Source organism: Bubalus kerabau, chromosome 13 (assembly GCF_029407905.1).
Source record: "Bubalus kerabau isolate K-KA32 ecotype Philippines breed swamp buffalo chromosome 13, PCC_UOA_SB_1v2, whole genome shotgun sequence".
NCBI classification, from domain to species: Eukaryota; Metazoa; Chordata; class Mammalia; order Artiodactyla; family Bovidae; genus Bubalus; species Bubalus kerabau.
The window spans coordinates 2,997,664-3,574,379 of record NC_073636.1 but is presented as its reverse complement, the minus strand read 5'-3'; the positions used below and the strand labels follow the sequence as shown (position 1 = coordinate 3,574,379).

Genomic DNA, 576,716 nt, shown 5'->3' with positions numbered 1-576,716 from the left:
GACAGGAGGAAAAAGCAGTGGGAAAAACGTGTTGAGGAATCCCCTTTATAACCTGCTGGAAAACCTGCTAAATACCTGACCTGTGTTCACAGTTTTTGTTGGCCTGATCCTTGGCACAGAGAAGATTCAGAACAGAAGAACCCCCACCCGCCTGGGCAAAGCTACTGGGGCCCAGCAGACAGTGGAGCCTTTGGGACACACTGAGGAGTAGCCCCTGCCAGAGTCCCTCATTTGCACCCACTGCTGCTCAGCTGTTCATGGGGGGTTCAAGGAAACAAGAAACAAGAGATTGTAAAGGAATCAAGATTTTGTTAGGCATGTGTCCTTCTAGCCATAGGAGCGAGGACCTCCTACGTTAACCGGAGGTCTTCTGGAATCTGAGACTGAGCCATGTGAGCTTTCTGCTGTTTGTTTTATGCTGTCCCAGTTTCCAGTCTGCTGGGCTTCTTGTCACTTTGCCTGCGCTGGGTTTTCTTGGGTTTAGCTTCTACCTTGGAAGGTTTCACCAAGTTGGGCTCCTGATGTGCTTGGCCTCCTCCTTGTGGGGGCCGAGCTGAGGTTGTTTCAGCCAGGTTACATCTGAGAAACCGCACCATAGATATTCAGGGAGTTTGTAATTTCCTCAGTTTTGTCTCATTGCAACAAAAATTTGAAGCGACGGACCAGCTTTACAGCCCTCCGATGGACCAGTGTTACAGCTCCATGTTACAGCTCAGTTTTATTTAGAAAGTAAAGGAAAATACATCCTCAAGGTGTGAGGGAATCCCAACCCAAAAGACTAGAAGAGAAGAGAGGTTTTGGCTCCGCTTTTTATGTTTTTTTTTCTCCTCCCCCTGGGCCTGCCCTACGTAAATTGGGCTAATGAGGAGTGCTGTTTGCTTTACCTCACCGTTTGAGGTCCTCACTCTGGTCCCCAGACCTTCCTTTGTTCTATTTTGGCAGGCTTTTCCCTTCCTTGTCTTTAGCCACCCCCATTCTGGACTTCTTTTTCCTATTCTAACTACCTAACAATTGCAATTAAAGAAAATGTAGTAACATTAAATTTACAAACAGTATTTAATAAAATGTATATTCAAAATTTCTTGGATACATAATTATGTGAAATCAATTTCAGTATTAATTGAAAATAATATTATCAGTTCAGTCTTTTTTTATGATGGAGAGGTCACTTTGAGGAGGAAATGTCTCCATTTCATTAAGAATTTGTTTCATCAAAAATGTTTGTAAATTTTTCCAAAGGGTGGGCAGAAATGTAGATTGATTCAAAATTGTCATTTTGAATCACGGTCTTTAAATTTTCTCCATAGTGTGATTTTACAAAAGAGAGAAATATATTCCACTTTCATTTTTAGTTGTCTTTAATTTTTCATTACAGCATCATTTCTTTGGCTATTGTATTTGTATACCCTGGCATATGCTAACAGATTAAATTTCCTCAGTCTTTGAGGTATTGAGATCTGTTGGTAAGCTTTAAAAAAATAATTTATTTTAAGTAATACGTTTTGATAGAAAAAGGAAAATGTGAGATTAAGGCATTAGAGAACATCAAGAAATTCAAATAAAAGAAGGAATATGGAAAGGGCTGGGCTCAGAGAAGATTATAGCAAACCTCACTAGGTCTGCAGGCTTAAAACTCAGCATGCCTGGTGAGTGTGAGGTCAACTGGGATTGTGGCCTTTCAAGTCCCTCAGTGTAAAAACTGAGATGATTTTAAATGTAGATGACTTCTGGCTCAAGATTAAAAGGATCAGAAGAATTCTTGTCATCAGACACAAAGATCTTGGGGTCTTATCCTAGAGAAGATTTATGTAAAAATCATTAGATATAGAATGAGTTAGAGCAGAGAACAGTGTTTTAATATATAAAGAGGCTTGCTGACATGCATTTTTATTGATAGATAGGTTCTTTCCTTATGCAAATTAGATCTTAGTTTTGATGGTCAAAAATCACATTCAACCCTTCATTCCAAGATGTTCTTAAGATACATTTCCAGTTATTTAAGACACATTTTAAACCAGCTGCAATAAAAGCTTCACTTGATTTAAAACTGCTGCAGCATCTCCTAGAGCTAAATCAGACACTTAATATCTCTACCTTTCAGATCATCAAATCTTATAAGACTTCCTATAAATCTCTGCACTGCTACTCTGTAATGACTTGGGCTGAAGCATTCTGAATTAAATGATGCTATGACTTGATTTATGTACATCTGGACTTTCAACCCAATGGCTTCCTGGCACTCTATCAATCTTCATAAAGCCCTGGTTACATACTTGAAAAGAACTGCAATGCAGTGAGTTAAAATTGAGGCCTGGGCTTTTGCGAATGCTACAAGATAAGAAGCCTCATGACCTGGCCCATGTGGTGTAGCTGCTCATGGAGGAGGAATTCTTCTCTGGGTTCAGCAGCTCCCCTCTGACCCTCTCACATTAACTACCACAACCTGAAATGAATTTTTTCCAATGTGCCCCTTCTGGGAAAGGTTGAGAGGAACTTAGATGCTTGGACTTCTTTACTATTTCTTTTATGATGTTAAATTGAGGCTGATGAAGCATGCTCCCACTTTTACCCTATTAATTTATCCAGATAGGAACCTCTCTAAGCCCAATATAATATAATGCAATAAGTCTGAGGATTGTTTTATTGTTCCCAATATTAGGTGACCCATCCTGGGTTTGATTCCTGGGTTGGGAAGATCCCCTGTAAGAGGGCATGGCAACCCACTCCTGTATTCTTTCCCGGAGATTCCACATGAACAGAGGAGCCTGGCAGGTCATGGGGTCACTAAGAGTTGGACATGACTGAGCGACTAAGCACAGCACAGCAGAGAAAGCTCACGTGCAAGCTGGTGGCTATGGCAATACTCTCCCTCACCACCTTTCCCTCAAAGCACCACTCTCTAAGGGGTGGAAATCATCCAGTCCCATTGGCATCAGGCTTGACCATGTGACTCGCTTTGGCCAATGAAATGTGTTCAGAAATGCCAGATGCCATCTCTGAGCAGAAGCTTCAAGAATGATTGTGTGGTTTCACCCTCATCCTTTCCCCATGTTAGGTCCCAGATGAAAGCTGCTCCTTCAGCCTGAGTGGGTTCTGGTTGGAACAGTCAAAGCCAACCCATGATTAGTGGGTAAAATGAGCAAGAAAGAAAATTCTCTTGTTGTAAGCTACTAAGATTTAGGGGTAAAGCGTGTCTTTTGTTACTGAAGCATAACTTAGCCTATGCTTGCTGACACAATCAGCATCCTTTATAGAAACTGAAAGTACCGTCTGAGCATGAATAAACTAAAAAAAGATCAGCAAAGTCACTTTCTTTGGCTGATGAGAGTGATAATCTCATTTCTCAAAATTTCTGCACTCCTCCTTGTGTGTGTGTATGGTTAATTGTGTCGAAGTCTGTGTGACCCCATGGACTGTAGCCCACCAGGTTCTTCTGTCCACAGGATTTCCCAGACGAGGATACTGGAATGGGTTGCCATTTCCTCCTCCAGGGGATCTTCCTGACTCAGGTATCGAACTTGAGTCTCCTTCAGCTTCTGTATTTACAGGCGGATACTTTACCATTGAGCCACCTGGGAAGCCTAGCCCCCTTATGTATCCTTTGGAAAACACCGGGCACACTGTGTTCAGAAATACAAAATGCCGATACTTGAAGGGATCTGGTAATCTCCCTCTTTCTTACCAGGTTGTGGGCAAGTCTGGAGTCCTAAAGTCGGGAGATCTCTCTCTTTCTGTTTCATCACTGATAACAGCACTAAGAAATCCACAAAAGACTTCTCAGGGAAGAGGGTAAGTCTGAAGAGTAGACTGCCTCAGTTTATGGTGGAGCCTGGAGAGATGAGCATGGGTAAAAAATTCCAAACAGCATATGAGCCTAGTGAAGAGAATTATCTGTAGGAGGCCAAGTAGACTGATGCAGTCTACATGGCGTTTAGAGTCAATGGGACTGTCATTCTACCAAGTCTGGGATGATACAAATCAAAACAGAATGTCATTCATGGAAAACTATCAAGTCACAAATCATTAAGACCTTTGGTCTGAATTTAACTCTACCTTTAATAGCTTATGATATAAACTTTAATGCCTTTTTTTTTTTATCTCTAAAAATGACTGCATGAGTCTTTTAACCTGCCTGGGTTTTCATTGCAAGTAAGCCACTTCCTGGCTGTAGGTTCTTGGGAAGCTACTTAACTTTTCTGTACTTCAATGCTTTCTGTTGGGACAGGAGGGCAATAATAGTACCGACTTCATATAAGTATTGCAAATGAGGCAACAGAGGTAAAAAGATGGAAAAGCGCCTTAGGTACTCAATTAACATAATCATAATTGGCTATCTTGCCTATCTCAGAAGATTTCCAAGATTATCAGATGCCTAGAAAGAACTTTGCAAACTCGATGAAGTATTACTTTTCTTGTCTCTTATTTCTCACTTGATTGTACAACACAACTTACTTTTCTTTGATTTTGAGTCTTTGAGGGGTAGCAGTAATTTAGGCTGCTTCATGGATTCATTCGATAAGAACAAATTTTTGTATGAGACCATTGGAGTCAGAAACAATTTGTCTCCATAAATCAGCCTTAAAATATATGTCAAATGTTGTAAAATTTCCACAATTTGGTTGATTATTTTTGTCAAAATTTCATCCCAAGGTGACTTTCTTTCCACACATAAATCTCTTCAAACCATGAAGACTGATTTCACAAAGTGCACTCTAAAGTGATAAAGAAAAAAAATCCATACTCCGTGTACAAAACAATACTTTCAAGATTCTTTGCTCTTTATACATATTGCTCCCCTTTCCTTTAGCAAGGCCAACGCACGTTTTAAAAATTATTCCAAATTTCATTTTATTGAAAACTGTCTTCATTTTACTTTGGGAAATTAAATAAGTATTTCATTCTAATTTATTTTGCAAAAAATAACTGTAGAATGATTCTATCAAAAGTGGTAGAAATCAGATGCACTCTGAGGAGATTTCCACAGTCCTGTTTTTAAAGACCTTTATCTTAGACATTATTTACCCTTCTGCTTGTGAGTTAGGAAGTCTTTTTAAGCAACCATGGACAAACTGGTTAAGATATATAAGATATCTATCATATAGATATCATTCCTTGCAACATTCATATGAAAATGACTTATTGCTGTTTCAGTCACTCAGTCGTGTCTGACTCTTTGAGACCTCATGGCCAGGCTTCCCTGACCATCACCAACTCCTGGAGCTTGCTCAAACTCATGTCCATCAAGTCCGTGATGCCATCTAACCATCTCATCCTCTGTCATCCCCTTCTCCTCCTGCCTTCAATTTTTTCCAGCATTACAGTCTTTTCCAATGAGTCACTTCTTCGCATTGGGTGGCCAAAGCATTGGAGTTTCAGCTTCAGCATCAGTCCTTCCAATGAATAATTAGGACTGATCTCCTTTAGGATGAACTGGTCGGATCTCCTTGCAGACCAAGGGACCCTCAAGAGTCTTCTCCAACACCACAGTTCAAAACCATCAATTCTTCAGCACTCAGTTTTCTTTATAATCCAACACTCACATCCATACATGACTACTGGAAAAGCCATGGTTTTGACTAGAAGGACTTTTTGTCAGCAAAGGAATGTCTCTGCTTTTTTAATATGTTCTTTAGTTTGGTCATAGCTTTTCATCCAAGGAGCAAGGGTCTTTTAATTTCATGGCTGCAGTCACCATCTGCAGTGATTTTGAAACTCAAGAAAATAAAATCTCTCACTATTTCCATTGTTTCCCCATCTATTTGCCACGAAGTGATGGGACCAGATGACATGGTCTTATTTTTTTGAATGTTGAGTTTTAAGCCAGAGTTTTCACTTTTCTCTTTCACTTTCATCAAGAGGCTCTTTAGTTCTTCATTTTCTGTCATAAGGGTGGTGTCATCTGCATATCTGAGGTCATTGATATTTCTCCTGGCAATCTTGATTCTGGCTTGTGCTTCACCCAGCCTGGCATTTCTCATGATGTACTCAGCATATAAGTTAAATAAGCAGAGTGACAATATACAGACTTGATGTATTCCTTTCCCAATTTAGAGCCAGTGCTTTGTTCCATGTCCAGTTCTAACTGTTGCTCCTTGACCTGCATACAGATTTCTCAGGAGGCATGTAAGGTGGTCTGGTATTCCCATCTCTTGAAAAACTTTTCAATTTGTTGTGATCCACACAGTCAAAAGCTTTGGCATAGTCAATAAAGCAGAAGTAGATATTGCTCTGGAATTCTCTTGCTTTTTCTGTAATCCAATGGATGTTGGCAATTTGTTCTCTCATTCCTCTGCCTTTTCAAAATCCAACTTGAACATCTGGAAGTTCTCAATTCACGTACTGTTGAAGCCTGGCTTGGAGAATTTTGAGCAATACTTAGCTAGTGTTTGAGATGAGTGCCACTGCATGGTAGTTAGAATATTCTTTGGCATTGCCTTTCTTTGGGATTGGAATGAAAATGGAGCTTTCCCAGTCCTGTGGCCACTGCTGAGTTTTCCAAATTTGCTGGCATATTGAGTGCAGCACTTTCACAGCATCATCTTTTAGAATTTGAAATAGCTCAACTGGAATCCCATCATCTCCACTAGCTTTGTTAATAGTGATGCTTCCTAAGGTCCACTTTGACTTCAGACTCCAGGATGTCTGGCTCTAGGTGAGTGATCACACAATCGTGGTTATCTGGGTCATGAACATCTTTTTTATATAGTTCTTCTGCATATTCTTGCCACCTCTTCTTAATATCTTCTGCTTCTGTTAGGTCCATGCCATTTCTGTCCTTTATTGTGTCCATCTTTGCATGAAGTGTTCCCTTGGTATTTCTAATTTTCTGGAGGAGATCGCTAGTCTTTCCCATTCTATTGTTTTCCTGTATTTTTTTGCATTGATCACTGAGAAAGGCTTTCCTATTTCTCCTTGCTATTCTTTGGAACTCTGCATTCAAATGGGTATATCTTTCCTTTTCTCCTTTTCCTTTATCTTCTCTTCTTTTCTCAGCTATTTGTAAGGCCTCCTCAGAAAACTTTTTACCTTTTTGCATTTATTTTTCTTGGGGAATGTTGCTCTTTAGGGCACAAAAATTGAGCACTTCAACTCAATGAGATAATGCGAGTGATGGCTGAAGTTCGAACAAAAGAGAAAAAAGAATAACATTGCCTTCTCTTTGAGAATTCAGAAGCGTTTTTTGTCTTCTTTGGTTTTTCCAGAGCATTACACACAGCAATAGCGCCATCTATTGGCTTATTTTGAAAGTAGAGTGAAAGTTGCTCAGTAGCGTCTGACTCTTTGGGACCTCATGGACTGTAGCCCTCCAGACTCTTCTGTCCTTGGAATTCTCCAGGCATGAATACTGTAGTGGGTTGCTATGCCCTTCTCTAGGGGTCCTCCCGACCCAGGGATCGAACCGAGGTCTCCCATATTGCAGGCTGACTCTTTATACAGTTTGAGCGCCTCAGAAATCTGCCTATTGGCCTATTTTGTATGTTGATTTTATGTAGTGAAGATTTTTGGCGACTACTCATTACCTGACAGGTGTGGAAGAACAAAGCTCATGGTTTCACTTTGAACACCCTACTCTTTTTTTCTAAGCAACTTCATTGCAGTTTTACAGTTAATTCAGTAACTCACCGATATTAAAAAGAAATGTTATGATAAACACCTAAACTCTCTTTTCTTTAAAACAGGAAGTTGTGCAAGTACCATAAATAACAACTTCCTATTAGCTTTTAGGTTACAGTGTACTGTGAATAAATAAGCCACCTTAGTGGGATATAAGGTTGACTTTTTCATAACACTAGCTAATTAACTAACCTAATTCAGTTTTATTCCCTTATCCTCAAGTGTTCCTGCTTGCAGGAATAGACACAGTAAACTGAAATTTATGAGTTCATATTAACTTCTTGTTTAAATGGCGCTAGGGAGTGCACTTGGTGCATGTATGCAATAGAATCTTGGAGGAGCTTTGCAAATATGTTACTCATTTAAAGACCCTACTGGAAGAAAGCATGGAAACTGTTTTCCTACTATTTTTGCTAACTTGTGAAACTGATTGACCAGATGAAATATAAGTCAAAGATTCTTTTGAAGTTCAGTGCAAAGATCTCTGGACCAAGACAGACTTCTAAAGAAGTCATTAAAGTGAACGGTAACAATCTCACCACAACTTCCTGATGTTTGGCTACTTAAAAATAGTGACTCACATGCAGTAAGGGATTGATGAATATTTGAAAAACAGGGGAAGAAGGAAGCAGGCAAGAACTTTGTAACCATAGTGCGTATAGATCAAGCTCAAAGCAGAGCCAGAAACAGAGATCCATGTGTATGTGAAGTACTGCAGACTTAAAAAATATTCACAAGCTAAAAGTTGAGAGTTATGTTCAATCAGCAAGAATTTTTAGGACTTCAAGCCTGGGAGGCAGCATGTCAAGTAATTCTAAGAGAACTACTTAGAAGAGGCAAGAGGGGAAGCCAGGTTAAATGGAAGTTTCACAACATAGGGCAGGTAGTCTGAATGTCAAAAGGTTGTTGTTAATTAAAGGAAAACCAGACATCAAGTTAAGGAATTTAGTGCTTTTCTATGAATGTGAAGAGGTCTTCCCTGGTGGTTCAGTGGTAAAGAATTCATCTGCCAATGCAGGAGACACGGGTTTGATCCCTGAGTTGGGAAGATATCCTGGAGAAGGAAATGGTAACCTACTCCAGTATTCTTGCCTGGGAAACCCTAGGGTGGAGGAGCCTGGCAGGCTACAGTTCATGGGGTCCCAAAAGAGTCGGACATGACTTAGCAACTAAACAACAACAATGTATGGGCAAATTCAAGAGTCTGGGCTCACTGAAATCATTCCTTTGATATGTGCCTCACCTACTGGAGCCAGTGTCCTGTGTTTTCACATTCTGGGTTTCCTCCGGGCTCACCATAAGGAGTGGCTACAGTCTGATGGCTATTACATGGCAGGTATTCTTTTCTTCTCACCAGCTCAGCATTGGTAGTGGCTGCAATTGCTCATGACTGTGACATCTTTTCGGAGAAGGCAATGGCACCCCACTCCTGGCCTGGAAAATCCCATGGACGGAGGAGCCTGGGAAGCTGCAGTCCATGGGATCGCTAAGAGTCGGACATGACTGAGTGACTTCACTTTCACTTTTCACTATCATGCATTGGAGAAGGAAATGGCAACCCACTCCAGTGTTCTTGCCTGGAAAATCCCAGGGACTGGGGAGCCTGGAGAGCTTCCATCTATGGGGTCGCACAGAGTCGGACACGACTGAAGCGACTTAGCAGCAGCAGTGACATCTTTTATTTACTGATATGGCGGAAATACTCCATTTCTTAGTACTAAGGGCACACTCTTCAGGAAGAAAAAAGCTTGTAATGAAGGAGACAAAGCAGGGTAGCAAGGATGTAGTCTTAGGGAGGTGCTAGCCTCTGCCCAAACCCACAGGTGAGCTCTGGAGTATAAGCCGCATCAAAGATTTGAATTCCTGTATCAGATAATCCTTAGCTCTAAGAGTGTCCCCTGGTTGCTTAGGAGGAAGATATAAGTTTTCCTGGCAAGGCAGCCCTTATAATGCTGGGTAACTCTCTAGAGGAGCAACTGATAGCCATTAACTTCTGTTATTCGCAGCAACTGAGATGGGCACCCCGGCTCAGCTGGGGCTTCTGGGTGGGCTCTGCAGTGTGCTTCCACAGTGCGCCCTTCTCATCACTCTGTCCTCATAATAAGCTGCGCTCTTGGCAGATATTGAGCAACATGCTGTTGGTCTTAGATGCTCATCATCCTTACTTGTTTTCATCCCATCCTTGCTTCTCCTGTCAATCTTCCCCTGCCTCCTTTGCCTTCATATGGTCCTGGGCAGGAGCCTTCTGCCTTCCACTGCAGGATTGCCTAAATCTGCTCTCAAATCCTAGACCTTCCTCTTCTTTCTTCTTCCCCTTCACTCAGCTGTTCCTTGTTCATACCCTTGAATATCTAGATATAATCTATTATCAGTAAGTTAAATTTAAAGAATAATATTGAGCCAGTCTTTTAATCCACTGCAAGCTGTTTCCTAAATTAACCTTTGGAAAAAAAAAAAATCCCTTAACCGTAAGTGATTAATTAGAGAGTTTTTATTTTCTATCAAAAGTCATAAGCAGGGGCCTCAAAATTGTAAGCCTTGAACCAAATTTAAAATCCCAGGCTAGGAGGCAAGTTAATATAGAAAAATGGCCCTTAAGCCTAGAATCACATAACTCATCCCAGTTTTAAAATAGATATAAGAAAATTTATCCAAACCAGCTCTCTATATTAATCAATATGTCAACAGCAACCAAATAGAATACTTGAAAAAGAATAGTTTCAGGAGGTTTCATTAACAAAGAGGATGCCTCCAAAGTTTGTGGGTAGGGGAAACAGGAAAAAGAGTAAAGTTTTCTGCAGTTAAAATGATGAAAGAAGTGAGTGCTCCACAGAACACAGGCGAGAGTCCTACCAAAATGACTTCCTTTCTGATAACAAGTCTCAAGCTGCTGCTGCTGCTGCTGCTAAGTCACTTCAGTCTTGTCCGACTCTGTGTGACCCCATAGACGGCAGCCCACCAGCCTCCCTTGTCCCTGGAATTCTCCAGGCAAGAACACCGGATTGGGTTGCCATTTCCTTCTCCAATGAATGAAAGTGAAAAGTGAAAGTGAAGTCGCTCAGTTGTGTCCGACCCTCAGCAACCCCATGGATTGCAGCCTACCAGGCTCCTCCGTCCATGGGATTTTCCAGGCAGGAGTACTGGAGTGGGGTGCCATTGTCTCAAGCTGGTGCCTAACTAATAGTATTTTGAATAGAGACAACTATGTGGCAGATATTGTAGAACAAGGAAGGAATGTTCTGGTGCAAACTGTGGTTCTAATCAAATCTATTTCCTCCTTGTCACATGTTTTTCTTTGTGTAGATTTCATAGTTTGGGGCAAATATATAATCACAGTTTAAGGTTTGAGACTGTAGCTCTTCTTTGAATTAACCTTTTTAAAAATAGAGATACAATTCACTTCATAAAATTCACTCTTTTAAAGTTTACAGTTCAGTATTTTTTTGTATATACATGATGTTATGTAACCATCTAATTCCAGAACATTTACCATTTCAAAAAAAAAAAAACTTTATACCTATTACCAGTCATTTCCCATTTCTTCCTCCAATAGTCCCTGAAAACCAATAATATACTGTCTCTATATTATTCTGGGAATTTCATAAAAATGGAGTCATACAATATGCTGTCTTTTATGTCTGGCTTATTTCATTTAGCATAATGTTTTCAAGGATCATCCATGTTGTAGCATGTATCAGTACTTTATTTTTATTGCCAGATAATACTTCAGTGTGTGAATATATCTTGTTTTATTCATCCATTCATCTTCTAATGGACATTTGAATTGTTTCTATTTTTTGAATAATGATTCTAAGGACTTCCATGTGCAAGCTTGAGTGCACATGTTTTCGGTCCTTTGGGGTACTCTTTTCTCTTTATAGGCAAAATATTTTCCCCTCTGTTTATCACTCTTCTTTTTCTGATGTGTTTCAAGAGAGAAGGAAAAATAAAACTTATTTTACTTTTCCTTTATTAATCAAAAATATTCTTATCTAAACCACCGAAATGAAAACCAAAGTCTGAAGAGTTTACACAAATCACTCTGGGGCAGCAGATGGTTAACAATAGAGCTGAGAATAGAAGTCTCTTTGCCTCTAACAGAGGACTTTATTCCCATTTTCCCTGTTTCTCTAATATCTTGATTCATTTTTAAAATTGATTTTTATTTTATATTGGGGTATAGTTGACTTAAAATGTGTTAGTTTCAGGAGTACAGCAAAGCAGTTCAGTTATACATATACATACATATACCCACTCTTTTTATATTCTTTTCCAATATATAGGCCATTACAGAGTATCAGCCACCTCCAAAATTTGACCACCTGATAAGAAGAGATGACTTACTGGAAAAAACCCTGATGCTGGGAAAGATTGAGGGCAGGAGGAGAATGGAGCGACAGAGGGCGAGATGGTTGGATGGCATCACTGACTCAACAGACACGAGTTTGTGCAAGCTCCCAGAAATAGTGAAGGACAGGGAAGCCTGGTGTGCTGTGGTCCTTGGGGTTGCAAAGAGTCGGACATGACTGAGTGACTGAAAAACAACAGAGCATTGAGTAGAGTTTCCTGTGCTATATGCAGTTGTGCTGTGCTGTTCTTAGTCGCTCACTCATGTCTGACTCTCTGTGACCCCACTGACTGTAGCTCACCAGGCTCCTCTGTCAGTGAGGATTCTCCAGGCCATAACACTGGAGTGGGTTGCCATGCCCTCCTCCAGAGGATCTTCCCAACCCAGGGATTGAACCCAGGTCTCCCACATTGCAGGCAGATTCTTTACCATCTGAACCACCAGAGAAGCCCATGCTATACAGTAGGTCCTTATTTATTTTTCATTCATTTCCCCCTGAAATCCTTCAGTTAGCTCTCATTTCATAACAAAATAACTCCATACCTAGTGATACAAAATATCAACCATTTCTCATTCTCACGAGTCTTCAGGCCCACTGGGGAGTTTTACTGATCTGAGCAGGGCCCTAATTCATATCGGTTCACTGTCGGTCTTCTCGGTGGGGTATTGATGGTTGCTGTGCTCTGGCACACCTGGGATGTTGGCTAGGGTGACTCATCCCTGCTTCTCATAGCCTCTCATCCTCCAGCCAGCTAGCTTGGATTTGTTCTCATGACAAAGACAGGGTTCCAAAAGGGAGGAAAACTACACAAGTTTTCTTGAGACTCAGATCTGTAATGCCCTCACTTCCTCCATACTATATTGGTCCAAACAAGTGCAATGGATTCCACCCCCAATAGGAAGACCTGAGGCTCACATTGCAATTGTGTGGATCCACCAGGGGTGAAAAATTGGGGCCATTTTGCAACCAATCTACCATAGTGCTTGTACTAAGAAATACCTTGCAATAATCAAATGAAGGCTGTCAAGGAAAATAGAGTATCTAGTACTGGGTATCAGAGAAGGCAATGGCAACCCACTCCAGTACTCTGGCCTGGAAAATCCCATGGACGGAGGAGCCTGGGAAGCTGCAGTCCATGGGATCGCGAAGAGTCGGACATGACTGAGCGACTTCACTTTCACTTTTCATTTTCATACATTGGAGAAGGAAATGGCAACCCACTCCAGTGCTCTTGCCTGGAGAATCCCAGGGACAGGGGAGCCTGGTGGGCTGCCATCTATGGGGTCGCACAGAGTCAGACATGACTGAAGCGACTTAGCAGCAGCAGCAGCAGCAGTACTGGGTATAGAGTTCTTACCAGATTAAATCCTGTTCAGGGATTTCTATGAACACTTGATTCTAGATAGACTAGCCTACATGCTGTTTTCAAATCTACCCCACCTTCTCCTGGTCTTCATCATTGTTTTGATGGTGATGGTTATACAGTATGGACTTGCTGCCCTTAAAATTCCTCCCATGCTTTGAGCAGCAACTTTGGACTCTCAGAATCCAGAGTGCTCCACTTTTAACACATTCTATAATAAATTTACTCATCTGTTCACCATAACCTCCTGCCCCACTGGACTGAATGTTTCTTGAGAACAGAGCTATTGCTTAATGCAACTTTGTGTCATACAGCTCAACCTCCAGCACACAGAAGCAGCCTAATAAGTGTGTGGAATGAATAAAGGAAGCCCTAGCTGCCTTCTTTAGCACATTGAGGACTTTTTCTATTATTTGTTTTATGAATTATCTTTATCACTCACTTAATTCTTCTCCATTTGCAATATATTGTGCAATATGTGTATAAATATAAACATACACAAGCACACATATATCTTTCAGTTCAGTTCAGTTGCTCACTTCTATCCAACTCCTTCTGACCCTATGGACTGCAGCACACCAGTCTTTCCTGTCTGTCACCAACTCCTGGAGTGTACTCAAACTCATGTCCATCGAGTTGGTGATGCCACCCAGCCATCTTATCCTCTGCTGTCCCTTATCCTCCCACCTTCAATCTTTCCCAGCATCAGGGTCTTTTCATATGAATCAGTTCTTTGCATCAGGTGGCCAAAGTACTGGAGTTTCAGCTTGAGCATCAGTCTTCCAGTATATTCAGGACTGATTTCCTTTAGGATAGACTGGTTGGATCTCCTTGCAGTCCAAGGGACCCTCAAGAGTCTTTTCCAACACCACAGCTCAAAAGCATCAATTCTTTGGCACTCAGCTTTCTTTATAGTCCAACTCTCACATCCATATGTGACTACTGGAAAAACCAAAGCTTTGACAAGATGGACCTTTGTGGGCAAAGTAATGTATCTGCTTTTTAATACACTGTCTAGGTTGGTCATAGCTTTTCTTTGAAGGAGCAAGTGTCTTTTAATTTCATGGCTGCAGTCACCATCTGCAGTGATTTTGGAGCCCCCCCAAATAAAGTCTGTCACTATTTCCACTGTTTCCCTGTCTATTTGCCATGAAGTGATGGCACCAAATGCCATGACCTTAGTTTTCTGAATATTGAGTTTTAAACCACTTTTTCACTCTCTTTCACTTTCATCAAGAGGCTCTTCAGTTCTTCTTCACTTTCTGCCATAAGGGTGGTGTCATCTACGTATCTGAGATTATTGATATTTCTCTTGGTAATCTTGATTCCAGCTTGTGCTTCATCCAGCCTGGCATTTCTCATGATGTACTCTGCATAGAAGTCAAATAAGCCAGGTGACAATATACAGCCTTGACGTACTCCTTTCCAGATTTGGAACTAGTCTGTTGTTCCATGTCCAGTTCTAACTGTTGCTCCTAGACCTGCATACAGATTTCTCAAGAGGCAGGTCAGGTGGTCTGGTATTCCCATCTCTTTCAGAATTTTCCACAGTTTGTTGTGATCCACACAGTCAAAGGCTTTGGCATAGTCAATAAAGCAGAAGTAGATGTTTTTCTGGAGCTCTCTTACTTTTTTGATGATCCAATGGACATTGGCAATTTGATCTCTGGTTCCTCTGCCTTTTCTAAAGACAGCTTGAATATCTGGAAGTTCATAGTTCACGTACTATTGAAGCCTGGCTTGAAGAATTTTGAGCATTACTTTGCTAGCGTGTGAGATGAGTGCAACTGTGTGGTATTTTGAGCACTATTTGGCATTGCCTTTCTTTGGGATTGGAATGAAAACTGACTTTTTCCAGTCCTGTGGTCACTGCTGAGTTTTCAAAATTTGCTGGTATATTGAGAGCAACACTTTCACAGCATCATCTTTTAGGATTTGAAATAGCTCAACTGGAATTCCATCACCTGCACTAGCTTTGTAGTGATGCTTCCTAAGGCCCACTTGACTTCGCGTTCCGAGATGTCTGGCTCTAGGTGAGTGATCGCACCATCATTGTTATCTGGGTCATGAAGATCTTTTTTGTATCGTTCTTCTGTATATTCTTGCCACCTCTTCCTATTATCTTCTGCTTCTGTTAGATCCATACTATTTCTGTCCTTTATTGTGCCCATCTTAACATGAATGTTCCCTTGGTATCTCTAATTTTCACATATCGTTTGGTTGTGTAAATATGTGTGTGTGTATATATATATATATATATAAGCATTCCATTGCTGTTTGTCTTCCTTAGCTACCTAAATAATGAATAATGCTCTTTCCTTAACTCTAATTCTTAATTTACATTTCTCTTTTTCTAAAAAGAATAACCATTTTACAGTAACAATGTTCTAGAAACCAGATGTTTTGCAGTTATTTTAGTAATTATGGTAAAGAGGGAAGCAAAACTGGAGATCTCATTGTCAGAGAACTTCTTTTAGAAGGGGTTTGTATGGTTTTTAATATAAGGAACACCATGGAATACACTCGGTGTCATCTACAAGCAAAGCTTTGTAGAATAAGAAGCAACATTGTTCACATGGCTTCCCTGATGGCTCAGATGATAAAGACTCCACATGCAATCCAGATGACCTGGGTTCAGGAAGATCCTTTAGAGGAGGAGATGATAACCCACTCCAGTATTCTTGCCTGGAGCATCTCATGGACAGAGGAGGCTGGCAAGCTACAGTCCATAAGTACGCAGAGAATCGGACACAACTGACTAAGCACACATACACACACGTGTTTCACATGGCCATTTCTCACACTGACCTTCAATTAAACCCAAAGTGTTAAGGTGATTCTATTCTTTGCAGCCAAAGGTGGAGAAGCTCTATACAGTCAGCAAAAACAAGACCAGGAGCTGACTGTGGCTCAGATCATGAACTCCTTATTGCAAAACTCAGACATAAACTGAAGAAAGTAGGGAAAACCACCAGGCCATTCAGGTACGACCTAAATCAAATCCCTTACAATTATATGGTGGAAGTAAAAAATAGATCCAAGGGACTAGATCTGGTAGACAAAGTTCTTGAAGAAATATGGATGGAGGTTTGTGACATTGTACAGGAGGCAGTGATCAAGACCATCCTCAAGAAAAAGAAATGAAAAAAGGCAAAATGGATGTCTGAGAAGGCCTTACAAATAGCTGAGAAAAGAAGAGAAGCTAAAGGAAAAGGAGAAAAGAAAAGATATACCTATTTGAATGCAGAGTCCCAAAGACTAGGAAGCAGAGATAAGAAAGCCTTCCTCAGTGATCAATAAAGAAATAGAGGAAAGCAATAGAATGGGAAAGACTAGAGATGTCTGCAAGAAAATTAGAGATACCAAAGAAACAGTTCATGCAAAGATGGGCAAAATAAAAGACAGAAGTTTGGACCAACAGAAGCAGAAGATATTAAGAAGAGGCAGCAAGAATACACAGAATAACTGAATAACACAGAATAACACAGATCTTCATGACCAGATAACACGAAGGTGTGATCACTCACCTAGAGCCAAACATCCTGGAATGCAAAGTCAAGTGGGCCTTAGGAAGCATCACTACAAACAAAGCTAGTGGAGGTGATGGAATTCCAGTTGAGCTATTTTAAATCTTGTAAGATGATGCCGTGAAAGTGCAACACTCAACATACCAGCAAATTTGGAAAACTCAGCAGTGGCCACAGGACTGAAAAAGGTCAGTTTTCATTCCAATCCCAAAGAAAGGCAATGCCAAAGAATCTTCAAACTACCACACAATTGCACTCATCTCACATGCTAGCAAGAGTAATGCTCAAAATCCTTCAAGCCAGGCTTCAACAATAAGTGAACTGTGAACTTCCAGATATTCAAGCTGTCTTTAGAAAAGGCAGAGGAACCAGAGATCAAATTGCCAACATCCACTGGATCATAGAAAATGCAAGAGAATTTCAGAAAAAAAAAATCTACTTCTGCTTTATTGACTATGCCAAAGCCTTTGACTGTGTGGATCACAACAAACTGTGGAAAATTCTGAAAGAGATGGGAATACCAGACCACCTGACCTGCCTCCTGAGAAATCTGTATGCAGGTCTAGGAGCAACAGTTAGAACTGGACATGGAACAACAGACTGGTTCCAAATCTGGAAAGAAATATGTCAAGGCTGTATATTGTCACCTGGCTAATGGAGAGTACTTCTATGCAGAGTACATCATGAGAAATGCCAGTCTAGATGAAGCACAAGCTGGAATCAAGATTGCCAAGAAAAATATCAATAACCTCAGATATGCAGATGACACCACCCTTATGGCAGAAAGTAAAGAACTCAAGAGCCTCTTGATGAAAGTGAAAGAGGAGAGTGAAAATTTGGCTTAAAACTCAACATTCAAAATACGAGATTGGCATCCTATCCCATCACTTCACTGCAAGTAGATGGGGAAACAATGGAAACAGTGACAGACTTTATATTTCTGGGGCTCCAAAATCACTGCAGATTGATTCAAATCACTTCAGCCATGAAATTAAAAGATGATTGCTCCTTGGAAGAAAAGCTAAAACAAACCTAGACAGCATATTAAACAGCAGATATACTTTACCCACAAAGGTCTGTCTAGTCAAAGCTTTGGTTTTTCCAGTAGTCATGTATGGATGTGAGAGTTGAACTATAAAGAAAGCTGAGTGCTGAAGAATTGATGCTTTTGAACTGTGGTGTTGGAGAAGACTCTTGAGAGTCCCTTGGACTGCAAGGATATCCAACCAGTCCATCCTAAAGGAAATCAGTCCTGAATATTCATTGGAAGGACTGATGATGAAGCTGAAACGCCAATACTTTGGCCACCTGATGCAAAGAACTGAATCATTGGAAAAGACCCTGATTCTGGAAAGATTGAAGGCAGGAGGAGAAGGTGATGACAGACGATGAGATGGTTAGATGACATCATCGACTCGATGGACATGAGTTTGGATAAGCTCTTGGAGTTGGTGATGGACAGGGAAGCCTGGTGTGCTACAGTCCATGGGGTTGCAAGGGGTCGGACACAACTGAGCAACTGAATTGAACTGAACTGAACTGCACTGATCAAAACAGAGCTTAATCTACGCTTTTCTATGGAGCACCAAGCTAAAGCGATCTAGGAGGGCTTGTGTCTGGAGTAGACAGGTCAACACAACAAAAAGTTTTGTGAATGAAGGCTAACAAGGAATTGTCAAGTTCCTGGAAATTTTGCCCTCAAGTGTCTACAAACTTATTTACTATTTGAAGTTTCCAAGATCAACAGCTTCAACACTGAACTATCATCTAAAATGTGCCAGAAATAAATGTTTTCATCACTAACTAAAATGTGCTCCACAATGATGTTCAGATACAAATTACTAGGAGATAATACTGACATATTTTTATAATAATCAACTTTATGTTAGAGGGCTCATAACAGAATACAAGAAAAATAAGGATATACTTCCAAAGAATGTTTGACCAGGTATTTTTCCTATGTATAGATTATGTATTCTTTATGAGTAAAATTTGTTCTTATATTCAAATTTCTTTATGCTTCCCCTAATTCAGTGATGCAGTTCATTAATTCGTGTTGAATGAATCAATTGGTAAAGACATTGGAAGGTAGGATTGTGCTAGAGTGGGGCCACTGTTTGTGGTAGAGGTCCAAGGAATCAGAAAAGGTGGGCATGTTGGCTATTTTTTGTCTGCCATCCTTTCTCAGCCTTCTTTCTTCTGCTTTGTGCCCACGAGGCTGATCACTCTGGTTGCATTAGCTGCTTCTCTGTCATTTGTTGCCCTTTTGGATTTGGCTAATGGAAAGCTCTGCCAGAGATCACGGTGAGAAAACAGCTCACAGTACGTCTTTCCTACTGATGGTTTCGGTTTTTCAGTCCTGGTAATGGCTGAATCCATCAATAATTATCACATCCACCTGGCAGCCCCTCTTCCATGGCTTCATCAGCAACATCACCACTGCCCCGCATCCTTTCAAGCCTGTGGGTGACAGAACTTCCTACCATTACTAGTCTCTGCATGCCTCGCCCTTCCTCACTGGTTCTCTTAATGCTGCCCACACTTCTGTAAATAGTCTGCTCATTGAATCATCTGAACAAAGTGCTAATTCCTGCTAGGCCTCTGACTAAAAAAGAGTAGGAGATGTTACATTTGATTAGGAATCTGCAATAGATGATCTGTAAGTAATAGGAAATGGCAGTAGGGTTAGGTATTATGTAACCTAGATGTCCATTTAGAAAGTAAAGGTGGATCTCAGAATATTTACTTGGCCACTAAAGAGGTGCATATGAGAGAGGCAAGACTCAGGTATTAAAACATAAAGTTTACTGGGACTGGAAGTGCAAATCAGCACCAACCCGTGTGTGTGTGTGTGTGTGAGAGAGAGAGAGAGAGAGAGAGAGAGAGAGAGAGAGAATTAGATTAGATGAAGGGGCAAGAAAATCTAGATATTTGTTTTCTCACAAAACATGTATGAGTAAGCCACTGTACTTAAGGTAGATGTCAGGAGGAGAAACCATATGAACCACTTTTTTAACTTCTATAATCCATGACAAGGGATTAAATGGTAAATACTCATTGAGAATTAACTGGCAAGAATATTATAGCAACCCTGTGTGAGAAGACATCTAATCCACATATATTAAACACAATGCCCTTCTAAGCCTCAGTTTCCTTATCAGGATAGTGCTAATTCCACTGGATTTTTAGCTTCATAAATGAGATAGATAGGATATTGAAAAGCAGAGACATTACTTTGCCAACAAAGGTCTGTCTAGTCAAGGCTATGGTTTTTCCAGTGGTCATGTATGGATGTGAGAGTTGGACTGTGAAGAAAGCTGAGCACTGAAGAATTGATGCTTTTGAACTGTGGTGTTGGAGAAGACTCTTGAGAGTCCCTTGGACTGCAAGGAGATCCAACCAGTCCATTCTAAAGGAGATGAGTCCTGCGTGTTCTTTGGAAGGAATGATGCTAAAGCTGAAACTCCAATACTTTGGCCACCTCATGTGAAGAGTTGACTCATTGGAAAAGACTCTGATGCTGGGAGGGGTTGGGGGCAGGAAGAAAAGGGGACGACAGAGGATGAGATGGCTGGATGGCATCACCGACTCGATGGAAATGAATTTGGGTGAACTTGGGGAGTTGGTGATGGACAGGGAGGCCTGGCGTGTTGCACTTCATGGGGTCCCAAAGAGTTGGACATGACTGAGTGACTGAACTGAACTGAAATGAGATAATGCATGTGATTGCCCTTCCCCCAGCCTTCATGATTTTGATTTTCTAGTGACTGGTCAAACTGTACAGCAGGAGGAGGCAAGGCTACCACATGGTGACATTGAGGAGAATAGGTCAACTAGACTAAGTAACATTTCATTGTTACTTAATGTTTCATAAATAATGTTTCAAAGTGAGAAAGAATTTTAGCAAGAGGACATGGACAAAAGTACAGGCATAGAGATGGAGAATGTATAAGGTTTTGTTTCAGGCTGACCACCATCTATGATCCATTTTGAGAAATTGTAGGAAAAATATCTAGGGATGATGGCTAAAGCCAAACTGTGGGTGGTGGTGACCTTGAAAGCAAGACAAAAAACTAGGATTTTCATCACTAAATGCTATAAAGTCATGAAAGGTTCTTAAGTTCTTAAGAAAATCAAAGATATCACCGTGTTGAATCTAAGTAGGAAGTCAGATGTGAAGATGGATCATGGTGACCCTACATTTTTTTTTTTAGTGCCAAAATATTTACTGAAAATTTTCAAATCTTTCAAAACTGTTACAAAAAGCAAACAAACACAGTGAAGCTGATAACAGATTAGACACTAAAAACTAACATCTGGACAAGTACACAGACATGTAGGAGGAGATAAGGGAATGTCTATGAGTATTAACTGTGATTAAAGCACTATCTCATTTGATCCCTATCAAATGAGCACTATCTCATTTGACATAAGATCTGCATAACTTATATGCCCAGTAAGTCATGTGAAATGCCAGATTGGATGAAGCACAAGCTAGAATCAAGATTACCAGGAGAAATTTCAATAATCTCAGATATACAGATGACACCACCTTATGGCAGAAAGCGAAGAGGAAATAAAGAGCCTCTTGATGAAAGTGAAAGAAGAGAGTGAAAAAGCTGGCTTGAAACTCAGCCTTCAGAAAACGAAGATCATGGCATCTTATCCCACCACTTCATGGCAATTAGATGGGGAAACAATGGAAACAGTGAGAGACTTTATTATTTTGGCTCCAAAATCACTGCAGATGGTGACCGCAGCCATGAAATCAAAAGATGCTTGCCTTTTGGAAGAAAAGCTATAACAAACCTAGGCAGCATATTAAAAAGCAGAGACATCACTTTGCCAACAAAAGTCCGTCTAGTCAAAGCTTTGGTTTTTCCAGTAGGCATGTATGGATGTGAGAGTTGGCCCATAAAGAAGGCTGAGCACCAAAGAATTGATGCTTTTGAACTGTGGTGTTGGAGAAGACTCTTGAGAGTCCCTTGGACTGAAAGGAAATCCAACCAGTCCACCTAACAGAAATCAGTCCTGAATATACTGGAAGACTGATACTGAAGCTGAAACTCCAGTACTTTGGCCACCTGATGTGAAGAACTGACTCATATGAAAAGACGCTGATCCTGGGAAAGATTGAAGGTGGGAGGAGAAGGGGACAACAGAGGATAAAATGGTTGGATGGCATCACTGACTCAATGGAAATGAGTTTGAGCAAGCTCTAGGAGATGGTGAAGGACAGGAGGCCTGGTGTGCTGCAGTTTATGGGGTCGCAAAGATTCGGACACAACTGAGCAACTGACTAACAACAAAAACATTTGATTCCATTCATTAAGTTTTCCCAGACCTGGGAATTAAGGCCAAAACAACAACAACAAAAAGGATTGTGTGATTCAGTGATCCATTAATATCAGGCTAGCCCATTATTCATCAAGCCTACCCAAGGGTCACCTGACTCTCTTTGGAAATACAATTGAGCCTAATAACTCAATAAGGACCAAATTAAGAATTCTGTAAAGTTGGAGGCTGATTTGTAGAAAACTGTAAGGCATGATATAAAAGTCAAATGGCTATATCTTCAAAACATAATTTAAAAGTTAAAAAAGAAAATAGGCACCATTTATGTAAATAAAACACACATATATTCTATTTAGATTATTGTTCAGGGTGTAAAACATGTAATGAAAAGAAACTCACCATACAGTGTTTTTACCTTTAGAGAGGAGCTTAGGGAATGGGACCCAGGGGGTTTCTAATTGAAAGGGACTATGTAGCAGGGAGGCCTGGCGTGCTCAATTCTTGGGGTCGCAAAGAGTCAGACATGACTGAGTGACTGAACTAAACTGATGTAATGTTTTATTTGGTTCTGAAGGCAAATACAAGGAAATATTAACTGTCACTAATTTTGAATGATGATCATATGGGTGCTTTCCTAGTTTTAAGTCATATTGGATATCTTTTCATTTCTAAAATTAAAAGGTCAAATAACAAAAATGAACTCAAATATTTGGAAGTGGGAGCAGATGAGAAAGACCATCAGAGAGAAGCAGAGACTGAGAGAGCCACTGAATCAAGCTGGTATTTGTGCTGTGAAGGGGAATCAGGATGCTGTGGGGGTCTGTGCCCCGGTCCCCTTTGCCAAACTCATCATCTTCTGTTGCAAATGTCACCTGCAAACAGCTCACAATAGTCCTCTCCCTGGACAATTGTCTCACCCTGCAGCCTCTGAGCTGTGCTCTTATATGATTCTCATGACCAGTGTGAATGGCTGACATGTCAATTGGTATGATCACGGGCACTTTCCTCAACATGTTACAAGTCTTCCAGAATTTGAGATAATTTCTATCAGCTTTTTCTGAGGAAACCTAACCCAGTGAGGCTTTTGGGGGAAATGGGGAGGGATATTGGTTAAGAATAGTTCAAAATGACTAAAAATAAATCCTAAACCCGAGAAAGAAGATTCCCCTCTCTTTTGCCATATGTCCCTATATGATGTCAATTGGCTGAGGTCCTTAATATGAAACAAACACACCCATTTTATAATCAGAAAAGTAACCAAAAAATTGTAGAATGCCATGAACCCGGAGATATAAGGACACTAAATGGTGTGAATTCACTCTCCTTAAAATGGGAGTGTGATCCAAGGACAGAAGATTTGACATCTGAAAGTGAGTGGGATCCTACGTGGAAGGAAAGCTGATTGCACCACACAGTAAAGAAGGCTCACTTTCCAGACACCCTCTGCTGCTTAGACCATGCTTCCCAAGGCACCTGAACCCCAGGCTCCTCATCTTGCTGATTGGAAAACCATAGTAGAGACCATTTGTACAATGGAAATCCTTGTCTCCACCCAGATTCATGATACTAATACATGGTTTAGAGAACTAGACAGAATTGGATGGGATTCCCAGTTTCACTGTCAAATTGCCACTAAGGCCTGTGGGTAAATTATGTAAACCTCTCTGGCTTTCTGTTTTCTTGCATGTAAAGGGGGATTACTGAAGTTTTCATTGAAATCAGGCATTGCATGAGACCACGTTAGACACATAGTCAAGGGCAGTGCCTTTTCTCTGAGCTAACATGGGTTTTGGTCTGGCCTTGACAGCAACACCTACTGCTCTGTCTGTCCAAAACCTACCTTCACATCAAAAGGAAAGGGCTCTACTGAGTGCACAGGGGTTGTACCCAGTGTATGGTGGGGCTGTACTGAGTCCATGGGGGGCTGTGCTCCCCAGTAGAGAACCCTGTCCTTTCACAGTCATGCGAGTTCTAGCTTTGCAGGTACTGCCAACAGCCTTCACTCTCCCAGAAATGCGGCATCACTAGGAACCAAGGCTGAAGTCGGGCTGCATGCATGTGTGCCTGCTAAGTCGCCTCAGTCGTATCCGACTCGATGGTTCTATGGATTGTAGCCTGCCACGCTCCTCTGTCCAGAATACTGGCATGGGTTGCCATGCTCTCCTCCAGGATGTCTTCCCAACCCAGAGATCGAACTCACATCTTTTGTGGCTGCTGCACTGCAGGTGGATTCTTTACCGCTGAGCCACCAGGGAGGCCCCGAGGTGAGGCTACAGAGCTGTTTTTATGACCCTCCCAAAACATTTAATCTTTTTTTTTCTTTTAAAGTTCTTTTACATATACTTATCTTACCACTTGAGAGCTTTTATTTGCTTTTGTTCTCCACCTGTATATAAAGTAGGACAATCACTATAGTTTATCACCAGCAGAGGTCAGAAATATCTTGGAAAGAAATGTGATTCCCTTTGCTTTCTCAGCCCATTCCAGCGTAGCTGTATGTTTGCCTGATATAATGTATTTGGTGGCAAACAAACTGGTAGATGTTATCTCACGTAATTTTAGGATGTTGTTTCATCCTGAAATTACATGAGATCAAATGGGCGTTGCCTGTTTCTCTCTCAATTTCTCACCCACATCCTTACCTGAAATTTATTCTTATTCTTCCTGTTTACTATGTTCCTGGAAATATTGTGGCATTTTAACTTTCAAGTAGAGCTGGATGATTGAATAGACATACTTTCTTTCTTTCCTTCTATAAACTCTATTAAGTGAAAGTTGCTCAGTCGTGTCTGACTCTTTGCGACCCCATGGACTGTATAGTCCCTGGAATTCTCCAGGCCAGAATACTAGAGTGCATAGCCTTTCCCTTCTCCAGGAGATCTTTCCCAACCCAGGGATTGAACCCAGTAAACTCTATTAACATAGCTGTACTTTAACATAGCAATTAAAAAATTAAGACCTACTAAGAGAAAGACTGGAGCAGCAACTACACCACAAGATGTTGGAAGAGGGGATGTGACTAGATGTGAGGAATCTGACTTCACAAATGAAAGAAAGCTAAATAACAAGTCTGAAGTGGGGAAAGATGAGAAGCGATCCACTTAACAGCCCGCTGGCCTCCAATAGTCCAGGAACTGGCAGCACTGGGTATTCCTGAAGTGAGAGTGAAGATGGTGCCAAGACAGTTTTGGTGGCAGTCTCTTAAGGAGGTTTGATTACAAGATCTCAGTGCCCCTCCATGTAGCTGGGCAATTGCCCTCTTGCATCCTGGTAAGATACAAGAAATACAGTAATGGGAAAGGTTAACTGTGAGGTCTCTGGACTAAAGGGGTATAGGTACAGTTGGGAGTGAAGTAGATATCATAATGGAAAATCAAGCCCACTTTCAGAACCCACAGCAAGAGTTCCGGGGGCCCGGCTCCTGGCCTACCCGCCCTCTCTCCCTATGCTGTTCCTTGTCAGGGGCCTCAAATGAGCACGTGTGGAGACTGGGTCCTCCTGTTCAAGCTCTGTTAAACTCCTTGGCCATCCCTTGGTTTCAAGGGGTGGAATTATTCACCCTTAAATGGATGGAATGAGATAAGGGACCCACACTGTCCCCAGAGCAGGCTTGAGATCATTTGCACAGGAATTCTAAAGCATAGTCTAGACGTGATGGACAGGTCCGCTTGACCTTGGGGAAGAACACTCCAAAAAAGGGCCAGAACAGCACCCTTTATAGCACTTCACAAGGCTAAAGTAATCACTGTTCTGTACTGATTTTAACACTAAAAAATCTTGCATTCCAGGAAACACCTCAGTCCAGAGTAAACTGTGATTGATGGTTACTCTTCTAGGCTTAAGGGTGAAAATCTCCACACTTAACCCTCAGTCATTTTTTCCTATTTAGTTACCAGAATGCTGGCAGCAAGACCACCTTCCAGCCAGGAAATCAGAAGTCTCCCTCTGGGGATACTGACATGTCCAAAAAGAAAGAGGTAAAGACTCTTTCATTCACTGTCCCCCTAGAGAGCTTCCTTAGATGCCTCTACAGTAAAGCCCAGAGTCGACAAAGCCCACCCACTGGCTCAGCATTCTGGGGTCCTTAGGTTTAAATATAAGCAGACAGTCAAGGACACCAGACAGTGGGGAAATACATAGCATGGAAGATTAAAGCCAAAAGAAATGATGGTGGAGGTGGGTGGTGGGCAGGAAACTACTTAGAAAGAAACATACTGCAAGGAGAAGAAATTTAAAAAGCATCTACATTAATATCTTCAGAATCCTAAAGGAAGATATTGTATTCATGAATAGAAGAACAAGATATTATAAAAAAGGAATGTTCAGACAGTAAAAAGAGCTCTTGGAAATTGAAACATGAGAACAGACATATGACCCAGAGGGATGGAATGGGGAGGGAGGAGGGAGGAGGGTTCAGGATGGGGAACACATGTATACCTGTGGCGGATTCATTTTGATATTTGGCAAAACTAATACAGTTATGTAAAGTTTAAAAATAAAATAAAATTTAAAAAAAAAAAGGGGGAAAAAAAAAAAACTCCATGGAAGTCTTGGAAAATAAAATTGAGAATATCTGCACAAGAGGAAAAGCATAAAGACAGAGATGGAAAGTAAGAGTAGAAAAGAAACCTACAGTACCAATCCAGAAGTTGTAAAAGTTTAAAAAAAAAAAGTTGGAATTTCAGGCAAAGATATCAGGAAAACAGAGAGGAGGAAACCACAACTCAAGAAATTCCCCAGAATAAAGGGATATACATTTCCAGTGTAAAGGAACTCAGCAAGTGCCAGGCACAATGGATGGAAATGTTCCTATGTCAAAACACTGAAGAGATGTCAGACTCATGGGACACAGAAGATATTACAAGAAAAAAAAATAGTCACAGATGGAAGAGTGAAAATTGAGAATAGCCTTGAACTTCTCATGGCCAACACTAGATAGCTATAGATGACACTGGATGCTGTAAGCAACAGAGAAATTCCTTCAAAATTCCAAAGAAAATTTATTTTCAAATAGAATTCTATACTTTAGCAACTTGTCCCTTAATCTGAGGATAGCATATTTTTAGACATGCAAGATCTCCAACATTTTTCTTGAGAAAGTTTTTGGAGGATGTGCACAACCAAAGAAATAAAGAAATCAAGAGGAGAGGAAATGAAGGGTTAAGAAAATAGAGACTTCAACTTATGGAAGAGATAAAGAGAATCATCAGAAGGATATTGATTTTCTAGGCACAAGACAATGAAAGCAAGCTGCAGGGCTTTGGGAGAAACTTATGTGGGAGACAAAATTATTGCATAATGATATATCTCAATGATTAAAGAGGAGAGATAAATAATTGGCAGAGAATTTGGGGTTGTGTTGCTAAAAAAATACAGAGAGAGTAAGGAAACATTATAAACAAAACACCAGCATGGGAAATAATTATGTATATTACACAGAAGATCTGCAGAAAGCATTCCTATAATAATATTTGCATATTGCTCTAACCCAGATTGGAATAAGAGGATGGGAAGAGGGGAGAAAGTGCATTATGGGGTGGGGAGGAAGGGAGCAGGAAGATGCAGGAAAGATCACACACGATTCATCACTTTCCATAATAGGAAAGCAACAGAAAACACCCAAGACCAAAAATTAAGAGGAGGCAACATAAGAATGGAATTTTAAGCTTGTGGCTATCTAAACAAAAAGAATAGATGTAAAAGGTTGCAGAGAGTTGCCTGTTGAAAGAAGATGGTGACTGCAGGGATTTAGGAAATTGCTGTTTCAAACTTGGAAAACTGTTTCACATTTTACTCTTTAAACTATGTATATATATATAACTTCATAAAATCACCCTTGCTCCAAAATAGAGCATACTAGGGAATTTCTAAGTTATCACTTGGAGACTTCCCTGTTGGCTCAGTGGTGAAAACCCATCTGCCAATGCAGGAGACATGGATTCAGTCCCTGGGTTGGGAAGATCCCCTGGAGAAGGAAATGGCAACCCACTCCAGTATTCTTACCTGGGAATTCCCATGGACAGAGGAGCCTAGCGGGCTGTCCACAGGGTCACAAGAGTTGGACATGATTTAGTGACTGAACAACAGCAAGTTATAATTTATCTTCTCTTTTATTTCATATTTTCTTTTTATTTAAAGCTTTTTATACAACGATTTTAGTGTTTTATTTAAACAGATTCAATGGTATTGACTAAAATAACTGGCAGAAGACAATAGTGGTACTATTCTAGCTTTAGGTTATGTGTAATTTATTAAATTGAAAGGAATCCAACAATGTGGCTTTAGCTTTTTATTAGGGAAAAATGATATCTTTTTTAATGAAGTGTGAAGTTTACTTTAATTAGCTTGGTGTTCATGAGTTGAATAAAGGTAAAATTTTGCTGATTTTGAATTATAGAAAAATTAGATCTTCTAATTAATAGAATGTTCTGATTTTGTAAGCATGGTGAATTGATTGCACAAATATCCCTAATTCTTCACCTTTCAAATAGAAGGGGAAAAAGTGGAAGCAGTGACAGATTTTATTTTCTCAGGTTCCAGAATCACTGCTGACAGTGATTGCAGCCATGAAATTAAAAGACACTTGCTCCTTGAAGGAAAGTTATGACAAACCTAGACAACATACTGAAAAACAGAGACATCACTTTGCTGGCTGACAAGGTCCATATGGTCAAAGCTATGGTTTTTCTGGTAGTCATGTATAGATATGAAAGTTGGGCTTTATGGATCATAAAGTTGGACCAACTCCATATGACAGCTGGACCATGCTAAAAAATGGATGGTTTCAAATTGCGGTGGTGGAGAAGACTCTTGAGAGTCCCTTGGACAGCAAAGAGATCAATCCAGTCAATCCTAAAGGAAATCAACCCTGAATATTCATTGGAAGGACATAAGCTGAAGCTCCAATACTTAGGCCACCTGATGCAAAGAGTTGACTCACTGGAAAAAACCTGATGCTAGAAAAGACTGAAGGCAATAGGTGAAGGGGGTGACAGAGGATGAGATGGTGACATAGTACCATGGACTCAATGGACGTGAATGTGAGCAGACACTGGGACACAGTAGAGGAAAGAGGAGCCTGGCAGGCTATCATCCATGGAGTTGCAAAGAGTCAGACATGACTCAGCAACTGAATAACAACTGTATAAGAATTATTAGCTTTCAAAAAATTAGAACTTCACTAAAAATGGCATTTTAAAGAAGAAACTGTCATATTCTAGGTAGAGAAAATAATCTCAACAGGAAAGCATTTGTTTTGCTCTTCTAAGTTTACATATGCACCATTGGAAATAGCAGCCAGGAAGAGATGAGTTACCCTGTATATGGAGGGAGGAAATTTGTTTTAGGCTTAGAGAGAAGTTAACAAGACTAGCTTCTGGGGGCTCTTTACCTCTCTCAGTGTCTATGCAGAGAGCTTTGTGTTTTCCTTCTCTTTAATATATCCTATTCACTTGCTACCATTAAAAAAAAAAAAAAAAGACTAGCTTCTATAAGGGCAAGAATAGAAAGAAGTCAGAATGATGAGCGTCCAAGTTGGGATTCCAAAAAAGGACAGGGTTGTTTAAGATGTAATTTTTAGTCATTTTCTGTGGGTTGTAAAATGTAACACTTTCACCCTCACAACTTATGGTCCCTATGAACTTTCAGTAAAATCTACAATACTTACTCATGCACTTATGTAACAGGACACTATATAATTAATTTGAAGATGTTGCAAATTTTGAATCGAAGTTATTAGTGGTGGGAAGAGCATCACTAAAGGACCCAGAAATCAGATGCAGTGGTACCCATCAAAGTGAAATTCCCCCAAACATACTGACATTAGGAGAGAATAATGAACAAATAATTTGTGACTGTGAACAAATTCTACCCAGACCATTAAGTGAAGGGAGCCCAACCAACATCTGTTATATAAAGCAGCATACAAGGAGGTGGGGTACAACAGAAAATATTTAGAAGTTAAACATACCTAACATCCCACTCATAGGTATTTACCCAAATGAAATGAAAACCTATATTCACAAAAAAACCTGTACTTGGATGTTCAAAAGATATTAAACTCATAGTCATCCCAGACTGAAAAGAACTCAAGTATCCATCACCCAGAGTGCTGATAAACAAACTGCAGCATATCCATAAAATGGAATACTATCCACCAAAACAAAGGGATGAGGTGTTGAAACATGCAACAACATACGTGCATCTTCAACATATTAAGTTTGAGAGGCCAGATCAGAAGATAGGATTCCATTTTTATAACACTTTTGCAAAAATAAAACTATGGACAGAAAATAGATCCATGTCTGCTAGGAGCTGGGGATGTGTGTAGAGGTTGACTAGAAAGGGGGATAGAGGAATTTTTTGAAGGACCCTACATCTTGACCCTGATGGTGGTTACATGACTATATACACCTGTGAAAACTTGAAGAACTATACACAAAAGAGGGAGAATTATGCCTTAAATTTTAATGGAAAAAATGTATTAGAACTGGGACCTTAGCTTGAAAGAGTTATTGATATACTTTTGGAAAGCAGGTGCTATTTTTTTTTAATTTTTTATTTTATTTTTAAACTTTACATAACTGTATTAGTTTTGCCAAATATCAAAATGAATCTGCCACAGGTATACATGTGTTCCCCATCCTGAACCCTCCTCCCTCCTCCCTCCCCATTCCATCCCTCTGGGTCGTCCCAGTGCACCAGCCCCAAGCATCCAGTATTGTGCATCGAACCTGGACAGGCAACTCATTTCATACATATTTTACATGTTTCAATGCCATTCTCCCAAATCTTCCCACCCTCTCCCTCTCCCACAGAGTCCATAAGACTGTTCTATACATCAGTGTCTCTTTTGCTGTCTCGTACACAGTGTTATTGTTACCATCTTTCTAAATTCCATATATATGTGTTAGTATACTGTATTGGTGTTTTTCTTTCTGGCTTACTTCACTCTGTATAATAGGCTCCAGTTTCATCCACCTCATTAGAACTGATTCAAATGTATTCTTTTTAATGGCTGAGTAATACTCCATTGTGTATATGTACCACACCTTTCTTCTCCATTCATCTGCTGATGGACATCTAGGTTGCTTCCATGTCCTGGCTATTATAAACAGTGCTGCGAAAGCAGATGCTATTTTTATAGAATTATCAATGACATAAGCAAACAGGCACTGAAAATTTCTTGAAGGTTATGGATATGAATTGACAAAGCAAGAAGAGATTTCCAGACCAGGAAAGACTAAGGAATTGTAAAACTGTTGGTTGAATTTAAACTGATTCTAAATGAAGGGTGGAAATTAGTATATGGGAAAAAGGAGAAAAGTGAGTAGAAAGTCGGTATTTTATTCTGGTGATAGGAAGGTAGCCGGTGGGGCTGGACCACGACACATGACTGTGACGGTTCTTACTGTTAACGGAAGCCAGTGCTGCGGGTCCCTGGCCTTCCCCCTTGCCCAGCCCCTTTGTCTGAAGCCCTTCTCCAGAACGGTCTCTGTGACGCTGAGGACCCCCAGCTAACTGCTTCTTTCCACATTAAATAATTCAAAATTGACTTGATTTGGAGACCTCAGTTTGCAAAGATTACATGGGAAACTTGCTTCAAAATCAGAATTCAAAGAGACAAAATTTGAGACTTTGGGAATGAAGACTTGTTTTATTTACATTGAGATTTCCCTCCAAATGATAAAAGAATAAAAGTGAGAGGAAGAGTATTAAGAAGTCAAAATGGTTTGAGTTTTCTTAGCCTGAGACAACCATCAGTTGCAAAGGGGAAAAATACATATTTCAGCTAACATTTATTTTTAGAGAATATATTTATTTATATTGAAGAATTCCAGGTGACAGAATGAAATCCTATTTGGAAAGACAGGATGTTTTCATTTTTTAACTCTTTATTTGTTATGATAATTATCTGTCTCTAATCAGCATAATTTTGTATTCCCCCTAGTTTAGAGATTAATTTATTAAGAGTGTTCTTATCCTGGGCTTCTAATATGAGCTAGGAATTACCCAGTATATCGCAAACTCTAAATGGTTTGAATAGCTCTTCTAATCAACTTCAGAGTAAAGATCTGTGCAAAGCAAAGCTGGCTATTGCTCTTTGCAAGTATGTTCTCAGTTTGGGTGTGCCCCCAGTGAGCTTTGGTGAGATGCTTTCCTGTAATGCTAAAAGGCAGTATCATTTGGGGGGGACATCTGGATTTGGTAACTTGAGGGAGAAAATGGGCCCAACATTGCATCATATGATTTTTATTCTCATTAAATTCTGAGGGCCAAAAACCAAAGAGAGCTGCAGGGAAATCAGACAATTTATATAAAGCAAAAATAAGTACAGCCTCATTAGCCATTTTTACTACTAATTTTAAAAGTTTAGCAGTTTCTTTTGAGCCAAGGAGTGGCCAAAATAAATGCACGTTATCCTGGGATTTGTATTTTAGCTCTGTTTGGTAAGGTTCTGAGCCATATTTTGTTAGGCTGAAATTTAGCAGTAGCATCATTCAGTAACATCTATTGCCAACTGGATACAGAGTGTTATAATAGACAAAGACTGTGTTTGGAGTGGGCAGGCCCTAGGAATGGTATTGAGGTTAACTAACTTGAAAGTTTTGCTGACTATCAGACAGACAAATCTCAGAAGATTTCATAGACAAGTTTTTAGGCCTCAAGGATATTCTATGATGATTGTCTTGAAAATTATTGTTGACAGCATTTGGAATGAGGGTTTTAGGGAAAAATCTAGCAGAGTTTTCCTTGGTACATCATGCATTTTTTCACTTACAAGAGCACTGCAACTTGTAAAATACTCCAACAATATAAAAATATGCAGAGTAAAAGTTGAAGTCTCCTCTGCAACCCCACTATTCTGAAGTAACCATTGGTAACAGGGTAAGGTGCTTTCTTCCAGAACCTTTCACACACATGCACACATACACACCAAATCACCAGTGTAGACATTATTGAGGTTTTTTTGTAGAGATATGGGGATAGATAGGTTACATGCATGTTTTATTTTTCAAAAACAATATCTCACTGTAGTTCTGCAACTTGCTTTTACATTTACTAATGTTCATGGACCTCTATCATGTCAATCTTTATAATATAGTTGTCAAAAAATCTGTATAAAATTCCATAACATGATTGTACAATTTAAATACTGCCTTTTCAATGAATGCTTAAGTTATTTCTAATTGTTTGATATCAAGCCATAATACAATAAGCTCTTTACACATATCTCTTTGTGCAAGTTTAGGTATTCCTGAAGGGCAGATTACTAGATTAAGTGCTGTTTGGTCAAAGGATTGTAAGTATTAATTGACAATAATTTAAAAAGGGCAGGGAAATCTGAATAATCTTACTTTCCCAATACAGGTCAATAGGTCAATGAGAGCTTCTTCTTGCTGCATATATTAGAGATAATTTAGTATTTCAGCCAGTTTGAACTTCAGCTCTAACTATACAAAATTTAACTATATAGTGTTCTCCCCTGATTGCTAATGAAGAGGAATATTCTATTATAGCATATAAATTTTTAAAATTTTGTTTTCTATGAATTATTTTTGGTAATCAGTTCATCATTCTTTCCTTATCGATTCATAAGAACTGTTTGCATATTAGAGATTGTGGTCAGTTGACTCAACTTTCATCACAACCCACTTTCTGCATGCAAAAGGGGGAAGATAAACACTAGATTTCCAAGATTTTTCTGAAACGTGAGTACTGAACATTATTTAGGAGCCACCGATCAGATGTACTTACAGGGTACATTGTCCATAAAAGCAGAGGAGGCAGGGCCCAGAACACATTTCACAGATGTCACTTGTGGAGGTGGAATGGTTTTGGAATCAGTGGCTGTGGTTCAACTGCCTAATCTGTATGCATTCTTTTGATTCATCTGCTTCCTTTATTAATGAAGACAATCATTTTCATTTAGCATGGATTTCTGTCTTCAGTAGCAATATATTCAGTTTGTTAGCTTCCTGCACAGAGGCAGCTTTCCAGATTATACCTAGGAGAGAGTAGTAGTGAACCTGGACATATTTTTTTTAGTTTGTTTTTTATTGAGGTAACTTTGCATTATAATATTGTATCTTTAATGTGTACATTGCATTATATTTCTATATAGACAGTTTCCATCCATTACCATACAGTTGATCCCCTTTTACTCATTTCCCCCTCCCCAGTGAACTTTCTCTTATGGTAATCACCACTCTGTCCTCTGTATCTACATGTTTGGTTGTTGTTATTGTTTGTTCATTTGCTTTTTAGATTCCACATGCACGTGAAATCATATGGCATTTGATTTTCTCCATCTGACTTATTTTACTTATTATAATACCCTCAAAGTCCATCCATGCTGTCTCAAATTATAAGATTTTATCATTTTTATGGCTTAGTGGTATTCCATTGTGTATATGTGCTACATCTTCTTTATCCATTCATCTATTGACAGGAATTGGTTTGTTTCCATATCTTTAAAATAATTACTTATTGATTTATTGTATTCATTTTTGTCTGTGCTGGGTCTTCATTACTTTGTGTGGGCTTCCTCTAGCTGCTGCAAGCAGGGGCTGCTCCTTGTGGTGGTGTGTGGGCTTCTCACTGCAGAGACTTCTCTTGTGGAGCACAGGCTCCAGGCAGACAGACCTTAGTAGTTGCAGCACGTGGGCTCTAGAGTGTGGCCTCTGTAGTTGTGGTGCATAAGTTTAGTCACCGCGCAGCACATGGAGTCTTCTTGGACCAGGGATGGAACCTGTGTCCCCTGCATTGGCAGGTGGCTTCTTATCCACTCTGCCACCAGGGAAGTCCTGTTCCATGTCTTGAAAGTCGTAAATAATGCTGCAGTGAACATAGGGATGCATATATCTTTTCAAATTAGTATTTTCATTTTTTTTATAAATACCCAGACGTGGGATTGTCAGAGCATATGGTAGTTCTTTTCCAAATTACTCAAGAAATTCATTTTGTTGATGCTTTCATTTGTAGTGCAGAAGCATTTGAGTTTGATGCAGTACTTTATTTCTGCTCTTGTTTCCCTTGCCTGATGGACATATCTAGAAGGATATTGTTAAGACTCATGTCAAAGAACTCACTCCTTATATTTTCTTCTAAGGTTTTATGTTTCAACTCTTTAATCCATTTTTAGTTGATTTTTCTATGTAGTGTGAGATGGGGATCTTGTTTCATTTTTTTTGCATGTGGTTGTCCAGCTTTCCCAACACCATTTATTTGAAAAGACTATTCTTTATCCACTGTATGTTCTTTGCTGCTTTATTGTAAATTTATTGTCCATATATGTGTGGGTTTATCTCCAGGCTCTCAACTCTGTTCCATTGAATTGTGAATCTGTTTTTCTCCCAACTTAAAATTCTTTTGATTACTCTAGTGAGTGTGTGTGCAGTTGTGTCCAGCTCTTTGTGATCCTATGGACTATAGCCCACCAGGCTCCTCTGTCCATGGAATTTTTTCCTCAGGATTGCTTTCGCTAGATTTTCTGTGGTTATATATAAATTTTAGATTTTTTTTTTCTATTTCTGTGAAAAAATGTCCTTGAGATTTTAATAGGGATTGTATTGATATGTAGATTGGTTTAGGTAATGTGGGCATTTTAACAATATTATGCCTTCCAATCTATGATCATAGCATATTTTTCCATTATTTGTGTCATCTTCAATTTCTTTCAACAATATGTTACAGTTTCAGTGTATAGGTCATTGATGCCCTTGGATAAATTTATTCCGAGGTATTTTTTCTTTGAATGACAATTATAAATGAGATTGGTTTCTTAATATCTCTTTCTGCTAGCTCATTGTCAGCATATATAAATGCAACAAATGTTTGTATATATATTTTGTAATGTATCTTTACCATATTTATTTATTATTTCTAGTAGTTTTTTGTGGAGTCTTTAAAGTTTTCCATATCATGGTATCCATGAATAGTGAAAGTTTTGCTTTTTTCTTTGCCATTTGGATGCCTTTTATTTCTTTTTCTTGCCTAATTGCTCTGGCTAAAACTTCCAATACTATATTGGATAAGAGTGATGAGAGTGGGCATCCTTGTCTTGTTCCTGATTTTAGAGAGATAGGTTTCAGCTTTTTATTGTGAGAATAATGTATTATGTTGAAGTACATTATTTTTATATCCATTTTATCAAGAATTTTTTTTTAATTGTGTTGAATTTTGTCAAATGCTATTTCTGAGATGTTCATATTATTTTTATTCTTCATTTTGTTAATGTAGTGTATCATGTAGATTTGTGGATGTTGAACCATCTTTGCATTCCTGCAGTAAATCTAACTTGATCATGGTGTATGCTCCTTTTAATGTGTTGTTGTATTCTGTTTGCTAATGTTTCTTGGTGGGGGTGATGATGGTGGTGGTTTAGTCACTAAGTCATGTCTGACTCTTACGACCCCATAAACTGTAGCCTGCCAGCTTCCTCTGTCCATGGGATTCTCTAGGCAAGAATACTGGAATGGGTTGCTATTTCCTTCCCCATGGGGTGGGGGAGGAGGGTTGCATTTATGTTTATCAGAGACATTGGCTTCTAATTTTCCTTTACTGCGTTATCTTTGTCTGGTTTTGATGTGAAGGTAATGTTGGCCTCATAAAATGAATTTGGAAGCATTCCTTCCTCTTCAAATTTCGGAAGAATTTGAGAAGGATAATCATTAAGTCTCCTTTGTATGTTTTGTTTTCTTTTTGGGGGAAATTTTCGATTACTCTAAGTAAGAGAGCCTTCTCTTCTTTCCGTTAGTCTAGCTAAAGGTTTGTCAATTTATCCTTTCAAAGAGCCAGCTCGTACTTTGATGGATCTTTTCTATTTCATTTGTTTTCACTACGATTTTTATTATTTTCTTCCTTCTACTCTCTTCAGCTTTTGTTCTTTTTCTAGTTATTTTAGATGAAAGGCTGACTGTTTATTCGAGAATTTTCTTTTCCTGAGGTAGGCCTGTATAACTACAAGTTTCTCTCACTGAGTTTCTCCATGACACCTATTGTGAATTCTCTATCAGATTGCAATATTCCATCCCTTTACCTTTGGTTTCTGGAGAATCACCATTTTCTTTTTGTGTTACAGAATTACTGTGATCCTTCACGTTGTTTGTTGAGTTTTTCTTTTACTGGTGCACTTCAAGTAGCAAATATCTTTCTTCTTTAGGCAAAACTTTTTAATTTTTTAAAAACGTGTCTCTAAAGATTTAACAGTCTTCCCTGATGGCTCAGATAGTTTAACAGGTTAGAAATTAGAGACCTTTCTTTGTTTTACAGTAGGTGGCGCTATAGCACAAGTTTTTTTGGTTTCTCTTACCCAAGAGACCTCTGGTTACGTTTGAGAGTTCACGTTTTCCCCTTCTACCACCTCTGTCTACCAACTTTACCCTCGTTATCACAGCTTCTGCCTCCAGAGTTATTGAAACCTTGCTGCTGACTGTCCAGCGTCAGTGGTGCCTGGGGCACCAGAATAGTGGACTTTTCTGCCAGCTCAGGGTCTTCTGAGTCACAGCCTCCTCCTCTGCAGGGGGCAATGCAGGATGAAGGGGCAACCAGGGACATGTGGACACCTGCCATGTCTGGTGTTTTCAGGTACATGGACTCTGCTGCTGTGGGCAGAGGTCAAGGGGTCTGACTAATGGGTGCCCATGTGACTGGAGGGAGAGTGTAGCAGGTCCACTGCCAGTGCTCCCTAGTTACCTGTGGCCATGGTCACTTGTTGCGGCAAGAAGACTAGAGTCACGTGCACCACTTCCCCTCTGCTTCCAAGTCCTCTGGGGCCACAAGCTCAGCGGCTGCAATTGGGGAAGCCAGAATTAAAGGCACGGCCTTCACTGTCCCCCTGATTCAGCCTCCTGTCTGTTCTAGCCCACCAGCCTTCAGAAACACAGATTTGAGGAGCTCTCCAGCATCCTGGTAGGTAGGGCAGAGGCATGCTTTTCACTGTGGATATTTTACTGGTTGTAGATTGAGGGAGAGGGACAAAGGGCGCATCTCACTCCACCATGATGCTGATGTCCCCTGGAAATAACATCTACTCTTCTAGTCCCTAATTGAGTTTGTTTATATCCTGTTCCACATATTAGATTTTTTTTTCAGCCTAAACTAGCCTGTGTGGATTTATTGTCTGCAACTGAAACCTGAATATTCATAAATAGTATCTGCTTTCAATTTTTTTGTATGTTATATATTTTGTTCCAGTCTGGCAACATCTTATAAGTTTATATTTATGGAAGATTAAAAACATTTTCATAAAACCAAATCTGGCTATCTTTACCTTTGTGAGTTTTGAGTTTTGAGTCTTGCCCAGGGAAAACTTCTTAACCTCAAGCATATTCTGCTTTATTTCCTTTTACTTCTAGAAATTCATTCCACCTAGATTTTATACTCTATGGTATATGTAGGAAACTAATTTTACTTTATTTTCCAAAATGGATGGAATATTGGTTCAACAATAATTTATTTAATAGTCTAATTTCCCCCCCCACTGAATGGAAATGTCACTTCTAAAGTATAATACTTTCTTATTTACTGTGAATCTGTTTCTCTTTTTTTTGATGATTTTTTATTTTTTAAATTATGAAAGCAATAACACATGTCAATAACCTCAGATACACAGATGACACCACCCTTATGCAGAAAGCAAAGAACTAAAGACCCTCTTGATGAAAGTGAAAGAGGAGAGTGAAAAATTTGGCATAAAGCTCAACATTCAGAAAACTAAGATCATGGCATTCAGTCCCATCACTTCATGGCGAATAGATGGGGAAATAGTGGAAACAGTGGCAGACTTTATTTTTTGGGGCTCCAAAATCACTGCAGATAGTGACTACAGCCATGAACTTAAAAGACGCTTGCTCCTTGGAAGGAAAGTTATAACCAACCTAGACAGCATATTAAAACTCAGAGACATTACTTTGCCAACAAAGGTCTGTTTAGTCAAAGCTATGGTTTCTCCAGTAGTCATGTATGGATGTGAGAGTTGGACTATAAAGAAAGCTGAGCGTGGAAGAATTGATGCTTTTGAACTGTGGTGTTGGAGAAGACTGTTGAGAGTCCCTTGGACTGCAAGGAGATCCAACCAGTCCATCCTAAAGGAGATCAGTCCTGGGTGTTCACTGGAGGGAATGATGTTGAAGCTGAAACTCCAATATTTTGGTCACCTGATGCAAAGAAATGACTCATTTGAAAAGACCCTGATGCTGGGAAAGATTGAAGGCAGGAGGAGAAGGGGACGACAGAGGATAAGATGGTTGGATGGCATTGCTGATGCAATGGACATGAGTTTGAGTAGGCTCCAGGAGTTGGGACAGACAGGGAAGCCTGGCATGCTGCAGTCCTTGGGGTTGCAAAGAGTCGGACATGACTGCACTGAACTGAATAACACATTTACAGGAGACTTGGAAATCATGAATCTGTTTCTGAATTCCATTCCATTAGTTATTTTTTTTCTATACCTGCTCAAACATCACAGCATTTTATAATTTTAAAAATATAATTTTAATTTAATAATAATCATAAATAATAACCATAAACTTATGTAAATAGTCAAGTAACTAGACTAACAAGAAGCAGAACTGCAGTGTATGAAAACTCTTTGAGATCAATTCCATATTTTATTCATATTTGTATTTAAGAAGACTACAATGATGTCTGGCATATGACAAATATTTTTTGAGTGAACAAATCAAACAATTCATCTCTTTTATATAAACTGCACAAAATTTTTAAAACTAACAATCTGATTATTGTTAGGGACTCTATTTTGAAGCATATTTTATGCCAAGTGATTGTTCAAATCATACCAAGTTTTTATGATCTTTAGTTCAATCATACTACATGTTAGAAAAGCAGAGTAAACACAGCCCCACTTTTATTTCTCTCTGATAGAAACATGGCTTCTGTTTTTCAGAATCTGAATCAGTCCTAGAAACAAAAATATTTAAAAAAATGTGAATGTAAAAAAAAAAGAAAAGCAGAGTTTAGAAAATCTTTATATATAAATTTTTATGAATGTCTTTAATCATAAAACCACAAAGACTCAATAATAGAACAGACTAAGCATCTATCAAGGAAAATTAAAACAATTATCTGTTAGAATAGTCAAATTTTGAAATATTGGGCCATTACCAAAACTTTTGAAGATAATTCAGTAGTGGTAATGACTATAAAATTGGGGTTAGGTTAAAAAAGAAAAAAAATTAGAATATATTATGGTAAGTAGTCAAAGGAGAAATTACTGAAAAATATACATATATGAGAAAGCATTAGAAAAGAAAATCTGAAAATAATGGATTGTTTTATTGTGGAGGTGATGGAACTATATGTAATATTCTTATACTTTTTATTGGAGTATAGTTGATTTACAAGGTTGTATTATTCTATTTTTTATTAATCCTATCTTAATAGTACTTATACCAAAAAAATTTTTAAAGCATTTTCAAGGACATTGGCTAAAGAAAAAACAAAAAAAAAGCTGTAAAGTGATAGATAATCTCATAGTCTGAGTTTCATAGAAAGTAAAGCCTGAGACAAAACTAAGGTGCTAGAACCTGTTTCTCCATGCCTTCAACCTGGGCTCAGTTTGTAACTGCATTAGCCTACAGAATGTGACAAAAGCAATTTTGTACCAGTTTAGACTGCAATTGGTCTTGCCTGCTGTCTCTCTCTCTCTAGACCCCTGCCTCTGTATGTGAGCAGACCAGGGCCAGCCTCATGTCTGAGGGCCCACCTGTCCCGATTCTGCACCAGCCGACAGCTAAACAAGCACAGGGAGCAGCGTCACTCCCTTGATCTCCTGCTGACTGCACATATACAAGGGCGCCCTGTCAGGCCTAGACTAGCGATCCAAGTCAGCCTAGCCTAAACTGCTGACCTATTGAATCAAGGGCTAAGTACACAACTGTTGTTTTAATCTGCTAAGCTTTAGAGTAGCTTTTTTTTTTTTTTAGCATATTCTTTTTTTTTAATTTTATTTTATTTTTAAACTTTACAAAATTGTATTAGTTTTGCCAAATATCAAAATGAATCCACCACAGGTATACATGTGTCCCCCATCCTGAACCCTCCCCCCTCCTCCCTCCCCATACCATCCCTCTGGGTCGTCCCAGTGCACCAGCCCCAAGCATCCAGTATCGTGCATCGAACCTGGACTGGCAACTCATTTCATACATGATATTTTATATGTTTCAATGCCATTCTCCCAAATCGTCCCACCCTCTCCCTCTCCCACAGAGTCCATAAAACTGTTCTATACATCAGTGTCTCTTTTGCTGTCTCGTACACAGGGTTATTGTTACCATCTTCCTAAATCCCATATATATGCATTAGTATACTGTATTGGTATTTTTCTTTCTGGCTTACTTCACTCTGTATAATAGGCTCCAGTTTCATCCACCTCATTAGAACTGATTCATATGTATTCTTTTTAATGCTGAGTAATACTCCATTGTGTATATGTACCCCAGCTTTCTTATCCATTCATCTGCTGATGGACATCTAGGTTGCTTCCATGTCCTGGCTGTTATAAACAGTGCTGCGATGAACATTGGGGTACACGTGTCTCTTTCCCTTCTGGTTTCCTCAGTGTGTATGCCCAGCAGTGGGATTGCTGGATCATAAGGCAGTTCTATTTCCAGTTTTTTAAGGAATCTCCACACTGTAGCTTTTATGCAGCAATAAATAACTATGTTATGTAGCAGTAACTGATAAGAGTGAGCTTACAAGTGAATGAGTAGATCACATTTATAGAAAACTTAAAAAGACTCATATTTTTAAAAATCCAGGGCACTCTAAATGTGCAGCCTTGCCAATGCATTGTATCTTTGAACTGAAAAGTGTCTTTGCAAATTAGTTTTCTAATTAGTGAAGTTCCAATAAAATGAGTTTTTCAAAAATTTTTCTTTTAAAAGTTATAAATGATACTGGGAAGCAGCCTTAAATGCGTTTTGTTCTGAAGTGTTAATAAGGCATTCCTTTATTTTTTTATTAATCATTGCTTAATTTTCTGTGCAGTGGGTGAATTGGTTTTTGTTGTTTGTTTTGTTTTCAGAACAATGAAACCTGATGGAAATGCTAACTTAGATCTATCATCCCAAACAATGGACATATGTTACTGGTCTTATAGAAAGAGTGGTGTTACCCTACATCTCCCAGAAAAATACTCAAATGAAGAATTATGATTTAGTTTCATTTACAGGTCTAATGGCAGTGAAATTAGGAATTTGAATCATAATTGCTTCAATATTTTCAGAATGTGGTTGAAGGTTTTCCTTTTGTTTTAGAACTATGTAATGAGGTTGGTGATTCTGACCTTTGGCTGGCTGAGAAAAATAAAGGCCGGTTATGTCAAGGCATGACTGAGAGACTAACATAAAAAAAGAGGGCTTCCCTGGTAGCTCAGATGGTAAGGAGTCTGCCTGCAATGTGGGAGACCCAGGTTCGATCCCTGAGTCAGGAAGATTGCCTGGAGAAGGAAATGGCAACCCACTCCAGTATTCTTGCCTGGAAAATCCCATGGATGGCGGAGCCTGGCAGGCTAGAATCCATGGAGCCAAAAAGAGTCAGACATGACTGACAGACTAACATAACGTAAGATGAGGTTGGTGATTCTGGCCTTTGACTGGTGGAGAAAAAGACCAGTTAAGTCAAGACCAACTTGAAGGCACAAAGGAGACCCCTTAAAGTGTTCTTTCTGATTAGTTCTAGGTAAGCACTTAAAGATAGAAGAGCAATGCTATAAAACAATTGCTCAGAAATGTAAGTAACGAAGTTAAGCTCTGTATTTTTCACTTTATAATACAGCAAAATATGTAAGTGGATTTTTATTGTCAGCCATAAAGACTGTACAAATTACAGTGAAGTGTTTGCATCTCTTTAAATTTGATCCACACCAGGGTGGCACTGCTGACATTTGGGGCAAGCATTCACTCAGTTGCGTTACAGGCAGATTTGGCCTTGGAGTATAGAATGAAGCAGGGCAAAGGCTAATAGAGTTTTGCCAAGAGAACACACTGGTCATTCCAAACACCCTCTTCCAACAGCACAAGAGAAGACTCTACAAATGGACATCACCAGATGGTCAATACCAAAATCAGATTGATTATATTCTTTGCAGCCAAAGATGGAGAAGCTCTATATAGTAAGCAAAAACAAGACTGGGAGCTGACTGGGGCTCAGATCATGAACTCCTTAGTGGCAAGTTCAGACTTAAATTGAGAAAGTAGGGAGCATCACTAGACCAATCAGGTATGACATGCATCAAATCCCTTATGATTATACAGTGGAAGTGACAAATGGATACAAGGGATTAGACCTGATAGACAGAGTGCCTGAAGAACTGTGGAAGGAGGTTCATGACATTGTACAGGAGACAGGGATCAAGACCATCCCCAAGAAAAAGAAATGCAAAAAAGCAAAATGGCTATCTCAGGAGGGCTTACAAATAGTTATGAAAAGAAGAGAAGTGAAAAGCAAATGAGAAAAGGAAAGATAAACCCATTTGAATGCAGAGTTCCAAAGAATAGTAAGGAGAGATAAGAAAGCCTTCCTCAGGATCAGTTCAAAGAAATAGAGGAAAGCAATAGAATGGGAAAAACTAGAGATCTCTTATAGAAAATTAGAGTTACCAAGGGAACATTTCAGGCAAACATAGGCTCAATAAAGGACAGAAATGGTATGGACCTAACAGAGGCAGAGGTGAAAAGAATACACAGAAGAACTATACAAAAAAGATCTTCATGACTCAGTTAATCATGATAGTATGATCACTCACCTAGAGCCAGACATCCTAGAATGTGAAATCAAGTGGGCCTTAGGAAGCATCACTATGAACAAAGCTAGTGGAGGTGATGGAATTCCAGTTGAGCTATTTCAAATCCTGAAAGATGATGCTGTGAAAGTGTTGCACTCAATATGCCAGCAGATTTGGAAAACTCAGCAGTGGCCCCAGGACTGGAAGAGCTCAGTTTTCATTCCAATCCCAAAGAAAGACAATGCCGAAGAATGCTCAAACTACTGCACAATTGCACTCATCTCACACACTAGTAAAGTAATGCTCAAAATTCTCCAAGCCAGGCTTCAACAGTATGTGAGCCATGAACTTCCAGATGTTCAAGATGGATTTAGAAAATGCAGATGAACCAGATATCAAATTGCCAACATCTGTTGGATCATCAAAAAAGCAAGAAAGTTTCAGAAAAACATTTATTTGTGCTTTATTGACTATGCCAAAGCCTTTGACTGTGTGGAAAACACAGTACTGGAAAACACAGTACTGAAAAACAAACAAACTGTAAAATTCTTCAAGAGATGGGAATACCAGATCACCTGACCTGCCTCCTGAGAAATCTGTATGCAGGTCAAGAAGCAACAGTCAGAACCAGACATGGAACAACAGACTGGTTACAAATCGGGAAAGGAGTACATCAAGGCTGTATATTGTCACCCTGCTTATTTAACTTATATGCAGAATATATCGTGAGAAACTCTGGGCTGGATGAACCACAAGCTGGAATCAATATTGCCAGGAGAGTTATATCAATAACATCAGATATGCAGATGACACCACCCTTATGGCAGAAAGCGAAGAAGAATTAAAGAACCTCTTGATGGAAGTGAAAGAGGAGAGTGAAAAAGTTGGCTTAAAATTCAACATTCAGAAAACTAAGATCACAGCATCTGGTCTCATCACTTCATGGCAAATAGATGGGGAAACAGTGGAAACAGTGACAGACTTTATTTTTTAGGCTCCAAAATCACTGCAGATGGTGACTGCAGCCATGAAATTTAAAGACACTTGCTCCTTGGAAAAAAAGTTATGACCAACCTAGATAGCATATTAAAAGCCAGAAACGTTACTTTGCCAACAAAGGTCAATCTAGTGAAGGCTATGGTTTTTCCAGTAGTCATGTATGGATGTGAGAATTGGACTGTAAAGAAAGCTGAGCACCGAAAAATGGATGCTTTTGAACTGTGGTGTTGGAGAAGACTCTTGAGAGTCTCTTGGACTGCAAGGAGATCCAACCAGTCCATCCTAAAGGAAATCAGTCCAGAATATTCACTGGAAGGCCTGATACTGAAGCTGCAACTCCAATACTTTGGCCACCTGATGTGAAGAAATGACTCATTTGAAAAGACCCGATGCTGGGAAAGATTAAAGGTGAGAGGAGAAGGGGACAACAGAGGATGAGATGGTTGGATGGAGTCACTGACTCAACTCAATGGACATGAGTTTGAGTAAACTCTGGGTGTTGGTGATGGACAGGGAGGCCTGGCGTGCTGCAGTCCTTGGGGTCTCAAAGAGTCAGACACGACTGAATGCCGGAACTTAACTGAACTGAACTGATATGATCATGTATGCATCCATACAATGGCTACAATCATTTTAGGGTTTTACATACAGAATGAGCCAGTCTGCTCTGCTAGAATTTCATACCCACACTCTCTACATGCTTATTCAATTTTCTATTAAGTTTCACAATTACTTTTCTGTGAATTTTCCTATTTCACTACACAGTACAAAATTGAGCAATATTCCCAGTGGAATACACCGCCTACTTAGTGCTGTGAGTATTTTGATAATATCTGATCCCTAGTTGACACCATTCTTTTTGGCTATAACATCAAACTTTGGTCTTTATAATTAAAACACAGAAACTAATCTTGAGTGCCTGATTTTTTTATTAGGGTATAATTTACATAGAATGAAACATAGTCTAAAATGTTCAGCTTGATGAGTTTTGACAGGTGACTAGGACTGTGTAGCATCTAAGTGCCACCCAAAACAAGACATAGAACATTGTCATCACGCCAGAAAGCTCTCCTGTGCTTCTTTCTAGTTAAATTCTTCCTCAGAAGCAATCCCTTTCTGAATTCAGCTACTGAAAACTAGTTCTGATTTTTCTACATTTTATGTAAATGGATTCATACAGTATATATACTTTGGAGTCCGTTTTTCCCTTGTTACAATGTCTGTAAAATTTATCCATGTTGCTTTGTAATTGGTAATTGGTTCTTTTTAAAAAATATTTATTCACTTATTTGGCTGCATGAGATCTTAGTTGCTGCATGTAGGATCTTCAGTCTTTAGTTGTGACATGTCCTTTTTATTACTGAGTAGTATTGAAAGGCTCCATACATTCTTGAAGGATTCTCTTCATACTGTGATTTGTGTGTATATAGGATGCATTTTAAAAACGTAAAATCTTTACCAAAGTGGATTTTTTGAATAATTTTCATTCAGATATGGTCTTCATATGATACACATTCATTTGAATTTAATCTAGCACTGAGAGAGGGTCTTTGCTTGTTAAGTTGTCTTTGTTATCCAAAAGCATTTCAAAACCACGATTTTAAAAAATATAGATATAATACCCATGCTTAGCAATTTACCACTGCTAACATGATCATCAACTCTTAAGGCAATTAGACTGTGTGAAACTAACCCACATCAAAGAAAAGAGCCAAATTCGCAGTAGTCAGTCTTCAAAAGCATTTCTCTTTTGCATGACAAGAATGATGTGGGCTTCATCAAAGGATGTACATGATGAGAAAAATTCTACCTCCTTGAACTTTGGGGGTGAAAATTACTTTAACATATCACTTGGAACTGCTATAAATTTCTTAGTGATAGAATGTGATAAAACCACATAGGTTTGTAACAATATCTAAGTGTTACTTGGGGGATAAATATGTAATCCAAACACTAAAGTTGGCAGTGCCTACATATTTAAACTGGCCTCTGGTACTGAGCGACTTCACTTTCACTTTCATGCATTGGAGAAGGAAATGGCAACCCACTCCAGTGTTCTTGCCTGGAGAATCCCAGGGACGGGGGAGCCTGGTGGGCTGCCGTCTATGGGGTCGCACAGAGTCGGACACGACTGAAGTGACTTAGCATCAGCAGCAGCTGGTACTTGTTAGTTGTCCAAGAAACATTTTTTGATTACCTGCTATCTTCCAGGCCCAAAGCTCTACAAGTCCTTAAAGATCAATGAGTCATAGTTAATGACATAGATCTATAAATTTTATTGCAAACATGCTGCTAAGTCACTTCAGTCGTGTCCAACTTTGTTCCTATGGACTGTAGACTGCCAGGCACCCCTGTCCATGGGATTCTCCAGGCCAGAATACTGGAATGGGTTGCCATGCCCTTCCTTAGGGAATCTTCCCATGCCAGGGATCAAACACACATCTCTTATGTCTACTGCATTGGCAGGTGGGTTCCTTACCACTAGCGCTATCAAAGAAGCCTGAAATGTTAATTAAGTTATGAAAGTTGTTATACATATAGATCTGGGGCCTATGACAATGAAGATTTGGAGAAGGAGATAATTGCAAATAGGTGAAGCCAAGTACCTTTACATTTAACATATGATAACTGAAACTTCCTTGGTGTTCCAGTGATTAAGAATTCACCTCCCAATGCAGGGACATGATTTTGATCCCTGGTTAGGGAACTAAGATCCCACATTCATGCATGCATACATACTAAGTTGCTTCAGTTGTGTCCGACTCTTTGTGACCCCATGGACTATAGCCCACCAGGCTCCCCTGTCCCTGGGATTCTCTCAGCAAGAGTACCGGAATGGGTTTCCACACCCTACTCCAGGGGATTTTCCCAACCTAGAGATCAAACCCACATCTCATATCTCCTGCATTGGGAGGAAGGTTCTTTACCTCTAGCACCACTTGGGAAACCCACATATTTATTACATGTCATTTTTTTTTTTTAGTTCATTTTTTTCCTCTGCTCAACTACTCAGACCTTATCAGAGTAATTAAACAGAAAGCAGAAGTCCAACAGAAATTTAGTATATGCTTCCAGCCTTAAAAATCCCTGCTTGTTTAGTTTTCCAAGGAATCTGGGTAAGTTCAACACAGTTTGCGTATGTATAAAAAGGAAGCCCTGTCTTTCTTTGAGCATAACAGAGCATGAAGATTCCTGGAGAAGAAGAGAAACCAAATACTGCTAGAGAGAGCATACATTTTGCAAGTTGGATGAAATTAGAATAAATTATTTTCTAAAACTTTCTCTCCCTCATACAAAATGGAGAAACCAGTAAAGGTATATATGACTAATTTCAATACCCAGAAAATAAGACCGTAAGATACATTTTGTAAAACTAACTAGGGCTGAAAGACACATCTTTGTTTCTATAGTCCGAGTTCCATTTTCATCTTGCCCTGAGAACATATATTTAATTCACTGAATTATTAACTATAAATTTAAAAAGATGCTATTTCATTTTATTATTTTTTAATCAATTTAATTTTTTTATTGAAGGATAATTGCTTTACAGAATTTTGCTCTTTTCTGTCAAACCTCAGCACTAGATTTCTAAACATCTGAGGGCTTCTCTTAGCAGAAAAATACTCTCCTTCCCACAAACAAATTCTTAATGTCATAGTCTGTCTCTCATAGTCTATCTGTCTATCCATCCATCAATAGATATAGACAAAGTTAATTGTATTAGCTATTGCTACCTAAACATTTTAGAACCTAGTTGCTTGAAATAACAATTATTTCTTTTTTGTCAGGAGTTTACATGTAGCTGGGTGGTTCTACTGGTAAGAACTAGGCTTAGCAGAGCTGACCTGTGTGTCTGTGATCTGGAGTTAGTCATCTGGATGTTTCTGATGATCTTGGTTGGACCTTGTCACATGTTATACTTGGTTATCACCTCGGTTATATACAACCCAACTCTGCTCCCTGTATCTCTCATCCTCTAGCATACTGGCATGGGTATGTTGTCAGTGAGTGCAGAGGACCCAGAGTGAAAGTGGAAATGCACAAATCCTTTTCCAGCCTCCACTTGCTCTATACTTGTTATTGTCCCAATGACCAAAGCGACTCACATGACCAAACCTAGTGTCAGCATGGGAAGGCATTACCACGGTGGAGGGGTGCAGGAGAGATTAAGAAAGGGACCTGAGAACTTCAGTAGAGGCATTCAGGGAGCCTCGAACAATCCCTGGAGAGCGAGATAGAGAAATAAACATCCCAAACTCTAAAGCTTTGCTTAGTATTTCCTTTAGTCTAGAATTCTCTTGTTTGATCTTTTTCATTCATTCAGTCTCAATTTAAATGACCTTCCTTGAAGAGGTCTTGGCTCACTACCCTAACTAACTTAAGACACTCCTTCCCCCTTATGACTTTTTACTTAGCAGTAACTATCAATAACAAAATAATAATATATAATATTGCTGCTGCTGCTGCTGCTAAGTCACTACAGTCGTGTCTGACTCTGTGCAACCCCCAGAGATGGCAGCCCACTAGGCTCTTCTGTCCCTGGGATTCTCCAGGTAAGAACACTGGAGTGGGTTGCCATTTCCTTCTCCAATGCATGAGAATGAAAAGTGAAAGTGAAGTCGCTCAGTCGTGTCTAACTCTTTGTGATCCCATGGACTGCAGTCCACCAGGTTCCTCTGCCCATGGGATTTTCCAGGCAAGAGTACTGAAGTGGGCTGCCATTGCCTTCTCCTATATATAATATTAGTTTGATACAAAAGTAATTGCAGTTTCAGATGGTGAATTTTAAATCATTGTAACTAGGCTCAAACACCTTTACTAATCAAAATGGAAACTATTACAGTCAACGCTTTTTTGACCAACGAGATTACAAATCAGTTGTTTCTATAGAGTAAAGTGAAAGTGGAGAGTGAAAAAGTTGACTTAAAGCTCAACATTCAGAAAACGAAGATCATGGTATCTGGTCCCACCACTTCATGGGAAATAGATGGGGAAACAGTGGAAACAGTGTCAGACTTTATTTTTCTGGGCTCCAAAATCACTACAGATGGTGACCGCAGCCATGAAATTAAAAGACGCTTACTCCTTGGAAGGAAAGTTATGACCAACCTAGACAGCATATTGAAAAGCAGAGACATTACTTTGCCAACAAGTAATCATAAAAACTATAGTCAAGGCTATGGTTTTTCCTGTGGTCATGTATGGATGTGAGAGTTGGACTGTGAAGAAGGCTGAGCACCGAAGAATTGATGCTTTTGAAGTGTGGTGTTGGAGAAGACACTTGAGAGTCCCTTGGACTGCAAGGAGATCCAACCAGTCCATTCTGAAGGAGATCAGCCCTGGGATTTCTTTGGAAGGAATGATGCTAAAGCTGAAACTCCTGTACCTTGGCCACCTCATGAGAAGAGTTGACTCATTGGAAAAGTCTCTGATGCTGGGAGGGATTTAGGGGCAGGAGGAGAAGGGGAAGACAGAGGACGAGATGGCTGGATGGTATCACTGACTCGATGGATGTGAGTCTCAGTGAACTCCAGGAGTTGGTGATGGACAGGGAGGCCTGGCGTGCTGTGATTCATGGGGTCACAAAGAGTCGGACAAGACTGAGTGACTGATCTGATCTGATTTGATAGAATAAAAGTCCATATTTCAGGATTTGACGAGCTCTTGGAAGCATTCTCTGCCTCCTGCTGGTTGTGGAAGTGTTTTCCCTGCAAAAAGGTGTTGAGATGCTTGAAGAAGTGGTGGTTGGTCAGAAGTCAGGTGGATATAGTGCCTGAGGCAAAACTTCATAGCCCAATTAATTCAATTTTTGAAGCATTGCTTGGGTGAAGCATTGAACATGTTGTGATGGAGAATTGTGATCATTCTGTTGACCAATATTGGTTGCAGGCATTGCAGTTTTCAGTGCTTCTCATCAATTTAGCAGCACACTTCTAAACTGTAATTGTTTCATTGGAATTCAGAAATCTGTAGTGGACCAGATGGGCAGTAGATCACCAAACAGTGACCATGACCTTTTTTTGGTGCAAGCTTGGCTTTGGGAAGTGATTTTAAGCTTCTTCTCAGTCCAGCCACTGAACTATTCATCACTGGTTGTCATATAAAATCCACTTTTCATCGCATGTCACAAACTGATTGAGAAATGGTTTGTTGTTTTTGTGTACAGTAAGAGAAGATGACACTTCAAAACAATTTTTTTGATATTTGGTCAGCTTATGAGGTACCCACTTATCAAGCTTTTTCACCTCTCCAATTTACTTCAAATGCCAAAGACCATATAATGGTTGATCTTTAATTCTTTGGCAACATCTTATATAGTTGTAAGAGGATCAGTTTCAATGATGGTTCTCAATTGGTCATTGTCAACTTCTGATGGATGGTTGGCCACTACACTCCTCATCTTCAAGGCTCTCGTTTCCTCTGCAAAACTTGAACCATCATTGTACCATATGTTCATCAGCAGTTCCTGGGCCAAACGCATTGCTGATGTTAAGAGCTATCTCTGCTGCTTTATAACCCATTTTGAACTCAAATTAAAAAAAAAATCACTCAAACTTGCTTTTTGTCTAAAATCATTTCTAGAGTCTAAAGTAAATATAAAACAAGCAGCAAGTAATGTCACTAGCAAAAAACATAAAGTGAGAAATGTGCATTAAAATGATATATAACATAAACACATTTACTTAAGAATGTATTCCAATATCAAATGCCAAAGTTCAACAATGCAAAACTGCAATTACTTTTTTTCTTTTTTTTTTGCAATTACTTTTGCACCAATGTAAAGATTATTTCTTTTCCTCCTTAACTGTTGACTTTTCCTGGCTTCCCCACTAGAATGTCCATTCCAGTGATGCTGGGCTGGCTCATATCATCTCATAAGAGCCAACTACTACCTTTCCAGGAATTTTGTGAGTCAGTTGATATCACATTGGTAATTTGAATTCAGTGATCAGTTCAGTTCAGTTGCTCAGCTGTATCTGACTCTTTCAATGATATCATTTCAATTCAATGATATCAGGAATATTTACTCCTAGAAAGTGGAACGAAGTACAAAGCAGGTCTGAACTGGGGAGAAGAGTACAGGGAGAAGGAGATGCTAAACACTTACCAGCATGTACTGGTCATGCTTTCTTTGAAAGCAGTAGCTTATCTGTCTTTTTCCCTATGTCCTGAGCTTCTAGCACACAGCCTTTGCATATTAGCACTCAATAAATATTTGTTGAATAAGTGAATGAATTCATACATTAATAGACAAGTAAATGAGCAAATGAATAAATGTCACATGGTCAGTAGGTAGAAAATGGGTCTAAATTGCAGGCTTTCCACTCCCTGATTTTCTGAGGGCTCTAATAATCTTGTAATGTTGAGAATCCCCACCTATTTTACTCCTACTACTACACTAAAATCGGCCTTGACTTGCGCCAATGCAGTCCTCCACGTCTACAATTATAGTGACCTCTTTGGCCCAGAATTTGACCTTACAGATCTGGGCACCACAACTGGTATGACTCAACTACCTGAAACTACTCTCTCACCCTACCCTAACACCATGATGTGTTATGATGTATATTCTGCTCGCTTGGCCGCTGTAGCTTGGGAAACTTCTGGGTTCTGCATAATTTCCTTCTTGTTCTATGGGGTCTCTTTACATTCACATCTCCATGGGAAACTCAAGACCCAATGATCTATTTTTTCCCAGCTATGCCTTGAATTCTTCCAGGCTTTCCATCACCATGGCCACCAGCCAGCCTCAGATACTGTTTTCTCTTGCTAGGACTGCTATTGCCCTCCTGATGGAGCTCACCCTGTTCACTATTGCCCTCTTCCATTCATTTACCACTTTGGCACCAGAGAGATCATGTCACACTGCCATCCATTCCCACTCCATTTAAAGCATTTCTCAGACTTCTTCTTGCTCTACAGAAGAAGTCATCTCTCTCTAAGATGGGCAGCAAAGCCTGACTCCTCTGACCCTCTCCTTTTCTCTCTAGCTCTTGAACTGGGCTCTTTTTGTTCCAGCCCCTGGAGCCTTCTTTAAGCTCATATCTTGCCATTTCTTCCTCTCCTTCCTGGCCCTTTGCACATACTATTCTCTCTGTCTCTCCTCCTCTTCCTCTACTCCCCTACTTCCAGTAACTCAACACCTCATCCTGCACCATCATGACTGACTTTGCCTTCCTGGTTGGATCCACTAGCAACTCTAATGTGATCATAGCACCATGCAGCTCTGTTTCTAAAACATTAATGATAGGTACTGTTTGTAGGAGTGTCTGTACTATTAATTTGTATGAGTATTTGATTGCTTTCCATTCCCCTCACTGGATCACTCCACCATAAGGTCATAGATGCAGGAACTATGCCTGATTTTGTTCACTGTTATTTCTCTTTGGACTCTCTCTCCAACTATATTATACAATAAGTGAATAAATGACAGAATGCCACAGAGATCAATACAGCTGCTGGTTCTCAATCATAAATGGTCTATAAGTGGAGAAATAGCTCATTTTATGTTTTTTTCATGGAACTACAAGACTATGTAAGAAGCAGATTACTCTGACTTTCACTTGCTCCACTAGTTTCTAGCATTTGGTATAAATATTCAGTGTTTGCTAATCTCACCCAGTTCAGTTCAGTTCAGTCGCTTAGTCGGGTCTGACTCCCTGTGACCCCATGAATTGCAGCATGCCAGGCCTCCCTGTCCATCACCAACTGCCGGAGTTCACTCAAACTCACGCCCATTGAGTCGGTGATGCCATCCAGCCATCCCATCCTCTGTCGTCCCCTTCTCCTTCTGCTCCCAATCCCTCCCAGCATCAGAGTCTTTTCCAATGAGTCAACTCTTCGCATGAGGTGGCCAAAGTACTGGAGTTTCAGCTTTAGCATCATTCCTTCCAAAGAAATCCCAGGGCTGATCTCCTTCAGAATGGACTGGTTGGCTCTCCTTGCAGTCCAAGGGACTCTCAAGAGTCTTCTCCAACACCACAGTTCAAAAGCATCAATTCTTCATTGCTCAGCTTTCTTCACAGTCCAACTCTCACATCTATAAATGGCCACTGGAAAAACCATAACCTTGACTAGACAGACCTTTGCTGGAAAAGTAATGTCTCTGCTTTTGAATATGCTATCTAGGTTGGTCATAACTTTCCTTCCAAGGAGTAAGCGTCTTTTAATTTCATGGGTGCAGTCACCATCTGCAGTGATTTTGGAGCCCCCAGAAATAAAGTCTGACACTGTTTCCACTGTTTCCCCCATCTATTTCCCATGAAGTGATGGGACCAGATGCCATGATCTTAGTTTTCTGAATGTTGAGTTTTAAGCCAACTTTTTCACTTTCCTCCTTCACCTTCATCAAGAGGCTTTTTAGTTCCTCTTCACTTTCTGCCATAAGGTGGTGTCATCTGCATATCTGAGGTTATTGATATTTCTCCCAGTAATCTTGATTCCAACTTGTGCATCTTTGTCATTTCTTATCTTTTAACACCTTTCTCAGGATTTGATACCATTTATTATCTCTCTTTTTTTCACTTAAAAATTTAATTGTAGCAGAATAAACACAACATAAAATTTACCATCTTAATCATTTTTAAGTGTACCATTCAGTAAAGTTAAATATATTCACATTGTTATGCAACCAATCTCCAAAATTTTTCATCCTGCAAAACTGAAACTTGGTATCCATTCAACAACAGTCCATCTCCCCTCCCACCAGCCCTTGGCAACCACCATCCTACTTTCTGTTTCTATGAATTTGACTACTCTAGATGCCCCTTGTTAGTGGAGTCTTACATATTTGTATCCTCTCCTTTTAAAATCACTTTCTCCTTTGCCTTTTACAATATCAGACTGGTTTCTCTCGGTTTCCTCTACACTCTCTCTCCAAAGTTCGCCTTCCTTCTCTGGCACTTCCCTTCCTTGTGATAGTTTGGTTTTCCTGAGCCAAGAATTAGAGTGTAGGTTGTAGGAAACCATGGTATGAAGTGGGGAAGTGAGACAGGGCAGACAGGAGCTGACAAAGTTACCTTATCAGTAGAAATGAATCACCATTATGGGCAGATGATCAGTCTCACTAGGGCCTCTGAGCGACAGTGTAGGACACAGTTCAGAGCTCTGCCCCAACCATTTGGGAGGAGACTGGGGCATCTCTACCAACAACTCCACATCCTCCTGACTGAAGGCTCTTCCTAAGGGTTAACACCATGGTGTCTCCAGCCACTCACTGCCTGGGAAGCCATGTTTCACGGACAGAATGCCCTTAGCTTAGAGGATGCAGTGCTGGCAGAGGAGATTTGAAAGACACTGCAGATACTTGTTTATGTCTTCTTCCTTTCCTTGTCCTCACTGTATACATTGTTTCAGCTGATGCATCTCACCAACCAGTCTTTAATTATCTTCTGTATAATGAAATCTTCCAAATCTTTGACTCAGAGTTTCCTCCTGTGATCTACATCCTTATATTCATCTGCTTACTAGAGCTTACGGCATCTAAAAATCATCAAAATATTCCTCCTCCTCTTGGTCAACTATATACCTTTTCCTTTTGGCAATCACCTTCACCCTTAGCCTGGTTAATGGGACTGACTCCCTTGTTCTTCTGAGTCAGAAGTTTGGCTATCACCTCAGAGACCTTCTCATTGTCACTTCTCAGGGCTAATAAGTTATTAAGGTCAATTCTCTTTCTTCAAAGCTCTATAATCCATCTCTTCCATCATGATTGCTGTTTTCTTAGTTCATGTTCTTATCTTCTCATCTTGACTTTTGCAGAATTGTTCTAACTTGACCTCTCCTCCCTCAATCTAAACTTCATCCCAGCCCATGTCTTATGCAACAGAGAGATCTTCTTGAAGGGATCCCTTGAAGAGGGATCTTCGATTGCAGATATGATCACATTGCCCCCCTTTTATGATGCTTGATTATACTGGTCATTTAAAATTCTGTCTTACTTTATCAGTTACAGGGAGGCAGACTTTTCTCTTTTGCTAGTTTCTGGAGTAAAAAAATAGGACTTAACAATTCTTAAATATTTGGGAGGTAATACTTACAAAACCAGACATTGGGTAATTGAGAAAAGGAGGTCTTTGACAAATAAATTTCTTTAATTCTTACTGGTTCATTTCAATTTTCTCCACTTTGATTATGTTTGCAGTTATTTTTCTAAGAATTTATTCATTCTATCTAGGTATTCAAATTAACAGAATAGAGTAGTTCATTCAGTTCAATTCAGTTCAGTCGCTCAGTCTTGTCTGACTCTTTGAGTTCCCCATGGACTGCAGCATGCCAGGCCTCCCTATCCATCACCAACTCCCAGAGTGTACTCAAACTCAGGTCCATTGATTTGGCCATACAACCATCTTACCCTCTGTCATCCCTTTCTCCTCCTGCCTTCAATCTTTCCCCAAATCAGGAGTCTTTTCCAATGAGGCAGTTCTTTGCATCAGGTGGCCAAAGTATTGGAGTTTCAGCTTCAGCATCAGTCCTTCCAATGAATATTCTGGACTGATTGCCTTTAGGATGGGCTGGTTTGATCTCCTTGCAGTCCAAGGGACTCTCAAGAGTCTTCTCCAATACCACTTTTGATAGTTCAAAAGCATCAGTTTTTTGGTGCTCAGCTTTCTTTATAGTCCAACTCTCACATTCATACATGACTACTGGAAAAACCATAGCTTTGACTAGATGGACCTTTGTTGGCAAAGTAATGTCACTGCTTTTTAATATGCTGTCTAGGTTGGTCATAAGATTCTGCTTTTATTTTACATTTATGGGCATATATAGAGCAATGGCACCCCACTCAAGTACTCTTGCCTGGAGAATCCCATGGACAGAGGAGGCTGGTAGGTTGCAGTCCATGGGGTCACTAGGAGTCGGACACGACTGAGGACTTCACTTTCACTTTTCACTTTCATGCGCTGGAGAAGGAAATGGCAACCCACTCCAGTGTTCTTGCCTGGAGAATCCCAGGGACGGGGGAGCCTGGTGGGCTGCTGTCTATGGGGTCGCACAGAGTCGGACACGACTGAAGCAACTTAGCAGCAGCAGCAGCAGCAGCAGCAGCAGAGCCTTTCTAGTTCCTTTATGCATTTATCTATTTGCAAATTCCATTCCCCCTCCCTATTCAGTCTTTCCAGAAATCTTTCTTGTTAAGCTTTCAAATAACACGTGTTTTGTTTTACTTTACTAAAACTATTTGCTGTTATTTCTATTGTTCAAGCTTTCACAGATTTCTACCATTATTCTAATATTTCTTTTATCTTTGGTTTGTTGGATTTATTCTTCTGTTATTTTTCATAATATTTATTTGCATTCTTAGCTCATTTTTTTTTTTACCCTTTTTGGTTTCTTCTTGTATTTATGAAAGCTAATTAATTTCTTTTAAGTACTTATTTTAGAATTTGACATGTTTTATAAAAAGAAAAAAAGCTCCATTTCTCTATTTCACACACTTCTCATGACAAAAGTGTAAGTTTCTTCCAGTATCAACTAACTGTCTCTGACACCACGCTGGGGATCCCCAACTCAACTCAATTCGAACATTATCTACCTAAGGTTAGCCAAAGGTCATGTAGTTTAAGGGCTCAGTTCTACAAGACTGCCCCCACTTCAGACACCAATAACAAGTCCAAGCTTCTGGTACTTTCAATCAATTGGCTGTAAATCTGCGGTTTCCACAACTCCCTTTCCATGTTTGATAATGTGCTTGAATGGCTCAAAATTTTGAGGTGCTCAGAAAAGCACCTTACTTACTATTACTCCTTTCTGATGAAAGAATACAACTCAGGAACAACCAGATGGAGGTGATGCAAAGGCCAAGGTATGAAGGAAGGGATGCAGAGTTTCCACTCTCTCTGTGCATGCCTCTCTCCCAGCACCTCGAAGTGCTCATCAACCCAGAAGCTCTCCCAACTCCTTCATTTAGGTTTTTTATTCAGGCTTCCCTGGTGGCTCAGATGGTAAAGAATCTGCCTGCAATGGAGGAGACCCAGGTTCAATCCTTAGGTTTGGAAGATCCCTTGGAGATCTGGCTACCTACTCCAGAATACTGGCCATCCATCCACTCCAGTGTTCTTGTCTGGAGAATCCCATGGACAGAGAAGTCTGGTGGGCTACATACAGTCCATGGTGTTGCAAAGAGTCAGACATGACTGAGTGACTAACACACATACATATTCAGGCGTCCTGGGTTGTGCTAGTGATAAAGAACCCATCTGAAATGCAGGAGACACAAGAGAGGCAGGTGTGATCCCTGGGTCAGAAAAATTCCCTGGAGAAGGAAATGGCAACCCACTCCAGTATTCTTATCTGGGAAATTCCATGGAAAAAGGATCCTGGTGGGCTGCAGTCCATGGCGCTGCAGAGTCAGGCACAACTGAGCAACTGAGCGCATCCATAACTCACACACACACACACACACACAAAACACACACATATTCAGGCTCCTCTTATGTCTCTTGCACTGATATTGGTCAGAGGAGGCAATGACACCCCACTCCAGTACTCTTGCCTGGAAAATCCCATGGGCAGAGGAGCCTGGTAGGCAGCAATCCATGGGGTCGCGAAGAGTTGGCCACGACTGAGCGACTTCACTTTCACTTTTCACTTTCCTGCATTGGAGAAGGCAATGGCAACCCACTCCAGTGTTCTTGCCTGGAAAATCCCAGGGACGGGGAGCCTGGTGGGCTGCCGTCTATGGGGTTGCACAGAGTCGGACACGACTGAAGCGACTTAGCAGCAGTAGCAGCATTGACATTGGTAAGCAGGTTCTTTACCATTAATGCCTCCTAGGAAGCCCCCATGACACAGGCATGACTGATTAAATCATCAGCCATAGGTAATTAACTCAACGTACAGTCCCAAGTGGGGCTGAAAATTACAACCCTCTAATCACATGACTGGTTCCTTTAAGCAACCAGTTCCCATTCTGAGATTATTAAGAGCCATAGCCACTAGTCATCTCAGTAGCATACTCAGAAGTTCCAAGAGTTTTAGGAGCTGTGTTTAGGGTTTAGGAGCCCCCAGGAAACGGGAGCAAATACTAAATATAATTCTTTTTATGTCACAGGTTTTATGTCACAGAATTACTAAATATAATTCTTTTTATGTCATTATGACTATTCATTTCTAATGTTTCTTAATTCAGATGTAAAGAGATGAGTGTGTACTATCTAATCTCTTAAATTCCTGAATACTGTCAAAGGAGAGATCTCTCTTAAGGTAGATTCCATGAGAACAAAGCAAAGAGATGATAAGAAACATTGAAAGCTAAAATACCAATTTCTTTCATGTGTTTAAACATCAGTTCAGTTCAGTCGCTCAGTCATGTCTAACTCTTTGCGACCCCATGAATCACAGCACACCAGGTCTCGCTGTACATCACCAACTCTCGGAGTTCACTCAAACTCACATCCATAGAGTCAGTGATGCCATCCAGCCATCTCATCCTCTGTCGTCCCCTTAAGCAATGTCTATTATTTTTAATCCTCATCCCCAGATAAGGGAGGAAAAGAACCTCTGAATGAATGAAAGATGACAAGTTAGTGACTCTAATTCATTTTAGCTGTTTTATGGGAGTATCACCTTGTTCTGGATACCAATCAGAGATAAAATTTTATGAGACTTCCTTCACATTTTTTATTATTAAATAAAATAATTAAAACCTATTTTATCAAACAATATTATTAGCTATTTATCTTGATTACATAACCTTATTGAGTTTCATTTTATAAATGTCACATTGTTTTTCCTGCAGTTAAAAAATTAAATTATGTATTAGTTGTCAGATTAATTTGTTTTTAGCAATTTATGATATTCTTTTAATTAAATACATAATGTTTGATCATGATATCTAATGAAACTGAAGAAAGTCTTACTAATTCATTATATATGAATATATAATGCTAATATTATATCATATTATATAATATCAGTACTTTGGCCACCTGATGTGAAGAACTGACTCATCTGAAAAGACCCTGATGCTGGGAAAGATTGAAGGTAGGAGGAGAAGAGGACAACAGAGGATGAGATGGTTGGATGGCATCACTGACTCGATGGATATGAGTTTGAGCAAGCTCTGGGAGTTGGTGATGGACAGGGAGGCCTGGCCTGCTGCAGTCCATGGCGTTGCAGAGTCAGATGCGACTGAGCAACTGAACTGAGCTGAACTGAGCTGAATATTATGTCATTATTCTCAAAAGCAGAACACAAGGCTCACACACACACATACACAAATATATACACATACAAATATATGCTAATATTTCAAAGAATTTTTATCATACTCCTTGATTTACAAATAATTTCTATTTTAGATATGTTGAATAATTACAAATTAAATAATGAGAAGCAAGATATTATTTTAAATAACATAAAGTTGATACATTTTATCATGTTTTCAGTAACGTGCATTACAAGATGCATTCTGTAAGATGGATGTTTCAATATGCAACATAGCATATCTATTTGTATAGAACAATGATATCCCACTTTTTTCTGAAAGATAAGATGAATTTGGCTGATGAGGTTTAAAAATGAGGCCAAGTTTGTCAGTTAGGTTATTCAGGGAAATTTTCCATGAATTAATCTGTAGATCAATCTGTAAATTATCACTAAAAAGATGAAAGCATGGACATTTAAGGCATCTAACACTTTAAGACATTTTATAAAAAATATTTCATTTACAAAAGTATATAAAAATTAGTAACATTTTGATTTTCCAAAACTTTTCAGAATATGTATCTAGTTGAAAGACTAATAAGTCTATTTAATAGCATTTGATTATTCTTGATAAAGCCTTTTTGCTATTTTTCCTAGACACTGAGATACTAAACAGATCTAGTGATTGGAATAGAAAACCTTTTGCAAGTCTGAGGTTTTCCAATCATGAGCTTTCAGCAAAAGGAGGAGTTTGTCAAGCTTGTAGTTGATAGACTCATTAAAAGATTATTCTGATAGATCAATCACAATGTAATTTTGGCATGTATTTTGAAAATTCAATTAATATAATGCCATTGTTATTGCAAAATTCCTTCTAATCCTGTGTTCTGTTTATGAGAACAAATTTTCATAACGTTTATATATACAAAAAGAAGAACAGAAATAGAATCCATAATCAGACCCATGTCCCATTAGCAATAAAGATATATTTATCTCCTTTATAAATAGCCACAGTGTATAAACTGAGGAAAAGTCTCACTTATTTCATTAAGAGAAGCATGTGCAAAGTATTTTTGCTTTTTGTGAATACTTATTCATAAAAATTTGCAGTAGATTTATAATGTTTTTACCAATTGTGAATTACCAATAATTGTAGTAATTTTACAATACATTTTAAAACATGACTGCCTTTATGGTCATCAGCAATAAAATCGTTTTTCAATTTATTATACATAGTTTTGGTGCTATGAAGAATGTAGAATGATCAATAAAAGCTTTTGAATATAAAGCAAATTACTTTAGGGACTTCGCTTGTGATCCAATGGCTAAGACTGCAGCTCCCCTGCAGGGGGCATGGGTTTGATTCCTGAGATTGGGCAGCACATAAGCTCTAGTTGTGGCACACGGGGCTTCTCTAGTTGTCGTGTGCAGGCGTCTCTTGTTGCAGAGCACAGGTTCTAGACAGCATGAGCTCAGTAGTTATGGCAAGTGGGCTTAGTTTTCCCACAACATGTAGGGATCTTGTTTCCCTTCCCGGAAACCAAACCCACGTCCCCTGCATTAGAAAGCAAGTTCTTAACCACTGGATCACCAGGGAGGTCCGAAGCACAGTGTTTGTTTGATTATAGCCCAGACTCTGCAAAGTTAAATGTTAACTTCTATTAATAGAAGTCTGATAATTTGAAAATAATTTCTGTTCTGTACTACAGGGCAATAAAACAACTTAATTTTTTTGTAGTACATTAACCGTTTTGCATTTAATTAACAATCTTATTTTAACATTTTTTTCCTTTCATAGATAATATATGCTTCTCTCCTTTGACCCAACTTTACCATTTTACTGATTAAACCATTAATGAGTTTCTGCTATTAATAGACACAAATTCCCTACATATTTGAGAAAAAGCAGTGCTTTTGAAGTTTTTAAAATTACACTCAGAAGTTGTTTCCCATCTGACTTCATTTACTATTTACTGAGCCCACCTAGTCCTCAGATTATGCTCCTGGATTTGATTTATAAGCAGCCTCTAATTATTTAGCTTGGTTTGGAACCCAGTTCCTGTTTGTATTTGGTAGAGAGAAATAAAATGGATTTCAGAGTCAGGATGGATTTTGAAACACAGTATTGGAAGTCCAAACCACAGAAATCAGACAAGAAAAAAATTAAATAAGAGAAATTCAAATTGGAAATGAAGATGTAAAACTGTCACTGTTTATAGATGTCATGACTCTCTATATAGAAAATCCTTCAGATGCCAGCTACAGCATACCTGAATTCATCAATGAGTTTGGTAAAGTTGTGGGATGCAAAATTAATATATAGAAATTTATTGTGGTTCTATAACTAATACTGAACAATCAAAAAGAGAAGTTAAGAAAACAATCCCATTCAAATAATAACAAAAAGAGAAAGACAAAATATCCCACATGTCACTGCATCAAAAAGAATAAAATAACAGCAATAAGCTTAACAAAAGAAGTAAAAGACTTGTTCTTGGAAAACTATAGAACTCTGATGAAAGAAATTGAAGATGATAGAAATAGATGGAAAGATAGACTGGGCTCATGGATTGGAAGAATTAATATTGTTAAAATAACTACATTTCCTGAGGCAATCTACAGATTCAATGTAATCTCTAACAAAATACCAATGGCATTTTTCACAGAAGTAGGACAAATTATTCTAAAATTGCTTTGGAAATACACACAAAAAACCCCAAATAGCCAAAATTATCTTGAGAAAGAAGAATAAACTTGGAGACATTAATATCAGACTCCCTAATTCCAAACTGTACTACAAAGCTAGAGTAATAAAAACAGTATGGTACTGGCACAAAAATATCCATGTAGATCAATGGAACAGAAGACAGAGTCTAGAAATAATCATGTTTGTAAGGGCAACTATCTATGACAAACAAAGCAAGAATATACAATGGAGGAAAAGACAATCTTTTTAATAAATGGTGTTGGGGAAACTGAACAGCTACATGCAAAAGATTCAAACTAATTTACTTTCTCACACCACATATAAAAATAAATTCACATGGATTAAAGACTTAAGCATAAGATCTGAAATCATTTAACTTCTAGAATAAAACATAGACAGTACCCTCTTTGACATTAGTCCTAGTAATATTTACTAAGGAAATATTAGGAAATACAATATTACTGTTTTCAAGGAAAACAAAAACAATAAATGAACAAATGGGACTATATCAAACTAAAAAGTTTTGTATGGCAAAGGAAATTATCAGCAAAATGAAAAGATCACCTATTAAATGGGAGAAGATATTTGCCAACAATATATCTGACAAAGAATTAATATCCAAAATATACAAAGAACTCATACAACTCAACAGTAAGCCAAATGACTTGGTTTAAAAATGGACAAAGGGGTTGAATAGACTTTTTTTTCAAAGAAGACATATAAATGGTAACAGGCACATGAAAAGATGCTCAACATCACTAATCACCAGGGAAATGCAAATCAAGCCCACAATGAAGGATTTCCCTGGCAGTTCAGTGATTAAGAGTGTGTACTCCCACTGCAGGGGGCATGGATTCGATCCATGGTCAAGGAACTAAGATCCTGCATGCTGCTTCCTGCAGCCAAAAAATGTTACAACACCACCTCATACCTGTCAGAATGTCTATTACCAAAAAGACAACAAACAATAAATGTCGGCAAGGATGTGGAGAAAAGGAAACACTCATGTGCTGTTGGGAATGTAATCTGGTGCAGCTACTGTGAAAAACAGTATGGAGTTTCCTCAAAAAAATTAAAACTAGAGCTATCATATAACCCATCAATTTCATTCCACTCCTGGATATTTATACAAAGGAAATGAAAACACTAACTAGAAAAGATATGCATTCCAATGTTCACTGCAACATTATTTACAATAGCCAGGGTATGGAAGCAACCTAAGTGCCCGTCAATAGATGAATAGACAAAGAAGATGTGATATATTTGTTTGATGGACTATTTAAAACTCAGCCATAAAAAAGAATGCAATCTTGCCATTTGTGACAACATGGATGGACCTAGAGGGTATTATGCTAAGTTATTTCACTCATATGTGTAATTTAAAAAGCAAAACAAATGAACAAACATAATACACAGAAACAAAGAACAAACAGGTGGTTGCCAGAGGGGAGAGAGTGTGGGGAGGAGAGAAATAGATAAGGAAGATTAAGAGGTGCATGCTTCCAGTTACAAGATAAATGAGTCATGGTTACAAAATGTATGGTGTGAGGAATGTTGTCAATTATTATGTCATAATTTGCATAGTGACACATCATAATTAGATTTTTCATGATCATTTTGAAAAGTATAGAAATACCAAGTCACTGTGTTGTATAGCAGGAGCTAACATAGTGTTGTAAGTCAATTATATTTCAAAAACAAACACACTCATAGAAAGATCAGATTCATGGTTACTAGAGGAGGCAAGGGAGAATTTAATGAAGGCAGTCAAAAGGTACAAACATCCAGTTACAAGATTGTAGGGAAAGAGCAAATTAGTGAAGATGGCATGGTCAGGCTCTCGCACACCCCAGGGCCTCTCACTCTTGCCCCACGGTTTGTAAATAATTATGTAACAGCTGAGATCAGTTAAAGCACTGCGCATGCCCGTCATTGAGATTTATGTAACAGCTAAGATCAGTCATAGCACTGTGCAGCATGTCAGAATGTACTCGCTTGGACTCAGGCTGTTTTTCTTCTGTAGGTATATAAGTTCACCTGGAAAAGCCCTGGAGGGTTGTGGGCAATTATGTTATGGTGTGTCTGCTACTATGGCTGCTGCACCAGCCAGGAGAGAATAAATGCAGAGTTGACTCATTGGAAAAGACTCTGATGCTACGAGGGATTGGGGGCAGGAGGAGAAGGGGACGACAGAGGATGAGATGGCTGGATGGCATCACCGACTCAATGGACATGAGTTTGAGTGAACTCCGGGAGTTGGTGATGGACAGGGAGGCCTGGCCTGCTGCGATTCATGGGGTCGCAAAGGGTCGGACAGGACTGAGCAACTGAACTGAACTGAAATGAACAGTTCTTACGACTCCTGATATTTTCTTTCAGCCTCTTAGCTCGCACCTTGCCTACCACGGGTTAAGAAGAGTGCTCACAGTGAGATACAGAGAGACAGTTGGCATCACGAACAGGATCAGCAGTACCAAGATAAAATAACTGAGTGTAATGTACAACATGATAAATATCATGAACATTTTTGTATGCTATATATGAAACTTGTTAAGAGAGTAAATATTTAGAATCTTATCACAAGGAAAATTTGTTTCCATTTATTTTTATATCAGTATGTGATTATTTGTGTTCACCAAGCTTATTGTGATAATTGTTTCATGATATATGTAAATGGAATCATTATACTGCACATCTGAAACTTATTCAGTGCTGTATGTCAATGACATATCAATAAACTTCGAAGAATATAAAACTCAAGAAATAAAAAATATTTCTAGTTGCAATACTAGAATAAACACAACAAAATGAAGGAACTGCGTGCATGTGTGTTACAAGTTAGTGGGAGCTTTGGGTTGTTTGATGGTAGGTAATTCCTAAATAATTTAATCCAACTAAATAAATATCAAGTATGAGAGAGAGAGAGCACACGGGAGAGAGAGGGAGAGGAAGAGAGACTTACTGCCAGCATGGTCAACAGGTACAGACTGTGTTTGTTTTCACAGAGGCAATGGAGTTGGAGACTTTGGGGGAGAAAATAAGATTCACGTGAGAAAGACAGAAAATAAACCATTTCTCAATTAAAACCCTTTAAGGAAAGCCCACAGTTGAAACTCAACAAACTTGCTAAATTCCCAAAGATGAGGTCCTTGAGGTAACCATCTTTCGGAGATTATTCCTTTCCACAATGGAGATAAATGACAACACAACTGATTTACAAAAATTTATCTTGGAATAAACAAAGATTGTCAAATAGGAACAGAAAATTAATGCAGCAAAGACTTGGGGGGATGGTGAAAATCAAGATAAAATATAAACATCTCTCTGAGGAAGAGACTCCACAAAGATTCTAACCAGCATCTTTAAAAAATGAAACAAATGGTAAAAGAAATGCTGGTAGAAAGCATACTTGTTTGGGGAAACTTAGGAAGTATAAACGGTTTCCCAGGTGACTCACTGGTAAAGAATCTGCCTGCCAAGCAGGAGATGTGGGTTCCATTCCTGAGTCAGGAAGATCCCCCGGAGAGGGAAATGGCAACCCACTCCAGTATTCTGGCCTGGGAAATTCCATGGCCAGAGGAGGCTGGGGGGGCTACAGCCCATGGGGTCATGAAAGGGTTGGACATGACTGAGCAACTAAGTAACAACAAAAGAAGTATAAACCACACAAAAAAGTATAAAACACAAAATAGATGAGATAAAATCAAACAAACAATAAGGTATTGGAAGGCAAGAAGTCTATGGAAATATTACAAATATTTTCAAGGAATCCTATAAAATGTTGGAAGTAGAAAAAATGTTCTAATGCAGCAAAACTTGGCAAAGAGAAGATGAAGTTTGACATCTGGCAGATTTGATAGAAAAAATCAAGACCTAAGGAGAGCATGGAGCAATTCCTATAGGAAGCAGCCAACCAGAATGAAGGGAACACTTAGCTGAGAAAACCAATAAAATTACAGTTGACTATAAAATTCAGAAAAACCTCGAGGAAACTCTTGTTTACAAAGAAAACGAATTTGAAGTTTTGAATAATTGCACTGGGCAGCTGAAATAACTGGTAAATCACCAGAGTGAGGAGACAAAATTAATCAGAGATGACAGATGATATATATCTCCTGGATATAATCTTTGTTAACAATAGCTGGAAAAGACTGAGGCCATTTCCCATCCAAACTGAGTGATGAGGTGTCAGCCAGGCATGAGCTGGAAGAGAAAATAAAGAACATGAGATTCATTCTCTGCATTTAGCAAAGCTCGACTGGAAAATGAATGCAAAACCTTGCAGCGCAAGGTGGATATCCCGAAAGCAGATAAAGATGCGACTTTATAAAAAGAAGCTGATTCAGAAAGAGAAGAAATAGGAAAAGAAAGGGCAAAAGCAATCAGCTGCAGGGGAGATGAAAACTTATGGGCAAAGAACTTAAGAAATGGAGGGGGAATTGTAGAAAATAGAAATATCCATATGCAGTTCATACAAAAATGGCTTAAGATTGAACTTAATACCATGATATAAAATGAGGAATGCTTCAAAAAGCCAGAGACTCTAAAACCAAATCCAGGAAGACTTGATTCTGAAACAGTCCCACAGAAATTTTCTAATCAGTGGGCAAACTAGGTGGTACATTAGAATCACCTAGGGGGCTTATTGAGATGAAGATGGCTGGGCACCATCCCTGGATCTGATTCAGTAGAGTTAGGCGAGGCCTGAAAACCTTTATTTTAACAAGTTCTCTGGTTATGATGCTGCTGCTGGTCTGAAGATCACACTGTGAGAACCACTGCTCTAAACCAACCCCAGTTGATTTTTAGGACTGCTTAAGCCCCTTATAGACCTATTCAATCATTATCTGTGTGTGTGGAGGGGGGGGGGTGCGGGGGCGGGGGGAGCTCAGGCGCTGGTATTTTTCGAAGCAGCTCAGATAATTATGACATAACCAGGATTGAGAACCAATGAAGCTACCCAAACTGGTTCTTCCAACCATTTCACTGAAGTTGGCAACATATTGCCTCTCATTCCTACCTATGATGTATTCATTTAAAAAAAAAATTTATTTGTTTTTAACTGGAGGATAATTGCTTTGTAATATTGTGTTGGTTTCTGCTATACATTAGCATGAATCAGCCAAAGGTATACATATGTTCTCCCCCCACTCGCCTTGAACATCTCTCCCACCTCCCACCCCATCCCATTTCAAGGTTGTCACAGAGCACCTGATTTGAGCTCCCTGTGTCATACAGCAAATTCCCACCAGCTATCTATTTTAAATATGGTAATGTATATGTTTGTGATGGGACATATTCTTTTCTCTTAACAGAAGAAATTTGTCCATAACTATACAAATCCAATGGATAGGTACTTAGTGTTAGGGAGTCCTGCCTCTGCTTGGGTTTGATGAAGCTTCATTGAAAAACCCAAGGAGCAACTCTGATGATAGGGGATGGGCTTAATTCTCATGCCACCTCCCTTTCTAAATGTCTTCCAGGCATTCCCAGCAAGATCTCACCAACAGGAGGATGCCCACCTCTTTAAGGTCCATTTGGACCTTTACCTAAACTGGGAAGCTCATCTGCTTTCACTCTTCCCTTCACCTCTGGTTTTTGCTGTGTATTCCTTTCCAAATCTAACTAAACTACCTTCTCTTTCACTTGGAATCAATAACTTCCATTATGATCTGGTGAGGATAGACATGGACATCCAACTTTTTAAATATTCAAACTCTCTTGGTTGAATAAAGAGCATTTTATCTGATCTCAGATCAATATCTCTACCTTTATCCCCAAACCAAATCCAAGTGCCTCTTCACCTCTAGCTTTTGAAATTTCTTTTGTAAGGTTTATTAGTGTCCCCACTATACATGCATGTGAGAACACACACATGTCCATTGGTCACAGCCGTGCAAAGGACAATTCATAGGCTTCTCTCAGGCTTTTAGTCTAAGATGGTGAACTGTTTAAACATTTCACTAGATTCAAAATTCTACATTTTCACTTTAATTGAGATTAAAAACTTATATACAGTATAATGCACAGATCTTAAGTATAAAATTCAATGCAATTTGAAAATATAGTATCTTCCAAAGAGAACATTTACATCATATTAGAAAGCTCCTTAATACCTTAATTTGAGTTCCTGGACCCAATTCCAATGTACGTGGGTTGGGGGACAGAGCGAAGTTCCCATCTATCACCAAGTAATTCTTGGAACATCAGTTGACAACCAGCCCCCCATTCTTAGGTGAAGTCCTCATTAACATTCACTTAGGAAATTCCAAAGGGAAAAAGACCAAGCATATACATTTCTTATTATAAATCACAATATCAGTTCAGTTCACTTCAGTCACTCAGTCGTGTCCGACTCTTTGCGACCCCATGAATTGCAGCACACCAGGCCTCCCTGTCCATCACCAACTCCCGGAGTTCACTCAAACTCACGCCCATTGAGTTGGTGATGCCATCCAGCCATCTCATCCTCTGTCGTCCCCTTCTCCTCCTGCCCCCAATCCCTCCCAGCATCAGAGTCTTTTCCAATGAGTCAACTCTTCGCATCAGGTGGCCAAAGTACTGGAGTTTCAGCTTTAGCATCATTCCTTCCAAAGAAATCCCAGGGCTGATCCTCTTCAGAATGGACCGGTTAGATCTCCTTGCAGTCCAAGGGACTCTCAAGAGTCTTCTCCAACACCACAGTTCAAAAGCATCAATTCTTCGGCACTCAGCCTTCTTCACAGTCCAACTCTCACATCCATACATGACCACAGGAAAAACCATAGCCTTGACTAGACGGACCTTTGTTGGCAAAGTAATGTCTCTGCTTTTGAATATGCTATCTAGGTTGGTCATAACTTTCCTTCCAAGGAGTAAGTGTCTTTTAATTTCATGGCTACAATCACCATCTGCAGTGATTTTGGAGCCCAGAAAAATACAGTCTGACACTGTTTCCACTGTTTACCCATCTATTATCACAATATCACATGCCTCCAATTAATCAATCCAATGAGCAACCTCTGAGCTGATCTCTATCACTGTATATTAGTTTTGCCTCTTTTAAAACTTCCTATAAATGAAATTCAGAGAAGGCAATGGCACCCCACTCCAGTACTCTTGCCTGGAAAATCCCATGGATGGAGGAGCCTGGTAGGCTACAGTCCATGGGATCGCTAAGAGTCGGACACGACTGAGCGACTTCACTTTCACTTTTCACTTTCATGCATTGGAGAAGGAAATGGCAAACCACTCCAGTGTTCTTGCCTGGAGAATCCCAGGGACAGGGGAGCCTGGTAGGAGGCCGTCTATGGGGTCGCACAGAGTCAGACACGACTGAAGTGACTTAGCAGCAGCAGCAGCATAAATGAAATTACACATCATCTCCTCAGTTATATCTTTTTTTGCTCGGCATAATGACTGTGAGATTCATCTGTACCATTGTGTCTTAGAAATTGATCCTTATGTGTTGCCGAATAGTATTTCACTATTTGAGAATAGCATAGCTACTTTACCGTTTCAAGTTGATGGGTATTTGAGTTATTTTCAGGTTTGGGCTGTTATTAATAAAAGTTTTATGAAGATGCTTCACAAGTCTTTTTCTGGACATGTGTTTCATTTCTCTTGCATGTACTTTCTCCCACGAGGGTACTTACTGTATCATAACCATCAATGTTTTAAATTTATAAAAGACTTTTTCCCAAGTTGATCATACCATTTTACATTCCAAACAGTACCAGTAGCTCTACATCCTCACCAATATTTGGTGTGATCAATCTTTTTTGTTTTTAACCATTCTAGTGAGTTTGAAGTGGTAATGTTTACTATTTTTGTAGAATTTTTTCAATGTACGCTGAACTAAAATTTTCCATATTTGAACCAAGTTATTTAATGCTGAGGTTTGTACTTTTTTAAAGTTTTCTACAGACAGAAATCATTTTTTGAGCTGAAGTCTCCATCTGTAATATGACCTATTTTATTTTTAATGAAATAAAAATAATTAAATAAATGGCTTTTAGATAAAAAATAATTTAAATTATCAGAAAAAGAACTATGGGTTGGAAAAGAAGTTGAATATTGAATGTGCATGGCACTGATTTAAAGTTAGAATTTAAGCAAGAAAGCAGAGGAAGGCTAAAAATAAAGGAAGGTTGTAGTCTAGATCAGTATTTAATAAGCCACTATTCTGAGAATAATTTGCAGGTTTCCCATTAGCATTTAGTACACAATTCAACTATAGTTTCTTCTGCCTTAATACAAAAACAAATGCTACTTTTTCATTAGACTGATACTTGAATTGTTTCCATTTGTCCTTGCAAATACACTTTTGATTTTCTTTGATAATCATTTTTTTTTTTTGAGTGATATACTGACTCAGGGATTGAACCTACACCTCTGTGTCTCCTGCAGGCAAACTCTTTACCACTGCACCATCTGTGAAGATTCCATTTTCAAAACTTTTTCATAGGTGCTCTGCATACAATAATTGCTCAAAATATCTGAGAAAATCCGTAGCAGGGATTAGGGCTTCCCACGTGGCTCAGTGGTGAAGAATCCACCTGCCAGTGCAAGAGACATGGGCTCCAGCCTTGGGCCGGGAAGAGCCCCTGGAGAAGGAAATGGCAACCCACTCCAGTATTCTTGTCTAGGAAATCCTATAGACAGAGGATCCTTTTATTTCCATGGGGTCACAAAAATCTGACATGACTTAGGGAATAAACAATGAATAGCAGTGATTCCCAATCTTTAGTGGATGTGAGAACTTTGTAAAAATACAAAGGGCCAGTCCCTGTCCTGCTACAAGAAACACAGTCATGTGTATTCTTTATTAGTTCTTCAGGTGATCCTGAGACACATCAAAGTTCAATAACCAGTGCTCTGCAGTGTATTCCAGCAGCAAGTCATGTGGAAAACAAAATCGTAACTCAATTATGGTTCAGTTGTCAGCAATGACCAACAGGTGGCTCACTCAATTACAGCACTGTTTAGTAAAATGAGTTTATTTGCGTTATCAAGACATCTCCAGAAAAATAGTAGCAAGTGGAAATAAAAAGTGCAGTTATATTTGTAGAATAATTCAAATGCCTTTTCTTCAGTACTGTCTTTGATTGTGTGACTCCTAACAAGCCTTCTAGACAAACATGATGGAACTTCCATTCTTGCCTGAAAATATTTCTTTAGACTTTTTATGTTAGACTGCATTTCTTCTTAAGAAAAATTCAGTTATAAGGGATAAAATAATCAAGAAAGTTCTCCATATATTATATTGCACTTCCCTTCACCAGAAGGTCAGGAAGTGATTCTACTCTGGATTGCATGCATGTGTGCTGAGCCACTGCAGTTGTGTCTGACTCTTTGTGACCCCATGGCCTGTTGCCTGCAAAGCTTCTCTGTTGATGGGATTCTCCAGGAAGATACTGGAGTTGGGTTACCACGGTAGATACCTTTCACATTGGGAATTACTTTAAAGAATAAAGGCTGTCTGTTAGGCCTGAATTTAATTACAGCTGATCAATTGCAGTGATTCTGGCTGCAAAGTTGGCTTGCTTTGAGTTTACTGGAAAAAAAAAAAAAACAAACATGCTATTTGCAATTGTATGGAATGTTCCTTCTGGGTTACAGCTAGGTATTGATTACTCAAGCCTTCAGTCAAGGTGGCATGTCCAAAATAAGGCAGTGATTTCCCAGATCTGTGCTTATTGGTAGAATTTCAATGCCCAGCTCAACTTGGAATTGTTCCACATGCTCACAATTTCCAAATAAAAGGCTTCAGATAAGCCTGAAGAATGTACTTCATTTATTCACTCATCACTGGTCAGCATTTATTGACTGTATGCTCTGTGCCAGATAATGAATAAGACCTGAGAATTAATGCACAAAAGATACTGTTTAGTCTTGGATGCAGACAAATGGTCAACTAGTTACAGTTGTGTGATAGTCATCACTCCTGTAATAGATGGTTGGATGCCTGCCATTTTCACTGCTATGTCCTCATTGCCTAGCACAATACCCAGTCTGGGGCATCAGTTTAATAAATATTTTCTCAATTATGTAGCTAATATATTTATAGAAGTTGTCAGAGGTCACTAAGAGGGCAAATAAAGAGTTACATAACTCAAGTGAGGGAGAATGATCTTTTGAGAACGTCTCTTGGCTTAGTTTACTTTGATTGGGTATGTTTACAGGGGAGTCTGTACATTTCAGATTTTATAGCAAAACTGACATTACCCTGCCCATGTACCCTGAGCATTCATTTCTATGCTACAAGATATTTAGAGGGAAAACCTAAGACACAACATTTGATGCCTTTTTTCCCTCAGCCATGGGACACATGCAGTTGCTGCAGGAAGTCCCCCCAAGATCAGTGACTTCCAGAAGCTGTTGCATAAATACCTTACCTTTTTTGCTTCATAGCTAACTCTAGAGTTGCTCTACATTGTCTCCTAGAGGTCATCAGTGGGATAGAATTTTGCTAATTGCCCACAGTGGCAACTGGATTGATAATACCTTTCACAAGATTTCTTCCATCCTGGCTTTTTACTTGTGCTTTCTGGCATTAACTCCCAAATAAAACTCTAACAGTCGAGTCCTTGTCCTAGAATCTGCTTCTAGATCAAACTCTTCCCAAGGATGAATATGAGCCATCTATGTGCATATGGGTCGGTGACATCAACATTTTCAGAATCAGTGAACTAAAATGGACCAGAAAGGGAGAATTTAATTCAGATGACCATTATATCTACTACTGTGGGCAAGAATTCCTTAGGAGAAATGAAGTAGCCCTCATAGAAAGAATTCCTTAGGAGAAATGAAGTAGCCCTCATAGTCAACAAAAGAGTCTGAAATGCAGTACATGGGTGCAATCTCAAAAATGACAGAATGATCTCTGTTTGTTTCCAAGGCAAACCATTCAATATCACAGTGATCCAAGTCTATGCCCTAATCACTAATGCCAAAGAAGCTGAAGATCTTCTTTCTGGTGCTATGAAGATCTTCAAGACCTTATAGAACTAACACCAAAAAATGATGGCCTCCTCATCATAGGGGACTGGAATGCAAAAGGAGGAAATCAAAAGTTACTCCAAAAGACTGGAGTAAGAGTCAAATTTGGCCTTAGAATACAAAATGAAGCAGGGCAAAGGCTAACAGAGTTTTGCCAAGAGAATGCACTGGTCATAGCAAGCACCCTCTTCTAACAACACAAGAGATGACTCTACACATGGACATCACTAGATGGTCAATACTGAAATCAGATTGATTAAATTATTTGCAGCCAAAAATGGAGCTCTATACAGTCAGCAAAAACAAGACCAGGAGCTGACTGTGGCTCAGATCATGAAATCCTTATTGCCAAATTCAGACTTGAATTGAAGAAAGTAGGGAACATCACTAGACCATTCAGGTATGACCTAAATCAAATCCCTTATGACTGTATACAGTGGAAGTGACAAATGGATACAAGGGATTAGATCTGATAGACAGAGTGCCTGAAGAACTATGGATGGAGGTTCATGACATTGTACAGGAGACAGGGATCAAGACCATTCCAAAGAAAAAGAAATGCAAAAAGGCAAAATGGTTGTCTGAGGAGGCCTTTCAAATAGCTGAGAAAAGAAGAGCAGCTGAAGGCAAAGGAGAAAAGAAAAGATATACCCATTTGAATGCAGAGTTCCAACGAATAGCAAGGAGAGATAAGAAAGCCTTCTTCAGTGTTCAGTGTAAAGAAATAGAGGAAGAATAATAGAATGGGAAAGACTAGAGATCTCTTCAAGAAAATTAGAAATACCAAGGGAACATACCAAGGGAACATTTCATGCAAACATGGGCACAATAAAGGACAGAAATAGTATGGACCTAACAGAAGCAGAAGATATTAAGAAGAGGTTGTAAGGATAAACAGGAGAACTATACAAAAAAGATCTTCATGATCCAGAAAACCACGAAGCTGTGATTACTCACCTAGAGCCAAACATTCTAGAATGTGAAGTCAAGTGGGCCTTAGAAAGCATCACTAAGAACAGAGTTAGAGGAGGTGATGGAATTCCAGTTGAGCTATTTCAAATCCTGAAACATGGTGCTGTGAAAGTGCTGCACTCAATATGCCAGCAAATTTAGAGAACTCAGCAGTGGCCACAGGACTGGAAAAGGTCAGTTTTCATTCCAGTCCCAAAGAAAGGCAATTCCAAAGAATGTTCAAACTAGTGAACAATTGCACTCATCTCACGTGCTAGTAAAGTAATGCTCAAAATTCTCCAAGCCAGGCTTCAATAGTACGTGAACCATGAGCTTCCAGATATTCAAGCTTGTTTTAGAAAAGGCAGAGGAACCAGAGATCAAGTTGCCAACATCCGCTGGATCATGGAAAAAGCAAGAGCGTTCCAGAAAAACATCTACTTCTGCTTTATTGAGTATGCCAAAGCCTTTGACTGTGTGGATCACAACAATTTGTGGAAGAGTCTTAAAGAAATGGGAATACCAGACCACCTGACCTGCCTCCTGAGAAATCTGTATGCAGGTCAAGAAGCAACAGTTAGAATGGGACATGGAACAACAGACTGGCTCCAAATTGGAAAAGGAGTACCTCAAGCCTGTATATTGTTACCTTGCTTGTTTAACTTATATGCAGAATGCATCATGCAAAATACTGGGCTGGTTGAAGCACAAGCTGGAATCAAGATTGCTGGGAGAAATATCAATAACCTCAGTTGCACAGATAACAGCACCCTTATGGCAGAAAGTAAAGAACTAAAGAAACTTGATGAAAGTGAAAAAGGAGAGTGAAAAGTTGGCTTAAAACTCAACCTTCAAAAAACTAAGATCATGGCATCTGGTCCCACCACTTCATAGCAAATAGATGGGGAAACAGTAGCAAGAGTGACAGGCTTTATTTTCTTGGTCTTCAAAATCACTGCAGATAGTGACTGCAGCCATGATATTAAGACATTTGCTCCTCAGAAGAAAAGTTATGACCAACCTAGATGGCATATTAAAAACCAGAGACATTACTTTGCCAACAAAGGTCCATCTAGTCAGAGCTATGGTTTTTCCAGTAGTCATGTGTGGATGTGAGAGTTAGACTATAAAGAAAGCTGAGTGCCAAAGAATTGATGCTTTTGAACTGTGGTGTTGGAGAAGACTCTTGAGAGTCCCTTGGACTGCAAGGAGATCCAACCAGACCATCCTAAAGAAAATCAGTCCTGAATATTCTTTGGAAGGACTGATGCTGAAGCCGAAGCTCCAATACTTTGGTCACTTGATGCAAAGAACTGACTCATTTGAAAAGACCCTGATCCTGGGAAAGATTGAGGGCAGGAGGAGAAGGGGACGACAAAGGATGAGATGGTTGGATGGCATCACCGACTCTATGGACATGAGCTTGAGCAAGCTCCAGGAGTTGGTGATAGACAGGGAAGCCTGGTGTGCTGCAGTCCATGGGGTCTCAAACAGTCAAACATGACTGAGCACTGAACTGAACTGATGTGCATACGGGTGAGAAGTGGTAAGAAGGTCTGAGATATGTGCATACATGGAAGCAGGAGTGAACTTGAGACTGTGAATAGTTACAATTGGTGAAACAGAGGGTGCAAGTGCTCAAAACGATGATAATGGATCTTGTAAGCTAACCAACAAATCTGCATTTTATTTTGAAGGCAGTGAGGATCCACTAAAATATTTTTAGATGAAGGGAAGGGAACATATTATGATGTAACTGTAAGATAGAGCCAAATGTAGATGAGGCTTCAACAGTGAATAAAATAACCCAGGACAAGGGCTACTACTTTTAGAATCTAATAGAAATTACAAATTCTTCCTCCTAAAGATGAACATAAATACATACACACAATTTTGCAAAGGAATTTATAGGTATTCTCAGACCCCTTTTGAAGTATAACCATAGACCATCTCAAGGTTTCTAGAAGAGGTCACAAGATGGCAGAGGAATTGAGGCCTTAAGAACAATAACATGTAGGTATAGACAGGAGTAAAGAAAGGAAGATAAGAAGGTGTCACTGGTACAGAAAAGGCCTCAAAGGTGAGTTTCCTTGGAGGAAAAAAGGTGCTCTTGTTTGAGCTACTTTTGATTAGCAGAAGATGATAGAGAATGTTGCTGTCTATTTCTTCATTTTATGTTATTAATCCACCAGGAAAAACAAAATGGTAATCATCAATAAGGACATACTCCATGGCAGAGGACAAAGCTGAAAGGTTTCATGTGAAGTTCAGTTAATAAATGCATTGCTTGGTCCTAACAATGTTAGTTGTTTGATTTTCTTTTTTTCTTACTGAAGTGTAGTTGTTTTACAGTGTTACAACATGTTAGTTTCAGATGTATAGCAAAATGATTCAGTTGCACATAAACTCATTCTACTCATTCTTCTTTAGATTCTTTTCTCATTTGGTTATTACAGATATTGAGGATAGCTCCCTGTGCTATACAGTACATCCTTGTTGGTTACCTTTTTATATAGTAGTGTGTAAGTGTTAGTCCCAAACCCTTAATTTATCCACCCTGCTTTCCCATTTTGGTAACTGTACCCACCGTTTTCCATGTCTATGGATCTGTTTCTTTTTCATAAATAACTTCATTTGTATCATTTTTTAGAAATTCCATGCATCACTGATATCATATGATATTTCTCTTCCTCTGAGTTACTTCACTTAGTATGGTACTCTCTGGGTACATCCATGTTGCTGCAAATGGCAATATTTCATTTTTTATAGTAGTTTCCTGGGTAGCTCAGTGGTAAACGATCTACTTGTGATACAGGAGATGCAGGTTTGATCCATGGTTTGGGAAGATCCCCTGGAGAAGGAAATGGCAACCCACTTCAATTTGCTTGCCTGGGAAATCCCATGGACAGAGAGGCCTGTCAGGTTACAGTCCATAGGGTCACAAAAGAGTCAGACATGACTTAGTGACTAAACAACAACATTCTGTTTATGGCTGAGTAATATTTCATTGTATGTATGTACTACATCTTCTTTATCCATTCCTCTGTTGATGGATATTTAGGTTGTTTCCTAAATTGTGTCTTGACTATTTTAAATAGTGCTTCTATGAATATTAGTGTGAATGTATCTTTTTGAAGTATAGTTTTCTCTGGATATATGCCTAGGACTAAGATTGTTGGATAAAGGGGAGCTCTAGTTTTAGTTTCGTTTTTTGCTTTTTTGAAGAACTTTCACAGTTGCTGTTCTCCACAGTGACTGTACCAATTTACATTCCCACCAACAAGAAAAGGATCCCCTTTTCTCCACATCCTCTCCAGCATTTATTTTTTGTAGACTTTTTGATGATGGCCATTCTCACCAGTATGGAGTTATTTGCTTTTAAGTTAGTTGATAACATTTAAAAACAAAGACATTTCTAGATTTTAAAAAATTTATTTATTTTAATTAGAGGCTAATTACTTTACAATATTGTATTGGTTTTGCCATACATCAACATGAATCTGCCACGGGTGTACACGTGTTCCCAATCCTGAACCCCCCTCCCACCTCCCTCCCCATAGATTTTTTTGACAAAAAATACCAAAACATCTAGGCCAGCATTCCCAACCAGCTCTCTCTATTTGATTAGTTGTTGCCACGTGGGATGCTGTGTGGGCTCTCCAACCACTCTTTCACTCATTTACATTACTTGCCTGACCTTCAAAAACTTTTAAGTCTTTTTGAATCTTAGGATGCACACAGTGAAGGTTTATATCTCAAAATTCACCTCCACCATTTGTTTAGTTACTCATTAGCTTTCACTGAATGTCCGCTGTGTGCTAGGAACCACGCTAGAAGCTGGAAGTAAGAAAGACAAACATGACAGTTCTTATTCCAAACTATTTATAGCACAGCCAATAGAAGCCGAAAAAGGTAGACTTAGAAGAATGCTGTTGTCAGTTGCACAACACCAAAAGGGTCCCAGGACATTGTAAATTTTACTGTGCTTTGATCAAAAAACTCAGAATTCTCTTCTCTTCTGATACTATTACTCCTTCACAGCTTGGGTCAGTTATTCAAGGAATAATGCCGTCATTCCTAACTTTTAAGAGTGGAACAAAGAAGAGCATGAGTACTAAGGAAAAATGAAAGGGAATATGAAAGAATACTATAGAAGAAGGCAAGCAGGAAGGTTTCCCAGATGGAAAAGAGAAAAGGGAGTCTGGTGGATGCTTTCTGATCCTACCATCAGGCTGGTGCTCCTATGGGCTGGTGCTCCCATGTGCCAACTTATTTAAATACTGGTTGTCAGTGGCTCCCAGCAGGATAGAGTTGCCCTCAGTCAATGGGAGCCATCTTCTGTGGGAGGTTATAAACCCACAGAAGAAGGACACCCCACAGTCAGCAACTGATGGGCTCAAGGGTGGAATACAAAAGACTGGGGGAGAATGTTACACCTCATGCTCCAGAGCTCCCTGTGTGATCAAAGAAGACCAGAATTCAGCTGAGACCATGTCCTTGCTTACTTTATTTGCCCTATTCTAATTCGGTTTCCTCATTCCTTTTCTCCTGAGACCTCTTCTTCGCTTAATCATCTACTTCTAAATCACTATTTCGGGCTCTGCTTCTAGGGAATTCTGCCCAACATAAAACACAAAGACTAATAAAAATATTTATTACTAATTGTCTCATTAACAGGAACAGCAAACTATCAGATCCTAGGTTACAATTAGATTTTGAGAAACCAGATCAGGACATAATGATATAGCAATGGTATATATAGTGATTTATATATCACAGACTCAAAATTCCTTGTGCAGTCCTCTTCAGTATACTGTCCTAGAAGTACCTATATTTCCAGATTAGTGATGAGACCTTATTAGCTTTAATTCCAATGATAAATATTACCAGTCACCATAAGCTTCTAAGAAGCTTATGATAATGACAGGAAAGTTGGTTTCTGTTGGTTTGTGCTAGGCAGATGGGTTTCAGTCCTAGGGCAAAGACAAGGACTATTAGCCCTGGATTTCTTATTTCTAGGAAATACTTGACCTACAGATCATCTGGAATCTCACTTGATCATTAGATAAAGAAAATGAAATCAAAATGGAAAGGGCTGAGCTATCTATCTTTACATCTAACATTTAGCAGCCGCCTCACTACCTTTCCTTCCATTACTTTCAGATTCCATCCTGCTTCTCTTTCCACCTCCGTTAACGTCACAGACCACAGACTATTGGGCCCGAGTTTATACTTTAAGAAGACAGAGAGGAATTAGGGTTCAACATTTAGGAATATAAATCTTTTGACCAAATAAATATCAGGATTGTCCTGCAGTTCTCATTTCAGATATATGTACATACCTGGGGCAGGCACACACCCACCTGTGCACACCTAATTATTCACTGATTCTCATTTTCTCCTCCAAATTGGTTTAATAGGATACAGTTTCAGTTGAGGAATGAGGGACTTGAGCTCCTGATGGACTGACATTCACATTCACAGCAGAAAGAAAAGAAAAAGCAAATCAGTTACTGTCCAATTGGGACTGGTGGACAACAGATGTTCAGGCAAGTCTCAAGAAAGTTTTTTAAGCTGTCAAGAATAAAGCAGAAACTTTTCAGAAATGTATCAATCTCTGTCAGTAGGATACATGTTAATTCTCAAACTAAAAACATTTGTTGGCAGCTATATATGGAAAATAAGATTTTCCTGGTGGTCCAGTGGTAGAGAATCTGCCTGCCAGTGCAGGGGACATAGGTTCAGTTCCTGGTACAGGAAGATTTCACATGCCGCAGAGCCACTGAGCCTGTGGGCCACAGCCACCGAAGTCCACGCGCCTAGAGCCGTAACAGGAGAACCCACCACCACAAGAAGCCTGCATGTCGCCTACAGGCTAAGGGGTCCAGCCGCTCACCACTTAAAAGCCGATAAACAGGCCAGGTTAGTGGAAAGGAAAGTTTGCCTTATTTCAGATGCTGGCATCTGGGGGTGGGGCTGGGGGGCCACATGCAGAAACAGCACCATCATGTCAGTCATCTTGGAATTGGTCAGTGGTGGTCTGACCCATGTCATCTTGATTGTTTTAGGTATAGTTAATCTTCAGTTCCAGGGCCCGATTGTTTCCATTTCTTTGAGGCCAGTTCTCAGAATTGTGGCAGCTGATGTCATGGGGACAGTCTGGTCATCATGCAGTTAACTTCTTCCACTGGTGGTTTCAGTATCTATAAGCCAGCTCACAGGAATTGGCTCATAATATTATCTAGAGTCCTTGAGAAGGACCTAAAGGTCTTTGACTATGCTTAATGGCTATATTATTATTATTTGGTCTCCTTTGACTGTCCTTTTTGTTTATGCATTTCTCATCTCTCTGATTAAACTTATTCTTTGACTAAAGTTTTCCACAGACAAGGCAGGCAGAGGACATGGTCAGGTGGCAAGGTCCATAGGGTCTTGCTCTGTTTCACACGCACTGCAGCTAGAGGATAGCCCTCACTCACCACAACTGGAGAAAGCCAAAAATTAATTAATTATTAGGCGCTTAAAAAAGGAGAAAGCAAATATCCCTTAATTTGCTCTCCTATCTATTTCAAGCAATTTTCACCATCCTGGCAACACTATCCACCTTACTTCACTTTATTTTCTCCATAAAAATATACTAAATGATGTACTGTTTATTATTTGTCCTCACCCCATACCCTCCCACACAAACAAGAATATTGTCTATTTTAGCAGGAATATGAGGAATATTGTCTATTTTGTGTACTCTTCTGTCCCCAGCAACCAAAGGGCTCCTGGTGTACAGCAGATGTTTTATAAATATTTGGCAAATCAATGTATAAATGACAATGGCAACTTCAGATGTCTGGATTGCAAATGACAAAAATGTAGAGTGCAGGAACACCAATAAATGAAATATGAATCTTGAAAAGCATTTCCAGTCTTCAAGAAATATCTTTACTACATTTTCTAATTATTTGAGGGGCACATCATTGTATTCCTGGCTTTGACCTGCTGGATCTGCAAGGAAATTCTGTTGTTATTTAGTCGCTCAGTCATGTCCGACTCTTTGTAACCCCATGGACTCGAAACCCCAATAGCAAGGATTCAGAGCACACTCAGGTTCACTGAAAACAGCTACTTTGAACCACAACTAGAGAGAGGGGCTACGATCACCCAAAAAGCAGTCTGTATCTCCAGAGGCAAATGCAACCCAGTCCCCTCTCTACCAGGTTGTCCAGGCCAGGTTGTTTGCAACAAAAATTATTGTTGCTGTTCAGCCACTAGGTCGTGTCTGACTCTGCAACCTCATGAACTGCACACCAGGCTTTCCTGTCCTTCACTATCTCCCAGAATTTGCTCAAACTCATGTCCATTGAGCCAATGATGCCATCCAACTATCTCATCCTCTGTCACCCCATTCTCCTGCCTTCAATCATCCCCAGCATCAGAGCCTTTTTCAATGAGTTGGCCCTTCATATCAGGTGGCCAAAGTACTGGAGCTTCAGCTTCAGCATCAGTCCTTCCAGTGAATATTCAGGGTTGATTTCCTTTATGAAAATATGCATATAGAACTGAATCTCAATGATATCTCTGAAGCTGTGCCTCACCTAGGATGTCTGAAGACTGGAAAGTCATGTCATAGACTATTATTAACAAAGTATGAAATGGGTATTTCTAAAATGGAAATGTGTCTCTGTGAGTAGTGTCTCCATATACATTGTTCAGGTGGCACCAGTGGTAAAGAACCCACCTGCCCATACAAGAGTCATAAGAGACAAGGGTTGGATCAGGAAGATCCCCTGGAGGAGGGCATGGCAACCCACTCCAGTATTCTAGTTTGGATAATCCCATGGACAGAGGTGGGCTATATACAGTCCATATGGTCACAAAGAGTTGAATACAACTCAAGCAATTTAGGATACATGCATATATTGTTCAGAAAAAAATCTCTATAAAATGTGAAACCAAAATTCAGGTAAATGGTGGAGAAAAGTGGTCTTCTGGGTACATGTTCTTCCATGAACATTTCATCTGTGACTGGTGACTTCCTACTTCCTTTGTATTATTAAGTTTTGGTTTGGGATAGAATCTATAATTCTATCTTGGACAATTCACCACCTTGTCTTCTTGGACAATTCACCACCTTGTGTTCTCAAAACATGGATATCAGTGCTGGAGTGTAGACAGGGAGAGATGTGAAAACTTGACTGAAGATGATGCTAATAAAGCAAACAGAAGCCACCAACCAGGACATGGTACTTCACCTATTCATAATTAGTGAATATTCTCTCAAAGACAGGCTCCTCCCAGTGGGTGTTAGCTACCTGACTATGTTAATGAACAAGGCTGGGGATTGACTTGTTAAGATAAAGGCTTTCTTTGATTACAATATGAGAACACTGTGGATGGAGTGAGCACTGGAAATTGCCAGAAAGAGATGGTGCAGTTCTCAGAAGAAGTAAGAGATATTAGGCAAACAAATAATAGCTGGTCTTAATGAAATTCTCTGATTGGCACAAAGTTTTAATGTTCAGATAGATTTGAACAAGTCTTTTCTTGTTCTAGAATCACTTGAAATGTTGTGTGTGTTTGCTGCTTTGCTCTTTATAATGGGTTTATGTTTGATTTCTCCCCAAGACATTAACTTCTTAAGAACAGGAGTGTGTTATACACCAGTGATTCTCAAAATGAACTCATACAAATCCCTAATAAAATGCAGATTCTGACCCACCATGTCTGGGTTGGAACCTGAGAATTTGAATTACCAAACAACATCTCAGATGTTGTGATGCTGCTGGTCTCTGGACCACATTGGGTAACACCAGTCTAGCTCTAGAAATATAATTTATCAGAGTACGAACATCTCACAGCTGTTTATTATGGGTCCTTAATTATAGGAATTATTCCCATGACTGCCTTCCATAAAGAAATTTCCCATTTGAGAAAAGCTTTCACAGTCTTTTCTTTCTTCCTTCTAGAGAGCAGAATAAATCAGAGAGAAACTCATAAAACAAAACCATGCCTTCCTCCCTACTCACCACGAAGTGGCTGCTAGTTGGCTTGAAATGGAAATACAACTTCCTCCGATGATAATATGTTAATTAATTGTCCTCAGCAAACTAAATTGCATGCATAAAAAGGCTTTTTTGGAAAAGTACTTTTGAATAAATTTCAGGGCATCTAATTTGTCTTCCTTTTTCATGTCCCCTATTTCATAGTTCAGTTTAGTTCAGTCGCTCAGTTGTGTCTGACTCTTTGAGACCTCATGAATTGCAGCATGCCAGGCCAACCTGTCTATCACCAACTCCCAGAGTTTACTCAAACTCTTGTCCATTGAGTCGCTGATGCCATCCAACCATCTCATCCTCTGTTGTCCCCTTCTCCTCCCACCTTCAATCTTTCCCAGCATCAGAGTCTTCAAATGAGTCAGTTCTTCACATGAGGTGGCCAAAGTACTAGAGTTTCAGCTTCAGCATCATTCCTTCCAAAGAACACCCAGGACTGATTTCCTTTAGGATGGACTGGTTGGATCTCCTTGCAGTCCAAGGGACTCTCAAGAGTCTTCTCCAACACTGCAATTCAAAAGCATCAATTATTCAGTGCTCAGCTTTCTTTATAGTCTAACTCTCACATTCATATATGACTACTGGAAAAACCATAACTCTAACTATATGGACTTTGTTGGCAAAGTAATGTCTCTGCTTTTTAATATGCTGTCTAGATTGGTCATAACTTTTCTTCTAAGGAGCAAGCATCTTTTAATATCATGGCTGCAGTCACCATCTGCAGTGATTTTGGAGCCCCCAAAATAAAGTCTGTCACTGTTTCCACTGTTTCCCCATCTATTTGCCATGAAGTGATGGGACCAGATGCCGTGATCTTAGTTTTCTGAATGTTGAGCTTTAAGTCAACTTTTTCACTCTCCTCTTTCACTTTCATTAAGAGGCTCTTTAGTTCTTTACTTTCTGCTGTAAGGGTGGTGTCATCTAAGGTTATTGATATTTCTCCTGGCAATCTTGAATCCAGCTTGTGTTTCATCCAGTCCAGTGTTTCTCATGATGTACTCTGCATACAAGTTAAATAAGCAGGGTGACAATATACAGCCTTGATGTATTCCTTTCCCAATTTGGAACCAGTCTGTTGTTCCATGTCCAGTTCTAACTGTTAATTCCTGACCTGCATACAGATTTCTCAAGAGGCAGATCAGGTGGTCTGGTTTTCCCATCTCTTGAAGAATTTTCCACACAATCAAAGGCTTTGGCATAGTCAATAAAGCAGAAGTAGATGTTTTTCTGGACCTCTCTCGCTTTTTTGATGATCCAATGGGTGTTGGCAATTTTACCTCTGGTTCCTCTGCCTTTTCTAAATCCAACTTGAATATCTGGAAGTTCATGGTTCATGTACTGTTGAAGCCTGGCTTGGAGAATTTTGAGCATTACTTTGCTAGTGTGTGAGATGAGTGCAATTGTTCAGTAGTCTGAACATTCTTTGGCATTGCCTTTCTTTGGGATTGGAATGAAAACTGACTTTTTCCAGTCCTGTGGCCAATGCTGAGTTTTCCAAATTTGCTGGCATATTGAGTGCAGCACTTTCACAGCATCATCTTTTAGGATTTGAAATAGCTCAACTGGAATTCCATCACTTCCACTAGCTTTGTTTGTAGTGATGCTTCGTAAGGCTCACTTGACTTTGCATTCCAGGATGTCGGGCTCTAGGTCAGTGATCATACCATCGTGATTATCTGGGTCATGAAAATTTTTTTTTTCTATAGTTCTTCTGTGTATTCTTGCCACCTCTTCTTAATCTTGTCTGCTTCTGTTAGGTCCATACTGTTTCTGTCCTTTATTGAGCCCATATTTGCATGAAATTTTCCCTTGGTAGCTCTAATTTTCTTAAAGAAATCTCTAGTCTTTCCCATTCTACTGTTTTCCTCTATTTCCTTGCATTGATCACTGAGGAAGGCTTTCTTATCTCTCCTTGCTATTCTTTAGAAATCTGCCTTCAAATGGGTATATCTTTCCTTTTCTCCTTTGCTTTTTGCTTCTCTTCTTTTCAAAGCTATTTGTAAGGCCTCCCCAAGCAACCATTTTCCCTTTTTGCATTTCTTTTTCTTGGGGATGGTCTTGATCCCTCACTCCTGTACAATGTCATCTAGTCTTGCCTGTCCACTTCAGCCATCCATGACCTATAAATTTCTAAATTCAAGTTTTGTGTATAGTTAATAATCAATAGAGACCGTGAAAAATAGGTTAGATTCCTTGATATCTTCCACCAAAAATCACTGTTAGTATGTCTGCAAGGAAGTCTTGTTCTCAGGTCATTAACACATTTACATCGAAACTTGACTGAATTCACTACTTCTAGTTATCTCTGCTTAGATGGGAATGGGTATGGCAAAACCAATACAATATTGTAAGGTAGTTAACCTCCAATTAAAATAAATTATATTAAAAAATTAAAAAAAGAGAAGGGAATGTGTTACTGACTTGTTTCATGTCCATTAACAAACCTTTCTGAACTCCTATTTATCATCATCCACTTTGTCAGTAACCTAACCCAGAAATCTACAAGCCATTCTCAACTCCATCCTCTCCTCCAACTGTAATCAATAAATTGCTGTGACCTACATCTTATATCACTCTTGAATTCATTCTGTTTTTCATTGTTACAACCTCTTATCCAAATATTGTGGTCTAGTCTTGTATGTCCACTTCTAATCTCTTCCATCAATATTATTGTCAAAATGATGATCTTTCTAAAATATAACTCTAATAAATCAGTCAACAATTTCAGTGATTCCTGCGTGGCTAACTCTTCCTGCATAATACTTCACCAGAACTAAGGACTGAACATAATTATATTTAATTTTTATAATTATGATGTGTAATTTTTATAGATCATGAGGCCAGGGCTGAGCTGATCTCAGCTGGGCTTTCTCATGCATATGTGTGTCATTTGGGGTTGCCGCTCTTGGGTAGCTTGACCAAGATAGCTTATGTGGAGCAACTTTATTTCATGTGTCTTTCAGTCCCTTCTGGGGACTGGCAGACTTCCCTGAACACCTCTTATTAGCAATAGTAGCAGCACAAAACACAAACTCCAATGTGCAAACCCATCCCACGCACCTGCTTGTATTATGTCCACTAATTTCCCAAAGTTATGGGATGTGGCAGGTGACTGTCCCCTTGTGGTCTAGTCAAAAAGTGTATCTATATCTATATCTATATCTATATATAAATAGATATAGATATAAAATGGAGCCAATAATGCAATCTACCATATTTTCTAATAGTCTAAGGACAAAATTCAGGCATGATGCTTATGCAGTCAGTACACATGAAAGCTGATTATCTTCATGTTTTCCTCCCAGATGGTTGACTACAGAGCTGTTCCTCTCTCTGATTAGGCATATATATCTAGTTCTTAACATACACGGTTGTAGAATATTTATACCTCAATGTCCTCAAGAAGACAAGGAACTCCTTAAAAGCATTCTTATGTGTCATTTATCTTTATATTCCCAGACTCTAGCATAAGATCTGGCCCTGAAGTTGGTTAATAAATCTTTGTTAAGTTGAACTGAATTGAGCAGGATTAAAATTACATCTCCTAGAGTCTGAACACAGTTTGTGTAGTATAAAGTGTTTCTTGCAGTTCTGAGAAATTCAACCAGGTGTCTGAGGAATGGCTGAGGAGATTCTTGGGGAGCAAGCCCCTGTCCCTGGGAGGTTATCTGTTAAGAGGGGCAGATTCCCAGGTCACAGAGAGAGTTGGAGATCAGGCTGTTTGCTGGGACAGGGAAAAAGATGAGGTTCAGTAGCAAGGACTGGAGTGGAAATTGGGAATCTGGCCCCAGGAAAAAAATTCAGAGGCCCAGCACCATTCAAAGCTCAAGAAGACAGAATTTGAGTCTAACCACCAGAGAGTGGTGAAGAGGAAATGGCAACCCACTCCAGTACCCTTTCCTGGGAAATCCCTTATACAGAGGAGCCTAGTGGGCTACAGTCCATGGGATCACAAAAAGTCAGACATGACTGAGGGACTGAGCATGCACACGTGCACCACAGAGTGGTGAACACTAAATCTCTCTCTTTTGAGGTCAAAATTGATTCCAAAGGGCTGATGGTGGAGTCAAATGACCCCATCTCTGAGAAGAGGAGGCAAATAGGAAAGACAAACTAATTATTTTCTGGCAATTGTTAAAGCCAGTATATTTCTTAACCTTGTCATCAACAATAACATGGTCTAATACCAGGAAATAAGATCAGAATCACAAAGTAATAAAGATGTTTCACTGAATGAATCTCTGGTAGGCCTAGGGATGAAACATGGTCTATATGACATAGTTTGCCAATTCAGTGATAGAGAATAAAGAAAAATAGAGCCTACAACAAAAGATTTTTAACTTCACAACCACACACACTCACAAACTCATACATCTCAAAAGTATTTTGATGAGATGACAATATGTTAATATGGCCAGCTGGGCTTCCTGCCTAGCTTGTGCAAAAAGAAAAAAGAAAAAGAGCTTATTAAACATCCTTTAAAGAATCTGACTTAACCATTATTCTAAAAATATAAAAATGAAGTCTCAATAGGAAAGAAGAAAATGCCAATGCTGATTATTTCTCATAATTAAATGAACAAAACAAATATTCAGCCTTATTTATAAAATGAATAGTTTATAATGTTTAACCCATTCTCTCCTGAGTTAATTTTTTAAATACTTTTCTAAAGACTTTTAAACTTCCTGGGACATAATAAGGGAATAAGAAGCTAGCTGCTTCTTTAGAATGGATTGATTAACTTACATTATAAGATCTTCTGTGAGAAAGGAATTTTGTTGAGGGACAGGGAAGGAATTCACACATATTTTACACCTAAAGTGTTACAAACATTCTTCTACATATTTTATTAATTTTGTTTCCTCTTAAACTGCCTTATTGTAATGAGATCTAAAATTCTTTTTGAAATTAATTCATTTTCACAAAGAAAATAATTGCCTGCTTTAAAATGTGTAACTTCCCATAAGAGGTGGCTCTAATGTCAATTCTGTATGTAAAGAACTATAAAAAGTCCTATGTAAACAGCATTAAAATAGGATCTTTCTTTTAGAGCACTTATAATCTAATATCAAGTGTAATGAAGAGATTAACAAAAGGTGGAGGGGGGAGCTTCTCTGATAGCTCAGATGGTAAAGAATCTGCCTGTGATACAGAAGACCTGGCTTTAATTCCTGGGTAGGGGAGACCTCTGGGAAGGGAATAACTACCCACTGGAGAATTCCATGGACAGAGGGTCCTGGAGGGCTACAGTCCATGCACTCGCAAAGAGTCAAACACAACTGAGCAACTAACACACACATGGGAAGAAAAGAATATAGGATATAGATGAAGGTCTATGCAGTTTCAGAAAAGTGAACTATTCCTTCTAGCTTGGGGTGTCAAGGTTGATTCTATGGGACAAAGGGAAAATTAAATTGTGACTTAACGGGTTAGATTTGGACATGAAGCAAACACTTCATTTACTCAAAGCTGAGGGAACATATGTATGTATATGAATCCGTGCATATGTACACACATCTCATCATTCTGTCCACTGAAAAGACCTAGGAGCAGTGACGAGATAGTCACAGTGAGCATACATAGTGCCCAGATCTTGGTTTCTAAACACCACTCTTCAACAAAAGTAATCAGTTATTCCTTATAAAAGTCATTTATCCAGGGCCAGGTCAGGGAAAATACAAGATTCCTAAGGAGCAAGTCCCAGTCCTCGGAATATCTTGTAGCACGAGAAAATAAGAAAGTGCTTAAAAATGAATGGGTCAACTTAAAAGGGTGCAGAAGACTCCTGAATGAGCAATCACTTGCCAAAATCAGAACTAGCTGAATGATAATATCACAAGATAATAAAAAAATAAAATAAATATCCATGAACCTGTGCTAAGACAAATAATTAAATATACTATAATAGAGGAGCAGAAATAGCTCTTCCTTACAATATAATCATGATTAAAATGTGTTATTATTCACGTTATTGATTTATTAATATAATATTAATATATAACACTATATATTATTAAAGGTATTGTTATAATCAGATCAGATCAGATCAGTCACTCAGTTGTGTCCGACTCTTTGTGACCCCATGAATCGCAGCACGCCAGGCCTCCCTGTCCATCACCAACTCCCGGAGTTCACTCAGACTCACGTCCATTGAGTTGGTAATGCCATCCAGCCATCTTATCCTCTGTCGTCCCCTTCTCCTCTTGCCCCCAATCCCTCCCAGCATCAGAGTCTTTTCCAGTGAGTCAACTCTTCACATGAGATGGCCAAAATACTGGAGTTTCAGCTTTAGCATCATTCCTTCCAAAGAAATCCCAGGGCTGATCTCCTTCAGAATGGACTGGTTGGATCTCCTTGCAGTCCAAGGGACTCTCAAGAGTCTTCTCCAACACCACAGGTCAAAAGCATCAATTCTTTGGCGCTCAGCCTTCTTCACAGTCCAACTCTCACATCCATACATGACCACAGGAAAAACCATAGCCTTGACTAGATGAAACTTTGTTGGCAAGTAATGTCTCTGCTTTTGAATATGCTATCTAGGTTGGTCATAACTTTCCTTCCAAGGAGTAAGCGTCTTTTAATTTCATGGCTGCAGTCACCATCTGCAATAACATAATTAACAAATGTAGAAGTAGTGAAGGGAATGCAAACTCATCATTAGGCAAACAACATAGTAATAATTGTTGCAGGCACAATCTACAGGAAAATGCTAAAATTAATGGGTAAATGTTTGAGGAGAAATAGGATTTTTGCATGCTCTCAAGGAATCTCATCTGCAATGGTTATTAATTAAAGAAGGGAAAACAGTAACTTTAGAGTGGAGAACAATTTGAACAGACACATCTCGTACACAAAGGTTCATAGTAAGATTGGTGATAACACAAAAATGTGCAGAAGAAACTCCCAATACCCAAAGACAAAGAAGGCATAGAGATAAATTCACCCCAAAATATTATACACCCAAAATATTACCCAAAAATGTTATACAGCAATTTATTGGATGACTCTTAGGGATCCAATACTGAATGAAAAAAAATCTCAGAAAACCACTCAGAATATGGTAGTCATCTGATGAAGTCTAAGAACAATTAAACTAAACATTATGTTGCATAAATGTATATCCAATTTTAGAAATCTATTTAGATATTTAAAATGTAAATAAATTATCCATACAGACTTAAAGGTGGGGGCCCCTTTCAGGGAGAAGGGAAGATGGGAGAGGGAAGAAGCACATAGGTAGATACATATACTTGTTGATTTCTAGTTTAGAGAAGTATCCACAATTGTTCATTACATCATCTGAAGGTAAGTGAATAATGAATAGATGACTGAATGAAAGAAGGCTAGGTCCAGATGGGTAACAGCATGTCAAGAGCCAGGGATTATGCTAAATCTCATCCTCAGCAATTGAAGTCAAATTAAAATAGCCAGAATACACAGAGAGGGAAAATATCCCTAAGATTTTCATTAAAAACACTCACTACACTTGCTTACTGAAATTTATTAGCACATGCCTCTAGTCTCACTCTTTCTTAATCATTCCTGATAGACTAACCCTAAGCATTGAGTTAAGAGGGCTCTAAAACAGTTACAGTTGTCTAAAAACAGAGGGAAAGCCACTGTGTGGCCTTCAACATTTCCATGCATTTCATCTGTGCAAGGTGGCAATCATTTTGAATAAATTAAGCCACTAGGAAACTTCAGACGCAGGAAATAGTATGTACTATGTGTTGAAACCCTGGAGTAGGCAATGGCAAGCCACTCCAGTATTCTTGCCTGAAGAATCCCAGGGACAGGCAAGCCTGGAGGGCTACAGTCCATGGGGTCCCAAAGAGTCGGACACGACTAAAGTGACTTGGGATGCATGAATGCGTGGGTTGAAAAATAGGGTTTGTCAGGTAACTACTTGTTTGAGAACTCTGGAGATTTGAAAATGGTTAGAGAAATGAAGAGCTGTCAGAAACCACATGCATTTTCAGACCTTTTTTCTTTGAAACCTGACAAAGATATCGTGGCTCAGGAATTTCAGTCGTAAAAATAAAAGCCTCAGACCATAACAGTGAACAACAGTGAACATCTAAATTGTATGCCTTTGGGGCCTCACTTACCTCTGTTGGTCTTAGCCTCGGGACTAATTCTAGAAGGATTCAGGGAGGAGGGAGAGAGATTTGGCAGCAAAACTAAGCTAGCTGACACAGTCTATAGTATTGTGGAGGTAGATGTTCCCAGGTAGTGCTAGGGCTAAAGAACCTATCTGTCAAGACAGAAGACATAAGAAACTCAGGTTCTATCCCTGAGCCTGGAAGATCCTCTGGAGGAGGGTATGGCAAGCCACTCCAGTATTCTTGCCTGGAGAAACCCATGGAGAGAAGAGCCTGGCAGATTATAGTCCATGGAGTTGCAAAGAGTTCACAATGACTGAAGTGACTTAGCACACATGCACCACTTGCTCACAATCACCAAGAAAAAGCAGCAAGTTAATTCATTTAAAGTTGAGTTAGACTTTTGATTTATTAAACAAAGCATAGCTATTTCATCAGCTTTCAAAAAAGCATGTGCCATTATTGACTGAATCTGGTTGGTTCTCCATGTGATGAAGGATAATCAATTGCCTATGCTCAAAGGAAGCAGAACAGGTTATTTAGACACAATGCATGACTGCTGAATTTCTAGAATGATTTCTGCATTCTTGTTCATGAAGAGTTGATTGCATTTAAATATCACTATTAAATCAAGCAACAAGAAAGTTCTGAAGACTCTCCTGCCCCTAAAATGTATAGGTGAGTATGCAAAACAGGGTTCTCCCTCTTCTGTCTGCTTCCTCTCTTCACACCTGACAGTTTCATTCTTTATCTGAGGATATTGTCATTTTTAAATTTTTTTTTTCTATTCGCTCACTGTCTCTCTCCTCTAGTGCTCCTTTTCCATCTGTCTGTTCAACTGTTTCTTTTTTTTCTTTAATTCTCTTTCATTCCTATTATAGTGCTTCTCTGAATCTTTTATTTTTATTTTATTGTTAAAGAAGTAGTGTGTGAGTGAGGTTTAGGAAATGCCCCATATGCAAGTCTAAATAAGTTGCTCTGTTTTTCAAGCCCAGCTCTTCACCTCTTCTTCTGACATAGCTGCTGCCTCCAAATCCTAAACTTTTCAGGGTTTCAGAGTGAATCACCTCCTTCCCTTGCTCTGTTCTCCTGCAGAGCTGAGTCAGTGGCCACTGTTCCACTGACTCTCTGGCTTCCAAGCAGCAGCTGAGATTGCTCACCTGAGAACGTGCCTTTTCTTGATCTCTCCATCTGGTGGGTTTAGGGCTTTTGAAAAACACATATACTTTATCCTAGTGAAGCTTCAGGAAATAGAGGAGAGAAATGCATGTGATCATCTTAAAATCAGAACTTTTGGACTTAAAAAATAACCACCAATATTAGAAGAGACTTTGGAAAAGACCCTGATGCTGGGAAAGATTAATGGCAGGGGGAGAAGGGGGCAACAGATGATGAGATGGTTGAATGGCATCATTGACTCAGTGGAAATGAGTTTGAGCAAATTCTGGGAGTTTGTGAAGGACAGAGAAGCCTGGCATGCTGCTCTTCATGGGGTTGCAGAGTTGGACACGACTGAGTGACTGAACAATGAAAGAAGAGACTTTGAGACAAATGAGGCTTATTGCTCCAAGGAGAGACAAGAAGAAGTGTGATCATGCTTCCCCAGGGGATAATAAAGTTCCACATAAGGTATAATTGTACGTGTCTGTGCATCACAAGTCAGATTTATATTGTACACCCTTTTGTACACATTTTCATTATTTATTAAATTAAAATTCATAGTTGCAGCACATGTTGAAGAACCATGGCATTTTGGCAGTACAATGACAAGAGAGGGAAAAAAGAAGTGGGAATTCAGGCATCACCAGATCCAAGCATATTTCAAGCCACTGTTTCCACCTGGGGGACTTCAAGCAGTCAGGTGAGACATTGCACTGTGAGTCATTCAGCAAAGAGCATCGTGCATGGTCTGCAGAGCAATGAGAGCCTTTGGCTCTAGGATAAGGCCTTTCATTGCCAGATGCTAATTCAAGAGCCAGGACACTGCCAAGGGACTTCAGTTTGGGACTGAAGGAGGGGGCTGGTGCAGAACACAAATAAACTAGGTGGGGTCTGGGGAAATAAGATAGAAGACATTATAAGCTGCTCTTTGCTGAAAACCATGAGCAGTGTGACCTGACTATTCGGCCCAACTAGTCCTGTGGCTGGGACACCACAGGATGAGTGCTGGTGAAATTGGAGGTGGGGTTACTCAAGGGCTGTGATTTAGATGTTTCACCCCCTTCAGAACTCCCTCCATTCCACCCTCTCTGGATTTCTTCTCTGATCAGGTCTATCAATTTTCACACCTTCATCAGTGCAGCAAAGTGTGACACACTTTAATTTCCTCTCCTGAGTCAGGCAGAAGACATCTATGCCTATGGTTCTAAAGGTCCAAAGATAAGATTTATTTCTTGAGTACATGGAGTGCTAGAAACTTGCTCTCAAAATGTAAGAACCCTCCGGACTTGTAGAGAGATCATTCCAACTTAATGTTTAAGGAAAGTAAGACTAATCACACAGCCTAAGGTACAGGTCATTATTATGGTATTGCCAATCTAAATCATCTGCTACTTTCAACTGATTGTTGGTCCATTGTTGTTTGAGTCAGAGACTAAGCACCCCTTGGTGTAACCTTTGAAATAGTTACTGGACCTCCAAAAACCTCAATTCCATACAATGCCGTGTTGTTTAGCCATAGAAAATAAAACCTTGCTATTTGCAGCAACATGGATGGACCTAGAGATTATCATACTAAGAGAAGTAAGTCAGAAAGGAAAAGATAAATATCACATGATATCACTTACACGTGTAAAAAAAAAAAAAAACGATGCAAATGAACCTATTTACCAAACAGGAACAGCCTCACAGACATAGAAAACAAACTCATGGTTATGAAAGAGGAAAGCAGTGAGGAGGGATAAATTAGGAGTTTGGGATTAACAGATACACACTAGCATATATAAAACAGATAACCAACAAAGACCTATTATGATGAATAGGGAACTATATTCAATATCTTATAATAACCTCTAATGGAAAAGAATTTGAAAAAGAATATATCTATGTGAATCACTATTCTGTATACCTGAAACTAACACAATGATCAGATCAGTTCAGTCACTCAGTCGTCTCCGACTCTTTGCAACCTCATGAACTTCCCTGTCCATCACCAACTCCCAGAGCTTGCTCAGATTCATGTCCATGGAGTCAGGGATGCCATCCAACTATCTCATCTTCTATTATCCCCTACTCCTCCTACCTTCCATCTCTCCTAGCATCAGGATCTTTTCCAATGAGTCAGTTCTTTGCATCAGGTGGCCAAAGTATTAGAGCTTCAGCTTCAGCATCAGTCCTTCCAATAAATATTCAGGACTGATTTTCTTTAGGATGGACTGGTTGGATCTCCTTGCAGTCCAAGGGACTCTCAAGAGTCTTCTCCAACACCCACAGTTCAAAAGCATCAATTCTTCATTGCTCAGCTTTCTCTATAGTCCAACTCTCACATCCATACATGACTACTGGAAAAACCATAGCTTTAACTAGACAGACCTTTGTCAGTAAAGTAATGTCTCTGCAGTTTAATACACTGTCTAGGTTTGTCATAGTTTTTCTTCCAAGAAGCAAGCGTCTTTTAAATTCATGACTGAAACCGCCATCTGCAGTGATTGCAGTCCAAGTGATTTTGAAGCCCAAGAAAATAATGTCTATCACTGTTGCCATTGTTTCCTCATCTATTTGCCATGAAGTGATGGGACTGGATGCCCTGGTCTTTGTTTTTTGATTGTTGAGTTTTAAGCCAGCCTTTTCACTCTCCTCTTTTACTTTCATCAAGAGGCTCTTTAGTTCTTTGCTTTCTGCCATAAGGATGGTGTCATCTGCATATCTGAGGTTCTTGATATTTCTCCTGGCAATCTTGCTTCCAGCTTGTGCTTCATCCAGTCCAGCATTTCTCATGATGTACTCTGCATATAAGTTAAACAAGGAAGGCGACAATATACAGACTTGACATACTCCTTTCCCAATATGGAACGAGTCCATTGTTCCATGTCCAGTTCTAACTGTTGTTTCTTGACCTGCATATAGATTTCTCAGGACACAAATAAGGTGGTCTGGTATTCCCATCTCTTTAAGAATTTTCCAGTATGTTGTGATCCACACAAAGTAAATGAAACAGAAGTAGATGTTTTTCTGGAGTTCTCTTTCTTTTTCTATGATCCAGTGGATGTTGGAAATTAGATATTTGGTTCCTCTCCCTTTTCTAAATCCAGTTTGAGTATCTGGAAGCTCTTGGTTCATGTACTGTTGAAGTCTAGCTTGGAGAATTTTGAGCATTACTTTTGCTAGCATGTGAGATGAGTGCAGTTGCGTGGTAGCTTGAACATTCTTTGACATTGCTTTTCTTTGGAGTTTGAATGAAAACTAACTTTTCCGGTCCCGTGGCCACTGCCGAGTTTTCCAAATTTGCTGGTATACTGAGTGCAACACTTTTACAGCATCATCTTTTGGGACTTGAAATAGCTCAACTAGAATTTCATCACCTCCACTACCTTTATTTGTAGTGATGCTTCCTAAGGCCCATTTGGCTTTCCACTCCAGAATATCTGGCTTAATGCGCTCGATAAAGGACAGAAATGGTATGGACCTAACAGAAGCAGAAGATATTAAGAAGAGGTGGCAAGAATACACAGAAGAACTGTACAAAAAAGATCTTCACGACCAAGATAATCATGATGGTGTGATCACTTAGCTAGAGCCAGACATCCTAAAATGTCAAGTCAAGTGGGCCTTAGAAAGCATCACTACAAACAAAGCTAGTGGAGGTGATGGAATTCCAGTTGAGCTATTTCAAATCTTGAAAGATGATGCTGTGAAAGTGCTGCTGCACTCAATATGCCAGCAAATTTGGAAAACTCAGCCATGGCCACAGAACTGGAAAAGGTCAGTCTTCATTCCAATCCCAAAGAAAGGCAATGCCAAAGAATGCTCAAACTACTGCACAATTGTACTCATCTCACAAGGTAGTAAAATAATGCTCAAAATTCTCCAAGCCATGCTTCAGCAATATGTAAACCATGAACTTCCAGATATTCAAGCTGGTTTTAGAAAAGGCAGAGGAACCAGACATCAAATTGCCAACATCTGCTGGATCATGGAAAAAGGAAGAGTTCCAGAAAACATCTATTTCTGCTTTATTGACTATGCCAAAGCATTTGACTGTGTGAATCACAATAAACTATGGAAAATTCTGAAAGAGATGGGAATACCTTTCTCTTGAGAAACCTGTATGCAGGTCTGAAAGCAACAGCTAGAACTGGACATGGAACAACAGACTGGTTCCAAATAGGAAAAGGAGTACATCAAGGCTGTATATTGTCACCCTACTTATTTAACTTCTATGCAGAGTGCATCATGAGAAACGCTGGGCTGGAGGAAGCACAAGCTGGAATCAAGATTGCCGGGAGAAATATCAATAACCTCAGATATGCAGATGACACCACCCTTATGGCAGAAAGTGAAGAGGAACTAAAAAGCCTCTTGATGAAAGTGAAAGAGGAGAGTGAAAAGGCTGGCTTAAAGCTCAACATTCAGAAAACGAAGATCACGGCATCTGGTCCCATCACTTCATGGGAAATAGATGGAGAAACAGTGGAAACAATGTCAGACTTTATTTCTGGGGGCTCCAAAATGACTGCAGATGGTAACTGCAGCCATGAAATTAAAAGACGCTTACTCCTTGGAAGGAAAGTTATGACCAACTTAGATAGCATATTGAAAAGCAGAAACATTACTTTGCCAACAAAGGTCCATCTAGTCAGGCTATGTTTTTTCCAGTGGTCATGTATGGATGTGAGAGTTGGACTGTGAAGAAAGCTGAGCGCTGAAGAATTGATACTTTTGAACTGTGGTGTTGGAGAAGACTCTTGAGAGTCCCTTGGACTGCAAGGAGATCCAACGAGTCCATTGTGAAGGAGATCAGCCCTGGGATTTCTTTGGAAGGAATGATGCTAAAGCTGAAACTCCAGTACTTTGGCCACCTCATGCAAAGAGTTGACTCATTGGGAAAGACTCTGATGCTGGGAGGAAATGTGGGCAGGACGAGAAGGGGATGGCAGAGGATGAGATGGCTGGATGGCATCACTGACTTGATGGACATGAGTTTGAGTGAACTCCGGGAGTTCGTGATGGACAGGGAGGCTTGGCGTGCTGCAGTTCATGGGGTTGCAAAGAGTCGGACACAACTGAGTGACTGAATGATGTGGTGAATGATCACACCATCATGGTTTTCAGTGTCATGAAGATGTTTTTTGTATAGTTCTGTGTATTCTTGCTACCTCTTCTTAATCTCATCTGCTTCTGTTAGGTCCATAATATTTCTGTCCTTTATAGTGCCCATTTTTGCATGAAATGTTCCCTTGGTAGCTCTAATTTTCTTGAAGGGATTTCTAGTCTTTTCCATTCTATTGTTTTCCTCTATTTCTTTGTATTGATCACTGAGGAAGGCTTTCTTATATCTCCTTGCTATTCTTTGAAACTCTGCATTCAGGTGAGTATATCTTTCCTTTTCTTTGTTTTTCACTTTCTTGTTTTCTCAGCTATTTGTAAGACCTCCTCAGACAGCCATTTTGCTTTTTTGGCATTTCTTCTTCTTGGGGGTAGTTTTGATCACTGTCTCCTGTAAAACATTCAGTTCAGTTCAGTTGCTGAGTCATGTCCGACTCTTTGCAACCCCATGAATTGCAGCACGCCAGGCCTCCCTGTCCATCACGAACTCCCGGAGTTCACTCAAACTCATGTCCGTTGAGTCAGTGATGCCATCCAGCCATCTCATCCTCTGCCATCCCCTTCTCCTCCTGCCCACAATCCCTCCCAGCGTCAGAGTCTTTTCCAATGAGTCAACTCTTCGCATGAGGTGGCCGAAGTACTGGAGTTTCAGCTTTAGCATCATTCCTTCCAAAGAACACGTAGGGCTGATCTTCAGAATGGACTGATTGGATCTCCTTACAGTCCAAGGGACTCTCAAGAGTCTTCTCCAACACCACAGTTCAAAAGCATCAATTCTTCGGCGCTCAGCCTTCTTCACAGTCCAACTCTCACATCCATACATGACCACAGAAAAAACCATAGCCTTGACTAGACGAACCTTTTTTGGCAAGTAATGTCTCTGCTTTTGAATATGCTATCTAGGTTGGTCATAACTTTCCTTCCAAGAAGTAAACATCTTTTAATTTCATGGCTGCAATCACCATCTGCAGTGATTTTGGAGCCCCCAGAAAATAAAGTCTGACACTGTTTCCACTGTTTCCCCATCTATTTCCCATGAAGTGATGGGACTGGATGCCATGATCTTCGTTTTCTGAATGTTGAGCTTTAAGCCAACTTTTTCACTCTCCACTTTCACTTTCATCAAGAGGCTTTTTAGTTCCTCTTCACTTGCTGTCATAAGGGTGGTACATCATGAGGAACGCTGGGCTGGATGAAGCACAAGCTGGAATCAAGACTGCTTGGAGAAATATCAGTAACCTCACATATGCAGATGACATCACCCTTATGGCAGAAAGTGAAGAAGAACTAAAGAGCCTCTTGATGAAAGTGAAAGAGGAGAGTGGAAAAGCTGGCTTAAAGTCAACATTCAGAAAACTAAGTGCTGAGGTCCAGCCCCGGCTGATCCAGTGTATTCAAAGGGGAGACAGTGTCGGCGACCTATTTATTTATTCATCAAAGATATAAAGAATAATAGAATGAGGATAACTCAGTAGGAAAATTCAGTGGAGAAAAGAGGCTGAGTAGTTTGGTTTACGTGGAAAATCAATATAACCTGTGACACCAGGTTAGCTCTGACCACAGAAGCCGCAGGCGCCCTCTCGAATAGTGGAAGGTGCCCCACCTTAGACACCTTCTCGAGTGGGTCTTAGAAGCCCAGGCAAATAAATGGTCACAGAGGATTTCCGCGCTCCAGATGGAGACTCAGCTGGAAATTGAAGGGAAGAATGACATGGGGAGACCAAGCTTTGGTGAGCAAGGCCTGTAGATTTATTTTCAACAGGGGCTTTTATACCCTAAGTTACACATAGAGGATAATGGGGGATGCAAAGTCAGCAGTCTTTGATCCTTATAAAAAACCAGGGTTTCTTTCCTGCAAATTTATCATATACAAATGGTTTAGGTGATTTACATCATCTTCTGGCCAGAAGGCCTATTAACATTTTATGACTCTTGACAAAGACTTATCAACAAAGACTTATTTTCTCTAAGAGTACTTATTTTAAGGTTTGGCGCCATCTTCTGAAGGTGTTAGATAAAATTGCATTCCTATAGGGCAGAGGCGTAATGGGTTTACAACAAAGGAAAGAATTTATTACCTTAAGGGTCTAAAGTTGCTTACACCAAGGCCACTATTTATTTTTTCTACATACCAACTATATTAATTAATACACATTCAAGGATACAATTCAGGGGATGTGAAAACTTGGCAACAAGCATTGGCTCATCAATGAAATATTTTACTAGTTTTATTCTGACAGTTCCTAACTCTCTGAGAGGCTCTAAGCTATTTGAATATCTTAAGCTTCCCGTGCCTCTCGAGGCTGGGAGACTGTAAACAATCGTATGCATAGCTGTAGGAGTCCGGGTAAACTTGTCAGGCGAGTTAGAGAGCTATTTGAGGGGTTTGGATTTGAACACTCCTAATTGCCCAGGAACTTTATTAATTGGAGCTGTAAGTTAACTCTTTGACAGAGAGAGCGAGATGGTGGTGGGGGACAGCGCCCCGTAAAGTCAGAGGTGAGAGCACAAAGCAATAAAGTAGGCAGACTCTGGCTTTTTGGGGGTAGATGCTCGAGAATATCTGGGGGGAATCCTGAGGCTTGATCCCGCCTTTGCGTATGCCGAGCTTCCTTCCTCATGACCTTTGTCACGAGTGGAATGCCTCACCGGCTCCCGGCAACTAAGACCATGGTATAGTGTCCCATCAGTTCATGACAAATAGATGAGGAAACAGTGGCTGACTTTATTTTTGGGGTCTCCAAAATGACTGCAGATGGTGACTGCAGCCATGAAATTAAAAGATGCTTACTCCTTGGAAGGGAAGTTAAGACCAACCTAGATAGCATATTAAAAAGCAGAGACATTACTTTGCCAACAAAGGTCCTTCTAGTCAAGGCTATGGTTTTTCCAGTAGTCATGTATGGATGTGAGAGTTGGACTGTGAAGAAAGCTGAGTGCAGAAGAATTGATGCTTTTGAGCTGCGGTGTTGGAGGAGACTCTTGAGAGTCCCTTGGACTGCAAGGAGATGCAACCAGTCCATCCTAAAGAAAATCAGTCCTGAATATTTATTGGAAGGACTGATGCTGAAGCTGAAACTCCAATACTTTGGCCACCTCATGTGAATAGCTGACTCATTGGAAAAGACCCTGATGTTGGGAAAGATTGAGGGCAGGAGAAGAAGGGAATGACAGAGGATGAAATGGCTGGATGGCATCACCAACTCAATGGACGTGAATTTGGGTAATCTCCAGGAGTTTGTGATGGACAGGGAGGCCTGGCCTGCTGCAGTCCATGGGGTCAAGAGTTGGACACAACTGAGAAACTGAACTGAACTGAACTGAGTTAAATTCTCCCATTCCAGTCCATTTTAGTTCGCTGATTCCTAAAATGTCGATGTTCACTCTTGCCATCTCCTGTGTGACCACTTCCAATTTGCCTTGATTCATGGACCTAAAATTCCAGTTTCCTGTGCAATATTGCTCTTTATAGCTTCAGACTTTACTTCCATTACTAGTCACATCCCCAACTGGGTGTTGTTTCTGCTTTGGCTCCATCTCTTCATTCTTTCTGGAGTTATTTCTCCACTCATCTGCAGTATCATATTGGGCACCTACCAGCCTGGGGAGTTCATCTTTCAGTGTCCTATATTTTTGCCTTTTCATACTGTTCATGGGGTTCTCAAAGAAGAATACTGAAGTGGTTTGCCATTCCCTTCTCCAGTGGACCACGTTTTGTGCATGCTGCAATTAATGGGTTAGCAAAGAGTCAGACAAGACTAAGCAACAACAGAAAAGTATAAAAGCCACTTGCATTTGATTTCACCACTTCTTAGGCCCATTTCTATGGGACCTCTAGGCCCACAAATTAAACTTACTTCTTTTTCTCCTATTAGTTTGTGTTGGGTCAAGTTTATTATGAGTTCAGCCACAGGAACTCAAGAGGGCTAAAGGGGGAAATTTCCCTCTCCCCAAAAACCTTTTCTCCTCTGATTTTTCCATATTTTAATATATTCCTTTTTGATTCAACTGAATGATTTTTTGAAAGAGAATATTTTTATGGGAGTCAAGAGGAAGAAGAGGAGCCTTGTTGGGTGCTGCTAGCTCCTTACTCTAGTTCTCTGAAGCCTCCAAAACAAATATATTTTTAAATTTTTTCAAAAAATATTTGTTGAGAAGTGTCTTGGCTGGCTAAACTTGCCAAATTGGGATAACAGATGTTAAGTAAAATTCTAAGTATATTTTTCCATACAGTCTCCCATATGGATGATGTGAACATTTAATCAGTCCAAATAGTTGTGTTTTATTTTTTTTTTTGAGTATCTTACCTAATACATTTTATGTCTACTCAAATATTGTAACTTTATAGAATTATTTTTTAAGTAAAAGAAAATGTGTAAAGTGTCTCCATTTAGCCAAAATTTCTCTATTGTGCTTAATTAATTTCAAATCCTGATGGGAATAGAGGAGATATCTAATATTTGAATTTATTAAGAAAACAGCCTTTGGAACAAGACTGAAATTAAGTAACTACTTTTCCTATTACTAACTTTGTGATCTCAAGAAAGTGACTTAACATCTCCAAGGTATTGTTTCATCATGTCTAAAATGGAGGTAATATCTACCTCACAGGGTAATGGTGAGAATGAAGTGTGACAATATATGTATAATATTTGTAACAGTGTCTGGACCATAACGAGTGCTGTTTATGTTTGGGATTCTGTATATAAAAATAAAATGAATGTTTTCTTTGATGTCATGATTTAAAAAGCAAGCAAAGTGGATCATAGATTAGAGCTTGAAATTTAGCATTAAATATACTGACATGCAGGAGTTACTCAGTTATCCTAGGTCTCTCCCAAGTATGTGTGCGGATGCTCAGTCATGTCCAACTCTTTGCAACCCCATGGACTGTATGTAGCCCACCAGGCTCCTCTGCCCATGGAATTCTCCAGGCAAGAATACTAGAGTGGGTTGCCATTCCCTTCTCCAGCGGACTTTCAGAACCTGTATCTCTTGCACCTCCTGAAATGACAGGCAGATTCTTAACCATTGGCACCACCTGGCAAACCCAAGTATCAGTTCAGTTCAGCCACTCAGTCATGTCTGACTCTTTACGACCCCGTGGACTGCAGGACATCAAGCTTCTCTGACTTACACCAACTCCTAGAGCTTGCTCAGATTCATGTCCATCGAGTCAGTGATACCATCTCATCCTCTGTTGGCCCCTTCTCCTCAAGCCTTCAATCTTTCCCAGCATCAGGGTCTTTTCCAATGAGTCAGTTCTTTGCATCAGCTGGCCATAAGTATTGGGGTTTCCGCTTCAGAATCAGTCCTTCCAATGAATATTCGAGTCTGATTTCCTTTAGGATGGACTGGTTTGATCTCCTTGCAATCCAAGGAACTCTCAAGAGTCTTCTCCAGCACCACAGGTTCACAGTAATGTGCAAACCCAAGTATACACATTACTAAACTTTCATTTGATTTTCTCCTGTTTAAAAAACATGCTGACATTCAAATATAATTATATGGCTTACATTTTTGTCAAATATTTTTTCATCACTTTAAGATAAAATGATACCTCTAAAAATGTTAGCAGGGAAAGTTTAAAATAGCTCAAGACTATTGGCTGGGAGCTCTGTACAAAAATTTTAAACAAGAAAAAGAAAGCCCACTTTCATTGTTTTACTTTATTCTCCTGGACACTTGTTACTAAAGTAAATTCTGAGCTTTGTGATCAAAAGTCATTGGCTTAGGAGGATCTTACTATTTTTCTGGTTTCCCAGATGGCACTAGTGGTAAAGAACCTGTTTGCCAATATTAGGGGATGTTAGACACCCAGGTTCAATCCCTGGGTCGTGAACATCCCTTAGAGAAGGGCTTGGCAATCCACTCCAGCATTCTTGCCTAGAGAATTCCATGAACAGAGAAGCCTGGGGGGTTAAAGTTGATAGGGTTGCAAAGAGTCAGACACATGCACAGGTATTCTTCCTTGTATTTCTTAGTATAATGCATGCATATAAAGGGCATTCTGTAATAATCGGTTCGCCAGTTGAAGGGAAGAAAGAAAAACCCTACTTCCCCTGTCATGCCTGTTTCTATGCTCCTTGATCCAAGTACTTTTGAGCCCAAGGTGACTAGGCCAGAGTAGGAAGGTTGGGGAAGGCGAATGCTGCCAGAGTCCCCAGCTTGCACATGAGCTTGCTGTATTGTGCTGCACTTGGTCGCTCAGTCATGTCCAACTCTTTATGACCCTGTGGACTGTAGCCTGCCAGGCTCCTCTGTCCATGGGATTCTCCAGGCAAGAATTCTGGAGTGGGTTGCCATGCTGTCCTCCAGGGGATCTTCCCAGCCCAGGGATTGAACCCGGGTCTCCTGCATTGCAGGTGGATTTCTTACCAGCTGAGTTACCAGGGAGGCCTTGCTACTTCCTGTGATAATCACGGTCTGGAAATTGCCCCCTAATTCTCAAGGACAGGTGTATACATGATGCATTGATGGCCAAAACCACAGGTGCTCTCTCCTTTTTTCTCTTAGCTCACTTAACATCTCTCAGCCTCCCTTTTCTCAAGTTGCAATCATGTGATGAGTTCAAGCCAATGGCATGTGAGTAGAGGTGATAAGTGGTACATTTAATCTTGACCCATTAAAAACATGGGAGAAAATAATAGCAAATGAAGCAACTGACAAACAACTAATTTCAAAAATATACAAGCAACTCCTACAGCTCAACTCCAGAAAAATAAATGACCCAATCAAAAAATGGGCCAAAGAACTAAATAGACATTTCTCCAAAGAAGACATACAGATGGCTAACAAACACATGAAAAGATGCTCAACATCACTCATTATCAGAGAAATGCAAATCAAAACCACAATGAGGTACCATTTCACGCCAGTCAGAATGGCTGTGATCCAAAAGTCTACAAGCAATAAATGCTGGAGAGGGTGTGGAGAAAAGGGAACCCTCTTACACTGTTGGTGGGAATGCAAACTAGTACAGCCACTATGGAGAACAGTGTGGAGATTCCTTAAAAAACTGGAAATAGAACTGCCTTATGACCCAGCAATCCCACTCCTGGGCATACACACTGAGGAAACTAGAAGGGAAAGAGACACATGTACCCCAATGTTCATCACAGCACTGTTTATAATAGCCAGGACATGGAAGCAACCTAGATGTCCATCAGCAGATGAATGGATAAGAAAGCTGTAGTACGTATACACAATGGAGTATTACTCAGCCATTAAAAAGAATACATTTGAATCAGTTCTAATGAGGTGGATGAAACTGGAGCCTATTATACAGAGTGAAGTAAGCCAGAAAGAAAAACACCAATACAGTATACTAACGCATATATATGGAATTTAGAAAGATGGTAACAATAACCCTGTGTACGAGACAGCAAAAGAGACACTGATGTATAGATCAGTCTCATGGACTCTGTGGGAGAGGGATAGGGTGGGGAGATTTGGGAGAATGACATTGAAACATGTATAATATCATGTATGAAATGAGTCGCCAGTCCAGGTTCGATGCACGATACTGGATGCTTGGGGCTGGTGCACTGGTACCCAGAGGGAGGGTATAGGGAGGGAAGAGGGAGGAGGGTTCAGGATGGGGAGCACGGGTATACCTGTGGCGGATTCATTTCAATGTTTGGCAAAACTAATACAATATTGTAAAGTTTAAAAATAAAATAAAAATTAAAAAAAAAAAAGTGGACTCCTGATATTCATCCCACTTTTCTCATCCATTGACAGAATGAGTGGACTTCAAGACCCGGATGGGAGACAAGCAGGAAAAGAATGGAAAGAGCTTAGATCCCTTTAGACTGTAGAGTCTATTTTAAATAATGCCATTACTTTATTATGGCCACAAAGAAGATCCCACACAAATTCACTTCTAGATAAAATCATGAAGAAGGCAAACTTTTTTCTCTGATTCTTTGTTTCCCTTTTAACATCCTCCTACCTCTGGTGATAATAATTAACATTTGGCAGAAAGTGAAGAAGAACTAAAGAGCTTCTTGATGAAAGTGAAAGAGGAGAGTGAAAAAGTTGGCTTAAAGCTCAACATTCAGAAAACAAAGATCATGGCATCTGGTTACATCACTTCAGGCAAATAGATGGGGAAACAGTGGAAACAGTGGCTTTGTTTTTCTGGGCTCCAAAACTACTGATTGTGATTGCAGCCATGAAATAAAAAGACACTTACTCCTTGGAAGGAAAGTTGTGACCAATCTAGACAGCATATTAAAAAGCAGAGACATTACTTTATCCACAAAGGTCCATCTAGTCAAGGCTATGGTTTTGCCAGTGGTCATGTATGGATGTGAGAGTTGGACTATAAAGAAAGCTGAGCACCAAAGAATTGATGCTTTTGAACTGTGGTGTTGGAGAAGACTCTTGACAGTCCCTTGGACTACAAGGAGATCCTACCAGTCCATCCTAAAGGAGATCAGTCCTGGGTGTTCATTGGTAGGACTAATTTTGAAGCTGAAACTCCAATACTTTGACCACCTGATGCAAACAGCTGACTCATTTGAAAAGACGCTGATGATGGGAAAGATTGAGGGCAGGAGGAGAAGGGGACGACAGAAGATGAGATGGCTGGATGGTAGCACGGACTCAGTGGACATGGCTTTGGGTGAACTCTGGGAGTTGGTGATGGACAGGGAGGCCTGGTGTGCTGTGGTTCATGGGAAGAGTCAGACACGACTGAGTGACTGAACTGAACTGAGTACTTAATATATAACAGACATTATACTAATTTATTTATTAATTATAGCTATTACCTTATTTAACCTCTCTATGAACTTTTTGTAGTATGATCTGCTATTTATCTCATTTTGCAGTTGAGGAAATGAAACCCAGAGAGGTTAAATTACAGATCCTTATTTGACAATGGAATCAAGATTTGAACTGAAGACATTCATACCTAATCACTGTTACATGACTTCCTAGTACATTCTAGTTATCTAGGTTCCTTAGCTGTGCAGAACCTTCTACATCTGTTATCTTAGATGACTCACCAAGCACTTAATTTTCCTCCACTTATGTCTTTCCTACATACCATGCTATCCTAAATTCCATTACTTAGATATTTATCATGCAAAGAAACTAACATTAATTAAAATTTTATTGTTTAGCACTCTCTGCATTAGAAGATTAGTATTAACTGTAATGGGTATAGTAAAAATGTACAGGATTTGGCACTTGATTTCAAGGGGATTTTGGTCTCTTGATCATCTGGTGATGCTACTCAGCAGTGGAATCCAGAATATTAGACAGTCCTAGGGTGGGGTTTGAAGTGTCTTTGGCCCATTATTTTGATAAGTGATATAAATCATAACCAAATAATTTATAGTGGAGAAGTTTGTCCAACTAGACTGTGAAAGCAGAGGGTCAGCAATGAGTAGAGTGTCAGGAGCACATATGCTGAAACAAGTGGGGATTAGAAAGCAGGAGGTGGGAGAACAGGAATGTGGGGAAAGAGGTAGGTGGCTCTGTTGTGATTTCAGAAATAAGCCCCTAAATGTGGGATGCATTTTCCCATCTCCTTGTGTATACAGTGGATCTGGGATCACTTGAAGGGGCTAGAGCAAGCTGAGTATGGAAAGATATCACTTGTACCAGGGAAATATAATAAATACTGTGGGGGAGATTACATAATGTAATATGAGGGATAAATGTCTCGGACTGAATGACAGTGGGAACGATTTTATGGAAGAGGTAACTATGATGTTGAGTTTTCCCAAATACCTGGGGTTGGGAATGTGGGTATTAGAGAAAGGGCCAAAAAAGATGCCAGAGGTGGTAGAACCTGCATCAGCAAAGGTATGGAGGTAACAAAGTTCAAGATGTGCTAGAGAAACATCAAGTTGTTAAATTTTCAAGAGAGTGGAAGTTGCACAGGGGTGGCACTAAGAGATAAAAGTGAGAGGTAGCCTGGGGAGAGGAAGAATTCACAGGGGGCCGAGACTGGAGGAAATCCAGAGTGATGGCCGAATTGACCAGAGCAGAAGGGAAAGGGCCAAAGACAAAAGAAGACTGGGGAAGGAACTCTAAATGAATTAGAAAAAAGACCTCCAGATGAAAGGCTCTGAACCAGCGTAAGGAAGAAGGTAAGGGAGATAGCAGGAAACATTGGTGTGGGAAGAAGGTAAACTGCCAAGTGCTGACCGACACTCCCTCAATAAGCCTCAGTCATCATCAGTGAAGGGACTGGGGCTGTGCCGTGGCCTGGGGGTAAAAGATTTTAAACCAGAGAAGGCCGGGACAACTAACAAATAAATGACAAGGAGGAAGTGGAGGTGTGGATGGAGGTTATTTGTCTCCAAAGATACACTTAGAGGCTCAGAAAAGTAACATGATGGGGAGCAGAGGGGTTTTCAACCTAGGGTACAACTGAGCAGGTTTCCAGCCAAGAGAAAGAAGAGAAAAAGCATAATGAGCAGGGTGGGGATAGGAGAAAACAATTGGTAGAGGGGGAAGAAGGGACACTAGAAGAAGAATGAGACTTAAAAAGGATGGCGGGTTAACCCAGAAGTTCCTTTGGTGGAGAGAGTGAAAGTGGGGGGGAGCCAAAATCAGATGATTTTGAACTTAATAAAGTTGAACATCGTGTCATCTTCAAAGAAGTGGGTGAGGATGAGAGCCCAAGAGAGTGAAAAGCTTTGACAAAATCTGTGAGGAATGTCTATAAAAATTGTACTAGATTCTAGTCCATCAATCACAAAGCATTTACAAAACATCAAGTCTATGTCCAATAGTCTATTAGATATACTTTCATTTTCCAAAGTGCTGGTGGTTGCTGCCAACTTGGTGATATCAGCAAATGTTGTAAAATGTACTCTGCACTCCATCATAGAGATCACTAATGAAAATAAAGAGTGATTTTGGATTTAGGCTCTTAAGGCACCCAACTTGCTTTCTCTTTTCAGTGTAAAATCAAAGCACTGACAGCTACATTTGGGCCCTTTAAGTCAACATTATATATAACACTACTCATTGTAACCTGTATTTTGTATGCCTGGCTATGAGTTCATCTTTTTAGCTTTTCATCACAACTTTCACAGAATCATGCATGGCTTCATACTTAATGAATTACTGTCTCATAAAAAAGATATTAAGTTATGGATGTAGAGTGTTACAGAAAGTACTATTTTAATTTGAAGTTCAATGAATCTGTGGATCAGTGATGCCCTCAAAATGCAGCAGTGAAAGAAAGCTGAGAAATGGGCCAGGAATTGAAAAAGACCAAAGCACAAGATGGATAAATACACTTGGAGAAATGCTGAAATCTGTTATATTGAAGGAGGGAACTCAAGGACAACAGACACTGTCCATGCTCCACTAACAGTCCTTCAGCATTCTCCTTTCAAATACACTCTGCTGTCTTATTGAGAAAGCCTGAGGCTTCCTCTGGCTTCCTGACTATTATTAGCTAGAGTGCAGGACAGGTAAGATTGGCCATGAATTAATGTCTCTGGAATGGTCCTTCAACCAATAATATATAGAATCTGACATATAATTATATTCCTCATCCCCAGACAAGGCAGTTTAGAGGCATGTTCTACCCATATCCCAGAAGACCCCAGCAGGATGAGTCTCAGTTGCCTACAGTGATAACCTGTTCGTGGATGGGTAATGGATAGCTTTCCTTCTCTTTCTTCCTTCCCTCTTCCTTACTCATTTTCCACATTTCCTTACCCCAAATGCAAGGACTTGCATTCAAATCCTTGTTTCCAGCGGAATTGAGCCTAACAGAGAGAGTGAAATCAAATCTCATCAGAAGAGAAAAACTAGCATCCATCACTACTGACTACATCTTTATAAACCTAGTCCACATCCAGTTAAACCTCCATCTATCAGATACCCCAAAATAGAAAGCTAAAAATCATCTTTAATGATTTTCTCTTTCTCACAGTTTATATTGAGATGACCAACAATTTCTGTAGGTTAATCTCTTAAATATCTCTCAAATTATTTCCCTGCATCTCTGTTTGCATAACCCAAGACCAGGCTGCCTCACTTCCCACACAGACCCTTGTCCCAGCATCCTAGCTGGTCTTCTGAATTCATTCTGGTCTTGCTCCAATTCATTTTCATTCAGCACCCAAAGGTGAACTTTTCAAAGCAAAGTCTGATTTTTTTTTTTATATCCCACATATTGCTTAAAACTCTTCAATGGCTACCATAGACTGAATGCCTGTGCCCCCACCCAAATTCTTATCTCTAATCCTAATGCCCAGTGTGATGGTAGGTGGAGGTGATTAGGTCATGAGGGTGGAACTCTCACTAATGGGATTAGTACTCTTCTATAAGAGGCCCTAGAGGTCTCCCTCATCCCTTTCACCATGTTAGGACACAGTGAGAAGATGGCTGTCTCTTTCTACCAGGAACTGGAATCTCACCAGACACTGAATCTGCCTTCATTTTAGACTTGCTAGTCTCTAAAGCAGTGAGAAACAAATTTATTTAGTTTTTAGCATAAAACAAGTTTATGGGATTTCATTATAGTATCTGAGCTGACTAATATGAGGGCTTTCCACCTATCTTACATTACACCCAGCACTTCTTAACACAGCCTGCAAGATTTTGCTTAATCTGGACTCTCTTCCACCCCCTACATCTCTGATCTCAACTTAAACCAAATTCCCCTTGCTTTCAACATTCCAGCCATGAAGCCTGTCATCATTTAATTCCTCCAAATTTCATGTTCCATTGCACCATGATTATGTTTGAAATAACCATGAGAAAAATCCTTCTCTGCAATCTTCCCCTCACCTAACCCCTTTCGTAGTTACTGCCTCTTATTCTTCAGATCTCAGGTCCAGAGGCACTTTCTTTGAAAAGTTCCCTAACATGCCTTATTAGGTTAAATCTATTATAGGCTGTCATAGAACTACATAACTATATGTTCACTTTTCACTAGTATAATTTTTACATTTATGTCACTGGTATTTTTATTAAAGTTGGTCTCATCTACATTGTATCTCCTATAATGCCAAAGACTTGGTTTTTTTTTTTATCAGTTTTAATTTCTAGTTCCTAGCACAGTAATTTGTACCCAATAACTGTTCAATTTGCTGAGTGAGTGAAAGAAGAGATAAGCCAGTGAATATATGTGTAATAATTTTGCATTTATCCCTGTAGATATATGTTTTTTGTGAGAAAAAGAAACATAGCTTTGGGGGAAGCAGAAAAGAGTGCATAAGAAAGAACTGTCAGACAGAGAAAGACTAACCCTATATGATCTCACTTATATGAGGAATCTAAAAAAACAAACAAAACCCTCACCAGACCCATAGAGGGAAGAGATCAGATTTGTGGTTAGCAGAGGGGAGTTGTAGTGTGGGGGGTAGGGGGAGAAGGAATTGGAGAAAAGTGATCAAAAGATACAAACTTCCAATTATAAGGATATTGTTGCTGTTTAATTGCTCAGTTGTGTCTGACTCTTTGCAACCCCATGGACTGTAGCACAACAGACTTCCCTGTCTTTCACTATCTTCCTGAGTTTGCTCAAACTCATGTCCATCAATTCCATGATGCCATCCAACCATCTCATCCTCTGTCCTCCCCTTCTCTGCCTGCCTCCGAGCATCAGGGTCTTTTCCAATAGTTGACTCTTCACATCAGGTGGAAAAAATATTGGAGTTTCGCTTCAGCATCTGTCCTTCCAAAGAATATTCAGGATTTATTTCCTTTAGGATTGACTAGCTTGATCTCCTTATTGTCCAAGGGACTCTCAAGAGCCTTCTCCAGCACCACAGCTCAAAAGCATTAGTTCTTTGGTGCTCAGCCTTCTTAAGTCTAACTCTCACATCCATACATGACTACTGGAAAAACCGTAGCTTTGACTATATGGACTTCTGTTGGCAAAATGATGTCTCTGCTTTTTAATATGCTGTCTAGATTTGTCATAGCTTTTCTTTCAAAGAGCAAGCATCTTTTTATTTCATGGCTGCAATCTCCCTCTGCAGTGATTTTGGAGCCCCCCCCCCCCAAAATAAAGTCTCTCATTGTTTCCGTTTTTTCCCCATCTATTTGCCATGAAGTGGTAGGACTGGATGCCATGATCTCAGTTTTTTTGAATGTTGACTCTTAAGCCAGCCTTTTCACTTTCCTCTGTCATCTTCATCAAGAGGCTGTTTAGTTCCTCTTCCTTTTGCTTTTAGAGTGGTGTCATTGGCATATCTGAGGTTGTAGATATTTCTCCCAGTAATCTTGATTTCAGCTTGAGCTTCATCTGGCCCAGCAATTTGCATGATGCACTCTGCATATAAGTTAAATAAGTAGGGTGACAATATACAGCCTTGACGTACTCTTTTCCCAGTTTGGAACCAGCCCATTGTTCCATGTCTGGTTCTAACTGTTGCTTCTTGACCTGCATACAGGTTTCTCAGGAGGCAGGAAAGTGGTCATCTCTTTCAGAATTTTCCAAAGTTTGTTGTGATCCACACAGTCAAAGGTTTTAGTGTAGTCAATGAAGCAGAAGCAGATGTTTATTATAAGGATGTAATTTATGTGAATATAGTTAACACTGTTGTGATGTTTTTAAAATTAATTTATTTATTTTAATTGGAGGCTAATTACTTTACAATATTGTAGTGGTTTTTGCCATACATTCATATGAATCAGCCATGGGTGTACATGTGTCCCCCATCCTGAACCCCCCTCCCACCTCCTTCCCCATCCCATCCCTCAGGGTTGTCCCAGTGCACCAGCCCTGAGCACCCTTTCTCATGCATTGAACCTGGACTAGAGATCTATTTCAAATATGGTAATATACATGTTTCAATGCTATTCTCTCAAATCATCCTACCCTCACCTTCTCCCACAGAGTTCAAAAGTCTATTCTTTACATCTGTGTCTTTTTTGCTGTCTCACATATAGGGTCATCATTACCATCTTTATAAATTCCATATATATGCATTAATATACTGTATTGGTGTTTTTCTTTCTGACTTACTTCACTCTGTATAATAGGCTCCGGTTTCATCCACCTCATTAGAACTGATTCAAATGCATTCTTTTTAATGGCTGAGTAATATTCCATTAACACTGCTGTAAATAGATGGGGAAACAGTGGAAACAGTGTCAGACTTTATTTTGGGGGCTCCAAAATCACTGCAGATGGTGACTGCAGCCATGAAATTAAAAGACACTTACTCCTTGGAAGAAAAGTTATGACCAACCTAGATAGCATATTCAAAAGCAGAGACATTACTTTGCCAACAAAGGTCCATCTAGTCAAGGCTATGGTTTTTCCTGTGGTCATGTATGGATGTGAGAGTTGAACTGTGAAGAAGGCTGAGTGCCGAAGAATTGATGCTTTTGAACTGTGGTGTTGGAGAAGACTCTTGAGAGTCCCTTGGACTGCAAGGAGATCCTACCAGTCCATTCTGAAGGAGATCAGCCCTGGAATTTCTTTGGAAAGAATGATGCTAAAGCTGAAACTCTAGTACTTTGGCCACCTCATGCGAAGAGTTGACTCATTGGAAAAGACTCTGATGCTGTGAGGGATTGGGGGCAGGAGGAGAAGGGGATGACAGAGGATGAGATGGCTGGATGGCATCACTGACTGGATGGATGTGAGTCTGAGTGAACTCCGGGAGTTGGTGATGGACAGGGAGGCCTGGCGTGCTGTGATTCATGGGGTTGGACACGACTGAACGACTAAACTGAACTGAACTGAACTGAATGTTATATACGAAAGTTGTTAAGAAGAGTAGATCATAAGAGTTCTCATCACAAGAAGAAAATGTTTTCCTTTCTTATTATTGTATTTATATGAGATGATAGATGTCAACTTCTTGTGATAATCATTTCACAATGTATATAAATCACCCATCATGCTGTATGCCTTAAACTTATATAGTGAAGCATGTCCATTATTTCAGTAAAATTGGAAAGAAATTTTCAAAGCTTTATTCATTTGTTTATTTTTGGTTGCCCTGGGTCTTTGCTGCTGTGTGGGGGCTGCTCTTCATTGTGGTGTTCGAGCTTTTCACTGTGGCGGCTTCTCTTGCCATGGAGCAGAGGCTCTAGAGTACAGGCTCAGTCGTTGTGGTGCATGTCAATTAATTGCTCCTCAGCATGTGGAATATTCCCAGATCAGGGATCAAACCTGTGTCCCCTGTGTTGTCAGACAGATTCTTGTCCACTGTACCACCTGGAAAGTCCTGAAAAGAATTTTTTTTTTTTAAGAAGGAATTGTGTATAAGCTTCCATGTTGGGAAGTATTGTCTTTCTGCACTACTGGCAGTAATGTTACATAACAGAAACAGGGTAAAAAATAAAGCAGATTAGCTAGTGCTGAGGATAGTGAATATGGCAAATTAGAAGCCTGAGGATGTAGAATGTAGATGATTATTCTTGTATTGATTGCTGAAGCATCCTCAAGATGTCTTGTTTTCCCTTTGCCCCTTCCTGGGAAGAGATCTTTCCTTAGCATAAAATTGTCCCTAATCAACATTTTAAGAGATGGTCTCTATTCACAAAAGAACATTTTATTGAACTTGGACCATATTTCTGAGAGGCTAGAGGAACTTAAGCCATCTCCAGAGGCTCTGTAGTATTTTAATGACCTGCTGAAGATTCTTCATCTCTCTAGTGTGGATGGAGGACCAGAGAGAAGCTATTGGTGGAGTAGTGAGCCCCTGCTGGTAAGTGATCTGGAGGGGACCAGGGGAAGAAGCATGAATGAGGGAGACCACCCACCCTGCAGGGACTGATGAGCAACCTGACAAGATAAGGACAGCTGTCTTTCACTAAGCTCTGGTCTCTGCTTTTTTTTCTTTTGTAAATTAATTTATTTATTTTAATTGGGGGCTAATTGCTTTTATTTGTAATCATCTGATAGTGGCTTTGTTTTGTTTTTCAGTTCAGTTCAGTCACTCAGTTGTGTATGACTCTTTGCGACCCCACAGACTGCGACACGCCAGGCTTCCTTGTCCATCACTAACTCCCATGATGGAAGATTGTGACTCACTTGTCACTTAGTAAAGCTGTCAGCATGGAAAGTAGTATGAATTCTTTTGGAGGGATTTTTGGTCACTTCTCTTTGCTTTGCACAGATCTATTGGTTTAGACAGAATCAGATTGCTGATCAGAGATTTGAAGACGGTACTACACGTGATACCAAACAAAAATAAAAACAGGTTCTTTGCCCATTAAACCCACTGCATCCTCAATTTAACTTGCTTTTTCATTTAAGATACATCCTCACTGTTGCCATCTAAAGCCTCAGTTGCCTCTTGGAAGGGAATTTAATAGACTCTCCTTTTCCTGGAAATCCCAACTCTGTCTTGTAAAGATCTAGAAGGGATTTATTTAGTGAAAAAAGATGAGATAGAGTTGCAGTTTCTTTTCAGTATCTGGTATTTTGAGTTAAAGCAAAGCTATTGCCAGGATCAAAGTCAGCACTGTGTGGCCACCTAAGCTAGCCAGAATATAGTAGGAAATCTATTATCATCATTACAGGGTCAAACTTTTATTTTTATAAGAAGGGCCACTAGAGAAGTTTCTAAGCATGATAAGGGCATTTATTTTAAGAACAATGACTTTTAAAGTAATAAATTTTAAGTGTATAAGAGAGGGAGAGCAAAAGAGAGAAACTGAAAGTAAGATATAGAGATAGAAAGAGACTTGGAGCAGGATTACGTAAGTTTGAGCCTGAGTAGTACTTAGTAGCTCTGACCTTGGGCATGTAACGTGTTTTCTAAGCTGGATTTCTCATCTGCAAAATACAGATGTCAGTTCTGCTTTTTCCATGGAGTTCTTATATCAAAGGAAGGAACTTGGGAGCCATAAAAATGTCTACAAGCAAAGGGCATAGGTTTAGCCCAGAGTATTTCCTCAAGCATCTTGAATGAATGGGCTTCTCTGGTGGCTCAGTTGGTAAAGAATCCACTTGCAATGCAGAAGATGTGTGTTTGATCCCTGAGTCAGGAAGATCCTCTGAAGAAGGGCAGGGCAACCCACTCCAGTATTCTTGCCTGGAGAATCTCATGGACTGAGGAGTCTGGTGGGCTGCTGTCCATAGGGTTACAAAGAGTTGGACATGACTGAAGTGACTGAGCACTCACACACTTGAATGACTATCTGAAAGAATAACTATCAAACTTCTGTGAAGGGCTCAGACACTGCAGTCCCATTTGGTGAAATTCTGAAGGGCCACTGGATCCAGAGCTCCCTGTGGCATTGGCTGAGACTGTGGTTGGGTCTTCACTACTCTTATCTTCTCCCACTGCCCATCCTGCTTCCCTCTCCTCTGTCCATAGGGATTGTTTCCCAAGCATGCATGCTCAGTAGCTTCAGTCATGTCAGACTCCTTGCAACCCATGGATTGTGGTCTACCAGGCTCCTCTGTTGGAGAAGGCAATGGCACCCCACTCCAGTACTCTTGCCTGGAAAATCCCATGGATGGAGAAGCCTGGTAGGCTGCAGTCCATGGGTCACTAAGAGTCGGACCTGACTGAACGACTTCACTTTCACTTTTCACTTGCATGCACTGGAGAAGGAAATGGCAACCCACTCCAGTGTTCTTGCCTGGAGAATCCCAGGGACGGGGGAGCCTGGGGGGCTGCCGTCTATGGGGTCGCACAGAGTCGGACACGACTGAAGCGACTTAGCAGCAGCAGCAGCAGCAGCAGGCTCCTCTGTCCACAGGATTCTCCAGGCAAGAATACTGGAATCGGTTGCCATGCCCTCCTCCAGGGGATCTTCCTGACCTAAGGATCAAACCTGGGTTTCCTGCATTGCAAAAGGGTTCTTTACCAAATGAGCCACTGGAAAAGTCCACTCGTTAATACACATCCCGGAGAAGGCAATGGCACCTCACTCCAGTACTCTTGCCTGGAAAATCCCATGGATGGAGAGCCTGGTAGGCTGCAGTCTATGGGGTCGCTAAGAGTTGGACACAACTGAAGGACTTCACTTTCACTTTTCACTTTCATGCACTGGAGAAGGAAATGGCAACCCACTCCAGTGTTCTTGCCTGGAGAATCCCAGGGACGGGGGAGCATGGTAGGCTGCCGTCTATGGGATCGCACAGAGTCAGACACAACTGAAACAACTTAGCAGCAGCAGCAGCAGCAGCAGCAATGCACGTCCCAAACACCAACCTCTTTCTCAGAATCTGCTTCTGGGGAACCCAATCTGTGACATTTTGGATCCGTGAATCTGAAGCCAGAGCTGAGTTCACCTTCATCTTAAAAGCCTTTTTGAGCCCTCATTGCCTATAAATTCCATTTTATGGAAGTTAAGGCCCTTCATGATTGAGTACCAATCTTTCTTTCCTACCACATGTTTCCACATTCATTTCTAAAACTTCAGACCAGAAAGGGTATGCAGTTTTCTGTTGAAATGAGCATTTTCATGATGGGAGTCTCTGCTTGAGTGTTAACTTGACATTAACTTACTCTTTATTTTCCTATTGGAATCCTACCGGTTCACAAATATCCCTTTTCAGGGGCTACTTTGATTCCCCAGTCTCTCTCTCTGACCATATTCTCTTGTTATGAGTTGTGTTATTTGCATCCCTACTCATCAAACCGAGCTCCTTGAAGACAGTAGTCCTGTATTTTCTAGCATTTCATTTGCCCACATCACCTAGCCTGGTGCCTAGTTCAGAGTAGATACACAAAGCATTTTTTGAATTAGTCACTGTTTAGTACTGAAACAGTAATTTATTAAAACATAAGCTTGTGATTAAAAAGTGACCATGAACTATGTTGTCAAAGCCATTGCCCCTTCCAAGTTGCATAGATAAGAAAGCTAAAGGTTAAAAGGCTTGCCTGAAGTCATATAATTAATAAATAGTAAATGGAACCATAACTCAGATCTACTGACTTTTTATTGCACATATGTAAAATTAAAAACATAATGAACATTTGGAAAACTGTTTTTGGTAACTTTTAACATAGATTTGCAATCAATTAAATTCACATAAAATTATATCTGAATTAAAAATTTGCTCATAATTTGGTTATTTGATCATATCAGACACATTAAAGAAAGGCCAAAACATGCAAATGCAACGTCTTAACAAAATTGCTGCTACCTGCCTAGTTAACATACTCTGAAACTCATGATCATAACTGTAATTCATTTTCTCATTCTCTTGACATCTACTTAGATTTTACAGTTACCTCTGCTTTTTATATTCCCTAATGGTTTCCTAATGATATTTTGATAACTTCCCAGGGTTTCAGTATCTTGCAAGAACATGGGACTCTAATTGATCGGTCTGGATTGCTACCAGACTATTTTTTTTTTAATTTTTGAAGTTTAATATGCATGCATAAACACAAATGAAACCTACCCCTCTAATCAGTGCCCAGAGCAAGAACAATAGCATAACTAGTGAGCAGAGGGAGTTAATGAAGCAGGTCTGTTTTACTCAGTTTTTGTTTAAATCTGTAGTCATCGTGATAACCCTTGGTCAGCTCTGAGAACTAAACTCCTAGAATGTTCACATAGAGGCTGGGCAAAGATATTAATCTATATGCCGAAAGTAGTGAGTCAAGATGATCCAGGTTGGCAGCATGTTAAACATCAAGTTTAAGGTATGTACACAGGGCCTGGTTTGGGGTTCACACCCCAAACTAGAATGTGACCAATTCCATTTAGGAACTTTGGACTATAAGACTTAAGCCAACTTTCCTTAAGCATGGTCATCTCACATATTCTGCTACTTCCCAACTGGAAAAGACACATCCATGCACTCCCTGAATATGGAAGATGAGAAAATCTGCTTTGATCTCTCTAGCCTTTATGTATACCTCTCTACCTCTGCTTGCGTTTATCTCTTCTCTGTTATTCCTGCCCTGTATCCTCTGCAGTGGTAAATCTTAGCCGTGAACTAAAACTTGATGTTGGGATGTGTTTGTCCTTCCAGTGAATCTCCAAGATAGCAGATCACGATGGGATGGCTGAGACAACTAGCACCTCATCAGCTCCCTTCTTGCTCACTTAAAATCAGCAGGTCTCCCAAGAATAATTGCTGTCTTGACTTCTAACAGCATAGAATAGTTTTGCTTATCTTTAAACAACATGTATTTGAAATCATACAGTCTGTGCTCTTTTGTACCTGGCTTCTTTCACTCAAATATTTTCGTGGGAGTCATATATTTTAGTGTGTAGTTGTTCATTCAATTTCATTGCTGAATTGAGTATTTTCATTGACTAAACTACAATTTATGTTTTCGTGCTTCTTTAGATGAAGTATGAAACATCTGGGTTGTTCCAAGTTTTGGATGATTATCTTTTGTTGCTGTGGATATTCTGATCATGTCTTCTCGTGAATGTGTGTACATACTTCACATATATACCAGGAGTGGAGTTATTGCCTCATAGGGAATGTATATGTTGAGCTTTAGTAAATATTGCAAAATTTTCTTTCAAAATGGATGGAATTTTTCCAAAATGGTTGTACCAATTTATCCATCCAGCTGCAACCTATGAGAGTCCCAACTGCTTCATATCTTTGCCAAGAGTGGGCATTGTCTCTTTTAACTTTAAACCAACCTAGTTAGAAGATATGGTACTGCATCATGGTTTTAACTTGCATTACTCTGATAACTAATGAAACTGAGCACATCGTCTCATGTTTATTGGTCATTTGGATATAATCATGTAAAGTAGTTTTGGCCATTTTTTCCCTATGGGCTTGCCCTTTTGTAATTTACTTACAATCCTTTTTATAGTCTGAATGTCTGGATTGGAGTCCTTTATTGGATATGTATTGCTCATATCATCTCTAATTCTATAGTTTGCCTTTCCATTCCTAATAGTGGCTTTGATCAGCTGATCAGCTAACTACACCAATTTTCTTTCAGTTGTACTTTTTCACTTGACAAATGTTTTTTCATTAACTGCTCTATATCTGGGCACTTTGTAAATACTGGGGGGAAATAATAAGCCCATTGATTTCTGTTTACACTCTTCTGGAAGAAAATAATGTAGCTTGCTTTCACCTGGAGCCAATTCATCTTAATTATTGAAAGAATGTGGGAACAGACTCTTCACAGCGCATTATTTACTAAGCAGTTTTCGCAAGGGCTGTTTTACAGCCTCGTTCTGTTCTGCCATTGGGGGCTGGAAGCACAGGAGGGGAAAGACTCTCTAGCTTTGCTTTGCAATCATGCCATGTCAGAGTTGACTACCATTCTCCTGGCTATAAACGCTTTTGCTGTCACTCACGCAATATGGAAATATTATGTCTTAGTTTCAGTGCCCCAGGAGCAAACCTTGAGATAAAGATTCACGGGCAGTCATTGATTGAGGCTGCGAACTTAAATAAATGACCCAATCAAAAAATGGGCCAAAGAACTAAATAGACATTTCTCCAAAGAAGACATCCAGATGGCTCACAAACACATGAAAAGATGCTCAACATCACTCATTATCAGAGAAATGCAAATCAAAACCACTATGAGGTACCATTTCACACCAGTCAGAATGGCTGCGATCCAAAAGTCTACAAGTAATAAATGCTGGAGAGGGTGTGGAGAAAAGGGAACCCTCTTACACTGTTGGTGGGAATGCAAACTAGTACAGCCACTATGGAGAACAGTGTGGAGATTCCTTTAAAAACTGGAAATAGACCTTCCTTATGATCCAGCAATCCCACTGCTGGGCATACACACTGAGGAAACCAGAAGGGAAAGAGACACATGTACCCCAATGTTCATCGCAGCACTGTTTATAATAGCCAGGACATGGAAGCAACCTAGATGTCCATCAGCAGATGAATGGATAAGAAAGCTGTGGTACATATACACAATGAAGTATTATTCAGCCATTAAAAAGAATACATTTGAATCAGTTCTAATGAGGTGGATGAAACTGGAGCCTATTATACAGAGTGAAGTAAGCCAGAAAGAAAAACACCAATACAGTATACTAACGCATATATATGGAATTTAGAAAGATGGTAACAATAACCCTGTGTACGAGACAGCAAAAGAGACACTGATGTATAGAACAGTCTTATGAACTCTGTGGGAGAGGGATAGGGTGGGGAGATTTGGGAGAATGGCATTGAAACATGTAAAATATCATGTATGAAACGAGTTGCCAGTCCAGGTTCGATGCACGATACTGGATGCTTGGGGCTGGTGCACTGGGACGACCCAGAGGGATGGAATGGGGAGGGAGGAGGGAGGAGGGTTCAGGATGGGGAACACATGTATACCTGTGGCGGATTCATTTTGATATTTGGCAAAACTAATACAGTTATGTAAAGTTTAAAAATAAAATAAAATTTAAAAAAAAAAAGAAAGAAAAAAGAGAAAGCACTGAGTAGAAGAGTGAGGAGAGGAAAAGCAGGCAGCCGATAAAGAGTATGTTTTCAATCTAGCTACTACTTGGATAACTGGATCTTAACCTTGGTGAAGAACTCTGGGAAGCAGTGTGAAACAAATGGCTCTGAGTTAATCCACCTGATTAGGGCAAAGCACCTGCGCTATTTATAAACGGTCTCCTTTCCGTCTCTGTCTCAGGGCTGTTCCTAAGTTGGATGATGCGTGTTAATTCCCCAACACATCTAGGCTGTCTTATCCTCAGGAAGAGCAGGTTCTGCTGCCAGATCAAGTGCTCAGCAAAAAAAAGAAAAATCACAGTTAGAAGTCACATGCTGAGTTACATAAGTTCAGTTTTATTATATAGAATACTAAAGAACTTGCAAAAGAAAATATATCTTACAGGATTAAAATAACTATGCACAAAACTTCATTTTCTTTTGGTCTTTCTTCATGTAAAAAGATCTTGACTGCCTAATAATTTTTTCTTAAAAATTTCATTGCAGTTTTACATAGGATACTTGTATCTTAGAAATGGCTTCTGCTAGAATCTTTATTATTAGTAGGATGTGCTGTGCTGTGCTCAGTCCCTCAGTTGTGTCTGACTCTTTGAGGCCCCATGGGCTATAGTCCTCCAGGATCCTCTGCCTGTGGAATTTTCCAGGTTAGAATACTGGAGCAGGGTGCCATTCCCTTCTCCTAAGGATCGTCCCTTCTCCAGGGGATCTTCCCACCCCAGGGATCAAACCTGTGTCTATTGTCTTCTGCATTGGCAGGCAGATTCTTTACCACTAGCACCACCTGGGAAGCCCTATTAGTATGGTACTAACCAATTAAAAATATATATATATATATATATAAAATATTATATATGTATAATAAACTATGAGTGATAGAAAGTTCCCAGATAATAAGGCTTTAGAATAAAAATTTATTTGCTCTCACATTCAAAACGTTTGATCCAAGAAGTCAGTCAACTCAGGTTTAAAATGTTGTTCTGTTGAATGTTCTGTTGAAACTATTCACAAAGTTTTCTTATTGTCTACAATGGCTGCCGGGGCTCCAGGCATTCCAGTCTCTCTCTGCTGCCTAAAGGAAGGAGGAAGATTGAAGAAGGGGTGCCGTGTACGTCTCAGAAGTTGCATACCTTACTTCTATTTATATCCCATTGCCAAGAACTTAGCTATGTGACCACATCTAGTTGCAAGGACAGCTGGAAAAAGGATCTTTATTACAAGTGGCCACATGCCCACCTAAAATGGTAGCTTTACTACTGATGAAATGGATAAAGAGATAGTTGAGAAAGCCATCACTTTCTGGCTCACAAGTTCAAAAATATGAAATGTGATGTTTTAAATTTTAAATTGTAAGTAACTTCCAGAAGATATGGGCTTCCCCTTTGGCTCAGTGGTAAAGAATCTGCCCGCAATGTGGGAAACCTGGGTTCTATCCCTGGGTTGGGAAGATGCCCTGGAGAAGGGAAAGGCTACCCACTCCGGGTATTCTGGCCTAGAGAATTCCATGGACTGTATAGTCCATGGGGTTGCAAAGAGTCAGACAGGATTGAGCAACTTTCACTTCCTTCCAGAAGATAGCTTTAGCTTTAACTGGTTAGTGTTTGGACCTAAGAGAAAACCAGTGATTTCCTTAGAAACCTCCAAAATTCATACTAGTTGGGAAACTTTCAACTTAAATATATATGTTAAATCAAAATACAGTAGGCAAACAGTATAGACCTAATCTAAGGAATGTGTATGTATGTGTATGTGTGAATCTGTGATTGTGTATAAATTAGAACCCCACAGGGGATCCTTTCTGATACCAGCATTGTTATAGAGATGATCATGCAAATTTAACCAGTGTGAAAAAGAGGTGACATTAGTACTAAGAAGAAATAGGGGAAAATCCTCAAATATGGATTTTTTTTAATAGGTCTCATTTCTCATGATAGTGGTAGTCCAATTCAAGCCACTTATTTGACTCCTAAATCTAAGGTACTCTTCAGGCTGTAATAACAGTACATGAATTTTAAAGTTCCACAATTCTGTAAGAATAAATAGCCCCTCATAAGACTGAATGAAAGATATTGAAAAAGAATAAGAAAAGCATTTTCAAGCTAAACTTTACTCTTGTATCACCATAAGAAATAAACACAAGAAAAATAGACCATGGATATTGTTATTGCTCATAAGTTCAGAAACAGATTTTGTAGTTAAAAATAAGACAGTGAACCCCTTGACAAAAATGATGTTTAGAAAACAAAAAATTGTGATTCTCCTTGGGGTATTGTGATGGATAATCAGAGACAAGCTTTTTCATATTGATTGGCTTCACCTTTCTGGAGACCAGAAATGGAATCCATCTGGACATTTGCTAAAGGATAGCAGATGGAGTTATACCACGTTGACAGTGAGCTCTTCTCTCTCTCCCAGGCCACCAATGGTATTCTTTGTAAGAATAAGTGTACTGGAGACCTGGAGGCTCTTTTTTCTTTTCTTATGGCTTATCTCCAAATTTTATGACTGCATTCTCCAAACTTGGAGAGAAACTTTCTTAAATACTTTCAGTACATTCTTTCTTTCTTTCTTTTTCTTTTCTTTTTTTTTCTTTTCTTTTCTTTTTTTTTTTTTAATTTGGAGACTAAGGAAAGACCAGCTAGCAAAACTTTGTATCTGGAAAGGTTCTGGAGCTATTCAGTAAATGTTCATTTGTAGGCACCTTGAAAACTGGCAGCAACAATAATTTTCCTTAAGTTCTTGTTCAGCCGCTCAGTCATATCTGACTCTTTGGACTACCCCATGGACTGTACCACTCCAGGCTTCCCTGTTCTTCACCATCTCCTGGAGCTTGCTCAAACTCATGTCCATCGAGTAGGTGATGCCTTCCAACCATCTCATCTTGTGTTGTCCTCTTCTCCTCCCATCTTCAAACTTCCCCAGCATCAAGGTCTTTCCAAATGAGTCAGTTCTTTGCATCAGGTGGCCAGAGTATTGGAGCTTCAGCTTCAGCATCAGTCCTTCCAATGAATATTCAGGACTGATTTCCTTTAGGAGTGACTGGTTGGATCTCCTTGCAGTCCAAGGGACAAAACAAATACAGTGTTTCAGGTTTAAAAATAAAATAAAATAAAAAAAAAAAGAGTCTTCTCCAACACCACAATTGAAAAATGTCAATTCTTCATTGCTCAACTTTCTTCACATAATTTACTTCCTTAAGTGAATTATGCCAAATAAAGCAAATGAACTTTCTCAGTTATGTAATACATCAGTTATCATATACATATATATTTGGCTATACTGGGTCTTCATTGCAGTGCACAGGCTTAGTTGCCCTGTAGCATATGGATCTTCATTCCTCTACCAGGGATTGAACCCAAGTCCCCTGCATTGAGGGGCAGATTCTTAAACACTGGACCACCAGAGAAGTCTCAGTTATCATATGTTAAATGTAAAGATACTTGGTTTCACCTATCCACAATTATCTTCTTCCCCAAATCCTCATTGTCATAGACCCCTGATCTATATGTACAGCAGCCTTCATAACTTAGTTAATATTTTTCCTTTACCTTATCTCATTATCATCTATTTCCATATTTCTTATCTTTAATATTTGTTGCATTGATCATATTTCTTTGACTTACGTCTTTACCTTACATTATCTACTGAGCAAACAGGTCACATACTATCATTTTTCCTAGGTCTGTGACCCAGTTCCCTCTAATACTTAGGAAAGAACTTTGTTATCCACTATCTTTCCCAGTCCCCCAAGAAACTTATTTCAAGTTCAGGGCCCCACTCAGTTGACCAAACACTCAGCTTTTCTTTTGAAACTTCCTTTCCATGCTGACTGAAAGAACCACATAGAATCTTAGTCATTCATTCAGTAAAAATATAAAGGTTCATGCAAACTTTTGGGTTTTGTCCCTAAATTTCAGATAGAAAATGTCATGGTATAATGTCATTAAAAATAAAGCCACTGGGTTTCCCTAGTGGGTCAGTGGTAAAGAATCTGCATGCCTCTGCAGAAGACACAGGTTCAACTCCTGATCCAGGAAAATCCCACATGCCACAGAACAGCTAAGCCCATGTGCTATAACTATTGAGTAAGTGTCTAGGGCCCATGTGCCACGATTATTGAACCTGCGTGGGGCAACTACTGAAGCCTGCACTCCCTAGAGCCTGCGTTTTGCAACAAAAGAAGCCACCACAATGAGAAGCCTGCTCACACCAACTAGAGAGTAGTCCTTGCTCACCACCACTAGAGAAAAGTTCTAAAATCAACAAAGACCTAACACAGCCAATAAATAAACAAAATTATTTAAAAACAGAAGGAGAAGGTGACCACGACTAAGTCTCATTAGATGCCACTGGTAAATGGGCATCTTATACTTTATTTCCCATCCTGCAACCTCAATATTAAACAATGTCTTGAAATTCATTGAGGGATAGCCTTTACACAGTGGTGTTGATGATAATGTTTTTCTTCTCACAGAAAAAAATCTGGCATTGATATTCATGAGCATGCTGGGATTTCAGCAGGATGGAAGCAATTATACACATGTGTATGAGTGACTTAGGCCTTAATTGCTTAGCTGGCAGGCCTTGTACATTCTGAGTCCCTATCATATATAAGCAGTGAATATTTTAATTTTCCAAAATCTAGCATCTCATTCTGAATTCTTAAGCTTGTTCTGGAGTGAAATTCAACCTAAATCATTCAAGGAGATTTCATACAAATTTCACTGAAATCCATAGCCTTAAAGGTACATGGGTTTACCTTTCAGAAACAGGATAGAGCTCACTAAATTGGATGAAGTAATTTGCTGTTGCTTAAGGCCACTGGCACTTAGAACTCAATTCTACATACAGAACTTCAGCTATACTCTTTCACCAATAGAAATCCATCTTTTCTCTACTGGTTTAAAGTGTCACCATTTTTATAAACAAAATTTCCATATAGATTTAGACTTATTTTTGTACTCTTCTGCTCTATTGATGTCTATTTTATGAGTCAATAAAAAATGTCTTAACTTCAATTTCTTTGAGGCTAGGAACAACAACAACAAAGGCCTCTATGAGTATCTCTCAAGGTAGACTCCTCCATCCTTGTAGAAGCTGTCACTCTGCTTTTCCCCTCTAGCATGCTCCTGTTTTTCCTTCTGTCATCTCTCTAACCACTTTTTCTTTTTTTCCTTTGTAACCACAGACTCTTTAGTTGTTCATGTGGGATCTCATTGCTTGACCAGGGATTGAACCCAGGCTCCCTGCATTGGAAGTATAGAAGTGTAGCCACCGGACCACCAGGGAAGTCCCAATTCACTCCTTTTACATTGGTGTTTGTCTGAGTTCCATTTTCACTGCATATATATAAACATAGGTATCAGCTGACACCCAAACTGGTGTGCCTTCCTTTCACACTTCCTTGTTGAGCCTCACATTTTTTATTCTAAATGACTGCTTGACATCTCTGAGTTCTGGGGGGTTCTCAGGTCCTTCAGTACCAATACATTAACAAAGTTGAGGCATACCTCTTCTACTCCAGCTCATTCTTTCTTAGTTACTATCTCTGTCAATAGCACTATCATCCATGAAGTTATTCCAATCAATTGTTTGGAAACCATCTCTACTACTGGTTGGTTACCTTTAACACATCTATTTGGACACAATACTCTCCTGATTCCACTTTTAAAATGTCTATTGAATCTTTTTCCTTCTTTCCTGCCCTATTCTCACTGCCATATTTGAGCCTTTGATTATTTTCAGAGGCTGCAACCACTTACCTAAAGTCTTGCTCTACTGCAATGCATTGCTGGGATAATGATGTGTTAAAATGCAAACCTAATTAGGCCATCCTTAGACTACCTCAGTGTATCTCCATGATTTTCATGATGAAATTCAAGTGTCCAGGCATGGCATCTGAGATTCTTTACCAACCAGCCCTTCCCTCTCTCTACAAACACATTAATCCTGCCTGAGCTTATCAAACACTTTCCTTTCCTGAATGTCTTTTTGAGTCAGTGAGCCTTATAAATCCTACTTCTTCTTGGGACAGTATTTCTCTTCCCCAGTTCCTGCCTTATCTCACCTGGCCTACTTGAATTGCTCTTAAGATACATTTTAAGGCTTATTTCAGGGACTTCTTGGGTGGTCCAGTGGTTAAGACTCCACACTTCCACTGGAAGGGGTGCGGGTTGGTTCCCTGGTCTAAGAAGATCCAGCATGCCCCATGCATGGCCAAAGAGAAAGGGATATTTCATTTTGCAAGCATTTCCTCATGGCCTCTCTGACAATTTAGCTATTCTAGGGCCCATTCAGTTCAGTTCAGTTCAGTTCAGTCGCCCAGTCGTGTCCGACTCTTTGCGACCCCCATATAAATTCTAGAATATATTTGACTATGTCTATAAAATCATACTGGAATATTTATAAGAATTTTAACTTTGGGCAAAATTGACATCTTTACTATTCTACATCTTCTAATCCACAAACACAGAGTGTATCTCCATTTATTCAGGTTTTCTTTGATTTGTTTAATTTGTATGTTGTAATTTTCAGGGTACAGCTCCTTTATGTGCTTTGTTAAGCATATACTTAGGTATTTCCTTTTCTTTGGAGCAGTTGTAAATGGTGTTGTGTTTAAAATTTCATTTTCTGCATGTAAACAGAGATGGAATTGACTTTTGTATGTAGATTTTGTACCCTGCAAGCTTGCTGAATCTGTTTATTAGTTCTAGGAGTTACTTTTGTAGAGTCTTTAGCATTTTCTATGTAGACAATTTGAAGAAGGCAATGGCACCCCACTCCAGTACTCTTGCCTGGAAAATCCCATGGATGAAGGCACTTGGAAGGCTGCAGTCCATGGGGTCGCTGAGGGTCGGATACAACTGAGCGTCTTCACTTTCACTTTTCACTTGCATGCATTGGAGAAGGAAATGGCAACCCATTCCAGTGTTCTCGTCTGGAGAATCCCAGGGACAGGGGAGCCTAGTGGGCTGCCATCCGTGGGGTCACACACAGTTGGACACGACTAAAGTGACTTAGCAGCAGCATGTAGACAATTATATCATCTTCTAATAGAGACAGTTTTATTTCTTTGCAATCCATTATTTTTCATTTTGCTTGCCTCATTGTGTGACTGGAATTTCTGGTAGTATGTTGAGTAAAATTGATGTAAAGAGACTGCTAGCCTTCCACATTTTGGAGGGAACACATTCAGTATTTCTCCATTAAGTTTGATGTTAGCTGGAGGGGTTTTTGGTGATCTTTTTAAAATGAAGTTGAGGTAATCCCATCCACCTCATGCCTAACTTGCTGAGAGTTTTTAATCGTGAATGTGTGCTAGATTTGTCATAATTTTTCCTGCATCAATTGATACAATCATATTATTGTTGTAGGAAGGACGGCCCCCTCCAGGGCCCCAAGAGTGGGCTCTTGTCTAAAGAAAAGAATTGTCCGAGGAGACACGTGCTGACAAAGCAAGAGACTTTATTGGAAGAAGGCACCCAGGTGGAGAGCAGCAGGGTAAGGGAAACCAGGAGAACTGCTTTGCCACATGGCTAAGTCCCAGGTTTTATGGTGATGGGATTAGTTTCCGGGTTGTCTTTGGCCAATCATTCTGACTCAGAGTCCTTCCTGGTGGTGAATGCATTGCTCAGCTAAGATGGATGCTAGCGAGAGGGATTCTGGGAAGTGGACGGACACTTGGTGTCTCTTTTTGACCTTTCCTGAATTCTTCTGGTTGATGGTGGCTTATTAGTTCCATACTCCTTCCCAGGACCTCCTGTTGTAAAACAACTCATGTAAATGGTTACTAGAGAGCCTGGCCAGGGTCGGCAGTTTCAGTCAGTGTGCTTCCCCTAACATTATTTTTATTTTTAAGGTTGTTAGTGTAGTGGATAAATTATTTTTAAATGTTAAACCAGCCCTACATTCCTGGGGCAAATTTCACTTGATCATCATGTCTAATTATTTTTATACATTGTAAGATTTGGTTTGGTAAATTTTTTTTGAGTACTTCTCATCTGAGCTCATAAGACATATTTGCCTGTAATTTTTCTTTTTGTTTGTTTTTTTCTCCCTACTCTGTTTCTTTAGTTTTAGTATCAGATTAATACTGGCCTTCCCAGGAGAAGGGAATGGCTACCCACTCCAGTCTTCTTGCCTGGATAATTCCATGGACAGAAGGCCCTGTTGGGCTACATAGTACATGGAATCACAAAGAATTAGACACCACTGAGCAACTAAAACTTTCACTTTTTTTTCAATACTGGCCTTATAAAATAAGCTGGGATGTGCTCTCTCTTGTGTTTTCTAGAGGAGATTGTGTAAAGAGGTATTAATTCATCATATGTTTAGTAGCTTTCTCCAATGAAACCATCTGGGCCTAGAGATTCCTTTTTAGAGATATTTTGAAGTATGAACTCAATTTTTATTAATGATTATATTAATAAAATATTATTTTTTAAGAACTATTTTAAGTATATATTTTTGCCTTGGTTGAGATTTTTTGGTGTGGTTTTGAAGAGTTTTCTATTTCTTGTAAGTTGTTGAATTTATGAGCATGAAGTTGTTCAAAACTTTTGCTTATTTTCTTTTTATGGCTGCAGAATCTGTAGCTATATACCTTAATTCATTCCTGATACTGGTGATTTGTGTTTTCTCTTTATTTTTGTCTAAATAAAGTATTTTAATCTAGACTGATTTTTTAAATTAATTTATTTTTTATTGAATAATAATTGTTTTACAGAATTTTGCTGTTTTCCATCAATCTCAACATGAATTTTAATTATCTGTCTCATTCCATTTTTACATTCAACAGTGTTTTAAAGTCACAAAAATAAATATACTTTGAGCTTTTTTGAGAATAATGATATTTTAAAAATATATGCATTCATTATTAAAAATTACAAAGTTCTGAAAATACATAAATAAGAAAGTACATAAACAATGAAAATCTTTCCATCAGAAATATCACTTGGTATATAATATTCCACAAATCTTCTCATAGACAGTGATAAAAATATAAGGTTATAATAAGACAAACTGATACTTTCTTACATATGGATGGTACCACATATGTTACTTTAAAATTAAATTATATTTACTCTTATTAAAATTGAATTTAAAATAAAAGGAAAAGAAACTGAAGTGTTCCTATAGTACTGTCTGAACTTCAGAAGCTGTTTTTTTGCTTTTTTGGCAAGAGATAAGCTTGTAAACTGTTTCCCTAAAGATAAGAAAAACAGACTGTGAAAATTCATGATAAAATTAGAAGGTTTCTTTTGTATGTGATATACATATACATCTCCTATACCAGGTATACATGAAGCATATATATCTGCTTCAACATTAAAAGTACCCATTGACTTCTTGCTGAGGAAAATGAGCACACATAATTTTCAGTCTTAGATTTATTTTAAAATAGATATGATTATTATCTTTTTTGGTGGGGGAGTGTTAGTTCTAGAAGGTCTTGTAGGTCTTTATAGAACTGTTCAACTTCAGCTTCTTCAGCATTACTGGTCAGGGCATAGATTGGATTACCATCATATTGAATGGTTTGCCTTGGAAACAAACAGAGATCATTCTGTCATTTTTGAGATTGCACCCAAGTACTGCATTTCAGACTCTTGTTGACTCTGATGGCTACTCCATTTCTTCTAAGGGATACTTGGCCACAGTAGTAGATATAATGGTCATCTGAGTTAAATTTACCCATTTCAGGCCACTTTAGTTCGCTGATTCCTAAAATGTCAATGTTCACTCTTGCCATATCCTATTTTACCACTTCCAATTTACCTTGATTCATGGACTTAACATTCCAGGTTCCTATGCAATACTGCTCTTTACAGCATCAGACTTTACTTCCATCTCCAGTCACATCCACAACTGGCATTGTTTCTGTTTTAGCTCTGTCTCGTCATTCTTTCTGGAGTTATTTCTCCACTGTTCCCTAGTACTATATTGGGCACCTACACACCTGGGGAGTTCATCTTTCAGTGTTCTATATTTTTGCCTTTTCATACTGTTCATGGGGTTCTCAAGGCAAGAACAATGAAGAGGTTTGCCATTCCCTTCTCCAGTGGACCAAGTTTTTTCAGAACTCTCCACAATGACAGATCCATCTTCAGTTCAGTTCAGTCACTCAGTCATGTCCGACCCTTTGCAACCCCATGAATTGCAGCAAGCCAGGCTTCCCTGTCCAACACCAACTCCCGGAGATCACCCAAACTCATGTCCATCGAGTTGGTGATGCCATCCAACCATCTCATCCTCTGTCATCCCCTTCTCCTCCTGCCTCCAATTCCTCCCAGCATCAGAGTCTTTTACAATGAGTCAACTCTTCTCATGAGGTGGCCAAAGTGCTGGAGTTTCAGCTTTAGCATCAGTCCTTCCAAAGAACACCCAGGATGATCTCCTTTAGGATGGACTGGTTTGATCTCCTTGCAGTCCAAGGGACTCTCAAGAGTCTTCTCCAACACCACGGTTCAAAAGCATCAGTTCTTCAGAGCTCAACTTTCTTCACAGTCCAACTCTCACATCCATACATGACCACTGGAAAAACCATAGCCTTGACCAGACGGACCTTTGTTGGCAAAGTAATGTCTCTGCTTTTGAATATGCTATCTAGGTTGGTCATAACTTTCCTTACAAAAGAGTAAGCGTCTTTTAATTTCATGGCTGCAGTCACCATCTGCAGTGATTTGGGAGTCCAGAAAAATAAAGTCTGACACTGTTTCCGCTGTTTCCCTATCTATTTCCCGTGAAGTGATGGGACCAGATGCCATGATCTTCATTTTCTGAATATTGAGCTTCAAGCCAACTTTTTCACTCTCCTCTTTCACTTTCATCAAGAGGCTCTTTAGTTCCTCTTCACTTTCTGCCATAAGGGTGGTGTCATCTGCATATCTGAGGTTATTGATATTTCTCTCGGCAATCTTGATTCCAGCTTGTGTTTCTTCCAGCCCGGCATTTCTCATGATGTACTCTGCATATAAGTTAAATAAGCAGGGTGACAATATACAGCCTTGACGTACTCCTTTTCCTATTTGGAACCAGTCTGTTGTTCCATTTACAGTTCTATCTGTTGCTTCCTGACCTGAATACAGGTTTCTCAAGAGGCAGGTCAGGTGGTCTGGTATTCCCATCTCTTTCAGAATTTTCCACAGTTTGTTGTAATCCACACAGTCAAAGGCTTTGGCATAGTCAATAAAGCAGAAACAGATGTTTTTCTGGAATTCTCTTGCTTTTTTGATTATCCAGCAGATGTTGGCAATTTTATCTCTGGTTCCTCTGCCTTTTCTAAAACCAGCTTGAACATCTGGAAGTTCATGGTTCATGCATTGCTGAAGCCTGGTTTAGAGAATTTTGAGCATTACTTTACTAGCGTGTGAGATGAGTGCAATTGTGCGCTAGTTTGAACATTCTTTGGCATTGCCTTTCTTTGGGATTGGAATGAAAACTGACTTTTTCCAGTCCTGTGGCCACTGCTGAGTTTTCCAAATGTGCTGGCATATTGAGTGCAGCAGCACTTTCACAGCATCATCTTCCAGCATTTGAAATAGCTCAACTGGAATTCCATCACCTCCACTAGCTTTGTTCGCAGTGATGTTTTCTAAGGCCCACTTAACTTCACATTCCAGGATGTCTGGCTCTAGGTGAGTGATCACACCATCGTGATTATCTGGGTCGTGAAGCTCTTTTTTGTACAGTTCTTCTGTGTATTCTTGCCACCTCTTCTTAATATCTTCTTGTTCTGTTAGGTCCATAACATTTCTGTCCTTTATCAAGCCCATCTTTGCATGAAGTGTTCCCTTGGTATCTCTAATTTTCTTGAAGAGATCTCTAGTCTTTTCCATTCTGTTGTTTTCCTCTATTTCTTTGCATTGATTGCTGAGGAATCTTTTCTTATCTCTCCTTGCTATTCTTTGGAACACTGCATTCAGATGCTTATATCTGTCCTTTTCTCCTTTGCTTTTCACTTCTCTTCTTTTCACAGCTAGTTATAAGGCCACCTCAGCCATTTTGCTTTTTTACATTTCTTTTCCATGGGGATGGTCTTGATCCCTGTCTCCTGTACAATGTCACGAACCTCATTCCATAGCTCATCAGGCACTCTGTGTATCAGATCTAGTCCCTTAAATCTATTTCTCACTTCCACTGTATAATCGTAAGGGATTTGATTTAGGTCATACTTGAATGGTCTAGTGGTTTTCCCTACTTTCTTCAATTTCAGTCTGAATTTTGCAATAAGGAGTTCATGATCTGAGCCACAGTCAGCTCCCATAGAACTTCTCCATCTTTGGCTGCAAAGAATATAATCAATCTGATTTTGGTGTTGACCATCTGGTGATGTCCATGTGTAGAGTCTTCTCTTGTGTTGTTGGAAGAGGGTGTTTGCTATGACCAGAGTGTTCTCTTGGCAAAACTCTATTAGCCTTTGCTTTGCTTCATTCTGTACTCCAAGGCCAAATTTGCCTGTTACTCCAGGTGTTTCTTGACTTCGTACTTTTGCATCCATCTTGGGTGGCCTAAATGGCATGGCTCATAGTTTCATTGAGTTAGACAAGGCTGTCGTCTATGTGATCAGTTTGACTAGTTTTCTGTGACTGTGGATTTCATTCTGTCTACCCTCTGAGGGATAAGGATAAGAGGCTTATAGAAGCTTTCTGATGAGAGAGACTGAATGAGGGGGAAACTGGGTCCTATTCTGATGGGCTGGCCATGCTCAGTAAATCTTTAATCCAATTTTCTGTTGAGGGATGGGGCTCTGTTCCCTCCCTGTTGTTTGATATGAAACCAGACTATGGTGGAGATAATGAAGATAATGGTGACCTCCTTCAAAAGGTCCCATGCACACACTGCTGCACTCAGTGCCCCCGATCCTGCAGCAGGGCACTGCTGACCTATGCCTCCACCAGAGAATCCTGGATACTCACAGAAAGTCTGGGTCAGTCTCTTGTGGGGTCACTGCTCCTTTCTCCTGGGTCCTGGTGCACACAAGATTTTGTTTGTACCCTCCAAGAGTCTGTTTCCCTAGTTTAGTAATCAAATCCCAATGGCCTCCAAAGTCAAATTCCCTGGGGGTTCTCAGTCCCTTTGACAGATCCCCAGGTTGGGAAATCTCTTGTGGGTCCTAGAACTTTCTTAACGGTGTGAGAATTTATTTGGTATAATTGTTCTGCAGTTTATGGGTCATTGGCTCAGCAGGTCTCTGGTGGGGTTAATGGCAACTTCCTCCAAGAGGGCTTATGCCACATCCAGGACTGATGCACCCAGAGCCCCTATGGCAGTCCACTGCTGACCTGTACCTCCACAGGAGACATTCAACACTCAAAAGCAGGTCTGGCTCAGTCTCTGTGGGGTCTTCTGGTGCACACAGGTTTTGTTTGAGCCTTCTGAGTGTGTCTGGGAGGTCTGGGGTTTGGTTCTAAATGTAATTTCACCCTTTCTACCATTTTACTGGGGCTTCTCCTTTGCCCTTGGATGTGGGGTATCTTTTTTGGGTGGGATCCAACATTCTTCTGTCGATGGTAGTTCAGCAATGAGTTGTAGTTTTGGTGTTCTTTCAGGAGAAGATGAACACATGTCCCTCTACTCCGCTGTTTTGATATGAAACCAGCACCCAAAAAAGAAGTCCTTTTCATCATAGGGGACTGGAATGCAAAAGTAGGAAATCAAGAGACAACTGGAGTAACATGAAATTTGGCCTTGGAATACAAAATGAAGCAGGGCAAAGGCTCACAGAATTTTGCGAAGAAAATGCACTGGTCATATGAAACACCCTCTTCCAACAACACAAGAAAAGATTCTACGCATGGACATCACTAGATTGTCAATACTGAAATCAGATTGATTATATTCTTTGCAGCTGAAGATGGAGAAGCTCTATACAGTCAGCAAAAACAAGACCAGGAGCTGACTGTGGCTCAGATCATGAACCCTTATTGTAAAATTCAGATGTAAATTTAAGAAAGTAGGGAAGACCACTAGACCATTCAGGTATGACCTAAATCAAATCCCTTACATTTATACAGTGGAGGTGACAAATAGATTCAAGGGATTAGATCTGATAGACAAAGGGCCTGATGAACTATGGACAGAGGTTCATGACATTGTACAGGAGGCAGTGATCAAGACCATCCCAAAGAAAAACAAATGCAAAAAGGCAAAATGGTTGTCTGAGGAGGCCTTACAAATAGCTGAGAAAAGAAGGGAAGAGAAAGGCAAAGGAGAAAAGGAAAGATACACACTTGAATGCAGAACTCCAAAGAAGAGCAAGGAGAGATAAGAAAGCCTTCCTCAGTGATCAATACAAAGAACTAGAGGAAGTCAATAGAATGGGAAAGAACAGAGATTTCTTCAAGAGAATTAGAGATACCAAGGGAACATTTCATGCAATTTGGGCAAAATAAAGGACAGAAACGATAGGTACCTAACAGAAGCAGAAGATGCTAAGAAGAGGTGGCAAGAATACACAAAAGAACTATACAAAAAAGATCTTCATGGCCCAGATAACCATGATGGTTTTATCCCTCTCCTAGAGCCAAACATCCTGGAATATGAAGTCAAGTGTGTCTTAGGAAGTATCACTATGAAGAAAGCAAATTGAGGTCATGGAATTCCAGCTGAGCTATTTCAAGTCCTAAAAGATGATGCTGTGAACATGGTACACTCAATATGCTAGCAAATTTGGAAAACTCAGTGGCCACAGGACTGGAAAAAGTCAGTTTTCATTCCAATCCCAAAGAAAGGCAATGCCAAAGAATGCTCAAACTACTGCACAATTTCACTCATCTCACACACTAGCACAGTAATGCTCAAAATTCTCCAAGCAAGACTTCAACAGTACATGAACCATGAACTTCCAGATGTTTAAGTTGGATTTAGAAAAGGCAGAAGAACAAGAGATCAAATTGCCAACATCTGTTGGATCATTGAAGAAGCAAGAGAGTTCTAGAAAAACATCTACTTCTGCTTTATTGACTGCAGAAGCCTTTGACTGTGTGGATCAAAACAACATGTGGAACGTTCTTCAAGATATGGGTGTACCAGTACCTTACTTGCCTTCTGAGAAATGTGTATGCAGGTCAGGAAGCAGCAGTTAGAAGTGGACATGGAATAACAGACTGGTTCCAAATAGGAAAAGGAGTACGTCAAGGCTGTATATTGTCACCCTGCTTATTTAACTTATATGCAGAGTACATCATGAGAAACGCTGGGCTGGAAGAAGCACAAGCTGGAATCAAGATTGCTGGGAGAAATATCAATAACCTCAGCTATGAAGATGACACCAGCTTTATGGCAGAAAGTGAAGAGGAACTAAAAAGCCTCTTGATGAAAGTGAAAGAGGAGAGTGAAAAATTTGGCTTAAAACTCAACATTCAGAAAACTAAGATCATGGCATCTGGTCCTATCACTTCATGGCAAATAGATGGGGAAACAATGGAAACAGTGAGAGACTTTATCTGGGGGGGCTCCAAAATCACTGCAGATGGTGACTGCAGCCATGAAATTAAAAGATGCTTGCTCCTTGGAAGAAAAGCTATGAACATCCTGGACAGCATATTCAAAAACAGAGACATTACTTTGCCAACAAAGGTCTGTCTAGTCAAAGATATGGTTTTTCCAGTAGTCATGTATGGATGTGAGGCCTGGACTATAAAGAAAGCTGAGCACCGAAGAACTGATGCTTTTGAACTGTGGTATTGGAGCAGACTCTTGAGAGTCCCTTGGACTGCAAGAAGATCCAACCAGTCAGTCATAAAGGAAATCAGACCTGAATATTCATTGGAAGTTCTGATGCTGAAGCTGAAACTCCAATACTTTGGCCACCTGATGTGAAGAACTGACTCTTAGGTAAAGACCCTAATGCTGGAAAAGTTTGAAGGTGGGAGGAGAGGGAATGACAGAGGATGAGATGGTTGGATGGCATCACCAACTAGACGGACATGAGTTTGAGCAAGCTTCGGGAGTTGGTGATGGACAGGGAAAAGTGGTGTGCCTCAGTTCTTGGGGTCACAAAGAGTCGGACATGATTGAGTGACTGAACTTTACTGATGATTATCATTCTTCCATTTGATCATGTCTTCACCACTTTTGAGAATTGCTTTTTAAATTTATCTCTATTAGATAAGGGCTTCCCTGGTGGCTCAGTTGGTAAAGAATCAGCTTGCAATGTAGGACACCTGGGTTTGATCCCTGGTTTGGAAAGTTCCCCTGGAGAATGGAAAAGCTACCAACTCAAGTATTCTGCCCTGGAGGATGCCATAAACTGTATAGTCCATGGAGTCGCAAATAGTCGGACACTACTAAGTGACTTTCACTTTTTTTGTTGTTGGGTAAATTTCATGATAAACTAGTTTTTTACTTCTTTGTTTAAGGTTTATATCTGCTTTATATCCTAATGTGTTGTATGTTCGGAGAAGGCAATGGCAACCCACTCCAGTACTCTTGCCTGGAAAATCCCAAGAATGGAGGAGCCTGGTAGGCTGCAGTCCGTGTGGTCGCTAACAGTCAGGCACGACTGAGCGACTTCACTTTCACTTTTCAGTCTCATGCATTGGAGAAGGAAATGGCAACCCACTCCAGTATTCTTGCCTGGAGAATCCCAAGGACGGGGGAGCCTGGTGGGCTGCCGTCTATGGGGTCGCACAGAGTCGGACACGACTGAAGCGACTTAGCAGCAGCAGCAGTGTTATATGTTTGGGAACAATTGACTGTTGCCTTGAAAACCTGAAGAACAGCCTGACTAGGCAAAACTTACGTTCCTGGGTCACTGTTTCTTCCAAGAGCACATTCCCTCAGGCATTAAATGATGCTGTGAAGCAATCTAAGGCAGCTTGATTTTTCTTTTCTTGTATGTAAATTACCTTTTCTGCCTGGATGCAGCAAAGATGATTTGCTTGTGAAATTCTATAACTTCACTATAGTATATTTCGACTGTGTTCTTCCGTTCAGCAGACTTAAGACTTTTTATTTCAGGAAATTATCTTGTGTTACAGAAATCAAAACAAAAATTAGTCAAACAAAAATTTGACTAATTTTTCTATTCCATTTTATTCTGTGTTTGTTATTGTTTGTTTTGTTTTCAGCAAAATTTGTACGAACTGGTGCCCTGGTATATGAAAATAAACAAAAACCTCTAATGTGTAATGTCTGTCAATTTATGTGGTGTGAATACTCCTACAGTGGTTATTACTTTTAATTTTTTTGTTTTGTATTGGAATATAGTCAATTAAACAATGTTGTGACAGTTTTAGGTGAACAGTGAAGGGATACATATAGTATCAGTCATACATATACATGCATCCATTCTCCCCCTGAATCCCCTCCCTTCCGAGTTGCCCCATAACATTCAGCAGAGTTCCAGTAGGTCATTGTTGGTTACCCATTTTAAACATAGCAGTATGTACATGTCCATCCCCAACTCTCTAACTATCCCTTTTCCTCACCCTTCTCCCAGGCAACCATAGTTGTTCTCTAAGTCTTACAATCATTAATTTTAAGCTACCAATGTGGTGTCATTGAAAATGAAGTTAGGAATAGGTATGTCTAATCAGCCCTTGCATCTTGTGCAAGCCTACATGTGTTGGGTCTCTTTTGTTGGACTTCTATATAATTTTCCTACAATTGACTTTATATTCTTTTTTGTAGTTAAGAACTGTCCATCTATCACTGAATTTCAGCTGTGTTTAGTCTTATTTCTCTCTCTCTCTCTTTTTAATCTTTTGGATAGTTTAATAATTTCCTTTTTATTTCCCTCCAAACTCTGCCAGTTTCCCTTTCATTTTGGTCATGTTGTCTCTTCTTCAAACCCTTGTATTTAAAAAAAAAATTTTTTTTTTGTTAGATCATATTATCTTTCTTTACTTTAGAACTTTGGGGAAATATTTGTCTGAACTTTCGTCTGTTTCCTTGGCAGTAATTCTTCTTCAGATACATATTATTCTTTTTATGTGTATTTCTTGAAACATTCATTCCTGTCCCCTATTCTTTCTGGTATGCCCCTGCCCCCCGCCCCCCCCCACCCCTGACCTCATTATTTAAGCACATGTCTGGTTCCTTTCTTGAGTCCATTTTTTTTATAATTGTGATTCATCTTTGGGGGATTCTAGCTATCTGTTGCTGAATACATAAGGGAAGAGAGTGAGCTGAGGCAGTCAACCTTGATTCCAGAATGCAGTCTTCATCTTCTCAACCAATTGATTACTTTCTCTAACCTTCAGACACATCTTTTCATGGTTTTTGGTGTTAATCAAGTTGGTTGATTATGAGGTTGATTATGGTATGAAATGAGGTTCATTTCTCATGAAACATTCACTGGTATTTAGCTTTATTATACTGAAAAACAGACACTTCTAGTTATTATTATTATTTTAATTTTTACTTTTTGGCCATGTGGCACGTGGGATCTTAGTTTCCCAGCCAGGAATCAAATGCACACCCCCTGCAGTAGAAGCAAGGAGTCTTAACCATTGGAGCGCCAGGTAAGTTCTCTTAGTTATTACTCAACAGTTATTTTCCCCTCCAAAATTATAAATACAGATTTTGATAGTAGATGAAATAATGTCTCAAGTGTCAGAGAATGAGTTCGTGCCAGCTCAAGAGATCATAATTAATCATTTTACATGCAAAAAGTGTATAGAGCCAGATACTTAAATAGACAATGTACTTCTGTTGGTTCACAAACTTGGGAGCTTCTGGGTAAAATCTGAAAATGACTCCCCACCCCCATAGGCAAGGAGAAACTAAAGAAAGGGGCAGACCAGTCCAGATTGTTAATATTGGTAGGTGGCAGATTTTAAAACCAAAGGAATTTACATAAGAGGCTTGTCTTGGACACCACAAGATGAGCAGTACAGGGGCTCATTAGTTGTGGCATCACAGCTTTGACTTCTACCTCTACCCAAGGCTGCCCACTATATCTCCCAATCACAGATCTTGGTACTTAATTAATATCTTGCCTGCTAGACTCTAAAGAAATGACATTGCATGTATAAAAAGTAAACCCCTATGCAATGCAGTATTTATATAAATAGTATTATTTTTCATTTATAATAGTTTACCTTGCATAACTCCTAAAAAAACTGAGGCAACTAGCAATAATCATAGTATTTAACCAGTAGACATAGCCACACAAAAACAAGCTTTATATAGGACAGGAAATGATTAAAGTTCAGTACTTCAAAACAAAATTTTAATTGATGTCAATCAATCACAAATAAACAACACATGTAAAAAAATAATTTCTGACTTTTGCATCTGCACAAGAACACAGAAAAGAAAGTAAAAAATAGGAAATATTTATGCAAATAATGACGGGAGTGGTGGTGGTAGGTGGGCAGTTAAGGTTACCTGTGTGACTTAGAAAATCAAGGAATCGATTTAGAGATGCCTATCCCAGCGAAAGGGGTAAAGAACCTGCCTGCCAATACAAGAGACAGAAGAGTCACAGGTTTTTATCCCTGGGTTGGGAAGATGCCCTGGAGGAGTGTATGGCAACCCATTCCAGTTTTCTTGCCTGGAGAATCCCATGGACAGAGTAGACTGGTGGGCCATGGGGTCGCGAAGAGTTGGACATGTCTGAAACAACTTACCACACATGCACATTGTTTTAAATAGAAAAGCAGGGTATAATATACCAGGACATATTTCTCCTTTATACATTGTTGTTCAGTCACTAAGTCAAGTCCAACTCTTTGCAACCCCATGGACTGTAGCATGCCAGGCCTCCCTGTCCATAACCAACTACCGGAGTTTACTCAAACTCATGTCCATTGAGTTGGTGATGCCATCCAACCATCTCATTCTCTGTCATCCCCTTCTCCTCCTGCCCTCAATCTTCCCAGAATCAGGGTCTTTTCCAATGAGTTGGCTCTTTGTATCAGGTGGCCAAAGTACTAGAGCTTCAGCATCAGTCCTTCCAATGAACATTCAGGGTTGACTTCCTTTAAGATTGACTGGTGTGCTCCCCTAGCTATCCAAGTGACTATGAAGAGTCTTCTCCAGCACCACAGTTGGAAAGCGTCAATTTTTCGGGACTCAGCCTTCTTTATGGTGCAACTCTCACATCCATACATGACCACTGGAAATACCATAGCTTTGACTATACATACTCTGTCAGCAAAATGATGTCTCTGCTTTTTAATATGCTGTTTAGGTTTGTCATAACTTTTCTTCCCAGGAGCAAGCGTCTTAATTTCATGACTGCAGTCACCATCTGCAGTGATTTTGAAATCCAAGAGAATAAAGTTTGTCACTGTTTGCATTTTTTTCTCCATTTATTTGCCATATACACATTTTTTAATTTAATTAATGTATTTTAGGTCCAGCTGGATTTTCTCTGCTCCGAGCAGGCTTTCTCTAGTTTTAGTGCACAGGGGCTACCTTCATTGCGGTGTGCAAGCTTCTCAGTGTGGTGGCTCCATTTGCTGTGAGCACAGGCTCTAAGTGCATGGGTTTCAGTAGTTGCAGGACAGGGGCTCATTAGTTGTGGCTCCTGGGCTCTAGAGAGCTTGGGCTTAGTAGTTGCGACATGTGGGCTTTAATTGCCCATGGCATGGGGAATCTTCCCAGGCCAGGAAGTGAACCCATGTCCCTTTCATTGGCAGGCAGATTCTAAACCACTGTACCACCAGCGAGCTTGCTATATATAGGAATATTGAGGGAGAAAAGGAATCATCCATTTACCATCAGTCAGTCAGTCAGTTCAGTCACTCAGGTGTGTCCGACTCTTTGCAACTCCAGGAATCGCATCATGCCAGGCCTCCCTGTCCATCACCAACTCCTGGAGTTTACCCAAACTCATGTCCATCGAGTCGGTGACACCATCCAGCCATCTCATCTTCTGTCGTCCCCTTCTCCTCCTGCCCAGCATCAGAGTCCTTTCCAATGAGTCAACTCTTCGCATGAGGTGGCCAAAGTACTGGAGTTTCAGCTTCAGCATCAGTCCTTCCAATGAACAGCCAGGACTGATCTCCTTTAGGATGGACTGGTTGGATCTCCTTGCAGTCCAAGGGACTCTCAAGACTCTTCTCCAACACCACAGTCCAAAAGCATCAATTCTTCGGCATTCAGCTTTCTTCACAGTCCAACTCTCACATCCATACACAACCACTGGAAAAACCATAGCCTTGACTAGATGGACCTTAGTTGGCAAAGCAATGTCTCTGCTTTTTAACATGTTGTCTAGGTCTGTCATAGCTTTTCTTTCAAGGAGCAAGTGTCTTTTAACTTCATGGCTGCAGTCACCATCTGCAGTTATTTTGGAGCCCCCAAAAATAATATCTGACACTGTTTCCACTGTTTCCCCATCTATTTGCCATGAAGTGATAGGACCAGATGCCATGATCTTAATTTTCTGAATGTTGAGCTTTAAGCCAACATTTTCACCCTCCTCCTTCACTTACATCAAGAGGCTTTTTAGTTCCTCTTCACTTTCTGCCATAAGGGTGATGTCATCTGCATATCTGAGGTTATTGATATTTCTCCCGGGCAATCTTGATGCCAGCTTGTGCTTCTTCCAGCCCAGCATTTCTCATGATGTCCTCTGCATATAAGTTAAATAAGCAGAGTGACAATATACAGACTTGATGTACTCCTTTTCCTATTTGGAACCAGTCAGTTGTTCCATGTCCAGTTCTAACTGCTGCTTCCTGACCTGCATACAAATTTCTCAAGAGGCAGATCAGGTGGTCTGGTATTCCCATCTCTTTCAGAATTTTCCACAGTTTATTGTGATCCACACAGTCAAAGGCTTTGGCATAGTCAATAAAGCAGAAATAGATCTATTTCTGGAACTCTATTGCTTTTTCCATGATCCAGTGGATGTTGGCAATTTGATCTCTGGTTCCTCTGCCTTTCCTAAAACCAGCTTGAACATCTGGAAATTCACGGTTCACGAACTGCTGAAGCCTGGGTTGGAGAATTTTGAGCATTACTTTACTAGCGTGTGAGATGAGTGCAATTGTGTGCTAGTTTGAGCATTCTTTGGCATTGCCTTTCTTTGGGATCGGAATGAAAACTGACCTTTTCCAGTCCTGTGGCCACTGCTGAGTTTTCCAAATTTGCTGGAATATTGAGTGCAGCAGCACTTTCACAGCATCATCTTCCAGCATTTGAAATAGCTTAACTGGAATTCCATCACCTCCACTAGCTTTGTTCATAGTGGCGTTTTCTAAGGCCCACTTGACTTCACATTCCAGGATATCTGGCTCTACGTGAGTGATCACACCCTCGTGATTATCTGGGTCATGAAGATCTTTTTGTACAGTTCTTCTGTGTATTCTTGCCACTTCTTCTTAATATCTTCTGCTTCTGTTAGGTCCATACCATTTCTCTCCTTTATTGTGCTCATCTTTGCATTAAATGTTCCCTGGTATCTCTAATTTTCTTGAAGAGATCTCTAGTCTTTCCCATTCTGTTGTTTTCCTCTATTTCTTTGCATTGATCGCTGAGGAAGGCTTTCTTATCTCTCCTTGCTATTCTTTGGAACTCTGCATTCAGATGCTTATATCTGTCCTTTTCTCCTTTGCTTTTCACTTCTCTTCTTTTCACAGCTATTTGTAAGGCCTCCCCAGACAGCCATTTTGCTTTTTTGCATTTCTTTTCCATGGGGATGGTCTTGATCCCTGTCTCCTGTACAATGTCACGAACCTCATTCCATAGTTCATCAGGCACTCTGTCTATCAGATCTAGTCCCTTAAATCTATTTCTCACTTCCATTGTATAATCATAAGGGATTTGATTTAGGTCATACCTGAATGGTCTAGTGGGTTTCCCTACTTTCCTCAATTTAAGTCTGAATTTGGCAATAAGGAGTTCATGATCTGAGCCATAGTCAGCTCCTGGTCTTGTTTTGCTGACTGTATGGAGCTGCTCCATCTTTGGCTGCAAAGAATATAATCAATCCAATTTTGGTGTTGACCATCTGGTGATGTCCATGTATAGAGTCTTCTCTTGTGTTGTTGGAAGAGGGTGTTTGCTATGATCAGTGAGTTCTCTTGGCAAAACTCTATTAGCCTTTGCTTTGCTTCATCCTGTACTCCAAGGCCAAATTTGCCTGTTACTCCAGGTGTTTCTTGACTTCTTACTTTTGCATTCCAGTCCTGTATAATGAAAAAGACATCTTTTTTGGGTGTTGGTTCCAAAAGGTCTTGTAGGTCTTCATAAAACTGTTCAACTTCAGCTTCTTCAGCATTACTGTTGGGGCATAGGCTTGGATTACCATGATATTGAATGGTTTGCCTTGGAAATGAACAGAGATCATTCTGTCATTTTTGAGATTGCATTCAAGTACTGGTTCCTGTTTTGATATGGCAACTACTACATTGAGGGTACTGAGCAAATGGAAAACAAATAAATATTGTTAATGGAAAACAAGATAAATATTGTACCATTAATTAGAAAACTGTTAAGAGTTATTAAGTGTAACAGGGTACCAACACATATAAACCTTTATTTTTAATTTGATATCACATACTGTATCACTAATTCCTGAGGGTATTTTGGGGGCAGCTAAGGCAGATGTGTGTGACATCTTCATTTCCAAGGTTGAAAATTCATGAATGCTTTAGTGAATCTCTCTCACTATAGCCTGGACAGCGAATTTTTTAAAATTAGTTTTTAATTAGAGGATAATTGTTTTACAATATTGTGTTGGTTTCTGCCATAGAATAACATGAATCAGCTATAGGTACACACTTGGCCCCTCCTGCTTGAACCTCCCTTCCACCTCCCACCCCACTCCCTAGGCTGTCACAGAGCACGTGGTTGAGCTCCTTGTATTACAGCAACTTCCCACTAGCTAGCTATTCTACATGTGGCATTGTATATGTTTCAGTGCTACTTTCTCAGTTTGTCCCACCCTCTCTTCCCTGCTCTGTCCACAGGCACTGAATATTTTTGACAATGCTGGAGCCTTCAGGGGTTGGGAAGGGAGTGGGCAACCCTGGGATTTAAGATATCTTTGCAAGCTTCAACCCAAACATCACTCATCTGAAAGCCCTGTCATCTTTTGGTACATAAACACCCTATTCTTATCATGGTCTGTCAGTCTTCTTAAATGGCAAGCCTAGCCTTACCATTAGATGCCCAATAAATTGACATTTTGATGCCCAGTCTAAGTTTTTGTCCCAGATCAGGAAATGTTGGGAACAGCCAAGGCAGGTGGTTCAGACTTGAGTAGAGGCTCAACTGGCAACGAGTGTGCTACCCAACTAGCAAAGAGAGCGTGAAAATGTCCAGCTTTCCCTAAGACTCACATTCTAAGTCAGAAAGTAGCCAGTTTGTGTGGGTGCTCAGAGTCCAGTGGTACTGAGATTCCTTCCAGGGTTGGGCACAACATCCCGAGGGCATCTTCACCTGTTAGACTCCAAGCCGTCTGTAGGTTGGACCGGCTTTTGTGGGAGCCAGAGAACGTTTCTAGGCTGGCTGCTTGCAGGAGAGCCACCCAAAGGTCACAGAAGAGGGATTCTCTAGATCTCGGCTGCTCGACGTGGTCGGAGGACCAGTGACATCAGCATCCCCTGGGGGCTTGTTCAGCTTGTAGATCTCAGACCCCAGTCCAGAGCAAGCGACTCCGAATTTGCATTTTAATTCCTAGGCACCTTGAAGTTGAAGCAGCAAGGTTCCAGGTGGTAGCACCAAGACTAGCGGAAGGACCTTTCTCTCGGCCCCGCCCTCTCGCCCTTTGCTCTGCCCTTAAGCTCAGTCCAGCTTTGGCCCTGCACAAAATTTCTGCACAGTGTGTATGAGGAGGGGGCGTGCAGGAGCTGCCCGTGGAGGGCAGAGGGAAAGTGGGATCAGATCAGCGAGAAGGGCTTTCTCCAGCTCAGATCCCACAGCGTGAGACACTCCCCCCGCCCCCCGCAACCTCTCCACCCCCGCCCCCCGCCCCCCGCAGCTGCTACTGCCAGCCTCCCTCCGGCAGCCACGAAAACCCGGAGCAGCTGCGAGCGCTCCTGGAAAGTCCTCCCAGGGCGAAGCCGGGCAGCTGGGCATGCTCAGTAGCTGGGGGAGGCCTGGGTGGAGAGTGGGAAGCTGTGGCTCAGCCTCCGGCCCCTCCCGCCGGCCCCCGCCCCCTTTGCCCCTACCCAGCCCGTAGTAGTTGCCCGGCGTGCGCCCGGGGAGACCGGGAACATGGCGTTCCGAGCGATGTAGCCGCGGAGGAGGAGAGGGGGACTAGGCTCCGCCGCCGTACTGACAGCCAAGCCACCAGGTAGGCAGGCGCGCCCGGCGGGGCTGCCCGGGTGGGTACGGGCGCGGGGAGGGGCGCTTGCGGGGATGCGCACGGCGGGGACCCGGGCACCTGGCTTTGCCGGGAGAGGATGCGAAGCGGACATCTGTGACAGCGCGCGATTGTGCATCTGCTAGGAGATGCCAAAGGCTGGGGACCGACTGGCTGAAGGGGATGGATTCGGGAACCGCCCCCCGCCCCCCACGCCCATTCACTGCCATCCAGCCTGGGCTCTCTGCGGGTCAAATAAAGGGTAGTTCTTTTCTGCTGAGCAGGAGGGCATGGGGGAGATACCAGGATACCAGTCCTGGGAATGCGCTGGTCCCCCGGACCGCGGGCAAACCCAGCACCGGCTCTTTGTGTATACAGCCCCGCACGCCGGGGGTGCCGCGGTGCGTGCTTCTCTGAGGAGTGTTGGACATATTGCCAGGGCAGGATTCCCGTTTGGTTTTTGTCTCTTGACAGGTGTAGATTGGAGAATGCAATAGCTGAGGCTTTATGGGACTGTTTTCCTTTGTTACTTGCCTTGGTGTGTGTGTGTGCGCGCGCGCGCGTGGTGGGTTGTAATGGAGAGAACTTATGTTCGTGGACACGGGTGTGGACAGAGCATGAAGAGAATCTCGATTCCAAACTCTTGTCAAAATTGCCTGCGATGTTAACCTCCTGGAGGATAAACTTGAAAAGTCCAGAGATTATCAGTGCCCAGTTTGAAGGAGAAGCATGTTGGCCTTTCTTGAACCTATGTGTGCATATCGGGAGCTTTAAACGTAGGATGCAAGGTAATTCCACATTAGATGTCAATTAAGGGAATTTGAAGCATTGGGATGTTATCTATAGTGGTCTTCTTCTTCTTCTTCTTCTTTTTTAAAGGCCAAATTAATAAAGAAAAAGAAAAGTTGGCACAAAGCCAGAGGACAATGTCATCTTTAATAGTTAATGACAGCTTTAGAAGGATAAATATACTTTTGGGGAAATCGGGAAACCCGTGTTCCAAAGGGTTCCCCCCAAAAATAGATATATGGTCTTAGGTAACTCTAAAAACCTCTCAGAGCATCCTTTTCCTTTCTAGGGTTTGGTGGCAGGTAAATAACTGTCTTACTTGAGTCCAGATGAACCACACCACTTTTTAGAAGTCCCTCCTACACTAGAATTCTATGAAATTGAAACTGCATAATAACAGCTTTGCACCTCACATTTGTATGTCTGATTTATTCAGACCTACAACTCACTGAGTTAAGGAGGAAAGGTAAATTTAGAATGTGCTTTTATTTTTCGATTTGTAAAGGATGGACATCTGTGACTATGAAGTTTAGACACACTTCCCTCCGTGCTTACAGTACTTATTTTTATCGTCTCTTTAGGTGGCAAGAATGAGTCAGTATCACCAAAATGAAATGGGAGAAACTTGAGAAAAATGCATTTAATTAAATTAAAGCCATAAATGTCCAATCTGGTGATAATGCCTTGACTTCAAATTCATGTGTGCAAAGCAGAAGCACTGCTGATGGGAGCAATAGAAAGTGAAGTTCACTGATAGCACTGGTTTTATATTTTTGTGCTTCTCTGTGAATAGGAAGAGTTGAATTGTACTAGATCCCTAAACTTGTTAATAAATGTGAGAGAGAACTGCAAACGTTGAAAACACTTTGTGCCTCTCCTCTGTCATTTTACTAAAATGTTGCAGGTGTGAGAGGCAAGTATTCTAGGATCTCATCTGGGTGGTGAGACAGTTGAGTTTGAGCTCTGACTCTTCCCTATTAAGCTTTGTGATCTTGAGCAAGCTATATAACTTTCCCAAGCCTCAGTTTCCTCAGCTGTAAAACAAGCCTAGAGCTAAGACTTAACCTAAATTGGGTAGAGGTATGGTTTACTTATAAACCACAACCAGTGGTGGTGATCATTATCAGAGGAAGGAAAATGGATGTTTATTTAACTATACTATATGCCCTGTATTAAGCTAAATAAGTTCAAATGTGTGATCTCATTTATCTTCCCGACTAGAGCCTGTCAGTCACGAAGAGTCAGACGCGACTTAGTGACTAAACAACAAACAGATGGCTTAAAATGTCAGAAATATGTTCTTTTGCAGTTCTGGAGATTAGAAGTTCAAAATCAAGGTTTAGTCAAAGCCATTCTTCCTTGGAAGCCTCAAGAGGAGGATCCTTTCTGGCTTCTCCCAGTTTCTGGTAGACCCAGGTATTCCTTGTTTTGGGACAGCATAACTAATTTCTGCCTTCATCTTCACATTGTGAAGTTCCCCCATTTATAAATAAGGACACCGTTCATATTGGATTTAGGGCCCATCCTAATTCAGTGTGACCTCAACTTAACTTGATTACATCTCCAAAGACCCTGTTTTGTAATCAGGTCACGTTTTTAGGTTCTGGTTGGGCATGAATTTGGGGGGAACTCTATTCAGCCCTGTATACCCTATGATAGGTATTTAATGACAGTATTAGTATTATGTCAGTATCAGTAGGACATAATGATAAAATAGTATGTTTTTTGAAAACACTTTAAAGCTTTTTTAATCCAGGCAATATATTTGAATTTTTATATACCCAAACATGATAGAGAAAAACAGTATTCAGAGGTACCTCATTTATACAAATGTCACTTGTCTAGAAACCAAGGTAATCTAGGGTTTCAATCTTAAACAGGTAACATAGCTGATATACCCTGGCCTAGATGGATTTGTTAATGTTTGCCTTCCTCCCTTTTTGCTTCCCCACTAACACACAATGCAAACAGACAGTGGAAAACCATATTAAACAACAAAAATAACAGTCACAAAAATACACTAATCTTAACAACTTTCTAATCTTTCTTATCCTGGTAAATGGCACCACTGTCCAGGGAGTTGCCAGAAACTCAAAAATCATCTCTGATGCCTCTGTTCCCTTTGTCCTCCAAACCAAAAACTATCACCAATTTTTTGCAAGTTCTGTCTTCAATATCTATGTATAAACTCTTGATAAGTTCTTATTTCCATCCTCACTGTCACCTCCATCAAACTCCAAGTTGTTACTATCTTTCATTTGGTCCACTAGTGGGGCTTCCTTCCAGACTCCCGGTTCCCAGCTTGGGCCCGCCCATTCTTCATCCAGAACAGGTAGAGTCATGTCAGTCCCCTGCAGAAGATTCATTATGTACCTGGGACAGTTTCCAGAGATTCTTGCTGGTCTCCTCCCGGGCACCTCTTCCTCTTACCGCTGTCATACCAATCTGTTTCTTGAACCTCCCCCATGCTTTGCCAGTTCAAGCTGTACTCAATTGGGTCTCCTTGATCTCTTTTCCTTGTGAACCCAAATCTCTCCTCACCTTTCTACTTTTCTTCTATGGCACTGAAAATTTGCAGTTTCCTATTTATTTGTTTGGCTATTCATTTAATTTCTGTAAACTCTGTGATGGCCATTTGTTTTGTGTCTTTCATGTAGAAGATGCTTAATAAATGGTCAATAAGTGAAGGAATGAATACTCTTCTTCATAGCATTGTTCTGTGCCAACTTAAAGATATGATATTTTAGAAACTATTTTCTTTACTACCTATATAAAAAGAGCAATTTAGAACTCATTCTGACTTTGAGAGGAGTACTCCTGGCTTTAGTAAATGCATCTTTGAAGAACTGATTTCAAGTGAGCAGTTAAGAATGAAGTCAAAATATTTTTTGACAACTGAGACTTTTGAAAAAATGTCAGTCAACAAATACTCAAATATTTCAACAAAATATTTGTTGGACATTAACATTTTCCATGCTTGGCCCTAGGAAGATAGTGGTGAACTAGACTTTTAGCCTTCTAGAGATTAACAATAAATAATCCTAATAGGTAATGATAATATTATTTATTGAGCTTTTGTTATGTGCTAGGTTCCCTTCCTAGGGGCTTCCCTGCTGGCTCAGCTGGTAAAGAATCTTCCTGGAATGCAGGAGACCTGGGTTCGATTCCTCAGTTTGGAAGACCCTCTGGAGAAGGAAATGGCAACCCACACCAGTATTCTTGCCTGGGAAATCCCATGGGTAGAGGAGTCTGGCAGGCTACAGTCCATGGGGTTGCAAAGAGTCGGACATGACTGAGTGACTAACACTTTCCCTTTTCAAGTTCTCTTCCTTCCTTACTCTTACTTATTTTTACAGATGGCTCTCCAGTCTTTCCCAATAATACAAAATCCAGATTAGATGCATGACAAATACTTGATGAATTAATAATTAGATACTATTATCCTGATCTTTCAAAATAAGGAACTTAGGTTTATCTGAGGAAAACAGAATCCCCTCATATACGGAAGTGCATGCAATTGCTTTCTGAAAATATCTAGGTTTGGCCCTATTCTACTTTAAAAATTATCCTACCTATTGTCCCTGGGGTTAAAATAAGAGACAAATTGCTGTCTACGTGAGGATAGGCTCCTGGTGTATTTCTTTGTCTTCCACAATTGTCAAAATTCTTAATCACCAGCTGGATTGTTTTGTCTATCCTGTTTAATTCAAGTGAGAAGTGACTTAATATCTTTCATTTAGAGGACTTTTTGGTAGTTTTGAATAGCGAGACTGAGTACCAAAGGGAAATGGAGGTGGTCCAATATGGGAACATGGGTTATATTTTGCATTTCTAGTTTGGCCTCAATTTTATGTCATTTTAGTAGTTGCAAAAAGGTAATTTTTAAAAATAAATGAAAGTATCATTACTTTTTATCTAAGCAAGAAAAAAGTCAGACATTGTATCTTAATTTTGTTTAAAAGTGATGGATACACAGTTGACTCAACTGAAACCTAAGAAACCAATAAGAGGGTTCAGTAAAGTGGTTGGTTTATAATATACATGTTCAGAAATGAAGGATTACCTCAAATGCTAATATTTACCAACAAAAAATAATACAATAGAAAATGATTCTGTTTATGAATCCATACAAATATATATTATCTAAGAAAATTGGAAATGTATATAAAACACCAATACTTGGAGGAAAAAAGTATCTAAGGACTTATGTAGGAAAGCTATAAAATTTTACTTAGACACATAAAAACAGAAACAAATGAAAACTTGCCTTAGTATTAGAAAGATAGATATTTGATATGGTTATTTTTCCATGATCAATTATATAGTTTTATTGTATTGAGATTTGGGAAAACTTGTCAAAATGATTCTAATATTCACTTGGAAGAATAACTATATGACAATAGTCAAGAAAAATTTGCAGAGGAATTTATATGGGGGTTGGGGTGGGTTGCCCTTCCAGAAACAAAAATAAATACAGTCATTGAACTACAATCATTATAGCAGAGTAGTACTGGTGTAAAAATCAATAGTTAGCTCAATGGAATAGAATAGATTGCAAAGAGACTCAGGTAGTTTTTGGAAACAGAACTGCGATGGGGAAAGCATTTTGAAACAGGAATATTTGACCAAAGAATCAAGCAAATTGGCTTAGTATACAGGAAATATTCAACTAAGAACCTCTGTTTATATGACTCACTAGACTAAATTCCAAATTGGAAAGTTCATTTGCCAGATGAGAAAGTCAGAAGAAAATATTTAATAATTTTAGGGAAATGAGTTTTTAATATAAAATTAATGGAAAGAATCACAAAGCAAAATATAGATTTGAATATATTTTAAACATTTGCATGCAAAAAAATACAGTGTAAAGCAAAAAGTAATTATGGAGAAAAACATGGACACCAAGCATAACAGAACAGTTAATGTAATAATCCCATTGAGGAACTCTTAGATATCAATAAGTAGAAAATAACATGCCAAGAGAATTGTCCACATACCTGAATAATTCAAAAGGAAGAAAAAGGCTAACATACATATTTAATATTCTTACTATAATCACAGAAATGGAAATTAAAACAAAAGTTATATGCTATGTTTCATGGATTAAACCAGCAAAATGTATATATGTATATATAGATAAAAAAAATACTCAGTACTTGCAAGGATGCAGAGAGAAGGACATTTGCATTACTACTGGCAGAAGAATTATACAATAGTGTTTGCTAAAGAAGTAGATGCAGACAAAAACTTACATTGAGGATTGTTATAATATTCTGAAATAATAAAAAAAATGAAAACAATCTATATAAAAATTGGAGGTGGGTTAAAGCTATTTTAAAGTTTCCCTTTACATAGAAGAAAGAAACAGCAGCCTCCAAGTGGCAGGATTTCACTGTTTTATAAAAAGTGCCCCCAAATGTGGGAGACAGCATAGGGTACCCTACTTTGGAGGTTTAAAATTAATATTTTAAGCCATGTTAAGACAATAAAAGCCAGAAAGTGGTCAACTGTCTCATCACTGCATTAAAAGTAAAGCTCTTTTAATTTTTCCCACCATGCCAAAATAAACAAATAAATAAATAAACCTCAGAAAAACAAGAGGAATAAAATCTAGTAAGAATAAATTTAGTCATGTGAAAACCAAAATAAAGTCCCCCAAATGATAGACTATGACACATATTAAAAGGAGTCATTTCAAAGATTATGTAATAACAAGGAACAGCTTTCACAACAGTTTTAACTAGAAATAACCAAATGCACTGCTGCATTACAATGATATGTATTTCAGGAATATCATATATAGATGTATGAAAACTGGAACAAAAACAAAATTAGGCAGTGTTTGGACAGTAAAAATATGTATGGCTTATATTTTTCATACCTCCCTGAATTTTTCAAAATAGAAGAACTGTACAAAAAAGATCTTCATGACCAAGATAATCACAATGGTGTGCTCACTCACCTAGAGCCAGACATCCTGGAATGTGAAGTCAAGTGGGCCTTAGAAATCATCACTATGAACAAAGCTAGTGGAGGTGATGGAATTCCAGTTAAGCTATTTCAAATGCTGGAAGATTATGCTGTGAAAGTGCTGCACTCAATATGCCAGCACATTTGGAAAACTCAGCAGTGGCCACAGGACTGGAAAAGGGCAGTTTTCATTCCAATCTCAAAGAAAGGCAATGCCAAAGAATGCTCAAACTACCACACAATTGCACTCATCTCACACGCTAGTAAAGTAATGCTCAAAATACTCCAAGCCAGGCTTCAGCAATTCATGAACTGTGAACTTCCAGATGTTCAAGCTGGTTTTAGAAAAGGCAGAGGAACCAGAGATCAAATTGCCAAAATCCGCTGGATCATGGAAAGAGGAAGAGAGTTCCAGAAAAACATCTATTTCTGCTTTATTGACTATGCCAAAGCCTTTGACTGCATGGATCACAACAAACTGTGGAAAATTCTGAAAGAGGTGGGGATACCAGACCACCTGACCTGCCTCTTGACAAACCTATATGCAGGTCAGGAAGCAACAGTTAGAACTGGACATGGAACAACAGACTGGTTCCAAATCGGGAAAGGAGTACATCAAGGCTGTATATTGTCACCCTGCTTATTTAACTTCTATGCAGAGTACATAATGAGAAACGCTGGGCTGGAAGAAGCACAAGCTGGAATCAAGATTGCCGGGAGAAATATCAATCATCTCAGATATGCAGATGACACCACCCTTATGGCAGAAAGTGAAGAGGAACTAAAAAGCCTCTTGATGAAAGTGAAAGTGGAGAGTGAAAAAGTTGGCTTAAAGCTCAACATTCAGAAAATGAAGATCATGGCATCTGGTCCCATCACTTCATGGGAAATAGATGGGGAAACAGTGTAAACAGTGTCAGACTTTATTTTTTGGGGCTCCAAAATAACTGCAGATGGTGACTGCAGCCATGAAATTAAAAGAAGGAAAGTTATGACCTTAGAAGGAAAGTTATGACCAACCTAGATAGCATATTGAAAAGCAGAGACATTACTTTGCCAACAAAGGTTCGTCTAGTCAAGGCTATTGTTTTTCCAGTAGTCATGTATGGATGTGAGAGTTGGACTGTGAAGAAAGCTGAGTGCCGAAGAATTGATCCCTTTGAAGTGTGGTGTTGGAGAAGACTCTTGAGAGTCCCTTGGACTGCAAGGAGATCCAACCAGTCCATTCTGAAGGAGATCAGCCCTGGGATTTCTTTGGAAGGAATGATGCTAAAGCTGAAACTCCAGTACTTTGGCCATCTGATGCGAAGAGTTGACTAATTGGAAAAGACTCTGATGCTGGGAGGGATTGGGGGCAGGAGGAGAAGGGGACGACAGAGGATGAGATGGCTGGATGGCATCACCGACTCGATGGACATGAGTTTGGGTGAAGTCCGGGAGTTGGTGATGGACAGGGAGGCCTGTTGTGCTGCAATTCATGGGGTCACAAAGAGTCAGACACGACTGAGCAATTGAACTGAACTGAATGTTGTTTTATGAGTTAGAAAAAAAAATTCACTGTTAGGTTATAATGACTCAGTATGTGACACTCATGGTTAACTCTTGTGTCAGGGGCTCTGCCAAGTATATTGGCAATGACTCTTAGTTCGCATGCAAATGAAAGAAACTCTAGTAAAGAAAGAATTTACTATAAGGCTCTCAGATAACTAAAAGAATTGCCAGGAACGGGAGTGTCCCCTCAAAACAACCACCTCCACCTCGAAAAACAGGCTTGCAAGCAAACCAGAACCTAGCCAGCTTTAGAGTCTAGATATCATGGACTAGAGAAACAGGTCCATGCACGAGGGGTTTGCCCGGGCTGGACCCTAGTCCACTGTTTTTGTGCTTAGGGCTTGGCCCCATTCCCCAGGACACAATTCACTTGGCATCACAGGTGGGAAGGCACCTTGACTGGCAGTCCCATGGTCTTCTTTCTGCTGAGAGAACCAAAAATGATGGGATGGGAGGTCAACGGCCCATATCAAACCAAACAGAAAGAATAAAAATGCCCTTTAGCCCAGGACTTGGAGGCCAACAGGGTTGAATTGCAGGCCTCCACACCTCCCCTGCAGAGGGCACAGCTGCTGAGATGGAGATTCACAAGGAGCCCAAGGTTTATGGTACTGTGTGCCTGGTGGTGCCCCACATAAGAGATGCAGTTTTCTCCTGGAGTCAGCAGGACATGTCCTGAAGAAGCTGGCTTTTCAGATTTGATCTTCATATATGGGTAGGTTTTTGTTTTTATAAAATATTTATTATTTGGCTGCTCAGTGTCTCAGTTGTGGCAAGCAGGATCTTTAGTCGTGGCCTGGGAACTCTTAGTTGCAGAATGTGGTGTCTAGTTCCCTGACCAGGGATCGAACCTAGGCTCCCTGCACTGGGAGCTGAGTCTTAGCCACTGGACCACCAGGGAAATCCCTGCACAGGTATTTTGAAGGGAAGATACTATTCTCAAGTGAAACCAGAGCCAGTGAAAGGATGCTCTGAAGAAAACAGTTTAGCAGAAACAAGAGGTATAGTTTGGAAATAGATGGAGCACCAGCACGAGTCTAGGCTTCTTTTTATCTTGAATTATCTTAACTCTGAACAAGTCTTTTAGTCATGTTTGAGTTTTAGTCAGTCAGTTCAGTCATTCAGTCGTGTCTGACTCCTTGCAATCTCATGGACTGCAGCATGCCAGGCCTCCCTGTCCATCACCAACTCCCGGAGCTTGCTCAAACCATGTCCTTTGAGTCAGTGATCCCATTCAACCATCCTCTGTCATCCCCTCATGCTCCCACCTTCAATCTTTCCCAGAATCAGGGTCTTTTCAAATAAGTCAGTTCTTCTTATCTATTTGTTTATTTGTTTAATATTTGAGTTTAGTCGACTATGAATGATGGGTTCTGAGCTCAAATAACTTTTGGTGTGTGCGTGTGTGCTAAGTCACTTCAGTTGTGTCCAACTATTTGCGACCCTGTGGGCTGTTGCCTGCTGGGCTCCCTGGTCCATGGGGATTTTCCAGGCAAGAATATTGGAGTGGGTTGCCATGCCCTCCTCCAGGGGATCTTCCTGACCCAGGGATCAAACCTGCGTCTCCTGTGTCTCCTGCATTGCAGGCAAATTCTTTACTGCTGAGCCACCAAGGAGCCCCCTAACTTTTGGTGAAAGAAAGTGAAAGTGAAGTTGCTCAGCCGTGTGTCCAACTCTTTGCGATCCCATGGACTGTAGCCTACTAGGCTCCGTCCATGGGATTTTCCAGGCAACAGTACCGGAGTAGGGTGCCATTTCCTTCTCCAGGGGATCTTCCTGACCCAGGGATTGAACCTAGGCCTCCCAAATTGTAGGCAGATGCTTTACCCTCTGAGCCACCAGGGAAGCAACTTTTGGTATGTAATACTAAAAAATCACCCATAAATCAATCTATATTCTTCTTCCAGTTCTCATCATACATAGGACATGGCTGTGGTTGTCCAGGTAATTTAATGCCCAGGTTTATGTTGCCTTTATAGCTTTTTATAACCTTTTCCCTGAGGAGAGGACACTTGCAAATGGGATGCAAAAAAAGAAAAAGGTAATTATTCTTTAATTGCACTAAAAACAGGAAATCTTAAATTACCAAAGGATCCCCTGGATACTGTATAGTAAAGAGTTTACCTGCTGTGTTCTCCCACCTCTTGACACCTGTGCAGCCAAGCCCCCTGCACTCAGAGCCCACTCTTGGCCCTCACTGGACCCTGCTTTGCATTCCCAGGACCTCGGACTTCCCCTCTTAGGAGGCTCTGGGGCCCAAGACAGGCCAAGGAAGGATTGTTTATTAGTGAGAGGTGGGATGGAGCTCGTAGTCCACATATAGAACCTGAAGCCTGAGGCAGAAGGAGCGAGGCAATGGGACAAGAGACTGGGACCCTCTACTTAGCCACGTTCTGGGATCCCAGGCTTCTGAGTTGAAGCCTGAGTTTCTACATTGTTTCGAAGGCATATTTGTTTGACTAGGCTTACAGAACCTACTTAGCAATTTTTAGCTTGGTTTATCGTATTTAAGGCCTAGTGTGCTGCAGTCCATGGGGTCGCAGAGAGTCACACATGACTGGGCGACTGAATAACAACAACATCATATTTGAATATTTAGCTAAAAAAAAAAAAAAAGAAGAATATTTAGCTGTATAGTCACTGAGACTCCTGGTGCTGTCATCCTCTCCAGTGTCAGGATTGCACCTGCTCAGGTGACTGTTTTAGAAAGGCCGCACTGAGCTATGCACACATATACATATACACACAACTTGCTGCTCATGCAGGAGCAATGTAGATTATAAGAAAAGTGGCTTGCACTCCTGTGGTTGTACTTAACATGTTGAAGAAGATATGTTAAACCCTCATCCCAGTATTTTACCTGTGAATCTTAATCATCATGAAAGCTCTATAAAGTAGGTTACTCAAGGCAGTCATGCAGAGGAGTCATACCCTTCTTTATCTGGGCCCAGTGTCCACATAGACTGTTGCATACAGCAAGCAACTCAGTAGATTAAAAGTTTTGTTTGGCATCCTTGAACCTTCAGTAATTCAAGAATCACTGGATTAATCAACCCACTTTGACTCTTGAATCCTCTGATTCTGCATTGTGGTTCATTTAGATTTGTCAGGAAAAGGGCAAGGAATGCTATTCATTGCCTTGCTGTCTTCAGTATTATGATTAAGGGAATGATCAAAATCAGGAATCAATATTTGGTTGTGTGTATAAAAAAAAACAAATTTTAACTGTTTTAATTTACAGTTTAAAACAGATGTCAGCTCTGGGATTCTTTCAGTCTTCAAGGAAGTTGCCATTTGTGTCCTTGATGATGAAGGTGAATGGGCAGAGAAGAGTCCCTTTGTCTTTTCTGTAGAGCACAGTTGATATCCCTAAGCCTCTGTTGCACCCCCATCCAACTGGACTGAGATGGCTTTTCCCAACATTATTGGTTCCATCACTCTTTTAATCAATTACAGATGGGGGAGGATGGGGGCAAGCTCAGGTGTTCACATCTTCAGTAGCAAGTAGATCTGCCATTTCATCGTTCTTTGTTAGCATCGCTTCTCAATTCACATTCAAGGTTGGCATTCTATTTAAGAAACTCCTTAACTATTTTCTGGGTGGAACTCTATCCCTTTGCATCTACAGATGGTCCTTTTTGTCGTGCAAATGGATTTCCCAGCTAATCTTTCTTAAGTGAGTTGCCTCCTTGCCTAATTTAGCTCCACTGCAGTTTACTGACCTAGGAAGAGAGCTTCCTGCAAGTGAAGTGGAGAAAACTTATACTTCATATGTTTCAAAGAAAGCATCTTCCTCTAAAGTAGGAACAGTTGCTATGTGGATATAATTTACCTTTGAAAAACATAAACACTGATGGAGGAGGGGATTCAAGAAGAAAGTCTTACAGAAATGGAATGTAGAGCTTTCCTCCTCTGGAAAGGAAAGTGTAGTGTTCAGTACATTGTTCATTCTCCTCTAGCTTTTTGAGACATGAAAACAAAAAAGGACTTTTCCAATAATATTGAAATAACAGTTATTCATAACTTGAGTTAAACAGTAGTTTGTTTTGCCTGTTATGAAAGTTTTAAGTTATTAGCTACCTCCAAGTTGGGCTTCCCTGGTGGTGTTACTAAGTCCAAGCTCCCTCTGCTTGCCGCATGATGGGCCAATGAATCCAAGAGACAAGGGCTGAGCAAGGAAGGGACCAACTGCAGAGCCAGATGACAGAGAAGATGGCAGGCTAGTGCCTCTGATTAACCATCTTATTAGGGTCTGAATGCCAGGTTCTTTTGTAGATCAGACATTGGGGGGACATAAGGAAGCAAAGTAAAAAGATGATTCATCTTGCAAACATCACCTAGAATGTCAAGCCTCAGGCAGTGGATGTGTTAATTTCTTGCTTCCTATCATCTATAGGTGGCCAGGTTCTGTACAAAGGCACTTTAGTTTAACCATCAGGCAGAGGGGCAGAATTCTCTGAGGCAGGCCATTCTATATGGTTATAACAAAATCAAGTCAAAGAAACACTTCCAACATGGAGTTAGAATTGGCTTCTCCGCAACAGTGGCTCAGTGGTAAAGAATCCACCTGCCAATGCCAGAGACTCGGGTTCCATCCCTGGGTTGGGAAGATCTCTTGGAGTAGGAACTGTCAGCCCACTCCAGTATTCTTGCCTGGGAAATCAGGACAGAGGGGCCTGGTGGGCTATGAAGTGTTGCATGAGAGTCTGACATGACTCAGTAACTGAACAACAAGCTCCAAGCTGGGTCCTGTCTTACGCTCCAGGCAAGAGTGCACTCTCCCTTCTCACAGCTAAGGAGTCCCTGAGTCTCATCAGCTTAACTTTCTTGAACAGCCCTTCCCTGGCCCACTGCATCTCCCCGTAGTGTCTCTCAGTTAGACCTTGTACGAACTTCCCGTCTCTGCTTTGCCATCATTACCACTCCAAAATAAACATCTTGTCATCTGGTGATCACCTTCTCACTGCAAATTTCCTACCAGCTACCTGTGTGTGCATGCTCAGTTTTATCTGACTCTTTGTGGCCACATGGGCTGTCACCCTCCAGGCTCCTCTATGTCTAGGATTTTCCAAGCAAGAATCCTTGAGTAGGTTGCCATTTCCTTCCCCAGTGGATCTTCCCTACCCAGGGAGCAAACCCAAGTCTCAGGGCATCTCCTGCATTGGCAGAGGATTCTTTACCACTGAACCACCTGGGAATCCACCTGGGAGTGTGGAGCTGTCCACGTCCTCCACATTCTTCCACAGGGTTCTGGTGTAGGTAGAGTTCCAGACAAGGTGGTGAAGAAAGGGAGACGACCTCAACAGAAGCTGCCTTTATTCAGGCAAGGAGGGGCGACAGCCGGTCTAAGGACCAGGCAGAGTGTGCGGGGTCAGGGAGGCTTCATATTTAAGGGGAGGTTTTGCAGAAGCAATAGGGGAGGACTTAGTCAGGCGGTGCGTTCTGGGTAATCTTTAGCTGAGATGGCAGTTTGTGGATGAACAGGGGCAGGGGGCCCTGGGCTGATGCAATCTGCCCGGAGTGTTGGGGTGGGACTTAAAGTTCAGTTATGTCATCCCTGAAGTCAGGTGGTTCAGCAAGGGCCCTTGAAGCCATTATCTTTTTTGGGCAGGCCTGAGGCCTTTGAGGCCTTTATCTTCTTTTCTAGGCTCGAGGACTCCTTCACTGGGAGACCTCTCAAGGCATTCATCACAGTATTTTTTGAAGCTATTTTCTTCCTTGACTCCCTTCTTGTACTACACTGATAATTCCTAAGGAAGATACCTGGTTTCTTCATCTTTGAGTCCCCTAGCACCTCGCTTTATGCATCCATACTAAAGGTCTTCATTTTTAACAGGGTTTGTGGATGGATGGATGTTACCTAGGCTAAAAAATGAGTCCAAATGAAGAAGAGTAATGCCATGATTTAAAATTCTGAAATGGAACCTAGCAATAATGTGATCTAAGTCATTTACTTAAAAAAATTATATGCTAGTAATAATTTTCTACTTTTGAAAAAAGAAAGACACATGGAAGGAAAGATTAATTCTCTGTTTCTAGTTAGAGACAGATTCTAATATTGGATATGGATATAAAGTAAACATTCTATATATACTGAAAAGTAATGAAGCAAACTGTAAGCTAAGAGCCAGCTTTTCAACAATCAGTTCAGTTCAGTCGGTCAGACATGTCCGACTCTTTGTGACCCCACGGACTGCAGCACACCAGGCTTCCCTGTCCATCACCAACTCCCAGAGCTTGCTCAAACTCATGTCCATCGAGTTGGTGATGCCGTCCAACTATCTCATCCTCTGTCATCCCCTTCTCCTCCTGCCCTCAATCTTTCCCAGCATCAGGGTCTTTTTCAATGAGTCAGCTCTTTGCATCAGGTGGCCAAAGTATTGGAGTTTCAGCTTCAACATCAGTCCTTCCAATGAACACCCAGGACTGATCTCCTTTAGGATGGACTGGTTTGATCTCCTTGCTGTCCAAGGGACTCTCAAGAGTCTTCTCCAACACCACAGTTCAAAAGCATTGTTCTTCTGTGCTCAGCTTTCTTTATAATCCAACTCTCACATCCATACATGATCACTGGAAAAACCATAGCTTTGACTAGAGGGACCTTTGTTGGCAAAGTAATGTCTCTGCTTTTTAATATGCTGTCTAGGTTGGTCACAGCTTTTCTTCCAAGAATCAAGTGTCTTTTAATTTCACGGTTGCCGTTACCATCTGCAGTGATTTTGGAGCCCAAGAAAATAAAATCTGTCACTGTTGCCATTGTTTCCCCATCTATTTGTCATGAAGTGATGGGACCAGATGCCATAATTTTTGTTTTTTGAATGTTGAGTTTTAAGCCAGCTTTTTCACTCTTCTTTCACTTTCTGCCATAAGGTTGGTGTCACCTGCATATTTGAGGTTATTGATATTTCTTCTGGCAAGCTTGATTCCATCTTGTGCTTCATCCAGCCCAGCATTTCACATGATATGCTCTGCATATAAGTTAAATAAGCAGGGTGACAATATACAGCCTTGACACACTCCTTTCCCCATTTTGAACCAGTCAGTTGTTCCATGTCTGGTTCTAAATTGCTTCCTGACATGCATATAGGTTTCTCTGGAGGCAGGACAGGTAGTCTGGTATTCCCATCTCTTTAATAATTTTCCACAGTTTGTTGTGATCCACAGAGGCAAAGGGTTTAGTGTAGTCAATGAAGCAGAAGTATATGTTTTTCTGGAATTCTCTTGCTTTTTCTGTGATCCAGCGGATGTTGGCAATTTGATCTCTGGTTCCTCTGACTTTTCTAAATCCAGCTTGAACATCTGGAATTTTTTGGTTCACGTACTGTTGAAGTCTAGCTTGGAGAATTTTGAGCATTACTTTGCTAGTGTGTAGAATGAATGAAATTGTGTGGTAGTTTGAACATTCTTTGGCTTTGCCTTTCTTTGAGATTGGAATGAAAATTGACTTTTTCCAGTCCTGTGGCCACTTTTGAGTGTTCCAAATTTGCTGACATGTTGAATGCAGCACTCTTAACAGCATCATCTTTTAGATTTGAAATAGCTCAGCTGGAATTCCATCACATCCACTAGCTTTGTTCATAGTGATGCTTCCTAAGGCCTACTTGACTTCACACTCCAGGATGTCTGGCTCTAGGTGAGTGATCACACCATCATGGTTGTCTGGGTCATTAAGATCTTTTTTGTATGGTTCTTTTGTGTATTCTTGCCACCTCTTTTTAATATCTTCTGCTTCTGTTAGTTCCATGCAGTTTCTGTCCTTTATTGTGCCCATATTTTTATGAAATGTTCCCTTGGTATCTCTAAATTTCTTGAAGAGATCTCTAGTCTTTCCCATTTTATTGTTTTCCTCTATTTTTTTGCATTGATCACTTAGTAAGGCTTTCTTATCTCTCCTTGCTGTTTTTTGGAACTCTGCATTCAGATGGATATATCTTTCCTTTTCTCCTTTACCTTTTGTTTCTCTTCTTTTCCAATAATAGCATAAATAAACTCAACTTCTTGAAAAACATTAAGAATAATTATTTGATTACTGGATGCAACTTACACCCCCTGTTCCTTTGTCCCAAACCTGGTATGAATATTCTTGGTTGGTGATGTGACTCCTGCTTGAGCATTTATTGATTTTTATACTGAAATCTGGGGTTTTATTCAGTTCTGCCCTAATCTTTGGTACTTGTTTCCTTAGTAACAGATGTGCTATGAAGTGAGAAAAACCAAAAAGCTGGGGATGGAAATTAATCAAAGTCAGTGGTCTAACCAAAGGTTTCTCCAGTGTGGGATCTAGGGTCTCATGTCAAAAACATGGCCACATGTTTTTGAGGAAATATTCTCAGAAATAGAAGATTCTTGGGTGATAACCACAGGGATTTTAAAGGCAGCATATAGATAGTCTCCGTGATAGCAGTGTGTGTCTACTTTCATAGGGACTCCTGCCGCAGTACCTGTGTTGGCATATTAGCAGTCTACACTGGCTGATAGAAACACTCACCGCCAAGAGCCCACTAACAACTGGGAATCAGGAAACCACAAACTAGCGAACAGCAATGGGAGACTTTTACTATCCATGAAATATAGTTGAGCTGTCTTTTTAAAGCTGGAAGGTGTAGGAGAGCACTGTGAATTCTATTAGGAAATATTTGACAATGCCAATTTTGAGCAGAGTTTCTAGTCTTATGCCCTAGATGTGTTGTGATTGGCATATATAGTATGACGTTTCTTCTAAAAATTCAGGGGCTCCTTTTAAAAAAAATCATATAAACACAAGTACAAAATTTGGCAACATTGACCATGTTTCCTCATGGCCACCATCCCCTGTGGCTGAGCCGCTGAGTAGCAGCTGCCTCCACCATAGATTAGATAATGGACTATTCACTTTGCTGCAGTCCCCAGTGCTCCCTACTGTGTACTCTCTGGCCGTTTTACTTGTTTATATTACCCTTTTTGGCCCTTAACATCTTTCACATTTGTAATCTTTGAATCAGAAGACTGTTCTACGTTTTGGGATCCTCTTATCCTTGTGTATTGTTTCTTCTTCAAGCCATTTCCCGAAATAAGCCAGTTTATTTAACTGGAAGGTGAATGCCATTTTAGAGATATGTTTAAAAAATTCCATCTTAGAAAAAAAGTCAGACACGACTTAGCAACTGAACAACAATGGGAATATCAAAAAGATGTTATCATATTTCATAAGACGTTATCATCTGGAAAATCTAAAACATTCAGAATGCAAATATGCCCACAGAAGTAAAGTAGAACCTTATAAATAATATGCATTCTATAGAATGGCTAGAAAAATCTCAAAGTCAATATTGGAATCCCCTAGGGTGACAGAGAATGATATCCCTGTGCCTTACTAAAAAGTAATAATAAAACAAGTAATGAAAAACAAATGAGATAGAAAAGTCCAGAGCTATCCCCAGAGTTTTTATTTGCTTGAGCTAGAGGAGTGAGAGAAGACTTCAGAAAGTGGTCCCCCTCCCTTTTTTCCCCAGACCTCAATTTTATTTCAAAGCACATTGACACATTCTGTGTCACCAGGAAACAGAAAAACCTTCAGTCTAAGTTAATCACTTAACAGCTAGGATTAAAATGAAGAGGCTAATTGGGTCTCCCTATTAGGGTGGTGTCTGCTTGCTTCTGCTTTGTCCTTTGATAGATTAGAGGAAAAATAGGAAATATATTACAGTTACTGTCCCCAGCTAGTCATTCATCCATTTAGTAGGCACTCATTGTGCACCACTGTGTTTATTTGGGGTGGCCCTTAAGCAGATGGGGACACATCAATGAACAGAGATGCAAATTCCTCCTTTGTGGAAAGAAACAGTCAGCAGACAATAAACACCAGAAGTAAATGCATAGACTGTAAGAAGGGGATTTGTGCTTTGAAAAAATAGAGTGGTCATTAAGAGGGATCAGAAGTGCTGAGATGATGGCAGGAAGGGGTGCAGTATTAAATGGAGGGTCGAGATAGGCCACAGTGAGAAGGTGGCACTTGAAGGTGGAAAGTGAAGTACCTGTGTAAACCACCCTTGTTTCATATGGAAGAGCATCACTGGCAGAGAGAGCCCCATGCAAAGGATGGGATGCCCAGTTGGTTGAGGAAGTACAGAGAGGCCAGTGTAGCTGGAACAGAGTGAATTAGGGCAGGAGCAGAAGGAGATGGGGTCAGGGAGGAGAGCAGTCACTGGAGAGATCTGCAGAGTTCAGAAGCTGACATAGTTTAGATGAGTCACTTTGGCCTCTCTTGAGAGGGGCAGAGGAAGAAGTCTGGCAGACGTGATAGATTTAAACGAGATGATGATGACTTGACTAGGCTTGTAGCAGTAACAGTTGTGAGAAGTCACCCAATTCTCATTTATCTTTTTATTTTTCTGCACAAAGTGTAAAGATTTTTTTTAAAAATTACATGTAATATAGGCAAAATGGTTTACTTATTTTTTTGTAAATTAATTAATTTATTTTAATTGGAGGCAAATTACTTTACAATATTGTAGTGGTTTTTGCCATACATTGACATGAATCAGCCATTGGTGTACATGTGTTCCCACCCTGAACCCCCCTCCTACCTCCCTCCCCATCCCATCTCCCATCTCCCAGTACACCAGCCCTGGGCACCCTGTCTCATGCACTGAACCTGGACTAGTGATCTATTTCACATATGGTAATATACATGTTTCAATGCTATTCTCTCAAATCATCCCACCCTCGCCTTCTCCCACAGAGTCCAAAAGTCTGTACTTTACATCTGTGTCTCTTTTGCTGTCTCGCATATAGGGTCATTGTTACCATCTTTCTAAATTCCATATATTTGTGTTATTATACTGTATTGGTGTTTTTCTTTCTGACTTACTTCACTCTGTATAATATGCTCCAGTTTCATCCACCTCATTAGAACTGGTTCAAATGCATTCTTTACTAGAATCAAGATTGCTGGGAGAAATATCAATAACCTCAGATATGCAGATGACACCACCCTTATGGCAGAAAGTGAAGAGGAACTAAAAAGCCTCTTGATGAAGGTGAAAGAGGAGAGTGAAAAAGTTGGCTTAAAACTCAACATTCATAAAACAAAGATGATGGCATCTGGTCCCATCACTTCATGGCAAATAGATGGGGAAACAGTGGAAATAAATAAATAGTAAATAGTGGAAACAGTGTCAGACTTTATTTTTTGGGGCACCAAAATCACTGCAGATGGTGACTGCAGCTATGAAATTAAAAGACGCTTACTCCTTGGAAGAAAAGTTATGACCAACCTAGATAGCATATTCAAAAGCACAGACGTTACTTTGCCAACAAAAGTCCGTCTAGTCAAGGCTATGGTTTTTCCAGTAGTCATGTATGGATGTTAGAGTTGGACTGTGAAGAAAGCTGAGCGCTGAAGAATTGATGCTTTTGGCCTGTGGTGTTGGAGAAGACTCTTGAGAGTCCCTTGGACTGCAAGGAGATCCAACCAGTCCATTCTGAAGGAGATCAGCCCTGGGATTTCTTTGGAAGGAATGATGCTAAAGCTGAAACTCCAGTACTTTGGCCACCTCATGCCAAGAGTTGACTCATTGGAAAAGACTCTGATGCTGGGAGGGATTGGGGGCAGGAGGAGAAGGGGACGACAGAGGATGAGATGGCTGGATGGCATCACTGACTCAATGGACGTGAGTCTCAGTGAACTCCAGGAGTTGGTGATGGACAGGGAGGCCTGGCGTGCTGCGATTCATGGGGTCGCAAAGAGTTGGACATGACTGAGCGACTGAACTGAACTGAACTGAACTGAATATTCCATTGTGTATATGTCCCAGAGCTTTCTTATCCATTCATTTGCAGATGGACATCTAGATTGCTTCTGTGTCCTGGCTATTGTAAACAGTGCTGAGATGAGGGGTACACGTGTCTCTTTCAATTCTGGTTTCCTTGGTGTAAATGCCTAGCAGTGAGATTGCTGGGCATTCAATCCCAGCAATTGTATGCCCAACAATACAATTGTATGGCAGTTCTGTTTCCAGTTTCTTAAGGAATCTCCACACTGTTCTCCATAGTGGCTGTACTAGTTTGCATTCCCAGCAATAGTGTAAGAAGGTTCCCTTTTCTCCACACCCTCTCTAACGTTTATTGTTTGTGGACTTGTTGATAGCAGCCATTCTGACTGGCATGAGATGGTACCTCATTGTGGTTTTGATTTGTATTTCTCTGATAATGAGTGATGTTGAGCATATTTTCATGTGTTTGTTATCCATCTGTATGTCTTCTTTGGAGAAATGTCTGTTTAGTTCTTTGGCCCATTTTTTGACTGGGTCGTTTATTTTTCTGGAACTGAGCTGCATGAGCTGCTTGTATATTTTTGAGATTAATTATTTGTCAGTTGCTTCATTTACTATTACTTTCTCCCATTCTGAAGGCTGTCTTTTCACCTTGCTTATAGTTTTCTTCATTGTGCAAAAGCTTTTAAGTTTAATTAGGTCCTATTTGTTTATTTTTCCTTTTATTCTGGGAGCTGGGTCATAGAGGATCCTGCTGTGATTTAGGTCAGAGTGTTTTGCCTATGTTTTCCTCTAGGAATTTTATAGTTTCTGGTCTTACATTTATATCTTTAACCCATTTTGAGTTTATTTTTGTATATGGTGTTAGAAAGTGTTCTAGTTTCACTCTTTTACAACTGATTGACCAGTTCTCCCGGCACCACTTGTTAAAGAGATTGTCTTTTCTCCATTGTATATTCTTGCCTCTTTTGTCAAAAATAAGATGTCCATAGGTGCGTGGATTTATCTCTGGGTTTTCTATTTTGTTCCACTGATCTATATTTCTGTCTTTGTGCCAGTACCATACTGTTTTGATGACGGTGGCTTTGTAGTATAGTCTGAAATCAGGCAGGTTGATTCCTCCAGTTCCATTCTTCTTTCTCAAGATTGCTTTGGCTATTCAAGGTTTTTTGTATTTCTGTACAAATTGTGAAATTATTTGTTCTAGTTCTCTGAAATATACCATTGATAGCTTGATAGGGATTGCATTGAATCTATAGATTGCTTTGGGTAGTATATTCATTTTCACTATATCGATCCTTCTAATCCATGAACGTGATATATTTCTCCATCTATGTGTCATCTTTGATTTCTTTCATCAGTGTTTTATAGTTTTATATATATAGGTCTTCTGTTTCTTTAGGTAGATTTATTCCTAAGTATTTTATTCTTTTCATTGCGATGGTGAATGGAATTGTTTTCTTAAATTCTCTTTCTGTTTTTTCATTGTTAGTGTATAGGAATGCAAGAGATTTTTGTGTGTTAATTTTAAATCCTGCAACTTTACTATATTCACTGATTAGCTCTAGTACTTTTCTGGTGGTGTCTTTAGGGTTTTCTATGTAGAGGATCATGTCATCTGCAAACAGAGTTTTAGTTTTTCTTTTCCAATCTGGATTTCTTTTATTTCTTTTTCTTCTCTTATTGCTGTGGCTAAAATTTCCAAAACTATGTTGAATAGTAGTGGTGAGAGTGGACACCCTTGTCTTGTTCCTGACTTTAGGGGAAATGCTTTCAACTTTTCACCATTGAGGATAATGTTTGCTGTGGGTTTAGAGCAGAAATAAATGAAAGAAACAAAGGAGACTATAAGAAATATCAACAAAACTAAAAGCTAGGAAAAACTGTTTAAGTCAATAAATTTTTAAGGAATTTCACATATTCTGATTCTGTCCACTGCCAATCACCTTAGTTCCTCCAAAATCATGATCTTCAAGATAAGATTATTTTTGTTCAGTTGCCAAATTATTTCCAACTCTGCAACCCCATGAACTACAGCACTCCAAGCTCCCATAGCCCTTTCAAAAAGAAATTTTGCTCAGTCCACAGCTGTCAGTCCATAATTCTTTTAGTTGGGTTTTGGTGAGGTACAGACATGCTTCAAAATTCCTTACCCATAATCTTTGGGATCCAATTTCCTCAAACAATTTACTGTAGGATGCTAGAAGTTAAATATAGCAAGTACATTGCTGTTCATTCCTTCATCTTCTGTAATATTGAAAAGCCTTGTTGTATCCAATTTTTTACTCATGAAAGTGAAAAGAAAGTGTTAGTCGCTCAGTCGTATCTGACTGTGACCCCATGGACTGTAACCTTCCAGGCTCCTCTTTCCATGGATTTCCCCGACAAGAATACAGGAGTGGGTAGCTATTCCCTTCTCCTGGGGATCTTCCTGACCCAGGGATCAAACCCAGGTCTCCTGCCTTGCAAAAAAAAAAAAAAAAAAGTTACAGGTCTCATTGTCACTACTGCAATAGAATTACAATGATGGAAGCAAAACCTGTGTTCTCGATGTAGCCATGTTAATTTTGCATATATCTTGAAGGTGGTGTTTTCTTAGGATCTGGTCCGAGATAGGAGACAGAGAGGAGTTGGGAATGATGCTAAGGTTTTTTGGTCTGAGCAACTCCAACAATGGATTGTCTTCAGCTAAGCAAGGGAAAACTGGGAGAAGTATGTTTCTGGGGGAGAAATAAAAAGTTCAGTTTTGGATATTATTCATCCCACTGGGCTGGCAGTGTTGGGTATTTATGTACCAGTTGTTGGGAGTCCTAGGCATGTGGACTTAAAGGGCTTATGCATCCATACTTGTTATCTGCTAGCCTGTTCCTGAAAACTTTCACAGATGTTTCAGAAGTTCTCAAAGGCTCCGTTCTTTGCTGGCCAAATGTAAGTTGGACCATCTATTGTTGTAGATGATGACAGCATGTGTACACTATGGTAATAGGGCACTGAGTCTGAGTAAGCTGCACTCAAAGTCATATCCAAATGGATGAGATGATATAAGTGCTGAAATGGAGTCTTAGATAATTAAGCATGTAACTGTTAAATGCATCTAATGCTGAAAATTGGGACAGGAGTAAGGCTACAATTGACCTTGTAATGCATCAGAAAGAATGATATATTCCCCAGGAGTAAATCATTTACCCATGTAATGCAATTACATTCTTTTAGGGCAGTGGTGGACCAGTGGGTAAGGCATCTCCTCCAAGGCATTAATGGAACTCTGTGTCCCAAATAATGTGGCTCAGGCCATGGTCATTTTTAGGGGAGGGAACAGATATCATCAAAGTAGGGAAAGTTGGAGAAAATAAAAATAAAAATTATATATATTGCCATGGATAATAAACATGATTTTGAGTCTAGGTCTTGCTAGAAACCCCAGACTAAAAATAGTTTTGCATGGAGAAAGAAGAGTGTGTAACAGGTATGCTGAGGACAGAGGAACAAGTCTTGGTCATTTTAATATGTGGATATACAATAAATGTTGGTGTTCTTTTTTCTTTTTTGGCCATGCCATGCAGTATGCCAGATCTTCCCCAACCCGAGATCAAACCCATGCCCCCTGCATTGGGAATGCGGAGTCTTAATCACTGAACTGCCAGGAAAATCCCAATGTTGGTGAATTTTAATTGCACATTGCAATGTACTTGATCAGTAAGAAGTGAGGAATGGATATTGGGCAGGCAGTTAGTCGGCTGGGGGATATTAAAAAATAACCCAGAAAGATTCCCTTGATGAGAATGTATCAGTTGGGGTGGTTTAGGATGGTTAAGAAAGTATTTTTATTTATTTTTTTTAATTTTATTTTATTTTTAAACTTTACAATATTGTATTAGTTTTGCCAAATATCGAAATGAATCCGCCACAGGTATATCTGTGTTCCCCATCCTGAACCCTCCTCCCTCCCCATACCCTCCCTCTGGGTCGTCCCAGTGCACCAGCCCCAAGCATCCAGTATCGTGCATCGAACCTGGACTGGCGACTCGTTTCATACATGATATTATACATGTTTCAATGCCATTCTCCCAAATCTCCCCACCCTCTCCCTCTCCCACAGAGTCCATGAGACTGATCTATACATCAGTGTCTCTTTTGCTGTCTCGTACAAAGGATTATTGTTACCATCTTTCTAAATTCCATGTATATGCGTTAGTATACTGTATTGGTGTTTTTCTTTCTGGCTTACTTCACTCTGTATAATAGGTTCCAGTTTCATCCACCTCATTAGAACTGATTCAAATGTATTCTTTTTAATGGCTGAGTAATATTCCATTGTGTATATGTACCACAGCTTTCTTATCCATTCATCTGCTGATGGGCATCTAGGTTGCTTCCATGTCCTGGCTATTATAAACAGTGCTGTGATGAACATTGGGGTACATGTGTCTCTTTCCCTTCTGGTTTCCTCAGTGTGTATGCCCAGCAATGGGATTGCTGGATCATAAGGCAGTTCTATTTCCAGTTTTTTAAGGAATCTCCACACTGTTCTCCATAGTGGCTGTACTAGTTTGCATTCCCACCAACAGTGTAAGAGGGTTCCCTTTTCTCCACACCCTCTCCAGCATTTATTGCTTGTAGACTTTTGGATCGCAGCCATTCTGACTGGCGTGAAATGGTACCTCATAGTGGTTTTGATTTGCATTTCTCTGATAATGAGTGATGTTGAGCATCTTTTCATGTGTTTGTTAGCCATCTGTATGTCTTCTTTGGAGAAATGTCTATTTAGTTCTTTGGCCCATTTTTTGATTGGGTCATTTATTTTTCTGGAGTTGAGCTGTAGGAGTTGCTTGTATATTTTTGAGATTAGTTGTTTGTCAGTTGCTTCATTTGCTATTATTTTCTCCCATTCTGAAGGCTGCCTTTTCACCTTGCTAATAGTTTCTTTTGTTGTGCAGAAGCTTTTAAGGTTAATTAGGTCCCATTTGTTTATTTTTGCTTTTATTTCCAATATTCTGGGAGGTGGGTCATAGAGGATCCTGCTGTGATGTATGTCGGAGAGTGTTTTGCCTATGTTCTCCTCTAGGAGTTTTATAGTTTCTGGTCTTATGTTGAGATCTTTAATCCATTTTGAGTTTATTTTTTTGTATGGTGTTATAAAGTGTTCTAGTTTCATTCTTTTACAAGTGGTTGACCAGTTTTCCCAGCACCACTTGTTAAAGAGATTGTCTTTAATTCATTGTATATTCTTGCCTCTTTTGTCAAAAGTAAGGTGTCTATATGTGCGTGGATTTATCTCTGGGCTTTCTGTTTTGTTCCATTGATCAATATTTCTGTCTTTGTGCCAGTACCATACTGTCTTGATAACTGTGGCTTTGTAGTAGAGCCTGAAGTCAGGTAGGTTGATTCCTCCAGTTCCATTCTTCTTTCTCAAGATAGCTTTGGCTATTCGAGGTTTTTTGTATTTCCATACAAATTGTGAAATTATTTGTTCTAGCTCTGTGAAGAATACTGTTGGTAGCTTGATAGGGATTGCATTGAATCTATGAATTGCTTTGGGTAGTATACTCATTTTCACTATATTGATTCTTCCAATCCATGAACATGGTATATTTCTCCATCTGTTAGTGTCCTCTTTGATTTCTTTCACCAGTGTTTTATAGTTTTCTATATATAGGTCTTTAGTTTCTTTAGGTAGATATATTCCTAAGTATTTTATTCTTTCCGTTGCAATGGTGAATGGAATTGTTTCCTTAATTTCTCTTTCTGTTTTCTCATTATTAGTGTATAGGAATGCAAGGGATTTCTGGGTGTTGATTTTATATCCTGCAACTTTACTATAATCATTGATTAGTTCCAGTAATTTTCTGGTGGAGTCTTTAGGGTTTTCTATGTAGAGGATCATGTCATCTGCAAATAGTTAGAGTTTTACTTCTTCTTTCCCAATTTGGATTCCTTTTATTTCTTTTTCTGCTCTGGTTGCTGTGGCCAAAACTTCCAAAACTATGTTGAATAGTAATGGTGAAAGTGGGCACCCTTGTCTTGTTCCTGACTTTAGAGGAAATGCTTTCAATTTTTCACCATTGAGGATAATGTTTGCTGTGGGTTTGTCATATATAGCTTTTATTATGTTGAGGTATGTTCCTTCTATTCCTGCTTTCTGGAGAGTTTTTATCATAAATGGATGTTGAATTTTGTCAAAGGCTTTCTCTGCATCTATTGAGATAATTATATGGTTTTTATTTTTCAATTTGTTAATGTGGTGTATTACATTGATTGATTTGCGGATATTGAAGAATCCCTGCATCCCTGGGATAAAGCCCACTTGGTCATGGTGTATGATCTTTTTAATGTGTTGTTGGATTCTGATTGCTAGAATTTTGTTAAGGATTTTTTCATCTATGTTCATCAGTGATATTGGCCTGTAGTTTTCTTTTTTGGGGGGATCTTTGTCAGGTTTTGGTATTAGTGTGATGGTGGCCTCATAGAATGCGTTTGGAAGTTTACCATCCTCTGCAATTTTCTGGAAGAGTTTGAGCAGGATAGGTGTTAGCTCTTCTCTAAATTTTTGGTAGAATTCAGCTGTGAAACCGTCTGGACCTGGGCTTTTGTTTGCTGGAAGATTTTTGATTACAGTTTCAATTTCCGTGCTTGTGATGGGTCTGTTAAGATTTTCTATTTCTTCCTGGTCGAGTTTTGGAAAGTTGTACTTTTCTAAGAATTTGTCCATTTCTTCCACGTTGTCCATTTTATTGGCATATAATTGTTGATAGTAGTCTCTTATGATCCTTTGTATTTCTGTGTTGTCTGTTGTGATCTCTCCATTTTCATTTCTAATTTTATTGATTTGATTTTTCTCCCTTTGTTTCTTGATGAGTCTGGCTAATGGTGTGTCAATTTTATTTGTCTTTTCAAAGAACCAGCTTTTGGCTTTGTTGATTTTTGCTATGGTCTCTTTTGTTTGTTTTACATTTATTTCTTTTTTAAGATTTATTTCCTTCTACTAAGCCTGGGGTTCTTCATTTCTTCCTTTTCTAGTTGCTTTAGGTGTAGGGTTAGGTTATTTATTTGATTTTTTTCTTGTTTCTTGAGGTATGCCTGTATTGCTATGAACTTTCCTCTTAGGACTGCTTTTAAAGTGTCCCATAGGTTTTGGGTTGTTGTGTTTTCATTTTCATTAGTTTCTATGCAAATTTTGATTTCTTTTTTGATTTCTTCTGTGATTTGTTGGTTATTCAGCAGCGTGTTGTTCAGCCTCCATATGTTGGAATTTTTAATAGTTTTTCTCCTGTAATTGAGATCTAATCTTACTGCATTGTGGTCAGAAAAGATGCTTGGAATGATTTCTATTTTTTTGAATTTACCAAGGCTAGATTTATGGCCCAGGATGTGACCTATCCTGGAGAAGGTTCCATGTGCACTTGAGAAAAAGGTGAAATTCATTGTTTTGGGATGAAATGTCCTATAGATATCAATTAGGTCTAACTGGTCTATTGTATCGTTTAAAGTTTGTGTTTCCTTGTTAATTTTCTGTTTAGTTGATCTATCCATAGGTGTGAGTGGGGTATTAGAGTCTCCCGCTATTTTTGTGTTATTGTTAATTTCTCCTTTCATACTTGTTAGCATTTGTCTTACATATTGTGGGGCTCCCGTGTTGGGTGCATATATATTTATAATTGTTATATTTTCTTCTTGGATTGATCCTTTGATCATTATGTAGTGACCATCTTTGTCTCTTTTCACAGCCTTTGTTTTAAAGTCTATTTTATCTGATATAAGTATTGCTACTCCTGCTTTCTTTTGGTCCCTATTTGCATGGAAAATCTTTTTCCAGCCCTTCACTTTCAGTCTGTATGTGTCCGCTGTTTTGAGGTGGGTCTCTTGTAGACAACATATGTAGGGGTCTTGTTTTTGTATCCATTCAGCCAGTCTTTGTCTTTTGGTTGGGGCATTCCACCCATTTATGTTTAAGGTAATTACTGATAAGTATGATCCTGTTGCCATTTACATTATTGTTTTGGATTCGAGTTTATACACCCTTTCTGTGTTTCCTGTCTAGAGAAGATCCTTTAGCATTTGTTGGAGAGCTGGTTTGGTGGTGCTGAATTCTCTCAGCTTTTGCTTGTCTGAAAAGCTTTCGATTTCTCCTTCATATTTGAATGAGATCCTTGCTGGGTACAATAATCTGGGCTGTCGGTTATTTTCTTTTCTTTTCTTTTTTTTAATTTTATTTTATTTTTAAACTTTACATAATTGTATTAGTTTTGCCAAATATCAAAATGAATCAGGTTATTTTCTTTCATCACTTTAAGTATGTCTTGCCATTCCCTCCTGGCTTGAAGAGTTTCTATTGAAAGATCAGCTGTTATCCTTATGGGAATTCCCTTGTGTGTTATTTGTTGTTTTTCCCTTGCTGCTTTTATTTTTTTTTTTTTTTTTTTTTTTTTTTTTTTTGTGTGTCGTGAGAACTTTTATTTTATTTATTTATTACAGTTCTTTCTTTCTTTGTCTTTGGCTGCGCTGGTTCTTTGTTGTGGACTTTCTCTAGTTGTGGGGAGTAGGGGTTGCTCTTCATTGTGGTGCGTGGGCTTCTCCTTGTGGTGGCTTCTCTTGCTGGGGACCATGGGCTCTTAGTCACCCAGGCTTCAGTAGTTGCAGTGCGTGGGCTCAGTAGTTGTGACTTGTGGGCTCCAGAGCATAGGCTCAGTAGTCAGAGCACTCGTGCTTAGTTGCTCCACAGCATGTGTATCTCCCTGGACCAGGGATCAGACTGGTGTCCGTTGCATCGCAAGGCAGATTTTTAACCACTGGATCACCAGGGAGTGCCCAGGAGAATTTTTAATATCTACTCTCTTAGCAACTTTCAAGTATTCAATACAGTATTATTAATTACAGCAACATACTGTTCAACAACTGAAATGTAAAGGAAGAAATCACAAGGGAAATTAGAATATATAAAAATTTGTGTGATACAGCTAAAGCAGTGCTTAGAAGAAAATTTATATCTTTAAATGGCTATATAAAAAGTGAAAGTGTTAGTTTCTCAGTCATGTCTAACTCTTTGCAACTTCATGGACTGTAGCCTGACAGATTCCTCTGTCCATGGAATTCTCCAGGCAAGAATACTGGAGTGGGTAGCCGTTCTCTTCTCCAGGGGATCTTCCTGACCCAGGGATAATATTTGTTCTTTGTGTTTGATTTTTGTTAATTTGATTAATATGTGTCTTGGGGTGTTTCGCTTTGGGTTTATCCTGTTTGGGATTCTCTGGGTTTCTTTGACTTGGGTGATTATTTCCTTTCCCATTTTAGGGAAGTTTTAAACTATTATCTTTTCAAGTCTCGTGGTCTTTCTTTTTGTCTTCTTCTTCTGGGACCCCTATGATTCGAATGTTATAGTGTTTAATATTGTCCTGGAGGTCTTTGAGATTGTCCTCATTTCTTTTAATTCGTTTTTCTTTTATCCTCTCTGATTCATTTATTTCTACCATTCTATCTTCTAATTCACTAATCCTATCTTCTGCCTCTGTTACTCTACTATTTGTTGCCTCCAGAGTGTTTTTAATTTCATTTATTGCATTATTAATTATATATTGACTCTCTTTTATTTCTTGTAGGTCCTTGTTAAACCTTTCTTGCATCTTCTCAATCTTTGTCTCCAGGCTATTTATCTGTTATTCCATTTTGATTTCAAGATTTTGGATCAATTTCACTATCATTATTCGGAATTCTTTATCAGGTAGATTCCCTATCTCTTCCTCTTTTGTTTGGTTTGGTGGGCATTTATCCTGTTCCTTTATCTGCTGGGTATTCCTCTGTCTCTTCATCTTGTTTAAATTGCTGAGTTTGGGGTGTCCTTTCTGTATTCTGGCAGTTTGTGGAGTTCTCTTTATTGTGGCGTTTCCTTGCTGTGTGTGGGTTTGTACAGGTGGCTTGTCAAGGTTTCTTGGTTAGGGGAGCTTGTGTCTGTGTTCTGGTGGGTGGAGCTGTATTTCTTCTCTCTGGAGTGCAATGAAATGTCCAGTAATGAGTTATGGGATGTCTATGGTTTTGGGGTGACTTTGGGCTGCCTGTATCTTGGAGCTCAGGGCTGTGTTCCTTGTTGCTGGAGAATTTGCTTGGTATGTCTTGCCCTGGAACTTGTTGGCCCTTGTGTGGTGCTTGGTTTCAGTGCAGGTATGGAGGCATTTGATGAGCTCCTGTCAATTAATGTTCCTTGGAGTCAGGAGCTCCCTGGAGTCAGGGTTTGGACTTAAGCCTCCTGCTTCCAGTTATCGGTCTTATTTTTACAGTAGTTTCAAGGCTTCTCCTTCTACACAGCACCATTGATATAACATCTACGTTAAAGATGAAAAGTTTCTCTACCATGAGGGTTACCCAGAGAGGTTCACAGAGTTACATGGAGAAGAGAAGAGGGAGGAGGGAGTTAGAGGTGACCCGAATGAGATGAGATGGAATCAATAGAGGAGAGAGTGGGCTAGCCAGTAATCTCTTCCTTATGTGCACTCCACAACTGGACTGCTCAGAGATGTTCATGGGAGTTATACAGAGAATAGAAGAAGGAGGAAGGTGACAGAGGTGGCCAGGAGGATAAAAGTGGGGAATGAAAAGGAGGGAGACAGATCCAGCCAGTAATCAGTTCCCTAAGTGTTCTCCACCATCTGGAACACACAGAAATTCACAGAGTTGGGTAGAGTAGAGAGGGGTTAGGGAGGAGACACAGGCGACCTGGTGGAGAAAAAGGAGAGTCCAAATGGAGAGAGAGCAGTCAAGCCAGTAATCTCGTTCCCTAGTGAAAAATGGGTACTGAAGATTGGGTTCTTAAAGGTACAAAATTGGTAACAAATACATAAAAGCAAAAATTAAAAATCTAGAGTAGAGTTTGGAATTTCAAAAATACGATGTTAAAGAAAAGAAGAAGGAAAAAAAAGAAAAAATGAACAAACAAAAACAAACAAGGTCGCGAAAATTATAAGGAAAATATAGGTACAAAATTGATAACTAATACCAAAAAGCAAAAGTTAAAAATCTAGAGTAGAGTTTGGAATTTCAAAAATACAATGTTAAAAAAAGAAGAAGAAAAAGAAAGAGAGAGAGAGAGAAAAAAGAACAAACAAAGTCACATATATTATAAAGAAAATACAGGTACAAAATTGATAACAATTACCAAAAAGCATAAATTAAAAATCTAGAGTAAAGTTTGGAATTTCAGATATACAATGTTATTAAAAGAAGAAGAGAAAGAAACAGAGAAAAAGAAGAAGAGAAAATAAAAAAGGGTCACAGAAATTATAAAAAAAAAAAAAACTATAGGTATAAAGTTGATAACAAATATCAAAAAGCTAAAATTAAAAATCTAGAGTAGAGTTTGGAATTTCAAAAATACAATGTTAAAGAAAAGAAGAAAAAAAAAACCAAGGTCAAAAAAATTATTAAAAATATATATATGAAGTTTGCTTAAAAAAAAATAGGGTCTTCTTTTTTTTTTGTTTTTTGCAAAGTAATCGGTTATAAAAGTGAGAATTAAAGGAATAATAGAGGACTTAAAATTTTAAAAAAAATTTAAAAAAATAAAAAAAAGAAAGGAATGATCGTAAAAATAGTAAAAATATATCTAGGACTTTCTCCAGTTTTGTTGTGAGTATTGTGGGTTCAGTTCATTTTTGGCTAGTTCCTTGGTCCAACTTATATTTCTCAAGATCTATAGGCCCCTTCCTATGTAGTTGGTACTAACCACAAGGTTTTAATCTATTGCCTGTAGCTTCCAAGGTGGATCCCTCTGTTATAGCTTCTTCTGTTTGCTGGTCTCTTCAGTGTCTGGTTTCTGCCCTGACACAAAGGGGTCGGTGGAGGACACTTTTTTTTTTTTTTTAGGCTCACTTGTTCAGTCGCGCTGTGGGGAGGGAGGGAGGGATCCTGCGAACAAATAACACTGGCGTGTGTTCACAGTGCCTCAGCCACACTGGGTCTGCCCCCCATTCACGGCACGTGTAGCCTCCCTGCCCACGCTGCTCAGGCTCTAGGCTGCTCCGCCGGGAACCATCCATGGCTGGCCCTGGGCTGCCTGTACTTCCCAGGTCCAAGCTGCTCAGGTTCAGGCACTCGGGTAGTCCTCAGAGGCGCAGACTCTCGGTTGGGCCTGCATTTTGTGCCCTTCCCAGATCCGAGCAGCTCAGGTGATGAGGTGTTTGGCGCGCACAATTGCTGTGACTTATCGCCTCCCCGCCACTCGGTTATCTAGGTGTGCAACCGGCGCACCTTCTCAGGCAGATGTTGACCGTCCAGACCCCCAAGAAGTTTTAGTTAGCAAAGAAGCCTGCTTACAGTTTTATAGATAATGTCTCTCTGGGGCTGCGATTGTCCCCTTCCGGCTCTGGCTGCCTATCACCGGAGGGGGATTGTCTGCCGCCGGCTATCTCTGTTCAGTCCTTTGTTCTGTGCGTGGGCCTGGTGGTGTCTTAGGTTAGGGCTGGCTTTTCGCGTGGTAGCTATCCCACAGTCTGGTTTGCTAGCCCAAATTATTTCGCTCAGATAGCGCTCGGGGTATTCAGGCCAGATCCTTGCGATGCAGCCCGCGCCACGTCTCTCTGCCCAGGCCCCGCTTGCTAATGGCGGAGGCAGGCGTCTGCGCTGCTTCTCTGCTGGGGGAGTTACCGTAGGGCTCGCAATGTGCGTGTTTTAATTGTTTATTTATTTTTCCTCCCTGTTATGTTGCCCTCTGTGCTTCCAAGGCTCAGCACAGATTCGGCAGTGAGAAGTTTTCCTGGTGTTTGGAAACTTCTCTCTTTTTAAGACTCCCTTCCTGGGACGGAACTCCGTCCCTCCCTCTTTTGTCTCTTTTTTTGTCTTTTATATTTTTTCCTACCTCCTTTCGAAGACTTGGGTTGCTTTTCTGGGTGCCTGATGTCCTCTGCCGGCATTCAGAAGTTGTTTTGTGGAATTTACTCAGCGTTTAAATGTTCTTTTGATGAATTTGTGGGGGAGAAAGTGTTCTCCCCATCCTACTCCTCCGCCATCTTAGCTCCTCCCCCCACCCCTAGAGTCAAAGTATTTTTAAAGTGTCCTTCAGCTTCAAACAATTGTAGGGCAACAAGGATATTCAAAGTTGATGAAGTCTTACCAGTGATTGCCAGTAGGGTATTCACGCTTAACAGGCCCCAGATCTCTGTCTTCTTAAGATAATAGCTGTTAAGCCTTGGATTTGAGGTATGGTTTTTAAAAAAACTCATCCTCACTGGTATAGCATGGAGCCTTCTAGATTTTTCTCATGTCAGCACCATAGCTGCTGGAACTTTCCCATCTGGAGTAGAGTAACCTGTAGAGCACCCTTTCACAATTTCTGGTGTTCCTAAAGGAATAAAGAGAAGAAATTGGGGGAGAGCTGTCAGAATCTGTGGAAGAGTAGTCCTGAGTAGGCTTTGGAACATCAGCATTGAGTTCTTCTTTAACATCACTGGTGTTTCGAATCCTTGAACCTAAGTGTTGCAGATTTGCCCTTTCTATATGGGCTTCCCTGGTAGCTCAGCTGGTAAAGAATCCACCTGCAATGCAGGAGACCCCTGTTTGATTCCTGGGTTGGGAAGATCCGAAGGGTTAAGCTACCCACTCCAGTATTCTTGGGCTTCCCTGGTGGCTCAAACAGTAAAGAATCCGTGCACAATGCAGGAGACCAGGGTTCAATCCTTGGGTTGGGAAGATCCCCTGGAGAAGGGAATGGCTATCCACTCCGGTATTCCGACCTGGAGATTCCATGGACTTGCAAAGAATTCGACACGACTAAGTGACTTTCATTTCACTTCACTTCAGACCGAACTTCCAGGTTCACTATCCAATTCCTTTATATTCAGGACCTCCATGTTATAAAGCTAAGGGAGCATCGTTACCAACTCTGGTCCATGTGAATGAGGCCTCCTGGAGTGCTGTAGTCCTTCAGGACTACAGCCTGCTTGGCCTTCTGCTGTGTTTCTGCTTGCCTTGCTATTGATTTGGTCCAGACTCTATGCAATGGCTCAGCATACCATGTGATCATATTTTCTGTTCTCTTGATCTCACTCTGGACTGTGAGAGGCTTCAGGGAAGAAGTTAGCTTTTATGTGTTTATATTAATAATAAAGCCTCTCACATGATACCTTTCACACACAGTTGCTCAATAAATCTTTCCTAAATAAAGTTGGCCCTTGAGCAACACAGGGATTTGTGGCACTGACCCTCCATCCAGTAAAAAATCTATATATAATTTACAGTCAGCTTTTTTTTTTTAACTCTCTTAACTTGTGGGATCTTAGTTTGTTGACCAGGGATTGAAACCATGCTCTTGGCAGCGAAAGCACAGAGTCCTAACCACTGGACCACCAGGGAATTCCTTTGTCAGCCCTTTTTATGTGAGTCCTTTGTATCCGAAGTTCTGCATCCCTGGATTCAACCAACTAATGTTAGAACTGTAGTATTTGTTGTTGAAAAAAACTAGCCTGTAAGTAACTTATGTTGTTCAAAGGCCAGCTATACATGTTGTGACTTGTTGAGACTTGACTATGTGTTGGGCTTTGTGTAAAATATTTCACCTGTTCTTGTCCCTTAAGCCAAACAGTGACCCCCATGGGAGTGCACATTGCCTTCATTTCTCCTTTGAGGATGCTGCAATGATGAGCAGGTATTAATATATAAGGAGACAGTGAGTGAAGACAGTTCTAGAAGGTATAACTGAAATAGGATGTTGGATTGAGGGAGAGCATTTTATATAAAAATTGATGAGACGAGCATACTTAAATGTTGATAGGATGTATTCAGCTGTGAATTAGAGATGGACTTCCATAGTTGAGAGACCTGATAATTGATGTTTGGAGATGAACTCAGAGTACAGGCACACAGAGGAATAGACAAGACGCTTATTTTGATGCAGGAATGAAGATGAGATAGATTAAGTGAAACTCGGTGGGTGGGAAGCTCAAAGTTTCTGTCTGAAGCTTTTTTAAGGTTGCTATCCAAAAGTCTACAAGCAATAAATGCTGGAGAGGGTGTGGAGAAATGAGAACCCTCTTACACTGTTGGTGGGAATGCAAACTAGTACGGCCACTATGGAGAACAGTGTGCTGCTGCTAAGTCACTTCAGTCGTGTCTGACTCTGTGCAACCCCAGATGGCAGCCCACCAGGCTCACCCATCCCTGTGATTCTCCAGGCAAGAACACTGGAGTGGGTTGCCATTTCCTTCTCCAATGCATGAAAGTGAAAAGTGAAAGTGAAGTCGCTCAGTCGTGTCCGACTCCTAGTGACCCCATGGACTGCAGACTACCAGGCTCCTCCATCCATGGGATTTTCCAGTCAAGAGTAGTGGAGTGGGTTGCCATTGCCTTCTCTGGGAGAACAGTGTGGAAAGTCCTTAAAAAACTGGAACTAGAACTGCTTTATGACCCAGCAATCCCACTACTGAGCATACACACTGAGGAAACCAGAATTGAAAGAGACACATGTACCCCAATGTTCATTGCAGCACTGTTTATAATAGCCAGGACATGGAAGCAACCTAGATGTCCATCAGCAGATGAATGGATAAGAAAGCTGTGGTACATATACACAATGGAGTATTACTCAGCCATTAAAAAGAATACATTTGAATCAGTTCTAATGAGGTGGATGAAACTGGAGCCTATCATACAGAGTGAAGTAAGCCAGAAAGAAAAACACCAATACAGTATACTAACGCATATATATGGAATTTAGAAAAGATGGTAACAATAACCCTGTATGCAAGACAGCAAAAGAGACACAGATGTATAGAACAGTCTTTTGGACTCTGTGGGAAAGGGAGAGGGTGGAATGATTTGGGAGAATGGCATTGAAACATGTATAATATCATATATGAAACAAATCACCAGTCCAGGTTCGATGCAGGATACAGGATTCTTGGGGCTGGTGCACTGGGATGACCCAGAGGGATGGTACGGGGAGGGAGGTGGGAGGGGGGTTCAGGATGGGGAACACATGTACACCCATGGCGGATCCATGTTGATGTATGGCAAAACCAATACAATATTGTAAAGTAATTAGCCTCCCATTAAAATAAGTAAATTTATATTTGAAAAAAAAAATCTTTTAAGGAAAGAAAGTTACCTATTCAGTTTGAGGAAGAAGTTTGTGGTGGTGGTCACAGTCATGGTGATAGTAATCTTAAGGAGACTGGCGAGGGCATGAAATGCTTTGTGCAGAAATTCAGAGTCTGAGGCAGCTGATTCAGAGATCCTCACATTTTTATGTACTTACATCAATTTATATGAATGAAACTGCCTCTTACATTTAAGAGATTAAATTACAAATTAAAATTGTGTAAGTATACATTTGCTTTGTATCTACCAGAAAAAAAGAAGTTTACATGCCAAGTTGCTTCAGTCATGTCCAACTTCTTGTGACCCCATAGACTATAGCCTATCTGGCTCCCCTGTCCATGGGGATTCTCCAGGCAAGAATACTGGAGTGGGATGCCATGCCCTTCTCCAGGGGATCTTCCCTACAGAGGGATTGAACCTGTGTGTCTTAAATATCTCCTGTATTGGCAAGCAGGTTCTTACCTCCACCTGGGAAGCCCTAAAAAGTAAGATTGGCCCAGTTTAATTAAGAGGGGTCTTTTGCACCAAGGCGAAGTTTGAATTTTATCAAATACTTTTAAAGAAAATAAGCTTTCCTTTTCCTGATCTCTATGTCTTGATTCAGCTAAAGTTATATTTGCAGCCAGATGCTATGGGAAGTAGAGAATGAGTATATTCAACAGGATTCTTTTGCTTGAAAAAGACTCAGCTTGAAAATCCAAGCCAAAGGGTACCAAGCAAACTAGGAAGTTATTCATCTGTATAGCTGTAAAGTCCAGAAGTACAGCTGGATCAAGAGCACAAAACTATTATCATGGTGTCCTTTCTTCCCCTTCTCTCACCTCTGTTTGTTTCTTTGTGGGCTTCATTCTCTGGCATGGTCTCCCATTTCGTTGGCAAGACAACCCCCTTCCCTACACCTGCTCCCACTGCTCCGGGTTTAGATTTCAGGTCTCAGGTTTGAATCCCAGTAGTACTTTTGTAGAAGGCGATGGCACCCCACTCAAGTACTCTTGCCTGGAAAATCCCATGGATGGAGGAGCCTGGGAGGCTGCAGTCCATGGGGTCACTAAGAGTCGGACACGACTGAGCAACTTCACTTTCATTTTTCACTTTCATGCATTGGAGAAGGAAATGGCAACCCACTCCAGTGTTCTTGCCTGGAGACTCCCAGGGATGGGGGAGCCTGGTGGGCTGCCGTCTGTGGGGTCGCACAGAGTCGGACATGACTCAAGTGATTTAGCAGCAGCAGTACTTTTGTAGGTCAGATAACAGTGTCCATTCTTAGTCTAATTCATGTCTCCTGAGGGAATGTTTGTTTTTCATTGACTCCTTGAGAGGGAGTCCAAACCCATCCCTGGAGTCAGAAGTCAGAGTAGAATGACTTTTTCCCAAACCATCTGGACAAAGAGTGGGAAGAGAGAAGACCCATAACACTTTACCCTCTAAGCCACCAGGGAAGCACATAATGATTATCAGGGTGCCATTATCAGAAGCAGGAACAGTGGATGTGATCTTGAAAACAGTTTTTTTTTTTTTTTTTCCTTTGAGTGGATAAAAGTAAAATTGCCCAATGTAATTATATTTTCTACAAAGTTTTCTGGCCCAATGCATTTTCCCTGGCCACATAATTTGGGCAGTGTTAATTGATTGGACTCATTATATTTGAAAATATCTATTTTTCCTAGAAATAGCAGCTTCCAAAGACCCTCTACATAGATTCTTTTCCCTCATCCTCTTATGATCTTCGCTTTTCATCTTGGTGTCCTAATTTTGCCATTGTACATCTGCTTTCCTATTTTGGAACTTTGGTAAGAAATAGATTTGCGTGGATATACTGATTTAGTATGAAATTATAATGAAAGTCATTTGCATATTCAAACCCTCTCTTAATGGGAGGAAAATCAGTGATAATTGCAACCTAAATGTTTCTCAGGGAAATTAAGTAGGGGCATATTGAGTGTTGCATGGAAGTAACATGAAGTATATACACACAAGCCCTGAACATCTGATGATTTCTTTTTTTGACTTTCTAACAAAGAGTATATTTTCCTCTCTGTGATTTGCTATTGTGTTGTCCTTATAGCTTCATGTTTTATTAGGTTCATCTTTTGAATGAGATCAATTGGAAAATACTTTGGTAACTACTATTATTTTGGCTATTATTATTTAGTTGAAATGATGTCCAGTCACTTGTTCGTATTATTGCTACAGCCCTATCTGCCAGCCTCGGTTCTACTTCGACATTGTACACCTAACATTTTGTTTGGTTTGAGATGTTCATGCATTCTTTTTTTTTTAATTGTAGCAATATTTATTGTTCAATAAAGCCTTTAAAACTGGTCAACATTAAAAAAACTTTTAAAATGTATAAAAAATAACTAGATGTATATTTATGTCATATACTGAGGTAGGAATAATTGGAAAATGTTTCTTATGTATAAGGAGAGGTTGGAGGGTGTCCAAATCTAAGTATTGGACTTACTGGATTTGATGTCCTTGCAATACATTTAGATGAGCAAATGTGTCCATCTGAAGTTAGGGTAAGAACTCTAGAGATCAAGAGAAGACAGACTAGAAATAAATGTGAAATTAGGACACTGTTCCAGCTAGGATTATGGGACTGTGGTTTGGGGATATGAGTGGTTGAAGTTATCTAAGGAATATCCTAGGGTTAGGTACCCTAGGGTGGGAGTGAATGCACAGCTCTTGAAGATAAAAATTCCGGCAGTTCCTGCTTACCTTCTGGCTCGACATGAAGCCCATCAGCTCTATGGGCTGCTTCCTGCAGATGTTGTCATGATTACATTCCTTCCCGTGGAGTCCTCCGCCTTTCTGGCCAGGGTTTAGGACCGATGTGTGGCCGTCTGCCTGCACCACCATCATCACGGAACAGTTTGTCGTCAGTGCGTCCATCTTCATCATCTTCTGCAATTTGCTGGCCACACTGCCTACACCAATTCTGGCTGCCAGACTCAGTTACTGTGCCAGCAATGTAGTGGGAAACTGTATCCGTGCCAGCCTTTCTATAGCAAAGCTCTGCTGTGGGGGTATTCACCTGAATAAGCTCTACCGACTTGTGAGAGTTTGGTGCCTACTGGGTTCTGATCTGGCCCTTATCGTGCTATCCTACTGCTTCATCTTGAGAAAGTGGCAGGCTTGGAATTCTGTCTCATTCCAGCCTCTCTGAAACCATGTTTCCAGTCTTTTTTCATGGGATTTTATCAGGTAAATACTTTATGATAATTTCATCTGTCCATTCAAAGATTAATGTATTAGTGGCCTGAGGGACATCAGTGTTTGTGTGCATCTGTTCAGGTGTATTTGCTTTCCCTGACACGGTTTGCATTGTTGGTTCTTGCACATCCTTAGTCTTCTGTAAAACTTGGCCCTGTGAACTGGTGGTCCCATGTTGATGGAGTGACAGTTCAGATTACCCCCTTTCTCTTCCTTTTACCCCCTTTTGGATTACCTTTTTGAAAAATACATATATTTCTCCACCTTCTTCTCCAGAAAGGAGAAGGTTTAAGTTCTCCTCTCTCTCCAGAAAAGAAAGTTTTTTTCTGAGATATTTTCTTAGACCAAAAAGCATAAACAACAGTGAGCAGAAATATACTTCAAGGGGGTGTTCTTTCTGAATTTACGTTTTTCTCTGTTTTCCTTTTCAAAAGAAGCTCAGCCTTCTTTAATTTTCACAACAGAAGCAGATGAATATTTGTTTTTAAAATGCCAGCTGAATTTTATGTGACAAAGGTAGCTGATGATTTTTGTGATTTTTATGATTTTATGATGACAAAGGGTCAGCTGTGAGCCTGCAGGGAAGATTCCAGTACTGGAGTCTGGTTGTGTCTGGCCCCACCTGGTTCATTCTTATTGCTGAGGGCTCAAATTCAGTGCTTCCTGCTCAAAGAGTGTTTCTGATGTCCAGCCTCAAATAGCCAGGAAATCCCTATCATATCATGTGACTTCATATTAATTTTATTTAAAATATTTTTATTAAGGATGAAACAATGTCATTTGCAGTAATATGGATAGGCCTAGAGATGATCATACTAAATGAAGTATGTCAGAAAGAGAAGACAAATACCATATGGTATCACTTATATGTGGAATCTAAACTACAGCACAAAGGAACCTATCTACAAAACAGAAACGTAGTCACAGATAGAGAACAGACTTGTGATTGCCAAGGGAGAGAGGGTGGGAGAGAGAAAGACTGGGAGTTTGGGGATTAGCAGGTGCAAACTATTGTGTATGTAATGGATCATCAACAAGGTTCTACAGTAGTAGCACAGGGAACTGTATTCAATATCTTGTGATGAACCATAATGGAAAAGAATATATATATGTAATGTATATACATATGTATTGTATATATATGTAATATATATACATATGTATTGTATATATGTGTAATATATATACATATGTGTTGTATATATATGTAATATATATACATATGTATTGTATATATGTGTAATATATATACATATGTGTTGTATATATATGTGATATATATACATATGTTTTGTATATATATGTAATATATATACATGTGTATTGTATATATATGTGATATATATACATGTGTATTGTATATATATGTAATATATATACATGTGTATTGTATATATATGTAATATATATACATGTGTATTGTATATATATGTAATATATATACATGTGTATTGTATATATATGTAATATATATACATATGTATTGTATATATATGTAATATATACATATGTATTGTATATATGTGTAATATATATACATATGTATTGTATATATATGTGTAATATATATACATATGTATTGTATATACACATATATATTTAACATTGTAAACCAACTATACTTCAATAAAATTGAAAAAATAAAACATTTTTTATTGAAGATTAACATATATAAAATAAGTACAGGGATCTTAAGACGGAGAATGTCATCAGCACCCAGAAGCCCTCCTGGTATCCTCTTGGAGTCACTATGAGCTCAGGGTAACTGCTGTCCTGACCTCTATTGGCAGTGACCGCAGTTGGAATCTCAGAAGAAGTCCTTATTTGGGCTTTGCTCCTTCAGTGTTTCATTTCTGATATTCTCCCATGTTTTTATATGTAGAGCTAATTTATTCATTTTCAGTGCTGTATAGTGTTCCACTCTATATGTGTATATATGTGTATATATGTATATATATATGGACTTCCCTAGTGGCTCAGATGGTAAAGCATCTGCCTACAATGCAGGAGACCTGGGCTCAATCCCTGGGTTGGGAAGATCCCCAGGAGAAGGAGATAGCAACCCACTCCAGTACTCTTGCTTGGAAAATCCCATGGACGGAGGAGCCTGGTAGGCTCTAGTCCACAGGGTTGCAAAGAGTCAGACACAACTGAGCGACTTTACTTCACTGTGTATATACCTAATTTATTTCATCTGTGCTGCTGTTGATGGGCATTTACTCATTTTCAGCTTGGGGCTATTACAAACAATGCTGTGATGACATTCTTGAATATATATATTTTGATGGGCACTGTGGGAATTGATTTTAATTCTGAAACTACCTGGTATGTATTTATTTAAACACTGTCTAACTCCACTCCCATTAAAATCTAGTCTTACAAAGGTAAAGGCCTTGTTTTACATTTTTGTCTTGCTTATGTTTCTCTTTCAGGTTTATTCCAGCATAATTGTTATATAATAATCCATATATATATTTTACACTGTTTTGATAAATGTATACACCCATAAAACCATTACCACAAGCAAGATAGTGACACAGTCACCCCCAAAAGTCTGATCTTCCTCCTTATAATTGCTGTTTCCCTCTTCTCCCTGCACTTCCCATCCCAGGCAACTGCCAATTTGCTTTCTGTCACTTATACATTACTTTCCTTTTTTTAGAATCTTATATAAATTGGATCATAAACAATATACTCTTTTCTTTCCACTTAGCATAGTTACTTTGAAAGTCATGTTGTTGCACATATCAACAGTTTATTTCCTGCTGTTGATGAGTAGTATTTTATTGTATGAATATACTACAGCTTATCCATTCATCTATTGATGGACACTTGACTTGATTCCAGTTTTTGTCCATTGTAAATATGCTGCTAGAAATGTTGACATATAAAACTTTCATGCATGTGCTTTCACTTCCCTTGTGTATTGTATCTGTGTATGTGGAATTGCTAGGTCATATGGCAGGTCAACTTAACTCCATAAGAAACTGTCAGTCTGTTTTCTGTGTAATTCCAGTTGTCCATATCCTTCCCAGCACTTTGAACAATTTTTGTTTTTCATTTTATCTCATCTAGTGGGAGTGGTGGCATCTCATGGTTTTAATTCATATTCCCCTAATGGCTGATGGTGTTGAGCATTTTTAATGTGTTACTTGCCATTTGTATATCTTGTTTAGTGAAGCATCTGTTTATTTTGTTCACTTTAAAAATTGGGCTGTTTTTCTTATTGATTATGAGGTTTTAAAAATATATTCCAAATAAAAGTCCTTTGTTACGTCTATATTTTACAAATATTTTCTCCTAGATTGTCGCTTGACCTTTTAGTGTCATAACACTGTCTTTTGTCTTAATATTCTATCACCAGGAACTAAAGCAGTGGTTAGCACATGTTGGCACTTAAAATTGTTCCTTGAAAAGCAGATTTAATGAATGGCTCCTAGCAAGTATCTTTGATTTCTAAACCAGGCTTAACCAACCCCAGTACCTTTCATTTTAATCAATCCATTATTATATATAGGCATGTATACTATAATGAAGTACATTATAATGAAGTAATATATATTTACTTCAAGGAATTTTGGATGTAAAAGAGAAATAATAGCTAACGTTTTGAGTTCTTGCTTTGTGCCAGACCTTGGTCTAGGCACTTTTTGTTCCTATATATATATATATATATATATATATATATGTAGCATATCGGAGAAGGCAATGGCACCCCACTCCAGTACTCTTGCTTGGAAAATCCCATGGATGGAGGGCCTGGTGGGCTGTAGTCCATGGGGTCACTAAGAGTCGGACACGACTGAGCGACTTCACTTTCACTTTTCACTTTCATGCATTGGAGAAGGAAATGGCAACCCACTCCAGTGTTCTTGCCTGGAGAATCCCAGGGACGGTGGAGCCTCGTGGGCTGCTGTCTATGGAGTCGTACAGAGTCAGACATGACTGAAGTGACTTAGCAGCAGCAGCAGTATATATATGTGAGACTATATATAATATGTATATATAGCTTTTCATTCCTTAAAATATATATATGTAGTACCTACATGTGAGACTATATATGTATTTTAAGGAACAAAAAGTGTTTAGACCAAGGCCTGGCACAAAGTAATGACTCAAAACATATTATCTCAAGTATTGTTTTTCCAACAACTCATAGTTGGGACTGGAAAGTTAATTTTAGAAAATAAGTAGTATATGGGCTTCCCTTGTGGCTCAGCTGGTAAAGAATCCGCCTGCAATGCAGGAGACCCCGATTTGATTCCTGGGTTGGGAAAATCCACTGGAGAAGGGATAGGCTACCCACTCCAGTATTTCTGGTCTTCCCTGTTGACTCAGCTGGTAAAGAATCCACCTGCAATGCAGGAGACCTGGGTTCAATCCCTGCATTGAAAGAATGAGTTGGAAAGAATAAATAGTATATAGACATTAACCTTGTGGCATTTATACTCTCCTACTTAAAGTTTTAGGTATAAAAGTAGTATTTATTAATAATACAGTTAGATAATGAGACAAAGGCCAGAGTACATTTGTTATCAAGAAATCACAATGAGCATTTTCATCTGATTCTTAAAAGAAATATGTCCGTTTTCCCATTTTTTTCTTTCTCTCATGGGAAACTGCTCAGTAGATAAATACTTTAGAGTTTTTGGTATAAATTATCTCCTGGTTTACTGCTTACTGGGATATCTAGGTGGTTCAGTGGTAAAGAATTCTCGTACCAGTGCAGGAGATGTAAGAGATGAGGGTTTAATCCCTGGGTCAGGAAGATCCCCTAGAGTAGGAAAGGTCAACCCACTCCAGTATTTTTGTCTGGAGAATCCCATGGGCAGAGGAGCCTGGCAGCTACAGTCCATAGGATCGCAAAGAGTTATACACTACTGAGCAACTAAGCACACACACTTCTATGTGAGATAGGTGCTGTAATTGCTATAAATTTCCCTATTATAAAAATAAGGAAACTGGTGCTGATGGAGATGAAGTTACTTTGTCCCAAGTCACTAAGTGGGAAACTGGTGCAGCCAGTGTTTGAACAAGACGTTCTGACTCCACAGGCAATGGAGGTGGGATGTGAGGAGGTGTGCAGAGGGCTTTAGGGAGCACAGTGACTTTTCCCACCACCAGCTTTGCATTGCTTGACTGGCTGTGTGAGCTTATGATACCTTAACATTTTCAAAGGGTATTTAAATATAACATTTTTAAGAGAAATACATGTATTCAAGTTTTGGACTACATACTTTGACGACCTAGATAGACATGTAGCTATAGGAATGGCTGAGTTTCTAGTTGTAGAGACCAGCTGGGTTGACTGCAGCTGTGGTCATTGGGTTCCATGGGCCATTTGGCTTCACAGGGTCACGTGCCCTATGCCGGATGGACGGAGCCAGCTTTGGGTCACAGTGCCTCCTCCCCCTTCTCGTCTCTCCATGTTGTTAGACCTGATGATTAAATAGCTTTCAGTGTGCCATTTTACTAGATCATTCTTTATTAACAAAACAAATGAAAAGTCTCTCTCTCTTTCTCTCCTCTTTTCTCTAAATTTTGGGAGCACATTTCTTTTGGGGTAGGTGGGAGACAGAGGATGTATGGGAATTTTAGTAGCTTTTAAGAATTATTGGGTGGTCTTTGGTAAGTCTTTTCAAAAACTGGATAAGTGATTTTCAAGAAATCAAATTTGATCAGATTTGGGGGCAGAAAAATTTGTAAGGAGGGAATCATTGGCCAGCACTTTGTCAACAGTCTGGTGCTCATTTTACTCAATTTAAATATTTCACAGTCATTAAGAAGATATTCAAGTAGTGCTTAGGCAACACAGAATGTATGAAAATGTGCAGCAAGTCATGCAGCTCTGTAAACCCTTATACTGCTTCTATTGTTGATGTGGCGACCAGATGTCTCTTCTGTGAGCTGCTCTTGGTAGTGTTTCCCAATCACTAGAGTTATTTGAAGACTTACTTCCTGAATATCTCCAGCTCTGTATACTTATATGTGTGTGTATGTGTATATATATATGTGGGTGTATTTATAGTGTAACTTAACTTTGTAGATCTTTTATTCATCTATGTCAAGAAATGGAGAACCCGACTTTATAATTTTTGTTAATCCATATTAAACTAATTTTCCTTTGGAGTATTAGCAGATAGAGTACATTTTGCAAGGAGATAATTTTAACAGCTCAAAATATTATTTCAAATTTGGTATAAAGAGATGGAATTATAAATTGTAGTGTTTGGAGATGTCAAAAAAGCAAATATCTGGAAAATTAAATCTAGTAAATACTGTCTTTGATACACTCTTGGTTTGTCTTGCTGATATTTGTGCCTTTATGAAGGAGTAGCTGTCAACTTTGGCTACATGTTGAGTCACCAGGGAAGCTTTATAGCCTTACAGACATAGAAAACAAATGTATGGTTATCAAAAAGAAAAAGGTGGGGGGGATAAATTAGGAGGTGGAGGTTGGGATTAACATATACACACTACTATATATAAAACAAACAAAGGCCTACTGTATAGCACAGGGAATTCCACTCAATGTTTTGAAATAAGCTATAAGGGAAAAGAATCTGAAAAAATATATGTATAACTGAATCATTTTCCTGTACACTTGAAACAAACACAAAATTGTAATCAACTATACTTCAATTAAAAAAAATAAAAAATACTGATATCTGGACCCCATTCCAGGTGATTCTGGTTGAATTGATCTGAGGTGTTAGAACATCATGATTTGTGAAAGACCTCCAGGTGCAAAGAAGGCTCAGAACCACTGTCCAAAAGGAAGAGGAAGCAGTGAGGGGCATCTGTGACCAAAGACTTTGAGCAGCGAAGGTAGCTGGCGAAATATACTCATGAATCTTTGGAGAAGTGGCTCTCATTTGAGTGTTGTAAGCCAGATCTTCAGTGTTATGAAAATGCTTGTTGTTGTTGTTCAGTTGCCAAGTCATGTCTGACTTTTTGCGACCCCATGGACCACAGCACGTCAGACCTCCCTGTTCCTCACCATCTCCCAGAGTTTGCCAAGTTCATGCCCATTGAATCAGTGATGCCATTCAGCCATCTCATTCTCTGTCACCGTCTTCTCCTTCTGCCTTCAATCTTTCTCAGCATCAGGGTCTTTTCCAGTGAGTTGACTGTTCACTTCAGGAGCCTCAACTTCAGCACCAGTCCTTCCAGTGAGTATTCAGGGTTGATGTCCTTTAAAGTGACTGGTTTAATCTCCTTGAGGTTCAAGGGACTCTCAAGAGTCTTCTCTAGCACCATAATTTGAAAGCATCAATTCTTTGGGGCTCAGCCTTTTTTATGGTCCAACTCGCACATCTGTCTGTATGTGACTACTGGAAAGACTATAATCTTGACTATATGGATCTTTGTCAGCAGAGTGATGTCTTTGCTTTTTAATACCCTGTCTAGGTTTGTCATAGCCTTACTTTCAAGAAGCAATTGTCTTCTAATTTCATGGCTACAGATACTATCCACAGTGATTTTAGAGCCCAAGAAGAAGAAATTGGTCACTGCTTCCATCATTTCCCCTTCTATTTACCATGAAGTGATGGGACCAGATGTCATGATCTTAGTGTGTGTGTGTGTGTGTGTTTTTAATATTGAGTTTTCTGAGAACTCTTCACTATGACCCATCCATCTTAGGGGGCCCTGCAGGGCATGGCTCATAGCTTCATTGAGTTATGCAAACCCCTTCACTATGAAAAGGCAGAGATCCATGAAGAAAAATGCTTACAGAATGGAAAATCAGGAAATAAATAGGATTCTAGGATTCTGTAGTCAAGGGCTTCCTAAAGTTGGATAACTCAGGAGGCTTCCTCAGAATAAAATTCCAACTTTGTGACCTTTCAAGGAGAGTTCTCCAAAGGTGGTTCTCCTACCTTGTGTGTTATGGATGAAGAAACTGTTAGGTAGTTCCATAGCCAGACTTTTAAAAATCATTAACAACTATGCACTTATGCACTAAACCTATAAGAGGCACATTAAATTTGTGATTTCATGAATCTATTTGCAGTTTAACAGTGAGAAAAATTTTAATTGGTTTAAATAGCATTATAAATAAATATACAGATGCTCTAGGACAAAAATATAAGGAAGGTGAGCTATGAATCAATTAAAAAATATAGGGGACTTCTCTGGTAGTCCAATGGTAACAGTCTGGACTCCCAGAGTCTGTGCTCCCAATGCAGGGGGCCTGGGTTATAAATTTTTTTTTAATGTGGGAAAAATTGAGCCAGTAAAGACAATGCATCTTAAAAGAATAAAATGACATCATAAAGAGTTCCAGAGCTCAGAGTTTTCAAGTCGCTAAGTTGTTGTTCAGTCGCTAAGTTGTGTCTGACTCTTTGCAACCCCATGAACTGCAGCACACCAGGCTTCCCTATCCTTCAGTATCTCCCAGAGTTTACTTAAATGCATGCCCATTGACTCGGTGATGCCATTTACCAACTCATCCTCTGTTGCCCACTTCTCCTGCCCTCAGTCTTTCCCAGCTTTAGGGTCTTTTCTAATGAGTCAGCTCTTTGCATCAGATGGCCAAAATGTTGGAGTTTCAGCTTCAGCATCAGTACTTCAAGTGAATATTCAGGGTTGGTTTCCTTTAGGATTGACTGGTTTAATCTCCTTGCCATCCAGGGGAACTCTCAAATGTCTCCCCCATCACCACCGTTTGAAAGCATCAGTTCTTTGGCTCTCAGCTTCATGGTCCGACTCTCACAGCTGTACATGACTACTGGAAAAACCACAGGTTTGAAGGAATGATGCTCACCAACGTGGAGGGACCAGGAAACAATGACAGAATCATGCCATGGACCTTCATGAACAGTTTTTGTTTTTTTTTTTAAACTGGTTTTCAGAAATATGAAGATAATGATAAAGCTCAAAGAAATGACATTCTCAGAAGAAAAACCAGGGAAGGGATGAGCCTATTTCTGAAGAGGCAATTGGTAAATAGGAGAAATCAAAGCCATTCAAATCAAAACTGTTCAAGTCTGATTTTTCCAGCAAGTGGAATGAACTGGATCCAAATTAAAGCCCAATTTAGATTAGACAAAAGGTAAGATCCAACTATACATCCAATTAAATCCCTGATGGGAGGAAAAAATGAAGTTTTCTGCCCTTCAGTTGCCTGGGCTGCTACTTAACTTTCTAAAAGCACATATTTTGAACCCATTTTATGTTCTTCTTCTTTTTCAAATTTCTTTAAATACAGTTATCCCCCCAAACCCTGAATTTTGAGTCATCATCATTATGAGGCTGCCAGAAAACATAACACAGTTTTGCATTGCCTCAGCAGAAAAATAGCATCAGCTGTTCTCTGACTGGGTCGCTCAGCAAAATGATCTATTTTTTCATAGTCAGTTTAGCTTCCCAGAGTCTCTGATTTCAGAGATCTGGTGTGAGGCTGTATTGTTATGTAAACATCATAGGTATATCCTTCTAATGTTCGTTGAGCTATTTCAAATCCTGAAAGATGATGCTGTTAAAGTGCTGCACTCAATATGCCAGCACATTTGGAAAACTCAGCAGTGGCCACAGGACTGGAAAAGGTCAGTTTTCATTCCAATCCCAATGAAAGGCAATGCCAAAGAATGTTCAAACTACCACACAGTTGCACTCATCTCACACGCTAGCAAAGTAATGCTCAAAATTATTCAAGCCAAGCTTCAGCAATACATGAACCATGAACTTCCAGATGTTCAAGCTGGTTTTAGAAAAGGCAGAGGAACCAGAGATCCAATTGCCAACATCCGCTGGATCATGGAAAAAGCAAGAGAGTTCCAGAAAAACATCTATTTCTGCTTTATTGACTATGCCAAAGCCTTTGATTGTGTGGATCACAATAAACTGTGGAAAATTCTGAGAGAGATCAGAATACCAGACCACCTGACCTGCCTCTTGAGACACGTATATGCAGGTCAGGAAGCAACAGTTAGAACTGGACATGGAACAAGAGACTGGTTCCAAATAGGAAAAGGAGTACATCAGGGCTGTATATTGTCACCCTGCTTATTTAACTTCTATGCAGAGTACATTATGAGAAACGCTGGGCTGCTTCCAGCACAAGCTGGAATCAAGATTGCCAGGAGAAATATCAATAACCTCAGATATGCAGATGACAGCACCCTTATGGCAGAAAGTGAAGAGGAACTAAAAAGCCCTTGATGAAAGTGAAAGAGGAAAGTGAAAAAGTTGGCTTAAAGCTCAACATTCAGAAAACTAAAATCATGGCATCTGGTCCCATCACTTCATGGGAAATAAATGGGAAAACAGTGGAAACAGTGTCAGACTTCATTTTTGGGGGCTCCAAAATCACTGCAGATGGTGATTGCAGCCATGAAATTAAAAGACGCTTACTCCTTGAAAGGAAAGTTATGACCAACCTAGATAGCATATTCAAAAGCAGAGACATTACTTTGCCAACAAAGGTCCACCTAGTCAAGGCTATGGTTTTTCCAGTGGTCATGTATGGATGTGAGAATTGGACTGTGAAGAAAGCTGAGCACTGAAGAATTGATGCTTTTGAACTGTGGTGTTGGAGAAGACTCTTGAGAGTCCCTTGAACTGCAAGGAGATCCAACCAGTCCATCCTAAAGAAAATCAGTCCTAGGTATTCATTGGAAGGACTGATGCTAAAGCTGAAACTCCAATAGTTTGGCCACCTCATGCGAAAAGTTGACTCATTGGAAAAGACCCAGATGCTGGGAGGGATTGGGGTCAGGAGGAGAAGGGGATGAAAGAGGATGAGATGGCTGGATGGTGTCACCGACTCGATGGATGTGAGTTTGAGTGAACTCCGGAAGTTGGTGATGGACAGGGAGGCCTGGCGTGCTGCGATTCATGGGATCGCAAAGAGTTGGACACGCCTGAGCGACTGAACTGAACTGAATGTTGGATGAGAACTTGGAGGTGATGGTGATGAGGTTTCTCTGACTAGTCAAGGCACAGATCTTCCTTCTGGGATCACTTGCAAGGTAGAAAGAACAATATAATGAGTATAAGGATATATTCCAGATATACCTATGATGCTTACATAACAATCCATATACCTACCACCCAGCTTAAGAAATAATGTATACCTAAATAATTGAAGTCCTTCTATGTACTTGTCCCCAAATTGCATTGCCTTCTTTCCCCACAGAAATAATCACTCCTGTAAATTTTAATAGCAGCTTTATTGAGATATAGTCAATATTCTATACAATTGAATTATTCAGTTTAATATCGAGTTATGCAGTCATCACCATAATCAGTTTTAAAACATTCTCATCACTCCAGAAAGACACCTAGATGTTGTTAGCATTCATTCCCCTTTCCCATCACCCCACCAGACTACTAGCACTAGGCAACCATCAGTCACCTTTATATCTCTGTGGATTTACCTGTTTTGTGTTGATTCTGTGTATATGAAGTTTATAATTTGTGGTCCTTTATAACTGGCTTTTTTTCACTTAGCATAATGTTTTTAAGGTTCATCCATCCATCAGTAAATGACTGAAAAATATTTCATTGTATGGATTTACCACCTTTTGTTTATCCACTCATCATTTGGTTGACATGTGTGTTATTTCCACTTTTTTTGTGGCCATGAACAATACTTCTTTTGTGAATACTAGTACAGATTTTGTGTGGATGCATTTTTTAAATTTCCTTAGGTATATATCTAGGAATGGAATTGCTGGGTCATATGGTTACTCCATGTTTTACTTTTTGAAGAATTCCCAAACTGTTTTCCAGTGTTGCTACACCATTTTACATTCCTAATGGAGTTCTGATTTCTCTATATTGTCATCACTTCTTGTTATGATCCTACTATTTAATTCTAGCCATCCTAGTGCGTATACAGTGGAACCTCATTGTGTTTTTGATTTTCATTTCACTGATGATTAGTGATATGGAGCATCTTTTTTACATGCTTATTGGCAATTTATATATTGTCTTTGGGAAAATGTCTACTCACTTGTAAACTGGATTATTTAGAAACTCTTCCACTGCCATATTTTTTGAGTTCTAAGAGTGCTTTTTATACTCTGGATACTAGATCGATATATCATTATCATATATATGATTTGCAAATATTTTCTTTCATTCTGTGGATTATTTTTTCGCTCTCTTGATAGTGTCTTTTGCAGAAAAGTTTTTTATAAAATCAGATTTATCTATTTTTCCTTTGATTGATTGTGTTTCAGGTGTTAGATCTAAGAAACCATTGTCAGATCTGAAGTCATGCAGATTTACTCTGTATTTTTTTCTTCTAGGAGTTTTATAGTAGGTGTTTGATCCATTTAAAGTTTTATAGTAGATTTTTGGTCCTTTTGCTGTTAAATTTTGGATAGGCTGTGAAGTGGTGAGGGTGAAGTTCATTCTTTTGTGTGTGGATATCTACTTGTCCCAACACCGTTTGTTGAAAATATTATTCTTTCCCCACTTGAACTGCCTTGGCACTTTTCTGGGTATATACCCAAGAATTGAAATCAGGATCTCAAAGAGATATATGCTCCCCAGTGCTCATTGTAGCATTATTTACAATAGCCAAAACATAGAAACAACCTAAACATCCATCGACATAGGAATGGATAAAGAAGCTTTATTCCACCTTGAAAAGGAGGAAATTCTGTCTGTCGTTATAACATAAATAAACTTGGATGATATTATGCTAAGTAAAATAATCCAGACATAGAAGAGCAAATACTACCTGATCCCACTTATATCAGAAATCTAAAGTTGTCAAATTTGAGGTAGAGAGTAGAGTAGGGAGTTACCAGGGGCTAGGAGGAGTGGGGGCTCAGGGAGGTTTTGGTCAAAGTTTTGGTCAAGGTTTTGGTCATGGTTTCACCTATGCAAGATAAGTCCTAGGAATCTACGACATAGTACATATAGTTAACACTACTGTATTGTACAGTTAAGAATTTTAAGATGGTAGATGTTACGTTAAATGTTATTTGAAAAAAAGACTTTTAGAGGTAACAAAGTTATGACACTGTATGTGGTGATGGTTTCATGGGTGTGTGCTTGCCTTCGAAATTATCAAGATATATACATTAAATATGTACAGCCTTTTTGCATGTCAATTGTGCCTCAATAAAAAATTTTTAAAACATGTCAAAAGATAAATTTTTTTAAGATAAAAGAAAAAGAATTCACCATATATATATATATATATATTTTTTTTTTCTGGACTCATTTATTTTCCATTGATGTATAGCCATCCCTCCCTATCTATGGGGAACTGGTCCCAGGATCCCCCAGGGATACCAAAATCCATGAATGCTCAAGTCCCTTGTACAAAGTAGCATCATATTTGCATATAGCAAACATGTCTTCCTGTGTACTTTAAATCCTGTCTAGATTACCTATAATATTAATAGTGTAAATACTATGTGAGTAGTTGCCAGTGCATGGCAATTTTTTTTTCAGATTTAAAAAGGTTTTAAATTAATTAATTTATTTTAATTGGAGGCTGACTACTTTACAATATTGTGGTGGGTTTTGCCATGCTTCATCATGAATCAGCCACGGGTGTACATGTGTTCCCCATCCTGAACACCCCTCCCTCCCCACCCCATCCCTCTGGGTTGTCCCAGAGCACCAGCTTTGAGTGCCCTGCTTCATGCATCAAACTTGCACTGGTCATTTATTTTACATATGGTAATATACATTTTTCAATGCTATTCTCTCATATCACCCCACCCTCGCCTTCTCCCGCACCACATAGTCCAAAAGTCTGTTCTTTACATCTATGTCTCTTTTGCTACCTAGTGCATGGCAAATTTAAGTTTTGGTTTTTAGAACTTTCTGGATTTTTTTTTCCCCAAATATTTTCATCCTCTGTTGGTGGGATCTGCAGATAAGGAGGGCCAACTACCCGTGTCTGTCCTCTCTGCCTGATTTGAAAGATAACTGGGAAGTGCTTTCTTAACACATTGACATGACTAATTCTAGAGATTCAGTAAGTCTGAGAAGGTGCTTAGGAATCTGCATTTTATATAAGCACCTCCAGGTGACACTGGGAGGGGGTTTAAGAAACCATAATTGTGCTTCTCAAACTTTAATGAACATGTGATTCACTAAGGCTCTTGTTAAATGCAGATTCTGATTCAGTAAGTCTGGATTGGGTCTGAGATTCTGCATATTTACCAAGTTCCCAGGTGGTGAAGAGGCACTGTTCATGGCTGGTGCCCGATAGGTCTCCTGCAACAGCTATACTCCAGGCCTTCCAGATGGGCCTCTGGAGGCATGGTTAGGCTTAGTTGTATATACAACTTTTTCACCCCATATTAATCTTTGCCTTTATTTTAATACAACTGGGATAATGCACTTCAGCTGATATGTGATGCCTTCCATGTCAGATTTTGGTAGTACTTTCTGAAAAGGCATCAGGATTTTGTTTCTGGGTTTACAGAAAAAGTCTTGTGCAGTTAGGAATGCCTAATTTAGAATGGGACTCCTTGGCTTCTGAACAACTATTGACTACAATATCCATTTATTTTAATTCTACTTTTTCCCAGAAGGTGTCTATTGGCAGGTTGTTTTTCTTTCACAGTTGATACTTTAATGCATGTATAATTGCATCATGTTAGCCTGAAAAATGGGTTTAGATAAATCACAAGTGCTAGAGATAGCACCTTTTTCAATGTCTACTTGATCTGTCTTTATTTTAAGAAATGGTCTGTTTTGAAGCTGTTAGGTTTTTCTTAGACTCTTCCTTTTTTTTTTTTTTAATGTTTGCCTTTAATAAGTCATACTAATTGTTTGGATGTGGAATGTCTCCATTTTCACATAAGGACCATTTGTCTCTTTCCCCTCACAGGAAAACTGTTATTTCTCAAGCACTTTGGAGAAGCTTGTACTTATTAGTCTCAAATATGTGCTCAGGCTTTGCCCTTGCATACTATTTCATGCTGTCTGGGCTCTGAGCTTGGTGTAGTGAGTGGTCATTGATTTCCTGGTAAAGGGGTTTTATAGTTTCAGGCAATTGCAGCTGTAAATTCTGGGTATCAATTTCTAGTAAACCCACATTTTTAAAATGAGCTCTTGTGCAGTGTTTGCTTTTTTAACAACAACGTTCTGACTTAGGAGCCCTTGATTTTTTCGTTTGTCCTTCATCATTTTCTAAATGTTTCATGAGGCTTTAGTGCTCTTCAGCTAACAGTGACTTAGGGTTAGTGGTGATTTTCTGATTTGAAGTCTTTTTGGTGCACTATCTTAGCAGCTCTGTATTTCAGTTCAGTTCAGTTCAGTTGCTCAGTCATGTCCGACTCTTTGCGACCCCATGAATTGCAGCACGCCAGGCCTCCCTGTCCATCACCAACTCCCGGAGTTCACTCAAACTCAGGTCCATCGAGTCAGTGATGCCTACCAGCCATCTCATCCTCTGTCATCCCCTTCTCCTCCTGCCCCCAATCCCTCCCAGCATCAGAGTCTTTTCCAATGAGTCAACTCTGCATCAGGTGGCCAAAGTACTGGAGTTTCAACTTTATCATCATTCCTTCCAAAGAACATGCAGGACCGATCTCCTTTAGGATGGACTGGTTGGATCTCCTTGCAGTCCAAGGGACTCTCAAGAGTCTTCTCCAGCACCATAGTTCAAAGGGATCAATTCTTCGGTGCTCAGCCTTCTTCACAGTCCAACTCTCACATCCACACATGACCACTGGAGAAATCATAGCCTTGACCAGACGGACCTTTGTTAGCAAAGTAATGTCTCTGCTTTTGAATATGCTATCTAGGTTGGTCATAACTTTCCTTCCAAGGAGTAAGTGTCTTTTAATTGCTTGGCTGCAATCACCATCTGAAGTGATTTTGGAGCCCAGAAAAATAAAGTCTGACACTGTTTCCACTGTTTCCCCATCTATTTGCCATGCAGTGATGGGGCCAGATGCCATGATCTTCGTTTTCTGAATGTTGAGCTTTAAGCCAACTTTTTCACTCTCCACTTTCACTTTCATCAAGAGGCTTTTTAGTTCCTCTTCACTTTCTGCCATAAGGTGGTGTCATCTGCATATCTGAGGTTATTGATATTTCTTCCAGCAATCTTGATTCCAGCCTGTGCTTCTTCCAGCCCAGCGTTTCTCATTATGTACTCTGCATATAAGTTAAAGAAGCAGGGTGACAATATACAGCCTTGATGTACTCCTTTTCCTATTTGGAACCAGTCTCTTGTTCCATGTCCAGTTCTAACTGTTGCTTCCTGACCTGCATATAGGTGTCTCAAGAGGCAGGTCAGGTGGTCTGGTATTCCCATCTCTTTCAGAATTTTCCACAGTTTATTGTGATAAACACAGTCAAAGGCTTTGGCATAGTCAATAAAGCAGAAATAGATGCTTTTCTGGAACTCTCTTGCTTTTTCCATGATCCAGCAGATGTTGGAAATTTGATCTCTGGTTCCTCTGCCTTTTGTAAAACCAGCTTGAACATCTGGAAGTTCACAGTTCACATATTGCTGAAGCCTGGCTTGGAGAATTTTGAACCTTAGCAGGTGGTTGAAGTGAGAATTGGAGCTTCTATTTTCTTTAATTTTACTAAGTAGTATTTTTAATGTATGAGTGTTGCATGCACACGTTTATGACTTTTTCTGGCTACACCCTGCAGCATATGGAATCTTAGTTTCCCTACTAGAGCCAGGATGGAATGCATGTCCCCTTCATTGGGAACACAGAGACTTAACTATTGGACCACCAGGAAGTCCCTGCATGCACATGTTTAAAATATCAAATGATACAGGAAGGGATAAAATAAAAACTAGCCCCCACTTTCCATCCCCAACCCTTCTGTTGTTGTTCAGTCACTAAATTGTGTCCAACTCTTTTGTGACCCCATGGACTGCAGCACACCAAGCTTCCCTGTCCTTTACTATCTCCCAGAGTTTGCTCAAACACATGTCCATTGAGTCAGTGATGCCATCCAACCATCTCATCTTCTGCTGCCCCCTTCTTATCCTGCCCTTAATCTTTCCCAGCATCAGGGTCTTTTCCAGTGAGTTGCCTCTTTACATCAGGTGGTCAAAGTACTGGAGCTTCAGCTTTAGCATCAGTCCTTCCAATGAATAGTCGGGGTTGATTTCCTTTAGGATTAACTGGTTTTATCTCCTTGCTGTCTAAGGGACTCTCAAGAGTCTTCTCCAGCACCAGTCACCACTATATTTTAAATGGTATTTTGGATATTTTGATACTTGTTTCTTGATTTATGCAGAATCTCTTCAGTCCCTACTCTGAACAAATGTGGAATTTCAAGCAGTTATATTCCATGGACAGAGGAGCCTAGCCGGCTGCAGTCCATGGGGTTGCAAAGAGTCAGACTCCACTGAGAAACTAGCATATTATCTCCTAACTTGTGCATCCCCCACCAATTCCCAGTTTCTCCACTTCTCAAATTTATATGTTTCCTTGATGATTTTAGAATGAATGCTTGAATCCTATTTCCTTTTCATGGTTATGTTTTTCAAAAATTATGTAACTTTTGGAATAGGAAAAAGTGAAAGTCGTTCAGTCGTGTCTGACTCTTTGTGACCCCATGGACTGTAGTCCATGGAATTCTCTAGGCCAGAATACTGCAGTGGGTAGCCTTTCCCTCCTCCAGGGGATCTTCCCAACCCAGGGAGCCACAAGGGCAAACCTGCATACAATTCAAAGATCAAATGTAAAAATATCTGCTATTAAGATTCCTTCCCTCCACCTTAAAAAATTATCCACCTCTCAGCAAAAATTTTTGGGATTCCCTTCTAGGTGTCTTAAAGCAGGTGAAAGCAGATACGTGTACATGCCAGCTCCTTCTCCCACATTTGATGGTGTACACGTTGAGCCTTGTTTGTGCGCAGGTCCTCTTGGCCCCACTTGTCTCTTCCGGTCACCGCATCACCACCAGCTTCTTATGGCCTCCAACCACCATCTCACAAATGCAGCCTGGTTTCCTCTCAAGTTATGTTCAAGTCTGATTTGTGTCCAAAGCAAGGGATTCTGTGAGATCCTCCTTATTGCACACAAATGAACATCAAGAAACAGGAAATTAATGCCCCATGGGGCTAATCTTTGACCGATAAGAAATATGAGCCAGCTAAATTCTTGCCCCAGACAGACTGTCCTAGAAGCATCGTGGCTGCTCAGAGGATGATCCCACAAGGTCAGGAGAAATCCAGCGCCTTTACTGGTGGCTGGCAATGTAAAGCAGTGCCGATTGGCTCTCATTGCTTTTCTGCTTAAATTCTTACGTCGCTGGCCTTTGCTTCCTGAGATTGCGCTCCTCAGTGAAGCCGCAGCACACAAACCTTGACCTTGCACCCTCCTCCTTTGTGGTATTTTGGTGGCCTTCAGTTGGTGCTATTTTTATAGGTGGCATTAATTAACTTATCTTAAGCTATTCAGAATTGAAATACTTTAATTCATACTGGCCTTTTCTACCACCAGTCTGAATTAATAACATTTTAGTATCCTCAAATATTGAAATACAAAGCTTGCCCATATCACATTTAATTAAAAATGTGATAATCGTGGGAATGAAGAGAAGAAATGTTATTTTTTTCTAGCTGACAGACAAAGTTTACCTGGTTATGTTTCTCTTCAGTTCAGTTCAGTCGCTCAGTCGTATCCGACTCTTTGCGACCCCATGAATCGCAGCACGCCAGGCCTCCCTGTCCATCACCAACTCCCAGAGTTCACTCAAACTCACATCCATTGAGTCGGTGATGCCATCCAGCCATCTCATCCTCTGTCGTCCCCTTCTCCTCCTGCCCCCAATCCCTCCCAGCATCAGAGTCTTTTCCAATGAGTCAACTCTTGGCATGAGGTGGCCAAAGTACTGGAGTTTCAGCTTTAGCATCATTCCTTCCAAGGAACACCCAGGGCTGATCTCCTTTAGAATGGACTGGTTGGATCTCCTTGCAGTCCAGGGGACTCTCAGGAGTTTCTCTTACACACGTACATACCTGCACACTTTGAAAAGATTGATCTTCTGGTTTTTAGGCAGCTGAGTTTCAGAGAGAATTTTTAAGTGATTAAGAAACTCTTTTAAAATCTTTGTCAGAGAAAGATAAATAGCACGTGATATCACCTATATGTGTAATCTAAAAAATGATACAAATAAACTTATTTACAAAATAGAAATAGAGTCACAGATATAGAAAGGAAACTTATGATTACCATGGGAGGTGGAGGAGGAGGGAGGGATACATTGGGAGATTGGGATTGGCATATACACGCTACTATATATACAATAGCTAGCTAATAAAGACTGTATAGCACAGGGAGCTCAATACTCTGTAATGACCTATAAGAGAAAAGAATCTAAAAAAGAATGGAATATTTATGTATGTATAACTTATTAACTTTGCTGTAAAAAGCCTGAAACTAACATAATGTTGTAAATCAACTATTCTCCAATTAAAATTAAAACAAAAAACTTTCTCTAAAGTTTTGCTACTTAGGACAGTATAGGAAAACCTTCGTTTAAAACATAAAAGGACATTGTTGTGAGGCATGTAGGATGTACTAGCTCATTATTTTTTTCACATCATTTGAATTGAAATTGACCTTAGCGTATACACTTGACTGAGTTTGAAAATCTGAGACTTTTCGTGGACAAGGAGAGAACAGGAATTGGCTGGTGTGCTGTATTGTCCCACGTAGTGAGTCAGTGTTTCTAGCTAGTGTCCTTTTTCTCCTTGTAGGTGACCATGGAGGAAAGCATGACCCACTAAGTTATTCTCACCATGACCAGAAGGCCTTCTTGAGAAAGGTTATATATAAGGTTTTTATGATTTATTTTCACATGGAGTCAGTAGTAATGTTGAAAGCTCTACTTGTATACTTTTACTCTACCAATTCCATATCTTACAGGAAAAAATAAGTTTACAAGAGGAAACCCGATGATTAGATATCACCTTTTACCTAACTATACCACTGTTAGAAGACTTTTCACACTCTCCTGTCTTTGAATTTTCAGAATTAATCTTATATTCCTTTCTTTCACTCTTTAGTGTCTGAAATGCCTTTTGCTTCTGGGTCTCTGGGTACATTTTCAAATTGTTATGCCATAGACACAAAGTTCAAGTAGATGTTAAAATGATAGGATAAGGAGTTGTTAATTTATATATATATATATATATATATATATATATATATATGATATATATATATAATATATATGTATATTTAGTAATTGTCTATTACACTGTTGCAAGAGGGCATCAGAGTGCAGACACACTGAAACCATACTCACAGAAAACTAGTCAATCTAATCACACTAGGACCACAAACTTGTCTAACTCAATGAAACTAAGCCATGCCCATGGGGCAACCCAAGATGGGCAGGTCATGGTGAAGAGATCTGACAGAATGTGGTCTACTGGAGAAGGGAATGGCAAACCACTTCAATATTCTGGCCTTGAGAACCCCATGAACAGTATGAAAAGGCAAAATGATAGGATACTGAAAGAGAAACTCTCCAGGTCTGTAGGGGCCCAATATGCTATTGGAGATCAGTGGAGAAATAACTCCAGAAAGAATGAAGGGATGGAGCCAAAGCAAAAAGAATACCCAGCTGTGGATGTGACTTGTGATAGAAGCAAGGTCCGATGCTGTAAAGAACAGTATTGCATAGGAACCTGGAATGTCAGGTCCATGAATCAAGGCAAATTGGAAGTGGTCAAACAAGAGATGGCAAGAGTGAATGTCGACATCCTAGGAATCAGCAAACTGAAATGGACTGGTAAGTGTGAATTTAACTCAGATGACCATTATATCTACTACTGCGGGCAGGAATCACTCAGAAGAAATGGAGTAGCCATCATGGTCAACAAAAGAGTCTGAAATGCAGTACTTGGATGCAATCTCAAAAACGACAGAATGATCTCTGTTCGTTTCCAAGGCAAACCATTCAATATCACAGTAATCCAAGTCTATGCCCCAACCAGTAATGCTGAAGCAGCTGAAGTTGAACGGTTCTATGAAGACCTACAAGAACTTTTTAGAACTAACACCCAAAAATATGTCCTTTTCATCATAGGGAACTGGAATGCAAAAGTAGGAAGTCAAGAAACACCTGGAGTAACAGGCAAATTTGGCCTTGGACTACAGAATGAAGCAGGGCAAAGACTAATAGAGTTTTGCCAAGAAAATGCACTGGTCATAGCAAACACCTTGTTCCAACAACACAAGAGAAGACTCTATACATGGACATCACCAGATAGTCAACACCTAAATCAGATTGATTATATTCTTTGCAGCCAAAGATAGAGAAGCTCTATACAGTCAGCAAAAACAAGACCAGGAGCTGAATGTGGCTCAGAATTCCTTATTGCCAAATTCAGACTGAAATTGAAGAAAGTAGGGAAAACCACTAGACCATTCAGGTATGACCTAAATCAAATCCCTTATGATTATACAGTGGAAGTGAGGAATAGATTTAAGGGCCTAGGATCTGATACAAAGAGTGCCTGATGAGCTATGGAATGAGGTTCGTGACATTGTACAGGAGACAGGGATCAAGACCATCCCCATGGAAAAGAAATGCAAAAAAGCAAAATGGCTGTCTGGGGAGGCCTTACAAATAGCTGTGAAAAGAAGAGAAGTGAAAAGCAAAGGAGAAAAGAAAAGATATAAACATCTGAATGCAGAGTTCCAAAGAAGAGCAAGAAGAGATAAGAAAGTCTTCTTCAGTGATCAATGCAACGAAATAGAGGAAAACAACAGAATGGGAAAGACTAGAGATCTCTTCAAGAAAATCAGCGATACCAAAGGAACATTTCATGCAAAGATGGGCTCGATAAAGGACAGAGATGGTATGGACCTAACAGAAGCAGAAGATATTAAGAAGAGGTGTCAAGAATACACAGAAGAACTGTACAAAAAAGATCTTCATGACCCAGATAATCATGATGGTGTGATCACTGACCTTGACCCAGACATTCTGGAATGTGAAGTCAAGTCGGCCTTAGAAAGCATCACTATGAACAAAGCTAGTGGAGGTGATGGAATTCCAGTTGAGCTATTTCAAATCCTGAAAGATGATGCTGTGAAAGTGCTGCACTCAATATGCCAGCACATTTGGAAACCTCAGCAGTGGCCACAGGACTGGAAAAGGTCAGTTTTCATTCCAATCCCAAAGAAAGGCAATGCCAAAGAATGCTCAAACTACCACACAATTGCACTCATCTCACACGCTAGTAAAGTAATGCTCAAAATTCTCCAAGCCAGGCTTCAGCAATATGTGAACCGTGAACTTCCTGATGTTCAAGCTGGTTTTAGAAAAGGCAGAGGAACCAGAGATCAAATTGCCAACATCCGCTGGATCATGGAAAAAGCAAGAGAGTTCCAGAAAAACATCTATTTCTGCTTTATTGACTACGCCAAAGCCTTTGACTGTGTTTATCACAATAAACTGTGGAAAATTCTGAAAGAGATGGGAATACCAGACCACCTGATCTGCCTCTTGAGAAATCTATATGCAGGTCAGGAAGCAACAGTTAGAACTGGAGATGGAACAACAGACTGGTTCCAAATAGGAAAAGGAGTATGTCAAGGCTGTATATTGTCACCCTGCTTCTTTAACTTATATGCAGAGTACATCATGAGAAACGCTGGACTGGAAGAAACACAAGTTGGAATCAAGATTGCTGGGAAAAATATCAATAACCTCAGATATGCAGATGACACCACCCTTATGGAAGAAAGTGAAGAGGAACTAAAAAGCCTCTTGATGAAGGTGAAAGTCGAGAGTGAAAACGTTGGCTTAAAGCTCAACATTCAGAAAACGAAGATCATGGCATCCGGTCCCATCACTTCATGGCAAATAGATGGGGAAACAGTGGAAACAGTGTCAGACTTTATTTTTCTGGGCTCCAAAATCACTGCAGATGGTGACTGCAGCCATGAAATTAAAAGATGCGTACTCCTTGGAAGGAAAGTTATGACCAACCTAGATAGCATATTCCAAAGCAGAGACATTACTTTGCCAACAAAGGTTCGTCTAGTCAAGGCTATGGTTTTTCCTGTGGTCATGTATGGATGTGAGAGTTGGACTGTGAAGAAGGCTGAGCACCGAAGAATTGATGCTTTTGAACTGTGGTGTTGGAGAAGACTCTTGGGAGTCCCTTGGACTGCAAGGAGATCCAACCAGTCCATTCTGAAGGAGATCAGCCTTGGGATTTCTTTGGAAGGAATGATGCTAAAGCTGAAACTCCAGTACTTTGGCCACCTGATGCAGAGTTGACTCATTGGAAAAGGCTCTGATGCTGGGAGGGATTGGGGGCAAGAGGAGAAGGAGACGACAGAGGATGAGATGGCTGGTAGGCATCACTGACTCAATGGACGTGAGTTTGAGTGAACTCCGGGAGTTGGTGATGGACAGGGAGACCTGGCGTGCTGCAGTTCATGGGGTCGCAAAGAGTCGGACACTACTGAGCGACTGATCTGATCTGATATTACACTCAAAGTTGAAAAAACAAAAATGACCTTTAACTTTATGCTAAATGAGAAACTCAAATCATTTGGTTGGAAACCAGGCTATTTTAGACATGTGAATAACAGAAACAGTGAGTTTATTTCTAGGAAAATGGCATTTGGAACCCTCAGAGCATCCTGAATCTCAAAGATAGAGAAGATTAGGTAAAGATTCTTGTTCTAGCCTTTATCTAATGCCATACAACCATGGCTTTGAAATCCTAGAACACTGGAGAAGAAAGTTCTGTTTTATTAAGATGTATTCTTATAGATTTGTCTCCTTAGGAATTCTACCCTTGAATCTTTTTTAAAGATTTGTGGCAATGAAGTCTACACTCTTTCATTGGTCAATTATTCACATATGTCTTATGAATGTCATGCTAGTCACTTTCCTAAACTCTCTTCTCTTCATAGAAGTCTCCCTTTTAGTCCAGATATTCCCAAAACATTCATATTTGATCTCAGGAGGGCACATTATTATTACATTTGTATTATGGATTATAAATCTCTTTCTTAAAGTGTGTTCTCCAGGACTTAATAGAAGACCCATGCAAATCTTCCCAGGATAGAACTGAATGGGAACATCCCTGCAGTAGAACAGGAGACTCATTCTTATTATTAATGATAGGTCCATAGAATACTCTGAATTTATTGCATGTTCCAATTAAAACTCCTCTCATCCTCTGCCCTACATTATTATGAGGTACCCCCACACTGTTCTCAGTTCATCTTAGGGAACATAAGTGCAATAAAAGATATGCAGGCATAACATAGACCAAACATGAAAGCCGCTATCAAAGAAAATGCACACGCACAACCATGGAGAAAGCTTTGGAGCAACCACACGATGCTGTGGGGTTTCTCTGTGGACCTGTGAATGGGTAGGTGAAGTTTTTAGAGGGCCATTGTGCCATATGTATCACAATTTAAAACATAGAAACTTTTCCTTCAAGAACAATACTTTTTAATTGAAATATAATTGCTTCACAATGTTGTGTTAGTTTCTGCTGTACAACAGTGTGTATATAATACTTTTTAAAATGGGGCAAAGGTGTCTATAAAGTATGTCTTTGCTGCTTGTCCAGATTTTATTGTTTGGATTGTCAGTATAATCACTCTTGCAGATACGCTTTCCCCTGCCCCCTCCCTCCTTTGTATTTACAAGGCAAAACAAGCTCTCCCTAGTTTAGTGGTTCTCAGACTTCCCAGTGTATCAGAATCACCTGGAGGGCAAGTGAGACTGGACTGATGGGCCTTATCCCAGGCAGTGTGAGAAAAGTAATTCTAGGGTTGTTGTTTTTTAGTTACTTAGTCATGTCCAACTCTTTGTGACCCCAAGGACTGCAGCATGCCAGGTCCCCCTGTCCTTCACTGTCTCCCAGAGCTTGCTCAAACTCATGCCCATCGAGTTGGTGATGCCATCCAACCATCTAATCCTATGTCATCCCTTTCTACTCCTGCCTTCAATCTTTCCCAGCATCAGGGTCTTTTCTGATGAGTCAATTGTTTGCAGTTGGTCAAAGTATTGGAGCTTCAGCTTCAGCATCAGTCCTTCCAATGAATATTCAGGACTAATTTCCTTTGGGATTGACTGGTTTGATCTCCTTGCAATCCAAAGGACTATCAAGTATTCTCCAACACCACAGTTCAAAAGCATCAATTCTTCTGCACTCAACCTTCTTTATGGTCCAATTCTCACATTCATACATGACTACTGGAAAAACTATAGTTTTGACTAGATGGACCTTTGTCTAGGGTGGAACCTGATCATTTGCATTTTAATAAGTTATCTGGTAGGTTGATGGTACTGGTCTGGGTAGCACACTTTGAGAAACACTGCCCTGGATGAACCCAGCTCTTCATGTATGTTACTTGAGAGAATCACAGCTGGCAGGTTGGTGCCACTACAAATTTATGAACCCCAACTTTTTTTTTTAATTGAAGTATAGTTGGTTTACAGTGTAGTCTTGGTTTCAGGTGAACAGTAAAGTGATTCAGTTATATATATATATATATATATATATATATATATATATATTCTTTTAAAGATTCTTTCACATCATAAGTTATTGTAAGGTATTGAATATAGTTGCCTGTGCTACACACAGGTCCTTGTTGTTTATCCATTTTATGTATAATAGTGCATCTGTTAATCCCTAACTCCTAATTTATCTGTGCTGAAACCATGCAACTCAGACTGGGACTCAATCTATGGGATGGGGCTCGTACCAAGCCAGAACCCACTGTCTTTTAATTGATATCACACACCTGGTCTCAGGACTTAACGAAGCTCGGACATAATCTCATCACAGAAAGAATTCAGTGAGAGACAAGGTGATAGGTAAGAAGTGAATTTATTTAGACAGAAGCACAGTCCACAGAATCTATCAGAAGGCTAGAAGCTCTGGAATATGGCACGGTTTGTTTTTATGGGCTAGGTAGTTTCATAGGCTACTGAATAGGAAGATTATTCCAACTATTTCAGGGAAGGGGCAAGGATTTCCAGAATTGAGCCACTGCCCACATTTTGGCCTTTTATGGTTAGGCTGAGCTTCCTTAGTGGCTCTCCTGCCTGCAGTGCCAGAGACCCAGGTTCCATCCCTGGGTTGGGAAGATCCCCTGAAGAAGGGAATGGCTGCCCATTCCAATATTCTTGCCTGGAGAATTTCATGGACAGAGGAGCCTGGCAGGCTATAGTCCATGGGGTCGCAAAGAGCTGGATACAACTGAGTGACTAACAGTTTTGCTTTCAGAACTATCATGGCATTGGTGGGTGTGTTATTTAGCAACTAGTGTGTAATGAGGCTCAAGGTTCACTGGAAATCAAATCTTCCACTACCTTGGGCCTAGTTGATCCTAACCAGTTTTTATCATGTCCTATGACTATGTCATGAGTGCAATTGTGCGGTAGTTTGAGCATTCTTTGGCATTGCCTTTCTTTGGGATTGGAATGAAAACTGACCTTTTCCAGTCCCGTGGCCACTGCTGAGTTTTCCAAACTTGCTGGCATATTGAGTGTAGCACTTTCACAGCATCATATTTCAGGATTTGGAATAGCTCAACTGGAATTCCATCACCTCCACTAGCTTTGTTCGTAGTGATGCTTTCTAAGGCCCACTTAACTTCACATTCCAGCATGTCTGGCTCTAGGTCAGTGATCATACCATCGTGATTATCTAGGTCATGAAGATCTTTTTTGTACAGTTCTTCTGTGTATTCTTGCCACCTCTTCTAATACCTTCTGCTTCTGTTAGGTCCATACCATTTCTGTCCTTTATCGAGCCCATCTTTGCATGAAATGTTTCCTTGATATCTCTAATTTTCTTGAAGAGATCTCTAGTCTTTCCTATTCTGTTGTTTTCCTCTATTTCTTTGCATTGATCATTAAGGAAGGCTTTCTTATCTCTTCTTGCTCTTCTTTGGAATTCTGCATTCAGATGCTTATATCTTTCCTTTTCTCCTTTGCTTTTAGCGTCTCTTCTTTTAACAGCTATTTGTAAGGCCTTCCCAGACAGCCATTTTGCTTTTTTGCCTTTCTTTTCCATGGGGATGGTCTTGATCCCTGTCTCCTGTACAATGTCAGGAACCTCATTCCATAGTTCATCAGGCACTCTATCTATCAGATCTAGGCCCTTAAATCTATTCCTCATTTCACTGTATAATCATAAGGGATTTGATTTAGGTCATACCTGAATGGTCTAGTGGTTTTCCCTACTTTCTTCAGTTTCAGTCTGAATTTGGCAATAAGGAGTTCATGATCTGAGCCACATTCAGCTCCTGGTCTTGTTTTTGCTGACTCTATAGGGCTTCTCCATCTTTGGCTGCGAAGAATATAATCCATCTGATTTTGGTGTTGACTATCTGGTGATGTCCATGTATAGAGTCTTCTCTTGTGTTGTTGGAAGAGGGTGTTTGTTATGACCAGTGCATTTTCTTGGCAAAACTCTATTAGTCTTTGCCCTGCTTCATGTGAACTGTGAACTTCCTGATGTTCAATCTGGTTTTAGAAAAGGCAGGGGAACCAGAGATCAAATTGCCAACATCCGCTAGATCATGGAAAAAGCAAGAGAGTTCCACAAAAACTTCTATTTCTGCTTTATGGACTATGCCAAAACCTTTGACTACGTTTATCACAATAAACTGTGGAAAATTCTGAAAGAGATGGGAATACCAGACCACCTGACCTGCCTCTTGAGAAACCTATATGCAGGTCAGGAAGCAACAGTTAGAACTGGAGATGGAACAACAGACTGGTTCCAAATAGGAAAAGAAGTATGTCAAGGCTGTATATTGTCACCCTGCTTATTTAACTTATATGCAGAGTACATCACGAGGAATGCTGGACTGGAAGAAACACAAGCTGGAATCAAGATTGCCGGAAGAAGTATCAATAACCTCAGATATGCAGATGGCACCACCCTTATGGAAGAAAGTGAAGAGGAACTAAAAAGCCTCTTGATGAAGGTGAAAGTCGAGAGTGAAAAAGTTGGCTTAAAGCTCAACATTCAGAAAACGAAGATCATGGCATCCAGTCCCATCACTTCATGGGAAATAGATGGGGAAACAGTGGAAACAGTGTCAGACTTTATTTTTCTGGGCTCCAAAATCACTGCAGATGGTGACTGCAGCCATGAAATTAAAAGACGTGTACTCCTTGGAAGGAAAGTTATGACCAACCTAGATAGCATATTCCAAAGCAGAGACATTACTTTGCCAACAAAGGTTCGTCTAGTCAAGGCTATGGTTTTTCCTGTGGTCATGTATGGATGTGAGAGTTGGACTGTGAAGAAGGCTGAGCACCGAAGAATTGATGCTTTTGAACTGTGGTGTTGGAGAACTCTTGAGAGACCCTTGGACTGCAAGGAGATCCAACCAGTCCATTCTGAAGGAGATCAGCCCTGGGATTTCTTTGGAAGGAATGATGCTAAAGCTGAAACTCCAGTACTTTGGCCACCTGATGTAGAGTTGACTCATTGGAAAAGACTCTGATGCTGGGAGGGATTGGGTGCAGGAGGAGAAGGGAACAACAGAGAATGAGATGGCTGGATGACATCACTGACCCGATGGACGTGAGTCTGGGTGAACTCCGGGATTTGGTGATGGACAGGGAGACCTGGCGTGCTGCGATTCATGGGGTCGCAAAGAGTCGGACACGACTGAGTGACTGAACTGAACTGATGGGTATGTCATTCCTTTAAAGGATGTGCTTTACCCTCTCCCCTTCTGTTTCACTCCCCCGCCCCTACCTTTTCCTTTGGTAGCCATAAGTGTGTTTTCTATGTCTGTGAGTATATTTCTATTTTGTAAATTCATTTATATCATTTTTTTATATTGCACATATGAGTGATGTCATATGAATTTTGTCTTTGTTTTGTATGATAATCTCTAGGTTCATCCATGTTTCTGCAAATGGCATTATTTTGTTGATTTTTATGGTTGAGTAATATTCCATTCTTTATATACACCACATCTTCTTTGTTTATTCATCTGTAGATGGGCACTTAGGTTGCTTCCATGTTTTGGTCATTGTAAATAGTGCTGCTGTGAACATTAGAGTGCATGTTTCCTTTGAAATGTTCTCTGTATGCCAAGTAAAACACTACCAGGCAGTTCTACCAAGCTTCTCTTTCCATTGTCTGCAAATAATTTGACTTCTAGCTATTCGCCTTCAAACTTATCTCTTCTTCTCAGAGGCACATAAGTGCAAACACTTCACGCTGATAACTTGTCTCAGGCTGTCTTGAGAGGAGAGAAAACACCACCGGGAAGATTCCTGACATTTTATCACACATCTCCAAACCAGCTGGTGTCTGAGTCCTGTTTCTCTTTCATCGTTCCTATTTCCTGAAGAGAATAAAAAACGAACTGTACCTTGAATCCCATTTTTCCTAACCTCCAACTTGATTTGTTTGGTTGGTTATTCCCTCTCACTTTATTGGATCATTCCTGTTAATATGCAAAACTCCACTAGGATTGTCATTATAATTATAGTAACAAACATGAATTGTTTTGATCCTAGGACTCCTATAGTTACTCTACTTTTCTTATTTTGCAGACTTTTAAAATGAAACTTCTCTAAAGAGTTGTCTGGGTTATACCTCCTTCTACTTTCCAATAACTGGTTAACACATTGCCACCTGCTTTTGCCTCTCAAATGCCCCTGATGTGGATTTCCCCATCTGCCTCTGATCTCTCAGTATGTAACATTTGCCTCAGTTTTCTCCCCCACTGACCTGTGTGCTGGAATAACCTTCTCTCAGCCATCTCTACAGCTTGTATTCTTCTCTTCACTCAACCTCCTTTTCCTATGATGTCTTAGTGAAACGGAACAGGATCCAGGGGTGGGGGATGCGGTGGGAAGCCCTTCTGGGTACAGATTCTTTCCTTGATCCCTGTTCCTTGTTTATAGGAAATTTCCAAGTGGCTCAGTGGTAAAGAATCCACCTGGCAGTGTAGGAGACACGGGATCGCAGGTTTGATCCCTGAGTCAGGAAGATCCCCTGGAAAAGGAAGTGGCAACTCGCTCCAGTATTCTTGCCTGGGGAATCCCATGGACAGAGGAGCCTGGCAGGGTACAGTTCATGGGATCACAAAGAGTTGGACACGACTTAGCAACCAAGCAACAACAGCCTCCTAGACCTTCTCTGAGTTCCAAAGGGCAGATTCAAACATTTGCTAATCAGGAAAGAGAGGGGATGCAGAAACAAAAGGAGGAGCATGTGGAATCTGAAAAATTTATATCACGAACTTACTTACAAAACAGAAATAGACTCATAGACATAGGAAACAAACTTATAGCTAGCAAAGGGGATGGTTTTGGGGGAGATAACTTAGTAATTTGGGATTAACATACACACTCTAGGGCAGAAGGTGAAGAGGAACTAAAGAGCCTCTTGATGAAAGAGGAGAGTGAAAAAGTTGGCTGAAAGCTCAACATTCAGAAAGCTAAGATCATGGCATCTGGTCCCCCATCACTTCATGGCAAATAGATGGGGAAACAGTGGCTGATTTTATTTTTCTGGGCTGCAAAATCACTGCAGATGGTGATTGCAGCCATGAAATTAAAAGACGTTTACTCCTTGGAAGGAAAGTTATGACCAACCTAGATAGCATATTAAAAACCTAGATGTCCATCAGCAGATGAATGGATAAGAAAGCTGTGGTACATATACACAATGGAGTATTACTCAGCCATTAAAAAGAATACATTTGAATCAGTTCTAATGAGGTGGATGAAACTGGAGCCTATTGTACAGAGTGAAGTAAGCCAGAAAGAAAAACACCAATACAGTATACTAACACATATATATGGAATTTAGAAAGATGGTAACAATAACCCTGTGTACGAGACAGCAAAAGAGACACTGATGTATAGAACAGTCTTATGGACTCTGTGGGAGAGGGAGAGGGTGGGAAGTTTTGGAAGAATGGCATTGAAACATGTATAATATCATGTATGAAATGAGTTGCCAGTCCAGGTTCAATGCACAATACTGGATGCTTGGGGCTGGTGCACTGGGACGACCCAGAGGGAAGGTATGGGGAGGGAGGAGGGAGGAGGGTTCAGGATGGGGAACACATGTAAACCTGTGGCGGATTCATTTTGATATTTGGCAAATCTAATACAGTTATGTAAAGTTTAAAAATAAAATAAAATTTAAAAAAAAAATATTTTAAAGTTTAAAAATAAAATAAAAAAAAAAGAAAGACAAAAGAAACATGACAATAAAATGCAAATAATGATCCCTGATTAGTGCCACCCCCCCCAAAAAAAAAGAAAACAGTTATAAAGATCAAAATAAAATAGAAGTTATACAGAACATTATTAAAACCAAAATAAAAATGAAGGTTAAAAAAAAAAAAAAGCAGAGACATTACTTTGCCAACAAAGGTCCGTCTAGTCAAGGCTATGGTTTTTTCCAGTGGCCATGTATGGATGTGAGAGTTGGACTATAAAGAAAGCTGAGTGCCAAGGAATTGATGCTTTTGAACTGTGGTGTTGGAGAAAACTCTTGAGAGTCCCTTGGACTGCCGGAGATCCAACCAGTTAATCTTAAAGGAGATCAGTCCTGGGTGTTCATTGGAAGGACTGATGTTGAAGCTGAAACTCCAATACTTTGCCTACTTGATATGAAGAGCTGATTCATTTGAAAAGATGCTGATGCTGGATAAGATTGAGGGCAGAAGGAGAAGGGGACTACAGAGAATGAGATGGTTGGATGGCATCACTGACTCAATGGACTTGAGTTTAGGTGGCCTCCAGAAGTTGGTATTGGATAGGGAGGCCTAGCATGCTGTGGTTCATGGGGTTGCAAAGAGTCGGACACAATTGAGTGACTGAACTGAACAACTGCATATAAAATAGATCAACGAGGACCTACTGTATAGCAGAGGGAACTATACTCAATATCTTGTATTAAACTATAAAGGTGAAGGCTCTAAAAATGAATTATATATATAATATAATATAATTGCTTCAGCTTCAACATCAGTCCTTCCAATGAATAATCATGGTTGATTTTCTGGTTTAAACTCTTTGCAGTCCAAGGGACTCTCAAGAGTCTTCTCCAGCACCGCAGTTTGAAAGCGGTACAGATTTCAATTCTTTGGTGCTCAGTCTTCTTCATGGTTCAACTTTTACATCCATACATGACTACTGGAAAAACCATAGCTTTGACTATATGAACCTTTGCCAACAAAATGATATTTCTGCTTTTTAATACGCTGTCTAGGTTTGTCATAGCTTTTCCTCCAAGGAGCAAGTGTCTTTGAATTTCATGGCTGTGGTCACCATCTGCAGTGAGTTTGGAGCCCAAGAAAATAAAGTCTGACACTGTTTCCATTGTTTCCCCATCTATTTGCCATGAAGTGATGGGACCGGATGCCATGACCTTAGTTTTCTGAAACTTGAGTTTTAATCCAGCTTTTTCACTCTCCTCTTTCACCTTCATCAAGAGGCTCTTTAGTTCCTCTTCACTTTCTACCGTAAGGGTCGTGTCATCCGCATATCTGAGGTTATTGATATTTCTCCCAGCAATCTTGATTCCAGCTTGTGCTTCACCCAGCCTGGCATGTCGCATGATGTACTCTTCAGGCTGAGCAGGATTTCTGGAGCCCCACCCTATTACATCACCACCAGAAGAGGGTTTTCACACAGTGGAAGATAAGGAAGACTCTGACCTCCCTCCCCAAATGGCTCTCCATTTAAATACTTTCATGGTAGAGTGGAATCTTTGGAGTTGGTTTTGGTTGAGCAACCTTTCCGTGCCTGCTAGCACTTCTCTCTTGAGTATTGGCTTTTGAGCAGTGAACAGCTGAATGTGAGCTAAGCAACATTACTCATCTCTCCTTGGATGTATCCAGCCATCCATAAATTGACAAAGCTTTTATTTTATATGTAGCACAGACTTTTATGCTGAAGTCTGGACTGTCACATTAACACTTTCTTAATTGGCATCTCCACTTGCTTGTCAATAGCAGTGCAAAATTGATGTATTCAAAGTGAAAGTCTAGATTTTTCCCCCAACCCAATTCTTCCATTCCTCCCTATTTCAGAGAAAGGTATTCCCATTTGTTCACAGTTCAGCAGGAGTCCTTTGACAATTCGCCATCTTATCTGGCATAGCTAATCTGTTGCCAAATTTTGACACTCGGTTCAGTTCAGTTGCTCAATCATGTCCGACTCTTGGTGACCCCACGGACTGCAGCATGCCATGCTTCCCTGTCCATCACCAACTCCCAGAGCTTGCTCAAACTCATATCCATTGAGTCAATGATGCCATAAAACTATATCATACTCTGCCATCCCCTTCTCCTCCTGCCTTCAATCTTTCCCAGCATCACAGTCTTTTCCAGTGAGTCAATTCTTATCATCAGGTGGCCAAAGTATTGGAGTTTCAACTTCAGCATCAGTCCTTCCCATGAATATTCAGGACTGATTTCCTTTAGGATCGACTGTTTGATCTCCTTGCAGTCCAAGGGACTCTCAAGAATCTTCTCCAACACCACAGTTCAAAAGCATCAATTTTGACTTTACTCCACAGCAAGTCTCCTGGGTTTGCCTCTCTCCAGTCTATTTCCCCCGGTTAGAGGGATCTTTTAAAAATGTAAATCAGATCATGTCACTCCCTTACTTATCACTTTTTGGTAGTTTCCTACTACATTTGGAATAAAGTTTAAAATGTTCATCTAGGATCCTACAAGATTCATGCATTTCTTACCCTTCAACCTGGTCCTGGTCAATGTTCTTTGTACATTCATTGTTGTTCAGTTTTCTGAAAGCAAGATCTCTCACTGGCACCTTTCCCTTAGCTGTCCCCTCTGCTTAGACCTTCCCCAAATCTTTGCAACCTGCCTGTTTGTCATCCTTTAGGTGCCAGCTTGAAACTGTGCACCTCAGATTGGGATTTGAACCCATGTTGTTTTAATTACAACCACTCACCTGATGTCTGGACTTACTGAGGCTCAGATTCTTTGTGTCTCAGCATAAAAGGAATTCATCCAGAGGCAAAGTGATAGGCAAGAAGTAGTTTTATTAATGTAAGATGCTTGTGAGAGATGCAAGTAGGCAAGTGAAGGGGCTCAGCCCCAAGGATTAAGTGGACTACAGCTTTATAATCAAAGGAAAGTTAGGGAGGGGGAAAAGACCTCCCTCCTCGAGTAGATGTGAGACTTATATCACTAGCTCCTCCTTTGTATTGGGCAGGAGAGTATCTGACTCTGTGAGATCAACCTAGGATTATCATAGCACTTACTCAAATCAGCAGAAGGATGGTGACATTCTTCTTTCACTTAATGGCCTGGGGTATATCTCATTCTTTTATTTATAGCTTTATAGTTAAGCAAGCCTGCTTTGTTCCACAACATTCCTATAGTTTTCTTGAGTGATTGTTAATTTACAGTGGTCTCCAAAGTTTCCTAGGTTTCTCACTCTATAGTCCCCTGCTGGGACTTCCACAGCTCCCTGTGTACTTCTACAACTATCTTACTCTGTCCCTATGAAAGTGATTACTTATGTCCTCAGAGAGACCTTCCTGCCCATTTGATGTAAATCACTTCCTTCTCCTTCTCCCTCATAGTACAAATTAAAATTTGAAAGGGTATGTTCATTTTTGTTTTCTTGTTACAATCTCCTCTATTAGTTCATGAACTACCTGAGGCTAGAGATCTTACCTGTGGTGTTAACATCACAATCCCTAGAATCTAGCTCATTGTATGGTACATGGGTGCTCAAAAACTATTTGATGAGAGACTGATTAATTTTTTTTTTTTTTTTGAGAATTGCTTTTAGCAGCAAAAAAGTTGGCCACAATGTAAAGGTCAATTAATTTAATGACTATGTATAGGACAAGCCACATGAAGCCTTTGTAAAGAGAGAAGTAAAATTATATATGCTGATATGGGCAACATATTTAATAAATAGTTAAATGGTAAAAGTCATTGCTAAACCTGATACTAGTTCCAGTTTTTCTTAAATGCATCCTCACATTTATAGTCTCTCTTTCTCTCTACGTCAACTTCCAGGATTTCTACAGATTTCTTCCAGGGAATGGCAATATGGAGTGAAAAGAATTTCTTATCTCATCCCTTTCTGAACTATTAGATTTTAAAATTTTTATAGTTTGCAAATTATCCTTTTATAACATCATAGTTTGAAAACAAAGACATTTTGAGCTGGATTATAAAATAATATGTACACTATATTCATTGCCTACAAATATTTATCATCCATGTACCAGCTGCTGCTAGAGGCTTCATATACAGCAGGGTCCATCTGTTCCCCATAACTGAATATCTAAAAAAAGAAAAAAAACGGTAAATATTACTAGGGTTCTCCTCAGAGAGAGAGAGTGGTAGGATGATGGTTAGATTTCATCGTGCTTTCTTATTTCCAACCTTTTATGGTAAATATGATCATTGTTGAAATTAAGTTATTTTAAAAGACATTTAAATACTTCTATGGCAAAAGTACTCATTGTTTTAGAACCCTTTACTTGGCAAGGGGCATACTTTTCATTTAAAGTCATTAATTTTGTAAATACCTTTGTTATAGAGACAGTTATACAAATGTGTAGTACTTACAACTTTATGCAGCAGTTCCCTGTAGGAAACTCAAAAGTCAATCTTGCTTTTCTTTGCCTAGAGACTGAACTTCTTTAACATGGCTTTAGTGACATGCTCATCTTGGAAAATGAGTGCCCAATGAGATTCCGGGTCTCTTGTTAGTTAATATTTGTAACACATCTGAGGGTACTTATGGAAACTGTAGGTAGTTATAATAGGAAAAAGGAGTCCAAAATGGCAGTGGCTAAAAGGCAAAGAAAGGGAAAAGCCTGCAAAAAGGGAACAAAGGAAAAATTCATGCACCAGAGTGAGAACATCAGGTGAAACAAACATGCTTCCTTCCTGGCTAACCCTAATTTACACAGGGCAGGCTCAGAGGAGAGGAGACAAAACATATAAAAAGAGGGAGCCAAGATTGGTTGAGGCCTCTCCTTTGGGGTTGGCCTGCCCTCACACCTTGAGGGTGTACTATCCTTTGTTTACTGAATACAATTCTGAGCTGTAACTCAGTTGTAACACTAGTCCACCATTTAAAACCTTTGTTGCAGTGAGACAGAAGTGAGGAAATTACACACTCTCGTAACAGAAACCATTTTTAATCCAAAATGGCAAAATTCTTGAGGTGATAGAAGCTGAGTTCTAAGTGAAGTGTGTCTGAAACCGTGTAACTCAGATTGGGACTTGTATCCTGCCAAAATCCAGATTGGTACCCATGGTCTTCCAACTGAGATCACACACCTAGTTTCAGGACTTAATGAAGCCCAGATTCTTGATGTCTCATGGCAGAAAGAATTCAGTGAGAGACAAAGTGATGTGTAAGAAGTGGATTTATTTAGAGAGAAACTCACTGCACAGACAGGGCCATCTCAGAAGGCAGGAGCAGCCCAGGGAGCATACTCCACAGACAAGAGTATGGGCCATCACAGAAGGCAAGTGTGGCCATGAAATATGCTGTGGTTAGCTTTTATGAGTTGTGTAATTTCATAGGATAATGAGTGGGAGGAGTATTCCAATACTTTGTGGGGGAAGGAGCAGAGATTTCCAGGACTTGGGCTCCTGTGCACGTTTTGGTCCTTAATGGCTGGCCTTAGAGCTCTCATGGTCCTGGTGGGTGTGCCAGTTAGCTTGCTGGTGTGTTACAGTGAGCATGTACTGAGGCTCAAGGTCTAGTCATCTTGGACCTGTTTGGTTCTAATCAGTTGTGTCCTCAGACTATGTCATTCTTTTAAAATTTGTGCCCTGCCCTCTGCCTTCCTGTTTCATGTCCATTGGGCCTCTGGGAGACAGAAGGAATGTCATGGTCTTGTGAGGAAAGAAGGTAAAAATGTGCAGAAGGAAAGGGAAAACCCAAAAGAGTGGGAGGGAGAGGAAAAGCCGTCCATGGAATATCATATCCTGAAGTTGTGATTCTTCTTTTATTGAGAGTATGAAAGTTGAAAGAGAAAACAAAGACAACTGTCAGATTTGGGAGCTGTTCAACTAGGGAAAGAAGAGCAGACAAAACCCAAAGTTAATAGCAAGGAAGAAATCACAAAGATCAGAGTAGAAATAAATGGAATAGAGACTAAGAAAACAGTAGAATACATCAATGAAGCTAAAAACTATTTCTTTGAAAACTTAAAACTGATAAAACTCTAGGGAATGAGACTCATCAAGAAAAAAAGGGAGAGGACACAAATCAATAAAATTAGAAATGGAAAAATTAGAAATTACAGTGGATACCACAGAAATACAAAGAACCATAAGAGATCTGGGAGCTGTTGCTTTAAGGAAAGACAAAGTGCTGAATTTCTGCAAATATATTTGTGACCAACTTTCCAAAATCATCGAGAAGCATACTATATCCATTTTTTTTTTTTCCCTCGAGTTCCTTGTGTTTCTCATTTTCAGTGAACTTTTTGTGCACTTGACTTTAACCACACTCTCCCAAGGTCACTCTATGGGTCCTGTCTGAAGCGGAAACACCACCACTTTCAGCACCCCAGTTGCATACATCCATACAACCAAATCTCCTGCATCCCCTGTATTGGAAAGCAGATTCTTAACCACTGGACCATCAGGGAAGTCCTTCCCAACTGCATTTTCAAGGCACTCTGGTGATACAATAGAGCAAGCTTGATTTAGTCCCTTTCTCTAAGCAAGCATCGTAGATGCTCAGTTACCTGCCTGTTAGCTTTCTACCAGGATACTTGATTGATTGTGTCATACCCTGCTTGATTCCTAGAAGGATTTCAGGTGCCATCTTCCACTTGATCTGAGGTTAATAATATCTCCTGGAATTTAGAATCTCTCACCTCGTCTTGCTTTCTGAAAATATTTCATTGCTGGGATTCCTAATAGAACATGTAGTAAAATATAAATGAGTTGTCAGTCATCTCTGAAATGGTAATATATTCTCCAGCTTTCTATTCAAATATGCTTCTTAGGGCTTGTCTCTTTGAGGTCTGTTATTAGATATTCTCGGAAGAATTGCCTCCACTTACGTTTCCTGAAAATTAAATTGGAGATTTGTTCAGAGATGTGTCTGCCATAAATTACTATCCCACTTAAAAAATGCCTGGAAATTCTTGGAAACATCTTCAGGTAAAAATAACTCCCTGCACTGAACATGGGCTAATGAGTACAATTCCTGCAATATAGTTCATACCCCCAGCACTGCTGAAAATCCCCTGGTCCATGGCTCAGTTATAGGACTGTTATGACTTCTTGACACAAGATATTGTTTGTTCACCATAATTACCAAGCTGCTTCTCCCCTATAGACATGGTGTGTTGAATTCTGTGACTTCCTTGTTACTTGGGATGGATCCTTTAAATACTCAACACATCCTCATATATTTTCCCTGCCAGTGTAAAGCTGTCAGAAATATTTTTTTCAAAAATCATTCATTCATTTATTTATTTGTCTAATAAACAAGTATAACAGGTACAGTGTACAGTGGGATAATTCACAATGGTTATCAAGCCCATTCCTGTCACCGAGGGTGCTTCTAGTCTAGCAAGGGAGATGGGCTGATGAATAAATAAGGGTGAACTGGAGAAGACTCTTGAGAGTTCCTTGGACTACATGGAGTTCAAACCAGTCAATCTTAGCAGAAATCAACCCTGAACACTCATTGGAAGGCCTGATGCTGAAGCTGAAGCTCCAGCACTTTGGCCACCTGGTGTGAAGAGCTGACCCACTGGAAACACACACAACAAAAAGTAATACAGTAGACATCCTGAGTTAAAACAGACTCCAGGACATCCCTCCAGAATGTTCTTGGCTTTCTTCACTGTGAGGGATGTGCATTCAGAAGCTTCATAAAGAGGGTTTCACTTGGATCAAGACAAAACCTTCCAAAGACCGGGGCAGGAGAGTGGTTCGGGCAGGAGAGTGGTTCAGACAGAGACAGACCAGGTGGAGCCAGCAACTTGAGCAAAGACAGCGAGTCAGGAGGGAGGGTTCTCCAAGAAAATTGCTTTAATGAGCCCCACGGCTCACCCACCAAATGCCTTTTTAAAGAATTTGTCTTTGCTTTATCCCCAGCCCACAGGCTTTAGATAGAAAGACGGTTTATAAGTCTTTTTGGTTTAGCACCAGTGTCTTGTTTGATGCTGTACTTTTTCAAATTCTTTTTTAAAAGGATCAGTGGGTGGTTTATGCCTGCTCAGGCCACTCCCTGAATGCATTGCTGCTCTCATGGTTCAGGCTGCTATGGAAGCAGGGAATTTAGGGTATCTGTCCAGGACTTAGAGATGAGGTCTGGAACAAGAGTTAAAAGTTTTAAGGTCATCTTGAAATGAGTCGTGGCTAACAGCAGCAAGATAAACACAATACAGTGAGAAAAGTAGGGAGAGTGATGCTGAATGTTGAACTCCACTGTTGTGTAAGGGAAAGGCAAATGAAATGAGCCTGAAATTGATCTCTCTGAAGGAGGAGCAAAAACAGGAGAAAGTGAGATGTGGGAGACACCAAATGCAGCCCATCTGCTCCCAGTGATGCTGAGGGGCCAGGAAAAGTGAGGACCAGGTCCCACTGCTTTTGGTAAATAGGGAATCAAAATCACCTCTATGAGAAGAAAAGTATCAAAGGATCACGGGAGTAGATGATGCAAAATGAGGTGTCCTCAGAGAAAACTGTGCTTCTGTGGAGCTTGATGACAGAGGGAAGGACAAGTAGAGAGATGACCAGATGGGGTTTTGGAGCAAACTGTGACCTCAGGTATAGCATAAAAGGAAATGGAGCGTGCTAGTGCCTCTGGCTCATCCCTTCCCCTCTGCAGCGTCACACATGCAGTCAGAACCTGCTTCTCAGTAGTCATAGATGGTTTCTCTATTCTTCGTGAAGCATTTACTATAAGTTTTTCCCCTTTGCTTTGATTGGACCTGAGACAAACTCTAAATTCAAGGAGGTTTATTTTCAGACATACTCTTTTCCCCACTCCTCATCTTTGATCCAAGATCAGACAATGAAATAATAGAAGTCTGGGGTGGCTTATTTTAGTAGCCGTCTTCCCTTTATGCACACTCCACCCTGAACCTTCTGCCTCCCACTGTTCGTGCCTCAGAATAGGTTTGTCTCTCCCCTTTCTTCCTCTGCCCACGCTTCACCTCGAAATAAAATTTTCTCTTACCCAAGGCCCCTTTTGCACTATTTGCTCTGTGATAACAGGTGCATTGGTTCTGTGTAAGATGCCAGGGCTTAATAATGGCATGAGGTGATTTGTATCATCATCTTGGTCCTCAAAACCTTGAGCCAAGGTTTCAGGAATTTCCTCCGGAAGCAGTGGAGGAAGTTCTGGGGTACAGTTTTCTTTGTACCTTAGCAGGAGGCAGGCTCCTTTAACTGTCATGGGTGGGCTGTTGGGAAGCTGAAGTAGAGAGCTATGCTGCAGAAAGAAGCTCCTTAGCTAAATTATCTGACAGCTCCTTCCTTAACTTCTTCAAACTTATGCTTGTTAGTTTTCTTGTATCCTGGGCATGAAGAGACTCCTGCCCCACCGCCCTCCTGATTTATATCATCATCTATTTTGCAAATTAATGGGGGGGGGGGATGAGCGATTCAGTCTTACTGATATTTTTCCTGAGGCAGTTTTGGGTTCATGCCAGCCCCCAGGGGCTTCCATGGGTGGCTCAGAAGGTAAAGAATCAACCTGCAATGTGGGAGACCTAGGTTCAGTCCCTGGTTTGGGAAGATCCCGTGGAGAAGGAAATGGCTACCCATGCCAGTATTCTTGCCTGGAGTATCCCATGGACAGAGGAGCCTAGTGGGCTACAGTCCATGGGGTCGAAAACAGTTGGTCATGACTGAGTGACTTTCACTAGCCCCTAAGGTCCTCAGAAGTGACTTTGTAACAGTCTCTGGAAATTAAGGGAAAAGGGATGCTTTATTTCAGTCTCTCCTGAAGCCTCAGTAAGGAATGCAGGAGAGAGTTGTCTTTCCCTAAGAAATCCTCATCTTTCCAGCATTCACCATCTCTCTGTATATGGTCCCAGGAAAAGTAGAATTAGGCACAGTGCCAGCAGCATCTACTATGCAATGAACCCTTCACTTGTTCAGTCACTCAGTCATGTCTGAGTCTTTGTGATCCCATGGGCTGCAGTCCGCCAGGCTTCCCTGTCCTTCACCATCTCCTGGAGTTTACTCAAACTCTTGTGCATTGAGTCACTGATGCCATGCAACCTTCTCATTCTCTCACCCCCTTCTCCTCCTGCCTTCAATAGTTCCAGCATCTGGGTCTTTTCCAATGATTCAACTGTTTGCATCAGGTGGCCAGAGTATTGGAGCTTTACCATCAGTCCTTCCAGCAATTATTCAGGGTTGATTTCCTTTAGGATTGACTGGTTTGATCTCCTCATTGTCTAAGGGACTCTCAAGAGTTGCTCCAGCACCATGGTTTGAAAGCATCAATTATTTCACACTCAGCCTTCTTATGGTACAACTCTCACATCCATACATCATCCATACATGACTACTGGAAAAACCATGGCTTTGACTATATGGACCTTTACAGGCAAAGTAATGTCTCTGCTTTTTAATATGTCTAGGTTTGTCATTGCTTTTCTTCCAAGAACCCTTCATAGTCTGTACAGAATCTAGCTTGTGGTGATTTTGAAGTCATCTTTAATCCTACCTCCTAAGGATGGCAAAAGTAAAAACTTCATATAAGCCAGGTTTTAGGAAAAATGAAGGAGTGGCTTAGTGGGAACTTTTTTCTTCCTATTGCAATGAAGACTTGGAAGTTACATGAGTTTTAAATTTAGAGTGTAAGTGCTCACACCTTGAAGAGCCTAGTATCGCTCTTTGATTTGTGAGGGCATCTGGTGTAGATTCCAAATGCAAGAGCAATTTGATAGCCATCTGTCCCCAAGAAATACAACCTGGCAGAAAGATGAAGCAAAAATAACACGTGCTTGAACTAAGACTTGTGAAATAGGCATAAATTCTGTCACATAGAGTATTCTGTGAAGAAGACAGCAGAAGACATCTTACAGAAATGTTCAGAGGTACTTGAGTAGCCCAGGGGCTGACTGCAGGCAAGCTGGAACATACTTCTACAAATAATTGGTTCATTCAGCCAAAAGTGCCTATTGTCAACTCTACTGCAGCTCAACTAGGAATGCTCTTGAGGCCTTTGCAGTGGTCTCATTCTGTAAGTTCAGTTTCAGAGGCCATATTCTAATATGTGCATTGTGCTGAGCAGACAGAGATCTGAGGACATGGCCTGGATCTTTATTCACCTGTATATCCTTCTCCACCCATACTTTATGATTGGTTGTCGAAAGCTCTAAGACCTGGGTTTTACCTGCATGGCTTTGGGTGTTCCTTTGCTACCTGGCTCAAGGTAAGTTTTACCCCTGGGTTTTAACTGTCTTCTCTCTGCTTTGTGATGATAGCATAATGCTATGACTAAGCTGAATCTTGAAGCCTCTTTAATATGCAGCACATCAGGAATTAGAAGAGGGACTTTCAATGATGGATGGGGTCAGGCATAGATTGGCCAAAATATAGTCATCATTCAGTATCCATGGGGGATTGGATCCAAGACTTCTAAGGATGCTCAAGTCTCATAACAGTGTCGTGTTTGTATATAGCCTGCACACATCTTCCTCTTACCTAAAATCATCTTTAGATAGTTATAGTACCTAACGCCGAGAAGGCAATGGTACCCCACTCCAGTACTCTTGCCTGGAAAATCCCATGGACGGAGGAACCTGGTGGGCTGCAGTCCATGGGGTCTCGAAGAGTTGGACACGACTGAGCAACTTCACTTTCACTTTCCACTTTCCTGCATTGGAGAAGGAAATGGCAACCCACTCCAGTGTTCTTGCCTGGAGAATCCCAGGGATGGGGGAGCCTGGTGGGCTGCTGTCTATGGGGTTGCACAGAGTCGGACACGACTGAAGTGACTTAGCAGAGTAGCAGTAGCAGTACCTAATGCAATGTAAATGCTATGTAAATAGTTTCCAGCATGCAGCAAATACAAGTTTTGCTTTCTGGAACTTTCTGGAATTTTTTAATGAATATTTTTGATCCATGGTTGGTTGGATTCTCAGATATAGAACGACAGACATGGAAAGCTGACTATCTAATTTCAGCAAAGATGAAAGCATACTAATGGCTTGGATAGGAGCAGAGAACAGGAAAGGACAAGGCACTTCCTATGATTCCTTTTTTTTTTTTTTTTGTCTTTTTGCAGATTGAGAACCAGGTTTGTCTCTGTACTGCATCTACCCAGCAGGTAGTTTTTAAAGTAGAACATTCTCCTTTTAATTCTCTTATAGAAGTACTATACTACTTCTCTCCCCTGCTTTGACCACGTTCCCCCACTGGGATCTTAACACAGCTGAAGCAGGTTGGCAGTTTAGAATCTGGATATCTGGGTGGTGGTGTGGAGGGATTTCTCCCTGACCTTGATTTAAAGCTTGTCTGGGCCTATAATCACTTGAGGACATGCCCTGACAAGCATTTCAGAAACCTGTCAGGGGAAGGTTTCAGTCAAGAGACTAGATATCTATTGTGACAAAATGCTTATCAGTAATAGATCCCTGCCTTTTTGTTGGAGACACATTTTCTGTGGTTCCTTGGTTGAAGTTCCTTTGCAGTTCTCTGTTTAGTATGGCTCAGAGTACCTGTGCTTTAGCCTGGAAGCTGCTGCCATAAGGCATCAGTGATATAAGATCACATTTGATGAAGTCAGTGATTCCTTTAATTTATGTCTGTTTAGAGAAAACAGATATTGTAGTTTTTCTTTCCTGTAAATAGCAATGGCTTTGGTTTGTGCATTACTCCTCCCCTCCCCACCACCCAAGACCAGTGTGTTAGAGTCAACTTACTTTCAGCTATTATTAAAACTTAAATTGTGTAAATATATAATTAAAACTTATTTGAAAAAGTAATAAACACTCAAAACTCACCACTTACCCATCAGTTTACTACATTTTACTATTGATGGGGAAACAGTGTCAGACTTTATTTTGGGGGGCTCTAAAATCACTGCAGATGGTGACTGCAGCCATGCAATTAAAAGATGCTTACTCCTTGGAAGAAAAGTTATTATGACCAACCTAGATCGCATACTGAAAAGCAGAGACGTTACTTTGCCAACAAAGGTCCGTCTAGTCAAGGCTATGGTTTTTCCAGTAGTCATATATGGATGTGAGAGTTGAACTGTGAAGAAAGCTGAGCACTGAAGAATTGATGCTTTTGAACTGTGGTGTTGGAGAAGACTCTTGAGAGTCCCTTGGACTGCAAGGAGATCCAACCAGTCCATTCTAAAGGAGATCAGTCCCGGGTGTTCTTTGGAAGGAATGATGCTAAAGCTGAAACTCCAGTACTTTGGCAACTCATGCAAAGAGTTGGCTCACTGGAAAAGACTCTGATGCTGGGAGGGATTGGGGGCAGGAGGAGAAGGGGACGACAGAGGATGAGATGGCTGGATGGCATCACCGACTAGATGTACATGAGTTTGAGTGAACTCCGGGAGTTGGTGATGGACAGGGAGGCCTGGCATGCTGCAATTCATGGGATCGCAAAGAGTTGGACACGACTGAGCAACTGAACTGAACTGAACTGATGCTCTGTGGCAGTCATGTCTATTGTATGCACTGGGGAAATACCGTATGCTTGTGTGTTACTGCCTATCCAAACATCAGGAACTTTTTTCTTTTTTTTGAGAGTCAGTTAAATATTTACCAGCATGCCACTATAGATGTACACACACAAACACATTCTTTCTCTTTAGTATATATCCAAATGCTTTCTATAACCATGCAGAGCAGGAATCAGTTCTTCTATTTTATAAATGAGAAACTGAGACTTAGAGAGTTTAAGTAACTTGCCCAAGGGACCATTCTTGTTCTTCAGTTCTCCTAACTCCCCAAAATTGAAAATAAGTAAGCCAAGGGAAAGGCTTCCCTGGTGGCTCAGCAGTAAAGAATCTACCTGCCATGCAAGAGACGTGAGTTCAATCCCTGGGTCTGGAAGATCCTCTGGAGAAGGGAATGGCTACCCACTCCAGTATTCTTGCTAGGGAATTCCAAGGACAGAGGAACCTGGCAGGCTACAGCCCATGGGGTCACAAAGAGTAGGACACGATTCAGTGGCTAACACTTTCACTTTTTTTCAGAGTTCCATGCAGAGGGTACAACCAGTGCAAGTGAGCTCATGCTTGCTGTTTCTGAGGGCAGCAAGGGTACTCTTGGGGCTGAAGTTGAAAGAGGGAGGGGAAAAACTTGAAGAGGTTCTAGAAGAAGGACTAGATCACTAACTACCTTTATGAAACCAAGGCAAGTAATTTTTCTCTCTCTGTCTCATTTTTCTGATCTGTAGAAGGGGTTACATCACATTTAAGGTAAGAGTAAAGGATGGAGATACATGTGATTTTGCTGTGATAGGTAAGTCACTGTTAATAAAGTTAAGCCAACACTGTAGTTCCATCCATACTCTTTTCTTCTGACACACACACACACACACATATATATATATATAATTTTAAGGAAGAATAATTATTTCTTGCCATTTTTAGCAGCTGTATCATGAATGGTTTGAAAACACTTAAATACACTCATTTTTAGACCTGTATAAAATCCGCAGTGCAATAAAGCCTAAATTCACCTGGGATTGTTAGCATCTGTCTTCCGCTGTCTTATTGGCAGTATGGTGGACCCAATAGGACACTCTTCTGTGACACTTTCCAAATGGCCAATATGGATCCTACAAGACACACAAAAATAATGAAACATATTCTGTAAATTGAAAATCCAGGTTGTCTAATTTTTAACCAGACATTCATTACTCATAAAATAGGTTATTAAGTCCTCTTAGCCCCATTTCGACTATATAGGCATCTCTTGGAGTATGGTTAAAGGTATAATATTAAAGTACTGGGCTTGCCTGGTAGCTCAGATGGTAAAGAATCTGCCTGTAACGCAGGAGACCTGTGTTTGATCCCTGGATTAGGAAGATCCCCTGGAGAAGGGAAGGGCAACCCACTCCAGTATTCTTGCCTGGAGAATTCCATGGGCAGAGGAGCCCAGTGGGCTACAGTCCATGGAGTTGCAAAGAGTTGGACATGACTAAGCATGGGGCTATATGTGGGTGAAACTACAATTTTAAGATTTTTCTTAAAAAGGAGTAAGGTCTCAACAAAGGGGACAGTGTTTGCTGCATTGGACCATGGAAGCAAGACACAAAATGAGATGAGGCTAGAGTTAGGACAGATGTAGTGGGTTTGTGTCATGTGGAGGGGATAGAATGTTGCATAAAAGTAAACATTCACTGAGTATTTGCTGTGTCCCAGCTGGCAGCTACTGTGGGCTGTGCGTGTGTGTGCTTAGCCACTCAGTTGTTTCTGACCTTTTTTTTACCCTATGGACTTTAGCCTGCCAGGTTCCTCTGTCCATGGGATTTTCCAGGCAAGAATACTTGAGTGAGTTGCTGTTCTCTCTAAATCATTCCCAGTCTACTTCTTCCTTGCCTTTCTTTTCCATCAAAGTTGGAAAGATCCTACTTTTTGGCTTTCTTTCCAGTTAGACATGGGCATCTGTATGTTGAATGGGCTTCTGGAAAAGACATTTTTAAACTAGTAGACTCGTTGGGCATACCCCATAATCTTTCTCTATTTTGGTTGCTCTTTTCTTTATCCTGCTGGAATGGGGCCATGGTCCCTGTGAGCAGATCAGCAGTCTTTCAGTCATGACATGACAAGCATCATGACAAAGGTCTATGTTCACAGAATGGAGGATGGACAGATGGGTGGAACAAAGTTCTCTGGACCCCTGTGACTGAGAGGCAGATTGGGTGGCTCAGTCCATTTCAGGACTCAGTTCTTTCTGACCTGTAGGCTGCCCCATGAGCTGCCCTTTGGAAGTTTTGACGTGATCTACAGATATGCTACATTTTCCAGCAATTATTTTGGTGGTGTTTTGCCATATTGGACATATTCTTGCAAGCAACGACACATGAATGTATTAACCAAAGTTTTGCTGAAAGCCAACTTTTTCAAAGTTGTTGCCAGAAAGTTTTTGCTGTTTCAAACACTTTCCTCTGCTACTCTCTGGACTTTTTTTTTTTCCCCTCGCTGTTAGGATATTAATTTTATGTCATCCTAGTGTTAGATCAATTCTTTATAAAATGAAACATTTTCAACATTTACGTATCTGGAGAGAGCCATCCTTTTTACTCAGAGACTTAATACATTTCCAAGGAGATATACTCAGAGGGGAATGGAAAGACTGGAAGAGAATTTGATAAACTTGAGAAGTTGATAAAATAGATGCTGGATTGAGCTAAGCAAGCACATTTTACCACAGCCATTTTGAAGCTGTAACACTGAAATTCTTTGCTCACTGTCACTCATCACCAACCTTTGTTTGTTTGCATTTATTGTTGTAATCATAGAAATCATATGTGAGTATTCTAGGGTACAGTGATAATTTAAATAATATAAATATGGTTATATGTTAATTTTCCAACTTGGAGGAGAAAAATGGATTGTCTAATTATGAAAGAATTTTTTACAACCTTTCCTAGAATAATTTAGTAATGTCAGGATTTCTCATAATGACTATAGAATAGAGACTAGAAAAATATCTAAGGGTTATGGTATTTTCAGACTAATACAATTAATTGAAGCTATAACTTTGTGTTTTGAAAGCCAGAAGATGCCATGAAAGCAAAATGAATCTAGCATAATGTGAAGACATTGAAATTAAAGAAAAAATTCATTTGAAGCTAAACTGCATTTAGTTCAGTTTGACATGCATTTGTTCAGGTTATCCCTTTATTCAATTGTAAGTGTAAGAGAGTTCAGGTAAGAAGGACTGGGAAACTTCCAAGCAGTTGTGGCTACACGTCTTTTAGCTTCCTTCTTGCTTCTTGCATATGGTCCTGCCTCCCACTCACAGAGAATGCAGTCCATCTGTTATTGACTTCTCTGCTCATATATTAATACACCAAGCTCCTGAAAACCATCAACCTTTGATGTCATATATTCCACCTTATCTAGGTCTTGGCTGTATGCACTGTTTTTCTTTCTTACCTTCTTGCCTCAACCCACAAAAACTATCAAGTCTCCCCACTACTTGCCTTTCCCTTCTAGCTACTGCCCTCTTTTCTTCCAAACATCTTAAAATGCTCTTGTTTTTGAACATTCTCTGTCTAGCCCAGGACAAGTCTTTTTCTCATTCTGCCTTCCAGAACTCCATTTGTAAGCCCACAAATGACAGTTATTAGCAACTGTGAAAAAATAGCCTAAACATCCAACCAAATTGTTTAAATCTTCAGTCCACCTGACCTCTCAAGATTCTCCGTCACTGTTTTCCTTTTCAGATCTCCCCTGACTATCCCCTTGTGGTTCTCTTCACTCTCTTTTGGATGGGGTATTCTCTCCCTCTATAATTGTATGCAACCCAATAACTCTCATGGTGCTCTCTACAATGTTGGTCGTCAAATCTGTTTCCAGCTTCTCCCTTGAGCATCAAAGCTGTGGCTTAAAAATATGCTCCAAACTGGATTTATTTTGCACCTGCCTCTTGTTTTTGAAGCTGCTCTGCAATCCTCAATCTCAGCAGTGACAGACCCAATACAAAGAATTAAACAAGCTTCCATATTGTAATGTAGAAATACAACAGGAATATCAGGAATAGCCCTTTAAATTAAAGTTTAAACCAGTGAAAACCTATGTTGTCTATATTTTTGGTCCAGTCTGAGATTATTGTAGTTGGTTGTGTCATTGTAGATTATTGAGAGGACACTGGCATCTACTGTTTAACTTTTTTTTTTTCTTATTTTTTTTTAATTTTATTTTTTACCGTCTTGTGGGATTTAAATTATGATTTCATTGTAGAATTGCTGTTGATTGATAGATTTCATACTTGCCAAAATTTTACATCATGATTTGATTCATGCTTTGAATGGCAATTGGCATAGTTAGAAGATTTTTATAGATGAAAAGTTCTTAGCTTGAGTAAGTCTATTAAATAAGGAGATGAAAGAGCTGTTTTGGCCTTCAAGATCTTTGAGAGCCTCATGTTAAATGAGACCCAATTGACAGAATGCTTCTAACTCTTCTCTTTTACAGAGAGTTATAAAATTGTATTTTAAGTTAAAAAATGGGCCCCAGAGTTAATAAATTTAGACTTGATTTAGGTTGTCATATATAAAATGATACTTGGATATATTGCTTGGTGCCTGTTGTATCAGTACTATTATTTGTCCCATTTTTCACCGTTTGGCAAAAAGGAGAAAGCGGACAACTAAGGAAACTATACCTACTCTCTCTCTCTTTTTAAAAATTTCTCACAAGTTTATCTTCTAGTTACAAACAAGGAATTTCAGTATCAAAATCTCTGGCTGCAACCATGCCTACTCTCTTTAGCTTTGTGTTTGATCACTGAGGACCTTCTTTGAGACTGTAGTTATCGTAGGAGTTAGCACACTGTAATTCAGTTTCTGATTTATAGTCAGGCTTCCTACTGGACTGAAAGTTCCTCTTGAGAGCAGACACTATTTATTACTGAATCCACAATGCCTGATACAGAGTTCCCAGGAATGACTTTAATAATGAATGAATGAGGATGTGAATCAAAAGTTAGACTCCACAGCAGCTCCCCTTCTGTTATCCTATTTAAGTTTTGTGTGAGAGATAAGGAATGATACTCTCAAAGTACTGTCATGCCTATGTCATTGATTCTAAGGTACATATAGTTTCACACTTTAATATCTTTGAAATCAAGATGTATCTTATAAGCAATGGCATGTCATAGTTTGGTGTGTCATAGCAGGATGATGGTATGACTCACAACTGATAGTGTCTGAAATTTAGTGAAGTGGAAGGTGAACAGAGCTATTCAAAGGAGAACAGGATAAGAGGCACTAGGTGGGTTAGAATAGGAATGAGGGGGGGAGGGCTGCAGTATTTAGGATGGTAATCATCCTAAATACTGGGCATCATTGAAAAGATGGGATCTGAGGAAGGCTAGAAGGAGGTGAGGAAGGCAATGTCTGGAGGGAGAATTTTCCAAGAAGGAGGAATAGACATTACAACAGCATTAGTGCATTTGATGTCATGACAGAGTTGAGTCATGACATCATAAGTGCATTTGACATTCATGACAGAACCCATCATGAATGAACTGCAGCTGAGCACGAGGGAGAGTGGTAGAAGATGATCTCAGAGAGAATGGGGGTTTGAGGCAAAGTAGATCATGTAAGGTTCTGAAAGTCATTGTAAAGATTTAAGACTCTTGCTCTGAGTGACATATGGGGACCATGCAGAGTCTGAGCAGAAATTTGACATGACTTGATTTTTCATTTTTGTTCTTGTTTTTATTTTGACTATTGACTGAGAACAGACTATATAGGAAGAAAGGAAGAAACTAAGGCACCAGTTCCAGAATTTTACATTGATTTGGGGAGAGAGAGGAGGGTGGCTCAGGATATAATGGAGGAAGTGAGAGGTAGTTGGAATCTGGGTGTCTAATGAGGCCAAGATTTAGACATGTTGACTTTGCATTGTCTATTAGACAGCTGATGGCAAATGATCAGAATGATGTTGATGAGGCTGTTGGGCATGAGATTCTTGGTGTCAAGAGAGAGTTCTAACAACACTACTCAACTACAGCATCCTGATTTAAGGTAATGTAATATGGTATCTGTGATACCTGCTGTAACTTACTTGCTCCTTCAATCTTCAAAACAAGACGGCATCCTCTTAATGCCCACTCCTAGGAGAGCCTTCTTTTGGGGACCTGAGCCAAATGAGCTTTTTTAAAATTTCTCCCTCCATTTTTTAGACCTTATTTTAGACAGTTGTCCTTTCCATCACTGGTAAATTCATGAAGGATGATGTGCATCTTTCTCCCAGACTCACCCAATTCTGTTCCTGAAATCCAGAATTGAGACAGTGATAGAATCTGTTTACAAATACAGTTCATGAAGATTTAGTAATCTGAAAAGAAAGGATCTCATTTGCCCAATGCTATACAGGCTTCCCTGGTGGCTCAGATGGTAAAGAGTCTGCCTGCGATGCAGGAGACTGGGTTTGGTCCCTGGGTTGGGAAGATCTCCCTGGACAAAGGAATGGCAATGCACTCCAGCCTGGAGAATTCTATGGACAGAGGAGCTGGTGGGCTACAGTCCATAGGGTCACAAAGAGTCAGACACAACTGAGCAACTAACACTTTCACTTTCACTTCTATGCAGCTGTAAGTATCAGTGATGGCTGCCCATTTAAAAGAAAAATTTACATTGTCCCTTTCAATTCTTACCTTTATTCCTGAGGATACTCTGTTAGGCACGGTCCATTTCATGAGAAAAGATGTAAAGGTTGAAACCTGTGTCAATAAAGGAAAAATCATCATCATAATACCCAGATGAGTAAAGGAACAGATACATTAGGGTTTTGATGGTGTATGAGAAAACCAAGTCATAACATACATTGTTGTTATAACCTTTAAATACATGATTTATGGATGGAATACACGCAAAGATGTTAAATCTCTATCTGCTTAACATTCAGATGATTATGGCATATAAAAAGGCTTGTTCAGAGAAAGCTAATATTCAATGTTTGTATGGTTAAGATTAGCAGTCTCCAAAGGGGTATGTTTAAATTAAGTAAAATGATGGGTTTTGGGAAGAAAATAACCAAGGTGTATAGTTGTGCATATATTTTTTACCTATATACAAAAATTAGTTTTTCAAATTTAAACATGCAGATTAGTGCTAATACAAGTATACATCACTAAACAAATGTGTATGTGTCAATGATATATGACTAGTTTATTTAACATGGTGTATGGCATAAACATGCACACCTGGGGTTCCCAGGTGGTTCAGTGGTAAAGAATCCACTTGCCAGTGCAGGAGACATGTGTTCAGCCCCTGAGTTGGGAAGATCCCCTGAAATAGGAAATGGCTACCCACTCCAGTTTTCTTGCCTAGGAAATCCCATGAACAGAGGAGCCTGGCAGACTACAATCCATGGGGTTGCAAAGAGTCAGGCATGATGGAGCATACACATGGCATGGACATCTCAGCCTCTCCCAGGATCTGGATAACATTTTGCTTTTGATTATCATTTTCAATTCAAATTGAATGTAAAGTTAGTGGCAGAATGAATATGCTTTACTTTCCATATCAGAGCTGAAGAAGGATAAGGTTAGCAATTTTCTTGAGTAAATATTGGCCTTTCTAAATTGTACCCTGTGTCCTATTTCTCTCTGATATAATTTTCCTGATCTGATTTAGTGTTTTGGGAAAATGAACCAGAGGTGACAAGGGTTCTAGAGGAGATTTTTTAAATCTGATTTCATCCCATGATAATAGAAACTCACTAGGACCTACCTGTTCCCCACAAGTCCAGAAAAGTCACTGTTAGTATTTCAATGATTCGATCTCCAGGCCAGGCAGAAAATGTGCCTGGTTATATCAGTAGCCTCATGAGATTTTCTTACATATGTTGAGAGTTGAAGGTCTAGTTTAATATGTGGAAACATACATTTTACTATAGAATATATATCATTGGAATGGATATTAGGGTCAAATTCCTATACATTCAGATTTAATGGGTTGTTTTGTTTTGGCTTTCCATTAAATAAAAAAAAATGCCAGAGAATGCACTGGTCATAGCAAACACCCTATTCGAACAACACAAGACACGACTCTACAATGGACATTAGCAAATGGTCATTACCAAAATCAGATTGATTATATTCTTTGCAACCAAAGATGGAAAAGCTCTATATAGTTGGCAAAAACAAGACGGGGAGCTGACTGTGGCTCAGATTATTGCAAAATTCAGACTTAAATTGAAGAAAGTAGGGAAAACCACTAGACCATTCAGATATGACCTAAATCAAATTCCTTATGACTATACAGTGGAAGTGGCAAACAGATACAAGGGATTAGATCTGACAGAGTGCCTGCAGAACTATGAACAGAGGTTCCTGACATTGTACAGGAGGCAGTGATCAAGACCATCCCCAAGAAAAAGAAATGCAAAAAGGCAAAATGGTTGTCTGAGGAGGCCTTACAAATAGCTGAGAAAAGAAGAGAAGTGAAGGGGAAAGGACAAAAGAAAAGATATACCCATGTGAATGCAGTGTTCCAAAGAACAGCAAGGGGAGATAAGAAATCCTTTCTCAGTGATCAGTGCAAAGAAATAGAGGAAAACAATAAAATGGGAAAGACTAGAGATCTCTTCAAGAATATTAAAAATACCAAGGGAACACTTCATGCAAAGATGGGCACAATAAAGGACAGAAATGGTACGGACCTAACAGAAGCAGTAGAGATTAAGAAGAGGTGGCAAGAATACACAGACGAACTATGCAAAAAAGATCTTAATGACCCAGATAACCATGATGGTGTGATCACTCACCTAGAGCCAGATATCCTAGAATGTGAAGTCAAGTGGGCCTTAGGAAGCCTCACTACAAATAAAGCTAGTGGAGGTGATGGAATTCCAGCTGAGCTATTTCAGATCCTAAAAGATGATGCTGTGAAGTGCTGCAGTCAGTTCAGTTCAGACACTCAGTCATGTCTAACTCTTTGTGACCCCACAGACACTAGGCTTCTCTGTCCATCACTAACCTCCGGAGCTTGCTCACACTCATGTCATTCAAGTCAGTGATGCCATCCAACCATCTCACCATCTGTTTTCCCCTTCTTCTCCTGCCTTCAATCTTTCCCAGCATCAGGGTCTTTTCCAATGTGTCAGTTCTTCACATCAGGTAGCCAAAGTATTGGAGCTTCAGCTTAAGCATCAGTCCTTCCAACCTAGTCAGCAAATTGAATAGTAGAGACACTAGTTTGCTGACAAAGGTCCATCTAGTCAAAGCTATGGTTTTTCCAGTAGTCAGGTATGGATGTGAGTGTTGCTCTACAAAGAAAGCTGAGCACTGAAGCATTGATTCTTTTGAAATGTGGTGTTGAAGAAGACTCTTGAGAGTCCCTTGGACAGCACGTAGATCCAACTAGTCAATCCAAAAGGAAATCAGTCCTGAATATTCATTGTAAGGACTTATGCTGAAGCTGAAGCTCCAATACTTTGGCCACCTAATGTGAGAACTGACTCATTGCAAAAGACCCTGATGCTGGGAAAGATTGAGGGCAAGAGGAGAAGGGGATGACAGAGGATGAGATGGTTGGATGTCATCATTGACTCTACAGACATGAATTTGAGCAAGCTCCAGGAGTTGGTGATGGACAGGGAAGCCTGTCATGCTGCAGTTCATGGGGTCACAAAGAGTTAGACACAACTGAGCAACTGAACTGAACATGGGTTTTATTTTATTTTGAGGTGTTAATAATGAGCTTGTGATTATTATAGTAATTATTTTTAGTAGGAATGCATGGATACATTTGCCCTTTGCTGGTAATTGAAAAGAGAGGTCTTTACTAGATAATATGAAATGTATTTAGTTGTAATAATGAAATGGTTTTCAGACAATTATTAATTTCACCTGCAGTATTAAATATGGTATCAGTTCAGTTCAGTTGAGTCACTCAGTCGTGTCCAACTCTTTGTGACCACATGAACCACAGTGCTCCAGGCCTCCCTATCCATCACCAACTCCCAGAGTTTACCCAAACTCATGTCCATTGAGTCACTGATGCTATCCAACCATCTCATCCTCTGTCGTCCCCTTCTCCTCCTGCCCTCAATCTTTCCCAGCATCAGGGTCTTTTCAAATAAGTCAGCTCTTCACATAAGTTGGCCAGAGTATTAGAGTTTCAGCTTCAATAGCAGTCCTTCCAATGCACACCCAGGACTGATCTCCTTTAGGATTGACTGGTTGGATCTCCTTGCAGTCCAAGGGACACTCAAGAGTCTTCTCCAACACCACAGTTTGAAAGCATCAATTCCTTGGCACTCAGCTTTCTTTATAGGCCAACTCTCACATCCATACATGACCACTGGAAAAACCATAGCCTTGACTAGCTGGATCTTTGCTGACAGAGTAATGTCTCTGCTTCTTTATGCTGTCTAGGTTTTTCATAACTTTCCTTCCAAGGAGTAAGCATCTTTTAATTTCATGGCTGCAATCACCATCTGCAGTGATTTTTCAGCCCAAAAAAATAAAGTCTGGCACTGTTTCCACTGTTTCCCCATTTTTTGCCATGAAGTGATGGGACCAGATGTCATGATCTTAGTTTTCTGAATGTTGAGCTTTAAAGCCAACTTTTTCACTCTCCTCTTTCACTTTCATCAAGAGGCTCTTTAGTTCTTCTTCGCTTTCTGCCATAAGGGTGGTGTCATCTGCATATCTGAGGTTATTGATATTTCTCCTGGCAATCTTGATTCCAGCTTGTGCTTCTTCCAGTCCAGTGTTTCTCATTATATACTCTGTGTATAAGTTAAATAAGGTATAAATGTAATTAAAAGAAAATATGCAAAGTGGATATATAAACATATAAGGAAAACATATAAGATGGGAACATATATAAAGTAGGGACTTTTCATATGCCTCCCTTCACTAATGTCAAGTTCATAGAACTGATAGTAAGAATTATAATCTATTAACTTTATGTAATAGCCAAAATGCTCGTGTATTTGTGTGAACTATCAACTCAGATTCCAGACAATTTGTACAATTCATTAAACTACAGTATATTTTTATTCATTGTCCTTTTGTGTGTATTTGATATTTCACAATAGAAAAAGAGTAAGGTCTAGATACAGGAATAGGCCAGTATATCCGGAAAAGACTCATGATTATATGAGAATTTAGTAGAAATATCATTTCTAATTAGTGTAGAGAGTGAACAGTCCAGTAAGTGGAAAGACTGAATATCCATGGAGAAGATTATCCATGTTTCATTATGTACAGTAAAATAAAAGTCAGGGTAATAGACTAAGTGTAACAAACAAAAATATAAAGGTGTTAAAATATAACATTGGAGAACGTTATGTGAACTTGCACATAACTCACCATGATTATAAGCATGAGGAATAGGAGATGTTAAGACACAAAACCCCAAAGCAGTATATGCAAGATAACACATTTAGGGTTCTTTGGGGCAGTATTTTAGATAATAATATAATTATGAGTGTCTTAAAAGAAATTTTACCCTAATAAAACTTTCCATAAATTCCCTCATCTTCATAACCACAGAGCTTCACAAAAACCTTCCTTCCAACTCTGTCTACCCTAGGCATTCTGGTCCTGATGCAGGAAATATCATTCCTGTCTGGTCCCTGTGTTTGTGCTGAGATTGTGCATCTTTTTTCCCTCTTTGGGTGTGTCCTCCTTTTTCATTTTTTTTTTCCCTCAACACATGTGCAAACAAAAATATCTGTCATTTCAAAAAGGTAGCAACAACAACAAAATACCACCACCATCGGTGGCACTCTCCATTTCTGTTCCTCTAGTTAAGATTTTAGGAAGACATATACAGATAATATTTCTAACTCTTTCTTTCCATTTATTCCCCATGGTATTCTAATCAGTCTCAATTTCCATCATTTGCAGTAACTGATCTTGTCAAGGGAGCAGCTACCTACATGCTCCAGAATCCAACAAACACTTTTCTTTTCTCCATCTTCATGTCTCAGGTAAATAGTAAATGCTCAGAGATGCCATCCATGTCCACTTTACCTAAAACAGCACCAGCACTCTTCCGCTTCTTTCAGTTCTTCATTTTCTTCCTGGCACATCTTTATATACTCTATTACCATGTGACAAGTTAGCCATGTTCACTGGCTTAAAACAACAAATATTTAACTCATAGTTTCTGTGGATCAGGAATTCAGGAGTAACTTGTGGATGTCGCTGGCTCAAGTTCTCTCATGAGGTTGTAGCCAGGGTATTGAGCAGGGCTGCAATCTCTTCTGGAGATTATGACTGAGGTCAGGGTGTCTGTTTGCAAGCTCACCCCCATGGCTGTTGGCAGGAGCCCTCAGGCTCGCACCACGTGGGGCTCTTCACACGGCTGTTTGAGCATTCTCACCATGGACGACTGACTTCCCTCAGAGCAAATGATCCAGAAGAGGCAGCCACAGTGTGTTATGACCTAGTTTCAAGAGTGACACACCACTTAGTCTGTTTGTTACCAGTAAGTCACCAAGTCTAGTCTACACTCAGGGGAAGGGACATTAAGTCCCAGTTGTTGAAAGGAGTTTCAGAGAATCTGTTGGCATAATTTAACACCACCAATTCCCAAATAGAATATAAGCTCCTGCAGTGCAGGGGATAGGTTGCTACTCACATCTATGCCCTTAATGCTTGAAGCAGTAGGCACTTTGATAAACATCTGTTGGGTGAGGAAATGGATGGATGTGTCTAGGCAACAAAAATGGAGGCCATGGAGTTATGTAAAGCTGGAATGAAGTCTGGCTCCACCTTCACCAGCTCTGAGCTGTGGGCATATTAATTTCTCGGAGCCTCAGTTTCCTCATGTCATGTACATAACACCTGCTTGGCAGGGATGCACTGAGGATTAATGAGATTACATATGCAAAGCACTTTCTCCAGTGTTGGTCACACAGTAAGCATTTGAATTTTAGTGTACCTGATTTTTTCCCCTGCTTTTTACTTTTCGCAACACCTTCAAAGATAATGTTGTAGCCACGCATTCTGGGAAACAAACTCACTCAGAAGGACAGTGCAGATAGTGGAGAGCAGTTTATTACACTGGTGGGCCCAAGGCAGAGTCTCCTCTTAGACAAGGACCCTGACCAGTTTTTCTGAAAACCTTATATACCCTAAGTGTATGTGCCCAAACCCACCTCCCCAAATTCCCTGAAACTAGTCTGAACAAAGGAAAAGAAAGATACAATCAAAGTTAACCCATGATTCATATGCCTTAAGCCTAGGTAGTAAACAGTGGACAGCTATCAATAGGCCTGTGGTCATACCCCAATAAGCATAATAGAATTTATGGTTCTATTTGGTTACACAGATAATTAGGGTATTCTTTTAGGCAACAGAGAGTCTAGGTATGAGCCCTGGGGCTCTTCCATCCAGGGGGCCTGGTTTTCCAGTTGGTATGTCGTTTCCATAGATACTGAGCATATAGCTCAAAGTCCACAGTCCAGCCCAAGATGGAGCCCTGCTTTCAAGATGGAGCCTGTTCTGTCTGTTTCCTCCTTCAATAATAATTTCTTCACTGTGTGATGTCAAAAATGTAACTCTTCTTATGATGAACTACTTGCTCAATGTTTAAAGAAAAATCAGTGTACATCAGATTGGAGGAACTTTGGCACTAATGCATAATCTCTACTTATTAGATCCTCCCAAGAGAATTCTAATGTGCATAGAAGGAGAAATTAACAAATATGTCGGGTGGAAAACAATTTGTTAGTGTAGGGATTCCCACTGCAATTTAGACCCAATATTTTGTCTAAAAGAAATGAATGTCATGATACTTTGTACTTAAGGGAAAACCAAAGGATTCCTCTGTAGTTAGGATATTTATTCCTGTGGGAAATGACAATTCACTGAATCAAAGACTGCAACAAAAACTTCCCCAGCTGTCCTGAAACTTAATAACATATGAATAAGTCTTCTGACTTACTCATATGTACTCCGTGTACGTGTACAAGGTGCTGAAGCAAGTCCATCCGGAGACTGGCATCTCATCTAAGGCCATGGGAATCATGAACTCCTTCGTCAGCGACATTTTTGAGTGCATCGCTGGCAAGGCATCACGCCTGGCGCATTACAACAAGAGCTCGACTGTCACATCCAGGGAGATCCAGACCGCCGTGTGCTTGCTGCTACCTGGGGAGCTGGCCAAGCACGCCGTGTCTGAGGCAGTAAGGCTGTCACCAAGTATACCAGCTCCAAGTAAATATAATATGCCTAGCTGCTGTTAAGGGAGAAGGCAATGGCACCCCATTCCAGTACTCTTGCCTGGAAAATCCCATGGACGGAGGGCCTGGTGGGCTGTAGTCCATGGGGTCGCTAAGAGTCAGACGCAACTGAGCGACTTCACTTTCACTTTCACTTTATGTCTACTGATGTAGCTCTTCCCCACCCCACCCCCAAAATTAAGCGTTATTTCCATTAAGGAAAAGCACATGTCTAGATTTTGTAGTTCTATGAGTTTTCACAAATGTGTGTGTATGTGTGTGTGTGTGTGTGTGTGTGTAAACCCACACCCTAATCAAGATAGATGATACAAGATAGATGTTATATCTTGTATCACCTGAAAATAGTCTTTATGCCCCTTTCTAGTCATTCAGCAGCCCCCTCAAAGTAACCACTGATGTGATTTCCATCATCATTAATGTAGTCTGTTCTAGAAAGTATGTACTGCCATGCCTATTACTATGCCCCTGAGGTCCACTGTTGTATATTGTCAGTAATTCCTTCCTTTCCTCTTTGAGTCATATGCATTGTATGTATATACCACAATTCGTTTACCCATTCATCGAGTTGAACATTTGAGTTGTTTCTGATTTTTGGCTATTGTGAATAAGACGATGGACAGTTTTGCACATCTTTTGTTTCTTTGGGGGTTAAGTACTGAGGAATATAATTGCTGGGTAATAAGGTTGGCATTTAATCTTACAAGGAATGGCCAGGCCTTTCTTAAAAGTGGTTGTACCATTTTATACTCCCCCCAGCAATATAGGAGATGTTCAGTTGCTCTCCATCCTCCCTAACATCGACGTTGTCATTTCACTTTTAGTTGCTGTGATGTGGTGTCTACAATTCCCCTACTGAAGTTGTGTGTATGCTGCCATTTTCTCCAATCACAACTTTTGCTTTAGTTTCACAAGAGAAATGTTGAACTGCCTCTAGTCCCCCTTCCCCTCACCCCAGGCTCTTGGAGTAGGGAGTGTTCCTGATGGAGGATGAGCTGTTGTGCTGAATGATGGCCAGTCTCCAGTGGCTGGGTACTTCCAGACTGTGCTTTCCTTGGGCTGAATGGCCTCAGCATTTGCCAGAGGCCTGCATCCTGTTTCTTTGTGGATCTCCCATCCCCTCCTTGGACTTCTCTGGTGGCTCAAAGATAAAGAATCTTCTGCCTGAAATGCAGGAGAATGCCTGCCAATGCAGAAGACTCAGATTCCATCCCTGAGTTGGGAAGATTCCCTGGAGGAGGAAATGGCAACCCACTCCAATATTCTTGCCTGGAGAATCCCATGGACAGAGGAGACTGGTGAGCTATTGTCCATGGGATCACAGGAGTCTGACATGACTTAGAGACTAAACCACCACTACCACCACCATCCCCTGCTTATGCTCACTTCCATTCTCAAAATACAGCCTTCTGACACATAACTCTCCCTACCTTTGTCCGGCACAGAGAAAAGAGCAATAGAACAGATTAGTTGCAGAGTGTGGTGTTTGAACTGACCCCTGGGCTTACATCCTAACTCTTCTGCTTACCAGTTGTTTACTTTGGATTTAACGTCAAGCCTTGTTTTTGTCATCTGCAAAGTGGAACATCTGATAACAATAACTACCTGGAGTGTTAATGTAAGAATAAAATAATAATAAGTGTTATTGTTAGAATAAAGTATGCAAAGTGCTTAGCCACAGATAGCACAGAGCTCAACTCTGCAGTCTATTATTAATATGATAGCGGCTAGAATACTGTTTCTTGCCACTTCCAGTGTCTGCTAACTTGGCTGTTTACCACTCTCTGCCCTTGCTTACGATCTGCTTTTATCTTTGTTCTTGTTATTCTGTGTTCTTTTTCATATACTTGTAGCCACATCAAGTTAGTGTGTAATTCAGACTTAGGGCTTCTTTTTCACTTATGAAACCAGTTTATAAAAGTGTGTTGTTGTTTAGTCGCTCAGTCTTGTCCGACTCTTTTGAGACCTCAGGGATTATAGCTCACCAGGTTCCTCTGTCCATGGAATTTTTCAGGTAAGAACACTGGAAGGGGTAGCCATTTCCTTCTCAAGGGGATCTTCCAGGCCGGGGATCGAACCCACATCTCCTACATTGCAGTTGGATTCTTTACCATGTAAATGAAAAGTGTGACCTCCTATCAAATGGGCTTCCCTGGTGGCTCAGTGTTAAAAGAATCTGCCTGCAAAACAGGAGAGGCAGGAGATTCAAATTTGATCCCTGGGTCAAGAAGATCCCCTGGAGGAAATGGTAACCTGCTTACAGTATTCTTGTCAGGAAAAGCTCAGACTACAGTCTATGAGGTCGCAAAGAGTAGGACACAATTGAGTGACTGAGCACTTACTCACTCCTGTCAAATGGGAAAAGACTGAACAGGTGCTCCTGGGTGGCCTTCTATACACTGTTAAATTCTCCATAACACTCAGTTGATTTTGAAGGGTGAAGAATATGATTTCTCAGCTTGCTAATTTGGTGTCTGGAAGACCCCTGGGGAGACAGTACAGGATATGTCTCAGTTTTCCCACTGAGGAGTGAGGAAGTCAGGATATTTATCCACCAACATTTGTATGGTTGAGGGTTGCTCTCAGTTGAAGGTGTTACCTGCCTGGCCTGTCTCACTTACCTTGCACACCAGCTGAACCACCTCTTCTGGACCCATGCTCAGGCCAAGAGGAGCAGCAGTGCTGGTATGAGGAAAGTCTGCTGGTGATTCCAGGGATTTGCATCTGCTTTAGTGTGTCTTTTTAAAAAATCATTGTTATTATCATTTTCATTTTTATTTCTTTTTTGTACATGCTGCTATATTTATCTATTTATTTATACTTATTTTTTGACATGTACATACTGCTATCCCACTCCAGTATTCTTGCCTGGAGAATCCCATGGACAGAGGAGGCTGGCGGGCTACAGTCTGTGGGGTCGCAAAAGTCGGACACGACTGAGCAACTAAAACCACCACCACCACCACATACTGCTATATATATTTACTTATGTTTGGCTGTGCAGCCTCTTCTTTGCTATGCATGGGCTTTCTCCAGCTGCAGAGAGCAGGGACTGCTCTCTTGTTGCAGAGCACAGACTCTAGGCACATGGGCTTCGGTAGCTGCAGCACGTGGGCACAGCAGCTGCCACTCGCTGGCTGTAGGGCACGTGGGCTTCCATGGGGCTCACTAGTCATGGCTCATGGGCCCTAGAGTGTGCAGGCTTCAGTAGTTGCACACAGGCTTGGTTGCTCTGTGGCATGTGGAATCTTCTCAGACCAGGGATCGTTGAACTTGTGTTCCAGGCATTGGCAGATGGATTCGTATCCACTGCACCACAAAGGAAGCCCAGCTTCATTTTGTCTCAAACACTAATGCACATTAATCACATTCCCCAACTACAGAGGCTAATGTATGAAAAATAATAAAGCTGATTTATGAGTATTTGATGAGCAAGATAACCACTGGAAATTCCAGCCTCTGTGTGATTTGACATGGCAGTCTCTCTTTTTGGTCATGTCCCAGGGGGAAGCCCAGGTTATCTTCACAGAGATTGTGGCTTTCGGAGGGGATGACTTGAACTTCTTCACTAGTATCATTGAGCTTTGTAGACCAACGGCATCCATCCCCAAGATGGTATATCCCACCATGGAGATGGGTGGAGACTCCTGCAAAATACTCCTTGGGTTTGGCTCTGTTTCCTTTTACAGACATCTTGGTAACCATTCTCCTTTTCCTAATATACAATGTAATTCCTTAGCCATAAGCATTATATTTATAGTCATAATCCAATCACACTTTTCCAGGTCACCTTAATTTAGATTTGAAGGTCACCAGTAATCTCTTAGTCACAGCTCCAGATGGCTGCTCTGATCCATTACTTTTGGATTCTTCCTCATTTTCTTACTAGAAGTTAAGTTTGACCTCAGTTTTAGGAGATTATTTACAGTTAACTCCACAGAGCTTAGTGGAGTTTTCCTGATAAAATTTGGAGAGTTTTATAAGGAACCAATTGAATACCACTTTATTTAAAAAAAAAATTCGTTGCTCATTCTTGACATTCTGCTATAATGGAAAGAATGCCAGGATGTGTTAGGTTAACAGCATGAAAGTGACAATATTCAACCACTTTTGACCTATAATAGGTCCATTTTATATGGTTTGACTGACATAAAGACAGTAATCATCCCCTTTTAAAAAGTAAGTCAAGATGTCAGCATTGTAGCTGTAGAGCTTTTAGTAAATTCTTCCACCTCTTTGAGTCTAGCTGCTGCTGCTGTTGCTGCTGCTAAGTCGCTTCAGTCGTGTCTGACTCTGTGTGACCCCAGAGATGGCAGCCCACCAGGCTTCCCCGTCCCTGGGATTCTCCAGGCAAGAACACTGGAGTGGGTTGCCATTTCCTTCTCCAATGCATGAAAGTGAAAAGTGAAAGTGAAGTCGCTCAGTCATGCCCGACTCTTAGCGACACCATGGACTGCAGCCTACCAGGCTCCTCTGTCCATGGATTTCCCAGGCAAGTGTACTGGAGTGGGGTGCCATTGCCTTCTCTGCTACTTACCTGTAAAATGGGTTTGGCTAGAAATCCAACAATGAGTCTTTGGCTTTATGAATCTTAAAGGCTGCAGGAAGGCTCCAGGATGTGGGTCACTGCTGTGGCTGCCACCAGAAACTTGTTTCAAGGATGTTTTTCCTTCTTGCTGATACCTCATTTTCTTATATCTACAGTCTCATAAAGGAAGGGTTGTTCCTAGGTCTACATTTATACATACAGGCTCTCCTCAATTCTCTGGTAACCCTTTTTAATTTCTTCCTTACTAGACAGTTTTATCTTTCCCTTAAGACAGCTCTAGTCTGAGTTGTCTGTTCCCATGGCAGCCTTAAACAATATGGGGACTATCTCTGCTGTTTCTCTTTCCTTGACATCTTGCTCCTCCATTTACCCTACTGTTGGAGCTCTGTGTGACAGTGAGGATAACTTCTCAAGGGCCCTTATGCCCTGTCATACCTCAGCTTCAACAATTCATCAGCCCGACTATGATCTGAAATTATCACCCTCTTCACCAGCCCTTGTCCCCTTCCTGTCTCCCTGCCCCATGGCAGCTCAGATTCTAGTTGCCATTATTATAATTTCTCTCTTGCCTATACTTTGTGCATTTCTCCTTTCTCCTTTCTTTTTATTCACTTGGCAAAAATCTAATGCTGATTACATTCACCTCTTTCTCACTTGTTGCCTGCACTTGTCCAGTTAAACACAGATGGAGAAAACTCATCATGGTGGCTGATTTCCCTTGACTTTATAAACCAGGAAGCACTCATGAGTCCTTTGAGCTGCCTGGGAGTCCGATGGTTTTCCCAAATCCTTTTGCTTTCCTGTTTTCTTAACAACCATTTCAGACCTTCTCCTCCTCTCTTCCTTATTCCCACTTGGAGCTGATATTCTTGCTTCTTGTTTCATGAAGTAAAGAGAAGCCATCAGAACAGAACATCCCCATGCCTTCCGCATCACATTAGCGACCTTTCATCTATCCACATGGTCTCTGCCTCATTCCTTTTGCTCAGAAGGAAACTGTGAACCACCACCCACCCACCCCCACTTCTGAAATGGAGCATCGTCCTTTCTTGCTTGCTCTGGCAAGTCCTCCCTCTGCCCTGAATTTGCTTTTCTGTATCGTATCCATGTGCTCTTATTTTTTTCCCCCATTTAAAAATGGAATTCTCCTCTGACATACATCACAGCAGGATCCTCTATGACCCACCTCCCAGAATATTGGAAATAAAAGCAAAAATAAACAAATGGGACCTAATTAACCTTAAAAGCTTCTGCACATCAAAGGAAACTATTAGCAAGGTGAAAAGACAGCCTTCAGACTGGGAGAAGATAATAGCAAATGAAGCAACTGACAAACAACTAATCTCGAGAATATACAAGCAACTCCTACAGCTCAACTCCAGAAAAATAAATGACCCAATCAAAAAATGGGCCAAAGAACTAAATAGACATTTCTCCAAAGAAGACATACAGATGGCTAACAAACACATGAAAAGATGCTCAACATCACTCATTATCAGAGAAATGCAAATCAAAACCACTATGAGGTACCATTTCACACCAGTCAGAATGGCTGCAATCCAAAAGTCTACAAGTAATAAATGCTGGAGAGGGTGTGGAGAAAAGGGAACCCTCTTACACTGTTGGTGGGAATGCAAACTAGTACAGCCACTATGGAGAACAGTGTGGAGATTCCTTAAAAAACTGGAAATAGACATGCCTTATGATCCAGCAATCCCACTGCTGGGCATACACACTGAGAAAACCAGAAGGGAAAGAGACACGAGTACCCCAACGTTCATCGCAGCACTGTTTATAATAGCCAGGACATGGAAGCAACCTAGATGTCCATCAGCAGATGAATGGATAAGAAAGCTGTGGTACATATACACAATGGAGTATTATTCAGCCATTAAAAAGAATACATTTGAATCAGTTCTAATGAGGTGGATGAAACTGGAGCCTATTATACAGAGTGAATTAAGCCAGAAAGAAAAACACCAATACAGTATACTAACGCATATATATGGAATTTAGAAAGATGGTAACAATAACCCTGTGTACGAGACAGCAAAAGAGACACTGATGTATAGAACAGTCTTATGGACTCTGTGGGAGAGGGAGAGGGTGGGAAGATTTGGGAGAATGGCATTGAAACATGTAAAATATCATGTATGAAACGAGTTGCCAGTCCAGGTTCGATGCACGATACTGGATGCTTGGGGCTGGTGCACTGGGACGACCCAGAGGGATGGAATGGGGAGGGAGGAGGGAGGAGGGTTCAGGATGGGGAACACATGTAAACCTGTGGCGGATTCATTTTGATATTTGGCAAATCTAATACAGTTATGTAAAGTTTAAAAATAAAATAAAATTTAAAAAAAAATAAATAAAATAAAATAAAAATGGAATTCTCTTGACTTGGGTCCTTCCAGCTGTCACCCCAATTTATCCTCCAGTTTAAAGCAAAACTCAATATAGTGATTCACATATTTCTTTAGGTCACATCATTCTACAGTCTCCACCAGTTCTGGCTTCTTTGTACCATATTTAGTTTTTAAAGAGCTGTTTCCTCTTGAACTATTTCATGTCAATTCCAGAGATCACATCGCATGGGGAGTGGCTGCTTGGGAGTTTCAAATAGATGAAAAGAAGAGGAAACACAGCCAAATATTTAGAGAAAAGATGAAGCCGTCCCATTCCATCACCTTTGAGGAAGCGCTTGGATGTGCTTTCTCTGGCCCACGGCTAAGCTCAAAGCACATGAAGTCTATCTAACCAGGCTTGAAGGAAAACTTGGAGCCTGTTTTGTTCTTTTAAATCTCCTTGGTTTGCAATTGTCAGATTCAATTTTGAAGGGAAGAGTTCAGAGCCTCACTGAAAGTAAAAAAAAAAAAAAAAAAAGGCGGGGGGAAACTAGTCAAATCTGGTAAATTATGTCAAAGTCTTTACTCTGTCGTGGTGACAGCAAAGAAGTATTTTTAGTCCCGATGGCTGAGGGGTAGCGCCTGTCACAGGGGCACCTACATGCTTATGCAGCCTGGCAGGGATGTCACACAACCTCTGCCTTGTATTTTGATGGCATGTTTTATTCCACGAGCAGACTTTGTGAAAAATATTCACTCTCCCGATGATGAGAGAAAGCTTCATTTCCACACACTTAAAAGTCTCTCCTGCTTCAGTGCCCGTTCGTCTCTGCCATGGGTCAGTCATGCCCTGGGTGCCTAAATTTTCACTTATCTAAGAAATGTTAATTGTGCCATATTTTCTCTGCTGTGCTTCTGACTAATCAGAAGTTCAGGCATAATGAGTTGTAGGTCTGTTTTCTTGCTGTGTTGTAAGGGAGGCTTGTCGTTGGGTTATTTTTGAGAACGTTGATAAATTACAGAAGGATTTCTGGAAAGGTGTTAGCAGTTTGGGGAGGTATCGTTTATCATATTTTAAAATCTTCTTATAAAAAGAGGACAGTGAGATAGCAAGACTGAAAACCCACAGCTATGTTTAGAATACAACTAGGTGACAGACGTGAATCTCTGTGCAAGTAGGACAGGAAGACCTTCCGGTGCAACCGGACCCGCCGGGTACCCGCATCTGGCAGGAAGAGGGAAACCATGGCATGACTGTTGCACATGAAGGAGAACAGGGAAGCCCCAAATGAGTCAATAGGTACTCAGTGGAAAGGTTAAAAACGGTAAGTTTCCTATATGAAAAGCTTCCTTTATGAGCCTTTGAGTTGTGAACTTTATGTTCGCATGTCCACTTACATAAGTTAGTTCACATGTCTGGCATACATTGTCACATGTGTACATCCTCTACAGGTGGTTGTGCTTTTGTGTACTTTACAATGCTGCATAGAGTACAGTAGCATAGGATCTTAATTTCAATCCTAGGATGTCCAGAAGCAAGTGGAAAGGCAGGGTGACGCAGCTGGTACTGTAAGATTAAAAATGTTTTATTTATTTTTTATATAGTATTTGTATGGAAAGTATGTGGTCCACTGGAAAAGGGAATGGCAAACCACTTCAGTATTCTTGTCTTGAGAACCCCATGAATGTACGAAAAGGCAAAATGATAGGATACTGAAAGAGGAATTCCCCGGGTCAGTAGGTGCCCAATATACTATGGGAGATCAGTGGAGAAATAACTCCAGAGAGAATGAAGGAATGGAGCCAAAGCAAAAACAATACCCAGCTGTGGGTGTGATTGGTGATAGAAGCAAGGTCCGATGCTGTAAAGAGCAATATTGCATAGGAACCTGGAATGTCAGGTCCATGAATCAAGGCAAATTGGAAGTGGTCAAACAAGAGATGGCAAGAGTGAATGTTGACACTCTAGGAATCAGCGAGCTAAAATGGACTGGAATGGGTGAATTTAACTCAGATGACCATTATATCTACTACTGTGGGCAGGAATCCCTCAGAAGAAATGGAGTAGCCATCATGGTCAACAAAAGAGTCTGAAATGCAGTACTTGGATGCAATCTCAAACATGACAGAATGATCTCTGTTCGTTTCCAAGGCAAACCATTCAATATCACAGTAATCCAAGTCTATACCCCAACCAGTAATGCTGAAGAAGCTGAAGTTGAACGGTTCTATGAAGATCTGCAAGACCTTTTAGAATTAACACCCAAAAAAGATGTCCTTTTCATTATAGGGGACTGGAATGCAAAAGTAGGAAGTCAAGAAACACCTGGAGTAACAGGCAAATTTGGCCTTGGAATACGGAATGAAGCAGGCAAAGACTAATAGAGTTTTGACAACAAAATGCACTGGTCATAACAAACACCCTCTTCCAACAACACAAGAGAAGACTCTATACATGGACATCACCAGATAGTCAACACCGAAATCAGATTGATTATATTCTTTGCAGCCAAAGATAGAGAAGCTCTATACAGTCAGCAAAAACAAGACCAGGAGCTGACTGTGGCTCAGACCATGAACTCCTTATTGCCAAATTCAGACTGAAATTGAAGAAAGTAGGGAAAACCACTAGACCATTCAGGTATGACCTAAATCAAATCCCTTATGATTATACAGTGGAAGTGAGAAAGATTTAAGGGCCTAGATCTGATAGATAGAGTGCCTGATGAACTATGGATGGAGGTTCGTGACATTGTACAGGAGACAGGGATCAAGACCATCCCATGGAAAAGAAATGCAAAAAAGCAAAATGGGTGTCTGGGGAGGCCTTACAAATAGCTGTGAATAGAAGAGAAGCGAAAAGCAAAGGAGAAAAGGAAAGATAAAAACATCTGAATGCAGAGTTCCAAAGAATAGCAAGAATAAATAAGAAAGCCTTCTTCAAGGATCAGTGCAAAGAAATAGAGGAAAACAACAGAATGGGAAAGACTAGAGATCTCTTCAAGAAAATTAGATATACCAAGGGAACATTTTATGCAAAGATGGGCTCGATAAAGGACAGAAATGGTATGGACCTAACAGAAGCAGAAGATATTAAGAAGAGGCGGCAAGAATACACAGAAGAACTGTACAAAAAAGATCTTCATGACCCAGATAATCACGATGGTGTGATCACTGACCTAGAGCCAGACATCCTGGAATGTGAAGTCAAGTGGGCCTTAGAAAGCATCACTACGAACAAAGCTAGTGGAGGTGATAGAATTCCAGTTGAGCTATTCCAAATCCTGAAAGATGATGCTGTGAAAGTGCTGCACTCAATATGCCAGCAAATTTGGAAACCTCAGCAGTGGCCACAGGACTGGAAAAGGTCAGCTTTCATTCCAATCCCAAAGAAAGGCAATGCCAAAGAATGTTCAAACTACCGCACAATTGCACTCATCTCACACGCTAGTAAAGTAATGCTCAAAATTCTCCAAGCCAGGCTTCAGCAATACGTGAACCGTGAACTTCCTGATGTTCAAGCTGGTTTTAGAAAAGGCAGAGGAACCAGAGATCAAATTGCCAACGTCTGCTGGATCATGGAAAAAGGAAGAGAGCTCCAGAAAAACATCTATTTCTGCTTTATTGACTATGCCAAAACCTTTGTGTGGATCACAATAAACTGTGGAAAATTCTGAAAGAGATGGGAAGACCAGACCACCTGATCTGCCTCTTGAGAAATCTATATGCAGGTCAGGAAGCAACAGTTAGAACTGGACATGGAACAACAGACTGGTTCCAAATAGGAAAAGGAGTATGTCAAGGCTGTATATTGTCACCCTGCTGATTTAACTTATATGCAGAATACATCATGAGAAACGATGGACTGGAAGAAACACAAGCTGGAATCAAGAGTGCCAGGAGAAATATCAATAACCTCAGATATGCAGATGACACCACCCTTATGGCAGAAAGTGAAGAGGAACTCAAAAGCCTCTTGATGAAGGTGAAAGTGGAGACTGAAAAAGTTGGCTTAAAGCTCAACATTCAGAAAACTAAGATCATGGCATCTGGTCCCATCACTTCATGGGAAATAGATGGGGAAACAGTTGAAACAGTGTCAGACTTTATTTTGGGGGGCTCCAAAATCACTGCAGATGATGACTGCCGCCATGAAATTAAAAGACGCTTACTCCTTGGAAGGAAAGTTATGACCAACCTAGATAGCATACTCAAAAGCAAAGACATTACTTTGCCAAGAAAGGTTCATCTAGTCAAGGCTATGGTTTTTCCTGTGGTCATGTATGGATGTGAGAGTCGGACTGTGAAGAAGGCTGAGTGCCGAAGAATTGATGCTTTTGAACTGTGGTGTTGCAGAAGACTCTTGAGAGTCCCTTGGACTGCAAGGAGTTCCAACCAGTCCATTCTGAAGGAGCTCAGCCCTGGGATTTCTTTGGAAGGAATGATGCTAAAGCTGAAACTCAAGTACTTTGGCCCCCTCATGCAAAGAGTTGGCTCATTGGAAAAGACTTTAATGCTGGGATGGATTGGGGGGCAGGAGGAGAAGGGGACGACAGAGGATGAGATGGCTGGATGGCATCACTGACTCAATGGACATGAGTCTGAGTGAACTCCAGGAGTTGGTGATGGACAGGGAGGCCTGGCGTGCTGCGATTCATGGAGTCACAGAGTCGGACACGAGTGAGAGACTGAACTGAACTGAACTGTATGGAAAGTATTGTAAACCTATCACAGTATAGTCCTATGTAGCCGATTGTGTTAGTTGGGTACCCAGGGTAACTTTTTTGTGCTTATGAACAGATTGTACCTAATGTATGTACTCTTGGACTGGAACTCATTTGTACATAGGGGGAGTTATTGAATTACTTGGGTGATGTGTGTTCCTTATTTATTCATTTATTTTTTAAAAATCTATTGGGCTTCCCTTGTGGTCCAGTGGTTGGGAGTTTGCCTTGCAATGCAGGGGCCCCAGGAGCAGTCCCTGGTCCAGGAGGATCCCAGCGTGCTGCAGAATGATTGAGCCTGTGTGCCACAGCCACTGAGCCTGAGCTCTAAGCCCACATGCCCTGGTTACTGAGCCATCGTGACCTAGAGCCCATGTTTCTCAACAAGAGAAGGTACTGCAATGAGAAGAAACCTGTGCACCACAATGGAAAATAGACCCCACTTGCCGAAACTAGAAAGACCCCATGTGCAGTAATGAAGACCCAGCACAGCCAGAGATAACTAAATACATAGTAAAAATCCCAAACATGTATTGATTGTCCACACTCTGCCAGGTTCAATTTTAGGCACTAGAGAGGCCACACTGAACAAGGTGGGAAAGGCCTCTCTGCTCTACCCTTCATTTCAATGTAGAGCTCATGTCCTAGAAGAGAAACATAGAGACAAATAAGATAATTCCAGAAATATAGGTGTGCTCATGACAATGAAGGAGGGTAATAGGGAGGAAATAGGTGACAGGAGTGAGGAAATGTTATTACAGAATGATTAGAAACCATATTCATATATACATAATAAAGGTACATAGATATTCTTTTGTTATCGAAGAGGTGACATTTGAGCAGGAAGGTAAGTCCTTGGGGGACCTAATTTGATAAATAGAATGACCAGGATAACCTTTGCTATGGTCTGAATGTCTGTATCCCCCCAAACTTCACATGTTGAAATCCTAAGCACCTAAGATGATGCTATTAGGAGGTGGGGCCTTTGGAAAGTAGAGGGGCCTTTAATCTTGAAGGTGGAGCCCTCCTGAACAGAATTAATGGTTTTATAAGAGAGCCTCAAGAGAGATCCCTAACCTCTTCTCCACTGCGAGACACTGGCTTCTGAACTGGAAGAGGGTTCTCACAACAATGTCACCCAGAATGGCACCTTGATCTTGGGCTTCCCAACCTCCAGAACTGTGAGCTACAAATCTCTGTTGTTGGTAAGACACCAGTATGTGGTATTCTGTTATAGAAGTTCCAACAGACTAAAATAACCATGTCAATTACCTGATGCAGTATTGAAAACTACTCCATAGGTTAACCATTCTGCTTTGCAATGCTGACATGCAAATTTTTCCTTCATTTAATACAAAAGGCTGTCTCCATCCAAAATCATAATAATTTTCAAAAAGGAAAAAAATTTGTATTTGGCTAGGCCAGGTCTTAGCTGCAGCATGCGGCGTCTTTGATCTTTCTTTGCTGCAGGATGTGAACTCCTAGTTGTGGCATATGGGATATAGTTCCCTGACCAGGGATCAAACTCAGGCCCCCTACACTGGGAGCATGGAGTCTCAGCCACTGGACTACCAGGGAAGTCCTCAGAATAAATAATTTTGATGACATGACTACTCTATGCCAAAGAAAAATATAATTTTTAAAATGCATTATATTTGACTGTGCTGGGTCTCTGTTTCTGTGTGTGGACTTTCTCTAGTTGTGGAGAGCAGGGACTACTCTTTGCTGCCGTGTGCAGGCTTTGCATTGTGGAGGCTTCTCTTATTGCAGAGCATGGATTCTACGCTCTCAGGCTTCAGTAGTTACAGCACATGCGCTCTGTAGTTGTGGCTCCCAGGCTCTAGAGTAGAGGCTCCATAATCGTGTGGTACACAGGCTTAGTTGCTCCGTGGCATACAGGATCCTCCCAGACCAGAGATCAAACCTGTGTCCTCTGCATTGGCAGGTGGATTCTTAACCACTGAGCCACCAAGGAAGTCCCCAAAATGATATTTATTATTTCCAAAGCCAAAGATCCAGAGGGACTTCCAAGATTGGTGCCATGGTTCAGCCTTGTCCTCAGGAATCCAGCTCTGCTCCCCTCAGTGTGTTGGTTGAGAGGGCTGCCGTGGGTCTAGGCATCCATGTCTCACACAGACATGTCAGTGTGGGAAGGAGAAGCAAAGTCAACCTCTTCTCTTTTTTTTCATCTTTCTTTATTATCTTTTCATCTTTCTTTATTTTAAAAAGCATTTTATAGAAGTATACTATACATACAGAAGGGTTTCCCTGGCAGCTCAGCTGGTAAAGAATCTGCCTGCAATGCAGGAGACCCCAGTTTGATTCCTGGATCGGGCAGATTCCCTGGAGAAGGGATAAACTACCCCCCCCCCCCAGTATTCTTGGGCTTCCCTGGTGACTCAGATGGTAAAGCATCTGCCTGCAACATGGGAGACCTGGGTTCAATCCCTAGGTTGGGAAGATCCCCTGGAGGAGGGCATGGCAACCTACTCCATGGCAACAAGTATTCTTGCCTGGAGAATCCCCATGGACAGAGGAGCCCAATGGGCTACAGTCCAGGGGTTACAAAGATTCAAACACAACTGAGCGACTAAGCACATACATACAGAAAAGTGTACAAGTTTTAAGTATGCATTCACTTGATATATTCTCACAAACTGATGCATTTGAGATCATCACCCAGATCAAGAAATAGAATATAGTTAGACTCAAGAAGTCTTTCATAGGTTTATTTTCCATAACAAGCTTCTCCACGTGTAACTAGTTGCATAAATTTTAATGTCCAACACCATAGATTAATTTTGCCTGTTTTGAACTTTCATCTAAATGGAATCTCATCTAATATGTCCTGTGTTGGCTTCTTTTACTCATTATGTTTGAGACAATCTCAGCCATTTTTTGTGTGTAGTTGCAAATAATTATCATTGCTTTACAGTATTTCATTGTCCATTTTACTGTTGATGAGCATTTGAATAGTAACTAGTTTTGGGTTACAGTGAAAATGTTACAATAAACATTCTAGTACATATCTATCTTTTAGTGATCATATATGTGCTTTTTTGATGTATATACATACATACCTATGTATATATATAGTTTTATTTTTAATAGGGAGAGAAGTCTTTCTCGATGTTCTGTATCCAGTTTCCTTGCAACTCTTACTGGTCAATATTGGGTCATATGCCCTTCTCCTATTTGTAGCAGAACGTGGAAAGGAAAATAGCCACCAATGTGCTGTTTAAATGTTCAACAAGCAGCTCTCTGTGGGAGGATGAAGGAAGTGGCACCAGTGTGTAGCATTTGCCAGTTTCTTTGGTGTAAATACTCCCTCTGTGGACAATGTCAAAGTACCAGTGTTACTTCCACCAGCTTGCAAAGCAGTTCTCCTAAAACAGATGCAGGATACCATGAGCTTTCATCGTCAATCTTTATATTGAAGTTTGGCTGTCAGAGAAAAAGGAGGCAGGGAAAGGGCAGAGAAGGTTGTTCTGTAGATGACTAGTGTTTTTGCATCAGTTGCATTACCACCATGGATAAATTAATATATCACCATTCTAATCCAAATGTGGTTCTTGTTAAATTCTAATTATTGATAAAAATTGGCTTTTAGAGACAATAGAATACACTTGATTATGTTGTGGTAATAAACAAACCCAAATTACAGCAGCTCAGCACATAGGGGTTTATTTCCCACTCATGCCAAGTCCACTGTAGGTCAAATAACTCTTTGGGGCAACTGTTTCCAATGCAGTGATTTAGCAGCCTGGGCTGCTTCTGTGTTCTGACTCCTCATTTCAACACTCAGTCTCCATGGTCACTGCTGAAGCAAAGAGAGAAAGAGACATGGCCTTGTAGGAACTTCAGTCCAGAAGTGACTTATCACTTCCACTAATGGGTCATTGGTCAGAACTAATTACTTGGTCCCTCCCCACTGCAAGGGCAACTGGTGAATGTGGGGACGCATGTGGATATTTGATGTATGTAAATGTCACAGCCACAGAGACCATTCAAGACATTTGTCATTTTTAAAGGGCTTATTTGAATTCATGTCTGTGCATTTTCATCCTTTCATATATCTGAATTATCCTAGAAAAAACTGACGGTTGTACTCAAAGAATTATCCAGCAGTATTGTATTTTCTCAGAAACTTAAGGGGAAACTATTAAACTGTAACAGGATTAATCCCAATGAAGACTATTTTCTCTATATGAGTTAATGGGTTTTTGTGTTGGACTCTATCTCCAGTATATATAATGCTTATTTTGCAAACACCATAATGATAATTGATTTAGGCAAGAGTCAGCAGTGGATGCCAGCCACCAGGTTAAAAGTTGTTGAGCAGGGGACTATTCACATAGTCTTCAAAGTGTCACAAAGGGGAGAAGATACCATAAAAATGGAGAGATTTGGCAGAAGCTGCCTTTTCCAACTGATCAAATTTATTATTGCCAATAATGAGACAGACTGAAACCACAGTGCCCCTGAAGATGCATTAGGAAAGGATATCTAGGCATTATTTCCCAGGTGGCGCAGTGGTAAAGAATCCACCTGCCAATGCAGGAGACACAAGAGATGCAGGTTCAATCCCTGGGTCAGGAAGATCCCCTGGAGTAGGAAATGGCAACCCACTCCAGTATTCTTGTCTGGAGAATCCCCTGGACAGAGGAGCCTGATGGGCAACAGTCCATGGGGTCTCAAAGAGCCAGAAGTGACTGAGAACCACCACCACCAATCATGAGGAAAAAAATTAGAAAAACTGAACTGAAGACTATCCTTGAAAAATCTTGACTGTACAGCACATTTTTAATTTAATTTTTATTTTATATTGGGTTACAGTTGATTTACAATGTTGCATTAGTTTTAGATATACAGCAAAGTGATCCAGTTAAACATATATTTATATCTATTCTTTTTCAGATTCTTTCCCCATATATGTTATAAGTTCATTGTATCATCTTCTTAGATTCCACAGATAAGTGATCAGCTCAGTCGCTCAGTCATGTCCGACTCTTTGCAACCCCATGGACTGCAGCACACCAGGCTTCCCTGTGCATCACCAGCTCCTGGAGCTTACTCAAACTCATGTCCATCGAGTTGATGATGCCATCCAACCACATCATCCTCCTTTGTCTTCTTCTCCCCCTGCCTTCGATCTTGCCCACCATCAGGGTCTTTTCCAGTGAGTCATTTCTTTGCATCAGGCGGCCAAAGTATTGCAGCTTCAGCTTCAGCATCAGTCCTTCCAATGAATATTCAAGGACTGATTTCCTTTATGATTGGCTGGTTTGATCTCTTTGCAGTCTAAGGGACTCTCAAGAGTCTTCTCCAACACCACAGTTCAAAAGCATCAGTTCTTCAGCACTCAGCTTTCTTTATGGTCCAACTCTCACATCCATACCTGACTACCAGAAAAACCATAGCTTTGACTAGATGGACTTTTGTTGGCAAAGTAATGTCTCTGCTTTTTAATATGCTGTCTATGTTTGTCATAGCTTTTTCTTCCAAGGAGCAAGAGTCTTTTAATTTCATAGCTACAGTCACCATCTACAGTAATTTTGGAGCCCAAGAAAATAAATAAAGATGATAAGTGATATCATATGATATTTGTCTTTCTCTGACTTCCTTCACTTAGTATGATAATCCCTAAGTCTATTTGTGTCACTGCAAAGGGCATTGTTTCATTATTTATGGGTGAGCAATATTCCATTGTATATATGTACCACAACTTTTGTATCCATTCTTCTGTTGATGGACATTTAGGTTGCTTCCATCTCTTGGCTATTGTCACTGGTGCTTCAGTGAATATTGGGATGCGTGTATCTTTTTAAATTATGACCTTTTCTAGGTATATGCCCGACAGTGTGGTTGCTAGATTATATGGTAGTTCTGTTTTTAGTAAGGAAGCTCCATACGATTTTCCATAGAGTCTGCACCAATCTACATTCCTAGCAACAGTGTAGGAAGGTTTCCTTTTCTCCACACCTTCTCCAGCCCTTATTGTTTGTAAACTTTTCATGATGGCCATTCTGACTGGTGTAAGATGATACCTCTTTGTAGATTTAATTTGCATTTTTCTAATAATCAGCAATGTTGCGCTTCTTTTTGTAATGCTTCTTAACCATTTGTTTATCTTCTTTGGGAAAATGTCTATTTTACTCTTAAAATATCAATGTCAAGAAAGACAATATGTTGCCCCAGATTAAAGAAATCTCAACTCCTGATGACTAAATGTAGTCTGTGGTACTGGATTGGATCCTGGGAAAATTAAGCTTACTGTAAAGGATATTATTGGGAGAATTTGGAGACTTTGACAATAAACTATATATTAGATAATATTGTATTAATGTTGTTTCTTAAATGCAGTCAGTATATTATGGTCATGTGGGAGACTGACTTTGGCTCACACATCCATACCTGACCACCAGAAAAACCATAGCTTTGACTAGATAGACTTTATGAAAAATCTGCTGAATACTTGTGAGTGAAGTGTCATACCTACAAGTAACTTTCAAATGTTTCCCAAAATGTATATGCATATATTTATATGTATACATGCACATAAGTGCATATGTTTAAATGTGTATGTACATGTAAGTATGTGTGTGTGTAATTATGTGTACACAGAGAATACACACAAAAAGAGGCAGAGATGGGAATTCCTTCATGGATCAGTAGTTAGGATTCTGTGCTTCCACTGCCAAGGGTATGAGTTCGATCCTGGGCAGGGAACTAAGATCCACATGCAGTGCTATGTGGCCAGGTAAAAAAGAGAGAAACGAAGACAGAAAGAGTCAGAGAAAGCAAATGTGGCAAAACGTTAAGCTTCAAAGTCATGTGAAGGTTTTATGGACATGAATCTCTACTCTGGCAACCTTTCTATGGTTTTGAAATGTTTCAGAATTTAAAAGTTGGGATAATACCATTCATCCCATTTCTCTGTAGTTTTACAACTCCATTTATTCTGTTAAATTTTGGCAAAATGTCAGTCTTTTGAGGATCAACTTCACCGTACTGTTTAATCTATATTTGTCTAGTAATCAGGCAGGAATTGAGGTTCAGGAAGGGTTCTTAGTAATCACCACCCTGCCCTGGGGAGATACCTGGAACAAGGGAAAGAGCTGTACAGAAGTGGAGAAGACCTTGTGTGTGTTTGGATTAATATGGCATCATGCCTGGCAGATGATTCCGTTTTTCCTGTGATAAGCAGTGGCATCAGGAAGAGTAAAGCTAACTTCCTTCTTTATCATTTCTGTTAGTTTAGAACAGCCTGTGTTATTACCCAAAACTGGGGGGAAAGTCTTTGTCTAACTCTTCAGTGACACTAGTGATATGCTTACAGCATTAAGGAAAACTACCGAACATAATCTGCAGTGCTAAATGAATGAGCTGTCTCTTTAGAACAGGCCCTGTAATTTTGCGGGAAGAGTATCAGTGCCAGATTAGTTGATACAGATGATGAACTTCAGAAAGAAGCTGAACTCAGATAAATATGCATTTTCTCTAAACCATCAGAAACTTGAATTCTGGAACACTTTCTGGCCATTCCATCAGAATAGTTTGATGGATTTTAGAAGCAGTATTGACACTTTGCATGCCTTTTATGAGTCTTAATTTGAATGGGAGAACAGCAGATCTGTGTGGGATAGTTTTGCTCAGGATCGAAAACAAGGGCCATGTTTTTGGCTGTTCACAGAATGGTTTGTCAATCAAACTAATCGTTCAACCCTCAATACTGGAACTTCTGGTGTATAGTGTGGATAAATAAATAATAATGTTTTAAGGTGATTTCATTATGTTGTCATTGCCCTAAAAGTCTAGAATGAGCTTTTCCAAAAAAGCTTCCATTTTTTTTCTCTATTTCTTTTCTTTTTTTCTGGAAAAAGCATTCTACTTTTTGAAATACAAAAAAAAAAAAAAAAGATCATTATTTGTGGTAAATATGCCTCATATGCATGGAACACTCTGGCTGCCACAGATAGTCCATAAAACCGCATGGAAAGGGCAACTACACTGGCTTAATTACAGATATTTAAATACCCTTCAGTATAAGTCCTGGGGGCAAAATGAGGACAAAGGGACCCTTTCCAGTAAGGTAGCAACTTATCAATATATAAAGCTGTATACTTACCTAAAAGTTATTACTTGAGTAAATGGTTCATCATTCCTAAAAGAAATCAACCCTGAATATTCACTGGAAGGACTGATGCTGAAGCTGAAGCTCAATACTTTGGTCACCTGATGTCAAGAACTGACTCATTGGAAAAGACACTGATGCTGGGAAAGATTGAAGGCAAAAGAAGGCAAAAAGGGGTGGCAGAAGATGAGATCATTAGATTGCATCACTGACTCAGTGGACATGAATTTGAGCAAACTCTAGGAGATAGTGTAGGACAGAGAAGCCTGGAGTGCTGCAGTCCACAGGGTCGCAAAGAGTTGGACACAACTTAGCTACTGAACAGCAACAAGATGGTTCATAGGCAGATGCTAAGAGAGAATGAAATAGTTATTATATATTATGATCTGAATGTAAACTTGGATATAGAACTTAAGAGAGTCTCCTGGTGTCCTAAAGGAGTATTACTCAGCCATTGAAAAGAATGAAATAATGCCATTTGCAGCAACATGGATGGACTTAGTGTCATACTGAGTGAAGAAAGTCAACAGAGAAGGAGAAATATAATATGACATCCCTTATATGTAGAATCTAAAACAGAAACAATACAAATGAACTTACAAAACAGAAAGAGACTCAGAAAATGAACTTGCTTGCCAGGGAGAAGGGATAGTTAGGGACTTTGGGAAGGTCATGTACACACTGCTGTATTTAAAATGGATAACCAACAAGGACCTATTGCAAAGCACATGGAAGTCTGTTCAATGTTATGTGACAGCCAGGATGGAAGGGGACTTCGGGAGAGAATTTTGTGGTTGTTGTTCAGTTGCTCAGGCATGTCCGACTCTGTGACCCCCATGGAGATGTATATGTATGGCCGAGTCCCTTCACTGTTCACCTTAAACTATCAGTAAGCTAAGTCACTTCAGTCGTCTCTGACTCTGTGCGACCCCATAGACAGCAGCCCACCAGGCTTCCCCATCCCTGGGATTCTCCAGGCAAGAACACTGGAGTGGGTTGTCATTTCCTTCTCCAATGCATGAAAGTGAAAAGGGAAAGTGAAGTCACTCATTCGTGTCCGACCTCAGTAACCCCATGGACTTCAGCCCACCAGGCTCCACCGTCCCTGGGATTCTCCAGGCAAGAACATTGGAGTGGGTTGCCATTTCCTTCTCCAATGCACAAAAGTGAAAAGTGAAAGTGAAGTCGCTCAGTCGTGTCCAACCTCAGCAAACCCATGGACTGCAGCCTACCAGGCTCCTCCGTCCATGGGATTCTCCAGGCAAGAGTACTGGAGTGGGGTGCCATTGCCTTCTCCTAAACTATCACAACATTGTTAATTGTCTATACTCCAATACAAAATAAAAAAGTTTTATGTTTGGGGGAAAAAAAGACTATAATGAAAAAAATAATTTTTATAGAAATACGTCTATTTTTTGTTGTTGTTGTTGTTAGCTGGATGGAAAGGAAGTCCAAAAGGGAGGGGATATATGTATGTATATGGCTGATTCATTTTGCTGTATAGTAGAAACTAACTCAGCATTGTAAAGCAACTATACTCCAATAAAAATTAATTTTAAAAAAAAAAGGTCATTGTCTCTGTGACCCCGCATTCTATCACCAGGCAACTAGTCTTCTTGCCTCCAGGGAGTCATTCCCAACTGTGTTTGGGTAAACATTGTAACAGCACGACCTAGAGACTTAACAGAAGACCCTTTAATGGGACCAGGAGCAGTTCCTTTCTGGACTTTGTGCCATGAACATCATCTAGCCTTGTTTAAAGGGTAGTGGGTTACAGCAGGTTTTCTCAAAGTGAGGTCCGTGTTCCAGTTGCATCACCATCACCTGGGAGGTTGTGGCGGTGGTGGTTTGGTCACTGTCATGTCCGACTCTTGCAATCCCAGAGACTGCAGCCCCCCAGGCTCCTCTGTCCATGGGATTCTCCAGGCAAGAATACTGGAGTGGGTTGCCATCTCCTTCTCCAGGGGATCTTCCTGAACCAGGGATGGAACTCGGGTCTCCAGCATTGCAGGTAGATTCTTTACCTACTGAGCTATGAGGAAAGTCCTGGGAGGTTGTTAGAGATGCTAATTCATGGGCCTCACTGATTCAGAATCCCAAGGGGTAGGGCTAGGGAATGTGTTTTAACTAGCTCTCCCAGTAATTCTGTGGAGTCTAGCAACCTTAGATTAGGTGTGAGGCAATAGTCAACCTCATAGCTGCCTGATTCTCCAAAGATAAGCATGATAATCTATTCACCCAGGAGTAGAAGTTGTTTCCTGAAATGCAAATGGCTGAATATTTATCTGTAAGCTGTGATTAGAAATCAGTTCTTACAAACCTAAATGTGCTACAGAGCAATTTCCTTGAAACACAGTGTTATCAGATGTTTAGCAGTGAAACAACAGTAAAACAAAGAAGCAGAGCTAGATTCTGCAGCATCTTGTGTAACTCCCACACTCTTTAGATCCCCACCCCCAGCCCCCTGGATTTCCCTGTTATACTGTAGGATGCAATATTAAGTGAAATCTTCCCCATTTGAATTTTTTCCTACAATGGATGCTTGCCTGCTTTCTCCTTAAGAGTTCTTAGGGGCTCAACAAAGATGACATGTGTGTAGCTCCTCAAGGGACTGTATTGTGATTGGCCACAAAGAGTTTGGCCTCTTTGGAAAGCAGGCCTCGACCAAACTCTGTGCGTACTGGGACCTGTTTCTTGGTTGGAAAATGCTGCCTTTCTTTTCCTTAGATGTGGTCTCCAGGCAAAAGACAAAACATTTCATAGTGAAGGGAGCCTGCGAACCTGACACCGGGCATGTCTTGTTCTTATTAGGGCATGGTTTCATTCTGTGTGGATAGAGCACATTTGATTTTGATAAACTATGTTTCTTTTAGTTCCCCCAAATTCAGAGGTGTGTTGGAAAATGTTTAGCAAGCTACGCTCCTGACAGGGAGACCCTGAATTGGAACTTAAGCTGATTTTTGTGATATACATACTCTCACCAAGGGGCCAATTTCCAACTGGCAGAGGGTGATGTCACTGGAGTGGAGCTGGGACCACAGGCTGTCACTATCTTGTGCCAGCTGGCCTCAGCACACCCCTGCTCCAAGGCTCCCTTTCTAGCACTCCCTGCGACTGCAGAGGAGAGGAATTGACCTTGCCCTTGGTGGACATGGACAGGAGGCAGGAATTGCAGATGCCCAGGCTTGGCTTGTGGGGAGGAAGATAGAGCTAGTGGTCTTCAGGAGATGAGAAAATAGCCTCTGCCTTTTAGTGCTGCGTTGACCCCCAGTGTTGGCAAGCTATAAAATGCTAGATTCTATGCTTCCATTAATAGCATGATGAGCTCACCACAAGCATGGGGGTAGGAAGGACATCACACCTCAGGCTGTTGGATAAATGACTCAGCAACACCCTTTTTCCCCACCTAAGGCTGCTCCCAGAGCCAGAGCCCTGCATGCACGTACTTCCTTGTCCCAGAAAGCTATTGCCTGCATTTGCTCTCTTATGAAAGTATAAAAGAGGCTGTATCCTAGTAAGACTGTCAAGAACCTCCCAGAGATCAGAGCTTTGAAAGCAAACTCCTCGTCTTCAAATAATCCTGTTATTTATAGACCAAGTCAAGCCAATATCCATATTTACTCTAGTTAGTACCTGAGTTCAGTGTTTGATTATTCTTATCGCCATTGGGCCGCCATTGGGCTTAGAGCCTAAAAGACTGTGGTAAGAGTGTTATGCCCTAGAAGGTAATAAAAAGGAGATATATTTAATCTGGGGAACTGACTTATTTATTACTACCAAGGTATTTAGAGAGAAGAGGAAAGGAATTCAAATAAAAGCTTAAAAACAGACTGCATGAAGATGCTCTTGGAAGATAGAGAATGTGGAAGGTTTGTTTTTATTAATTTACACTCTTCTCAAAATCAGGCCATTTTACAAGGGACATGGCCTAAGGATTCAGATCCATGTTAAGGATGACAAAACCCTCCATTCTATCTCAGGATCTCTGAACTCCAGTATTTCCTTTAAAAAGTCACAATTCCCCAAGTAGAATCAGAGAAGAGAACAGAGCTATGAAAATCTTCTAAAACACCAAGTTGAGTGCAATCTAAGAAAAGATCCAAGAGGGAAAAACAGCCTACATTTAGATTTGGTGCAATTGAACATATGGTTTCTTTTCATATTCTCATGTTTTACTTTTATTCTGTCTTTGATAAAGCAGTATCACTGGTTGTGATGGTCACAAAGGCTCTTACTGTACTTTAGCTTGAAGAGGTTGTTAAGTTTATGAAGGGTTGAAATAAAACTCCTTGACAGGTATGGAATATGTCTGGTAGGTTTAGTTCTGTTTTATTTTGTCTTCCCTGTTGTCTTCATTTGGGTTCTGCCAGATGCAGACCTTGAGAGAAGATTCTAATGCAAGCATAATTTCTTGGGAAAATAAATCCAGGAAACACTTGGGCGAGTGGAGGTGAAATGGGGAAGGGAAAGAGTTCAATGAGGAATGTTATCAAGGGAGCTGGCCTTGTGGGTGACTGGTGCTCAGCTCTGCTGGGGAACTCCATGAAACATGGTAACATGCACCTCTGAATTGTCCCCAGTGAAAGTCAAGACAACTGGCAAACTTATTCAGCTGACTTCCAGCCACTGATTCAAGGAGCTTCCAGGGTCATTATCTGACAAGACCACCTTGTCTTACAAAAGGCTCAGTGAGTTCCAGTAGCATGATAGGAGCTCTCCAGGCAGAAAGGATAGGTGTTTGCAGTAAGGAGCTTCACTCTGTAATCAGGACATTGTTTAATGCTGCAATGTTCAAAAAGTTTATTCTGAGCCACCTATGTGAGTTACATTTAACATTTTCCAGGAGCCACATTAAGAAGTAAAAAGACATAGGCGAAGATAATCTTAATTACTCTGAATATGAAAATTGATCTTAATACTGTTGCTTTTAAGATATATTAATACTTACTTTGGCCACCTCATGTGAAGAGTTGACTCATTGGAAAAGACTCTGATGCTGGGAGGGATTGGGGGCAGGAGGAGAAGGGGACAACAGAGGATGAGATGGCTGGATGGCATCACTGACTCTATGGACTTGAGTCTGAATGAACTCCGGGAGTTGGTGATGGACAGGGAGGCCTGGTGTGCTGTGATTTATGGGGTCGCAAAGAGTCGGACACGACTGAGCGACTGAACTGAACTGAACTGAACTTAAGGTATATGCAAGATATCATCATGTCAACATGTATATAGTATAAAAATTATTGAATCCTTTTTGCCCAAATCTTTGAAGTTTGGTGTACATTTTACCTGTAATGGCACATCTCTCATCTCAGTTCAAATTGGCCACTTTGCAAGGGCTCAGTAGTCATGTGGGGCTGGTGGCTACTGTATCTGGCCATGCTGGGAGCATGTCAATTGCTCTAAGCAATGCCTCAAATCAATTCCAGCCAGTAAGGAAAGGAATATACTTTCCATAGTGGGTCCAACTGGTGCTTCACTGTCTCTACTAGATTATGTTCCTCCGATTTCTCGAGATAGAAAAGCTGGGAAATACTGCCTTCTGCTTATTTTACAGAATGACTTTTGATTATTAAGATTTTTAAAAATTTTAGCATTTTAATGTCTTTGCAAATGCATTGCTATTGGTTTTCTTGGTATTGTTTTTTTAATTTTTATTACAGTTGCTTTACATTGTTATGTTAGCTTCTGCTGTTTATGTTAATAGATCAATATAGGGTTTTACTAGTAAAAAATAGATCCTTGTTTATCTTGTTTTTTCCCTCCATGCACAAAATCTTTATTGAACACTTTTTTTTGGATCAGGCATAGTTATAGGCCCTGGGACCCTTCAGTGAAGAGACAATGTCTTGGCTTATATTTTGCTGAGGAAGGCAGACAAACAGAATACCATGTAAATAAGAAGTGCCATGAAGAATAGGTTCTTTAAAAAAAAAAAAAAACTTTATTTTTTCTAGAGAAGTTTTAGGTTCACAGTTAATAAGAAGGTACAGAGATTCCCCACATAAGCCATCCCTCATACACGCACAGTCTCCCCATTATCAAGAGCCCCACCAGGGTGCTACCTCTGTTACAGTGGACGAGCCTGCGTTGACACATCACAGTCACCCAAAATCCATAGTTTCCTGGGAAGAACAGATTCTTAGCAACTGGTTTTTGCATCTTGCTACGAGGCTTTATTTTACTTTAATCAGATGCCCTGTGTAATAAGTTGGATAGTGGTTATTTAAAATCCTCTTAAAAAAGGATTTTGCATTTTTCAGAACTTTTTACCTCATGGTTCCTTTAATTAGAGGGAGACTTGATTTAGATTCTTTGAACTAATTTACAGGGGACTTCTAGGGATTTACCTACACTGTAAAATAAGTTGTGTAAAGTCTGCCTAGGAGGATATGTACACGACAGTATTTTGCATCCTTGGGTGCCTAATTTATGAGCAGTTCAAACACCCTGCTTCTGCACAGGCTGTCAGATGCATAGTTGAATCACTGCTTGTGCCATCTTTCTGGTGTAAACTTTATAGATCTTGGAAGAATAGCAGTCAGCAGGGCAGGTCAGACTTCCCATCTCCATATTTTCAGTTGAACCCTAGGAGATATTTATTTGAGCGACAAGTGTGAACAAAGCTATGATTTCTCTATTAATTAAGGTTGTTTTATTCATTGGGTGAGATGTGAAAGCATTTAATTATTTAAAGACATGGTGTTTTCAAAGCTTAATTGACTTTTGAGGGTTGAGACACTAAAGAAAAAAAATGTTAACTTGAAGCAGTGGCACTTGCAAAGATCTTACTGCAGTGATTACATATGCAGGATATTTCTAGAGTTACATTAGGCTATAAAAACTTTCAGTTTTAACTGACTGAGGATAATAGTGTTTTATGACATAATAATTTCTTCTAATGGGTCTGGGTATTTCATGTGGCTGTTGGAATAATTTTAATGTAACTGTGATGGAAAAGAGTAGATTTACTTTTTAAGCATCTTTAACACTTCAGATTGCGTCAGTTGATTCAATACTTAAGATCTTTTGTTTTCACCAATTTAATTTTCTGGGCTAGATTGCATCCTAAAACTTAAGCCATTTTGCAGTAGACAAAGGTGGCTATTATGTTCTTTTCTATATATCGTACTTCCTAATATTTTGATGGTTGCAAGCAAATTAGAGGCTTAACTTTATGCTGGCTATTGTAAGCAAAAAGAAACTCCTTGAAAAGACAGTGGGGCTAAGAATTGACAGACATCTGTAGCCTTGGGCTTTGTAAGCAGGAGCTAAGGGTGTACAAGGGGGAGCTTAGGCTGGGGTCCCGAGAAGCAGAGACTGAGTTGGGGGGAGGGGGGTTCTTGTGCCAGTGACTTACTGAGGGAATGTTCTCCAGAGAAAGTTGGAAGCTGGCGAGGGAAATGGGATAGGGCAGAAGGATTTAAGCAAAAAGCGAGGGTTCAGGTGGAGCCTAGCAGCAGGCTGATTTCACTGGGCTCCGATGCTTAAATATCATCAGAGAATTGTTCCACCTCAAGACAGAGGGCCAGGTTGTTGTGTTCCTGTACCAGTCCGTCAGTGGCGGTGGACTCTCTGTTACCAGAGTCAAGTGTGGCTGCTCACCACTCAAAAGCCAATAAATTCATCTCTGGATGTGAGTCCATCAGCTCCCCAGATTGCCAGCTTTTCTGATTAAAGTACCTTTCCTTTGTACTGACATTGCCCACATGACCTGCCTGCAGGCTTCCTTAGAGGGGTATTGGGAGTAGAGAACTAATCATTCTTTAATTACTTAATTTTTCATTCTTAGTTCTTTTTATCTAGGAAAAGAAGCAACAGGTTGGGCAAGACACGGTGTGCATTCAGGAAAGCAGAAGTCAGAAGTTAGGTGAAATTGCCTAGTGACCTCATTCTTGTAATTCAGTTCTTTTAAGGTTAGAGGGGACAGAAATGGGCAAAAAGCAAAGGCGCAAAAAGAGCTGCTTTTACCTCTGATTGGAGCATAGCCTTCTAGGCAGCAGTGTCCAGGTAAAGGGGACCTCTAGGGCAGTGGGGAACCAGATTTACAGCATTTGCCAATTTCCATAGTGTAAATACTTCCCCCATGACCTCTTTCAAGCTACCAAGGTGAAGTTACTCTGTATGTGTGTGTGTGTGTGTGTGTGTGTGTGTTTGTGTGTGTGTGCACGCACTCAGTTAATCAGTTGTGTCCAACTCTTTGTGACTACACGGACTGTATCCCACCAGACTCCTCTGTCCATGGAATTTTCCAGGAAAGAATACTGGACTGGGCTGCCTTTTTCTCCTCCAGGGGATCTTCCCAACCCAGGGATTGCATCTCTTGCACCTCTTGCATTGGCAGGTGGGTTCTTTACCATTGCGCCACCTGGGTAGAGCTGGCCTGCGGGGGCAGGTATGTGCATTAAACTCTTCGGAGCTAGAATGATCTGGTTCCAGGAAATCCCTGTCTTCAGGCATCTCCTGGACCAGGGGTGAGCAGACAGAGGTGGCGTTCCTGTCTGTGGAGTGCAGTTCTTCGGGGAACAGGGCAACCATAAACTGTTACCAGCCGACATTCACAGTCGCTGAGGAGAGGTGTCTCTGCCCATGAACGATCTGGGAAACCTCTACCAGAGGCTGACATAATACAGGGAACTGATGAGCATCACAGAGCAGAAGGAGAAAGGTCAGCTGAGCGGGCCAGTTCCTACTGCTTCACCCACCTCTTTAGTTATCCTAATTGCCATTGCCTGTGCTTGAATTACAGCGTCCTTGACCAAAATGTAAATTGTTCCAACCTAAGGTACGTGGTTCCTCTGGATGTACCAGGAAAGTATGAAAAAAGATTTAGTCCACTGTGTTTCAGTAGCAGAAGGGAAGCACTGATTTCCTCCAAGACCATTCAAAATTAGGAGAGAGTGGTGCTTCCCCAAAAGGAGGCTAGAAACTTATTGATGGTAAGTGGGGGCTACATAACATCAGTGGTGAAAATTCACCACATGTGGAGTAGAGTTTGACAGAATTATAACAAAAGGACCTAATATTTTTTATTTTTTACTTAAAGCCAATACCTGTTTGCCAACAACTGTTTTTTTTTGCTGCATATATTGTGGCAGAAATTGTTGCCTCTTCACTAGCCTTTTTGCCCCAAACTTCCTCCTTAATGGCAGAATCATGCTACCATTAAAGAAGCTAAAAAATGCTGGATGTTGACTTTGCCAGCATCCTTTGCACATGAGACATGGGCATGTGACCCAGTTATGACCAGTGGGTCTGAGGTACCTCTCTTACAAAGAGAGAGATGTGCATAAAGGGAAACCCCAACACCTTTTATTCCTGCTTTGAATGAAGTTAGGCGAGCACGTGATGTTTGGAGCTGTGGTCACCATTTTGTGGTAATGAGAGGAAAGCCAAGAAAACCACAGAAAAGCTGGCTTGTAACCCTGACCTTGTACCAAAACTACCTATTTTTGATGTCATAATTACATTAGACTTTAAATTCTTTCATTAGTACTATTCTTTTATTTGGGAGTTCAGTTACTTGTTACCCTTATTTTATGTTATTTATTTCACAGTATCCTATGAGGGATATATTCTTATTTTCATTTCACACATGGGAATCAGAGGCAAAAATCAGTAAGCACCTTGACTGAGGAATGACCAGAGTTCAGACTTTCTGTTTGATGTCAGGGGCTTAGCTCTTACTCCATTAAAGACTATTTTCTTATCTATTAATAACACTCACCGTCTATTGTGTTGTGTGTGTAACAGACCTTGGTCAGTTCTTTTCCATGCTTTGTCCCTTTATTCCATACAGTGACACCTGAGTTATCCCCGAAATCAGTCTTGTAGAACTATCTGGCCGAATGTGAGTATCATACTTCTTTAGGGAAAAAAAAAGCAGTTCTGAGCAACAACCCATGTATATGAAATTCCACTGGAAGAAACCTAGATGAGAGTTTGCATGGCCATTTCCAATTTGGCTCAAATCAGCTCCAATCCAGACAGGAGACAGGTAATTCATGGAGGAGAGTTTCAGGTTTCAGTAAGAAGAGGCTTTGCATGTTCAGTACTTCTTAGAATTCATTGTTAAAATGAGATACTTGCTGGAAAAACTCTCATGTTAAGAAAAATCAATATTCATTACTCAATAGAATGGCACACTAGTCAATGATGCCCGACATATGAAACTTCCCTATACCTGAACACTAGTTCCATAACTACTGCCCTCCCATCATTGATTTTTGCTCTTGGTTAGGTCTCCAGTATTTTGGTCATCTGATATGAACAGATGACTCAATGGAAAAGTCCCTAATGCTGGGAAAGATTGAGGGCAGAAGGAGAAGAGGGCATCAGAGGATGAGACGGCTGGATGGCATCACCAATGCAATGAACATGAAGTTGGCTAAACTCTAGGAGATGGTGAGGGACATGGAGGCCTGGTGTGCTGCTGTCCATGGGGTCACAAAGAGACAGACGTGACTGGACAACTGAACAACAACAACAGAAGGTCTTCATTACAGACTAGAGATATTCCCTGTCCTTTTCTTTGGTGGTTCAGATTACATAGGTGGGGACCAGGGCAGCAGTTACTCTCTCTGAACACATGCCCAAATGTGGTATTAAAAAAAAAAGACCCTTAAGATAACATATTGGTATTATGGAAGTTGTTAAAAATGAAGATGTTAGAGAAGGCATTGTAAAGCGTGTGATTGAAACATCTTCAGCTGGAACTTGAGTCCCACAGAGAAAATTGTTCAAAGGATGATGAAATTTGTATGTGCTCACTTTCCTACCAGGGAGTAGTTCAGTGCCCCCCTCCCACCCTGCACACCTTTAGATTATGACGTGGCTCCTTTTTCATCACATCCACTATTTCTGCTTTCAGAAAAGTTACTAAGTACCTAACTTTCCCTCAGTCCTTTTCTGTTTGTGTTACTTGACTCTATGGTGGGACTGCTAAGACAATATTCTGAGACTCTTGAGATTTAACCTTTGACATTTTCCTTAGTGGCTTTCTGTAGCATCCTCCATGAATTGTTGATGGATAGAAAAGATTGAGGACTGTGAACATATCTGTTTTCTAGGCATGATACTAGGTTGGACCGTGATGGGGGAACCTAGGAAACTGAGTAGTATCACATCATGAAAGCATCACTTTTCATGACATGATAGCATTAGAAAAAGCAGATGTGTGTGTGTGTGTGTGTGTGTGTGTGTGTGTGTGTGAATTACCCTTACTTGATAAAACAAGAAGGGTATAACCCTGTTAATTGATACCTATAATTTTTTAAAAATACTTTTCTGTAAACCTAGATAACATGTAAATTCTTACACTCTTACTCAGCATTATTATTTAAGGTGAATTTTTTTTAATAACTTGAAACTACATATTAGAGAGCAGTTTATTATCTTTATTATTATTGGTCACACTCGGTTTTTGTTGCAGTACACAAGCTTTTCATTGCAGTGGATTCTCTTGTTGCAGAGTGCGGGCTCTAGGGCACATGGATTTCCATAGTGGTAGCACGCAGGCTCTCTAGCTGTGGCACACGGGCCTAGTTGCCTGCAGCATGTGGAATCTTCCCAGACCAGGGATAGAACACATGACCCCTGAATTAACAGAGGGATTCCTAGCCAGTGGACCACCAGGGAAGTCCCAAGGTGAAATTTAAAGAACATGAATTTATCATATATTTTCTGGTCCATCATATTTAATATAGACCCACCCTCCACTGATACCTTATACTATATACTTGACTAACACAACCTATCTCTGATTATAATAAATATAACTTTAGGGCTGCCCATAGAATAAAAAAAATAAACTTCTTTAGGAAGTATTGCACTTTTATAAGTTATATAATGTAAATGCTGCATTTAATTCTTTTCTTTTCCATTGTGCTGCTGCTGCTGCTAAGTTGCTTCAGTCGTGTCCGACTCTGTGCGACCCCATAGACGGAAGCCAACCAGGCTCCCCCGACCCTGGGATTCTCCAGGCAAGAACACTGGAGTGGGTTGCCATTTCCTTCTCCAATGCATGAAAGTGAAAAATGAAAGGAAGTCGCTCAGTCCTGTCCGACTCTTAGCGACCCCATGGACTACAGCCTACCAGGCTCCTCCATCCATGGGATTTTCCAGGCAAGAGTACTGGAGTGGGGTGCCATTGCCTTCTCCACTTTTCCATTGTAATAGTAGGTTATTGCTGTGCAACACACTGTACCTCAAAATTTAGTGATTTAAAGCAACAAGCATTATTTAGCTGATTGATCTGCAGGTCACCTAGGCGGTTGTACACATTTAGGCTGGTCTTAGTTGTTTTCAGCTGGTTGGCTCAAGTGTGTGATGGCAGGTGGCGATCAGCTTGGGTTTGGCTAGTCTAAGATGCTGTCTCCTCGGATGCTGGGATGACTGGGTCCTCTTCCCATTTGTCTCCATGTGTCAGAAGGCTAGTTTCAGCATTTTCTCTGAGAGAGTGAAAGCGACAAAGATTTTTGAAACCCAGCCTTAGAACTTTAGGGGTAAGAGCGACCTCCTCCAAGAGGAGTTAGGCCAGCACACCTCGCCTCCCAGGACTGCTGCTGCCAATGCCATTGAATAGTTATTGAAAGGACTGTTGCTGAAGCTGAAGCTCTAATACTTCAGCCAACTAATGCAAAGAGCTGCTGACATTGGAAAAGACCCTGATGCTAGGAAAATTGGGGCAGAAGGATAAGGGGAGGACAGAGGATGAGATGGTTGGATGGCATCACTGACTCAATGGACATGAGTGTTTGCAAACTCTAGGAGATAGTGAAGAACAGAGAAGGACATGGACTGCGTGTTGCAGTCCTTGGAGTTGCACAAAGTCAGACATGACTGAGTGACTGAACAACAACTTAGAACTGTTCTGGTGTTGCATCTATTAATACCTCATTCACTTGGTCAAAGCAAGTCACATGTCCAAGCCCAAATACAAGGAATGGAAAAACAGACTCCACCTCCTGATGGGAGGAGCTGGAAGGTAACTGTGTAACGGACTTGGATGCAGGGACGGATAGAGACCTGGGAGTCATTTTTGCACTCTGCCTATTCTGATTGCCCATGTTGAATCAGTGAGTAATTCCTATCTGTTTTGCTGTTAAAATAGTAAAATTCAACTCTCTCACCACCACTAATTCAAGTCACCATCTCACCTGGTGGACCACTTCCTAATTTATCTCCTTCCTTCCACTCTTGGCCATTTCTAATCTGTTTTCCACATGGGCATGATGATCTTTTAAAAATATGAATTAATTCTTGTCTCTTCTCGGTCTTAAAATAAATCTATACTCATTTTCGTGGCCCAAAATGTTCCACAGTGATCTGACTTCTAACAAGCTACTGACTAACCTGCCTCTTAGGAAGCCCTGGAGCATATCAGGCACATTCTATCGCAGAGATTTTGAAATTGCTAGACCCTCTTCCTGGTATGTTCCTTCAACTTTTCATGGGATTTATTTCTTCTCATATAACCACATCTCCTGGTGGTTATATGAGAAGAAATAAATGGGTCTCTTTCTTAACCACCCATGTCAAGTAGGACTCCCCTGACTAACTTACATTGTATTGCTTTGTATACTCCCTTAATACCATTTGGTTTGTCAGTTTTCATGCTTATTGTCTATTTCTTCCACCAAAATGTGTACTTAAAAGTCAAAGACTATATCTGATTATTCACATCATTGTATGTACTAGTTGCTTAATAAATGTTGACGTACAGAGAAAACTCTTACATAAAATTTTTACTGAATAACAAAACTGAGGAGTATTTGTAGCCTTTCTTTTAAAAATTTTTTCCATAGTTTCATGGCAGTGTACTCAGTGGCACATCATAAATATCAGTTCAGTTTAGTTCAGTTGCTCAGTCATGTCCGACTCTTTGCGACCCCATGAACCACAGCACTCCAGGCCTCCCTGTCCATCACCAACACCCGGAGTCCACCCAAACCCATGTCCATCAAGTTGATGATGCCATCCAACCATCTCATCCTCTGTTGTCCCCTTCTCCTCCTGCCTGCAATCTTTCCTAGCATCAGGGTCTTTTCCCATGAGTCAGCTCTTCACATCAGGTGGCCAAAGTATTGGAGTTTCAGCTTCAACATCCAGTGAACACCCTTCCAATGAACACCCAGGACTGATCTCCTATAGGATGGACTGGTTGGATCTCCATGCAGTCCAAGGGGCTCTCAGGAGTCTTCTCCAACACCACAGTTCAAAAGCATCAATTCTTCGGGACTTAGCTTTCTTTATAGTCCAACTCTCACATCCCTACATGACCACTGGAAAAACCATAGCCTTGACTAGATGGACTTTTTTTGGCAAATTAATGTCTCTGCTTTTGAATATACTGTCTAGGTTGGTCATAACTTTCCTTTCAAGGAGTAAGCATCTTTTAATTTCATGGCTGCAATCACCATCTGCAGTGATATTGATCATGACAAATGATCTTTTATTATGGAAATGGAATTGGGATGGTCCAAAGAATTAGAAGTTTATTCATCTGATGCCCCACATATAGAAATGACATTTACAAAAGTCATGTATTAGTGCCTTGCTTAATACAATGCAAGTAAACATTTTCAGAAAGGGGTCTTTACCAGATAAAGGCCTTGATATTCAGAGTCTCATTTTCCGAATGTAGGGGAGAGATCTCTGAAATTGAATTTTATTCATGCTTCAGAGAGAAATGAAATCTCTCCATCATGAAAAAATGGGTATCAGGTGCTTTTGATTTCCTTTTATCAGTTGCTAATTGAAAGGGATGAGGAAAGAGAAACAAACTAATGAAGAAGCCAGCCATTTCATAGGCAGTTATATTGTAGGAAGCTTTGTGATTGTTAATTGGATGATGGCCTTGGGAAATACACTGTGAGCAGGAGAAATGGAGGAGGAAATCATATATTGTAAAACGTCTCCCTGGGTGAATAACATCTAAAAGTGTTATGCTAAAATGCTTTGAATCATAAGAATTACATTTTGAACAAGAGACATTTGGCATTTTGAAGATGCTAGAGGACCCTTTTACTTATAGATCCTCTATATATTAGTAATGATTTGTTTCTATACATTAGCAATTGTTTGTCATGTCTTAAAATGAATACAGAGGCATTGCAATGTACATCTGTAACTTGGGAGGGCTGCCAGATAGCTGCCTCCTTTTTCTACCTAGAAGAATTCCTCCTTTGTGAGTCAACAGAAGCCAGAGAAGTCAGTCTCCCGGACTCTTTTGTAACCAGGTCAAAGGCATGTGACCTGGACATGGGCCATTAGATAAATAAACCCTAAACTATATGACGTAAGGGATAGAGCAGGAGAGAATCCATTTTATTGGTAGAACTAGTGGCAGTTGGGGCCACAGGGCAAGTAGGAACTAGAGCAGATGGTGGTGGCATTGCAAGCTCTATGTATGTCCTCACTGGGCAGCTCAGGTGGAATTTTAGTCATAGTCCATCTTAGCCTGCTTTGCCTGTCCCTGACTCTTTCTTCAGGCTTCTCAGCAATGCTGATAATGTTGCCTATTATCATTTCAATAGATTTTTTTTTTCTTTTTACTTTTTAATAAAGCTGGGTCACTTTTTGTTGCTTACAGATAAGCAACTAATTCACTCCAATAAAAGATATTAACCACACAAGAGGTTCCTATGGAATATTCCTCTTTACAGCATCAGACTTTGCTTCAGTCACCAGTCATATCCATGACTGGGTATTGTTTCTGCTTTGGCTCCATCTCTTCATTCTTTCTGGAGTTATTTCTCCACTGATCTCCAGTAGCATGTTAGGCACGTATCGACCTGGGGAGTTCATCTTTCAGTGTTCTATCTTTTTGCCTTTTCATACTGTTCATGGGGTTCTCAAGGCAAGAATGCTAAAGTGGTTTGTGAATCCCTTCTCCAGTGGACCACATTTTGTCAGAACTTTCCACCATGACCCATCCATCTTGAGTGCCCCTACATGGCATGGCTCATAGTTTCATTGAGTTAGACAAGGCTGTGGTCCATGTGATCAGATTGGTTAGTTTTCTGTGATGGTGGTTTTCAGTCTGCCTGCCCTCTGATAGAGAAGGATAAGAGGCTTATGGAATTTTCCTGATGGGAGAGACTGACTGAGGGGGAAATTGGATCTTGTTCTGATGGGTGAGGCCATGTTCAACAAATCTTTAATCCAATTTTCTGTTGATGGGTAGAGCTGGGTTTCCTCCTTGTAATTTACCTGGGGCCAAACTATGGTGGAGGTAATAAAGATAACGGTGACCTCCTTCAAAAGGTGCATGCATTTACTGCTACACTCAGTGTCCCTATCCCTGCAGAGGCCACCACTGACCCACACCTCTGCTGGAGACTCCTGGATACTCACGGGTAAGTCTGGGTCAGTCTCTTGTGGGATCACTGCTCCTTTATCCTAGGTCCTGGAGTGTACAAGGTTCTGTTTGTGCCCTTCAAGAGTGTTTTCCCCAGTCCTGTGTAAGTTCTGGCAGCTCTATGATGGGGTTAATGGCGACCTTCTCCTAGAGAGCTTATGCTATACCCAGATCTCCTGCACCCAGAGTCCCTGCCCCTGCAGCAATACACTGCTGACCCATACCTCCACAGGAGACACTCAGACACAGTTCTGTCTCAGTCTCTGTGGGGTCTCTGGGTCCTGGTGCACACAAGGTATGTTTGAGCCCTCTGAGCATCTCTGGCTGGAATGGGATTTGATTCTAAATGCGAATTCACCTCTCCTATGGTCTTCTGGGGCTTCTCTGCCCTTGGATGTGGAGTATCTCCTCAAAGTTGCTCCAAGGCTATGCAGCCGCCACTCCAGCAAACTAAAATAGACTGGAATGGGTGAATTTAACTCAGATGACCATTATATCTACTACTGTGGGCAAGAATCCCTTAGAAGAAATGAAGTAGCCATCAACAAGAGTCTGAAATGCAGTACTTGGATGCAATCTCAAAAATGAAAGAATGATCTCTATTCATTTCCAAGACAAACCATTCAATATCACAGTAATCCAAGTCTATACACTGAGGAGTAATGCTGTAGAAGCTGAAGTTGAATGGTTCTATTAAGACCTTCTAGAACAAACCCTCCAAAAAGATGTCCTTTTCATAATAGGGGACTGGAATGCAAAAGTAGGAAGTCAAGAAACACCTAGAATAACAGGAAAATTTGGTCTTGGAGTACAGAATGAGGCAGGGCAAAGGCTAATAGAGTTTTGCCAAGAGAACACACTAGTCATAGCAAACACCCTTTTTCCAACAACACAAGAGAAGACTCTACACATGGACATCAACAGATGGTCAATACCAAAATCAGATTGATTATACTCTTCGGAGCCAAAGATGGAGAAGCTCTATACAATTAGCAAAAACAAGACTGGGAGCTGACTGTGACTCAGATCATGAACTCCTTATTGCCAAATTTACACCTAAATTAAAGAAAGTAGGGAAAACCATTAGACTATTCGTGTATGACCTAAATCAAATTCCTTACGACTAAAGAAGAAAAGGAAAGATATAAGCATCTAAATGCAGAGTTCCAAAGAATAGCAATAAGAGATAAGAAAGCCTTCCTCAGCGATCAATGCAAAGAAATAGAGGAAAACAACAGAATGGGAAAGACTAGAGATATCTTCAAGAAAATTAGAGATAACAAGGGAATATTTCATGCAAAGATGGGCTCAATAAAGGACAGAAATGGTATGGACCTAACAGAAGCAGAAGATATTAAGAAGAGATGGCAAGAATACACAGAAGAACTGTACAAAAAAGAGCTTCATGACCCAGATAATCACGATGGTGTGATCACTCACCTAGAGCCAGACATCCTGGAATGTGAAGTCAAGTGGGCCTTAGAAAGCATCACTACAAACAAAGCTAGTGGAAGAGATGGAATTCCACTTGAGCTATTTCAAATCCTGACAGATGATGCTGTGAAAGTGCTGCACTCAATATGCCAGCACATTTGGAAAACTCAGCAGTGGCCACAGGACTGGAAAAGGTCAGTTTTCATTCCAATCCCAAAGAAAGGCAATGCCAAAGAATGCTCAAACTACCACACAATTGCACTCATCTCACACACTAGTAAAGTAATGCTCAAAATTCTCCAAGCCAGGCTTCAGCAATACGTGAACCGTGAACTTCCTGATGTTCAAGCTGGTTTAAGAAAAGGCAGAGGAACCAGAGATCAAATTGCCAATATCCGCTAGATTATGGAAAAAGCAAGAGAGTTCCAGAAAAACATCTATTTCTGCTTTATTGACTATGCCAAAGCCTTTGTGTGGATCACAATAAACTGTGGAAAATTCTGAAAGAGATGGGAATACCAGACCACCTGATCTGCCTCTTGAGAAATTTGTATTCAGGTCAGGAAGCAACAGTTAGAACTGGACATGGAACAACAGACTGGCTCTAAATAGGAAAAGGAGTACGTCAAGGCTGTATATTGTCACCCTGCTTATTTAACTTATATGCAGAATACATCATGAGAAATGCTGGACTGGAAGAAACACAAGCTGGAATCAAGATTGCCGGGAGAAATATCAATAACCTCAGATATGCAGATGACACCACCCTTATGGCAGAAAGTGAAAAGGAACTAAAAGCCTCTTGATGAAAGTGAAAGTGGAGAGAGAAAAAGCTGGCTTAAAGCTCAACATTCAGAAAACGAAGATCATGGCATCTGGTCCCATCACTTCATGGCAAATAGATGGGGAAACAGTGGAAACATGTCAGACTTTATTTTTGGGGGCTCCAAAATCACTGCAGATGGTGACTGCAGCCATGAAATTAACAGACGCTTACTCCTTGGAAGGAAAGTTATGACCAACCTAGATAGCATATTCAGAAGCAGAGACATTACTTTGCCAACAAAGGTTCATCTAGTCAAGGCTATGGTTTTTGCTGTGGTCATGTATGGATGTGAGAGTTGGACTATGAAGGCTGAGGGCTGAAGAATTGATGCTTTTGGCCTGTGGTGTTGGAGAAGACTCTTGAGAGTCCCTTGGACTGCAAGGAGATCCAACCAGTCCATTCTGAAGGAGATCAGCCCTGGGATTTCTTTGGAGGGTATGATGCTGAAGCTGAAACTCCAGTACTTTGGTCACCTCATGCTAAGAGTTGACTCATTGGAAAAGACTCTGATGCTGGGAGGAATTGGGGGCAGGAGGAGAAGGGGACGACAGAGGATGAGATGGCTGGATGGCATCACTGACTCGATGGATGTGAGTCTGGGTGGACTCCGGGAGTTGGTGATGGACAGGGAGGCCTGGCGTGCTGCGATTCATGGGGTCGCAAAGAGTCGGACACGACTGAGTGACTGAACTGAATTGATACAGTGGAAGTGAAAAATAGATTCAAGAGATTAAATCTGATAGACAGAGTGCCTGAAGAACTATGGATGGGGGTTTATGACATTATACAGGAGACTAGGATCAAGACCATCCCCAAGAAAAAGAAATACAAAAAGGCAAAATGGTTGTCTGAGGAGGCCTTTCAAATAGCTGAGGAAAGAGGAGAAGGGAAGAACAAAGGAGAAAAGAAAAGACATATCCATTTGAATGCAGAGTTCCAAAGAATAACAAGGAAAGATAAGAAAGTCTTCCTCAGTGAACAGTGCAAAGAAATAGAGGAAAACAACAGAATAGGAAAGACTAGAGATCTCTTCAAGAAAATAAGAGATATCAAGGGAATGTTTCATGAAAAGATGGGCTCAATAAAGGACAGAAATAGTATGGACCTAACAGAAGCAGAAGCTATTAAGAAGAGATGGCAAGAATACACAGAAGAACTATACAAAAATGATCTTCATGACCCAGATAATCACGATGGTATGATCACTCACCTAGAGCCAGACATCCTGGAATGTGAAGTCAAGTGAGCCTTACGAAGTATCACTACAAACAAAGCTAGTGGAGGTGATGGAACTCCAGTTGAACTATTTCAAGTCCTGAAAGATGATGCTGTGAAAGTGCTGCACTCAATATGCCAGCAAGTTTGGAAAACTCAGCAGTGGCCACAGGACTGGAAAAGGTCAGTTTTCATTCCAATCCCAAAGAAAGGCAATGCCAAAGAATGCTCAAACTACCACACAATTTCACTGATCTCACACACTAGTAAAGTAATGCTCAAAATTCTCCAAGCCAGGCTTCAGCAATACGTGAACTGTGAACTTCCTGATGTTCAAGCTGGTTTAAGAAAAGGCAGAGGAACCAGAGTTCAAATTGACAACATCTGCTAGATCATGGAAAAAACAAGAGAGTTTCAGAAAAACATCTATTTCTGCTTTATTGACTATGCCAAAGCCTTTGACTGTGTGGATCACAATAAACTGTGGAAAATTCTGAAAGAGATGGGAATACCAGACCACCTGACCTGCCTCTTGAGAAATCTGTATGCTGGTCAGGAAGCAACAGTTAGAACTGGACATGGGACAACAGACTGGTTCCAAATAGGAAAAGGAGTACATCAAGGCTGTATGTTGTCACCCTGCTTATTTAACTTATATGCAGAGTACATCATGAGAAACGCTGGACTGGAAGAAGCACAAGCTTGAATCAAGATTGCTGGGAGAAATATTAATAACCTCAGATATGCAGATGACACCACCCTTATGGCAGAAAGTGAAGAGGAACTCAAAAGCCTCTTGACGAAAGTGAAAGTGGAGACTGAAAAAGTTGGCTCAAAGCCCAACATTCAGAAAACGAAGATCATGGCATCTGGTCCCATCACTTCATGGCAAATAGATGGGAAAACAGTGGAAACATGTCAGACTTTATTTTTGGGGGCTCCAAAATCACTGCAGATGGTGACTGCAGCCATGCAATTAAAAGACGCTTAGTCCTTGGAAGGAAAGTTATGACCAACTTAGATAGCATATTCAAAAGCAGAGACATTACTTTGCCAACAAAGGTTCGTCTAGTCAAGGGTACGGTTTTTGCTGTGGTCATGTATGGATGTGAGAGTTGGACTGTGAAGAAGGCTGAGCACTGAAGAATTGATGCTTTTGAACTGTGGTGTTGGAGAAGACTCTTGAGAGTCCCTTGGACTGCAAGGAGATCCAACCAGTCCATTCTGAAGGAGATCAGCCCTGGGATTTCTTTGGAGGGTATGATGCTGAAGCTGAAACTCCAGTACTTTGGTCACCTCATGCTAAGAGTTGACTCATTGGAAAAGACTCTGATGCTGGGAGGAATTGGGGGCAGTAGGAGAAGGGGACGACAGAGGATGAGATGGCTGGATGGCATCACTGACTCGATGGATGTGAGTCTGGGTGGACTCCGGGAGTTGGTGATGGACAGGGAGGCCTGGCGTGCTGTGATTCATGGGGTCGCAAAGAGTCGGACACGACTGAGCGACTGAACTGAACTGAATAGTTTTCTCTTGAGTCTGATCATTCTCATTGTATGTTTAGGAGGTACCAAGGAGGCAAACATTTACTGCCTCCACCCACAAAGTAATTCCCTCTGGTAGAAAGTTTGAGGAGAACCTGATGAGAGTTAATGTATTACATAGTTGAAAGTCTAGGTGGCTCAACAGCTATTTGTTTATTTAAAGGATTTTATTGGATACTTCCTAAAGTCAGGAATTATAAGACACTGGAGGGTTAGAATAATTTTGGGGTAATTCTTCTCTAGAAAACGGGCTTCCCAGGTGGTGCAGCTGTAAAGAATCCACCTGCGGTGCAGGAGACACAGGTTTGATCCCTTGGTTGGGAAGATCCCCTGGAGAAGGGAATGGCTACCCACTCCAGTATTCTTGGACAGAGGAGCCTGGTGGGCTATAGTCCATGTGGTTGCAAAGAGTCAAACACAACTGAGTAACTATTGCTTTGGTTTCTTTAGAAAACAGCTCTTACGAGCTTATAGTGTGGGGTAATGGTATTCTAAGTATGGTACATGGACCTGTGCCACCTGTAAACTTTACAGCTGTAAACTGGCCAATAATGGATTAAAGAATTTGTTGTTCACTTGCTCAGTTGTGTCTGACTCTTTGCAGCCCCATAAACTGTGGCACACTAGGCTTCCCTGTCCTTCACCTTCTCCTGAAGTTTGCTCAAATTCATGTCCATTGAGTCAGTGATGCCATTGAACCATCTCATCCTCTGTCACTCCCTTCTCCACATGCCCTCAATCTTTCCCAGCACTGGGGTCTTTTCCAATGAGTCAGCTCTTGGCATCAAATGGCCAAAGTATTGGCACTTCAGCATCAGTCCTTCTAATGAATTGTATCACAACGTAAATCATTCAGCACACTGGTCTAACATGTTTCTCTGGGTACGTACAAGGCTTTGAAAGTTAATGACTGAAGAGCTTGCCCAAGGATACGAATTATCTTTTCACTGATCATAACAGCTTTGTGGATTGTATATTTTGAATAGCAGTAATTTAGTGGATCATAAATATTATAAAAGGCTGCAACTTACAAGTGATTACATCAGTGTATGGAATAGCAAAATATGAACCTCATATTAACATTCATTTCAAAACAAACATTTAAATTAGTACTTGTTATAGGAACTCTCATTTTCTTTCTGTGCATGAACCTTGGGCAGGTGCCATGTACAAGACACTTTTCTATATTTTGTCAGATTTACAAAAATATCTAATATAACCATGGACATCAAGATTTTTAAATCTCATAAGTGGGAAAATATATAAAAACAGATGTATTCAAATACCAAATATGAATGGTCTGGGGTATTTTTAATAAGAATTATAGCAATTTAAAAAGTTCTGTCCATACAGTATTTTAAACAAATATTGGATAAGTTGACTGTTAGTTTTTCTTAGTTTTGTATATGAGAGTTAGTGGCTCTCAGTATATTTTTAGACTATTTTCCCCTTATGAAGATAGATTTGAGGAGTATTAGTAGATGAAAATAATTATAATAATAAAGGTAATTAATAATAATAATAGAGGGGACATTGACTGTTTTGTGCATAGTGAAGGGGTTATTTCAGAATACTTTCCCATCATTGATTCAAATAAAGCACCATCTAAAAACTGAAAATATGTTCTTTGTCACAGTTAAACTAGAGACAGCAAAAACTAACCTGTGATATTGGAAGCCTGAAGAGGGTTTATGTTTGGAGGATATTGGCAGGAAGAGGGCATGAGAGAAACTTCCTGGAAGGTGCTGAAAATGTTCTAGGCCTGTGCTGTCCAATATGGCAGCCACTAACGGAGATGCTGATGGACAGGGAGGCCTGGAGTGCTGTGATTCATGGGTCGCAAAGAGTCAGACACGAGTGAGCGACTGAATGAACTGAACCTCTATGGCTACTTAAATGTAAATTCATGAAAATAACAATTAAAAATTAAGTTCCTTAGTTGTACTAGCAACATTTGAAAGTGCTCAGTGGCATTGTAGCTAATAAATTGATCAGTATATAGTTATTTTATCATGGAAACTTTCCATCATTGTATGAAGTCCTATTGTATAGTGGTGTGTTCAGTCTTGATCTGGCTTGTCACTTCAATATACAGGTTTGTCAATAGTCATTGAGCTGTATACTTAATATTCATTTCACACAGGATAAGAAAGCTGTGGTACATATACACAATGGAGTATTATTCAGCCATTAAAAAGAATACATTTGAATCAGTTCTAATGAGGTGGATGAAACTGGAGCCTATTATACAGAGTGAAGTAAGCCAGAAAGAAAAACACCAATACAGTATACTAACGCATATATATGGAATTTAGAAAGATGGTAACAATAACCCTGTGTACGAGACAGCAAAAGAGACACTGATGTATAGAACAGTCTTATGGACTCTGTGGGAGAGGGAGAGGGTGGGAAGATTTGGGAGAATGGCATTGAAACATGTAAATATCATGTATGAAATGAGTTGCCAGTCCAGGTTCGATGCACGATACTGGATGCTTGGGGCTGGTGCACTGGGACGACCCAGAGGGATGGAATGGGGAGGGAGGAGGGAGGAGGGTTCAGGATGGGGAACACATGTATACCTGTGGCGGATTCATTTTGATACTTGGCAAATCTAATACAGTTATGTAAAGTTTAAAAATAAAATAAAATTAAAAAAAAAAAAAAAAAAAAAAAAAATATTCATTTCACACAAAAAGATGCTCAACATGGCTAATTATTACAGAAATACAAATCAAAACTACATTGAGGTATCAACTCATACCAGTCAGAATGCCCATAATTAAAAAGTTTACAAATAACAAATGCTGGAGAGGTTGTGGAGAAAAGGGAACCCTCATACATTGTTGGTGGGAATATAAATTGGTGCAGGCACTATGGAAAACAGTATGGAGGTTCCTCAAGAAACTAAAAGTAGAATTATCATATAACCAGCAATCCCACTCCTGAGCATATATCCAGACACACCTATAAATTGAAAAGATGCATGCACCCCTAGCAGCACTACCCACTATAGCCAAGACATGGAAACAACCTAAATGTCCATCAATAGATGAATGGATTAATAAGATGTGGTACATATATACAATGGACTATTGCTGCTGCTGCTAAGACGCCTCAGTTATGTCCAACTCTGTGCAACCCCATAGATGGAAGCCCACCAAGCTCCCCCATCCCTGGGATTCTCCAAGCAAGAGTACTAGAGTGGGTTGCCATTTCCTTCTCCAATGCATGAAAGTGAAAAGTGAAAGTGAAGTCGCTCAGTCGTTTCCGACTCTTAGCGACCCCATGGACTGCAGCCTACCAGGCTCCTCCATCCATGGGATTTTCCAGGCAAGGGTACTGAAGTGGGTTGCCATTGCCTTCTCCAATGGAATATTACTCAGCCATAAAAAGAATGAAATTATGCTATTTGCAGCAACATGAATGCAACTAGAGATACTCATACTAAGTAAAGTGACTCAGAAAGATAAAGGTAAATACCATATGATATCACTTACATGTGGAATTTAAAATATGACACAAATGAACCTATCTATGAAACAGAAACAGAAACAGAACCACATCATAGAAATAAAACTGGTGGTTGCCAAGGGGGAGGGAATCGAGGAGGGATGGAGTGGGAGGTTGGGGTTAGCAGATAGAAGCTATTATATATAGAATTGATAAACAATAAAACCCTACTGTATAGCACAGTTCAGTTCAGTTCAGTCGTTCAGTCATGTCCGACTCTTTGTGACTCCATGGACTGCAGCATGCCAGACTTCCCTGTCCATCACCAACTCCCGGAGTACACTCAGACTCACGTCCATCGAGTCAGTGATGCCATCCAGCCATCTCATCCTCTGTCGTCCCCTTCTCCTCCCACCTCCAATATTTCCCAGCATCAGGGTCTTTTCCAATGAGTCAGTTCTTCACATCAGGTAGCCAAAGTATTGGAGCTTCAGCTTCTGCATCAGTCCTTCCAAAGAAATCCCAGGAATGATCTCCTTCAGAATGGACTGGTTGGATCTCCTTGCAGTCCAAGGGACTCTCAAGAGTCTTCTCCAACACCATATTTCAAAAGCATCAGTGCTTCAGCACTCAGCTTTCTTTATAGTCCAATTCTCACATCCATACATGACTACTGGAAAAACCATAGCTTTGACTAGACAGTCGTTTGTCAGCAAAGTAGTCTCTGCTTTTTAGTATGCTGTCTGGGTTGGTTATAGCTTTTCTTCCAAGGAGTAAGCATCTTTTAATTTGATGGATGCAGTCACCATCTGCAGTGATTCTGTAGCCTAAGAAAATAAAGTATGTCACTGTTTCCATTGTTTCTCCATCTATTTGCCATAAAGTTATGGGACCAGATGCCATGATCTTAGTCTTCTGAATGTTGAGTTTTAAGCCAGCTTTTTCACTCTCCTCTTTCACCTTCATCAAGAGGTTCTTTAGTTCTTCTTCCTTTCTGCCATAAGGGTGGTGTCATCTGCATATCTGAAGTTATTGATATTTCTCCTGGAAGTCTTGATTTCATCTTGTTCTTCATCCAGCCTGGCATTTCACATGATGTATTCTGCATACAATTTAAATAAGAAGGGTGACGATATACACAATATACTTCAAACTGGGAAAGGAGTATGTCAAGACTGTATATTGTGCATAAGTCTCTCACTGTACAGCACAGAGAAATATATTCAATATCGTATAATAACCATAATAGAAAAGAATATTTTTAAATGTACATATATATATATATAACTGAATTACTTTGCTGTACACTAATAATTAACATGTTATAAGTCATCTATATACTTCAGTTTAAAAGATTTGTGTACTTTATTATTGTAAGTTACTCATCAATTTGAAAGGTATATAAAAAATATAAATTTGGCTCTGTTGGCTTTTCTGCTCAGGCTCAAGGGACATTGTTGCTATTCCTGGACACTGGGAAGCCTGGGTAGAAGCTAGTTGTTATAGAGAAGGTACATTCCCATGACCGGCACTGCCACAGTGGAAGTGGCCCTCCATGGGGCAGGTTTCAGAGATGTGTGTGGGAGGTATGGGCAGGGGTTACCTCAGGTCCACCAGACAAAAGAGGAGTGCCTGGGACACCAAATGTAAGAATGATCTCAATGTTTGAAATGGTATTATCAGAGGAGAAAAGACCTTGGTGTCAAATGGGAGATTGGAAAGTTTTAGAAACTTTTTATTAATATTGAGCTTGCTCTGGGTCATTTTAAAACTTTGCTTCTGCTTGATACAGATGCTGTTTTTATCACTGATGTCTAGGGATGGGGAAGCTGGGTCAAAAGCTGGTGAGAAAACAACATAGTCTCCTGCGCTAGATTCAAAATTTCTTCTTTTGGTTGTGACATTGACGTTGCATGTTTCTTTTTTCCCCTTATTTTTCTTTTCAGATTTTGAGGATTTCGGCAGAATTGACTCACTTGTCTGTTCTTCATTCATTCAAGGTCTTACTACATAAAATGTGGTCCAAGGAGCTGCAACGTGGCTGTTACCTGGAGTTTGTTAAAAATGCAGGTTACAGGCCCCAGCCCAGAACTACAGAGCCAGAACTTGCACTTCAAGAGGAGATTCTTGTGCATGTTGCAGCTAGAGAATCACCATTGTAGGGACATAAAATTAATACATGAAAATAATATAAAGCACCCAGAAGGAATTTCCTGAAAATCCAGTGGTTAGGACTCAGTACTTACACTGCTGTGACCCAGGTTCAATCCCTAGTTGGGGAACTAAGGTCTCACAAGCTGCATGGTACAGCCAATATATGTATTTTGGCTGAGATTATATATAATCTCACCCAGAATATTACATAACTGTGTTCATAAATTAGGTTGATCATTTGTAGCCAATTAGCCAAGATGCATTTTAGATACTAAAGTGACCATCTCTTGTCTGTCTTGTTTCCTTCTTGTAGGATTTCTCATTTCATAGAGAAATTGAGTCGCCAATGTTGTAGTCCATCTTCTTATAACAAGCATATGAGAGACCATATGTATTTTATATATTAAATGTGAAAATTGCTTTATGATGTAGCATAACTCAGAGTGAAAAATAAATTATTAAAGGGTAAATGCACCATTATCCTTTGACTAAATGATGACGGTTTAATAAGAAATAACTTGGCACTGGCAGCTTTCAATTAATCTCTGAAATTGAAGGAAGAAGAAGAATGAATAACCCCAAATGTCAGATGACTACTATTATTTATAGTTAGCTTTTTAATGCATGTTCTACTCATTTTTGACTGGAGATGAGTTCATTTCAAATCAGATACTGGAGATATACTCAGAAAACCAGACTTGGAAGGAGCAAGGGCCTGTCCAGTCTCTTCTCTCCCCATTTGCCTGCTGTTGGAACTTTTTCAGCTCATGTCATAGGCAAATAAATTTTGCATTTCCCAAGAGGCCCTTAAGCATGGCCAGAATGAATGTGTTTTGCCCAAATCATAGAAGCCTGGAAAGCAAAATTTAATATTGAGAGCAATGTGGAAACAAAACAAAAACCAATGCTGAAGGCCACACAGATGCCTATGGTTAAACACAAGGGCAAGATTAGACAGGCCAGGTAGATAACATTGGGCTTATGTGGAATATGATTCAAGAGGACCGCTCCGTCACACACACCTCACCAGTGTGCAAGAGTTCTTCTGTGATGCTGCCTGTCATCACAGAGATAGAATGGTTTGCCAGTCATCTGTTCAATCCATAATACACCAGTCTGTCCATTTAATCACCCAGCAAGAGCCTGATGATTTTGTTTCCCCCAAACTCTTAGTTTGTTAATATTTTACTTCTATCCAGTCACTGGGCATGGGTTAATATCCATGAAGAACTGTATACTGGAGATGCTAATGTAATCAGAGAAGTTCTTGCTTTTGATAAGCTTACATAGTTTAACTCTTACATTGAGAGCACAGGCCAGTTTTGCCAGTTGAGTGAGCTAATAGCATAAAGTATTCTAAAGAAGCCATATTGCTTTCTTGGGTTTTTGTTTCTTGGTAATGAACTAATGTTTCAGGAAGCCTTTAGGGTGGGTATTAATTTTCTGTGATTGCTTAACCAGTCATCACAGACTTGGCTAATAGTAGCAGAATTCTGTTCTCTCCCATTCTGAAGACCAGACGTCTGAAAATCAGTACCCATGGACTGAAGTTAATATCTCAACAGGGACACACACACTCCTGAGATTTTAGAGGAGGATTTGTTGTCTGCCTTTTCTGGCTTCTGGTCGCTGCCAGCACTCCTTTACTTGTGTCTGCATCACTCAAGTCTTCAGGGCTAGCATCTTCAAATCCCTCCACATTGCCTTCTCCTCTGTGGTCCTATCTCCCATTGCTTTGTTCTTAGGACACATGTGATGGTATTTAAAAGCAAATCTGGCTGAAACAGGATAATCTCTGCCTCTCAATATCCTTAACTTAAGCACATCTGCAAAGCCTTTGCCATGTCAGATGGCATTCACACGCACCAGGAGTTAGGATGTGGATATCTTTTTTGATGGGTCATTTCTTAACCTCCTGAAGACTCCAAGGTATTAGAACATTTCCCTTTAAACTGCTGTTTATTATTGAAGAATAGGTATTGTGTCTAGCATATTGTTGTTCCTCAAAGGATCATGGACCTCACCAAACATCATGCATTGCTAATAATTAGTGATGAATGTGAGCAAATCCAAAATACATTCTCAGCATTTCTGCATCTCTCTGAAATGGCCTTGAACCTCAGGTTCAGCTTCCCATAACTCCACATTTGTAACTGACAAATGCTACCCGAAAATATGATACAAGTTAGTTCAGGTGAAGCAATTTAGATTTAAGGTGTCTCAGTTTTTTTTAATTCTAGGTTAGTTACAGAGGTAGAGAGCCTGCATGACTAATATGTGTTCTCCAGCAGGCTGTATTCCATCAATCCATAAATTCCAGGTTATTGTTTGAAGTACTTATGGCAGACCAGGAGTAATCTGCTAAAATCTTAGGTGAGTTCTTGGGTTATCATCCTGCTAGTAAATTCCATTACAGTATTTATAATAAGGTCTGGTCTTGTGAAGGCCAGCACTTCCTCTGGAAGTCCTAAGGAGGGAGGAAGCTAGAAGTGATAGACCCACTGTTAATTCTGTCTTTCCCACATGTGGATTCTGTTTTAGGTTTAGAGAGTATTCGCTTTTGAGACCTTATCATTTGGAGACCAAATATGTAAATAAATCAAAGAACCAAATTATTTTTGTAGGTCCATACTGAAACAAGTGATGGTGTGTTTGTGTTTTCTCTAATAGGAGTGTAGAGCAAACATCAGAAATACAAGGGAATCACATAAAAGCAAGGGTTGTAGGAATAGCGTCTTCTATTTGAACAGAACATAGTTTATTTGTTTATACTAAAGATGCCTCAGGGACCTCAACTAAGGGAATGATCATCAGTGTGTGTAATTTATTTATGAGATATTTCGATGCCTTTATGGCCTGAGATTAAAAACAAAAACCTACTTCCATCTGATGAATGAGAGAACGACTTGGATCAAATAATGGGGCTCCTATTTTTATTTATGGCAGATCTGCTTTAGTTTCACAATTAACCTTTGTTTTAAAAACAATAATACAAGCAAGATGGTTCTCTTTCACTATTTGGCTTTTGTATGGAAGAAACCATATACTTGGCACCTCATATTTGCCATCTGTCTGTAGGTTTTCTTGCTGTGAGCAGATTCACAGTAACGTGTGGGTGTGGGGGGAGGAAATCATTATTAGAATCTTTTCTAAGAAGGTCACCTCTGTGTGGCATCTGAATGCCTTTGGGCGGTAAGGGTTGGCTAGGAGGATCGCTAAGAGTCGGACACGACTGAGCGACTTCACTTTCACTTTTCACTTTCATGCATTGGAGGAGGAAATGGCAACCCACTCCAGTGTTCTTGCCTGGAGAATCCCAGGGATGGCGGAGCCTGGTGGGCTGCCGTCTATGGGGTCCCAGAGTCGGACACGACTGAATTGACTTAGCAGCAGCAGCAGCAGCACATTGCTTTATTCAGCTCTCTTGCCCTGTGCCTTAAGGAGGCCTGTGCATCATAGGACCACTGCTAGACTCCAACTTGGCTTTGCATCTTTTAAGGTAGGATTTACCATAAGGACAAAAGGGCAGGATCTGAGTAGCTACTTCCAGTGTTGACTGGACATTTTTCTAAGTATTGCTTTTAGGAAAAGAGAGAGGGAGGATTTTTTTTCTCTCTGCTGGATATTTGAGATCCTACTTAGTGCTGCTTGAAGAAATGGGCGTAACAAAGATGCCATGAAAGACCTCCAGAGAACCCCAGGTCTTAAGTGTTTGCCCTGTCACCACTCCTCCCCAACAAAGACTTTTGCCCATAGCAACTGTGATTATAATAGAGCCTGGCATTTTGTAGAGCACCTTTGGGTTTTAAAGGCAATTGTATAGATGTTGTCACATTTTCTCTTGGAATAATCTTCTGAAGTCACCTGGACAGGTATTAATCTTCAATTTGTAGATGAGAAAATTGAAGCTAAGAGAAGTCAGGCAACTTTCCCAGAGTCATGTCATTCTTTTTTTTCCCTTTGGTTACAGATATTTTAAAAGTTTTTTTTTTTTTTATTTTATTTTTTAAACTTTACATAATTGTATTAGTTTTGCCAAATATCAAAATGAATCCGCCACAGGTATACATGTGTTCCCCATCCTGAAAAGTTTTTCTTAATTGAAGTATAGTGGTATACAATATTCTACAAATTCAGTCAGTCAGTTCAGTCGTTCAGTCATGTCTGACTGTTTGCAACCCCATGAATCACAGCACACCAGGCCTCCCTGTCCATCACCAACTCCTGGAGTTCACTCAAACTCATGTCTATCGAGTCAGTGATGCCATCCAGCCATCTCATCCTCTGTCATCCCCTTCTCCTCCTGCCCCCAATCCCTCCCAGAATCAGAGTCTTTTCCAATGAGTCAACTCTTCGCATGAGGTGGCCAAAGTATTGGAGTTTCAGCTTCAACATCAGTCCTTCCAATGAACACCCAGGACTGATTTCCTTTAGGATGGAATGGTTGGATCTCCTTGCAGTCCAAGGGACTCTCAAGAGTCTTCTCCAACACCACAGTTCAAAAGCATCAATTCTTCAGTGCTCAGCTTTCTTCACAGTCCAACTCTCACATCCATACATGACCACTGGACAAACCATAGCCTTGACTAGACGGACCTTTGTTGGCAAATTAATATCTCTGCTTTTCAATATACTATCTAAGTTGATCATAACTTTCCTTCCAAGGAGTAAGTGTCTTTTAATTTCATGGCTGCAGTCACCATCTGCAGTGATTTTGGAGCCCAGAAAAATAAAGTCTGACACTGTTTCCACTGTTTCCCCATCTATTTGCCATGAAGTGATGGGACCAGATGCCATGATCTTCGTTTTCTGAATGTTGAGCTTTAAGCCAACTTTTTCAGTCTCCACTTTCACTTTCGTCAAGAGGCTTTTTAGTTTCTCTTCACTTTCTGCCATAAGGGTGGTGTCATCTGCATATCTGAGGTTATTGATATTTCTCCCAGCAATCTTGATTCCAGCTTGTGCTTCTTCCAGCCCAGCGTTTCTCATGATGTACTCTGCATAGAAGTTAAATAAGCAGGGTGACAATATACAGCCTTGACGTACTCCTTTTCCTATTTGGAACCAGTCTGTTGTTCCATGTCCAGTTCTAACTGTTGCTTCCTTACCTACGTACAGGTTTCTCAAGAGGCAGGTCAGGTGGTCTGGTATTCCCATCTCTTTCAGAATTTTCCACAGTTTATTGTGATCTGCACAGTCAAAGGCTTTGGCATATTATACAAGTTACAGGTGTACAATATAGTGATCCGGTTTTATTTATTTATTGGCTGTGATGTGTCTCTGTTATTATTCTTGGACTTTCTCTAGTTATGATGAGTAGGGGCTACTCTCTAGTTGCAGTGCACGGGCTTCTCATTGTGGTGACTTTCTTGTTGCAGAACACAGGCTCTAGAGTATAGGCTCTGTAGTTGTGGTACACAGGCTTAGTTGCCCCATGGCATTGGAATCTTCCTGGACGAGGGATCCAACCTCTGTCCCCTGCATTGGCCAGCAGATTCTTAACCTCTAGACTACCAGGGAAGTCCACAATCCACAATTTTTAAAGGTTATTCTCCATTATAGTTATTTCAGAATATTGGCTATATTTACCGTGTTGTACATTATGTCCTTATGAGACAGGAAGAGGGCAGGGCACAACCTTTAAAAGAATCACATATCCCAAGGACGTGACATAAACTCATTAGAACCAACTTGGTCCAAGATGGCAGGCTCAACTTCCACTTGACTTTGAGCCTCAGGGTACGCTCATTGTGAGACACCCCAGGTACCATGATGACTCCAAGGATGACCCCAAAAAGTAAAAAAGTGGGTGGCGACCCATTTTCTGGAAATCCCACCCTTTTCCCCAAACAACTGGAATATTCCCCATACTCATTAGCCTATGTAATTACCCACCTCTATACATTACCCGTCCCATACCCTGGTGCCTCTCTTGTCTTCTGAGATGGCTCACACTCTGTCTATGGAGTTTGTTTTCTCCATAAATATACCCTTTTTTTACTTTACTATGGCTTTCTCTTAAATTCTTGGCTTTGCAAAGCCAATAACCCACACTTAGCAATCATTGAAGGGACTCAGACCTGACCTGGGATATGACTATCATCTTGAGTCCCACTCTCTTTGCTGCAGCACTTGTAGCTTATATCTTTTTTTTAAATTTATTATTTTAATTGAAGGATAATTGCTTTATAGTATTATATTGGTTTATGTCAAATATCAACTTGAATCAGCCATAGGTATACATAAGTCCCCTCCCTGTCAAAACCTCCCTCCCCATCCCACCCCTCTAGATTGTTACAGAGCCCCGGTTTGAGTTCCCTGAGTCACACAGCAAATTCCCATGGGCTATCTATTTTACATATGGTAGTGTATATGTTTCCAGGTTACTCTCTCCATACATCTCACCCTCTCCTTCTTCCCCCTCGCTCGTGTTCATGAGTCTGTTCTCTATGTCTTTGTCTCCATTGCTGCCCTGCAAATAGGCTCACCAGTACCATGATTTCTAGATTCCATAAATATGCATTAATATATGATATTTGTTTTTCTTTCTGACTTACTTCACTTTGTATAATAGGCTCTAGGTTCATCTACCTCATTAGAACTGACTCAAATGTGTTCCTTTTTACGGCTAATACTCCATTGTGTGTATGTACCACAACTTCTTTACCCATTCATCTACTGATGGACATCTAGGTTGGTTCCATGTCCTAGCTATTGTAAATAGTACTGCAGTGAATATTGCGGTACATGTGTCTTTTTCAAATTTGGTTTCCTCAGAGTATATGCCTAGTCCTGGGATTTCTGGGTCATACGGTAGTTTTATTCCTAGTTTTTAAAGGAATCTCCATACTTGAAGCCTATCTTATACATGATGGTTTGTACCTCTTAATCACCTACCCCTATTTTGCCCCTCCTTCTTTACCTCTCCCCATTGGTAACCACTAGTTTGTTCTCTATACCTGTGAGTCAGTTTCTTTTTTTTATGCTTGCTAATTTATTGTACTTTTTAGATTCCACTTGTAAGTGATATCACACAGTATTTGTTTTTCTATCTGACATTTCGCTTAACATGAGAAGACCCTCCAAGTACATCTGTGTTGTTGTAAATGGCAACATTTCATTTTATATGGCTGAGTAGTATTCCATTGTATATGTACCACATCTTTTTTTATCCATTCTTAGTCGACAGAGAGGAGATTGCTCACTCCTCCAGGACCTCAATCCAAGTCTTACAGGTTTCCCCTACTATGCAAAAGTAGAACTTTCCTGTGAAACTTTCCATAAATCAAAATGGTGTTAATCAGGGAAACAGCTGCCCTATGACACATCTTGCTGACAGATGCACAAAATAAATCAAGATAAAACACAGATGCTTATAGATTCAGCTCAAATATCTGGTGGCTGGATGCTGAGATGCTGGGTGCAGTTCCCAAAGAAGAAGCGGGCAGTGCCCCTCTAACAGGGGTGCACATCTGCTTCCATAGCAGCTCCCCTGAGAAACAGATTCTGAATGCTATTTCAGCATTTTCCCTTTTTTATTGTAAAAGTGAAAATTCTCTTTGGTTTTCTTTTGGCCAGTGAGAACAGGTACTGATGGAGGTCTTAAAGCAAAGTGGTGTAAAGAAAACTTTCAAACAAACAGGGGGATGGGGTACCTGTGTTAACCATTACAGGCATCTGGAAATTCTCTCAGAGACTTTGTGGATAACACAGTTGAGTGAAGTGTGGTGGGGTAGACTGGTGGGCTCAAGGGTCTTCTAGTTGAGGGTGCACAGTTCTCCAGGGTGCTGTTTTACCTGTCTCTCCCTTCTTTCTTTGTCCCTCCCTCTCTCCCTCTGTTCTCTGTCAGCAGTACTGGAGCTGCACTGGGTCTCATGTAGCCGTACACTTGTCACACCTGTCTTTTGACTTTACAGACAGTTTGAAACGCATAAAACTTGGAAAATGATGTTTATCCAGCAGCAGATCTTTCATGAACAAGGTTAACTAGAGGCTGATTGGTGGTACACTTTTGGCAACGTAGTCTGTGAGAGACATGTTCTAAATGACAGGGAAAAGATTTTGATGGGTCAGCCCAAGTCTTCATATTGATTCAGTTGCAGAGGCTGAGCTGTATGGGATCTGAGAGACCATCTGTTTAAATTCTTATGGAATATTTATTTTCAAGCATTTCAGAGTGTGGGTTCTAGCAGTTATCTACTGCCACAGTACTTTGTAGCAAACACACAAAACCTCAGTGGCAGGTTGCAGTAAAAGTTTATTGCTCATGGATCTTGGGTCAGCCAGGGGTCAGCTCTATAGCTCTACAGAGCCGGTGATCTTGGCTCACTGTTGGCTGATCTCATCTGGGAGAGTGAGCAGCTCAGCCCTGCTCCATTTGCCTCATCTTGCAGCAGGCTAGCTCAAGCATGTTCCCAAGGTGAGGGCCGTACTAAAAAGCCCAGGGGTTCTCAGACAGTCTCTCAAGACCTAGTCTTTGTGTAGTTAGCTTATTCTGTTGGACAAAGCAAGTTACCTGGCATGGAGAAATATACCTCACTTTAGGGAGAAAATTTGAAGTAACATGGCAAAAGGTCTGGATAAGAGGAAGCATTTACTAAACAATGGCAGTATTACTAATTTATCAGTCACAGTTGCCTAAGGTTAGAAATAAAAATAAGATAGAGTGAACCAGGTCTCATGCCCTACTCCCACACTAATACCTTTCACATAATTTCCAGAGGATTTCAATTTGTCTTAGACGTACCCCTCACCCCAATAGACCCCATGAATTTAGAGCCTTCAGTTTGACTCCAGGCTTCCTTCTGATCCCCCAGTTGTTCTGGGGCCTTCTCCTCTGATGGTCTCCTAATCCTTCCCACAGTATCAACTCTTAATTAAGGTGCTTGCAGATTAAGTCCAGTAGTGGTTCTAGCATTTTTACTACCAAAGAACAGTTATAATTTATTTTCATGTAGTCTCCATATTTCAAAAGTTTTTTGGGAATTTTTAAGAATTCTTAATTACTTTTCCTTTAAAAATATAAAACATGTACAACTGCCAAATGGAACTTGTGGTTGGCATGAGTTACTGAACTGAGCAAAATGTTGTTATTGATGTTCAGTTGGTAAGTCACATCCAACTCTTTGCAACCCCGTGGACTGCAGCATGCCAGGTCCCCCTGTCCTTCACTGTCTCCCGGGGTGGGCTCAAATTCATGTCCATCAAGTTGGTGATGCCATCCAAACATCTCGTTCTCTGTCACCCCTTTCTCTTTCCCTTACTCTTTCCCAGTATAAGGGTCTTTCCCAGTGAGTCAGCTCTTGGCATCAGGTGGCCAAAGTATTGGAGCTTTGGCTTCAGCAATAGTCCTTCTGATGGATATTTAGAGTTGATTTCCTTTAGGATTGACTGGTTTGATGGCCTTGCAGTCCAAGGGACTCTCAAATGTCTTCTCCAACACCACAATTCAAAAGCATCAATTCTTTGGCACTCAGCCTTCTTTATGGTCCAACACTCACATCCATACATGACACTGAAAAACATCATAGTTTTGACTATATGGACCTTTGTCAGCTAAGTGATGTGTAGGTTTGCCATAGCTTTTCTTCCAAGGATCAAGTGTCTTAGTTTCATGGCTGATGTCACCATCCACAGTGATTTTGGAGCCCAAGAAAATAAAATCTGTCATTGTTTCCACTTTTTCCATATCTATTTGCCATGAAGGGATGGGACCGGATGCCATGATCTTTTTTTTGAATGCTGAGTTTTAAGCCAGATTTTTCACTCTCCTCTTTCACCTTCATCAGAGGCTGTTTAGTTCCTCTTCACTTTCTGCCATAAGGGTGGTGTCATCTGCATATCTGAGGTTATTGATATTTCTCCCTGCAATCTTGATTCCAGCTTGTGATTCATACAGCCCAGCATTTTTCATGATGTACCTTGCGCTTAAGTTAAATAAGCAGAGTGACAATATACAGCTTTTTCATACAACAGTAAAGACCATCACTGTTTCACTTACTTTGGACCCATGTTTTCAGTCATAAATGCCCAAGGATGGACAAGCCTTAATGATTTTTATTTCTACCTTCACTGATTCCAGGTTGTGAGTTGTGATGACAAGCTATGCTTCTCTCTTGAACATTTTCTTCTAATCAGACTCTTCTGAAGACAAAACATCCTTCCCTTCTCTCAGTCACTCAATTTAGGGTTCTCTTAACTCAGGCTTGAAAAATTACTGATTCCAGTTGTACCTCAGAAGTACTATGGGTGTGGTTTCAAGCTACTGCAATAAGCAGGTCACATGAATTTTATGGCTTCCCATGTATATAAAAGTTATGTTTATGCTTAAGTATAGTCAGTTAAGTGTATAATAACATTGTGTATATAATAACAATGTATATACCTTTAGAAAATAACACTGTTTGAAAAATGGTGCCAACAGCGCAGCATTGCCACAAGCCTTCAATTTGTTTTTAAAAAAAATGCAATTTATCTGCAAAGTGCAATAAAGTAAAGCACAAGAAAATGAGGTTTTCCTGTATTCATAAAATATTGATTATTCAGTCTCAATCACAACAGTCATTAATCCAAACCCTGCTAACAAGTTGAGACACAGGTTCAGTTAACTTTTGGAAAAAGACTGTTTAAAAGTCAAGTGAAAGAGTAGGATAAATTAAAATAGCACTCTTTTGGGCAAGTAATTTAGTTCAAGGTTTCTGAATTTGTGGCAATTTTAAACTCAACTTCCAAAAAATAGGCCAAAGGTCATGTTAGAAGTTATAGCAATCACAACTTCACTGTGCATTTCACTAACATAAATTGTGCCCCAAATGTGTACATGTTTATTTTTATCAGTGTATTTCAGTAAAGGTCAAATATGGTGATCATTTTACCCAGCTCGAATATTTGGTTCTTTGTATGATTCTAGGTAAGTAGAGAAGGCACTGAGCACTTAGAAAATGTTTGCAAGTTGTTATTAAAAGACAAAAACAAACAAACAAAAAAGAACTTGTGTATATCCAACTGCAGAAAGAACTTTTGGCGAGATATGGTGTCATGACATTTGAGGAACTTTGCGTATATTACAGAGTATTGCAAGTAATGCTTAAAAGTACATGAGGCATTTGTGAGAGGGAAGAGTAATCCCTAAATGCTGTTTGAAAGTTATCATTCACTTGTTAATTGCAGTTATAGGAGTTAGAGCACTGCTGTCTAATAGAGCTTTCTGCTTTGATGGGAATGTTTTATATCTGCCTTGACAATGCAATAGCATTAACTCTATAAGGTTATTGAGCTTCCCTATGTAGCTAGTACAGATGAGGAAATGAATACTGTTTTTAAGAAAAAAAAAAACTTTATTGAGGTGTAACAGGCATATAAAAATTGCCCATATTTAAAGTGGACAATTTGATACATGTTGACATATGTATGTGACTATGAAATCATCAACATCAATCTAGGCAGTGAATGTTTCCATCATCAAAACTTTTCATGTGGCCTTTTATTTTTTATTTATTTATTTTTTATTTTACAATATTGTATTTGTTTTGCCATACATTGACATCAATCCGCAATAGGTGTACATGTGTTCTCCATCCTGAAACCCCCTCCCACCTCCCTGCCATCCCATCGCTCTGGGTCATCCCAATGCTCCAGCCCTGAGCACCTTGTCTCATGCATCGAACCTGGACTGGCAACTCGTTTCATATATGATATTATACATGTTTCAATGCCATTCTCCCAAATCATCCCACCCTCTCCCTCTCCCACAGAGTCCAAAAGACTGTTCTATACATCAGTGTCTCTTTTGCTGTCTATATACAGGGTTATTGTTACCATCTTTCTAAATTCCATATATATGCATTAGTATACTGTATTGGTGTTTTTCTTTCTGGCTTACTTCACTCTGTATAATAGGCTCCAGTTTCATCCACCTCATTAAAACTGATTCAAATGTATTCTTTTTAATGGCTGAGTAATATTCCATTGTGTATATGTACCACAGCTTTCTTATCCATTTGTCTGCTGTTGGACATCTAGGTTGCTTCCATATCCTGGCTATTATAAACAGTGCTGAGATGAACATTGGGGTACCTGTGTCTCTTTTGATTCTGGTTTCCTCCGTGTGTATGCCCAGTGGGATTGCTGGGTCATATGGCAGTTTTATTTGCAGTTTTTTAAGGAATCTCCACACTGTTCTCCATAGTGGCTGTACTAGTTTGCATTCCCACCAACAGTGTAAGAGGGTTCCCTTTTCTCCACACCCTCTCCAGCATTTATTACTTGTAGACTTTTGGATAGCAGCCATTCTGACTGGCATGAAATGGTACCTCATCGTGGTTTTGATTTGCATTTCTCTGATAATGAGTGATGTTGAGCATCTTTTCATGTGTTTGTTAGCCATCTGTATGTCTTCTTTGGAGAAATGTCTGTTTAGTTCTTTGGCTGGTTTTTTGATTGGGTCATTTATTTTTCTGGAATTGAGCTGCAGGAGTTGCTTGTATATTTTTGAGATTAGTTGTCAGTTGCTTTGTTTGCTATTATTTTCTCCCATTCTGAAGGCTGTCTTTTCACCTTGCTTATAGTTTCCTTTGTTGTGCAACAGCTTTTAATTTTATTAGATCCCATTTGTTTATTTTTGCTTTTATTTCCAATATTCTAGGAGGTGGGTCATAGAGGATCCTACTGTGATTTATGTTGGAGGGTGTTTTGCCTATGTCTTCCTCTAGGAGTTTTATAGTTTCTGGCCTTATGTTTAGATCTTTAATCCATTTTGAGTTTATTTTTGTGTTTGGTGTTAGAAAATGTTCTAGTTTTATTTTTTTACAAGGTGTTGACCAGTTTTCCCAGCACCACTTGTTAGAGATTGTCTTTTCTCCATTGTATATTCTCGCCTCCTTTGTCGAAGATAAGGTGTCCATAGGCGTGTGGATTTATCTCTGGGCTTTCTATTTTGCTCCATTGATCTATATTTCTGTCTTTGTGCCAGTACCATACTGTCTTGATTACTGTGGCTTTGTAGTAGAGCCTGAAGTCAGGCAGTTTGAGTCCTCCAGTTCCATTCTTCTTTCTCAAGATTGCTTTGGCTATTCGAGGTTTTTTGTATTTCCATACATCACATGGCCGTTTAAAATCTCTCTCTCATTTCCCTCCCTTTCCACCCCAGGAAACCTCTGATCTTATTTCTATCACTATGTATTAGTTGCATTACCTAGAGTTTTATGTAAATAAAATTATAATAGTATGTATACTTTGTAGATCTGCATCCTTACTTAGGTTCCTCCAAGTTGCAGCATATACCAATAGTTCATTCCATTTTATTGCTAAGCAATAGTCTGTAGTATGCATACAAAGCAGGTGGTTTATACATTTACCTGTTGATAGACTGGGTTGTTTCCAGTTTTTGGCTATTACCAGTAAAGCTGCTGAATAGGCATGCACAAGGCTTCGTGTAGGCATATGCTTTCATTTCTCTTGAGTGAGTACTTAGATGAAATGACTAGGTCATATAGCAGGCATATGCTTAACATTTTAAGAAACTGCCAGACTGTTTTCCAAAACACTTAAACTATTTTACTTTCCCCTAGAAGTATATGAGAACCCCAGTCCTTCCACATACTTAACAAGAACTGATGAGATTAATCATCTTTTTTTTTTCCTTGCCTCCTTGCCCTAACTAGATTCTCTAGAACAATGTTGAATAGATGTGGTAAGAGCAGACATCTTTGTCTTGTTTTTCATTTCTAAGAGGGGAAAAACAATCAATTCCCTTACTATTAAATATGATGTTAGCTTTATATCTTTTATAAATACACTTCATCAAGTTAGATAGTTCCCTTTTATTCCAAGTTTGTGAGATTTTTCATTAGGAATAGATGTCAGAGTTTGATAATGCTGTTTATGTGTCTATTGAGAATCTAATTTTTGGCTTATTAATATGGTAAATTACATTGATTTTTTTCAAATGTAAACCAAACTTGCTTTTCTGAAATAAACCCTATTTGGCCATGATGTATTACCCTTTTAATATTATACTGTTGGATTCATTTGATAAAATTTTCATTGAAATCTGTACATCTATATCATGGTGATTATTGTCTACTCTACTGGGTTTTGGTAACAGTGATGCTTGATTAATACAGTGAATTGGAAAGGATTCCTTTATTTCCATTTTTCTGGACAAGTTGTATAGAATTGATATTGTTGATTCTTTAATTAGTTGAGTTGACCAGGAAAGTTATCTACACTTAGTTTTCTTTGTTGGAAAGTTTTAAATTACAAACTCAAGTTCTTTACTAGATATGATGCTGTTATTGAGTGGGCTTTGGTTGTTTGTGCCTTTCAAAGACTTTACCATTTCATCCAAGTTCACAAGTTCATTGTCACACATTTTTTTTTTTCTTTTTTTTTTTTTTTTTAATTTTATTTTATTTTTAAACTTTACATAACTGTATTAGATTTGCCAAATATCAAAATGAATCCGCCACAGGTTTACATATGTTCCCCATCCTGAACCCTCCTCCCTCCTCCCTCCCCATTCCATCCCTCTGGGTCGCACATTTTTTAATTGTCCTTTTTTAAAACTTGTAGTGATGCCTCCTCTATCATTTATAATATTGGTAAATAAAAAATCATGAATGGTAAATTGTGTCATATCTTTTTGTCCTAATCAGTCTTGCTGTTATCAATTGTCTCAAGAAACAGACTTCTATTTTATTCCTTTTTTCCATTGTTTTTATGCAATGTATTGATTTCCATAGTGATATTTATTTACTTTCTTCTAATTTGAGTTTTATTGCTCTTTTTTTCCTGGCTTTGTTAAGGCAAAAGGCGAGGTCATTGCTTTGAGACTTTTCTTATGTTCTTTTATTAATAATACAGCTATTTAAAAAAGTCCCACAGGTTCTATAGTCTTTCCATCCCACAAAATTTTATATGGTTTTTTAAAAAATGTTTATTTACTTCTGAATATTTCTAATTTTGCTTTTGATTTCTCCTTTAACTCATGGTTTTTTAGAAGTATGTTATTTAGTCTCCAAATACTTGGGAACTTTACAGAGATATTTGTTATTGATTTCTTTTCTTCTTTCTCTTTTTTAAAATTCATTTTTAGTGGAGGATAATTGCTCTACAATATATTATGTTGGCTTCTGCCACCCAACAATGTGAATTGGCCATAAGTATACATACGTCCCCCTCCTTCCCCCCACCCCGTCCCATCATTCTGGGTCTTCACAGAGCACCTCATTGAGTTCCCTATGTTATATAGCAACTTCCGTTAGCTATCTGTTTTAAATATGGTAATGTATATGTTTCAATGTTACTCTCTCAATTTGTCACACTCTCTCCTTCCCCCGCTGTGTCCAAAGCCTGTTCTTTATGTCTGTGTCTCTATTCTTGCCCTGTGCATAAGTTCATCAGTACCATTTTTCTAGATCCATGCTGCTGTGTTAATACACAGTATTTGTTTTTTCTTTCTGACTTACTTCACTTTGCATAACAGGCTCTAGTTCATCCACCTCACTAGAACTGACTCAAATGCATTCCTTTTTATGGCTGAGCAATATTCCATTGTGCATATGTACCACAATTTTTTTATCCATTCATCTTTCAGTGGACATCTAGGTTGGTTCCATGTCCGAGCTGTTGTAAATAGTGCTGCAATAAACACTGGATTACATGTGTCTTTTTTAAGTGTGGTTTTCTCAGGGTATATGCCCAGTAGTGGGATTGCTAGGTTATATGGTAGTTTTATTCCTAGTTTTTAAAGGAATCTCCATTTTGTTCTTCATAGTGGCTGTATCAACTTACATTGCCACCAACAGTAAAAGAGTGTTCCTATTTCTCCACACCCTCTCTTGCTTTTATTGTTTGTAGATTTTTTAGATGATGGACATTCTGACCAGTGTGAGGTGACACCTCATTGCAGTATTGATTTGCGTGTCTGTAGTAATGAGCGATGTTGAGCATCTTTTCATGTGTTTGTTGGCCATCTGTATGTCTTTGGAGAAATGTCTGTTTAGGTCTTCTGCCCACTTTTTAATTGAGTTGTTTGTTTTTTTGGTATTGAGCTGTGTAAGCTGCTTTTGGAGATTTTGGAGATTAATCCCTTTTCAGCTCTTTCATTTGCAATTATTTTCTCCCATTCTGAGAATTGTCTTTTTATCTTATTTATAGTTTCCTTTACTGTGCTAAAGTTTAATTAGGTCCCATTTGTTTATTTTTGTTTTTATTTCCATTACTGTAAGAGGTGGGTCAACAAGTATATTGCTGTGATTTATGTCAAAGAATGTTTTGCCTATAGTTTTCTCTAAGAGTTTTATAGCTTCTGGCCTTTAATCCATTTTGAGATTATCTATTTATTTAAATATGTATTTTTTTATTTATTTATTTGGCCTTGCTGGGTCTTAGTTGCAGCACACTGGCTCTTTAATCTTCATTGCAGCATGCCGAATCTTCTAGTGGTGGCATGCATCATCTTTAGGTGTGGCATGCAAACTCTTAGTTTCAGGATGTGTGATCTAGTTCCCTGACAAGGATTGAACCAGTGCCCCCTGTGTTGGGAGCATGGAGTCTTTAGCCACTGAACCACCTGGAAAGTCTCTGAGTTTATTTTTGTGTACAGTGTTAGGAAGTGTTCTAATTTCATTCTTTTATGTGTAGCTGTCCAATTTTCCCAGCACCATTTGCTGAAAAGGCTGTCTTTTCTCTATTGTATACTCTTGCCTCCTTTGTCAAACATAAGGTGCCCATAGGTGTGTAGGTTTATCTCTGGGCTTTCTATCTTATTCCATTGATCTATATTTCTGTTTTTGTTCCAATACCACACTGTCTTGATGACTGTAGCTTTGTAGTATACTCTGGTCAGAAAGGTTGATTCCTCCAGCTCCATTCTTCTTTCTCAAGATTGCTTTGGCTATTCAAGGTCTTTTGTGTTTCCATACGAATTGTGCAATTGTTTGTCCTAGTTCTATGAAAAATCCTGTTGGCAATTTGATAGGGATTGAACTGAATGTGTAGATTGCCTTAGGTAGTATAGTTATTTTCACAATATTGATTCTTCCATGTATCTCTCCATCTGTTTGTGTCTTCTTTGATTTCTTTCATCGGTTTCACATAGTTTTCTGTATATATGTTTTTTTGTCTCCTTAGGTAGGTTTATCCCTTGGTATTGTGTTCTTTTTGTTGCAATGATGAATGGAATTGTTTCTTTGATTCTCTTTCTGATTTTTCACTGTTAGTGTATAAGAATGCAAGGGATTTCTGTATGTTAATTTTATATCCTGCAGCTTTACTAAATTCACGGATTAGTTCTCGTAATTTTCTGGTAGCACCTTTAGGGCTTTCTATGTGTAATATCATGTCATCTGCAAACAGTGAGAGTTTATATCTTCTTTTCCAGTCTGGATTCCTTTTATTTCTTTTTCTTCCCTAATTGCTGTCGCTATGACTTCCAAAACTATATTGAATAATAGTTGTGATAGTGGGCATCCTTGTCTTTTTCCTTATCTTTCAGTTTTTCACCATTGAAAATAAAGTTTGCTGTGAGTTTGCCATATTTGACCTTTATTTTGTTTAGATAGGTTCCTTTATGCCAATTTTCTGGAGAGTTTTTATCATAAATGGGTGTTGGATTTTGTCATAAACTTTGCAGTTAGCTTTTCTTTTATTATATCTGAGATCAACTTCAAAGGTAGGATGCATACAGTAGCCTTGAAGGAGACATACCCTTATAACAATAGGAAATCTAATAAAAGCTTCCTTAAGACACTTTTTTTCCCTCCATGGTGGTTGTTGGGAGGGTTTCCATACCTGCATTGCAGGCAGATTCTTCATCATCCAAACCACCAGGGAAGCCCAAAAAGAGAACCGTCTCCATGTAAATGACTCTACTTTAATAAATCATTCAGAATTTACTTGTTAAAACCAGTGTAGGTAATAATACCAGCGAACTTATTACAAAACAGAAACAAACTCACAGACATAGAATATAAACATATGGTTACCAGAGAGGAAAGCTTGTGAGGGAGAGATGAATTAGGAATTTGGGATACAAACTACTGTATTTAAAACAGATAAACCATAAGTTCCCACTGCACAGGGAATTGTATTCAGTATTTCATAATGAAGTATAATAGAAAAGAATCTGAAAAAATCTGTTATGCTTTGCTGTATACCAGAAACTAACACAACTTTATATTTCTATTAAAGAACAAAATGAAAAATAAAACCAGTGTAGGAACTCTTGGTGCAAGTCATTCTGTCCTGGCCTCCTTTTCCACAGTGGCATGCATCTGAGCAGAAGGCTCAATTTTGATGTAGAAAGTGGGAAACTTCCTGAATTCTTGTCAATTCTTCCTGAATTCTGGTCAATAACTAAGATTGGCTATCTTGTGTTCTCCACCTCAGCATCAGTTGTCTATTGTCTTTAGTACATTGATGCCAGTATGTAAATATGTATTCATTTGCTTAGTTTACTAGTGACCATCTTCCCTATTAAACTATTACTTTTGTGCAACCAAAGGACCATATCTGATTCATGCACAATTCACTATCCTGCCCTGAACCCAAAGTCTGCCCTGTTAAGACCTTGATAAATACTTATTGTTGAATCTATTTCTGAGTGGAGAAGGCAATGGCACCCCACTCCAGAACTCTTGCCTGGAAAATCCCATGGATGGAGGATCCTGGTGGGCTACAGTCCACGGGGTCGCTAAGAGTTGGGCACGACTGAGCGACTTCACTTTCATTTTTCACTTTCATCCATTGGAGAAGGAAATGGCAACCCACTCCAGTGTTCTTGCCTGGAGAATGCCAGGGACGGGGTAGCCTGGTAGGCTGCCGTCTATTGGATTGCGCAGAGTCAGACATGACTGAAGCAACTTAGCAGCAGCTATTTCTGAGAAAGTAGATTCTTCCAGTCACAAAGTAAATCCCTGTAAAATAGAACCAAAGGGTTGTATTTATAGCCAGTACCAATGTTATTAGTGAGTTTGAGGTAAAAGATGATGTTTCTTCCAGATATTTCTACTGTTCAAATGTTGTAAATAAGCAAAGCTGGTAATCCAAGTCTCTATGCAAGCAAAGATTTTTTTAAATTATTCTTAAATAGGAGCATTACAAAGCTTTGAGCTAACTGAAAGAAAGTGTGTTTTTAGACAGAGGTCTTATTATACAGGTGTTGAATTTTGATTGAGGGGGGATGATGTAGGGGGAAGAGCACATGAGAGAAGATACCAACAGATCAACTCCAGATTAAAGAAACTCTCTGCAGCCTTCAGAAAGCTGGCTGTGTAGGAGAGGGAAGTGTGAGGGTATATATTTTCCAAGAGTGATTAGCAGATTTGTTGGTGGAATCTGACCTACAGGAAGACCCCCTGAGTTTATTGTATCAACAAGATCTGTCAGCAGTAATTATGCTAGTATTAGTGTGGAAGGAGGTAGACCAAAATGTCAACAATATCTTGGGTCCTGGGATTCTCAGTTATTTTTTTCCTACTTTTTACTCTTATGTTTATCTCATTTCTTCTATAGAGAACACTGGAACAATATATAGTCAATGTTTCATTATTTTTTAATATAAATTTATTTATTTTAATTGGAGGCTGATTACTTTACAATACTGTATTGGTTTTGCCACACATCAACATGAATCCACCACAGGTATACAGGTGTCCCCTATCCTGAACCCCCCCTCCCTCCTCCCTCCCTGTACCATCACATACAGACTGAAAGTGAAGGGCTGGAAAAAGATAGTCAGTGTTTTAAATGTGTAACTTTTACCATTTACATTTGGTGCAAATTATTTGTCTTACAATCTCAAGGAATGCAAATGAAAGTCTACCACAAAAAGCACGTACTCTAGGTATTATTGAATTATCAGGTATTTGACAGCCTTAAGCCTTCAAATTGTTTTATTGGTGTTAAAGTACATAAGCTGTTTAAGAATATTTTTCTTCAAATGCTTTCAGAAAAGTATTTAATTTTCTGCACAGCTTTAATTTTTCCTAAATGTTTTATGGCTCGTTAGCATGCAACATGACCTCTATATCTTCTATTTGACCTAATTTATAGATTTTTTTTAATGACCTCATTTGACTATGGAGAAAATCCTTGCATGTCAATTTTTAATGTAAATTAATCCTGCCCTAAAGTCTAATAATCACTTTGGAAGCTGTTTATAAAATTGTACTATTAATTTTGACATTTATATTCACTGCAGAATTCCTATGTTTTATTATCCAGTGTTGCAGGATGTAAATAAATGTTTCATTATATGCTTGGGATGTTTAACTAAAGTTTAATAGGCTTTATTTTGGCACAATTTAATATCCCAATAATTCCTTTATCTACAAAATATTTGAGTTATAAGTGAGACAATTTCCAATGATGTGTGTGTGTATTTGTGCTCAATGGTATCCAACTCTTTGTAACCCCATGGACTGTAACACATCAGACTCCTCTGTCAATGGAATTATCCAGGCTAGAAGACTGAAGTGGATTGCCATTTCCTTCTCCAGAGGATCTTCCCCACCCAGTGATCAAACTCGCCTCTCTTGTGTCTCTGGCATTCAAGGCGGGTTTGTTTGCTTGTTTGTTTTTTACCAGCTAGTCCCCAGAGAAGCCCCAATTTCTAATGATATACTTCTATATTGCTTCCCAGGTAGCACTAGTGGTAAAGAACCTGCCTGCCAATGCAGGAAACATAAGAGATGTGGGTTCAATCTCTGGGTTGGAAAGATCCCCTGGAGGTGAAAATGGCAACCCACTCTAGTATTCTTGCCTAGAGAATCCCATGGACAGAGGAGCCTGGAGGGCTAAAGTCCATGGGGTCACAGAGAGTCAGACACGAATGAAGCTACTTGCATGCACATACTGCAGAGTATATGTTTTAACATTGCCATATTAAAAAACTAAAAAAATCCAACTAGTTGGTATGAACATTTGTATTGCTGGGCTTCCCTGATAGCTCGGTTGGTAAAGAATCTGGCTGCAATGCAGGAGACCTGGGTTCGATCCCTGAGCTGGGAAGATCCTCTGGAGAAGGGAAAGGCTATCCACTCCAGTATTCCAGCCTGGAGAATTCCACGGACTGTGTAGTCCATGGGGTCACAAAGAGTTGGAACATGACTGAGGGACTTTCACTTTTCACTTTTGTATTGCTAATATAATTTCTATCATATTCTTATTGGAAAATTCATTAATCCATTATAGTTATAATTTCATCCTTTTTCTTCTCTGGTTACAATCACTCCTAAGATCTTTAAAATATCACAGTAAGCCCACCAGTGGGATTGGTGGGTCATGTGGCAGTTCTATTTCCAGTTTTTTAAGGAATCTCCACACTGTTCTCCATAGTGGCTGTACTAGTTTGCATTCCCACCAACAGTGTAAGAGGGTTCCCTTTTCTCCACACCCTCTCCAGCATTTATTACTTGTAGACTTTTGGATCGCAGCCATTCTGACTGGCGTGAAATGGTACCTCATAGTGGTTTTGATTTGCATTTCTCTGATAATAAGTGATGTTGAGCATCTTTTCATGTGTTTGTTAGCCATCTGTATGTCTTCTTTGGAGAAATGTCTATTTAGTTCTTTGGCCCATTTTTGGATTGGGTCATTTGTTTTTCTGGAGTTGAGCTGTAGGAGTTGCTTGTATATTTTTGAGATTAGTTGTTTTTCAGTTGCTTCATTTGCTATTATTTTCTCCCATTCTGAAGGCTGTCTTTTCACCTTGCTGATAGTTTCTTTTGTTGTGCAGAAGCTTTTTAGTTTAATTAGATCCCATTTGTTTATTTTTGCTTTTATTTCCAGTATTCTGGGAGGTGGGTCATAGAGGATCCTGCTGTGATGTATGTCGGAGAATGTTTTGCCTATGTTCTCCTCTAGGAGTTTTATAGTTTCTGGTATTACGTTTAGGTCTTTAATCCCACTGCTGGGCATACACACTAAGGAAACCAGAATTGAAAGAGACACGTGTACCCCAATGTTCATCGCAGCACTGTTTATAATAGCCAGGACATGGAAGCAACCTAGATGTCCATCAGCAGATGAATGGATAAGAAAGCTGGGGTACATATACACAATGGAGTATTACTCAGCCATTAAAAAGAATACATTTGAATCAGTTCTAATGAGGTGGATGAAACTGGAGCCTATTATACAGAGTGAAGTAAGCCAGAAAGAAAAACACCAATACAGTATACTAATGCATGTATATGGAATTTAGAAAGATGGTAACAATAACCCTGTATACAAGACAGCAAAAGAGACACTGATGTATAGAACAGTCTTATGGACTCTGTGGGAGAGGGAGAGGGTGGGATGATTTGGGAGAATGGCATTTAAACATGTATAATATCATATATGAAACGAGTTGCCAGTCCAGGTTCAATGCAAGATACTGGATGCTTGGGGCTGGTGCACTGGGACGGGATGACCTAGAGGGATGGTGTGGGGAGGGAGAAGGGAGGAGGGTTCAGGATGGGGAACACATGTATACTTGTGGCGGATTCATTTTGATATATGGCAAAACCAATACAATATTGTAAAATTAAAAAATATATATATCACAGTAAGTCATAGAGTATTCTAGATTTGTGGGGCTTCCCTGATAGCTCAGTTGGTAAAGAACTGCCTGCAATGCCAGAGACCCTGGTTCAATTCCTGGGTCAGGAAGGTTTTCTGGAGAAGGGATAGGCTACCCACTCCAGTATTCTTGGGCATCCCTTGTGGCTTCCAGCTGGTAAAGAATCCGCCTGCAATGCAGGAGACCTGGGTTCGATCCCTGGGTTGGGAAGATCCACTGGAGAAGGGAAAGGCTACCCATTCCGGTATTCTGGCCTAGAGAATTCCATGGACTGTCTATTCCATGGGGTCACAAACAGTCAGTCATGACTGAGCAACTTTCACTTCCATGTAATGCCCAGTATGGAAACCACTAATCACCTGTGGTTGTTGAGAACTTAAAATGTGGCTGCTCCCAACTGAGATGTGTCTTAAGTATAAAGTATACAATGGATCTCAAAGTTTATTATGAAAACATAAATGAAAATATCTCATTGGCAGCTGTTGAAATAATATTTTGATTATGTTGGTGTAAAATGCATTATTAAAACTTTGCCTGTTTCTTTTACCCTTTTAATGCAGTTATTATGTGTGTATTCTTAGTCGTTTGGTCGTGTCTGACTCTATGCGACCCCATGGACTGTAGCCCACCAGACTCCTCTGTCCACAGGATTACCCAGGCGAGAATACTGGAGTTGATTGCCATTTCCTCCTCAAGAGGATCTTCCCCACCCACGTATCAAACCTGTCTCTTGTGTCTCCTGCATTGGAAGGCAGATTCTTTACTGCTCTGCCACCTAGGAAGCCCAATGCAGCTAGTAGAAAATTTAAAATTGCATTTCTGACTCACATTTGTGCTGAATATCGCATTTCTCTTGGGCAGTGCTACTTTAGTGCTTGCTTCTTCACCAAGGACACATGTTCTACCAAAAATATTTTGGTGAATGAAGCCCCCAGTTTTTGTAAACAACATTGAGATTTGGCTAGTAGTATTCACCCAAGCTGCCATGATATCGGTGTCCACTGGACCTCTAACCATCATGTTGCTTGTCTGGGCAAGGAGCAGTAGAAAAGAGGAAGGATAAATAGGGCCAGACTTCTGACCCTTTTTAATAAGCCTATCTTTTCTCACCAAAGCATTAACTATATGTGGCTAAAATAAAGAGTAGGAAATGTGATCTTTTCAATAATATTTATGCCAAACAAAGTCAGGGTTCTGATGCTATCAAAGTCAATGTCAAGTCAATAACAGCAATATTAGATATGTTATCCATAAATCCTAACTTTTATTTTCTTTTGATTATTGGACAGTGTTATCAAACATCCTGATTTGAAGGGGAAAACCCACAAATACAGAAATTTTATGTAAATTCTCTTTATTTTTTTTAATGTTGGCACCTCATTCAATTTAATTTTTTTAAGTAATTTTAGGCTATGGAGTAACTGGAGAAATAGTACAAAGAGTTTCTGTACACTATTCATCCCTAATGTTAACATTTTATTTAACCATAATACAGTTGCCAAACACAGGATTTAAAAATGGTTTAAAGAGGTGTGCCTGTGGATACAAAATTAGGTACAAGACTATAAACCAGGAGCTGGCAAGCTTTTTCTGTTAAAGACTAGAGAGTAACTCTCTTAGGTATCTGCCAGTACTGTGTAGCTCTGTCCTTGTAGCACAAAAATAGTCATAGACCATATGTGGAAAATGAGAGCGTGTCCAAACTTTATTTCAGAAACAGGTGGCAGACCAGATTAGGTCCATGGGTTGTGCCATGTGCCAACACCTGCCATAAACTAAGGTACAGACCCTATTTGATTTCATCAGTTTTCTCATTAATATTTTTCTTTGTTCAATACAAGCTCCCACATCATATTTAATTGTCTCTGCAATCTCCTCCAATTGAACAGTTACTCATTCTTTTCTTCTCTTTCATGAACCTGACGCTTATGAAATATGCTAGTCAGTCCTTTGGTAGAATGGCTCACAATTGTCTCATGGCTTCTTGAGATTAGACTGAGGTTTTGTGTGATTACAGATATGAATATGGGCATGGGTTACTATACATACATATGTTTCTTGACTCTGTCCACTGAGAAAGCCTAAGATCAGTGATCGTCAAATAGCAAAAAGCATACACAGCACCCAGATCCTTGATTTTTTAAACAAAAAGCCATTTTCCAATAAAAGGATCCTGAGCTCTTTGGAGAAGTAGTTGGTTCCATGGCTGGGGTGGGGAAAATAAGAGAATTGCCTGGAATGTATGTGTTTCTCGAAAAAGAATGGGAACATGTCAAAAGGACATATGAACCAGGAGGAGTTCCAAAGAGCCAAAACTGGGACTTTGTGAGCAACCTGATATATAATTAAATTTTGGATTATAACTTGTGAAATAAAATAAGACTCCTTGGTGATATAAATAACTACATAAATAAATGGGGTGATGGGGTACTCTCTTTTATGAAAGAATTCTAATTAATAAATAGCATTGATTATGGTCCAGTGGAAGAATGAAAGAGAAAATTACCATTAGGCAGATACCACAGTGATAATTGTTGCAGGTACAACCCACTGATAGATACAAAGACTAAAGTTGGTGGAGGATAGGATATTTGCATAATCTCAAGGTTTAACTCCTAAGACATTTATGAATTACAAAGGAGCAGGGAATAGTTATATTTCACTAAGTGGCAGATATACCTTAACTGAATGATTAAGGTTAACATCACCAGTAATAAGACATAATATTATGTACCCCTATTTCAAATATTTTAAACATCACTTTGGTTAAAAAGTGAGATTTTGCACTTACATCTCAGTTTGTAGTGTCTACCATGGAGTGTACCCCCAACGATAATTGATTTGCCAAAGCTTAAAAGAAATATTTTAATAAATTGAATTTTCTTGCCTCTTAAGAAAGCACTGTATTTCCTTCTTAATTCAAAAAAGTTGAAGTATGACTCAATTTCTGTAGGATAAATGAAGTGTTCATTTATCAATTCATTCATCAAACTATTCACTGGATTCAAATCCTAGAATTGGTAGAATTTCTAGAAAGAAGACAAAGGCCATATATCTTCAGTAACTACACTAGATGGTTAAAAAATTTAAGAAAACTCTTAAATGGTTAAATCTTTGAATCAGTTATTCAGAATTCACAACTTACACTTTTTGTGTTCTGTTGAATTAATTAAACACCTTCCAGGGCATATTTCTTTAGTTTCTATTGATAGCACATATAGCTGATTGTTCTGCTTTGGGCACTGACACTTTACTTGATAAAAATGCATCTGCTTTCTTTCTTGCAGCCATATAATCAAAGTTCTATTTATATTTCTTTGCTTAGTTTAATCCTTGTGCTCCATTTTGTCATGCATTTGGTTAATATCGCTTTCGCTTAGAATCACTTGCCCTTATTGGGAACTTCAGTTTATTGAAACAAACCACCCCGTTGAAGGTGAATACCAGTAGTGAAACTGCTGTGTAGCCATCCAAAGGGAGATGCTTGCTGAGGCAGCTGCATTTGCACTCTGACATTTCTACTTTGATTGAACTGCCATTGTGCTTCATGTATACATTTTAGTTGTTTTTTTTTTTTTTAATGTAAACTTCTGAGCAGTCATATCAGGGAAAAGTAACCAATGGCACAGCATGCAAGATTCATAAACCTAAAGATCCATCACTTAAAGACATTTGCCTGTGAATACAAAATTAGGTAGTAATGTGAATATTTAGAATGTGGTAATAACTCATAACAAATTATGAAGTTAATAAGCTAACAATGCAAACATCACAAAATCAGAAAAGCAGTATATTTTTATTAATAGAATGCCATGCTGCTGCTGCTGCTGCTGCTAAGTCGCTTTAGTCGTGTCCAACTCTGTGCAACCCCATAGACGGCAGCCCACCAGGCTCCCCTGTCCCTGGGATTCTCCAGGCAAGAACACTGGAGTGGATTGCCATTCCCTTCTCCAATGTGTGAAAGTGAAGTCCCTCAGTCGTATCCGACTCTTAGCGACCCCATGGACTGCAAGCAACCAGGCTCCTCCGTCCATGGGATTTTCCAGGCAAGAGTACTGGAGTGGGGTGCCATTGCCTCCTCCAAATAGAATGCCATACTACCTCTCATACCACCTGTCTAATATCTTGGCCACTGTATATGTTGGCAAAAAATGCTTTGATTATCTCTTTACTTTTAAATATAAAAATTATTTTGAAACATCCTTCTGCAAAGAAAATAGAATCATAATACAGATTTCTCTTTAAGATGTCTAACTGAAATTTATTTTTTACTGACATCTAGAAAAGCTTATTTGGCCATCACATCTTGTTATCAGTAGTGGTATGTAAACTTTTTTAGAATTATCAAATTTTGAAAAACCTCTACCATATTTCTTGAATGTATAAGCCATAAGGTTTCACAACATTTGAAATTTGCTTGTGCAATGACTAATCTTAACACTCTTTAAATTGATGAACCACATCACCAATGACATGTCATTGTTTGTTCTATGATGAATTTTATCTTCATAATCTTTATTTGTGTCAAATTGAAAAATGGAAATATGCCCAAGTGTTCATATGATTCACTCTTTTTTATTAATTGAATTATCAAATAATAACCAGTCTCTTACTTCTATTCACCATTTTCCTCCTAATGAATGCTTTGGATGTGGTCTGAAAATTATTTTAGTACAAAAGACTTCTTCAACATCAGAATAATTTCTATTGGTTTAATCAAATGTTCATTTCATATTTAATTTTTTTTAATTTTATTTTGTTTTTAAACTTTACATAACTGTATTAGTTTTGCCAAATATCAAAATGAATCTGCCACAGGTAAGGTCTTTCTTCCATTCTTAAATAAAGATATATAAGTACCTTTCTTATATGATCAAAGGAAAGAGGTTTAGTTTCTCACTTGTTTTAATGATATCTTCAAAACAACTTTCCATGTGCTGTTAAATGATATGTTCAAACTACATCAACTTACAAAACAAAAGTTCTGTGAATCTTTGAAAATACATCTCTGCATACTTCTTGTGCTGTTGTGCCCATGTGACAAGGCTTAAGGAGCTTTACAAAAGGCAGCATTCCCCCTTGCACATATACCCAGAGCTGCAGGGCACACTTATATTGCAATATGTTTTCAGGCCCTGCATCTTTATGCTGGGATGCTGGATTAGTCAGTATACGGAGGTGTTGGAGATTTCCTGGATGGCATTGGTACACTTGGAATAACTAGCAAAAGCTGAACTGTAATGGAAATTGACTGCAAAACACATAAATATATCCCACCGTTAACTAACCAAATTAATCTCCAACTCAAGTACATCCTCAGCTAGAGCCCCCAAATAACTATAGCCACCCCAACTCCATGCAACATATAGTGAAGTGTAATGTAGGAAGTTGGATTACAAAGAGACAGTTCTCTTAACCGGTTGCTGTTAAAAGATCTTACTTTTGCATAATCTTCAAAAATATATGACCATGTGAACCTATTGCTAGGGTCCTTCCTAGGCCGAGGCCTTGATGTCCATGAACAATGAATGACCTTGAGCCTTTAGCTTTATTGGCTTCATGGTACATTTATCTCCATTCTTTATCCTGCAGGAAAGTATCAGAAGCAAAGACCATGAAGACATTGATGATGAACTAGTAGCTGAGTGAGTGCTGGTAATTCAGAGAAATCCGGAAATGCCCTGAAATCTTATACTTGAGACAGGTTTCTCAAAATATGATAATAATCTGTAAAAATAGAATTTCCTGACACCAAAAGCTTTAATAAGCTTTCTTAAACTATAAATTAAAGATAATTTTTTCCATAGTCAACCAGGCTGAGCTCTTCTTGAAATAGTCCAAGAGGAAGCCTGGGTTTTGTGATTCATTCCATTATTGATGCTTCAGTTTCTTTATGAATTTCTTACTACCAGGACCATGCTGTTTGTCTCCAGTGTCTCTCCTGCTTCAGCAAGGTTGGACCTGTTTTCTTGGTAATGACAGACATGAAAAATCAAAAAGGCACAAGCACTTGAAAATATAGGGAAACTGCTGGGTCCCTTTAGTGTTCTATGAACAGTCATGACCTCTCTAAATCAAGCCATATAACCAAACCTAGAATCAGAGACGGAGTGACCTACGAAGTTACTTGATGAAAAGTGTGGGTACAATGAAAAATGAGGAATTTGGACAATTCTTTTTAATCAGTTTATCCCAATGTCCAAAATTGAACCCTTGATTTTCTTGACCAACATACTTGCTATTATCTGAGTGTTGATATCTTCTACAAAATGGCTATGTTGACATTATAACCTCCAAAAATGATGGTGTTAGTAGGTGGAGTTTTGAGGTAGTGATTGGGTCATATGGTGGAAGCCTCAAGAATGGAGTTAGTGTACTTATGAGAGATCCCACTGAGCTCCCTAGCCCCTCCCACCACATGAGGATACAGCCTGGAGGAGAGCCTTCACCAGTTACGCTGCTGCCCTCCTGTTCTCAGACTTCCAGACTCCAGAACTGAGAAGTAAATTTCTGTTGCTTATAAGCTGCCCAGTCTGTGACATTTTGTTATTGCAACCCAAAGGGACAAAGGCACCATGTAAATATGCTCCTCTCCAGCTGTTCCCCAGGTAGACTGCTGTCCACCCTGCTTGACTGCTACCCACCCTGCTTTTCTTGCACCATAGCCAACCCATCAAATAGTCATCAATACTTTGAAAGTATATCTAGAGTCAGACCACTTCTCACTGCCCACACCACTGCAACCCTAAGTGCAAGGTGCTATCATCCTTTACCTGTGCTACCTAACCAGCCCCTTAACTAATATTCTTGCTTTCCTATAATGTTTCCCCAAACCTAGGAATAGTTTTAAAATGTAAATCAAAATGCCACCTTCTACTTGAAGCTCTCCAGTGGCTTCCCCATCAAATTTTTAATAAAACCCCAAATCTTTACCATACCCTGTTAGGCCATCCACAGTCTGATCACTAGCTGCTTGCCCTATCTTATATTTATACCGTTCTTTTCTGTGGACTCCATTATGGTCACAGGACCTTCAGTGCTCTATGAACAGTCATGACCTCAGGACATTTGCAGATGCCATCTTCATAACCTGGAATACTGGTGGCCCTACTGTCTGTAATGCTCATTTTCTTCATTCAAGTTTCTCCTCAAATGCTATCTCTTAGGAGTCTTTCTTTATCTCTTTTCCCAGTAGCTTCCTTTCACTCTCATGCTTGCCCAACTTTATTCTTCTTCATGGCATATGTTTCTCCTGGATATTACAGGCATACCTCAGGGATATTGTGTGTTCAGTTCTAGACACTAGAGTAAAAAAAAAAAAAGTCACAATGAAGAAAGTCACAGGAAATTTTTGGGTTCCCAGCACATGTAAAAGTTAGGTTTATACTATACTGAGTCTATTAAGTGTGCAATAGCAAAGATTCAAATGTAAGGTCAGAAACTATAAACCTCTGAGAGGAAAGCATGAACAGAATACTCTTTGACCTACATCATAACAAGATCCTCTCTGACCCACTTACTAGAGTAATGGAAATAAAAACAAAAGTAAACAAATAAGACCTAATTAAACTTAAAGTTTTTGCACAACAAAATAAGGTTAAAAGACAACCCTCAAAATGAGAGAAAATAATTGCAAATGAAACAACTGACAAAGAACTAACCTGCAAAATAGGCAAGTAGCTCATGCAGCTCAAAACAAGGAAGAAAAACAACCCAATCAAAAAATGAATGGAATATCAAATTGATATTTCTCCAAAGAAGACATACAGATGGCCAACAAACATGTGAAACAATGCTCAACATCGCTCATTATTAGAGAAATGGAAATCAAAACTACCACGAGGTATCATCTCACACTGGTCAGAAAGACCATCATTAAAAAATCTACCAACAATAAATGCTGGAGAGGATGTGGAGAAATGGGAACCATGTTATACTGTTTGTGGGAATGTAAATTGATATGGAGTCATTATGGAGAACTGTATGAAGATTCCTTAAAAAACTAGGAATAAGACTACCATATGACCCAACAATCCCACTACTGGCCATATACCCTGGGAAAACCATAACTGAAAAAGACACATGTGCCCTAGTGTTCTTTGCAGCACATTTTACAATAGCTAGGATATGGAAGCAACTTAAATGTCCATTGACAGATAAATGGATACAGAAGTTTTGATACATCTATAAATAGAATATTCAGTTCAGTTCAGTCACTCATTTATGTAAAACTGTTTGTGACCCCATGGACTGCAGCACACCAGGCCTCTCTGTCCATCACCAACTCCCGGTGTCCACCCAAACCCATGTCCATTGAGTCAGTGATGCCATCCAACCATCTCATCCTCTGTCGTCCCCTTCTCCTCTCACCTTCAATCTTTCCCAGCATCAGGGTCTTTTCAAATGAGTCAGCTCTTTGCATCAGGTGGCCAAAGTATTGGAGTTTCAGCTTCAGCATCAGTGCTTCCAATGAATATTCAGGACTGATTTCCTTTAGGATGGACTGGTTGGATATCCTTGCAGTCAAAGAGACTCTCAAGAGTCTTCTCCAACACCACAGCTTAAAAGCATCAATTCTTCAGCGCTCAGCTTTCCTTATAGTCCTAATCTCATATCCATACATGACTAATGGAAAAACTATAGCCTTGACTAGATGGACCTTTGTTGGCAAAGTAACATCTCTGCTTTTTAATATGCTGTCTAGGTTGGTCATAACTTTTCTGCAATCACCATCTGCAGTGATTTTGGAGCCCAGAAAATAAAGTCAAGTACTGTTTCCACTGTTTCCCCATCTATTTGCCATGAAGTGATGGGACCGGATGCCATGATCTTAGTTTTCTGAATGTTGAGCTTTAAGCCAACTTTTTCACTCTCCTCTTTCACTTTCATCAAGAGGCCCTTTAGTTCTTCACTTTCTGCCATAAGGGTGGTGTCATCTGCATATCTGAGGTTATTGATATTTTTTCCCAGCAATCTTGATTCCAGCTTGTGCTTCATCCAACATAATGGAATATTACTCAGCTGTAAAAAAGGAAAAGAAAAAGGATGCATTTTAGTCAGTCCTAATGAGGTGGATGAACCTAGAGCCTATTGTACAGAGTGAAGTAAATCAGAAAGAAAAAGACAAATATTGTATATTAACACATATATACAAAATCTAGAAAGATGGTACTGATGAACCTTTTTGCAGCAGTGAAGATGCAGACACAGAGAACAGACTTGTGGACACAGTAGGGGAAGGAGAGGGTGGAAAGAATTGAGAAAATAGCATGGGAACATATACATTGCTATCTATACATATACATATACATATATATATACATATCTATCTAAATAGATAGTGGAAATCTTCTATGTGACATAGGGAGCTCAAGCCAGTGTTCTGTGACAACCTAGATGGGTGGGATGGTGTGGGAGGTGGGAGGGAGGTCCAAGAGGGAGAGGACATTTGTATACCTGTGGCTGATTTGTGCTGATGCATGGCAGAAACTAACACAATATTGTAAGGCAATTAACTTCTGATAAAAAGCTTTTTTTTTTCAATATAGGGTCAATGACTTGCATATATATATATATATATATATATATATATATATATGCCTTAATACCTTAATACTTTATTGCTTAAAAATGCTAACCATCATATGACAATTCAAGGGTTCCACAAACCTTCAATTAGTTAAAAAAAACCAGCAAAACAACACAATATCTCTGGAACATAATAAAGTACATAGGATGAGGTTTGCCTGTATGATGTGTACTTATTAAAAGAAAACAATAACCTAAGGGAAGTGGAATAAAGTTCTAGGAGCACTACAACTAGCATGAAGAAAGTCCCTGAATAGTGCATGGTGTGTGGAAGAACTGACAGCACAGAAATATCTTACTATTGAAAAAGTAGTGCTTACCACTGCTGCTCTTTTTTGAGAGGTGAGTATGCCATGGAACATGTGGGATTCTAGTTCCTTGACCAGGAATTAAAACCTGTACCCCTGCATTGGAGGTGTGGAGTCTTAACCATTAGACCATCAGGAAATTCTCCACTCTCATCATTTAGAGTGTAAAGTTTGTTGTTTCTAGTCATTCTTCTCTTTCTGAAATGTATCTCCAAGAGTATATTATAAATATAAGACAAATATGCCTTGTTTAATACAAGTTTAGTGCTCATCGGCCACACCCTTGCTTCTTCCTCACTTTAACCTCAGGCCGTAGGAGGTGATCTGGTATCCCAGGCAATTTGGAAAACACTTGATTATGCCCAGACCAAAGCAGAAGAGCGCAAGTCAGTGTGGAAAGCTGTAAATCAGGGACTTATTCCTTTAGCTGTGCCATGGACTTCTTTGGTAGTCTCAGGAAGACAAGCAGCTAGTTTTTAACATGGTGTTTATTTAGTGAGGTGACATTCACAAGACATAAAGTTAACCATTTTAAAGTGAACAACTTACTGATATTTAATACATTCATAAAATTGTTCAACCACCATCTCTGTCTAGTTTCAAGACATGTCCATCAACCCCAAATAAAATCCCGTACCCCTTCAGTTCAGTTCAGTCGCTCAGTCGTGTCCGACTCTTTGCGACCCCATGAACTGCAGCACGCCAGGTCTCCCTGCCCATCACCAATTCCCAGAGTCCACCCAAACCCATATCCATTGAGTCGGTGATGCCATCCAACCATCCCATCCTCTGTCATCCCCTTCTCCCACCTTCAATCTTTCCCAGCATCAGGGTCTTTTCAAATGAGTCAGCTCTTCACATCAGGTGGCCAAAGTATTGGAGTTTCAGCTTCAGCATCAGTCCTGCCAATGAACATCCAGGACTGATCTCCTTTAGGATGGACTGGTTGGATCTCCTTGCAGTCCAAGGGACTCTCAAGAGTCTTCTCCAACACCACATTCAAGAGCATCAATTCTTCGGCACTCAGCTTTCTTTATAGTCCAACCCTCACATCCATACATGATCACTGGAAAAGCCATAGCCTTGACTAGATGGACCTTTGTTGACAAAGTGATGTCTCTGCTTTTTAATATGCTTTCTAGGTTGGTCATAACTTTTCTTCCAAGGAGTAAGTGTCTTTTAATTTCATGGCTGCAGTCACCATCTGCAGTGATTTTGGAGCCCAGAAAAATAAAGTCAGCCACTGTTTCCACTGTTTCTCCATCTATTTGCCATGAAGTGATTGGGACTGGATGTCATGATCTTCATTTTCTGAATGTTGAGCTTTAAGCCAACTTTTTCACTCTCCTCTTTCACTTTCATCAAGAGGCCCTTTAGTTCTTCTTCACTTTCTGCCATAAGGGTGGTGTCATCTGCATATCTGAGGTTATTGATATTTCTCCCAGCAATCTTGATTCCAGCTTGTGCTTCTTCCAGCCCAGGGTTTCTCAAGATGTACTCTGCATATAAGTTAAGTAAGCAGGATGACAATATACAGCCTTGACATACTCGTTTTCCTATTTGGAACCAGTCTGTTGTTCCATGTCCAGTTCTAACTGTTGCTTCCTGACCTGAATACAGGTTTGTCAAGAGGCAGGTCAGGTGGTCTGGTATTCCCATCTCTTTCAGAATTTTCCACAGTTTATTGTCTTATGCAGTTCTATTTATTTTCCTGTCCTCCAAGCCTGTGGGCCCCCTGCTCTGCTTTCTCTTTCTATGGGTTTTCCTGGTCTAGATATTTTGTATAAGTGGAATCATACAATCTGTGACCTCTGGTGTCTGCCTTTGGCCATTTAGCATTTTTCTGAGGTTCATCCATACTGTAGCATGTATCAGTATTCATTCTCTTTTATGCCTGAATAATATTCCATTGTATGAATACACCACCTTTCTGCATCCATCTAGTTGGTAGACAACAGGGTTGTTTATTTTCTTTTCTTTTTTTTTTTTTTTTTTTGCTATTATGAATAATACTGCTACACTCTTATACCAAATATTTGTTTGCATGCATGCTCTGTTGCTTCAGTCTTGTCCACCTCCTAGCAACCCTATGGACTGTAGCCCATCAGGCTCCACTTCCATGGGATTCTCCAGGCAAAAATACTTGAGTGGGTTGCCATGCCCTCCTCCAGGGGATCTTTTCAACCAAGGGATCAAACCCATGTCTCTTATATCTTCTGCATTGGCAGGAGGGTTCTTTACCACTAGTGCCACCTGAGAAGGCCCAATATTTGTTTGAGTTCCTGTTTTCAGTTTTTTGAAACTAGGAGTGGAATTGTTGGGTAACCACAGTGTCAGAATAATGTTTTAAAATGCATAAAATAAAGTGCCTAGGGTTATAAAGGAAGCCAAGTTTAATGGACACTGAGTTATTAAAACATTAAATAAATTTGTGCTGTGGTAATATGTGTTTCTTGATTTTGAAGTATAAGATCTAATGGCAGGTCTAATAACTGCCTTATAGTCAAAGTGGTGATGAGTGCAAATGATATTTTAAGGTATCTGCAGTAGTTATAATATCATGTAAAAAGGTCTGTGTTTTCTTGATCACTTATCTTTACAATATTTATTGTCCGTTAAAGGCTAATGAAAATAAAGATATAATTTCTTTCCCATTCAAATTCATAGAACTCATGAATCTGTCTAAATGAGCCCAGAGACTTGAAGTTAAAACCCCTAGTCAAGACCTCCTGCTTTAGAGAGGAGAGTGGTTATAAGAATGAGCTTCCTGTTAGTTAGCATTTTTAGTGGGAGGGGGCTCCATTTTTCTGGGCTTCCCTGGTAGCTCAGTGGTAAAGAATCTGCCTGCCAGTGCAAAAGACACAGGTTTGCTCTCAGGGTCAGGACCATGCCCTGGAGGGGAGGGCACAGCAACCCACCCCAGTATTCTTGCCTGGGAAAGAGTATGAACAGAGAAGCCTGGCAGGTTACAATCTATGGGGTCGCAGAAGACTTGGACACGACTTAGTGACCAAAAAACAACTGTCTTTTCCCACTTCTGTCCCCACCATCCCTCCATCCAGTCTTCATCTTTGGAAATGTAACTTCAGCAGGCTCATCTTGGGCAGGTGCACGTCCATTGAAGTGGAGATTAGACAGTCCTCGTACTGCAGGGACATCATTGCCAGGTTTTGAGATGTTATCTTTGTTTTCTGTATTTGATTAAGTTAATTTCTGTGTAACACAAGCACTTCAGGATTTAAGTAACTTTTCTAAATCTAACGTTGCACAGTGCTCCGTGTCACATCATCTCACTTAATCCTCTGAAAAGTGTATGTCTCCAAGCTGTCATTACTATGAGTCGAAGACAAGGAGGCCCAGACACAGAATGATTTAATTAAGTTCAAAAAGCAAGTATGTGCCAGTGTGCTTAGAACTTTGGGTATCTAGCAGTTAAAAACTTTTAAGTGCTTTTTCTACTGGACTAGGAAACCAACATATCCAAATTTAATGGTTCTCTTGGTTTTTCCATGCAAAGAACAGTGACTCTAAGATGAAAGCCAGTACATTCCAAGCTGCTCTTCCATTTGAAATGAGCCCTAACATGTGAATATTACCTATAGTTCATAGTCCTGAAAAGCTCAGTCTCTCCATTGGCTTAGGGCAAATGTCTCAGAAATAGATGCTATTCAAACAGGATATTTTCCTATAGAGAAAGGTGAGATTGTTTTTTTTTTTTTTTTAATCGAGTTTCATTATTACCTGAAAAGAAAAACAAAATAGTGCTCAATCTATATTTGAGGACATCCAAAGACAGGAAGTAATTCTGTAGGTTCCCAAGAAGATTCTCTTGAGAGAGTTCAGTGCAGTCAAACAGGGTGTGAATATTAATAATTATTGCAAGCTTTCAGTCCCATATGTCACAGTTATCTTGCTTTGAAAGAAAGAAAATCCCTTCTTGAGTGCAGTAAGTTTCTGATTGCATTGGTCAGAAAGTTCACTCAGGGTTTTCATAAGATGGTAAGAAAAAACCCTAACAAATTTTCTGGCCAACCCAATACTACTCCCCAAAGTTATGTATTCAAATTTTAGTGTTCCTATAATGTTGCTTTTTTCTCCCATGGAAACAGAACACTCCTTATTCCAACAGTGAAGAAGAGGAAGGGATGGTGGGTTCTGGCTATAAATATTTTATTATAGGGAGACAAAGATCACAGAGGGGCGGATGAATAGCAGGAAACAAATGTGATGATGTTTTCAACTCCTCGGAGGAGACATATATTAAACTATCTCTGACAGTTTGCTTCTGCTCGGCTTTTACACTTTCAAGCCTGTTAATGAAACCCTCTGTGCACTTGAAGTTTACCTATTAGATGAAGAGCACAGCATCTAACTGAAAGTACAGACTTATAATATCTCCATTCTATAGAATTATTTCCCTTCCATGTTATGTGAGTGTGTGTGCGTGTGCTCAGTCATGTCTGACTCTTTGCGATGCCATGGACTATAGTCTCTTACATCTCCTCCATTGGTAAGAGGGGGCTTCCCTGATAGGTCAGTTGGTAAAGAATCCACCTGCAATGCAGGAGACCCCAGTTTGATTCCTGGGCAGGGAAGATCTGCTGGAGAAGGGATAGGCTACCCACTCCGATATTCTTAGGCTTCCCTTACAGCCCAGCTGGTAAAGAATCCACCTGCATTGAGGGAGACCTGGGTTTGATCCCTGGGTTGGGAAGATCCCCTGGAGAAGGGAAAGGCTACCCACTCCAGTATTCTGGCCTGGAGAATTGCATGAATAGAGGAGCCTGGCAGGCTACAGTCCATAGGGTTGCAAAGAGTTGTCCATGACTACAGTGACTTAGCACACAGGCACAGATAGGCACATATAAAGTAAGTTAAGGGAGTCTATTTTTTTTTAATTTAGTTTTTTGCAAAGTAAATAGAAAATAAAAAATAATGATAAATTTTACAAAATAAACCAAGGCAAATATTGGTTAATTATATGGAAAATGTAATATACTGGTGCTAGTAAAGTTGCTGCTAAGTCGCTTCAGTCGCGTCCGATTCTGTGCGACCACAGAGACGGCAGCCCACCAGGCTCCCCCGTCCCTGGGATTCTCCAGGTAAGAACACTGGAGTGGGTTGCCATTTCCTTCTCCAATGCATGAAAGTGAAAAGTGAAAGTGAAGTCGCTCAGTCGTGTCTGATTCCTAGCAACCCCATGGACTGCAGCCCACCAGGCCCCTCCATCCATGGGATTTTCCAGGCAAGAGTACTGGAGTGGGGTGCCATTGCCTTCTCCACTAATAAAGTTAGATGCATTTAATTCATTTTATTTTCCTGCATCAAGGTATTACTTTTGTAAAATATTTTATTATTATGCAGTAGACCCATACGGGTTTTTTTCATTGTTTTAATTTATTAATTGAAGGATAATTGCTTTACAGAATTTTATTGTTTTCTGTCAAACCTCAACATGAATCAGCCATAGGTATGCATATATCACCTCCCTTTTGAACCTCCCTACCCATCTCCCTCCCCATCCCTCCCCTCTAGGTTGACACAGAGCCCATGTTTGAGTTTCTTAAGCCATACAGAAAATTCCCCTTGGCTATCTATTTTACATATGGTAATGTAAGTTTCCATGTTACTCTTTCCATACATCTCACCCTCTCCTCCCCTCTTCCCATGTCCATAAGTCTGTTCTCTATGTCTGGTTTTCCATTGCTTCCCTATAAATACATTCTTCAGTAGTATTTTTCTAGATTCCATATATATGTGTTAGAATATGATATTTACCTTTCTCTTTCTGACTTACTTCACTCTGTATAGTAGATTCTAGGTTCATCCTCTTCATTGGAACTGATTCAAATGTGTTCCTTTTTATGGTTGAGTAATATTCCATTGTATATATGTACCACTTCTTTATCCATTCATCTATTGATGGACATCTAGGTTGCTTCCATGTTCTAGCTATTGTAAACAGTGCTGCAATGAACAATGGGATACATGTGTCTTTTTCAATTTTGGTTTCCTTAGGGTATATGCCTAGGAGTGGGGTTGCAGGGTCATATGGTGGTTTTATTTCTAGTTTTTCAAGGAATCTCCATACCGTCTTCCATGGTGGCTGTATCAATTTACATTCCCACCAACAGTGCAAGAGGGTTCCTTTTTCTCCACACCTTCTCCAGCATTTACTGTTTGTAGACTTTTTGATGAAGGCCTTTCTGACTGGTGTGAGGTGATATCTCATTGTAGTTTTGATTTGCATTTCTCTAATAATGAGCAGTGTTTAGCATCTTTTCATGTGTTTGTTAGCCATCTGTATGTCTTCTTTGGAGAAATGTCTGTTTAGTTCTTTGGCCCGTTTTTTGATTGGGTCGTTTGTTTTTCTGGCACTGAGTTGTATGAGCTGCTTATATATTTTGGAAATTAATCCTTTGTCAGTAGTTTCATTTGTTATTATTTTCTCCCATTCTGAGGGTTCTCTTTTAACCTTGCTTATAGTTTCCTTTGCTCTGCAAAAGCTTTTAAGTTTAATCAGGTTCCACTTGTTTACTTTTATTTTTATTTCCGTTACTGTAGGAAGTGAGTCATAGAGGCTCTTGCTTGGATTTATGTCATTGAGTGTTCTGCCTATATTTTATTTGAAGAGTTTTATAGTTTCTGGTCTTACATTTAGATCTTTAATCCATTTTGAGTTTATCTTTGTGTATGGTGTTAGGAAGTGTTCTAATTTCATTCTTTTACATGTATGTCTCCGGTTTTCCTAGCACCACTTATTGAAGAGGCTGTCTTTGCCCCATTGTATATTCTTGCCTCCTTTGTCAAAAATAAGGTACCCACAGGTGCATGCATTTATTTCTGGGCTTTCTATCTTATTCCATTGGTCTATATTTCTGTTTTTGTGCCAGTATCATACTGTCTTGATGACTGTAGCTTTGTAGTATAATTTGAAGTCAGGAAGGTTGATTCCTCCAGCTCCATTCTTCTTTCTCAAGGCTGCTTTGGTTATACAGGGTCTTTTGTGTTTCCATATGAATTGTGAAATTTTTTGTTCTAATTCTGTGAAAAATTGCTGTTGGTAATTTGATAGGCATTGCACTGAACCTGTAGATTGCATTTGGTAGTATAGTTATTTTCACAATACTGATTCTTCCTACCTGCTGGGAGCCGGCATATTGCATATTGAGTGAGGATCTGTAATAGCTCAACTGGAATTCTATCACTGCCGGGAGCCAGCGTGAGGCACTCCGCCCATGACAAAGGTCATGAGGAAGGAGGCTCGGCATACGCAAAGGCGGGATCGAGCCTCAGGAGTCCCCCTGGAAATTCTCGAGCATCTACCCCCAAAACCAGAGTCTGCCTACTTTCTGCTTTGTGCTTTCACCTACACCTCTGACTTTACGGGGGGCTGTCCCCCACTACCTCTCTCTGAAAAAAGAGTTAGCTCACAGCTCCAGTTAATAATTCCTGGGTGTGACAGTGTTTAACCTACAAACTCCTTTGGAAATCCTCTAGCCTGCCTGAATAGGTTTTTCCGGCCACATGTGATTGTTCAGAGCCTCCCAACTGTGAGAGGCAGGAGATGTTCTAAACTGCCTAAACACAGATTCCTTTGAGTAGTTAAAAGATTGATTAGAAATTGTATTGGTGAAGGGTTTTTCACTTGTTGGGCCAATGTTTGCTGCTAAGTCTCCATACTCCTTACCTACTGTGTCCTTGGCAGTGTATTGATTGATATAATGGGTGTATAGAAATGTAAAATGCAGCTTTGTCCAATGCTTTTTGGAAGGCTGGCGCCTGACTTTGGAATAATCACCTTTAGAGAAAGATAAGTTTCTTAAAATGTTAACAGGCCTCCGGGCCAGAAGATGATGTCAATCACCTGAACTTTTGCATATGATAAGTTTGCAGGAAGAAAGCCTGGCTTGCTGCATGACTCTACCCCTTCCCCCATTATCCTCTATGCATACCTTAAGGTATAAAAACTACTTTGGAAAATAAAGTGCGGGCCTTGTTCACTGAAACTTGGTCTCCCCATGTCATTCTTCCCTTTAACTTCCGGCTGAGCGTCCATCTGGAGCGTGGATGTCCTCTGCGACCATTTATTTGCCTGGGCTTCTAAGACCCACTCGAGAAGGTGTCTAAGGTGGGGCACCTTCCGCTATTCGAGAGGGCGCCTGCGGCCTCCGTGGTCAGAGCTAACCTGGTGTCACGGGTTATATTGATTTTCCGCGTAAACCAAGCCACTCAGCTTCTTTTCTCCACTGAGTTTTCCTACTGAGCTATCCTTATTTCAGCCGCTTTTCTCCACTGAATTTCCTCACTGAGCTATCCTTATTCTATTACTCTTTGAATCTTTGATGAATAAATAAATATAAATAGGTCGCCGACGCCGTCCCCGCTTCGAATACCCTGGATCAGCCGGGGCTGGACCCCGGCACCTACCCAGGAATATGGAATAAATTTCCATCTGTTTATGTTGTCTTTGATTTATTTCATTAGTGTCTTATAATATTCTGCATATATTTCTTTTGTCTCCTTAGGTAAATTTATTCCTAGATATTAATTCTTTTTGTTGCAATGATAAATGGAATTGATTCCTTAATTTCTCTTTCTGATTTTTCATTGTTAGTATATAGAAATGCAAGTGATTTTTCTGTATTGATGTTGTGTCCTCAACTTTGCTGAATTCACTAATTAGCTCTAGCAATTTTCTGATGCTGGGAGGGATTGGGGGCAGGAGGAAAAGGGGACAACAGAAGATGAGATGGCTGGATGGCATCACTGACTCAATGGACGTGAGTCTGAGTGAACTCCGGGAGTTGGCAATGGACAGGGAGGCCTGGCATGCTGCGATTCATGGGGTCACAAAGAGTCGGACACAACTGAGGGATGGAACTGAACTGAACTGAACTGAACTGAATTTTCTGATGCTATCTTTAGGATTTTCTGTGTACAGTATCATGTCATCAACAAACAGTGAGAGCTTTACTTATTTTCTGATCTGAATTTCTTTTATTTCTTTTTCTTCTCCAATTGATGTAGCGTACTTCCAGAACTATGTTGAATAATAATGGTGAGAGTGGACACCCTTGTCTTGTTCCTGATCTTAAGGGGAATTCTTTCGGTTTTTCACCATTGAGAATAATGTTTGCTGTAGGCTTATCATATATGGACTTAACTATGTTGAGGTAGGTTCCTTCTATGCCCATTTTCTGAAGTTTTAATCATAAATGTGTGCTGAATTTTGTCAAAGGTTTTTCTGCATCCAATGAGATTATCATATGGTTTTTGTCTTTCAGTTTGTTAATGTGGTGTATCACATTGATTGATTTGCATATATTGAAGAATTCTTGCACTGTGAAATAAACTCAACTTGATCACAGTGGGTTTATTGATCACAGCTTTTTGATGTGTTCCTGATTTCTGTTTACTAAAATTTTGTTGAGGATTTTTGCATCTATGTTCATCAGTGATATTGACCTGTAGTTTTCTTTTTTTGTGTTGTCTTTGTCTGGTTTTGGTATCAGGGTGATGGTGGCCTCATAGAATGTGTTTGGAAGTGTTCCTTCCTCTTCCGTTGTTTGAAGAGTTTTAGAAGGATAGGCACTAGTTCTTCTCTAAATGTTTGACAGAATTCTCCTACGAAGCCATTTGATCCCAGGCTTTCATTTTTTGGGAGATTTTTTATCACAGCTTTAATTTCAGTGCTTGTAACTGGGTCGTTCATAATTTCTATTTCTTCTTGGTTCAGTCTTGGAAGATTGAACTTTTCTAAGAATCTGTCCATTTCTTCCAGGTTATCCATTTTACTGCCATATAATTGTTCATAATAGTTTCTTATAATCCTTTGTATTTCTGCATTGTCTGTTGTAACCTCTCCTTTTCATTTCTAATTTTGTTGATTTGATTTTTCTCTCTTTTTTTCTTGATGAATCAGGTGAAAGATTTGTCAACTTTGTTTATCTTTCAAAGAACCAGCTTTTAGTTTTATTAATCTTTACTATTGTTTCTTTCATCTCTTTTTCATTTATTTCTTCTCTGATGTTTATAATTTCTTTTGTTCTACTAATTTTGAGGGGATTTTTTTTCTTGTTTTTCCAGTTGTTTTATGTGTAAAGTTAGGTTGTCTATTTGATGTTTTTCTTGTTTCTTGAGGTAGAATTGTATTGCTTTGAACTTCTCTCTTAAGACTGCTTTTGCTACATCCCCTAAGTTTTGAGTTGTCATGTTTTCATTGTTGTTTGTTTATAGAATTTTCTTTTTTTATTTCCCTTTTGAGTTCTTTAGCAACCTGTTGGTTATTTAGAAATGTATTGTTTAATCTCCATGTGTTTGTTACTGTTCTTTTTTCTTGTAATTGATATCTAGTCTCATAGTGTTGTAGTCAGAGACAATGCTTGATATGACTTCAATTTTCTTAAATATACTGAGGTTTGATTTGTGACTCAAGATGTGGTTTATCCTGGAGAATGTTCCATGTGAACTTGAGAAGAAGGTGTATTCTTCTGCATTTGAATGAAATGTCCTGAAGATATCAGTGAGACCCACTTCATCTAATGTATCATTTAATACTTGTGTTTCCTTATTAATTTTCTGTTTTGATGATCTGTCCATTGGTATGCTGCTACTGCTAAGTTGCTTCAGTTGTGTCCAACTCTGTGCAACCCCATAGACAACAGCCCACCAGGCTCCCCCGTCCCTGGGATTCTCCAGGCAAGAACACTGGAGTGGGTTGCCATTTCCTTCCCCAATGCATGAAAGTAAAAAGTGAAAGTGAAGTCGTTCAGTCGTGTCTGACTCTTCGCAACTCCATGGACTGCAGCCTACCAGGCTCCTCCACCCATGGGATTTTCCAGGCAAGAGTACTGGAGTGAGCTGCCATTGCCTTCTCTGAAGTCCATTGGTATGAGTGGGCTGTTAAAATCTCCTACTATTATTGTGTTACTGTCAATTTCTCCTTTTATGTCTGTTAGTGTTTGTCTTATGTAGTGAGGTGCTCCTGTGTTTTGTGCAAAGATATTTACAATTGTTATCTCTTCCTCCTGGATTGACCTCTTGATTATTATGTAGTGCCCTTCCTTATCTCTTGTATTCTTTATTTTAAGGTCTATTTTGTCTGGTATGAGGATTGTTACTCCAGCTTTCTTTTGCTTGCCATTTGCATGTAATATATTTTTCCATCCTCTCACTTTCAGTCATATGTGTCTTTAGGTCTGAAGTGGGTTTATTGTAGACAGAATATCTATGGGTCTTGTTGTTGCATCCATTCAACCAGTCTGTGTCTTTTTGTTGGAGCATTTAAATCCATTTACATTTAAAGTAATTATTGACATATATGTTCCTATTGCCATTTTCTTAAATGTTTGGGGTTGATTTTTTAGATCTTTTTATTCTTTTGTACTTCTTGACTATATAAGTCCCTTTAACATTTGTTGTAAAGCTGGTTTGGTGGTACTGAATTCTCTTAACTTTTGCTTGTCTGAAAAGCTTTTTATTTCTTCAACAATTTTGAATGAGATCCTTGCTGGGTGCAGTAATCTTTTTTGTAGATTTTTCCTTTTCAGTACTTTAAATATATCCTGCCATTCTCTTCTGGCCTGCAGAATTTCTGCTGAAAGATCAGCTGTTAAACATATGGGGTTTCCCTTGTATGTTTCTTGCTGCTTTTAATATTCTTCCTTTGTGTTTAGTCTTTTTTAATTTGATTAGTATGTGCCTTGGGGTTTCCAGAGTTATTTCTCCACTGATCTCCAGTAGCATATTGGGCACCTACCGACCTGGGGAGTTCCTCTTTCAGTATCCTATCATTTTGCCTTCTCATACTGTTCATGGGGTTCTCAAGGCAAGAATACTGAGGTGGTTTGCCATTCCTTTCTCCAGTGGACCACATTCTGTCAGACCTCTCCACCATTACCTGCCCATCTTGGGTGGCCCCACATGGCATGGCTTACTTTCATTGAGTTAGACAAAGCTGTGGTCCATGTGATTAGCTTGACTAGTTTTCTGTGATTATGGTTTCAGTGTGTCTGCCCTCTGATGCCCTCTTGCAACACCTACCTAGCCTTACTTGAGTTTCTCTTACCTTTGACGTGGGATATCTCTTCAGGGATGCTCCAGAAAAGCACGGCCGCTGGTCCTTACCTTGGAAGACAGGTATCTCCTCACCGCCGCACCTTCTGACCTTGAACGAGGAGAAGCTCCTCTCAGCCCTCCTGCACCCATGCAGCCACCACGCCTTGGACGTGGGGTTGCTCCTGGAGATCAGTGGAGAAATAACTCCAGAATGATACTGGATGCTTGGGGCTGGTGCACTGGGACGACCCAGAGGGATGGAATGGGGAGGGAGGAGGGAGGAGGGTTCAGGATGGGGAACACATGTATACCTGTGGCGGATTCATTTTGATATTTGGCAAAATTAATACAATTATGTAAAGTTTAAAAATAAAATAAAATTTAAAAAAAAGAAGGGATGGAGCCAAAGCAAAAACAATGCCCAGTTGTAGATGTGACTAGTGATAGAAGCAAGGTCTGATGCTGTAAAGAGCAATATTGCATAGGAACCTGGAATGTTAGGTCCACGAATCAAGGCAAATTGGAAGTGGTCAAACAGGAGATGGCAAGAGTGAACATCGACATTCTAGGAATCAGCGAACTAAAATGGACTGGAATGGGTGAATTTAACTCAGATGACCATTATATCTACTACTGCGGGCAGGAACCCCTTAGAAGAAATGGAGTAGCCACCATAGTCAACAAAGGAGTCCGAAATGCAGTACTTGGATGCAATCTCAAAAACGACAGAATGATCTCTGTTCGTTTCCAAGGCAAACCATTCAATATCACAGTAATCCAAGTCTATGCCCCAACCAGTAATGCTGAAGAAGCTGAAGTTCAACAGTTCTATTAATACCTACAAGACCTTTTAGAACTAATACCCAAAAAAGATGTCCTATTCATTATAGGGGACTGGAATGCAAAAGTAGGAAGTCAAGAAACACCTGGAGTAACAGGCAAATTTGGCCTTGGAATATGGAATGAAGCAGGGCAAAGGCTAATAGAGTTTTGCCAAGAGAATGCACTGGTCATAGCAAGCACCCTCTTCCAACAACACAAGAGAAGACTTTACACACGGACATCACCAGGTGGTCAACACCGAAATCAGATTGATTAAATTCTTTGCAGCCAAAGATGGAGAAGCTCTATACAGTCAGCAAAAACAAGACCGGGAGCTGACTGTGGCTCAGATCGTGAACTCCTTATTGCCAAATTCAGACTTAAATTGAAGAAGGTGGGGAAAACCACTAGACCATTCAGGTATGACCTAAATTAAATCCCTTATTATTATACAGTGGGAGTGGGAAATAGATTTAAGGGACTAGATCTGATAGATAGAGTGCCTGATGAACTATGGACAGAGGTTCGTGACATTGTGCAGGAGACAGGGATCAAGACCATCCCCATAGAAAAGAAATGCAAAAAAGCAAAATGGCTGTCTGGGAGGCCTTACAAATAGCTGTGAAAAGAAGAGAAACAAAAAGCAAAGGAGAAAAGGAAACATATAAGCATCTGAATGCAGAATTCCAAAGAACAGCAAGAAGAGGAGAAAGCCTTCCTCAGTGATCAATGCAAAGAAATAGAGGAAAACAACCAAATGGGAAAGACTGGAGATCTCTTCAAGAAAATTAGAGATACCAGGGAACATTTTATGCAAAGATGGCCTCAATAAAGGACAGAAATGGTATGGACCTAACAGAAGCAGAAGATATTAAGTAGAGGTGGCAAGAATACACAGAAGAACTGTACAAAAAAGATCTTCACGACCAAGGTAATCACAATGGTGTGATCACTGACCTAGAGCCAGACATCCTGGAATGTGAAGTCAAGTGAGCCTTAGAAAGCATCACTATGAACAAAGCTAGTGGAGGTGATGGAATTCCAGTTGAGCGGTTTCAAATGCTGGAAGATGATGCTGTGAAAGTGCTGCACTCAATATGCAAGCACATTTGGAAAACTCAGCAATGGCCACAGGACTGGAAAAGTTCAGTTTTCATTCCAATCCCAAAGAAAGACAATGCCAAAGAATGCTTAAACTACTGCACAATTGCACTCATCTCACACGCTAGTAAAGTAATGCTCAAAATTCTCCAAGCCAGGCTTCAGCAATATGTGAACCATGAAATTCCAGATGTTCAAACTGGTTTTACAAAAGGAAGAGGAACCAGAGATCAAATTTCCAACATCTGCTGGATCATGGAAAAAGCCAGAGAGTTCCAGAAAAGCATCTATTTCTGCTTTATTGACTATGCCAAAGCCTTTGACTGTGTAGATCCCAAGAAACTGTGGAAAATTCTGAAAGAGATGGGAATACTAGACCACCTGACCTGCCTCTTGAGAAACCTATATGTAGGTCAGGAATCAACAGTTAGAACTGAACATGGAACAAAAGACTGGTTCCAAATAAAAAAAGGAGTATATTGTCACCCTGCTTATTTAACTTATATGCAGAGGACATCATAAGAAACGCTGTGCTGGAAGAAGCACAAGCTGGTATCAAGATTGCTGAGAGAAATATCAATAACCTCAGACATGAAGATGACACCACCCTTATACCAGAAAGTGAAGAGGAACTAAAAAGCCTCTTGACGAAAGTCAAAGTGGAGACTGAAAAAGTTGGCTTAAAGCTCAACATTCAGAAAACTATGATCATGGCATCTGGTCCCATCACTTCATGGCAAATAGATGGGGAAACAGTGGAAACAGTGTCAGACTTTATGTTTTTGGGCTCCAGAATCACTGCAGATGGTGACTGCAGCCATGAAATTAAAGGACGCTTACTCCTTGGAAGGAAGGTTATGACTTATCTAGATAGCATATTCAGAAGCAGAGACATTGCTTTGCCAACAAAGGTCCATCTAGTCAAGGCTATGGTTTTCCCAGTAGTCATGTATGGATATGAGAGTTGGACTGTGAAGAAGGCTGAGCGCGGAAGAATTGATGCTTTTGAACTGTGGTGTTGGAGAAGACTCTTGAGAGTCCCTTGGACTGCAAGGAGATCCGTCCAGTCCATTCTGAAGGAGATCAGCCCTGGGATTTCTTTGGAAGGAATGATGCTAAAGCTGAAACTCCAGTACTTTCGCCACCTCATTGGAAGAGTTGAGTCATTGGAAAAGACTCTGATGCTGGGAGGGATAGGGGGCAGGAGGAGAAGGGGACGACAGAGGATGAGATGGCTGGATGGCATCACTGACTCGATGGACGTGAATCTGAGTGAACTCCGGGAGTTGGTGATGGACAGGGAGGCATAGTGTGCTGCGATTCATGGGGTCGCAAAGAGTCTGACACAATTGAGTGACTGAACTGAACTGAACTGAAGGTTGGTGCAGTGGTTTGTGTAAGCTTCCTACAGTGTGAGAGTTGTGCTGAGTTTGTTTGTTTTTCCTCTGATGGGCAAGGTTGAGGTGGTAATCCTGTCTGCTGGTGATTGGTTTGTATTTTTGTTTTGTTTGTTGTTTAGATGCGGCATCCTTCACAGGGTGCTCCTGATGGTTGGGTGATGCCAGGTTTGTATTCAAGTGGCTTCCTTTGTGTGAGTTCTCACTATTTGATACTCCCTATGATTAGATCCGTGGTAGTCTAGGATCTTGGAGTCAGTGCTCTCATTCCAAAGGTTCAGGGCTTTATCTCTGGTCAGAAGAGAAGATTCCACAGTGGTTTATTATGGCATTAAGTGGGATTAAAAGAAATAGCCAAAAATGAGAAACCAAAGATGAACCCCAAACAAATGGCAGTTACCAAATCAGGCAAATAATAATTAAAATAATGTAATATATGCATATACGTATACATCCATAAGCAAAATCAAAACAGTCCAACAAAAATAAAGTACAATAGATTGACCTGGCAAACAAAGGAAATAAAAAATTGCCTCTACCAGTTAAGAACAAAGGTAACTAAAGCACAAACTGGAAAACAAAACCAAAGCAATGTGCCAAGTGGGGAATAAAGCAATATAAACAAAACTAACAAATATGTTGAGAGGAAAGGAAAGGAGGAAAAGAAAGAGTAGCTATGCAAATTTAAATAGAGGTATATAAAGGAGATTTATAGACAAGATTAACTGCAAGGGGAAATGAACAGTAAGAAAAGCAAACAAAGGAATAAATGTAGGAAAATAGGTTTAAAAAATTAAAGATTTAAAAAGAGAAAGATAAAAAGGAAGAAAAAAAAAAAAAAAAGGAAAACTCCACAGAACTGCAGAAGCCCAACACAGAGGCAGAGGTTGGGCCTGACAACCTCTATATGTAACAATTAAAAAAAAAAAAATGTGACTTTGAGGGAAAAAAAAAAAAAAAGCTCATAAGCTTAGTTAGATCTCATAGTGCCAATAAAATCAGTAACTACAACAGAGAGGGGGGAAAGGGGGGAAAAAAAGAATAAATTCCAAAAGAATCTACAAAACAAGTCAAAATATAAGAATAATAAATGTTTTTCTTGAGTCTCTGCTGTCAGAGTCCCTCTCTGGGAGTCACAGTCCACCTCACCTCCCTAGAATGCCCTCAAACACTGTGCTGGTCTCTGGACCTGATGTGGGGGCAGCTCAGATTCTAATCTGGTCCTGCTCCTGTGTGTCTTGCCTCTAATGTCCACAGCTAACAGAACTAGTGCATTTTCTTTTGTGGGAGCTCTCAGTGTCCTTTTATATATTCTACAGACACCGAGTCTGCCTAGTAGATCATGTGGATTTAATCTGAAGCTTGTACAGCTGGTGGGAAGGTTTGGGGTCTTCCCCTGGGTTTCAATTGTGGTTTTATTTCCACCTCTGCATGTGGGTTGTCCACTTGTGTTTGTTCCTGAGGCTGCCCTGGAGAACTTGGGTTTGCCCCAGTGAGGGCCAGGTATGCAGGTGGTGCACCTGCCTGGGTCACAGGTACTCAGGGGAGTTGGGGACTAGGGCAGCAGGAGGTGTAGTGCTCTAAAAGGGTATGGCAACCAGTATTGAGCAATACACTCCATTATTCTTGCCTGGAGAACCCCCTGGACAGAGAACCCTGGCAGGCCACAGTCCACAGAGTCGCAAAGAGTTGGACACGACTGAAGCGACCCTGCATGCATAGACACAAGACTTTTTTGCCTGTGGCAGCTCTGCCCCAATGAGGGTTGAGCATGAAGGTGGTGCAGCTAGTGGGCTTGTAGGGACCCTGGCAGCACCAAGTGGTCAGGGATACGGACTGCCTCTGTTGCAGGAGTTTGGGCCCTATCAGAGTCTTTTTTCAAACCTCTTGTAGCTGGTGATCAGAAGGCCGCTTTGGCCAGTCTTTCTCTGTAGCTCTGCCCAGTCTGACACTTAGAGGGCTCCCTTGCCTGGGGTCCTTCTGTGTTATTTGGCATATCTGGCGCTTAAAGGGGCACCCTGTGTGGGGTCCTACTCTGTATTTTGGTGCATCAGTCTCTTAAAGGAGAACCCTGGGTGGGGTACTACTCTATAGTTCAGTGCATCAGGCATTTGATGGGCCAGCCTCTCTATTGTTCAGCTTCTGATGCTGGTGCGTGGAGGGAGAGAGAGGCTATGGTGATGGCTTCACCCTCTACGTGTGACCCAGCAGTATCACCTTGCTTCCATGGCTGCCTGGCTTTCCTCCACAGGCATTTCCCACCACAGTCTCCTCCCTCACATCCCCTTGGATCCATCTCTCCACAGTCAACAGCCCCCCTCGCCCTGGGATTGCTCCACAATCCCCAAACTCCAGCTCCCAGCCACTGCAACTTCCATGGGACCTGTGTTCCTGTCCAGGGTTTGTATGGCTGCAGCAAGGACTGTCTCATTCTTATTCTGTTTTGGCTGCCACAGATCAGTTGTTTCACTCTCAGCCTTAAATGTTTCTCCTCTGACATAGACAGTTGCCCCCAGAGTGGGGATCAGACCCCTGCTTCAGTTCCACCACCCACCAAGGGCAGGTCCAGTCCTACTAACAGTCCTGTTTTTCCCGCTAGTTCCTTCATCCTACCAAGTTTTGCGTGGTTCTATATATTCTTTTCCACTGGTCAGGTCCTCCTGTCTGCTCTCAGCTGGTGTTCTGCATGCACTTCTGTGTCTGCAGGTGTATTCCTGATATACCTGTGGAGAGAGATGTACTCCATGTCCACCTACTCCTCCGCCATTTTGTTCTCTCCCCCCATATGGTTGTATCAATCCTGAAATTACATTTCCTGACAAAATGACTCCTTCTGATACTCTGAAATATATGAAGAGAGTCTCACAAGACTTTAAGAGGAAGCTGTGTCTACCTATATTTTATCGGACTTTGAACACATTGGAACTGAGCTTTCAGAATCATCCTGTTTCTACACAAAACGTCACTTTCTGCAAATCCTACTGATTGAAGGAATGGTAGTTTAAGACATAGGGCATGCTTTTGCAATGGAGATTTTACTAAGAAATTACTTCCTATGAACTACAATTAAATCAGGGTTAAATTTAACCAGTTTAAAATTTTGAGAAGTAAACTTAATTGGAAAAATTTTGCAGCAGCCTTAAAACATAAAATCTGTATTCTTAAGGAAGTCTTAAATGTCCTTCAAATGCATTAGAAAGTAGGTGGACATGGAGTACATCTCTCTCCACGGATATATCAGGAATACACCTGCAGACACAGAAGTGCATGCAGAACACCAGCTGAGAGCAGACAGGAGGACCTGACCAGCGGAAATCTTTGCTGTTTATGTCACAAAGTATTGGCATTGTTATAAAAAAAAATGTCTGGGAAATATCACGTTGTGAATCTACAATTAACTAATGCATATAATGAAATAACAGCAGGTATTTCTTATAATCTCAGGAGAAAAATGGAGCCATCTTTTGGAGAGCACTTTGGGTTATGCCTAATCGATTATGTAGACTCTCAACCTATAATTATTTTTAAAGAAGTTTTCTTTGGGCTTGTCTGAAATTGGGTGATATCTGGATTTTTTCCTTTTATTAGGATAGGCGAGAATAACAGCCTTCAGTTCCTAATTGTTCATGAGGTATATGAAATCTTTATTTGTCTCTTTACATGCTATCAGTAGTATTTAATTTTTGCTCATTTCAATGGCAGTGCATATAATTCACCAGTGTGTATTCATCCAATCCTCATTATTAATGGATTTTGTATTTTCAAGCCACCTTCTTATGTTTTTGTATTTCTGTGCTTTTTCTTGGTGATTTTGCTGTTGGAAATGTCCACCAGCCATCCACCAGAGCATAGTGCTAAAGTGTCGTCTAGTGTTCCTAAATGCTGGGAGGCTGTGATGTATCTTATCGAGTATCTACGTGTCTTGAATAAGCTTGGCTCAAGCATGAGTTACAGTACTCTTGGCTGTGAGTTGACTTTCAATGAATAAACAGATATTAAATAAGGTCTTGTAGGTCTACAAAGTCTTGAATTCTACACCTACAAGACCTTCTAGAACTAACACCAAAGGAAAAAAAAAAAAGACGTCCTTTTCATTATAGGGGAATGGAATGCAAAATTAGAAAGACGAAAGATACCTGGAGTAACAGGCAAGTTTGGCCTTGGTGTACAAAATGAAGCAGGGCAAAGGCTAACAGAGTTTTGCCAAGAGAACACACTGGTCATAGCATTCACCCTCTTGCAACAACACAAAAGATGATTCTACTCATGGACAACACCGGATGGTCAATACTGAAATCAGATTATCTTCTCTGCAGCCAAAGATGGAATAGCTCTATACAGTCAGCAAAAACAAGACCAGGAGCTGACTGTGGCTCAGATCATGAACTCCTTATTGCAAAATTCAAACTTCAACTGAAGAACGTATGGAAAACCACTAGGCCATTCAGGTATGACCTAAACCAAATCCTTTATGATTATACAATGGAAGTGACAAATAAATTCAAGGTATTAGATTTGACAGACAGTGCCTGAAGAATTATGGATGGAGGTTTGTGACATCGTACAGGAGGCAGTGATCAAAACATCCCCAAGAAAAGAAATGCAAAAAGGCAAAATGGTTGTCTGAGGAGGAAATAGCTGAGAAAAGAGAAGTCAAAGGCAAGGAAAAAAAAAAATTATATCCACCTGAATGCAGAGTTCCAAAGAATAGCAAGGAGTGATAAGAAAGCCTTCCTAAGTGAACAGTGCAAAGAAATAGAGGAAGACAATAGATTGGGAGAGACTAGAGAGCTCTTCAGGAAAATTAGAGATACCAAGGGAACATTTCATGCAAAGATGGGCACAGTAAAGGACAGAAATAGTATGGACCTAACAGAAGCAGAAGATACTGAGAAGTGGCCAGAATACACAGAACTATATAGAAAAGATCTTAATGACCCAGATAACCACAATGGTGTGAACACTCACCTAGAGCCAGACATCCTGGAGTCCAAAGTCAAGTGGACTTTAGGAAGCATCATTACAAACAAAGCTAGTGGATGTGGTGGAGTTCCAGCTGAGCTATTTCAGATCCTAAAAGATGATGCTATAAAAGTGCTGCACTCAATATGCCAGCAAATTTGGAAAGCTCAGCAGTGGCCACAGGACTGGAAAAGGTCAGTTTTCATTCCAATCCCAAAGAAAGGCAATGTCAAAGAATGTTAAAACTACCAGACAATTGCACGCATTTTATATGCTAACAAAGTAATGCTCAAAATTCTCCAAGCTAGACTTCAATGGTATGTGAACTGAGAATTTCCAGATGTACAAGCTGGATATAGAAAAGGCAGAGGAACCAGAGATCAAATTGCTAATATCTATTGGATCATGGAAAAGGCAAGAGAGTTCCAGAAAAACATCTATTTCTGCTTCATTAACTACACTAAAACTTTTGACTGTGTGGATCACAGCAAACTGTGGGAAATTCTTAAAGAAATGGGAAAACAGACTACCTTACCTGCCTCTTAAGAAAGCTGTATGCAGGTCAAGAAGCAACAGTTAGTAACAACGGACTGGTTCAGAACTGGAAAAGGAGTACATCAAGACTGAATATTGTCACCCAGCTTATTTAACTTATATGCAGAGTACATCATGTGAAATGCTGGGCTGGATGAAGCACAAGCTGTAATCAATATTGCCAGGAGAAACATCAATAACCTCAGATATGCAGATGACACCACCTTCATTGCAGAAAGCAAAGAGGAACTAAAGAGTCTCTTGGTGAAGGTGAAAGAGAGTGAAAAATCTGGCTTAAAACTCAACATTCAGAAAACTAAGATCATTGTATCCGGTCCCATCCCTTCATGGCAAATATGTGGAATAACAATGGCAACAGTGGCAGACTTTATATTCTTGGGCTCCAAAATCATTGCAGACAGTGACTGCAGGCTTGAAATAACAAGACTCTTGCTCCTTGGAAGAAAAGCTATGACAAACGTAGAGAGCATATTAAAAAGCAGAAACATCACTTTGCTGACAAAAGTTTATATAGCCAAGGCTATGGTTTTTCCAATAGTCATGATATATGGATATAAGTGTTCGACTGTAAAGAAGGCTGAATGCCGAGGAATTGCTACTTTCCAATTGTGCTGCTGGAGAAGATTCTTGCGAGTCCCTTTGACTGCAAGGGAGATCAAACCTGTCAATCCTAAAGGAAATCAATCCTAAATATTCACTGGAAGGACTGAGGCTGAAACTCCAATATTTTGATCAACTGATGCAAAGAGCCAACTTATTGATGTAGACCTTCATGCTGGAAAGATTGAAGGCAGGGGGAGAAGGGGGCAACAGAGGATGAGACGGTTGGATGGCATCACAAACTCAATGAACATAAGTTGAGCAAACTCTGGAAGATAGCGAAGGACAGGGAAGTCTGGGGTGCTGCAGTTCATGAGGTCTCAAAGACTCGGACATGACTGAGCAACTGAACAACAACAACAATTAAATAAGGTGTCTTTACGTGGAAATTAACACAAAACCATACAACAAGGTTGTGTATTGAGTGAGTGGTACAAGTGTTGAGGCCAAAGATGAACATAAACCTAATCGTGTATTTCCTCTCAGTCCAATGGTTCAGCATCACTCATTCAGTATCACAGGCAACTCTATAGAACATAACTACTACAAATAATGAGAATCAGCTGTATTCAACTTGTATAATTACTAGAGAGTGAGTGAGACTAAGGATTCACAGGCCAAAGGTGTAGCTCCTATCCCCAGAGGGGGCTCACCATCAGTGGGAGAGATGGACTCACAGTGGAATGATTAGAGGAAGTGCTGTGACTGGTGCAGGCAGTGCTAAGGGAACCTGACATTGCCTAGGGGTGTCCAGGTAGTAACATCAGGTCTGTAGCTGCATATTGAGGAAAAGTGTTGAAACAGTAAAGAGGGGATGTACAGCATGGAGGAGAGCGTGAAGTAAATGAGGTTTTATGTTTATTTTTAAACAAAGCATAATGTTGGTGGGGTTCTGACTCATGTTGTTACCATGTTGTTGCAGAAATACACTATGGCAAAATGTTCCCACCTCTTGCCAAAATGAACACTGAAGAAAAATGAAGAGCAGTGAAGAGCACCAACAAAAAGTTGCAGAACAGAAATAGCCACACTCCTCTGGAGTCTGATTCATCCACAGCCATCATAAAAAAGGTAGGGTAATAAATTATGTTACTTTTTTTCCTTTTAAAATTTTAAATCATGCAGTGGTAAGAAAATAAAAAAGTACCTTTTTATTCAGTATATATTTACTGAGTGACTTCTACATGTCTGCACATTGTTCTAGGCACTTAGGGATATGATAGTACACAAAAAAGGCAGGGGGACAGCTTTGAAAGAGCTGACATTCTAGTGGGAGGAGGTAAGTAGAGTTGGACCTCCCTATCCTCATGTTCAGCATCCTTGTTAAACCTTTGGATGGGGGATCCATGAATACAGAGGGCTGACTTTCCTATGTCATTTTATGCAAGAGACTTGAGCAGCCATGGATTTTGGTATCCACAAGGGTCCTAAAACCAATTGTCCCCAGATACCAAGGAGTGATTGTCAATAAATGCAAAAGAGGCTGGCAGCCATTTATGTTTATGAACATGATAAACAGGTTAATGAGGTAAAGAATAAATAAAGGGCAACTTCTGTTTCAGTATAAAGAGAAGACCACTCAAGAGAATTCTGAGTGATGGAAAAGAGCCCATAGGGTAAAAGCTTGAAGATAGGATCTTACATGTGCTATGAACCAGAATCCAGATGTTCAAGAGGGTATTTGGAGAAGCATGATATAGAGAGCAAGTTGCAGAGTCTTTAGACATGGACAACTGTCTTGACTTTACTCCAGCAAAGACAGAAACGTTTGGAGGGTTAATAGTAAAGAAGTAAGTTTGTGTTATATTTGTAAAAGACTGTTATTTAGGTAGGGATGGGGCTCAGTCATTATGGAAAATAGGACACTGTCCCCTAGGCAAGTGAGCATGATGAGTTGGCTTAGAGACCTGGCACTGAGAACAGATGGATTTAAAATAGGTTTTGGATGTCCTTCTGCCAATTTAAACTAAATGATCACCAATGTCCTTTGTGAATTCCCAAACATAATTCTAATTGTCATATGTAAGGTATGCTGCTATTTGAGTTTTAATGTACAGTCAGTTTAGTTCAGTTCAGTCACTCAGTCATGTTTGACTCTTAGCCACCTCATGGACTGCAGCTCGCCAGGCCTCCCTGTCCATCACCAGCTCCCACAGCTTGCTCAAACTCATGTCCATTGAGTCAGTGATGCCATCTAACCATCTCATCCTCTGTCTCTCCCTTCTCCTCCTGCCTTCAACCTTTCCCAGCATCAGGGTTTTTCTAATGAGTCAGTTCTTCGCATCAGGTGACCAAAGTAATGGAGTTTCAGCTTCAGCATCAATCCTTCCAATGAATATTCAGGACTGATTTCCTTTCAGATGGACTGGTTTGATCTCCTTGCTGTTAAAGGGACTCTCAAGAGTCCCTTGAGAGTGGTGATTTATAACCATTGGTATATAATGGTGGTTATTTTGCTGGTTTATGGTGGTTACCATAACATAAATGGTAATTTATTTTGCTGTTTCAGTCTATGATGTATATATTTGTGGCTTCTGAAATTTAGAGGAGCTTGATGTCACACTGTGAGAAGAAAAGAATCTGCCCTGAAATCTCATGTTCAAAGCAACACTTGGAGACTTGAGCCTTCCAGATGCTTTTATAACAATTCCCTTCATTCCTGCACGGTTCCTAACTTCTGAGAACAGTGTTACTTGAGTCACAGAGAGATAGTGCATATTAAGGGTACCTTTCTGGATAAGAAATGAGTTTTTTAAAGGACCAATGGCTTAGCTTAGTGAAGCATAACTTAAAGACTAAAACTTTCCTATGGATTATTCCTAGGTGGAGCGTTAAAGAGAAAATGAAAATACTACTTAAAATTGATGTTTTAAAAAGATGGGAATATGTAAGGAATTGTTTCCAACATATATGAACAGCTCTTATCATTAAATATCATATATATATATATATATACATATATAGTGGAATATCATTGATATATCATAAATATCAAATATATATATCAATGGACTATATCATTTATATATATGTATTATCAATGGTATATTATTCAGCCTTAAAAAAGAATGAAATGATACCATTTACAACAACATGGATGGCCCTAGAGATTATCATACTAAGTGAAATAAGTCAGAAAAGGAAAGGCAAATATCATATGATATCTCTTATATGTGGAATCTAAAATATGAGACAAATGAACCTATCTATGAAACAGAAACAGAATCATAGAGATAGAGAACAGACTGGTGGTTGCCAAGCGGGAGGGACAGGGTGGGAGGTTGGAGGTGTCAGATATAAGCTATTATAAGTAGAAGGGATAAACCGCAAGGTCCTGCTGTATAGCACAGAGAACTATATATGTGGTACATACACACAGTGGAATGTTAGTTATCCATAAAAAGTAACTCGGGCAGTAAATGTCATATGATATCACTTAATATGAAATGCAAAAATATAATAAAAGTGAACTTTTTTAAAATACAGAATCAAACTCACAGAAAAGAAACTTAAGATTAACAAAGGGAGGAGAGAGAAAGAGAGGGATAAATTAGGAGCTTGAGATTAACAGAAAAAATACTATATATAAAGAAGGTAAACAATGAGACCTACTATATAGCACAGGAAACTGTATTCACTATCTTGTAATAACCTATAATGGAAAAGAATTTGAAAAAGAATATATACTTATGCACTTTCAAAATACGTACATAGGCACTTTCCTGGTGGCTCAGAGAGTAAAGGAGCCTGGCAAGCTACAGTCCATGGGGTCGCAAAGAATTGGATACAACTGAATGACTAACACTTTCACACTCATATATGCATATATATGTATGTGTATATAACTAAATCATTTTGCTTTATACCTGAAATGTTGTAATTGTACTTCAATTAAAAAAAAATAGACAGCGGTATGTAGATCAACCAATGCTTACCAGAGAAACTGATGCTCTCCAAAGACAGGGCTTCTATATTGGAGTATGTATCCATTGGGCAGAGCTCACAGGTGGTGGTGGGAGGACAAAGAATTATGCAGTGACCTTGGCATGGGGTCCAAGATTTCAAGAAGCCCACAGCCACTGTTGGAGCTTGGACCAACCTCAAGTCTATGTTAGGAGGGGTTTTCATGAAAACTCAGTTGAACAACAAAACTCAGCAAAACACTAGGCCCTGCTTTCTAAGACTCGTATCTTTCTGAAATAGTTCTAAATTTGCTTGCTATAGTCCTTTCCTTCCTCCATACCAGACTGCTATCAAAAGGCTGCAATTGTCATAAGAGAGCCTCAGTGCAGCAGTTATATAATGTCAGATATAGTTATATATAGTGTTATGTATAGTATAGTATACTATTGCTATTGCTAAGTCACTTCAGTCGTGTCCGACTCTGTGTGACCCCATAGATGGCAGCCCACCAGGCTTCCCTATCCCTGGGATTCTCCAGGCAAGAACACTGGAGTGGGTTGCCATTTCCTTCTCCAATGCATGAAAGTGAAAAGTGAAAATGAAGTCGCTTGGTCATGTTCGACCCTCAGCAACCCCATGGACTGCAGCCTTCCAGGCTCCTCCATCCATGGGATTTTCCAGGCAAGAGTACTGGAGTGGGGTGCCATTGCCTTCTACTATACTATATAGTATATATAGTATAACTATATGGTTATATAGCATCAGATAATTGTAAAGATTCCTCCAAGTACACACACAAAGGCACAGGATAGGGTCCAGCAGGTGAATGCAAGCTCAGAAAACATCTCTAAGGACTGAGACTTCCAGGTACAGTCCCCATTCCACCATACAGGATATACTTTGTCTTCTGATCATGAACTACCAAAATACATGTGTCTCAAAGGAGCCAAAGCTCAAACTTACTGAGGGGTATTTTATATTCCACAAAAGCAGTTTTGCATACAGATAAACAAGTACAAACCATCAATCCATACATTTTTGTCTTTCCCTGATAGCTCAGTTGGTAATGAATCCACCTGCAATGCAGGAGACCCTATTTCGATTCCTGGATTGGGCAGATCTGCTGGAGAAGGGATAAGCTACTCCAGTATTCCTGGTCTTCCCTTGTGGCTCAGCTGAAGAATCCACCTGCAATGCGGGTTGATCCCAGGTTCAACTCTGGATTGGGAAGATCCCCTGGAGAAGGGAAAGGCTACCCATTCCAGATTTCTGGCCCGGAGAATTCCATGGACTACATAGTCTGTGGGGTTGCAAAGAGTCTAACGTGATTGAGTGACTTTCACTTTCACATTCATACATTTTAGTGAACACCATGGACAAGCTGGTCCAGGATACCTAGGGTAGGTTTTTACTCTTAACAGCATAGTACAAATCACTAAGCTAGTATGTTTCACCTCTGTCTTGACTAAGAGTCAATGCCAGGGTTTCAGATGTCCATCAGGAGGAGCACAGAGCTACCCAAGATCAACTACAATTTCACTTTGTCCTCATATACTCAGAGAAGTGAGCCATGATGAGAGCATCCAAGAAGACAAAAGATGGCACACCACATTCTGTGCTTGGTTTTGTCATCAGTGGGCTGGATACAACTCTTTGATTAGCTGGAGAGATCATTAAAAGGCTAGGCCTTAAATGGAAGTCAGAATTACTGGGAGAAGCAATTAGATTCTGAAGCAATAAGGGTAAAATAAACCTAAGAGTAGTATTATTTTAGGTTGATTTCCCTAGAATCAGATGGCGATTCTATAGCTACTGGTGTATATGTGGGGATGATGCTAGTATATATCTTTGTCGTAGAGTAGGGAAGAGAAGAAAGACAGGAAATGTATTTTATCACTGCTGTGACAAGGTGCACAGCCTCATTTGGCAGTTCTAGATATAGTAGAAAACATACCTTAGATTTATCCTAACCAAGGGAAGGGAAACTGGGGGACATAGCCACATTCTCCCATCTGCCTTGGTTGAGGGCTGCTCCTCTGGGTGGGAGTGAGGGGTGTTACATATGGGAGTGAGAGAGTCCCAGGTGTTTGCCATTGGAAGCTACCATCGGGTCAGCATGTACAGAGGTGATGATGCCAAGGAATTATGGATGGAGCACCTGTAGTTCTCCGGTGAGAAGTGACAGCAATGATGATGATCATGATCACATTAATAGACCATAGGTCACATTAATTAATTATATTTTTTGAGTATCTGTAAGCTATGTACCAGAGAAGGTGATGGCACCCCACTCCAGTGCCCTTGCCTGGAAAACCCTATGGATGGAGGAGCCTGGTAGGCTGCAGTCCATGGGGCCGCAAAGAGTCATAACACAACTAAGCGACTTCACTTTCACTTTTCACTTTCATGCATTGGAGAAGGAAATGGCAACCCACTCCAGTGATCTTGCCTGGAGAATCCCAGGGACGGGGGAGCCTGGTAGGCTGCCATCTGTGGGGTCGCACAGAGTTGGACACGACTGAAGAGACTTAGCAGCAGCAGCAGCAAGCTGTGTACTATACTAAATGCTTTTTGTACATTTTAATTTTTTATTATTTTTCATACATTTAAAAAATGTATTTGGCTGTGCTAGGTCTTCATTCCTTCATACAAGCTTTCTCTAGTTGTGGTAAGCTGGAGCTACTCTTCACCATGGGCTTCTCATTATGGTGGCTTCTCTTATTGCCCAGCACGGGCTTGAGGCATGTGGGCTCAGAGGTTGTGATGCACGGACTTAGTTGCCCCACATAATGTGGAATCTTACAGTACTAGAGATCAAACCTGTGTCCCCTGCATTGGCAGGCAGAGTCCTAACCACTGGACCACAGGAAGGTCCTTTACATACATTTTATGCCTTTATTTTCATTTGTTGACCACTCACCCTGTCCCATGCCAAACTAAGATCATGGCATCCAGTCCCATCACTTCATGGCACATAGATGGGGAAAAAGTGGAAACAGTGACAGACTTTCTTTTCTTGGGCTCCAAAATTACTGTAGATAGTGACTGTGGTCACAAAATTAAAAGACGCTTGCTCCTTGGAAGAAAAGCTATGACAAACCTAGACAGCATATTAAAAAGCAGAGACATCACTTTGCTAATGAAAGTCCATATAGTTAAAGCTCTAGTTTTTCCAGTGGTCATGTATGGTTTTGAGTGTTGGACTGTAAAAAAGGCTGAGCACTGAAAAACTGATGCTTTTGAACTGTGCTGCTAAAGATCCTTGAGACTCCCTTGGACAGCAAGGAGATCAATCCTAAAGGAAATCAACCCTGAATATTCACTGGAAGGACTGATGCTGAAGCCGAAGCTCCAATGCTTTGGCCACCTGATGCCAAGAACTGACTCATTAGATAAGACCCTGATGCTGGGAAAGATTGAGGGCAGGGAGAGAAGGGGCTACAGAGGATGAGATGGTTGGATGGCATCACCAACTCAATGGACCTGAGTTTGAATAAACTCCAGGAGATAGTGAAGGACAGGGAAGCCTGGTATGCTGCAGTCCATGGGGTCACAAAGAGTTGGACATGACTGAGTGACTGAACAACAACAATGCTCTGCCCCAGGTTGGAGGCAAAGGGAATATATACCTTATAACCACAATCCTGTGGCATATATATAATTCTAGTTTCAGTTTATACATGGGCAGATAAAGTTGTCTGAGGTTAGCCAAAATCTGTGGAGTAACACATATAGAAAACTGAATTACAATTCAAATTCTGATTTGTCTACCTCCAAAGCCATCCTTTGGCCATCATTATAATCCTTAATTAGCTAATTATCATTGATATTTTTCTGACACTCATTTATTGAAAAATTGGCAGGTGCTATTAGGTTTTGTGGTGCAAAATAAAAATTTGTCCCGTTTTTAAATAGCTTGAACATTTGTGGAAGAGAAACACAAGAAGCTATGTAGTGATATAAGGGGCTATGGTAGAAGTATGTTGCAGCTATTAGATCAGGAAAGAACATCCATTGTTGCTGCATAACGAATAAGCCCAAAACTTAGTAGCTTGAGACAATAAGCATGTGTTATTGCTCATAAGTTTCTGTGACCTGAGTTCTGACCTGGGCTTGGTTTATTGGTTTGCCTGCAATCAGCTGACAGGTGGGCCGGGGTTTCGATAGTCTGAGGTGGCTTCAGGTGCCTTTCAAACAGTCTGAGGTGCATATCTGGTAACTGATTGGGAAACTCAGCTCTCCAGCAGACTAGTCCAGGCCCACCCTCATGGGCTGAGGAAAGTTTAAGAGTGTGAATGGTTTTTTGCGGCCTAGACTCAGATGTCACCTCTGCTTTGTAGGCCAAAGCAAATCACACAGCCAGTCCAAATTTAAGGGCTGCAGAAATAGTCCAAACTTGAGGGATTTTGGTAAGAAGAGTTTCAAAGACATACACAGGAAGGGACATTGCAATTTACCAAGAAGAGAAACATCTTGATTAAAATGTACAAGGTGGGGCTTCCCTGGTGGTCCAGTGGTTAAGACTCCACACTTGCAATGCAGGGGAAGGGGGCTGGGGGGTTGATCCCTGGGTGGGGAACTGGACTCCCACATGTCACTCTGCCAAAAATAAAAATAAAATAATTTTTAAAAATCATACAAGGTGAGTAGTTGTTCCTCAGAAAAATAAAGAAGAAGCATATTTAAGGCAAGGACAGTAGAATGTGTTCAGAGACACACAGAAAAGGTGTCCCATGATGCTGTCAGATAATTTGGAAGTGAAGGCATCAGGGGTGCAGGGAAGGGAAGGGCTGAGCATCACGCACCAAAGGGATCAAGATTAAAGACTAGAAACACACAAAAACGTACCAGAATTCAGGAAGACAAAAGTTAACTTGCAGGCAGAATAATAGTATTTGTGTTTATTTCAAAGAGAGAGAGGGAGGGAGGGAGGAAAGAAGGAAGAAAATACTGTGATGGGTGCTTGGAGAAAAAGGTGAGGTTTGGAGTGGGCCTGAACATAAGAAATTTTCAGTGTGTGACGGTGTTTGTGGTTTCAGGGAGGTAATGCAATGATGCAGACTAACGTGATAGACTCTCTTTCTGTGGTACAACTTCTGTAAGTGTGCTAAGCACACTGAATGGGTTTTTGTAGAAATAAAGAATTTTTGGATTATGGTCCCAAAATCAAACTTCCGATGCTCTAAACCCTCTAAGATCAAGTTTCTGGGGCAGACTAGGAACATATTTATAGGGAGATCTGTGCCTGCATGTTTCCATTGGGATGTGTGTGTGAAATGGTAATTTTCCATTCATGGATTTCTTCACTCTGAGACTAAACTGTGTAAATTAAACAGCAGCCCTATTCTGCAGTTTTCCTGAGCTTTTACTGCTCTCTGGGGCCTGTGTTTTAAGTATGGTGCTTCCCAAGTGACCAGGTACAGCCAATTCTAGCATGAGACTTAACAGGCTGACATTAGGATCCCCAGCTCCTTGGAAGCAGAATGAGAACTTGACTGGAAATACATGCTGGCAAGACCCGTGAATGGCAGGCCGGGCCAAAATACCCACCCACCCTTGTTAGCTCAGGGACTGTATGTCATTCGTTCTTCTTTCCCAATCTATTTCTAAAACGTGAGATAAAGAAGGGTTTAAAAAAAAAATAGGTAAAATAAACAAAATAGCATAGCCAAAAAAGAAATAAATAACACCATTAAAGTTGACAGCAAAGATACAAAATCCAGTGAACACTTTCTGGGGATGTAATAATTGATGAGTTTAATTAATTTTCTTTGGGGAGAAGGGAGCCTTCCATTCCATTTCCTCTTTTCCCCTCCCCTCCAGGGATACTATCTTAAATTTGTCTAACATTCACCATGTTCTTGCTTAAAAAGAAATTGGACCAAACATGAATATATCTATATGAAATATTTGATTATTGTTTCCTTTTTTTGAAAAAAAACATTCATCTATCTTTGGTGATGCTGGGTCTTCGTTGCTGCTTGAGCTTTTCTCTAGTTACCGTGAGTGGGGGCTCTTCTGTGGCTATGGTACATGGCTTCTCACTCCAGTATCTTCTCTTTTTGTGGACCCTGGGCTCTAGGGCATGCAGGCTTCAGCAGGTGTGGGCTGTGGGCTCAGTAGTCGCAATTCCCAGGCTCCAGAGCACAGGCTCAGTTGTTGTGGTGCATGGGTTTAGTTCCTCCGCAACATGTGGAGTCTTCCCAAACCAGGGTCGAAACCGTGTCTCCTGCATCGGCAGGCAAGTTCTTTATCACTGAGCCACCCGGGAAGCCCTGTTTTTGCTTCCTTTTGAGTTTTGTAATTATCTCATACTCAGAGTCAACAGATTTACTCATTTTATCAAATGGTTGTTTCTAAAATTCATCTATTGTTACATGTAACTGTAGTTCATTTTCACAGCTAGAAAATATTACATTGCCTGAATATCTCACCATTTATTCTCTTGTACATGGACTCTACCATTATGTCTATTTTCTGCTGTTATGAAAATGATATTATAATTATTTTTTATATATCTCCTGGTGCTTGTGAAAGAGTTGTTTAGGGTTACATACATTGGAACAGATTGCTAGGATATACAGGTGGCCAATTATTCCAGTTTACTTGGAACTTCAGAATTTCCTAAGATACAGGATTTCCAGCATTAAAACTAGGACAGTCTCGGGCAAACTGGTATGAGTGTTTACTTTAAATATGCACTTGTTCAACTTTACAACATGAGACTAAACTCTTTCCCAAAGAGACAGTAGCAATTTCCACTCCTGACCAGCACAATAGAAAAATGAGAATTCCTCTAGAGACCCAGTCTCCCCATGCTCTGTGTTCTCAAGATCTTAATTTTTGCCACTCAGTTGAGTGAGAAATGGTGTCTTACCATGATTTGAGTTCCCTGTTTACTAAAGAGGTTCCAGTTTGTTCGTATTTTGTTCTCCATTGGTGTTTCTTTTTTGTGAAATGTCTTCCACATCTGTCTTTTTCCTGTTGGTTGTTTTGTTAGACACACCTTAGGCACCTCTTCATTTTCTTTCAGCTTTCCCATTATCTGAAACAGGTTTTGTCACGGTAGCATTAATGATGTTAGGGCTGAATAATTCTTATTGTGGGGGACTGTCCTGTGCATTGTAGTATGTTTAAAGTTATTCTTGGCCTCTACTCACGTGATGCCAGTAGCTTCTCCCAATTGTGACAATAATAAGCATAGGATCTCTCGATATGAAATATCTCTATTTGTGTTACCTGGGGGGTAAAATTGTACCTGACTGAAAAACATTGACCTATATCCTTAGCAGCTTGCTCTGGTGGGAGAGAGAAGGAGCAAGGCAGATAAAGTCCCTCTCCATGCATCTCTCTGGTGGCCTATTCCTTGGTGTGTGTCCTTGCACAGCGTGCTTAGAGGTTTCCCGTGTCACTTAGCAGATGCATTTGCTGAACTCCTGGCTATGTTTCTTTGTGGTTCATCATAATGCAATGTGTAGGATAGTAACATAGCACTTTTTCTTGCTTCTTATTCTTCCTTGCTTCATTTATTTTCTTCTACCTTGGGATTGCATTTTCCAATTAAGGCATTATCTGTTAGTGCTTGTCCCTAGGAAACTGAGCTAAAGCAAGTGGTTGTAGAAAGATACCCTGTGGATAGGAATTGGGAATTGGATTACCCACCTGTCTGAAAGTAATAGGGACCACAAATTTTTTGGTGTGGTAATTGGAGTGAAAATTAATCCTGGTATATAGTAGCATCACACTTGTTCACACTTGTTCAATGGGAGGTCATCATTATACAAGCATCCACCTGTAGTAAATCAAGATGAGACTTAGGTAGGTAGTTAAATGTTGGGATATCTAATAGCTATAACATACAATGATAATTATACAGATTGTAGAATAAGATGACCACTTTTTTGATGTTGTTGTTCAGTTGCTCAGTTGTGTCTGACTCTTTGTGACCCAGTGGACTTCGGCATTCCAGGCTTCCCTGTCTTTTACTATCTCCCAGAGTTTTTCAAACTCATGTCCATCGAGTAGATGCCACCCAACTGTCTCATCCTATGTTGCCCTCTCCTTCTCCTGCCCTCAATTTTCCCAGATCAGGGTCTTATCCAATTAGTTGATTCTTTGCATCAGGCCCCCAAAGTATTGGAGCTTCAGCTTCAGCATTAGTCCTTCCAATGAATATTCAGCGTTGATTTCCTTTAGGATTGACTGGTTTGATCTCCTTGTTGTCCAAAAGACTCTCAAGAGTCTTTGCCAGCACCATAGATCAAAAGCATCAGTTCTTCAGTGCTCAGCCTTCCTTATGGTCCAATTCTCACATCTATTAGAAAAACAATAACTTTAACTATATGGAACTTTGAGATTCAATACACAACTTTGTAAGATTCAGAGCCTGGATAGGGATGCTGAGATCTGGGATGAGTTCATTTGAGTGGATGAACTTGAGAACCTTGACTCCTAAATTTCCCTAAGCCATCTTGGAAGAAACTGATCCAGACATGTGCATGAGTGTCCAGGAGTCTTCGATGGAGTGTTGGTCAGTGGTGGCCTGCTTCAGGGTCTGAGGCACTGAGTACAGTAGTGCATGCATGGGACATTTTGAAGGAGGTCACCATTATCATCATTACACCCACCATAGTCTGGCCTCAGGTCAAAGCCCTGCCCATCAACAGAAAATTGGATTAAGATTTACTGAATGTGGCCCAAGGAGGCAGGTCAGGTGGTCTGGTATTCCCATCTCTTTAAGAATTTCCCACAGTTTGTTGCGATCCACACTGTCAAAGGCTTTGGCAAACTCAATAAAGCAGAAGTAGATGTTTTTCTGGAACTCTCTTGCTTTTTTGATGATACAATAGATGTTGGCAATTTCATCTCTGGTTCCTCTGGCTTTTATAAATCCAGCTTGAACATCTGGAAGTTCATGGTTCATGAGCTGTTGAAGCCTGGCTTGGAGAAATTTGAGCATTACTTTGATAGCATGTGAGATGAGTGCAATTGTGCGGTAGTGTGAGCATTCTTTGGCATTGCCTTTCTTTGGGATTGGAATGAGAACTGATCTTTTCCAGTCCTGGCCACTGCTGAGCTTTCCAAATTTGCTGGCATATTGAGTGCAGCACTTTCACAGCATTATCTTTTAGGATTTGGAATAGCTCAACTGGAATTCCATAACCTCCACTAGCTTTGTTCGTAGTGATGCTTCCTAAGGCCCACTTGACTTCAAATTCCAGGATGTCTGGCTCTAGGTGAATCATCACACCATTGTGATTACCTGGGTCATGAAGATCTTTTGTGTATAGCTCTTCTGTGTATTCTTTCCACCTCTTCTTAATATCTTCTGCTTCTGTAAGGTACATACCATTTCTGTCCTTTATTGTTCCCATCTTTGCATGAAATGTTCCCTTGGTATCTCTAATTTTCTTGAAAAGGTCTCTAGTCATTCCCATTCTATTGTTTTATTCTATTTCTTTGCATTGATCACTGAAGAAGGTTTTCTTATATCTCCTTGTTATTCCTTGGCACTCTGCATTCAAATGGGTATATCTTTCCTTTTCTTCTTTGCCTTTCACTTCTCTACTTCTCACAGCTGTTTGTAAGGCCTCCTCAGACAACCATTTTTACTTTTTGCATTTATTTTTCTTGGGGATGGTCTTGATCACTGCCTCCTGTACAATGTCACAAACCTCCATCAGTAGTTCTTCAGGCACACTGTCAGATCTAATCCCTTGAATCTATTTGTCACTCCATTGTATAGTCATAAGAGATTTGATTTAGGTCATACCTGAATGGTCTAGTGGTTTTCCCTACTTTCTTCAATTTAAGTCTGAATTTGGCAATAAGGATTTCATGATCTGAGCCACAGTCAGCTCCCAGGCTTGTTTTTGCTAACTGTATAGAGCTTCTCCATCTTTGGCTGCAAAGAATATAATCAATCTGATTTCAGTATTGACTATCTGGTGATGTCCATGTGTAGAGTCTTCTCTTGTGCTGTTGGAAGAGGATGTGTGATATGACCAGTGCATTCTCTTTGCAGAACTCTATTAGCCTTTGCCCTGCTTCATTCTTTACTCCAAGGGCAAATTTTCCCTTTACTCCAGGTATTTCTTGACTTCCTACTTTTACTTTCCAGTTCCCTATAATGAAAAGGACATCTCTTTTTTGGGTGTTAGTTCTAGAGGGTCTTTCAGGTCTTCATAAAACCATTCAGCTTCTTCAACATTACTGGTCAGGCATAGACTTGGATTACTGTGATATTGAATGGTTTGTCTTGGAAATGAACCATAGCTTTGACTAGATGGACCTTTTTTGGCAAAGTAATGTCTCTGCTTTTTAATATACTGTCTAGTTTGGTCATGACTTTTCTTCCAAGGAGCAAGTGTCTTTTAATTTCATGGCTGCAGTCACCATCTGCAGTAATTTTGGAGCACCCCCCCCCAAAATAAAGTCTATCACTGTTTCCACTGTTTCCCCATCTACTTGCCATGAAGTGATGGGACCAGATGCCATGATCTTAGTTTTCTGAATGTTGAGTTTTAGGCCAACTTTTTCACTCTCCTTTTTCACTTTTCATCAAGAGGCTCTTTAGTTATTCTAAAAAGAAAAAATCTGAGAAATCTGAGAATTCTTTATGCAGATCAAGAAGCAACAGTTAGAACTGGACATGGAAAAACAGACTGGTTCCAAATCAGGAAAGGAGTATGTCAAGGCTGTATATTGTCACTCTCCTTATTTACCTTATATACAGAGTACATCACGGAAAATGCTGGGTTGGATGAAGCACAAGCTGGAATCAAGATTGCCAGAAGAAATAACAATAACCTCAGATATGCAGATGACACCACCCCTTAAGGCAGAAAATAAAGAGGATCTACAGAGCCTCTTGATGAAAGTAAAAGAGGAGAGTGAAAAAGTTGGCTTAAAACTCAACATTCAGAAAACTAAGATCATGACATGCAGTCCCATCACTTCATGGCAAATAGATGGGGAACCAATGGAAACAGTGATTTTTTCATTGTTATTTTCTGAGGCTCCAGAATCACTGCAGATGGTGAGTGTAGCCATGAAATTAGAAGACACTTGCTCCTTGGAAGAAAAGCTATGACCAAATTAGATGGCATATTAAAAAGCAGAGACATTACTTTACCAGCAAAGGTCCTTCTACTGAAGGCTATGATTTTTCCAGTAGTCATGTAAGTATGTGAGTGTTGGGCTATAAAGAAAGTTGAGCACCAAAGAATTAAAGCTTTTGAACTGTGGTTTTGGATGAGACTCTTAAGAGTTCCTTGGGCTGCAAGGAGATCCAACCTGTCAATCCTAAAGGAAATCAGTACTCAATATTCTGAAGGAGTGATGCTGAGGCTGATAATACAACACTTTGACCACCTGATGCAAAGAACCATCTCACTGGAAAAGACTCTGATGCTGGGAGAGTTTGAATGCAGGAGGAGAAGGGGACAACAGGGATGAGATGGTTGGATGGCATCACCAGTCCGATGGACATGAGTTTAAGTAGGCTCTGGGAGTTCGTGATGGACAGGGAAGCCTGGATTGCTGAAGTCCATGGGTTTGCAAAGAGTCAGAGATGACTGAGCTGAACTGGACTGATCTTGGAAGACAGGAGCAATCCCTTCTCCCTTGACAGAGAACAACAACCTTCTTTACCCAATGGCTGTACAAGGACCTCATCTGAAGCCTCCTATGATAATTCTCATTCAACTTAAGTTCTTTCTCTGCTACTCCTTATTGCCTCCAAGCTGATAACTAGAGAATAGAGTCAACAGAAAAGTACCATCCTTTCCCTGGGAAGATTTGGCATACCCATTGATAAATTGAATTGCCTAGCTAATTTATGCCCTCAAAACCAAGGAAACCTACATTAAAGCAAACTTTGAGTTTATAGTGGGGAGGATGGAACCCACATGGAGCTGAAACAGTGAGGATTTCTTTGATATAGAAGCACTCAGTAACTCAAGATTTAGTAATTTTGCAAAGGACTCTTGAAGCTGTTCCCTATGGTTTCTAGGATGGTTCTTTGAAGCTTATATGCTCCGATGGCCTATAGCAAATGGGGAGAAAACTCCACAGCTTCTTTGACCCCATCTTTTTTTTCCCCTCATCATTTTATTTATTTTTTATTTCATCCATCCACAGTAATTTTGGAGCACAGGAAAATAAAATAACATCTGCCACTGTTCCTGCTTTTTCCCCATCTACTTACCAAGAAGTGATGGGACTGGATGCCATGACCTTAGTTTTTTTAAATTTTGAGTTTTAAGCCAGCTTTTTTACTCTCCTTTTCATATTCATCAAAAGACTCTCTAGTTCTTCTTCACTTTCTTCCATTAGAGTGGTATCATCTGCATATCTGAGGTTGCTGATATTTCTCTCAACAGTCTTGATTCCAGCTTGTGATTAATCTAGCCTAGCATTTCACATGGTGTACCCTGTATATAAGTTATTGCAGAGTGACAGTATATAGCCTTGACATACTCCTTTCCTGATTTGGAACCAGTCTGTTGTTCCATGTCTGGTTTTAACTATTGCTTCTTGACCTGCATATAGGTTTCACAGGAGACAGGTAAGGTGGTCTGGTATTCCCATCTCTTTAAGAATTTTTCACAGTTTGTTGTGATCCACGCAGTCAAAGGCTTTAGTGTAGTCAATGAAACATAAATGAAGTGAAAAGAAAGTCAGCTGTGTCTGACTCTTTGCAACCCCATGGCCACTGCTATAGTCCATGGAATTCTCTAGGCCAGAACAGTGGAGTGGGTAGCCCTTCCCTCTTCCAGGGAAATGAAATAGAAGTAAATGCTTTTCCGGAATTCCCTTGCTTTCTCTATGATCCAACAGATGTTAGTAATTTAATTTCTGGTTCCTCTGCATTTTCTAGATCCAGCCTGTACATCTGGAAGTTCTTGGTTCATGTACTGAAACCTAGCTTGAAGGATTTTGAGCATTACCTTGCTAGCATGTGAAATGAACATAGTTGTACTGTAATTTGAACATTCTTTGGCATTGCCCTTCTTTGGAAGTGGACTGAAATCTGACCTTTCCCAGTCCTGTGGCCACTGCTGAGTTTTCCAGATTTGTTGGCATATTGACTGCAGCAGTTTCACAGCATCATCTTTTAGGATTTGAAATAGCTCAACTGGAATTTCATCACCTCCACTAGTTTTATTTGTAGTGATGTTTCCTAAGGCCCACTTGACTTTACACTCCAAGGTATCTGGCTCTAGGTGAGTGGCCACACCATCATAGTTATCCAGTTCATTAAGACCTTTCTTGTATAGTTCTTCTATGTATTCTTGCCACCTCTTCTTAATATCTTCTGCTTCTGTTACATTCTTGACATTTCTGTCCTTTATTGAGCCCATTTTTGCATGAAATATTCCATTGGTATCTCCAACTTTCTTGAAGAGACCTCTAGTCTTTCCCATTATTTTTATGGCTGAGTAATAATCCATCATATATATGTACTGTGTATTCTTTATCCATTCATCTGTTGATGTACATTTAGGTTGTTTCCATGTCTTGGCTCTTGTAAATAGCGCTTCAGTAAATGCTGGGGTTCATGTATCTTTATGAGTTATGAATTTCTCCAGATATATGCCCAGGAGTGAGATTGCTGGATCATATGGTAGTTTTACCATATCTTGATAAGGGGTCAGATAGCTCATGGAATAAGGAAGTTAAAATAAATGTGAAGATAGTTTTAGGTACTGTCTGAGGACCTGTCACTTGACTATGTTTCTAACTAAGACAGCCCAGAGGATACTCCTTATACAAAGACAATAAGTATTCTCTGCAGAAGGGTGCTCTGTGGAGGCTGTCTTCTATTGGCTGGGTTGACATACAGAACAGCTGTCTGGGAGTCGAGCTTCCTAATATCTCTTATGTAATGGGACCCAGAATAACAGAGTGTGTAAGCAATACTTATTGTAAGTGGCAAGGTAGACTTAACTACAATAATGGGCAGAAAAATTAAAGTTCTTGTCAGGGTGCCTTGAACCACAGAGATCTGACAGTGGTTGTGAGAGGCTGGAAATCTTTGGGACAAAGTAATTGGACAGCTGATGGGGTGATGCACAGTTTGGAAAATCAGGAAAATTTCTGGAAAATATGACCCATGGAATATCATGGTCCCTTACCAATTTACCACCTCTAAATCAGTTCATAGATTGACCAAAAAATTTTTGACAGTCAACTCATACTCATCTTTATTCTATTTTTAATTGTTTTTACACTTTACATATACCTGTTTTGTATGTATCTGCTAATCCTATCGGGTGCATAAGCCAGCTTGTTATTTTGTCAACTTAATTTTGGTGATGTTTCTCCTTCTGTGGTAATAGTTGATTGTGTGTGTGTTAGTCACTCAGTCATGTCCAACTCTTGGCAACCCCATGGACTGTAGCCCACCAAGTTCTTCTGTCCATGGAGTTTTCCAGGCAAGAATACTGGGTTGAATGCCATTTCCTTCTCCAGGGGATCTTCCCAACCCAGGAACTGAACCCCGGTCTCCCACGTTGCAGGTAGACTCTTTACGGTCTGAGCCACCATCGGTGTTCACATGTAGAAAACCTCAGGGCTTAAATCAATGGTGTTTTCCTAGGGGGAAGTGTTACTTTGCTTCCTCTAAGGCAGTAACAACTTGAGCTTTCTTCCAAAGCTCCATTCTAGGTTCTTTCTCATAAGCTTAAACACCCTGCCTTTGCTATTCAGAGGGCCTAAGGCTTGGTCTCCAGATCAGTGTTGTTATTGCCATGTTCCCTGGAGCTATCCTGTCTTTTTCATTAGTTTATTCTCTGTATACATTCTCTAGTTTATGTCACTTATTTGTAGAGTGGGTGGGGGTGCTCATATATTTCCTTTACTACCTAGTGAGCCTAGCAAAATTTTTTCATTTTTTAAATGTATCCAGGAGACATTTGTATTTTTGCATAAGAAGACTTCAGACTGTCTAGTTTGCAAAAGGAAATCACTTTATCTCCCCTGTAACATCACTGGCACCATGAAAATGACTAAATGCAGTTAGTAACTCCCCAGTCCACCCATCATGGTGGAATTGGCTTTGGTCCAGGAAGTATTTAATCGAGTGAGTCGGAGGGGCTGTTTTTCTCATCCGTTGTCAAATACCCTCCCACATGGCTAATAGATGTTGATCAGAAGACTGGCCTGTGGGTGGACATTTTGAATGAAGTTTCTCTGGGCAGAAGAAGCAAGGTCAGCTTCTCTACACATTCTCTACACATTCTCTCTTCTGCATTTAACACAGAGATTTAATGTATTCTGAACTGTCCCTCTTATTTTAGCCTTTTTTTTTTTTTAATCAGGTTTGTATGTAATACTTTTAGAAAGATTTTTGGACACATAAAAAAAGCAACAAATTTTAGAATGTTTTAGTTCTAAAACACTCTCATCAACAGGGAATTGCCAAATTCCTGTATTCTAAGTGAGAGAAGCATGGATGATTTTGACCGACATTCACATGAATTTTACCGACACAAATTGACATGAATTTGACCGACTTTCATATGGTGGAGCAGGGTTCTCATGCTTACTTACACAGACCAGGCAGTGTAAGAAGCAGTAGGTGGAGGTGAGCCCTGTGCAGACAGGGGTACATGCGCTTGTCTAATTGCAGGGGCTCATACTCAATTCCTGCCTGTTGTTGCCCTGTGGGAATGGGGCTCAGGTCTATCAGAGGTTTTAACTTTTTGAGATGTCTGAAAACTAGATTTTCTGACATGAGCTTTCTCAATTTTTGAACACAGATTTACTAAAAACAAATGTGGATATGCTACCCACAAACAACCTGACTGTTCAGAGAAACAACACATTTGTAGGCAGCTGACAAACTGAATTTCTCCTGCTGACAAGTTCAAATTGACAAAATGTAAATCCTATCTGCATGGCAATTTGATTACTTTGTATCAAGGAAAATAAATTTTTGTCTCATTTATTTTTGCTTTTGTTTACTTTTTTTCCTGTTTGGGATTTTTTCCCAAGTAAAATTTAAAAGTTTAGTGGATCCTCTATCAATTAGAGCTGCTGCTGCTGCTGCTAAGTCGCTTCAGTCGTGTCCAACTCTGTGCGACCCTATAAATGGCAGCCCACCAGGCTCCGCCATCCCTGGGATTCTCCAGGCAAGAACACTGGAGTGGGTTGCCATTTCCTTCCCCAATGCATAAAAGTGAAAAGTGAAAGTGAAGTCATTCAGTTGTGTCCGACTCTTAGCGACCCCATGGACTGCAGCCCACCAGGCTCCTCCGTCATGCAAAGATCCTGTGTATAAGAGTGTGTGTGTTTGAGAGAGAAGGGCAGAGAGAGAGAGGACAAACATGGAAACAATTTAGAATCTCAACAAAGCTATGCTGACTCTAAGTTAGCCAAATGTTCAATGAGAGAATGATTTAAAAAAGAAAAAAGTATATTGGTTTCTTCATACAACAGAATACTGTGCAACCATACAAAGATCACACTATTGATCCACACAATAACATGGATGAATCTCACAGACAATATGATGAGCAAAAGGAACCAGACACAACAAAGGATGTATGCACAATTCTACTTACATGGAGTGCAAGAGCAGAAAAAAATAATCAATGGTGTTAGAACTCAACTCGTTAGTTTACAGCGACAGAACTTTGGAGGACACGCAGGAGCGTTCTAGGATGTTGGTAATGGTCTGTCTTCTGACCCCAGGAGTGGCTGTTTAGCTGTTAACAGTTAAGATTTCTGCATTCTATATGCAATGAAAAGTAAATCAATAACTAAACGGCAGCAGTGGTTGGTAATTAGTTAAGTGTATGGTTTTGCAGTTCGGGGATAGCCTCTGAGTAATTTGAAGGAGCTTTTCAAGGATTCCCATTTTCACAGGTGTGAGAGGGCTGAAACTGGAAGGCTAAATCTTCTCTCATCCCACTTGTGATGTCAGCCTAACAAGCACACATGTGTAGAGCTGAAGGCCATCTGCTTCCCCATGTCGCATGATAGTCCAGTTTTTCCAAATCCTCCAGGTCCCCCGCCTATGAAATACAACTTCCTTTAACCAAGTATAGACATTCAGAGTTTCTTGTAAACCTGCCAAGCTTTGGAGTGGCACTTTGGTGGGCACTCCTTGCAGACACTGACCCTTTCTCTGACCGTTTCTCTGACCCTGCAGTGCCCTAGCCTCTGCACGTTAAAAAAAAAAAAAAAAAAAATAGAGTAATCTTCTCCCTTCACTCACAAGCCTAGTATTTCTATAAAGTGGCCTCAGGAATAGACTCAGGAGAAGGAAATATGCTCCCCAGCCTGATTCTCTGCTACTGAGAATTTGAGTCACAGTGCAGATTGCCTCTCCTGTCCCAGGGACCAGCAAGTGAGGCCCCGACAAGAAACTATTGGAAGGGACCTAAAGAGCCCAGCCTGTTTTTCTTTTTTATTATTATTTTAGCTTATTTTTTTAACTTTAAAATATTGTATTGGTTTTGCCATATATCAACATGAATCCACCGCAGGTATACACATGTTCCCCATCCTGAACCCTCCTCCCTCATTCCTCCCCATACCGTCCCTCTGGGTCGTCCCAGTGCACCAGCCCCAAGCATCCAGTATTGTGCATCAAACCTGGACTAGCGACTCATTTCATATATGCTATTATACATGTTTCAATGCCATTCTCCCAAATCATCCCACCCTCTCCCTCTCCCACAGAGTCCAAAAGACTTCTATACATCAGTGTCTCTTTTGCTGTCTCGTATACAGGGTTATTGTTACCATCTTTCTAAATTCCATATATATGCATTAGTATACTGTATTGGTGTTTTTCTTTCTGGCTTACTTCACTCTGTATAATAGGCTCCAGTTTCATCCACCTCATTAGAACTGATTCAAATGTATTCTTTTTAATGGCTGAGTAATACTCCATTGTGTATATGTACCACAGCTTTCTTATCCATTCATCTGCTGATGAACATAGAACTGCCTTATGACCCAGCAATCCCACTGCTGGGTATACACACTGAGGAAACCAGAATTGAAAGAGACACGTGTACCCCAATGTTCATCGCAGCACTGTTTATAATAGCCAGGACATGGAAGCAACCCAGCCTGTTTTATTTGGCATTTGTTCTTTAAGGCAGAAAATGGGCTGAGGAGAAAGAGTCTGCAGCCCAGGTGGCTCAGTGGTAAAGAATCCGCCTGCCAATGCAGGAGACACAGCATAAATCCCTGGGTCAGGAATATCTCCTGGAGAAGGAAATGGCAACCCACTCCAGTATTCTCTCCTGGAGAATCCCATGGACAGAGGAGCCTGGCAGGCTACAGTCCATGGTGTCACAAAAGAGTTGGATACAACTAAGCACAAGCAAGATAAATTGGTACATGAGAAGGCACTAAGTTAGATGTGGGAAATTTTTTAAAAAACAATCTTTCTAAGTGTATGCCATGCTTCTAGCCTTCCAGAAACTAGGATCTATATGGCAAGAGGCAGCTTATGAGAAGCAGTGATACAAAAAGAATACTTGACAGTTATCATGTTAGCCAGTGTAGGATTGAGTAGAGTGGAAGTTTGGACACTTAGACAACCTTGAATTTCTGATGAGCCTTTCTGGGAGGGGAAACTTTAACAGGGGTAAAAAGACAAGTTGGCGTTTCAGCAGATGTGGAGAAAGAAGAGCAGAGGTGTTCTAGGGAAGTCGAGCCCTGTGGATCCGCACAAAAATGGATGGGTTTCACCTGCTGCATGTGAAAAGGAGAGAGAAGGCTCTAAAGGAATTTGTTGTTGTTGTTGTTGGCAAAGTAATGTCTCTGTTTTTGTTTGTTTGTTTGTTTTGTTTTTAGTTTATTTATTTTAGTTGGAGGCTAATTACAATATTGTAGTGGTTTTGCCATACATTAACATGAATCAGCCATGGGTGTTCATGTGTCCCCCATCCTGAACCCCACCTCACATCCCTCCCCATCCCATCTCTCTGGGTCATCCCAGTGCACCAGCGCTGAGCACCCTGTCTCATGCATTGAACCTGGACTGGCGATCTGTTTCGTATACGATAATAGACCTGTTTCAATGCTATTCTCTTAGATCATCACACCCTCGCCTTCTCCCACAGAGTCCAAAAGACTGTTCTATACATCTGTGTCTCTTTTGCTGTCTCACATATAGGGTTATCGTTACCATATTTCTAAATTCCATATATGCGGGTTAGTATACTGTATTGGTGGTTTTCTTTCTGGCTTCACTCTTTATAAAAGGCTCCAGTTTCATCCACCTCATTAGAACTAATTCAAATGTATTCTTTTTAATGGCTGAATAATATTCCATTGTGTGTATGTACCACAGCTTTCTTATCCATTCGTCTGCCAGTGGACATCTAGGTTGCTTCCATGTCCTGGCTATTATAAACAGTGCTGTGATGAACACTGGGGTACACGTGTCTCTTTCAATTCTGGTTTCCTCAGTGTGTATGCCCAGCAGTGGGATTGCTGGGTCGTATGGCAGTTCTATTTCCAGTTTTTTAAGGAATCTCCACACTGTTCTCCATAGTGGCTATACTAGTTTGCATTCCCACCAACAGTGTAAGAGGGCTCCCTTTTCTCCACACCCCTTCCAGCATTTATTGCTTGTAGACTTTTGGATAGCAGCCATTCTGACCAGCGTGAGATGGTACCTCAATGTGATTTTGATTTGCATTTCTCTGATAATGAGTGATGTTGAGCATCTTTTCATGTGTTTGTTATCCATCTGTGTGTCTTCTTTGGAGAAATGTCTGTTTAGTTCTTTGACCCATTTTTTGATTGTGTCATTTATTTTTCTATAATTGAGCTTCAGGAATTGCTTGTACATTTTTGAGATTAATTCTTGGTCAGTTGCTTCATTTGCTAATATTTTCTCCCATTCCAAAGGCTGTCTTTTCACTTTGCTTATAGTTTCCTTCATTGTGCAAAAGCTTTTAAGTTTAATTAAGTCCCATTTGTTTATTTTTGTTTTTATTTCCATTACTCTGAGGGATGGGTCACAGAGGATCCTGCTGTGGTTTATGACGGAGAGTGTTTTGCCTGTTTTCCTCTAGGAGTTTTATAGTTTCTGGTCTTACATTTAGATCTTTAATCCATTTTGAATTTATTTCTGTGTATGGTGTTAGAAAGTGTTCTAGTTTCATTCTTTTACAGGTGGTTGACCAGTTTTCCCAGCACCACTTGTTAAAGAGATTGTCTTTTCTCCATTGTGTATTCTTGCCTCCTTTGTCAAAGAGAAGGTGTCCATAGGTGTATGGATTTACCTCTGGGCTTTATATTTTGTTCTATTGATCTATATTTCTGTCTTTGTGCCAGTACCATACTGTCTTGATAACTGTAGCTTTGTAGCCAAAGCTTTGTAGCTTTGTAGACTGTAGCCTGAAGTCAGGCAGGTTGATTCCTCCAGTTCCACACTTCTCTCTCAAGATTGCTTTGGCTATTCAAGGATTTTTGTATTTCCATACAAATTGCAAAATTTTTGTTCTAGTTCTGTGAAAAACACTGTTGGTAGCTTGATAGGGATTGCATTGAATCTATAGATTGCTTTGGGTAGTATACTCATTTTCACTATATTGATTCTTCCAATCCATGAACATGGTATATTTCTCCATCTATTTGTGTCCTCTTTGATTTCTTTCATCAGTGTTTTATAGTTTTCTATATTATAGGTCTTTTGTTTCTTTCAGTTCAGTTCAATCAGTCACTCAGTCGTGTCTGACTCTTTGTGACCCATGAATCGCAGCACGCCAGGCCTCCCCGTCCATCACCAACTCCCAGAGTTCACTCAAACTCATGTCCATCGAGTCGGTGATGCCATCCAGCCATCTCATCCTCTGCCGTCCCCTTCTCCTCCTGCCCCCAATCCCTCCCAGCATCAGAGTCTTTTCCAGTAATTCAGCTCTTCGCATGAGGTGGCCAAAGTTTGCTTCTTTAGGTAGATATATTCCTAAGTATTTTATTCTTTTTGTTTCAGTGGTGAATGGAATTGTTTCCTTAATTTCTCTTTCTGTTTTCTCATTGTTAGTGTATAGGAATGCAAGGGATTTCTGTGTGTTAATTTTATATCCTGTAACTTTACTATATTCATTGATTAGCTCTAGTAATTTTCTGGTAGAGTCTTTAGGGTTTTCTCGGTAGAGGATCATGTCATCTGCAAACAGTGAGAGTTTTACTTCTTCTTTTCCAATCTGGATTCATTTCTTTTCCTGCTCTGATTGGTGGCCAATACTTCCAAAACTATGTTGAAAAGTAGTGGTTAGAGTGGGCACCCTTGCCTTGTTCCTGACTTTAGGGGAAATGATTTCAATTTTTCACCATTGAGGGCAATGTTTGCTGTGGGTTTGTCATATATAGCTTTTATTATGTTGAGGTATGTCCCTTCTATTCCTGCTTTCTGGAGAGTTTTTATCATTAATGGATGTTGAATTTTGTCAAAGGCTTTTTCTGCATCTATTGAGATAACCATATGGTTTTTATCTTTCAATTTGTTAATGTCGTGTATTACATTGATTGATTTGCAGATATTAAAGAATCCTTGCATTCCTGGAATAAAGCCCATTTGGTCATGATGTATGATGTTTTTAATATGTTGTTGGATTCTGTTTGCTAGAATTTTGTTAAGGATTGTTACATCTATGTTCATCAGTGATATTCGCCTGTAGTTTTATTTTTTTGTGGTATCTTTGTCTGGTTTTGGTATTAGGGTGATGGTAGCCTCATAGAATGAGTTTGGAAATTTACCTTCTTCTGAATTTTCTGGAAGAGTTTGAGTAAGATAGGTGGTAGCTCTCCTCTAAATTTTTGGTTTAATTCAGCTGTGAAGCCATCTGGTTCTGGGCTTTTGTTTGCTGGAAGATTTATGATTACAGTTTTGATTTCCATGCTTGTGATGGGCCTCTTAAGATCTTCTATTTCTTCCTGGTTCAGTTTTGGAAAGTTATACTTTTCTAAGAATTTTTCCATTTCTTCCAAGTTGTCCATTTTATTGGCATATGGTTGCTGATAGTAGTCTCTTATGATCCTTTGTATTTCTGTGTTGTCTGTTGTGATTTCTCCATTTTCATTTCTAATTGTGTTCATTTGATTCTTCTCCCTGTGTTTCTTGATGAGTCTGGCTAATGCATGTCAATGTTATTTATTTTCTCAAAGAACCAGCTTTTAGCTTTGTTGATTTTTGCTATGGTCTCTTTTGTTTCTTTTGCATTTATTTCTGCCCTAATTTTTAAGATTTCTGTCCTTCTATTAACCCTGGGGTTCTTCATTTCTTCCTTTTCTTGTTGCTTTAGGTGTAGAGTTAGGTTATTGATTTGACTTTTTTCTTGTTTCTTGAGGTAAGCCTGTATTGCTATGAACCTTCCCCTTAACACTGCTTTTACAGTGTCCCATAGGTTTTGGGTTGTTGTGTTTTCATTTTCATTCGTTTCTATGCATATTTTGATTTCTTTTTTGATTTCTTCTGTGATTTGTTGGTTATTCAGAAGCATGTTGTTTAGCCTCCATATGTTGGAATTTTTAATAGCTTTTTTCCTGTAATTGAGAAAGTGAAGATCTAAAGAGCCTCTTGATGAAAGTGAAAGAGGAGAGTGAAAAATTTGGCTTACAACTCAACATTCAGAAAACTAAGATCATGGCATCCAGTCCCATCACTTCGTGGTTAATAGATGGGGAAACAGTGGAAACAGTGGCTGACGTTATTTTTCTGGGCTCCAAAATCGCTGCAGATGGTGATCGCAGCCATGAAATTAAAAGACACTTACTCCTTGGAAGGAAAGTTATGACCAACCTAGACAGCATATTAAAAAGCAGAGACATTACTTTGTCAACAAAGGTCTGTCTAGTCAAGGCTATGGTTTTTCCAGTGGTCATGTATGGATGTGAGAGTTGGACTATAAAAAAAGCTGAGTGCAGAAGAATTGATGCTTTTGAACTGTGGTGTTGGACAAGACTCTTGAGAGTCTCTTGGACTGCATGGAGATCCAACAAGTCCATCCTTAAGGAGATCAGTCCTAGGTGTTCATTGAAAGGACTGATGTTGAAGCTGAAACTCCAATACTTTGGCCAGCTGATGCAAAGAGCTGAGTCATTGGAAAAGACCCTGATGCTGGGAAAGATTGAGGACAGGAGGAGAAGGGGACAACAGAGGATGAGATGGTTGGGTGGCATCCCCAACTAAAATGGACATGGGTTTGGAGTTGGTGATGGACATGGAGGCCTGGTGTGCTGTGTTTCATGGGGTTGCAAGGAGTCAGACATGACTGAGAGACTGAACTGAACTGAACTTACTGCATTGTGGTCAGAAAAGATGATTGGAATGATTTCAACTTTTTTGAATTTACCAAGGCTAGATTTATGGCCCAGGATGTTATCTATCCTGGAGAAGTTTCTGTGTGCACTTGAGCAAAAGGTGAAATTCATCGTTTTGGGGTGAATGTCCTATAGATATCTATTAGGTCTAGCTGGTCCATTGTGTCATTTAAAGTTTGTGTTTCCTTGTTAATTTTCTGTTTAGTTGATCTATCCATAGTTGTGAGTGAGGTATTAAAGTCCCTCACTATTATTGTGTTATTGTTAATTTCCCCTTTCATACTTGTTAGCATTTGCCTTACATATTCGGAGAAGGCGATGGCACCCCACTCCAGTACTCTTGCCTGGAGAATCCCAGGGATGGGGGATTCTGGTGGGCGGCTGTCTAGGGGGGTCACACAGAGTCGGACATGACTGAAGTGACCTAGCAGCAGCAGCCTTACATATTGCGGTGCTCCTATGTTGGAGGTATATATGTTTATAATTGTTATATCTTCTTCTTGGATTGATCCTTTGATCATTATGAAGTGTCCTTCTTTGTCTCTCTTCACAGCCTTTATTTTAAAGTCTATTTTATCTGATATGAGTATTGCTACTCCTGCTTTTTTTTTTTTTTCAGTCTCCATTTGTGTGAAATATCTTTTTCCAGCCCTTTACTTTCAGTCTGTATGTGTCCCTTATTTTGAGGTGGGTCTCTGGTAGACAGGATATATAGGGGTCTTATTTTTGTATTCATTCAGCCAGTCTTTATCTTTTGGTTGGGGCATTCAACCCATTTACATTTAAGGTAATGTCCCGTTGCCATTTACTTTGTTGTTTTGGATTCGAGTTTATACACCCTTTCCTGTGTTTCCTGTCTAGAGAAGATCCTTTAGCATTTGTTGAAGAGCTGGTTTGGTTGTGCTGAATTCCCTCAGCTTTTGCTTGTCTGTAAAGCTTTTGAATTTTCCTTCATATCTGAATGAGATCCTTGCTGGGTACAGTAATCTGGGTTGTAGGTTTTTGTCTTTCATCACTTTAGGTATGTCCTGCCATTCTTTCCTGGCCTGAAGAGTTTCCATTGCAAGATCAGCTGTTATCCGTATGAGAATCCCCTTGTGTGTTATTTGTTGTTTTTTCCTTGATGCTTTTAATATTTGTTCTTTGTGTTTGATCTTTGTTAATTTGATTAATACATGTCTTAGGGCGTTTTACCTTGGGTTTATCCTGTTTGGGACTCTCGGGTTTCTTGGACTTGGGTGACTTTCCTTCCCCATTTTAGGGAAGTTTTCAACTATTATCTCCTCGAGTATTTTCTCATGGCCTTTCTTTTTGTCTTCTTCTTCTGGGACTCCTCTGATTCAAATCTTGGGGCGTTTCACATTGTCCCAGAGGTCCCTGAGGTTGTCCTCATTTTTTTTAATTCTTTTTTCTTTTTTCCTCTCTACTTCATTTATTTCTACCATTCTATCTTCTACCTCACTTATCCTATCTTCTGCCTCCGTTATTCTACTGTTGGTTCCCTCCAGAGTGTTTTTTATCTCATTTATTGCATTATTCATCATTAGTTGACTCTTATTTCTTCTAGGTCCTTGTTAAACCTTTTTGGCATCTTCTCAATCCTTGTCTCCAGGCTACTTATCTGTAACTCCATTTTGTTTTCAAGATTTTGAATCATTTTTATTATCATTATTCTAAATTCTTTTTCAGGTAAGCTCCCTATCTCCTCCTCTTTGGTTTGGTTTGGTGGGCATTTCTCATGTTCCTTTACCTTCTGAGTATTTCTCTGCCTTTTCATCTTGTTTAGATTGCTGTATTTGGGATGGCCTTTCTGTATTCTGGCAGTTTGTGGCTCCTCTTTATTGTGGAGTTTCCTCCCTGTGGGTGGGGTTGGACGAGTGGCTTAGCAATGTTTCCTGGTTAGGGAAGCTTGCATCGGTGTTCTGGTGGATGGAGCTGGATTTCTTCTCTTGAGAGTGCAATGAAGTGTCCAGTAGTGAGTTTTGAGATGTCTATGGGTTTGGTGTGACTCTGGGCAGCTTGTATATTGAAGCTTAGGGCTATGTTCCTGCATTGCTGGAGAATTTTCATGGTATGTCTTGCTCTGGAACTTATTGGCTCTTGGGTGGTGCTTGGTTTCAGTGTAGGTATGGAGGCTTTTGGATGATCTCTTATCAATTAATGTTCCATGGAGTCAGGAGTTCTTTGGTGTTCTCAGGTTTTTGGCTTGAGCCTCCTGCCTCTGGTTTTCAGTCTTATTCTTATAGTAGCCTCAAGACTTCTCCATCCATACAGCACTGATAATAAAACTTCTAGGTTAATGGTGAAAAGATTATCCACAGTGAGGGACATCCAGAGAAGTTCACAGAGTTACATGGAGAAGAGAAGCAGGAGGAGGGAGATAGAGGTGACCAGGAGGAGAAGAGGGGGAGTCAAAAGGGGAGAGAGCAAGCTAGCCAGTAATCAATTCCCTATGTGCTCTCCACAGTCTGTAACCCTCAGAGAGGTTCACAGAGTTACATAGAGAAGAGAAGGAGGAAGGAGATAGAGGTGAGCAGGAGAAAAGGGGTAATCAAAAGGAGAGCGCTAGATCTAGGCAGTGCTCTGTTCCCTAAGTGTTCTCCACAGCCCAGAATACCCACAGAGATTCACAGGGTTGGGTTGAGAAGAGAAGGGGGAGGGAGGAGATAGAAGTGACCTGGGGGAGAATAAGGACAGTCAAAAGGGGGAGAGAGTAATCAAGCCAGTAATCACACTCAAGTAAAAATGGGTACTGAAGATTGGATTCTTAAATGTACAAGTTGGTAACAAATACTATAAAGCAAAGATTAAAAATCTAGAGTAGAAATTAGACTCTCAAAAATACAATATTAAAAAAAATCACAAAAAGTATAAGAAATATATATGAAGTTTGCTTTAAAAATAGGGTCTTTTTTTGGTCAAGGTAATAGTATGTTATAAAAGTGAAAATTAAAGGAGTAATAGAGGACTTAAAAATTAAAAAATTAAATGTTTTTTAAAATGATAATAGTAAAAATATATCTAGGAGTTAGGAATTTCTCTGGAGCTGTTGAGGGCAGTGTGGGGTCAGTTCAGTTTCAGATAGTTCTTTGTTCCAGCTTATAGTTCTCAAGATCTATATGCCCTTTCCAATGTAGTCGGTGTTAACTACAGGGATTTTAATCTGTTGCACCTGTCACTTCCAAAGCAGTTCCCTCTGTTTATTTGGCTTCTTCTGTTTGCTGGTGTCTTCAGTGTCTAATTTCCACCCTGACACAAGCGGGCGAAGGTGGTCTCTTGTTTAGGCTCACTTGTTCAGTCGTGTTGTGGGGAGGGAGGAACACTGCAAATAAATATCACTGGCGTGTGTGGGGAGCCACACTGGGTTTGCCCCCACTGAAGGCGTTTGTGCTTTCCCAGACTACACTGCTCAGGCTTCAGGTTGCTCTGCAGGGAGCGGGCCCTGGGTTGCATGAACTTCCCAGGTCTAAGCCATTCAGGTTCTCAGGTACTCCACAAAGGCACAGACTTGGTTGGGCCTGCATTTGGTGCCGTTCCCAGGTCTGAGCAGCTCAAGCAACCAGGTGCATGGTGAGCACACTCTCCTCAGGTGTGGTGTGTCTTATCACCTCCCCGATCCCAGCCACTCGGGTTTCTGGGTGTGGCCATCTCCAATGTGCCATGTGTCTCTTCTGGGGAGCTGATCTCTGGCTGCGACCCTCCCAGCGGATGTCAACCATGCAGAATCTCAGGAGGTATTGGTTAGAAACTGGAAGCCTGTTCTCATTTTGGTAGAGGATGCCCTCTCTGGGGCTGAGTTTGCCCCTTTCCAGCTCTGGCTGGCACCCGCCTGGCCCCTGCCACTGGCGGGGGATGGGCCGGTCCACAGCCAGCTAGCTCTCCTCTGGTATTCGCACAGTCCTTTGTTCTGTGAGCAGACCCAGCAGTGCCTTAGGTTAGGGCCTTTTGGAGGATAGTTCTCTCTCTTTCTCTCTCTCTCTCTCTCTGGCTATCCCACAGTCTGGGTTGCTCTCTCACGTTAGCTCCCTCAGATTGCCCTTGAGGCATTCAGGCCTGGTCCTTACCCTAAGCAATGCCACCCACTCCTCTCTGTTTAGCCCCTGCTTGCTGGTGGCAAATCCAAGTGTCTGGGGTACTTATCTGCTGGGAGTTGCCTTTAGGCGTGTAATCTGTGGGTTTTATTTATTTATTTTTCCTCCCAGTTATGTTGCCCTCCAAGACTCGAAAACTTCCCCCAGACCCGCAGGTGAGAGGGTTTCCTGGTGTTTGGAAACTTCTCCTCTATTAAGACTCCCTTCCTGGGACGGATCTCCCTCCCTAATTCTTTTGTCTTTCTTTTTATCTTTTATATTTTGTCCTACTTCCTTTCGAAGACAATAGGCTGCTTTTCTGGGTGCCTGATGTCCTCTGCCAGCGTTCAGTTGTTTTGTGGAGTTTGCTCAGCGTTCAAATGTTCTTTTGATGAATTTGTGGGGGAGAAAGTGGTCTCCCAGTCCTATTCCTCCACCATCTTAGGACCACCCCCCTCTAAAGGAATTTTAAAAGAATAAAATTTAGTCTTTCTACAAATGTTTATTGAGCACTGATTTCTAAAGGCCATGGTTATAGCAGTGAACAACAAAATCCTTATTCTTATGAAATTTACATTTGAATCTATTTTAAGAACTTTCCTTAAAATGTCCATTATATTCCTCTAACTTTTAGGTGACAAGAAGTATTTAAGGAAGGAGAATGCTACTGGGAAAGGAAAAAACAGAATGATTCAACTTATTTTTTGTGTGTGTTAAAAATATTCAGCTTATTATTATTTTGTGTTAAAATAATGAGAGCCCCAGTATCTGAGTTAATTGATCTTCCTAAACCAGAATTTGAGACATGGAGGGTGTTTTATCAAGCATCCATCCATTCATTCACTCATTGAGACCCCTCTAGGTACCTGGAGCTGCGCCATGGGCTAAGGACACACTAATAAGAAGCCTGGGGAAAGCTTCCTGCCTTTGAAGAGACGTTAATTTAGTAAGATTGAATCTTTCAAGATCATATGCGTCCTAAGTCACTTCAGTTGTATCTGACTCTTTGTGACCCCATGGACTCCAGGCCACCAGCCTCATCTGTCCATGGGATTCTCCAGGCAAGAATGTTGAAGTGGGTTGCCATGCCCTCCTCCAGGGGATCTTCCCGACCCAAGGATTGAACCCACATCTCTTATGTCTCCTGAATTGGCAGGCAGGTTCTTTACCACAAGTGCCACCCAGGAAGCCCCTCAAGATCATATATCCCAAGCCAAAAAGATGAATATTTTTTAAAAATAAAAGTTCTTCAAGCATTTCTTTATATATATTCACTTTACTTATACAGAGCTAATAAGGGTAATGTAGTTATCCGCTATTTTCTATAATACATTTTCTATGCTCTGATTATTACTGTGTGGTCCCAAGTCTTCACTTCTGTGAATTTAATAGATGCTTTTGGCAATTGGGAATCACTTGCCAGCAGAAAAGAAACTTTCTCCCTCATGTCTGTTGCAGAGAGTAATGGACCATTTGTCATGTTATGAGAGGTCTCATTTGGACTGTGTGAGATGGTAACCTGACTTTGAGGTTGCCTCACCCCCCAGGAAGTTCTGCTTCAGATAAGACAATATATTTATAATGATGTAATACAGAATCAGTATCATTGTATAAAACAGAAATAACCCTGTTCCCAAAGTTTTGGAATACACATCAGAGTCAGAGAAACACAGATTGGTTGTACTTGCTTTTCAGTCGCTAAGTCTTGTCTGACTCTTTGCAACCTGTAGCGTGCAACTTTGAGGACTGTAGCACACAGGCTCCTCTGTCCTCCACTGTCTCCTGGTGTTTGCTCACATTCATGTCCAATGAGGCAATGATGCTGTCTAACCATTTCATCCTCTTCTGCCCCCTTTTCCTTTTGCCTTCAGTCTTCCCTGGAATCAGGGTCTTTACCAATGAATCCACTCTTTGCATAAGGCCAAAGTATTGGAGCTTCAGCTTCAGCATCAACATCAATCCTTCCAATGAATATTCAGGGTTTATTTCCTTTAGGATTGACTGGTTTGATCTCCTTTGCTGTCCAAGAGACTCTCAAGAGTCTTCTCCAGCACAGTTTGCAAGCATCAATTCTCTGGTGTTCAGCCTTCTTTATGGACCAACTGTCACATCTGTACATGACTACTGGAAAAACCACAGCTTTGCCAGATTGGTTGGCTTACCTTTAAAGATTCTTACTCAGAAAGTCTGGATAAGGGCTGAGAATGTTCATTTCTAACAGTCTCCAGTGATGCCTGCACTGATCATTCAGAAGCTACATGTTGAGAACCACCGTGTTCTAATTTAAGTATGTGGTTGCAATAAGCATATAAAATTGATTGATCTGTAGGTATATAAATTGGAATATGAAGGAGGCCATTGTATTCTTTTTTTAATTTATTAATTTTAATTGGAGGCTAATTACAATATTGTGGTGGGTTTTAGCATACATTCACATGAATCAGCCATGGGTGTACATATGTCCTCATCCTGAACCCCCTCTCGCACCTCCCTCCCCATCCCACCCCTCTGGGTCACCCCAGAGCACCAGTTTTGAGTTCTCTGTTTGATGCATTGAACTTGGACTGTTCATCTATTTCACATATGGTAATATACATCTTTCAATGCTATTCTCTCAAATCATCCCACCCTCACCTTCTCCCGCTGAGTCCAAAAGTCTGTTCTTTATATCTGTGTCTCTTTTGCTGTCTCACATATAGGGTCATCACTACCATCTTTCTAAATTCCATATATATGCATTAATATACTGTATTGGTGTTTTTCTTTCTGACTTACTTCACTCTGTATAATAAGCTCCAGCTTCATCCACCTCATTAGAACTGATTCAAATGTGTTCTTTTTAATAGCTGAGTAATATTTCATTGTGTATATGTACCACATCTTTCTTATCCATTTGCCTGCCGATAGATAGGTTGCTTCCATGTCCTAGCTATTGTAAACAGTGCTGTGATAAGCACTGAGGTACACGTGTCTCTTTCGATTCTGGTTTCCTCATTGCGTATGCCCAGCAGTGGGATTGCTGGGTCGTATGGCAGTTCTATTTCCAGTTTTTTTAAGGAATCTCCACACTGTTCTCCTTAGTGACTATACTAGTTTGCCTTCCTACCAACAGTGTAAGAGAGGTTCCCTTTTCTCCACACCCTTTCCAGCATTTATTGTTTGTAAACTTTTTGATAGCAGCCATTCTGACCGGCATGAAATGGTACCTCATTGTGGTTTTGATTTGCATTTCTCTGATAATGAATGATGTTGAGCATCTTTTCATGTGTTCTTATAACTGGCTGGGTTACCCAGTATCATACGGACTAGGCAATTATAGCTGTTGAGCTCTTGAAGTGTGGCTGTTGACATACATTGTAATGAAAATATTTTAGATCTCTGATATTAAGTAAAATATATTATTAAAAATAATTTGACTTGATTTTTTTTTAATTTTTAATGTGGCTAAAAGGAATTTTAAATTAAGGCTTGTAGCTTGCATTCTATTTCTCCTGGACAAAACTGACCTGTAAAGCTTTTCTAAGTGTGTATGCTGAAGATTTGGAGGTTTTTTTAGGATTGGAAATTTTTTCAGGACTTAAAAGAGTTACTAGAAGAGGAAAAAAAGGTATTATGCTTTTTTTTTTATCAATAATAGGTAAATGATGTTGTTTTCACCAATATCCTTTATATTCATTTTGTTTTGAATTCCAATTAACAAGATTAATATTCATCAGGTGTTTTCAGTAGATGCAGGACCTGCCTCAGTTAATGTAGCTGTTGGGTCAGTTTCTCCTGAATTGTTTTTATTCCTTGAAGTTGCTAAGCAGTGCTCTTCTTCAGAAGTAAACCCCGCAAAGGCCACTGAAATTCCCTTCTTTGAATCTATTTGGACCCCTTGTTCAAATACACATAAATCAGTCCCAGATGGATCATACACCTAAGCTTAGGAGAATATAGTCATGTCTTGGTGGAAACAAAGACTTTTAAAACAGGACATGGAATATGATAGATACAAAGAAAAGATATCTAAGTTGGACTAATTAAAATTATGTGTGTTTGTCAAAAGCATTTTTAAGAGAGTATTAAGAGAGTAGATTGCCTTGGATAATATGGTTATTTTAATAATATTAATTCTTCCAATCCAAAACATGATGTGTCTTTCCAATTGTTTGTGTTGTCTTTCTTTCATCATTGTCTTATAATTTTCCAAGTACTGACCTTTTAACTCTTTTGGTGGGCTTATTCCTAGGTAGTTTATTCTTTTTGATGTGATGGTAAATGGGATTTTTTCCTTATTTTTTCTTTCCGATAGTTCATTGTTAGTGTATAGAAATGCAACCAGTTTTTGTATATTTATTTTGTATCCTACAACTTTACTGAATTTATTGATGAGCTCTAGTAGTTTTCTGTGGTATCTTTAGGATTTTCTTTGTATAATGTCATGTCATCTGCAAACAGTGACAGTTTTACTTGTTCCTTTCCAACTTTGATTCTTTTTATTTCTTTTCCTTCTCTGGTTGATGTGGCTAGGACTTCCAAAACTATGTTGAACAAAAATGGTAAAAGTGGGAATCCTTGTCTTATTCCTGATCTTTAAGAAAATTCTTTCAGAAGAATCACTATAGGTACACCTATATAAGTACACCTGTAACTTATATAATATTCTACAGTAACTATACTTAAAATTTTAAAGCATTATTAAGAGAGTGAAACCCAATTATATAATGTGAGAAATATATATATATATATGTGTGTGTGTGTGTGTGTGTGTGTGTGTGTTCAACAAAGGAATTTCATCCAGAATTTATAAAGAACTTCATCAACTGAGTAAGAGAAAGGGAGATTTAAAAAAAAGGGAAAATAGCAAAAGACTTGAACAGATACTTCATAGAAAAGAATATCCCAAGTGGCCAATGCATATGCACAATGCTCAGACTCTTTAATCACTAGGAAAATACAAAACAAAACCACAATACAATGCCATTGCACACACACCAGAATAGCTACAATGAAATGATTGACAATAGAAAGTGTAGATGAGGATGGAAGCAACTCATAAGCTGCTGGTCAGAGTGTAAATTGTGTAACCACCTTGGAAAGCTGACTGAAACTATCTACTGAAGCCAAATATACACACAGCTTGACCCAACAATTCCACTCCTACGTATGTATATACCCACCATTCATTGTGTTCACCTAAAGGCATGTAGTAGAACATTCATGGCAGTGTTATTTCTGATAGTCCCATACTATAAACCACCCAATATTTCCATCAGTCTATGAGTGAACTTTTAAATTGTGGTATCATTATGCAATGGAACATGAGAGAGTAAGGAGAAGGGGTGTGTCATTTAGCAACATGGATAAATCTCAGAAACTGTCGAATCACAGACATTCAACCTAAAAGAATACGTGTTTTGAGATTTTATGCATATGAAGGTCAAGATCAAGCAAAACCAACCTGTGGCAGGAGAAATAAGAATGATGGCTTATCTTTGGTGAAGATGATGATTCTGGAAAAGTGTGAGAGGTGCTTCTGGCACTTTTCTCTCTTTAATTTTTACTGTAGTTTCAGAAATATGGTCCTTTTATGAGAATTCATTAACTGTACCCTTAAGATTTGTGTGCTTTTCTATATGTGTACTGCTGCTGCTGCTGCTAAATCACTTCAGTCGTGTCTGACTCTGTGTGACCCCATAGATGGCAGCCCACCAGGCTCCCCCGTCCCTGGGATTCTCCAGGCAAGAACACTGGAGTGGGTTGCCATTTACTTCTCCAATGCATTAAAGTGAAAAGTGAAAGGGAAGTCGCTCAGTCGTGTCTGACTCTTCATGACCCCATGGGCTGCAGCCCACCAAGCTCCACCGACCACAGGATTTTCCAGGCAAGAGTACTGGAGTGGGGTGCCATCGCCTTCTCCAATATGTGTACTAGACTTCAATAAAATGACAAAACTTGACAAAAGCAGAAAATACAAGTTGAACCTTCATGACTGCCCCCCAAAGTAACTTACTTATTAAAATACACATGCATACACACACACACATACACAAACTATAGCTGTATCTCACAACTTATAACTATAGATTGTAAACATAGTTAAAAATAAATAAAACTATAGGTTGCAATTGACTTTTTCAAATTGTTTAACACAATAAGGATTTTGGACCTATGAGTTTAATTATCTTAAGTTCCTTACTAAACACGTATCAGTGAAAATAAAAAATTAATAACCATTGAATTATAGAACTTTAGTAGGTTCCATATTCAATTAGATATCATGTAGCTAACAGAGATTTTACATTATTCAAACTGTCCTCCAAAACCTAAAAAAATGTAGGACTTTGATGGCAGGCATATTCTGTATAGATCACAGGATTTGAGAAGGAAATGGCAACCCACTCCAGTATTCTTGCCTGGACGATTCCATGGACAGGGGAGCCTGGCGGGCTTCAGTCTGTGGGGTCTCGGAGAATCGGACATGACTGGGTGACTAATACTACACACTACATGATTCAAAAGATTTTTGACAGACATAAATTTATATGACTGTCATCCAATTATTTACATTAGATTGAAATGATAAATTACATAGAGTCATTATTTTAGAAAACATAATTTGTTCAACATAACTTATTAAAAAACTTTTATCAATATCTGATATATTCTTTGCCAATAGGAAGGTGGTCTTAATGGATATTTTTCTAGAGCACTAATGAACTAAAAATTGTGTGACTCAAAATACATTTCATCAAACTTGGTTTTAGTCCCTAAGGGTATGATTGCAGTATAGTAACATAGAATATCTATGCATGACTACTTTGAAATGCCACATTACTGACATATCTCCACTAATCTAACATGTTATATACCTTTTTGAGTCAGAAATAACTATCATTACTGTTCTTTGGCTTTATTAAGATAGCGTATTTGGGGGGATATACATGAGAGAGAGACACAGACAGGGAGGGGAAGGAAGGAAAGATAGAAACAGAAGGTTAAAGGAAAGATGGAAAGAGAAAGAACAGAGGTGAAGAGAAAGAGAAACACATGCTATCATTAATCAGACTCTCATTTCTTCATTGACTCTTTCATTTGGTGGAATCAAAGCATCAGATCAATTTCTTTTTGCCATACTGTTTCAGAACATCACTTTTAAGTGAGGGCCTTTTCCCATTCTTAGATTATCAAGAATAATGCCAGATTTACAAAGAAAGAGGCTTTTATTGCTTTTCTGAAAAAGGAATATCATTTACCCTCACAAGTGGTGAATTACATTCTCTCATAGTAGAGAACTTCTTTGTCATTCATGGGACTAGACATTAATTCACTCAAATTACATGGTCCATAGAATAAGATGGAAATATGTTATAATACTGAACCATGATTTGCTGTTAAAAGAGGAACTAGTATTGCTTCTCTTAGTAAATAAACCTATGAGATGGACTTTTATGACTTTATTGAAAGAGAGGCGGCAGAAACTTTTGTTTGTTTCTTTGTGAGTTGTTTTTTTTTTTTTTAATAAAGAACTAACCCAGTACTTGTCTGCCAGTTAAGACAGCTGCTAAGATGGTATAGACCCATGTAAAACTCATGCTCTTTCCAAGATAACACTCAACCTTCAGTTTAGAGTTTTGTCATGACCCTACCTGAACTTTTTACAATGCTGTAATTACACTTTTCCACACAATTGATTCTCCAGGCAAGAATATTGGAGTGGGTTGCCATTTCCTCCTCCAGGGGATCTTCTCCACCCAGGGATCGAATCCCAGTCTCCTGCATTGCAAGCAGATTCTTTACCATCTGCTCTACCAGGGACGTCCAGAAACCAATCATTTAAAAGGGGGGAATGCATCAGTGATTTTTAATCTTCCTGTTGCTCTCACATAATGAACATGGCTTTAGAATTTCTTGACATGAGGGTCAAGTTAGAAGCAATACAGATAACATAGGTCCTGATACTGTTTTATTTTACATGAAAAAAGTTTTTAAATCTCAGGAACTCTTTTATAATGAGCAATTTAAATGTTCATTCTTTAGAGGGGAGAATGCATAAGCAAAGTTTGAACAAGTGATGTGTGAACCCAGGCAGGTTCAGTGATCTCTTTGCACATGGATTTAAACTCAGTTCTGCATCATAAGGTAGGCTTAGCAATCCAGTTAGGCTTTAAGAGGGAGGGAACACAGCCCCATTTCAAGGTAAGGCACAGCTGAGATTTATGATCAGCTGTCAAATGTCTTGAAAACAAATCATTGTTGGTAAATCAAAGGTCAAATCAAATGACCCCAAATTAAAGTGTTTATAAAAGTAAAGTATCTTAAATTGTATGCTGCGTATGAGTATTCTCAAGAGGAAATACGTTGTTCTGTAATGAGGTACTGGCCCTATTCGTTGAATGTGAAGAATATAAGGAGGTTCATTACAGTCATAAACTTGTAATTTAATTTTCTTTTCCTTGTAAATAATAAGATTTGTGACTTAATTTATGAATCTTCATTATTAAAATTAGATGGTTCTTGTCACTGGGAGTGACCAGTAATCTATGGTATCTCCCCATTTTTTTTGTTCAGAGTAAAAGAAGGAGCGCCCATGAAAAGGATAGAAGAAATTAAGGTGGTTTTCTATTTATTTTTTTTTATTTTATTTTTAAACCTCAAACACTATTAGTTTTGCCAAACATCAAAACGAATCCGCCAGCGGTATACATGTGCTCCCCCTCCAAAACTTGGGACATTCAGTCAGCATGGTACTGATGGGACTGGCATTTGAGAACATGATCATGGATTCTTTTCTTTCCACAGTCTGTGATTTGGTGGCAGAGGTGCCTAAGGCCGCCAGGATGCTTTTAACTCTAGGAACAGTGCTTCTTTTCTCACACTGGCTGCCCCCGCCCCCACTGTCTCTCACCCCTCACCTTCTCCCACCAGCATTCCCCACTCTCTTCTCAGTTGTTGTTGTTCAGTCGCCCAGTCGTGTCCAACTCTTTGTGACGCTGTGGACTGCAGCACACCAGGCCTCCCTGTCCCTCACCATCTCCTGGAATTTCCCCAACTTCATGCTCATTGCATTGGTGATGTTGTTTAGCCATCTCATCCTCTGACACCCTCTTCCCCTTCTGCCCTCAATCTTTGCCAGCATCAGGGACTTTTCCAATGAGTCATCTTTTCACATCAGATGAACAAAATACTGGAGCTTCCACTTCAGCATCAGTCCTTCCAGTGAATATTCAGGGTTGATCTCCCTTAAGATTGACTGGTTTGATCTCTTTGAGGTCCAAAGGACTTTCAGGAGTCTTCTCCAGCACCACTTCAAAGGCATCAGTTCTTTGGCGTTCTGCCCTCTTTACAGTCCAGCTCTTGCAACCGTACGTGACCACCGGGAAGACCATAGCCTTGACAATACAGACCTTTGTCAGCAGAGAAATGTCTCTGCTTTTTAATATGCTCTCTAGAGCTATCATCAGTTTTCTGCCAAGAAGCAATCGTCTTCTGATTTCATGGCTGCAGTTACCATCCTCAGTGATTCTGGAGCCCACGAAGAGGAAATCTCTCACTGCTTCCACCTTTTCTCTGTCTATTTGCCATGAAGTGATGGAGTCAGATGCCATGATCTTAGTTTTTTGAACGTTGAGTTTTTTTAAGCCAGCTTTTTCACTCTTCTCTTTCAAGAGGTTCTTTAGTTCCTCTTTGCTTTCTACCATTAGGGTGGTGTCATCTGCATATCTGAGGTTATTTATTGATATTTCTCCCAGCAATCTTAATTCCAGCTTGTGCTTCATCCAGCCCAGCATTTCTCATGATGTACTCTGCATATAAATTAAATAACCAGGGTGACAATATACAGCCTTGACATACTCCTTTCCAAATTTTGACAGTAACCAAGAGTATTTGTCTTTTGGCAGAGATGTTACTCGGTTTACTGCGAGTCTGGGTTTTTTCTTGGTCCTCAGGGACCCCTGCGTTTAAAACATGTCCAAGAGCATCTCCTCCCAGGCATGTCTGAGCATACATTTCTATGAGGCAGCTGTAAGACAGACAGATGCTGTTACTGCCCTAGCTATCTTCCTTGGTTTCTCAGGGTTCCCAGCCTCTCTGTGGGGGTGCAGACAGAAGTAGTGAAGAACTAATACCCCTGGGAGCATCTCTCAGGCATATGAGGGTTAGTAGCTCATGTATAAATACTGCAGCTTCCTAGCTTCCAGATGGGATGTAGTAGACCAAGTTGGTGACATCTCTGAAGCACCTTTAAGATCCACCGCCCCCCCCACCCCCACCCCAATCCCCGCAGGATTGAGACACAGCAGTAACTTGTTCATTAACTCAGCTTCCATTGGCAACCTTCCTTTCCCTAGGTCATTGTCCTACTTCTCACCACTGGTTCCCCAGACAACTTTGCAGATAAACTATTTGCACTCAGATCCTTGTCCTAGAATCTGCCTCTTGGGGAAAGCATATTTCTTTTAAAAATAACCTGAAAGGCCACACTAACATGTTGTTTGATCAGAAGACAGCTCTTTGGGAATTAGCCATCCACAGTATTGAACAGCCACCTCAAACTCCCAACAAGGGTGTCTCAGATCTTGCATCTTTGGTGGCCCGCTCTCCACTAGACTCTGGCTGCCATCTTGATTTCTCTTCCTGTGACTATAGCTCTCCTTTGGTTTTCTGGCCAGGGGCATAGCTACCGACAGTTTTTCTATCAATGGATCTCAGTGAGTTATTTGTAAATATCCACTTATTTATATAATACTTTTGGTTTATTCACTGAGCAAAGAGGACTGTATTTTAGGGTGCAGTTGGGTGTGCTTTCTCAAAGATCTAGACTACAGCATCTTGTACTCAAACAAGAATTTCATCCATGGGCATCTGCTGATTAAGGTCCTCTGTGAGTCTCTGATAAGTTCCTACGGCACACAGGTCAGTGTGTTAATCGTGTAACCACAGAAATGGCCTAGAAGTTCAGATGTGTTTGGTTATACATGACTGTAAATATGTGCATAATGTGTCTACACATGAGTCCACAGAGACATCCAAGAGAGTATTATTCTCACTCTACATTCCAGTGTACTTCCAACTTTACAGTAACAATTATGGGATACAGGGATCAAAAAGTCATTTTTGATAAAGACTTAGAATCTAAATAATCCATTTATCTAGTTCAGGTTGCCAAAGATAGCTTTCTCCCTGCCAGTTTGCTGTCTCTTGCTTAACAGAAGTTTCATCGCTAGGTTCCAACTCATTAAACTCTTGAAGTGTGAAGGCTGGAGGAAGAAGTAATTGTTGGTTTGATGAAGTTGTTAGGGAGGCTAGGGAACCCAAGAGTGAGTTACAACTGCCGGATATAGACACAAAGGAAGAAGAGGAGGAAAAGGAGGAGAAACAATTAAGAGTCTGTTTGAAATCAGTTGAGTGTCCATCTGGTATTGAACTTCATTGTAATTCTGATTACAGGTAATTGGTATTTAGCTGAGTAGATAATTAGGCTGGCCACAGGATGAAAGGAAGTGAATTTATCCAGCATCCTGATTTTCTCCTTTCTGAAGCCCAGTTTGAGGACTGAGATGTGGCAGACAGAATCTCCAACGGCTTGTGCAAAGGGGGAATGTTTACAGAGCAGTGACACCTCCTGACTCAGAAAACAAATGTGGCAGTACCTGAGGAGAGAAATATTCAGCTACAGACCTTAATTATAAGAAACAAAGGCAATGAAGGCTCATGGTTCTCTGAGAAGAGTTTGAAATATCACTTCAATGTAAATGCAGTTGTTGGTCTGAGGGAACCATTTTCGAATGATCCCAACCTCACATCTACAAGGATGGGACTGAACCTAAGTTATCCCTGCGCCCCAAGGGTGGGACCGTGTCTGCAGCTATCTTTTATCCCCAACCAAGGCTCTCATCACTTGAGTAACATTGTCTTATAGGACTGGCTAGAAAAATGACTAGTTAAAATTCAAATAGCAGTCATTTTTGCCAGGCAGATTGTTTTCAAATGGTAACACAAATTTAACAATCCTGGGTGGTTTTGTGCTGATAGGGACACTGAGGCAGGGAGATCCAAAGTTGAAATTTTTTTTAATTGACATATAGTTGATGTACAATATTATATATGTTAGAGGTATACAATCTAGTGATTCACAATTTTTAAAGGCTATACTCTATAGTTATTATAGAATATTGGCCACAGTCCCCATGCTGTACAGTATATCCTTGTAGCTTATTTTATACCCAATAGTTAGTATCTCTTAATCCCCTATGCCTATATTGTCTGACCCTTCCTCACCATCCTCACTGGTAACCACTAGTTTGTTCTCTGTGTCTGTGAGTCTGGTTATTTTTTGTTATATTCACTAGTTTGTTGTATTTTTCAGACTCCACCTATAAGTGATATCACACAGTATTTGTCCCTCTCTGTCTTACTCATCTCACTTTAGCATAATGCTCCCCAAGACCATCCATGTTGCTATAAATGGCAAAATGTCCTCTTTAATGGTTGACTAATATTTCATTATATATGTATACCACATCTTGTTTATCCATTCATTTGTTGTTGGGCTTAGGTTGTTTCCATATCTTGGCTATTGTAAATAATGCTCTTCTGAACACCGGGGTGCATCTATCATCTTTTTGAATAGTATTTTTGTTTTTTATACATACCTAGGAATAGAATCGGAGAAGGCAGTGGCACCCCACTCCAGTACTCTTGCCTGGAAAATCCCATGGATGGAGGAGCCTGGTGGGCTGCAGTCCATGGGGTCGCGAAGAGTCCATGACTCTTCAGACACAACTGAGAGACTTCACTTTCACTTTTCACTTTCATGCATTGGAGAAGGAAATGGCAACCCACTCTTGTATTCTTGCCTAGAGAATGCCAGGGACGGTGGAGCCTGGTGGGCTGTCATCTATGGGGTCACACAGAGTCAGACACGACTGAAGCAACTTAGCAGCAGCAGTAGCAGTAGCAGGAATAGAACTGCTGGGTCATCTCATGGTTCAGTTTTTTATTTTTTGATAAAGCTCTATACTGTTTTCCACAACAACAGCACCGGTTTACATTCCCACCAGCAGTGTATAAGAGTTCCCTTGCTGAAATGTTTTAAGCATCCTTGACTCATGGTTCATTCCTAGCCTGTGCATAAGCTGCTGGAAGGAATTATATACCAGGTTTTCCCAATGAGGAAGGAGCCATCACTGGGCAGATAAGAATGCTGTCACCCAGGGAAAAAGTCCCAACCCACAGAGCCCCATGGGCACACAGAATGGAAAGGCAGGGACTTTCTTGGCAGTCCAGTGGTTAAGACTTTGCTTTCCAATGCAGGGGGTATGGGCGTGATCCCTGGTAGGGAAGCTAAGATCCCACATGCCTACTGGACAAAAACTAAAATATAAAAAAGAAGCTGTACTGTAACAAATTCAATAAAAACTTTTTAAATGGTCTACATAAAAATAAAAAACCTTTAAAGAAAAACAAGACCAGATGGGCAGAAGCAGGGATGTCCAAATCAGGGTTCATTACCAACCAAGTGAATGAACAGGCATCTCCCCTCTGTTCCTAAAGGCCTTAGAATAGTCTCATCTCACCTTTGAAGAAGACATTTAAGTTCAAGGGCAATGCTCATCATCTCTCAAATGATACAAGTTGCACATGGAAGAAAAGCAGAATTTGTGTGAAGCAAGACATTTCATTCTGGCTTTTCCTGGGGCTCTGGAAGGAAGGTATCTTTGGAAGAAAGAAAGCAGTCAAGTCTGCCCACTGCTGCTCTGTGTCTCAAATCACCCCTTGCCCTTGGTTTTTGCTAAGGTTTTGCTCCCAGCAGTTTTAGACTCAGCCTACCTCCCCTCTATAGTCTTGCCTTGAGAACCCCATGAACAGTATAAAAAGGCAAAAAGGCAGGACACTGAAAGATGAACTCCCCAGGTCGGTAGGTGCCCAGTATGCTACTGGAGATCAGTGGAGAAATAACCCCAGAAAGAATGAAGAGATGGAGCCAAAGCAAAAACAACCCCTAGTTGTGGATGTGACTGGTGATAGAAGCAAACTCAGATGCTATAAAGAATGTTAGGTCCATGAATCAAGGCAAATTAGAAGTGGTCAAACAGGAGATGGCAAGAGTGAATGTCAACATTTTAGGCATCAGTGAACTAAAATGGACTGGAATGGGTGAATTTAATTCAGATGACCATTATATCTGCTACTGTGGGCAAGAATCCCTAAGAAGAAATGGAGCAGCCATCATAGTCAACAAAAGAGTCCAAAACGCAGTACTTGGATGCAATCTCAAAAATGACAGAATGATTTGTTCATTTCCAAGGCAAACCATTCAATATCACAGTAATCCAAGTCTGTGCCCCAACCAGTAATGCTGAAGAAGCTGAACGGTTCTATGAAGACCTATAAGACCTTCTAGAACTAACAGCCAAAAAAGATGTCCTTTCCATTGTAGGGGACTGGAATGCAAAAGTAGGAAGTCAAGAAACACCTGGAGTAACAGGCAAATTTGGCCTTGGAGTACACAATGAAGCAGGCCAAAGGCTAACAGAGTTTTGCCAAGAGAACGCACTGATCAACAGCAAACACTCTCTTCCAACAACACAAGAGAACACTCTACACATGGACGTCACCAGATGCTCAATACCGAAATCAGAATGATTATATTCTTTGCAGTCAAAGATGGAGAAGCTCTATGCAGTCAGCAAAAACAAGACTGGGAGCTGACTTTAGCTCAGATCATGAACTCCTTATAGCAAAATTCAGACTTAAATTGAAGAAATTAGGGAAAACCACTAGACTATTCAGATAGGACCTAAATCAAATCTCTTATGATTATACAGTGAAAGTGACAAATAGACTCAAGAGATTAGATCTGATAGACAGAGTACCTGAATAACTATAATGAAGGTTCGTAACATTGTACAGGAGGCAGTGATCAAGACCATGCCCAACAAAAAGAAATGCAAAAAAGTAAAATGGCTGTCTGAGGAGACCTTACAGATGGCTGTGAAAAGAAAAGAAGCAAAAAGCAAAGGTGGAAAGGAAAGATATTTCCAATTGAATGCAGAATTCCAAAGAATAGCAAGGAGAGATAAGAAAGCCTTCCTCAGTGATCAGTGCAAAGAAATAGAGGAAAGCAATGGAATGGGAAAAACTAGAGATCTCTTCAAGAAAATTAGAGATAACAAGGGAATATTTCATGCAAAGATGGGCTCAATAAAGGACAGATATGGCATGGACCTAACAAAAGCACAAGATATTAAGAAGAGGTAGAAAGAATACAGAGTAGAACTATACAAAACGATCTTCACAACCCAGATAATCACAATGGTGTGATCACCCACCTAGAGCCAGACATCCTGGAATGTGAAATCAAGTGGGCCTTAGGAAGCATCACTATGAAAAAGCTAGTGGAAATGATAGAATTCTAGTTGAGCTATTTCAAATCCTGAAAGATGATGCTGTGAAAGTGCTGCACTCAATATGCCAGCAAATTTGGAAAACCCAGCAGGGGCCACAGGACTGGAAAAGGTCAGTTTTCATTCCAATCCCAAAAAAAGGCAGTGATAAAGAATGCGCAAACTACTGCACAATGGCATTCTCTCACACACTAGTAAAGTAATGTTCAAAAGTCACCAAGCCACACCTCAACAATTTGTGAACCGTGAACTTCCAGATGTTCAAGGTGGACTTAGAAAAGGCAGAGGAATGAGGGATCAAATTGCCAACATCCACTGGATTATTGAAAAAGCAGGAAACTTCCAGAAAAATCATCTACTTCTGTTTTATTGACTAGGCCAAAGCCATTGACTGTGTGATTCACAAAAAGCTGTGGAAAATTCTTCAACAGATGGGAATGCCAGACCACCTGACCTGCCTCTCGAGAAAACCGTATGTAGGTCTGTTCAGTTCAGTTCAGTCGCTCAGTCGTGTCCGACTCTTTGCAACCCCATGAATCGCAGCACACCAGGCCTACCCATCCATCACCAACTCCCGGAGTTCACTCAGATGCACGTCCATCGAGTCAGTGATGCCATCCAGCCATCTCATCCCCTGTTGTCCCCTTTTCCTCCTGCCCCCAATCCCTCCCAGCATCAGAGTCTTTTCTAATGAATCAACGCTTCGCATGAGGTGGCCAAAGAACTGGAGTTTCAGCTTCAGCATCATTCCTTCCAAAGAAATCCCAGGGCTGATCTCCTTCAGAATGGACTGGTTGGATCTCCTTGCAGTCCAAGGGACTCTCAGGAGTCTTCTCCAACACCACAGTTCAAAAGCATCAATTCTTCAGTGCTCAGCTTTCTTCACAGTCCAACTCTCACATCCATACATGACCACTGGGAAAACCATAGCCTTGACTAGACGGACCTTTGTTGGCAAAGTAATGTCTCTGCTTTTCAATATGCTATCTAGGTTGGTCATAACTTTCCTTCCAAGGAGTAAGAGTCTTTTAATTTCATGACTGCAGTCACCATCTGTAGTGATTTTGGAGCCCAGAAAAATAAAGTCTGACACTGTTTCCACTGTTTACCCATCTAGTTGCCAAGAAGTGATGGGACCAGATGCCATGATCATAGTTTTCTTAATGTTGAGCTTTAAGTCAACTTTTTCACTCTCCACTTTCACTTTCATCAAGAGGCTTTTTAGTTCTTCTTCACTTTCTGCCATAAGGGTGGTGTCATCTGCATATCTGAGGTTATTGATATTTCTCCTGGCAATCTTGATTCCAGCTTGTGTTTCTTCCAGCCCAGCATTTCTCATGATGTACTCTGCATATAAGTTAAATAAGCAGGGTGATAATATACACCCTTGACGTACTCCTTTTCCTATTTGGAACCAGTCTGTTGTTCCATGTCCACTTCTAACTGTTGCTTCCTGACCTGCATATAGATTTCTCAAGAGGCAGATCAGGTGGTCTGGTATTCCCATCTCTTTCAGAATTTTCCACAGTTTATTGTGATCCACACAGTCAAAGGCTTTGGCATAGTCAATAAAGCAGAAATAGATGTTTTTCTGGAACTCTTTTGCTTTTTTGATGATGCAGTGGATGTTGGCAATTTAATCTCTGGTTCCTCTGCCTTTTCTAAAACCAGCTTGAACATCTGGAATTTCATGGTTCACGTATTGCTGAAGCCTGGCTTGGAGAATTCTGAGCATTACTTTACTAGCATGTGAGATGAGTGCAATTGTGCGGTAGTTTGAGCATTCTTTGGCATTGCCTTTCTTTAGGATTGGAATGAAAACTGACCTTTTCCAGTCCTGTGGCCACTGCAGAGTTTTCCAAATTTGCTGGCATATTGAGTGCAGCACTTTTACAGCCTTTCAGGATTTGAAATAGCTCAACTGGAATTCCATCACCTCCACTAGCTTTGTTCGTAGTGATGCTTTCTAAGGCTCACTTGACTTCACATTCCAGGATGTCTGGCTCAAGGTCAGTGATCATACCATCGTGATTATCTTGGTCGTGAAGGTCTTTTTTGTACAGTTCTTCTGTGTATTCTTGCCACCTCTTCTTAATATCTTCTGCTTGTGTTAAGTCCATACCATTTCTGTCCCTTATCTAGGCCATCTTTGCATGAAATGTTCCCTTGGTATCTCTAATTTTCTTGAAGAGATCTCTAGTCTTTCCCATTCTGTTGTTTTCCTCTATTTCTTTGCATGGATCGCTGAGGAAGGCTTTCTTATCTCTTCTTGCTATTCTTTGGAACTCTACGTTCAGATGCTTATATCTTTCCTTTTCTCCTTTGCTTTTCACTTCTTTTCACAGCAATTTGTAAGGCCTCCCCAGACAGCCATTTTGCTTTTTTGCATTTCTTTTCCATGGGGATGGTCTTGATCCCTGTCTTCTGTACAATGTCACGAACCTCCATCCATAGTTCATCAGGCACTCTGTCTATCAGATCTAGTCCCTTAAATCTATTTCTCACTTCCACTGTATAATCATAAGGAATTTGATTTAGGTCATACCTGAATGATCTAGTGGTTTCCCTACTTTCTTCAATTTTAGTCTTAATTTGGCAATAATTGACAATAATTCAGTTCATGATCTGAGCCACTGTCAACTCCCGGTCTTTTTTTTTTTTTTTTTTTTTGCTGACTGTATAGAGTTTCTCCATCTTTGGCTGCAAAGAATATAACCAGTTGTGGATGTGACTGGTGATAGAAGCAAGGTCCGATGCTGTAAAGAGCAATATTGCATAGGAACCTTGAATGTTAGGTCCATGAATCAAGGCAAATTAGAAGTGGTCAAACAGGAGATGGCAAGAGTGAACGTTGACACTCTAGGAATCAGCAAACTAAAATGGACTAGAATGGGTGAATTTAACTTAGATGACCATTATATCTACTAATGTGGGCAGGAATCCCTTAGAAGAAATGGAGTAGCCACCATAGTCAACAAAAGAGTCCAAAATGCAGTACTTGGATGCAATCTCAAAAATGACAGAATGATCTCTGTTCATTTCCAAGGAAAACCATTCAATATCACAGTAATCCAAGTCTATGCCCCAACCAGTAATGCTGAAGACCTGAAGTTGAACGGTTCCATGAAAACCTACAAGACCTTTTAGAACTAACACCCCAAAAAGATGTCCTTTTCATTATAGGGAACTGGAATGCAAAAGTAGGAAGTCAAGAAACATCTGGGGTAATGGGCAGTTCCAGTGAAGAGCACCCCTGGAGTGGCCTTGGAGTATGGAATGAAGCAGGGCAAAGGCTAATAGAATTTTGCCAAGAGAACGTACTGGTCTTAGCAAACACCTTCTTCCAACAACACAAGAGAAGACCTACCTTAGTGACCCTAAATAAGTATTTGGCCACATTTGGATCCACTATTGGCAGCATTTGAAATTAATCACCTTATATTTATACGTTTAGCCCTGTGACTTTGAAAACATGAAACCTGGGGAAGCCCTGTCCTGATTCTTATACAAAGTAGACCCTGGAAGATGAAAATGGAGTCAAGTCATCTTTTCAGTGTGCAATGGAGGAAACAAGGAGTCAGAATGACACAGTCAAATTGGAAGTGTCAGAATAAAGTCCAGTGAAGAGAAGCCTAAGGAACCCTGTTTAGGGAGGAGAAGCAGTGTGCAAGTGAGGTGGAAAATGGCATATTTTAGGCAAACATGTCATTGGATAATATCCAGAAAGGGTGACATGACTGAAGCTCCCCTAAAAGGAGACTCTAGGCAGCATGCCTCAGAGGGGAGGTGTGGGGATGTGATGTGCTGGAGCCAGTCTCCAGACACGACACATGCACAGCAAGCCTTACCCTTTTCTCCCAGCTGCCAATTCATGCAGCTCTGGGGCCAAAGGCCCTTTTTGCTAAGCAGAGCTGTACAGCCTGGAGATAACGTAGGCTGGCAGTACCAGTGAAGAGCACCCCTGGAGTAGCCCTCCACCTCCTGAGCTCTGCCCCTACCCTCCACAGGGGAAGTAATTTTGAGGTACATGTTTTATACCCCAGGGTTCCCAGCAGGATTGATGCTCAGTCACAGACTGTTGTAACGGACAAACTAGCTTACCTTTTTTTTATTTTTTTTTTATTTCTTTAAGTGTAGTCAGACCCATGAATCTTTTATGTTTTTTTTTTAATTTTATTTTATTTTTAAACTTTACATAATTGTATTAGTTTTGGCAAATATCCAAATGAATCCGCCACAGGTATACATGTGTTCCCCATCCTGAACCCTCCTCCCTCCTCCCTCATGCATCTGTCACGGGTGTACACGTGTTCCCCATCCTGAACCCCCTTCCCATCTCCCTCCCCATAACATCCCTCTAGGTCATCCCAGTGCACCAGCCCCAAGCTTCCTGTATCCTGCATCGAACCTGGACTGGCAATTCATTTCTTATATGATATTATACATGTTTTAATGCCATTCTCCCAGATCATCCCCCCCACCTCTCCCACAGAGTCCAAAAGACTGTTCTATACATCTGTTTCTCTTTTGCTGTCTCCCATACAGCATTGTCGTTACCATCTTTCTAAATTCCATACTGTTAATTGTTTAAAAAAATAAAAGGCACTTTAAAAAAAAAAAAAAAAGGTAAGCTTACTTCATATTATACAGAGTGAAGTAAGCTTACCTTTTTTTTAAAAAGTGCCTTTTATTTTTTTAAACAATTGAAAAAAAAACAGTTTTGTTTATTTTTTTGGCAGCACCATGAGGCATCAATTCAGTTCAGTCTTAGTCCTGTCCGACTCTTTGTGACCCCATGGACCACATCACACCAGGCCTCCCTGTCAATCACCAGCTCCTGGAGTTTACCCAAAATCATGTCCATTGAGTCGGTGATGCCATCCAACCATCCCATCCTCTGTCATCCTCGTCTCCTCCTGCCCTCAATCTTTCCCAGCATCAGGGTCTTTTCAAATGAGTCAGCTCTTTGCATCAGGTGGCCAAAGTATTGGAGTTTCAGCTTCAACATTAGTTCTTCCAATGAACACTCAGGATTGATTTCCTTTAGGATGGACTGGTTGGATCTCCTTGCAGTCCAAGGGACTCTCAAGAGTCTTCTCCAACACCACATTTCAAAAGCATCAATTCTTTGCACTCAGCTTTCTTTATAGTCCAACTCTCACATCCATACATGACCACTGGAAAAACCATAGCCTTGACTAGATGGACCTTTGTTGACAAAGTAATGTCTCTGCTTTTTAATATGCTATCTAGGTTGGCCATAACTTTCCTTCCAAGGAGTAAGCATCTTTTAATTTCATGGCTGCAGTCACCATCTGCAGTGATTTTGGAGCCAAAATAAAAAATAAACTAAACCACTGTTTCCACTGTTTCCCCATCTATTTGCCATGAAGTGATGGGACTACTGTGATCTTAGTTTTCTGAATGTTGAGCTTTAAGCCAACTTTCTTGTTTTTTTTTTTCTTTTTTTTTTAAATTTTATTTTATTTTAAACTTTACATAATTGTATTAGTTTTGCCAAATATCAAAAGCCAACTTTCTCACTCTCCTCTTTCACTTTCATCAAGAGGCTCTTTAGTTCTTCTTCACTTTCTGCCATAAGGTGGTGTCATCTGCATATCTGAGGTTATTGATATTTCTCCCAGCAATCTTGATTCCAGCTTGTGCTTCATCCAGCCCAGCATTTCTCATGATGTCCTCTGCATATAAGTTAAATAAGCAGGGTGACAATATACGGCCTTGATGTACTCCTTTGCTTATTAGGAACCAGTCTGTTGTTCTATGCCCAATTCTAAATCTTACACCTGACCTGCATACAGGTTTCTTAAGAAGTAGGTCAGGTGGTCTGGTATTCCCATCTCTTGAAGAATTTCCCAGTTTGCTGTGATTGACACAGTCAAAGGCTTTGGCATAGTCAATAAAGCAGAAATAGATGTTTTTTCTAGAACTCTATTGCTTTTTCGATGATCCAGCAGATGTTAGCAATTTGATCTCTGGTTCCTTTGCCTTTTCTCAAGCCAGCTTGAACATCTGGAAGTTCATCATGGTCAACAAAAGAGTCCGAAATGCAGTACTTGGATGCAATCTCAAAAATGACAGAATGATCTCTGTTCATTTCCAAGGCAAACCATCAATATCACGGTAATCCTAGCCTATTCCCCAACCAGTAACTCTGAAGACCTGAAGTTGAATGGTTCCATGAAAACCTACAAGACCTTATAGAACTATCACCCAAAAAGATGTCCTTTTCATTATAGGGAACTGGAGTATTGATGAAGCCTGTCTTGGAGAATTTTGAACATTACTTTACTAGCATATGAGATGAGTGCAATTGTGCAGTAGTTTGAGCTTTCTTTGGCAATGCCTTTCTTTGGGATTGGAATGAAAACTGACCTTTTCCAGTCCTGTGGCCACTGCAGAGTTTTCCAAATTTGCTGGCATATTGAGTGCAGCACTTTCACAGCATCATCTTTTAGGAATTGAAATAGCTCAACTGGAATTCCATCACCTCCACTAGCTTTGTTCATAGTGATGCTTCCTAATGCCCACTTGACTTCACATTCCAGGATGTCTGGCTCTAGGTGAGTCATCACACCATCGTGATTATATGCATTGTGAAGATCTTTTTTGGTACAGTTCTTCCGTGTATTCTTGCCACCTCTTAATATCTTCTGCTTCTGTTAGGTCCATACCATTTCTGTCCTTTAATGAGCCCATCTTTGCATGAAATAATCCCTTGGTATCTCTAATTTTCTTGAAGAGATCTCTAGTCTTTCCCATTCTATTGTTTTCCTCTGTTTCTTTGCATTGATCGCTGAGGAAGGCTTTCCTATCTCTCCTTCCTATTCTTTGGAACTCTGCATTCAAATGGATATATCTTTCCTTTTCTCCTTTGCTTTTTACTTCTCTTCTTTTCACAGCTATTTGTAAGGCCTCCTCAGACAGCCATTTTGCTTTTTTTCATTTCTTTTTCTTAGGGATCGTCTTGATTCCTGTCTCCTGTACAATGTCATGAACCTCCATCCATACTTCATCAGGCACTCTGTTTATCTGATCTAGTCCCTTAAAACTATTTCTCACTTCCACTGTATAATCATAAGGGATTGATTTAGGTCATACCTGAATGGTCTAGTGGTTTTCCCCACTTTCTTCAATTTGAGTCTGAATTTGGCAATAAGGAGTTCATGATATTAGCTAAAGTCAGCTCCCGGTCTTATTTTTGCTGACTGTATAGAGCTTCTCCATCTTTGGCTGCAACAAATATAATCAATCTGATTTCAGTGTTGGCCATCTGGTGATGTCCATGTGTAGAGTCTTCTCTTGTGTTGTTGGAAGAGGATGTTTGCTATGACCAGTGCATTCTCTTGGCAAAACTCTGTTAGCCTTTGCCCTGCTTCATTCTGTACTCCAATGCCAAATTTGCCTATTACTCCAGGTGTTTCTTGACATCCTACTTTTGCATTCCAGTCCCCTATAATGAAAAGGACATTTTATTTGGGTGTTAGTTCTAAAAGGTCTTATAGGTCTTCATCGAACCATTCAACTTCAGCTTCTTCAGCATTACTTGTCAGAGCATAGACTTGGAATACCATGATATTGAATGGTTTGCCTTGAAAACAAACAGATATCATTCTGTTGTTTTTGAGATTGCATCCAAGTACTGCATTTGGGACTGTTTTGTTGACTATGATAGCTACTCCATTTCTGCTAAGGGACTTTTGCCCACAGTAGAAGATATAATGGTCATCTGAGTTAAATTCACCCATTCCAGTCCATCTTAGACTGCTGATTCCTAGAATGCCCACGTTCACTCTTGCCATGTCTTGTTTGACCACTTCTAATTTGCCTTGATTCATGGACCTAACATTCAGGGTTCCTATGCACTATGAGGCATGTGGGATCTTAATTCCCCAACCAAGAATTGGAAGGTGGAATCTTAACCCCTGGACCCCAAGGGAGGCGCCTGCATGCATGCTAAGTCACTTCAGTTGTGTCTTACTCTGTGACCCTGTGGACTGTAGCCCACCAGGCTCCTCTGTCCATGGGATTCTCCAGGCAAGAATACTGGAGTGCATTGCCATGCCCTCCTCCAGGGGATCTTCCTGACCCAGGGTTTGAACCCGGCTCTTCTGCTTCTCCTGCTTGGCAGGTGGGTTCTTTACCACCAGTGCCACCTGGGAAGCCCCTAGCTTACCCTTAATTAGCTGTCTTCCCCTCTCATATCTGTCCCCTACTTCCTACCAGTATAGTTCCCAAATCAACTTGCACTCAGTCTTTGCCTCAGGATCTTTTCAGGGGCAACCTGACTTCAAGAATGCATCAGTCAGGGTACAGGTAACCAGCCCAGGTAGTTCAGACAAATAGAGTCAATGGAAGGGAGGCCTGTGGAGTTGTGGGCAGGGGTCAGGAGTGAGGAAAGGTGGCGAGGCCCCAGGGACTGGGGATAGCAGGAACGTCCTGTCTCTGGGACTAAGGGTCAAGGTGCACAGGTGTCTCCCAGACACTGTGGTCATGGAAGAATGCAGCTACCCCTAGAGACAGTGCCAAGTCAGGAAGAGAGAAGGAGAGAAAGACCCTGCCTGGTGTCTCCTCCTGCCATCATGACATCTGCCAGTGCCTCCCCCAGTGGCTGCACCCATCTGGACGCCAGTCACCAAGGAAGTCTGGGCCAGATGGACTCCATGCATCATCCTCTGAGGACACAGCAGCAGGCAGATACTGGATCTGGCAGAGCACGCAGAGGAGAAGCAGCCCACATGCTGTCCCTGCTTAGCACAGTGGAGCTTTAGCTCCTTCTGATACCATGTCAGATTCCAGATTCTGTTACTAAAGAACTAAGAGTCTTTCTTAGCCACTATAGCTATGATTTAAAATGTTAAGGCATTAAGGAAAATCTATTAAGAAAATAATCAAGGCTCATTTAGTTCAAAGAAAGGAAGTCTGAAGGATAAACTAAAATTGTTCATTCCATGTAGCAGTACTTTGCTAAATCGAGAAAATGGATTCAAATGTAATAAATATTTTTATCATTAACTTTGAGGCCAAAGACAAATAATGCAGGCAGGATGGGGCTTCCCTTCAGAACATAGATGGTGAAATTGACAGATGAAATGTTCAGTAAAGAAGTAGAAGCAAAAGGAGCATCAGCAGCAGACACTTATCAAGTCCTGGCTACATGCCAGACTCTGTGTTATGAGTCCCATAAGTATCACTTCTTGAAATCTTCCAAACAGCCCAATAACATAGACAGTGCTGTCTACCTTTGAATCTGTTTGTTCAGGCTTCCATAACAAAGTACCACAAGTTTGCTGGCTTAAACAGAAATTTACTGACTTGAATTTCTGGAAGCTGGAAGTATCCAAGGTCAAGATGTCAGCAGTGTTGGTTTCTTCTGAGAGCTGTGAGAGAAAAGGCTATTTCATGCTTTTCTCCTGGCTCTGGTGGTCTGCTGGCAATCCTCAGCATTCCTTGGCTTGTTAGGTCTCTACCTTCATTTCCACATAATTTGTGCGTGTTTGTGTTCAGATTCTCCCTTTCTACAACGATATGAGTCATATTGGATTAAAACCCACTCTAATGATCCCATTATAGCTAATTATAAGGTCATCTATAATTACCTTATTTTCAAATAAGACCACATATTTCCACTTTGAGGGTTAAGATTTTAACAGATGAGTTTGGTGAGGGTGGGGGTACTGGTGGGGGACACACAGTTCAACCCATAACACAATTGTCAGATGAGAAAACAGATCGCTTAGCAATGTAACATTTGCCCAACTAGAAAATGCTTTAAAATGTATCCAACTCAAAAACAACCTTCCTCAAAAGCGTGGGGCAGGTGCTATGGAAAGGTGAGGACAAAATGGGATTAAGGACCAAGCTGTCCCCAAGGAGGAAAGAGATTAAATGAAGGGCTGAAAGGAAAGTGAGTGTCTGTAGACCCTGAGAGGCTGGGGCTGGAAGGAGTTCTAGGAGAAGGAAGGGAACAGGTTAGAGGCCCCACCCAGACAGCAGGTCCTCTGGGAGTGAGGGGCATCTGCATGGCAGGCATGCTTCCCACCCCCACCCCAAAGCTCTCCAAGCTGCCATCAGTTCTGCTTCTCAGGAATCTCTTAGTCATAAGACAGCCTCCCACCTCTTTACTGGGAATGGTTGGAGCCCACATGCCACAAGGCTTAAAGATGCTAATGTCTGAGTAAAGAAGCACCCACACAGCTTACTGGGTTGCTCAGTGGTAAAGAATTCACCTTGCAATGCAGAAGACACTGTTTCAGCCCCTGGTTCTGGAAGATCGCACATGCTGTGGAATAACTAAGCCCGTGTACTACATCTGTTCAGCCTGTGCTCCAGAGCCTGGGAAACACAACACTAGAGCCCACATGCCAGAATTCCCAAAACCCACACAACCTAGAGATCAAGCTTCACAGCAAAAGAAGCCACCATAATGAGAAGCCCTCACACTGCAACGAAGAGTAGCCCCCTCTCGCTGCAGCTAAAGAAAAGCCCACACAACAACAAAGACCCAGCACAGCCAAAACATTGAATAAATAAAAATTATAGAAAGAAGAAACACCCACATGAATGAGTTCAATCAGTTTGGTCATTAGTTTTTAGATGGGTTTGGAGAACAGAGATGCATTTTTTGAAAAGCAATAGAGGCCATTCTGAACATCCCTGGCAGAAGGAAAAAGAGCAGGGAAAAGAGAGTCTGAGTGTCACTTTAGCAAACCAATATGTGACAGTTATTCATGATAAAGGAAACTGGCAAGTTATTGATAGCTTCCTCTGTGCATACTTCCAAGCTTTGAATGCTGCAGTTTCTTGAAGCCTTCTATGCCTGGATCACTTTCCCATCTTCAGTGCCCTTTGATTTAGTCTGAGTAGACAAATCTGTATAGTAAACCACTTCAGAACTCTCAGTGGCTTGACAAAATATGTGTTTATTTCTCCTTCATTTCCCAGTTTAACCTGGGAGTTCCTGTGCAGCAACCTTCTTTCAGGAACCAGAATCCTCAGGGAGTTTCCCAGAGTTTTGTAACTAGTAACCATGATCGGAACCCAGGCAGTGTATTTCTAGAGGGTTAAATGGGCACTTAACAATCTGTGGGTCCTGGTTCCAGTCTCTCTCTAATGATAAGCAGTTTATTTCTGTAATAAAACCCAAATTCCCGATGGCCTGGCAAAATAAAGGTGTATCTCATTCATTTCACTCTCTAATGTGAGTGGTTCTCGTTGGCAGTCCTCCACGTGCTATCAGGGTCCCAGGCTGCTTCTGACTTAAGCTTCCACTCTCTGCTCATTATTAACTGGCATATGAGGGAAAACAACTGAGGATAGATCACTCAAGAATTGTAAGAGCCATGCCTGGAAGTGGGATAAATCAACTATCATCCTTATTTCATGTGTCCAAACTTAATCATGTGACTATACCTAACTGCAAGCTTGGCTGGGATGTGTAATCTAACAGAGAAAAAGGGAAATGGTTTCTGAAAAGTTTAACATCTCAGACCAATCCATGTGGGAAAAAAAAGAAGAAAGGAAAAGAGGCAAAATTAGAGTCCCCCAGATTTCACAATAGCTTCTAAGGAATCTTATTTATCTTCATTTGGTTCTGTATTAAAAGAAAGATGTACTTTGCTTTCTGAAATTTCTGAGAAATACAAATTATCTTCAACATGAATGACTTCATTTATAGGAACTTAATTCCCAAGATAATGGCTAATGAGGTCTCACTCTCTGGGAAAATGTAATTATTCACAGAGTGTAGGACATGTATTTTTCCATTCCTTCTAAGAACAGAACCAGAGGCAGGAGCCTTAATTGCAGCATGAGATATTTTTTGTGAAATAGATGTTTGAGAGAGTATGTGAATATTTGAACAGAATTCCCCTGGAGGCTTCTAATGGACAGTGCAGTGTTGCAGAACCAAACTTGGGTCACTCCCCCATGCACTGTAAAGCCAGTCTACTGATACCAGGTTGTGATGAAGGAAAGTATGGCATTTTTTGCAGGCACCAAGCAAGGAATCTAGGCAGCTAGTGATCAAAACACCTAAACTCCTAGATGCATTTCAGGAAAGCTTTTTTTTTTTTTTTTTTCCATTAGTTTTTCCTTAAGTTATTTATTTTACTTGCAGGCTTATTATTTTACAATATTGTAGTGGTTTTTGCCATACATTGACATGAATCAGCCATGGGTGTACATTTGTTCCCCATCCTGAAGCCCCCTCCCACCTCCCTCCCTATCCCATCCCTCAGGGTCGTTCCAGTGCACCGGCCCTGAGTGCCCTGTCTCATGCATCGAACCTGGACTAGTGATCTATTTCACATATGGTAATATGCATGTTTCAATGCTATTCCCTCAAATCATCCCACCCTTGCCTTCTCCCACAGAGTCCAAAAGTCTGTTCTTTATATCTGTGTCTCTTTTGCTGTCTCGCATATAGGGTCATCATTATCATCTTTCTAAATTCCATATATATGCATTAATATACTGTATTGGTGTTTTTCTTTCTGACATACTTCACTCTGTATAATAGGCTCCAGTTTCATCCACCTCGTTAGAACTGATCCAAATGCATTCTTTTCAATAGCTGAATAATGTTCCATTGTGTATATGTACCAGAGATTTCTTATCCATTCATCTGCCTATGGATGTCTAGGTTGCTTCTATCTCCTAAGTATTGTAAACAGTGCTGCGATGAACATTGGGGTACATGTGTCTCTTTCCCTTCTGGTTTCCCCAGTGTGTATGCCCAGCAGTGGGATTGCTGGGTTGTATAACAGTTCTATTTCCAGTTTTTTTAAGGAATCTTCACACTGTTCTCCAGAGTGGCTGTACTAGTTTGCATCCCCACCAACAGTGTAAGAGGGTTCCTTTTTCTCCACACCCTCTCCAGCATTTATTGTTTGTGGACATTTTGATAGCAGCCATTCTGACTGGTGTGAGATGGTACCTCATTGTGGTTTTGATTTGCATTTCTCTGATAATGAGTGATGTTGAGCATCTTTTCATATGTTTGTTAGCCATCTGTATGTCTTCTTTGGAAAATATCTGTTTAGTTCTTTGGCCCATTTTTTGTTTGGGTCATTTTGATTGAGCTGCATGAGCTGCTTGTATATTTTTGAGATTAATTCTTTGTCAGTTGCTTCATTTGCTATTATTTTCTCCCATTCTGAAGGCTGTCTTTTCACCTTGCTTATAGTTTCCTTCATCATGCAAAAGCTTTTAAGCTTAATTAGATCCCATTTGTTTATTTTTGCTTTTATTTCCATTACTCTGGGAGGTGGGTCATAGAGGATCCTGCTGTGATTATGTCAGAGAGTGTTTTGCCTATGCTTTCCTCTAGGAGTTTTAGTTTCTGGTCTTACGTTTAGATCTTTAATCCATTTTAAGTTTATTTTTGCATATGGTGTTAGAAGGTGTTCGAGTTTCATTCTTTTACAAGTGGTTGACCAGTTTTCCCAGCACCACTTGTTAAAGAGATTGTCTTCTCCATTGTATATTCTTGCCTCCTTTGTCACAGATAAGGTTACTAGAGCTAATCGATGAATATAGTAAAGTTGCAGGATATAAAATTAACACACAGAAATCCTTTGCATTCCTATACACTAACAGTGAGAAAACAAAAAGAGAAATTAAGAAAACAATTTCATTCACCATTACAACAAAAAGAATAAAATACTTAGGAGTAAATCTCCCTAAAGAAACAAAAGACCTATATATAGAAAACTATAAAAAAGTGATTAAAGGAATCAAAGAGGACACAAATAGATGGAGAAATATACCATGTTCATGAATCAGAAGAAACAATATAGTGAAAATGAACATACTACCCAAAACAATCTATAGATTCAATGCAATCCCTATCAAGCTACCAACAGTAATTTTCAGAGAACTAGAACAAATAATTTCACAATTTGTATGGAAATATGAAAAACCTTGAATAGCCAAAGCAATCTTGAGAAAGAAGAATGGAACTGAAGGAATCAACCTGCCTGACTTCAGACTATACTACAAAACTACAGTCATCAAGACAGTATGGTACTGGCACAAAGATAGAAATATAGATCAAAGAAACAAAATAGAAAGCCCAGAGATAAATCCACGCACCTCAGGAAAGCATTTTTAAAGGTAAAGTGAGGGAGCGGGGTTGTGGGGTATGTGATCAGTTCATGTAGGGATGATGTAGGTAGGGATGGCCATCCTTCCTTAGGTTTGTCTAAGAACATAAGGACCCTCGATGACATAATGTGACAGACATTATTGGACTCACCTCAGCGTGTTTCCCATTTCTTCTTGCAGCCCTGATATTCACATTTGAATTCACCAGGCTAATTAGACGGCTGAAATCTCTCCCTTTTGGCCACTACTTGTAGATGGCTTTTGAGTTTCCGGATGTGGAGTTCTCCTGAGTAACTAAATGCCTTCAAAGGAAACTCAAACTCTCACCTCATTTGGTTCTCTTCTCTCTAACATCCTTGTCAAGTTCTGACTGCCTTAGTAGCTTTTCATTGCCTGTGAATGTGATTTCAAAGTAAACGGTCAAGCTTTTCTAGTTGTTTTAAGTGGAAATTTTTGCACTTTACCCTTTCCAGACATGAATAATTTTTAAAAAGAGGCATATATTTGAATAGTGGAATTGAAACAGGAGGGAAGGGAGCAGGGCACAACCTTTAAAAGAATAGTATAGCCATAGGACATGACAAAAACTAATTAGAACCAACTAGATACAGGATGGCAGAAGATTTGACTTCCAGTAAGCCTTGAACCTCCTTATATGCTCATTGTAATATATTAGCAAGGAAATCCAACCAGTCCATCCTAAAGGAGACCAGTCCTGGGTGTTCATTGGAAGGACTGATGCTGAGGCTGAAACTCCAATACCTTGGCCACATCGTGTGAAGAGTTGACTCATTGGAAAAGACTCTGATGCTGGGAGGGATTAGAGGCAGGAGGAGAAGGGGATGACAGAGGATGAGATGGCTGGATGGCATCACCGACTCGACGCACATGAGTTTGGGTGAACTCTGGGCGTTGGTGATGGACAGGGAGGCCTGGCATGCTGCTATTCATGGGGTCGCAAAGAGTCGGACACGACTGAGCGACTGAACTGAACTGAACTGAATATATTAGCATGTTTAATGACACACCCACTAGCACTTGACAGTTCTGAGGCCAACCATTAAAAAATAAATAAAATAAAAGTGGTTGGTGGCCCAATTCATAAAAATCTCTGCCCCTTCTCAAAACTAGTTGGAATAACTCTCCCACTCATTAGCCTATGAAATTACCCCACCCATAAAAACTAGCCACCCCATATTTTGAGGCCACTCTCCTTCTGAGATGACCCACACTCTGTCTGTGGAATGTGCTTCTGTCTAAATAAACTTACTTCTTACTTATCACTTTGTGGCTGAATTCTTTCTTCGATGAGACATAAAGAACCTGAGTTTCATTAAACCCTGAAACCAGGTGTGTAATCTCAATTGACAGTGGGTTTTAGCTGAATTCAAGTCCTAGCCTGTCTGGGTTTAAGTTTGGGTTCTAGTCCTGGTACCTGAATCCAAGTCCCATTTGAGGTGCATGGCTTTAGCATTCTAACCAGAGGAAAAATTCAGTAGTAAAAATGCTTATGATAAAGGAAATGTTTTTGAAACCACACCCTGTCAGTGACGAGTAATTCTATTTATCTACCCAGCAATCCTGACTCGATTATGCTTGTGTACCCATAAAATAAATGCAAGTAATAGACTCTATAAATGAGCCATGTGAGATGCTCTGTGATTTATTCTAAATTACTTACTAAGTGCCATTAGTATTCCTGACAAAATACAATGTGGATATTGATTATTAAAATTAAACACCACCAACATTCTTTGATCTTGGAAATTTTGTTAATTTTTAAGTCTGTCATTTCTAAGTATAATTTACCAGCTGTATAACTTGTCCTGTTACATCATTTCTCTGTGCTTTGGACTTTTCATCTTAAACATAGGGAGAATGTTAGGTATGTCGTAGGATAGGAATGAGGCTCAAATAATATAATTATAAAATGTGCCTGGATCATTGTATTTGTACAACCAATGTTATGTTCATTTTCCCCTTCTGACTTTTCTCTCTTAGAGCAGTTACAGTGGTGGCTGAGGACTGAGAAGCTAAGAAACCAAGTAGAAAAACACGTGTACACCCATGGCGAATTCATGATGATGGGTGGCAGAACCAACACAATATTGTAAAGTAATTAGCCTCCAATTAAAGTAAATAAATTTAAATTAAAAAAATATTAAATCAGAAAAAAAAAGAGGTTAGAAAGCCAACAGAAACTTTCAGCAGGCTCAGTGTCTTGGAGGCTGACAGATGCAAATAGGAGTTCAGGGTAAATCATGAAAAAGGGGTTCTGTGAACAGCAGAACTCCAGCCTAGGAAAAAGGTATACTAGTTATAGATTAGCCATCAAACATGCATGTACACATTGAAACTAGCTTAGATTAACCTCGATGCCAGACACAATTAAGTTTATACACCCCTATTATAACTACCAGCCTTTAAAAAAGTAACGTTGTTGACCCTTGAACATTATGGGTTTGAACTGTCCAGGTCCCCTTATACATTGTTTATTTAAATAAATAAATACCACAGTTCTACACAATCCATGTTTTTTGAATCGACATATGCAGAACCATGGACACTGAGGACCAGCTGTAAACTTATACATGGATTTTTGGCTACATGGAGGTTGGCAACACTAACCTCATGTTGTACAACAGACAGCTGTACTTCAGTTTAAGAAGATAATGTCAGCCAGGCTTCAGCTATCACAATTTTTCTTATGCACTGTCAAGCATTTAATAAAAATTTGCCATAAATACTGAAAGTGGGATCAAATGATTAACAAGCAACAGAAACAAAACAGATAACAGAAACATACCCACAGTTATTAGTGCTATTTTATGTGGCATTTTACATAGTCGTGCTTAGTATGTATAAGAATATAGATAACAAGCTGATAAATTCTTCAGAGACCTGAAATCAATTATAAGATTCAACTGGAGATTGTATAACTGAAAGTACAATTACAGAAATGAACAACTCAGCTGTTGTTCAGATACTAAGTCCTGTCCTCAAGGACTCTTTGCCATCTCAAGGATTATAACAACCCAGGCTTCTCTGTCCTCCAGTATCCTTCAGAGCTTGCTGAAATTCATATCCATTGAGTCAGTGATGCTTTCTAACCATCTCATCCTCTGCCACCCCTTCTCCTTTTACCTTCAGTTTTTCCCACAAAGACCTTCAGTCTTTTCCAATGAGTTGGCTCTTCTCATCAAGTGACCAAAGTAATGGAGCTGCAGCATCAGTCCTTCCAATGAATATTCAGGGTTGATTTCCTTTAGCACTGACTGCTTTGATCTCCTTGCTGTCCAAGGGAGTCTCAAGAGTCTTCTCCAACACCACAGTTCAAAAGCATCAATTCTTCCATGCTCAGTCTTTCTTATGCTCCAGCTTTCACATCCGCACATGACTACTGGAAAAACCTAGCTTTGACTAGACAGATCTTTGTCGCAAAGTGATGTCTCTGCTAGACAGCATACTGCTGTTTAGGTTTGTCATAGCTTTTCTTCCAAGGAGCAAGCGTCTTTTAATTTTATGGCTGCAGTCACCATCTGCAGTGGTTTTGGAGCCCAAGAGAGAAAAATCTGTCACTGCTTCCAATTTTTCCCCATCTATTTGCTGTGAAGTGATGGGACCAGATGCCATGATCTTAGTTTTTTAAATGTTGAGTTTCAAGCCAGCTTTTTCAGCCTCCTCTTTTACCACATCAAGAGGCTCTTTAGTTTCTCTTCGATTTCTGCCATTAGAGTGGTGCATGCGTGATAAGTCATTTCAGTCATGTTCAACTCTTTGCGACCCTATGGACTCTTGTAGCCCACCAAGCTCCTCTGTCCATGGGATTCTCCAGGCTAGAATACTGGAGTGGGTTGCCATGTCCCCCGCAATAGTGGGGGACATCTACATATCTGAGGTTGCTGATATTTCTCCCAGCAGTCTTGATTCCAGTGTTGATTCATCCAGCCTGGCATTTTGCATGATGTACTCTGCATATAAGTTAAATAAGCAGGGTGACAATATACAGCCTTTTCATACTGTTGTTCCACATCCAGTTCTAACTGTTGCTTCTTTTTTTTTTTTAATTTTATTTTATTTTTAAACTTTACATAACTGTATTAGTTTTGCCAAATATCAAAATGAATCCACCACAGGTATACATGTGTTCCCCAACCTGAACCCTCCTCCCTCCTCCCTCCCCATTCCATCCCTCTGGGTCGTCCCAGTGCACCAGCCCCAAGCATCCAGTATCGTGCATCGAACCTGGACTGGCAACTCATTTCATACATGATATTTTACATGTTTCAATGCCATTCTCCCAAATCTTCCCACCCTCTCCCTCTCCCACAGAGTCCATAAGACTGTTCTATACATCAGTGTCTCTTTTGCTGTCTCGTACACAGGGTTATTGTTACCATCTTTCTAAATTCCATATATATGCGTTAGTATACTGTATTGGTGTTTTTCTTTCTGGCTTACTTCACTCTGTATAATAGGCTCCAGTTTCATCCACCTCATTAGAACTGATTCAAATGTATTCTTTTTAATGGCTGAATAATACTCCATTGTGTATATGTACCACAGCTTTCTTATCCATTCATCTGCTGATGGGCATCTAGGTAACTGTTGCTTCTTGACCTGCCTACAGGTTTCTCTGGAGACAGGTAAGGTGGTCTGGTACTCCCCTCTCTTTAAGAATTTTCCAGTTTGTTGTGATCCACAGAGTCAAAGGCTGTAGTGTAGTAAATAAAGCAGAAGTAAATGTTTTTTTCTGGAATTCCCTTGATTTGTCTGTGATCTAATGAAGGTACACTATTTGATCTCTCATTCCACTGCCTCTTTGAAACCCAGCTTGTACATCCAGAAATTCTCAGTTCACATGTTGCTGAGGCCTAGCATGAAAAAATTTGAACGTAACCTTGCAAGCATCTGAAATGAGCTCAACTATATGGTAGTTTGAACACTCTTTGGCATTGCCCTTCTTTGGAATTGGAATGAAAACTGACTTTTCCAGTCCTGTGGCCACTGATGAGTTTTCCAAATTTGCTGATATATTGAATGCATCACTTTCACAGCATTATCTTTTAGGATTTGAAATAGCTCAGCTGGAATTCCTTCAACCCCACTAGGTCTGTTCATAGTGATGCTTCCTAAGGCCCACTTTGACTTCACACTTCATGATGTCTGGCACTAGTTGAGTGACTACACCATTATGGTTATCTGGGTCATTAAGGCCTTTTTTTGTATAGTTGTCCTGTTTACTCTTGCCACTTCTTCTTAATCTCTTCTGCTTCTGTTAGGTTCTTATAGTTTCTGTCCTTTATTGTGCCCATCCTTGCATGAACTGTTCCCTTGATAGCTCCAGTGTTCTTGGAAAGATCTCTAGTCTTACCCATTTTATTGTTTTCTTCTATTTCTTTGCATTGTTCATTTAAGAAGGCCTTCTTATTTCTCCATGTTCTTCTCTGAATTTTAAATAGCTCAACTGGAATTCCATCACCTCCACTAGCTTTGTTCATAGTGATGCTTGCTAAGGCCCACTTGACTTCACATTCCAGGATGTCTGGCTCTAGTGAGTGATCACACTATCATGATTATCTGGGTCATGAAGATCTTTCTTGTATAGTTCTTGTGTGTATTCCTGCCACCTCTTCTTAATATCTTCAGCAAATTTGGAAAATGCAGGAGTGGCTACAGGGCTGGAAAATGACTGTCAATTTTCATTCCAATCCCAAATAAAGGGAACACCAAAGAATGCTCAAACTACTGCACAGTTGCACTCATCTCACACACTAGTAAAGTAATGCTCAAAATTTTCCAAACCAAGCTTCAACAATATGTGAACTGTGAACTTCCAGATGTTCAAGCTGGATTTAGAAAAGGCAGAGGAACCGGAGATCAAATTGCCAACATCTGCTGGATCATCAAAAAAGCAAGAGAGTTCCAGAAAAACATCTACTTCTGCTTTATTGACTATGCCAAAGCCTTTGACTGTGTGGATCACAATAAACTGTGGAAAATTCTTCAAGAGATGGGAATACCAGACCACCTGACCTGCCTCTTGAGAAATCTGTATGCAGGTCAGGAAGCAACAGTTAGAACTGGAAATGGAACAACAGAGTGGTTCCAAATCGGGAAAGGAGCACGTCAAGGCTGTATATTGTCACCCTGCTTATTTAACTTATATGCAGAGAACATCATGAGAAACCCTGGGCTGAATGAAGCAAAGGCTGGAATCAAGATTACCAAGAGAAATATCAATAACCTCAGATATGCAGATGACACCACCCTCATGGCAGAAACTGAAGGAGAACTAAAGAGCCTCTTGATGAAAGTGAAAGAGGAGAGTGAAAAAGTTGGCTGAAAGCTCAACATTCAGAAAACGAAGATCATGGCATCTGGTCCCATCACTCCATGGGAAATAGATGGGGAAACAGTGGCTGACTTTATTTTGGGGGCTCCAAAATCACTGCAGATGGTGACTGCAGCCAGGAAATTAAAAGACACTAGCTCCTTGGAAGGAAAGTTATGACCAACCTATAACCAACCAGCATATTAAAAAGCAGAGACATTACTTTGCCAACAACGATCCATCTAGTCAAGGCTATGGTTTTTCCAGTGGTCTTTTATGGATGTGAGAGTTGGACTATAAAGAAAGGTAAGCATGAAAGAATAGATGCTTTTGAGCTGTGGTGTTGGAGAAGACTCCTGAGAGTCCCTTGGACTGCAAGGAGATCCAACCAGTCCATCATAAAGGAAATCAGTCTTGAATATTGATTGGAAGGACTGATGTTGAAGCTGAAACTCCAGTACTTTGGCCACCTAATGTGAAGAACTGACTCATTTGAAAAGACTCTGGTGCTGGGAAATGTTGAAGGCAGGAGGAGAAGGGGACGACAGAGGATGAGATGGTTTGATGGCATCACCGACTCAATGGACATGAGTTTGGGTAAGCTCCGGGAGCTGGTGATGGACAGGGAGGCCTGATGTGCTGCAGTCCATGGGGTCGCAAAGAGTCGGACAGGACTGAGTGACTGAACTGAACTGAACTGATTCTCTGGAACTCTGCATTCAATTGGTTATATCTTTCTCTTCCTTCATTACCTTTCATTCATAAACAACTCAATAAATAGATATAAAGCAGATTAAATACATGATAAAACTAGTGTACTAGAACATAGATCAATAGAACATATCCAGACTGAAGCAGAGAGGAAAACAATTGAAGCATATATAAAAGAATAGCCCCTAGAAAGTTTAACATAATTCAAGTCTGAAAGGTAGAAGAAACAATACAGAAGTAGTAGCTTAAATAATAGTCAAAATTATTTGAAAAGATGAAAATTCACAGATTTAAGAAGGAGTAAGAATCCTAAGCAAGATAATTTTTTTAAAAATCTACATGGAGTCACATTATAATAAAACTGTTTAAAACTAAAGAATATAGCGACATCCTAGCAGTCAAAGAAAAAGACATTACTTTCCAAAGAACCTCAGTAATACTTTTAACTGAATTTTTGACAGAAATGGTGAAAAACAATAAACAATAGAATGAGATCTTTATAATAGTTCTGAAATGAAACTTAAGATTATCTCTGATGAAACCTTCTAATATTAAGGCAAAATAAATATGTTTACAGAATAGTAAAACTGAAAGAAAAATTTTTAATTAATTATATTTTGCTTTGCTGGTCCTTGCTGCTGGGTGGGCAATTTTCTCTCGTTGTGGTGAGCAGGGCCTCTCCTCGTGGTGGTGTGCAGTCTTGCTGTGGTGTGCGAGCTCACTGCAGTGGCATCTGCCATCACGGAGCCCAGGCTCTGGGACACTCGGACCTCAGCGTGTGCAGCGCATGCAGCTCTCGAGCTCTGAGCACAAGCCCAGCAGCTGTGTTGTGGGGGCCCATCTGCTTCCAGGCATACATGATCCTCACAGACTAGAGATCCAACCCATGTCTCCCACACTGACAGACAGGCTCTTTACCACTGCATATATGCATATGCAGATTCACCCAACCACAGACCATGTAGTACTGTAGTATTTTACTATTGAAAATTATCTACATGGGAGTGGACCCACAGAGTTCAAGCCTGTGTTGTTCAAGGTCAACTTTGTATAAGCAAAAATTGGTAAAACTAAAAACAGAGACAGCTGCTGCTGCTGCTAAGTCGCTTCAGTCATGTCCGACTCTGTGCGACCCCAGAGACAGCAGCCCAACCAGGCTTCCCCGTCCCTGGGATTCTCAAGGCAAGAACACTGGAGTGGGTTGCCATTTCCTTCTCCAATGCATGAAAGTGAAAAGTGAAAGTGAAGTCGCTCAAGCGTGTCTGACTCTTTGTGACCTCATGGACTGCAGCCCACCAGGCTCCTCCATCCATGGCTCTTTCCAGGCAAGAGTGCTGGAGTGGGGTGCCAAAAAACAGAGACACACAAGTCCACAAATCTTAGTAACTCTTGATCAAAAAGAATAAGTTATAGATTTGAACAAAATAAGTTGTAAACTTGAACTAATCAACATATAAAACACAGCACTTAGCAATTGAGGAGCACACATCCTTTGGAAGTGGACACAAAATGTTTACTGATATGATCACACACTAGGTCAGAAGTCCTTCTCCTCCAAAGCACTCTCAGGTATTCTGTCCCCTGGAAAACCTTCCTTGGGAGCACCGCCACTCTGGTCTGGAGCAGAACCTGTTGGTGTTCCTTAGCGCTCAGCATTTTCCCATATGCCTACAACTTCTTTCTGCAACTGGAATGCCCTCCTAAAGATTTTTCACTCCGTAGAAACTTACTCAGGCACATATATTTCAAGCTGGAAACTCCAGAGTTAACAGGCCAGGTAGAGTTTCTACTCACTGGACAATGGGAATTGCTGAATAAATTGTGGCCTCACAGGTAGGACAACTCTAGAGTACACTCTGCATCACCCAGAGGTCTTTATCAGGATTGAATCCCAATTAGCATAACCTGCCTGAAAACCTACCCTGTTTCGCATGCTTTTTCCTTCCTGTCTCACTTCCTCTTACTCTCTCCATACCTCCTGAGATTGCCTCCGAAATGAAAGGCTCCTACTGAAACTCTTGTGCGTGGGTCTGCTTTCAAGTTGCTGTTGTTTTTCAGTTGCTCAGTCATGTCTGACTCTGCGACCCCATGGACTGCAGCACGCCAGGCCTCCCTGTCCATCATCAAGTCCCGGAGCTTGTTCAAACTCATGTCAGTTGAGTCAGTGATGCCATCCAACCATTTTGTCCTCTGTCATCCCCTTCTCTACCTGCCTTCTATCTTCCATCATGGAAAGCTCTTTTCCATTGAGTTGGCTCTTCCCATCAGGTGGCCAAAGTATTGGAACTTCAGCTTCAGCATCAGTCCTTCCAATGATATTCAGGGTTGATTTCCTTTAGGATGGACTGGTTTGCTTCCAAGAACCAAACAAAATCAGTGCCCCTGGCTGTGCTCCCTAACATAGCTTTAACCAAGTAAGTTACAGCTGCCCAATGCCACCTAATATGGAACTCTTGGAGGGCACAGACTCTGCTTTTATTTCTGCATCCTAGATCATGGTACCTGGCACCTAAGAAGTGTGCAGTAAGTATCCAGTAGCAATTGTCAAATCAGTGAATGAAGCTTGTTTTGAAAGCCATCATCAGCTCTCTCAGGACAGGGCTGCCTGAACAGATCACACAGGCAGGATTTTCAAAAGACAGACTGGAGACAAGTGTGAACTAGAAGGACAAGCCTGGATTACATGCTGCAGGAAGTATCCCTAGAGCTTCTAGGATGTCCAAAGAGCCCTTGGGGCCTACCTGGGAGATGCACACAGAGGAGGGCAAGGCTCTTGAGAGGGAATGTCAGGATTCCTGAAACAGGTTTTGCTTCTCACATTTTGCCTGAAGCTGTAGCCTTGCCTATCACATGAAGTTTTGCTGTGTTGATTTGGGATTTTACTTGTGATCAATCAGTAATTTGATTTTAAGGGAAACTCTATTTGGAAATGAGAGCACCATCCTATACTTAGAAATTGTCACTGAAAGCAAGTGGTTCCTGCCACTTCACTCTGCTATTGTGTCCTGACTATTGAGAATATTTTTAATCAATTGTGTGCTAAGTTGCTCCAGTTGTGTCCGACTCTGCACTCCTATGGACTGTAGCCCGCCAGGCTTCTCTGTCCATGGGATTCTCCAGGCAGGAATACTGAGATGGGTTGCCATGTCAAGGAAAATAACCTTTCCTTTATTCCATAAGAATTTTTTGAGTGTCTGCAATGTGAAAATTACTGTACCAGAAGTGGGAGATGCAAAAAAAAAAAAAAAAGTGGTCTTTATCCTCTGGAGACATACGTGTCATGATATAGACAAACAGACTCAAAATAGAATGTGCTAAAGACTGAAGATGAAGAATGTACCACCAGTTTCCAAAGCACAAAGGATATATATTCAAACTCTGCCTGGTAACATCAGGAAAAACCTCATCAAGCTTTTCTTCCAAGAACATTTGTAAAGGGCACATTTTCCAACAGTGATGAAGATCCCCTGAAAAGAGATATGAGATCAAGACATGAGGTCATGAAAGATCACAGGATGTTTTGGGAGGGACATCTCCTAGTTATAACAGAATCATGAAGTAGGTAGAGGGAGTCGGTAGACACTGAGGCTGGAACAGGGTTTTAACCTTGATTTGTGCTATGGATGGCAGTCTGGTGAATCCTGCAAACCCATCTCAGAATAACTTCAATTTTATTGAACTGCAGTTACCAGAACAGTGAAAAAGCTTATGATATTAAATATGAAAGTATCTAAGTGAAAGCATCACAAGTGACGACTATTTTTATGGTCTGTTGTTCCATGCATCATTTAAGGAAAAGTCAGTTTCTATTGATGGTTAATAATGATAATGTTTCTATTTATTTTGGGCTGTGCTGGGTCATCATTACTGCATACCGGCTTTCTCTGGTTGTGATGCGCAGGCTTCTCATTGCAGTGGCTTCTCTTGTGGTGGAGCACGGACTCTAGGATGCGTGGGCTCAGTAGTTGTGGCACATGGGCTTAGTTGCCTTACAGCATGTGGGATCTTAGTTTCTGGACCAGGGATTGAACCCATGTCCCCTGTGTTGGCAGGCAGATTCTTAACCACTGTACCACCAGGGAAGTGCAAGATAAATTTTTTATTTTGCCCATCTAAACCCTGGCCTTTCAGGATTAGGTAAAAAAAACTCACAGATAATAAATTGGCTAGTGTTCAAAAGAGTTTAGACATTTTCTCTAGAAAAAATGGGAGCCAGTGAATATTGTGAAGGGAGGGATTGCAATGATCAAAACATTTTAGAAGCTTAAGTGTGGCTGGATACGAAGGTGTCTAAGGCTACATGCCACAACCTGGGTGCAGCCCATCCTCCCAAACATTCAGACTGAAGCTAGGAATAAGAGATAGATGTCACGGGGCTCTAAGAGCCTGAGCCTCTCAGCCCTGACACTTTTCTACTCCTTCCAGCATGTATGGAGCACTGAGCTGAGGCTGGAGTGCAGAAACCAGGGTATGCATCTTATTAGAATGTCAAAGAACTTCAGAGTTGTCGGAGGAGAGAATTCAAGTGAGGAGGCAAGCCTGAGCTTCATATTAATGCAGCTTCATATTACAAAGTGAAAGATAAGATTTTTCCTTTGAGATAAAAGAGAAGGTGCCCTTCCCCCCACCCCACACATAGATACACACGTCCATATACAGAATTCCACGTTGTGCCCCTAACAGCATGGCTGTCAGTTCCTTTAGGAAGGTCTGTTTTCCTCTGTCTTTAGATATTCTTCAGTGGTAAAGTGTCAAGAATCCCTGACACTAGCCAAACTTTTGGACCCACTATTTTATTGTAACTAGATAAACAAATATAAATAGACTCTATTTTTATAAGTACTGATAAATAAAGTAGGTACTTATAAAAAATAAAACCACTATTTTATTGTTAGAATATCAGATATGCACTTAATACATAAAATTCAACACCTGAAGTAAATACAAATGTAGCAAATAAATGATAAAAATTATATAATATATACAGTTGGCTCTCCATTTCCATGGGTTCTGCATCTGTAAATTCAACCAACCACAGATCAAAAATACACTAAAAAAAAATTCTATACAGTTCCAAAACACAAAACTTGAATTCATTGTATACCAGCAACTATTTACATGGCATTTATAGTGTATTAGTATTGTAAGTAATCTAAAGATGACATAAAATATATGGGAGGATGTGCATAGGTTGTATACAAATACTTTGTCATCTTGAACATGACAAGACTTGAACATCTGTGGATTTCGGTATTTGCAAGGAGTCCTAGAATGAATCTCCTGCAGATACTAGGAGATTATTGTAAACATTTTGAATCTCATTCAATATACAAAACTGTGAAAACTTATGAGAGTTGATGGGTAGTTTCTTTTGCCCCCTGAGAAATGAATCATCACAGTCAGGATGATTTTATGTCAAAGAAAAGATTGTGTTTCATACATACATATGTATTTATATGTCTCTGGTTATACTGATATGCCCTTTCAATAGTGTCCTAAACTTTCATTTATTTGTTGCTTTTGAAATAATTTTCATTGAAATGAAAAGTGAGATTTCAGAAAAAGTCCTTTTCTACCTCTACCTCTCCTTCCCCACCATGTTTTCCAGCAAAGCTAAAATGGAAGCCACTCCACTCTTCTTTCTTGTTTGTTAAAAAAAAAATTGGCATCAATAATGCTCATTGAATACTCTCCTATTTTATTTTCTGGGGAGACAGTGATCATAGTTTATTGGGTCCTTCAAAAATACCAAATTATAAAATTTAAAAATTATCATGTATCATATTTTATATATTCACATAAAAGATTTGGATGGATCTAATCACAATAGCTTATATATTGCTTAGAGTAGTTGTTTCACTGTCTTGCTTTACTAATTTACAATTGTCTTGCAAGCAAGTGTTATAGAATTGGAAATAAACATTGCTCATACCAAGTTGTTACCAAACAGCCTTGTGACTACCAAATAAGCAGTAAGACACATGTTGAACTAATTTGTTTATTTTCCAGAAATATTTTGGATCGCAGTATAGCTTGCTTTTCTTCTTTAAAAGCATTCTTTCCTCTGGTAAATTTTAATTTTGAAAAAATGTGAACTGAACAATGTAAACAAAATGGGAAAGAAATGAAGATTGAGAATGATTAGTTAACTACTGAAAGGTGTCCTCTGTGCTTCCGGGGGGTGATCACCTGGACTGTTTTTACCCCTGCCTTCACTGTATATCATTGATTGTCACCTGTATTCAGTTCTGTCTCCTTAAAAAGTTGCCAGGATCTCCATCCTTAGTCTGAGGAATCCCATTTGCTCAATTCAGTACTTACAATTTTTAAACACACCGTTTCTTTTCCTAGGGACTGGAGCTCCTGTTTAGGAAGAGGCATGTGGTAGATGTTGTCCAATGGAAGAATCTACATCCAAGATGCTACACTCACAGGCAGTGACTGACACAAAAGGATAAGAATGTTGATCTCCTTGCCTATGAGGCAGCTAATGCTCCAGAGCCCCCTCTGAGGTCAGGCTGAGGCCAGACCCCATCTGAGACCACACACTTGCTCAGCTCCTCACCCCACTTACCCTGCTCCCCTGAGAACATGCCCTCAGTTAGTCCTCTGCATCCAAACGCCTGCTTCAGGCTCTGCTGCAGCCAAACCTAAGGCAGTAAGAATCAGGCCAAGTTTTGTCTCCCTCTATCTGCCAGATTAGGAAGTCCTAGCCTTTTCCATGTGACCTTCCTGATATTCAAATCAGAGTCAGTAAAGACACCAATGGCATCCTAGTGCACCAGCCCTGAGCACCCTAAGGGATGGGATGGGGAGGGAGGTGGGAGTGGGGTTTGGGATGGGGGACACATGTACACCCGTGGTTGATTCATGTCAGTGTATGGCAAAACCACTGCTGCTACTGCTGCTAAGTCACTTCAGTTGTGTCCGACTCTGTGTGACCCCACAGATGGCAGCCCACCAGGCTCCCCCGTCCCTGGGATTCTCCAGGCAAGAACACTGGAGTGGGTTGCCATTTCCTTCTCCAATGCATGAAAGTAAAAAGTGAAAGAGAAGTCGCTTAGTCGTGTACGACTCTTCACGACCCCATGGACTGCAGCCTACCAGGCTCCTCCATCCATGGGATTTTCCAGGCGAGAGTACTGGAGTGGGTTGCCATTTCCTTCTCCAATGCATGAAAGTAAAAAGTGAAAGAGAAGTCGCTTAGTCGTGTACGACTCTTCACGACCCCATGGACTGCAGCCCACCAGGCTTCTCCATCCATGGGATTTTCCAGGCAAGAGTACTGGAGTGGGGTGCCATCGCCAATATTGTAATTAGCCTCCAATTAAAATTAATTAATTTAATTTTTTTTAAAAAAGATGCCAATGGCAAATGGGTCTTTAAAAATATTTTAGATCCTCTATGGTTTTCATAGTCCATGTGTTTAGCTTTGTTTCTGATCACTTAGCTGTCATACTGGCTCCAGCTGTTTTGCATCTCTTGAAGTAAATGGAGCATCTGCCTGCAGACCATATAATCTAAGATGGACTTGGTAAGAATCAATTTCTATGGAAACCCAGAACATGAAAGGACTAACCAAAAGCTATTTTTCTTTCCAATATTTCAGAAAAAGATTTCAGTGACAAAGATTTCTCAGCAGTAATACCTAGTAAGGGAAAACCTCAAAGAAAGACCTGTAAGAAAAGCAATCCACTCTATAAATCACATATCTTCTTCCTTTATGGTGGATCCCCAGGTTCATTCAACTTTAGTGATATCAAGTGTTTTTGTTTTTTTTCCTTTGATGGTGAGGGAGAGTTTAGTTCCACACATGTGTATTAAATCGACATATCTTAGTAACAGAGACTTTCCTAGATTCAGGTTAGTTCGGTAAAAAGGGTGAGGAGGATCTGAGGAATATTTAAGATATAATGATCATAGTGAATAAATAGATTTTGGAATCAGTCTTCCTAGTCAGGAATGAAGGCAATTATGTCCTTCCTTCAGCAGAGCTGTACGGTTCTCCTATTTCTGCTGCTGGAGTTTGGCTTCCTGGGAACTTGTCATCCCTTTTCAGGTTACACAAGGCCATTATACTGTGTGGATTCCCCTCTAACACAGCAAATCATACTGTATTACTTTGGTCCTATCCGCATGCTAACTAGCAGAATCTTCCATAGGTCTGATTCCAAATTCATCTTTACTAATTAACCCAGTTTAACTTTAGTCTCTGGATTTTAAGCTACTAATTAGCCAGCTTATAAATCAACTGCATTGGAGTGGCTGACCCTCCCAGGAGTGCCAGGGGGTTAGGATCCCTCATGGTATGACAGTGAGTGATAGTGCATTGCCCAGAGGGCGTCTATGGGCAGAAATGTCTCATAAACCTGTCACAGTATCCTGGTGGCCAAGTAGGAGGTAGAAAGGAGTTTTTAACTTGATTATTTTAAGAACAGATATTTGGACATTTGGGAGTCAGAGAAAGTGTCATTAACTCGATCAGATAAATTATAGAGGAATGACTTGTATTACCGATTTCCCTTCTGGTCACCTGTGAAGTCCAAGGTTTTACACATGTCCAGTGTGGTAGCCATAGGGCACATGTGGCTATTGAAATTTAGTAAAATTAATTCAAATTAAATACAATAAAAAATTCAGTTCCTCACTTGCACTAACATGTCTCAGATGCTCAAAAGCCACATGTGGCTCTTGGCTGCTTCACTGATAGCTCACATGTCCAACATATAAAGCATTATTAAAGGTTCTGTTTAACAGCCTTTTAAAAAGGTTGTTATTTTTATTTAAGGGAAGAGATTTGAGAGATTCATTTCTTTGAGTTATTTTTCTCTTTTCCAATAAATATTATAATAAAAACATTTTGCATTTGTTTCCTGGAAACATGCTAAGGCCAAGATGCCAGATTCCTTTCATCTGTTGTAACAGGAAGGACAACTGGTATTTTATAGTTATTTTAAATGCAATAAGATGTCAAACACACTAAAAACATTCTGTGCCTGTCCATTCATGTTAAGATTTCTTTCTTGCCCCTGTAGTTCTTTCTTTTGTATGGGGAGTGGTTTTGCACAGAGATAAACAGATAGAAAGAAAAAGAAGTGGATTTTATGTTTTGAATCTCTACTTCTTAGAGCTAGAAGGGGCTTCACGGGTCTTCTATACACCAAATCCATCTATGCGCAATGACTGTATTTGCCACATCCTTTATAGGGTGAAGTTATTTCTACTCAAGAGTTATCAAATGTAGACTATGGTTTAAGAGCCATCAGTTTGTATTGGTCTACCTCTACCTGTATATGTGGATAAAAATTTTTAAAAGAAAACAAAACTCACTATTCGAATTGGGGCTTGAGAAGGTACTCATTTCTAATTTTTGCTTTTTAGAATTTACTGAGTGTCTGTTATATGCCAGGATCTCACATATATTAAATCCAATAACCACAACCACTGACATATATCAGGCATTAGATCAATGTTATGTGTCTAAATAGGACATTAAGTAAGGATGATTTGGAATGAAAAATGTCTGTGGAAGTCATTTTTTAAAGTAGTGCTTTAGTTCTTAGGCTGCCTTCACAAGCTGAATTTGGACTGTAAAGAAAGCTGACAAATTGATGCTTTTGAACTGTGGTGTTGGAGAAGACTCTTGAGAGTCCCTTGGACAGCAAGGAGATCCAACCAGTCCATCCTAAAGGAAATCAGTCCTGAATATTCACTGGAAGGACTGATGTTGAAGCTGAAACTCCAGTACTTTGGCCACCTGATGCGAAGAACTGACTCATTTGAAAAGACCCTGATGCTGGGAAAGATTGAAGGCGGTAGGAGAAGGGGATGACAGAGGATGAGATGGTTGGATGGCATCACTGACTCAATGGACATGAGTTTGGGTAAACTCCAGGAGTTGGCAATGGACAGGGAGACCTGGCATGCAGTCCATGGGGTCGCAAATAGACAGACACGACGGAGCAACTGAACTGAACTGAACCATAATTTCTAGCATTACTTCTATAAGAAAACAGGTCTTTCTTTCTCCTCTGATCCTCTATTTTTTATCTTTCCTTCAACAAATTCTACACTCGAAGAGTAAGAACAAAGCCCTCTCTAATCTAGCTTTCTGCATGATGTGTCTGATTTTCAGGGAAGATTCAGGAGTTCTATGATAAGAGCTTGGTCTGTTTTAAACTCAAGGCTATTTTTACAAGCACTAGTGCTTGCCCAGATTTCTCCTCATCCAGTAAATCAGAAAGCAAAATTGGAAACAGCTGTGTAGCCAATTCTCTGCTCCAACATGAAGTGGCCAATTCTTGTCCCATATCATGGCAGAGATGTCCCAACTTGAATGTTCTTTGAATGATGATATATATGGTCCTTCTTTTCTTTGAGAAAAACAAGATTTTTTTTTTACATGCTTCCTTACAAAAAAGGAATATTAAGATTTAGCTGAAGTATAGTTGATTTACAATGTTGTGCCAATCTCTGCTGTATAACATAGTCTTGGGAGAATAGAGGAAGGAAGACATTTACTATGATTGTGCTGAAATGTAGAAGAAAAGACATGTGAATCACTTAAAAATAAGGTAACCACTTAAAAATGGAAATTAAAAGGAAGTTTCTCTGAGATATTTCTGGAAGGACACTGGTTAACTATTTAACAATACCATGTGTATAGATAAATATATAAGAAATTTAAAAGAGCATGTAAATATTATGGTGGCCAAAAAGTTTGCTCAGGTTTTCCCATAACATATTACAGAAAAACTTGAACAAACTTTTTGGTCAACCCAGTGTAATAGTAATCTGAATTCTGGAGAAACAACCATAAATACACTTCATTAAATATAAAATAATAATCAGATCCCTTTTTACCTCTAAAAAGTTAGTATGGACAGCCATTTGAAATTTGCCGTGTATGTCTTAGAAAGCCTGTCACAACATGTGCAGTTACAACCATATTTATGTCAAATGTGTTTTACTATACAAATTTTCACTGACTTCTGCAATTAGGGCAAGGTTAGATTTTGTATTCCACAATACATTTAAAAATGTCTCTTATCAAAAGACAAATACCATATGATATCACTCATATGTGGAATCTAAAGTAATCTAAAGTACGACACAAATGAACTTATCTGTGAAACAGAAACAGACTCACAGACATAGAGAGCAGACTTGTCGTTGCCAAGGGGAAGGGGGTGGGGCAGCATGGAGTGGGAGTACGGGGTTAAGAGGTGCAAATTATTGTATATCAGACAGATAAGAAACAGAGGCGTACTGTATTCTCAACATCCTGTGATAAACCATAATGGAAAAGAATATAAAAAGGAATGTGCTTCCATTCTGTGCAGCAGAAATTAGCACAACATTGTAAATCAACTATACTTCCATTTAAGAAAATTGTCTCTTGCGATCCTGTGGATTCAAGGAAACAAGTTCTCTTGAATATGCTGTGGCCAGTGGGTACTCAGCAGGTCCCTAGAAGAGTCCATGCTGATCTGCAGGAGGGCGCTACTCTTCTTTCTTCAGTAGACTGGTCCGTGTATAAATGCCCGTTCCCTTTTGTTTCTGCATTTAGTTAACTGTGTCTTAGATACAGCATTCCCCATTCAAATTAGCAAAACTAAAAATGTCTCATTTCCCCAATAGGTCAGAAGTTCAGATCAGATCAGATCAGTTGCTCAGTCATGTCCGACTCTTTGCCACCCCATGAATTGCAGCACACCAGGCCTCCCTGTCCATCACCAACTCCCAGAGTTCACTGAGACTCACGTCCATCAAGTCAGTGATGCCATCCAGCCATCTCATCCTCTGTCATCCCCTTCTCCTCCTGCCCCCAATCCCTCCCAGCATCAGAGTCTTTTCCAATGAGTCAACTCTTCGCATGAAGTGGCCAAAGTACTGGAGTTATTGCATCATTAAGTCAGTGGTGTGCTTCTGCTGGTGTCCTGAAACAGTGAGTGCAGCTTCTAAAAGATGCTTTTGTTTATTGGTTGCAGCATGACACTAATGACTGGCTTCCCTGGTGCTCAGATGGTAAAGAATCTGCCTGCAATGCTGGAGACCTGGGTTCAATCCCTGGGTCAAGAAGATTCCCTGGGGAAGGGAATGGCTACTCACTCCAATATTCTTGGCCAGGAGAATTCCATGGACAGAGGAACATGGCAGGCTACATTCCATGGGGTCACAAAGAGTCAGACACAACTGAACGATTGATACTTTCACATGACATTAATAACAGTGGACAGAAACACGGTTCTCGTGTGCAGTGTTATGCTCTGGTAAAGTCCATGGGTTCCCTTTCCAAGCGACCGATTACCTTTTTGCTGACCTATCCGTTGACTCCCTACCTAATCTTGGCCATTTTTCTTGGTCATAAGAAAGGACCATGGAGAAAGAGTGAATGGCCCTTCCAACATGCCATTCAGTTAAAGGTATGTCGATATCATCTTTGTATGTGTATACAATACTGTGTTATCCTTCCAGCCATGGAAGATTTAAATCCAGGCAGGAATTGACTGCCTTATATCCACTGTGCAGCAACTAATCACAAAGAGGAAAAATGAAAGTGTAGGGTCCAAGATTTTCTTCTGAAAAGTATAGAGACATAGAGAGTTGTTTATGTTGCTTTATGTTTGGATTTCTGTCATCCTTTGGAGTGATTTAATTTGCTTTTAGTATGAGTTTAGGAGCGTATGTCCAATTTTTTTAGGTTGTATACGAGAGCTATGTATTTTAAATAGAGATATATATTCTAATAGAGATATGCCAATACTTGGCTACTGTTTTCAGAGGACAGAAATCATACAAAAACAGTTCTGAAATAAAACAGTTCTTTCCTCTCTTCCTGAATGGAGGTTCAGATCAGATCAGTCGCTCAGTCGTGACCAACTCTTTGCGAGCCCATGAATCGCAGCACGCCAGGCCTCCCTGTCCATCACCAACTCCCGGAGTTCACCCAGACTCACGTCCATCGAGTCAGTGATGCCATCCAGCCATCTCATCCTCTGTCGTCCCCTTCTCCTCCTGCCCCCAATCCCTCCCAGCATCAGAGTCTTTTCCAATGAGTCAACTCTTCCCATGAGGTGGCCAAAGTACGGGAGTTTCAGCTTTAGCATCATTCCTTCCAAAGAAATCCCAGGGCTGATCTCCTTCAGAATGGACTGGCTGGATCTCCTTGCAGTCCAGGGGACTCTCAAGAGTCTTCTCCAACACCACAGTTCAAAAGCATCAATTCTTCGGCGCTCAGCCTTCTTCACAGTCCAACTCTTACATCCATACATGACCACAGGAAAAACCATAGCCTTGACTAGACAAACCTTTGTTGGCAAAGTAATGTCTCTGCTGAATGGAGGTTATAATGACTCAAATGATTATCTAAGAAAGATCAAGAAAATTCTGCTCAAATTTCCATGACCATGAGTAACTAATCTATTTGATATACTTATAAAGTGTATATATATTCAAAATTGAATGTTCAGGAAACAACAGTTAGAACTGGGCATGGAACAACAGACTGGTTCCAAATAGGAGAAGGAGTACTTCAAAGCTGTATATCGTCACCCTGTTTATTTAACTTCTATGCAGAGTACATCATGAGAAATGCTGGGCTGGAAGAAACACAAGCTGAAATCAAGATTGCTGGGAGAAATATCAATAACCTCAGATATGCACATGACACCACCCTTATGGCAGAAAGTGAAGAAGAACTAAAGAGCCTGTTGGTGAAAGTGAAAGAGGAGAGAGAAAAAGTTGGCTTAAAGCTCAACATTCAGAAAACGAATATCATGGCATCTGATCCCATCACTTCATGGCAAATGGATGGAAAACAGTGGCAGACTTTACTTTTTGGGGCTCCAAAATCACTGCAGATGGTGATTGCAGCCATGAAATTAAAAGACACTTGCCCCTTGGAAGGAAAGTTATGACCAACCTAGACAGCATATTAAAAACAGCGACATCACTTTGTCAACAAAGGTCCATCTAGTCAAGGCTATAATTTTTCCAGTAGTCATGTATGGATGTGAGAGCTAGACTACAAAGAAAACTGAGCACTGAAGAACTGATGATTTTGAACTGTGGTATTGGAGAAGACTCTTGAGAGTCCCTTGGACTGCAAGGAGATCCAAGCAGCCCATCCTAAAGGAGTTCAGTCCTGAGTGTTCATTGGAAGGTCTGATGCTGAAGCTGAAGCTCCAATACTTTGGCCAGCTGATGCGAAAAGGTGACTCATTGAATAGACCCTGATGCTGGGAAAGATTGAGGGCAGGAGGAGAATGGGATGACAGAGGATTAGATGGTTGGATGGCATCACTGAATCAATGGACATGAGTTTGGGTAAACTCCAGGAGTTGGTGGTGGACAGGGAGGCCTGGCGTGCTGCAGTCCATGGAGTCACAAAGAGCTGGACATGACTGAGCGACTGAACTGAACTGAACTGAATACTAACAAGCCACTATTTTTTTTTATTTTATTTTATTTTTAAACTTTACATAATTGTATTAGTTTTGCCAAATATAAAAATGAATCCGCCACAGGTATACATGTGTTCCCCATTGCTATTACTTGATTCAAAACACAATAAAACATATTAAGAAGGAAATAGTTTTTAAATATATTAATAGGATACAACAATTCACTTTTAAGAATGTGAATATAAGAAAATACACACATATATATATTAATATATCTATAAATCTGCATGTGTACATCATAAGCTTTAAATTAGGAAATCCTGTGTTCTGGTGATCTATTTCTTTGTACCAAAGTATTCCAAAAGTTGGTTCAAAAGAGACAGTTTATGATATCTCATGATTTTGTGAGTCACAAATTCATTCAACACTTGGCTAGGTGATTCTTTATCTCAAATAATTTTGGTGACTATTCCTCAGTAGTGTGCAGCCAGCGGATGGACTAATCTGGAGAATCCAAGACAACTTCAACTCCATGTTGAGTGGAGCAGGGTCAGTCTAGCATGATGGTCTCAGGGTAGCTGGACTTTATATTCCAAAGCAAGCATTCCAGGAAACAGGAAATGGAAGCTGCCGAGCTCTTAAAGCCTGAACCCAGAACTCCTGGTATCACATAACTCATGCCACAGTTCTTTATAAGCAGCTCAGATTTAAGGGGAGAGAGTTTTGCTCTACATACTTTTTTAATGATTTTATTTATTTATTTATTTCTGGCTATGCTGGATCTTCATTGCTGCACGTGGGCCTTTCTCTACTTGAGGCAAGTGGGGGCTCCTCTGTAATTGAGGTGTGTGGGCTCCTATTCTGGTGCCTTCTCTTGTTGTGGAGCATGGGCTCCAGACCAGGCTTCAGTGGTTGTGGCACACAAGTTAGTTGCCTCTCAGCATGTGGGATCTTGCTGGGTCAGGAATCCAAACCGTGTTCCCTGCATTGCAAGGTGGATTTCTAAACACTGGACCACCAGGAAGCTCTACTCTACATCTTAATGGGAAGACCGACACCAAATTTGCAGCCATGTTTAGTCTACCACACTCTGTGCCCTGGCTAACAGGGAGAGATATGATACAGTGATTAAGAATGTTGTTGAAGAGTCATGCTATAACTGATTAGATGAGAAGCTTTCACTTTCTCATCTCCTCATCTAAAAATAAAGAACAGTGATAATACTTATCCATATCTCATGTTGTTGTACTATAAGTCCATGCGATAAGCAACACAGCCTACACATACCCACAGATACAAACATATTGGGTTGGCCAAAAAGTTCGTTCGCATTTTCTACAACATCTTTGGGAGAACCCAGACAAAAAGTACTTAACAAGTTTTTGCTGTTGTTTATATCTTTTTATATTTCTTCTGAGGTTATGAAGGGGAAAAAGGCATTATAACCAGAAGTAAGGAGAATTCTTATTTTCTTGAAAAATGAGAAAATGGGTAACACCAGTCAAGCAACATAATGCCACTAGTCAAAATTTACTGTTTCTAACTAGATTTTGCTTTTCCTGAAGATATTTTCTCATAATGCCCATCATATTGAAGAATGAAGCACGTTCTCTTATTCCTGTTACTCTTGCTAGGCTTCTGTTTGCCATTACTTGCTTCCTGTGGACAGTAAGGATGTTGTATGATACTTGTTTCAGTACAGTGGATGGCAGATTTCAGTGATATGACTCAAGTTATTACCTCTGAAGGGGCACATTTATAGAAATATCTTTGTTAAATTCTATTGGATTCTTTATCAGAAAGAAACCAAGAAGTAATGCTCAACTCTCTTCCTCCTTCCCTTCTTATTCTTTAGCTCATTTCAAAGTAAACACAAAACATTTTCTCAAATATTTTCTTTCTTAAGGTAAAAGTTAAGATATTGTAACAAAGAGTCTCAAGTATACAAGATGTCCCTCAAGATAGATGCTAATTTCTTTCTCCTTCTTAATAGTCTAGGGCATTGAGGCAAGCTCTGGTCCACAACGTAATTCAGGGATCTAGTCTGAGAGGCTCAACCATCTTGAAGATATGGTTTCCAGCCTTCTAATTACCATTGCTTCCAAGCAACAGGACAAAACAGGGAACAAATCCAGGGCAAAAATCTTTACATCTTTAAGATGATGTAGAAGTTGCACACATAATTTTCACTTATCTTCATGGCAAGTATTGAGGTCACATGGTCTTCTGGGACCTGTAAGGGACTCTGGGAATTGTAGTTTCTAGCCAGGCATTCATGTGATCAGGAAGGAGGGATGTAGGGTGGCAGAGGCCAGGGTAGGTGTATGGTGTACACAATTCATCGTATGCCACATTTGCTACTCTATAAAATAACTCAACTTTTGGATGACTTTTGAATAACTGATTCACAGTGACAACTGTTTAATTGTCACTCACACCCACCCCACAAGTTGTATTGCCTAGATATACCTCCCCTGCCTGTTTTTGAGAAGGTCTTCTTTAATAAAATAATTTGACATTTATAGGTCAGAACTGTGTCTCTGTGAATACATTTCTGATTTTAAAATGTCCTTTAGCTTTGTATTTATGAGGCTATGATACACAGCATGCAACTCACAGCCATGAGCCATTAAAAAAAAAAAAAAAAGCAGTAACTGTCATCCAAGCATGATGGTTGCCTTTGGTACTGCCAAGGATACAGGATGAAAGCTACATAAGAAAGCGAAAGAAATCATTTTAAAAAAACAGAAGCAGCAAATACACTCTTGTTTCTTTTGAAAAATTAAATATTTCTTGAGATTTAAAGGATATCTGACAAAATTCCTCTGTCTGACCAAAATGTTTATTTCCAGATAGATTATACTGTGATATGCAATTTTCCAATTATGTAAAATATACAGCTTGTTAATTTTCAAAGTCCAAACTCCCACAGCATCAAATAGCCATAGAATTTCAGAGCTGGATAGGGTGACTAGAGGTCTGATTTACTATAGGAAACCATTGGAAGTGGAAGAATCTCTTGTGATTACTTTTTTCTTGGACAAAAGAGGGTGTCAATCTACTGAACTGTTTGGAAAGAGACGGGGAAGTGCTGAATGTCCTTCTGTTTAGATTAAATTTTGCAGATGTGGTTAGGATCTTTGCTAAGATGAGATAATTGAGTCGCAGAGATGAGCCTTCACTCTGTGTCAGGAGTTCTGACACGTTGTCTGGGGTTCTTTCTGTAATGCAGTGTGACCTTGATATGTTAATGAGAAACTTCTCTGCCTGTTTATAACACCTATTTGTAATACCTATTTGTAACGCCTCCTAATAGGATGAATCTGGTATCTGGCTTTTTTTCCATCAATGTTGTGTTTCTGGAATTCGTGACACTTTTCACTTAGTTCTCTCTCATTGTTTTATCATTATTCTATCCTAGGAATACACCACTATTTATGCGTTTGGCTGATGGGTATGTGGGTAATTTCCAGTTTGAGAGTCTTTTTTTTTAATTTTTATTTTAATTAGAGTATAGTTGATTTACAATGTTGTGTTAGTTTCAGGTGTACAGTGAAGTGATTCAGTTATACATACACGTATATCTATTCTTTTTCAGATTCTTTTCCCTTATAGATTAGAGTATTGAGATGCATGCCCTGTGCTATACAGTAGGTCCTTGTTGATTATTTTGTATGTAGTAATGTATCTGTTAATCCCAAATTCCTAATTAATCTTTCTCCTCAACTTTTCCCCTTTGTTAACCATAAGTTTGTTTTCTGAGTCTGTTACTGTTTTGTAAATAAGTTCATTTGTATCTTTTTTTTTTTTTTTTTTTAGATTTCACACTAAATTACAGCATGAATGTACCTAGATATTATCATACGAAGTGAAGTAAGTCAGAGAGAGAAAGGCAGTTTGGGATTCCTGAACAACTAAAGCAATAAAAGTCAGTTGCATGGAGAGAAATGGACGTGGAAGGCAATCATTTTAAATGCTCTTTTCATTCAAAGTTTCTCTCTTCTACTGAGGGAACATATTTTGAAACTGCCCTTCTCATTGGTAATATAAATGTCCTGTCTTCACCTGAGAGCTTAGAGCAAGCCTGCTGGATATGACCTCCAAGGTGGAACCCAGCCTTACATGTTCAATGGGAGGGGCAGTCTTTGCTGAGTTTTGTATATTTCATAAAACCGATGTTTCAGAGAGTAGGAACAGAAGTACCATCTTCCCTTTTAAGAGAGTTAGAAATCCCACTGTTCTCCAGTAAACCTACCCAAATTAAACCGCAATAATAAATTGGAGAGGAAAATGCATTTTGACAGTTTTTCAAAGATTTGAATTTCAAAGGATTATTATTATGCATAACAGAGAAAGGAAAATGACAATGCTATTTAAATAACCCTCTCTAGAAATTTCCATACATTTTAGATACCATTTCAAGATGCAGAAGTTAGGAATTACTGTACAGGCAGTATTTCCTTCCTCTAGTTTGTATGACTGGGTTGACCAGTTCACCGCATAGTGGGGTAGCTTTTAGGAACATAAAACTTCTAGACTAAAATCAGGATTTAGTAAAAAAAAAAAAAAAAAAAACATTGCCCCAACCACTGCAGATTTTACTGTTGCAATGTTTTTTCCTTTATAGATCTGTGTATTTAAAGAAGCAAAACTGTATCTATATTACAATAGAGTCCATCTTTGAAAATATGCAATAATTGTGTCAACAGCATCATTGTCAGTCTTGCTTGAGATATAAATGCTGAAATGCCAAGTGGCAAATAATCATTGTTGTTACTGTTTCATATTCATGTGTCATCATTTGGCACATTAAATATAATGTAAAAATCATACATTAAAAGCCAGAAAAGTTTGACATGGATCCTATGCTGCCAGCTAGCCAAAGGACTTTAGGCAAGTGATTTCATTCTAATACTCAATTTTTTCCTCTTTGATATGAGGTTAAAGCTATATGCTAACAGCATAGTGTTGATATCAAAGAAAAGTGACATGCATATTGTGGTATTGCTCATGATTATAACAGTTAAACCCCAGAATTTCATTTGCTTACCCAGGAGAATTTGATTTCTCTCTTGGATGAAGTCAAATGCTGGTGCCCCTGGTGGGCAGGTGGGTCTCCTCCCAGAAATAGCTCAGAGACCCAAACTCCTTCTGCCTTGAAGTGTTACCATCTTCTTGCATGTCATCTTTCTCTGCATCCAGCCAAAATGAAAGCTCTCATTGGGAACTGACTGACTGCACTTATGCACACATTCTGTTGGCCAGGATAAATAACATGGTAATATTTGGATACAAAGGCCACTGGGAATGTAGTCTGGTAGGCTAGGAACCCACCCCTAGGTGGTAAGCTCCACATTGTAGATGGGGAGCATGTGAAATCTATACATATTGTGAATCACTTCACAATATTGTGAAGTGACATTTTAGGCACTCTTCTCTGTAGCATCACCATTCTACTCCAGCATCCCATAGTCAAATGGAATGTCATTGTGTTATCTTCGGGAAGATAACCAAGGAGCCATCCCAGTAAGAAATATAGTTGCTGGTAACACCCAATGCAGGGTTTACACCATTACCAACATTTGTTGAGTTAACAGATGGATCCCCATCAGGTAGGGGATTCCCCAAATTAGGCTCAATCTTAAAGATTAGGCTCAGTCTTTCATAAACAGAAAAATTTCTGTGTTGCAGAAATTCAGAAGTTGTATGAGAGAGACCTGCAACTAAACCCAGGTTTCCTGTGCAGTGTGTTGATATCAGACGAACATCCTTTCTTCCATGACCAGCCACTGTCCAGAGAGGCTGAAGAGAACCCCCAGGAGGCCATACTAAGGAAGCAGACTCTATATAACCATTTCTCTATCATTCTATTTTGCATCCAGGAAAGTGAATGTACCTAGCATACATCCAACCAGATAAACACATCTTTACCAAAATCAGATATAATTTTAGATCAAGTCACCAAACAGTCATATCACCTCTTATTCCACTCAGATTTTTTTTTTAAAGTCCTGCCATGGCAGATGATGCCCTAAATCTTGGCTTCTCAAACTACAGTGTGAATCAGAATCATGTGGAGAACTCGGTAAAACACACAGACTTCTAGGTCCCACCCCTAAGAGTTGCTAGTTCAATAGGTTTAGGGTGAAGATCCCACATTTGCATTTTAACAAAATGATGCTGATACTGCTGTTCTGGGACAACATTTCAAGAAGTCTGTTCTCCTCATCTCTGTCCTCATGTGTCTCTGTCCCCATTCACCCTTCTCCAGCTTATGAGCCACCTTTTGTGGGTCCCCCAAGCATATCTACATGTCCATGCCTTTGCCTCACACTAGAACGCTTTGCCCAAATGTTCTCATGGTTTCCACCCTTATTGCCTTCAGATCTTTGCCCAAATATCATCTTCTTAGAGACACCTTCGCTTCCCTAAACTGAAATTTAATCTATTTTTTCCCTACTCAGTACTCACTGGCCCCCTTCTCTGCCTTTTTATTTACTCTCAAGCCTTTGTTGTTGTTGTTGTTGTTGTTGTTGTTGTTGTTGTTGTTCAGACACTAAACCATGTCTGACTCTTAGCAACCTCATGGACTGTAGTATTCCAGGCTCCTCTGTCCTCCACTGTCTCCCTGAGTTTGCTCAAATACACATCCATTGAGGCAGTAATGCTATCTAACCACTTCATCCTCTGCTGCCCTCATCTCCTTTTGCCTTCAACCTTCCCCAGCATCAGGGTCTTTTCCAATGAGTTGGCTCTTCACATCAGGTGGCCAAAGTATTGGAGCTTCAGCTTCAGCTTCAGCATCAGTCCTTCCAATTAATATTCTGGGTTGATATCCTTTAGGATTCACTGGGTTGTTCTCCTTGCAGTCCAAGGGACTCTCAAGAATCTTCTCCAGCACCACAACTCCAAAGCATCAATTCTTCAGTGCTCAGTTTTCTTTACGGTCCAACTCTCACATCAATACATGACTACTGGACAAACCATACCTTTGATTATATAGACCTTTGTCAGCAAAGTGATGTCTCTACCTTTTAGGTTTAATACACTGTCTAGGTTTTTCTCAAGTCTCACCATAGTCTAAAGCACTATGTAATGTACTTATTATCTGTGATGTTTCTCCCTGCTGACTGGAATGTGTCCCAAGGGTCGCAGTGGTCTTTGTCTGTTTCTCTCTTAATCTTCCACACCCATAGCAGTGCCAGCTGTTTTGTAGGTTCTCAATAAAATACTTGTGGAAGAAAAGACAGAGGAAGGGTGAAGGGAGACAGGCTGGAGAAGCAAGTTAAAACAGTCTTATTCAACTATAGATTTGGTCCACCTGGAATACACATCACACCACACCTCACAAGCGCATAGCCAGTTTGCTTGCAGTACCTCTGCTTCCTTGTATGTTCCTGAAAGCCTTTAGTGCACTGGATACATTTATCCCCCTGCTGCCAGCATCATCCTCAGGTCTTCTGGGGTTTGAGAGCCTTAGGTGGATGACAGTCATTCAGTGAGATGCTCTGGACAGTCTCCACTGGGAGTGGGTGCCTTAAGGTTGGGAGGGAGCTGTGGAATCAGAGGTAGGTTATTGATGATGATGGTGATATTATTGAGGCCCCTCAGCTGATCTGACTTGGGCTGCATAAACTAAACCCATCCTGACCCTTGCCCTTCAGTCTGCTTGCTGTCGTGGAGGAGCCAGCATGAGGAGGAGAGCCAGATGGTGCATGTTGTGTCCCAGGGCAGGAGTTTCTACTCATGGAAACTTCAGTTTGAAGCTGTCACATCAGTAGGACTATAGCTCCTGTTTATTTAGGATTTTGGACAGTTTGAAGACATAACAATCGTCAGTGATAAACCCAATGGTCTAAAGCAAAAAAAAAAAAAGAAACAAGACCCACCCACTACCCCCGGCAAACTCAATGATTCTTTGTCCAAAATTGTACTATGAGTTTGGAGTATTTAATTACCAGGGAGACTCCTTTCTTTACCCATAGCAGCAAAATCCCCTTTTGCTGTTTTGACCAATATTCTTCAACAGGAAAGAGTTTCTTATACCCAATACTCTGTGAAACTACACATTATTAAAGACTTTAGAAGTGGACAGCTTGCCAACTTCTTCCCATCAGTTCAGTTCAGTTCAGTTGCTCAGTTGTGTCCGACTCTCTTTGACCCCATGGACTGTAGCACACCAGACCTTCCTGTCCATCACCAACTCCCAGAACTTACTCAAACTCATGTCCACTGAGTTGGTGATGCCATCCAACCACCTCATCCTCTGTCTTTCCCTTCTCCTCCTACCCTCAATCTTTCCCAGCATCAGGGTCTTTTCAAATGAGTCAGCTCTTTGCATCAGCTGGCCAAAGTATTGGAGCTTGAGCTTCAACATCAGGCCTTCCAATGAACACCCAGGACTGATCTCCTTTAGGATGGGCTGGTTGGATCCCCTTGCTGTCCAAGGGACTCTCAAGAGTCTTCTCCAATACCACAGTTCAAAAGTATCAATTCTTCAGCACTCAGCTTTCTTTATAGTCCAACTCTTACATCCATACATAACTACTGGAAAGACCATAGCCTTGACTAGATGGATCTTTTTGGCAAAGTAATCTCTGCTTTTTAATATGCTATCTAGGTTGGTCATAACTTTCCTTCCAAGGAGCAAGTGTCTTTTAATTTCATGGCTGCAATCACCATCTGTAGTGAATTTGGAGCCCCCCAAAAATAAAGTCTGCCACTGTTTCCAATGTTTCCCGAAGTAATGGGACCAGATGCCATGGTCTTAATTTTCTGAATGTTGACCTTTAAGCCAACTTTTTTACTCTCCTCTTTCACTTTCATCAAGAAGCTCTTTAGTTCCTCTTCACTTTCTGCCATAAGGGTGGTGTCATCTGCATATCTGAGGTTATTGATATTTCTCCCAGCAATCTTGATTCCACCTTGCACTTCATCCAGCCCGGCGTTTCTCATGATGTACTCTGCATATAAATTAAATAAGCAAGGTGACAATATACGGCCTTGACGTACTCCTTTTCCTATTAGGAACCAGTCTTCTTCCCATAAGCTCCAACAGAAGCCCAACTCTATGAGGTTTTGCAAACTTTTGGCAGAAAGGCTAATAACTTATTTTTGAAAATAAGATAGATACCATTGCCACTGCCTAGGAAAAGCCCATGTTCTCATAGGAGGTGGTGTTAGCATCTGACCTCAGATGAGATGGAGCAAAAAAATTAGGCAAGTGTGTAGCACATCTGACCAATCTAAATAAAGCAAAATTAAGGTTATTTAAGGTTATTTTGCTCTATGTGAAATTCTGATGCATCAATTTTTGTCTTCTTGGAGACTGAAGGAAAGAAAGCAGTCACTAATATTCCTGAACTTGACAGTGTTTCCAATTATGATTTATAGATCTCTTTTGATTGCCAGCCATACACACATAATCCTACCTTCAATCACCCGGGAAGTTGGAGAATTAGATGATAACAATGCATGCCATTTATTTCATAGTTTCTGTTGCAAAGACCTCTAAAATCTTTGTACCTAATATGGGAATTTGGAGGACTTTATGCCTATTGTTGGAGAATGTAGCTCCCTGCAGTGGACTTTTTAAAGAGAGAACAACGGTCTTAGTATGCTATCCTGATTGGTGAATGCCAGAAATTGGAGCATTCTGCTGCCAGTTTCCGTATTTAGAGGTCACTTTCAGTTCTATGGACTTCACTGGTGGCTCAGATGGCAAAGAATCTGCCTGCAGTACAGGAGACCTGGGTTCAGTCCCTGGCTTGAGAAGATCCCCTGGAGGAGGACATGGCAACCCACTCCAGTATTCTTGCTTGAAGAATCCCCATGGAAAGAGGAGCCTGGTGAGCTATAGTCCATGGGGTCACAAAGGGTTGGACATGACTGAGCAACTAAGCACACACTCAGTGCTATGCTGGAGCTGGCTTACATGACTGTTGGGAGTCAATGAGTGCTTCTTTGTTCAACAGTGTCACATGGTAGCTTGGAGTCAGCCATGATGAAACTATTTGCACCACGGAAGTTGGCAAACACAACAATAAGGGCTGTTTGCTCCTTTCTAACCTCCCTAAAAGAGCCAATCATTCACCATTTACCAGTATACCACTGTTATTAACTGTGGTCCTAATTCACTACCTGTCCTGATCGCCACGCCCTTTGTAACGTGACTTTATAGTGCTTCTCTTTAGGAGGTGGACTCTATCTCCTACACCTGGAACCTGGGCTGGACCTATGACTTGCACTGAATATAGATTATAACAGAACCAACAGTGCATCTGTCTCTAGCCTAGGTCTCAAGAGGCCTCACTTCTGCACTCTCCTAGAACCCTGATATCATCATAGGAAGCCTGTGCTATTCTACTGAAAGAAGAGAGTCCATGTGGCCATCCTAGGCCAGTCAGTGTCTCGCCAACCACAGCTGACCACAGATCATAGCAGCAAGTGTGGACAAGACCAGAAGTAACACCTAACTGAGCTTAGCACAGATTGCCAGCCCACAATGTTGTGAGCTAAATAAGTAGTTGTCATTTTAAGTCACTAATTATTGGGATTGTTTGTTATGCACAAAAGCAAACTGATACACTAATTTTGTAATTTACATTAAGTTTTAAACAAATGGATATATTGCCAGGATTAACACATCATTCAATGTCTATTTGGGAATTTCCACTCCACTTAAAGAATCACTTTGAAAGTACTTTCTGTCTTAAGTTTTCCTACCTATTACTCTCAGAGAAAGTAGACACGGATATTTGGGCATTAGTATCAATGGAGTAGAATGAAAAAGGAAAGTAGAGAATCTGGAGTTATGTAGATATTGTCTACCTCAAGATGGTGGGCCATGCCATTCCCCCTTCAATCAATACTGCTTCTACTATACAGGTTATTTCGGTTTCTTGAACATGGCAAGTTCTTTTCTCTTTTGGGGCCATTATCTTTAGTCTTCTTTCTTTCTGGACTGTTCTGTCTCAACTTTTCAAGAACTATACCTTCTCATTTATGAAGGCTGAAATCTAAACATTCTTCACCAATATCTATATTACAAGTAGCCACAAAACTACTTCCTTCAAAAGTTAGTCTATCACAGTGATAGTCAATAGAAATAAATGAGGTATATTTAATTTTGAATATTCTAGTAACTGTATTTTAAAATGCAAGAAGTGAAATTAACTTAAATGATTTATTTTCCTTAGTTCAAAATATTATTATTTAAATACATAATATAAAAAATTAGTAAGTCTCATGACTACATTAGACCTGTACAGTAATGTTCATACCAGCTTTATTTATAATAGTCAAAAATTGGAGACAATAAAACTGTCACTCAATAGGTAAATGGTTAAACAGATCATAATGGTACAACATATCACAGAATATTACTCCGCAATAAAAAGGAACAAACTATTGAAACACAAATCAACTTGATAGATCTCAAGGGCATTATGCTCCATGCAAAAAAACAAAAAGCCAATCTCAAACAGTCATACTCTGTGTGATGCCATTAATATAGCAGTATCAAAATTACAAATTTATGGAAATAAAAAACAAGATTAGCAGTTGCCAGGGCTGAGGAGGCTAGGTGTGACAGGAGGGAGATCTTTGTGCGACTGCGACAGTTTTGTGTCTTGATTGTGCTAGTGGTTACATGAATCTACACACGTGAATGATGTAGTACAAAATACACACACTTTACCAATGTCAGATTCCTGGTTTTGATTTTATACTGCTGCTGCTAAGTCGCGTCAGTCGTGTTCGACTTTGCAACCCCATAGACGGCAGCCCACTAGGCTCTTCTGTCCCTGGGATTCTCCAGGCAAGAATACTAGAGTGGGTTGTCATTTCCTTCTCCAGGGCATCTTCCTGATCCAGGGATTGAACCTGTGAACCCATGTCTCCTGCATTGGCTGTACTCTGCTTAGTCACTCAGTCATGTCCAACTTTTTGTAACTCAGGCTCCTCTGTCCATGGGGATTCTCCAGGCAAGAATACTGGAGTGGGTTGCCATGCCCTCCTCCATGGGATCTTCCCAGTCCAGAGATCAAACCCAGGTCTCCTGCATTGCAGGCAAATTCTTTACTGTCTGAGCCACCAGGGAAACCTGAATTGGCAGTCAGATTCTTTACCACAGAGGCAGCAGATGGTTCAGTGGTAAAGAATCTCCCTGTAATGCAGGAGACACAGATTCTGTCCCTGGGTCAGGAAGATCTCCTGGAGAAGGAAATGGCAACCCATTGCAGGATTTGTGCCTGGGAAATTGCATGGACAGAGGAACTTTGCAGGCTATAAGCCATGGGGTCACAAAAGAGTCAGATACTACTTTAGCAAATACATGACAACAGCTCTATTGATGCTATTCTACAAAGCATAATTTTCTTCTTGCTCCTATTTTAGCACTATCTATCACTGTGGACACTGTGAAAATGATTAGGATTTAAATATTTTCCTCGAAGCATGCCTTTTGTCAGCCTTGGATATTGGATGATAGATAAAATGAGTTAGATGAATTGAAGCCAGGATGGAGAACTGAGTTAGATCAGAGTGGTCTTGCAATGTGGATGGTCTAGACAGTGTGGAGTTGGATAAATGGATATGATAAATCCAACTTCAGTCACAGCCTACAATCAGGACAGAATCAGAAAGCTAAGATGAGAAGGAACCAGCAGATATGTGAGATCCAAACAGCTTGATCAATGAGAGGTACCTGGGCGATTCGCACAGTAGAGAAAGACAAAGAAAAAGCAAAGAGTTACAGATGGAGACTCAGTTCAAATTCGAAGGATAAAAATTATGAGTCAGATGCTTCTAAGGAGGTTGAGAAGGCAGGTGTTGTTGGATCAGGGAGCGAGTCAGAAGAGTACACAGAGCAGGAGGGGGCATCTGGATTATGAGGATCTGTGCATACAAATAAAGGCCAGATACAAAAATAGTCCCTTTGTTGACACAACATGCTTTGAAGCAATTTTTCTGGAATGGGAAGCACCCAGTAGAACAGTGGGCTGCTCCATGGGTGATGTCCAGGAGACATTCTGCATTAAAAGAATCCAAGGAAAGGAAAGCATGTCATTCACCCTTTTTTGTATATGATATGATATTTTTTCTTAGGAAACAGCTTTATTTTAGATGATATTATAAACCCATCCCAAGTTATTAATATTTCTTCTGAATCCCAAATTATATACATGTTCTATTTTACCTAAAGCAACTTAACTGAAAGTCTGGTGAATCTTTCGTTCCTGAATCTGAACGTATGCCAAATATGTGTCTGAGCAATGAAATCTCAGTGGGGCGATGGTGTGTCAGTGCCATCCCCCTGCAGTGCAGTTTCTCAGACAGCCATCTTTCTTCTACCAATGGCCAGTCATTAAACCTAAATTATCTGAACACAGGTTGATATTCAGAAGTGCTTAAATATCCATTACTGCATTTACTAAGTTCTTCAAATGAGATCTGAGGCTAAAAAGAGAAAAATCTCTTCATGAGGAGGTCAATGAGCAAAGACTCACTTCTGAGATGTACATCAAAGGCACCATTATTCAATTCTTGGTCGTCCTGTAATCATCCAGCTGTCTGTCCAGTTGAAAACCTTAATAGTCCAGTAATTACACTGACTCCTCAGTTCTTCTATAGAGCCTGAAAGCACAGTCTAGGCAGTTGTCAGAGCCAAAGCTTAAACCAATGCCATCTTGATGGTGAGAGAGGTAAGAACAAAAAGATTGTCTAATAAATCGACTCTAATAAGTCGGCTCCAGCTCTTCCTTCTTACTGCTGTGTCACTCCATCTTCAATGTGGCCCCTCTCTGCTAACTACCTCCTTGCAGGCCAGAGTTCCTGGAGCATGTCTATACCATTATTACTTATTATTGTTATTATAAAATGTACATAACACAAAATTCACCATTTTTTTCATTCTGCCTTATTTTTTATTTTTTATGATTTTTATTTGGGGGAAAATTGCTTTACAATGTTGTGTTGGTTTCTGCTGTGCAACAACACAAGTCAGCCATAATTATACATGTATCACCTCCTGCTTGAGCCTCCATTACCTCCCCAAGTCTCACCCCTCTAGGTCATCAGATGTCAGGCTGGGCTCCCTATGCTATATGGTAACGTTTCACCAGCTATCTATTTGACAAAGGGTAGTGTATATGTTGATGCCACTTTCTCCATTCATCCCACTCTATTCTTCCCCCATTGTGTCCGTAAGCCCATTCTCTATAACTAAGTTTCCATTCCTTCCCTGCAAACAGGTTCATCAATACCATTTTTCTAGACTCCATATATATGTATTAATATATGATATTTGTTTTTCTCTTCCTGACTTGCTTCACTCTATATGACAGGCTCTAGGTTAACGTACCACATTGGAACTGATTCAAATACATTATTTTTTATGGCTGAGTTATATTCCGTTGTATATATGTGCCATATCTTCTTTATCCAGTTATCTGTCAATGGACATCCAGATTGCTTCCATGTCTTAGCTGTTGTAAATAGTGCTTCAATGAACATTGGGGTACATATGTCTTTTTCAATTATGGTTTTCCAAGGTCATATGCCCAGTAGAGGGATTTCTGGGTCATATGGTGGCTTTATTCCTAGTTTTTCCAAGAATCTCCATTCTGTTTTTTTCACAGTTATATCAATTTACATTCCTTCCAACTGTGCAAGATGTTTCCTTTTTCTCCACATCCTCACAGAATTTTATTGTTTGCAGATTTTTTTTTTTTTTATGACGGCCATTCTGATTGGTGTGAGATGATACCTCATTTTACGTGTACAGCTCTAAGGACATGAACATCATTGTGCAACTATCACTACCATCCATCTTCAGAACCTTCTCATTTACCCAAACTCTGTGCCCATTAAATAGTAAGTTCCCATTCTCCCATCGTTCCAGCCCCTGGCAACACCATTATACTCTCTGTCCCTATCAGTTTGACTCCTTTAGGAACCTCATACATGTGGAATCATACAATATTTGGCCCTCTGGGTCTGGCTTATTTCACTTAATATCTTCAAGGTTTATCCGCACTTTTGCATGTGTTTCAAATACTTTTCAATGATTTTGAAAATGCTAGAAAAATAATACCTTGTGAATTTTTATACCGTGGCCCTAACTCAATTCAGAGCACCTTATGAGCATGCCAATGTTTTGGAAACTACAGGTATTTTACATCAGTATAGCACTGCTCTTACTGATTATTCCAACTCTACTTATTAATAAAGAATGGCAGAAGTTACAAAAATATAAAATTACTTAACATATATAAATATATATATATAACAAATCACACTTTGAGCAAGAAAATTAAAATAGAATTCATAGTCCTAAAATGGACTTTTTGAACCAAAAATATTCAGGAGAATAAAAAAATGTTAATGGCCAGTAGTGGTGTATTTTCTAGGCCAGTGGGCATGCTTGCCATCAAATAGAGGTTTAAAATCTACCTACAAGGTTACTTCATTTTCTACATAAACAGGAAGAATGTCCTTATAAGTTTTCCCCTACATGCTTGTGATGGTTAACACTATGTGTCAACTTGACTGGGCCAAGGAATGTCCAGATAGTTGGTATATATTGTTTCTGGGAATGTTTCTGGAAGAGATTAGCATTTGAACTGGTGAACTGAATAATGCAGATGACCCTCCCCAATGTGGGTAAGCATCATCGAATTCCCAGAGGGCCCCATTGGAACAAAAAGATCGAGGAAGGGTAAATTCACTCTTTCCCTACTTGAGCTGAGACCTCTGTCTTCTCCTGCCCTTAGACATTGGTGCCTCTAGTTATTGTGTTTTCATAGTCAGACTGGGTCCTACACCACCAGCCCCTGACTCTCAGGGCTGTCAACATGGACGGAATTACACAGCTAGCCTTCCTGGTTGTCCAGTTGGCAGACAGTGTATCACGGGGCATCTTGGCCAACATAACCACGTTAGCCAATCTATAATATTTCCTCTTATATACATCTATATAAATCCTATGTTTCTGTTTCTCAGGAGATCTCTTGACTAATACAGCACTTGTTTCATAAGCCAAGAACCTGTGAGCTAAGAGACATTAGAGAGGCTAGAAGTAGGAGGCATTAGTTTTATCTATCATATGTAGTTTCTTAAAATATCTCCACCTGCTCATCCAGTTGTAAATGTTCAACAATCAAAAGAGATATTTCATTCCCAGCCTACATGTCACTTTCAGTGGATATAGCTACCACAGAACTGGGTAGCTTTTGCCAGTATTCAAAAACTTCAGCAAGTAATGTATTAATAGAACAATAGAAACACAGGTGAAAGGGCCCAAGGTTAGAAATCTACTCATGATTCAAACACCTTGCTGAATACTTCTTCTATAGGAACTGCCACTTCTCGGGCAAGATGAGAGTCTAAACACCTGGCACCATTGGGAAAACTAAGTTGTGATCTGTTGTGTCATTATTTCTCCAAAGGAGAGCAGCTTCATGAATCAATTGTGAATGGCTGCCCTAGATATAATTTGAAAATGATGGTTGGTAGCCCTGTTTTTTTTCCCCAAAACTTTAAGCTTTTTGTTTATGTTGGGGCATAGCTGATTAACAATGCTGTGGTACTTTCAGGTGAACAGTGAAGGGACTCAGCCATATATATACATGTACCTATTCTCCCCCCAAATCCCCATCCCATTCAGGCTGGCACATAACACTGAGCTGAGTTCCATGTGCTGTATAATAGGTCCTTGTTGGTTATCCATTTTAAATATAATAGTGTGCACATGTCCTTCCCAAAGTCTCTGACTCTCCCTTCCTCCCTGGAAACCATAAGTTTGTTTTCTAAGTCTGTGAGTCTTTTTATGTTTTGTAAGTTCATTTGTATCATTTCCTTTTAGAGTCCACATACAAGGGATGTCATATGATATTTCTCATATGACAGATAATTCTCCTTCTCTGTCTGATTTCTGTCATTCAGTATGACACTGTCTTCCCTGGTAACTCAGACTGTAAAGAATCTACCTGTAATGTGGGAGACCTGGGCTCAATCCCTGGGTTGGGAAAATCCCCTGGAGAAGGGAATGGCAACCCACTCCAGTATTCTTGCCTGGGAAATCCTAACGAAAGAGGAGCCTGGCAGATTACAGTCCATGGGGTCACAGACAGTCAGGCATGACTGAGCAACTGACATTTTCACAGGTCCATCATGTTGCTTCAGATGGCATTATTTAATTCATTTTAATGGTTATGTAATATTCCATTGTATGTATGTATATACATACACATACCACATCTTCTTTAGTCATTCCTCTGTCGATGGGCATTTAGGTTTCTTCCATGTTTTGGCTATTGTAAACAGTACTATAATGAACACTGGGATGCATGTATCCTTTTGGATCATGTCTTCTCCATATATATGCCCAGGTATGGAATTATAATGATGCTTAAAATTCTCCAAGCCAGGCTTCAGCAATACTTGAACCGTGAACTTCCAGATGTTCAAGCTGGTTTTAGAAAAGGCAGAGGAACCAGAGATCAAATTGCCAGCATCCGTGGGATCATCGAAAAAGCAAGAGAGTTCCAGAAAAACATCTATTTCTGCTTCATTGACTATGCCAAAACTTTTGACTGTGTGGATCACAGTAAACTGTGGAAACTTCTGAAAGAGATGGGAATACCAAACCACCTGACCTGCCTCTTGAGAAGCCTGTATGCAGCTCAGGAACCAAACAGTTAGAACTGGACGTGGAACAACAGACTGGTTACAAATAGGAAAAGGAGTATGTCAAGGCTGTATATTGTCACCCTGCTTATTTAACATATATGCAGAGGACATCATGAGAAACGCTGGGATGGATGAAGCACAAGCTGGAATCAAGATTGCCGGGAGAAATATCAATAACCTCATATATGCAGATGACACCACCCTTATGGCAGAAAGTGAAAAAAGAGCCTATTGATGAAAGTGAAAGAGGAGAGTGAAAAGTTGGCTTAAAGCTCAATATTCAGAAAACTAAGATCATGGCATCTGGTCCCATCACTTCATGGCAAATAGATGGGGAAACAATGGAAACAGTGGCTGACTTCATTTTTCTGGGCTCCAAAATCACTGCAGATGGTGATTGCAGCCATGAAATTAAAAGACGCTTACTCCTTGGAAGGAAAGTTATGACCAACCTAGACAGCATATTCAAAAGCAGAGACATTAGTTTGTCAACAAAGTTGACAAAGGAAGGAAAGTTATGACCAACCTAGACAGCATATTCAGAAGCAGAGGCATTAGTTTGTCAACAAAGTTCCATCTAGTCAAGGCTATGGTTTTTCCAGTGGTCAGGTATGGATGTGAGAGTTGGACTATAAAGAAAGCTGAGTGCTGAAGAATTGATGCTTTTGAACTGTGGTGTTAGAGAAGACTCTTGAGAGTTCCTTGGACTGCAAGGAGATCCAGCCAGTCCATTCTTAAGGAGATCAGTCCTAAAGGATGATGCTGAAGCTGAAACTCCAATACTCTGGCCACCTGATGCGAAGAGCGAACTCATCTAAGAAGACCCTGATGCTGGGAAAGATTGAGGGCAGGAGGAGAAAGGGATGACAGAGAATGAGATGGTTAGATGGCTTCATGACTCAATAGACATGAGTTTGGGTGGACTCCAGGAGCTGGTGATGGACAGGGAGGCCTGGTGTGCTGCAGTTCATGGGTCGCAAAGAGTTGGACATGACTGAGCCACTGAACTGAATTGATGGAATTATAGAGTAATATAATAGCTCTATTTTTAGTTTTTTAAGGAACCTCCATACTGTTCTCCATAGTGGCTGTACCAATTTACATTCCCACCAATAGTGTAGGAGGGTCCCCTTCTCGCCACACCCTCTTGAGACAGCATTTGTTGTTTTAGGCTTTTTTTTTCCCTATGAGCACTATTTATTAATACAATAGAAAAAATATGGAAGTATTCTAAATTTCCATTTACTAGATGAATGGGTAAAGAAGATATGGTTCATATATACAATGGAGTATTACTCAGCCATTAAAAAGAATGAAATAATGTCCTTTGCAACACATGGATGGACCTAGAGATGATCAGATTGTATTAGTGGTAAAGAACCTGCCTGCCAATACAGGTTAGACATAAGAGACGCAGGTTCTATCCCTGGGTCAGGAAGATCCCCTGGAGGAGAACATGGCAATCCATTCCAGTATTCTTGCCTGGAGAATACCATGGACAGAGGAGTCTGGCAAGCTGCAGTCCATAGGGTCACAAAGAGTTGGACATGACTGAAGCGACTTAGCGTGCACACAGAGATTATCATACTAAGTGAAGTAAGTCAAAGACAAATATCAAATATCACTTAAGTGTGGATTCTAAAAAAAAATGATACAAATGAACTTATGAATAAAACAGAAGTAAATCCAGAGACATAGAAAACAAATTCATGGTTACTAAAGGGGAAAAAGGCAGGGATGGATAAATTAGGAGTTTGGGATTAACAGGCACCACCATGTATAAAACAAACAAGAAGGATCTATGTATAGCACAGTGAACTATATTCAACATCATGAAACAACCTACAGTGGAAAAGAATCCAAAAAAGAATATATATATATATATATATACACCCACACCCACACACACACACATATGTACATAGGTATGTATATATGTAGATGTATACAACTGTGTATGTATGTAGATATATATTTTATATATATACAACTGAATCACCCTGCCATACACCAGAAAATTATACAACATTGTAAATTAGTCATACTCCAATTTTAATTTATAAAAAGGCTGTTCCATGTTGATCTAAAGCAGAGATTTTTTTATGTCTGAGATTTTTTCCCATTTTAACATATATATTTTATTAAAATATAGTTGACTTACAATGTTTCAGGTGCACAGCAAGGTGATTCAGCCATACACATACACATCTATTACTCCTCAGATTGTTTTCCATCACAGATTACTATAAGACACCAACTGTAGCCCTGTGCCATACAGTAAACCTTTGTTGCTTGTTACATATCTATTTTTTAAATTAGAAATCTAGCATTCTATTAATACTAAGTCAAACAAGAGGAAGCAAATGTCATAAATTTTTTAGCTAGGCAAAAATTCATAAGTTTTCTAAAATACATATATTATACATATTATTTATATATGCATAAGTTTTTCTACTATGCTTGGTAGAAGTCTGAGAAAGAACATCAAAACAAAGAAAAAAAGGAGATGGAGAAATTGGATAAATAAAATAAATGAAATTGAGCACTGAATATGAAATAGAAAAAATGAAATAAACTAGATAAAAGATCATACTACAATCCAGTTGTTTTTAAACATGAGTGCTCATTAAAAACATATCTGGAGCTCTGGAGAAAAAAGCAATGCCTGGGCATTTGCATTTTTCAAAAAATTCCAAGATAATTTTGATATGCATCTGGATTTTAAGTGATTATAGGTTTTTTATTAAATGGTAGTTTTGGTGATATAGAATTCTATTATTTTTCTTTTGACCCATAATGATACAATGGTATTGAGTGAGTGATAGTTACATAATCACAATAGTAAGAGATGTTTATCAGTTTTTCACAATCTATAGCCAGACAAAAAATAAAATACAGTTACAATTGCAAGCCATAATGGAAACACGATTAACCTCACAATATAAAATAATTATATTTGTCAAGCAGAGTGACGTGGTAGGTGGAAGTGCATACATGCACATGTTTTCATCTGCCCAGCTGGTCTATGTCTTTTGGTGGTGCATTTAATCCATTTACACTTAAGGTAGTTGTATGTGTGATCCCATTACCATTTTCTTAATTGTTTTGGGCTATTTTCTGTAGGTTTTTCCTTCTCTTGTGTTTCCTGCCTAGAGAAGTTCCTTTCAGTTCAGTTCAGTCGCTCAGTCGTGTCTGACTCTGCGACCCCATGAATCGCAGCACGCCAGGCCTCCCTGTCCATCACCAACTCCCGGAGTTCACCCAGACTCACGTCCATCGAGTCAGTGATGCCATCCAGCCATCTCATCCTCTGTCATTCCCTTCTCCTCCTGCCCCCAATCCCTCCCAGCATCACAGTCTTTTCCAATGAGTCAACTCTTAGCATGAGGTGGCCAAAGTACTGGAGTTTCAGCTTTAGCATCATTCCTTCTAAAAAAATCCCAGGGCTTATCTCCTTCAGAATGGACTGGTTGGATCTCCTTGCAGTCCAAGGGACTCTCAAGAGTTTTCTCAAATACCACAGTTCAAAAGCATCAATTCTTCAGTGCTCTGCCTTCTTCACAGTCCAACTCTCACATCCGTACATGACCACAGGAAAAACCATAACCTTGACTAGACGAACCTTTGTTGGCAAATTAATGTCTCTGCTTTTGAATATGCTATATAGGTTGGTCATAACTTTCCTTCCAAGGAGTAAGCGTCTTTTAATTTCATGGCTGCAGTCACCATCTGCAGTGATTTTGGAGCCCAAAAAATTAAGATCTGACACTGTTTCCACTGTTTCCCCATCTATTTCCCATGAAGTGAAGTTCCTTTAGCATTTGTTATAAAGCTGCTTTGGTAGTGCTGAATTCTTTTACTTTTTCTTGTCTGCTTTTGATTTCTCCATCAAATCGGAAGGAGAGTCCTTCTGGGTAGAGTATTCTTGATTGTAGGTGTTTCTCTTTCATCCCTTTAAATATATCATGCCATTCTCTTCTGGCTTGTAGAGTTTCTGTTGAGAAATCAGCTGATAATCTTAAGGGAGTTCCCTTGTATGTTATTTGTCATTCTTCCCTTGTTGCTTTTAATATTTTATTTCTGTCTTTAATTTTTGTCATTTGATTACTATGTGTAGAGTGTCCCTCCTTGGGTTTATTTGGCATGGGATTCTCTGTGCTTCCTGGATTTGGTTGACTATTTCCTTTCTGATGTTAGGGAAGTTTTCAGCTCTTATCTCTTCAAATATTTTCTCAGGTCCTTTCTCTCTTTCTTCTCCCTCTGGGGCCCCTATAATGTGAATGTTGGTGCCTTTAATGTTGTCCCAGGTCTCTTAAGCTGTCTTCATTTTTTCATTCTTTTTTCTATATTTTGTTCTGTGGCAGTGATTTCCACCATTCTTTCCTCCAGGCTATTTATCTGTGCTTCTGCCTCAGTTATCCTGCTATTGCTTCTTTCTAGTGTATTACTCATCTCTGTTTGTTTGTTCTTTAGTTTTGTAGGCTTTTGGTAAACTTTTCTTACACCTTCTCCATTGTTTTCCAGAGATCCTGGATCATCTTAACTATCGTTATTCTGAATTCTTTTTCTGAAAGGTTGGTCTATCTCCACTTCTTCATTAGTTGTTTTCCTGGAGGGGGGTTATCTTGTTCCTTCACCTGAGACATAATTTTCTGCTTTTTTATCCTGGTCAGCTTTCTGTAATGTGTTTTTTTTGTTCTACCTGCTGTGAGATTGTGGTTGTTCTTGCTTCTTCTGTCTGTCCTTGAGGAGGCTAAGAGGTTTGTATAAGCTTTGGATGAGAGGGACTAGCAATGGGAAAAACTGGGTGTTGCTCTGGTGGATAGGGCTTTGCTCAGTAAAGCTTTAATCCAAGTATCTGCTGATGGGTGGGGTTGAACTCTCTCCCTGGCAGTTGTTTGGCCTGAGATGACCGAGCCCTGGGGTCTTTGAGCTCTATGGTAAGGTTAATGGCAACCTCCAAGAGGGCATATGCCAAAGCGGGCCTTCCCAGACTGCTGCTGCCAGTGCCCCTGTCCCTGTAGTGAGCCCGTGCTAACCTACGCTTCCATAGGAGGCCCTCCAACACTACCAGGTAGTGGTGGTTCAGTCCTCTGTGGGGTATCTGCTCCTTTCTTCTGGGTCTTGGTGCGTGCAAGATTTTGTTTGTGCCCTCCATGACTGGAGTCTCTATTTACCCCAGCCCTGCGGAAGTCCTATAATCCAATCCTGCTGGCCCTCAACGTCAGATTCCCTGGGGATTCCCAGTCTCTTTTTCAGATCCCCAGGCTAGGAAGCCTGGCATGGGGTTCAGAACCTTGACGACAGTGGGAGAACGTCTTTGGTATTCTTGTTCTTCAGTTTGTGGGTCACCCACCTGGAAGGTATGGGATCTGATTTTACTGTGACAGTGCCCCTCCTACTACTGTTTTGCTGTGACTTCTTTGTCTTTGGACATGGGTTACCTTTTTTTGGTGGGTTCTAGCATCCTCCTATCAATGATTGTTCAACAGCTAGTTGCAGTTTTGGTGCTCTCACAGGAGGAGATGAGTACACGTACTTCTACTCCACTGTCTTGAACCAGAAACCCCTGTTGTTTGTGGATTTGTTTTTTTTTGTTTTTTTTTTTTTTTTTTTGATGACAGCCATTCTGACCAGCGTGAAGTGATATCTCATTGTAGTTTTGATTTGTGTTTCTCTAATAACTAGTGATGTTGAAAATCTTTTCATGTGCCTATTGGCCATCTGTATATCCCATTAGGAGAAATGTCTATTCAGGTCTTCTGCCCATTTTTGGAATGGGTTGTTTATTTTAATGCTGTTATGTGTCATAAGCTGTTTGCAAACTTTGGAGACTAACCCCTCATCAGTGATGTCATTTGCAAATATTTTCTCCCAATCTTTAGGTTTTCTTTTTTTTTAATATAAATTTATTTGTTTTAATTGGAGGTTAATTATTTCTTTTAATTTTGTTTATTGTCTCCTTTGCTGTGCAAAACCTTTTAAGTGGGTCCCATTTGTTTATTTTTGTTTTATGTCCCTTATTCTGGGAGATGGATCAAAAAAGATGGTGCTGTGATTTATGTCAGAGACTCTTCTTTCTATGTTTCTTCCAGGGGTTTTACAGTGCTCAGTCGCACATTTAGGTATTTAATCTATTTTGAGCTTATTTTTGTGTATGGAGTTCAAGAATGATCTAATTGCACTTTTTTTACATGTGGCTGTCCAATTTTCCTAGCACCATTTTTTGAAGAGACTATCTTTCCATTATGTGTAGTCTTGGTAGCCCTCTTTTTAACTCTGCTCCTCATGTAAATCAATCTTTTCTTCTGAACATTAACCCAAAGGATGAATTTTTAACGTTTTATTTCAATAAATTACAATACATGAAAACTTCAACAAATGTTTGCTTTGAATTGATTTTAAAAATACTTTAGGAAAGAAATATACTACACTGTGTGTGTGTATTAGTCATGCAGTCATGTCTGACTCTTTGTAAACCTATGGACTATAGCCTGCCAGGCTCCTCTGTCCATGGAATTCTCCAGGCAAGAATACTGGAGTGGGTAGCCATTCCCTTCTCCAAGGAATTGTCCTGACCCAGGGCTCAAACCCAGATCTCCTGCATTGCAGGCAGATTCTTTACTGTCTGAGCCACCAGGGAAGCCATAGCACACAAAAAGTATAAAAATCCAATGGTTCCTTGATTTACACTATGATAACTCCAAGTTCTTTTTTATTGGGGAAGGTCTTGATCCCTGTCTCCTATACAATGTCACGAACCTCCATCAATAGTTCTTCAGGCACTCTGTCTATCAGATCTAATCCCTTAAATCTATTTGTCACTTTGACTGTATAATCATATGGGATTTATGCAGGTGATACATGAATGGTCTAGTGATGTTCCCTACGTTCTTCAATTTAAGTCTGAATTTGGCAATAAGGAGTTCATTATCTGAGCCACAGTCAACTACTGGGCTTGTTTTTCCTGACTGTATAGAGCTTCTCCATCTTTGCCTGCAAAGAATATAATCAATCTGATTTCAGTATTGACGGTTTGGTGACGTCCATGTGTAGAGTATTCTCTTGTGTTGTTGGAAGAGGGTTTTTGCGTTCTCTTGGCAAAACTCTATTAGCCTTTGCCCTGCCTCATTCTGTACTCCAAGGCCAAATTTTCCCTTTACTCCACGTATTTCTTGACTTCCTACTTTTGCTTTCCAGTCCCCTATAATGAAAATGACACCTTTTTTGGATGTTAGTTCTAGAAGGTCTTGTAGGTCTTCATAGAACCATTCAACTTCAACTTCTTCAACATTACTAGTTGAGACATAGACTTGGATTACTGTGATATTGAGTGGTTTGCCTTGGAAATGAACAGAAATAATCCTGTCATTTGTGAGATTGCATCCAAGTACTGCATTTCAGACTCTTTTATTAACTATGATGGCTATTCCATTTCTTCTAAGGGATTCATGCCCACAGTAGTAGATATAATGGTTATCTGAGTTACATTCACCCATTCCAGTCCATTTCAGTTCACTGATTCCTAAAATGCCGATATTCACTCTTGCCAACTCCTGTTTGACCACTTCAAATTTGCCTTGACTCATGGAAAAAGAAATGCAAAAAAGTAAAATGTCTGTCTGAGGAGGCCTTAAAAACAGCTGTGAAAGAAGAAAAGTGAAAAACAAGGGAGAAAAGGAAAGATACACCCATTTGAATGCAGAGTTCCAAAGAATAGAAAGGAGAGATAAGAAAGCCTTCCTCAGTTATCAATGCAAATAAATACAGGAAAACAATAGAATGGGAAAGACTAGAGCTCTCTTCAAGAAAATTAGATATACCAAGGGAACATTTTATGCAAAGATGGGCTCGATAAAGCACAGAAATGGTATGGACCTAACAGAAGCAAAAGATACTAAGAGGTGGCAAGCATACAAAGAAGTCCAATTATTAGTAAATATTTGCTGTCCTTGTAAAAAAAAAAAAAAAGAAGAGGAAGAAGAAGAATACACAGAAGAACTATACAAAAAAGATCTTCACGACCCGTTTAATCACGATGGTATGATGACTCACCTAGAGCCAGACATCCTGGAATGTGAAGTCAAGTGGCCCTTAGGAAATATCACTATGAACAAAACTAGTGGGGGTGATGGAATTCCAGTTGAACTATTTGAAATGCTAAAAGATGATGCTGTGAAAGTGCTGCACTCAACATACCAGGAAATTTGGAAAACTCAACAGTGGCCACAGGGCTGGAAAAAGTCAGTTTTCATTCCAATCCCAAAGAAAGGCAATACCAAAGAATGCTCAAACTATCGCACAATTGCACTCATCTCACACACTAGTAAACTAATGCTCAAAATTCTCCAAGCTAGGCTTCAGCAATACATGAACTGTGAACTTCCAGATGTTCAAGCTGGATTTAGAAAACGCAGAGGATCAGAGATCAAATTGCCAACATCCGCTGGATCATCGAAAAAGCAAGAGAGTTCCAGAAAAACATCAACTTCTGCTTTATTGACAGTGCCAAAGCCTGTGACTGTGTGGATCACAATAAACTGTGGAAAATTCTTCAAAAGATGGGAACACCAAGCCGCATGACCTGCCTCTTGAGAAACCTGTATGAAGATCAGGGTGCAACAGTTAGAAGTGGACATGGAACAACAGATTGGTTCCAAATCAGGAAAGGAGTACATCAAGTCTGTATATTGTCACCCTTCTTATTTAACTTATATTCAGAATATATCCTGAGAAACGCTGCACTGGATGAAGCACAAGCTGGAATCAAGATTGCCGGGAGAAATATCAGTAACCTCAGATATGCAGATGACACCATGCTTATGGCAGAAAGTGCAGAAGAACTAAAGAGCTCTTGATGAAAGTGAAAGAGGAGAGTGAAAATGTTGGCTTAAAACTCAGCATTCAGAAAACTAAGGTCATGCCATCTGGCCCCATTAGATCAGATCAGATCAGTCCCTTAGTCGTGTCCGACTCTTTGCGACCCCATGAATCACAGCACGCCAGGCCTCCCTGTCCATCACCAACTCCCAGAGTTCACTCAGACTCATGTCCATCGATCAGTGATGCCATCCTGCCATCTCATCCTCTGTCGTTCCCTTCTCCTCCTGCCCCCAATCTCTCCAAGCATCAGAGTCTTTTCCAATGAGACAACTCTTCACATGAGGTCGCCAAAGTACTGGAGTTTCAGCTTTAGCATCATTCCTTCCAAAGAAATCCCAGGGCTGATCTCCTTCAGAATGGACTGGTTGGATCTCCTTGCAGTCCAAGGGACTCTCAAGAGTCTTCTCCAACACCACAGTTCAAAAGCATCAACCCTTCGGCGCTCAGCCTTCTTCACAGTCCAACTCTCACATCCATACATGACCACAGGAAAAACCATAGCCTTGACTAGACGAACCTTTGTTGGCAAAGCAATGTCTTTGCTTTTGAATATGCCCTCTAGGTTGGTCATAACTTTCCTTCCAAGGAGTAAGCGTCTTTTAATTTCATGGCTGCAGTCACCATCTTCAGTGATTTTGGAGCCCAGAAAAATAAAGTCTGACACTGTTTCCACTGTTTCCTCATCTATTTCCCATGAAGTAGTGGGACCGGATGCCATGATCTTCGTTTTCTGAATGTTGAGCTTTAAGCCAACTTTTTCACTCTCCACTTTCAAGAGGCTTTTTAGTTCTTCTTCACTTTCTGCCATAAGGGTGGTGTCATCTGCATATCTGAGGTTATTGATATTTCTCCCGGCAATCTTGATTCCAGCTTGTGTTTCTTCCAGTCCAGCATTTCTCATGATGTACTCTGCATAGAAGTTAAATAAACAGGGTGACAATATACAGCCTTGATGAACTCCTTTTCCTATTTGGAACCAGTCTGTTGTTCCATGTCCAGTTCTAACTGTTGCTTCCTGACCTGCATACAAATTTCTCAAGAGGCAGATCAGGTGGTCTGGTATTCCCTTCTCTTTCAGATTTTTCTACAGTTTATTGTGATCCACACAGTCAAAGGCTTTGGCATAGTCAATAAAGCAGAAATAGATGCTTTTCTGGAACTCTCTTCCTTTTTCCATGATCCAGTGGATGTTGGCAATTTGATCTCTGGTTCCTCTGCCTTTTCTAAAACCAGCTTGAACATCAGGAAGTTCATGATTTACATATTGCTGAAGCCTGGCTTGGAGAATTTTGAGCATTACTTTACTAGTGTGCGAGATGAGTGCAATTGTGCGGTAGTTTGAGCACTCTTTGGCATTGCCTTTCTTTGGGATTGGAATGAAAACTGACCTTTTCCAGTCCTGTGGCCACTGCTGAGTTTTCCAAATTTGCTGGCATATTGAGTGCAGCACTTTCACAGCATCAGCTTTCCGGATTTGAAATAGCTCAACTGGAATTCCATCACCTCCACTAGCTTTGTTTGTAGTGATGCTTTCTAAGGCCCACTTGACTTCACATTCCAGGATGTCTGGCTCTAGGCCAGTGATGACAACATCGTGTCTATCTGGGTCGTGAAGATCTTTTTTGTACAGTTCTGCTGTGTATTCTTGCCATCTCTTCTTAATATCTTCTGCTTCTTTTAGGTCCATATCATTTCTGTCCTTTATCGAGCCCATCTTTGCATGAAATGTTCCTTTGGTATCTATGATTTTCTTGAAGAGATCTCTAGTCTTTCCCATTCTGTTGTTTTCCTCTATGTCGTTCCATAGATCGCTGAAGAAGGCTTTCTTATCTCTTCTTGCTATTCTTTGGAACTCTGCATTCAGATGTTTATATCTTTCCTTTCTCCTTTGCTTTTCGCTTCTCTTCTATTCACAGCTATTTGTAAGGCCTCCCCAGACAGCCATTTTGCGTTTTTGTATTTCTTTTCCATGGGGTGGTCTTGATCCCTGTCTCCTGTACAATGTCACGCACCTCATTCCATAGTTCATTTGGCACTCTATCTATCAGATCTAGGCCCTTAAATCTATTTCTCACTTCCACTGTATAATCATAAGGGATTTGATTTAGGTCATACCTGAATGGTCTAGTGGTTTTCCCTACTTTCTTCAATTTCAGTCTGAATTTGGCAATAAGGAGTTCATGGTCTGAGCCACAGTCAGCTCCTGGTCTTGTTTTTGCTGACTGTATAGAGATTCTCCATCTTTGGCTGCAAAGAATATAATCAATCTGATTTCGGTGTTGACCATCTGGTGATGGTCACCAGGTATAGAGTCTTCTCTTGTGTTGTTGGAAGAGGGTGTTTGTTATGACCAGTGCATTTTCTTGGCAAAACTCTATTAGACTTTGCCCTGCTTCATTCTGTATTCCAAGGCCAAATTTGCCTGTTACTCCAGGTGTTTCTTGACTTCCTACTTTTGCATTCCAGTCCCCTGTAATCGAAAGGACATCTTTTTTGGGTATTAGTTCTAAAAGGTCTTGTAGGTCTTCATAGAACCGTTCAACTTTAGCTTCTTCATCGTGACTGGTTGGGGCATAGACTTGGATTACTGTGATATTGAATGGTTTGCCTTGGAAATGAACAGAGATCATTCTGTCATTTTTGAGATTGCATCCAAGTACTGCATTTCGGACTCTTTTGTTGACCATGATGGCTACTCCATTTCTTATGAGGGATCCTGCCCGCAGTAGTAGATATAATGGTCATCTGAGTTAAATTCACCCATTCCAGTCCATTTGAGTTCGCTGATTCCTAGAATGTCAACATTCACTCTTGCCATTTCTTGTTTGACCACTTCCAATTTGCCTTGATTCATGGACCTGACATTCCAGGTTCCTATGCAATATTGCTCTTTACAGCATCAGATCTTGCTTCTCTCATCAGTCACACCCACAGCTGGGTATTGTTTTTGCTTTGGCTCCATCCCTTCATTCTTTCTGGAGTTATTTCTCCACTGATCTCCAGTAGCATATTGGGCACCTACTCACCTGGGGAGTTTCTCTTTTGCCTTGTCATACTGTTCATGGGGTTCTCAAAGCAAGAATACTGAAGTGGTTTGCCACTGGTGTGGTTTGCCACTGGCTCCATCACCCCATGGCAAATAGATGGGGAAACAGTGGAAATAGTGACAGACTTTATAATGGGGAGCTCCAAAATCATTGCAGATGGTGACTGCAGCCATGAAGTTGAAAGACACTTCTTCCTTGGAAGAAAAGTTATGACCAACCTAGACAGTATATTAAAAAGCAGAGACAGTACTTTGCCAACAAAGGTCCATCTAGTCAAAGCTATGGTTTTTCTAGTAGTCATGTATGAATGTGAGAGTTGGACTATAAAGAAATCTGAGCACCAAAGAATTGATGCTTTTGAGCTGTGGTGTTGGAAAGACTCTTGAGAGTCCCTTGGAAAGGGACTGCAAGGAGATCCAACCAGTCCATCCTAAAGGAGATCAGTCCTGAATATTCATTTGAAGGACTGATGCTGAAGCTGAAACTCCAATACTTTGGCCACCTGATCAGAAGAACTGATTCATTTGAAAAGACCCTGATTTGGGGCAAGTTTGAAGGCAGGATGGGAAGGGGATGACGGAGGATGAGATGGCTGGATGGCATCACTGACTCAATGGATATGAGTTTGAGTAAACTCCGGGAGTTGGTGATAGACAAGGAGGCCTGCAGTCCATGGGGTTGCAAAGAATTGGACACAACTGACTGACTGAACTGAACTGAACTGACTAAACTCCAAATTCTGCTTCGCTGGAGGGCACCATGACATGACATTCTTTTGGTTTCCACAATTTTTTTTCCGTTTTTTCCATATCACCAAAAATATATGTGTGCAACTATGTCAATTTTAGGCATCTCAATACTTTTTTATGCTACAGTAAATAGAATTTAGCTTTATTATACAATCTTCCAGCTGATCAAAAGAATGTGCTTTGAGATTCTGAGTCTCCAATTTTGTCAGTTTCTTAGTTTCTGTTTTTTTCTTCTATAAAATAGAGGTATGATGATATCACCCCTTGTGCTATAACACCCCTTGTCTGAAGGAGTTCACACAGCAGGCCTGAGACTCTATCTTTGAGAAATCTAATTGCAGGATTGGCCCTTTGCTGGCATCTAGAAACTTGGGTTTTAGGAGGGTTCCCACTGTTCCCTGATAATAATGGCTCACTGTGACTAAACTGATTTAACTCAGATGACCATTATATCTACTACTGTGGGCAGGAATCACTCAGAACAAATGGAGTAGCCATCATGGTCAACAAAAGAGTCCGAAATGCAGTACTTGGATGCAATCTCAAAAACGACAGAATGATCTCTGTTCGTTTCCAAGGCAAACCATTCAATATCACAGTAATCCAAGTCTATGCCCCAACCAGTAATGCTGAAGAAGCTGAAGTTGAATGGTTCTATGAAGACCTACAAGACCTTTTAGAACTAACACCCTCTTCCAACAACACAAGAGAAGACTCTATACCTGGTGACCATCACCAGATGGTCAACACTGAAATCAGATTGATTATACTCTTTGCAGCCAAAGATGGAGAAGCTCTATACAGTCAGCAAAAACAAGACCAGGAGCTGACTGTGGCTCAGACCATGAACTCCTTATTGCCAAATTCAGACTGAAATTGAAGAAAGTAGGGAAAACCACTAGACCATTCAGGTATGACCTAAATCAAATCCCTTATGATTATACAGTGGAAGTGAGAAATAGATTTAAGGGCCTAGATCTGATAGATAGAGTGCCGAATGAACTATGGAATGAGGTGCGTGACATTGTACAGGAGACAGGGATCAAGACCACCCCATGGAAAAGAAATACAAAAACGCAAAATGGCTGTCTGGGGAGGCCTTACAAATAGCTGTGAATAGAAGAGAAGCAAAAAGCAAAGGAGAAAGGAAAGATATAAACATCTGAATGCAGAGTTCCAAAGAATAGCAAGAAGAGATAAGAAAGCCTTCTTCAGTGATCAGTGCAAAGAAATAGAGGAAAACAACAGAATGGGAAAGACTAGAGATCTCTTCAAGAAAATCATAGATACCAAAGGAACATTTCATGCAAAGATGGACTTGATAAAGGACAGAAATGGTATGGACCTAAAAGAAGCAGAAGATATTAAGAAGAGATGGCAAGAATACACAGAAGAACTGTACAAAAAAGATCTTCATGACCCAGATAATCATGGTGGTGTGATCACTGACCTAGAGCCAGACATCCTGGAATGTGAAGTCAAGTGGGCCTTAGGAAGCATCACTATGAACAAAGCTAGTGGAGGTGATAGAATTCCAGTTGAGCTATTTCAAATCCTGAAAGCTGATGCTGTGAAAGTGCTGCACTCAATATGCCAGCAAATTTGGAAAACTCAGCAGTGGCCACAGGACTGGAAAAGGTCAGTTTTCATTCCAATCCCAAAGAAAGGCAATGCCAAAGAATGCTCAAACTACCACACAATTGCGCTCATCTCACACGCTAGTAAAGTAATGCTCAAAATTCTCCAAGCCAGGCTTCAGCAATACGTGAACCGTGAACTTCCTGATGTTCAAGCTGGTTTTAGAAAAGGCAGAGGAACCAGAGATCAAATTGCCAACATCCACTGGATCATGGAAAAAGCTAAAGAGTTCCAGAAAAACATCTAATTCTACTTTATTGACTATGCCAAAGCCTTTGACTGTGTGGATCACAATAAACTGTAGAAAATTCTGAAAGAGATGGGAATAGCAGACCACCTGATCTGCCTCTTGAGAAATTTGTATGCAGGTCAGGAAGCAACAGTTAGAACTGGACATGGAACAACAGTCTGGTTCCAAATAGGAAAAGGAGTACGTCAAGGCTGTATATTGTAACCCTGTTTATTTAACTTCTATGCAGAGTACATCATGAGAAATGCTGGACTGGAAGAAACACAAGCTGGAATCAAGATTGCCGGGAGAAATATCAATAACCTCAGATATGCAGATGACACCACCCTTATGGCAGAAAGTGAAGAGGAACTAAAAAGCCTCTTGATGAAAGTGAAAGTGGAGAGTGAAAAAGTTGGCTTAAAGCTCAACATTCAGAAAACGAAGATCATGGCATCCGGTCCCACCACTTCATGGGAAATAGATGGGGAAACAGTGGAAACAGTGTCAGACTTTATTTTTCTGGGCTCCAAAATCACTGAAGATGGTGACTGCAGCCATGAAATTAAAAGACGCTTACTCCTTGGAAGGAAAGTTATGACCAACCTAGAGGGCATATTCAAAAGCAAAGACATTGCTTTGCCAACAAAGGTTCGTCTAGTCAAGGCTATGGTTTTTCCTGTGGTCATGTATGGATGTGAGAGTTGGACTGTGAAGAAGGCTGAGCACCGAAGAATTGATGCTTTTGAACTGTGGTATTGGAGAAAACTCTTGAGAGTCACTTGAACTGCAAGGAGATCCAACCAGTCCATTCTGAAGGAGATCAGCCCTGGGATTTCTTTGGAAGGAATGATGCTAAAGCTGAAACTCCAGTACTTTGGCCACCTCATGTGAAAAGTTGACTCATTGGAAAAGACTCTGATGCTGGAAGGGATTAGGGGCAGGAGGAGAAGGGGACGACAGAGGATGAGATGGCTGGATGGCATCACTGACTCGATGGATGTGAGTCTGAGTGAACTCTGGGAGTTGGTGATGGACAGGGAGGCCTGGCGTGCTGCGATTCATGGGGTCGCAAAGAGTCGGACATGACTGAGCGACTGATCTGATCTGATCTGATCTGTGACTAAACTGTTTATACAGACTGTTTTAGTCTCTGCTGAACCCATGTTTCCTTCTGGAGTTTGGAATTTTGGCAGGGATCAGGCAGAGGTGCCCATGTGACAGGTACCGAATAAAATCTTCAGGCACTGAGGCTTTCCCAAGCTTCCCTGTGTAGACAGCATTTCATGTGTATTGTCACAATTTAGTGCTAGGGTAATTGGTTACATCCTGTGTGAGTCTGCTGGGAGAGAACCACTGGGGGCTCATGCCTGCAGACTTCACTCGTACACCTTTCTCCTTTGCAAATTCTGCATTGTGTTCTTTCACTGCAATAATTCATCACCATGAGCATCACTCTGTGCTGAGTCCTGTGAGTCCTCCTAATACATCAAACCATGGGGTGATCTTGAGGACCCCGCACCAGAGGATTATCATGAGTTTTAAGTGAGCTCAGACACACTGAACAGTTAGCACTTTTCCAGACTAAGCAGGTACTCATCCTAGAGAAGAAGTCCTTTACCAAGCAGGTCTGGATTTGAGGAGGATTTCCATACTATCTTTGGCCTGAATGTGAGATTCCTCAGTGCTATCAGGGGAGTGGACATCACTCATGGAATGTCACTGTACACTTTGGAGATTCCCTCTCTGCTTTTAGTCATGTGTGAAGGTCATAGGAACATGACTCTAGGATTTACAGCTTCATTTTCAAGTTGTTTCTTCTTTAACTCAAACTTACTAGACACCTAGAACTATATTTACTACCATTTAAATTACAGTTGTATAGTATCACATGATGAAATGTAGGCAAATTAATTCAGCTGTGGGTTTCCTCTGTCTTATTTTACAACAAGAATAATATTAGTTCATTAATATTTTCTTTTTTTATATTCTCACTTGAATGCCATAGCAACCAGTGAGAAATTCACAGTTGGGAAGGAAATAGTAAGACATTTCTATTCTGGTTCTAAAAATGTTTGATCTAACATTCTCAGTTCTTGTTCAAGTATGAATATATGCAAATCCTCAAATGATTTTTCTACAACAATTGTCACCTGGTTTCTAAAAATGATCATGAAGTTTATTAAAATGTCAAGTGGACTCAACCAATGCATGACCAAATTATATTTCAAATGTATTTATGTTTTCATAAAATAATACTGAGAGATGGTGTATAGAGTCACTTACTTATTTGGCATAATTTCTTGGCCACTGAAAACCTTCTAGGCCCTTGACAAACCAGACGATAGCATCACAATTAAGATTCCAATGAGTGGACACAATATAACAGCTAATATGGTTACCCAGATTGGGCACTGTGCTTGAGACTATGAAGCAACTAAAATAGAGAAAAGTGATGGGCATCTGAAGAGGCAGGGGATGGGATCATATCAGTTAGCATTTTCTGTGCAACAATCTGTTCCCAAATGTAATGGCTTAAAGCAACAGCCATTTTATTTATATTCTGATTCTGTAGGTTGATACTGTAGGTCCAGCTCAGCTGTTTGTTTTTTCCTGCTTGTTTTGACTGGGCTTACTAGTGGACAGCTGCCGGTCAGTGAGACAGCTGTTTCCAGGGCTCATTGCCTGGGCTGATGAGTGACTGGGTTACATGATCTGTCACCCCCTAGCTAGATGGCCTGGCCTCATTCTCACACTGGCTGGTTCACAGCATGGAGGCACACCCCAGGGGGCAAGCACCTTCCAGTCTTGTGTCATAATTTCTGTTGTCCTTTTGTGGATTACATATCCTGGTCCAGAGTCAGTGCTGGAGAGACACACCTAAGGGTTGGACACTGGCAGGCATGAGACATCGGGGCCATTCCTGTAACAGTCTACTGCCACTGCATCCTTTACTTCTTTATGCTCTGTCTGAGATGTTCTCAAATATTTGAAATCAATTGACCTGTACTTATTAACCTAATTATAGTAAGGTACATAAAGAGTTTTTTAAAAATGTCATTATGTTTTCCAAGAGAGACAACGTGCCAAGGTATTTCTGAGCCCTTCCTATCTTTCTTTAGTTTTTCATTGTCACCTTATGTGAGTTTGCTAAATGAGTCTGAAGTAACAACCAGGATGGATGCAAAAATGGGTTTTGATAAACTCAGGGGAGTTAATGCTATGAAGACCTTGATCCCTGTCAAGAGACTATATGCTGTGCTGTGGTCTGAATGTGTCTCTCCAAAATCCATGGGTTGACATTCTAATCCAAACGTTGTTTAGTCATTAAGTTGTGACTTAATGAGTTGAGTCTTTTGTGACTCCATGGACTGTAGCCAGGCTCCTCTGTCCATGGGATTTTGCAGGCAGGAATACTGGAGTGGGTCGCCATTTCCTTCTCCAGGGGATCTTCCCAACTCAGGGGTCGAATGTCCATGTCCTGCATTTGCAGGTGAATTATTTACTGCTGAGCCATCCCCAAAGCCCCAGTGTGGTGGCAGTAGGAAGCGGGGCCTTTGGGAGATGATTGTTCCTTGAAGTTGGAACCTCACAAATGGTATTAGTGCCCTTATTAGAAGAGATCAATGCAAGCTCCTTTGTCCCTTCCAACATGTGAAGTTACAGCAAAAAGACAGCCAACCAGAAAGCAGGTTCTCACCAGGCAGTGAAGGAATGGAAGCATTAGAAAACTAGAAGGAAGTTGGAAACCCCTGCTGGCTGAGCAGGGATAAACAGTTAAAAGAAACAACAACAACAACAGAAGTTCCAAAGGAGGATGAAGGGAAGGGAGGGAGGGAGAGTGAAAAAGATGATGTTAACATCTGTGGAGCTCTGATCCTAGGTGTTCTTCACTAAATGTTCTGTTCTGGGTGATGTTAGTCTCTCAGCAAATATTTCTTGACCCCTACCATGTGGAGAAATATCAATAACCTCAGATATGCAGATGATACCACCCTTATGGCAGAAAGTGAGGAGGAACTGAAAAGTCTCTTGATGAAAGTGAAAGAGGAGAGTGAAAAAGTTGGCTTAAAGCTCAACATTCAGAAAACTAAGATCATGGCATCTGGTCCCATCACTTCATGGGAAATAGATGGGGGAACAGTGGAAACAGTGTCAGACTTTATTTTGGGGGGGCTCCAAGATCACTGCAGATGGTGATTGCAGCCATGAAATTAAAAGACGCTTACTCCTTGGAAGGAAAGTTATGACCAACCTAGATAGCATATTAAAAAGCAGAGATATAACTTTGCCAACAAAGGTCCATCTGGTCAAGGCTATGGTTTTTCCAGAGGTCACGTATGGATGTGAGAGTTGGACTGTGAAGAAACCTGAGCACCAAAGAATTGATGCTTTTGAACTGTGTTGTTGGAGAAGACTCTTGAAAGTCCCTTGGACTGCAAGGAGATCCAACCAGTCCATTCTAGAGGAGATCAGTCCTGGGTGTTCTTTGGAAGGAATGATGCTAAAACTGAAACTCCAGTACTTTGGCCACCTCATGCGAAGAGTTGGAAAAGACTCTGATGCTGGGAGGGATTGAGGGCAGGAGGAGAAGGGGACAGCAGAGGATGAGATGGGTGGATGGCATCACCAACTCGATGGATGTGAGTCTGAGTGAACTCCAGGAATTGGTGATAGACAGGGAGGCCTGGCGTGCTGCAATTCATGGGGTCGCAAAGAATTGGACACGACTGAGTGACTGAACTGAACTGAACTGACCATGTGCCAGACATTGGCCAACAGTAACGAGCAAGTGGACGGCATCCCTGCTCTTATGAATCTTATATTCTAGAAGGGAAGACAGATAATAGGCATGCCATTGTTCAACTGACAGCAAGTGAATAAGCGTGGAGAAAAATATGTACATGACTGTAGCAGTGTATGTGTATCCCACCTACTCAAGTCTGAGGGCTGGGATAAGGTTTCCCCCACAAAGTAACATTGAAGCCAATGCACCATGTTTTGTAATAGGTGCAACAGGGTCGCTGGGATTCCCCAAATGATTGTGATTGTCCTGTTCAATAAATTCAGAGAAGGAAAAACAGTCACCTGCGATCACAATGAATACTAAGTAGCATTCAAGCCCAGGGTACCTTACGTGTTTTCAATAAATGTAAAGCATAAAGTGATTATTTTACATATTTTCTACATGTATCTTTGTCATTTGTTGTTGTTTAGTGGCAAAGTCATGTCCAACTCTTTTGGAAAGCCATAGCCTGTAGTCCACCAGGCTCTGCTGTCCATGGGATTTCCCATGCAAGAATACTGGAGTGGGTTGCCCTTTCCTTCTTCAGGGATCTTCCCAACCCGGGGATTGAACCCGTGTCTCCCGTATTGGCAGGCAGGTTGTCACTGAGCCACCGGGGAAGCCATAGGAGCTTTTAAATAGGTAAACTGCATTGTTTCAAACAAGTAAAATACATTGTATAAAATTATAAATATACAGTATAAAGTAGATATTGTTCCCTGCTTCCTCCTGGCTCCCTTCTCTGCAGGTAATGTCAGTCAATCTCTGATATATTCGTCCAGAGGTATGTTTCATACTTGTAGCACTTAGCACTCACTTTGTGCCAGGTGCTTTTCAGACATTTGTTTTACAAGTATTTACTTGGTTAATCCTAATAAAATTTTATGTGGCAAATATAATTATTAACCCCATTCTTCATGTTTACACATATTTTTCCATACACGTGTTTTAGATTTTAAGTGCACATCAGACTTTGAGATGCTTCTCCCTGTGTGCTAGTCAGCTTTTGCTTTGGTAACACCACATAACAAATACAAGGTCTTAATGGCTCCATGACAAACATTTATTTCATACTCACAAGTCAGCTGTTGGTCTGACTCCAGCCTGGAGGTCAGATTTGTGTCTGCTTCATGCATCTCTCCTTCCAGAATCTTGGCTGAGGGAGTATCATCCACTAGAGAGATGTGCATGCCAAGTGGCAGAAGTGTAAGAGGGAAGTGGAAACACAATACCTTCAAAAACCTCCACCCTGGGGACTTCCCTGGTGGTCCGGTGGCTAAGACTTTGCCTTCCGGTGCAGGGGGTGCAGGTTTGATCCCACACGCCTTAGGGCCAAGAAAACAAAACAAAACGTAACAGAGAAGCAGTATTGTAACAAATCCAGTAAAGATAGTAAAAATCGTCCACATCAAAAAAATCTTAAAACATATCCATCCTGAACTGAAGGACTTTTTCTTCCTCCAAAATCCGTTAGTTAAGGTGAGTCACATGACCAAACTCAGCGAGTCAGGAAACCCTACTCCACATGGCAAGTATAAGGAAAAAGCAAATTTTTTGAATGAAGTTGCCTCATCTACCAAAGAAGGCAACGGCACCTCACTCCAGTAGTCTTGCCTGGAGAATCCCATGGACGGAGGAGCCTGGTAGGCTGCAGAGTTGGACACGACTGAGTGACTTCACTTTCACTTTTCACTTTCATGAATTGGAGAAGGAAATGGCAACCCAGTCCAGTGTTCTTGCCTGGAGAATCCCAGGGACGTGGGAGCCTGGTGGGCTGCCGTCTATGGGGTGGCACAGAGTCGGACACGACTGAAGTGACTTAGCAGCAGCAGCAGCCTCATCTACAGACTCTGAAAGTACAACTTGCATTGTCTGCAGCTAATAGTGGAAAAGCTGAAAAGACAGAATGATGAGTGAATTACTGATTTTCCTGTAGTCTTTTGGCTGGCAAGATAATAAACCACTCTCTTTTCTGTTTTCATTTCTCAGGTTTTTGCATCATGTTCGGAAAAAAAAAGAAAAAGATTGAAATATCGGGCCCATCCAACTTTGAACACAGGGTTCACACTGGGTTTGATCCACAGGAACAGAAATTTACTGGCCTCCCGCAGCAGTGGCACAGCCTGCTAGCAGACACCGCCAACAGGCCGAAGCCCATGGTGGACCCTTCCTGCATCACGCCCATCCAGCTGGCGCCCATGAAGGTATGGCCAGGACTTACTCTTTAAGTTGGCTTGAAAAGCGTGACCTCATTTGATGCAGGGTGAGCTCTCAAATGCCTAAATCATGTATTTGTTTTAAATATCCATATATTATCCACAGTTATTCTTCAGTGATTATAATGTTCACCACTTACTGTAAATTGCAGCACATGAAAAGCAACCTCAGCTTTCAGATGTGAGTCTTTTTTACTCATATTCATACAATGCAATCACAAAATAGGAAATTTTTATTTCTACTTTAAATGGTGTTTGTGTCAGTAACCTCTGAGTAGATATTATATTAGGCAGCCTTGTGTTGTTATGCATTTGCCCTCAGAATGTCTAAACTTTTATATAAAATTTAGTAAGAACAGGTTTTAACTATACTAAATGATTTTTATGTATGTATACACATATACATGCATATGCATATATATTTTGTATATAATAAAATATATTTATAAGTGTATACATACCTATAAATTATACATATTTAGTCTTCATAGTCTGAGAGAGATTTCAAATAAAAATGAATTATGTGATTCCTAAAATAAGATATAACTTACCTTAAACAAATAGCTAGTAGATTTTTTAAAGGACCATTCATCAGGATCATTGCATTAAAGTGGAAATCAGACTCACAACATTTCAGATAGGTCAAGAGACTACCAAAAACTCAGCCTTTGCAGTTTACTTCTGTACATCAGGATGTTAAGAATTCCCTGGGCCATCACATTGCCCAAAGGCTTCCTATGGGAATTAAACATCACTGAAGCTTATCATCTTGTTATCCAATAGGTCAAATTCTGTCCTCACTTCTTTTATCAGTAGGCATCTGAGCTATGTAAATACCTTATTCTGTATTAACATGCATATTAAATACACTGGGCTTAAATGATATGTAAAACAACAGTGGATGCATTTTTAAAGGGTGTAAAGAAGGAACCTAGCTGATAAATTACCAGAAATGCTTGTAAGAGATCACTTGCACTGAGTAACTTAGAATTGTGATTCTGTCATTTATTCATGGTCTTATTAGTCAATTTATTCTAGTACTGAACATGTGGGTCTGTCCTGCCCAAAGATTGATACAGAGTGTTTTAATCTTGCATCTTGTAAATTTTATGTTCTGATAAGATTTTGAAACTTTTCAGGCCAGCTGAAATGTAAAAAAGAGGTGGATATTCAAGAAGATAAATCTTTAGGGACAAAAAGGAACCTCTCATCTTAAACAGAAATTGATCGACATTTAATAGAAGCTGACCAGTTAACCCACTCTACTTGTTAATATTAGGCAGTATCCTGGACAGGGAGGCCTGGAGTGCTGCAGTCCATGGGGTCGCAAAGGGTCAGACACAACTGAGCAACTGAACTGAACTGAACTGATCCTTCTATTGAAGATGACTTTCTCTGGAATAAAAGATAAATGCCTCACTAATGACTAAATAATAGGCTGGAACTTATCTAAAAAGAAATCGAGATTGGAAAGAATTTGCTTCATCATTTCATTATTTTTTGCAATATTCCGAGTTTTTATAAAACCCAGAAAAGGAAGATGCAGTATGCCCCAAAAAGTTATCTGCTATTGATCATCATGGCAAAGGAGAATGTCCAAATGAAACAAGGGCTTTTTTCTTAACTTTAAGAAATTGCCATTTGATGAGGAGTATTCTGGAAGGGAGCTGCTTGTCAGGAAGTGTGGAACATGCTTTTTATGGGATGAGGTTAGAGTTACATCTGTTGCACCATGGTTTTTCACTTGTGCTAGTCCTAGCAGGTCCTGGCTGGCAATTAAGGAGGAAGCTCCCATCTCAGTGATAATCTATCATGCACAGTGGCTGTAGGACATAAGAGAATCTTCTAGCTCATTTCTTCCACCTCCTGGGTGAGCTGGCTACCTTTCTTCTCGGACAGAATTTATCAGCCCCACTGAGAATTGGAGCAAAGTTACCTCACTGAGCCCCCTGTTTCTCTTACTCATGTAATGAGCTTCCCAACTTTGATGCCAAATGTGTGAGAATCCAGTCTGTATGGGGGAATGTTTGTTATAGACATTTAAATACTAACAGAGAAATGACTGGAAAATACATCTCAGGTGTGAATCCAGTCCTAGATTTCTGCACATTTCAGGCACAGTAATGTCTGTGAAAAAAATAAATACAGACAAGGAATGACAAGAGTCAGTTCAGTTCAGTTCAGTCACTCAGTCATGTCTGACTCTTTGCAACCCCATGAACTGCAGCACGCCAGGCCTCCCTGTCCATCACCAACTCCCAGAGCTTGCTCAAACTCATGTTCATCAAGTCGGTGATGCCATCCAACCATCTCATCCTCTGTCGTCCCCTTCTCCTCCTGCCCTCAATCTTTCCCAGCATCAGGGTCTTTTCAAATGAGTCACTCTTCGCATCAGCTGGCAAAAGTATTGGAGTCTCAGCTTCAACATCAGTCCTTCCAATGAACACCCAGGACTGATCTCCTTTAGGATGGACTGGTTGGATCTCCTTGCAGTCCAAGGGACTCTTAAGAGTCTTCTCCAACATCACAGTTGAAAAGCATCAATTCTTCGGTGCTCAACTTTCTTTATAGTCCAACTCTCACATCCATACATGACCACTGGAAAAACCATAGCCTTGACTAGATGGACCTTGGTTGGTAAAGTAATGTCTCTGCTTTTTAATATGCTGTCTAGGTTGGTCATAACTTTCCTTCCAAGGAGCTAGCATCTTTTAATTTCATGGCTGCAATCACCATCTACAGTGATTTTGGAGCCCAAAAAATAAAATCAGCCACTGTTTCTACTTTTTCCCCATCTATTTGCTGTGAAGTGATGAGACCAGATGCCATGATCTTAGTTTTCTGAATGTTGAGCTTTAAGCCAACTTTTTTACTCTCCTCTTTCACTTTCATCAAGAGGCTCTTTAGTTCTTCACTTTCTGCCATAAGGGTGGTGTCATCCACATACCTGAGGTTATTGATATTTCTCCCAGCAATCTTGATTCCAGCTTGTGCTTCAGGCAGCCCAGTGTTTCTCATGATGTTCTCTGAATATAAGTTAAATAAGCAGGGTGACAATATACAGCCTTGATGTACTCCTTTTCCTATTTGGAACCAGTCTGTTGTTCCATGTCCACTTCTAACTGTTGCTTCCTGAACGGCATACAGGCTTTTCAAGAGGCAGGTCAGGTGGTCTGGTGTTCTCAACTCTTGAAGAATTTTCCACAGTTTGTTGTGATCCACACAGTCAAAGGCTTTGGCATAGTCAATAAAGCAGAAGTAGATGTTTTTCTGGAACTCTCTTGCCTTTTTGATGATCCAGTGAATGTTGGCAATTTGATCTCTGGTTCCTCTGCCTTTTCTAAAACCAGCTTGAACATCTGGAAGTCTAGGTTGAATTTTCCCCAGAAAGACCAGTTAATTAAATGTTTCCTAACTGAAAGACAGCAAGAAATCCATCCTTCATACTCTCACCAAAGCCCTTTAGATGGAGCTTCTCCTTCTCCAGACCCTGTGAGCGCGGCTGGTGCTGTCAGCACTTTTGTATCATAGTGAATCCACTGACTGTACAACTCCACAAATTAGGAAAATAAGAGGTCCAAGGGGCCAGAGTACGCCACAAAGTTTGGATGAACTAACTCTTTAGACAAGACTCCTCTGGGGAAATCTTGCAAATGACCTGAGAAGGGCCAGATATAAACTATGCAGAATATATTGCAAAAGTCAGAACATTCTTTGGAATAAGAAGCAATGAATGAATTGATAGAAAGTAATGAATAGGTAGAGCTGTACATGTTTAAAGCCCATTTTGGCAAAGTGTTGTTTTTTTTTTTTTTTTTAAGTAGAATTGACAGTTCTAATTTGGAGTCAAATTGTCCTTTGAAACAGACAAAGGAAAATGAGAAAAGAGATTGTGATATAAAAGCAGTAGTGGAAGAGGTATACAGTTCCTTAGGTGGTGGCAAAGTACTGTTTCTTCAGAACTGTAAACTTTAGGCTGGCTGGTTTTGAATGTAAGTTCACCATGGCAACCAACACTGTCTTCTCTGATTGGTTGTGTCAGCTGCTTCGGTCCAAACCTTATTTAAATCACATGTCAAAATCACTGGGACATACTCTTCTACGTAGATTCTTTCAGGTCAGTGTTTCTCAAGCTGCAGTCCAACAGAATCACCTGGAGGGCTTGATGAACACAGATTGCCAGGCCTATGCCCAGAGTTTCTGGTTGAGCAGGGCTGGGATGGAGCCTGGGAATTTGCAATTCTGAAGAGATTGCAGGTGGCACTGATGCTGCTGGTGTGGGGACATGCTTTGAGAACCTTGATTTAGATCAGTGCAAAGGAATTTGTCCACATAATGTAGCAGTGCAAGTTTACACTGGCCAACATTTCCAAAATCTCAGAAACCAAGAGCCAAAGTTAGTTTAGAATTGTGTCAAAAGTTAAACTTCAGGTACCCAAGCCAAAGGCATGTCAGCAAGGTGAGGGTTGGGTGGGGAGCACCCTGTAAAAGATAAAACTTTTGGAAAATAACTTTGAGAAACTCCTTTTTTATGTGACATCACTTTGTCTGCAAGAATGTCATAAGCAGTATTACCAAAATTCCTGCTGAATTAGACACTTTTATATAAAGGGCCTTCATGGTCTAGTGGTTAGGAATCTGCCTTGCTGCTGGCTCAGATGATAAAGAATCTGCCTGCACTTCAGGAGACCTGGGTTCAATCTGTAGGTCAGGAAGAGCCCCTGGAGAAGGAAATGGCAACCTACTCCATTATTCTTGCCTGGAAAATTCCATGGTCAGAGGAGCCTGGGGGGCTACAGTCCATGTGGTCGCTAAGAGTCAGACATGACTGAGCGACTAACACTTTCATATAAAGGGCCGGTTGAATGGTCATGTTTGTTCTTGCCTAGTGGTTCTCAAACTTGGACTTTCAGCTGAATCTCCTGGGGATTTTATTAAATCCAAAATTCCTGGCCCCACCCTAGAGATTCTGATTCATTCGTTCTGGGTGGCCCCCATGGTTTGCCTGTCTAGCAAGCTCTCAGATGCTGCTGATGCCACCGATGGGTGGAGGACACACTTTAAGAACCACTCTTTTACTCTATGGCCAGACAAACCATTTTAGTTGGTAAGTTCTCTTGTTAAGGATCAACACTAATCACTATAATAAAGTCTCCAAAATGTTCAAAAAAAAAAAAAAGAACCACTCTTTTAGGTGGACTGAAGCTTGAACTTAATAATCACCCTTTTTAATAGCCTAGAAATCATTTTAAAGTGCTAATACACACAGAGAGAATAATGTTAAAAAGCTTTTATATCACAACATTGTAAATCAACTATACTCCAATAAAAAAATAAAAAGAATGGCCATTTTATTTTGGGGGGGTACTGTTATTTTTTTTATTTTTTATTTTTTTAATATAAATTTATTTAAAAAGCATTTAAAAATAGGAAGAGGAGATCCAAGGAGTGAGCACATGGTGTGTAAGTCCAAGATCAGCCAGCTACAACTGGGTGGCGTTAGATACATCACCTGCCTGCTGCTTTAGACAGGAGTTTCCTTGTCTATAAAATGAGGGTGCTAGTATTTCCCTTGCAACGCTTCAATGGCCAGATCCCAACTGTCCAAGGAGCTTTGGTGTATGGAGAATACTTTCTACTATTTGTACTTAGTTTAACAATGTGATAAAATTATGGATCTATTAAGTAATATTTTAGAAAAATACCAGTACCTATTATTAAATTAGTAACATTAATCAAACTATGCATTTAAGTATTAAGTGTCACATGCTCCCAAATATTTCAAGAACATCACAGGTGAAATATTTTAAGTTTTCTTCGCTGGTTCAAACATTAACAGAGGAAAGTAAATGTATGCAAAGAAAAACAGTAAAGACACATCAAATATCATAATTGTCATAATGGCTATAAAATATGTTGTTTCACCAACACTTAACCTCTTACTAAAATATTAACACTTTTGTTATTACAAAAATATTAATAATTTGGTTTTTCTTCCTTTCTTCATTATTTCAATAGATATTTTATAATTTCTTGGCTCATGCTACAGTACTTATTTTTAAACCTTCTTAGGGTTACAAAGTCCCACCAAACCTGAAAGATACCATCTCGGGACTTCCCTGGCGATAAAGAATTTGCCTCAGAATGTATGTCCTCCTATTTACCCAGGGTTGTCAAAACTTGTTTGTTACCTCTGAGTCAGTTCTGAGATCTGTATCTTTAAAACCCCCAGGCTGCAGAAAATTTTACATTAATTTCACTCATTCATTCAACAGGTATTTACTGGAGCCTCACTCTGGGTGAGTGGGATGTCCTTAAGTGCTAGGTCCCTGTCCTGAGGAGCTGTAATTCTCACAGAAAGACAGACAATTATCATCTAAATAAACAAATAGCACACCTATGTAGCAATAAATATGATGAAGAAAAGAAAGTATCATCATAATATAAAGTATCTGAGGGTGAAGCCATTCAGAGACCTAGAGGAGAGTCTTCAAGAAGGTGATGAGGGAGCCAGGAAGAAGACCTAGGAGGGGGAGAAATTCACAGGAGGAAGGAAGAGCATGTGCAAAGACCCTGGGAGTGGGAACGAGGATGGAGAAGTAGCCTGGGGCCGGGGGAGCTGGAAAAAAGTGGGCAGGGAAGGGGTGGGGAGGTCCATTCACACACTGGATGTTGGGGGCTTTGTGAGCCACAGTCAGACCATTGATTAAATCCCTGTCCATGAAGGACACAGGTCTCAGATCAAGAAATTGTTCTATTGCAAAATAAATTGATTCATATAAAAGTCAGATTCAATTTTATACTGTGCCGGCAATATTGATTTGATATGCAATCCTGCAGATTTTCAGGGCATGTTAATTAAATGGATATGAATAGTTAAGATTCAGGAAGTCCTTCTGACTCTGTGCTTATCAAAAGATATTTAAGAAAAGCACAAACCTCTTACAGAAGAAGTAATGTGTGTCTTGTAGCGATCATTAATTTTTTTTTTAAAGAAAAAGTTAATTATAAATGAAACTTTGGTGACAGATTGCCTATATGCTAAAACTTCTCATCAAAAACATCACTTAAAAACACCTACAGCGGGGGCTTTCCTGGGGGTCCAGCAGTTAAGAATCTGCCTTGCAGTACAGGGGTGCGGATTCAATCCCTGGTCAAGGAATTAAGCTCCCATGTGTTGGGGAGTAACTAAGTTCTTGTGTCCCACAGCTACCAAAGCCCACATGTGCTGGATGCCACGTGGCACAACTCATCTGTGCACTGCAAAAAAAGATTCTGCATGACGCAGCAAAGATCCTGCATGCTACACCCATGACTCAACACAGCCAAGTAATAAGGAAATACATAAATAAATTTAAAAAGGAAAACAAGTCACAAAAAATTACAAATCCAATTAAAAAAAAAAAAACCCACAGCACTGTCTATTAGGTTGATTAGAACCCAGGCTTTCACTGGCATAACAGGTGATTAGCCTTCGCTAAAGTTTTAGTATTTCTGCACTTTTAAAACCAGTGAGGACAACAGACTTGGTGTCTCACAGCTCTCTTGGTGCCCATTACTTTCTGGAACCTCCTTCCATTTTCACTGTGCCTTCTCAACCTTCCCAGCACCAGAGACTGTGGAAAGAAAACATTACACCTGCCCCATTCTCTCCCTTACCTAAATTCAGGCAATTGGAGCAAGTGAGCTCAGTCCCAGAGGAGTGGGTAAGGCCAAAACCAAAGTCAGGTTTATTGTCCATCTTCATTTCTATGATCCAACCAAATCTGGAAACCTCTGAAAAGCGTTTTCTGTTGTGTAAGTGAGATTAGTATTGGGCATACCCCACACCCACCACTCCCCACCCCACTTCCACTCCCCACCACCCACACAGCCACCTTTGAAAGTCAAAAAAAAGTAAAAATTGACCCCCTCTGCTTATCGTCACCAGCTTTCCTCCTTTAGAGCAGTACTTTGCCTAAGCTACCTTGATATTTCCTTTCACAGTTGGAGCAGCCTTCGGCGCCTATGGCCTAGATGTTACTCCAATAAAGCAAAAACTGATATTTTCAGGGCAGAAGGAATTATCCTAGGAGAGTGAGCCCTGCAGATACTCACCCCTTCTTTTATTCTGAGGAGAGCTGGACATTAAACAAACACCTCCTCTGGGCTCTCTGGCCAACACAAGCATCCGTGTGATGTTTCTGTATCACAAATGACTGGATCTCACAACTGCAGCTCAGGGAACAAGTAGAGAACAACTGGATATCTGTGTTCCGTGATCCCAGAACACAGAAGATCCTAGGCTTCCAGTGAAAATTGGACCACTAAGGCCTCATGAACAAATGCTGTCAGACGCTCCCTCTCAAGAGTTTGGTATCTGTAGTCACCCTGAAGATAAACATAAATAGGATGTACCATTTTAAAGCAATTGTTAGTCATCGTTTGTACTGGGAAGTAATTTATAGTTAGGTCTATTTCCAAGAAAATCCCTCTCCCAGCATTCCTGCAGTAACTCTGTCCCCAGCTGTCACTCCAAGGAGATGGACAGATCCCACACGGTGACAGAATCAAGCACCAAGGAGCAAGCGAGTAAGGCTTCAAAGGCTCCTGCCCTCCTCTGTCCACAGTGGCCTCCCTGCCCCCCAAGCCGATCACATTGGAGGTCAAACAGTGAGCACTCAGATCACAGGCATGCCTCCAGATTTGTGTGGCTTCCCCATGGAGTGGCTGGCTCTGAACTCCTCACAGCTGAACTTGCCCAGGGAGAATGGCTGTGCTTTGATAGCTGGGAAACTCTATATTCAGAGATGCTGTTTTCAGAGATGCCTTATTTGCCCCAACTCTTCTCTCCTGGCAGGGGTGACCTAACTGAAAATAGTCCTTCTGAATCCAAAGGAAAAAGCATGTGACTCCCTGTGACTCCCACACATACTCAGAACTTGAAAGATTTAATTTTATCTTTTATTTAGCTTATCACAGAAATTGGGGCACAAAGATGGCAGCTATAGGTTTCTTGCGGGTACTGTCAAATCCTACAGTCTTTATCATTTTGTCATGTAATTTTAAATATGAGCATTATATTGTTGACTCTAAACTAGGACTAGAGAAGTTGATCAATTCTTTGATCATTTCCAAGCCACACATCGCCATCCACCTGATTGGATGCTACTATTGTTACCTATAGGGCTTCCCTGATAGCTCAGTTGGCAAAGAATCTGCTTGCAATACAGGAGACCCCGGTTCAATTTCTGAATCAGGAAGATCTGCTAGAAATAGGATAGGCTACCCACTCCAGTATTCTTGGGCTTCCCTTGTGGCTCAGCTGGTAAAGGATTCACCTGCAATGCAGGAGACCTGGGTTCAATTCCTGAGTTGGGAAGATCCCCTGGAGAAGGGTAAGGCTACCTACTCCAGTATTCTGGCCTAGAGAATTCCATGGAGTCCATGGGGTTGAAAAGAGCTGGACACAACTGAGTGCCTTTCACTTTCACATTGTTACCTATAAGGTGAAAATTGCGATGCAAAGGCTAAACCCAGGATGGTGCGAATCTGAGTTTGCTGCACTCGCACAATGCATTGCCTATTGAGAATCTTTGTATTAGTTTTCTGTTGCTGAATAATAAGTTACCACACACACCATGGCTCACAAGAACACACATTTATTATCTCACAATTTCTGTGAATGTAGAATCAGTGTTCTGTGCTCAATCTCTCACAGAACTACATTAGGAGATCAACTGGGTTTCATGGTTATCCAGAAGCTTGACTGGGGAAGAACCCACATCCGGGCGCATTTAGGTTGTTGGCAGAACTCACCTCCTTGCTTCTGTAGAGCTTGTGGCGGTTTGTTTCATCATAGCCAGCAGGAGAGTGAGAGCTACCTGCTAAGGATTCCAGTAGTTGGCATTACATAAACATGACCCTGATAGCTCAGCTGGTAAAGAATCCACCTGCAATGCAGGAGACCCCTGGGTCAGGAAGATCCGCTGAAGAAGGGATAGGCTACACACTCCAGTATTCTTGGGCTTCCCTTGTGGCTCAGCTGATAAAGAATCCGCCTGCAGTGTGGGAGACCTGGGTTCAATCCCAGGGTTGGGAAGATCCCTTAGAGAAGGGAAAGGCTACCCACTCCAGTATTCTGGCCTGGAGAATTCCATGGACTACATAGACCATGAGGTTGCAAAGAGTCAGACACAACTGAGTGACTTTCACTTTCAATCATGAAGTAATGCCCCATCATGGTTGCTAAATCATGTAACATAACCATGGGACAGGTGACATCCCAAGACCTTTGCCATATAACGTAACACAGAAGTGTGAACACGGCATCCTATCACCTCTGTCAAGTTCTGTTGGTTAGCAGCAAGGCACAGGTCCTGACAAGGCTCATGGTGAGCGGACCACACAGAGGCATGAGCACCAGGAGGCCAGAGGCACTGAGGAGCCACTCAAGGGCCTGTCCACTCTGATCCTCACCGTCCCTCCTGCTACAGAATGTGTTTACTCCAGCCCAGAGTTCCCATCTCATCCTGTTAGAGCACTGTCTCAAGTTAAATCGTGGTCAGGTGTAGACAAAGCTCTTGGGGGGGCTATCTATTAGGCACAGCTACGAGGGCACAGTTCGCCATCTGTGCAGCTGTGAACCTACAGAGACAAACTATGTGCCCCCAGCCCTCCCAACACTTGCTTGTGGATTGAGCATAGGATAATTGCCATAGACATTTGGGTTCAAAATAGGAGAAACAGAAGGTTAAAAGGAGTCCCTAGTCCAGTACTGCTGAGAAATCCAGCCTGGTAGATGGTGGGAGTTCCTTGATTCAGTTTCAAGCTTGGGAATAATCCTCTGTGGCTCAGGCCCCACTCTCTGTGTCTTTATTCTGCCCTTTTTTCCCATGAAAAGTAGCCTGTGTTTGCAGTTGAGAGTTTTATCAGCCTGTTTCCTACTGGGACCTCTGAAAGTCTGCTTTCAGAGAAACTGCTCTGGCAGTTTGCTTCTTCAAAGCCAGCAGGAGAGTGCAAGCTACCTGCTTGGAGTCGTATATATTTATCATAACACAATTATGAAGTGATGGTTATGTTATGATTATTCAGGTTTCTCTGAAAGCCTCCTATCATAATATCTCAGTCCCTTGCAGTTCAAGCTTCCAGGGTTGTTTTTTGTTTTTGTTTTTAAATGTGGACCATTTTTAAAGTCTTGATTGAATTTGTGACGTTATGCTTCTGTTTTATATTTGGATTTTTGGCCATGAGGCATGCAAGATCTTAGCTCCTAGACCAGGAATAGAACCCCTGCCTCCTGCATTGGAAAACAAAGTCTTAACCACTGGACCACCAGGAAAGTCCCAGCAGTGTTTCTATTGAAACAGTTTTTGAAGAACTTTGTAGACCTTGTGTGGTTGTCACTGAAGTTGCCTCCATTAGGCACATATAAAGCTATATCCACAGATACTGTTATGATAAACCATCCCATACCTCAGCCTCTCCTGAGATGACTGATGGGCACTGCCTTTAGGTTTTCTAGAAGTTCTGTGGTTTGACCGAGAAGATCTGTGGGGCACACCCTTAATTTCCTCAGAAGGCTTTCTGTGGGACTGCGCCTTTCTGATTTGTAACTAAGTGTTGGTGGTACAACTTTTCTCACCTTTGCCATCTAGAGAGGCTGAGAATCTTTTAAGTCATGAAATTCTTTTTCCCTTTTTTTAAAAAAAGTTCTTCCTTCAATGCATCTCTCTCCTCTTGCATTTTACCATAAGCAGAAAGAAGAAACCAGGCAGCACTTACCACATTTTCCTTGAAAATCTCTGTAGATACGTCATGAAATTTATCATATAGTTTCTGCTTTCCACATAACTCCAAAAGACAATTTTTCCAAACTTTCCACCAGTACACAGCAAGAATTCCCTTCGTCCAATTTCCAATAACATGTTCCTCTGGAGGTGATGGAATTCCAGCTGAGCTATTTCAAATCCTAAAAGATGATGCTGTTAAAGTGCCACAGTCAATATGCCAGCAAATTTGGAAACTGAGCAGTGGCCACAGGACTGGAAAAGGTCAGTTTTCACTCCAATCCCAAAGAAAGGCAATGCCCAAGAATGTTCAAACTACTGCACAATTGCATTCATCTCACACACTAGCAAAATAATACTCAAAATTCTCCAAGTCAGGCTTTAACAGTACATGAAACATGAACTTCCAGATGTTCAAGCTGGATTTAGAAAAGGCAGAGAGGAACCAGAGATCAAATTTCCAACATCCACTGAATCATCGAAAAAGCAAGAGTTTCAGAAAAACATCTACTTCTGCTTTATTGACTATGCCAAAGCATTTGACTGTGTGGACACAACAAACTGTGGAAAAGTCTTCAAGAGATGGGAATACCAGACCACCTGACCTGCTCCTGAGAAATATGTATTCAGGTATTACAGAAATATGTATTCAAGAAGAAACAGAACTGGACATGGAAGAAGAGACTGATTCCAAATCAAGAAAAGAGTACATCAAGGCTGTATATTGTCACCCTGCTTATTTAACTTCTATGCAGAGTACATCATGAGAAACACTGGGCTGGATGAAGCACAAGCTGGAATCAAGATTGCCGGGAGAAATATCAAAAACCTCAGATATGCAGATGAAACCACCCTTATGGCAGAAAGCGAAGAGGAACTAAAAAGACTCTTGATGAAAGTGAAAGAGGAGAGTGAAAAAGCTGGCTTAAAGCTCAACATTCAAAAAATGAAGATCATAGCATCCAGTCCCATTACTTCATGACAAATAGATGGGAAACAGTGGCTGACTTTATTTTGGGGGCTCCAAAATCACCGCAGATGGTGACTGCAGCCATGAAATTAAAAGACGCTTACTTCTTGGAAGAAAAGCTATGACAAACCTAGACAGCATATTTAAAAGAAGAGACATTACTTTGCTGACAAATGTTCATTTAGTCAAAGCAATGGTTTTTCCAGTAGTCATGCATGGATGTGAGAGCTGGACCATAAAGAAAGCTGAGTGCCAAAGAATTGATGCTTCTGAACTGTGGTGTTGAAGATTCTTGAGGGTCCCTTGGACTGCAAGGATATCCAACTAGTCCATCCTAAAGGAAATCAGTCCTGAATATTCATTGGAAGGACTGAGCTGAAGCTGAAGCTCTAATACTTTGGCCACCTGATGCAAAAAAAACGGACTCATTTGAAAAGACCCTGATGCTGGGAAAGATTGAGGGCAGGAGGAGAAGGGGACAACAGAGGATGAGATGGTTGGATTGCATCACCGACTCAGACTTGAGGTTGAGCAAGCTCTGGGAGTTGGTGATAGACAGGGAAGCCTGGCATGCTGCAGTCCATGGGGCTGCAAAGATTCAGACATGACTGAGCGACTGAACTGAATTGTTCCTCATTTGTTTCTGTGCCCTCACCGTCCACCTTGTCCAAGTCCAGATTCTAGTAAGAAGTCATGGCAAGTTAGACTATTTTCTACCATATTCCTCAGCATCCCTCCAGCCTCCACCCACTTCTGTTTGCAAAATCCCTGTGTTGTTATGGATTTAATCCCCTCTGAAAGCCACATGCTGAAGCCCCTACCCCCAGTGTGATTTTATTTGGTAATAGGATCTTTAAGGGAAGTAGTCAAGATTAAATGAGTTTGTCAGGATGCATCCTAATCCGATAGGACTAGGGTCCTTACACAGAGAGGGGAGAAATGCCACGGACGCCTAAGTGCACACAGCCAAGTCTGTTTGCAAGACAAGGTCAGCAGCCTGAGAAGAAGGAACCCTGCGTATTCCTGGATCTCAGATTTCCAGCTTCCAGAACTGTGGGAAATAAATGTCTGTTGGTTAAGCCACCAGCCTATGGTACCTTATCATGGCAGCCCTAGCAAACATTCAGGTTTTAGGTATTTGTTACAGCAGCATCCCACTTCCATGCACCAGAATTTATACTCATCATTGCTATGTAGTAAATTATCATAAACTTTCCAGCTTCCACTAGCAAAAGAGAGAAGCCAAGAGAAGGTGTGTTAGTGAACACGCCAGTTGCTTGTGGGCAACTGGGGTTCAGACCCCCTGGGGATGCCTGCCAAGGGAAGTGATTTCATAGGACACAGCTACAAGTGTGTCTCCATGGTGCAGGGAAGCTGGGCTGTCTGTCCACCAACTCCATCTGCTCCCTGGTTGCAAGCTGCTCACAAGAGTCTACTGCTCTGCTAAGTCGCTTCAGTCGTGTCCGACTCTGTGCAACCCCATAGACGGCAGCCCACTAGGCTCCTCTGTCCCTGGGATTCTCCAGGCAAGAATACTGGAGTGGGTTGCCATTTCCTTCTCCAATGCATGAAAGTGAAAAGTGAAAGTGAAGTCTCTCGGTCGTGCCTGATTCTTAGTGTCCCCATAGACTGCAGCCTACCAGGCTCCTCCATCCATGGGATTTTCCAGGCAAGAGTACTGGGGTGGGTTGCCATTGCCTTCTCCAGCTCACAGGAGTCAATTCCTGGCAAAATGTAGCCTCCCGATGTGTGACCAAGCCTTCCCCAGCAGCCAGAAGACCCCTTCAGGTAGAGACTCGAGCAGCCGTCAGCATGGACAGGCGATGGCTGCAGGGGGCCTCCAAGGTGGATTTTGTAATGGTGCAGCAGAGGAGGCAGCTGCTATCAGCATTAACATCAGCTTTCACATCTTCAGCAAATGTTTTTTGTGGACCTACTGTGTTCTTGGCAGTGAAGTGCTAGAGAAAGACAATGTACAGTCCCCATCTCTACAGGCACACACTCTAGTCAGGGATAGATTTATAAATACAGACAAAATAAAATAAATGTTACAATAGAGTATCTAACTCTTAATGGAATATATAACACAATAGATTACATAAACATTTTGTTATGAAATCTTTGAGAATGGAATTACTTCCTAGAAAATGCATGGAAGGTGTGATTTGGGGATTTTGAAAGATCATAATCTTTTGTCATGCTGAAAGTCCATGGGGTCACAAAGAGTCAGACACAACTTAGTGACTGAACAACAACAACAACAACATCAAATGAAAGGAAGGGCTGCCCAGGTGACTCAGTGGTAAAGAATCCTCCTGCCAATGCAGAAGACATGCATTTGATCCCTGGGTTGGGAAGATGCCCTGAAAAAGGAAATGGCAACCCACTCTAGTATTGCCTGAGAAATCTCATAGACAGAAGAGCCTGGCAGCTACATAGGACTGCAAAGAGTCAGACACAACTTAGCAACTAAACAACAAAAACAACAAAGGGATAACCTTAGAGAAAAAGATAAATTTACAAACAGTCGGTGAGATCATCTTGCTGAGGAGCCCTCTGAATCCAGACTTTCCAAAAAAAAACCCAGATCTTGGTTCCACCCATTCTAGATGCTTGACCATGTGCAAGTTATTTGCCTTGTGTGTACCTCAGTTAAAAGTAAATATAACACTACTGCCTCATAACGCCAAAGGGTCAAATGCATTTAAAATATTAGTATGAGGGCTGAAGAGTTGAATACATTTAAAATATTAGTGATCAATAAATTTTAAAATAAAACAACCCAATGATCTCAAGTACAAAGTATAATGACAGTTGCCTTTTTAGGATAAAAAAATTTGTATATTGTTTTCTTTTTTGAATTTTGAATTTTATTTTTATTTTATATTGGAGTATAGTTGATGTACAATGTTCCGTTAGTTTTGGGTGTACAGCAAAGTTATTCAGCTTTTCATATACGTATATCCATTCTTTTTCAGATTATTTTCCCATATAGATTATTACAGAATATTGAGGAGAGCTACCTGTGCTGTACAGTCAGTCCTTGTTGACTACTCTGTACATAGTAGTGTGTAAATATTAATCTCAAACTCCTAATCTATCCCTCTCCTCCCACTTCTCCCCTTCTTTAACCAAAGGTTGTAGGAGAAAAATAATTTTGAGTTTGATTTCTCTCACAATCAAAAAATCAAGGGCTACCTGTGTATGTTTCAACTGTATAGATATCTCAGTAGCTTTATAAACTGTGAGTTTTCAGGAGTTGGTCAGTTTTAACAGCAAAACCCCCCAGATCTCTGTCACTCAGGGGTGCTTTCACATGTGTGTTTCCTCGGGGCAGGCTCCTAATGGTGTCTTCCATCTAAGAGCTGCAGGATGCTATAGGGCCTTCCACAGGAAGCAGGAGCTGGAGAAGCGATGGTCCCCCAGGGCATCTGTAACATCAGCCGGCCCCACCACCGTCTTTGATAGATTGTCAACCTTAGGCTGAGAGGCCCCATCTGCTGGTGACTCCAAGCCACAGTCACTTCCTGAGGGCTGCAGAGGTGGGAAATGGCTGGGTTTTCTTTTTAGCAGCACAAAAGAGACTCATAAAAACAGGTTTCTCCAAAGCTTCAGTATCCTAAAGCCAGATCCTGTATGTATGAAGCAGGAAGCTGGAGAAGTTAGCAGAGTGGAATAAAATCTTCTCCAAAAATGAAATTCTCTGGTGTTATTTTATTCAAATCAGCAAATGTGATCCCCTGGGAAATAATTTTTAATAACCTTTCATTATTTTCAGCCTGTTAGAGTTAATCCTTACTCATCACAAGTAGATTAGTAAATAAAGAAAACTACAGAAAGTCCTACCATGTCGCCACTGCTGAATTCTAATGTACTTTGTTCCATCATCTTAAAACACACAGCCACCCATAGAAAAGCGAGATTGATTGCAATGTTTCAGTTCAGTTCAGTCACTCAGTCGTGTCTGACTTTTTGCGCCCCCATGAACCACACCACTCCAGGCCTCCTTGTCCATCACCAACTCCCAGAGTTTACCCAAACCCATGTCCTTTGTGTCGGTGATACCATCCAACCATCTCATCCTCTGTTGACCCCTTCTCCTCCTGCCCTCAATCTTTCGCAGCATCAAGTTCTTTTCCAATGAGTCAGCTCTTCGCATCAGGTGGCCTAAGTATTGAAGTTTCAGCTTCAACATCAGTCCTTCCACTGAACACCCAGGACTGATCTCCTTTACAATGGACTGGTTGGATCTCCATGCAATCCAAGGGACTCTCAAAAGTCTTCTCCAACACCACAGTTCAAAAGCATCAATTCTTCGGCACTCAGCTTTCTTTATAGTCCAACTGTCACATCCATACATGATTACTGGAAAAACTACAGCCTTGACCAGATGGACCTTTGTTGACAGTCTCTGCTTTTTTAATATGCTGTCTAGGTTAGTCATAACTTTCCTTCCAAGGATAAAGCCTCTTTTTAATTTCATGGCTGCAATCACCATTTGCAGTGATTTTGGAGACCAATAAGATTAAGTCAGCCACTGTTTCCCCATCTATTTGCCATGAAGTGATGGGACCAGATGTCATGATTTTCGTTTTCTGAATGTTGAGCTTTAAGCCAACTTTTTCACTCTCCAATTTCACTTTCATCAAGAGGCTTTTTAGTTCCTCTTCACTTTCTGCCATAAGGGTGGTGTCATCTGCATATCTGAGGTTATTGATACTTCTTCCAGAAATCTTGATTCCAGCCTGTGCTTCCTCCAGCCCAGCATTTCTCATGATGCACTCTGCATATAAGTTAAATAAGCAGGGTGACAGTATACAGCCTTGATGTACTCCTTTTCCTATTTGGAACCAGTCTGTTGTTCCATGTCCAGTTCTAACTGTTGCTTCCTAACCTGCATTCAGGTTTCTCAAGAGGCAGGTGAGATGGTCTGGTATTCCCATCTCTTTCAGAATTTTCCACAGTTTATTGTGATCCACACACTCAAAGACTTTGGCATAGTCAATAAAGCAAAAATAGATGTTTTTCTGGAACTCTCTTGCTTTTTCCATGATCCAGCGGATGCTGGCAATTTGATCTCTGGTTCCTCTGCCTTTTCTAAAACAAGCTTGGACATCTGGAAGTTCACGGCTCATGTATTGCTGAAGCCTGGCTTGAAGAATTTTGAGCATTTCTTTACTACTGTGTGAGATGAGTGCAATTGTGTGGTAGTTTGAGCATTCTTTGGCATTGTCTTTCTTTGGGATTGGAATGAAAACTGACCTTTTCCAGTCCTATGGCCACTGCTGAGTTTTCCAAATCTGCTGGCATATTGAATGCAGCACTTTCACAGCATCATATTTTAGGTTTGAAATAGCTCAACTGGAATTCTATCACCTCTACTAGCTTTGTTCATAGTGATGCTTTCTAAGGTCCACTTGACTTCACATTCCAGGATGTCTGGCTCTAGATGAGTGATCACACCATCGTGATTATCTGGGTCATGATGATCGTTTTTGTACAGTTCTTCTGTGTATTCTTGCCACCTCTTCTTAATATCTTCTGCTTCTATTAGGTCCATACCATTTCTGTCCTTTACTGAGTCCAGTGATTATGCAGCTTTTATTTTATTTTTTTCACCTAATGCAGCAGTTCCCAAACTTTCTTGGTCCACAGCACCAGTAACTCTAGCGTCTCAGTAATTTTGTCACAGCACCCCTTAGGCAAAAAGCAATCATTAATCATTTATTTATTAAATACATAGTTCAATCCAAACAGCTCAAGTATTTATGTCCTAACAAATAGCGGGCTTTCTGGTGGCTCAGACTGTAAAGAATCCACCTGCAATGTAGATAAAAAAAGTAGTACACAAAGTTAGCACACTTTATGTCATTCTTTTTGAAGCCATTTAATGGCTGTGCTGAGTCTTCTCTGCAGGGTGCAGGCTTTCTCTAGTTGTGGTGCGTGAGTTCCTCACTGTGGTGGCTTCTCTTGCTGTGGAGCATGGACTCTAGAGCACAGGAGTCTTCCTAGACCAGGAATTGAACCTGTGTCCCCTGCATTGGCAGGCAGACTCTTAACCAGCGGACCTCCCAGGAAGCCCTTCTGCCATGCTTAAAGAAGCACTGATGCAAACGCGCAGGTCTGCTGGGCACTGCGTCGTCTTCAGCCTCAGAAGCAGATTGCAGCCCTCAGTCCCTCGCCCTCAGTTCCTCTTCCACAGTAATTTCACATAGTCTCCTGTTTTTGTTGTGACAACTGCCAGACGTGCAGCTTTACATTCAGTGATGTCATCAACAGGCTTGTAGCCCAGTCGAGTGTTACAAGGCATCATATCATATATACAGTATTTGGATGAATGGTGAAAAATATGTTTGTTATTATAACCATGCACAAATAAAAACTATTATAATAAAAAGTCTTGTTAACTATTTTTTTTAAAAGATTAAGCATTGCTGATGCCTTTGAAATTTTAAAATATCTTACCACACTTGTGAGAGTTCACAGTCTCTGAGACACTTGGATATACAGTTTGGAAACCATGAACCCGACACATTGTTACATTCATTTTCTGCAATATTATTTTCAGTGGCCATATTAGGACAGATACGGCAAGATTTGAAAACCTGCATGTTGTTGGAAATGTATGTTGATTGCTAGTTTATTTTTTTATTGATAAGTTCATTATCTTCAAAAGGGTAGGAAGTTCTGTACAAGTGACATTTCTGAGTACACAGTTAACACCTGGAGTTACTTGGCTTGTTTACACTCTCACCTTGCAGTTTCAGAGCCTAATTAACTGGTAGCACCTGCAGTCTTAAGTGCTGTGATTTTCTGTCTTCCACATCCTATGATCTTCATGGTTTGTCGGTGATTGGGCTTTAGGAACAATGAGCCTAAAACAGGAAGCAGTTTTGTAACCCATCAGCCCTGCTTCATGTTTCCAAGTTGACAACTAAAAATAAAGCTAAGAAGTTGACAAGACTTTGTAAATTAGTGACAACTGGAGAGAAGTTAGCCTAGAACACAGAAAATAATGCAGGCAAGTTTTTAAAAAATGGTCAAATTCACACCAAATTCACACAGTATCTCCTACCCCATTGGTGAGCTTGTCTCAACAAGAAAAACATTAATGAGCTACTCAGCTTTCTGCTTCTCTCCTTGGCAGTTTTATAGGCAATAGTTCAAGTTGGGAGTCTGAACTCCCCATGTCAAGTTGATAGATCCCTGCCGTATGCTGGGTTAACATTCCCTAAGCTCCAAACTACATATTTCTGCCTTTTAAAGTTATTATGTGGGTCAAGTCAAAGAAGAAAGAAAGAAAAGCAAAAAGGTGGTGATGGTTGGGGTAATAATTGTAGAGGTGGTTGGCGGAGCTGGAGGGTAGGGGTGGGGACAGTAGTAATAATCCTTTGACTGTTTTTAACTTTTATTTACTTGGCTGCACCAGGCCTTAGTTGCGGCCTGTGGGATCCAGTTCCATGACCAGGGCTCAAACCAGACCCCTGCACTGGGAGCAAGGAGTCTTAGCCACTGGGCCACCAGGGGAATCCCAGTAATATTTTTTAAAACATTGATGAAAGGCTCCATGTATATAGAAAAGGCCCACAACTATTTTAAGCCCAGTTAGAAAGTTCAGTGTGTACAAACCAGTGTGGATATTGGGTACATGTGTTCCTTTCTTCCAGATCTGTTGCTAACATGGTTTTCTCTGTGGGATATGAACTTCTGGGGATCAGGCCTGGAGTTCATTGTACTAACACATTTGAAAAGACATGACCTCATCTGAGCCTTCATGAGGGCAGGTATGTCTGTCTTGCTTTACAGATGGGAAATCTGGGCTCAGAGCACAAAGAACTCCACACCAGCTACACAATCATCACGTGGTAGAGCTGGAACTTGAAAAGTGGGTTTAGGACAATGGTAATTGCTGAGGGTGTAGCTGCACTGATAGCATATTACAAGGCACAGATGTGTGGAGAAGCAGAGACTTCAGTCATCAAGAAAACAGATAAGTTGGAAGAAGCTCTGTTTGCTTTATCTCTACAGAATTTCCACCCAGTCAGTCCTGGGCATTGCATGAAAAATCTTCCTGTAAACACCTTCCAAGTGTTCACATGCTCTTGATTTCTGATTTCTTTGCTGTGTCGATACATTTACTAGGTTTTCAACGTTTCATTTGTTCGTTGAGTTGGGTGTTGCATGGTACTTGCTGAGATGTGAAATGTGCACTCATGGCTGTGATATGGATAACTAACTAAAGCTAAAATTCTTATAGAATTGGACCAAATTTTAATTTCCTGATATAATTCTCCTATGCCTTATTTCTTTCTAATAGCAAAAATCCTCTATTTCTGCCAAATCACAACAGAGGTACACTTAAGTGTCTCTCTAGGATTGTGACTTTTAATATACTTTCTTGTAACATATTTATTCTCTGATGCTAAACTTCAGATGAAGAGTTGAGTTAAACTTTTTCTTGACTACAGGACACTGGAGAAGGAAATGGCAACCCACTCCAGTATTCTTGCCTGGAGAACCCCATAGACAGAGGAGCCTGGACAGCTATAGTACATGGGGTTGCAAAGAGGTGGACACAACTGAGTGACTAACATACACAGCACGTACTCTGGAATGGGATTGCTGGGTCATAAGTTTATGGAACAACAGACTAGTTCCAAATAGGAAAAGGAGTACGTCAAGGTTGTATATTGTCACCCTGCTTATTTAACTTATATGCAGAGTACATCATGAGAAATGCTGGGCTGGAAGAAGCACAAGCTGGAATCAAGATTTCTGGGAGAAGTATCAATAACCTCAGATATGCAGATGACACCACCCTTATGGCAGAAAGTAAAGAGGAACTAAAAAGCCTCTTGATGAAAGTGAAAGGAGAGTGAAAAAGTTGGCTTAAAGCTCAACATTCAGAAAACTAACATCATGGCATCTGGTCCCATCACTTCATGGGAAATAGATGGGGAAACAGTGGAAACAGTGTCAGACTTTATTTTTCTGGGCTCCAAAATCACTGCAGATGGTGACTGCAGCCATGAAATTAAAAGACGCTTACTTCTTGGAAGAAAAGTTATGACCAACCTAGATAGCATATTCAAAAGCAGAGTCATTACTTTGCCAACAAAGTTTGTCTAGTCAAGGCTATGGTTTTTCCAGTGGTCATGTATGGATGTGAGTTGGACTGTGAAGAAAGCTAAGTGCCAAAGAATTGATGCTTTTGAACTGTGGTGTTGGAGAAGACTCTTGAGAGTCCCTTGGACTGCAAGGAGATCCAACCAGTCCCTTCTAAAGGAGATCAGCCCTGGGTGTTCTTTGGAAGGAATGATGCTGAAGCTGAAACTCCAGTACTTTGGCCACCTCATGCGAAGAGTTGACTCATTGGAAAAGACCCTGATGCTGGGAGGATTGGGGGCAGGAGGAGAAGGGGATGACAGAGGATGAGATGGCTGGATGGCATCACCAACTCGATGGGTATGAGTCTGAGTGAACTCCAGGAGTTGGTGATGTACAGGGAGGCCTGTTGTGCTGCAATTCATGGGGTCACAAAGAATCGGACATGACTGAGTGACTGAACTGAACTGAAGGGCTTTCCATATAGCCCCACTGGTAAAGAACCCACCTGCCAATTCAGGAGACATAAGAGACATGGGTTTGATCCCTGGGTCAGGAAGATCCCCTGGAGGAGGGCATGGTGATCCACTTCAGTATTTTTGTCTGGAGAATCCCATGGACAGAGGAGCTTGGTGTGCTATAGTCCATGGGGTCACAAAAGTGTCAGACATGACTGAACAATAACACTTTCACTTTTTTTCACTTTTCATCATGACTCATATGCTTGATTTTATTTCTGCTATATTGGTGTTTTATTTAATGTACATTTTTATTTTTTTCTTTCACTTATTTTCTGGCTAATTGACATCACTGCTTTTCATTTGTTAATTTGAAGTCCCATAAATGAATTCTCCCCTTTCTCTGCTTTTGGAATCAGATACCTCCTTTCTTACTATACTGTGTAAACCAAATCCCAACCAATTCCCCCAGTAAGATATACTGCGTCCCCTCAAAGATGCTATATTTACTCCCTATCCTGCGCTCTCATAGGACATGTAGAAAACTTCCACCTCTTCCTCTCCTTCCCCCTTATCCATTCGATAAGGATTTGCATCACTAGGCAGCCCACCAGTTTTTCTACTGAGACATCCTCAATGCCCAGCCTTGCTTGGCCAGCTGCCCAAGGCCCTCAGAAGCCATTTAGAGAGAAAGAGGCGGGCTGGCACTGAGCACGGAGAGGAAGGGGGCAGTGTCTGGGTCCTCATGCTTCCAGAGTCCTCCTCCATGCTCCTCCACTCTGTCCTTCCAGAGAGACCTGAATGCAAGTCTCCATTCTTCCATGTCAGGATATCTTGTTTCAACAAATGCCTGCCATGTGCCAAGCTGCACGCACCTTGCTGGGGACACAGGAGTGGGTAACTTAGGCACGAGCCCTTCCAAGAACATTTACTCCAGAGGGGAGATAATTGCAGATGTGTCCAGAGGTGGAGCTGTAGAAGGCTGCCTGCAGCACCAGGGTGTCCTTCCCACATTTCTGCTCTCTGCGTCCACCTCAGTGTCACGACAAACACCCTGCCCTATTAAGTTCACTCTGAAGGTGTCCATTTCACTCCAGTTCATCTTGGACAGAGTTTACCAAGTGCATCCGAACAAAGGTGGCCAAGATGATGGAGAGTCTAGGACGGAGGCTGTTTGACAGCTGCTTGGTAAAGAATCCGCCTGCAATGCAGGAGACCCACGTTGATCCCTAGGTCAGGAAGATTCCCCTGGAGAAGGACATGGCAATCTACTCCAGGATTCTTGCCTGGAGAATCCCCTGGTCAGAGGAGCCTGGTGGGCTACAGTCCATGGGGTCGCAAAGAGTCAGACATGACTGAAGTGACTAACACTTTCACTTTTTGAGAGCACTGGTGATCTCAATAGGGGGATGACATTCTCTCTAAATGACAATGGGGGGATCTTGACAAAGACTCCAGGGAGGCAGGATATGCTGGCTTTCTTCAATTGCCGAGTGGCTGCCCCACAAAGGAGAATTCAGGATCCTCTAAAATCCCCAGGAAGGAAATGCGGGAAGAGCTAAGGAGAGCAGGCAGAGAGGCCTCAGTGCTGTTGTCCTCTGTAGGTGGACGGCGCTGCCTAGTGCTGGCCCAACTACACACACGCGGGACCTGCATGCAGATGAGGCAGCGGTGAGACCAGGAGGACCGGAGGAGGGACGTGCAGGGACCTGGTGTCTCGGAGGCTGAGGACGCCGGGGAAAGGGAGAGTGGGGAGGGTGGAAAGGGAAGGGCAGGAGGTCTGAGAAGTATGACCGCAGTTCAAGGAGAAGTCAGCAAAGAGTGGAATTGCTTTTCAATTATATCTTTACAAATCCTGGGGCACATCTAAATTGCCTAAGGTTGGATACATCCATGCTTTCTTTTTCCCAATTTTTTTTTCCTTCTCTTCTCTGGTCCACCCACAGTAAAACAATAATTAAGAATAGAGTTTATCTGCTTACCTCTTTTCAAAACCTTAGTCCTGAAACATATGGTATGTCATAAAATATTCATTCATTTGAACTTTCTTTAATTTACTTGTAACATTCTCCTTATAGAACTAGGCCTGTCACCAGGCAGGTGCTCAATAAATATTTAATGATTGAATTCATCCTCTCGAGCCCATAATAGTTTGTCATATGTATCAACATATGCCCCAGCAATAACACCTTATCGGGGATTTTATAGAAAATACTGCAGCCATGTGAGGTAGAGCTATTTCTTCAATCAGATTATAACGTAGTAGGCTAATAAAATTTGGGAAACTCGTGATTTTTTTTTTATCCATATACAAGAAGTAACTTGTATACTTCATTTAGCTCATCAGTTGAACTTGTATTACTGCATTACGCAAAGCTTCACTTTTGATGGGCCCAAGCTCTGGGCATTCCTAAGAGTATGCTGCCATCTGCTGGGACTGGGGTCACATTACAAACCCACGCGTCTTGTGTATCCTTACAAAAAGCTTGTTTTTCATTATATTATTAATATGAAGCTCAATTGGAGGTTACTTGCATAATTTCTTTCGATGGCCTTGACCTTTTCTTCCATGGTGCAGCTTCAATTTCAGGACCCAGTTTAGAGGTTTAACAGTCTCTTTGATACTTTGACCATAAAACTTCTTTAAAATTTTCACTTTTTGTTTTCCATGATTTGGTAGAAAAACCATTGAAACAAGCTGGATTCCTGGCTCCTAGTCTGATCCCTGCAAATTGAATAAATAGCCTCAGTTTCCTTCTAGGTGTCGTTCAGTCACCAAGTCATGTCTGACTCCTTACAACCCCATGTACTGAGGCAGTTTCCTTATTTTTCAGCAAAGGGTTTCATCATTTGCTGTGTTTAATGCCACCTCATGCCAGCACACCAACTGACAATGTAGAAAAATCATCTGAGAAGAGTTTCTTAAAATACTAATTTCCAAGGTCCAGTCTCCATAGTTCAATTCAGTGTCTTTGAGAACTACCAAACTAACAGAGGTTTTCTGTTGATTCCAGCTTTAAATTCTGGTTTTATAAAGAAAGATGCTATGGCACCATCTAGTGGTTCCAAGCAGTTTGTACAGCCTCAAGTTGAGAGTTAGGCTGAAGGGATGAAGCAGTGGAGGCCCCTGGAATTTCATCCTGCTATGTCTAATATAGATATACTGAAGCATTAACTTGTCAGTGTTTCCAGTTAAAAATGCAATAAAATTTGCACTGAATTAGTGAAATCAATGCTGTCACAAGATAAGTCAGTGTTTTCTTGGAACTCACTTGGAATAGTTAGGTAGCTATCCCATTGATTTATGAGTTAGGCTTTTTTTCTGAACTCAATTATGCCTTTCAACCTTGTTGTATCTGAATAACACACAGTTGAGGTGGTCCAACATTTTGCAAATATCTGTATTTTCACACACAACTTTGGGGGCCTTCCTAGGTGCTGCAGTGGTAAACCATCCACCTGCTAATGCAGGAGACTCAAGAGAGAAAGTTTCGATCCCTGGGTCAGGAAGATCCTCTGGAGTAGGAAATGACAACCCATTCCTGTATTCTTGCCTAGAAAATCCCATGAACAGAGGAGCTGGTGGGCTGCAGTCCACAGGGTCACAAAGAGTCGGACACAACTTAGCAACTGAGCATGCACACACAATTGGAAGACCAGAGTGAAGGAATGAAAGACTTCTGCAGAGGAAAATGCAATTTCTCACTTCACCCTATTCCTGTTGGTGGTGAGCAGCAGACTGCCAAGGAATCCAGCAGCTATCCTCCACCACCTGCCACCCACCCTGGACTTCTAGCCTTAGTTTCTAACTGCCCACGGAAAGCTAAGTTTATCAGGCTCATCAGAGAAGGAGACATAGTTTTCTTGGGTCACAGGCCTTGACTGGGCAGTGATTCCTTTTTGTACTTTAAGCCCTACTTCCCAGAGTACAGGCCACAGACAAGCAGCTTTGGATCCCCTGGGAGCTTGTTAGATGCAGAATCTCAGGCTTATCCCAGACCTGCTGAACCAGAATCTGTATTTCAACAAGATGCCCAGGTCACATGCACGATAAAGTTTAAGAAGCACTGGAGAACACAGAGGTTTTAGCCAGAGAATTCCGATTCACTTTTCAATGTGCTGCTTCTCTTTGCTGCATTCCCAGGGGCATCAACTAGTCTGGAAGGGTGGGCACCAGGCAGCTGTGGCTTTGGCATCAGAATCTGCCACTGATGGCCACTGTTATGGGCAGCTCCTTCATCACTCTCTGCCTCCAGTCCCTGGCTGTTATATGGGGGCTGTGATTCCTGCTTCGAGAGTTGCAGGCTAAGGTGTCTAAAGCACCTGGCCCAGTACCTTCCTCACAGTCTCCCTTGAATATCTGTTCCTTTCTCCACCAACCCAGCCCTGCTCCTGGTGAAAATGTACTAGAGTGTAGTTTCATCATGGCGCTGTTCTTTGATACTTTTCCTAAAGAGGCGGTGTCTAACTTCCCTCCTCTCATCTCAGGCTGGGTTCTGACTCCCTGGTGCCCAGGAGAATTTGGGGGAAGTGCCACCACAGGACTAAAGGACAAGGACAGGCCCTGCAGCTCCCACCTGGTTCTCTCAGAATGCTGTTTCTGGGAGAAGCCGGGCAAGGTGTGAGAAACCACCACGCTGGCGAGACTTAATGTGGGTGCTCAGAGAGCCTGCAGAGCTCCAAGCCTGGAGTTGCCCCCAGCTGCCACATGAGTGAGCCTCTCGGATGCCCAGTCCCAGGCCTGCAGCCCCAGCCAGTGTCTGACCTCAGTTACAGGCTCCTGCTCAGCAATGCCCTTCCAGATTCTTGACCCTCATGATGATGAACAAAGCAACCGTTGTTTGAGGATCATTCATTACGTGGTTTGGGGATTGTTTCATTTATTTCTTCAAAAACAAATCTAAGTCAGGAGTCAATAAACTAAATCTACTGGCCAAATATAACCTGCCATTTTTTACAGGGGTTTTATTGTTGTTGTTAACAGACTCTGTTTTTTAGAGCAGTTTTAGGCTCACAGCATAGCTGAGCAGAAAAGAGCGGGATGTCTCACCTAACCCATTGCCTCGGGTATGCATCTCCCATGTCAGCATCTCATATCAGCGTGGACATCTGTTACAGTGGATGAACCTGCACTGACACATTGTTACCACCCAAACTCCGTAACTGAGGCAACAGTTCACGCTTGGTGTTATACTAGCTCTGGATTCTGACATGTATCCACTATTATTACATTGTTCAGAATGGCTTCACTGCCCTAAAAGTCCTTGTGCCCTGCCTGTTCATCCCTCTCTCCTCCCCAACTCCCGGCAACCACTGATCCTTTTGCTGTCTCTGTAGTGTTGCTTTTTCCAGAATGTCATATGTTCAAAGAATGTTCAACTACCACACAATTGTACTCATCTCACATGCTAGCAAAGTAATGCTCAAAATTCTCCAAGCCAGGCTTCAACAGTACATGAACCATAAACTTCCAGATGTTCAAGCTAAATTTAGAAAAGCAGAGGAACCAGAGATCAAATTGCGAACATCCGTTGGATCATCAAAAAAGCAAGAGAGTTCCAGAAAAGCATCTACTTCTGCTTTATTGATTATGCTAAAGCCTTTGACTGTATCATAGTCACATAGTGTTGTGTTTCACAACAAACTATGAAAAATTCTTCAAGATGGGAATACCAGACCACCTAACTTGCCTCCTGAGATATCTGTATGCAGGTCAAGAAGCAACAGTTAGAACCAGACATGGAACAAAAGACTGGTTCCAAATTGGGAAAGGAGTATGTCAAAGCTGTATATTGTCACCCTGTTTATTTAACTTATATGCAGAGTGCATCATGCAAAATGCTGGGCTGGATGAAGCACAAGCTGGAATCAAGATTGCCAGAAGAAATATCAATAACCTCAGATATGCAGAAGATACCACCCATATGGCAGAAAGTGAAGAGGAACTAAAGAGCCTCTTGATGAAAGTGAAAGAGGAGAGTTAAAAAGCTGGCTTAAAACTCAACATTCAAATAACAAAGATCATGGCATCCAGTCCCATCACTTCCTGGCAAATAGATGGGGAAACAATGGAAATCGTGACAGACTTTATTTTCTTGGGCTCCAAAATCACTGCAGATGGTAACTGCAGCCATGAAATTAAAAGATGCTCGCTCTTTGGAAGCATCTTTGTTTCCAAAGATGATCAATATGCTAGCTATGACCAACTAGACAGCATATTAAAAAGAATAGACGATATTTTGCTAAAAGTCTGTCTAGTCAAAGCTATGGTTTTTCCAGTAGTCATGTATGGATGTGAGAGCTGGACCATGAAGAAAGCTGAGCACCAAAGAATTGATGCTTTGAACTGTGGTGTTGGAAGAGACTCTTGAGAGTCCTTTGGACAGTGAGGAGATCCAACCAGTCAATCCTAAAGGAAATCAGTCCTGAATGTTCATTGGAAGGACTGATGCTGAAACTGAAATTCCAATATTTTGGCCACCTGATGTGAAGAACTGACTCATTTGAAAAGACCCTGATGCTGGGAAAGACTGAAGGCAGGAGGAGAAGAGGACGACAGAGGATGAGATGGTTGGATGGCATCACCGACTCGATGGACATGAGTTTGAGCAAGCTCCAGGAGTTGGAGATGGACAGGGAAGCCTGGCATGCTGCAGTCGATGGGGTCACAAGGAGTCAGACATGACTGAAAAACTGAACTGAACTGAGAATATCATATAGTTGGAATCATACAGTGTGTAGCATTTTCAAGTTGATTGCTTTCACTTAGTAATTGACATTTAAGATTCCTCTATGTCTTTTCATGGCTTGATAGCTGATTTGTTTTTAGCACTGAATAGTGTCCCATTGTCTGGATGTACCACAGTTTATTTATCCATTTACTTACTGAAGACGTCTTGTTTATTTCCAGGTTTTGGCAGTTATAAATAAAAGCCACTGTAAACACTCGTGTGCAGGATTTTGTGTAACACAAGTTTTCAGATCATTCACATAAATACCAAGGAGCACAACTGCTGGATCATATAGTAGGAATATGTTCAGTTTTATAAGAAACCACTAAACTGTCTTGCAAAGTGGCTGTTATTACTTTGCACCTACCAGCAATGAATGAGAGTTCCTGTTGCTCCGCATCCTCTCCAGCATTTGGTATTGCCAGCGTTTTGAGGTTTGGCCTTTCTAATCGGTGTGTGGTAGTATCCCACTGTTGTTTTATTTTGTAGTTCTCTACTGACGAATGATGCTGAGCATCTTTTCATACAGTTATTTGTCATCTGTATATCATCTTTGGTGAAGTGGCTATCAGGTCTTTTGCCCACTTTTTAATTAGATGGTTCATTTTCATACTGTTGAGTTTAAAAGTTTTTTGTATGTGTTGTTTAATAGTCTTTGGTTAAAAATATCATTTCCAAATATTTTCACCTAGTCTGTGTCTTGTCTTCTTATAGTCTTGACAGTGTCTTTGACAGAGCAGAAATGTTTAATTTTAATGAAACCTAGTTTGTCAAGTGTTTCTTTAATGGGTCCTGCCTTTTGTGTTGAATCTAAGTAGTTATTGCCATACCCAAGGTTATATATCTAAATTATCTTCTGGAATTTTATAGTTACTTGTTTTATATGTTGTTCTATGATCTGTTTTGAGTTAGTTTTTGTGAAGAGTATAAGGTCTGGGTCTAAATTATTTTTTTTTTTTTGCATGTGGATGTCTAATTGTTCCAACACCATTTGTTGAAGAGCTTATCTTTGCTCTATTATATTATATTTACTCTTTATCAAAGATCAGATGACTATATTTATGCAGATCTATTTTTATATACTCTATTCACTTCCATTGGTCTATTTCTCTCTTCTTTCACCAATACCAAACTGACTTGATTACTGTAGCTTTATAATAAGTCTTAAAGTCAGATAGGGTTTCCCTGGTGGCTCAGATGGTAAAGAATCTACTTGCAATGCAGGAGACCTGGGTCCAAGCCCTGAGTTGGGAAGATCCCCTGGAGAAGGGCATGGCAACCCACTCCAGTATTCTTGCCTGGAGAATCCCCATGGACAAAGGAGCCTGGCATGTTACAGTCCATGGTGTTGCAAAGAGTCAGACAGGACTGAGCAACTAAGCACAGCACAGTTTAAAGTCAGATAGTGTCAGCCTTCTAACTTTGTTCTTCTCTTTCATTATTAGGTTGGCTGTTTGGGGTCTTTGCTTCTCATATAATTTTTAGGATCAGTTTCTCAATATCTACAAAATAACATGCTGGAGTTTTAATTGGGATTGCACTGAATTTATAGATCAAGTTGAGAAGAACTGACATCTTTATAATATTGAGCCTTCCTATCCATCCTAAGTATTTCATTTTAAGGGATACAAATGTAAATTGCATTATGTTTTTGATATCAAATTCTACTTGTTCATTACTGGTATAAAGGAAAGTGGTTGACTTTTTATATTAATTTTTTATTCTATAACCTGGCTATAATTGCTTATTAGTTCCAGGAGATTGTCAGTTCTCTCAGATTTTCTGCAGAGATAGATAGTCATGTCATCTGCAAGAAAACAGTGTACTTCCCTCCTTCCAAATCAGGATAACTTTTATTTCCTTTTCTTATCTGATTGTATTATCTGGGACTTACCGAACAGTACTTAAAGGAGTGGAAAGGAGGAACACCCTTTTATTGTTTCTGATCTAAGCAGTAAAGCTTCTGGTTTCTCACAGCTAAGTATGGTGTTGACTATAGGTTTCCTTGTTCTTGTCAAGTTGAGGAAGTTTTCCCTAATCCTAGTTCGCTGAAAATTTTTGATCATGAATAAGTATTAGATTTTGTCAAATGCTTTTTCAGAATCTATTGATATGATCATGTGATTTTTTTCTTACATTGATGTGATGCATGCTTTTGTGCTAAGGTGCTTCAGTCGTGTCTGACTCTTTGCGACCCAATGGCCATAGCCTGGTAGCTTAACTGGTAAAGAATCTACCTGCAATGCATGAGACCTGTGTTCAATCCCTGGGTTGGGAAGATCCCCTGGAGGAGGACATGGCAACCCACTCCAGTATCCTTGCCTGAAGAATCCCCATGGACAGAGGAGCCTGGATGGCAGTCCACGGAGTCACAGAGAGTCTGACATGACTGAGAAACTAAACATGCATGGACTATAGCCCGCCAGGCTCCTCCATCCTTGGGATTCTCCAGGCAAGAATATTGGAGTGGGTTTCCATGCCCTCCTCCAAGGGAGCTTCCCGACCCAGGGATGGAACCTGTGTCTCTTACGTCTCCAGCATTGGCAGGTGGGTTCTTTACCACTAGTGCCACCTGGGAAGCCCTATGGATTGCATTAATTTATTTTTGAATGTTTAACCCACCTTGTAGACCTGGGATAAATCTGTGGTCATGGTGTATAATTCTTTTTATACCTTGCCAGATTCAGCTCATTAATATTATATTGAGGACTGTTGCATCTCCGTTCATGAGGGATGTTGACCTGTGGTTTCCTTTTCTTGTGATATCTTTGTCTGATTTTGATATGAGAGAAATGCCAGTCTCAGAGAATGAGTTAAGAAGAATCCCCTTTTCTTCCATATTCTGGAAAAGATTGTAGGAAATTGGTATTATTTCATCCTTAAATATTAGGCTCTTAAAAAAAAAATACTTTAACTCTGGCAAGATAGTTTCCCTTGAAGGCAGACTTTCTTAAGAAAAACAAAGTGCTCTGAGATTTTTCAAAATGGTTCCTTTTCTTGTCCTCTGTGGGAATCAGGAGTGGATTTTTCTCCGATATTTGCTATGAGAACCTGGTTGAGCTCCTAGAGGTAAAACTCACAAAAGCGTGGGACCCCGCCCCCCGCCCCCCACTCCAATGACTGAGCCTCCAGCAGTTTGTCAGTTATAGTCCAAGATTTCCTACCAGGGCACTAGCTCCCATGGAGGTTTCTGTTCTGATAAGCTGTGATTCTCTGTATTCATCTGTTTCTCCAATTTAGGGGGCAGAAGTTTGCCTTGAGACCTCACTTCTCTGACAGAGCTAAGAAGAGCTATTGGATTTCTTCAGTTGTTCAGCATGTTACTTGTGCTAGGACTGGCAACTTCTAAGCTTCTTACATGCTGGACTAGAAACCAGAAGTCTGGTTTTTACAAATAAAGTTTTATTAGAACATAGCCACACACATTCATTTCCGTGCCGTCTCTGGCTGCTTGAGTGCTACAGCCGCGGAGTTGAGTGGTCGCCACAGAGACTGCCCCACGGAGCTGAGAAGACTTACTGTGTGGGCATTTGCAGAGAAATTGTGCCGATCCCAGCTCTAGATGATAGGGACCCAATGATATGTGAATTAAGTTCCTGGTTTTGTGGAGTTTGTCCTGCAATGAGGGAAGAACAAGGAAAAGCTAATAAGTATCAGGTGGTAATAGTGCCAAGAGGAAAAGTAAAGGGGACAGGAAGTGCAGGGGGAATAGACAGGCGGCGCGGGATGACCGGGCGGCATTTCAGCACGGAAGGGAAAGGGTGAGGCAGCAAGTCTAGGGGGTGCATTCTCTAGGCAGACAAGGCAGGCTGACGGTGAGTGTCCCGGTGAGGCACTCAGGAAACAGCAGCCTGCAGGCAGGGAGCCGGAGGGCCCAGAGGTGGCACCTCAGAGAACACTGTAGGTTCAGATGTTCACTATCCATTCTGCCTCAGAGTCTGATCCACACATACCACTGTGCCATTTTTCCGTAATGGACCAGGCATCTTGGATTTCCATAATGCAGCAGGATAGCATTGTTCATACCTGTTTAAAGAATTTAGAGGACCTCAATTTTAAAAAATATTTTTTAAGAGGAGAACAGAGCTGTCTCAGGATGGATTCCTTAAGGCAAAGATTCATGTGTGAAGGATTTCTAAAGGGCATGATTCCAAGAGAAACTGGTCAGAGAGCCAGGAAAACAGGCTAGAAGAGAAATTACAAGAAGAAAGAGGAAATAGCTTAGGATCTTGTAAATATGTCCGCACCTTATACTTGCCTATTTGTAGTTCAAATGTTAGGTATATCTCCTATATCTGATTCAGTCAACTCTATTAAATATATGATTCTGGATAAGGATATGATAAACACACTGTGAAAGCTGGCTCTCCACTCAGGGAATGTGACCCCATGCCCAGCAATTTTGTTTTAGAAAGTCAGAAAGGAAAGCAGAGTAGCTGATAGTACCAGACCTATGTTCAAAGCCACATTCAAACTCTACCTGGGGCAGCAAATCGGGAAATGTTTAGTGATAGTCTATCTAGAGGACACAGGCGAATTCTTCCATTCTTTGACATTCTCCTTAGTAACTGCTGCTGCTGCTTCTGCTAAGTCGCTTCAGTCATTTCCGACTCTGTGCGACCCCATAGACCACAGCCCACCAGGCTCCCCCGTCCCTGGGATTCTCCAGGCAAGAACACTGGAGTGGGTTGCCATTTCCTTCTCCAATCCTTAGTAATTAGTCTGCTTTAAAATATATTCAATGCAAAAACCTTCCTGGACTTTGATAGCCCAGCTTACATACTACAGTTTTTATATAGCAGAGTGATTTCAGCCTTATTCTTTATTATACTTATTTATGCATACACACACACACACACACACACATATATATATATGTATGTATGTATGTATGTATAAGGTACTATGTCTTTTAAGCGCCTCAAGTAGCTGCTGCAGCCCATGGGGTCACAAAGAGTCAGACATCACTGAGGGAAACCAAACTGAACAGAACTAAGTAGCTTCAGTTGCTTTTACTATCTTCAACACCAGGGGGCAGACTTGAGTCTGAAATTCGATGTGTCTCCTGAAAAAACAATAGCCAAGTGTAATTTTAAAAGAAAATAAAACAAAAACCAAAACCCACTACACTTGACTACCTCCAAGGAAAATTACCATCCGGCGTTTTACTCCTTTCACTGTCATGGGCCGGTTACAAACCTTCTGTGGGCTAGGTTTAAACGTGTTTCTCTCCGTCTGTCCAGTCTGTGTTTTTTTTTCTACTCCATTTAGGACAATTTTTAAGGATACATTTGAGTTTTACACAGGAAGATATATTATCTGTGTTAAAGACCCACCAGATAATATAGGGTCACAGTTTACAAATCCCTAAAATAGAAAATTTACCAATATTAGTCATTAAAAAATTGTTGTTTTTTTCCTGCGCTGGATCTTGGTTGCAGCTCACAGGACCCTGGGTCTTTGCTGTGGCATGTGGGATCTTCAAGTGCAGCATGCAGGATCTGGTTCTCTGACCAAGGATCGAATCCAGGCCTCCTGGATTCAGGAGTGCAGCTTCTTAGCTACTAAACCACCAAGGAAGCCCCCCAGTGTTAGTCATTTTTAGTGTGTTCTTGCTCTGCTAGTGTAAAATCTTCCAGTAAGATATGCCTAGTGACCAAATGCACACAAGCCCTCACGTCCCTGCCTTTAGTGGCCTTGACCGCTGGTGGCGGAGGCTTGGCCTCAGAGTTGAGAACCGTGGGCTCGTATGCCCTGTGTGACCCCTCACCGTGAATGCCAGCCTCACAGAGGGGAGGGAAGGGTTTGCATCTGTGCCCCTTCAGCTGGCTGTTTGGGCTCCTGTGCAGGATAAAACTGTGATGTGTCTGGTCCTCATCCATCTAGAAGGTGGTGGTCCTAACTCGGTTGCTTAGGGCAGCACAAATGGGCTCCAAGGGCAGGTGACCTGGTGATTCATGCTCACAGCTCAGATACTATCTGAAGACCAACTAACCAGCTGGCAGGTGAAAGCCACCAGCCTGGGCCTGCGGAAGTGAAGGAAAGTCCCTCTTTATTGCTAAGGAGAGGGCCTGGAGGATGCTCTGCATAAATATTCACACACACCAGCATCACGGGGCTACCAATTCCCTGTTACACAAAGCCTGGTGTCTGGAGGATGCTCTGCCTAAATATTCACACACATGTGTATACACACACACACACACACACCAGCATCACGGGGCCACTGATTCCCTGTTACACAAAGCCTGGTGTCTGGCTGTAAAGGGAAGCCCTTCTCTGGCCCTGGGAAGTGGTTGAATTCATAGCTTCCAGATGAGGAGTATCACTTGGTGAAGAGGTATCAGTAGTTTGTTCGCTCAGGAGATGCTTTGCTCTTTTCTTCATCACACTGAATAGCTTCCGGTACTTGAGATTTGCCTCTCTCCTCTTTCAGTCTCATTGCTGTGACCAGTGGCATCAGATGAAGGAACAGCAGCTGGACAGTTTAATTTATTAGTGTTGTCATGGCCAATCTACCGCTGATAATAGAGCATGGTGGGAGTGGACTCATCCAGCAAAGCAGATTTAATTTGAATGATTATAGTGTTTGAGCAGCTTCCAATAAGTTAATTCATTTTAGAGTCTTCCTATTGATTTTGCTTTAATTTGAAAATATGTGTACATTATACAGGCACTTCTCTTTAAAAAAAACTTATCAGATTTTGAAGAGAAGATATTAGATATTTAAATTATTTCCCTCTGGCTTCGAATATAAGTTTAAAAATCAAAGAAGATGTTATACGGGATTAAGGGTGTCTGAACATCTTGTCCAGCACAGGAATAACTGAAACTCACTGATCAGCTCAAGTCCACTCTAGGAAGAAACGCTTGCACCTTGTGTTCTCGAACTGCGTGGCTGCCCTCTGAGATCAGAAATCTTGGTTAAAGCATTTGTGGACACGCCTTTACTCTTCATTTTTATTTCAAATAGTCTCAAATTTACACAAAGGTCATAAGCACCATGTAAAGAACTCTTTGTCCTGAATCTCCTGAGAGAAAGTTGTCAACCCAATGCTCCATCACCTCCAAATCCCATAGTATATTTTTAATACTAAAAAAGAGCAGCTTCAGAATAGCCACATGCCACCACCTACACAGGACATTAATGCTGAGACTTTACAGCCATTTCATCCTTAGGCCCCAGTAAGGTTCTCCAGGGTCCCAGTAACAGCCATTATAGCAAAAAGATCCAGCTAAAACTAACTCCTTGTTATGGGGTGGAGAATTCCCTGGTGGTTCAGGGGTTAGGACTCAGTGCTTTCACTGCCAAGGCCAGGTTTCAGTCCCTCGTCAGAAAACTAGGATCCCACAAGCCACATGGTGTAACCCCACCACCACCACCACCTATCCCACCCCACCCTGCCGCCCAAAGAGAGAGAGAGAGAGTGAGAAAGAATGAAACAAAATCACATGTTGCATTTACTTGTCACGTCTCTTTGGTCTCATTGAGTCTGGACTAGGCCCTCAGCCTTACTTTGTGTTTCTTGGCCGTGGCACTTCTTGACCTAGGCCACTCACTTCATGGAATGTTCCTTGGTTTGGTTTTGTCTCACTTCCTTGTAATGGGGTTCAGGTAAATCACCTCTGTAATGCTGTCAGAGAAATGGTGCTGGGCCTGCCTCTTGTATCTGGTCAGTTTCCAGGTATCCTCTTGCTGCTGGGCTCACTCAGTGAAGGTGGTGTGTGCCAGGCTTCTGCTGTAAGGTTACTCTTTTCCACTTTGTAATTCATAGTATGTATTGGAGGGGGAGGTAGTTTGAGAAGATGAAATGTGATCCTTCATTTTAAAAACAGCCATTGGTAAAAAGGCTTTCTGACTCTAAATGTTAGTTACTTTTCTAAAAAGCTTGGCTTTCTGAAGTTGTTTTAGAACTTCCCTCAATGCACCCAGAGGGAAATTAACCCTGCATGTCTCTGTGTTTCTCATTTGATGGGGACACAAGCCCTAGAAACGTTTAAAAGCCAAGCCTGCATGGCCCCACTTCTACTTTTCAAAGTCTTGATGTTTAACATTTATACAGAAAAGTGCACAAATTATAAATGAACGGCCCAACACGTCTAACAAAGGGCCAACTAGAGTCAGCTTATTGTAACACCTGCTCCAGCCCCAGCAGATGCCCCTCCAGGCGCACTTCCATCCCCAGTCATGCCCAGAGGTAACCACTGTCCATCATAGAGTTTGCCAGTTTGAGGATTTGACTATGATTGAATTATATAGCATCTGTTGTCTTGTGTCTAACTTTGGCAGGGGAGGGGAACTTTTTTTAACTGAAGTATTGAAGTTGACTTGCAGTGTTTAAGATGTATAGCAAAGTGATTCAGTTTTACATATGCATGTGTGTATGTATGTGTACATATATATATATTCTCTTTTGAATTCTTTTTCATTGTATGTTATTATAAGATTTTGAATATGGTTTTTTGTGCTATACAGTAGGTCCTTGTTTATTTTGTATATAGTAGTATGTATCTATTGGGGCTTTCCTGGTGGCTCAGATGGTAAAGAATCTGCCTGTCATGCTGGAGACCTGAGTTCAGTTCCTGGGTTGGGAAGAAGATGCCCTGGAGAAGGAAATGCAGCCCACTGCAGTACTCTTGCCTGGAGAATTCCATGGGCAGAGGAACCTGGCAGGCTACAGTCCATGGGGTCACAAAGGGTCAGACACAACTGAGTGACTAACACACAATTATATATCTGTTCACCCCAAAATTCCAATTTATCCCTCCCTTTCCCTTATCCCTTGGTAACCATAAATTTGTTTTCTATGTCTGTTAGTCTATTTCTGTTTTGTAAATAAGTCCTTTTGTATCATTTTTTAGATGCCACATGTAATTGATAACATATGATATTTGTTTTTCTCTGTCTGACTTACTTCACTTTAGTGAGATAACCTCTAGATCCATCCATGTTGCTGTAAAGGACATTACTTCATTCTTGTTTATGACTGACTTGTATTCCATTTTATATATAAATATACATATATACCACATCTTATGTATCCATTCATCTGTCAGTGGATATTTATGTTATTTCCATGTCTTGTCTATTATAAATAGTGTCACTGTGAACATTGTGGTGTATGTATCTTTTTGAATTAAACTTTTCATCTTTTATGCCACACACACAAAAAAAATACAGGCCACTATTACTGATGAACATAGATGCAAAAATCCTCAACAAAATTCTAGCAAACAGAATCCAACAGCATATTAAAAAGATCATACATCATGACCAAGTGCACTTTATTCCAGGTATGCAAGGATTCTTCAATATTCACAAATCAATCAATATAATATGCCATATTAACAAACTGAAAGACAAAAGCCATATGATTATCTCAGTAGATGCAGAGAAAGCCTCTGAAAAAATTTAATACCCATTTATGATAAAAACTCTCCAGAAAGCAAGAATAGAAGGAACATACCTCAACATAATAAAAGCCATATACAACAAACCCAAAGCAAACATTATCCTCAATGGCAAAAAATTGAAAGCATTTCCTCCAAAATTAGGAACAAGACTAGGGTACCCACTCTCACCAGTACTACTCAACATAGTTTTGGAGGTCCTCACCATAGCAATCAGAGAAGAAAAGGAAATAAAAGGAATACAGATTGGAAAAGAAGAAGTAAAACTCTCACTGTTTTTAGATGACATGATCCTCTACATAGAAAAACCTAAAGATACCACCAGAAAATTACCAAAGCTAATCAATGAGTGTATTACAGTTGAAAGATATAAAATTAATACACAGAAATCCCTTGCATTCCTATACACTAACAATGAAAAAAGAGAAAGAAATTGAGGAAACAATTTCATTCACCATTGCAATGAAAAGAATAAAATACTTAGAAATAAGTTTACCTAAAGAAACAAAAGACCTATATATAAAAAACTAAAAAGCACTGATGAAAAAAATCAAAGATGACACAAATAGATGGAGAAATATACCATGTTCGTGGATTGGAAGAATCAATATAGTGAAAATGAGTATACTACCCAAAGCAATCTATAGATTCAACACAATCCCTATCAATCTATCAATGGTATTTTTCACAGAACTAGAACAAATAATTTCACAATTTGTATGGAAACACAAAAAAAAACCTCGAATAGTGAAAGCAATCTTGAAAAAGAAGAATGAAACTGGAGGAATCTATCTTCCTGACCTCAGACTATACTACAAAGCTACAATCATCAAGACAGTATGGTACTGGCACAAAGACATAAATACAGATCAATGGAACAAAACAGAAAGCCCAGAGATAAATCCATGCACCTATGGACACTTTATCTTTGACAAAGGAGGCAAAAATAGACGATGGAGAAAAGACAATCTCTTTAACAAGTGGTGCTGGGAAAACAGGTCAACCACATGTAAAAGAATGAAACAAGAGCACTTTCTAACACCAAACACAAAAATAAACTCAAAATGGATTAAAGATCTAAATGTAAGACCAGAAACTATAAAACTCCTAGAAGAAAACATAGGCAAAACACTCTCTGACATAAATCACAGCAGGATCCTCTATGACCCACCCCCCAGAGTAATGGAAATAAAAACAAAAATAAACAAATGGGATCAGTTAAGCTTCAAAGCTTTTGCACAATGAAGGAAACTATAAGCAAGGTGAAAAGGTAGCCTTCAGAATGGGAGAAAATAATAGCAAAGAAGCAACTGACAAAGAATTAATCTCCAAAATATACAAGCAGCTCATGCAGCTGAATACCAAAAAAAAGGAACAACCCAATCAAAAAGTGGGCCAAAGCACGAAACAGACATTTCTCCAAAGAAGACATACAGGTGGTAATAAACATATGGAAAGATGCTCAACATATACTCATTGCTAGAGAAATGCAAATCAAAACCACAATGAGGTATTGTCTCATGCTGGTCAGAATGGACACCATCAAAAAATCTGTAAACAATAAATGCTGGAGAGGGTGTGGAGAAAAGGGAACCCTCTTATACTGCTGGTGGGAATGCAAACTAGTACAGCCACTATGGAGAACAGTGTGGTGATTCCTTAAAAATCTGGAAATAGAGCTGCCATATGACCCAGCAATCCCACTGCTGGGCATACACACTGAGGAATCCAGATTTGAAAGAGACGCATGTACCCCAATGTTCATCACAGTACTGTTTATAATAGCCAGGACATGGAAGCAACCTAGATGTCCATCAGCAGATGAATGGATAAGAAAGCTGTGGTACATATACACAATGGAGTATTACTCAGCCATTAAAAAGAATACATTTGAATCAGTTCTAATGAGGTGGATGAAACTGGAGCCTATTATACAGAGTGAAGTAAGCCAGAAAAGTATACTAACACATATATATGGAATTTAGAAAGATGACAATGATAACCCTATATGTGAGACAGCAAAAGAGACACAGATGTAAAAAACAGACTTTTGGACTCTGTGGGAGAAGGTGAGGGTGAGATGATTTGAGATAATGGCATTGAAACATGTATATTACAATATGTGACATAGATTGCCAATCCAGGTTCGATGCATGAGACAGGGTGCTCACAGCCGGTGCACCAGGATGACCCTGAGGGATGGGATGGGGAGAGAGGTGGGAAAGGGGTTCAGGATGGGGAACACATGTATACCCATGGCTGATTCATGTCAATGTATGGCAAAAACCACCACAATATTGTAAAGTAATTAGCCTCCAATTAAAATAAATAATTTTTTTTAAAAAAAGGAAAAAAAATATTAACCATGTGGGTGTGCTGGCTGGAAGGCTGGGTTCAGATGCATAGCTTTCCTACTTACTGGGTCAAACCTCAGTTCCACATCTGTAAAATGGGGATGATAAGAGTATAGACCTCATAGAGTTGTTATGAAGATTAAATACGGAGAGAAACAGAGAAAGGTGGAGAGAAGGACAGTGTAAGGTAAGGGAGTTAGAGAAGCCAAGGTTCAGGAAAAAAAAAAAAAAGAGAGAGACCAGCACTTTACAGGAACAGATCACCTTTAATGAGGCGAGAAAGGGCAGCAGTTAGATCAGTGGGCTGCTGCGCTAGGTCAAGAAGAGAGTAGGTATATATAGAAAACATATATATGCAGAGATACATCGTTTTGAGGGGGTCTGTTTTTCCTTATGATTATTTTTGATTAGTTAGCTGTCAACAACTGGGGCAAAAAATTCCTAAGACCAGCTGGAGACTGGGATCGGCTGGGAGCTGAACGTAATCAATCTTAATGTCCATTCCTTTCTTCCAGGGAGAAAGTTCTTTATTCTGTGTAGAATGGTGGGGAGGATCTGGAGGGGAGTTTTAACTCTAGGCTATTTTGAGCTGTGCATCTTTCCTTCAGAGAGGGATCTTTAAACCATGGGTAATGTGTCAAAAGCACTAGAAAATCTAGACAAACAACTTGGAGACAGTGTCTCGGAGGATGGTCATGGTGTGTGGGACCATAGGGTGTGGGCTGACCACATGCAGGAAGAACGTTGGCCAGTCACAGAAAACAGTGTGGAAAGCCAGGTTTGACTCTCCCTCTGGGAAGAAGCCCTGTGTGCACTGGAGACGAGCCGGGGGAGATCAAATCCCCAGGAGCTATGAGGTGCTGATTCTCTGATGAGGATAGAACTTGAAGGCTTTGGGCAATGAGGTGGTATAAGGAGAAGGGATTCACAGAAACGGGAGGAAGAACAGAGGAGAAGGAGCGAATGGAGCCCAAGAAAATGGATGGTTACTTCCTCCCCACCAGGTAAAGCCAGCTGCTGCTCAACTGTCCCCGCCTCCCCACCTACAGGCACTTCCCAGGAGAAGCCACAGGGGGATCCCTCCCTAGGGGCTCCATCTACCCAGAAAGCCATTATGTCATTGGCCTGGTAGCTGTCCAGGTTTTTGGCTACTTTTGTATTAATATCTAGAGGTGACTGATTTTTTCTCTCCAGGTCACTATACCTGCCAGCCTTCTATGTTTTGTGATGCTTCTGTATTGAAAGTGGTCCCATCCAGCTTCCTTGGTTCTATGTCAAGACCAAATAGGGTAAAATAAATCAACTTGGCTTTCCCATAAAAGACACCTCTGTCTCAACCATCTGTGACTTAGAGGAATAGGAAATAAAGTGCATGCATGTTATTTTTCTTTTGATCATTCGCTTGCTTGCTTTGTTTTGTTTTGTTGTTTTGTTTTCTGGTTAAAGACTAGATTAAGTAAATGCTTATTTTTGCCTGTAAAGTTAAAGTGAAAGTAAAGTTGCTTAGTCGTGTCTGACTCTTTGTGACCCCTTGGACTATACAGTCCATGGAATTCTCCGGGCCAGAATACTGGAGTGGGTAGCCGTTCCCTTCTACAGAGGCTCTTCCCAACTCAGAGATCTAACCCATGTCTCCCACATTGCAGGTGGATTCTTTACCAGCTGAGCCACCAAGAAATCCTAAGAATACTGGAGTAGGTAGCCTATCCCTTCTCCAGGGGATCTTCCTGACCCAGAAATCGAACCAGGATATCCTGCATTGCAGGTGGATTCTTCACTAGCTGAGCTAGCAGGGAAACCCCCCCTCCACCCCACCGCCCACCCGCCCATTTTTTTGGCCTGGAAAAGCTCTATTACATATCAATTCAGGCAAGATGAGAAATTTCTTGGATTAAGTTCAAATTATTCCCCAAGAGGAAAGCAAACTTTGGTTGATAAAGAGGATCTTTTCTGTATTTTGCTCAGATGCTGTGGTCATGTTTGACCGCAGCTCTGAAATCTCAGCTCTGTCGAATGTTGGATGTAAACCAAGCTTTTTACTAGCTACCAATCTAGCATGGAAAAGTCCTCCAGTGCAAAATGATTAGAATGAACTGCAAAAGAAATCTTTAGATTCTCAACCTGAAGATGATTAATCTATGGCAGGTGAGCATCTGTACTGGGCTTATCCCAGACACCCAGGGGCTCTGCTCCACCTGAATACAATGGGGCTAGCCATGGGCGGCATGATTGCCTAGATTGTATATTAAGTAGTTGTGCAGCAAAGCCTTTGAATTCAGACATTCCTGGAATTTAGTCCTGACTTGACCACTATATTAGTCAACTATGATTTCAAAAATGCTGCCTAACAACCCCCAAAATGTAATGGCTTATAATTGCAAACACTTATTTTTCTTTCTCCTGTGTCTGCAGGTTGGTAAGGTTACTCTGCTTCAAGTTCAGGATACCTAAAGTTGGCTTTAGGCTTTAGGTTGTGTTCAAGTCTGCTTTGGATGCCTCTTGGTATCCTTGGATGAACAAGTGCCCAGGTCAGGTTCTTTTTAAGGAAGATGGCAAGAACTCAGGAACCAAGCCAAATCATGCAGACACGTTAAAGCCTCTGCTTGCGTGCATTCAGCAACATTCCAATGGCCAAAGCAAGCCCCATGACCAAGCTCAAAGTCAATGGATTGGGGATATGTCTTCCACATACTGTACTAATAGACACTAAAAAGTCATATACAAAGTGTTGATTTTATAATCATTACAAGGAGGGGGGTGAAGAATTGAAACAGTATTTCATCTATTACCACCATTAACATGCTGCAAACCTTGATAATTTCTCTTCTATCATTTGTAAGGCAAGTGCTTGCTACCTAGAGCTGCTGAGAAGATAAAAGCAGAAGGTGGAGGATAGCAGATAGTGAGTGATTAATGAAGGGACCTTGATAGTAGCAGAATCTGCCCTTTCCCTTTAAACTGTTTTTCTCTCCTGATCTCTTCTCCACCATCCCAACAGCAGCATGTCGCTTCTTCAATTCTTGAATTCTCCTGCCTGACCTCTTCTCATTTCCAGAACTGATTCAAATATTATAGTTGCGCATGAGGTTAGGGAAATGTGAGCTTCTTTGCAGACTCTCCCTTATGTTTCTGTTGCAGAAACCAGTACTCGAGAAACTAAGAGTTGGAGAACTCAGGTTTATTATGCCAGCAGGCCCAGAGGAGTTAACACTCCAAGCTCTGAGCCCTGAACAAAGGGGTTACAGAGTTTTTATAGACAGACTGTAGTGGGCGACACTAGCTGCTAATAGGCTGGTTTAAACTAAGGGGTTTCGCATGCGCACGAACAGTGGTCAATATGGAGAGGGAGATGTCTGACCTTTACATGGACAGGCGTGATTAAGCAGGTTTGCAGGGGCTGGGCAATTGCAAAGAGCAGGACAAGGGTGAGTAAGATAATCTCCAGTTCCTAGTATTGCAAGTTGCCACTTTCTGAGACTACGTGACCTACATGATCCAGACTTTGCAAGGAGCAAGCTGAGTTACAGAGGCAGAAGAAGGAGATTATGTAAAATTTTAACTTTTTCTCTTTGTGGGAAAGATCGATTGAGATCCAGATATCAGCTTTATGATTGTGAAGCCCCATTTACTAACGAGGCTTCATACACTGATCAGATTGGGACTGCTGACCTGTAGACAAGACATTCTAGGTCCTTACCACATGGAAGCAGAAGAATATCCATGCCAGGCAGACAGAAGATTGTCCAGAACAATAAAGAGAAGGACCCTGGAGCCCTGCATGCTCCCTAACCCTTCTCCTTTACCCTCAATCAGATAAGCCATGCTCCCTGTCATATGCAGACAAGAGCTTAGCAAAAGCAAGAGAAGGAAAGTATTGTTCCAGTGGAAGACCCATCATGGAAACACGAGGACAGGGGATAAGCAGTTTCCCTGACAACTTGTTTAACAAATGAGGAAGATTAATCCCTTGCTGGGAGCCTTCTCAGTAGTCATCTATTATCACAAACAAGGTTGTGTAACAAAGCACTCCAAAACCAAAGAGCTTAAAACACGCTGAAACTGCAACATATTCCTGAAAGAAATAAAAGAAGACATAAATAAATGGAAAGATGTCCTGTGTTATGGATTTGAAGACTCAGTATTGTTAAGGTGGCAATACTACACAAAGTGATCTATAGATCAGCACAGTCCCTATCTAAATCTCATTCGTGGTCTTTGCAGAAATAGAAAAACCTATCCTGAAACTCATATGGAATCTTAAGGCACCCCAAATAACTGAACAAAGTTGGGGAATTTACACTTAGTTATTTCAAAACTTACAAAGCAATAAAAATTACAATAATGAAAGCTAAAGTATAGAGCTGGCATCAGCATATACATCTAAACCAATGGAACAGAATATAGAACCCAGAAACAAACCCTCACATTTTTGGTTAAGTGATTTTTAATAAGTGTATCAAGATCTTTGGATGGGGAAAGAACAATTTTTTAGCAAACGGTACTGAGAAAACTGGATATCCACATGTAAAAGAAGGAACTTGGAGGTTTACCTTATACCATATATAGAAATTAATTCAAAATGGGGACATAAACATAAGAGCTAAAACTATAAAACGCTTAGAAGAAAATATAACAGAAAAGCTTTATGACTTTGTATTTGGCAGTGACTTCTTGGATATGACACAAAAAACACATGTACCTAAAACAAACAAAAAAAAACTGTATTTATAAAAACCTTGTATGTCAAAAGACACTACCAAGAGAGTGAAAACACAAGCCAGAAATGTGATAAAATATTTGAAAAGCATTTGTCCACTTCGTATATCTGGAATATACAAAGAACTCCAAATCAACAACAAAACAGCGTAAAATGAGCAAACGTCCATCCATGTCTCTACAAATGACTCAGTTTTGTTCTTTTTTATATGTACCACATCTTCTTTATCCTGTCATGCAGAGTAAAACAAGTCAGAAAGAAAAAAACAAATATCATATATTAACATATATATGTGGAATCTAGAAAATGTTATTTGCAAAACAGAAATAGAAACACAGATGTAGAGAGCAAACTTACGGACACCAAGAGAAAGGAAGAGTGGGATGAGTTGGGATATTGGGATTGACATACATACACTATTGATACTATGTATAAAATAGATAAATAATGAGAATCTATTGTATATTTCAGGAAACTCTACTTAGTGCCCTGTAGTGACCTAAATGGGAAAGAAAGAAAGAAAGAAAGTGAAGTCACTCAGTCGTGTCCAACTCTTTGTGACCCCATAGACACCAGGCTCCTCCGTCCATGGGATTTTCTAAGCAAGAGTACTGGAGTGGGTTGCCATTTCCTTCTCCAGGGAACTTCCCGACCCAGGGATTGAACCCAGGTCTCCCACATTGTAGACAGATGCTTTACTGTCTGAGCCACCAGGGAAGTCAGGAAATCCCAAAAAGAGGATGTGTGTGTGTATATATACACACACACACACACACACACACACACACACATATGTGTACATACATATAGCTGATTCACTTTGCTTTACAGTAGAAATGAACACAATACTGCAAAACAACTGTACTCCAATAAAATTAATTTTTAAAAAAGGATGGGGAAAAATGGGCAAAAGGACTTGAATAGACATTCTCCAAAGAAGATATACAGACAGCTGAGTACATGAAAAACTGTTCAACATCAATAGTCATCACTGGGGAAAATGCAAATCAAAACCACAGTGAGGGACTTCCCTGGCAGTTCAGTGGTTAAGACTTTGCCTTCCAATGTACGGGGTGCAAGTTCAATCCCTGGTCAGGGAATTAAGCTTCCACATGCCTCCTAGGCAAAAGGCCAAAACATTAAAAAAAAAAAAAAAAAAAAAAAAAAAAGCCAGAACGATATTGTTCAATAAAGACTCCAAAATCTGTCCATGTAAAAAAATTTTTAAAAATCACAATCAGATACTACTTCATATTCTTTAGGATGACTATTATAAAATTTTAAAAATAAATAATACAGAAACTTGCTAGAATGTGGAGAAATTGGAACCCTCATACATTGCTAGTCAGAATGTAAAATGAGATAGCCGCTCTGGAAAAGAGTTTGGTGGTTACTCAGAAGTTAAAACTAGACTTACCATGTGAAACAGCAATTCTTTTTTTTTTTTAATTTATTTTCAATGGAAGGATAATTGCTTTATAGTACTGTGAAACAGCAATTGTCAATGTTCAGTTCACTTCAGTCACTCAGTCGTGTCTGACTCCTTGCGACTCCATGGACTGCAGCATGCCAGGCCTCCCTGTCCATCACCAACTCCCAGAGCCTACTTAAACTCATGTCCATCTAGTCAGTGATGCTATCCAGCCATCTCATCCTCTGTCATCCCCTTCTCCTCCCACCTTCAATCTTTCCCAGCATCAGGGTCTTCTCCAATGAATCATTTTTTCACATCAGGCGGCCAAAGTGTTGGAGTTTCAGCTTCAGCATCAGTCCATCCAATGAATATTCAGGACTGATTTCCTTTATAATAGACTGGTTGGATCTCCTTGCAGTCCAAGGGAATCTCAAGAGTCTTCTCCAACACCACAGTTCAAAAGCATCAATTCTTCGGCGCTCAGCTTTCTTCATAGTCCAACTCTCACATCCATACATGACTACTGGAAAAAACCATAGCTTTGACTAGACAGACCTTTGTTGGCAAAGTAATGTCTCTGCTTTTTAATATGCTGTCTAGGTTGGTCATAGCTTTTCTCCCAAGGAGCAAGTGTATTTTAATTTCATGACTGCAGTGATTCTGGAGACCAAAAACTAAAGTCTGTCACTGTTTCCATTGTTTCCCCATCTATTTGCCATGAATTGATGGGACCAGAAGCCATGATCTTAGTTTTCTGAATGTTGAGTTTTAAGCCAGGTTCTTCACCCTCCTCTTTCACTTTCATCAAGAGGCTCTTTATTTCTTCACTTTCTGCCATAAGGGTGGTGTCATCGGCATATCTGAGGTTACTGATATTTCTCCTGGCAATCTTGATTCCAGCTTGTGCTTCATCCAGCCCAGCATTTCGCATAATGTACTCTGCATATAAGTTAAACAAGCAAGGTGACAATATACATCCTTGACGTACTCCTTTCCCGATTTGGAACCAGTCTGTTGTTCCATGTCCAGTTCTAACTGTTGCTTCCTGACCTGCATACAGATTTCTCATGAGGCAGGTCAGGAGGTCTGGCATTCCCATCTCTTTAAGGATTTTCCACAGTTTGTTGTGGTCCACACAGTCAAAGGCTTTGGTGTAGTCAATAAAGCAGAAGTAGATTTTTTTTGGAACTCTCGCTTTTTCGATGATCCAGCAGATGTTGGAAATTTAACCTCTGGTTCCTCTGCCTTTTCTAAATCTAGCTTCAACATCTGGGAGTTCATAGTTCATGTACTATTGAAGCCTGGCTTAGAGAATTTTGAGCATTACTTTGCTAGCATGTGAGATGAGTGCAATTATGCAGTGTTTTGAACATTCTTTGGTATTGCATTTCTTTGGGATTGGAATGAAAACTGACCTTTTCCAGTTCTGTGATGAGTGCTGAGTTTTCCAGATTTGCTGGCATATTGAGTACAGCACTTTCACAGCATCATCTTTTAGGATTTGAAATAGTTCAACTGGAATTCCATCACATCCACTAGCTTTGTTCGTAGTGATGCTTCTAAGGCCCACTTGATTTCGCATTCCAGGATGTCTGGCTCAGGTGAGTAATCACACCATCATGGTTATCTGGGTCATGAAGATCTCTTTTGTATAGTTCTTCTGTGTATTCTTGTCACCTCTTCTTAATATGTTCTGCTTCTGTCAGGTCCATACCATTTCTGTCTTTTATTGTGCTCATCTTTGCATGAAATGTTCCCTTGTAGAATTAGAAATATATCTCTAATTTTCTTGAAAATTTTCTTTTGCAAAAAGGCAAAATGGCTGTCTGATGAGGCCTTACAAATAGCTGAGAAAAGAAGAGAAGCTAAAAGCAAAGGAGAAAAGGAAAGATATACCCATTTGAATGCAGAGTTCCAAAGACTAGCAAAGAGAGATAAGAAAGCCTTCCTCAGCAATCAATTTAAAGAAATAGAGGAAAACAATAGAATGGGAAAGACTAGAGATTCTTATTGTTATATACCCTCAAAGATATTCAAAGTAGGAACTCAGGTATTTGTACACTGATGTTCATAATAGCATTATTTGAAAGCCAAAAGGTGATCCATCAATAGGGGGATGGATAAGCAAAATGGTATATATGTATAATAGGATATTATTCTGCCTTAAAAAAATGAAATCCTGACACATGTTACAACATGAGCCTTGAAATCATTATGCTAAGTGAAATAAGCCAGACACAAACAGACAAATATTATATGATTCCACTTATATGAGAGGCAAAGACTAGGTGAATTTGTGGAGACAGAAAGTAGATTCGAAGTTACCAGAGACTAGAAGGAGGCAAGCAGGGAGTTATTTTTTAATGGGCACAGTTTCTGTTTGGGATGATGAAAAAATTCTGGAAATGCCTAGTGATGATGGCTGCATAACAATGTGAATGTAGCTAATAACACTGAATTATATACTTAAACATGGTTAAGATGGTAAATTTTATATTTTATGAGTTTTTTTAAGAGCTAAGAACAGCAAGCATTTGTTGTTCCTCACAATTCTACAAGTTGGCAGTTTGAGCTGTGCTCAGCTGGCAGGTCTTCCGGTCTCATCTGGGTTTACCCATGCAGTTGAGTGGGCTGTAGGCTGGCTGGCCTAGGATGTCCTCAGCTGGGATCACTCATCTTTGCTCCATAAGTCTCATTCCCCAGGCTATCTCAGGCTTGTTCTCATGGCAAGTGGACAGGGTCCAAAGCTGCACAGCCTCTAGACATGTAGATTTACATAGGCATAACATCACTTTGTCTGCACCCTTTTGGCCAGTGCAAGTCATGTGGCCAAACAGGCAGAGAAACAGATGCCATCTTCTGATGGGAGGAACTGCAGAGTCACCTTGAAAAGGACCTGGTACAGCCAGGAGAGGAGAATTAGCATCCTTACACATCAACCTACCACAATCTGACATTGTTGATACAGAACATGTCAGGACACCAAATGGTTTGGGGCTCATGTATCTAACCTAGGAGTTGTTTAAAATAGAAGGTCAGTGCCTATTCTAGGAATTTAAAAGTGCAGGAAAGTATACATACTCTACTGTTAGCACACATAATTTTCTCTCCTAGGCATTAAGCATCTGTCAGATTATTTTTCAATCAAGACAATTCCTTTGCAAACTTGGTGCTTTGTATTAGCTGTAACTCTTGAGAGCAGCTGGAATGTGGAGAGAGTCTTCAAAGCAACAGAATTTTTGAGCTGGAAGGGAGCCAGGCAAATCTCAGCACAAAGGGAGTGGTAGACCCAGCAAAGTAAAATAGCTTGACAAAGGCTTCATAATTACCCATGATGGAATTTTGATTAGAACTCAGGTTGCTGAACTCATCTCCCACGCTCCCTATAGGATATAGTGGTGATCTCATTTTTCTTAGAATATACAGACCTCAGCTCAGTCATCTAAGGAACTTGATCTGTTCTTTAGGACTTTGCAACTTAAAATTGTCTTTCAGACTATCAGCCTTACTGAAGAGCTTGTTCAAAAGTCAGGATTTTGTGCCCTATATAAGACCTGCTGAATTAGATTCTGCAAGCTAAGTTTTGCAAGCTCTTGATGAAAGTGAAAGAGGAGGGTGAAAAAGTTGACTTAAAACTCAACATTCAGAAAACTAATGTCATGGCATCAGGTCCCATCACTTCATGGCAAACAGATGGGAACACTGGAAACAGTGACAGACTGTATTTTCTTGGGCTCCAAAATCACTGCAGATGGTGAAATGAAATGAAAAGATGTTTGCTCTTTGGAAGAAAAGCTATGACCAACCTAGATAACATATTAAAAAGCAGAGACATTACTTTACCAACAAAGATCCATATAGTCAAAACTATGGTTTTTCCAGTAGTCATGTATGCATGTGAGAGTTGGACTATAAAGAAAGCTGAGCACCGAAGAATTGATGCTTTTGAGCTGCAGTGTTGGAGAAGACTCTTGAGAGTCCCTTGGACTGCAAGGAGATCTAACCAGTCCTTCCTAAAGGAAATCAGTTCTGAATATCCATTGGAAGTACTGATGCTGAAGCTGAAACTCCAACACTTTGGCCACCTGATGTGAAGAACTGACTCATTGGAAAAAAAGACCCTAATGCTGGGAAAGATTGAAGGTGGTAGGAAAAGGGGACAATAGAGGATGAGATGGTTGGATGGCATCACCAACTCACTGGACATGAGTTTAAGTAGGCTCCAGGAGTTGCAGATGGACAGGGAAGCCTGGCATGCTGCAGTCCATGGGGTGACAAAGAGTCAGACACAACTGAGCGACTGAACTGAACTGAACTGAACTGGTACAGTGTGCAAATTTCTGTCCAGAGCCTGACAATGCAAGTGGTCACTGGGCATTCTAGGTTCCATCATGTGGCTCTGGCATCTCCTGGCAACTTCTGAGAGTATCCTGTTATATCTTCTCTGTCCACCTGACAGACAAGAAAATAAAGAGAAGAAAGTATATTTGTTTGTAAATATGGCTTGGACGGACACACATCAAAACCTGCTCATATTCCATGGGTGATGGTTGGTCTGATGGTCCATTTAGGTGCAAAGGGTGCTAGGAAATGTGGCCCCTGGCTGGGAACAGCCTTGCAACAGTAAGGTTACCCTGTGGAAAGAGAGCACGTATTTTTGGTGGTTACCTAGCATGTCTGTTAATACCACATTAATCAAGAATACCAAAAATAAGAATAACCTATAAAATTATGTGTCTGTTGAGTTATATACAATGAAAATGCAACTGAATATGTCTAAAAGATGAGTATAAAATAAAGGTGATCAATGCAATTAAAAAAAAAAAGAATACCAATATCTGGCAAAACTAATACAATATTGTAAAGTTTAAAAATAAAATAAAATTAAAAGAAAAAGTAACTGTAAAAAAAAAAAAAAAAAAGAATACCAATATCCAAGCTCATTGGTTTGTGAGAAGGGGACTCCACCTTCATTTGAAATTTATTTTCAAACTTTTATTTTCAAATTTTTTTAATTTTCTTTTTTGGCTGTGCCACATGGCATGCAGAATCTTAGTTCACCTACCAGGGATCAAACCTGTGTGTCCTTCAGTGGCAACATGGAATCTTAACCACTGGACCACCAGGGAAGTCATTAAATTTTTACTCTGAAATATTTTTCTTAAAAAAGGGTACTGAACACCTGTTGTGTCCCATCTCACAGCTTTTAGGCCAACCTTTCTTCCTCCGGCCGTTGCTAAGGCATACTTCTGCCACCTCGGTTGAACCACTTACCTCTGCTTTCGAACCTGGTGGCTTTTTACTGCTGAGAACTGAGCCCTAAGAGTCCACAGACAACCAGCTTGAAAGCATGTCTTACCCCTTTCCCTGTTAACTCACCACGCTATTCCTTGACCTCACTTTCCAAAATAAAGTGCTCACATGCTGGTCACTGTCTCAGCTCGGCGTTTCAGAAAACCAGGCTAAGACGAGAATATAGCACATGGAGAGTTTAAAGAAAATAATACTCAATTCTCACATCTCTTGCTCAAGAAATAGATTGTGGAATATTGTCTCATTCACCTCCAAGTGCTCCCTGAACCTAGAAATAATTTTTGGTTTAATTCAATGCATAAATTAATGAGCAGAGATACTTCTATAAATTAAACTGCTACCTAGACACTAGAACCAAAAAATGGCTAGCAAATAGCAGTTAAGTTCTCAACTATGGTACTCATAGTCTCAAACTAACTTAAATACAAACATCAGTTCAGTTCCATCACTCAGTCGTGTCCGAGTCTTCGTGACCCCATGAATCGCAGCACGCCAGGCCTCCCTGTCCATCACCAACTCCCGGAGTTCACTCAGACTCACGTCCATCATGTCAGTGATGCCATCCACCCATCTCATCCTCTGTACCCTTCTCCTCCTGCCCCCAATCCCTCCTAGCATCAGAGTCTTTTCCAATGAGTCAAGTCTTCGCATGAGGTGGCCAAAGTACTGGAGTTTCAGCTTCAGCATCATTCCCTCCAAAGAAATCCCAGGGCTGATCTCCTTCAGAATGGACTGATTGGATCTCCTTGCAATCCAAGGGACTCTCAAGAGTCTTCTCCAACACCACCCTTTTAACTATTAACTCTGGGCAAAGTGACTTCAGTTGACTTCAGCCTGGCTGACTTGCATGTTGCAAGCAGCAAGAACTAGGGCTATAAACTATACATTTGTTTTGCCAAGTTAACAATAAGTAGGAAGTCACCTTTGGGTGTTATCCTTATATGAAATGATGACTAAATGTGTTAGATTTATTGTGCTTTCAAAGGCAGAGAAAACCCAATTACTGTAATGACTAAATCTTGATCTCTACAAAATTCACAGAACCTTCCTTAGATGCATTCTGTTAATACTTTTTTTATATTTTCTGTTGAACATAATATTTTTAGTAAAGGAATTTGTTTATTTGGATTTTGCGTGATTAAGACTATTGCATAATTTATTTAAAATGGCTTTAATGATTAGAAACCCTCATCACCTCCTCCACTCTGAGATACCCTGCCCTAATTCTCATATTTTGCAGGAGTATATGATTCTCAACTAACTCACCTAATTAGCCTCACTCTCTGTGGTTATCAAAGAAGTATGTGTAGAAAACTGAAAGAAGTTAGAAGATCTGAGTTCTTTTGATGTTAAAAAAAAAAAAAAAAAAAGCCAACATTTCTTCCCATAAGGATGAAAGTATATCAGAGCTGTTTGTTTGTTGGGATTATGTACCCAGCTGTTTCTAGCCATATTCCTTGTGAAAAAAAGGGAATTGGGTCTCTGCAAAGAGGGTACAAGTTTAGATGGATTGTTTGAAAGTCAGTTATTTTCTAAGAGGTCCTGGCTTATTCTTAACTCAGGGGACTGTCTAGCTTATTGACCTCCTGAGAAGTGTTTACCAGAAAGACAAAATGAAACACATTCTTGAGGAGGATAGAAGTCATTGTTTCAAAAAAGAAATGTGAGGTCTTATTAGGGCAAAGCTGTTAATTACACACTTTATTATTGTCAGGGTTAATACAGCTTGTGAGAGCAGAGGCAGTTTTTCATCTCTTTCTGGGATCAAGGGGAGACAGCTGTTCTTAGGGACAGATCCATTATAGCTTATCACCGGCCAGCAGCCTCAGAAAGAAGGACCATGAAATATGGCCGCTGTCACTGGGAGCCAGAGCTGACGGCGAGCTGGTCCAGGCACAGAAGAGAGACAATGAGAACCATGGCATCAAACTCAAGTAGATTGGGTTGCATTGATTTTTAATGCCTGACTGGTCTGCAGCATGAGATTTACTGGTACTCTTGCAGTTATTGTATTATTGATCTCTGCAAAACTGCACAATCTTGCTTTCATAAACATCAGATGCTGAAAGTAATAAATAATAGTTCTTACCATTTGAAGCCTGGTTAAACTGTGTTGTAAAATTCTGTATGTTTGGATTTCATTATCATCCCTTTGCCAATTAGGAGTCCTTTAAAGTGAAACCCACGTCATGGAAACACAAATTGCCTCCAGTTAAATGTGTTTTTTCTGATTAAATAAGGTTATTATATCCTTCTTTAAAAAAAAATTGGAGGATGAGTCAGCAATTTATTTTTAATGTTGACATTTTCTTAGCCCCTTCTTGTTAACACTGATTTAATAGTTTTCACTGAAGGAAAGAAAATTAAGAGGGATTCGTGTATACCATCAGTAAACATTTTCAAATGCTATAAAGGAGATCCAAGAAAATGCCTCAGGTAAACTGTGCTTTCAGTTCTTGGAGTTTTGTTTGTTTTCACTATAGATGAAATTTTCTTATTTCCAAATGTTTGCAACCACACCTTCATTTCTGTGGTACTCAGCTTTTACGTATCAATAATTCCAAGGCTTGGAACTTTATGGTAAGATAATGATGCTGTTGAATATGTTCTAAAATGTTGAGATCTATTTAAGTCTTCATTTTGGTTAAACATAAATATTTCACTTCATAGGAAAGGCAGAAATATTGACCATCTATAGCAATAAACAACCACAACATCAAAAAATGTACACAATATGTACATAGTTAACATTACTTATGTATTAATATATATGATATATTTAACACTATGCTATATATAATAATAAAATATGCATTATATATTTAATAGTGTATATATATATATATTGCTGAATCCTATTATACTGAAAAGCATATCTCAGTCTAACTTTTATTTTTATAAAAGTAACCCTGATTATAGGAGAATCTGGAAAATACATAACACCATGAGTATGTCACCAAGTCCAAACTCAGTTCTGCTTACCACACAACAGGCCAATAAATCAGGAGACCAGTTGTTTGAAAGAGGGATAATGATTTTATTCAGAATGCCAGCAAGCAGAGAAGATGATGAACTAGTGTCCCAAAGCAACATTTTACCCAATTAGAATTCAGGCTTCTTGTATACTGAAAGGGGAGGGCGTGTGGTTGATTGTTGCAAACTTCTTGGTATCAGAATCCTTTGTTCTTCCAGCTGTCCAGGTAGATCAGGTCATGATATTCCTATAAGCCTCCGATAAGACAAATGTTATTCTCTGTTCTGCAGCATTTTATCTCTATATAAATAGAAGAGTGTTATACTTTAAAGGTCAGAGCCTCCAGAATGGGTTATTCTGTGTATTTCTGGCTACAGGCAACGTTCTTTTACAGAAGGTGCAGAGCCAGCATGACTAAGCACTGGCAACGGAGCACAGAGGCTTAAAGTAAAAGACCAACAAGGAGTCGCATTCGTTCTCCTCTATTACAAGTACACAGTGTGAACAACGGACTAGCAGCAGCAGCAGCATTTGGGATCCAGAGTCTCAGACCTACTAAGTCATAATCTTCTTTAACAGGGGTTTTGGTGATTTGAGTGCATCTTAAAGTTTGAGAAGCACTGGTCTAAAACACAAACCACCCTTAAGCTCCCAATTAAACATTGAAAGTCCAGTTTTATTAATTTTTGCAACTAGTTGATACATTTTTAAAAAAGATACAAGTGCTAATCTTGACTTGAAAGAATTCCATTTTTTAGATCTAATCAGAAGTACCATTTAGTGTATATATAACAATTGGTCATTGCAGATGGTGACTGCAGCCATGAATTAAAAGAAAAGTTATGACCAACCTAGATAGCATATTCAAAAGCAGAGACATTATTTTGCCAACAAAGGTCCGTCTAGTCAAGGCTATGGTTTTTCCAGTGGTCATGTATGGATGTGAGAGTTGGACTATGAAGAAAGCTGAGCACTGAAGAATTGATGCTTTTGAACTGTGGTGTTGGAGAAGACTCTTGAGATTCCCTTGGACTGCAAGGAGATCCAACCAGTCTATTATAAAGGAAATCAGTCCTGAATATTCATTGGATGGACTGATGCTGAAGCTGAAACTCCAACACTTTGGCCACCTGATGTGAAGAAATGATTCATTGGAGAAGACCCTGATGCTGGGAAAGATTGAAGGTGGGAGGAGAAGGGGATGACAGAGGATGAGATGGCTGGATAGCATCACTGACTAGATGGACATGAGTTTAAGTAGGCTCTGGGAGTTGGTGATGGACAGGGAGGCCTGGCGTGCTGCGATTCATGGGGTCGCAAAGAGTCAGACACGACTGAGCAACTGAACTGAACTGATAACAATTGGTATTAATTTGAGGTTCAACTGTTTAAATTCAAGACATTCATAATTAATAGTTTTTTAAAGTCTACTACATCAATTATCCTTTTTATCCAGGTATACAAAGCTGAGATTTATTTCTTCTATATTTTGTTTGCAGCTTCTTTTATTCCTAAATTATTATCAACCTAATTTAAAAGTAAATTCTACCCATAAAATAGGGATTTGACTACCTTTATTAGTACTTACTATATGCCAGGAATCATGCCAACTGCTCCACACATGTTATTTCATTAAATCATCACATTAACCCTATGAGGCAAGGATTTATTCTTGCCTCAATTATTTATTCTTTCTTAATTTTATGAATTAAGAAACTGTGACTTAAAAGGTTATAAGGTAAACTAACTTGCCCAATATCACAAGGCTGATAAGTGGTGTGAGCCTAAGATTCAAAACAGGGATAATAAATATGTGCTACTTGGGTTTTAAAAAAAATATTTCTTCAGTTCACTTGCTCAGTCATGTCCGACTCTTTGTGACCCCATGAACCACACCACTCCAGGCCTCCCTGTCCATCACCAACTCCCAGAGTTTACCCAAACTCATGTCCATTGAGTCAGTGGTGCCATCTAACCATCTCATCCTCTGTCATCCCCTTTTCCTTCCTTCAATCTTTCCCAGCGTCAGGGTCTTTTCAAATGAGTCAGCTCTTCACATCAGGTGGCCAAAATATTGGAGTTTCAGCATCAGTCCTTCCAATGAATATTCAGGACAGATCTCCTTTAGGATGGACTGGTTGGAACTCCTTGCAGTCCAAGTGTTGGGGTCCTTTAATGGACCGGAACCTGGTGGTCCAGAGTAGATGATAAGAAAGTGAAAGAAAGAGAGCCGGAGGGAGGGAGAAAGAGAGAGAGAGAAAGAAAGAAAGAAAGACACGGGGACCCAAGCTCTGATGGAGCAAAGGTATTTTATTAGCAGAAATGCAGGCTTATATATCTTTAGTAAGATAATTACTCAGCTATTACACAGGATAAAATTTTATCAAAAGCCACAATATGGATAGTCTAATACATACAAGGTCACTGACATGGAAAAGACTCACTGAATGGAGTTACTGAAAGGAATCCAAGCAGATACCGTTTCTCATTATCTCAGTCCTGAGACCTGCATGCAGCTCTACTCATTCTCGGAATAGAAACTGATAAGAAACAGAGAATTTATGAGAAACAGCACATAGGAATCCTCCTGTTAGACATTCCCTGACATCCAAGGGACTCTCAAGAGTCTTCTCCAACACCACAGCTCAAAAGCATCAATTCTTCTGCATTCAGCTTTCTTTATAGTCTAACTCTCACATCCATATATGACTACTGGGAAAACCATAGCCTTGACTAGATGGACCTTTGTTGACAAAGCAATGTCTCTGCTTTTGAATATGCTATCTAGGTTGGTCATAACTTTCCTTCCAAGGAGTAAGCGTCTTTTAATTTCATGGCTGCAATCACCATCTGCAGTGATTTTGGAGCCCAGAAAAATAAAGTCTGCTACTGTTTCCACTGTTTCCCCATCTATTTCCCATGAAGTGATAGGACTGGATGTCATGATCTTAGTTTTCTGAATATTGAGCTTTAAGCCAACTTTTTCACTCTCCGCTTTCACTTTCATCAAGAGGCTCTTTAGTTCTTCTTCACTTTCTGCCATAAGGGTGGTGTCATCTGCATATCTAAGGTTACTGATATTTCTCCCGGCACTCTTGATTCCAACTTGTGCTTCTTCCAGCCCCATGTTTCTCATGATGTACTCTGCATATAAGTTAAATAAGCAGGGTGACAATATACAGCCTTGACATACTCTTTTTCCTATTTGGAACCTGTCTGTTGTTCCATGTCCAGTTCTAACTGTTACTTCCTGACATGCATACAGGTTTCTCAAGAGGCAGGTCAGGTGGTCTGGTATTCCCATCTCTTTCAGAATTTTCCACAGTTTATTGTGATCCACAGAGTCAAAGGCTTTGGCATAGTCAATGAAGCAGAAATAGATGTTTTTCTGGAACTCTCTTGCTTTTTTTGATGTTCCAGTGAATGTTGGCAATTTGATCTCTGGTTCTTCTGCCTTTTCTAAAACCAGCTTGAACATCTGGAAGTTCATGGTTCATGTATTGCTGAAGCCTGGCTTGGAGAATTTTGAGCATTACTTTACTAGCATGTGAGATGAGTGCAATTGTGTGGTAGTCTGAGCATTCTTTGCCATTCCCTTTCTTTAGGATTGGAATGAAAACACGTTTTCCAGTCCTGTGGCTACTGCTGAGTTTTCCAAATTTGCTGGCATATGGAGTGCAGCACTTTCACAGCATCATCTTTCAGGATTTGAAATAGTTCAACTGTCATTCCATCACCTCCACTAGCTTTGCTCATAGTGATGCTTCCTAAGACCCACTTGACTTTACATTCCAGGATGTCTGGCTCTAGGTGAGTGATCACACCATCATGATTATCTGGGTCGTGAAGATCTTTTTTGTACAGTTCTTCTGTGTATTCTTGCCACCTCTTCTTAATATCTTCTGCTTCTGTTAGGTCCATACCATTTCTGTCCTTTATCGAGCCCATCTTGCATGAAATGTTCCCTTGGTATCTCTAATTTTCTTGAAGAGATCTCTAGTCCTTCCTATTCTGTTGTTTTCCTCTATTTCTTTGCATTGATCTCTGAGGAAGGCTTTCTTATCTCTCCTTTCTATTCTTTGGAACTCTTCATTCAAATGGGTATATCTTTCCTTTTCTCCTTTGCTTTTTGCTTCTCTTCTTTTCACAGCTGTTGTAAGGCCTCCTCAGACAGCCATTTTGCTTTTTTGCATTTCTTTTTCTCAGGGATGGTCTTGATCCCTGTGTCCTGTACAATGTCATGAACCTCCGTCCATAGTTCATCAGGCATGCTGTCTATCAGATCTAGTCCCTTAAATCTATTTCTCTCTTCCACTGTATAATCATAAGGGATTTGATTTAGGTCATACCTGAGTGGTCTACTCAGTGAATAGTCTTTTTTTTTTTCTTTTAAGTAGCATTTAGCTCATAGCAATATTTCTTCTTCCATATTAACAAATGCATAGAATTCTGTTTATTGGATTTACACTATAATTTTGCATGTAAAGTGAACATACTTTGGCCATTCAATGACAAATGCACAGAAACACTGAACTTCCCAATTCTAAGGTCATAGATTAATTTGTATGCTGAATCAGTGACCCTCTAATCCCACAGAAATCTAATCTACACATACGGGGCAATAAAAAACTGTGGAATAGTTGTTTATGATAGTTTGGTTTTTACTTTTTCAAATGTAAGATATTTATAGCACAATTAATGAGAGAAAAATCTATCCCAAATTATGTTATTGCTTTCAGTTCAGTTCAGTCACTCAGTAGTCAATTAAAAAAATCTGTATAGATATAGATATTACAGATATCTATTATACCTATCTATAGATATCACTCTCCAGATAGGTGGAAGAATGGGTGGATAGGTGGATGGATGGCTGGATGGATGGATAAGATAGATGCCTCTTTTTGTCAACTACATTCTTTTGTTTCAATATTCTCCAGAACTGGAGTTAATCTCAAGTCTGCCCACTCAAATCATTAATGAACTTGTAAGGATATTGGTGGGGAAATAGTGAGATTTGAGGACCCAGCAATTTCAAAGGAAGTGTTCAATAATGTTCTGATCTTAAAGGAGTCACATCATACAGAGAAGGCTTCTTCTTCTTCTAAATATCTGTGTCCTGGTAGAGAATTTCCAAGTCTAGCCCTCAATACAGTCATTTATTAATTTGCTGAAGATGAACCAACAGGTTTTCTGGATATAAATTCCAAAGGCAAGTGATTGTGGTACAAGTTTGAGCAGGGAGCGTTTCATCTGTGATCACACTGCATCCTGATTGCCTTATACCGTCCTGATCATCTTTGTGCCTCAGTCACTCAGTAAGTGAGAGTTTACACATGTTGTACTCTCTTGGACCTAACTTACAAATTCTCCTCTTCCTGAAAACTTTCCTAGATTTTTAGTTTGTTTTTCTCTGATCTTTCCTTTACTCTATAACCTTCACCTGTTTTTTTTTGTTTTGTTTTGTTTTTTTGGTGGCTATAGTCCATTTTATTGCCACTATTGCCTTTCTAGGTATATATCTCTTTTAATGTATTTATTTATTTTAATTGGAGGCTAATTACTTTACAATATTGTAGTGGTTTTCACCATACATTGATATGAATCAGCCATGGGTGTACATGTGTCCCCATCCTGAACCCCCCTCCCGCCTCCCTGCCCATCCCATACCCCAGGGTCATCCCAGTGCACCAGCCCCGAACACCCTGTCTCATGCATCAAACCTGGACTGGACAAATAGAAAGCCCAGAGATAAATCCACGCACCTATGGACACCTTATCTTTGACAAAGGAGGCAAGAATATGCAATGGAGAAAAGACAATCTCTTTAACAAGTGATGCTGGGAAAACTGGCCTACCACTTGTAACACTTTCTAATACCATACACAAAAATAAACTCAAAATGGATTGAAGATCTAAATGTAAGACCAGAAACTATAAAACTCCTAGAGGAAAACATAGGCAGAACACTCTCTGACATAAATCACAGCAGGATCCTCTATGACCCACCTCCCAGAGTAATGGAAATAAAAGCGAAAATAAACTAATGGGACCTAATTAAACTTAAAAGCTTTTGCACAATGAAGGAAACTATAAGCAAGGTGAAAAGACAGCCTTCAGAATGGGAGAAAATAATAACCTTCACCTTTTAACTTACCTTCACTGATGAGTTGTATTTAAACATTCTAAATTCATTTTCTATTTGCACATTTGGGTCCACCCAAAGGCAGTCTGTTTAATGAGACTATCAGTGTGTTTTAAAACTGCTTTTTAATCCCTCACATCCTCCATCACCCTCTACATTTCCAGGGGCATCAGAGAAGTAAATAGTAAGGGGGAAAACTAGAATGAACCACATGGTACTAGATTAGATTCAGAGACATCCATGTGAATCCGTATTAAGTTTACTACAGATAGAGATGAATGGGTAGAATTATAGACGTGTGTGTACATGGGTCACTTTACATGTGACTGTTGCATGGCTCTCGTCACTGAAGGGGCTTGGAGGCAGTGACCCCCGGTAGCAGTGTGCACCCCCAGCAGCCAGGCACTGGTTTCTAATAGCATCCGCCACTAAAAGGGGCCAGGGCACCTTGGAGAAAAGGCTGATTTTAGGGCAGGGACAGGAAAAATACAAGCTAAGCTTAGAGTATTTAAGGTACTTTCTGGCACTCCGATAGTGCCAGAAAGTAAGCAAATGATCAAAAAATAAAAGAATTGGGCCTTGTCATAGGGACACAGCAGCCAGTCTCAAAGAACTCTTAATAACCAAAGCTGAAATGATTTGAGCAACAAAACAACAAAGTACAGGTAAACTTCAGAGATATTGCAGGTTCAACTCCAGACCATGATGATAAAGCAAGTACTGCAGTAAATCAAGACCTACATATTTGATTTCCCAGTGCCTATAAAAATGATGTTTATGCTGTACTGTAGTCTATTGAGTGTACAGAAGTGTTATATCTAAAAACAATAATGTCAAAGTATTTTAATTTTAAAATACTTTATTGCTGAAAAATGCTAACGATCATCTGAGCTATCAGTGAATTATAATCTTTTTTGCTGGTGGAGAGTTTGAAATATTTCGAGAATTACCAGAATGTAACACAAAGGCAAGAAGTGAGAAAATATTGTTGGAAAAATGGTGCCAGTAGACTTGCTTGAGTCAGGGTTGCCATAAACCTTCAATTTGTTAAAAAAAAAAAAAAAAAGAAGAAAGAAAGAAAGAAATCTGCAAAGCACAATGAAGTGAAGCACAATAAAAATGAAGTATGCCTGTATTAAATTATAACCCAAAGTATTATTCAGTTGCTAAGTTGTGTCCAATTCTTTGAGACCCCATGGACTGCAGCATGCCAGGCTTCTCTGTCCTTCACTGTCTGAGTTTGCTCAAAGTCATGTCCATTGAGTCAGTGATCCTATTTAACCATCTCATCCTCTGCTGCCCCCTTCTCCTTTTGCCTTCAGTCTTTCCCAGCATCAGGGTATTATAAAATGAGTTAGCTCTTTGCATCAGGTGGCCAAAGTATTGGAGCTTCATCTTCAACAACAGCCTTTCCAATGAGTATTCAAGATTGATTTACTTTAGGATGGACTGTTTGGATCTCCTTGCAGTCCAAGGGACTCTCAAGAGTCTTCTGTAGCTCCACAGTTCAAAAGCATCAGTTCTTTGGCACTCAGCCCTTCTTATGGTCCAACTCTCACATCTGGTATATGACTACTGAAAAAACTATAGCTCTGACTATATACAGACCATTGTTGGCAAAGTGATGTCTCTGCTTTTTAATATGCTGTCTACATTTGTCATAGCTTTCCTTCCAAGGAACAAGCATCTTTTAATTTCATGGCTGCAGTCACCATCCACAGTGATGCTGGAGCCCAAGAAAATAAAATCTGGCACTGTTTCCACTTTTTCCCCATGTGTTTTCCGTGAAGTGATGGAACTAGGTGCTATATCTTAGTTTTTTGAATGTTGAGTTTGAAGCCAGCTTTTATACTCTCCTCTTTCACCCTCATCAAAAAACTCTTTAGTTCCTCTTCACTTTCTATCAAAGTATAAAACAAGTAAATATTCATGATTCTATCCCTACTGATTCAAATAAATGATATAAAAATGAAAATAAATAAATAGGGAAAGTGGGCAAGTGTCCTATGCAAAAGGATTCCAAGTACTTTATGTAGATACATCCCATCAGGAAGGTAGATCTTGACTGGACACCCCTTGAGTATGGACTACACTTAGTGACTTGCTTCCAAAGAGTGCAGTGAGAGGGGAGAAGGAGGGAAGCAAAACTTTACAGTGTGAAAACTTGGCAACTATTACTATGGCCAGGTGATCAAGGTCAGTATCATCAGCGATAGTCATGCTGATGGTGTGTATCCTGGATATGATGTAATGAAATTGGTATATTACTCTGTGATCTTCCTTCCGTAAACCAATAACCTCAGTTTAAACATGAGAAAAATACCAGATACACCCAGTTGAGGGACATTCTGCACAATAACTGACACGTACTCGTTAAAATTGTGCACGATACTGGATGCTTGGGGCTGGTGCACTGGGACGACCCAGAGGGATGGTACGGGGAGGGAGGAGGGAGGAGGGTTCAGGATGGGGAACACGTGTATACCTGTGGCGGATTCATGTTGATATATGGCAAAACCAATACAATATTGTAAAGTTTAAAAATGAAATTTAAAAAAAAAGCTTTCAAATTAAAAAAAATTGTCAAGGTCATCAAGGAAAGTCTGAGAATTATCTCATGTCTAAGGAGACATGACAAATAAAGGTAGTGAGGTAGACTGGATAGGACTCTGAAACACTAAGAAAAAAATCTAATGAAATCTACATAAACTGTGGTAAACAGTTTATGTTAATAGTAATGCAAGATGTTAACAACTAGCAACTTCCCTGAAGTTTCAGTGGAGAATGGATACATCTGTATGTATGGCTGGGTCACTTTGCTATGCACCTGAAACCATCACCATATTGTTAACTATACTCTAATATAAAATAGAAAGCTTAAATTTAAAAATGTAATTAATAAAAAACATTGGGACTAGGTGAGACATATATGAGACCTCTCTTTGCAGCTTCTCTGTTAATCTGAAAGTATTCCAGACTTAAACGTTTATTTAAAAGAAAGGGTGAAGACCAAGGCTTAAGTCCAGAACTGACTGAGGGGGGAGAAAAACAACTTGTCTTTCACTGTGGTAGTTGGAGAAGCATTGATCTATAAAACACAGGTCGAGGAGGACTTTGACTTTTTCTTCCAGTTTGAAATCGCTTGTGCTAACTGAGATGGCTTTGAACTCCTTGCTACTTCCTCCAAGGTATTTTTCTCTTGCATTCCTGGAAGTCTGAAGTCACATTTTGTTCTTTGTTCTTTTATCTGCCCTCGTCATATTTTACTGCAAACTTTGTCATTGTCAAGGTGCAGCTGACTAGCTTTGTAAGTAGTTTCTGATTTCTTTCTGCTCCTGCTATTCATCCTGGTGTTATTTAGGTTCATTAAAGGGAACATTTGGGCTTGGCAGTTTGCCACTAAGGTTCAGGTACAACCACATCATTACCAAGCCATCCAAAGTTCGGCGATGATGATACCGATGATACACATACAGTCAAGAAACCATTACAGTTATATCACGTTTGATCACAAATTAAATCATATAAGTAATCTTCGTGCCATTCCCTATTTACAGCTTAGAAAGTTTCCTCTTCTATGAAATCTGATAGCTTCAATTATTATGTGTCTTTCATAAAAAGGTTAAAAAAAATGTGCACCTCTTTCTGAGTATGTTACTGTTTAAGTAACAATGGTTTTAATTTTGGAAGTAATCTAGATAATGAATGTAAAAAGATAGTAAGTATACGTTTTATAAGCAAAGAGTTATGAACTTAAAATTATAATCATCAGCTTATTGTTAGATTGCTAGGGTTTAGTGAAGAAACAATGAACTGGTACATAAAACAGTGATACCCGATAAATAGCTTCTAAATGGCTTTTTGATATTTTATATCTCTATTGAGACAGATGAGGAAGAATTTGCAATTTGAGACTACTATTTAATATTTGATTTATTTCACCAGTCAAGAAATCAAACAATCAACAGGCTTTTTTATTTATCTTTTTTAATGAAATGCCCCTGGGGCCTATTTTCCTCCGTGGTTTAAACTGGACGGAATCAGGATAGGATTCTTCCATCAGTTTGCAAGTGTGAAATGTTTTCTTTAAACAGTGTTCCCTTTATTATTCCCAGACAATCGTTAGAGGAAACAAACCCTGCAAAGAGACCTCCATCAACGGCCTGCTGGAGGATTTTGACAACATCTCCGTGACCCGCTCCAACTCCCTGAGGAAGGAAAGCCCACCCACCCCAGACCAGGGAGCCTCCAGCCGTGGTCCAGGCCATCGGGAAGAAAACGGCTTTCTCACCTTCTCGCAGTATTCCAGCGAATCTGACACCACTGCTGACTATGCGACTGAAAAGTACAGAGAAAAAAGTCTCTATGGAGATGATCTGGACCCGTTTTATAAAGGCGGCCACTCTGCCAGGCAAAATGGGCACGTATTAAAGATGCAACACGGGGAAGCCTATTATCCTGAGATGCAGCCTTTGCAGTCCGACAGAGCCAGGTTTCCTGCAGATTATCATGCACACTTGGACTCACTGAGCAAACCCAGCGAGTACAGTGACCTCAAGTGGGGCTTCCAGAGAGCCTCGGGCAGCTCCCCTCTGGATTATCCGTTCCAGTTCACACCTTCTAGAACTGCAGGGACCAGTGGGTGCTCAAAGGAGAGCCTGGCATACAGCGAAAGTGAATGGGGACCCAGCCTGGATGACTATGACAGGAGGCCAAAGTCATCGTACCTGTGTCAGACGAGCCCTCAGCCTGCCATGCGGCAGAGGTCCCGGTCAGGCTCCGGGCTCCAGGAGCCCATGATGCCCTTCGGAGAAAGTGCGTTTAAAACCCACCCCCAAGGACACTCCTACAGCTCCTACACGTACCCGCGCCTGTCTGAGCCCACAGTGTGCGTTCCAAAGGTAACGTTCACTGCCCCCTCCCTCCAGCATGCGGGACCTCCACAAGGTGTGCTCCCCCCACCCTCTTATTTGGATTCTAGAGCACTGGTTAGTCTGTAAGTGAAAGTCTGTATCAAAATTCTGCCTGGTTTCCATCCACAAGCCCCAAGGGCAGAGAATTTAGGGCAAGGCACATGTAATCATTAAAATCAAATCCTCTGGGGAGTTCCTACAGGCTTTCTGGGTTAAAAGGCAAAAGAACATTTTTTCCAAAAGATATTCTGCTATATTAGTGATAAATGTTCTGTGCTGCTACAGCGCGGTGTCTTGTGTTACGGAGTATAGAGTTCTAGACTGCCGGAGGGAGTAATGCAGTAGTTCCTCCACTCTGGTAAAGGGTACCCAGAACTGCCAACAAGGGGAAAAAAGTCAGGATAATGGGTAAGTTTAATAAAGTTAATTGTATTCAATTCAAGGGATTGTCGGTATTTTGAGAGTATCTTCTTTCTACTAGGTTAGCGTTGACATGTCATGTGTGTGTGTGTGTGTGCAACTTTAGGACGATAGACGGAATCTGGTTGCTAGGCCTTCCTTGGTGTGCTTTTTATTTTGTTTTGTCTTATTGTAATTTCTTTTTTAATATTTTTTTCTTAATGTTAACTGTTGTAAATTTGCTTTGAAATGTGGCTGGGCCATGATATCCCAAAGTGTGGGAACCACTGTTGGAGGAGTTACTGGCTTTACTAAATACCTTGGAAAGTGTGCCAGCAGTTTGTTTTCCCAGTTAACTTAGAAATGTTTTTGCTACCTCCCTGCTACAGCTAAGTGAAGATGGGCCATTTGGCTGTGAGCTCTAGATTACAGAGGTCTCAGACCAGTTGAGGGAGACTTGGCTTCTAGAAGCATGATCGTGGATGTTTGCAACCCAATACTGTCTCTTCAACAGCTTGGTGAGCCGCACAGCGAATCTTGGAGGGCAGGGCTGCCTGCATCGTCTGATTGATTATCAATGCCCAATATTTTCCCTTTGTTTATTATTTCTCATAAACATAATCCAAGATGTTGAAGTCTTTTAGGGACATATTGAGAGTGACTTAAGCCATACTTTAGAAAAAGCAAAATAACTATCACTTTAGTTCCCAATATATAAAAATAAATCCTAAGGAAATAAAGACCTGAAATATATACCGCCAATTAAAATTTAAATATTGAGAGTGCTTTCCATCTCACTGCATTATCTATTTGAACTACCATGACGAAGGTATCATGACTGCCTTTTCCTATGTTCTCCCCAGGGCAATGGTTGGAAAGAGGTCTGTCTAACTAAATGACAGACAAAAGCTCTAGGAAGCCATACGCACGTGTCATGATGCAGGAGATCATTTATGTAATTTCCTGTTGCACATCACCCAACCCAAGGTTGTAGAGCATCACAGTTGTAGAATGAACTAAGCAAATTAACACATCCTGTAGCTGAATCTAGTTACATTCTCTCGTTTGTGAACATCAGTGCTTACTTCAGGAATAAATAATGTGATTTCTTTCAGCTTTACCAAGTTTATAATTGACAAAATTTTAAGATATTTGAAGTGTACAAGATGATGATCTGATCTACATATACACTGTGAAGGGATTTCCCTCGCTGAGTTGACGTTCATCACCTCACATATTTACCTTTTTCCTTATGTATGAGAAATTTAGGTTCTACTCTTTTAGCCGATTTCAATTCTACAATATAGTACTATCAACTACAATCACCATGTGATACAATCCATCCTCAGACCCTAGAGCTGAAAGCTTGTATCCTTTGACCAACTTCCTTTTCTCCACCTCCTAGACCCTGGCAACTACTTTTCTGTTCTCTGTTTCCATGAGTTTGACTTCTTCCTTGATTTTCTAAAATCCCACATATAAATGATACCATTTGACGTAGTTGTCATTCTCTGTATGGCTTATTTTACTTAGCATAATGCCCTTCAGTTTCTTCCATGTTATTGCAGATGACAGGGTTCAAGATTTCCTTCTCTTGTAAGGCTGAAGAATATTCCTTTATATATACATATCTTTGAGTCACATTTTCTTGATCCATTCATTTGTTGACGGACACATAGATTGTTTCCATATCTTGTCTATGCTAATAATGTGGCAGTGGGCATGGGAATACAGATATCTTTTCCAGATAATGATTTTGTTTCCTCTGGATATATACCTGGAAGCAGGATTGCTATACCGTGTAGCAGTTCTCTTTTCAATTTCTTGTACACTTCCTCACTGTTTTCCACTGTGACTATGCCAGCGCACGTGCCCACCAACAGCACACAAGGCTTCTCCTTTCTCCACATCCTCGTCCGTGGCGCTAGTGGCAAAGAACTCTCCTGCCAATGCAGGCGACATAAAGAGAGGCAGGCTCGATCCCTGGTCAGGAAGATGCCCTGGAGAAAGAAATGGCAACCCGCTCCAGTATTCTGGCCTGGAGAATCCCTTGGGCAGAGGAGCCTGGTGGGCTACAGTCCATAGGGTCGCAAAGAGTTGGACACGACTGAAATGACTTAGCACACACACCTCTTTAATAATAGCTATCCTAACAGGTTGAGGTAGTATCTCATTGTGCTTTTAATTTACATTTTCATGATGGTTAGTGAAGTTGAGCACCTTTTTATATACCTGTTGGTATTCAGGTCCTTTGCCTATTTTAAAGTTATGGTATATGGTAATATGGTATTTTTGCTATTGAATTCCTTGCTATGAGTTTCCAGAATACTTGATATTAACTCCTTATCAAATATGTGATCTGAAAATATTTTCTCCTGTTCTGTAGGTTACTTTTTCATTTTGTTGGTGGGTTTTTTTACTGTACAACTGAAGGTATCACATTTCCTCATTGCAAACTACATTACAAAGTTATAGTAATCAAAACAGGATAGTTTTGGCATAAAATACACTAAGATCAGTGGAACAGAATACACAATCCAGAAATAAACCCCCACACACATGTAGTCAGTTATTGAAGAAAGGGCCAAGAATGTACAATGGGGAAAGGGTAGTCTCTTTAATAAATAGTGTTGGGAAAACTGGACAGCCGTGTGTAAAAGAATGAAACTGGACTCCTATCTTAAACCAATGGAACAGAGAATTCCAGCTGTCCATGGAATTCTCCAGGCCAGAATACTGGAGTGGGTAGCTTTTCCCTTCTCCAGGGAATTTTCCCAACCCAGGCATTGAACTGGGGTCTCCTGCATTGCAGGCAGATTTTTTACCAACTGAGCTATCAGGGAAGCCCCTTTCTTTGCTCAGCAGAAGTTTTTTAGTCTAATTTAGTCCTACTTGTTTATTTTTGCTTTTGTTGCCTTTGCTTTTAATGTCAAGTCTAAAAAAGTCATGCAAAGAACAATGTCAAAGAGCTTTCTTCTAGAAACTTTATGGTTTCAAGACTTTAATCCATTTGAGTTGAATTTTGTGTATGATTGGTTTAAGATAGTGGTCCAATTTCATTCTTTTGCACATGGCTGTTCAGTTTTCCCAGCACTATTTATTGAAGAGACTACCCTTTCCCCATTGTACATTCTTGGCTCCTTTTTCAATACTTGACTGCATGTGTGGGGTTTATTACTGGGCTGTGTATTCTGTTCCACTGATCTACGTGTGTTTTATGCCAAAACCATCCTGTTTTGATTACTATAACTTTGTAATATAGTTTGCAATGAGGAAATACGATACCTCCAGTTGTATTCTTTTTCCTCAGAATTGTTTTGGCTATACATGGTTGAATATGATTTGTCTGTGCAGTATATTTGAATGCTTGTGTTGAGAGCTGTTTTAGGTCATTGTCATTGAGAAAATTGTGTTCCGAGGCTTTAACCTTTTAGTCATGGAGCTGTATTTGGCCCATTAACATGTTTAGTTATCCAGCAGTCACTTTCAACACCTGGAAAATCAAGATATTTCACTTAGAATTCTCAGCTTTTGAGTCTCAGGTTTCTCTTGTGAAAAATGGAACCATTTGTTGTCCCTGGGCCCATGTTTCCGCATAGCATTGGAAACAGAACTGTCTGGAGGTAAAAGCTTGACCCATTAGAAAAGATAGGCTCTGCCTAGCACACTTCACTCATTTTTCCCATTAAACTAATCCCTTGGGGCATTTGAGATTTAATATAACCACCGACATCCCCTGCCTATTCATTTCACAGAAGGGGACACTGAGGTCCAGAAAGTCACATGGCACACTTAAGGTTTCATTTGCTGATTACAAAACAAGAACAAGAATCCAGGCCTAGAGTTTCTCCCAATTCAACATTCTTCCCATTATATTGGCATACGTAATTTTAGGGGTTCAACTGCATTTGCCAGTAAAACCCACGAGAGGTCCCGGTGGCCACCAGAACTTTAGGTTCACTGGAGGAATAGAGAGAGGATGGAGTGAAGGATCAAAGCAGGGAGGGAGGAGGCAACAGGGAGGGGATAAATTGCCCCATCCTTACCATGCCCTCTTCTTGCAGACTCCAAAACATAAGGCAGAGCAGAGCTGCCCTAACATCTGGTTTTCTCAAACCCAGAAACTATGTAGAAACTATTATGGCTCAGGAAAAAAGCACATAACACTCCTACCAAGTCATTTTCATCCCTTATAATCAGAACTCCAAGCTGTTGTTCCATGTTTCATAGGAGACCCATGAGAAATTCACAAGCAGGTCTTGTGGGAGGGTAGGAGGTAGGGGGCCTGTTAGTAATTAAAATGATTGCTTAAAAATATAACATCTTTCTAAAAATAGTTAGGTGTCTTGAAAATCTACCAAACATATTTGGATTTTCTGCTGAGAGAAGAAATGGCGATCATGACTCAGATAATTTGACTTTGCCTCATGGAAAATTCTAGAAACCAGTGGGTAATGTTCACAATAATGAGAGAAAGCGTGAAACTTGGTTTCCAGATAGAGCAAAAATGAGTAGGATGTGTGTGTCTGTGTATGTGTGTGTGTGTGTGTGTGTGTGAGAGAGAGAGAGAGAGAGAGAGAGAGAGACCAGTTTTACATTTTGGCTTAAATTTAAAAAAAAAAAATTACACATGTTAACCTATAATAAACAAAAAAATCCTGCAAAGTTATCTACCTACCTAATTTTCCCATTAGAGTGACAAGAATTAAGGTTGTTATGAATATGTAGATACTGGCATCCATCTCTCTACTTCCAAGTGGTTTTTCTGCTGGGGCTAAGCAGATGAATCCTTAAGAAGAAGATAAGGTCAAACCAAATCCATACAGGACTTACAGAAATACAAAAGTGTGGAAAGAGACTGTTTTCCACCCTGCCCTGCAGACAAGCCTGCGTTGGAGGGAGGGAAGCTGGCTGGAGCTCCTGCCCACGCATTTGACTGTGCTTATTCCGACACTCTCCAGGGACCAGGCGGCTGCTGGCTCAGGTGTCTGGTGCTGGCCTGGGACATCCATCCCTTGTTCTGGCTCCAGCTGCTAAGAAGCCCCTAGTATCATCCCCGATCTGCCAGTTGACTAGGCACTGCCTGGGTGTCAGATCCATGTGTTGCCTTGGTGAGCATCATGTCCTATAAATTCTTGCCCCCTTTGAACAGATGAGCCCACCAAGGCTTTGAGAGGCTCAGTAAACAGCCTGGTCAGCCTGCTCATAGGTGAGCTGGGACCCAGCTTTCCGAGCTCAGCCCCTCACTAGACACTGGCTACATCCCCAGTGGCACAGAAATAGCTTCTGTGGGTGCCAAGCCTTAACTTGGCTTCTTACAATCTCCTCCAATACCTGCAGCAGTGGAGGTTTGGGCTGTGTCATCCTGTTCTACTCTGTAGCAGAGTTTCTCAGCCTGGACACTGTCGACATTTGGGGCCTGGTAATTGTTTGTTGCAGGGGTGCCCCTATGCACTGTATGATATTTAGCAGCACCCTTGTCGTCTGCTCACTACAGGCCAATAGCACCCCTCCCTCACTTACAACAACCAAAATATCTCTAGAAACAGCCCAGTGTCACATGGGAGCAGAAGCAGCTCCAGCAGGGAACCCTCAGGGCTGTAGGTCAGGAAGATACACTCCCTGGCTTGAGTCTTGATGTCACCACTTACGAGTGAGCAAACTGCTAAACTGTGCCTTTACTTCTTTATCTGTGAAATAGGCATAAAGACGCCTTATGATGCAGAGTGAGGTTAAATAAGTTAATACTTACAGTAGCCTAATTATTAATATGTGTCCTCTGCATACATCAGTCTGTGTGTGTAGCTTCTAGAAGGATGACGGCTGTGATGTGATGCTGGGGTTTACTGTGTGGCAGGTGCTATGCTAAGCCTTTTGCAAACATGACCTGATTTTGTCCTCATGACAACTCCTGAAGAATTCAAGATCGTTTCCCTTTTTACAGTGAAGGACCGAGACTCAAAGAGACTTAATATTTCTAGACATCCAAGGATGTGAGACAAACAGCCAAGATCCAGTTAGGTCCATTTGACTCCAAAGTCTATCTATTCCAGGATGTTCCTGTTTCTACAGGGGAAAAAAAAAAACGAGGTGCATAAGGCCCTGGGGAATGGATATACGCCCTCAGGGCCCAGATACTCACACCATGGGCAGCCCTCACCTTGCTGACAAGGGATGGGTGCTGACTCACAGATGGATTTGGTGCACAGGAGCACACTTTATTCTGTCTGTTCTTGGTAGGCTGGAATCCTTTGACAGGCTCCTTAGAGTCACCAGACTGTGATCTATAGGTAAAGCATTAAGAGTAGGGATCCCTGGAGTCTCTCATATGCACTCCCTCAACCTTGAGTGATGGTCGTATTTAATTTTGTAGAAGAGAGTTCAGATTTTCTCACCCATTACAGAAGACATTGAACAGCACACGTTCTAGAGTCAGATCCCCAAGATTCGAGCACTCTCCAGCTGTATGATCTTGTCTGTGCCTCAGTTCCTTCATCTGCAAATAGGGCATCTCAGTACCTGCTTCCAGCTTGTCCTGTGGCTGGAAAAAGGTTGATAAATGTAAAGGAGTTAGCACTTGGCACATCCTCAATATCAGACCTTATACTCAGGAATGTTTCTGGTTGGAAAACATGTCACCATATCTCTTGTGCCAGTCATAGGAGCATCCTACGATATAAACTTTCACACATTTTCAAAATATGGTAACAAGTCCTATCTGACTCTGCCCTCACAGTCACTCTGTGCAGCCTCATAATTACAACTGTCCTCACTTTAGAGATCTGGGTCACAGAAGGCCAGAGTAGTTGTGTCACTTCCTCAAGGTCATGCAAAGCTCTAGGTCATGACTGAGCTGGCCTAAGGACCCCAATCCTGCCACCCCAATTCTTTCTCTGGTCTCCAGAATGGAAATGAAATTCTCAGATCTCCTATGAAAGCCAGATGCTAAGAGAGAACAGGAAATTTAGCAGCATGAAAGCAAGAACCATCATCACTGTAGATGGATAGTTGTCATGGCTTCTTGCCAACCAACCCTTCCACGTTACCCACTTCATCTCCACTGCACAGAGCAGCAAAGTGAGCCATGCTGGGCCCACACCATTCCAGATAGACAGTGAAGTAAAGAGTTCTGAGTGAAGATAGAGGACGCAAGGAAAACAGTGGCATGGTTCCCCAGACCCTCCTTCTGGCGTAACCAGTGCAATGACTTTTCATTGCTCGGCTATCACTTTGCTTTCCCTGGAAGGAAAGAGCAGTTGAACCAGTGTGCTCAGCCTTACTGAATCAAGTTTAATGACTCACCATTCTTTACGGTACTGGCATACCCGGATTCAACCAACGCTCCAGGAACAAAACTGCGGCTCCTGATCTCCTAAGGGTCCCAGCAGAACACTTTTCAGAGACACTTTAGGGGCCTTATGGGTAATGAAATGACTAGGCTGGTGAAATCTGATAGGCTGCATCAACAATCTGAGAAGGAGAAGGGCTGAGAGGCAGGGAAAGAGAGAGAGAAAGAAGTGCTTAATCGCCTAATAGAATAACGGAGAATACTGCCTGTAGATCTTTTCCTTTACACATGGGCTCCTGTAGGCTGTTCATTAAGGCTCATAAAACACACAAAGAGGTGACTCAGAGCAATAGCTCTGACATCTGTCCCTTCTGATGGAGACTTGAAGCGTCTTTTGCATATGAATGAACTCATCTCCCCGTGAATGTTATTATGGTTCAAAGTAAATTGTATTTGGTCATTATAAGTGGGTTTTCCCATTACCAAATTAAAAGTGAAATGAATCTAACCTGGCCTTGTCTGCCCCAGTACTCTCAGAGGCCCTGACATTGTTGAACCATGTTCTTCAGCAGTGAACTAATCCCCAGAGGTCCACCCCCACCCCACCCCCCACCCAGCCCACAACATGCCTGCAGCTGGCGACAGAGCACAGGTCGGGGGTAATCTGCTCTTGAATACAGGATGCATCTGCAGAGTTTGGAGCAGCAACTGTGGGGGGTTAATTGGATATACTGACTCCAAGGTAGGGGGACAGCCTGCTGATCAGAGATTGCTTCACTTCTTCATGTAACTCAAGGTTTGCCTCTTTGTACTGGTCATGAGCCACTTGTCAGACTCTCAGTATGTATTTACCATCCGTTTTGTGGATGCATGGGAAAGGCAAGCAGGGAAATGCATGACTCTTCAAACTTCATGTCATAATGTGTAAGTTCCTACACACCTAGATGGGTATCCAGCATCACAGATGGGAGATTTTCCTGCAAAAAAGTTAAATATGGTGAATAGCTTTCTGCTACATGCAGTTTGGAAACCCAGCAAGTGTCTGACAATCCAGAACACATACTTCCCAAGTTCCCTGAACAGGGATCTTAAGGAGATACCTTGATCCCTGAGGTCCTAGGGGGTCCAGCTCATGACCCCTGCTCCCTGCTGTGATGTGTGTGCCTCTTTCACCAAAATTGAATGCCAGCTCACAGTGTGTGCTGTATCTCTGTGTCATCCGACCAGTGTCATAGACTCTGAAACAGGGCCACTCCATTTTGTAAATGAACATAAGTAATTCAGAGGAAACTGACCATGGCTCAGCACGTGTCAAGGTTTTGCCTCAAGCTGTGGGAACAGTAGCTACTGTTTATTAAAATGACATTGGAGGTGGAAAAACTCCCCACCATCCTGTAATAATAGCACTGGTGTCAGCAGCCACCTTGGTGGGAGAAGCAGAGGCTGGAAAGTCAAGGACGGAGACACAGGAGCCCATCAGCCCCCGTTAGCAGCACCTCTCCCCCACAGCAGCAAGGCCTGGGGTTTCAGAGCATAACCAAGGGATGCAGGTCATGGGATTTAGTGAATCCCCTTCCCCTGCTTATCCATCTCTGAAATGTCCCTGCAGAGAAAACCAGCTCCAGATTCTCTCCCAGGTCCTTACGAGCACATGTTTTCCTTTTCCCAAGCCAAGCCTTGGTCCTGTTACATTTCCCTTTGAGTCAAGTAAGGACAGTGTAAGATGTCCTTTTCTTATTTAGAGGCCTGTGGTTCACTCTTATCCTGCATTTGATTTATGGAGAACAAGCAGCACGCAGTCTGGCTTTTTTCATTCCAGGCACAAGCAGTCTCTTTGCTTTGTTGTACTTTTTTTTTTTTCTTTTTTTTCAGTGTTGCATGATGATTATGTTTTTTTTTTAATTTTATTTTATTTTTAAACTTTACATAATTGTATTAGTTTTGCCAACTATCAAAATGAATCCGCCACAGGTATACATGTGTTCCCCATCCTGAACCCTCCTCCCTCCTCCCTCCCCATTCCATCCCTCTGGGTCGTCCCAGTGCACCAGCCCCAAGCATCCAGTATCGTGCATCGAACCTGGACTGGCAACTTGTTTCATACATGATATTTTACATGTTTCAGTGCCATTCTCCCAAATCTTCCCACCCTCTCCCTCTCCCACAGAGTCTATAAGACTGTTCTATACATCAGTGTCTCTTTTGCTGTTTCGTACACAGGGTTATTGTTACCATCTTGTACTTTGAAAAGGTGTATTAAAGCATCATACTCAGGCCCTGGAAACAGCTGCCTCTGCATTCTCTATAACTGCAGGGCGTGGAGAGAGAGACTCCATCCTTCATGGAAGCTTCCGCAGTCCCCATTATGTGGGTGCAGACGTATACCACGCACACACGCGTGCACACACACACATACACACACACCCATCCAGCACGATCCAGCCGCAGCCTGCCTGTCACCAGCATGGAAGGCCATGATGACAAATAGGTGCTGCCACAGGAATTTTTTCCTTCTTTTTTTTCTCTCTCCCTCCTCCCACTGAGCCTTTTTTCCCCAGCCTTGGCATAAAATGGTCAAATGATGTTCCACTGCAGAATTCAATTTCACAGTTCAGTTAGGTCCTTGATTACACTGCCAAATTCAGATTAATGTGCATTTAACTAACATGGATCACAGGAATTCTGGCTGACAGCCAGCTGTAATCAGAGCAATTGATAGCTGTGTGGAGTTTTATGTCCTGTCCACCCCAGCACACCACTGGTGAAATTGATTGATTAAATGAATTTATTGCTATAATTATTTATAATTTTGATACATCACAAGCCTGTGTCTGACCCTATCCTTGAAGACGTCGTGCTTATTGTGCAAGGGCAGTCTGGCTGAGTTGTTAACTGAGAATTATTTATTCCCTTATAATACTGCTTTTTTGTGTGGGGCCTTTCTTAATTCTTGACGGGGTTTGAATAAAGCCATGAAAAAGCAAGATTTAATTTATATGGAATTCTGAATGTCATTGGGAAACTAAAAAACGAATATGTTATTAGCCATTTCAAAAAGGAAGGAAACTGAGACATTTTCTATATTTGTTTTCAGTATTTTTAAAGATTCCTGTAGAAAGTGTTCCTTTTCAAAATTTCAGAATTCCGAAATTTCAGAATTTCATACATACATTTCAGAATGTATCTGAGTTTTAGTGACAGTTAGTCGTCCTGTGACCTCAGCTAAGCAATTTGGCAGTCTGGTGACATCAGCCCAGGTGATAATTTACAAATTGATCTGGTCTTCTCTATTATTGCTACATCTTGCTGTATGGAAACCCACCTTCAATGTATGTAGACCACAGTCTTATTTGTATAAAGCTACTTTTCCACAAAATCGCAGGACTTTTTTCTTGGTGGCTCTTCACTGCTTTCTCTCCTGCCTTCTGCCTTCCCACCCCTGTGCCCTTGAAATAAGGTCTTTCTGCAATAAGGTCTTAGAGCATACACTAGATGCATAGATCTTTTGGAAATGGTTTGAGACATGGGTGGTGAGAGGCACACTGGATTCTCTTTTTAAATGTCTATACCTTTCCTTAGTCTAATTTCACTCCATTGTGGCTTTACTAAATGATAAAATCTTACATTCATCTCAAGATACTGTAGGCCTGCCTACATGGACTCCAAATGTACTCCTTTTTTCCCTAGAATATATTTGTAAGTCAGGCTGTAGAAAAGGTTGCCAGTTCAAGCTGTACTCCTTTAAAAGTCTTTCTTATAGGCACAAGTGTGTATGTATGTACAAAATAGTATATATGGACAAATTCATCATTTTTGTTTCACCCATTTATGATTATAAGGTATCATGGGAAAGATTATTTAAGGTAGGAAAATTAAATAGTTATAACAGTTTAAGAGCCATGTAAAAAGGACAGGAGACCTTGTTATAGAAGAGAGCTTAGACAAACACCTAGAAGAAAATTTGAGCCTTGTAGATGAACACAAAATTCTGCTGTGGCCACAGAAAAATGAAAGCGATACATTCATTTTCCTGTAACAATCAACTCATTTTGCTGTAACGATTGATTATCCCTTTTTAATATATTTTGAAGTGATTTATATAAGCCAAGACTATTAAAACACACAGTTAATTTTTCTCCCATCCCCCTCCGTCAGGCATTATCATCCATCATCTTCTGGCCGAGCACTTGCATTCTGCCCCAGGCTGCTTAGACGTCTGGGCCCCTAGAGAAACACCCGACCAGGCTTTAGCTCTGCACCTGTCACCCTATACTGTGTCTGCCTCAGTCCTGACCCTGCCTATCTTCTTACTGTTGAAGGATACCTTGAGAAGCTATCACAATTTCTAAGGTGATACTGTCTAGATTTGAATCCCAGCTCAATTTCTTAGGAGCTATGAGACTTTTCCATGACCTACTTAAACCCATGGTGTCTCAGTTTCCTTATCTGTAAAATGAAACAGTTTCAGGACTTTATCTCATTGTGTTACTTGGGATCTAAACGCAGGCATGTATATGAAATGCTTAAAATGGTCCCTGGCATGTAGAAAGCACTCAGCAAATGTCAGGTATCATTATTAACATCAGTGTGAGTTACTCCTGCAGGACAGGCTTCTAACAAAGCCGTTGGTTAAAGGAAGGAACCCGACTTTGGCTCCCAGTAAAACATTCCAACTTTTATCAAAAAGAGAATGTTAAGCCTTGATTTGTAGAGGTGACAACAAATATACGAATTGCCAGGGCAGGCAGTAAACCGGCTGTGGTGCCGGTGTGCCCATCCCCTGGGACATGGACACTGTCCCACTGGGGGTGACCTGACCTGAACCAAAGAATCAGATGGTAGATTGCAGGTTGGGGCGCTTGACCTTGGATTGCTTGGGGAGAGTTTCGCCTCCCAGAGCTTCAGTTTTATCAACCATACAGTGGGATTGTCTACCTTCTGTTTGTCTGTTACAGTGAAAAATCATGAGGCTAGCCACAGTGTTTGAGCCCGTTATAGTCACCATCATGGAACCCTTGGGTCATGAAGATCACCTGGGGACCATGGTTCAGCAACACAGTCAATAGAACAGGTTGCTTATGAATGTCTCCTTTACATAGCCAGCCGTTTGTCCACCATCATCTCTTTGAGTGGACGGAGCATGGAGAGAGGAACACGCATTCTCTCCCAGTAGCCAAATGTCCATTGTCCTTTGGCCCATATCCCTTGAGTCTGGTACCAAAACCTGTCTCTTGTGATAGCATTTGTGCCTCATCCATTGCTTTTTTAAGAGTCTGCACCTCCTCCTAGCAGCCATGAAAGACAATGGCACTGTTTTATCTCTAAGACCTAATTTCAAAGACCTTTAGCTCACAGTGAACTCTGCAGTCTGTCTAACTGGAAATCCTCCCATTTGTGAAGACAAGCATCCTTTTATTTTCTTTTTTGGTATTTAATTATTTATTTTTAAAAAATTTAATTTTTATTCTGTATTGGAGAATAGTTGATTTGCAAGACAAAAGGAGGTAAGAATATACAATGGAGAAAAGACAGTCTCTTTCATAAGTGGTGCTGGGAAAACTGGACAGCTACATGGTAAAGAATGAAATTAAAACATTCTCTAACACCATACACAAAACTAAGTGTAAGATCAGATTCAAGTGGTGTTTTCTTGATGTCACATGACAGTCATGACAAGTAGAGTCTGATAAAGAAGAGCAGTGGAAGAATGTGATTCCTACCAGAGACACCTTTTACTTCTAACATTTCTTCAGAGATTAGTTATACCTGCTTGTGGAGAATGAATTCTGTTTCAAAGTACAGGAGGAAATACTGTCATAAAGACAGCAGGAGATAATGGCATGTGATGGCTCCCAGGACACACTTTCAAGAGTAAAAGTCATAGACCCCACTGCCCCTCACATGATGGCCTTGTAACTAGCCTGGGCTTCGCTAATCTGAGCTTAATTTGCAGGAGGAACTTAATTATTTAATTTACACCAACATTTGTTATCCCCTAACCCTAGCATATACACAGACCAGTTTTGTGTATGGCACAAATCCAAGGCCTTAGACAAAAACCAACTTAATCTCAAATACAGCATTTCAATGATGTTCGCTATATTACAATAAGCCGCTTTGTCTTAGAAGATGCATGTAATAGGAGTATATATACAAGTACATTGTAAGTATTCAATAAATGCTCACTAGTTTTATTACCATTGTAGTTACTATTTATTATTTTCTTTTACATTCCTTCTATTTTGCTAAGCACTTTATATAATAACACTACCTAGAATGAATTAATAGATTGTATGAAATAGTCTCCATTCAAATTCTTTAATTTGTATTCATTCTCTAGCATTTGCAGTGACTAAAGGAGGTAGGTATTATTATTATTATTATTATTATTATTATTATTAGGCAGGTACCATTATTATTCTGTAAGTATTATTATTATTACTCCCATTTTAAAGATGAGAAAACTGAAACACAGGAGTTTAAACAACTTGCCCAATGTCACACAACTTGTAAATGGCAAATAAAGGCTTTGAGTCCAGAGTCTTTTCTTAAACAGTAGGCTGCTCTAGGGGGCCCTTAGGCTTACCTTAAGCCTCATAAAAACCCTCAGAGAGAGGTATGATAACCCTGATTTTACTAAGTGATTTGACTCAAGTCACCAGAATCAAAATTCAGCTTTCGATACATCCTTAAATACGTTCTCTCTGCTCTGCAACCAGGCCAGGGCTCAGACTGCACAACACCCCAGCCCTGGCTGGCGCGAGGCCCCCGAGTGCAGCAGGGCAGGAGGCCCGCAGTGTGAGCTGGAGCCAGAGGGTGGTGCGTAACTGAGACTAGGACCGTGGCGGCACCTGTCAGGGGCCCACCGTGTGCAGACCTTGTTCCCTGACTTGGGGAGGTGGCCCTGGTCACACGGTGTGAGGGCCAGTGCCTCTGACCTTGCCTGTGTCCAATGACCACCATGTGGCCAGGTGCGGCAGGAACCCTGCTGCACCCTGCTTCACTTCTCCGTGGCATGTGACGGTCCCTCACTCCTTCCTTCCTGAAACACTGTCCTTCTAGGCCTCAGGACACCCTAGGCCCTTCATGCCTTTCCTGCCAAATTGGCTTCTCCTCCTCAGCTCCTATGCAGCTTCCTCCTTCTCTTTATAGACTCCACATGCTGGAGTCCTTGAACTTTCTCTTACACATTCAATGCTGTGGCTTTTAATACCAGCTAAATATTGACAACTCTCAGATTCATGTCATCAGCCTCAGCTCTTCACTGGACTAGAGGCATGCCTGTCACCTAAGAGACATCTCTGAGTGGATGATTAATAGCTGTCTCACACTTAACATGGCCGTGATGGAACTCTGGGTTTTCCCCCACGTGTTAGTTACCTATTAGTGTGCAATAAAGAATCCCGGGCTACTGCCATCTGAAGGCTTGACTGGGGCCAGAGGATCACCCCCAAGATGACACACTTGGCTGTTGGTGGGAGGCTTCTGTTTCTAGCTGGCTTTTGGCAGGAAGACCTCTCCATAGATTTTTGAGTGTCCTCACAACATGCCAGAGCAATAGGAGAAAATGGAGGGAAGCCACGACGTTCACACTGACCTCAGAGGGCACTTGCTATCACTTCCACCATATTCTTTTCCCCACACAAATCCACCTGATACCACGGAGAAGACTGCACATTCCGTGGAGAAGCAGGGATCCCTGGGAGCCATCTTGGAGGCTGATTCACCACTCACTATCCTGCTTCTGCACTTGCGTGCCTCGTATTACTAAGTGGCCTGTTCCTCAAGCCAAAATCCTGGGAATTACCTCTGATTCTTCTGTTTTATATTCCAATCCCATCCATCAGAAAATCCTGCCAGCTCTGTCTTTAGACTTGACCCGGGATCCCACTGTTCCTCATGCCATGTAGAGAATCCACCCTAATCTCTGCCCACACTAGCTGCAGTAAGCTCACTGGCTTTCCTTCCACCAGAGCTGCTCCTTCAGCACCGAGAGTCAGGACCCCACCACGCCTCTCTGCGTAGCAACCTCCGGAGTCCTTGCCATGGGTCCACACGAGCTGCCTGCACGCTGCTTCTCCATCCATCTTCCCCAGGCGCCTGCCCTCAGCTCAGTGCTGCTCCTTAAGCCTCTATGTGTTCAGAGCTCTGTACATGCTGTGCCCCAGCCTGGACTGCCCCCCTCCCCCACAGTCCAGGGCTCGCTCCCTCACTTCAGCCAGGCTTCTACTCGTGCGGCACCTCTCAGAAAGCCTTCCTTGGCCAGCCCATCCAAGACAGCATCTTGTTACTCTCAACCCCCTTCCTCTGTCTTATTTTTCATATCACCCATTGCTACTAGACCATATACTGCATAGTTATTGATTTTCTTGTCTATCATCCATCTTCTTCTCTAGTAAACTCCAGGAAGACAGAAATACCATCCATTATGATTATTGCTGGACCTTCCCATGGCACCTGAGATGGTGCCTAATAGCTAATAGTTGCTCAAATATTAATTTGTGTGCTAAATGAGTGGGGCTTCCCTGGTGGCTCAGACATTAAAGAATCCACCTGCAATGTGAGAGACCCAGGTTGATCCCTGGGTTGGGAAAATCCCCTGGAGGAGGGCATGGCCACCCACTCCAGTATTCTTGCCTGGAGAATCCCATGGACGGAGGAGCTTGACGAGCTACAGTCATTGGGGTCACAAAGAGTTGGACATGACTAAGCGATTAAGCACAGCACTAAATGAATGAATGAATGGACCACACAGGACCAGTTAATTCAATAGTGAATAGAACAGTGCAACCCTTAAAATATTATGCAATGGTGGAAATGTTCTCTTATCTGTGCTGCTTGATATGTCGACTCGTTAAATACCTAACATATGACTAATGTGAATGAGGAATAGAATTTTTAACTTTGGTTTCTATTGATTTTAATTAGATAGATACATGTAGCCAGTAACCATCATTTAGAGCAAATCTAGATCCTCGGGGTAGATGAGGGTGAGCATGAAGATGTCATTCCGTGTACATCCCAGTAGAGTAGAAGAGACTTCCTGGGGTGCTGTGTTAAGAAGGAGACTGAGGTCCCATCTACAAATCTTTTTCAAGCACCTTCTGTTTACCCAACACTCTGTTATTATCAGGATCTTGCACAAAGGAGTGCATTGATCTACTAACACTTACTGCTTTGGGCAAGGGTAGTGTGCTGTGCATATTCACCATCCTTGACCTCAGTCATTCCAGGGGTGGCCAGAGCTCCTTCTTGGTCTTTTCCAGAGTATGATTGCTGAAACCTACCTCTACTGTCTTAGAAACCCCTCACTGGCTTCCCCCACCCCTGCCCTATCTGTCCTCCCCATCCACTCCACTGAGTCCCTCAATCTGCTCTTCACAATCTTAGACCTTCCTCTGACTGTCAGAGCCTGCTCAGTCCAGGACACAGAAGGTCAAAAGTGCCAGATAATTCATATCCCAAGGAGCTGATGGTAAGCAGATTTTGTACCTGAATACCTTAACTCTCTGCTCTGAGATGGGACAATTTTAAAGTGTGTGTCCTACATAGTCTTCCAGGGTTTGGACTTGCCTAGTGGGATTAAGTTCCAGTTACATCAGTGGTATCTTGCTGTGTATGTTAGAGTTCACCAGAGAAACAGAACCAACAGGGTATGCATGTGTGTGCATGCATGCGTACAGAAAGAGGAAGAGATTTTAAGAAACTGACTCATGCAATTGTGGGGGCTAGAAATTCCAGCAAGAATTGATAGAGACTTGAGCCAAAGGTCCGTGTAGGTGCAAAAATCTTCCTCTTTAAACTCAATCTTTTCTCTTAAAACCGTCAACTGATTTGATATGGCCCACCCACATTTTGTAGGGTGATGTGTTCTACTCAAAGTCTACTGATTTAAATGTTAATCACATCTGAAAATTGCCTCCACAGTGGTATCTAGACTGGTGTTTGAGTAAACAATGGGGCTCCATGTATAGCCAAGTTAACACCTAAAACTAACCATCATACTTTATGATTCACAATTTATTGACTTTTTCCCCATTCCTGTCTCACTTCATAAGTCCAGGGATCACCTCCTATTACTTGCATTCTAATCCAGGTCTCAGAGCCTGCTTCTGCGGATTTTAATAGGGAAGGAGAAAGAAAGAGGCTGGATGGGGAAGTTGGAGGGCAGATAAAGGGTGGGAGCAGACATCCCAGGACTTTATGAGGTAAGCCTTTCCCCCGAGCAGGTTGTGAAAAGTGGTGCTCATCGTTTGGACCAGCTGTGTGGTGGCTGTGCATTCAGGTAGAGCATGTGAATTTCTCCATCTATGTCTCTTTCCAGGTGGATTATGATCGAGCACAGATGGTCCTCAGCCCTCCACTGTCAGGGTCCGACACCTACCCCAGGGGTCCCAGCAAACTACCTCAGAGTCAAAGCAAAGCAGGCTATTCCTCAAGCAGCCACCAGTACCCATCTGGATACCACAAAGCCACCCTGTACCACCACCCCTCCCTGCAGACCAGCTCACAGTACATCTCCACAGCTTCTTACCTGAGCTCTCTCAGCATCTCATCTAGCACCTACCCTCCACCCAGCTGGGGCTCCTCCTCAGACCAGCAGCCCTCCAGGGTGTCCCACGAACAGTTCCGGGCTGCCTTGCAGCTGGTGGTCAGCCCAGGAGACCCCAGGGAATACTTGGACAACTTTATCAAAATTGGGGAGGGGTCGACCGGCATTGTGTGCATCGCCACAGAGAAACACACAGGGAAACAAGTCGCAGTGAAGAAAATGGACCTCCGGAAGCAGCAGAGGCGAGAGCTGCTTTTCAATGAGGTAGATGGTGTGTTTGGGTCAATCCTTCTGTCCTCTGTAACATTTCTTTCCCATTTTAGAAATAGCCCTTGTACCTTTTATGACATTAGAGAATGCTAAAAATGCAAATAAAAAAAAAGCAGCATCCTTTTTTCTGTGCCTATATGGCTGCCTCTTTAGGAAGTTCCTCCTGTGGGTCACCCTCTGTGCTAAGCATTGGTCAGGTGACAGAAAGATGTTGTCTCCACTTTAGCAACAATGAAACCTGGACTCAGTTTACGTGACTAGCCCCGGTCAGACAGCAGGTTCATACAGCTGTAACCGTGCCCTCAGCTGTGACTTTGCACCTTCTGCTGTGGGGCTTCATGCGAAGACACCAGTAGCTCCATGCATTTCTACCTCCCGTAGGCATTCATTTCTTTCCCACCCTCCAGACCTCACAGACAGCACCAGGTCAGTGCGACTCAGCTGCTTCCCGATCCACAGCCCCTGATTTCTGGAACTTATTTCCAAATTGCAATGCCAGAACAGACAGGACAAATGAACTTAGATAAATAACTGTATAATTTATTATTCAATACTGATTCTGAAAGTGTCACCTCAAGCAGCCCCAGGACAAGAATTCCTGGATGCTCTCTCTAGCAAGCAGACACAAGTTGACCTTTTTATGCTTAAATCCTAATTTTTACCTTCAAGACTTATCCTTTGTATTCAGCCCAAACTCTTTCAGACTCAACACAGACCTCCCAAGAAGTTAAATTGGTCTCATGTGGCCCAAACCTAATGACTGTGAATTTCATTCATTTATGAGACTCAGTTACTTTGTGTTGGTGACCCTTTTGCCCAGTTAACCAACAGCAGAGTATGCACAGTGGGTTTTAAGAGCAACCCATGAGAAATCTGATCACATCCCCTAGAATAGTCAGCTAACCTCACTCTTGTGAATGGAGACCCTTCTATGGTTCTGCCTGTCTTTATTCTTGATTCTTCCCAAGTCTCACTGACCTGCTGTTTTCTCTGACTTTGGTAACGTGATCTCCATTCCTACCAGCAACTCTCAGTGCTGCCCCTTTATCTATAATAGACTTCTGAATCTATCTCTCCCTCCCCATTATTACTTCTCCATCATTAAACTCACAGCCCAGATGTAGTCACAAGAAAACAAAAAGCTTAATTTCACCTTCCTAAATCAAATAATGTCTTTCCATTTTGCCCAGGTTGTGATAATGCGGGATTATCACCATGACAACGTGGTTGACATGTACAACAGCTACCTTGTTAGTGATGAGCTCTGGGTGGTCATGGAATTCCTAGAAGGTGGTGCCTTGACAGACATCGTTACTCATACCAGGTAAGTTTCTTATTATCCAGACAAATAATTCAAGATGCTTATTATTCTTCCCCAGGGTAAGACCTTAGTAACTATTTCTATGAACTCTTTATAAGTTGTAAGCACTTTGAAGGCAGAGAAATGACTGCCCTTACTTCTGTATTCCCAGGTGCCTATTACAATATCATGTATGTATAGTTCATTCATTCAATTCACATTCTCCCTGCCTTCTAAGAGTTCACTGATACTCATTGATTTTAAATCAGCAAGCTGCTGAGAATTGAGTTTAAGTGACAAATAATAGAATTTCCCATCCCAATGAAGATTTCTAAAACTGAGTTTCATTCTTCTGAGTTGCTAGGCCATTGCTATGTGTTGATACTACCAAGGGTATCTGGGAAAGGCAGGGGCAGATGAAAGAGCAAAGTTTTATGTAGTTTTAACAATAAACTACATAAAAGAGAGAGAGAGACAGATTCTTCAATTTTGTTTCAAATCGCCTTGCAGGTAACAATGGTTAATTGCCCCTGTTGCCTCAGCTACTTGCTTCTCTGATATGCCAGTTGTGGTTATTTCATCAAGTATATATTAACCACTTTTTATGTGCCAGACTCTTTCCTAAATGTTGGGGGTACAAAATAAATAAACTATAACACCTGTGCAGAATCAGAAAGATGTACGTGAGTAGCATAGAAGAATACCTGAATATCTTTATTAGAATCAAGAAATATTTTTGAAATACAGCAATGTCCAAGATGGGTTTTGAGAGATGCATAGGAGTTTACTAAGAAGGCAAGTGGGAAGAAAAGGGCATTGAAAGCAAATGAAAGAGTATGTGCTAAAACAGTGCTTCTCAAATTTTAATATGCATACAAATTACCCATGGATCTTATTAAAATGCAGATCCTGATTCAATAGTGAAGAGAGTGATACTTTGCATTCTAAGGAGCCCCCAGACAATGCTAATGCTGTTAGTTCATGGACCATGTTTGGAAAAGCAAGGTTCAAAGGAACACATATGTTAAAAAAAAAAAAATCATATACATTTAGAAAACTTTAAATTTGCTCTTCTGGTAGATAAAATGCCAAAGAATTGAAAGGATTGTCATGAAGGAGTTATATCAGATGTCACTGAAATGGCATCCAAATCATAAGAGAATCCAGATGAGCAACAATAGAGGGGAAGCAAGATAGCAAGAAAGCATTGGGAACCCATGTGAGGGCAGAGTTTCTGCTGTTTCTCCACTGTAATGAGGCAGTGTTTCAGTCACGACCCCCTACAGTTCTGAGTCAGCGGTGGACCGCCTGAAAACAAAACGACGCTAGGGAAGACACTGAGCATTTATCACCAGCATTTCAGCTGGCAGATTCCTATTAGTATAGCCAGAGGCCACAGCAACCCTACATGGATATAGACACAGTGTGTGCGCGCGCGTGCGTGCTCGGTCACTCTGCAGCCCTATGGACTGTAGTCACCAGGCTCCTCTGTCCATGGAATTCTCCAGGCCAGAATACAGGAGTGGGTTGCCATGCCCTCCTCCAGGGCTCTTCCCAACCCAGGGATCGAACCCAGGTTTACCCATATTGCAGCTGGATTCTTTACCATCTGAGCCACCAGGGAAGCCTGAAGAGAACTGTGAAAGTGAAAGTCACTCTGTTGTGTCCAGCTCTTTGCAACCACATGGACTATATAGCCCATGGAATTCTCCAGGCCAGAATACTGGAGTGGGTAGCCTTTCCCTTCTCCTGGGGATCTTCCCAACCCAGGGATCGAACCCAGGTCTCCCACATTGCAGGCAGATTATTTACCAGCTGAGCCACAAGGGAAGCCCAAGAAGAGAACCATGGTCATGCCCACGTCCAAGATGAGGAAAAAGAGACCCAAGGACATTAAAGGACTTCCTCAAGATCACCTAGGAACAGTTCCTGGAACTAATATAGCTCCATTCAGTGCGTCCTCTCTACCGGACCCTGGCGGTGTGTCAGTCCCTGGGGGGATTACCTGTAAGAGTCTAAGGAAGTGCATTTGCTCTAATGACCCAAAGACCAGCCAGTGGGGCTCCCTTTCCTTCAGTTTATACTTGGCCCCTGTCATCGTTAGGGTTAAGCCTTAGGTTCTGGGAATCAGGTCCCAAAGACTTCCTTTTCCTTCCCTGTAGGTTTTCCAGACATGGACTAGGGAGCATGGACTGGTTCACTGGAACCCAAGGGAGTTACCTCTCTTGATCATTTCAAAGATGGTCTTAAACCTGACCTAGGTCCTTCAATGTGATTTCCTTTCTAGAATGAATGAAGAGCAGATAGCTACTGTCTGCCTGTCCGTTCTGAGAGCTCTCTCCTACCTTCACAACCAGGGAGTGATCCACAGGGACATAAAGAGTGACTCCATCCTGCTGACAAGCGATGGCCGGGTAAGGTTTTCATGTTTGGTCCCTCCTCAGTTTGCTCTGTCACTTCATCTGTCATGGGTATTATCTTCCCAAGAGCACTTTCTCATAATTCTGATTGTCAATAAATCACCTACAACACTTCCCAGAAGGCTTACAAAAAGGAAATCACCATCCTCTGTGTCATCCTGTTAGTCAGAATTATCTGTGAACTGAATTTGAAGGATAATTTTCCACTTAACAATAAGCATGGGAAGTAATAATATGGAAAGGTCTTTTATTTTCCTGCTACATGCTTATTTTTGTTGGTGGGGAAAAAATGACTTTTATAGGATGTGTCCACCCTATTCATGTCTGCAGTATCACTAAGAGTACCTGCAGATGACAAATTCCAGTACTGTGTGTGTGTGTGTGTGTGTATGTGTGTGTTAAGTCACTTCAGTCATGTTTGACTCTTTGCGACCCCATGGACTGTAACCCACCAGGCTCCTCCATCCATGGGGTTCTCCAGGCAAGAAAACTGGAGTGGGTTGCCATGCCCTACTCCAGGGAATCTCCCTTACCCAGGGTTCAAACCTGTGTCTCTTATATCTCCTGCATTGGCAGGTGGGTTCTTTACCACTAGTGCCACCTGGGAAGTCCTTTGGGAGAGTTTAATAAAGGTATTGGTAGATCAGTCAAGAGGAAGTGTCATGAGGACCAGGGCAGTTCTCTAGGATGGAACACTGATCTTGCTACCCCATGCCTGAAGAGGTAAGGTGCAGAATCCGGGACCGGAATCTGGAAGTAGAGATTGCTGCAGGAAGAGGGCTACCTGGAAGGAGCTCTGAGCCTCATTGGAAGCCAGACCCACAGTGAACCTGCAGCTTGGGAGCTGGGCCAAAAATAACCCAGCCTCACTCTGCTCCTTCCTTCTAGGCTCCCACTGGAGCCCTGCATTGACTGAGTCCAGTTGGAAGCCATCAGCAGGTCAACAGAAGTTGACCTCCCAGGGCTCAGAGAAGGGAGGACCTAGATCTAGAAGGATGAATGGAAGATATCCAGCACACTGGTGTATCCCTAGACTCAGATTTCTGCATTTCCCATCACTGCAACCTACCCAGAGAATTCACTTGAAACTTATCAGCCACACCAGGGTACAAAACACCATAGAACAACAGCCATGGAAGGAATGAGTTGATGTTCCCAGGAAGACTTAGTTAGAAGCGTTTTGAAGTTTTGCTACTTAGGCCCTTTCCATGAAGTCACAAAAAGAATGGGATGCAACTTAGCGACTAAGCAACAATCTCCCTAAACTCCCACCAGATGTAATAGCCCCTAGATAAATGGAACCAGTGTCCCTTTAATGCACCTGTCTTTTACCACCCAGCATCCTCACTCACATGGAAAACATCCATGTCACATAAGAATTGCCCAGGAATGATCAGAGGGTAGCCAGAAGAAGTTTCCCAAGCACTTCAGCTTTTCTTCTTTAAAAAAAAAAAAATTGTTGATTTTATTGCAGAAAATCCAACAAATACAGACAAGTATAAAGGATAAAATAAAGATCACCCAGAATCCTATTTTCCATATTTTCATGTATATATGTGTATTTTATATATGCATGCATGCATGTTAAATTGCTTCAGTCATGTCCAACTCTGTGCAAGGTCCTAAGGATGAGTAAAGCAAAATCACTAATTTCATTCAGTTTATTCTAAGCATCTAGGGGTGTGATCATAAAGTGAAAGTCACTCAATCGTGTCCAAATCTTTATGACCCCATGGACTATACAGTCTATGGAATTCTCCAGGCCAGAATACTGGAGTGGGTAGCCTTTCCCTGCTCCAGGGTATCTTCCCAACCCAGGGATCAAACCCAGGTCTCCTGCATTGCAGGCGGATTCTTTACCAGCTGAGCCACCAGGGAAGCCCAAGAAGACTGAAGTGGGTAGCCTATCCCTTCTCCAGGGGATCTTCCTGACCCATGAATCAAACCAGGGTCTCTTGCATTGCAGGCAGATTCTTTTCCAACTGAGCTATCAGGGAAGCCCTGATATCAGGGTGTGATCATAAACAGATTAGATAAACATACAAATAAAATCACCAGAGAGGCAAGGTGATACATTTTAAGTTTTCTATGAATCATTGATTTAAGCCAGTAAGGAGGGTGGACAGTAGAGAGTCTGCAGAGGCTGTCAGAGAAGGCCCCTCTGCAGGGGGTGGTAACAATGGAGACTCCTCTGGGAACGGGGCCTGTGGCCGTCAGGATAGTCCCGAAGAGGAAGCACAGCATGTGGGGCGGAGCCTGGCTCTGTGTGTTGGCCAGAGTGAGCTCATCCACATTTCAGAACAGGGCTCCCTATTGACTCCACTTACTACAGAGAAAGGAAACTTTGTTTCTTAAAAAGAGCAGAGAGGGAGTGGGACTACTCCAGGAAAAGGCTGAGAGTATAATGTATACTAACATATTGGAGTTTTTATAGCATTCTATAGTGCAGAAGACATATCTGTTTATTGCCATAATAATGAATCACGTGACTTTAAGTCAAAAGTCATTCTAGCATTCTCGCTTGGCTCTGAGAGTTGGCTGGGCTCAGTGTAGGGACTTGTCAGATGAAACATCTGCACGTTTTCTTCGGGCACACGTCAGGTACATGCACTGACTGGTGACTGCACGCTTAGCTGGGACTGTGCTCTAGCACCTACCGTCGGGCTTCTCCACGTAGCCTTCCTCACAGCATGGGGGCTGGGGTCCGTGAGTGAGCGTCCCAAGAAAACAGGGTGGGAGCACGCTGTTTTCATGACCTCAGAGTCGCATAGTGTCTCTTCCACCATGATCATAGCCCTTCCAGATTCTGGGGGAAGAAACACAAAACCCTCCTGAGTGGCAGGAGAATTGAATCACATGATAAGATCTCAGGGACAGTATTGTTGTTGGCAATTTTGGAAATATTGTCTATCACACAGGTATGCTGGGTTCTCTTCCTGTTGGGAGATAGTCAGCATCATCAGTCCTGAGAGAACTGCAAATTAACACTATGAGAGACTATGAGGTATCATTACACACCTCTAAGAGCAGCTAAAATGAAAAGTAGTGATAACACCACTGGTTCATACACTGCTGGTGCAAATGCAAGTGTAGAGCCACTCTTGACGAGTGGCTAAGCAGTTCCTTTCAAAACTAAAAATGGACTTGCTACTATGTGACAGCAGTCTCACTCTTAGGCATGTATTCCAAAGAAATGGAAGCTTATTTCCACATATAAGCTTGCACACAAATGTTTATGGCCCTTTTAGTCATCATAGCCCCAAACTAGAAAATATGCAAATGTCCTTCTGAAGGTGAATGATGGCTAAATAACCTGTGGTGTGTTTATACCAGGGAATACTACCCAAAGGAAAAAGAGGAATGAATGAGTGACACATTCATGAATTTGGATGAAGGCAATGGCACCCCACTCCAGTACTCTTGCCTGGAAAATCCCATGGATGGAGGAGCCTGGTAGGCTGTAGTCCATGAGGTCGCTAGGAGTCGGACATGACGAACAATTTCACTTTCACTTTTCACTTTCATGCATTGGAGAAGGAAATGGCAACCCACTCCAGTGTTCTTGACTGGAGAATCCCAGGGGTGGGGGAGCCTGGTGGGCTGCTGTCTATGGGGTTGAACAGAGTCGGACAGGACTGAAGCGACTTAGCAGCAAGGAAATTACACTGAGTGAAACAAAGTCAAACTCAAAAGGATACACAGTGCATAATTCCACTTATGTAACATTTGTGAAATAACGTAAATATGGAGATGTACAGCAAATTAGTGGTTGCCGGGGTTACAGATTGGGAGTGTGTGCTATAAAGAGGTACCATCATCATTTATGGTGATGTTACTGCTGGTTATCAATTTGGGATAGTAGTTGTATAAGACTACAATGTGATAAAATTGCAAAGTACACACACAGACACACATACACACAACATACACAAGTGAGTTCATATATAACTACTGAAATCTGAGCAAGCTCTATGGACTGTCCATCAACTTCTTGGTGTTGATATTGTGCCATAGTGTATGTGAAGTGAGTGAGTGAAGTCACTCAGTCGTGTCCGACTCTTTGCGACCCCGTGGACTGTAGCCTGCCAGGCTCCTCCGTCCATGGGATACTCCAGGCAAGAATACTGAAGCGGGTTGCCATTTCCTTCTCCAGGGGATCTTCCTGATCCAGGGATCAAACCTGGGTCTCCCACATTGCAGGCAGACACTTTAACCTCTGAGCCACCAGGGAAGCCCTCCATAGTGTATAAGATGCTAATATATAGGGAGAACTGGATGCACCTTTCTTTGCAACCTCCTATGAACCTATATACATTTCAAAATGTGGGAAAAATTGAGAGAAGAGCATGGAAACATATACATGACCATATGTAAAATAAATAGCAAGTGAAAATTTGTTGTGGGACACGGGGAGCCCAACCTAGTGCTCTGTGACAACACAGAGGGGTGGGGTGGGGAAGGAGAAGGGTGGGAGGTTCAGAAGGGAGAGGCCATGTGTACCCTGTGGCTGATTCATATCAAGGTACGGCAGAATCCAGCACAATATTATAAAGCAGTTATCCGCCAATAAAGAAAGTGAAAAAAAAAAAACAGTGAATTGCTCACGTTTAAGAGGATGAATCCCTTCTGGCCTCCTCAGAGACTACAAGGGAAATTATTTGTTATCAACTGAAAATAAATTGTTCACTATTGGTCCATGATAGAAATAATATCTAGTGAGTCACTAATTTGTGTTAAGCAGGGGTGTTTAAGGAGTGATGTTTGAGGTTTGAAAAGGAAAATAAATAACATGTTACAGAGTGGTCGTAAGAATTACATGAAGTAATTAGTATAAAGCCATACGAGGTAGACCAGGTGCAAGCTAGATGCCAAAATGAAGGCAATCCCTGCCCAACCCTTGCAGTTAAAAGCTGAGTAAATTCATCCATGATTTTTCCTTGGCCTGGGGTTTGCATTTAAGAGATGATACTTAGGGGCCACTAGACAGTGAGGGACTAACTTTTATCAAATTCATTACCTGAAATGGAAATCAAACCCATATCTTCCTAAGCCCAATGAATGCATCTATTAAAAAGAGACATTTGCTAGTGATCTTTGTAGTCTTTTTAATGTAAATTGGCTGCCACACTTTAAGAATTAGGAAATGTCACGTGAAATTTCAGATTCCTCTCTCACTTAAAAACACTGTGCCTGACTTCACACGTGGCAGTCATGGGGGTGGTATGATGGGGGTGAATAGCATCATGGTGCAAATGTTGCTGGTGCCCCACTCACGTGATGCCATGTCAGCCCTCACTAACTCCACCTTCAAATGCCACCACGTGCGTCTCTTTGCTTGGGGACTTTCTCTGAACACTGTAGTCTGCTCTTCCAGTACAAAGCAGGCTAGAAATTCCAAAGGAATTAGCCTCCACACTCCCCAGAGGCAGCCCTGGAAAAGTGATGGGGATTGATGTATGATACCTGAGTGGTCTCACCCTTGGATGGACCAGCCCTGAGGACGCATCATACGCGGTCTCCCAGACACCCTCAACATTGAGCTCTCATTCCCAAGATGGTAGCTTCTTGCTGATTAGTCCTTGAATGACTGCCTTCCCTTCCCTGTTCTATTTCTCCATTTCACTGCCAGTGATTCCTGTGCCTCCCCTGTACATGATTTACACTGTATCCTTATCTCAGTGTTTTCTTCTGGGGGAGGAGGGGCCCAAGCTAACATAGAGCCAGAAATAGCAAATATGTTTATTCCCTTTCCCCTATAGGATTTGAAGCGAGGGTTAAAGGATAAGTAAGGGGGGCTAGACGGGCAACCAGAACCTGTGAATTTTCCACAAGTCCCCTGTGGGGGCCCCTGACAATCAGCTGGATATCAGTGTCTCTTCAGCAAGGGCGTATGCTCCTCATTTTACAGTGTCTCCACCAGCTCACTTAATTCTTTGGTATTATTTTCCTGGATCCTCAAATTGTTAGAATTTTTCCTTTAGAAGAAGACCTGAATATGATCTCCCAAAAGCTCCTCTTAAATAGAGACTCAGGCATGTTAGATAGCTTGCTTACATTCATTCCTTTCCAATACTCTCTGAGACAGATGCAAACACTCCCATTTTCTAATGCAGGGAGCACTGCATGAAAAGTCAGGAGACCCCAGAGTTGAGTTTTCACTAATACTGTTGTACAGTTTGGGGCAAGTTACTACCATGCTCTGAGCTCCATCGGAAGGCAGAGGGGCTGACTGGGGCTTCCAGGCCTTTGCAGCTCAGCTGCTGCAATGCCTTCCCTCTCCTCTAGGCTTTGGCTGCTGAGAAAGTGGGCCTTCAGCTGGAGGCATCATCGTCAGTCTGGCCTCTTCTATTACTTCTCTCAGTTCCTTTGTTTGTGGGTCATTGCTCATTTTAAAACAGAGGTTCTCAGACTTCAGTAACCATTAAAACCCCTGGAGACCTTCACAAAAAATTCCTGGGCCCTTGTCTTGGATATTCTGATTCAGTCAGGCTGGGTGCATCTCTGAGAAATCTCCAGCTGATGATATGAGTACCGTTGCCTTGTAGGAAGTACCCAGGGACAAAGGCACAAAAGCATCCATCTTTCTGCCTTAGCAAAACCTGGAGCAGATGCAGCAGTTCTTTAGAGCCCATACAATTCACAAAACAAGGGTTTTACATTCTGTTTTAAATTTATCTTATGGGTAGAGTCTCTTTTGCTCTCCCTCTTGCAAGTTTTTGTGGGGCCCTGATGGGTGTCTCAGACAGTAAAGAATCTGCCTGCATTATAGGACACCTGGGTTTGATCCCTGGGTCAGGAAGATCCCCTGGAGAAGGGCATGGCAACCCACTCCAGTATTCTTGCCTGGAGAATCCCATGGACAGAGAGCCTGGCAGGTTAGAGTCCATGGGGTCCCAAAGAGTTGGACATGACTGAGCGACTAACACTTTCTGACTCCTAGCCGGAATGCACTGATATGGATAAGAGCTCAGATTTAAGTAGCAGCTTTGTCTGAGTTCTAAGCTCCAGTTCCTTGTCTGGCCCCTGTGGAACCAGCTACATCTCCTGTTTGGGGGTGGGCAATGTGCTCACTTCAGTTCTTTTCGTAAGATATATGTGGTTTCCTAAGTACCTGCATTGTACAATCCTATCTAAACTAAGGCTCAGCCTAAAGTCTCTGTGATTTGCTTTTAAGAACTGCCTACAGTGCTTTATTATACTCATTACTTGAATTTTCATTATCTACTTGCAGATTTATTTGGATGAATGTTGTGTGCAATTATGTTCTTTCAGAAAATTGTCTCTTTTATGTACTTGGATGAGTAAAAAAAAAAAATCATGCAAAAGCACTTATACTCCTACAACAGAAGAACAGGACTGGCTTCTGAATGTTGAGTTTCAATTTCTGATCTTACATTTTGCCAGGGAGATAATTATTAGTCTCTCAGGTTTGGTATCTTCTTTTAATGTCTGTGAAAAGAAAACCACACTAGAGATACTGAAATTAAAACTGCCAATACCAGAATGGTGATACATTCACCTCCTTAATCATTCAGGTTTCTTAAATTTACAGGCAAACAAAATATATTGGCAAAATTGTCCCTGCTCTCCTATCTGTGTCATAGAGTTGCAAATTTACTCATGCTTGAGCTTTGGAAATAACTACACACACACACACACACACACACAATTATATAGCTTCTCTCTTTCTTAAAATTAATTGTGACTTCTTCATAAAGCCCCAGTGGCTAGGAAGCTTTTAAACTCTGTTTTAATTCAGTCTATTAGATTTAGTCTGCTTATACAATTTAAACATTGTCTATCAAGTTCAACCACAGTAAGGTTGAACTGATTCCTTTAAAACCTGTCTTTCAGATTTGGCTATCACCTGTTCCTTCTTTCTACCTCCCACCCCTATCCTCCTCAGAATGGAGACAAATGGGGGTTATGGGACCTCGGGATGAAGGAGACACAATCCATCTTCTTGTGTCTTGATGGTCCCTGCCTTATCGTAACATCCTTTTCTGCTATCTGGGCCAGTGACCAGTGGGCCAGTGTTAACTGGTCCCATCAGCTGCTGGACTTTCCAGGAAGGCTTCTCCGCAATATTTTACTCCAGCCTCTTTTCTCAAGTCTTCTTTTGATGTGTATTTGTTTGCCTGGGTCTTAGTTGTAGCACTCGGGATCTTCTATCTTCACTGCAGCCTGAGGTATCCTTTTGAGTTGTAGCACATGGATGTTTTTCAGTTGTAGTGTGTGGGATCTAGTTCCCTGACCAGGGATGGAATCCAGGCCCCCTCCATTGGGAGCGTGTAGTCCTAACCACTGGATCACCAGGGAAGTCCCTCTTCCCTCAAGTCTTGAAAGCTATGCTTGGGACTGGCCCTCCTGTCAACCATAGGCTTGTACTGGGCGCTTCCCCATTCCTTCACTAAGATCTGGAGGAGAGAAGCTTCTAGACCCCTGCACACCACACAGAGGCCATGATGGAAGCCAGTAGCATTGCCTCAAGTTTATTTCCACCCACTCTACTGTGCCGTCTCTCCACTGAGGCCATGTTGGGCACACCCAAGGCTGGTGTGCAATGGGGTTTCACCACTGTATCTATGCACACATGCTCAGGCACTCAGTTGTTTCTGACTCTTTGTGATCCCATGGCCTGTAGCCCACCAGGCTCCTCCGTCCATGGGATTTTCCTGACAAGAATACTGGAGTGGGTTGCCATTTCCTTCTCCAGGGGATCTTCCCGACCCAGGGATTGAACCCACTTTCACATCTCCTGCATTGGCAAAAGGATTCTTTACCCCTGAGCCTCCTTATCTATGTTGTGCTTAGTTGCTCAGTTATGTCCAACTCTTTGTGACCCCATGGACTGTAGCCCACCAGGTTCCTCTATCCATGGGGATTCTCTAGGCGAGAACATTGGACTGGGTTGCCATGCCCTCCTCCAGGGGATCTTCCCAACTAACCCAGGTCTCCCACATTGCTGGCAATTCTTTACCATCTGAGCCACAAGAGAAGCCCAAGAATACTGGAGTGAGTAACCTATCCCTTCTCCAGGGGATCTTCCTGACCCAGGAATCAAACCAGAGTCTCCTGCATTGCAGGTGGATTCTTTACCAGCTGAGATACTAGGGAAGCTCCTTGTCTATACCTATTGTTAAAATGTTGCAATTTTCTCATGCTTGTTGGTTAATAGCCACTGTTTCCATTCACTGGAGTATTATCGCCCTTGAGCCCAACCCTGTACCAGGACTCCTTTTGCCTCATTAAAGATGGCAATGGCCTCAGGATAACTCCAGAAATGTGCTCAGCTTAATGTCTAGATTCTGAATGGTCTAGATGAATCTGGTTATTGAATATGTTTACTGTTACCTCTGAACATAGATGCATGTGCCTTCTCTCCCTTGTTTGTGTGGGGGTGTATGCTGCTCAGATACTTTTAAAGCTTGAAGTGGTTAGAAGTGATGTATAACAAAGAACTGGGGCCTGATATAAGTCACTGTTCTTTGTCCTCTTCTGCAAATAATCCTAGGCTAATAGTGATGGGCTATAAGGGTTTTCACTTGTCAAAACTGTAGATGCCTTTTACAATAGGGCAACAAGAATTATGGACCAGCTACCATGGCCACAGGCCACTCTCTTTGTTTTTGCCACACCATGTGGCTTGCAGGATCTTAGTTCCCTGAGGAGTGGTTGGACCCAGGCCCCAGCGATGAAAGTGCCAAGTCCTAACCACTGGACTGTGAGTGAATTCCCAGGGCACTCTTCTTTATACCACATGGAAATTATATGATCTGAAGCATCTGAGTATGATTCTTGATATGCCAAAGCAATTGAGAAAAATCATCTCTCTGTTACACCAGCTTTCTCTAACATTCCATCTGGAGCAATCCAATTTGATGGAGTCCCACCCCAAACCACACTCCACAAGTCTTGGCCTGATTGGTGAGAAGATCATAAATAAGGAAATGGAAAAAGAAAAAAAATTAATAATTTCCAAAACATTACCTCCATTTCATCTGTGTTACAGCTTTGATTCTAGAAGCAGTTGTCTTTGGTAAGTCAGTGATGATTTTAGAAGGAAAAACAATGTATCTTTGTCGTGTAATCTCCTGTCCATGTATGTATGTATATCGTATATGCACAATCCTGTCCGACTCTTTGCAAGTCTTTGAACTGTAGCCCTCTAGGCTCTGCTGTCCATGGGACTTTCCAGATAAGAATACTGAAGTGGGTTGCCATTTCCTCCTCCAGGGGATCTTCCCAACCCAGGGATCAAATCCATGTCTCCTGTGTCTCTCTCCTGCATTGCAGGCAGATTCTTTACCCACTCAGCCATTGGGGAAAGCATATTCTGTATATAAATATTCTGTATATAAAAACTCATATATGTGTCAATATCAAAGAAAGTCGATCTAATAGCATGCATTTTTTTGAGTACCTACTGCTTTCCCAGATCTTAACAAACACAGTATGGCTTCACAATTAAAAGACAGATCTATTGCCCCTGAGCAATGTCATTCCTAGCTGGAGTGACAAAATCAGCATTGGAAAACAGTTCAAAGTTAAATGAGTGCTGCTGCTGCTGCTAACGGAGAAGGCAATGGCAACCCACTCCAGTACTCTTGCCTGGAAAATCACATGGACGGAGGAGCCTGGTAGGCTGCAGTCCATGGGGTCTCGAAGAGTCGGACAGGACTGAGCGACTTCACTTTCACTTTTCACTTTCATGCATTGCAGAAGGAAATGGCAACCCACTCCAGTGTTCTTGCCTGGAGAATCTCAGGGACGGGGGAGCCTGGTGGGCTGCCGTCTATGGGGTCGCACAGAGTTGGACACGACTGAAGCGACATAGCAGCAGCAGCAGCAGCTGCTGCTGCTAAGTCACCTCAGTTGTGTCCGCTGCTGCTCCTGCTGCTATGTCACTTCAGTCGTGTCCGACTCTGTGCGACCCCATAGACGGCAGCCCACCAGGCTCCTCCGTCCCTGGGATTCTCCAGGCAAGAACACTGGAGTGGGTTGCCATTTCCTTCTCTAATGCATGAAAGTGAAAAGTGAAAGTGAAGTCGCTCAGTCGTGTCTGACTCCTAGCGACCCCATGGACTGCAGCCTACCAGGCTCCTCCGTCCATGTGATTTTCCAGGCAAGAGTACTGGAGTAGGGTGCTAAATTCTCACAAATTTGGAGATCAGATCAATAAGGGCTCCTAAGAAAAATTCTAGAGAAAGTGAGAAGTGATCAGGGCCTTGAGGTATGCTTAAGTATTGAATATGCTTTCCCACTAAGTTTAGGAAAAAGGCAAAGATGTCCCCATTCACCATTCTTTTTCAACAGCATACTGGAAGCACTAGCTGATACAATAAAATAAGGAAAGGGATAAAAGGTATACAGATTGAGAAAGAAGAAATTAAAACTCTCTTTGATCATAGATGACATGATTACCTATGTAGAAAATCTGAAAGAATCAACAAGAAAAACTAGAACTAATAAGTGATGATAATAAGGTTGCAGGATAGGAAGGACTCAGTACTGTCAAGATGTTCTTTCCAACCTGACCCATAAATTCAATATAATCTTCAGTCAAAGTCTCAGTGAGTTGTTTTGTAGGTATGGACATATTGATTCGAAAGTTTATCAGTTCAGTTCATTTGCTCAGTCATGTCCAACTCTTTGCAACCCCATGGACTGTAGCACATCAGGCTTCCCTGTCCATCATCAGACCAATAAAACAGACTAGACAGCCCAGGAATAGACCCACATAAACAGAGTCAACTGACCTTTGACGAGGGCGTCAAGGCAGCACAGGACTTCCTAGGTGGCGCTAGTGCTACAGAACACGCCTGGCGATACAGGCGATGCCTGAGATGTGGGTGCGACCTCTGAGTCGGGAAGATCTCCTGGGGAAGGGCATGGCGAACCACTCCAGTATTCTTTCCTGAAGAATCCTATGGACAGAGGAGCCTAGCAGGGTCACAGTCCATAGGGCCACAAAGAGTTGGACATGACTGAAGACAATGGAGCAAAGACTGTCTTTTCAACAAATAGTACTGGAACAACTGGATATCCACATGCTCAAAAAATAAATCTAGACATGGACCTTACACTCTTCACAAGATTTAACTCTATGTAGAAACATACACTGGATGGATGTGTAGTTTTAGAATGAAGGAGAGAAATCTGCATTAAGCCTGGGAGGGAAAAAAAGTATCTAGCAAAAGCACATAAAAAGAGAAGAGGTGAGCACTGGGACCTGAACTCCAGGAAGCCCCAGTATTAAGGTGTGGGCAGCATAGACAGAGCCAGAAAAAAAGACTGAAAACAGTTCAGAGATGTATAAAGAGAATCAAGGGAGAATGTGTACCTTAGAGACCATACTTTTGATTTATGGCAATTTTCACTTCAAATGACCACTCTGAACCATTGCCAAACAATGCCTGAAGCATTTTTTTTTCATGCATTCCGTTATCACCAATAATCCTAAGTAACAATCCTCTCCAATCAGATCAGGAATCAAGCCTCCCAGAAATAAACTGAATCCTGGTCACCTGGAATATATAACCTGGCGGGGTTCCTAACAATGCGATGTGGTCTTAAGAATATTCGTAAAAGCTCTGGCAAGAAATCTCAGGGTTTTCTTTTTTGATGACCTCTAAAATAAACAACATATGTGCATGCACAATGGGTAATTAAATTGAACACTTTGAACTCCTAATAACTCATTGTTAACACCCAGTTTCTATGCCCATATTTCCATTGGCAACTTGAGTTATCCTGAGAGAGGAGGAAAAGCAAAAGAAAAGGGGAGCCTGTGCCTACAGTGGTTTTCCAGCATACTTTACAAATGGGGTCTTGTAAGAATTCAAACATAGAAATGAGGTTGGTTGTTTGAATCATCTCAAGGTACTTAGAAATCCAAATGTGTTCAGTGGGAAAAAACCTAAACTGTAGCAGTTTGTACAAAACTCGCTTTGTGACTAGCAGTTTATTTGCACTAAAGCATCATCAGTTCAGTTCAGTCTCTCAGTCGTGTCCAGTTCTTTTCGACCCCATGAATTGCAGCACGCCAGGCCTCCCTGTCCATCAACAACTCCCGGAGTTCACCCAAACTCATGTCCATCGAGTCGGTGATGCCATCCAGCCATCTCATCCTCTGTCGTCCCCTTCTCCTCCTGCCCCCAACCCATCCCAGCATCAGAGTCTTTTCCAATGAGTCAACTCTTCACATGAGGTGGCCAAAGTATTGGAGTTTCAGTTTTAGCATCAATCCTTCCAAAGAAATCCCAGGGCTGATCTCCTTCAGAATGGACTGGTTGGATCTCCTTGCAGTCCAGGGGACTCTCAAGAGTCTTCTCCAACACCACAGTTCAAAAGCATCAATTCTTTGGCACTCAGCTTTCTTCACACTCCAACTCTCACATCCATACATGACCACCGGAAAAACCATAGCCTTGACTAGATGGACCTTTGTTGGCATAGTAATGTCTCTGCTTTTCAATATGCTATCTAGGTTGGTCATAATTTTCCTTCCAAGGAGTAAGCGTCTTTTAATTTCATGGCTGCAATCACCATCTGCAGTGATTTTGGAGCCCAGAAAAATAAAGTCTGACACTGTTTCCCCATCTATTTCCCATGAAGTGATGGGACCAGATGCCATGATCTTCGTTTTCTGAATGTTGAGCTTTGAGCCAACTTTTTCACTGTCCTCTTTCATTTTCATCAAGAGGCTTTTTAGTTCCTCTTCACTTTCTGCCATAAGGGTGGTGTCATCTGAGGTTATTGATATTTCTCCTGGCAATCTTGATTCCAGCTTGTGCTTCTTCCAGCCCAGCGTTTCTCAGGATGTACTCTGCATGTAAGTCAAATAAGCAGGGTGACAATATACAGCCTAGACGTACTCCTTTTCCTATTTAGAACCAGTCTGTTGTTCCGTGTCCAGTTCTAACTGCTGCTTCCTGACCCGCATATAGGTTTCTCAAGAGGCAGGTCAGGTGGTCTGGTATTCCCATCTCTTTCAGAATTTTCCACAGTTTATTGTGATCCACACAGTTAAAGGCTTTGGCATAGTCAATAAAGCAGAAATAGATGTTTTTCTGGAACTCTCTTGCTTTTTCCATGATCCAGCAGATGCTGGCAATTAGATCTCTGGTTCCTCTGCCTTTTCTAAAACCAGCTTGAACATCTCAAGTTCATGGTTCACGTATTGCTGAAGCCTGGCTTGGAGAATTTTGAGCACTACTTTACTACCATGTGAGATGAGTGCAATTATGAGGTAGTTTGAGCATTCTTTGGCATTGCCTTTCTTTGGGATTGGAATGAAAACTGACCTCTTCCAGTCCTGTGGCCACTTCTGAGTTTTCCAAATGTGCTGCCATTTTGAGTTCAGCACTTGCACAGCATCATCTTTCAGGATTTGGAATAGCTCAAGTGGAATTCCATCACCTCCACTAGCTTTGTTCGTAGTGACGCTTTCTAAGGCCCACTTGACTTCACATTCCAGGATGTCTGGCTCTAGGTGAGTGATCACACCATCGTGATTATCTTGGTTGTGAAGCTCTTTTTTGTACAGTTCTTCTCTGTATTCTTGCCACCTCTTCTTAATATCTTCTGCTTCTGTTAGATCCATACCATTTCTGTCCTTATCGAGCCCATCTTTGCATGAAATGTTCCCTTGGTATCTCTAATGTTCTTGAAGAGATCTCTAGTCTTTCCTATTCTGTTGTTTTCCTCTATTTCTTTGCATTGATCACTGAGGAAGGCTTTCTTATCTCTCCTACATTAAATGGAAGTAGTGGCCTTGAATTTTGATGAGTTTCTTATTTTGGGTGTATTATATTATTTCATGATTGTATAAAAAGATAGCAGCAGCTAAACATTTGAAAGTTAGTCCTGGTGGGGCCATGAGAGTTTTTTTCATTAAAATGGGTTGTGCTTTTCCGACAAAAGGGTCTGAGAGCCCCTTCTCTGATATATCCAAGACCTGTGAAGGATAAGATGATTTTGCTTTTAAGCTGAAACTTGTGTTATATTTCTACATTTTGAAGCCAGTATCTTTTTAAGATTTATTTTATTGAAGTATAGTTGATTCACAATGTTGCCTTAATTTCTGTTATTCAGCAAAGTGGTTCAGTTGTACATGTGTATATATATATGTGTGTATATATGTGTGTGTATATATATTCTTTTTCATATTCTCTTCCACTGTGGTTTGTCACGATACTGAGTACAGTTCCCTGTGCTGCACAGCAGGACCTTGCTGTTTGTCCATCTTATACACGCCCTTTGCATCTGCTGATCCCAGCCCCCCATCTGCCCATCCTCCCCTCCCTGGCAACCACAACTCCCTTCTCTATGTCTGAGTCTGTTTCTTTTTCATAGATAAGTTCATTTGTATCGTTTGTTCTAGGTTCCACATATAAGTGATACCATATGGTATTTGTCTCTCTCTTTCTGACTTACTTCATTAGTACGAAAATCTCTAGGTCCCTCCATCTTGCCCCAATTGTTGAAGCCAGTATCTTTAAATGGTTAGTTTGTTGCATTCCTTTCCTTTTCAGATCAAGCTGTCTGACTTTGGCTTCTGTGCTCAAGTTTCCAAAGAGGTGCCGAAGAGGAAATCCCTGGTTGGTACACCCTACTGGATGGCACCTGAGGTGATTTCTAGGCTGCCGTATGGGACAGAGGTAAGGAGGTGATGGTTGTTGCTGGGGAGTGGGCAGGGCCTGGCTGAGATGCAAGGGTTCTGAGCTCGTTAATGACCCCAGGAGACCAGCTTGATGACTTTTAACTCCACATTCGATTGCCATTCACTAGGCTTTTCACAGAGCAAGTTGTGGCAGAAGAGAGTCTGTCCACCCTTGGGGTGTCACGACAGCATTGATCGAGCAGTATGCATAGGTCCCAAATGGGCAGTGGGGAAGAGGCAGCCCACTCTCATCTAACCCCCAGGGCCAGTGCAACCTGAAAGTGGCTAGAGACTCACAGAGGAGCAGGTGTGATCAGAGGATACAGGGTCAGAGAAAGCTCCACAGATTGGGGCTAATATTTGGGTGAGAAATAATGTTTTCCCATTGGAAAAAATTATATATGAATATTGAAACATATTTTAAAATATGGCACAATTTCTGTTTGTTCTGGAAAGGAAATAACCTCTCATAATCTATTTTTGTTGTTACCGACTTTAAAATTTTAAAAAATTGTCTTTTTTTATTGAATGATTCTTTAAATTCTACAATTTACAACTTTCAAAAAACTTCACACACATGATTCATATAATCCCATAGTAACCTTCTGGGTTTTTTTAATTCTCCTGTCCCCTTATTGCCCCTCCCTCCTTCCCTCTTCCCACTTGTAACCATAAGTTTGTTTTCTATTAGTCTGGTTCTTTTTTGTTTTGTTCACTGGTTTGTTGCATTTTTTAGATTCCACACATAAGTGATGTCATACATTTTTTAGATTCCACACATATTTGTCTTTATCTGCTTTCTTCACTTAACATAATACCTTCCAAGTCCATCTGTGTTATTGCAAATGGAAGCATTTCATTCCTTTTTACGACTAATATTCCATTGTATATATACCCTGTCTTTTTGTATCCATTCATCTGTTGATGGACACTTAAGTTGCTCCCATACCTGCTGCTGCTGCTGCTAAGTCACTTCAGTCGTGTCCGACTCTTTGCGACCCCATAGATGGCAGCCCACCAGGCTCCCCTGTCCCTGGGAATCTCCAGGCAAGAATACTGGAGTGGGTTGCCATTTCCTTCTCCAATGCATGAAGGTGAAAAGTGAAAGTGAGGTCGCTCAGTCCTGTCCGACTCTGAGCGACTCCATGGACTGCAGCCTACCGGGCTCTTCCGTCCATGGGATTTTCCAGGCAAAAGTACTGGAGTGGGGTGCCATCGCCTTCTCCGGCTCCCATACCTGCTCCTACTCTATTAAGGGACAAGGTTTGGATACATAAAATGAAGGGCAGAAGTGGAGGAGGGCTTTTGGGGAAGGGAACGGTGTGAATAAAGCTCTGAGACACGCACACACAGGGAGGCAAGGAGCACGTTCGCCTGGGCACGGCGTTTGCACACACTGTGGGGCGGGGGGCAGTCCTAGAGGGGGAGCGGAGGCAGGGTCGGGGACCAGTGAGCGGAGGACAGCAGCCGGACTGCTGGCGGACTCTCCTGCCCTGGTGTGCTGCCCTTGGATAAGTATGCCTCTTGCTTATCTCACCGTGGTCCCGAGAGCATCAGCTCTCAGTGGAGGTCACTTCTGGGCGACAGCAGGAATGCAGCTAACTGATAAGAGGTGTAATGAGGGACGAGGGAGCCGCCAGGGCCTGGGAATTTATAGCAGCTCTGGCACCTCATTGCCCTGACTTCCCATTCTTTACCCGGGAAGGATTGCTTGTCTTCTCTTTCTTTCCTTTCCTCCAGTCCCTGACAATGGTTTTACAGAATACAGTTTTGTGTACACTGCTTCAGAGTGATAAAACACAAAGGGAAAAACCTAAATACAGCAGCAAAGAACTTAAAAATCAACTTAATAAAAGACTCAGGATATATTGTGTTGTGCAGCGTAGCTCTTTGGAGTTTGTTATGAATATGCCAAAAACTTTTCTTATTTTTTTTCTGGTTTAAATGTAGTTTTCTTCTCTGTTTGTAACATAAAACTTTGAATGGTTTTCTCATCTGACCTGATAAAAAAACAGGATTTTTTTAAAGGTTCTGAACTTCAGAGTAGTAAGACATTCACTTGTACCTAACTGTCAGAATCTTCACTGAAGTTGCCTTTAAAAAGTATGCGAAGAACAGTAGCAAACACTTGGTCACTCAACCATTCAGCCGATAAATCTGAATTGTAGATTTTGAGAAGTTACAAATACCGTATGAATTTATGAATGAGTATGAATCTACTGGGTTCCCTGGCCATACTCAACCTTTCAGAAAGTTCTCTTTGCCTGAGATAATCACTGTGCCTAACAGGTGGACATCTGGTCCCTTGGGATCATGGTGATCGAAATGATTGATGGTGAGCCCCCCTACTTCAACGAGCCCCCGCTCCAGGCCATGCGGCGGATCCGGGACAGTTTACCTCCAAGAGTGAAGGACCTGCACAAGGTGAGAAGCAACATCCATTGCTGAAATTCCACATTGTTCTTTGATTTTTCCCTCTCTCTGAAATGTTAAAGACTGGCATATCACATCTGGGAGTAGATCCTGGTTTCTAGGCATGGACCTTGTTTTGTTTTTTTAATTTACTTTTTTGTCACTTCAAAGTGCTCTATTAGCTTCTGCTGTACAGCATCATGAATCAGCTGTAAGTGTACATGTATCCTCTTCCTCTTGATCCTCCCTCCCACCCCCCACTCACCCTTCCAGGTCGTCACCGAACACCAGGCTGAGCTCTCTGTGCTGCAGCAGCTTCTCGTTAGCTGCCTGTTATGGAATTAGAGTTGTTGAGTTCAGATCTCTGCTCTTCTTGTTCACTCCCTTGGGCAAGTGAGTCTGCCCCTCCCTCTCTGAAGCTCCTCTGTGAAAGTGGGCACATGAGCTCCTCTCCCATGGATGGGTGCCTCTCAGCACTTCTGCACTGGGAATTTAAGACACGCTGAGGGGTGTTCTAATGACCAAGACATCCCAGCTCAAAGCCCCACATTTCCTGACTCTCAGAGGGGTTGCATTCTAGTTGGGGAAGCAGATAACAAACTACACACAATGGATGATCAAAATAATTTTAGAGAGTGGTACATGCCAGGTAATGAATAAAACGCTGTGAGGTGATTGAGGGGGGCAGAAAAGGAATTGGGAGTTAGTTTTGGCTGAGGGTTGAAGGGAGTCCTGTCAAGGGACTGGAGCCTGATTGGCAAAAAGGAGCAAGTCATACAAAGATCTGGGATAAAAACATCCCAGGTCTAGGGAGGAGCAGTTTGAAGACCCTCAGCCAGGGCAAAGTGAGCAAGGTGAAGGATGAGGCATGTCAGAGGGTGGACAGGGGCTAGATAGTACAGGGCAGTGAGCAACATGGTGAGGGAACCAGCGAGGGTCTTTCCTGGTTTCCAGGCATCATCAAGTAGAGCCAAGCTTAGAAAAAACGATGCTAAGTCAACGAACCACTACTGTGCGGCCACCAGTGGGGCTGGGCTTGCTGAGAGAGCTGTTTCCACAGATTAGCACTAAAAATACCGACCATCCCACTACCCCCCAGATACTAAGAGGAAGAGAATTGTTTGTGACAGCATCCCCTCTTCCCTCACCCCTACACCTTAGGGAAGAGGCCCTGGAGAATCACTCATGCAGGCTGGGTGGACCTGCAACAAAGCGGGGAAGCTGCTTGAATTGAACAAGAGCGTAAACATTTTACAACATTGGACAGTTTAAATAATGTGCTGTGCTCAATAGTGTCTGACTCTTTGTGACCTCCTGGATTGTAGCCCACCAGGCTCCTCTGTTCATGGGATTTCCCAGGCAAGAATACTGGAGTGGGTTGCCATACCCTCCTCCAGGGGATCTTCTCGACCCAGGGAACCTGGGTAGGAGTATGAAATATATAGGTGTGCGTGTGTGTGTTTGTGTGTGTTTTAAAGAATTACTATAAAACATATGCTTTTTATGTACTTGAATGTACATGAGCTATACTGCAAAAAAGTAAATTACAAGAAACTAAAGGACAAATGCCTTCTGGGTTTTTTTAGGGAAATTTATTTTTTAGGGAAATGTCACATTCCTTAGGGAAATTTGTTTCTTTTCAAGAAAGGAATTCCAGGAACTTCCCTGGCAGTCCAGTGGTTAAAACTTCCCTTCCAGTGCAAGGGTTGTGGGTTTGATCCCTGACCTGTAAGCTAAGATTCTGTAGGCCTTGAGGCCAGAAAAATAAAAAAGCATACGGCAGAAGCAATATTGTAACCAATTCAATAAAGACTTGAAAACTGGTCCACGTTAAAAAAAAGTCTTTTTTTAAAAAAAAAAAAGAATTACACAAAACCTAGATGGCTGCGTGGTTAGAAAAATAAACAAATAAAACTCATTCCATGTTTATAACACTGTTCATCAAATGTGTGTGACCACCATCTGAACATAGTGGGTGCATCATAAGAGTTGCTGTTGTCTCTTATTTAGTACATATCTTTGTTGTACCATCATTTACTCCTAGTATTTCAGGTTTGAAAAAGATAAGGAAAACAGCGTGTGTTAAGAAAGGCAATGCCTGCTTTTGCTCCCATGAGCTCTTTCTCTTCAAGCTGACTGTCTGGAATTTGGCCTTGTGGGCAGAAGGCTTTCCTGGGAGTTTGCTGGGAGGCCACGTGCGGGGCCAGGGCCGGTCCCGGCGTTAGTCCTCAGGAGGCCGTCCTCTGTCTCCGCAGGTCTCCTCAGTGCTGCGGGCCTTCCTAGACCTGATGCTGGTGCGGGAGCCCGCTCGGAGGGCCACAGCGCAGGAGCTCCTCAGGCACCCGTTCCTGAAACTGGCGGGGCCGCCGTCCTGCATCGTTCCTCTCATGAGGCAATACCGGCATCACTGAGCGCAAGAGTCACAGAGGTGACGAAGCGAGATGAGGATGCGAGAACAGGTCGGGAGAATGCAAGGAACCGCAGAACATGCAGCAGGCCTGCGAGCCCAGACCAGCTGACTGATGATGACCGGCAGGGCTCGGCAGACCGGGGCGTCCTCTTGTGTCTTCAACAGGCATCTCTCCACTGACAGCTGGCACGCTCGTTTGGGACATGGCTTTAATAAGTCATTATTATATTTTTCAGCCTTTCATCCAGCAAATCAGAAGGACTCAGTACAAACTCCGTTATGGTATATCCTAGCCACATGCAGGGTAATGCATAGGATTTTCTATATTGAAAGAATACTTTTCTGGCAAAAAAAAAAAAAGAAAGGAAAACAAAAAGCACTTTTTTCTTAATGGTAGCAGTGTAATGTATTTTGCAATGAATTTGTAATTTTTCTGTACGATAGTTTTGATAATTTATAGTACTTTGATGTCACGTAGCCATTGTATCAGTTGAAGTAATACCTGTTTACTAGCAAGAGTTTGAAAAAAGTCTTTCCTACTTTTTTATCCCTTTCAGAGAACCAACGATTCTTTAGGAACTTTGAATACTGAATGACTCTCAATCACCGTCAGCTTTAGTAGAATATCTTTCTTATCTTAACAAGTGTCTTATGTGATGGAGGAAGACTTAAGAGTGATGGTGATGGGGGTGGGTGCACATTTCATTTATTCAACCAAATATAATGCAGTGAAATTTGAGCCACGGTATACCACCAAAAATATTCCTTGGGAGAAAACTAAATATTTTGAAAAATCACA

The 576,716-nt window shown here is 40.5% G+C and overlaps 1 protein-coding gene, 2 long non-coding RNA genes, 1 other non-coding gene and 1 pseudogene across 5 annotated transcripts; 3 read left to right on the top strand and 2 right to left on the bottom strand.

The window, feature by feature from the left end:
• The first annotated feature begins 64,680 nt into the window (after window positions 1-64,680).
• On the top strand, window positions 64,681-66,347 carry LOC129626187 (uncharacterized). The gene is made up of 3 exons (XR_008701806.1): window positions 64,681-64,768; window positions 65,129-65,242; window positions 65,755-66,347. It is a non-coding gene; the product is annotated as an uncharacterized LOC129626187 (long non-coding RNA).
• An 80,072-nt stretch (window positions 66,348-146,419) lies between these two features.
• On the top strand, window positions 146,420-575,918 carry PAK5 (p21 (RAC1) activated kinase 5). Of its 2 annotated transcripts, XM_055543381.1 has the most exons (12): window positions 146,420-146,599; window positions 343,656-343,787; window positions 346,379-346,527; window positions 419,640-419,800; window positions 466,706-466,920; window positions 532,405-533,190; window positions 551,214-551,705; window positions 552,902-553,035; window positions 555,299-555,425; window positions 570,968-571,093; window positions 573,385-573,519; window positions 575,763-575,918. In XM_055543381.1, the coding sequence occupies exons 5-12, from the start codon at window positions 466,717-466,719 to the stop codon at window positions 575,916-575,918; spliced, it is 2,160 nt and encodes a 719-aa protein (XP_055399356.1). In that variant the 5' UTR covers window positions 146,420-146,599; window positions 343,656-343,787; window positions 346,379-346,527; window positions 419,640-419,800; window positions 466,706-466,716. The 2 variants fall into 2 exon arrangements, with proteins under 2 accessions (XP_055399356.1, XP_055399355.1); XM_055543380.1 differs by lacking the exons at window positions 343,656-343,787; window positions 419,640-419,800.
• Window positions 169,153-169,261, bottom strand: LOC129626274 (small nucleolar RNA SNORA1). Its single transcript, XR_008701888.1, has one exon. It is a non-coding gene; the product is annotated as a small nucleolar RNA SNORA1 (small nucleolar RNA).
• LOC129625270 (histone H2B type 1-C/E/F/G/I-like) lies at window positions 238,912-245,299 on the top strand (annotated as a pseudogene).
• On the bottom strand, window positions 539,759-541,131 carry LOC129625271 (uncharacterized). Its single transcript, XR_008701303.1, has 3 exons — window positions 540,904-541,131; window positions 539,997-540,142; window positions 539,759-539,885 (listed from the first exon to the last, which is right to left on the bottom strand). It is a non-coding gene; the product is annotated as an uncharacterized LOC129625271 (long non-coding RNA).
• Window positions 575,919-576,716: the final 798 nt, after the last annotated feature.

Bases quoted from the DNA above. Each gene is read 5' to 3' on its own strand.
- PAK5 (XM_055543380.1), top strand. From the start codon at position 466,717: ATGTTCGGAAAAAAAAAGAAAAAGATTGAAATATCGGGCCCATCCAAC. The intron at 553,036-555,298 runs GTAAGTTTCTTA...TTTCCTTTCTAG, and splicing joins GACATCGTTACTCATACCAG to AATGAATGAAGAGCAGATAG. The intron at 573,520-575,762 runs GTGAGAAGCAAC...CTGTCTCCGCAG, and splicing joins GAGTGAAGGACCTGCACAAG to GTCTCCTCAGTGCTGCGGGC.